We start from the raw sequence: 576716 nt of genomic DNA on the forward strand, positions 1-576716 counted from the left end.
AGTTATCAACCGGAAACTGTTTAACTGTTCCGGGTTATTGTGACCTTGATCTTTGACCTACTGACCTCAAAGTCGAACCTGTTTGTTATAACGTTACACATGTGTATCAAAAATATTTAGATCTGTAAGGCCTATCATAAGTTATTGTCCGGAAACCATGTAACCAAGGACAGACAGACCGACAAGCTCACTCCTACACTTCGTTTTGTGGGGATATAATTATTTGTATGCTAATGGCACCAGGCAGATAATAATGTACTTCTTTCAAGTTCCTTTTAAAATAGGAGATAAAATCCTTTTAGATTTCTAAATTAGCTATTTTTAAGGGGAATTAATTGTTTACATTATAATCCGTTCTGAGAAGTAATTCTAAACTAATTTCTCTTATGAATCAAATAATCTAAAAAAAATGCACGTTTAGAAATACGCCTCAAAGATTCTCTTTTTTTGTACATTCCGAAACAAACGAATTTGGAAGCTACGAATTTGACACATTAATAAAGATTTTAAAAATCTTTACTTTAGAACCAATTACAGTTATTCAAAATAGGTAATATAATTTGTTCGCTAGGAAAAAACAACAAACGCATCCCTATAATGTAATTGGATCAACTGAAAATTATAATACATTCTTCATTTGCACTATATTCTTTATTCTTAGGTTGAGCAAAGGGAAATAACCAAAACGATAAATCTTTACACCCTTTATTAATGCTTACCTTTCTTTGCACGTTAATGGTTATGTGGCTAGGCACTGCTATGAATTCCATATAGACTACCATTATAAGAAATGACTGTCACACACCCAAATATTGAGAGATTACAATCAAAATGTGATATTTTTATACAACAAGAGCTGTCCGCAAGACAGCCAACGCTCGTCTATCTAAATTGTTGTCCAAGAAGCAGGAATATTACCCTAAATGTTATAATATCTATAGAGTTTCAATCCAGTCTATGCATTAGTTTTGGGGATAACCAGAAAGTTTTAAGGTCAAAAGGGGACATAATTGTGCAAAATACATGTCAAAGTTTGATGCTATGATCTAGTTTAATAAACTCGAATAAATGTGTGAAGTTTCAATTCAATATTTGCATTACTTTTTGAGATAATAACGTGCATGCAAAACATTACCAGGATTAACAAGTCCAAAAATGGGCATTATCTGGCAAACATAAATGTCAGAGTTATGGGACTTGAAGCTATCACATAGTTTTATTACCCCGAAGGCACTTGTGAAGTTTCAATTCAATATCTGAATTGGTTTGAAGATAGAAACTTGCATGCAAAACTTAACCAGGATTTTCTAAGTCCTAACGGGGCCATACTTTGCCCAAAATACATGTCGGAATTATGGGACTTGATCCTGTGAGGTTGGTTATTATCCTAGAAAAAGAAACAAAAAGTTTCAAAGCTATATGTCTTTAAATAATAGCTATATGTACGTGCATGCAGAACTTTTACCAGGATTTTCTAAGTTCTAAAGGGGGCATACTTTGCCCAAAATACATGTCAGAATTATGGGACTTAATCCTGTGAGGTTGATTATTAACCTAGAAAAAATAAAGAATAAGTTTCAAAACTATATGCCTTTAAATAATAGCTATATGTACTTGCACGCAGAACTTTAACTCGGATTTAAGTCCTAAAGGGGCATAATGTGGCAAAATTAAATGTAAGAGTTATTGGACTTGATGATATCACCTAGTTTTATAACCCCGAAGGCACATGTGATGTGATTTGCCCAAAATATATGTCAGAGGGACTTGACCCGGTGAAGCTGGTAATTGACCAATAAAAAGAAAAAATAAGTTTCAAAAGTAAGCCTTTAAATGATAGCTATATGTATATGTATGCGAAACTTTAACCAAGGTGTGACGCCAATCCGACGCCGACGCCAGGATGAGTAGAATAGCTCGTACTATTCTCCGAATAGTCGAGCTCATAACATGTCAGACACAAAAACATAGCAACTTTGAATAGGCTCAACCGATCCAGTATGTTTTAATTTCTCTGCAGACACACCTAAGTGCTTTGCTGCAGGCCAAATTTCAACTGATACATTTTATTTTAGAGTTACTGTAACAGGTTAAACGTCATGAATTTAGCAAGGGATTTGAAACGTATTCTAAACTTCAAAGAAACCATTGTATTGTTTGATTTTGACACACACAAATTGTATGGTCGTAAACATCAGTCCCTATTTAATAACAACAACCGGCCATATATAATTCTTTAATTAAACCTACTGAAAAAAAACTAGAATATTGATAGATATGATATAACACTAATGCAGATGATGAAGGTAATTTATTCAGGTAATGCTTTATTGTTTTACATACATATGTATAGACATTTAAAAACATATCTATAAAACGTATTTGCTTTGTAGCGAAACACCATTGAAATTATTCAAAATATTATGTATAACAAGAGGGTCATGATAACCCTTGGTCGCTCACCTGAGTAATATGAGCTACATGTATGCGGTCAGTAGGTCAAATTCATGGTCATGGAAAGTCATTTTAAGATCGGTGTGTAAAACTATACATGTCATCCAAATTTCAAGGCTGTATCTTAAAAAACAAGAAAGTAGGTCAGTAGGTCACATTCATGGTCACTGAAAGTCTTTTTTAGATCAGTATGAAAAACTGTACATGTCATCCAAATTTCAAATCTGTATCTTAAAAAACAAGAATGTAGGTCAGTAGGTCATATTCATGATCACTTAAAGTCAGTTTTAAGTTAGGTGTGCAAAACTGTACATGTCATCCAAATTTCAAGGCTCTATCTTAAAAAAAACAAGAAAGTAGGTCAGTAGGTCACATTCATGGTCACTGAAAGTCAGTTTTAAGATCGAAAGGCAAAACTGTACATGTCATCCAAATTTCAAGGCTGTTTCTTAAAAAAAAGAACGTAGGTCAGTAGGTCACATTCATGGACACAGAAAGTCAGTATTAATATCGGTGTGCAAAACTGAACATGTCATCGAATTTCAAGGCTTTATCTTAAAACACAAGAAAGCAGATCAGTAGGAAACTGTACATGTCATCCAAATTTCAAGGCTGTATCTTAAAAAACAAGAAAGTAGGTCAGTAGGTCACATTCATGGTCACTGAAAGTCAGTATTAAGATCAGTGTGCAAAACTTAACATGTCATCCAAATTTCAAGGCTGTATCTTAAAAACCAAAAACAAAGTAGGTCAGTAGGTCATATTCATGGTCACTGAAATTAAGTATTAAGATCTGTGTGCAAAACTTAACATGTCATCCAAATTTCAAGGCTGTATCTCAAAAAAAAACAAGAAAGTAGGTCAGTAGGTCACATTCATGATCACTGAAAGTCAGTTTTAAGATCGGTGTGCAAAACTGTACATGCCATCCAAATTTCAAGACTGTATCTTAGAAAATAAGAAAGTAAGTCTGTAGGTCAAGGTCAAGGTCAAATGACCCCTAATCACTTGCGATCGTCAGTTTATTATAATTAAACAGTCTAGGAAATATGATTTGATAATTTTTCAGTATTTTTTTTTCTATATAACTTATGAGTTATACATATAACAAGTGACCCCCGGGTTGGGGTCTCATTTCACTCTAGGGGCATAATTCGAACAATCTTGTTAGAGATCAACTAGCAATGATACATACCAAATATCAAGGGCCTAGACCTTGATCTTTCAGGCAAGAAGATTTTTTTTTCCTATATAAGTCTATGTAAAACTTGGGACCCCCTAGGTTGGGCCTCTCTTTAACTAAGGGGCATAATTTGAATATTCTTGGTAGAGGACTAATAGGCAATGCAGCATACCAAATATCAAAAGCCTGGGCCTTCTAGCTTCAGACAAGAAGATTTTTAAAGTTTTTCCTATACAAGTCTTTATAAACCATGTGACCCGGGCCTGGGCGAGGCCATATTTGACCCTAGGGGGATATTTTGAACAATATTGGTAGAGGACCACTAGATGATGCTACATTACAAAATATCAAAGCCATAGGCCCTGTGTTTTAAGAGAAGAAGATTTTCAAAGATTTTCCCTATATAAGTCTATATTATTCATGTGACTCCCGGGGCGGGGCCATATTAAATTTTGACATTAGGGAGATAATTTGAACAAACTTTGAACAAACTTGGTAGAGGACTATCAAATAACGCTACATACCAAATATCAAAGCACCAGCTCCTGAGGTTTTGTACGAGAAGATTTTTAAAGATTTCCCCTATATAGGTCTATATAAACCATGCGACCCCCGGTGCAGGGTCATATTTAACCCTAGGGGGATAATTTGAACAGTCGTAGTAGAGGACCACTAGATGATGCTAGATACAAAATATCAAAGCCCTAGCTATTGTGGTTTTGTACAAGAAGATTTTCAAAGTTTTTCCCCTTTATAAGTCTTTATAAACCATGTGACCCCCGGGGTGGGGCCATATTTGACCCTAGGGGTAATTTGAACAATCTTGGTAGAGAACCACTAGATGATGCTACATTACAAATATCAAAGTCCTAGGCGCTGATGTTTTGGACAAGAAGATTTTCAAAGTTTTTCTCTATATAAGTCAAAGTAAACCATGTGAACCCCAGGGTGGGGCCCTATTTTTCCCTAGGTAGATAATTTGAACAATCTTAGTAGAGGACCACAAGATGATGTCACATACAAAATATCAAAGCCCTAGACCCTGTGGTTTTGGACAAGAAGATTTTCAAAATTGTTCCCTATATAGTCTATAAAAAGTCTATAAAAACCGGGCGGGGCTATATTTGACCCTAGGGAAATAATTTGAACAATCTTGGTAGAGGACCACTAGATGATGCTACATACCAAATATCAAAGCCCTAGGCCTAATGGTTTTGGACAGGAAGATTATCAACGTTTTTTCCTTATATAAATCTACGTAAACCATGTGACGCCCCAGGGCGGGGCCGTATTTGAACCTAGAGGGATAATTTGAACATACTTAGTAGAGGACCATTAGATGATGCCACATACCAAATAGCAAAGCCCTAGATACTGTGGTTTTGGACAAGAAGCTTTTTAAAGTTTTTCCTTTCGGTTGCCGTGGCAACCAGACTTATGTATGGAATTCAATTCTTTGAACAATTTTAATGAGAATCATGCAAGGAACATCCCTGTCAAGTTTCATCAAAATTGGACTGGTGGTTTAGGCGGAGAGGTGTTGACGGACGACGACGGACGCCGGACAATCACTGACCACAATAGCTCACCCTTGAGCTAAAAACATATAACTTAAAGACGTATGCTAGAATTTCCTGTATGGTGATGGGCGAAAATTTTCCCAATAATAGAATTTCTTCAAACTTTTGATATTGAACGACAATCATCTACGAAACAAAAATATGCAATAAAAATCATAGGTCACCGGTATTGAAAAACGTTATAATTATGTCCTTGAAATCAGTATTTTTGGGGAAAATGACGTTTTCAAGGGCAGATAACTCTTTTTCAGTACTGGTGACCAATGATTTTTATTGCATATTTTTGCTTCTTTGATGACTGTCCTCCAATATCTAAAGTTTGAAGAAATTCTATTACTAGGAAAAAATTCGACCCTAATTCTAGCGTACGCCTTTAAGTTACTATGAGTATATAACATGCAAAGAACACACTGAGGGATCAGAGAGAACTTTCTTATCTTGCTTAATAAAGCTTTGACTTTTTTTCATATTCAAAACAAAACGGATAGTGACTTATTTTATGAAAGATATTTGAAAAACCAGATTATTTAGAACAGTTTCGCTCTACCAAAGCTGGTCAAAATTTCAATCTTACCAGTTTCTACCAGTCTAATTTAGTTTAGATATCAAATCATTACAATAATTTACCAACAAATTGACAAACAAACGGTAGTGTCTAAAAATTGAAAAGTTTATTACACGGAAATATTTCAAACTACGAAATGACAACAAAGTTGTTTTCCAGTAAATGTAAAACTGTTATGTCATAAACCCTTTACACATGTTTCACGCGTATACCGCTAATGTAAAATTAAAATCAATTTTGAATGAAGCATTTTTTAATAATGCATGGAAAGTTGTAGTCAAATAGACCATAATACAGATTTTTATAATATCTTCAGAAGAATTACTTTTTTGTTGTTGTTATTTTAAATCAAATAGAAAACAAAAACAAAACAAATAAATGGAAATCGTTAAGACGATTCTTTTGAAGAAATGACAAAAACAAACAAAGTAGACTGATAGCAGACTAGGTTTAAGATAACTCTATTCATGAGAGAAAATGCCAATGCGCAAATCCCTCAGGCTCATGCCACCTAGCTCCTCCTCAAAGTGGAACTCTATTATCATACAGAAATATTGAATACACTGCTAAATTCCATAATTCCAAAGGTTTAGAAAATAACACAAAATTGAATCATGTACAGTTAACTTTAAAGAATGTCTAACATGGAACAAATGGAAATTTTATGATTTATCAAATGGATCTTAGATAAATACAGAAATTTAAAGGTGAGTTCTAGTTTCACCAAAACATGTATATGTTAGTCTTCATCGAAAAACAGCCAATGCTTTGAAACACCTACTCTAGCTCGGACAGCCCCTAAATGCGATCAAGTGAATCTATTTGAACAAATTTGAAAGCGGTCCATACAAATATTTCAAAGACCAAATAACTACGTCAAGTGGCTCGTTTAATAGTATCTGTTTGTTTTTAGCCCTGTTGTTCCTTGTGGGTGGTTTATCAAAGATAAAAGGTAAGGGTAGATTTCCCGGAAGCACAGAGCATCCCAAACACAGCCATAGAGCCATGCATCCTAAAGAAGGCCCTAACAAAAAGAGGCTGTAACGGGAAAATATTGTAGACGTGTTGCTTCAAAAATCCAACAAGTACATTTTAATTATATGCAAAATAGAGAAAAAGGGGGAAAGGAGGGGTAAGGGGTAGATAAAAGGGTCGGGTGTTAGGGGAAATTGGGGCAAGGGTGAAAATTCAAAAAGATAAAAAGAAATAAGTGACATTTCCTATTAAACTTCCTGAGTAATATAAAAATAATAATAATGCGTTTTTGAAATGTATTGTAAGTAAGATAATTCAAATACAACTTGATTGATGTATGTTAATAAATGTAGCAAGTCTTATAATAAGCATTTATATAGACATAACGTGTTGACATTTCCAGCCATATTTCAACTTGAGGTTCCTTGTCCCTAGAAGTGTACTTTGTTGAGTTATTCGCCAAAAGATTCGACAGGACTGAGCTCATAAGTCTGTTGTATCTTGTGTTTTCTGAAGAAAAGTAAAATTTCGTACTTTATATACTAAATTCAAGGTATTGAAATTATTGCATAACATGCGAATACCATCGCAAAAATTAAAGAAGATGCATTTTTATCCCACCTCCTACAAGTACCTACATTTCAGTTGGTGATGAAAAGTCACAGGCAGACCCGATATATTTCATACCAGGCTAATAACTCGTATAAGTGGCGTAGTCAGAAAAACTGAAGCTGAAAACGATTCAAGATTGAAAAATTACCATTTTTTGTCTTTCAGAAGAAGAAGCGCCTGTACTGTCGGATGATAGCCATTTTGGCCTCTTTCTTCTTAATGTCGCTCTTATCTGAAAGCACAAGTGAATAATCGTTTAGTTCAATTCACGCTGTAGAACTTAAATAATCTGTTGACATACCTAACCGTATTATATTACCGATGTAACTCATTGCAGACTTGGAGCGGTCTTCTGCGCATGCCCGAAAGTGATTGTCAATTGTAGCGCACGGCAAAAATATGCATATTTTTGCATGTCCGCATGCATTTGTGTACAATATGCATAAAATACTGACTAAAGGTTAGGGTTAGTATCACCATGGTTACAAAATATATACATTTATGATATTTTCGTTCAAATTTAGTTAATCCGGTATGTACCGGAGTCTGTAATTTATACCGGCGCTCCAAGTCTGCATTGAGTCACAGTCTTATATTACTACCTTCCGGTTATAAGCTCTGCACTCGGTGTTACAATAACTACTTCAAAGCTAATTGTTTATTTTGAGGTTTCCTAATATTGACAACGGTTGCAGTGTGCCGTCCTGTAAGACTTTGTTATTATTTATAGGAGGAAATATGATCATTCGAAAGTATGTCTTGCTTCAAATAGTGTCAAAGTTGTACAAGAAAGAACCCATTAACTCATGCTAATAACGGAGGCGTTCGCAATAACCTGTTATTTGAACTTTCGGTCGATTAACCGGATGTTTAGTTCAGATACATACTTAACAAATAGTAACACATTTGTGACTTTTGGAACTTTTTATTCCGCGATCTGGAGCCAATATAGGTTTATTTGTACCGATAACCACCAAAAGACATGCTGATGGGTATATAATCAAAGTCAAATTAAAACGAGATTCCTGAAAATGTCTACGGACATGAAAATGTTAATATCAATAAAACATGAAATGTGTAACAAATAAAATGGAATAATGTTTATTATTTTCTTTATCGTTTATTCTGTTTTAGCTCTTATATATAAGTAAATGCGACAAAAACAAAAATGTTACCTTTTTATTCACCAGACAGTGGAATATAAAAATAAGCAAACCCTGTAAAAAAAAAAAAAAAAAAAAAAACATCATAAAGACAAGATATCAACAATTGTCTAAGACTGAGCCAGGCAAACTGGCCTTTTTTCTAAAGTAGATATGTGGTGCCATTTGGACATTATTTTAGATACTGATAGCCCTTATACCCTCACACAAGAATGCTACGAGCTCCGTACGAGTAGGTTTATAGTCGAATTTTTGCATATTCGTACGGCGTCCGTATGGGCATCGTTGATTCGTACAAGCGTCGTACGGATTTTTTGAGCCCGTAGAGGGCTCGGGAACTCGGTGAAAATGTTTCATCCAACTCCCGAGTTCTCTACGAGCACGTTGAGATTTTCGAAGTCGGGAGCAGCTCGCAAGAGCCCCGATCGGGAACCGCACGGGTCCCGGAAGAGCTCGTACGAGCATCGCACGATGTCCGTGCGGATTTGGAAAACTGCGAGGCTTGCCGATGCTCGCATGACTATCGCAAGGGACTTGCACGGTCAATGTTCGATGTCCGTAAGATATTAAGGACACCGTGCGGGGAACGTGCGATGTCTGTATGAGGCTCGTAGGGCGTTACGGTCGACGTACAGCATTTATACGACTTCCTTAGTAATTCAATATGGTTAAAAACAGGATCCCGTACGAGCGCCGTACGAGCCAACGGAAATCATACGAGATAAGACCGGGCTCCTTGCGAGCTCCGTGCGACTTGTCTGCGATGTCCGTACCGATATTCTAGGATTGAAAATGGAATTTTTTCAGACGTCGCCGAACTAATTTGTTCTTGTCACACGGATACCGTGCGGACACCGTACGACTTGTCTGCGATGTCCGTACGGATATTCTTCGATTACATCCTCTAACGATCGTACGGGGCCCGTAGGTACTTTGACCAGACGCTACGATTGTACAGAGACCTTAAGGATGCTAAAATTGCTGGACTCGTACGATTTTTTAAAACAGTACTGAGATCGTACGGTTTTGTGCCGAGGTATTAATAAATTACCGACCTTCCGAAAGACAGCTGGACTAAAACTAAGAAATAACATTGAAACAAAGTCTTATATCGAAAAATGAATGTTGACCGTCTGACACTAAAGTATACTATTTTGAAATAACATGAAGTTTTCCAGTAAGGGACTCGTCGGTAGTGTCGTGTAGTGTTAAATGGACAATATCAGTAGAGTTGCAAAACAACTTGAAATACAGTATCTTAATATTTGACGCATTTTTTCTTTGAATGCATAACAATTGAAATATTATTTTTTTTAAAAGCAAAAATGCCGTAAACCTGCAGGCTATTAAAGATAGCGAAAAGGTACTGGAAAATCAGAGTGTCCTCATTGATGGAAAAGGCGCCGAACACCCATGTCAAGCCCATTATTGGTGTCAGTATCAAAATACTTCGCAACGCAGTCCTGAAAATTGGAAAGCATTTTCTGGATATACTTACTTCGTATATCTCTAATAGCGCAAACGCATTTTCTGTCAAAGCATATAGAATTCTGCTGTCCAAACTATATTTATAGACAGCAAGCCTACATGTAAAATGTGGCCTTTTAAGATTTTTCTATTAGGTTCAAAATGTAACATGACCCAATCTTTACAAATCATTGTTTATATCTAAACTAGTTGTATCGCCATCTCAGCATAAAACGTAGTGACGTACCTCTCTATGTCAATGCACTTATCCAACTTTTTGCGTTGAGGTGACGATATAGGGAAGTATGTATGTAAGTAGTCTTGATAAAGATTGTTTTTAAGATGAATGATGAATAGGATTTATTATTTTCGTCATGGGCATGATGTACATGTTTGAAACAGTACGTATGATAAATCACACATCCATGAGCATATTTTATGTGAACACTGACCATTGTATCAGATTTTTCATTCTGTTCTTGGAAATGTATTTTAAATTTGGTTCTAAGGTTTGTAATGACTATTGAAATATTCACATATCACACAATAATGGAAACACACCTGGGTGTTTAGAATTTTAAATATTTCCCCCAACACGTCAATTATTGACAAATAGTACAAAATGAATATAAAATAAAGCAATAACGTACTTCAATCGGCCCATACTTGATTTTCTTGATATTGCAGCTGTCCCACACATTACCCAAATAACTATGGCAACAATGATGACGTTTAACTGAAAATAAAGTATAAAAAATATTAATAAACACTGCAGCTTCTACTGCCAGTTTTGAAGACTCAAACTGAAGCTAAAACTCACATGATATTAACTGTTTAACGTGTGCAACAGAGGTTGCCTTACATATATTGATCAGGGGCCGTATTCATAAAGCATCTTAAGTATAAGTATAAGAAATTGATTATTTACTTAAGTATTACTTAGGTTAGAAATTTATTTTACTTAAGTATATTTGTTATTCATAAAACAACTTAATAAGTAATTCTTGTTTTTTATTGTGGACGAAAACATTAAAAAAAAACATTAATTTCAGACAGATACAACATGCACAATTATGTTTAAAGTGCTTTTATCTGAAAACAACACTTTAATCGTAATCCACGCTATCTTATTTTCTGACTTAAGTCATTTCTTACGTATCTTAAGTTTTAGCTGTTTTATGACTAGAACTTTTAAAAGTTTTTACTTAAATAATAGACTTAAGTTGAAATCACCACAAACTTAAGTAAAATCTTAAACTTAAGTCAAAACTTATACTTAAGATGCTTTATGAATACGGTCCCAGAACACTATGTAATGTTTAACAATATTTGAATGAACGTTAGAGGCAATACGTAGCAGACAATAGAAGCGTGAGATCTTATACTGTTCTTTCAATACATTGAAATGGCATAGCAATTTCAAAATAAAATCTGGCAGAAACTTATATTCAATACATAAACTACCACAAAATATTATTAACATAGTTCATATTTTATAGCCATTGCTGTTTGGAAAAGTTTTAAATAATGGTACATTCTTTAAAAAATATTCCATTCATTTGTATTGATTGCACAGAGCTTGTATCATAGCAGATTTCGTTCACGTGGCTATGTGGGACAGTTTTATTTTGTGGTGTAAATTTATCTCTCTTCTGTTTTTTTTTTTTTTTTTTTTTTTGTTTGATTTAACGTCAAAGGGATTGTATCATAACTTTCAAAACAACCCTTGTAGATGTCGCTGTTTTGAACAGGTTTATATTGTAATGTAAATATACCAGTCAGTCATCTTATTTATAGATTGTTTTTATATCATTATGTCAAATCATGTTTTATCTCATTTGTAATTGCTTGTGTAGGGTGAGATCGGAGTTCATTGATTGGAATGATTGAAAACGTACCGCGATAATAACTAGCACGGGTACAATGAATGCCCAAATCAGTCCGGTCTCCGTAGAAAGCCAACATCTGAAATTACATGAAACTTCTTAAGACGAATCCACAAACTGGTAAAGTTGCTTTTGTATATATTGAAACATTTTGAACATACCTATATATTGTCCACTCAATTAGATTTAATTAAGACTGTATGTATTACTTAATTAAGTGTTAAATTGCACGTTTTCGTTACAATTATGTACAATATGTTCAAGTTGTAAATTAATAAAACAAAAAAACGAGAGACAAAATCATAATTTGTTAAATAATGAATACTTTAATGTGAAACACATAATAAAGAAATTTTCGCTGTACTTATTTTCAGTCCCGTATCCTTCCAACTTGGTTACTCCCATTGACACTGCTACAATGATAACTGCGAGAACTGGAATAAGAACGATACAAATTAAGGAAACGTATCTGTAATGACGATCGAAAATTTTTGCCCGATTTACTAATTTCCGAATGCGATTTCGGCATTCTTTGGCCATAACAGAAAATTATTTTTCATAATAAACGAATGTAAAACGGATATGTAAACGAATGTTAATTGCCGATAGTCATCACGGGTCCATTACCTTAATATAGATCAATTTAATTGAAATTTACACCGGAAGAAGATTATCTGATATAGACAGTTAATATCTCGACAACTCAAGAGTTTTACACGAATGATGCTTTTGACATTGGTGATATACGATCAGTGAAGAAACCCATATATATGAGTCAACTGGACAAAGGCTTGGAATGTTTTATATTGAAATACATTTGAAATTGCTGGGAAAAACAGTTTATAAAATTGTAACCCTTTTAATCACCGCCTTTTTATAAACTATTTGAAATATTTTTGTGAATAATTCTAATACTAATTAATTAAAAAGTAGAACCAAATATCATACGTACCATATGATGCTATCAACAAATGTATACCAGGTTGTTGAGTGTAAGGTTTGCGAGTATTGAGTGGTTTTATAGCAATGTAAGCTAGATTGATTCCTTCAGTCAGCATGATGAAGAACACAGTCAAAAACACCAAATGAAGAAGTACTGCCATTGCTGTACAAACATCCTACATTATATCAAATATATTCTATGCTCATATTTCAATAAAATATTGTATCATCAGATATTAATTTCAGAGCTAGAAGTGCATGAAACGAGCTTAATATAAAAGACACTAAATGTAAAACTAAAACTGCTAGTTATTCATTTGCCAAGTAAGTTTGAACTATTTACACCAGTACCGTTTATGCAAACCTAATTATTTCGTATTTGCATTGATACTGTGTAGAAACTAATCTTTTTCTTTTGTTTAAAACATGCAAAGTTATAGCAACGTTACTTTAACAGCTCTGTAAAGAGATTTAACAATATCTATTGTAAACACGGTAAAGCAGCAAAGTTTACACAAATTACTTGAAGAAGTCGAATGACTCATTGAATAAAAGTGTAATAATACACTAGCTGAAATAAAAGTCTTTTCAGTAAAGGTCTAGATACATGTGTGTTCCTTTAAAAAGACAGAAATTTTCATAATACGAATAAGCTACGAAAATTGATATTTCCAAGATGATATAATAATCACGTTGCATTTGTCTCTTCCAATACCAATTATTAGAGGTGGTGAAAGTACAGACAGCAGTCAAGCAAAATACAAATCTTGTTCAATTGTGTCTATGGATCTCGAGTCACTAGAAACTGTTTACTAATTTATCATTTTGTATGGGTTTCACTGAACAAATAACAGAGAATTTTCACGACCACCACGCGGCACTTCAACAACTCAATCGCTTGTCTATCACTGCTTTGTGTTAGATGGGGTGCAAAATGACTATATTAGAAGGCCATCCAGCTGGCTTACAGAAAATCAAGGTCTAGGGCCTTCCTACACCGTAAATAGCTGTACAGTGTCGCCATATGGCATGTCGTTAAATCCAACACAAACATTATTGTAGTTGTTACCTTGTGTTCCGTTCTGTTAATACCAGAAAGAAACAGGATGTATGCAATGAACAAGGAGCACGACAAATTGATGTGGAGTATGGACCTGACAGACTTAACGACTCTGAAAATGAAAATATATCCTTAAATACAGAAGTGTAAGTAAAACAAACAAACGATCATTGTTGACTGACTTTATGTGATGTTCTGACTACGCTATTATTTGTAAATGCAAGTTTATTCGGCTTTTCTCAGAAAACAATGTGTAGGGTTAAACTCAAGAGGCCTTCCTTATTTAAACCTACAACATTTCGCAATAGTAGTACTTACAAAAATGGCGTATAGAAACTGTTCCGATATGATTTGTTTTATCTACTGGTTCATCTACATAAAAGACATGTAATACTTCTTTTCAAAGGACGTAAGTACATGTAGCAATATTAATATTTTCAGTACAACTTCTTGTTCAATTTAGTACTTTCAAGAGCATTCTGGATTTAAGCGTTTATCATCCGAAGAATTTTAGAGACCAAATCAAAGCGTCTATCTTCAGCACCTGTTGCATTACAACGACGGACCCCAGGTTTTAACATTAGCATTAACAGTTTCAAACAACCAATCCGGTTATTTTGTCTGATCACCGGAAAGTTTTAAAATACGCTAAACAAAGCAAAATGAAATTATGTAACCATATACGTGTGTACTGATTTGTAGACAGGTACAGTGTAATAACATCATTGTCAGCAAACTTACCCTATTTTTAAATGATGACTGCTTACATGCTTAGTATTCAGTATTCATACAAACCTCCAGAAGTATATATGGAGAGCTGCAGTCAGGAAAAGACATATCATCGAGATTATACAGCCAGTCATCGATATTATAGACAGTGCAGTGGCATGGTCTTCTGGCACCTACAAATGTTTGGTATTGGTCATCAACCCTATCAAGTCCTAAATTTATACAATTACCTAACTGCTTTCTGTTATGCAGTAACTATACTAATTTAGACTATGGCCTAAATGCTTGAGTTCTGTCATTCAGTAACTGTCCTAAATTCAGACTATAACCTAAATGCTTACGTTCTGTTATTCAGCAGATGTACAAAAATTATACTATGTCCTAAATGATAAAGTTTTTACATAATTCAGTAACTGTACTTTTCACGAAATTTTGCTTTAAGCTGTTCCTCGTATAATTAAAAATTCAACAGTATATTTCACAGCCATCCAAATGTTTTAGATTATAAGAGTCTGAATAAGTGTTTGACTCTATTTTATTCCTATTAAATATTACACATTCGCCACATAAATACATTATTTTATGTTACATTATCCTTTGAAAACGTCAATTCTCAAATTCTTGATAAAAGTAACACATTAAACAGTTATGGCAACATTCTCGTACTAAATATTGCTTGTAGTAGTATCAGACCTACATGAAATACTGGTAACTATTTTAAAGGATTACTAATCATACTATGAAAACTAGAACCAGTATCAAGGGTAAAACCAAAAGTGTCCTAAGTGCACAAAGGGAAAGCAGAACTAAGAACTATTTCTCTCTAATCCCTCAGTACATGTTGTTTCTATCCGAGGTCATATTGACGGTATTTCTATAATATGCATACAAAAGTATACATTATAATATTCAACCGTTCGATAAATACGTGTATTTAGTGCGATAGAAAACATTAAAACAGGATAGGTAATAATGTAATTCCTCTGTAGTTTGCATGTTACTCATAGTCTCCCTTCTTCACTTGGAAACCACGTAGATCGGGGAAATTCCACAAACTGCCCTGGTCCGTTACTTAAATCTTTAAATGCACATACGCATACCTTTGACGGTGACGATGGACTCATAAGCACAGCAAAGTTTGTAAGGTGCTCACATACACAAACCACCGTGCCTTTATTCTGATCGTCTTCTTTTTGCTGACAACCTTCTTCAGACCAAAAGCCTTGCGAACTGTTTATAAAAGAAAAAAAACAAATGCATTCTTAGTAATATGGTTACCTAACTGTATGCTACTTCGTGTTTATTACCAGAAATCGAAATGGTTATAGCAAAAAATAACAATGAACCTAGCTAGTTCATGACTGCGTCTATAGTTTTTCTCAGTTAGATCTTAAGCATTGCACAATATTTATTTCAATATTTATATATGTACACACATATCCATTACAACAATAAAGTATATGGACAAGGTCAGGAAGTAATTTCAAAGACTTTTGTAAATCTCTCTCCTTGAGACATGTTTGCTAACTGAAGACGAAATATTAAAGCCAGAATAAATATGTCCTTAACATATATTCATTCAGTGATCTATCTATAACTGTTGTATGGAATTGAATTAATATTGATCACATTTAAATTGTAACACATATTTTAGAAATAACGAATTTATTCAAACTAAATGGTATATACTTATGCCTTCTATTAGTGGGCAGACGCTTCAATTTCCTTTACATATACATGTATATACATCTCTACTTAACATTGAATAAGAGACAAAATTACCCATTAGTTTCCTCCCAGAAGGAACATCTAGCATGTTCCCAATGATTCTAAAACAAATAAATATGAAATATACTACAGCATTATATCAATTTGATAAAGTATAAGTATACTTAACCGAAATTAGTACATGATTACTTATGTGTTTCACTTAGGAATAGTTTGTGTTATATGACCTATAATCAACACATATCTACTAGACTATTATCGCAAGCAATAACAAAATAAAGCTGTGATGTCATGTAATAAAGCAACTAATGAACGGCTTGCCGGTCAATAGTCAAATTACCGGCCCTCGGCCCGTCAGACCTCGGGCAATAGTTTTGACTGTTGAACGGCAAGCTTGCTTTATGTAAAATGCGTAAATATTTTATCAGTATGGTGTTTTGCGTACATACATATAGAAATTTCTACTTTATGCAAAGAGGAAATATCTCTGATAGGAAAAAGGATAAACTATTGAGATAGTACGACGCTCTTTTCTAGAAGACCTTTGAATATTTTTTAAATAAAAAAAAATAGAATACTGACAACATGTGTTTGACGTAAAATGTTCCACTTTCAAATGGTGCCAGTTTTTAAAACTAAACGTTACTTACATTGTACAACTGAAAAGTTACTTCCACTAGACTGTCAATGTGTTACTTACGTTATATAACTGAAATGTAATTTCCACTGGACTGTCAAGTTGTCTTTTAATACTTGGAAAGTATGTAAATGACATAACTGGTGCATTCAGTTGTACGCCTGTAGATCTGTATAACCACAAACACAAACGCAAACGGAATAATCATGCAAAATGATACCGTTTTCTACATACAAAACTAATCCATATTCTGTAAAACACTAGTTCGTTCGTAAATACAATGTATATATAATCATGAAATAAATGAATTATGTTCAATTATACTTTAAAGAGGTTACTACCTCGATACTATTGTTCACTTGCGGTAGATACAAATATATTGACTGTAAAATACTTTTATTGAAGGATGACACCGTAACACAGTGGCGTAATTTATATTCATATATTTACGTTCAAATGTGTTTCCGACCACGAAACTTTATATACATTCATTGCATGACAACTTTTGTGAATACTGTTGACAACAACATTATAAAACAATAGGCACTTATTAGTTTACAAAAGCTATTTCTAATGTAAGATATGATCGTTATACATGATTTCATTCATTTTCACGGAGGTTTCCAACGGACGGCATGCGTATAAACTGACATATGCTATTCTGATGTGACGATTGCGTCCTTGCAAAGAAAAACATGAATGAACGATGCAAATGAAAGGAACAACAAAGCCTCAGACACTGATCACAGTCTCTACCCATTTATCAGGCTTGAATAATTCATACTCGACCAAAGTGACACAACTATTATTCGTTCTACCTCAATATCAGAAGACCAGAACATTTTCTGTGCATGTAATATTAAAGTAACAAACAAGATTGAAACTTAAATTGATATTTTTTAAGAATTTGGTTTAAACTTATATCAACATATACATACCTGTTGTCAATGGTTGTTGAGGGGATAATCTGCGATAAATTTCTATACATAACACCACTATAAGATTTGACCGTCTCTAGTAACAAAAAGGAAACTTCATAAAGATAACCAAATTGAACAACTAATATCCCACTTTTACGATTGATATTGTTTTCATAAAGAAAAAGTACGGAAGTTCCCATTAAAGTTTAATAAAATAAAATTAAATAAAACGAGTTATCACTACTTTCCAACAGCGGATGCTCAAAAGTTTTGGCAAGTCCGTGGCCATCAAAAATTCAAGCTCAATCAAATACACGGACACTACTATCATTAAGCTCGTAAATGCCAACAAACATTGATAAATTCATGCTAAATAAAGCATACAGTCGCAACTTCGCTACTGTCCTTAATCAGGTTTCAAGTTAAATAAAAATACAGGCGATATCTTCCTAAAAGGGTATTTGGTAATTCGGAATTAGTCATCAAACATTGATAAAGTCAAGCTGCATATAATATACTGTCGACTTTGTCTATAAAATGTTAGATAGTTCAGACAGACCATTGACAATTGATAAATTCTAGATAAATATGTCCTAAGGCATGTTTTTGGATAATTAGTAGAGGCCATAATTGATACATTGTGTTAGAAACATACCATCACCACAACCAATTACTATCTGATCCTGTGTTGTCTGTGCCCATTCTGAAACACTATCAGAGCCGCGGTCAGGGAAGCTGATAGCTTTCTCACAAGCTTTAATGGAGCCAATCTTCAAATCTGCAGTGGTTTACATGAACACATTACTATTTTATTCGAATGTATAATTATAATGCAACCAACAAGTATTCCTAAAATCAGTTCTACAGATGTTCAATTCTGATCATTTCTTTCCTCCGAAATAATCTCGTGACTTATAGTCGGGTCCATTGCAAAACAATATAATGTTTCAGTTGCAAAATACTTTATTGGAAACATACATACAAATTTGACGAATGCAACTCAAAACTGAAGGATATAAAATAGACTTTGTCATCTTACGTTTATAGTGTTGTAACTTATGTTAATAGTATGTTCTCTTTTGTTGTGAGTTAAACGTCATTCTGACATAATTAAAGGTCATATGGTGATATTTCAGCTTCTGATTGTGGAGGAAAATCTTAGAATTTTATGTCAGACACGAGAGGCCGCCTGGGTAGAACCAACGATCTTTTGTCAGCCAGGTTGAAGGCTTCCTCACATGAAATAATTATACACCCAAGCGATGTTTCAAACCCACAGCGGGCGGGGAGAGGTAAGTAATTCGAAGTAAGCGACCTAAAATACTCGGCCACTACGGCTGCCTTTTAAATCAAAATATATTTGATGACATATTTAATATTATATGTTCAAACAGGACTTTTGTCACTCAAAATACTCTTGTTTAAGTTTCGCTCATGGAAATATAATCACAAGATATCTTTCTATTATTATCTGTATAATAACATGTTTGTTTAAGACTTAATTCAGAGAATCAAACATGAAAATCGCAAAAATTGAAACTGAAAAACCCAATTAAAAGAAAATGATTTAGTATTTAAAACTTTAAAAATAAACTAGTTTTGATATAATCATATCTGATAACCACCAGTTTATTTCTTAGTGATATTTTCATCAAATATTTATAAAAGGAATTTTTAAAAAAATGATGCGGAAAAGACATATAAAACAATATTCATCAACTACCTGTACTCTAACATGTAAGATATGAAATATAAGTAGCAGAGTGTTTAACCTACATAAGTTAGACTTTGGGACGGCGATAGTTGTATTCCTTGTGCTCACAATTTTCTCCACAAAACGATCAATATTTTCAAGAACAGTTTCTGCTCCAGAACCTGTCTATAAGTATAAAAATAACTTAAATCACAAACTGAAACTGTATCAATATAAACAAATCTACTGAGTATATGTTATCGGTGCATTTAATTTTGGATTTATCAAACTTGAAAGTCTAATCAACTTATGTTTCCGTTTCGTCTACTCTATAAGGTCTCACAAATGCATACTTCAAATGCAACATCAATTATTTTCTTGAACACGTTATAACGGAGACAAATAAGTTAAAATTACTATCTGGAATAAAATGATCTAACGATTAATATAACAAAAACGTATGACTCATTTGAATTCAAACACACCTTTCCCTAGCGTGCGAGGGGTGATCAATACATATCCGGAGAAGTGCTCTCATTTCTTCACTTACCAATAAAATGGATGAAACTGTTATATAACTATACTACGAGGGTCATTCAATATATCATGCGATTATCTCTGAAACCAGTCTTGATAATTTAACGAAACTTGGCCTAATAATCACTTACGTCACTTTCTTTTTTCCGGGAAAATTAAGCACGTTAACGTCGATGACGTCATCAGCGCGCACCTTTCATTTACGTCACTTAAAACAAAATGGACGCGGTAACGTCATAAGACCAGCGTAGTTACATAAAAATCGAGTGCCACCGAAACAAGAAGCTTGCGACGAATGCTCTCTTTCATATTCTCAAGTAGCGAGATAGGTAAATGAATTTATGAACGGCAGTATTACAGGGAAAAACCACCAGCGTGCTGGACGGAATATCAGTGCAACTGACACATACAATATAAAAAAGTGAGAGAACTATTAAAAACAGACAGAAGACTTAAATGTGAAGAGATGGACATTAGTGTTGGCTCTGTTCATTTGATTTTACGGATTAGGTTAAAAATGCGCAAGGTTTCCGCGCGGTATGTGCCCCATCGTCTGACGTCAGAACAGGCAGAACGTCGCTTAGCAATCGCTACAAATTGCTTTCGCGTTTAATGTAGAAGGACGGAACTTTCTATTCAAAATTGTAGCAATAGATAGACGTGGATAAGATCTTACGAGCCGGAAATGAGACGACAATCAGCAGTGTGGCATACTCCGAACGCTCCCAGGCCAGCACAGTTTCATCGGGTTCAAGGGAAAATCAAGCAACTGATGATATTCGCGTATAATATTCGTGGAGTTCTGACAAGTCACAAGGTTCCGGTCGGTCAAACTGTCAACAGTGCATACTACATGGAGTATATTAAAACATGCTTGAGACCAGCAATGCGTAAAGAACTTTTAAAAGCCGGACCAATCATACTTCATGACAACGCAACCCCACACACCTCTCAGAGCGTAACGTCACAGACTGCGGATTATGTGTGGGAAACGCTTGATCATCCACCATTCTCACCTGACATTAGCCCCTGTGACTACGACTTGTTCCCAAGGCTAAAAGAAATATGAGGGAAATTCAATTTGCTGACTTAAATGACATTGAAACTGCCGTGGCCGAGTAGGTTAGGGTGTATGCGCGTAGTTACCTAGCAACGCGAATAGAAGATCTGCCGAAAAGTTGGAAGTCGGCCATTGACCACAAGGAAAGTTACTTTAAAGGATTATGAAGGTTTGAACAATTAATATTGTAATTAAGAATTTATGTGATTGTTCGCATTATATATTGAATGACCCTCGTATGTAGATACAGGAAAATTTTAGTTGATATCATATTCTCTTTGGACAAATAATAAGTAAATGCTAGTCCCAAAGTCTACGTCATGTGATGTCATGAGATTAAATTCTTTTTTCCTGTTTTGTATTCGCTAAAACATTACTAGTCACTTACCAATTTTAAGGCTACCTTTTCTTGAAGTAGGTAATCATTTACGTTAAATGTAAGTAATAAACAAATAAGGTCAAATTATGAATGCGGCATTAATAAAATGCTCGGCAGAAATATATAGTGTTTGTCCTGTATATTAGTGTTTAAAGGAGATGAGCGATAACACTTTTTAACAAAAATATAGAGAAGAAACAAATACTACGTTTCATAAGATTTAACGGATGTGCAATGCCATGAAGAAAACATTTAATCGTAGGTATAGGAGGTTCTAAAGCAACCAGGAGAGAATCACTGACGACTCCCTAGAAAATAACATTCAATAACGTTTTGAAAATTAAAGAACTCCTTGATATGAATCTGTGTTTCACAGTTCAATGTCCCATTCCATTTATAGTACTGACAATCATGAACAATATTCCATTGTACATAGGTCTCTGTAGAGAATGAATTTAATCGAAAGAAATACTGAACCACTGATAATCACGAGTTATGAGTTTTAGTTGTTTACAAACGGCAAGTAGCAACGTTAACGTTCGGGCTCGGAACTAGTAACTTTAGTATTCACATTAAATTTATTCTTATCTAAAATGCAAGACAGAAAAAAAAAACTTAAGATATAAGAGCGCTTACCTGGACATGTATTAACAAAAACCTTTAACCTACTGTTTTGTTTCTCCATTTCGGACACAGATTTTTCCACAATTTCTCTATAATTATCCCATAAAATATTGATTAGTATACATCATGCAAAACGCATTGGACTTAAAACGAACGGTTTAGTGATGAAGTCTCTAGCGAAAGGTTTAGTGATGAAGTCTATAGCGAAAAAATCATTCTAGACAGAGCATTTTCCATTACAAACTTCAGCAATTTTTATTAGTAATACACGTTTAACATTGTAGTTTTGACTCCTTTTTCTGGCTGTATCCAAATAAACTTCCCAAATATTCTGTTGGCATTAACTATCAATACTTTTAGTATTATATCTATAGGTCTGAAATCTACGCAGGACTTATTTCCTGTCGTCATTTTTTTGTTTTAGCTTATAAATTGAAATTATTCAAGGTCCCTACCAAAATACGGTTACACTTAACTCTTTATTTGACTCATTCAAAATATTATGAATGTTCATGAATGAGTCCATTACCGGTTTGACTGACCAAACAATAATAGTGTGTTTACATGTGTATCATATGTACCTGATTTATCATTACTTTCCATGTAGGCGTTGTTTTAAGTTCCAGGATATTGTTGGCTGTTTCCATGAAGGACTGAAACATACGATGCTACGTATCTGAGAATTTATATTAAATGTTTTCTATATAGCAGACAAAAGAAATGTAAATCACATAAAATATTAAATAATTGTTCTTCAATTTAACAACAGTCCATTTATTAAAAACTTGAACCAGTAATTGATTTCCTTGCAAAATATGTTAATGTATTTTAGATGTATACTTTCAATCCTATATCTTTATTAACAACCCTGTCATATTTTATTCTAAATTGGTGGACGGAAAGACAAAATCCTATATATATAAATTCTCAGCAAATATAAATTCTTCGTAGAGATAATTCATGGCATTACAGCTCAGCGAGTTGAATATGTCTAAATGCACTGACGTCCCTAATATAAATAGTGCCATTTTGCTCGGCGACAAATATTTCTAAAAACTGAGAACTGTTTTTTGTAGTCACATCGCTTTGTAATAAAAATCGAAATTATCATACGCATAATATTATCGAGTCAATCATTTTCTGTAAGTTATATGAAAATGGGCATTTCTTGACGAAGCTTTGAAAAGCCGATAAATCCATAATAATACTGTATCTATTAATGAAAAAAATATTACATTAAAATGTTTGTTATCTTTATTCATTGTTATCCTGTGGTTAAAACGAAATTACAAAAAAAGAAAAAGAAAAACACATAAGTATCAAATACTACGCAAATTATGTACTTGCAGGTATACAAAATTTGGTATTCAGTAATAGGACCTTTATGTAACACTTGTTACGTTGTTTGGGACAATTTACTAGACATCGATAAAGTAATTTACAACTACCTGCAGTACCTTTTAAATAAATACATTTCAAACAAGCAAGTTAAATTGTGTTTCCAAACTTTCAAAAATCTGAGAGAACGAAAACTGGCATATTATTTTCATTAAGGTTATGTCACTTTTTGAATTTCCGCTGAATAACAAAAAAAAACATATATATTCAGTTCTTTTCAAAAACCGTCATATTATGATTCAACCAAATAGTATCCTTTGTCTACCAGAAAGGAACAATTCTTATATCTTAATATTGAGATTTGGTACCTATAATAAGACTTTATAATAAACTAAAACAAAAGGCATTCATATGTATATTATATTGTTTCCTCACTTTCGTTTTGTCTATCCATCTCTCGTACGAATTCCTATTGTTTTAGTCATTTGTCAGTAATTAGAGCAACTCACAGTCTTGCAATCATACAAAACACATCCCTTATTTTCACATAGATATAATTGAGGATTAATCTTATGAGCACATGTAATGGAAACACAATTTCAATACCGACTGTGTATTGTAATAATGCTAAACTATCTCAGCCGTGACGTGTCCTTAATGCATTATTCGCATTAAGGACAAATCGCCGGACACAGAAGACGTTAAACAACATCATGAAACATGTCCATTATACTAAACAAGCAATTTCGTATTTAGAAACTTACATTTAGAACTGCTTATAGTGTTCCTTTAAAAATCATCTGGTCCAAACAGTAAAAAACGCGTGGAAACGAGCTCGTTGTCGGGTCATTTAAAGCCCGAATTACTATCTTTTTCCCACGGAACTGATGTCTTGTGGCTACAAAAATGCATATTTGTCCCCTCTTAGTTCCATAAAATTACATAGATATTTTTAAATGACAACCAACTTACGTATGTCACATGATCAACATTTGTAGTGTTGACTGTGATTAGGTCTGTTATAATTGACAGTGTAGAATTGATAGTATTCATGTCTCCAATCAAAAGTGTATCATTCCTACTTGATTCCGATGTAGCAGCTGCCAGAGTATCTAACACTTCAATTACATTGGCACTGTCACCATCCCGCTTTAACTGGAAGTATGAAAGTCAAATTCTTAAAGATGTGTGATAAAAAAAACATATCTAATATGTCTTTGTTTCTATTACGTGTGTTAGAGATTCACCTGGAGGGGATTACTTTTATTGACACTGTCCCGTGTCTTTGGAACATGGTGGGGGTAAGAGTGAGGTTGGGTGCGCACCATAAACCGGTTTAAGCTCGCCAGTGGTGTTTTTGCCACTGACCGTTCTAAGGCGGTGTCCCACTGTGTTCCTTTGTTTGTTCGTTTTGTCCTCTTGTGCGCGTGTATGTGTGTGTCTGTGTGTGTTTGTGGTGTGCACGTCTGCGTGCTGTGGGTTTCTTTTTGAGGAGGCTGTGTTTTTGGTACGTGGCATTCCCTGTATGATATGACGTCATCATATGCACTTACAACCGTCAAGAGCGAGCGAGCGTGTGCATGCGTGTGTGCGTGCGTGCGTGTGTGTCCAATTACTAGAGAGCTGTCATAAATACTGTTACGCTCATATAACATTAGTAATATTAAACAGGGGTTTAAAAGGTGCGCCGTCCAGATTTACGTCACAGTTCTATAATACAAAAAAAATAATCTTTCATTAGCTAGCCTTTATAAACAAAGTGATTCTATCAGGTCTAGGCGGTATTTATTTCAATATATATCGGTTCAAAACCTTACTAGAGTCTTCAGCCATCTGCTTAGGTTCTCTCCGTTGCTTAGGATAATGCCCTAAAGTACACATGGAGTCTTCCTATTCTATTTAAAGACCACCACAACCTAGTGACCTACTTTTCTGTCCTACAAGAACTTCGTGAAAATCATTCTGATAATACTGGTATAATACAGCAATATTGCAAGATGACAGATGGAGAATTTAGGCCCTTCCTGAATTAATGTGTTTTCACAGCTTCATCTGCAAACTTATTCAATATATCTCTTTCTGTATCGTTTTAAAAACATAGATAACTAACTACCTTACTCTGTAAAAACAAAATTGGATTTAAAACCAGCTCAATACATGAACTACTGTGTATACTGCTTCATTCATTATATAAAATGTTTAGACATTAAACACATTGTCTTGGCCTTATATAAGTCACTATCAATTTGTAAGTAAATATTTGTATTTCTCATTGTTTTCGTGAAAATCATACCATCATAGAAATACAAAAGAATACAGTTACTTTGTGGTCATTGCAAATATCAGTGTGCTTATTAGATAGATGATTATTAATGTACAGCTAGGAAAAAGTACTACAGTACACAAATAACTGAAAACAGACATATGATTGTGTTTTGGCTCCACTATTCGGAGAACAGGGGTGCTGTTCTACTCGCTCCAGCGTCGGCGTATCACTTTCTTGGTTAAAGTTTTTCGGAAACGTTTGTTTCTCTGTCATTTTGTTACTATTGCTTATATCTAACTGTAACTTCACATAAACACTGTCCAGCATACAAAGTATGTGCAGGGGCTGGACCCATTATATCCAAGGTCAAGGTAACCAAGGTGTTATACTTAGGTTATTCTTAAGGTTAACTTTTGTTTTCTGTCATATCTTTGTTATTATTGCTTATATCTTACTGTAACTTTACAAAAACATTGTCCAGCACACAAACAAAGTATGTGCAGGGACTGGGTTCATTATACCCAAGGTCAAGGTCACCAAGTTGTTATACTTGGAATTATTTTCATGTTAAATATTTTCGAAAGTTTCGTTTATAGACATATCTTTAGTACTTTAAAAGATAATGACTTGAAATTAAAAATCAAATTCTTTATAATCATTATCTGCATGTGTGGTTACAATCCCCATAACTCTAACTGTATTTTTTGACAGAATTATGCCCCTTTCATACTTTAAAGTTTTTGGCAATCTTCGCTTTCTGGATATTACTTTAGTACAATATAAGATAATGACTTAAAACCTAAAATGTATCTTTATCATCATCACTTGCATGTGTGGTAACAATCCCTATAACTCTGATTTGTATTTCTGACCAAATTATGCCGCTTTTATAATTATTTTTTTTAAATTGAGATGTAAATTAATTTTATTGTCAAATCGCCGAATAGTGGAGCGCGCTGTCTTACGGACAGCTCTTGTTTATTTCCCGATCGTTTACATTTATAAATGTGAGATTTTATCACACGTTTATTGCGCTTTTAAAAAGGGCAAAATGGAGGATACGGAACTATGTAATTCAGAAGATCTTATACATCTATATGTAATCACACTAAACGATCATCTGGAATAACAGTTTCACAGGTAGACCTTTCTCTTCTGAAAATGACTGGATTCTATGATTTCATGATATACTTGATAAATATAATACATATGATAGATATGATGAATATTTATAGGTTACTAGCTTTGTATCGGGAAATATGCACTCGTTCTTCAGTGGAAATATTGCGCGACTTTAGGAGCGCAATATTCTTCCGCTGAAGAAAGAGTGCATATTTCCCGATGCAAAGATAATAACCTTTTTATTACATACGCATCTACACGTATAAATATTATGTAAATATCATAAATATGTCCAATAGCCTGAATAGAATCGACAATACTGAACTAAATAGAAAAAAATAGTGCAACAACACACACTGAATTACGTCACGCACCCGATATGAAATTCAGGTGTCAATGAATGGAAAAATATTGACGTTTCCGGTACCAGTGTAACTGAACGGGGAATAGAAACGAGTACGTAATAAGATATAAATATGATAAATGTACCGAGATAATGTACAGTACCTTCTTGTGAATATCAGCTATTACTGAACTTGTGCAGTTATACACTGGGTCCTGGTATTCTTCATTTTCATTACAGTATCTTGTTACTCTTCCTGTGAAGATTATACTGTTATTGTAGTAATAGTTTAAGATAATGTGTCAATTGAGCAGAGATCTGTCAGTAAATATAACGTAAATACTTGATCGATAAGTATCAAGATATTTCAGTCTGATTGATTTACACGTTATTCTAACTCGGTATTTGGTAATGCATATTTATACAGAAGTGTATGACACTCGCAAATTACTATATATCTCTCCATGAAATGAAAAGAAATGTACGTATAACAAAACAAAACAAAAGTGATTGTATACTGTCATTGTATATAGCGTTACGTTTTGTTTTTTTTTATCTAAATATTAAGCAAAATGACAAAGCAGTCACATTGGTGATCTAGAATTACCATTAGACCCAGGGGGACATCGGTGGACTGTGTAATTCCTTGGCATTCCGACCTCCCATTTTATATTTCTGTAGTCAGTGTCACTTGGACAAAAGCGTACTGAAAAGAAACATTCATAACAGGTTTTCTTATCGTCACCATCGAAAAACAATATTCGGTTTTATTACATCTATATTATGGATAGATTTCAAAATAGTAATACCAGTGCTAATTCATCCTATAATATACCATAGCACCGGCAGATAACTGGAGAAAAATACTTTACACGGAAAGATAATTCCCTGTTATATTCATTTCACGGTAAATAAGCTCACATATACAACCGTATCAGTTGTGCAAAGATACTTCAAAAACATATATTAATTCATCTTTTTTTTTTTTGTCTTGGGTATTGCAAATAAATCATCTTAATTTTTCTTTTCTTTTCTTCAAGGGTGGCTTCTCTTGGACGGTAAACTTATAGAAAGATGCAATACTGATACATGGCAAGTTCCTACTAAAAACTAACCTTTACCAAGAGTTGTATAACAAGTATATCAACAAGTTCTTTTATCAATAAAACATCTTGCACATAATACAGGTTTGATAATTTGGAGAACTTGGAAATCAAATTATGAGCTTTGAAAAATTAAGGTGGTATTATCTTTAGTAAGGATGCTGAAATCTTAATTTCAGTCGAATAAAAAGCTCAATCCTGAAAATAGATTATATAGTTATCCATAGGACATTCGTAAAAATCGTTAAACAATAACCTATAAATTAAATACTGATACATATACTTACAAATATCTATATAGTACGATACATGCGCCTTTGACATAATCTTTGACACAATGTGTCCTGTACTTACAAATAATACCAATGGTAAAGTTTGCCGTCAATGTTGGAACAGCTCCGTCTGCTGCTTCCACAGTGAGCAGACAAAACCGTGTATTATCCGGAATTTTGTTTCGCACCGTAACAAATCCATCTGGGACCACACTAAATGCTGGAACAATCGAATAAATGAATTAATTCACGAAGAAAGAAGAAAATAAAGGATATTTACCGATGATCTAACATATTTGCCAATAAATACTTAAAACTATAGCATTTTGTTTCTACTTTGTATTCTACAAACAAATAAAAACTTTTTAACTTTTGGGGCTTAATTCTCCTTTAAGTTAATAAAAGATCATAATTTAAATTGCAGAAGAATATACATGTATAAAATGAGTTAAACATCTATACATGTTGCTTCAAGGATAAATATTGAAAGAATTGTATATGTCTGCTTATGTAGGTCAGGATTATCCCAACCCGAGAGACATCATGGAGTGAAAATTCGAGTACTAGTTTTCCGTGCTTTCCCGAGTCTTGGGAAAACACCTTTCTGTGACAAGCAGACATGTAAGATCATTTCTTTGCCAACCATTGCATTTTTTTAAGAATAATGTACATAAAGAGATCCACATTGAATTTATATCGTAATAATGACGTTACAATCCGCAACTGTACTTGTCCTTTCCCTAGAAAAACGATTGCGAATATCATGTGACTGCCTGTGTAAGACAATATGATGTAAACATATGACGCTAAAGGATGACATCAGTATGCGCACGCGTAGCTAGGTATTATCTACGGTGGCACAGAGGTGACATCCGCAACACTGTATTTAAATTATGGCCACAACTTAGTAAATCGTGGCCACAAGTTACTAAATTGTGGCCACAAGTTACTAAATTGTGGCCACAACTTAGTAATCGTGGCCTCAACTTAGTAAATTGTGGCCACAAGTTAGTAAATTGTGGCCTCAACTTATTAAATTGTGGCCACAACTTAGTGACCACGACTTATTAGCCAATCGAAACGATAAAAAGATGGATAGACGGACGGACGGATGAATAGATTGGATGGTACCTACGTACCTACCTACTAATTTATTTGTTTGTATTCCGTCCGTCTATCTTCTCTTCCTGTATCACACTTTGCAGTGACGTAGACATTTTTGTGCGTTCATTTCGTATGGTTTCTGATTACTGCCATTTTGCGTTATCTCCCCGCAAACCTGACGAGCGAAAACACGAGATTTAACAAGTTAAAATGCGGGACGCAGGTTGAAAACTTTATTTTAGCAGGGACGCGGAGCGAAAACACGATAATTACAGGGGTCGCTGGGTGAGAATAAGTAACTGGTATGCCGGGGATGGGGAGCGAAAACACGATGATTAGCGCTGCTTAAACATAGCGTTCTCGAACCGCGCCCCGACATTCCAGTTACTAAATCTCTGCCCGCGATCTTGATAAATATCATGTTTCCGCGCTCCTCGCCCCCGCTATAAAGCGAGTTATCACCCCGAACCCCTGCCATTATTAGTTGTAAATTTCAAGTGTTTTCGCCCGGCGGGGTCACCAGGCGATAAATCGCTATTAAAAGTTTAAGCAGCGCTAATTATCGTGTTTTCGCCCCGCGCCCCAGACATACCAGTTACTAAATCTCCCTGGCGGGTTATTGACCTGCTTTCTCGACATTTGAACTTGTTTATTCTCGTGTTTTCTCTCGACGTGGCCGCGAGACGAAAATATAATTTAATAGGGCAAAAACGCGGAATGACAGAATTAGCCAATCGAAACGAATGTTTTTTCTTCGCTGCTGTATAGGAGTGCAAAATAGGAGCGCACAAAAGTGTCTACGTACCAGCTAATGTTAAACAGGAATAAAGGTAGATATATGGATGGATCGACGGAGTGACAGACCGTTGGACGGATGGATTGACGGACGGATGGATTGGATGGTACCTAAATATCTACCTATTTATTTGTCTTTCTGTCCGTCCGTCTATCTTCCATTCCTGTCTAACCCGTTGCAGGGGCGTAGACACTTTTATTCACGTCCATTTTGTAAGGATGCTAAATTCTGCCAATTCGCGTTTTAGCCCAATTAAATTATATTTTCAGCCCGCGGGCCCGTCGAGCGAAAACACGAGAATTAGCAAGTTAAAATGTCGAGAACGCAGGCCGAAACCCCACAAGGGCGATTTAGTAACTGGTATGTCTGGGGCGCGGTGCAAAAATACGATAATTAGCACTACTTAAACGTTTAATAACGAGTTTTCGCCTGGAGACCGCGCACAGCGAAAACACGTGAAATTTATAAGTTAAAATGGTGGGTGTCCGGCGTGATAACTCGCTATTTAGTGGGGGCAAGGAGCAGAAACATGATGTTTAACAAGATCGCGGGGTGAAATATGGTAACTGGATGTCTGGGCGCGGTTCGGAAATACTATGTTTAAGCAGCGCTAATTATCGTGTTTTCGCTCCCCATCCCTGACATACCAGCTACTAATTCTCACCCCGTGGCCCCGGTAATTATCGTGCTTTCGCTCCGCTTCCCCACTCAATAGAGAGTTTTCAGCCTGCGTCCCCGCATTTAAATCGTTAAATCTCGTGTTTTCGCTCAAAAAGGGTCGCAGGGAGATAACGCAAAATGGCAGAAATCAGCAACCATGCGAAATGGATGCATAAAATGTCTACGTCACTGCATAGGGTAAGACAGGAATGGAAGATAGATAGACGACCGGAAGTGCTGACAAATAAATAAGTAGGTACGTACGTAGGTATCATCCAATCTATTCATCTGTCCGTTTGTCTATCCATCATTTTACAGTTTCGATTGGCTGATATAAGTCGTGGTCACGAGTTATTATATTGTGGCCACAACTTATCAAATTGTGGCCACAATTTATTAAATTGAGGCCACGATTTACTAAATTGTGGCCACAATTTAATAAGTTGTGGCCACAAGTTACTAAATTGTGGCCACGATTTACTAAGTTGTGGCCACAAGTTACTAAATTGAGGCCACGATTTACACAGTTGTGGCCACAATGTAATAAGTTGTGGCCACAATTACTAAGTTGTGGCCACAAGTTACTAAATTGAGGCCACGATTTACTAAGTTGTGGCCACAATTTACTAAGTTGTGGCCACAATATAAATAAAGTGTCGCGGATGTCACCTCTGTGCCACCGTAATTATCCTATCTCATGATGTTTATACATATCGGATCCCTCTATGTAGTAAATGAGAAAACGGATCTCTCTATGTTCGCGCACAGGACCTTTTTTGTGGTAAACAATGAACTCAAAAGTCAGGGAGTTCGGAAAATCGAAATGTTCGGCCTGAGCACAGGTTTTTGTACAAAAACATATGAACCATGGGAAGACGTAGCTACATACCATTGCTTTTTTATCGTTACATTTGTTTTATCAGTTGACACAAGTCTAAACGAAGATGGAATGTAGACGGATGGTACTGGCTCGGATGAACATCGTGCGGTGTTTATGAAACTTAAATACGACTTCCCTTGAATATAGCAAGTAACTAGTACCTTAGATGTGAAGCCGTTGGACTCATCTTATTTGTAAATACACTTTGTGTGGCTATTTTCATCATATTTCATTAAAAATGCCCTTCTTTCGATTTCGTTAATGCACGAGGTTCCTCTCAGCCGGTGCAATTTTGCCTCACAGGATCCCACTTGACTCTCTGCACCCGGCACGGGAACACTCTTTAACAAAATTTTCTTTCGGCACATCAACTTCTATGTTCGAATTTTGAGACGACCACAATATTTTCTAAGGGAAATAAATCTTGGTGTTTTTACTTCCCTTAATATGCTTTTAAATTGAAAATAAATTTGCAATTTAACATAATGCATAGACAAATTTTATTATCAAATTTACCTATACCTTAGTGATACTCAACTCACTTTTAAACTAGAATATGTATAATTTGATTTGATACAAAGAGGGACTATTCATGCATAGCTAGTCTGAAAAGGGAGCATTTAAGCGACACATCTGTACCATAACAAACACCCGTTCGCCCGAGCACACAAGTCTGTATTATTATTATTACATACATGTACTCGTTTCTATTCTACTATGAGTTACAAATGTACCGGAAACGTCAATATTTTTCCTTACACTGACGCCCCACTTTCATATCGGGTGCGCGACGTAATTTAATGTGTGTCGTGGCATTAATTCTTTTATTTAGTACAGTATTGTCAATCTTGTTCAGGCTAGATTGAACTAATTTATAATAGTTACATTATATTTATACGTGTACATGCATGCGTATATAATAAAAAGGTTATTATCTTTGCATCGGCAAATATGCATGTACTCGTTCTTTAGCGGAAGAATATTGCGCTCTTAAGTTGCGCAATATTACCGCTGCAGAACTCATGCATATTTCCCAACCTATAATTATTGTGCCGCTTTTTCTCATAACTCTAACACTGAAGGCGCCGGTGCCGACAGAAAGTTAATTGTGTCTGAGAGGGTGTCAGCCTGCAGAGAGTCAAGAGGGATCCTATGAGGCAAAATTGCGCCGACTGAGAGGGATTCCGTGCATTAACGAAATCGAAAGTAGGGCGTTTTTATGGAAACATGATGAAAATAACCAATTAAGTGTATTTACAAATCAGATTGGACCAACGGCTTCACATCTAAGGTATAGTTACTTGCTATATCCAAGGAAAGTCGTATTCAAGTTTCATAAACATCGCACGGTGTTCATCCGAGCCAGTACCCTCCGTCTACATTCCATCTTCGTTTGGACTTGTGTCAACTGATAAAACAAATGTAACGATAAAAAAGCAATGGTATATAGCTACGTCTTCTCGTGGTCCATGTGTTTTTTATGCAAAAACCTGCGCTCAGGACAAGAATTTCGATTTTCCGAGCTCCCTGACTTTGGAGTTCATTGTTTACCACAAAGAAGGTCCTGCGTACGAACATAGAGAGATCCGTTTTCTCATTTACCACAGAGAGGGATCCGATATGCATACACACCGTATATCTAGACACACTTATCTTTCTCTGCTACGGAGGCAAGAAAATGTAATATCTTACCAGGATATCCTCCCTTTGTCTTTCCTTGTTAGGTAGGCATGAAATAGCAATCTTTTATAAAATAAATTCCATTGAGACTGATGATCATTATCCAAACGAATTCACAAACATGGTAAGTATTAGAAACTTCGCAACGACTACACAGTAAAGAAACTGAAATTAATAAATGTAGTTGTCATACATTTTGTATTAAGATTTGTTATAATTACCAGTGCAGTTATCGTGTAGCAAAGAATATGATAATCCTCTTTTGACGTAATTTCCAACATCACAGATTCCATAAAGGCTGGTAATTAAATCACCTATTTTCTTGACGTGAGTCTTGATCATGACCGTTTGTTCTGTGCATACTGGATTTTCGTCAGCAATATCAATGATAGTGAGACTTACAATTGCTGCAGAAGTAAGTCCCGGCTTATCTTTAACCTACAAGTACAATTGCAAACATCAGAACACCTTGTTTAGAATTGAATTTCAGCTTTTTGATATTATAACAAAAATGATAAGAACATACCAGCCGAAATTCAGATAGATCTTTACAAGTTTTGGTGTTAAATTACGTTTTAAGACACACTTAAAATACTTCTGGAAATTAAATATATAGTATTCAACTACGGGGGTCATCTTTTTAAACTATATTGATTAATCTAATTCTAATTTACAAGTTACAGGATCTAATGTCTAAAGATTAACATGAAACAAGAGCTCGTCGAACACGAAATGCCCCCCTTGATGCATTCAGTAATAGCAAAATGAACAAAAATTATAAGCTCACTGTAAACAAAAGTTCTACCATTCTGGTTTAATCTGACCTTGACCTTTAACCTATTAACCTAAAAGAGATTACAGAGTGATCTTGGCGCCATCCACTGAGCCATTTTTGAATGTTCCAAATTTCAAGACTAGCTCAAGGTCAAAATCAAGGTCAAATTTCATTTCAGTACAAAACAATGTGTATGTGGTCCAAATTTGAAAGCTGTGGCTTGAGAAGTGTGAAAGCAGGTCACTAGATCAATTTTAAGGTCAAAGTTCATTATGGTATACAGAACTATGCATGTGCTTCAAATTTGGAGGCTGTTAGCTTGAGAAATATGAAAGTAGATAATTGGTAAAAATCAATGTTAAATTTCAATTCAGAACACAAAAATATGCATGTGGTCCAAATTTGAAGCCTGAAGCTTCAGAAATGTGAAAGTAGGTCACTAGGTCAATCTCAAGATCAAAGTTCATTTCAGTACTCAAAATTATGCATGTGGTTCAGATTTGAAGGCTGTAGCTTGAGAAATATGAAAGTAGGTCACTAGGGCAAAATCAAGATCAAAGTTCATTTCAGTACACAAAACTATGCTTGTGGTTCAAATTTGAAGGCTGTAGCTTGGGAAATGTGAAAGTAGGTCACCAGGTCAAAATCAAATTCAAATTTTATTTTGGAACAAAAAACTATGCATGTGGTCCAAATTTGAAGCCTGTATCTTCAAAAATGTGAAAGTAGGTCACTAGGTCAATAACAAGGTCAAAGTTTTTTTCGGTACACAAACCTATGCATGTGGTCCAAATTTGAAGGCTGTAGCTACAGAAATGTGAAAGTAGGTCACTAGGTCAAAATCAAGGTCAAGGTTCATCTTGCCACTCAAAACTATACATGTGGTCAAAATTTAAATGAAGTAAGTTATGGACATGAAGATTCTAAGTTTTTCCCTATATAAATCTATACGAACCATATGACCCCTGGGGTGGGGCCATGTTTGACCCTAGAGGGATAATTGAACAAACTTGATAGAGAACCACTAAATGATGCTATATCAAAGCCATAGTCTTTGTGGTTTGGACAAGAAGATTTTCAATGTTTTTCCCTATATAAGTCTATGGACATCATGTGACCCCCAGGGTGGAGCCATATTTGACCCTAGGGGAATAATTTGAACAATCTTAGTAGAGGACCACTAGATGATGCCATATACAAAATATCAAAGCCCTAGGCCCTGTGGTTTTGGACAAGAGGTTTTTTAAAGTTTATAAGTCTATATAAACCATGTGACCCCCAGGGTGGGGCCATATTTGACCCCAGGGAAATAATCTGAACAATCTTGGTAGAGGACCAATAGATTTTGCTACATACCAAATATCAAAGCCATAGGCCCTATGGTTTTGGACAAGAAGATCAGAAACCGTTTAACTGTTCCTGGTCAATGTGACCTTGACCTTTGACCTAATGACCTCAAAATCAATAAGGTCATCTGCTGGTCATGGCCAACCTAACTATCAATTTTCCTGACACTAAACCTAAGCATTCTTGAGTTTTTGCCTGGAAACCATTTTACTGTTCCTGGTCACTGTGACTTTGACCTTTGACATACTGACCTCAAGTCAATAGGGGTCATCTGCTGGTCATGACCAATCTCCCTATTAACTTTCATGATCCTAGGCCTAAGCGTTCTTGAGTTATCATCCGGAAACCGTTTTACTGTTCAGGGTCACTGTGACCTTGACCTTTAACGTACTGACCTCAAAATCAATAGGGGTCATCTGCTGGTCATTACCAACCTCCCTATCAACTTTCATGATCCTAGGCCCTAGTGTTCTTGAGTTATTATCCGGAAACCGTTTTACTATTCAGGGTCACTGTGACCTTGACCTTTGACATACATCCCTCAAAATCAATAGAGGTCATCTGCTGGTGATGATCAACCTTCCTATTAACTTTCATGATCCTAGGCTGAAGCGTTCTTGAGTTATCATCCGGAAACGGATTGGTCTACATTCCGACCGACCCACCGACATACCGACCGACCGACCGACATCTGCAAAACAATATACCCCTCCTTCTTCGAAGTGGGGGGGGGGGGGCATAATAAGTATGGAAACAATTTCAAAAATTCTGTATTTCGCCAAGGTCTTTTCGCGTAATGCAAACCCTCTATTCCCAAATCTAACGATAAAAAATACCAAAATTGCACTATTAAGTAACAGTTGCAAGTGAAATGTTGCATTTCGTATTTGACTGATAGCTGACTTAAAAGGTATCACACGTCACAGTATAGCATATATTCTTAAATATATATATAGAGGATATTACATGAGTGTCTTTTCATATTGAATTTATTAAACGAGTTTAATAAAATAATAAAATGCGAGGCTCAGCCGAGCATTTTATCAATTTTATTCAACGAGTTTAATAAATTCAATGTGGAAAGTCACAAATGTAATATTCTTTTTATCACATGTTAGCCTTTCTTGTCGAAACATCAAAAAATCGACTTTCTTTTACCATATAAACAAGACAATTTGACCGACGTCGCCTAAACTATAAATGACGTCGACGTCAAAGCTTTATTACACTAGTGTATTATCATTTTTATTTAATGGCTTTATTACATTCCCGCGACGTCAAAAATGTGATAAAAGACATATAAAAAGAAGATAATTATCTGATTAAATTACAAGAAATGGCAAACGTCATTTGGGTCATAAAGCAGTCCATTTTGTCAAGTATGACAGGACAGAAACATTCACAGCTGTTTCTCAAATCTTGTTCTTTTGTCATTGATCAATAAAATGCCGTTCATAATTAAAAATAACTTATTTTTCAAAATGGCTTTGAGCTCTAATGGGGCCCTTAAATTCTATGTGGCAATAAAAGGTTAACAGGTATTATTCGTTGCAAGGCAATAGAAAACCACTTAAAAAGTTTAAGTGGGGCCAAACCAACTGAAATAATTAGAGAACAGTTAATATATTTTTATCTATAAAATCGACTATGGCATTATACACATGACCCTCATACACTGTTTCTAATTATAATTGTTACATATTCACGAAAGAGGCTGTAAGTTTTTTATGAAATATGTAATACTGAAAAACATAATAGCATTACTAGTCTGTATTATATCATTTAAGAAAAGATAAAAGGTACAGGTAGATTTCTAGGAAGCACAGAGCACCCTAAACACAGCCATAGAGGCATGCACCGCAAATCAGGCCCACAACAAAAAGAAGCTGTAATATCGTAGACGGGTTGCTTTAATAATACGCACGCACGCACGCACACACACACACAACTGACATAGATAAACAGACAGAAAAATAAAAAATAACAACACATAAGTAGGAAAACACAACAGGCGGGCACCGACTAAGGACTGCCGGCAGTTAAAATTATAGTAGGCACGATAACCTACTCTTGGTAAAAGGAGAGAAGCAGCAAAAGCAAGGGAGCATAAATGCAAGGGAAAGGGATGGGACGGGGTAATGGGGGTAGTGAGGAGAAAGAGGAAAGAAATACTAACAACAGACAAGACAACATACACAACACAAAGTACGAGACGGACTTAAAATAAATTGAAAATATGACCCTAATTACTTTTTCGTTAATGTTTACGTTTCACTTCCAACAAAAATCACTTTTGGTTGTGTAAGAATAAAAAAGACTTACCTCAATTGTAAAATGTATTATTGGACCTTCATCTGCCTGTTCCACTAGAAATCCCATCGTGCTGTTTATCTGACTGCAAGTAATATATTCTCAATAAATTCAAGACACAATTTCTAATGTTTAGGTGGGGAATATACTAATTTAAAAGTATCTGAATTTAAATATCAATTCAGATCACTACCATAGTGTATACCGTTAAATAGTTACCAGAATAACTAAATTTGTTTAATGTTTAAGTTTATATATTTGCGACCAAAAACCTTACACTTAATATTGATTTTACGGAAAATAGTAACGAATGGTTACTTAAGGTAGTTCTGCACGTTTATACACCGGAAGTAATGGTGTAACGCCATTTATCTGGAAAACGTAAAATAGAGCCCAGTTTCAGCGCACGGAAATTAAACTCATTTTATTAATCTATGGCAACAGGTGAGTGAATTTATTACAACGGTAACATTACTATCTTTCTAAAATTAAATTTGATTTTAAAACATCTGACACATTATGCCTTGAAATACTTTTGTCGTGGGCGAATATCTCAAAAAATAAACACACGGACCTATACATATTATTCCACCATATTATAGGCCATATGTTTATTTACGACTGTGAGAAATTTCATTAGAATCTACATTGTAGAAGAAATTCTATTCGCGAAAATGATATCAAAATTTTAATTATCGCAATGACACCCGGTATGAAAACTTTCAAGGTTAACATTTTTTTCAAATCAGTCTAGCAAAAAAATGAGCACACAACCCTATCTTTTTTTATTCGCTGACATTTTTATGTGCATTCTAAAGTTTTGAAAAATCGAAGTTTCATCAAATTCTACATTGTAGAAATATTTTGATCTGAAAAGGCACATCTACCTTAACCCAATATTACGACCTGTGTATTTTATACCCCAGCCACACATACGGCGCGGATAGCTACGTCTAGCCACGGATAGAAACGTAATAATCCGTATCGATCCGTGCCTGAGCCGTACCTTAAAGTAGTAACCCGTATCAATCCGTACCAGTCCGTACGGCTCAGGTACGGATCAATACGGATTACTACGTTTCTAGCCGTAGCTAAACGTAGCTATCTGCGCCGTATGTGTGACTGTGGTATTAGTAGACTAAGTTATTTTAACCGGTAAATATAACCATGTCGTGATAGTAGTATCATGATCTCTATACAATGAAGTTTTAAGATAAGAATGATAAGTTAACGAAAACCCTGTCATCGGTACGTAAAAACGTAAACAAATTGAAATGTCATTTAAACAGAGTTTGAATACATGTAACCCATGACTGGGCTTTATTGCGAATGTTGGAAAATCCATTATTAATTGACAAAAGTGAGGCTTTTTCATTCAGCATAACTGATTGTGACAAAAGATGTTTGTAAACCTGCGTGTAGGGGGCTAAGTTTTGGGACATTTTTTCTTTAAGCAAAACGTATCAAAAGTACGCAGAATATCTCAAGATTTTATTGATATGAAATCAGGTACCTCTTTTTAAGTGTATGTTTTAATTTCAATGTCAAAAGATCGATGTGAAAACAAGTAATTTGGAATCCTTAATTGTTATATTTCTTTGCAATAAGTAAGTCATACGCAGTATTTTAGGAAACAAACATGCGTCCACGTGTCGTGTAAATCTAAATTAGATTAATATTATGTCGATTTTCATCATTATCATAATTTTCAGTAATCGCCTCACTCTAGAAGAGTATACTCGCGATTTCAACTGAAAGGAATGCTATACCTTTTTGTTTCCCCATGAAATGCGCCTGTTATTTTGTACCATATGAAGACTTTTGAGTTAAATGTTGTGCATTTAAAGTAAGTAAGTAAATACAGTTAATATATTTTAGAGGTGAATTCAACTATCCTTACATGATAAACCCAAGTGACAATTAAACGTTATAGTTTATGATTGTGTGGCTACTGTATATGCATGCCGAGACTTAGCAAATGTGAATGTAAATACGAATACAAACACTAGTGTTTATGAGATAAATACAAAGTTTTGTCGAATGCTAGTGTCAGAATACAAATATTTTATTAATTACTTTCACAGTTATACATAAAGAGATACCGGCTCTTAACCAGTGAAAAGTTTAAACATTGGTATTAGCATTATTTGTTTTGGCACTCGGCCTTAAATACTTGGTGCAATGCAAATCACTTTCGGCAGTTATCATTCAATGAATATTCATGCCAAATTGTTAATAAAAATGGCATTAGCCAAGTATTAGATGTCTAATGTTGACTATTAAATGGTAATTGTCAAATGAAAAATGCTAATTGCTAATTTTGAAATGTGAAACACTAAATGTCAAATGCTTAATATTAAGTGTTCATATCTATAACGATGTAATATTCGATTGATAATGTACATTTAATAGTAGTGGCATTCTTACATTACTTTTCTATTTAAAACACTTTCTATTTTTTGAATAAAGGCTTCTCCAACCTTCTATGAAGGCAAAAGTATTAGGTCGTAGATCAGTCTCAGATTATTATATCTTTTTTTTTCAAATAATTAAAAGTTAGACTCATTAGATACAGTTCATTATATATCAAAATGTTTAAAAGAGTTGGTGGTTAGCATTCGGCTTGTAACATTAAGTATGTGGTATTTAGCATTAAGCACTTGTCGATTAACATTAAGTAATTGGCAGTTAGGCCACACCAAATTGAAAATTGTTCATGGGAGTTTTTTTCTGAAAAAAAAATGTGGCGGCTAGCAAAAAAAAAAAATTAAATACTTTGTTTTGTTTTGGCTCTCGATTAACTATAAAAACCTTAAAATAGAATGTATATCTCTTTTACATCAAATATAATACCAGGGATTGAGAAAATTTGATCTAAGCGAACGCGTGAAAAAGTGTATTAACGTTGGCATACAGTACAGTGTAATCAAATAATGTATGCGTTTTAAAAAGCTGTTAGATATGTAATATACAACAATGCATAACCTAAACCATAATCATGACATATATATGTGAATTGAATATTTCCTGCTATGAAAATGTAGCATTTTTAGCTCGACTTTTCGAAGCTTTTGTTAATGTCAAATATCTCTGTTACTATTAAAGCTTTTGACTTGAAAATTAAAATAGTTATTTACTATCAAAGTCTACATCAGGAGAAACAATCGTCATAACTCTGATTGAATTTTGACAGAGTTATGCCCCTTTATTACTTATAATATTTTTGTTTAAGATTTATATAACGTCCAATAGCTCTGTTACTTTCAAAGCTTTTGACTATTAGGCACCTTTTACTGGCAAAGCTCTAATTAAGAGTCAAGCACTTAGAAAAGTCGAGCGTGCTGTCTTATGGACAGTTCTAACCTTAAACTTTCTTAATGGATTAAACTTGTTAAAACAAAATCTCTATTAAGGTCTGAAATGGACATTAACGTGCATTAACATTATTCTACTCGAGGATTGGAAAATTTAAAGATCTAAACTGGTCTGAACACAACTCATAACTCATAATGTAAATTCCTTACCCAACCAACATTCGTATACAAATCTGATCATCTGGACAGGAAAAAAACAGAAAACAAAAAAGTGACATGTATCAATACGTATTTTACCCTCACCAAAATAATGTAGATTGATGTTAACAAATAAATTAGTATTTCTTTTTCATCCAATTTTCAATGAAATAAATCCGATTTTTGTAGCAACTCAATTTGACAAACGTTTGAAGAAAATGGCGTAACTGCACAAGGGGAAATAACTTTAATATCATGATATATTATAGACGATGTGTGTAGTAGTATGTAATCATTGTGATTAAAGTCCATTTTAGAACAACCTGGGACTGGAATTATAAGCATTTGTACACTCTTACGTCCGTAAAAGATAGCGCACCAACACATCTTGGCTTGACATATTGTGTTTCTGGCAAATCCGATGAGCAACTTTTTAATTTTGTGAGCCCTTAGCACTACATATTTGCCATTAAGTATTTAGCAATAAGTATGACACACCGGCCTTCCAGGAATGGATATGTATATTCTGTTGCAAGAAATATTTTCATTTTGATCTTATTGATTTCATTTCATTTACTAAAATGGTTCACTATCTCAACTTCCTAAAATCAGGAAACAAAATATACCTGTAATTTCTGTATTTGTCGGCATCTAATGTTTTATTCGTCTTTAACAGGATAGTACCGTTTGCCAGTCTGTCTATTCTTAGTTCTTCGGGTATATCTAAAAAGTAATTTTAAAACACATGTCTTCAGAAAACATTATAATGATACCTACTACTTATCTTGATTTTGAGGTTTGTCTCCAAGCTCGGTTTTCAGGATACATTTTTGTTTTTTCAAAGAAAAAACTTTAGTGGTGACGCGTAGAGTCGTTGTTATAGGAGGTGTCCTAAATTAAGATCGGTTATCCACATATTAAGCAGATGAAAACGATATTATATACGAGTTTATTAGTTTGTAGCACTAGGTTTTTCCAAAATTTTAATTCAAAAAGAAATACAACCATTATATTATTTGATACAGCTTACATATTAAACCTAAACATGACATTTGAACATTTGTTACGTTAAACAAAGCAAGAGTCAGGTTTGCACTAATAGCTGATGAACTCGCTGATGCGAAATCGCCATTCATGAAAGATAAAGGCTGAATCTAGCAGCGTTTTATCTGACATAGGACACGCCTCTTCCTGTAATTATGACACGCCTTTTTGTATAATTGTGACATTCCTTTGGTGCATATAATAATTTGATGAAATAAAAATGAGTTATTTATATGCCAAGTATTGTTCTGTCTTTCATGTTTACTTTGTATTACAACTGATATTGAATGCTAATTTAATTTAGAATTACTTGACAATATATATTGAATGTTTTGTTAAAAAAAAAAACAATTATTTCTCATTTTCTTTGATTTAGACAGATTTTCACGTAGATGTAAAACAAATGGACATTGCGCCATTCTATTTATTCAACAATAATTGCAACATATAAGGCATTTAGAAGTACTTGATATTACCAACATAGCAAATTGAACGTTTTTTATAATACCTTGGCTATACACCTCCAGTTCTCTCCATTCCTCCCATTCTCCCATATCCGGATCAGAAAAATTCAAAGAACCAATGATAGAGCCTACTGCCACATCTTCAGGTACCGATGTTTTCAATTCCGATGGAAATATAGATGGTGGGTCATTCATTTCAATCACATTTATGTAAAATGGTATCCTGTTCAAAGTAACATTCCTAAAAGGCTCCTCCTTCACTGTTAGATGTGTCTGTCATCAAGAAAAGATATAAAAGGTAATTTTAATACACTGAAAAATTCTGATAACAATAAATATCAATTTATTTATTTGCGTGCAAGTGTAAACAGATAAGTAAGTAACAAGTAGGACTTTTGCCTTTTCTTCTTGTTTGGTTAAAACATCCATCAACACAAGTACAGGTCGTGTAGCGAATTTCCGTGTCTTTTTATCTTTATTGTGGATGAAGACCCCAGGTGGTGTCTGTCAGAAAATGATTTTATCACGGGCGATTCACCGATAGCTAGCTGCGTGGTCCCCTTATATGAAAGAATTCAACAACCATAGCCCACAATGATTCGAAATGAGCGACCTCAACCACTCTGCCACGAAGATCTCAACTGGAGTTTGCAGAAAACTTTGCGTTATCATTGACAGCTAGAAATATTACATAGATAAAAAACCAAGTGGCCATTTGAAAATTGTGAAAAGGCTGTAAAAGTAATTATCATTTACAAAAGCAGAGGAGAGAATGGTTTTCCTGTTTTAAAACTTAACATTATGTCTAAAGTGTTCCAAGTATTATGTTCAAGTCTTTTATCCAGAAGATTATCCAGGGAATTGTTTTTTTATATACATACGGGTATGTTTTACTGATTTTGTACATATGACTTTATTACAAAACTCTTTTAAATTTACCGCCCTCCTTATGTATATAATTAAACATGATCAACAATTAGGTAAAATTTGTCGTCTTATCGGTAAAATTATCTCCCTTGAAATCACCTGGCAGTGCGGTATCGATTTTTATCTGGTAGATATTTTCCAATAGAAACAAGGATATTTAGCTAGACGGTCGAAGGGAGACAACAAGGTATAGCGTTGATCTCAATAACAAGGAAAGATAATAGAATCGATTTTTGCCCAATTCTTCACGGTTGCTCCAAAATAAAATTTAATGATGAATGACAATGTATTTGGGATTAAAAGACATAAAAAGTTAACAAATAAGTTATTCATCTAGTATTATAATAAATACTGACTTTTTTTTAAGCGATTGTTTATGTCAAAATTGTATAAAATGTAAAATTTATATCATTTGTGCTCATCAGCATTTCAAATTATACTACTAAAAGTACATATTTTATAAAAGTGAACATGTTCCCTTGTTTAGTTAAATGCCATGTGATATACAGCCTGTGGTGTAATAACTGCCAAATTCTATGGTATTTTCATAACTTTTGTATATTTAAAATAATCAGTAAAATAGGAAAGTATTTGATACTCTCAGATAATAACAAGATGATTGTACACAAAAATATATAAGCCAAACATCATAGCATCATAAGCATGTGTGTTTGTCGAAACGGGTTTTTAACGACAGAGAAAATTATGCGGTTAATTAAATATCATAAAGTTAATGTGCTTTACCATTACTTGGGATGAGCGATCGATTGTTCTAAAGAATGCATTATGTAAGTATGTCTCTATCTTTTGATAACAGATAACGAAACTAGTTTTTTATTTGTTTTATCTTTATTAATATTTAGCATATACAATTTATTAGATAAATCCTAAAATCGGTTTCTTTCCTTTATATTTCAAACCTTGTCACAGGCACTGTGTGTTCTTCGTCACTAAAAACTAAATTCATGAGTTTGGTATGATACGTTTATCGTGTATTTGTAATTTCAGGTTTAAGTCGATGTAAAGAGTGGCATAAACTTTTGCAATGAATGAATACGTCCGAAATATTTAAACTCATATGTATGTACTGTGTTTCGACAAATAAAAGTTGTATTCGTACTGTGACAAATTATAGAGCAAAGTTTGAGGGTTTTTGAAGACTAAGCATCCATATTCGAGTATGAAAAAAGTATTATAATTATAGTATAATAAATGGGCTCAGTATAACATTTCCTTAAACTAATTACGAAATGGTCTAAATATTTATGATAAGATTGAATTACAATGTAGTACAAATACCAATACTATTGGAAAAATACCGGAAACCTTCCAAAACAACATACTGTAACAAATCTTCTCTAAAATTTATCTGACAGATGTCAGTTCAGAGTATCTCGGAATTTTAACGTTGCATTTTGTCTAGAGTTAGAAGCAAAGTTATAAGGCTTATCCGGACCACGGTCGGAAACCAACAAATGACGGGCAAATTTATTAAGACTTTATAAAAACGTTGTGCGCTCTGTTTTGAAACAACCCATTCCTGATTGGCCTTGTTCTACTAAGACGTTTAAGCTTTGTTAGAGGACAATTATTGTGTGGAAATTAATGGAAATTAAGGTCATTAAGCATGATTCTTTTGCAGCAAGATTTATTCCTTAGGCTGGACTCACATTTTAAGACAATTTATATTCTTGCAATTTTCGTACGCCAGACCAACCATTAACAAGTCTGACTTATGGCTTTCGAAGGTCACACTCTACAGCTAATAAAAGGACAATAACACTGGTAGCACTAAACTGACTTCCAAACAAATGAAGAGAAGAAGATGATATGTAAAATATACCCAGAGTATCATCTATTCATGATTAAGGAAGCACTACACAAAGGAAAAGAGCTTTGTCATTTTTAGATAAAGCAAATAAATCGATATAAGTGGAAAAAAAACTTCTCACATTGAATATCAGCTTAATCTGAACAAGCTGTACCAAGATATGGCTGCGGAAGGATCAAAGAATTTTTTAAGTAATTCAACTGAATAACATACTAACCTGATTATCAATACATTTCAGGATATCTGCTATTGACACAAAGACATTAATAACCATTACCTAGACATGACTGTGGAAGTACCAAATGTAATTTTAAATTAACTGGGGGATAAAAACACTGGTCATACTAAATTTATTTGTACAATCGAAGAATAGCATTTCTTAGTAAATACAAACACAATATCCAAATACCAACGTAAGGCTTCGGTAAGACGGATTGACGAACGGACGTACGAACGGACACAAGGAACAACGCCTAAACAATATCTATCCATTTTCCGCAGAGGTTAAAAAGTAAATATGAGACTTGTTCAAAATACATTTTGTATTTTATTACTTCAATATACATTTGATCGTTCTACAAAGGCACATTAAAAATGCAATAACTCGTTTCGAAATCAATGGGTCTATTCACCAGTGCCAGTATTGTGTACCTGATTCAGGGATTCTACAAAGATTTACACTAGAGAACGAAAGAAAATACACATATTCGTACAAATGTAAACTAGCAAAATCATTTCTCAATTAATAATCTTATGCATTGATAGTGTTATTTCTAGAGCTCAAAAAGGGCAGGGTGCTGCCTAAAAGGGGCAGGTGCTCTTTTAGACGTGATAGTTACCATAGCAGTATATAGTTGCATTTCTAGATGTCTATAGTTAATATGTATTCCATTTATCTTTATTGCACACTTAAAAGAAATGTCACAGAATAAAGTGGTAAATCTTCCCAAAAGCAGTTACAATTAGTTTACAAAGGCTTTTTACTTACTTTATAGTTTAGGTTAAACCATTCAAGCCTTTCTCTTAAAAAATGTCATCAAGAATGTCAACTTATTCATATGAATATGAAATAGTGGAGGGCCTTAATGTAAGCTTAATCTTGAAACCAAGATCATGTTGTAAACAACAATGTAAAAGGCCTGTTTCAGGTCACATTGTAAACTAATAATTATCAAAAGTCATGTATTTATCAGGTCTTTCATCAATATTTCATTAACAGAAAAGTGCTATTACAGTCAGGTTAAAGTTTACTAAAACGCATATCCAAAATATACTATCCGGATACTGGTACACTTTCGGAATTTGTCTGAAAGTAGTTTTGTCTCAGTTTACATGACCCACTAGGGTAAACCAGAGATAGTTCCTCAAATTTTGATGTTTCTTTTCATAAAAAATACACCGACAGTCAGCTTTTTTGAAGGAAATATGGAAAAAATGCATATGACATTAGGAGTAATAAGACTCGTGAACGGACATCCTAATCTTAATTTTACTTTCGATTGTCATTGAAATTTGTGCATTTTCTAGTTGAAATTACAGTAGAATCAAACTACTTTGAAATATACTTGTTATTATACTAAACAACGGTCTAATTTAAATTTTGACGAAAGAAATCTAGGGCACTTTTCACGTGCTCGGTAATCAGCTGGCCGCTTACGAACGCCTTTTTGACATTACACAGGATCCATACTCTTTATCAATTAGTTTTAACACTTCATTGATTCTCATTACCTGTGTGCACTCGCCGTGACGTAATTTGCTGATCATAAAATCATCGAGGCATGGCAACAGGGAAATTGGCGGGATTTAGCAGAAGATCAAAGGCAAGAGGGCACATTTTAAAGGCAGCGTGGCGGCAGTAAAAAAGGGCAGGGCGGGGCGCCCCGCTGCGTCGCTCTAGAAATAACACTAAATTGAACTGAAAGGTTCAAAACAAATGTGTACAAAATATTTAGCCATACGTCAGGGGTAAAGCATTTTTCAAACGGATATTTATAATTGTAAAGCGTTAAATAAAAGTGTTCAGGTTTTATTGATTTGTATGAACTAGTACCCACTAACTCCATATTTTTCTTGATCATAGATGCAAAACATGAACAATAGAAAATAAAGAAGCAGTTTAATTTTTGTAATATCAGTATATTAGTATATTATTGTAACTGCTATATTTTCAATATAAAAATGTCAATAACATATCACCAAACTGAACAGGTGTCAGGAAAATAACTTTGTCCTACAGTCTGTTTTCACCGGCTTACATCGCCAAGATAGAGCAGTAATATGTTCATTACAAAGGTATATTTCCGTACTAGGATAAATAACTCTACTTTAACTTCAGAACTAATTCATAAAGATTCTCAATCATTAAAAGATTTAGGAAGCGAAGTGGTTTACCTGTTTTATAAAAATAATATATTAGTAATATACTTACAGGCCTGTTGTAATTAGTCTTTAGTGTATTCTTAACTGTAACTTGCAAGTAATTGTAGCGCTGGAAATACTGAACCGCAAAGTACCTGTCTTCATCGAAGGCCATTTCTAAGTGGAATGACACGTTTTTGTTGCCCCAATTATTACATGAAATACTGATTTTTTCTTTGTGACCAGGCGGCTTGTCATCGCTGATGATAAACACAACTTGACTTGGCTGACATGCTAAAACAGACATAAAATAATTTCTTACAAAAGTTCCATTTTGAGCGTTATACCGACACAAAAACTTAAATATCCCCTAAAAAAGATAAAACTTAGCAGTTATACAAACCTGAAAACCAAATCAAGCACTGCAACCACTTACTCTTCATGATTTTGCTCTGACGTCGGCACTGAGTATAATGTGTACGATTTACAAGGTTACGATTCCATTGCATTTAACTTAACTAAAGTCGTAGATGCCAGGGAGTTAGAAAGTAATATGTTTATAGGGCCATCATTGATGTCGGTAAAATTTTGAGGCCTCCTCGTGTGCCCACCACTAAAATCAAACTGTTGTGTTTATTGTAGAGTGTTATTCATACCCATGAACATTATATATTTATACAAGAGTGCCAGAATGTCACAATATACGCCCGTCACAGCAGATTTCTTTACTCTAGCACCTGTATTTGCAAATTGAATTTTAATTTTGTGGTTGTTTAGTAATCATTGTTAAAGTCTTTAATTTTTCTAAGTCCACTAAAAAACTCCTTACCAGGTAGAGATACCTTAAAATACACCTAAAATTGGAAAGTAACATCTATGTTGTACCACAGAAAAGTGGTCTTGGTTTTTCCCTATGGTCAATTATAAAAGAGTTACAATATAAGTTATTTATAGTAACAACTAAGGGAAGTTAATCGTTAAAAAAAATTGTCCACACAAATAAACTTTACCAGGTAGAGATTGGTCAAAATACACCTCAAAATCGGATGTAGCATGCATGTTATACTACAGAAAAGTGGTCTCAATTTTTCCCTATGACTAGTAATGAAAAAGTTACAATATAAGCTATTTATAGTAACAACAAAGGGAAGTAATTCTAAAGAAGGTTACTGCGCATGACACTTCGTCTCATGATGGTGTATAATTGTGCCAAGTTACATCAAAATCCCTCCATGCATGAAGAAGAAATGCTTCGGACAAAGTCATTCTTGTATCTGACCTTTGGCCTCTAAGTTTGACCTTGACCTTAGAACTAGGGACCTGGATCTTGCGCATGACACTTCGTCTCGTGGTGGTGAACATTTGTGCCAAGTTATATCAAAATCCCTCTACGCATGAAGAAGAAATGCTCCGGACAAGGTTTTTATTCTTGTATCTTTTGACCTCTAAGTGTGACCTTGACCTTAGACCTAGGGACCTGGTTCTTGCACAAGACATTATACCTCGTGGTGGTGAACATCTGTGCCAAGTTATATCAAAATCCAAATCCCTCCATGCATGAAGAAGAAATGCTCCGGACAAACTTTTCATTCTTGTATCCTATGACCTCTAAGTGTGACATTGACCTTAGACCTAGGGACCTGGTTCTTGCGCATGACACTCCGTTATAATGATGAACAATTGTGCCAACTTTCATCAAAATCCCTCCATGCATGAAGAAGATATGCTCCGGACAAAGTCATTCTTGAATTTGACTTTTGACCTCTAACTGTGACCTTGACCTTAGACCTAGGGATCTGGTTCTTATGCATGACATTCCGCCTCATAATGGTGAACAACTGTGCCAAGTTTCATCAAAATCCCTCCATGCATGTAGAAGATATGTTCCGGACAAAGTCTGTGGACGCCGCCCGCCCGGCCATCCGCCAAACCGCCCGCCTGGGGCGTTCCCATAATACGTCACGTTTTTCAAACGGGCGTATAATAAGCAATAAATATTGAATTAATCAAATCAATACGACTGGAAAAAATCTTAACATACAAGGAAACTAACAATGCCTTCTAAAGTTCATAAAAGTTGAAAGTACGCAGGCTACACTTGAAAACAAAAGTCACATTTATATTGTTCTATAGCTAGTTCAATAACATTAAACTTGCACAGGGCGCCTTTTAATATTTGGACGTTCAACATGTCCCTGTGTCAAGTTTAATCGAATGACAGCCGTTTGCATAGCACATATTTCGACCTTATTTTATTAAAGTGTAATGTAAGAAAACTCTCAAACACGTGATATATTAGTTTACCGTAATGAAAACTGCACCTCCAATCACTTCCCTGACACATTACATAGATTCTTCTAGCGTAATTTAATGAAATATCATGAACAATACAACACTGAATAAATGTATAGAACCAATTGTACATGTTTAGACGAAAAATACGTTTAGCCTACGGCACTAGTGAAAAATCTGCGGCCATTATTTAACGCATGGGTACCGCCGAATACACGTGGACTAGCCTTTCAAACTGCTTTGATATGAACTAGTAGTTTATTGAAATAACTTCTAATTAAATTAAAACCAATAAATGCTGGTTACATCCATCGATTATAAACATATGCATACTACATAGACAATACGTTAGTAACCGGCCGCATTTTTTTTTTTCAAAGCCGACCGTGAGACTTTTTTTTTCGTCTAAAATAATTCTTTATAATAAAGAAGATTTGACAGTTTCATGTTGTGTAGCGAAAGTGTATGGATGTAAATTTCACTTTAAGAGTGCGGACATTTCTTTAATATTTTCAGTAAGACAGTATGTTCAATTGTTGTGTAAACTAGATTTCTTTGTCCGTTGTTGGTATTTAGTTATCGCTTTTCAGTCAGTTCCACCGTGAACTTGTAAAACCTTCCGCAAGATATTTTGCGGAACGCTCTAAAGGGAAATTTATAATTTCGATAAAACGTCGGACTATATGAAATGTCAAAATAGTAAAATATTGAAGTCCGACGTTTATTTATAGAACTAGTCTATAGCCAGAGTTCGAGCGCAGGGGCCACCCCGTTTTAAGGTATGCATACGGGCCTTTCCTTTCTTCTTTTTGTTTTTCTTTTTTGCTAATGTGGAGTCGATTTTCAGCGCTTTCATACGATTTGAAAAAGCCTTGGTTTTAGCACGACATGTCAGCTTTTCATCTTCGAAAAATATATTTGTACTCGGAAAAAAATCCCAAAGGGGTCCATCACAGAGCAAGTGTATATGGAGATTTTTGGAACTTCGTCAAATCGTTCAAATGGTCCTTTTTGATGTTGTCTAAATGTGTCAGTATGTGATAAATGTATAATAAATGTTAATTTTACGAAAGCATGAAATGGCCATCAGGAAGTTTATTGCGTTACAGGGGCGGAAAGGATATTCAATCAACTAATAAAATCATTTGGACATTTTATTATTTCGATTCTAACCACGCAAATATTTCGCGTTTTACAGCACTACATATTACATCAATTCTCGGGCAAAATCTGTTTTTTAATTAACTACCCACAGTTGGAAAGCGTTACATTAAGGGATCGTCTGACATTTGGTACTTTTTTTTTTAATCATAAAGCAATGCACAACTGTATAAATGTTGATAAAATTATACCTTGGTTTCATATAAAAGGAATCAAATGAAAAAGATTTATTCAAAGTTGATAAAGTCTATGCAGTTTCTTAAAATAGTATACGTGACTTATGAAGGCGTTCAAATACATCTATCACGGTGCCAGTCCAAAAAAGGATAACTAGCGCATTTTACTGTGCTCAGAGTGTAGGACACGGGAATCTTACAGTTCAAAATAAATTGGAATCCGGAGTCCAATAAAATTAAAACGTGATAAATTGTAATAAAAAGATTGAGTTTATAAAGCTGCCCATCGCCGGCGTAAAAATGGTATTTAATTCCATGTTTCTTGCATACTGCACCAACTGGTTTTGTGTACATTGTGAAATAATTTGTTCTGAGAACGGACCCCTGTGGGACATTGTATGTCATTTTCCCTGGTTTTGACAATTCACTATCTATGGTAACAGTTTGGTTAACCGTATATGATTAACATCAACTTTCCCATTCCTGAAGTTGGTAAACCCCAGAGACCTTTCTTCGACGGAATGTTTCCCTTTTGTATGTTGAAACTCAAGCTGATTTTCGGTCACATGGTCAGCTTTTAACGAGAATTTGCAAAAAATTCTCTCCCTTAATTATTGACTGTGTTGAAGCAATTCCCTCCAAATTGGATTGTCTCCCTTATATTAGCTAAAGTCGTCTTAATCATGACCCAAGTCAATAGTTCTTTGTCATGGATTTTGCATTGATAAAAAATTTTGCTTCAGGTAATATACGGCAATTAAGCTCGCATGTTACTCCATAGAAAGCAACAAAACATTTTGCCAGTTTTTGATATACATCATGTTTTACAGATTCATATAGAAATGAGCCGCGCCATGAGAAAACCAACATAGTGGGTATGCGACCAGCAAGGATCCAGACCAGCCTGCGCATCCGCGCAGTCTGGTCAGGATCCATGCTGTTCGCTTTCAAAGCCTATTACAATTAGAGAAACCATTAGCGAACAGCATGGATCCTGACCAGACTGCGCGGAAGCGCAGGCTGGTCTGGATCCTTGCTGGTCGCATAATCACTTTATTGGTTTTCTCATGGCACGGCTCATATTGTTTTTGTAAAAATATAAAACATTTCTTTTAAAAAAATAACAAAAAAAAAACATTATGTTAACTTATGATATAGCGAACCTTTAAATGAAAATACTTCTTTTCTTTTGAAACTTTGAGCCCCACTAAACATTGAAATCCGAGAATTATTTCATAAACGAGTTTTCCCACAAAAGCACGTATAATATATTTTTCAACGTTTAAAGCAGTGAATTAGGCGAAAATAATTTCTCCTGATTGGTCAATCTCAGTTGTTTATATGGTCACATGTTTAGTGGTCGATAAATCGATGTACAGGTATTTCATCATTCAGCGTTGGGCATTACGACGACACAACTTATTGGATTATTTTTGGATATTAAATTCTTCCAAGCGGGCTTCGTCTATTGGCGGCCGTATAGAGATTGTGCTTGAACAAGTTTTGAGTCAGCTGAGAGAACAAAAGGACGATATTAATAATTTGAAAAATGAAGTGAAGGACAGTAACAATTCCGTCAAAACAGAGGTTAATAAATTGAACGAAAAGGGATTGATTTGGAAGCGCAAAGGAAATTAGCAGCAATACACTTTTAATGATGATATAGAACAAGTCTTTGTTCAAGCTTCTTGGGCAATTTCGAATAACAAATTTGATTATGCCAAGGACATTCTGAAAGACTGTGGTGAAAAACTTAAGAAACGGAATAAGTTGATTCGTATTGCTGACACTCCAGATGCTGGTTGGGATACAGTTAAATTATATGAATCTAATCCGGTTGCTAGTGATAGTGAAGACGAGTCACGTATTACAAAGGCAGAAAACCGTGCATGACGCGAGCGTAAACATGCATCGTCTGAGAAAGATGGGAAATTCAAGTTCATCCCGAGAGCCTCTCAAGGGCCTCTTGGTTTTTCTGGTTTTCTTGGGTACAGTCTATTTCAGCAGTGGGGGCCACCAACTATCGGAATCGCAGGTGTTTCAGCCATCCCGGGACCACAATTTAATTTTCGGGCCTCAGTATCAAAGCGAATTCCATCAGGATGTTGTTTCTCATGTAGAAGCTTCCAGTATTTCAGAAGAGACTGCCCACTTACCGAAATTGGCCAAGGCGGAGAACCCATCTCCAAAGTGCAGTGATCTAAAAGATGAGCATTGTTCTATTTATAATAACGGTGATTCAGTTGACCTTACAAATGATTATTTTGAGTATTAATCAGGACATAAACAAATATCAGTGAAAGATAGATTAAAAGATAATCTACAATTTTGGAAAGACATAAGAGCTAGTGATTTTGTTATAGATACGATAGTAAGTGGTTAAAAAATACCGTTTTATTCTTTACCGTCGAGTGTGCATTTAAATAATTATTTGTCAGCTAGGAATGAAGCAGATTTTTAGGGGAGGCAATCCAAGATCTTTTGCTTAGAGGTTAAATTACAAAATGTTGCAAAGCTCCTTATATTGTAAATCACTTGATTGTTTCTAGCCAAAGTAATAGAAAGAAATGGTTGATACTTGATTTCAGGACATTGAACCAACATCTTTCGGAACAGTCACATAAGTATGAAGATTTGAGGGTTGCTCTAGAATATTTCAAACCTAATTCATATATTTTTAAATTTGATATCCATTCTGCTTACCATTATGTTTCTATAGACTATCTTCATACAGATTATCTTTGCTTTCTTGGCAGGACAGTAATGATAAAATGAGCCGTGCCATGAGAAAACCAACATAGTGGCTTTGCGACCAGCATGGATCCAGACCAGCCTGCGCATCCGCGCAGTCTGGTCAGGCTCCATGCTGTTCGCTTTCAAAGCCTATTGCAATTAGAGAAACCGTTAGCGAACAGCATGGATCCTGACCAGACTGCGCGGATGCGCAGGTTGGTCTGGATTCATGCTGGTCGCAAAGCCACTATGTTGGTTTTCTCATGGCACGGCGCAAATGCTGTATTACAAGTTCCTTGTCTTACGATTACGTATTTCCACAGCATCTTACTGTTTTGTTAACCCTTACCCTGCTATATTTCTATAATGGACTGGTCCATCTTTCAATTTGGACAGTACCACTTATTATTCAAAGGGGTTTTCACTGAAAATTTACTGACTGAATAGCGAACAGTGCAGACCATGATCAGACTGCACGGATGTGCAGGCTGATCTTGGTTTGCACTGGTCGCAAAGGCATAATCATTTGCCGCCAGCAGGCTAAGAGTTAAGGTCACTCGCCCTTTTGTTGTTTAATGGCGCAATGAAGGAAAACATATATTGTTATTTCTAGATGATGGTTTTGAATGTGAGGCTAAATATAACAGTTGTAAACATGTTGTCAAATCAGTTAAAAAAGTATTGATTATTTCAGGGTTTGTTCCTAAGGTAGATAAATGAATTTGGAAACCAGTACAAGAAATTGAATTTTTAGGAGTTATTTGAGATATATTGATTTTTCAATATTTATACCAGACAGGAGAACAGACAGGTGTAAAATTACTTTACATCAGATACAAGATGCTATAAAGATTCACAGGCGAGTTCATGTTTAGAAAGTAGCAAGTTTTGTTGGTCAGATGATTCCAATGTCAGTTGTACTTGGTAATATATGCCAGTTTATGACCAGGTATCTGAGCATTGATATTTGTTCAGCCCCTACATGGTCATCTTTCATAAAGTTATCACCTCAGAGTTTAGAGCAGTTGTTATTCTGAGATTCCAACTAAGTTAAAATCAACCACAGATTATTGCACAAAAGTCCTGTTTATTCCAGGATAGTGTTTGGTGATGCTAGTAACTTAAAAAAAACATACATGTTACTAAAACACGCACACACATATTTTATTAACTGGCCGTGGTCCTAGGTTTTCCATAAAAATCGAGGAAAGAAAGAATTTTTTTAATTATAAATCAAGTTTCTGAATTTTCTTATCAGCGTTAGTGTATATGTATCATTGAGATCCGAACTCGCATATTTACTGTCTACTTATTTATAGTGTCTAAGTTACTTGTAAATTCAATGATATACATAAATCAAATATGCCATTCAGATAATATGTGTTTGTACATACTATACAATTCAATCATGAAATCATATTTATCGTGTAAACTAAAGTGTTTAGCTGTAAAGATGGCTATTTTGCATGTTTTCCAAGAACAAAACCGTGACAAAAATGTTGCTCGTACTAAAGAGATATTTCTACCGTGCAAACTCATAGAAAGTATGCTATCATAAATGTTGTTGTTTTTTGTTGTTGTTGTTGTTGTTTTTGTTGTTGTTGTTTTTATGTTTTATTTTCAAGCTTGGATTTCTAAAATAGACATGTTGCGCGTCTGTTAATTTCACCCTTTCTTTGCACAGCGTGGAAACCATGCTGTGTCTTTTGTTTAGATAAATGTACGCATTCTCTCCTCCTCTCACCAGCTGTCAATGAGTGCCTAACTTTCAAATTACACTATTTCATTCATAAGAACATTATTTTTTTGGACGTAGTTTTTTTCCTGTCGTGGAATGTTTCAATATTCAAAAGATATTAAGCTTTCAGTTGGAAAAAATTAATGTTGATTCGCATTGTTCTCATACCACAAAGTTGCAATCACTTAAACAGTTGGGTGAAAAATCATATCTCTGTTCTATCCTGTTCTGTTCTGTTCATATTTTCTATTTATTGTCTAATGAGACAAATATGAACGTTATTATTTCCAAAATCTATATTGAATCGTAGGTCATTTGCTGGTATCTGAGTTCCGTAAATTATCACCGTTTAAGTAACATCGGAGCTTAAGAAATCCAACAGTTTTTAATTTCTTGAGACACTCTGACGTTAAATGTGAGCAAGAAGCTTTTAACCTATTACAATTATAAATATACCATTGTATTGTTTATAAAATCAAGAACACCTACATAGGTGTTAGTAAGTTGTCATGTTTTGGAAAATATAGTTTGTTTGCCTCTAAAGTAAAAGAAATTGAAAAGTTTAGTGATTTTCACAATATGTTCAATATAAGCGATGGTGATACTTTTAAAACAAAATTGGAAGCAAGAAGATGTTCAGTTAGAATAAATATTTTCACATGAATTGAAGAGGAGAAATTGATGTATACTGCCATATGTGTTACAATATTCACAAACTTAAATTTATATTTGAAATTAATCATTGAAAATAAATTTCCTATATAATCTATTGCTCAAAGTGACATCACTCGGTAAACCAATATTGATTATCGGATAATTTTCAAGGGGATATGTCAGTCAAATATAATAAAAGCTGGGGATGAGTAATGAGCACATATGACAAAGTTTTTGTATCAAATGGTTAAATAAGAAAGGTTCGAAATAAAGGGAATCAAGTCTATACTTTAATGTAGATAAAAACAAGACGTTTTATTATACTGTAGGAGATAATCTGTGTTATAAAATGATAAATTAAGTATACGATATTATCATAGTTAGATTACTTAAAAGTACTTAGCGAACAATACACAAGTATACGATATAATAAGTAAGCGACTTGATTCTGATGTCGGTTACAGTAAGACATGATTTTTGACGAGCCTCAGTAACAGATTTCTGAGCAAAGTGTCTCGGATTTCTGAACGCATTCTGTGTTATTTGCCGTCTTTGAAAACGAAAATAGATTTCACTCAGTTGATATAAATTTAAATTATTCTTGTTAGTATGGTATAGATATATTAGGTAGATGACTGTCATTCTGTTGATATCAAGATAAACCTAATCCCATTTGGTTTTTAACATCACAGATTCCATGCGAGCTATTTTTCTATGTCACGAATTTCTGCCTGCTGATGAAAGATTTATGACTTTGAAGTATGAGTAATTTTGCCAATCCTTATTCTTCTCCCAAAGTCCCCGTCGTAACATTAAAGCGTGGTAAAAATCATAAAGACCATCTAGTCACGTACAGATATATCTGATACTGCTTCCCCCTCCCCGTCGACAGCGCCCGATCTAGCAAATGATTCTGACCTATTTGTATACATTTTACCAGGATAGTAGAAACTGAAAAATTCGTTAGATTTTCAATTTCTCCGATGTACAAATTTGAATTTTATGCAGATCATCAACCGTCATTTTACAAACTGTTGTTTACAAATATCATAGAATTAATGTTATACAAGCACCGAGTTCTTCACTTTTTGTCATCATATTCCTGTTACTCACATGTGTTCAGTCTGTTATATTTATCATATTGTCTGTAGTTAATATTATGTAATCTTTGACAAAATAAATAAATATTGTATTGTAATGTATTGTATTTAAATATGGTATAACTTGTAAACCGCGTAACATGCAATTTGTAGGCCAAACAAACAAAAGGTTTCTTAACGGTTGAATAGTCATAACTTCGACATTAACAATTTCAGCGATCCTACATGGTGGTGTGGCTAAACATTTCAAAAGAACTGATTACTGTCTTGACGATTTCAGATTTTTATCAACTGACATTGTTGATTTTGATAAGGATATAGTGCTATAACACTTCCTGGTTTTAACGATTTTTATGCGCACACACCTTATATGAAAACCTTGTTTTGTTTCAAGAGTTAGTAATAGTTAATACCAACACTGCGATACACAGTCATGTTTGGAAAATAAAATCAGTTTGAATTGTCATTGTATAATTTGCTATGAATGCATGTCCATAGTTAAAATAAACAAGGAAAAAGCGTATTTTTACATCGTGTATTCTTTTATGAAATGATTCGAGTATTAATGAATATAACATTTTGGAGTGACTACCGCAACATAGCCAATTTTAAAAATGGACATGTAAGGAATTTTTACAAAATGTATTCTTGTAAAAATGTCATATTTACCATATATCTATTATAATCTATACAAATGTAAACTAATGTAGTTTGTACATAACAATTTGGATTGGTATAAGTGAATGAAAATTGAATAATTTTGTATTGTATGCATGATCTTAATGCATATTTTAGAAGTTATAGAAAAACTTACTAGGGTTAAACTACTAGTCTTACCGAGAGGAAATATAAGTATGTAAGTTGAAACAAAAAACTTCACCACCTCAAACATAATTATATATATTCATATTTTCAATATTTGATTTTATTGTTCTACTTTGTCCAAAGTGCTGATATGAAATAGTGTGACATGTTACAGTCAGATGTTTTTAAGAAACCTATTGACTGGCAAGCATTTCCAAAATGTGTTTTATAACATGGCATCAGCAAGTCTTTTTTACAGTTTTATTTTTTAGAATTTTTCATTTCCTTACACAGTAAACATGTTTTATATAGCACTTACTATAAACCGGCGATTTATATAAGATTTCCTGTAATAATGTGTGCTATTAACTGATCTGTACTTCAATAAAGGGTTGCCGGGCAAAACTGTAACTTAAAAAGGAAAGGAAATGACTGAAATTAATTTCTGATGTCACGTAAGAAAACGCATATTTCAAAGCTAACCATTACACAGTGTCCTAGTTTTCTATGGAGGCGGTGATATCGCTAGAATCCCGCGTAAAAATTACGAATGTCTCACTGAAATTGATCTAGAAGCGTCAACTGTCGCATTTCGAAAACGCATGGGACGAACTACCGTCTTGAATGACCGAAACTGAGTACGAATCGTCGACTCCTTCACCTTAGTTTCCCCGAAAATTGCCAAGATAAGACAAACGAAGAAACGTAGAACGATTTTGAACTACTTGTCTGCATTATCAGACAAGAAGAAAAACGAACGTTCAAACTGATGATGTTTGATCTAATACTTTATGTTGTTCCCCCAAGAAGTCCCTGGACAGTTTAAACTCCGATGTTGTTAACCATCCCAACCCAATGCCTCCACGTGTGAATTGAAAGTAACTTAAGTTAGTCCCGCGACAGCTCAAAATCCGTCTACTGTTCCAAACCCATTATCTCCAAAACAGAAATTGTGCCTCGAAGTCAAACTACAGAGGATTTAGAAAAGTATGGTAAAACCAAAATGAAACATGATGGCAAATTTTATGACGGTTGAAGGCAATGGCACTTATAATAAAAACTTCAATTGTAGTAATATTAGTGATTTATGTCGATGATTTAATGTTGTTGTCTCCAAGATTTTAAAATTCTTACCAAGAGGACATGTGTAATCATCATTTTTATTATCGGCAGAACAATGCCATTACAATGCATAAACTTAATGCTAAAAGTGTGCGTTAAGAGGCAGGATTTACATATGTGTGAGCACCAGAAAAAATACTTATTCCTAGTAAACATATGCCCGCACCGAAAATTTCATTTTTGTTGTTTTGTTGCCGACACTAACAGTTTCGAAAAGAAGATTTTGCCAAATTTTAAGTCGAAACTATATTCAAATATGAAAAGACTGAACTAAGAAAATAAGCGCTGTCTCGGCTATGCTTTCTTTACGTAAGAAAATTATCGCCGATATCTGATACGGCATTGCTTAAATATGCGTACGAATACAAAAATGATAATAAACAAGGGTTTATCAATGTGTGATCGTTTTGAATAAATAAATCAAATTTCTTGCATTAATAGACATTGGAATTATTGAGATATATCAACTATCATGCATTCTTTTGTAAAGCTAATTCAAAATTTTTTAGTACAATGTTTTCCTTTGGAAATATGACGAGTATTAAATGTTTATTGGTTGAATCCCATATCTTTCATTTGTTGAATGGTCACTTGTGAAGCGGGAATTGACATGCAGGTTAGTCTATCATGTCATTAAGATGATCTTTAGAAATATTTACTGCCGCGAGCAGAAATAAGAGACTTGATACATAAAAAAAACCCTTAAGACACTGTATTTCAGAGATTTCGCGGCATTGTATTAAATTTTTGATAACTGTTTATCATGCGAAAATTTTTTGTAAAATGTTTTACATTTCAACATTTATATCTCCAAGGTTTGTTTAATAAACGCACTTGTTGGTAAGGCTCTATGGGCAGGGTAGTGTGTAGTATTTCTTTCTTAAATGGTGCATGATGGCACTATTAACCGGGTTTTTAACCTCTATATGCAGCTTGTCTGGGCGTACAAGATGCTTAAAGCACTGGTATTGGCAATAAGGGTAAGATGACCTCAAGGGGAGGGGTGCGGTCAATATGGCTGTTATTATTATTATTGTCATTATTGATATTGTTATAATAACTATTATTATTATTTTTCAGTTTCAGTGATGCCAGTGTAATAACCATTAAACACTAAATTATTGATACGTGTTTAGCAATTAAAAAAGATAACTTTCAGAGTTGGAAAAAATATTTGCAACTCTGTCTACGCCAAACCAAACTTTTGTAATATTTCTAAAGAGTGTCTACGTTGATTAAACACTATTTAAGCCGCATTATGGGAAAACCAACATGTGCGACCAGCATGTATCCAGACAAGCCTGTGCATCTGCAGTCTGGTCAGGATCCATATTGTTCGCTTTCAAACCCGATTGCAATTAGAGACACTGTTAGCGAATGCGCAGGCTGGTCTGGATGCATGTTGGACGCAAACGCACTATGTTGATTTTCTCATGGCGCGGGTCATTTATCCCTACTTAGCATCAACAATATCAAGAAAAATATTAAACCATGGTAGATCTCTAAATATTTTTCTACAGTTAGAACAATTTAATCCGTCAAGGTTGTCAAAGTGAATAAATAAGTTAACCGGTAAGAACGTGCGCATACTTTTGTGAACTCTCATAAGACATCAAAAATCTTACTGATTTTAGGTGTTGTTGTAATCCGCCTTGTTGTCGTTATCTGGGTTTGATTTGTAGTATGCCGGGTCGTCGATTCTGTGTTTCGCGATATCGGTGTTGTTGGCGGTAATGTCGGAGCTGTCTGCGGTGTACCGTTCACAAAGTTGAATAAGAAAGAATATAAACACAAAAATCCTACAAAAGACAGACAGGTAAATGTACACATCTTTAAGAAGTAGTATCCTGTAATGTGAATTAAATGTTCACGATTTCATTATGCATATTGTACAAAGTACACACTGCAATAGGGAGACCAACAGTTTTAAACACATTTGATTTATCTAAATTGTACAGTGTTAAACCAAATTTAAAGTAATACGTTTAATCGGAAATGGTAAATTACCCTGTTGTTTCCTGAAATAGTGTGTAATTGTTTATTAGTTTTACATTCCTTTCGGTTATTGATATAATGACATTTAATACACAGTCATTTAGATTCGCTTAGAGGGTAACTCTGCATAAGCAATGTTTACCAGCGGCTTGGCTAATTAACTTTTCCTGTTATTTTGAAGTAAGGGAGGGAGTGATATCATCGAAAGACGGCCTAAATCAACTCTGTAATACCAAAATGAGATATCAACGGAAAAACGGCACTAGTAAACTATATGTCATCAAGATTTGATATCAAAGAATAACGACATGAGTCATATCTGTGGTAGATAAATGTGATATCAATGGAAAAATGGCACGACTGAATTATATGGTAGCAAGATCTGATAACAACGAGAACATAGCACATGTCAACTCTGTAGAAATAAGAAAATGCGGATCATATTTATGATAACAAGACATGATATCTATGTAAGATAGTAGTAGTAAAATCTGCTAAATCTAATAATGATATCAACCTAATATGAAACGGGTTTATTCTGGGATCTAAACAAGATAAATATATGAACTCTTTGATATAAAGATGTGAGATATCAACGCAAAGAGGACGTTGCAAATTTGAAACAAAATGTTTGAATAACTTAACAGACAAGAAACATTTCAGATCAGCATGAATGCCTAATTAGCAGTTTCCTGTTTCACTTAACAAGTCATCTGTAAAGACAGTAATTAGAGATTTGTTAGATAAACCGTGGTTCAAATAATCAGTAATATATTGAGCTGCATACGGCTATATTTTGTCAAGATGATGTTGTTTCACTTTTGTTTTTAATTTATGATCGATACAGGTTTTTGACGTGATGTGAAATTATTTGCTTCATATTTCAATATATGTTCGCGCAACTTTACTAAAATGTGCATTTTTACATCGGAACCACATTTTTAACATATTGCTGGGTTATGAGCTCTGAAATGTTTTTATCGTACGTTGTTTGCTATATGGTTGTTTTCCAGCATGGAACTGATCCATCAAAACCCTTTTTGGGAGTTGTTTCATAGAATCGTGGTCGAAATTATGCGCTGTCGCCGAGAGGTACGGGTTCGATCCCGACTGGAGCCAAAACTATTTGAACTTTATATCCGCTATGTAATAGCACATGTCGCTGTGTTAGGATTTCAGGATTGGAATGAAACTTGTAAATAAAACATTTTGAACTTGGCGCAAACAGTAAAACAAATGAAAGCGATGTGCTTTGCTCGTGTTTGGTCTATGTCAAGGTGACACGATGATGTTAAATGACAATTAATTGAAATAAATGCCTTGTCTCCATATCTTCTTAATCAGTAAAACGATTTTTATGAAATACGGGTGTGTATGTCTATTATCAACATGGATTGCTGAGTGGTTAGGGCGTCAGACTTGCAGTCAAAGGGTTGTACGTTTGAACCCCATTTGAAATATGCCCGTGTAAAAACAGGACATTAAAAGATAATCATGCAATACTTGTTCGCCGCCGTTTGAATACATCTGCGGATGTCTTTAAATTGCTTTTTGTACTTTTAGCATGTGTAAATGTTGAGTTCTGCTCAACCCGGGGCGTGGACGGTAGCATGCATTTCCACTACCGTCCACGAACAGGCTCTATCAAACCGAGCCTGCAACATTTTCGTTTTTGTCGTGTTGAGCGACCTGTGAAGTTTCCACTTTTGTCTATTGTATATCAAACATTTATTACTATAACACTGGCCAAAATTCCTGTTGTATCACTAAAACAAGGGCCAAAATTATTACTGTTGGTGCAAAAAGCTAATATCAATTAATGCGACTCTTGTTTTGGTCTCAAGAGCATCATGCAAGAATGGCCATAGGTAAAATATGTTATTTTCTATTAAAGTGGACCTTTGTTACTATTGAGAAAACGTGCACGATGTTGAAGGTCAACTATCCTAGTCCAAGATTTGCTTAATAGTTCCTTTTCGCTCCTTACTCCCTCCTCAAATGTTCACCTCAGCACAAGTTTAAGGTGCGTGAGCTCAAGTAAAGGTTAACAGTTAAAGATCAAAAATTCGAGTCTAGGATTTCTGCCCTTTTTGCAATTTTCTTGCGTCAAGATCACGCTTGGTCAACTGCCATTCGAGTGCCTGCTGTCGAGTGCCGTTTACTGTTTAATATCATTTGATGTCAATTCATTTATGAATATATATATATTTTGATGAAATCATTACTTCTTTATTAATAATAACAAATTCAGTTTTAAAATCATTAATAATTTTTTAATCATTAAACGCAATTAAAGGTATCATAAAAAGATAAGTAGGTTTCTATTATTCGGTAATTTCATAACTTAAATAAGTTTGATGATATCCTTAATTTCGATCATTCATTTCATACTAGATATCATTAAGATATTTCGCTAATCACAAGGTCAATATAACGATATCATTAAATTAATTTTTTATATCTTAAATTTGGTTTAATAATGTAATTAAATAACCTCCTGACATTTGGAAATAAAGAGTATTTTCGGATATTTTTCACTTGATGACATGATTTAATCAAAGAACTTCCATCATAGAATAAAATAGGTTATCACCATTTATAAACTCTCTTCAATTTCGTATTGGTCAATTATTTTGTAAATGTAATCAACGTCCATTGTATCAATGTTAATAGTTTATGTATTTGAGCTTATCATGAAGAAACTGTGATACTTAACGGTTTTCTCCCTTTTTTGCAGGTCCCGACCTGGCGAGAAATGACGATTTTTAAGGGTAGCGTTTCTGGCCATTCCTGCACTTATATCTGAAAGTGGGTGAGTGCTTGTTCTTCTAGGACCATCCTAGCATGAAATGTAAGCAAAATATGCGGGTGGCTAAAATCACCCGAAAACTCGAATTTTTTGCAGATCCCCACATGGCGAGAAATGACGATTTTTAAGGGTAGCGTTTCTGGCCGTTCCTGTACTTATATTTGAAAATGGGTGAGTGCTTGGTCTTCTAGGACCATCCTAGCATGAAATGCAAGCAAAAAATGCGGGTGGCCAAAATCATCCGAAAACTCGAATTTTTAAGGTCCCGACCTGGCGAGAAATGACGATTTTTAAGGGTAGCGTTTCTGGCCGTTCCTGTACTTATATCTGAAAGTGGGTAAGTGGTTGGTTTTCTAGGACCATCCTAGCATGAGATGCAAGCAAAAACTGCGGGTGGCCGAAATCACCCGAAAACTCGAATTTTTTGCAGGTCCCGACCTGGCGAGAAATGACGATTTTAAGGGTAGCGTTTATGGCCGTTCCTGTACTTATATCTGAAAGTGGGTGAGTGCTTGGTCTTCTAGGACCATCCTAGCATGAAATGCAAACAAAAAATCCGGGTGGCCAAACTCACCCGAAAACTCGAATTTTCTTAAGGTCCCGACCTCGCGAGAAATGACAATTTTTAAGGGTAGCGTTTCTGGCCGTTCCTGTACTTATATCTGAAAGTGGGTGAGTGCTTGGTCTTCTAGGACCATCCTAGCATGAAATGTAAGCAAAAAATGCAGGTGGCCAAAATCACCCGAAAACTCGAATTTTTTTTGCAGGTCCCGACCTGGCGAGAAATGAAGATTTTTAAGGGTAGCGTTTATGGTCGTTCCTGTACTTATATCTGAAAGTGGGTGAGTGCTTGGTCTTCTAGGATCATCCTAGCATGAAATGCAAGCAAAAAATGCGGGTGGCCAAAATCACCCGAAAACTCAAATTTTTTGCAGGTCCCGACCTGGCGAGAAATGAAGATTTTTAAGGGTAGCCTTTCTGGCCGTTCCTGTACTTATATCTGAAAATGGGTAAGTGCTTGGTCTTCTAGGACCACCCTAGCATGAAATACAAGCAAAAAATGCCGGTGGCAAAAATCACCCGAAAACTCGATTTTTTTGGAGGTCCCGACCTGGCGAGAAATGACGATTTTTAAGGGTAGCGTTTCTGGCCGTTCCTGTACTTATATCTGAAAGTGGGTGAGTGCTTGGTCTTCTAGGACCACCCTAGCTTGAAATGCAAGCAAAAAATTCGGGTGGCCAAAATCACCCAAATACTCTAATTTTTTGCAGGCGAGAAATGAAGATTTTTAAGTTAGCGTTTCTGGCCGTTCCTGTATTTATATCTGAAAGTAGGTGAGTGCTTGGTCTTCTAGGACCATCCTAGCATGAAATGCAAGCAAAAAATGCGGGTGGCCAAACTCACCCGAAAACTCGAATTTTTTTAAGGTCCCGACCTGGCGAGAAATGACGATTTTTAAGGGTAGCGTTTCTTGCCGTTCCTGTACTTATATCTGAAAGTGGGTGAGTGCTTGGTCTTCTAGGACAATCCTAGCATGAAATGCAAGCAAAAAATCCGGGTGGCCAACCTCACCCGAAAACTCGATTTTTTTGCAGATCCCGACCTGGCGAGAAATGACGATTTTTAAGGGTAGCGTTTCTGGCCGTTCCTGTACTTATATCTGAAAGTGGGTGAGTGCTTGGTCTTCTAGGACCACCCTAGCTTGAAATGCAAGCAAAAAATTCGGGTGGCCAAAATCACCCAAATACTCTAATTTTTTGCAGGCGAGAAATGAAGATTTTTAAGTTAGCGTTTCTGACCGTTCCTGTATTTATATCTGAAAGTAGGTGAGTGCTTGGTCTTCTAGGACCATCCTAGCATGAAATGCAAGCAAAAAATGCGGGTGGCCAAACTCACCCGAAAACTCGAATTTTTTTAAGGTCCCGACCTCGTGAGAAATGACAATTTTTAAGGGTAGCGTTTCTGGCCGTTCCTGCACTTATATCTGAAAGTTGGTGAGTGCTTAGTCTTCTAGGACCATCCTAGCATGAAATGCAAGCAAAAAATCCGGGTGGCCAAACTCACCCGAAAACTCGAATTTTTTAAGGTATCGACCTGGCGAGAAATGACAATTTTTAAGGGTAGCGTTTCTGGCCGTTTCTGTACTTATATCTGAAAGTGGGTGAATGCTTTGTCTTCTAGGACCATCCTAGCATGAAATGTAAGCAAAAAATGCGGGTGGCTAAAATCATCCGAAAACTCGATCTTTTTTTTTTTTGCAGGTCCCGACCTGGCGAGAAATGACGATTTTTAAAGGGTAGCGTTTCTGGCCGTTCCTGTACTTATATCTGAAAGTGGGTGAGTGCTTGCTACTCTAGGACCATCCTAGCATGAAATGCAAGCAAATACTGCGGGTGGCCAAAATCACCCGAAAACTCGAATTTTTTGCAGGTCCCGACCTGGCGAGAAATGACGATTTTTAAGGTAGCCTTTCTGGCCGTTCCTGTTCTTATATCTGAAAATGGGTGAGTACTTGGTCTTCTAGGACCACCCTAGCATGAAATGCAAACAAAAAATGCCGGTGGCAAAAATCACCCGAAAACTCGAATTTTTTGCAGATCCCGACCTGGCGAGAAATGAAGATTTTTAAGGGTAGCGTTTATGGTCGTTCCTGTACTTATATCTGAAAGTGGGTGAGTGCTTGGTCTTCTAGGATCATCCTAGCATGAAATGCAAGCAAAAAATGCGGGTGGCCAAAATCACCCGAAAACTCAAATTTTTTGCAGGTCCCGACCTGGCGAGAAATGAAGATTTTTAAGGATAGCCTTTCTGGCCGTTCCTGTACTTATATCTGAAAATGGGTAAGTACTTGGTCTTCTAGGACCACCCTAGCATGAAATGCAAGCAAAAAATGCCGGTGGCAAAAATCACCCGAAAACTCGATTTTTTTGGAGATCCCGACCTGGCGAGAAATGACGATTTTTAAGGGTAGCGTTTCTGGCCGTTCCTGTACTTATATCTGAAAGTGGGTGAGTGCTTGGTCTTCTAGGACCACCCTAGCTTGAAATGCAAGCAAAAAATTCGGGTGGCCAAAATCACCCAAATACTCTAATTTTTTGCAGGCGAGAAATGAAGATTTTTAAGTTAGCGTTTCTGGCCGTTCCTGTATTTATATCTGAAAGTAGGTGAGTGCTTGGTCTTCTAGGACCATCCTAGCATGAAATGCAAGCAAAAAATGCGGGTGGCCAAACTCACCCGAAAACTCGAATTTTTTTAAGGTCCCGACCTGGCGAGAAATGACGATTTTTAAGGGTAGCGTTTCTTGCCGTTCCTGTACTTATATCTGAAAGTGGGTGAGTGCTTGGTCTTCTAGGACCATCCTAGCATGAAATGCAAGCAAAAAATCCGGGTGGCCAAAATCACCCGAAAACTCGAATTTTTTGCAGGTCCCGACCTGGCGAGAAATGACGATTTTTAAGGGTAGCGTTTCTGGCCGTTCCTGTACTTATATCTGAAAGTGGGTGAGTGCTTGGTCTTCTAGGACCACCCTAGCTTGAAATGCAAGCAAAAAATTCGGGTGGCCAAAATCACCCAAATACTCTAATTTTTTGCAGGCGAGAAATGAAGATTTTTAAGTTAGCGTTTCTGACCGTTCCTGTATTTATATCTGAAAGTAGGTGAGTGCTTGGTCTTCTAGGACCATCCTAGCATGAAATGCAAGCAAAAAATGCGGGTGGCCAAACTCACCCGAAAACTCGAATTTTTTTAAGGTCCCGACCTCGTGAGAAATGACAATTTTTAAGGGTAGCGTTTCTGGCCGTTCCTGCACTTATATCTGAAAGTTGGTGAGTGCTTAGTCTTCTAGGACCATCCTAGCATGAAATGCAAGCAAAAAAATCCGGGTGGCCAAACTCACCCGAAAACTCGAATTTTTTAAGGTATCGACCTGGCGAGAAATGACAATTTTTAAGGGTAGCGTTTCTGGCCGTTTCTGTACTTATATCTGAAAGTGGGTGAATGCTTTGTCTTCTAGGACCATCCTAGCATGAAATGTAAGCAAAAAATGCGGGTGGCTAAAATCATCCGAAAACTCGATCTTTTTTTTTTTGCAGGTCCGACCTGGCGAGAAATGACGATTTTTAAGGGTAGCGTTTCTGGCCGTTCCTGTACTTATATCTGAAAGTGGGTGAGTGCTTGCTACTCTAGGACCATCCTAGCATGAAATGCAAGCAAATACTGCGGGTGGCCAAAATCACCCGAAAACTCGAATTTTTTGCAGGTCCCGACCTGGCGAGAAATGACGATTTTTAAGGTAGCCTTTCTGGCCGTTCCTGTTCTTATATCTGAAAATGGGTGAGTACTTGGTCTTCTAGGACCACCCTAGCATGAAATGCAAACAAAAAATGCCGGTGGCAAAAATCACCCGAAAACTCGAATTTTTTGCAGATCCCGACCTGGTGAGAAATGACGATTTTTAAGGGTAGCGTTTCTGGCCGTTCCTGTACTTATATCTGAAAGTGGGTGAGTGCTTGGTCTTCTAGGACCACCCTAGCATGAAATGCAAGCAAAAAATGCGGGTGGCCAAAATCACCCAAAAACTCTTAATTTTTTGCAGGCGAGAAATGACGATTTTTAAGGTAGCGTTTCTGACCGTTCCTGTATTTATATCTGAAAGTAGGTGAGTGCTTGGTCTTCTAGGACCATCCTAGCATGAAATGCAAGCAAAAAATGCGGGTGGCCAAACTCACCCGAAAACTCGAATTTTTTTAAGGTCCCGACCTCGTGAGAAATGACAATTTTTAAGGGTAACGTTTCTGGCCGTTCCTGTACTTATATCTGAAAGTGGGTGAGTGCTTGGTCTTCTAGGACCACCCTAGCATGAAATGCAAGCAAAAAATGCGGGTGGCCAAAATCACCCCAAAACTCTAATTTTTTGCAGGCGAGAAATGACGATTTTTAAGGTAGCGTTTCTGACCGTTCCTGTATTTATATCTGAAAGTAGGTGAGTGCTTGGTCTTCTAGGACCATCCTAGCATGAAATGCAAGCAAAAAATGCGGGTGGCCAAACTCACCCGAAAACTCGAATTTTTTTAAGGTCCCGACCTGGCTAGAAATGGCGATTTTTAAGGGCAGCGTTTCTTGCCGTTCCTGTACTTATATCTGAAAGTTGGTGAGTGCTTGGTCTTCTAGGACAATCCTAGCATGAAATGCAAGCAAAAAATCCGGGTGGCCAACCTCACCCGAAAACTCGAATTTTTTTAAGGTCCCGACCTCGTGAGAAATGACAATTTTTAAGGGTAACGTTTCTGGCCGTTCCTGCACTTATATCTGAAAGTTGGTGAGTGCTTGGTCTTCTAGGACCATCCTAGCATGAAATGCAAGCAAAAATGCGGGTGGCCAAAATCACCCGAAAACTCGAATTTTTTGCAGGTCCCGACCTGTCGAGAAATGACGATTTTTAAGGGTAACGTTTCTGGCCGTTCCTGTACTTATATCTAAAAGTGGGTGAGTGCTTTGTCTTCTAGGACCATCCTAGCATGAAATGCAAGCAAAAATGCGGGTGGCCAAAATCATCCGAAAACTCGAATTTTTTGCAGGCCGACCTGGCGAGAAATGACGATTTTTAAGGGTAGCGTTTCTGGCCGTTCCTGTACTTATATCTGAAAGTGGGTGAGTGCTTGGTCTTCTAGGACCATCCTAGCATGAAATGCAAGCTAAAAATGCGGGTGGCCAAACTCACCCGAAAACTCGAATTTTTTGCAGGTCCCAACCTGGCGAGAAATGACGATTTTTAAGGGTAGCGTTTCTGGCCGTTCCTGTACTTATATCTGAAAGTGGGTGAGTGCTTGGTCTTCTAGGACCATCCTAGCATGAAATGCAAGCAAAAAATCCGGGTGGCCAAAATTACCCGAAAACTCGAATTTTTTGCAGGGTCCGACCTGGCGAGAAATGACGATTTTTAAGGGTAGCGTTTCTGGCCGTTCCTGTTCTTATATCTGAAAGTGGGTGAGTGCTTGGTATTCTAAAACCCAGTTGCACAGCGTCATTCAATAGGAAAATCCTAATCTACCAATACCCCTTAACTACCATTGACACTGTGAATCACATGATCAAAATAATCTCTAAACAGATGTTATATTTTGAAGAAAATGAATAAATTTCCTACCATGAAAAGATCAAATTTAAACATAGCCTAATATATTACCAATGAAAGTTGTTAAATTATTATGTAGTTGACAATATTGATAGATATCCTTAAATTACAAACACTAAGGAAAATAAGAAGTCTCAGTTTCTTGCAGTGTTCCAGATAATCAGAAGGTGATTGTAATTGAAATCTATATAGTTTTAGGATACATCTATGTTGCCACATGATAGGCTATATTTGAGATTTACAGCTGAAGTTGCTTCAGTATTATCCCATATTATTCATAAAGTTATTTTGGTTTAGAGATTATTTTGGTCATGTGATTCCCCACAGTGATTGAACCAATTCCAAATTATTGCAACCGATGAAAGTCAAACTAAACAGGCCAAAACAATACACATGTTCGTCTTGCTTTCTCGGATATTATAATTATGTATGATTTTGTTCTATAGGTATCACTTCTATATGACATCCGAAGCACCAGGGACTTTCTTCGAATTTTTATTAAGGTAATTATGTTTGACTTGAATGCATAAACTGTCGGAATTTTTTGACCAAAAATACATATTTTATGATAAAATTCAACATGTACCGTATTGTGAATTGTGAATATTCTACCCTTAACTTGATAAATTTCTATAATGAACTTCTCCATCTTCCAGTATGGACATTACCATTAACCGTAAAAGGAATGCTTACCAAAAAGATACTGACTGAGCGGCGAACAGTGCAGATCATGATAAAACTGCACGGATGGGCAAACTAGTCAAGATCTGCACTGGTCGCAAAGGCAAAACCAACCGTGATCAACATGGTAAGGGTTAGAGACAAGGTTTATAAACAAGTCCCTAGTGCCGTCCGTTGTGTGTCATCAACAATTTGACTGTTAGTACTGAAGAGGCTTCACTTTTAGCCCAACCTTAATGAAACTTGGTCAGAATATTACCTTTAATAAAACTTTGTACGAAGGCTCACTTGGTCATCTGGGGCCAAAACTATGTCACCAGGTCAATAGATATGCAAACCAGGGAGAGCAGCAGTTTTATCAACGTTTTAATATTAGATATTAATTATTAGACACTGCTGAAGAAGAGTGCCAGATTGGGTTTGTAAAGTGTAATTTTGACTGCAATATGTTATACTGATAATTTAAGTATCTGAACAATAATCTATTCTGTATACAAAAGCTTAAGAGCATGGAGGCTGGGGAGGGGATGTATTGCGTCTGCAAGCTGAGATGATCTCTGGCATCTTTGACACCTATATCCGAAATGAATAAAAATGTGTGCCAGTTAAGAATTTATCAGTATATGATATGGAAAAAGGATATAACGATTTAAAAATTGCACTGATATAACTAAACTTTAGTATGGATCTCAATGAAAAAATGTTTCACTTGAATGACGGCGGCCTTTTCCTAACTACGGCTAGTTTTCGGGACACATCATGCACCACTTCGGCGGAATGCAAGATCTCGTTTGTTGTCAAGGGACTCTACGTATGGGTAAGACATCATATATTGTATTATACCACTCTTGTGTTATTGTTTCAACGGAAGGGTTATGTGTTATTATATTACCTTTTATGTATATGCATTCCACGGAAATATGAAAACTTATGATGCACCAGTATCAAAGGAAATGAACGCCTATAGACATAATATTCATTAGATTTAATTTCTTGTGCGTTCTATGCTAAAATAGCGTTAATGCATGTAAGGTTCCTATTATAGCATCTTTAGAATCTCTAAAAATACATTGGCGTCCGCAGGCACCAACAATCCCTTGGGATTCCGTAGTTGTAATGACACGAACCCTACATTCTAAATGAAATATGCCTTTATATATACTTGTAACACATTATTTAATGTTTTTCCAATACCTTAAACGCTATTTAAGGAATATTTCTTAACTTTGACATACGTTTAGATATGCATGTATTTATGCTGAATACCATAAGACATGTATAAGTTACCTTATGATTTTATAACATTACTCCAACTTTAATCCTTTACCTTACTAAATTTCTAAAATGGACTGGTCCATCATTCAATTTGGGCAATACCATTTATTATTCAAAGGGGTGTTCACTGAAAATTAGCTTACTGAATAGCGAACAGTGCAGACCATGATCAGACTGCAATGATGTGCAGGCTGATCTTGGTCTACACTGGTCGCTAAGGCAGAATCATTTGCCGCCTCAGGCAAAAGGTTAAAAAGTTCTGCAACAATTTCTAAGTATTCTTTCACAGTCACAGTCTCCATTTGTGTGTCTATATGCTGAATATCTTTTCTTTTCTGCTTTAGATGGATAAGATTAGCTGTTTTCTCCTGAATGCCACGCTAGCATTTGGGTGACAGGGACGCTTTATGTTGTTGTTTTTTTCCTTTGCATACATGTAATCTGTCTGCTATATCCGATGCAAACTTTTTTAAAGAAAGAATGTTCGTCATGTAACAGATGAATACCGTAAGGTTTCAGTTTAGTCTCTTTATCTGGGGATTCAGCGGGCTGAACTAAACGCATAGAGGGTTCTAGCGTTTGAATTGGCCTGGAGAGACAAGAAAATTTGTCGGGTTTGACAGCTTTAGATCTGACAGAGCATCTCCTTGGCTAAGAAGTTGAGAGTGTCTTATCCGACTATTCAATAATTCAGTAACGGTCATTGCTTGCATTTGAGCTTCAGTTCTTGCTTTGTAGTTGGTACAGTACTTTCCTAGTACTTTGCAACTCCCGACGACATTGTTTTACTATTTATGCGTAGGATAAATATGGCAGCTGTCCCGCCTCTTCCCACTTTGCACAGCTTCAGTGGCTGTTCTGTCAGTGTACACTTAAGTCTAATGAATGGGTATGTTGCATGGATTATAAAGTTCGTATTTTTATACGTGTCCTGATCATCTTCACAAGATTGCAACTGCGGAATAGAATTGTAGTGTTGAACCAAACAAATTAAAAATGAATGCTAAAATTCGATTATTTCGACACAAGTCATACAATAATGAGAGATTATTAAAGATTTTTTATATTAATACTAGTATACTGAAATTTTGATAAGGCATTGAGGCTTAGTTTTGATTTCCTAAAATGGAAGAAATTTCTAAGTCAACGCCCTTGAGTGTATGAGCAATGCTGTTAGTTCCTGTGGTTTAATAAGAATACTTAATGTAAGCAGTAGGGTATGTACAGTGTATGTACAGTCAAAATATACTTGTACAAAAGACTGCGTGCGAACACTTATTAATTATCTAAAACTGTGAGAAAAAGCATCTTGCTTGAAAACACGTTTTTCTCCCTCCGAATCATCTTTATATACAAAGCGTGTTATATTATAGGAATTTGGTGATCATCTTGCACTTTTTCAAGTTTTCAGAAATATTTTCTTTAATAGAAAGCAAGAATAAAAGGCAGATTTTCTTACTCTTATTCGTGAATGTTGTGTTACGGTCTACGCATGTGCGATTAAATATCTACTTTCTGGCTTTTGATTGTAGAATCCCCTCCATTCATTGACTAGGTAATTGATTATAACACAGGAGAACTGTTTGAGCTTCTATACAACTAAACTAATTGACCAATATGACGGTTTTCGGAAATCTCGCGCTATAGATAAGTTCTTGGTCCCAGTTTCATGAAAATAAACTGCTTCAGAAATTACTTAGTTAAGTCTGCTATTTCAAAATTGTGCTTTTGCTTAAGTTATTGTTATTCAGTGTTGATTGTTTTTTTTTCTATAACAATGTATTTATATCTAATTTATACCAAGGTTAGTAGTATTTGTCTGCAAAACTTATTTCAGTCACGAAAATATATTTCTTTTTATTTGCATAAGTATATTTCTTCGTTTTCTGTAAAATTCGGAATTGTTAAGTTTTGATCTTTGAAGTAGTCATATACGCTTCTGATATAAATGAAGAAGTCAACATTGAAGACGCTAATAGGGTAAAAACAAGCATCTGAAATAATAGACTTAGCTACGCAAGTTTTTCCCGTGAAATTAGGGACTGACGTATCGACTAATCCATTCATCTTGTTTTGCATCTATTTCAGCTGTATGTTAATGAACAGCTTCTAAAGAAGAATTTGGTAAATCACTTTCATTACGAACACATCCAGAAAATTAGTGCTTACAGCAACGGTGACGCGAACGACAATCCTTTATTCATTCGAGAGTTTGAGTTCACTGAAGTGTAACTTGGCGATGGTAGTATCACTAAATATTGTTCATACTATGGTAGCATATTTCTGCATACGGTTCCTTTAGGACATATTTCTCAGTTAACTTGTCCTTAATTTCAGATTTAAAGACTTTTAAATAATTTCTACATTAGTTTATATAACATAATATAAACATATTTAGGTGTATTATATCACTCTGCGTTAGGTTTAAAATACTACATACATGATACATAGTCAATATTTGTAATACCCCTAAACCTAGGACAGTGCACTTTCTACATACCACTTTATTATAGACGTAGCTCTGTAGACACAATGAATTTATACATTACTGAAAATCAAGTAAAAAAAACGAGGGTTGTTAAAAAGTGCGTAGACTGGCTGTGCAACTTTGTTCCATGAAGTGAAATTTAGTATAATCGGTACTGCTATAACCAGTAATGAAACAACATGAAACAGAACAAAGATTGAGGTCATTTTAAAATTGCACCTAGAAGACGACCCGACGATTAAAATGTACTTCATCAATAACTGAAATTGAAATAAGATAACTTTCTGCTAAAGAAAATCATTTGAACTCTGTAAGAATTTAAGTAACATTGAAGTAATGTCTCCATATAAACTTTAAGTTAATCAGTCATTTGAATTTGAAATAAACAAGTAATTTAACAACGCTTTGTCTAGGACTGTCACTCCCAGTGTGACAAGAACATCTAGAAATATGTAAATTGTATTGCATTGTTCAAAAATCTCGGAAAATACGGACAGAAACTTTTAAATCAATGAAAGAAACAGGAGTCTTGAACTATATTCCAGTCATCCACTAGCATTCATTATAGCGAGTTGAAAGGGCATAGAAAGTACTTATTACTAAGAGACCGTTTCATGACTTCTAGAAAAATAAATGGCGAAACAAGTTTAATATCTACACGCATCTTTTAGATTTTTTGCGCTAACTCAAGTTTATATCTTATTTAAAATAAATGGTTTCGTTATTCAAATGGGCAGTGATTTTTAATTATGGAAACTGTTCGTATTTCTAAAAAAAAAATGCCGGTTTAAAGATATCGTTGGCTTGGACTGTGCAATGTCTATCCCTTACGTAGCAAAAAGAACCCAGTAAAATCATGTATGATAACAACTTTTGATTTAGTACACATGTGAAAGAGACAACATGTTTCAAAACGATACCAACAAAAGACGTAAACGTCTAGTTTCAAAGTTAAAGCAACAGTCTACATATTTGGTGGACGACCCTCTTACAATTATTGAGGTTTTCCTGCATTTAAAGAAATATATCTAAAGATATGATATTCAAATATGCCAGTTTCAGTTAAAACACGCTTATGCTAAAATGATGTCACGTTAACGTGCGATGACTTCAATACTTTTGTTGAAACCGAGAAAGAGCGCTGCTATATTTTAACTATTGTGTTAGATTAAGGGCATATTAGAATCGAAATAATGTATAGCAAAATCATGTTGTACCTAAATTAATACACAAAATCGGTTACACGTAGACATGATAATTCTCTCGGACTACGCCCTCGTGAAATTATTCCGCAGACGTATAACCTCTTCCGTGTATTAATAACGTTAAAATATGATTTTTCAATGTATTATTTCTTAATTTCAGTGAAAAGTTATGACTGGATATATCTAGAGCAGTTCTGCATGATGGATTTATTTTTATTCCCATAATGAAGAGTTCAGTGTATTTCTAAATTTAAGCAAATAAAAATCGACCTCAAGAAAGTTTTATAATAGTTTGTTCCCATTTATAGAAAAATAATATTTTTACTATATTCTCTCCTTCGGCGTATTTTGTTATTACTGTATTATATGGTCAAAATTTCCTCGCTTTGAGCTCAGCATTAAGAGAATAGCGCTAGGACTGGCCAGCCCGGTATATTGTGACTAAGTGGGGTATCATGTCACGTGTCTGTGGCGTAATATTTCAATGAGGAAGCACTATAATGTTTGGAATTGTGCTCACTGCTACAAGTATACACCGTCGTTTATATGACAGAAAAAAATCTTTAAAAAGACGTTAAACCCGATTACATACTTTCTTTTCGTTTAATATTGTTTGCTTTATCATTTATGTTGCCTCTATTCGAAAGAGTGAGGTATATTGCTTTGCACAATGCCGATCGGTCTGTCTGTCGGTAGAACCAATGGCTTCCACTCAATAACTTGAAAACTACTTAACTTAGAACATTCAAACTTGGTAACCTGACCGGGTTTAAGAAGTAGGTAAGTCCTATTCTTTTGGGATTAATATGTTTTGAACCTTGTAAACGGTTTCCGCTCAATTTCTTCAGAACCTCTTGATCCAGTAGCTAAAGCTTGGGAGCATCATTGGACTAATCCTTATTGTTTTGGGGTCAGCAAGTCAAAGGTCAATGTCACAGGAATCTGACCTTGAAAATAATTTTCGCTTAGTAACTTGAGAACTTCTTTACCTTCTACATATCTTCAAACTCGATAGCATAGCATGATTGTGCTTATGAAGTAGATGACGGCAACTTTTTTTTTTTTTTTTTCTTTTTTTTTTTTTGATTGGTTAATTTCCTTTAGAGTTATTGCCCTTTATTTTCTGAACTATGCCCAAAAATGTCCGTCCGCAGCTATTTCTCAGTAACTAGCAGGTAGAATTTCATGAAATTTAAAATAAAGATGAACCAACATACTGCAATGATACCCGTCGTTTTTGTTTTGTTTTTTTTTCTTGTGGGGGCGGGGTGGATTTTGTCAATTTCCTTTAGAGTTATTGCCAGAGATTTAATGAAAGATGCCCAAAAATATCTGACTGCAGCTATTTCTCAGTAACTATCAGGTAGAATTTCATAAAACTAGAAATAAACATGAACCAGCATACTGCGATGATGTCCGCCTTTTTATTTATTTATTTATTTATTTTTTTTTTTTTTTTTTTTGATGATTCAGTTTCCGTTAGAGTTATTGCCATTTAATTGTTTAAAAATCCACAGATTTGTACATAATAAACCAATCAGTTTGTAGAATTTCTTTAAACATCTTTCATTCTATTCCATGAACATTTATTATAAACATGTGAAGTTGTGTACCCACACCTGGTCACCACCTTGCCTTGGTCACACCCCCTCTCCCTCCCAAGACCCCCCCCCCCCCTCCTCCACCTAAAAAGTAATTCCTTTTTACTTTTTCTTTTCAAACCTTCTATGAATATTTTATCAACATGCAAAGTTGTACCTTTTCACTACCTCACTCTCCACTCAATCATGCCCACCACCCCGAACATGCATTCCCCTCCTCCCTTTTTTATTTTTCCATCAATATTTATAATCAACATGTGAAGTTTTGAACCCTTACCCGATCAGCCCCGCTAAACTCCTCCCCCCCCCCCCCCCCCCCCCCCGAAAAAAAAACAAAAATAATAATAATATCTGTTAAAATGATTTTGACTAATAAAATTATTTGCTTCTTAGTAACATCCTTAACTTTTTGCCGAGTATATATTTTTTGCCATTCCTCACCACAAACCCTTTCGGCAGGGATAACCAATTCATTGAATTTGCTTGTTTATTCTAAATTTGAACAGAAATACATGTATTTTTCTATGAATCCTTTGTATTTGTAACACTGACTCAGAAAAATAAGAGACTGAAATAAGTCTAACAAAACCCTTCGGTAGAAATTGTTTGACTAATGTGTAATCAAGAAAATATTTGAAAAATAAACAACTTGCAGTTAGTCTTATCACGTGTAATAACAAATAAGGAAATTAAAATTCAAAATTGATATATTTTATGCTTTAGGTATTATTTCAGGATCCACGCTGTTCGCTAACAGTATCTCTAATTCCAGTAGGCTTCGAAAGCGAACAGCGTGGATCCTGATCAGACTGCAGGGATGCGCAGGCTGGTCTGGATCCATGCTGGTCGCAAAGCCACTATGTTGGTTTTCTCAAGGCACGGCGGCTCCTATCATTTTGTCATGTTTAAGTTGTTTCTTGTGACAACGCCAGTTTCATGTTTTTGTACAAAAGTCCATGCACTACTTAGAAATGTTATGTACTGTATTTATTAACCCTTAGCCTGCTAGCGGCAGATGATTATGCCTTTGCGACCAGTGCAGACCAAGATCAGCCTGCACATCCGTGCAGTCTGATCATGGTCTGCACTGTTCGCTATTCAGTCAGTAAATTTGCAGCAAACACCCCTTCAAATAATAAATGGTATTGCCCAAATTGAATGATGGACCAGTCCATTTTAGAAATTTAGCAGGCTAAGGGTTAAGCATGATAGAGTAGAAGGATGTACTAATATCGCCATGCTTTATGAGCTACTTCTATAGCAACAAATAGAGTGCCAGTCTTAGATGTGAGAGGTTCAAGAAATGTCCCGGTTAGGGCTACACTATTTTCAGTCTGTTACTTTGGCGCCCAGTACAGATAAAAAACGATATGATCAAATACATTTGGGCGTCTCATAGAACTTCTACAATTGAGTGGCTATTTATAGTTCCCGTAGAGTGTAACTGTGCATTTATTCTACCATGTTGTACAAGCTAGAATTTACGTGTGTGTGTGTGTGTTGCATTTACATTTTTTTTGCAATTGCTGTCAACTGTTAATGTTGTTTGCTTTATCAAATGTTGTTATAAATTAAGTGTTACATGATTTTTCCCTATTAATCATTTGAAAAGATAAATTCTATCTTTTTTTATTCCAGTGTACTTGTAAATAAATCCTTACCTTGTAAAATTTTTATAATGATGTTGTCCGTCTTCCATAAACATGTAAGAATGGAAATAAACACATCCTTGCTGTGGTTTATCGTCTGACCTACCATGTGCAATTCATCGTTCATAGGCTTGGGTATTTAACCACTAACTGCAATGCCCTCATGGTTCAAAACCTGCGCATATGGACACTGAACCGAGGTAAATAAGACAATATATCATTTAAATTCTTTGGCCGTTTGGTTCAAACTTATTTTCTTTACTCATCTATAGAATGCATCCGGTCAATTTCGGTTTATCTGACCCATAACATCTGTTAATTTCAGGCAGAGTAACATATAATTTGGAGTCATCGTAAACGCCCATCACTAATTCATTAGGGTCCGCATCTGGTGTTTCTGCTTCACTGATTATAAGTATCATGTTTTCTCTCTCTAAAGCACCGATTCTTTTTCTAGAGCAATGTTAGTGTCTTTGGGGGATTCACTCTCTCCCTGAAGATAGTTTAAATGAAATACGGGCCTGAAGAACTAGAAGTATACCACCTATAATTGTCTCGGTTGATGCTTTCAATCACGGATTTAAAATAATTGCCTGTAAAGTATCACACAAAGCAGCCAAAATGGTCATGATGGTGTCATGGTCAGAGTGTTATGTTAGGTGCTGGCTGTAAAAAGGAGAGACTGAAATGTTGTCTTTAAACTTCGATACTTCCAGAGCCTCGTTATCGCTAAAACAGTTACCCTCGACTCTGCATCTAGAACTAGTGACAGATTTTAAGTCTTTGCAATTTTGATTCAGTTCGGCGATGAAAGGTCCCACAATAAGACTCCCATTTCACGACAAGTGAAACCGGAATTGGCTATTTGAAAAATAAACCACAGACAGATAAACATTATTTTTTATTTGATCTTTTTGGGGGGAGGCGGGAGAGGGGGTAAAATTAGTGTCAGATTGGTGTTATCTATTAAACTGAAACGTTGATATACTAGCTCAGGTACTTTTGAATCCCTAGAAGGTCTTTACTGGCGTTTATTCAGTGTTCATATTTTGGGGGAAAAATCGCATTTCCGCCATGATCAAGTCTAGAATGCGTTCAACCCGTGTCAAGCCGTATGGCAAGGAGACACTGGACACAAAGGGTCTTTTCAATGTAGAAAAGGCGTTCTTCAGTTTCAACTACGTCTATGTAAAGTAAAACGCTTCTTACAACTTCACTTACTTACTTAGATCCCCAAAAAAACTAGATAGATCAACTATAATGAAGTGGTGGGCATTAAAACAAAAAAAATGAAGTGGTGGACATTAAAACAAACACGTCATAAATATACACTGTTGCAAAAATGAACAATTACAAATTAGTAACATTCGGATTTAAAGGTGGATAATCAGATTTTGGCCATGTAACGGATTTGTTCGAAACTTTAGCATCTGATCATTTACACTTATTTATGTTCACTTAACACTTAATACAAATTAGATTTTCACTGGAGGTATTTTTAAAATTTCATTTTCCTATCCTGGTTGCCCAACCAAGATAGAGTTATTTTATCATAAGTATAAATTTGATAAACATACTTTGCCTAAGGAAATGTATAAATATTAGACATATTGTAATATATTTGTAAAATATTTGCATTAAAAATTATGTATTTAGATGGAATTCATTAGAAACGCAAGTTTGAAAAAGTATTATTACCTCCCTTTGCCTATCTTGGTTGCGCAACCAAGATAGATTGGAAATAAATGAATTCAGAAGCTACACACAGCTTAAAAACTTGCATTTTGGTTCAGATTGTTCAATAGTTGATATGTCTATCAAATGCAAATGTAAAACTAGACATTGTATCGAAATAAAAAGAAATACTCAGCTTTTTATATACTTTCATATTAAAGGGGAGTAATTACAAAATTTTATAAAAATAATAAAATATACATTTCAAATAGGAATCTAATTCTATGTAATCGGTCTTTTTGTTCCTTAAATAATTCTCTACCAGAATATACAAAAAGTAAAAAATGTCATTAAATGTTGATTAAATGTGATTGACCACCTTTAAACAATCAAATAATAATTCTTTGGGTTACTGACAAAAGTTCCATTCTCAATATGGACGATTTCCGGAACAGCATTACATTTTTGGATGGCAATCTGAAATTGAAAAGAAACATAAATTAATGAAATAATGGCAGAAAGTATTATCGGTAATTAAATATAATTTTCAAGTGAAATATTTCAAATAATTTGAAATGATCAAACCTCTTATAAATATGTAAGTAATGTCCAGCTCTTTATCAAGACATAAAAAATCTGCATCTACACTAGGGTGTAGCCCGCCCGCTTAGCTCGGTAGGGAGAGCGTTGGTCTCCGGATCGCGTGGTCGCGAGTTCGATCCACGGGCGGGGCGTATATCTCCGTGACGATTTAAGAAAAGTCATTGTGTCTGAAATTATTCGTCCTCCACCTCTGATTCATGTGGGGAAGTTGGCAGTTACTTGCGGAGAATACGTTTGTACTGTTACAGAATCCAGGAACACTGGTTAGGTTAAATGCCCACCGTTACTTCATTGAAATACTGTTGAAAAACGGCGTTAAACCCAAAACAAACACTAGGATGTCCTTAAAAACTAGTACATAAATTACCAATCACAAATTCCATACAGTCATTTCACAAAATGCTTTTTTTCTTTTATTTCGCAGTTTATACTTACCTTAATACCGTTGTTAAAACATCCCAGGAATATGCCGGGCTGATCAACAAGAGGATTGTAGATGTCACCGTAAAATGTTGATATCGGTGTGTATGTTGGTACTGATTGTATGCTAGACTCGCAGTCAGCCATCACCTGAGACAAATGATATATACATTAATACTGTAATTAGTTTATACATAATTTATTTTAGGTCGATTGTGAAGGAAGTTCTACAACTTATATTAATCACCCTCGACACCTCATGGAATCCATCGCCACGAGGGTATGAGAGTTTCTGCCCTTTTAATGCTGAGCGCCAAGCAAGGGAGCCACTGGTACCATTTTTACGTCTTTGGTATGACGCGGCCTGGGATCGAACCCACGACCTCCCGCACTCGAAGCGGACGCTCTACCACTAGGCTATAGAGGCGGTTAAAAACCCTCTGTAATTGAAGTAAACACCCTTTAGAATTTGATGTCCCTTATCCGCAATCACCTGGCGTTACCCAAATAAAATGTACTTTACGTAGCAACTTTGGCATATTCCTTATTTCATTCTATGTAACATGAATATTCCACGCAAAGTTTCCGGCAAAATTGATGTCACATAGACGTATTATTTGGTCGCCATACAGGCGCCGAAAAAGATTGTCGAGAACATTTGGATGTATTATTTCTTAAATATATCAAAAAGTGGTAGCAATCATTTTCGGCGCCTGTATGGCGACCAAATAATACTATTTTATTAGCACTGATTTAGCATCATGTAATTATCTGCTATCAATGAAGACAAGAGTCTAAACTCTGAAACGTCGTACGACAGACGTTAAACTACGCAAAGGCCTAGATTATTTATAAGTATGCATCAAAACAATGCAGACACCCACATTGGCTCCTTTTCCCCATGTTATCGGTGACATCACGTTGCATGTAGCCAGAACATACGCGTCGTCAGAGCCGCCTGTAACGTTTGATTTACAAGCGCTCGAATTTGGATGCGTCGCTATCAAGGACTTTGCAATCTTCTCAACAACTGCTACTTTGTTACATGCAAATCCTGCAAATAAAACATAGATATAACATTTTAAACACTCGTTACTGCATAATATGATTTAAGATGTAAGGTTTGTCCTAAGGAGGAACACTTATGGTCAACATTTCACACTTAACTGAGCAGGTAATAGATACTAAGGGTACTGTCAAAGACATCCGAATACCAGTAGGGCGCCGCCATCTTGGACTTATGCGTGTCATTACAAATAGCCTCTATGCCAATGTGTGTTCGTACGCCTTTACGTAAATCAATTGAGAAATACATGTTATTAGCAGCAGGTTGAAAAGGAACAATAATTCGTATAGAGTACTAACCCATCCATTGAGTAGTTGATACTGCAGAAAAGAAATTAATATAATAAATATGCATTATCTGAAAACAAACTCCTGCCAAAAAGTTATGAAATAAGTAATCTAAAAATAGACTCCTGCTAAATAATCATGTTATGAAACGTTGTGTTTTATAGCTTCAAATATATCTATGCAATCTGCGAATGTTGTAGTTCAGTTTGCAAATGCTTCTTTTCAATTCTAAATCTGTCGCGATCCTTTTCTCAAGTTTCGTAAATGAATACAGTCAAACCCAGGTAAAAGACAAATCATTACATATATGAGCCGTGCCATGAGAAAACCAACATAGTGGGTTTGCGACCAGCATGGATCCAGACCAGCCTGCGCATCCGCGCAGTCTGGTCAGGATCCATGCTGTTCGCTAACAGTTTCACCAATTCCAATAGGCTTTAAAAGCGAACAGCATGGAGCCTGACCAGACTGCGCGGATGCGCAGGCTGGTCTGGATCCATGCTGGTCGCAAACCCACTATGTTGGTTTTCCCATGGCACGGCTCATATGAGAATGAACCTTCTTGTTTGAAATCAATATCCAACGAGAAATGCTGAAATCTTCTTTTACAAATATGTTAAGATTTTAGACTCGACAATGGGGCGTGAGAGGTGTTGCATATTTCATTTTATCAGGCAGGTAACTGCTTCTATGTATTTTTGGAGTTTATTGAGGTTAATAAGGTCAATTACTGATGGACTATGGATCAAGAGTTATTTTATCGTTTTATGAGAACTGTCATGGTAACAAAATTATTTACGCTATACTAGTACACCTCAGCCCGCCCGCTTAGCTCAGTAGGTAAGAGCGTTAGTCTACGGATCTCTGGGTCGCGAGTTCGATCCTCGGGCGGGGCTATGTTCTCCATGACTATTTGATAAACGATATTGTGTCTGAAATCATTAGTCCTCCACCTCTGATTCATGTGGGGAAGTTGGCAGTTACTTGCGGAGAACAGGTTTGTACTGGTACAGAATCAAGGAACACTGGCTAGGTTAACTGCCCGTTACATGACTGAAAGACTGTTGAAAAACGGCGTTAAACCCAAAACAAACAAAAAGTACACTTTAATACGGAATGGTACGTTGACGGTTTTTAAAGTCCGAGTCGACCTTGACTTTGTATATGCATAAAGGTTGCGTTCTCGCATTTCTAGCTAAAAATTTGGATATATAACCAGTTTTTAAGATATTGTCTTTTGTTATAATTAAATATGAAACATTCATGGTGGAAGGATAATTATGCATTTACCTAACATTGTCTTGCACGGAAGTGGGGTAAATTTAAGGTATTGGCATTTGAAATTATCTCAAGTGTAGTTTTCGACTGTATTTTTTCCGAGTCAAAAGCACTTAGCAGTTTTGTACACAAATACACTGTTATGGTTTAGAATACACATACGGCAGTGCATGAGGTAAGGAATGATGTCATGTTTTATTGACTGTAACGAATCGTTTGTCATTGAATTAAGAAAAAGCGTAGTTTATACATAGTTTATTTTAGGTCGATTGTGAAGCAAGTTCTACAACTTCTTTTAATCACTCTCGACACCTTATTCCTGATGGAAGCCATCGCCATGGGTAAATAAATAGTGAAACCCATTGTGGATTATTTTTGTACCGAAAAAAGCGTGTTTATCTCTCATAAGCAGAGTTAGTCAAACCGAGTCCGTCATCATTTTGCTTGGTTGTAATTTATGTTTCCCAAGGACCATCTAATAGATTATATATATTTATGAACGTTTTAAGTCATATCGTTTTAGTCCTTGAATCAAACTGAAAGGATTTACATATTTAATTCCAGTTTAGCCTCCAGTGGAAAAAAAATACAAGAGAATAAATAATTACTAATTGTTGGAGATGTCTGTGGTGTAGGCATAGCAGTTGACGACTGCGTTACTTTTGCGGACGAAACTGTTACATGCTGATTTGCAGATGTTGTTGAAGGTGCAGTTAATGTAGGCATTGGAGCTTCACTTGAGGATGGAACTACTGGTGTGGGATGCTTTGACGAAGATGTCGTAAACACAGTTGACGAAGAGGCTAAAACAAAATATTGTGTTTTTGACTTAGTCTTCGACATTTAACATAAAATAAATACCGATTCTTGTTGAAGCAGTACATCCGTACTCTCCCTCGACGATTCCCGTCTGATTACGTACTTTCAACAGACATTTCGGCAATCTTCGGCAGTAAATACTAGTATATGAATATAGCTACACGCGTACGTGGTTCAGTTTAAAAACGGATGCTGCTGAAACTGTATACGCAGATCAAATAGCTTTCCGACTGTCATTATAGACCAAAGATTCTCTACACAGTGCTTTTGATATATTCTTCTTCGGTCTGAGAATGTTTCTTTCGGTTAATATTTACATTACAATTCAATGTGAAGATAATGGATAATTTGTTGTCAGGTTGCCTTCAATGTCTTATGTATTACCACGCCTAAGGCAATTTTAGTACATGTGTTGGAATGAGGCACAGTAGAGATTTGAAATTTGTTAAAGATTTCGATACGAACGGAACAAAATGGTGTGCATTCAAAACACATGTATATTTTGTATTTAAACTATACCTGCTGTATGTTAGTCATTGCGCTGTTTTAGTGTAAAATTATTTGTATATTACAAGTGTAAGGATGTCACTTTAGAGGAGCATATTGTAGAATATTAACGTCAAGGCTTTCTTAATGTTTTGAACAGTAAGAACCTACCTTTAGTGCAAATACAACTGTCAGATTCATCGGTCGGATACTGAACTGCAATATATATATATATCATATACGATATGTTGTAATTTTAACAGCAACAATAACAACAATTTTTTAAACAAATTATTATTCTTGTATATCTAATTACTTGATAAAAGAACAATATTATATATACGTAATTCTCCTCGCGACATTTTGCTCTGACAAGCACAGAACAGCTTCCATAATTATGATTTGCATTTTTATAAAATTATTTCCCTTTCTGTTTCTAAGCCGGCCTCTCAGCAACCGTTATTGGTAATGGCTTTAAACATTGCACATTTGCCCATCGTAATGACTTGATAAGCAGTGTACAGGTTCCATAACTGGTTGCATTTTTACACAAAAAAAAATGCCGTGTTTCGGCTTCTATATTCATTCGGTGGACAACACTGTTGAATAGTCTAGCGTTGCTCTTCTCCGACAACTCTTGTTTTTATTTTACTTTCTCCTTTACCACATGGTTTGGATAAATTATTTAACCGATTTAAACTCACCAATGATTGTTTTGCCACTGTTTTTCTTGAAACTTTCTTCTTTTGTGTTTGATGTACTTGTTTTTATGTTTTAATTTATTGTCCTTAAGGACTGACCTGGCACTCATATTTTTCGTCCTGTTTTGGGGCATTTCCGTTATTTTACACTATATTTGTTTTCTGAAAATATCTACATTAGTTAAAATAACCTATGTACTTTACTAATGGCATAGCGGTGAAGCGTTTAGCTCTCCGGCCTCCACGTAGGTTGCCATGGGTTCGAAAGCAGGTCAGAGCATTTTTATGAATTCCTTTATTTTCACAATATCTCAGAAACATATTTCAATTTTTAAAGTACTTTTTTTCATTTAATTCTTATCGTGTACTGACATCACTTTCTTGAATTTACCATTTAATAAAAGCCATCGCTTGTCCAATGTTGAAGATTTAAGTCGATATTTTGAAGAACGGTAGTCTGATATGTACGTAGGGGAATTTTGAAAACTTGTGTTGAGAACATTTGTATTTCTTTCAATAAATGAATAAGTATGAAAATTTCCTTTTCAGTTTACTGATGAAATGAAAACTGGTTTGTTCAGACAGTGGTCCCACAACCCCGTTTTGTCCGCATATCCATATCTGCACATGGTAATTGGTAATAAAGAAATGTGAACCTTGAATTGGTTTTTCAAAATTTATATAGCTGTTTAGGTTCGGGCGCCTAAAGTTAATTTACGGAAACATACGGGATATTTATGAGTGCCAGGTAAATACTTGCGGACAATACATTTTTTTGTCCATAGTTTCATTGATTATATGCAACTCTATACAAACACCGCCCGGATAACGGTTAAAGGGGCATAGTTTTCCCATTTGGATATTTTCCTTGCTCTTTTCTTGTTATTTCCGCCTTTAAATACATTTCTAAAATTTACAGACAATACCAAAAGAAGAAAATAAATGAGCCGCGCCATGAGAAAACCAACAAAATGGCTTTGCGACCAGCATGGATCCAGACCAGCCTGCGCATACGCGCAGACTGGTCAGGATCCATGCTGTTCGCTTTGTCTATTTCAATTAGAGAAACCGCAGGCTGGTCTTGATCCATGCTGGTCGCAAAGCCATTATGTTGGTTTTCTCATGGCGCGGCTCAATTCTTTCGCCTGGAGAAAGCGAAATGTTAAATTGTGTTCAGTTATGCAAAAATTAAAAAAATAATGTAAGCCAATGTTTCCCATAAATTCATTATAGTAATTACTCACTTGCGGCCCTTACGATGATGTCCTCTGTACAGTCGGTTTCTTTGCTGCAGTGGTGATTGATTGTCCACTTACAGTGGTTGTGCACACCTTCTAGTTTTGTCCATACTACAACATTAGCAAACAGGGCGGTATTAAGTCTTACCTTCCAAAGTTGTAAACAATATTCAATTGATGCACTTAAGGTATTCGACCTCTAATAGTAATGTTTTAAAAATGGCATTTGCTTGGTATATTCTTAAAGTTAACCATGGTTCGCACTGTGTTGCAATTTTTAAACAACTTTTACTGTGCCGTTTTGGTTTTTTTTTTTTTTTTTTTTTTTTTTTTTTTTTTTTTTGTAAATTATGTATAATTTATTTTATGGTATTTCCCCAAGCTCAAGTAGAGACAGATGTCATTGTGATGACCACTATCTAAAACGTTTGCAGAGAATTCATTACAGCATTAATTTTGATAAATGAAACATCAAACTATTGTTAAACAATTATAAAACACAAAATAAAAATGTAAATATCTTTTTTTTCTAGGGTGTCTCAAGTAAACAGATTTAATGAGACAGAATTCTAACTCTAACATTGAAAAATTAAGGTCGAATCCTGTGGGTCTGTTTTGAATTTTGCTTGCTTCATTAAAAAATAACCTTGGGGCAGAAGTAAAACCTACCTGCTTTTCTTCCACAATATGTAATCTAAAGAATGAAGGCAAAATAGAGAACTTTTACCGCATGTAACTCAGTAATTTTTAAGATGTCATCCTCTATCCCTCCTGATTCAGAGGTAAATTCACTTTGAACAGCAAGAAATCGCTTATAAAATGAAAATTTTCCACTTTTGTACAATACATCCATAGTAAGTCTTGAAAAAAGTAAAAACTAACTAGAAAAAAGGAAAATATGGGGGGGGGGGGGGAATTTGGTCCCAGTGGGGCTTGAACCTACGCCCTCCTGAAAATGGCAGTCAAAGTAGGTTTATGGTAGGAACTGAATACTCTTCAAAAAGGATGTACTCTATTATGTGTCCAATACCTTAAATTAAGGTAGTGTGCCCGTAATGCCACTCGGAGCTTTCCGGATGATTACGTATTGCCATTCGGCATTCTTCGGGCATATATGCAACTGAAAGGTGACAAGACTCCATAAAAACCAAAGAATGCCGAGATGGCATACGGAGAATACAGTAATACGTAATTTGCCGATCACCTTTGCGGCTCCACTACCTTACCAATATAAAATATTTAAGTATTGCGATGCTAATACAATTGATTCTACCAGCTTGCAGATCTTTTTCTTCAGTCATCGTGTTACTTGATATATCACTAATTTCATAAAATAAATCTGTCTTTAATTCGGCTTGAAGTAAAATATGCGTACATGTATCATGAAATATCTAAAGTACGCTTTTTGCGTATAACAACTAAAATAAAGTTCCAACGTTTTCTTACAACTCTTCACTTAACAATAATACGCTACCTTTATTTCATATATGAGCCGTGTCATGATAAAACCAACATTGGGTTTGCGACTAGCATGATCCAGACCAGCCTGCGCATCCGCGCAGTCTGGTCAGGATCCATGCTGTTCGCTTTTAAAGCCTATTGCCATTAGAGGAACTATATGCGAACAGCATGGATCCTGACCAGACTGCGCGGATGCGCAGGCTGGTCTGGATCCATACTGGTCGCAAACCCAAAATGTTGGTTTTCCCATGGCACGGCTCATATATATTTTGGCCTTCCATGGCCGGGTGGTTAAGGTTGCTGTTTTCGAATAGCTTGCCCCTCTCCCACCTGGGCTAGAACCCTCGCTTTGGGTGTAAATTGTCCTTGTGAGGAAGCTGTGCACATGCTCATAGAAAGACGATGGTTCTACTCTACCAAGGTATCCATGCATGATTGAAATAATGTTAGGACGGCAAACTAGGGTCATCCTCCGACAACAAATTAGTGGACGCATTGGTGGAGATGGCTAAGACGCTTTCCTACGGAGGTGAAGGCCCCTGGTTCGAATCCTGGCTACTCCCATTGCGGTGTGTCCTTGGGCAAGGCACTTTATCACGATTGCCTCAGTCAACCCAGCTGTAAATTGGTACCAGCAAATTGCTGGGGGTAATGTATAAATGGTTTTAACTGTTCTTAAAATAGGGTCGCTCAAAAGCTCTGCAGAGCTTATGTTAATTGTTTCACAAAGCGACAGGAAATTAAAAAAAAATACCTTTAACAAATGTTGAAAAATATTCAACATGGCGTAGATAGTGTCAATGTAACTCTTAACCCAACAAAAAATATACTAGATATAGTATATATATTTTTGCGATATCTACCAGACTGTTGACCATACCCTAATTTGAAAACTTAAATGTTTTTTAAGTAAACAAAGAACCCCAATCCCGTATCTCCCCCCCCCCCCCAAACCCACTCCCTTCCTTCTCCCTATGAGTACTGGCAATCAATAAAAGTGAAAATAAACTTAAGCAATAAATCCACAAACATGCTTACAGTAATTGTGGTTCTGGCATCCACTGGCGCTAATGTTTGAAAACAGGTCAGCTTCAATGACTGAAATACAGATGACACATGATTAGTTTCAAGATTATAAGTATAAAAGGGTATCTGCCGATGGTGATTCCAGTTCTAAAGAAAAGTTCTTTATCCGATTTTACTAGATTTAAAACATTCCTTTAATTTCTAATCTTACGCCCTGGATGCGCTGATATGACCTTCGTGATTATCGGTAAAGTTTCATAAAAACACATGGCTCCTTTTTTCCAAAACACGTGGCTATAATGTAAGCGAGTGTGTAGTACATGGTATTAATTACTAGTATTCAATACTTCTTAAAAATATTTTAAATATGCATAATCTCAATTTTAATGTTGTTAAGAAATTGCTGGGGTGTTAAAATTCATTTTCATTACAAATGTCCGTGTATACATTATTCTGGCCGTTTTATCTTGCGACAATATGAGCCGTGCCATGGGAAAACCAACATATTGTGTTTGCGACCAGCATGGATCCAGACCAGCCTGCGCATCCGCGCAGTCTGGTCAGGATCCATGCTGTTCGCTTTCAAAGCCTATTGCAATTAATGAACCCGTTAGCGAACAGCATGGATCCTGACCAGACTGCGCGGATGCGCAGGCTGGTCAGGATCCATGCTGGTCGCAAACCCAATATGTTGGTTTTCTTATGGCGCGGCTCATATATGCTATGTTTGGATACTGCATATTTTTGCAATGAGAGTTTTGTATTTTTAAACGTGACTAACTTTGACCTTTCATGACCTTTTTGGTGTACTTGTATTCTACTTACCTGGGTATGTGCCATTGGCATTGAGACAGGGTATAAGGCTACCATTACCTATTAAAACATGAAACACTATGTTTTATTTACATAATGTCACATAAATTAAACTGCTATATTACATTACATATCATACTGATGAAACGGATCTGTTATATATACATGATATCAATATCATATTGATAAAATGGGCAATAAAGAGCTCTTGTCCTCACTGCAATTATATTGCTTTAAGCATACGTCAGTTTAAGGAGAGATACATGTAATCCTCAGTCGGAACTTGCATTATTTGTACTGTTACAAAATTCTGATTTATTCTTGGTAGCACAACCAAGGTAAAATAATGGTCGCTATAGAGTTTTTATCATTCGTCAATCTTAAAACTGCTGTAAAATATATTTCAAAATGTTCTAATATTTCATTTGATAGGCAAATCATATTATTCAACAAAAATGAAGGTTCAGTCTAAGCAATCCAAATTTCACAGGGTAGCGGTCAAAATCTTTCTCGACATAAATGTTCAAACGGTGTCATTCAGAAACAGACTTGTTTACAATCATTTGGCACTTTGTATTTTTTAAACAAAACTTCACAAAGGTAAATGAATCTTAACGGTTTAGTCAGACAGAATTATGTAATTGCATAATTTCACATAAAATCGCCGGTACGTTTGTGCTGTATTGACCAGTGTACATTTCAACAGAGATGTAATAATATACGCATGGCACATGGCCTTTACCTGGCAAAAATGAATCACTAAGTGGCAAATGAAAACTTATAATCGTAAAATTTAAATAAGTCCAAATATTTACTAGAAGCCATATAAAGAAAAAACTAGAAAATATTGCTCTTTTTTTCTGCGATTTTTAACATTCAGACTGCTGGCGGCAAGCGATTCTGCCTTTGCGACCAGTGCAGACCAAGATCAGCCTGCCATCATGATCTGAAATGTTAACATCCCTTTGAAAGTAATAAGTGGTACTGCCTAAATTGAATGATGAACCAGAAATTTAGAAGGCTAATGGTTAAACGTGTATCTTGTCAATAAAATTATGAATTCCTTTGTTAGAAAAAAAGCTTACTCATTTTGTGGATTTGATGATTCACAAGCTGCCTGCGCTCGTTACAAATACAATTGTCGTCATCCTGTGAAGTCGCATGTTTATACTTGCCTAGAAAATTACAAAAATAAAGAAATATCACTGAAATTTATGCTGATTAAGACGTTAACCTTTGACATAAAAAGAAAAAGTGCTATAAGACAGAGAAGGCAGATAGGCGAGTATCGATTTGGCAACCTGCTAGGACAAGTACGAATCGTTAACAAACTGTGAACACATAACGCCGAAACCGACGTTTGGGGCATAGCAATAGCTCGTGTGACATTCGTTACGGCGAGCTTAAACTGAACATATATGAACAAATCTTCGCAATAAGTTGGATAAATCCGGTCCATGGCCTGAGTGGTTTAATATCCAAGTATCTGAACGATGAACCGTGATAAATTAGACGATAAACCACAAGAAGGTATTGGTTGTTTTCATTCTGATATGACCATTTAAACAATTTGATAAAAATTATGCTAGGTTCCTTTGATCCGAGCAGTAATGAACCGAACATCTTGTATCAATACGAGGCATAACTAACGTCATAATGCTCTCTTACCGGTCCGCGCGAAAAGTTGTTTATCGTAAAATATACAGAGTTTGAACATCTTTATTTAACTGGCAGACAAATCGAATTATGTTAGAAAAATACGCCATTACAACATCATAGACTAACGCCAACGTCGAAACAAATTGAACCGCGCCATGAGAAAACCAACATAGTGGCTTTGCGACCAGCATGCATCCGCGCAGGTTGGTCTGAATCAATGCTGGTCGCAAAACCACTGTGTTGGTTTTCTCATGGCGCGGCTCAATTAGTTTTCGTATGACCAAGATGTAAAGTCACAACCGGTGGATAAAGTCGTAAGAGTGTAATGAAGTATTTCGACCCCCATAGAATAACGACCCCCGGTCATTATTCTATGTATATAAAATGTGACTCCTTTCCTGTAAAATATTGACTCCCCTTTTAAAAAACTGACTCCCTTTGAAAACTCTATAGAATAACGACCCCCGGTCATTATTCTATAGAAAAACTGACCCCTCCAGTCATTATTCTATAGAAAAACAAAATACTGTCTCCCTAAAGATGACTCCCTTCGAATCTCATAGAATAACGACCCCGGTTATTATTCTATAGAAAAAGTGACTCCTTCCATGTAAAATACTCACTGCCGAAAAACTACATTCGGAGTTACTCTTTCCGTGTAAAACACCGGCTCCTAAAAAGACTTTCGACGATAATATCTATTAAAAAGTGATCCCCACCAAACCTAACGGACAATTTTACTAGATCTACAACTCTAATACCCTCCATTGCCAATAGTTAACATTTTGATCGTGCTACTACTACTGGTGCCGCTACTTCTACTACATGTACTTCTTCTTCTTCTTCTACTACTACTACTACTACTACTACAACTGCTACTACTGCTACTAATATACCTGCTTCCACTAATACGTCTTGTACATCTACCTCTTCTTCACCTGCTGCTGTTGTTGCTGTCACTTATTCCTCCGCTGCTGCTGCTGCTGCTGCTACTGCTACTACTGCAACTGCCACTACCACTGCTACTACTACTACTACTACTACTACCATTGCCACTACTACTACTACTACTACTTTCTATTGTTGCCGCTACCGTACTTTACAGCCACTGCTAAGTATTGCAACTTCTATCAATACTAAGTTCTATGCTAGCAGTTTCTTATGCAGTTTTCTTCTGACGAATTACTTCATACCGAAGCTTGCAGGGATTATTGACACTGGTGTGTTTTGTGAACGTATTGTGAATTGTTACTTTCCTGAAAAAAATGTATACACCAAGATACAGCGTCTAGAAATAGAATCCCTTTTCCCGTTGCGGAATGCTCTGATTCTGTGTCATGTGATGGTATCTGGGGCTAATGGTCAAATGAAAGGACGGACGGACGGAGAAGGACAAATCTATATCCCGCCTCCCCCAAGTGGGGGCATAAAATGCAGCAGGTAGGCCTTAGATACACGAGTTATCACTAAATTTGACAAAATAACCGGGGGTCGTTTTTTTATGGGAATCATTATTCTTCGTGAGGTTCAGTTTACTTCACGTGTGGGAGTCATAGTACTATGATCTGGAGGTCATAATACTATGACCGGGGGTCACGTTTTTTATAGAATAATGACCGGGGGTCATTATTCTATGGGGGTCGAAATACTTCATTACACCGGCCGTGGCCTAGCTAGGCGAAATTGTACAGAATATACACTTACTTGACAATATAGTGTCAGCAGAACTTCTTTTGCTGCAAAATCTACTGTAAAATGATATTCGTGATTTAAAGTTTTATCTCCCCATTTCAAAATACATGTACTCGACAATAAATGTTCATTTTCACCTAGTGACTTTTTTTCAAGATGTTTACTTTGAAATACTTTCCCAATTCATTAAAAATGTACCAAACAACCATAGTTTCAAATTAATATGGTTCCATATTTTTTTTATAAGCGATAAAAGCCCGTAAAAAACTTACCTGCCAAGTGATGTTGAATTTTCTGTCGGCATACTGGATCTTTGACCTGAATATCATCCAGATAGTGCCATACTGAAATAAAAAGGGGGTTTAAGATATCTCTGATTAGCTACTTTCATGTACTTTTATGTAAATCTATTTCTTCCAATTGTCCACGGCAGCGTCTGAACATTTTTTTAGTTTTTTCGTGGAACGTTCTTGTATCTTCGTCCGGTGTTTGTAATATTTTTCCGTTTATATGTTGCAGGTAGGCTGAACTAGATTTGAATATAGCAAATAAAACGCAGATGTCAGTACAAATTAATAACAGCTATAATAATTATAATACATATAACGGGAGAATAATTTAAAACAATTTTGAGACGAATAATACAGCTGTAATAGGGAATCGATCTTACCAATTTTCAACGCGAAGCGACGAAAGTCGGGATCGATCCCTCTACGGTAGCATGCGATATACCGAATGAGACACATATTATCTAATTAAAAAAGTTGTCCTTCCGGCACGTGTACAGAGCGTCTGACTTCGGATGTTTTGGAACAATACGTATTTTCCTTGTGCCTAATAAGCGTCAAAATAACTTGCCAGAACCGCAACGTATGTACATCAGTACAAATATGAACAGTGTTGTTTTTATTCCAAAATCTACCTTTAAAATGACACGGAATCGATCCCTCTATGGTAACATGCGATATATCGAATGTGATATTTACTGTCGACTTTAAAAAAATGTGCCCTTCCGTGCTGTCATTAGATAGTTCTTTTCAAATGTTATGGGTTTTGTTGAAATTTGATCGATTCCCGACTGAGGCAGTGCCTTATTACATATTATATACACCTGGATAGCGGCATGTAGATGCCCATCAGTGGCTGGCATAATACTTAGGACATCAGTCTCCTTTTTCCACCACTGAAGATGGAAGCTCTTCAAATTGCCTCAATTACTTAGTTGCAAAAAAGTAAAAGTAAATAAGGGCAACATACGATAATAACCTAGCTACTTCTGAATATTAGAAAGCAATCTTGAGCTGTCACTAATGGTGACAAATGCCCCCGCAGCGCATTGACCTTTGACCTGGTGACCCCAAAGTCAGTAGGGGTCGTGTACTAAATAAGTACTTTCAGCATGTGAAGTTTGAAGGTCCTGGGTGCAGTGGTTCGCGAGTAAAGTGCCTTCATGCAAAAAGTTAACGTTGGGACGAACGAACGAACGAACTAACGAACGTACGGACAATTGAAAACTAATATGCCTCCCTTCGGGGGCATAAAAAAGTTTCATTTTGATCATAGGTGACCGTATATTTTAACTTCATTACTTATTTCGTCTAATATAACTTAAAACTTCGTTCGTATTTCTCTGTGTAATATATTCATGTCCGAACTGAAACACTTCGCAGGCAATCAAAAGGTAACACACATCTAGGAATGTTTTTTTTTTTTGGGGGGGGGGGGGGGTTGTTGTTTTTTTTTTTTTTTTTTTTTTTTTTTTTTTTTTTGTTGTTTTTTTTTTGGTAACTTGGTACAAAGTATCTAGACGTTATCTAAACGTTGTTGAACATTCTCGCTAAGACATGTATATTCCTACCCGAATTCGCACTCAAACATCCATCCGTTTCTCCCAGTTGCCACAGTTCTGAAAAGATAACAAAAGACGTCTGTTAACTTGTAAAGATGTAATTGTGCGTTTCGCCTCATTAAGGTTGTGGATCTGAAATGACAGTCGTCAAATTGCGTATTCTTTGTATGCGATTTCGGCAGTCTTTACGGAAAACTCAGAAAAGTGCCGAATTGCCCAGTGTTAACCTAATCACACGGATTTTTTCCGAGTGTCACTTACCCAAATAATCATTTTAAAGGGCAGATTATTTATCTAATATTAATAGTTTATTGTTATTTTTCAGTACAAAATGTTCACTTGAATATTACACTGAGCTTGAATATTTGAAACAGGAACAGAACTATGTACGTAAAAATTAGTTCGTTAACATTAAAACTTTCGGTGACAACAAATAGTGCAGTTGCCATAGCAGCTGCAAGAATGGCAACTTTTCTCTCCGTTGTGTCTTTTATCTTTCTCCAAAACTATTAGCACTTATTTGGTTTTGGAAAGAATATATGAGCCGCGCCATGAGAAAACCAACATAGTGGCTTTGCGACCAGCATGGATCAAGACTAGCCTGCGCATCCTCGCAGTCTAGCCAGGATCCATGCTGTTCGCTAACAGCTTCTCTAATTCCAATAGACTTTGAAAGCGAACAGCATGGATCCTGACCAGACTGCGCGGATGTGCAGACTAGTCTGGATCCATGCTGGTCGCAAAGCCACTGTGTTGGTTTTCTTATGGTATGGCTGATTATGTTACACAATACTTACTGTTAAAGCTGTCATAGTGATGACAGTCATGGTCGCCATGACTTGAGTGACTTTGGGTGCGATGTGTGTCCTCTAAAGTAAAAATTCAACAAAGATTAGTTATGTCTGTTAAGACAAAGGGTTCAGTTTATCTAAAACGCTAACCACGTAATTCTGAAACTCTTCCTTCATATTTATATTTTATCAAGGTTTAATCGCTTTGTCACTCATGTTTATAAATGCCAATAAATATTATAAAATAAACTCATTTATAAATATATTACATTTTAAACAAATTAAAAGAAAATGAAAATGAGCCGCACCATGAGAAAACCAACATAGTGCATTTGCGCAAATGAGTAGGCTGGTCTGGATACATGCTGGTCGCAGATGCACTATGTTGGTTTCCTCACGGTTTAGATTAATTTTTTTTCTTTCAGTCAATATCGCATTTTTACTTGTCATATATTCTGCTCAGAGAATATGGTTACACACTGATGATATCAAAATTAAACAATATGTATTATTTCACCCAGTTTATGTTACAACTGTTCGCAGCTACCCTAAATCAAACTTTGTACAAAGAAGCAATTTCTATGTGAAGATAATATGAGCTTACTCCATGTGTGCTTGATTGTTTATTTGTTTGTTTGTTTTGTATTAAGCACCGTTTTTTTTAACAATATTTCAGTTAATACAACATCGGGCAGTTAGTCTTATCAGTGTTCCTGGATTTGTTCCAGTACTTTTATGTTTTCCTCAACATAACTGCAAATTTCTCCACATGAAAGAAAGTTGGAAGAAAGATTTCGGACACAATGTTTTGTGTTTTATCAAATCGACACGTAGAGCATATGTCTCGCCTATGGATCGAACTTGCGACTCCGTAATCCATATAATATGCGCTCTCCCTATTGAGCTAAGTAGGTGGACAGCTTAATCGTTGATACATGTGCCGATTAATTTGGCAGCTTGCGTTGCCGGTGCAGAGTTTGAGTAGCAAGACTGTATCATATCTTAAGGTAGTTGACCCGTAATGCTAATCGGCAATATCCGTTCGTTTAACGTATTCTTCGTGTGCGACTTCCGGTTAAAATGAAAATTTATTTTCTGTTATGACAGAAGGATGCCAAAATCATAACCGGAAGTTACGTAATCTCACGGAAATTGGCGATTATCAAAATGTGAAAGCTCTTTTGAAAATGCGAAATCGGTTGTTCCTCTTAAGGTAGTTGACCGTTAATAGCATTCGGTAATTTCCGTGCAATTTCGTATTTTCGTCTCTTATTTCGGCATACTTCGGCTGTGCCATGGATGTAATTCGTACAAGTAGTAGTTTCGGCGATAGTCGGAATCACATACGGAGAAAACGTAATTGAACGGAAACTACCGATTGTCATTACAGGTCCACTACCTTAAAATTAGAAACATCTGAAAGTAACGTAACTACCTTTACATGTACAGTTGTCGGGGTGATGTTCGAACGCGTCTGAAAAAAGAATGTGTCTGTCTGAATCTTAACCACAGTCACACATACGGCGCAAATAGCTACGTCTAGCTACGGATAGAAACGTAGTTACCCGTATCGATCCGTACCTCAGCCATACGGATTGGTACGAATTGATACGAATTACTGCTTTAAGGTACGTCTCAGGTACGTATCAATACGGATAGATACGGATTACTACGTTTTTATCCGTGGCTAGACGTAGCTTTCCGCGCCGTATGTTTGACTGGGGTAATAACAAGCAAAATGTTTAGATAAAATACCATACGATAAATTAATGGTTCATGTAACAGCTATTTAAAGCATTCAGATTACTTATTCGGTTGTATCATCTAAGACAGTCTCCAGACGCTGTGGTTCATAAAAAGATCGGGAGTTCAATTTAGTCTGTTTCCATGATGATCATGAGCCGCACCATGAGAAAACCAACTACCAGTGTTCTAGTTGTCGCACTCTTGTTCTCCTCATAGATATAGAGTCTAGTACAGCTTAACCTTTATGTACAGTTTTTGATGCTTTATGTGTGCAAAGTTTCATTCAAATCTGTACAAATGATGTAGCTTCATGTAAATCATGTACGTAGAGCATTACAAATATGACACACTGTCTTTGAAAGTAAAGATGGTCTAATTACAATTTTCCCTTTACGTCATGGTCAATGGAGTCAAGGACATTTATTACAAATAAGTTTGACAAAATTCCTTCGATCTTTTGTCTGTCTGCCTTCACTACAGTTTTACAAAATAAACTTACTTACAGTTAAGATGGAATATAATATCTTTCTGACAAAAATGACCGCTGTGACTGATGTCTTTAAGACGAGACCATACTGAAATGAAATTGTTTTTCTAATAAATATGCATTTATACTTTAGAAATAAAATTCCTGTTCCCTAGCCTATGCACGTACTTTGGCTAGAGAACCGATTCCGGAGGAATAAGTTCGCTGTCTATGCACCCAGTTCCGGTTCTCTAGCCACTTCCTTGTACTTTACCTAAAAAAGGGGTATTGAAAGGAATGAAATTTGCCGACCTCAAAGTGTAGATGGCGACGTGCAGAAAATCCACATATACATGTAGTGTACGTGGTATTTAGATATAATGTATTTATGCAAAATAATATCGGACAGTTTCTTTAGTTGAGTATTAGTTGTTGTTTTTTTTTGTTTTTTTTGGAGGGGGGGGGGGGGGTCGCGAAATTTCGGGTAAAACTCAACGTCAGATTTACGTGTTTTGCGTTCAGAAATTGTTCGCCTTCGTGTTGACGTCGAAGTAAACTTGACATATTTTGTATCATTCTAGAGATAATTTTAACACAAAAAAATATTTATGACTTATTTTAGATTTACATAAAAACGTCGGTAACGGTTAAAAAGTGTCAAGTACAAATGCACGTTTTTTTTTAATGCCGACGTTAGTACCAGTGTTTGGAGAGATACGGTAAGGAAATCGAGAGAATAAAGAAAAAGAAAAATCGTCAATTTCAATATGTGAAACTTCATAATGGTCCTTTGATAAATGAGTGTTTCATAACAGTCCATTGAAAATAAAGAGGGCTGGAGGGGGCTTTTAACCTTACGCATATATATAGGGCCTACTGTAGATATTTTTTGAAAACATATTAATCGAATTATTCTCTACAAACCACTGTATGCGTTTCATTCTTCTGATTAAAACTGTACAAACCTCTTAATGAGTAGTCACCTGACATCTGTCATTATATATGCTCAAGCCCAAACAAGAATACAATGTCTATGTCTCTTATGTGACACCTTATGAGCCCATGCATACGTCATCAATGACGTCATTACGACTTTTATTATTTATTTATTATTTTGCAAACATTGAAAGCTACTCGCTCGCAGGTTGGAAACAATTTTTTTCAACATGTCCATTTACACCAAATTTGGATAAGAATGTTTATAAGGCACTGAAAAATCACAGAGTTAGTGAGTGAGTGAAAACAAAAGTAAGATGTTGGTAAAAATGCAAGTAGAATCTAAATTTTCTGCATTATTTCAGAAATGTTGCAACATTTTACTATCATCTGTCCCAATATTTTTGTTAATTATTAGAATACCTTGCAAAAATCTTTTGTCAATAAGTTTGTACCAATAGTCATTTTCAGTCTACTCATTTTTCAAGTTATGGATTTTTGAGAGAAATCATTTTTCGCTTAAAATATGTGGGTTTATTAATTAGTACCCTTAAACGGATACAATGTCTGGGTTATTCTACACTAGCCCAGTCTTTACATTTAATGCGTGCAGCGTAGATCTAATGAAACAGAACGATTTTTTTTCTTCAAATTTTACACTACACGGTATGGAGGGATTTACACTTGGCAAAATCCTTAGCAACTAAGTAAAATTTCGCTCATGCGCACTCTACGTAGGACAAAAAGAACTAAATTAATCTAACATCATATTTCAATCTATTCGTTCAGTATTTCTAATATGTTCTGAAATAGCTCTATAGGTGAGAGAATACACTGGGAGTTCAGATTTTTTTTCTTCTTTTTTTTCTACTCAAAGGAAGCGTATTTTTTGACTGTGATGTCATTCTAAAACCATAAAAATAAAGCTTATGATTACCTGACTGCTAACTAACCTGTATGATGTGTCATGCATGCTGTAACATGGCTGTTGCGGCGGTGTGACTCGAAAAACTGATGATACATATCTGAAATATATATATCTGCGTACATATTATATGACAAACTAAAGTGCAGTAATTTATGACAAGCAAATAAAAGTTAACTCCAGAAATTCAGATCTTTCATACATTTGCAGAAAAAAATCATAAAATGTAAATATGTAAAATCAGAAATGTCATAATTTATTATATATATATATATATGACATTTCTGATTTTACACATTTACACATTAATCAAATATATTTGATTTAAAACAGAACTTTTTCATCTATGAATTAAATACTACAACTAATAGTAGAGTATTGAAAAATTTACTAGCATATTAAAAGTATGGAATATACTGAAACTGAGTGTACTGTTTGCATATCTTATGAAGAATGTGCTATGTTTAGATAATAGTTCCCGTTATTTTCAACTTCTCTTTGAGAAATGATTTAATACTTTTATTGATACCAGTTGAATTTAGTAAATATTGTGAATATAAGAACAGCTAATTATAATCATTAAAGGCCACCCTTGGTCAATGGGAAGCTATTTTTGATAACAGGTGTTCTCTCTACACAGGTAAATTTATTCTGTATATGGTTTAAAGATATAATAGCCCAAAATTTCATACTTTAAAACGTAATCTGTTTAAATACTATATAATTGTTCTACATGCACTATTTTCTTACCAGCTACATTTACAGGTGAATAGTTTTAGTGAAAGATGGGTACCAGAAACCTTTAAAAGGAAGAGAGAAAATTCTGTTGTTTTTTAAAACACGTTTTGCAGCTGTAGTCTGGATTTGGAGATAGATTTATAAGGGGGGGGGGGGGGGCTGACTACGACATAAAAGTGAAATATCACCAGACGCAATATAAACATATGATCTGGTGTTCATAAGTAAAGGATATTTGATCTATTCTTGCAGAAAATCTATTTTTAAAGGTAAATTTTATATTATGTGTTATTTTTCACCTAAAAAAATGATATTTTTCACCCATTGAAAATAAAACTTGATATAATATATTTCACCCACAGAAAGAATTTGATATTTTTTCATCTAACATAAAATGCAGCTGATATTTTTTCATTTTCAAATTATCGTGATATATTTCACCCTAATATTTCTACATTTCAAGAACAAAGCCGGTAATGAAATATTTACTCACCCCTATAGGGAGGGTTATGATTAAGACAGGACTGTCTGTGATCAGTTACACCTGCAATAGAAATATTTTTAGCAACAGACTGAGGGTGTATTCGTGGACGATAAATTTAAAGAATGGGGATTTACACTGTATAGTTCATTCCTAAAACTGTTTACTTCTTACCCGGCAACAGTCAGGAGTGGTGTCTGGTTACGGAATATTCTTGCATGAAATACAATCAAACAAGTCTCAAATTCAAGTTACGCAATTCATTTCCCAAAACTTTTAACTGAGTTGTCGCGCCCACTTTATACATACAGCATGCGCACGCGCGCACGCAAACAATCGACATGATAAAATGTTTATGTGAATCGTTTCCGATAAAAAGCATGCGTAAACGCTATATAATTACCCTATGAGGGCATTGACAATTTCTGTGTAAGTCATCAAGCTCTACTCTTCATTTATTTCTTTATTTCAGCTCTGTGGAGAACAAAACTGTTATGAACGACATATTATTAACCCGTAGATCGCTGATGCACTGGCATGGGATCATACTAAGATAATATCTGTTAAACTAAGTTTATATACAATTCTCAGTACTCGCATCTGACTGAGGGATTCTGAGCAGTTTCAAAACCAATCTGATCACCTCGGCCTTTATGCTACGCAATAGACGGAGAATACCCAATGTTTAACGATTGTTTCAAAACCGACCAATGCCATGTTTGTATTCTGCGATTGTTCTTGAGCAAAACTTAAGTTCACAACTTCAGCAGTGATTCAGCGTAATTCAAAACTTAAAGAAGTGTGTCTCCTACCGTCGCCAGATCAAGTATGATACTGCTGTAGTTGGATCACACCTTGACATTGACAGCTATCCGGGGTCTGAGCATGGTCACCAAAATGATCTAAACAATAAAGATAAATTTATTATCATGATATTTGTCAAGTTTGTAATAACTGACTGTATTTTAAATTTGTTTTCAATACCATAGCAGCTTTTGTTGTTGGTTTTTCACCAAGTTATTATATTCCGATCTTTATGAACTATAAATCTGTTAAGAACAATAAATGGAAGTGACAGCGTAAAGTCATTTTCGATGTTGCTCACTGCTGAGCTAGGGGCGGCCTTGTGCCTAGGTTTAGGGTAAGTATTACCATGTTTACAAAATACGGATATTTTTCATAAAAGCTTCCGGAAATGTCAGCGCTCCGGTCTTTCTTAAAGTTAAGTTTGAGAAACTATTGTCAAATCGCCTTAAAGTGATGTGCAATGTCATATATCCTCTTGTTTTGTTGCAAGCTTAAGTTATCATCGCCGTAGAGTAGATTCTTGAGCAAGATGACCGCTAGAGGTCTTATGTTGTCAAGGAGTACTGTTATGATATCGGAGAAGTTGAGACAAAGGCACAGATAATGGTATGTAGTTTCAATAGCACCGCAAGTACAGAGAGGCGATAGAATAATGTTTTTTCTTTTCTAAAATAAATCTTAGTTAAAACCGCTACAGTCAGTTCTAAGACATGTGTGAAATACATGTGCTCGACAGGCACCATAATAGTATTTAGGTAGAATTTTAAAGAGTGTAAACATCTGATCTGTTTGAATTATCAAGATAAACATTCTTACCAAGTTTCATATAGATAGGGTCATAAATATGGCCTCCTCAGTGTTAACAAGATTTTCATTTGATTGAGCAGGTGACCTAGTTTTTGACTCCACATAACCCAGTTTCAAACTTGTCCTCATAAAGACAAACATTCTGACCAAGTTTCATGAAGACAGGATTATAAATGTTGCCTCAAGCGTGTTAACAATTTTTTCCTTCGATTTGACCAGGTGACTTAGTTTTTAACATCTTACATGACCCAGTTTTAAATTGGCTTATGAACAATAAGATTTCTGCCCCATATATGAAATTTCAAAATGTGCCCTAGAGATCATTTCTGGAAAGATTAACAATTACTGTGGCAAAGTATTTGTATCAGATTAAAGCATAAATGAAACCTTTATATAGCTCAATGTGCCAAAATAGAAAATAGTGCCCCTATCAGGGGCAGTGACTCGAGAACCCGTAATAGAATCTAGCCAGTTTTAAAAAGGAACCAAAATCTTATTGTGACTTAAGTTGTTTGTAAGTGTGGATAAAATCTAGTGTAAAATGTCACTTCTGTCATGTTCACAGGGTAAAACTTTACAAACTTTGGCTCTTTTAGGGGATCAATCAGGGGCTTTAACTCTGGATCTGACGAATTCTCCATGAAATCCTTTGAGAGGCCATAACCCTGGAACCAATGATGGGATTTGGCCAGATTTCGAAAAGAACCTAGATATTATGCCAATACAAGTTGTGTGCAAGTTTGATTAAAATTGCAAAATGTGATCTCTATCGTGTTCACAATAAATTGTGGACGGACGACGAACGAAGGAAGATCATAAAAAGCTCACCCTGTCACGTGACAGGCGAGCTAAAATGTTGTCTCCCTTTAAAAGTGAATACCTTCAATGTAACTCATTGCAGACTTGGAGCGGTCTTCTGCGCATGCCCGAAAGTGATTATCAGTTGTAGCGCACGGCAAAAATATGCATATTTTTGCATGTCCGCATGCATTTAGTGTACAATATGCATAAAATACTGACTAAAGGTTAGGGTTAGTATCACCATGGTTACAAAATATATACATTTAAGATATTTTCGTTCAAATTTAGTTAATCCGGTATGTACCGGAGACTGTAATTTATACCGGCGCTCCAAGTCTGCATTGAGTCACAGTCGAATGCCTTTTGTAAAGAAATATAAAAAAAAGAAAACTACGATCCGCTGGCTATGTGAAATTTCAGCACATGGACATTTATTGCAAATGCATCAAAACGAAGATAAGTAACAGTTCTTTGAAAATGGTGAGTTTTAAAGTCGTTGAACTGTCCGAAAGTGTGACCTCTTTATTCAGTCCTGTTCCGGAGTTTAATGTTTATACCAGGCAGCTAACTATTGTTTTGCAGATTAATATTCATTTTTATATGCTCTTCAATTTTCGTGTGAAATAACTCTTTCTTTATATGATTTGGTGTTTTCTGATATTTTTCTTAAAATGTAAGGATAACAATTAAAGTCAATTTTAACAATATCAGTAATTAGTATGGTTCATAAAAAGTACGTAGCCTCCGGCAGGATTTGAACTCACGACTTCTGACTGGAACTAACCAATTACCTACACATAAATCGTCTAACAAACTTACTGGACAGGAGATGTACAACCTGGTTCCTACATTCCGCCGCATTTTCCTTTAAACCAAGTTCCACGAGTAGCTTGAAAACTGGAACAAATGAAATAACAGCTGTATTAAATCTTTCCGATTATTAACAAATATAAGGAATTCTTTCCATATCTACAAAGGTATCAAGAGGATTTATTTTGCAATCAAACTGAAAAAAAATTATATGAATTAACAGTTCACATAAAAAAGCATAAACAAGGCTGTCTCCATAGGTGACACATGCCCCCGATGGCACTTGATGAATAGTTAGGCCGATGTTATAGTTTAGGACTTGACTACGACTGGGTTTGCGCGCGAACGTCGTTTAGTGGTACACATTCAGCCATAATTTTAAAATCATGCATGAATGACAAGTATGACGGACACGCCCATCAATGCACTATCATGAATAGACTTAAGTCTAGGGACCTTGACCTTTGAGCCGGACTGGTTTGTGCGCGACACGTCGTCTACAGTGTACCATTCATGCCAAGTTTTGAAATCCATCATGGATGCAAAGAAGGACGGACAGAATGCACTACATGAAAATGACTTTAACGTCTAATGTGACTGACCTTGAGTACGGACTAGTCTTGCCGCGACACTGTCTTACTGTGTACAATTCATTTATTTAAAATCCCTCCATCAATGACAAAGATAGACGGAACACGAAAATGCGGAAGACGACAGACTGACAGAATGACAGACGGTTCAAAAACTATATGCCTCCCTTCGGGGGCAAAAAAAACTTTTGTAAATTTTGCCAACTACAATGTTCTCTACATTTCAAAATGTAGTAATTGCCATGACACTCACTATAATAGTGACGTCATCTGTTGACTTGTTTTGGTTAATTCAAAATGTGGTTAAAATTAGAATGTAAATTATTCAGAGATATTAAACAGGTTGAATAGAACGATAAAATGCGGGGCTCTTCCGAGTCTTTTTTCAATTTTATTCAACGAGTTTGATAAATCCAATATGGAGAGACACACTTTCACTACAGAACTTCCTGCGGAATTATCAAAACACTTACCAGACTGTATACTCATGCAATCGTCATGCTTCGTTAGGTCAGCAAGGGCTGAAAAGATACCAACTCACAGTTTGAATATGATAGTGCAAGCTTGTGTTCCTATTTTTTCTATCGTTGCGTCGCGCGATTGTAACTTTGCGCTTATCGTTTATACCCCAGTCACACATACGGCGCGGAAAGCTACGTCTATAGCCACGGATAAAAACGTAGTAATCCGTATCGACCCGTATTGAAACGTACCTGAGACGTACCTCAATGTAGTAAGCCGTATCAATTCGTACCAATTCGTACGGCTCAGGTACGGATCGATACGGGTTACTACGTTTCTATCCGTAGCTCGACGTAGCTATTTGCACCGTATGTGTGACTGTGGTATTATATAGAGCACTCACTGACACTCACATCGCAATTCAAGCATTACAAGAGGTCAGCTATTTTGATTTTAAAGAAAATTTTAAAGATGTTATATTTTCAACAATTTCTCTTATTATACTTTCAAACCAAATATCTGGATTACAAGGACGGATATGGTGAATGTACTGTCACACTTTTTATTTCAGGCAGTAAGTGTGCATGTATTTAGTTTTAGTATTTATTTCCGTCTGCCCTTTGTTCTGTGACATAATTGTGTTTACGAATCGGATAGAAATATCCGTTCCAAGGGCACCTGCGCATTGGGCGGTAACGAGGCTTGCCGAGTTACCGGCCATCTAGGCTTTGTCGGCATGTGTGTTAAATCACCGGAAACGCCAGTCTGGTGTGCAAGAAAACTCCATCGCACACCCGTGGTGTAGGATGACTGTCGTCCTGTAAGTGACGTAAAACGAGCCTTTGCACTGTCTGCCTTTGAAACGTCGTGACGCCGCGTGAATATTTATCGATTATTATAGTTTTGTATCAGAAAATCATGCACGAGTTCTGCAACGGTTACGCTAAAGAACGAGTGCATATTTCCCGCTGCAAAGATAATAATCTTTTTATTACATACATATCTACAAGTATAAGTGAAATGTAAATATTATGAATTTGTTCAATAGCTTGAAAAAGCTTGACAACTAGTACTGAACTTAATAAAAGGATTATTGCAACGACACACATTTGTCTACGTCACGCACCTGATATGAAATTCAGGCGTCAATGTATGGAAAAAATATTCAATGACTTTTCCGGTAGCAAAGTAACTTAACGGGAAATAGAAACGCGTATGTTTTTATCACCGGTTAAGTATAATTAATTCTCTTACCATTGTAATCTGTATATTTTGTGCAATGACTGGAGTCCGACACTGCAATGGTAAAAAACAGGAATAAAAATGAACATCTTCACACAAAGATCAATAATAAATTTCAAAATAATCAATACAGTCGACGTATTTTATGTTAATACTTCCGTATAAAATGTCCTCGTTTTCCGTCTGACATTCGGTGTTTCTAGTGTGCGTACATGTATAGGTTTTATAGTACATGTAACAATTTGCCTGATGGCTTAACTCAGTTCTTACATATGCAAGTCTTGAAGTTCTACAACCCGGCAATTATCAGAAGTAATAAAAAAAATCCACTAGCTCCCTTATGTAGCTTTATCGGTACATTAGTTATACAATTATGTAAGCAATAATGCTGATAGTTGTCTAGGCACTCTCAATGCAAAACTCGCGAATTCGAACTCTTTTATCAGGCGTTTTTGTTTCTTTAGGAAAAGCATCTAGGTCTTCGTGACCTCTATTAAAGTCTGATTCTTGTAGAATTCAAAGTTAGTAACAGTCCGAAATCAACTTGCACACGGGTAGATTTACAGGTTGCATAAACTAAACAAATAGAGGGGGAAAAGTACATCAGCATATGAAGCGGAAGATATGACATCAAAAATAAAGGAAGAAAGAGCTTACCGCCGTATACGACCCCAACAAACAGAGCCAACAAAACACCCACTCGACCTTGAAAATAGAAGCAAAAACAACAAATTAATCTTATATTCCTGCTATGAGAATACTTTAGACATATAACGCTAGATATAAACTGAAAGTAGCATTATGTAAATAGTTCTTAAGTGCCGTTTACGATAGGGTTCTATTGTCTAGCTCCCTATCCCTAAATAAAACCTTTATGTTTTTCCAACACCTTTGAGAGTACCGTCAAACAATTGCAAATGACAAATAACATGTTGAAATCTTAAAGTAATTCGTACAATACATTGTACAATCTTATGACGTTATCTATGGTATTATCTCGATGGCAGCGTTTTCATTCAAACCTTTATCAATTATTTCTTAATTTGAGACACATGTTCGAATAATAATATAAATGATGTATTAAATCAATGCCTGAATGCTAAACAAATTTCAAGCATTTGAAAACGTACCTTCTATATCCATGGGACCTAAATGACTATCTCATAAATCTTTATTTAACATTGCATGATAAGGACACTAGTCGGAAGATGAATTGAGGTCACACGTGCAAGTTCACGTGCACCTATCATTTACATCCAAATCTAGAACACTTCTAAATGGAAGAACACTTCTAAAGTTCTCATGAAACAAAAAACAAAATTCAAAGTTACAGTTTGATCTAGTTTGGAACTAGAACACAAATTTTCATGTTTCAAGAGATAAATTTGGTGTAATTGTTTTGAATCATGTATAAGTGATATATATATATAGTGAGCTGGCAGAGAATAGCTTTGTTTTAGTTTTGTTTAAGGTAGTTCTGCACTTTTGGATCGAAATTTTATCTACAATGTAGAATTTGATTAAACTCTTCTTTTTCAAAACTTCGGACTATACTGCGAAAATTCAGCAAATAAAAAAGATAGGGTCGTGTGCTTGATTTTTTGCTAGACTGATTTGAAAAAATTTGGACCTCATGCATTTTTTCATAATGGAAATCTATGGGAAAATCGCAACTTCCATAACATTCTCGCGAATAGAATTTTTTTCTAAAATGTAGATTTTAATGAAACTTCTCACAATGGTATATAAATATACGGCCTATAATATGGTGAAGGTCCGTGTGCTTATTTTTGAGATATTTGACCATGATTGAAGCGGACCGACCTTTTTAAGTTAATTTTAAGACATTATTTTGAATTATTTAACGTTTCACGTTTTAGCAAAATATATAAACTTTAGAAACACTGCAACTGTGTCATTTTAATAAATTAACTCACAGGTTGTAGTTAATTAATAAAATGATTTTCACTTCCGTGCGCGGAATTCAGGCGTTAATCTACGTTTTCCGGATAAGATGTTATATATGCGCGTTTCGTGTAAACGTATTACGGCCCCAAAACGGATACTTTTAAAAGAAAATTACGTCAACGTGAAAAAACAACGTTCCCGCGCGTTTCATGGATAAATTATATTTAGGGATAATTTATTCGTTTATTAGTTTTTTACGCGTTTTATGCTTGAATAGCGTTAATGCCTGTTCATCTTGTGTTGTAACATCTTCAGAATCCTTCGGGTAATGTTGGTACCCTCGCCCTACCGGGCTCGGGCACCAACCAATCTGGGCCTCGGGATTCTACAGATGTTATAACACGAAAAGCATGCGTTATCCCTACATTTACTAAGTTCAGGGAATTTTCCTTGGACATCTGACGTTTTGTTTTGACATCTGACCACTGTCCAGCACTCACCAGGAGTATTTCCTGGACATCTGACTGTAGTGACAGTGACTTTTTCTTTGACAATAAGCAAAGCGAGTATTTCCTGCATATTCTGACATTATAGTTCTATCAAATTTCACAACTGTCATAAATTACGCCTTTTACTGCATGTCATTCACAGGAAATGTCTTCCGGGTAAGGCACTTCCTTACTACCATCCAATGGCAAGTAATCGTGGTCTTGTGTCTAGCAAGTATGGTTATGTCAATGAATTCTGATTATAATTTAGAAATATAATAGTTATTGCATAGCCTGTTTCCTGTTACAGCTGTATACAGAATTCTGATCGAACTGCAGAGTGCAGACGCAGAATTCTGTTAAATTCGAAAACTGAAATTGCTATTTATATTTTTATTACGCGATTTTTTTTTATCAAGTGAAGATTGATTTGTTCAAGTTGTAAATATGTAGATTTTATAGTAACTTTTTAGTATTAAAACCCACTAATTAAGAATTTTCTTTTCATTTTTTTAGGGTGGGGGCGGAATTGCACGCCTGTCAAATTTTAACTTTTCTAGATATCTATAAATGACAAGAACAAAAGCAAGAGCGTTTTTAAGACAACACGGTTAGATGTAATTACAAATACAAGGAAAGTTTTACCTGGTGTTCTGACTGCCTCCGGAAACTGCTGTGCTGAGGACTTTTCAAGCTGTCTGCATCACTAATACCGAAGGTGACTTAAGGTGTTACACACTCTTGGTGAGGCCGTTGGCCAGTTACAATATCATCAGCCTGTGCATGAAAGAAAATAACTGAGATAATCGACATATTAGAGTGTATTTTATTAGGGATTTTACTGTTCACAAAATACTCTACAAAATCCTGAAAATGTATAAAGAGAAAATCTCGTGGAATACTGAAACTATCAATTTAAGTATAAATGTCCCGTAAGATATTGACGGCGGGCAACAGGCCACGATTACAACAAGATATAGGAGGGCTCGGTGGATTGTATATAGCAGCCGACAGTTTCACAATCCCCATGCTTTAAACATAAGCCCCGATTCACACACTCCTGTCCCTCAGTATCAGTACTGTGGGTTCAAGGCTCAAGTGTTCAGTACAAAATTGGTCGTTACACAGGTGCGAAACATCTGAATTTCAATACAGAGGTAAAATTCGTTTCTGGACAGTGTATTGCAAGCTATGGCCACGAAGAGTATGTCACTCTGCCTGGAAACTTGGCTTTGATGTCCGAATAGCCCATGGATCCCTTTTTAACACAGTCATTTCAAATATGGTGAAAATTTGCCAACATTTTTCCTTCTATAATTTTCTGGATTTTTTAACCCTACTATTTTTAACTCCAAAGATGAAAATGAGGCTCTAGACATAATACAAAAAATCTCTGCGCTCTTATCTGCCAAACTTTCAAAGTAAAATCCTGGGGCTTTCCACTAGCCTAAAATAGTGTACACGTAATATACATTTTACTTCATTTAACCTGATGAAAGATCATTAGAACCGATGGTTTGCGAGGAAATTAAGAATTAATCAAGACATGTAAGTCTTGACAGTACATGTATGTCTCTTCATACTTTCGATGTTTACCAAGTTGCATCTGAATTGAATGAAAACAGTGTCAGCTGAGAACATATCACTAAAGTATATATTTAGGCTAGCCGTAATATCGTAATTTCGAAAAAGGCGTAACTCGAGAAAAAAATCGGACAGTAAATTCCTGAAAATAACGAATGCTCATTTCCATAAACAGGCCTTTTTTTCATCGATTTGGGAATGCCACTGACACCGGTGGAATTGGGAAAATGCTCTCGGAAATTGTCTTAATTGGGACAATTTGCAAAGTACCAAAATTTACATAAATGTGTTTTTGTGTGAAATATTAATGAATTGCATTTCAGTAATTGTTCAGCAGTATTATAATTTACTTAAATATACATACAAATCAGCAAAACAATCTTAAAACAGCAAAAACCCTAAAAGTTATAATCATTTGGGAATTTTAAATTCAACTTTGGGAAAAAAAAACATACTTTTTTGGATTGGGATTACCTCCTTTTACAGGAGGTAGATTTATAGCGGAAAAAAGCCCTGATAAATGACGATGTATTCCAAGTTTCATTTGAACGGGATGGAAACTGTACGAGAAGTTGAGTTCACAAGAATGTGTGACAGGTGGACGGACAAACGGACGAATGAACAGTTCAAGAAGTATAAATTATGCCTACTAGAAAATGTGTAAAAAGATCTAGTTATGGTGGCTTGCTTTTTTTTATTTTTTTCAAATTTAAAGAAGTGTTTGTCAGGAATTTATAATGTTGTGTTTATTATGTATATCATCATTATTTATGTAAACTGATCTCCAATTATTCATTTTAACTAGAAAATCTTTTTTTCTATTTGTTTTTTAATTGTTTTTATATTAGTAGCAGTGGTAGAAATAGTAGAAAGTCATAAATGGAATTTGACAAAGATATTCTTCTGATGCTTTCGCTTAGACAGATTTTAATTGGCTAATACATGTTTTATATAGATTATCAACATGATTAATGTTTAGTTTGGTTTAACCATGAAGTCTTTCAGTTTTGTAAATACTTCGGACATATTTTTCATATTAAATGAATGTTGGTAATCAATCAATATATGAGCCGCACCATGAGAAAACCAACATAGTGCGTTTGCGACCAATACGGATCCAGACCAGCCTGCGCATCCGCGCAGTCAGGTCAGGATCCATGCTGTTCGCTAGCAATAGGCTTTGGAAGCGAACTGATCATTGATCATTACCAGACTTCGTGGATGCGCAGGCTGGTCTGGCTCCATGTTGGTCGCAAATGCACTATGTTGGTTTTCTCATGGCGCGGCTCATATAGTTTATCTACAGTACAATCGGCATGAAAAGGGGAAATCGAACGCGGCCGGTCCCGACCGTAACAATGCCGTGTAAATGATTTCGAGCAATGGGAAAATTCGGCTGAAATTTATAGGCAATTTTCAATATGCACCAGTTGTGTGATTCCGTCATTATAAAAAGTTTTGGTGGGTAAGGTTGATGTCACAATGTGAAATGTGACAGTGGTGCACTTATAAGACCGCCTTTGCGCATGCGACGTTACTTCGTGAATATCCGTATTCTCCTTTCGGTGATTTCCGTGACGCCAGCGCCATGACGTCACAGTTGACCCCATGACAACAGTAACTAGTAAACAGCGACACACAGTTTATCAAACACAGAACTGAAACATGGATGAAAGTTCGGGAGGAATATCGATGAGGAAAAAACTATGAAATCGCGTAGACGTCGATCTTCTCGGTAAGCGGACATTTTTCTCACCTATAGCATTTTGTGTTTTTATCAAAATCTATAATTATATAATTATGCAGATAGCGTGGTATTTAATCAAAACAAAATACGAATATCAAGTAACGGTATTAATGGATCGCGATAATTTTATTTTAACGGTATTTGGTAAAATCCAAAAACAGGTAAAGCAGGTGTATTATCCGATAAGTGGTTATAATTTGTTTATGTATATTGCAGTATTCTTAAAGGCCTAGATTCACTGCTATATAAGTGTCCCCCCCCCCCACCCCCCAATCCAATATACAACTCCCATCTTATCTGCTGCTTATCAGCGATTATGTAATAGCAACTGATTAGAGGGCAATTAGCACAGCAGGGACCCCAACTAGACCATGAAGATGTGTGCAGTGGAGTTGAAAGAAATTAATTTTTCTTCAGTAAATGTGGAATGATATTAATAATAATTATTATTTTGATATTATGTAGATGATAATAACTATTACTTTCATGTTATAATACTGATAATAATAATAATCATAAAAATTATTATTATTATTATATTATCATTAGTATATTATTATTATCATTATTATTATATTACATATAGGATGATAAAAGATTACAGTAATAATATTGAAAATACCAATGATAATAAAACACAAGTAAAAAAAATGTATAGTGAAAACTTACTGAGTTCTTTGAGCTGACAAACAATATTTTTTGATTTTGAAATTGATTTTCATGTATTCATGTAATCAACATTATTTGAATATAAAATTATTGTGTTCCATCTATACTCAATTTTCATTTTCAGTATGTTGCCAAAAAGGACTTTTTTCATGCTTTGCTTTGTAACTTTGAAATTCACATTCTGTTTTCAATTTAGACAAATGTTATTTACAGTATTCTGCAAGCTTTAGATGAGTGAAAGTCACATTTTTCTGAAATATCACAATTCTCCAGACAGAATTTGAAAAAATAAAAACTTGCATGTTTCTTTAAGTAAGTTTGTCATTAATTCATTATTGTGAAAATAACTTTCTGATTATTTTATTATTGTGTTTGGTCAACAAATATTTTTCTTTACATAGAAATGCCCCAAAAAAAACTAGTATAATTTTAAAACTTATCAATTATTCATTAACTTAAAATAAATTACATCTTTTCCCCTTCTCACTAATAGATACACTAGTAAGGTAGACTGACTCTCCAATAAACAATGACCCTTGTTTATTGGAGTCATACTGTGATGGTCATTACCCCCCAACTGTGCTGGTGAATACAAAAATCCCTTGGCCCACTGCCAAAATCTAGGCCTTTAACTTCTAAATACGATGCGTTATTCCATGACAGTTTTGTAGTCTAGTGGATAGTGTGTGGGACCTCTATTCTTTGTATGTTTGTATGGAGTAGGTTCGAGCCCATCTTTTTTCAATGATTTTTACTTATTCTATTTTTGCAGGTCTTTTTTTTTATATCGTCTTTATAAATATGTTACTGATATGTTCGCATCTTTTGTTTCATTTTCTTTGCAAGAGTTTTCTTTATTCATTTTGCAATGTTAATAGATTCAATGTCTTTTCTAATATGAGATCCTTTGAAACATGTCAATAAGTACTCAGTATAAGTGCACGAGAAAATCATGATACAAATAATGATACAAACTGTTTTACCTGTATTCCTTCTCCAGGTAAAAAAATACTGGAAAATAAAAAGGAGCTCGTACTGTATTCGAATCAGCACCGTAAGCTTACAAATCGTACTTGTTAACCACTAGACCACGTCGCTATACTTACATTTGTTTTGCGATATAAGATATTTGTCATATAATGTGTCCACCTGATTCCTTAATTCATTGTTATGGGTTGATCCAATATTAGTAAATAAAGGCAACAGTTATCGCGCTTTGTTAATACACCACATCATATCGTGAACCATAATAATAACAATAACAATAACAATAATAATGTTAATGATAATAATAATCATCATCATAATAAATTATGATGATAACGTTAACAACAAAATAATGTTACAATTGATAATAATAATAATTTAGTTAGAAACTGTAACATATGAAGACAATTTCTTCAAATCTCATGTTTCAATGTGGCTTACTGTAAAAAAAAGTCAACATTATGAAATAGATAGAAAAAATATGTATGAACTTATAACAAAAAAATGAGAAGAACAATTTACCGTTACGTAATATAATTTTATTATTACGACCTAAATCAAACGCAACATTCAGTCCAGATAAAAAATTCATAGAATTGTATAGACCGTTGTTTTTCTTCTTTTTTTTCTTTCCTGCTAATTTGGGAATGGGACCGGGGCCTTTGTAACTGCCGGGAAAAATGTGTCGTAAAATGCCGAAATTGGGAATTGTTAAAAGTCATATTTTTTATTAAAATGTCACATTTAAGGAAAAATTGCCATAATTTATCATTATGCATTAAGTCAGCAAACTGTCTTGTGTTTAAATATTTAAGGTTTCAGTCTAGTTTAAAAAAGTTGAAAAAAAAAACGACAATAAATTTAAGTTTGGGAATTTTAGCTTCGAAATTGGAAAAAAAAAACATACTATTTGCCATTGGGTTTGGGGCCCAATTTCGGCCCCAAATTGACCGGGAAAAAAATCACTGATAGATCTAGATAAAAATATTTATATTTATCTATTCTAGCATAAAACTGCTGTTATTGTCACTTTTCGGGGGTGTTTTAACAGGAGAGAAAACGTGTGTTAACAAGGAGATTCTCGCGCTCGCGTGCTGTTATAACACCTTTTTATATATGCGCGTTCCGTGGCAAAGCATGAACTCCATTCGGCCCCAAAACGGATAATTCAAAACGAAATGACGTCAACGTAAATAACAACTCAGACATTCCCGCGCATTTCGTGGAAATTTAATGACGTTGAGTGACAATGTATTCATTTATCAGTTTTTACGCGTTTTATGCTAGAATAGCGTTAGCGCATGTTTATTTCGTGTTATAACATCTGCAGAATCCCTCGGAATACGTTGGTACCCTCACCCTAACGGGCTCGGGCACCAATCAATCCCTCGGGATTCTGCAGATGTTATAACACGAAAAAACATGCGTTATCCCTACATTTACGCTACAATCAAAGAGTCTCACAGAAAAAACATCTCATACATATCTTTTACATCGGGCAAATAATCTACTATTGACCGGCAAGGCTATCACGTCGTAGGTAATTTAAGATTTTATTCTAGGGACTTTTATGTGTACAGTAAGCCCTTATCATGCTGAACATGATTCTGCTTTGCAACCAGTGTAGATCATGATCAGCCTGCACATCCGTGCAGCCTGATCAAGATCTACATTGTACGCCATTCAGTTAGTATGTTTTTGGTAAGCACCCCTTTTAACATTAATTGGTACTGTAATAATAATAATAATAATAATAACATATTTATTTTTAGAAGGTATCACATGAAGATATAGATCAGTACAATCTTTATTTTAAATGTGGCCTTCTGAAAAACAACAACATCCAAATACAATTTACACTATCACATAACCTAATTAATATCGCATGCATCCTTATTAATATCACATTCATTCTTAGGCAAATACCCCTAAAAATCAGATATTGAATAGATAAAAGCAGGAAGCTGAATAAGAACTGATAGAAAGGTGGTAGCTGCCCTGCATATATTTAGTCGTTGGAAAGTCATCTAAATGTATTGATCAAGTCCTAAATACCAAATATAGCAATCAGCCGTTTTTGAAAATGTTCCCTTTAAATTGTAGATAAATTATCTAAATTATACAAATTAAGACTTTACTATGTTATGTTATATTTCAGTGTGGCTACTGTAGGCCTAAACTCCATCCATTTTAGATGACCGAACAAGTTTTTTTATAATCACTTACCTCAAATTCTTGATGTAATCCTGACGTGAGCTTTTGATTTCAAAACTGTTCTCATTCCTCGCGGAATTGTTGAATTTAGGGTCCTTATGTACATTAATGTCACATTTTTCCAAGTCACAAATCAATACAGGTTTGAGACCTGTTTCTTTTCATATAGATTTTAATCAATACTGTAGTCAGTCTGATATTTTCAATGATAATCAAATCTTCAAATCTGCTGACTCAGCTAGCCATGTTGGGGTTAGAATATTCAATAATTGTTATTTGATTTTCAAGTTCTTGTTTGATCAGACTGATGGCCGAGAGTTTTGTCTTCAAGTTCCTTCGGAGCAGGCAGATATTCTAGGTTTTTTTTTAAACAATGCTCCACAATAATATGCCAGATGGTGTCATTAACTTAGGATACCTCAGTGTATTTAGAGCTAGCACTGTTCATATGATATAACAGTTACCATCGAGAAATGCTAGTGTTCCTTTAGAATTATTGACTGCATCCCCACAACTGAACTGAACTTTTTAGTTCTGCCCACAGATGATGGAGGACATACTGTGGATCTAATATTTCCAACACACCGTGCCTTTCATGTTTAGTTCTCCATTGTACTGTTGGCAGTAGATCTTATTTAACTTTTCCGTCTGCGCTAAGTCTTTGAAAATAGCATTGCAACAATTTTGTTCTGCTAAGTGTGCATCTTATTCAAGTCAGCCTGTTAACCAATGAACTTTTTTCTTTAGATCTACTTTAGACTCTTTGGTCACTCTGAACTGAGTTTTTTTTTTTTCTTTGCTGGGCGTCTTTTCTCTAGTCCACTTTATGGCAATATGGCTAAATTAATCTCAATTACACAGTAACACTAGAATTTCTACATCCACCAATGAAGACGATCAGTCACCCCTTAGATCTACAATTCTGTCCAATGTCCTGCAAGTTCTGTCGTCCATTTTCCTTGGCCTTCCACTTTCAGTTCTTGGTCCGTTTTTAACATGTCCGCGAGCTTAAGATCTTTTCAAGATTTAACATACAATAGAATAATTCTTCTCTAAAAATCTAGCACTTTTACCCTTTCCATTCCCTATAGAAACTGCTGGAAAATAATTTTGTGTCCATTGTCATTGCTTGCTTTGAAAACGCCATTTTTGTTTCACCTTCTTTATAGTATACTGATGACGTCACCAGTGACATCATCTACTCAGAAAGAGCTACGCATGATATTCTGCCACGAGATAGGCAATGTCGTAGCCAGACACAAATTTTAACCGAGGCAATCTAGTAGGGGGTGGGGTCCGGGGACATGCGCCCCCGGAAATTTTTCTCTCCAGGACGTCACTGGTGCGTTCTGGAGCACTCTCAGACTGTGTTATATCACAGCAAAATCGTTCTTTTAGCCCTAGATCTATTTATCAGTTTATCACAGTTAGATCTTATTCTACTAGACCCCTGCCCATAATAGAATCTACTCGTGAGAGGTGTGAGGCAGTATAAAGAGATAGATAGATACTTTAATATTTCAAGAAAAAATCATAGATCTATTGATAATATTACAAGGATAACTGAGGATTTACCCTACTGTAGTCTAATATGTTTGGATACAATCATTTTTGTAATTGAAAGACAATAAAATCATCAGTAAAAACATAGAGCTACAACAACATGCTATTTATCAGTTTACTGAAGTAGTTTATTGGTTTATAGCCAGAGAGGGGATAGGTACGGGAGGGGTGGGGCTCTGTCCGTGTTTGGGGTGGGGGTCTGGGGGTTATAAATACAGGTATGAAATGGTGGCCTCTGAGGTGTTTTTATCATTATTTTGAGGTTCTGAAGGGGGTAACTCCTTCATTTTAAGGGGGTCACGCGGGGAGGGCTCTGTTCCTGGGAAATTTTGATATAGATCTAGGCCTACAGATAAGTATACGAAATAATGGCCAATGGTGCATTTTGGGGTGTACTGTATGGGGAGGCACTCATTTTAGGGAGGGGGGTCAGTGGGCTCTCCTCCTGGAAAAGTTTGAAATACAGGTATGAAATGGTAGCATCTGGTGCATTTTTTGGTCAAAATTTTGAGGTGTGGGAGGGGTTCTCTCTCATTTTAGTGGGATCAGGGCTCTCTTTCCCTGGAAAATTTTGAAATACCGGTAGGCTATATAATAGTGGCCTCTGATGCGTTTTGGGGTTTAAATTTGATAATCGATCTAATATCAAATAATTGGGTGAACTTTCATGAGTATAGGTCACTTCTCTGTGAACTCGGCCCGGCCGGCAAGGCTATCAATATGACTGATAGAATTTCTGCCTCACCTTGCCTCCTTACCTCAATGATGTCATAAGTCAAATGATATTCTGATATATTCTTATGATATTAATATACTTCTTGAACTTTTATAATTAAATTTTTCATCAGTGTGATGGGCCTACGTTTTACGTTTTTTTTTTTTTTTGTTTTTTTTTGGCTCCTCACATTTTAACCGGTTTGCCTCAGTGTGGCTGATAGGTAGATCTAGGTAGCTATTGCGATACTTCAAGAAATTATCTTGATAAAGCAAGGCAGTTGTGGGCACTCACACAAAAGGTATCAAGAGAATATTGTAAATTATCGCAATAATATTTCCAGGAAACCTTCAACTATTGAGATAATCTTTTCAGAAAACTTTGTTTTATCAAGATAGTTTTTTGAAGTATCGCTATCTCGTAGCAGAAATAAGACAACATACAATACGCTAAAGTTTCCTGAAAATAAAAAAAGTAAAAATAGCCGGGCTTTCCCTAAGAGAAATGTAGCACAATATAAATCTTGATCTAGGTAACTATTGCGATACTTCAAGAAATTATCTTGATAAAGCGAAGGCATTTGTTCGCACTTACACAAAAGATATCAAGAAAATCGTGCAAATTATCGCAATAATATTTCCAGGAAGCCTAGCAGAAATATGCCACCGTACAATACGCTAAAGTTTCCTAAAGTTTCTCTTAGGGAAATGTAGCACAAGATAAACTTGGTATTGAATGCTCATAGAAAATTGTCGTAATCCTTAAAAGCAAAGAATTTGTTATACCTACAACTATGATGATTTAAACAATACACAACTGATAAGCGCAGATAATGCATTCCAGTGGAAGTAGTCCAGTAGAATAACAGAGAAAAGAGACCGAACCTTGCAGTAGGGTATATACAAGGTTTTATTGCAGTTTCCTGTCATTTAGGATATATTGATCAAGAAACTGCCGGATGACATCTTGTCATCATTGGGAACAATATTTTATCAGCAAATCTTGAACCCCATGTAAAAGTGCCAATTTTCATTAGGGAAATAACAAAACGAATACATTCTTTATTTTAACCTGAGTAGATATGTTTTAAATAATCATTTAACATGACTATGAAATTTCGAACATTCAGCTGACTATAAAAGTATAAAGAATGTATGGTTATATTTCTTTAGAACTCTTTATTTGATGATAAATTACCTTTCACTATAAGGTACCTGCAGAATTTATATCCAGATAGTTTCAAAAAAAAAATCCTTGCAGTACTTTAATTCTAAAGATGTTCGATCTGACACAGAATGTTTCAGTCATAATCTAATCAAAATATATAAATGTTTCTAAGTTTAAAACTCTTTTTACTACATTCAGTTGTGTTCCATTTATGTGGAAACCTTGAAAATACGTTACAAACACAATCTTTTAAAATTTAAATTACATTTCAAGATAACATTATCATGATGTAAAATGATTTAAAAGTGAACACAATGTAACATTTTCTAAATTTCCTGCAAGTATGCGTTTTATTGTTTAAATTAGGTTGAAAATGTCAACATCTTTCTTAATAATTAGCCATGTGACATACATAACACGATTTGTTACCTTTTCTCTTCCTTTTAAAAATAATTTTGGTAAGAGGCAAGTAACAGAACATTTAAAAAAAAAATAAAAAGTGATGACAGTTATACATGTTAAAAAAGTTTAGTTAAACTATTGAAATGATATTAAGATCATTACTTTGTTTTGAAAATGACCTCAAAACCTTACCAATTATGCATTTGTTACATGATATATAATAATTATAGTTGAGTGTATGCGCTTTTGATAGGTAGGATTTCTCTTATATATATTTATAGTCCTTTCTTTTTCAGTTTTTTTTCTATAAGTCAGTATCATGGAGTGTCATGTCCTTTAAAAATGTTACATAAGTAACGGTAACGTAATATTTTTACCAGAATTGTACTATGACATACCCTTTACATTTATGTATGGTTTCTTATAACTTGCACACTATTAAGTCTGAAAATATGAATTTATTGTGCATTAAAACAACTTAAAAGACTAATTTTATCAGTGTGAAATAGGAATGAATAATATTACATGACAGAAAACTGGTAACGTACTTCCAGAATATAATTTCTATAACGTTTAAATGTACGATGCTGAGTTGAAATTAATATTCATTGCTATGGTGTCGTCTTCTGTTAACTTGCGAATAACAGTTAATGTCAACATGTTGCTCCTTTCGGGGAATGTGTGGAACTGAATAGTCAATCTTTGATTAAATTGATTAAAACGATGAGATATGAGCATAAGTTAAAGGTAACTTAAATTATCATCATCAGCAATGTACATACAATTCACTTCCAGTACGTCTGTACATCAAATGATCATATGCAAACGATACAAATGTGAATTAATAATTGTTTTACTTCAAGAGGATATCCTCAAAGATGAACTTGAAATAAGATAGCTTACCCCGGTAACTTGAGATATACACCTTCATCCTTAAAATGCAGGTGCTCCATTTTAGTCTGAATTCATCAATTATGGTCCATAACATGATACAGAGCCATATGTTGTCTCCACTTACAAATTTAATGTTTGACAGTAAAATGTTTACCAACTCTAGACCCATGCAATATTATATGATGTGAAAATATCTTAAAAATTAACCCATTAAACATCTTAAGTATTTTCTGCATTTCAACATACATGTACTAGTATATGTAGTCTAGTAAACTTGAGGTTTTACTCCTTCCATGATCTAATTTCTCGTTCTTCTATATTTACGTAATATAATTTAAACAATGAAATGTAGTTTTGGGAGTTTTAAAAGTATCAAATATTGCATAAAAAGATTTGTTATGTGTATCTTATGTAATAATAATAATAATCTTACCGAAAATAACTGTGTAACTTTCAATTAAGGTCACGTCATTTATTTCTGCGGTAATTTCTTTCCATCGAACTAGCATGTTTCAAAATTAACTGAGAGTAGAAGGGACTTGATCAGCGTAAAATTGAAAATAACAATATCTAACGTTCACAATATGCTTTTAATTGTGTTGTCATTGTCCACATATCATTGATAATACTATGTTTATCTTATATGCACAAACTATATTTAATGTATATGATAGTCCGGTCCGGCTGCTGTTACCCATGGATGCCGCAAACGAAAAATGAAGTGAAAATAGGAAAAGTCAACCTGCTTTTCATAATCCAGTGTTACTACTTTTATTAGAAATGTTTTTTTTTTTTGTTCAGAAAAAAAAACATACATCTATAACATAACTCTTTCAAAAATCAATCACATGTGGTACCCGGAAAAAATCGTAACTGGTGACATTATGAACGCGCAAGTATTATGGCAGTTAATAAAAGTTTTCTTTTTAGGTTCAGTGAGTATCCTGTATTATAAATGTATACTGGAGTAGTGAAATAGGGCACACATAGCTTAATTAATGGGTACAGAAGCCAGTCGGTATGCAGAAAGACTGGAGCTGAATTGTATGTCTGAGGAGGGCTTTCTAGATTTATATTGTTCTTTGAATGCTTAAATCTTGAATTAGGTATTTTAGATGCCCGTTATGGTTGATACATGGACTAGGTTCAATTTGATTTTGTAAAATACAGTAAGGGGTGGGGGTGATTTAATACAGTATTATCATTGGGGAAACACTGCTTCATGTTGCAGACATACCTTGTACCATTTCAATTTTACTAACTGATAGATTTATATAAAATTGAAAAGAAATCAAACAATATTCTAGTTAGGGACTGACACTGAATGTATTTCAGTTTTCTCATTATTTTTCTTTACATTTCTCCTAATGATATGGAGATAATTGCTTGCCCTATATCGATCTTTTACAATTTCAACATCAATAATCAGCGTTTGTAAATTTTCAATCATCTGCGTAATGCAAGTAATTTGAACTTGGTAACGTAGATAAATATTTATGTGTTACGGATGTAACAACAGGTCAAAAACATGTGTATAAATGTTTGAACAATTTTAGTTTTTTGATATATTACTTGCATATTCAAATTGCGCTTCTCTATTCCCAATTCGTTTTTACATTTATAAGTTTAGAAAAGTTGTTGTTGTTGTTGATGATGATAATGCTGCCACAGCTGCTGCTGTACCTATCTGTTTGTGACGTATTAATTGTGTTTCTTTTCTCTGAGTAGTTTGTTATTTCTACGAAAATGATATTGCAAATAACAACACCTTTATAAGTTACTAAGCAATCAACTGAAATACAGTATGAAAAATAGGCTATCATATGGTTCTTATGGCAGCCATTTTGGATTGGCAGTGTATGTTATGTTAGGGGGTTTTATGCCTGCCCTATTAGTTCGTGCTATCGACCAGTTATTTCGAGTTAGTATAATCTTAAAGAAACAGGCGAAATCAACACCCGTATACATACGTTTTTCTTTCCAAAAACACACATTTTTTTTTTTAAAATTGGCAGACAAACGAAGAATAATATATATTTTTAATAATAGCTCAAAATATTTTTAAAGATATTCATTACTTAAAATTTTTATGATCTGATTTTGCCTGTCACTTTAGATTTCCACGCATATAGAATCAATCGGGCGAAATCAACACCCGTATACGTTTTTGTGTTTCGTTTTCGCTATTTTAAGTGAAAAAAAAACTAAGTTCACAACATCATTTATGCATTCTTAACATATATTTGATGCCTCTTAAATACTTCCGTAATCCTAGCCTATCCTCATAGGTCTGTCTAGGAATACGGAACTTCCGTAATCCTAGAATCGGAGGCTAGGATTACGGTACCGTAATCGTAGCCACTGCCTTTTGGATTCTATAAATAGAAAAATGCCCAAGGATCTTGCGAAAGTCATGAGATACTATAAATGCTCCATCTAATGACCAACAAAAATTAATAGAACCTTACTGGTACTGATGATAAACCCGAACAGAAAATAAGTTTTTTACCTGTAACTTTTTTATTTCTGCAAATTGAAATCAATGGTTGGTATCAAAATAAAGCTTAACCTTTGCTGAAAACTTTACATAATCCAAATTTATATTTAGTAAGCAAACTCACACGAAGTGATGGCCTGAAAGGGGTATGTATAAAGGGGACTTTATGAACGTTGACTGATGATAAATTCGAACCCTTTGTCATTTACAAAATTTTCTTGGTATTATTATATTGAAACTTTCCCCAAAAAGCTGCAACAGTCATTCCTGATAAAGTAATGAAAAGTTAACAAATGTCAGGCCTTTATGTTTCGACAGTGAGCATGCGCAAAAAAAACACCCTCTTCCCCAGTAATTTTGGATAAATATTTTTTATACAAATTTATGTAAGTCATTTATTTATACAGAATATTTACCAATTTTGTTTTTGTTTACACAAGTTGGTGTTGTAAGTGGAAACTATTAGATGGTGTGTTCAATTTTATAAATAACCGATTGCAATCGAATATTTTCAGGGTGGTCGACTTTATCATCTGTCCGGGTTTATCATCAGTACCAGTAGATAAACCCCGCTACAAAGTTTCTCATCATTTTTTTTCAAGAAGAAGAACATTGAAATGCGACGATGGCGGCCATTTTTAATTTTCTTAAATAAAATATTTTCCCTAAAGATGACAAGATGTCATCCGGTGGATTCTCATTAACTGAAGTCTAAAGAACAGGAAACTGCAAAAATACCTTGTATATACCCTATTGCAAGGTTCAGTCCAAGTTCTACAGGACTAAAGCGTCCAATTCCATTTTTAGCATTGTCCCGTACAGTTCACGTGTGATAGGCATGATGCCATTCGTTGAAAGTCGCTTTCGCGTAGGAAGACTATTGTATATAGAGTTGGAGAAAGGTTTATCCACCCGAGGCTTGCCGAGGGGGATAAACCTTTCGGAGACGAGGTGGATAAACTTAAGTTAAGAAAGACAGTAACCTAATATTCTATTTATGCTGCAGTCAATAAAATCTGTGTATAACATATATTTACTTTCAAAATGATTTTCTCTACAAAAATAATCCAGAATTTTACTCACTTGTGAATTCCTACGCCCTTCAACCCCCTTGTCTGCTTGATCCAGTTACACACGATTCCTTACTATAAAACATTATTTCATGCCTCATACTTTTCCTTCTAAGTTCTGTGTATTATAAATCATCGGTGCTAACAGGGCATTCGCGTACAAAACAAGCAGAATGGTTTTGACTCGGATAAAATACAGCCGAAAACCACGCTTGAGATGAATTCAAATGCCCGCTGTCTCAAATTTACTCCATTTCCGTACAAGACAATGTGAGATAATGAAATTCCTTCCACCATGAATAGTTTAGATCCAATAATTAGAATAAACGACTGCTTAAATCTGGTTATTTGTGTAAATTTCTAACTAGTGAACGCCGATAAACAAGGCAGTGGCTACGATTACGGTACCGTAATCCTAGCCTCCGGTTCTAGGATTACGGAAGTTCCGTATTCCTAGAAAACCCTCAAGGTAAAGGTAAAGGTAAAGGTAAGTTTTATTTACCGTCGCTTGGCGAAATAATTAACATAAGCTCTATAGAGCTTTTCTGCGACCCTATATTAAGAACATTTAAAACTAGTTATACCTCACCCCCAGCAATTTGCTGGTACCCATTTACAGCTGGGTCGACTGAGGCAATCGTGATAAAGTGCCTTGCCCAAGGACACATCGCAATGGGAGTAGCCAGGTTTCGAACAAGGGGCCTTCACCTCCGTAGGAAAGCGTCTTAGCCCTCTCGACCAATGCGTCCCTATGAGGATAGGCTAGGATTACGGAAGTATTTTAAAAGGCATAAAGTATATATTAGGACACGCATAAATGATGCTGTAAACTTACTTATTTCACTTAATTTTTCATGCCTGCCTTATTATTTCGTGTTTTCTATCCGCCATTTTGGGGTAGTATAATCTTAATGGCGGCGCGCGGAAATATATTAGTAATATGAATGTCAAAGTTATAGATCTAAAAAAAAATCTATACTTTGAATTTTATGACTTATAACCATATTGTATGTTATTAAAGACCATTTGTGTTGACTTGATGAAAAAAATGCAGGTATATACGAAACAAAGATAATTCTATATTTCCGCTCACCGCCATTAAGATTATACTAACCCAAAATGGCCGATCGATAGCACGAAATATAAGTGAAATTAAGTGAAAATGAGTAAGTTTACAATGTCATTTATGCATGTGTAAACATAAATTTGATGCCTCTTAAATACTTCCGTAATCCTAGCCTATTCTCATAGTGTTTTCTAGGAATACGGAACTTCCGTAATCCTAGAACCGAAGGCTAGGATTACGGTACCGTAATTGTAGCCACTGCCGATAAACAAAGTCAAGGTCGATTTACACAGACTTTAAAAACCGTCACCGTACCATTCCGTATGGAGGTTTACAAGGACAGAGTGAACCAATTTTTCTATTTTTTTTTACCGTGGCTGTCCTCATAAAATGATGAAATGTTTGAGCTTCGAACTCTTGGCCCAGTTTACATTGCCTATAGCACATATACTTGAAAAGTAGTCCGTCAGTTACATTGACGGTATAAACCTGCATTGACTGAATAAAACTCAAGTTTACACGGCAGGCAGATATCGGCCTGATAAATGCATAGTGGTAGGATAAAAGTAATATCACCTTAAATCCATTTTCCAGCTGATATCGCAATTACTAATCTAAAGGCTTTCATAGAGTGTCTTCGGATTCAGCCTGACTAAAGCAAGAGTCTCTCACGGGACCCTTGCTAAAAACATATCGAGAAAAACTGATTTATTGTGATAATACATTTAGAAAATTGCGCAACTGCTGGAAAAATTAAAATATTATCTTGATAATTATCGAACATTATCGAAATTATGCTCCTTAAGTCGCGCAATATTTCCGCTTAAGAACAAAGCTAATAACATAGAGGATATTACATGAGTGTCTTTTCATATTGAATTTATTAAACGAGTTGAATAAAATAATAATATGCGAGGCTCTGCCGAGTATTTTATCAATTTTATTCAAAGAGTTTAATAAATTCAATGTGGAAAGTCACAAATGTAATATTCTTTTTATCACATGCTAGACTTTCCTGTCGAAATATCAAAAAATCTACTTTCTTTTACTATATAAACAAGTCAATTTGACCGACGTTTCCAATACTATAAATGACGTCGACGTCAAAGCTTTATTACACTAGTGTATTATCATTTTTATTTACTGGCTTTATTACACTCCCGCGACGTCAAACATGTGATAACTATAATTATTACATACCTATAAAAATTCTGTAAAAAATCGGCTTGTATTTCACAATTAAGTATGAACAGACAGACATAAATTCCGTATTGTACCTTTTAAATTCCGTATTGTACCTTCCGTATTGTATGCTGCCGGACTATTTTCATTAATATGCATGACCCGGCGCATTTCTATAAATAGCGCACATAAAAACTTCACTAAGTTCCATTTAATATCGATAAACATTGAACATTTCGTTCAAGAACAAAACAAGAATCAAAATGGTAAAGGTATATAATAAAATGGTCATTATAACAGTAGCTAGATCTGGGACTTTGTATTCGGCTCTCGTGGATTTTGCAAGGTCGGATCACACTCGGCGCTTGCGCGCCTCGTGTGATCCGATCTGGCAAAATCCACTCGAGCCGAATACTGCATCCCAGATCAAGCTACTGTTATAATAACCCTATTTTATACAATGCACAGAACCACATAAAATACACATGAAATGCAGTCATGTATATCCAAACGTACGGAATAGCGTAATAAATGCACAGAAAAAATACTCCTGAACTGCGCAGAACAATTGAAATTTGTACTTAGAAGGGAAAATTGAGGCATTCCATAATCAGGACGTTTCATTTAATTTAACCTGTATAAACATTTTAAATACTCTCTGTTTTGTTACATTTCTGATGCTTCAACTATTTTCAAATTTTTAAATCTGTATTTTTTTTTTAATTTAAGTAACGAGGACGACGGTTACGAGGCGGATGATGAAAGTTCCGAATGTTCACTTGTTCTGTCTTCACCGGAAGTTCCACCACCCCATGATACCTTCACTTTCTCTCAACCGGAAGTGCCTGTAGTACTTTTGAAAGCTGAGGGTGAACTTGTTTCATCAGGTATGCATCCTTTCTGGAAAGTATTTAAAAACGAAAAAACTTTTTTTTAATTCTAAAGTTTCGCTTTCTCTAGTTCTCTAAGGAATTTCGTACTTTAATGTCACAGGGTGAGAAAAGTGTGCAGTCAGTCTTGTGCACGAACCATTATTGTATTTTCGCATCTTAACAACAATGTGTAAAAGTTTCTTTTCATTCAATTTGAATATCCCAGATTTAAAGCAGTTTGAAAACCAACACTTCATTTCAATCAAAGATACAATATCATTGCAAATCTTCTATGCCTGAAGTTTGCATTGCATATAGTCTATGAAGTGAAATTTCTAAACCCTGTTGGTGAAATATGCAATAACATAATGATATCATATTTTTATCATGTTTATTATTCATTTATCCCTTTTTTATTTCATCGAATATTTGGAAATCCTAGGTGATAGATTACCGTAAACTGAAAAGTGTATTATGTAGCTACATTTTTCTAATTTGAATGGAAAGGTAAATATTTAGAGACACTATATTGCCACTAAATCTATATCAAGAATATTTACAAAGAAGACTATGTAGAGATGTTATGTATTTTAATTCATATTTGATATTCCAGACCCTAATAATAACAATAACAGATCCATCTTAGACCAGGGGCGTGGCAAAAAGCGAAAGCTTGATGAAAATGAAATTGACACGCATGCGCCCAAAAGGCAGAAAAGATATCATGTGTATGGGGGTCCTATTAAGGGGGTAAAACGTACGTTACAAGGTGAGTATTCGGTGCAAGACTTTAAACGCTCGAAACTGTCACCGGAAGAGAACATTGGGACATGGTCACAGGACAATATGCAGTTTCTTTCCAAGAGTTTGTCTGACACAGAGATGGAAGGCGATTTTAACACCACTTATGGTGCTACCTCCCTTGTTGCGTCTGTGTCATTGCCGACCTATCTACACAGGGAAAATAACATATCTGAAAATGAGGCAACTCCCTGTCCATCACGCTGCAAGTGCAGCGCCATTGTGGATACTTTTATGCAATATCTACGAGAAGAGGCCAAGATCAAGGTTTATGATACGCCGTATGCCGTTTCCCGCGAATGCGATCATCCAAACTGGTAGGTTGAAATCGTGCCGTTTGCTGCGATCATTTTATGCAATTATCTTCTCCATATTTTCATTCTTGTATATTTCGAATTTGAATCTAACCTTTAGATTTTTTAGTATAATTTTGCAGTTTACATTTTCTTTATATCGTATATCGAGTTTTTTATTGGTTTTATTTTATTTTCAAAATTGTCAGTTCTACCATATTTATATTACATTTATATTTATATATATTTATTCATTTATATTACTATTTCTACATTTTAGCCAGTTTTATTATATTTGTATTATCGTATTGACTGCAATATCTTATGTCATATGTTTTTCATTTCTACCACATTTCGCAATGATAAATTGTGTAGCGGTTCTATTTTATCCCTTAAATACTCCTTCTGCTATATTTTGCATTGATTAATTACCATATTAGCCTATTCCATTCTCTAATTATTCATCCTACTATACTTCGCGATGATAATTAAATTACCGTAGTTATTACATTCTGAGTGTTTTCATTCTAGGATGTTTTCGAACGTAACCTTTTGATTGCTCAATCTTCGTTCTACCATATTTTAATGTAATAATGAGACTTTTCATTTTCTTAAAATTTTCAGCGAGTTAGCCGTCCATAGTTCTGCCTCCGCCCTTTCTTCTGTATCATTGCCGGCCGTAAACGTCAGAAGTACAGACCTGAGTCCCACCTGTAAACGTAGTACCCGAGCCTGAGGCGAGCATTTTTGTGAAATATCTACGAGAACAGGCCAAGTGCAAGGTTTTTGACGCCTATACCCGCAAGTCTGAAAATTTGGAAGAGTGGGTCTATATATCAGTCGAGCCAGAGCCAACATACGATATTTTGCTATGTTGATTTTGTTCTTTGTATACCCAGTATTATTTACGCCGTATTTTCACTTTCCTTTTTTTCTCTTGTTTTACTTTTTTTTAACGGTTTCGTTCTCAAATATTTCGATCTGATAATTTGATGTTTGGTTTTATATATCATTTTTCAATTTTTTCTGTTCTACCGTTTTCTAAAACTTGGACATATTGATGTTAGCATTTCCAGTCTGACATTTTTTGACATATTTATTGGATTCATCCTCTTTCATTCCACTGTTTTCCACAAAATTAATTAATTTTAACTATTGTATTTCGAATTAACCCAAATTAGATATTTCGTACTATTTTACTGTTAACATTTACAATCTCAACTATTTCGATCTGGTAATTTAATTTCTGGTTAAATTTCTTTTTCAAAAAATTTATGTCTACCGTTTATTCGGTATGAGTATCTAATTTTCTAAAACTTGGACAAATTAATGTTTAAATTTTCAATCTAGCATATTTTGGTATATCAATCATTAATCCATCCTCTTTATTTTTGTTCCACTGTTATATAATCGATCTGATAATTTGATGTTTGGTTTTATATATCATTTTTCAAATTTTTCAGTTCAACCGTTTTCTAAATATTGGTCATATTGATGTTAGGATTTCCAGTCTGACATTTTTTTTACATATTAATTGGATTCATTTTCTTTCAATCCACTGTTTTCCACAAAATTAATTAATTTTAACCGCTGTATTTAGAATTAATCCAAATTAGATATTTCATATTATTTTACTGTTAACGTTTACAATCCCAACTATTTCGATCTGGTAATTTGATTTTTGGTTTAATTTCATTTTCAAAATTGTAGGTCTACCGTTTATTCGGTATGAGTACCTAATTTTCTAAAACTTGGAAAAATTGTTTTTAAGATTTTCAATCTAGCATATTTTGGTATATAAATTATTCTATCCATCCTCTGAATTTTCGTTCCACTGTTTTCCGCATAGATAGTTTTAACTACTGTATTTCGAATTAATTATTGGATCCATCCTATTAATTTTCGTTCCACTGTTTTCCACATATATAATTCTAATCCCTATTTCGTATTATTTTACTGTTAATGTTTACAATCTCAACTATTTCGTTCTGATTATTTGAATTTTGGTATAATTTCATTTTCAAAAATTTTAGGTCTACCGTTTACTCGGTATGAGTACCTAATTATCTTAAACTTGGACAAATTTTTATAAGATTTTCAATCTAGCATATTTTGGTACATCAGTCATTGGATCCATCCTCTTAATTTTCGTTCCACTGTTTTCCGCATAGATAGTTTTAACTACTGTATTTCGAATTAACTTAAATTAGATATTTTTCGTATTATTTTACTGTTAAAATTTACAATCTTAACTATTTCGATCTTGTAATTAGATTTTTGGTTTAATTTCATTTTCAAAAATTTTAGGTCTACCGTTTATTCGGTATGAGTATTTGATTTTCTTAAACTTGGACAAATTGTTAGTATTTCCATTCTAAAATATTTTAATATAGTTTTTGAATTCGTCTTCTTAATTTTCGTTCCACTGTTTTCCGCATAAATAGTTTTAATTACTGTATTTCGAATTAAATTTTCATTCCACTTTTTTTTCACCATGACGATTTTAAACACCGTATTATTTGATTCTGTTACGTAGTAGTTAGATTGTTCTTTTTATTTAATCATGAGAACCTTTCATTTGACCGTATATTAATATGATAATTCGGATTTTTCTTTCCCTCAAAATTTTCTTTCGTACGTAACTGCATGTAATAATGTGATTCTTATTTTGATTCCCCCCCCCCCCCCAACCCCCTTCCCCCCCACCCCCCCCCCCCCCCGAAAAAAAAAAAAACACCTTCCCACGGTTTGCATACTAATTTGGCATTTGTATATAATCTTTTGATCTTCCCCCCCCCCCTCCCAAAAAAAAAAAAAAACATCTTTCGACGGTTTGCATACTAATTTGGCATTTGTATATAATCATTTGATTTTTTCATTTTCATTTTTATCTTTAGAAAAATTTTGAATATTTTAATTTGGGTTTTGTTATTTTTCAAATTATTGTTTTAAATTTTGATTTCCATCTTTTTTTATATAGTATTTGTTTTGATTTTTTTTTCGGGTTTTTTTTTATAATTCTAAATAAATTTTCAAAACCGCAGTTGGATTTTTTTCTTTTGTTTTATATAATTGCTAATTTATGCATGTATATATGAAAAAAAAAAAATGCGTGACAAAAAAACAATACTTTTGCATTTTTACAATGAACAACCCTAAAGGGCCCTTGTTAAAGTCTTCATAACTTTTGGCCCACCCGTTTTATATATGAATATTTGTATGGGATTGTTGTTTGTGTTCTGTATTATGTATAATAAAATATGATTAAACTGAACTTGTCTATGATGTTTTTAAAAAAAAGTTAAAAGGACTTTTTTAGACAAAACTTGTGGGCATCCGATATTCAAAAACAGATATTATTTTTTTGACCTCCAAAAAAGAGATATGCCTCTCTACTCGCCATTTATTAAAATACAGACAATTTTCTCCCAAACTGAGGGCCCCATCTGTTCTTCCTCCTAGCAAATATCCTCCAAATAAAAGCTTCCACCCCCCTTTTCTTCCAGACAAATATCCACAAACGAAGAGCTCCCTCTTGTTCTTCCCCTTACAAATTCTCCTCCAAACGTGGAACTCCCCCTTTTTCCCCCCGGGCAAAAATCTCCACCAAACTGCCGAGCTCCCATACGTTCTTCTCCCCAGACAAAAATCCCTCCAAACTGTGGAACTCTCATCCTGTTCTTCTCAAAGGCAAACTCTCCACCATACTAAAGAGCTCCCATCTGTTCTTCTCCTCGGCAAAATCTCCTCCAAACTGGATACCTCTCATCCTGTTCTTCTTCCAGGCAAACTCCCCTCCAAACTGAAGAGCTCACATCCTGTTCTTCTCCCAGGCAAAGCCTCCACCAAACTGAAGAGCTCTCATCCTGTTCTTCTCCCAGGCAAATCCTCCTCCAAACTGAAGAGCTCCAGTCGTGTTCTTCTCCCAGGCAAAATCTTTCAATCTCACATGTATCATCTGATTATAAAACTGCATAAGTTTCCTTCGTTTTTAAGAAATGCATGAACTGTACTCCCCCAAACTAGCACACAATCTCTCCTTGGCTTTGGTTAATTGCAAATTCTTTCAGCCACATCACATCTAACTTTTTGACTCCGTTCATTTAATAAACATTCATTTCATCAAATAAATATTCGTTTGATACACAGCTTATTCACATATTCATTTATGACACAGCTAACTACGCTTGTGTAGCCAACTTTCTACTCTATCCTGCAGAACAAGTAGTCATTAATGATGCTAAATAAATATCTTCCGTGACATCTGGTGTCCCAGCAGGTAATATTCTTGGTCCTCTTCTTCTTTTTTCCTTCTTTTTCTTTTCTTTGTTCTTCTCGTTCTGCTACTTCTTATTTTCTTCTTATTCTTTTTCTTTCTTTCTCCTTCTTCTTCTTCTTCTTCTTCTTCTCCAGTACATCAAGGCACCCCATCTGAAAGCAGTAAGTCCGCAAATAACTGTCCGTTGTACATACCAATGATGAGCCATGAAGACCTCCAAGTCTTGTTTGCGAGACTATAAACGTGTCAGGCATTCATCAATTTAATTCTTTCCCTGAAATCGCGCCGTGCACAATTCCTCATCCCTATCTCCGTTAAAATCAACTGTAAATGAAATTATTCTCGTTTTAAATCTGTCAGTAAGTGGTTTGGGAAACATAGTACTGTTACGGATTTTGCGTTTATACGTTTATTATTAGTCCCCTACTGGTTGAAAACCAGTTTCGGGGACTATAGGAATGCGCTTTTCCGTCCGTCATTCCGTCCGTCCTTCCGTCCGTCCGCAATTTCGTGTCCGGTCCATAACTCTGTCATCCATGAAGGGATTTTAATATTACTTGGCAAAAATGTTCCCCATGATGAGACGACGTGTCATGCGCAAAACCCGGACCCCTAGTTTAAAAGGTAAAGGGTCTACATTTGAGGTCAAAGGCCCAACAAGCTTTTTTCCTGCCCGGGTCCATAACTCTGCCATCCATGAAGGGATTTTAATATTACTTCGTACAAATGTACCTCATAATAAGTCAATATGTCGTGCCAACTTTCAGCCCCCTACCTCAAAGGTCAAGGTCACACTTGGCAGTCAAATGTTAACATGACATGAACAGGGTCTGTTTCATGTTCGGTCCATAACTCTGTCATCCATGAAGGGATTTTAATATTACTTGGCACAAATGTTCCCCATGATAAGACGACGTGTCAAGCGCAAAACCCGGACCCCTAGCTTAAAGGTCAAGGTCACAATTTGAGGTCAAAGGTCAACAGAGCTTTTTTTCTGTCCAGTCCATAACTCTGTCATCCATGAAGGGATTTTAGTATTTCTTGGCAAATATGTACCTCATAATAAGACGATGTGTCATGCATAACTTTCAGACCCCAACCTCAAAGGTCAAGGTCACACTTAGCAGTCAAAATGTTAACATTTTAACATGGCATGAACAGGGTCTGTTTCGTGTCCGGTCCATAACTCTGCCATCCATGAGGGTACTTTAATATTACTTGGCACAAATGTTCCCCATGACGAGATGGTGCGTCATGCGCAAAACCTGATCCCTAGCTCAAAGGTCAAGGTCACAATTTGGGGGTCAAAGGTCAATAGGTTGGTTTTTTCCCGTCCGGTCCAGAACTCTGACATCCATCAAGGATTTTAATATTACTTGGCATAAATGTTCCCCATGATGAACGACGTGTCATGCGCAACACCAGAACCCCAGCTTAAAGGTCAAGGTCACATTTTGAGATCAAAGGTTAATTGGACATTTTTCCTGTCCGGTGTATAACTTTGTCATGCAAAAAGGATTTGAATTACTTGGCACAAATGTTCACCACTATGAGAGGGGTGTATTGCACAAGAACCTGGTCCCTAGGTCGAAGGTCAAGGTCACCTCAATGCCCAAAAGTCAGATACAAGAATGACTTTGTCTGGAAAACTTCTTCTTCATGCATGGAGGGATTTTGACATAAATGTTCACTATCAGAGACAGATTGTTGTGCGCAAGAACCAGGTCCCTAGGTCTAAGGTCAAGGTCACGCTTAGAGGTCAAATGCCAAATTCAAGAATGACTTTGTCCGGAGCATTTCTTATTTATGCATAGAGGGATTTTGATGTAACTTGGCACAAATGTTCATCACCATGAGGCACTCCTGTTTTGTAGAGTTATTTTCCTTTGTTTTTACTATAAATAGTTTATATTGTAACTTACTTATTACAGGCCGTAGGGAAAAATCGAGACCAGTTTTCAAAACATGCATGTTACATCCAACTTTTAGGTGTATTTTGACCTATTTCTACCTGGTAAAGAGTTTTGTGTGGACTTATATGGATTTATTTATTTATTTTTTTTTTGTTTACTTTAAATAACATTACCTTTATATAAATATATTACAGACTTTCTATACGGTTTTATATATACAAATTTTAATCCAAGTCTTTGTTTGTAGCATACTGTATATAAAGTACAATATTGTTTATACATCATTGACAGATCTATATCAGTTCATTATGCTATACTGCAGTAAAGAAAAGTAGGTGCCTTCCAGTAGGGGACTTTGTATTGCATGGCAATACTTCATTCACTTGTTTTGTCTATGATAAAGATGATAACGATGTATCTGATTACTATTCAATACCTTAATATTCAAGAATTTATTTTAGTCTATTTACAGTTAAATTTTCACCATCAGCGAGTCGGGCACTTTTGGATACAGACTACGGCGATAATGTATCAAATTCCATGACATGGCTCTCTATTTATCTGTTACATTTTGTATTGCTAATATATGGAGTATTATTTCTAGATAGTTGTTTGTTGTTCATTATATTTGTCATCTTGATACAGAGTGTTATTGATTTCAGTAGTAATGAAACATTATGAAATTTTGAAAATAACTAAGATCACAGATTAGCTATTATTTCGGATCAAATCAGAACAGAAATTCCTCACTCTTGGCGTATCGGTATTTAAAAAAAAACATGATTTTCTGAGTTAAGAAATGAAAAAATAAATATGTTTTTACCGGTTTTACGATCTTGTAAGGAAAATTTTATGTCAGTTTGAGGGTCTTTTGATTTTAGTTTAATGACATAGTCAGTAAGATATTAACTGACTCAAAGGCAGAACGTGTCCGGATAGACTAGCTGCTAGTCAGATACTAGCGACTGGTGAAAATAAATGATGCGAAATATGTTTTAATGCATTAAGACTTCAGCCGATATTTTCATGAAATAATTGTGGTATAAATGTGATTTTGGACTAATAATACCTGAAACGGATGTGCTTCAGTTCTTTATTGGATTGAATTTGACAGGAAAACTGTCTGCAATATGCCCTCTATACATTACATTGAAAATTCTTTGTATATACCTGTTTTGGAAATGTGGTGGCGCGTTGGCCTGTCCATCTGCCTATTTGTCTTTTCGTCATAATTCGTGTCCGAAGCATAACTTTATATCCATCATGCAAGGTATTGACGTTAAATATGGCGTATACGTATAGGTAGCGTTGGGGCGATATGCAAAGCGCATGAACCAGGTCATAGGTCATGTCAAAGATGGACACAACATAAAAGTCGTGCTGAACAATCTGAGAAGATCGATATAAACCATGTCAAAAGTCAAATGTCAAGTGTACAAATGGAGCTCAAATTGAACTTGTCCGTCATATTTATTGTCCGTAGCATAACCTAATAACCATTCAATGTATTGACTTCAGTTATGCCGTAAAGGTAGATAGCACAGCGAAAAATCGAACCAAGATTTTTGGTGAAGGAATAAGAGCAATAGTCCACAATACCCAACCTCTTTCCCGGCACCATCGCCGTCCTCGAGTGCGTGAAAATAGTCGATAGGTCAAAAGTCGAGGTCATTGCAAGGTCAAATTTGTCTGTAATGTTTTCTGTAGACTACACGTAATACAAACACTTTTTTCTTCTTTTATTTTTTTTTTTTTTTTCATGTTTCGATTAAAGTTCATCTTTTTCTGTGCGCTTGTTTTGGAAAAATTAATTTGTGGAGATGAGATGATTTGGGCCCGAGTACAAAAATCCAAATTTCCGTCCACCTTCCCACATACACCACAGAAAACATGCACATTAACACACATAAATCATCCACGGCCCCTAAAATCCCTACTATCAACCAACACCCTTAGAAATTTTTTTAAATTTCACAACCTCCTTCTCTGATCTAAAAAATCGGCTATATATGTCCTGCATGATATTTACTCCCAAGTATAAATTAAGTGACCAGTCACAGTCTTGGCCCTTGTAATAAGTAAAACTGTTTATGCCCTGCTCATTCTGCACATCCACTACATTGGGAGGGTCCGTTCACCCCAAGATACCCAGGACACCTAAAAACAATAATCAACATATTGTTAAATATCATGATGGCAAAAAATATAATAACATATTTCAAAGTTATTGGTAATATTTTTTCTTTTATAATCGTAGAATAGGAAACTGTAAAAGGTAATAACTTAAGGGGAACAATAAAAAAGAAACTTAATTGTAATAAAGGAGTTCAAGTTATTTCCCTTCTCTCTACAATAGATTTTATACAGATATTAGTCCTTAGGTGAAAAAAAATCATCTGCCACAACATTCAAACAGGATCAGTTGATGGAAGGTATGAACATATACATACATAGATCAGTTTTTAATCGAAAACTTTCTATAAACGTAAATTGAAATGATAGTCACATGACTGTCCGAAAAATCTAACGGACCTTATGACTGTCTATGTAAGACTATGCATGACAGAGTCTTTCAAAACACTATGGGCAGCGGAAAACTGTGCGCTTGAGAAGGCAATGTGACTGAATGTAACAAACTTTACACCGCAAACAGTATGTCGAACACGCAATATTTATGGGAGAAAAGACTTCAGCCAGATTCTAGGCTACATAGGCCCCAGTAAAGGAAGGAAGGGAAAAAAGGGGAAGAGCTTACACATCAGTTTGACTTTAAGAATTTGTGTAAACAAAATAAACACATATGGTAGAAATGTTCACATGCTTACATTACAAAAGTTTTCTTACACAGCTTTATCAAATGAATATTCCAACACAACACTCTTTTAGCGGCTCTTGCGTACATTTACAGTGTGCATCATCTCGGGAGTGACCTATAGAAAAAAGCCTTTTGATGCTCCACCTTCCTGATTTCCCTTGTCAGTGCTAGTTGTATGTGTCAGAACAAAATTGAAACATCTTTTATAAGTGAACACCAGATGCAATATTATACACCAGATGCAATATTATTACGAATGGAATAGCCGCGAGTAAAAATGTACAATATGGTTTTCATGAATCAAACTATTTTCATTTGCATGTAAAACAAACAAACGATATAGTACTAGACATCCAAGCAAATATAGGCTCTTCGTTGATGATACTAACCTTTTTCATTGTAGTTGAAGATCCTATCACTGCTTCAACTATTTTAAACTCGGACCTGCAGAATATAACTTCATGAGCAGAAAAATGGCTGGTAAAATTCAATCCTTCGAAACCTGAATCCTTACTGATATCACGTAAAACTCGCATAAATATTAATCACCAGCCAATCAGAATGCAAGGCATACAAATAAATGAAGTCCGTAATCATAAACACTTTGGTATCAATCTCTCGCATGATCTGCGGTGGTCCACACACATTGAATACATTAAAAGTAAGGCTTGGAAAAGAATCAATATTATGAAAAAAACTAAAATTTCAGCTTGATAAAAAATCGTTTGAAGTCATATATATCTTTGATAAGACCAATGCTAGAGTATGGAGATGTAGGGGAGACCGGGGCAAGTCGGAACAAAAAATTCTCATCGAACCGTTCTGTGTATTTCTAACACATTCGGTAAATCAGTTATAAATATTTTAGCAATGTATTGCAATTTCTTCAAGAATATTGGGTCACTTTGTATATTGAATGAATATTTATCAAAATAGACTAGTCTAAAGTAACAAGGTGGGATGTTCAAACTTGCGGGGCAAGTTGGAACACGGACAGGGGTAAATTGGAACAAATTGAACGAGTTACCTAGTTTTTGACCCCACATGACCCAGACTCCAACTTGACCTAGCAGTCATCAAGACAAACATTCTGGCCAATTCTCATGAGTTTCAAACTTAAACCGTGGACTCTTGAGTGAAAACAAGATTTTCCTTTGTTCTTGCCTACTGACCTAGTTTTTAACCCCACATAACCCAGTTTCGAACTTGACCTAGAGTTCATCAAGGCAAACATTCTGACTAATTTTCATGAGTTTCAAACTTAAATTGTGGTGTCTAGAGTGTTAACAAGATTTTCCTCTAATCTGGCCTAGTGACCTAGTTTTAGACCCCACCTGACCCAGTTTTAAACTTGACCTAGAAATCAACAAGATAAACAATTCGATTAAGGTTCATAAATGTTGCGTCATAACTGTGGCCTCTACAGCGTTCACAGGCTCTTCCTTTGATATGACAGGGTGACCTAGGTTTTGACCCTACTTAACCCAGATTCAAATTTGACCTGAAATTCATCGAGACAAACATTCTGACCAAGTTTCATAGAGACTGAGTCACAGCTATGGCCTCTAGAGTTTTCGCAAGCTGTTTCTATGATATGGCCTACTGACCTAGTTTTTGAGTCTGCATAACTCTCAGGCTTGCATAGTTCAAACTTGAACTAGAGATAATCAAAACAAACATTCTGACCAAGTTTCATAAAGACAGGATCACAAATACGGCCTCTAGAATATTCACAACCTTTTCTTTTGACTGGGAGATCTAGCTTTTGATCCATGGCCCAGAATCAAAATTAACCTAGAGATCATCAAGGCAAACATTTTGACTAATTCTCATAAGTTTCGAACTTAAATTGTAGTGTCTAAAGTGTTAACAAGATTTTCCTTTGATCTGGTCTATTGACCTAGTTTTTGATCCCATATAACCCAGATTCACACTTGACTAGTGTTTCGCTTACAGCAGTATATCAACGTAAGTCAAATGCAATTTAATTTTACACTGAATGCTGGCATTACCGTAGAGTAATAAATTATTCTGGCAGACAGAAAAGAGAAATAACGCTTTCTTTAGACACTCAGACGACCAATAGGCCTGACTGGAGCAAGTCGGATCAGTGTTCCAACATGCCCAGACCACGCTGTTCCAATTTACCCCAACCACGTGTTACCTTCTGTCATCGTCTTGTGAAAGCGCGCCGATGACAGTAATTCAAATTGTAGTGTTTCAGATGTTAGCTCAGAAATCATGCATAACGATAAACAATGTTTTTATACTCACGATGTGTGAAACAAAACATGTGCAAAAATGCGAAAATTTACTTAGGGAGTCGAAAATTTAACTTTTCTCACTCTTTTTGTCCTTTTGTATTGACCTCCCGCTATTGAATCTTTTCGAGATTGAAGGTATTGCTTACGTCAGTTTATACCTCGTCAAATATTATGTACATTATTAACATATTAAAACTAGAAGATGCTTTTGCAATAAAGCGCATGTCTCCCCCAATGCAGAGTGGTATAGGCAAGAAGTCAGCAAGGGTCAGGAGCGAAAGTCAAAGAGACACTGATGGTTGGCTGCAACAGGGATCATCTACTTGGCATGTCCAGTCATCCCGCTAAGTTTCAACACTCTTGGCCTAGTGGTTCTCAAGTCACTGTTCAGGCTCCTGTGACCTTGACCTTTGATCAAGTGACCACAAAATAAATAGGGGTCATCTACTCTGCATGTCCAATCATCCTATTAAGTTTCCACATTCTAGGTCAAGTGGTTCTCAAGTTATTTTCCGGAAATGATTTCACATGACCAGTTCCCTGTGACCTTGACCTTTAATTGACTGACCCAAAAATCAATAGGGGTCATCTACTCTGCATGTTTAATTATCTTATGAAGTATTAACATTCTAGATCAAGGGGTTCTCAAGTTACTGATCGGATCAATGTTCAGGCCCCTGTGACCTTGACCTTTAACGGAGTGACCCCAAAATCGATAGGGGTTATCTACTCTGCATGAGCAATCATCCTATGAAGTTTCAACCCAGAGGGGGGTGACATAATTATCGCCCTTGTTCGACTTACCTCGGTTTCCCCTATTTCATCCTACCCTCATACAAGATATAGCATAAAATCGGCCTGCCTAATAAACTTTGCTTTATCTAGCCAGTGTCAAGATATCACTTTTGCGGGAGTTTTTGAAATCACATATTTTATCAACATTTTGCATTGAAACCGTCACCATTGTATTAGAAATGCTTGAACTTATCCAGAAATAAAAATGTTATTGCTATTTTTCACTTTTACGGCACTTCAGCCGGAAATTTTGAAAACACCTTTTTTTCGATTTTTTTCCATAGAAACCGCTATCGTTATATTGGAAATGTTCTAACTAAGAAAATAAGTGGTACATGTAATTTAAAAAGTTTTTATCCAGAAACAAAAAAGTTACTGCAATGTTTCAATTTTATCCACAAATAGAATTGCACTTGCAAATGTCGTATATGACGTCAAGTCTGCACGCTGTTGTTCTTTTCAACGACTTTTTCCGTATTTTCTGAACAGGTAGGATAAATAGAATATTAGATTACTGTCTGAAAAATTTAAATTTATTAGGCTCGTCTACGAAAAAATATAAGGCTCGGCACAGCCTCGCCTAATATATTTTCTTCAACTCGCCTAATAAATTTAAATTTATCAGACAGTAACTTAATATCCTCTATATTTGATAACTGTACACAAAATGAAAAACGAGAGCTTGAGCAAATTCAGCAGGAAGCGGCAAGAATAATTACTGGAACAACAAAACTTGTATACATTGATAAACTCATGACAGAGGTAGGTTTAGAATCCTTGGAGAAACGGTGATACAAACACAAACTTATTCTTTTCTTTAAAATGAAAAAACAATCTTACCCCACAGTATATTTCAGATCTTGTCCCTTTGTCAGTTGGCAGTGAGCATCGTTATCCACTCAGGAATGCAAACGCCACGCAAAACATAGGCACAGGAAATAGAGATCAATATAATTGCACCTTACTAATCCTACCAGGTGTTCTGTATTACAAAAGTGATTCTATTGTGACATTTTGATACAAGCAAAACTGTATTATCTGTACTATGAAATACTTACAAGTATTTCATTTTATTATCGGCTTGTTAAATGTTAATTTTTCACCATAAGTAAGTTGACAAAATCATAGGAACCAGGTTTTGAGGCGTAGATCAAATACATACGAATAAATCCTAAATGTTTTTGTTGTGCAAAAAAGTATCATATTGTGTCTTAAACCGCTTTCATTTCCTCCACTCATTTGTGTAATTGCAAGGGAAGTAAACTAATAGATATCTCTGCTTATATGTACTAGCCCAAGGCAAGAGTTATCATTCTTTGCGGATCACAACTTTAAATTAAATATTTAAACTTCAGTAATTGATATTAACAAAACTATCATAAATTTCACATTTGTGAAATCATTTTTGGTTATTTCAAGGACTTGGAAATCAATTTCTAGACTTTACTAAATGTGTTTCTATCATTGAAAAATTTAGGGCCTATCTCTACAAAACATCCTCACACATATTGACTTAATACAAATCATTTTTGCCTTCTGATATCAGGGATTTCAATGAGCTCCTATTTCAGACACAAAATGCTCCAACGGTTGCATCATTCAAGCGAATGCTAAATAACGACCTACCAAATGTCCCCAGCTTTTTCTTTTCTGGTGACCGTAAACTGCAGATCCTTCACACAAGATTACGCACTCACTGCAGCTCTCTTTCCTCTGATTTATTTGAGAAAAATATTATCGACTCTCCTTTGTGTGACTGTGGTGAAATAGAAAACTCTTACCACTATTTCCTAATTTGACCAAAATACATAGATCTCCGACCTGAAGTACTTACTACTAGCCCACGGCCATTTGTAATCCCGCTCGAAAGTAGTTGAGAAATATAGCCACATATACCAAATTATTCCTTGATCTAAGACAAAAACAATATGTATGTATCTCTTCTGGGGACCGCGACTGGATCCGGAAATGACGTCATCAACACGGCGGCCGATTACGAAAATAATACTGCTGAATAATTTCTGTAAAAATCAGTAAAAGTGCTTACAATATCGAATATCATGTCATTAAACAAGCCAATGGGACATTTCAGATATCGATATTTACACTTTCTCAGGAAACAATATATTCAATTTATTTAACTGTTTAATTTGTACCCCACCCACTTAATTTACAATGCATTTTTACACGTCGTCTCTACCTCCTGATATTAACTATTTTCGACTATTCTTATGGTGTTGAATTTAAAATAAGTTTATTTCCGAAAGTTACAAGAAATCTAACAAAGAATAAGGCAATATATGTTACCAATATCTGCTTTTAATAAGTACCTAGAAGTAATGGACTTTGAAATGCAGTACAAATCAATGTCGGCACGAATAGTTGTCTGTGCTCTTATTATAAAATTATGTGCAAATTACATCCATTGTTTGCAAGTTCATTTTATTAGATTTAAGCATGATCAAGATAATTATGCAAGTAGAAGTTTAACAGATTTTTTTAATCAATGCAAGTGTTAAATTCAGGATAGTCTTATAATTACTCTGAATTACTGGTTAATTATATTCATTAAGACTTGACATCAACACTCTTCTACTTAATTCGTCTTCAGCCCCGCGATAACAAAGCTATCTACAAACAGTATTATTCATTACACCTACATTTAAATCGTTCTGAGTTTAATGTGAGTTTTCCGCAATAATGCAGAAGGAAGGGCATCAGTGGTATGAGGTAGTCATTTCATTGTCCTTTTTTTTCATCATTCCTTCTCTGCAACTGAAAGTATTTCTCAAAAGATCCGATATGTGTTATACTCTGCAATTCCTCTTTTAACCGTAACACTGCAGCAATGCATGTATATTTAAGAACATGATAAATACATGAACAAAGTAAAGCATATAGACAGAAAGCTCAAAACGTAAAATAAAGGAAAAGAACGCAGTGCGGCAACGCCTTGGAACGGTCAGTTGTGAAACAACGCTGGTGTGCTTAAAACAGTATTTTGGCGACAATGCTCATACTCTATATCCCCACCATATTCCGATGTGATATAACAGTATACATAAAATTAAGCCCTCGACTGCTGAATGTCTTATTCCCGAAAGGGAAACTAAAGGCACGTTATGTGAAAAACAAAAATGATTGGGTAAATGTCTATATGAAAAACCTCTGGTCCTTTAGTTTTATGGAGTTCATTTAATATTATCAAAGTAGAATTCCGCTTAAGCTGGTGCTAAAGGGCGTGAGAGTATTCCACCTTTCTAAACCTCTCATGAACAAACTTAGTCAAACCTAGTCTTCTATTACTTTGATTGGTTGAGTTCTATACTTTCAAGGGATCTTCTTGAAGCTTTTAACAAACCATTTGCGCATGTTCTCCATGCCGTTATAGAAAGCGGAACAACAGCAGAATATTATTAAGGATTCGACTAATCAGGAAAGCAAGAACATATCAAAGCAGCTCAGTATTAGTGTGCTTTAAGAACTATCATGGTGTTGTCCACCTCTTTCGTTAGACACGATCATATAGGAAAATCTAGCATCCAGCTGACAAAGGACTGAACACCAGATATGCAATGTATCTCGAAATAAGTGGGTCAAAACCGCATATGATAAAACATTTCATCATTTTACCAAATAAATTTGCGAAAATTTCCATTGAATTTGATAAATAACTATTGTTTTCATACACTTAGTAACAGAAGTGTTTTAAATTGCTATTAAACGCAAAAAAAAACCACACACACTGCATTACGATACTGACATTTAGTGGAATACTCTCGCAGTTGATGATAGCAGTATTTCTGCCAAAGGACATATTGTTAACGTTTATTGGATTCTTGAAAGTCGCTCTTGCAAAGATATGACGATTACATAAAGGTAAAGGAAAAGTTATTTATTAAACGTCGCATATAACAGACAGACAACATGACCTACAGCTATTGTGAGACAAACCACGCATCTAGTAACAGATACCTACCTGGTCCGATATATTTCAAAAGATTTTATGGGGAACATCCCCACCCCATCTAAATAGAATAAAAGCTTGGGTAAATTAGTGTACTTAAATCAATTTTAAATATGGAGATACATGTATGTCAATCCAAAGCGATGCAGTATTGTAGTCTACATTTAATAAATGTACCTCCCTGGCATAAAAATGTCAGCTATTCGAGCAACAACTGATTGTCCGTATTGGAAAACATTATCAAGAATGCATGATTTATTGTTGATATAGTAACCACACCTGACGGTGTATAACCTTTTTCTAATTCATACGAAAAATATCTGCGACAAGCTAGGAAGAAATAGTTCTCACGGATTACTTATTACATCTCGAAAAAAATGCATTCCCTAACCGGACATCAATGTTGTTCAATAAGGAGAGGGTTTGACAAACTGCTTCACAGGTTCACAAGAAAAAATAGCAATATAAAAAAGAGAAAAGGCTTAATTGAAATTAAATGCGTAAAAATGCGTTTAAATTAAGCAGTTCCTTTGTCATTCATTAGATTATTAGGTAAATAGGTATAAGGAGTAAAGAAATCATAACAGCACACCTTGTAATTACTGGATTTTAATTTTTCTAGGATTTTTTTTTTCTTCAGAGTTTGGATATTCTCTGTCGCAAAATCGTTTCACTCGGGGTAAAATATCCGTTAGACATGAAGTTATACGATAAAATAAATTTGTATTGGTACATGAAAAAGAGGTTAAATTATCTATGAAACGAGCTTAATGTAACTGTACATGCAATTAAGGAATCCATCATCATCTTGCTGATCATCTATGCGAACTTTGAAAATGCAAACTTCAGGGATGTGATAAGTGGCCAAATCCTGTTCATTAGAAGGACTCAAGGTGTAAGTTTAAGTACTATGAATTCCCTTATGTAAAACGTAAATATACTGTAGGCGTTAAACGACGATGACATCATAGACAACCTTGTATGCTGGACTGAGACGTACATAGAGAAATCTTCTGATGATTCCTTTCGTAGATGTCTTTGACTCAGGTTAACGGGGAAGTATGTATTAATTGGATTTATTAATTTTAATAGGAGAATCTGCGCTATAAAATAGTTTACGTTTTAAAGTTGTTATAATATTAGAAACACTATTCTTAAGATTGCACCATCTAACAGATTATTTTTCTATTGATTTTGCGTTCTGACCACATTGTCGGGGCGTTAAGCCGATCTGACATACTCATACAGATAACAAGAGTATATAGATATAAATAATTATGTTATCTGACTATTAAGGAAGTGATAGAATATCAGACTAATTTTATTTTTAATCAAGCATACTGCGCCATTTAACAGAAATTTGCTCTTAATATCGTTATTAAGTCATTTTCGTCATTTTCTGATATTTAGGGATATTTTTTCCTTTTAAGCATAATTAAGTCCATCTTATTTTTCATAAAAGTGTTTTATCTGCTAGAGTAAACATTACCTTCACTAAACATATCAGTTTTACAATCATAACATAGTTTTCAAAGACGTTGTCACCTGTAATTATTCAGCAGTCATACATTTTCTGCCTTTCTTTTTTTTCTTTAGCCGCCATATTTATGACGTCATAACTTTTTCTAGTCGCGTGTCTGGAAAGAGATACATGGGAAATTACGATAACTCACTTCAATCTACAATGTGATATAGGTCTCTATATTTCTCAATATCTTTCTCACGGCGGCCCATATTCCCACAAATCGACGTGTACTATACGATCTCCCAACATTGTAACCCCTCTATTAAAGTTATCTCAAACGGTGATATTTCATTATCTCTCGATTCCAATATAACAATTTTTAATGCCATTCAAAAATACATTAGAGAAACAAAACGATTTTAGCAATAGCTAATTAAGATGTAATGTTGCAGAAAATACAACTGCATCTATATATGTATACATGTCATATCTAAACATTATCATTATCTAAACATGTTGATTAGCTAATTTCTTCACACTTTATCCTTATCGTTCATCCGTTTATCCTTTTTTTAAACTAAATGAATAAAATGAGATCTTTTCGTGATCTGACATTTTGATTTTTCTCACTTTGTCAAAAAAAAACAACAACAGTAATTTGTACTATACTGGCAAAATAGCAAATGGCGGGTTAGGTGATTTGTTCAGAATATGTGATAACAAAAATGAAAATGTCAAATACGCATAAGTTAACACCTTTAGCAGGTTAGGTTTAGGCATCATCATGACTCGTGAGTCCCAGTCCATGTGTATGCGAACTAGGCTGTGTCACTAATGCGAGTTTTTATGTTAGATAACTCGGGAATTATCGTACTGATTTAAAGAAAAAGACGAACATCTAAATAAGCCTACGACGTTACTTCGCGAAATTCCGTATTCTCCTTTCGGCGATTTCCGTGACGCCAGCGCCATGACGTCACAGTTAACCTCATAACAACAGTAACTAGTAAACAGCGACACACCGTTTATCAAACACAGAACTGAAACATGGATGAAAGTTCGGGAGGAATATCGATGAGAAAAAACTATGAAATCACATAGACGTCGATCATCTCGGTAAGCGGACAGTTTTCTCACCTATAACATTATATCATGTAGATCTATAATAATAATAATAATTATTATTATTTTAATAGATCTAATAATAATATTATAATCAAGTATAGTCTAGTATTTAAAGACTGGCTAGAACAACTTTAAACTATAGTTCTTTTCTACCCACTGCTGTCCGGGAGTGGAACCTACTGTAAGCTGCAACACGCAACTCCAAAACCTTATCATCGTTTAAAAACAATCTAAATAAAAATAAAAACACACTCCGTCATATTATTCTATTGGCGGCAGGAAACTTCAAGTGCTTCATTCCAGATTTCGCACTAACAGCTCACTCAACTATCACCTTTTCTTGAATAACATTTCTCCAACTCCATTGTGCCGATGCGGAAGTATCGAATCTAATTTTCGCTACTTCTTTGAATGTCCACTTCTTTCTGCCAGTCGTAACCATTTATTAAATAGTCTGCAGGGATTTGACATTGATTTGAACACGATTTTACTTGGTAATCCTTACCTTTCTATAATAATAATAATAATAATAATAATGATAATAATAACTTTATTTAAAGAAGGTAACACATTATATAAGTATTGCATTTCTGAGAGGGTGATATGAAAAATGTTCACCGCGAGATATATGAATATTGACCGAGGCGCCAGCCGAGGTCTATATTCATATTTCGAGATGTGAACATTTTTCATATCACCCTTTCAGGAATGCAATATTTATTTTATTATACCGAAAGCTTATAAGGGTCAAAGCATTTACTGGAAAATCAACATAATAATCTATTTAACATTAAAAAGTAATTACTAACCAAGTAATGAAGACAGAATTAAAGAGTCTTTACTTGTTAGCACTCATAATTTGTGGCGACTTTGCTGTAATAAGACTTTTTTGATAGATTTATTCGAGACGTTTACATATCGCTGACCCCTATATTTATTCTAATATTTCAACATTGCGTCAAACAGTAGCATTCGAAAAACGGCGATAACATTCTTTTTTCTAAATGAAACATATAAGTGTGAGTACTCATTTTCTTAGTTAGATCATTTCCAAACTTACTCTTGTAGTTTCGATTCAATATTTGATGAAAAATTGTTTTCGAAATATTTTGCACGTAGCATAAAAAAGAAAATAATCAATACGAAAGTATCAATCTCTCAACGGGTGATATGAAACAATAATATCACATGCGCAGAAAAATAAAATAACGCTGTTGCGCATGTGATATGAAATTATGGATCATATCACCTGCGCAGAAATTGAAAATAACGATTTTGCGCACGTGATATAAAATCACTGGGGAATATGATATATTATTCAAGTTAAACTAATAGGAAATTTGCATTGGACGTTTATGTGAGGTATAATAAAAAGATATATTACAGTTTCTGTAATATTAATAAAAGCACACAAAAAATAGATAAAAACTGATTACCTAATTATAACATAAGACAGAATATGAATGATGAACATCTGAATACTATGGAAGCCCTGGAGGGACAATTGATTTCCGTACTAAGTCTTCCCACTTCGGAGTTAGAAGAGGGAAGTAAAAAGTCAAGAAGTCGGAAGTAAGAAGTGTGGAAGTTTGAAATCAGAAGTCGAAAGTCAGGAAGTTAGCAGTCAGAAGTGCGGAAGTTAGAAGAGGGAAGTAAGAAGTCAAGAAGTCGGAAGTAAGAAGTTTGGAAGTTGGAAATCAGAAGTCGAAAGTCAGGAAGTTAGAAGTCAGAAGTGCGGAAGTTAGAAGAGGAAAGTAAGAAGTCAAGAAGTCGGAAGTAAGAAGTGTGGAAGTTCGAAATCAGAAGCCGAAAGTCAGGAAGTCGGAAGTGGGGAAGTTAGAAGTCAGAAGTGCGGAAGTTAGAAGTAGAAAGTAGAAAGTCAAGAATTTGGAAATGAGAAATGCAAAAGTTACAAGTCCGATATTGGAAGTACTGAAATCAATTGTCCCTCCAGGGCTTCCGTAAAATACAACATTCACTCTTGACAATCACTCCATTTAATTGGAAAAAGATGTATACAATCATAAAAAAGTAAAATCACTCAGATATACATTCACCCATAAAAAAAGAAAATAACTAAATAGCAATGGCAGATGAAAAAAAAGTTCAGCTTATTCAGATCCTAATAGGTTTTTTTGTTTTTTTTTTGTATTTGCTTTTGAAAGATTTAAGTGAATCCACACAACGAATATTCTGCGGGACGATATTCCATACTTTAGCACTATTATAGCCAAATGATCTTTTCATATAATTTGTGCGGCATTTAGGTATTAAAATATCATTATGTACATGTACAACTAACTGATCTAAGGCCATAAATTTCATTGCTGGAAAATGTTAAAATATCAGATGTGTAAGATGGTACAAGATTTTTTGTAGTTTTATATATCATTACTCCAGGAGAATACTACCATATTTTCACATGTACTAACCTACATATCCGATTAGAAGAGGTTTCTGTAGTTTTATGACAGCTCACCGAGACATCTTCTTAGTCCTCCTTTCTATCCTTTCTTCTACTTTTTGTCTTATTGTCAATTCACATGAATTGTAAATTATCCATCACAATTGTCTTTACAATTATATTCAATTAAATTGTTGTTTTTAGACTATATTCATTATCCCGGAACTAAAAAGAGCTCAAGTATTTGCACAAATTATTTTGTCCGCAAAGGTGAAGAATTCTATAAGACTATAAGTCTTTCATTCTTATCCTTTCCTACTTATCTTGTTCGAACTATGATGTGTGTATTTAAATTGTACATGTATGACTAGGAATTAATATGTTTAAACTAAAGATTGTAACACATAAAGACATAATAATTCTAAACTATTTAGTTTCATTGTCTCTCTCTCTCTCTCTCTCTCTCTCTCTCTCTCTCTCTCAAAACGAAATCAACAAAGAAAGTAGAAAACGATGCCATTTATATGTCTCCAATAATCTCCAAAATTGAAAAATTGAAGTTACTTACGGGGAGAGAAGGTAACTGATTACATAGTACTGTTACTCTACTCATAGCTTATATTTATGACAAAACAGTTCCCCAACGTACACCTGAAAGCGAAGTTTCCTATAAATACTTTGCAAAATATATCGAACATATGAAGATGAGGAACCTCTCCCTTACTCCCACCCATGGGGGGCCCAACACCCAACACCTTCGTACGTCACATTTTTCCAGGTACGCAAAAACACAGTTTTGAGATATTCAGCAGTGTCTTTTATTTTGTACGTCTCCTCACATTATATTTTATCAATGGTCAGATATCTAATGATTTTCAGGTCATGAAATCTGGCCCTGTGTTCACAAAACATTTTTCGGACTCAGCTGAGTGTGAGTTGGAAATTTTAATATCAATTTTATTAAAACTTCAAGGTTAAATTCCAACTGAGACTGACCATCAATACTGAGTAGCCACTTGAAAAGAGGTATTAAAATGGCATCGTTGATACCTCTAGGCACCTTTTTCATTTTTTTTTTTTTTTTTTTTTTTTTGCAACCCTTTGAAGACTGAAGGTCAGTAATTCAAATCCTTCTTTGTTTCATATAAAAAAAACTACAACTTCAGGTCGTCTTTACGTATCTTTATAGAACATCACTTTTTCCTACACCTATTTTTAATGAAAGTTCTATCACAAATTAACGAAAAACTAAAAAGAAAATAGGGGGTTGAATAGTTCCTAGTGAAATGCCAGTCAGTTGTGGTCTGCTACCCTAACAGTGGCGCATATTTGCTCTAAGTACCTACTTCCGGTTTTGATCTGCAAAACTTGCCATGCGGGGTGTATGAACATATGAACATGAAAACCGTCTCATTTCATGCAGAATGAATTCTGGTAGTAAAAATTGTGATGAAAGCACTCATTCTACACAAATTGGCGTAAAAAAATGTGAAAATTAGGATCTATTTATTATGGACTTCTTTCGACTACACCGCGGAAGCACATTTTCGACCAAATTACTGACCTTATTCCTAAAAAAAAAGTAAAATGAAATCAAGATTTTATGATTTTTCCCGTAGATGGCGGCGTCCATACAAACTTTGCTCGCAGTCGGCGACGTCTAATCTACTTATTATTAAAGGTAAAGGTATTTTTTATTTACCGTCGCTTTATGAAACAATGAACATAAACTATGTAGAGCTTTTGAGCGACCCTGAATAGTTAAAACAAATTATACATTACCCCCAGCAATTTACTGGTACCCATTTACAGCTGGGTAGACTGAGGCAATCGTGATAAAGTATCTTGCCCAAAGGCACGCCGCAATGGACAAGCCAGGAATCGAGACAGGGACCTTCTTTCACCTTCCTAGGAAAGCGTCTTAGCCCTCTCGGCCTATGCGTCCACTTATTAAATAACAGTCAGTCAGAAAATTTAAAAAAAACTGTGTCAAACTTCTTTTACGATTTACTTGCATGGAAAGCCCTGAATTAACATTTTACTTCTATTTAAGCAGTTATTTCCGTTGTTGCTTTTTTGGCTCTGAAAGTGTATTTGTACTTTTTCTCAAGTCAAGCGCGTATCATTGTTTCAGCTATAGATAATAAAGATAGGGACAGTAGAGGTACACGCTTCTCGTTTAATTCATTTTCAATATGGGTTACAGTTGTTAACAATCGTTTTAATGAAGGTTCGGAAGCTTACATTCTGTTTTTCAGCATGAATACATGTTTGTATACTGATTGGTGCTTTCTGCTACATACGTGCTCACTATTTTAGTGACCGTTCGATTTTTGGTAAAAAAAATCCTACCTGCCATCTAAGGTTCAATGCAATTAATGGTAACGATATATTCTAATTTGACACAATGACCTACGTAAGGGACTACGTAATACAACTTAATAATTGCCTTTCGGTCGTTTAGTGAAATTCAAAGCTGAGTGATTTAAACACCACTGATGGCAGTGTGTTCAAACAGTTGTGTGCTATTGGAAGACATGGTATTTCTACAGACGAAATAAAATATGACCTTTTTGAAGAGGTATTTTGTTCTTCAGCTTAAGATAAAAGTAGCATGTTCAAGTGCGTCAGTCGCGGTAAGAAACACACGTGCTTTTTCCCGCCAAAAAGAACGTGTACAAAACATTTGCTTCTAGTTCTATTACATACAATGGATATTCTGGTGGCATTGAAAATTCCGCCAAAAACGCGATGACAGTAACAAAACAGTGTTTCCGTTAAAAGTAATTCTGGCAATTCAAACTTCATATATATTGAGTTGAAAATGTCGTAACTGCAGCAAACTTTACCTTATACGGTATATAAGTGGCCTATTAAATAATTCTACCCATTTCAATAAAAAATAAACTCTGGCAAAATGACAGAACTATCACTTGCCACAACTTGTTACTAGTACAAAATGCACACAACATCAATGAGGTCATATATACGCCGTAATATACATATAGTCACATACTAAATAGGATCATACGGGTGCTGAAGCTTAGAAAAAATATGTTGGCCAACGCTTTCAATACCGACTGACTACAAAAGCAGGGCCGAGAGTTCGTTACCCGACCCTTCCAACTAGAATTACTAACATTGATAAAAAAATCACGTGCATAGGTGCATTGCACTTGGCACGAGAAAAGAGCAAAGGGAAGTTGTGACATCGAAGCGTCTTCTGTATCTTGCACACATCAGAAACTGTTGATTACAGGTTTCTTGAGCAGCCGCCATATGTATAACCGGTGGTGTCTGAAAAATAAAACTAAATAAAACATGCGGTGGAATAGTATGCAATGATTATGCTATTGTCGACATAGTACTGGGTATCCCAGCAACTCGAAAAGTTCTGTCATAAAATTACTGTCGGATTAAAATCCAAAAAAAAATGTTTTGGATCATTTCTTAAACGCTTATGCATTAGGCCTACGGGCAAGAGGACCGGAGCAGATTCAAAAGTCGCCTTAGTTAAAAACTATATACATGTAGAAAGAAACATTCCAAATAAGAACGTACTTCTTTCTTTAAAAAAGTACCGCGCAGATTTAATAGAACTGTTAAAATTTTTAAATAGATCTAATCTATATATGTGCAAATGCATATTTCTGAAATCAGGATCTTATCACGAAATTGCAGTTCACAGAACAACTTACCTGATGCACACAACAGCTTTCCAAGTGTACGGAATACCGTAATAAACATTAGAACATGCACAAAACTACTTATACAATGCACTGAAGAACTTCTATAATGCACAGAACCACACAGAATGCACATAAAATGCACAAAACCACATATAAACTGCATCGAACAACATATTAAAATGCACAAAAACCACAAAAAAGTACATAAAATGCACAGATTCTGAACCACTTAAATCCAAGTGTACGAAACGGTGTAATAAATGCACAGAACAAACTTATGAACTGCCCAGAACAAATGAAGGTTACATAATCAGTGACTTTCATTGACTGCATAAACATTCTAAACTTTTCTGACGCTCCATTAAATTTCAAATCTGTAAATACATACATGTATCTTTTTTAAAATTTAAGTAACGACGACGACGGTTACGAGGCGGATGATGAAGATTCCGAATGTTCAATAGTATCCTCTTCACCGCAAGTTTCACCACCCCATGATACCTTCACTTTCTCTCAACCGGAAGTGCCTGTAATACTTTTGCAAGCTGATGGTCAACTTATTTCATCTGGTATGCGTCCTTTCTGGAAAGTCTTTATAAACGAAAATCTTTTTTTTTTAATTCTGAATTTCTGCTTTGTCTAGTTATCTAAGGAATATCGCAATATAATGGCACAGGATGAGAAAAATATGCAGTCAGTCTTGGGGTCTTGGACTCAAACCTGATACCCATTGCTTACTGGGCTTGTCCTTTACTGAATCAGTCCTATCCCATATTATCCACTTTTTTGCAATCAGTCACAGAAAGTATGAAATAATGTCACCTTAAAGTATTCATTAGTCATTATTTAAAAAATAATGAATATTTTTGTCTGAATCATGCAGTGACTGGCTAAAGTTTCTTTTCTTAGTTTATTTAACACTCAACTTTGATAATCGGTCACCTAACTTATAAAACGCATGTATAAATATGGTATCAATTTTACCATTATTTTATTGTATTTTCGTGTCTTAACAACAATGTGTAAAAGTTTCTTTTCATTCAATTTGAATATCAGTTTGAAAACCAACACTTCATTTCAGTTAAAGTTACAATAGCATTGAAAATCTGGTATGCCTGAAGTTCGCATTCTATACTAGTATAACATATCGCATTGTTTATATCCTATAAAGTGAAACTTCTGAACCATATTGGTAAGATATGAAATAATATAATAATATCATAGTTTTATTATTTATTTATTAATTTTATCAAATATTCGAAAATCTAGGTGATCGATTTCGAAAGCTGAAAGGTGTATTATATAATAAGAAAGCATTCGTTATGTATATTTAATTAGAACAGAAAGGTAATAATTAAATTAGAGCTGACTTTTCAGACACTTATTACAAATTACAACTAAATCAAGATCAAGAAGGGCTTATATTAAGACTATGTAGAGATGTTATGTATTTTAATTCATATTTGATATTCCAGACCCTAATAATAACAATAACAGATCCATCTTAGACCAGGGGCGTGGCAAAAAGCGAAAGCTTGATGAAAATGGAATCGACACGCATGCGCCCAAAAGGCAGAAAAGATATCATGTGTATGGGGGGCCTATTAAGGGGGTAAAACGTACGTTTCAAGGTGAGTATTCGGTGCAAGACTTTAAACGCATGAAACTGTCACCGGAAGAGAACGTTGAGACATGGTTACAGGACAATATGCAGTTTCTTTCCAACAGTTTGTCTGACACAGAGATTGGAGGCGATTTTAACACCACTTATAGTGCTACCTCCCTTCTTGCGTCTGTGTCAATGCCGACCTATTTAGACAGGGATTCGCCTTACAAAAATACCAAATTAGAAAACGATGACAAAAATAACATATCTGAAAATGAGGCAACTCCCTGTCCATCACGCTGCAAGTGCAGCGCCATTGTGGATACTTTTATGCAATATCTACGAGAAGAGGCCAAGATCAAGGTTTATGATACGCCGTATGCCGTTTCCCGCGAATGTGATCATCCAAACTGGTAGGTAGACAATCGTGCCGTTTGCTGCGATCATTTTATGCAATATCTTCTCCATATTTTCATTCTTGTATATTTCGAATTAGAATCTAACCTTTAGATTTTTTAGTATAATTTTATATTTATATATATTTATTCATTTATATTATTATTTCTACATTATAGTTTTATCATATTTGTATTATCGTATTTACTGCATTATCTTATGCCATATGTCTTTCATTCTACTGCATTTCGCAATGATAAATTGTGTAACCGTTCTATTTTATCTCCTTTTGCTATATTTTGCATACATTAATTACCATATAACATGTAATAATTCATCCCACTATACTTCGCAATGATAATTAAATTACCGTAGTTTTTACATTCTGAGTATTTTCATTCTAGGATGTTTTCGAACGTAACCCTTTGCTTGCTTAATCTTCGTTCTACCATATTTTAATGTAATAATGAGACTTTTCATTTTCTTAAAATTTTCAGCGAGTTAGCCGTCCATAGTTCTGCCTCCGCCCTTTCTTCTGTATCATTGCCGGCCGTAAACGTCAGAAGTACAGACCTGAGTGCACCTGTAAACGTAGTACCGGAGCCTGAGGCGAGCATTTTTGTGAAATATCTACGAGAACAGGCCAAGTGCAAGGTTTTTGACGCCTATACCCGCAAGTCTGAAAATTTGGAAGAGTGGGTCTATATATCAGTCGAGCCAGAACCAACATACGATATTTTGCTATGTTGATTTTGTTCTTTGTATACCCAGTATCATTTACGCCGTATTTTCACTTTCCTTTTTTCTCTTTTTTTACTTTTTTTAACGTTTTCGTTCTCAAATATTTCGATCTGATGATTTGATGTTTGGTTTTATAAATCAGTTTTCAAAATTTTCAAGTCTACCGTTTTCTAAAACTTGGACATATTGATGTTAGCATATCCAGTCTGACGTTTTTTGACATATTTATTGGATTCATCCTCTTTCATCCCACCGTTTTCCACAAAATTAATTAATTTTAACTACTGCATTTCGAATAAACCCAAATTAGATATTTCGTACTAATTTACTGTTAACATTTACAACCTCAACTATTTCGATCTGGTAATTTGATTTCTGGTTAAATTTCTTTTTCAAAAAATTTATGTCTACCGTTTATTCGGTATGAGTACCTAATTTTCTAAAACTTGGACAAATTAATGTTTAAATTTTCAATCTAGCATATTTTGGTATATCAATTATTGATCCATCCTCTTAATTTTTGTTCCACTGTTATATAATCGATCTGATAATTTGATGTTTGGTTTTATATATCATTTTTCAAAATTTTCAGTTCTACCGTTTTCTAAAAATTGGACATATTGATGTTAGGATTTCCAGTCTGACATTTTTTTACATATTTATTGGATTCATTCTCTTTCATCCACTGTTTTCCACAAAATTAATTAATTTTAACCGCTGTATTTCGAATTAATCCAAATTAGATATTTCATATTATTTTACTGTTAACGTTTACAATCTCAACTATTTCGATCTGGTAATTTGATTTTTGGTTTAATTTCAATTTCAAAATTGTAGGTCTACCGTTTACTCGGTATGAGTACCTAATTTTCTAAAACTTGGACAAATTGTTTTTAAGATTTTCAGTCTAACATATTTTGGTATATTAATTATTAGATCCATCCTATTAATTTTCGTTCCACATATATAATTCTAATCCCTGTATTTCGAATTAACCCAAATTAGATATTTCATATTATTTTACTGTTAATGTTTACAATCTCAACTATTTCGTTCTGATTATTTGAATTTTGGTTTAATTTCATTTTCAAAATTTTTTAGGTCTACCGTTTACTCGGTATGAGTACCTAATTATCTTAAACTTGGACAAATTTTATTAAGATTTTCAATTTAGCATATTTTGGTATATCAATTATTCTATCCATCCTCTGAATTTTCGTTCCACTGTTTTCCGCATAGATAGTTTTAACTACTGTATTTCGAATTAACCTAAATTAGATATTTCGTATTATTTTACTGTTAACGTTTACAATCTCAACTAATTCGTTCTGATTAATTGAATTTTAGTTTAATTTCATTTTCAAAATTTTTAGGTCTACCGTTTATTCGGTATGAGTATTTGATTTTCTTAAACTTGGACAAATTGTTAGTATTTCCATTCTAAAATATTTTAGTATAGTTTTTGAATTCGTCTTCTTAATTTTCGTTCCACTGTTTTCCGCATAAATAGTTTTAATTACTGTATTTCGAATTAAATTTTCATTCCACTTTTTTCACAATGACGATTTTAAACACCGTATTATTTGATTCTGTTACGTAGTAATTAGATTGTTCTTTTTATTTAATCATGAGAACCTTTCATTTGACCGTATATTAATATGATAATTCGGATTTTTCTTTCCCTCAAAATTTTCTTTCGTACGTAACTGCATGTAATAATTTGATTCTTATTTTGATTTTACACTCCTCCCCCACCCCCCACCCCCCGCCCCACCCTCCCCGAAAAAAAATACATCTTTCGACGGTTTGCATACTAATTTGGCTTTTGTATATAATCATTTGATCTTTTCATTTTCATTCTATTTTTAGAAACATTTGAATATTTAATTTGGGTTTTTGTATATTTTTCAAATTATTGTTTTAAAGTTTTGATTTCCATCTGTTTTAATATGAGTATTTGATTTTGATTTTGTGTCTGGCGTTTTAATTTTAATTCTAAATAAATTTTCAAACCGCAGTTGTGTATTTCTTGTTTTATATAAAATTAGCTATATTTATGCATGTATATATGTATAAGTGTGACATAAAAACACATTACTTTTGCAATGTACAATGTGACAACCCTGAGAAGGGCCCTTGATAATGTCTTCATAACTTTTGGCCCAACCCGTTTGTATATATGACATATTTGATGTATGGGATTGTTGTTTGTGTTTCTGTATATATGTATAATAAAATATGATTAAACTGAACTTGTCTTATGATTGTTTTAAAAAAAAAGGTTAAAAGGGACTTTTTAGACAAAACTTTGTAGCATCCGATATTCAAAAACAGATATTTTTTTTGTGATCTCCAGAAAAAGATGATATGCCTCTTCGTACTCGGCCATTTATTAAAATCACAGACAATTTCTCCTCCAAACTGAAGGGCTCCCATCTGTTCTTTTACCATGCAAAATCTCCTCCAAATGGAAGAGCTCCCATCTTTTTCTTCTCTCAGGCAAACCTCCACCAAACAAAAGAGCATCCTACTCGGCCATTTATTAAAATCACAGACAATTTCTCCTCCAAACTGAAGGGCTCCCATCTGTTCTTCTCCTAGGCAAAGTATCCTCCAAATTGAAGAGCTCCCATCCCCTTTTCTTCCAGACAAAATCTCCACAAAACTGAAGAGCTCCCATCTTGTTCTTCTCCCATGCAAATTCTCCTCCAAACTGTGGAACTCCCATCCTATTTTTCTCTCAGGCAAAATCTCCACCAAACTGAAGAGCTCCCATGCGTTCTTCTCCCAGACAAAAATCTCCTCCAAACTGTGGAACCCCCATCATGTTCTTCTCAAAGGCAAACTCTCCACCATACTAAAGAGCTCCTATCTGTTCTTCTCCCCGGCAAAATCTCCTCCAAACTGGAGATCTCTCATCCTGTTCTTCTTCCAGGCAAACTCCCCTCCAAACTGAATAGCTCCCATCCTGTTCTTCTCCCAGGCAAAGCCTCCACCAAACTGAAGACTTCTCATCCTGTTCTTCTCCCAGGCAAAGCCTCCTCCAAACTGAAGAGCTCCAATCGTGTTCTTCTCCCAGGCAAAATCTTTCAATCTCACATGTATCACCTGATTATAAAACTGCATTAGTTTCCTTCGTTTTTAAGAAATACATGAACTGTACTCCCCCAAACTACATGTAGCACACAATCTCTCCTTGGCTTTGGTTAATTGCAAATTTTTTCAGTCACATCACATCTAACTTTTTGACTCCGTTCATTTAATAAACATTCATTTCATCAAATAAATATTCGTTTGATACACAGCTTATTCACATATTCATTTATGACACAGCTAACTACGCTTGTGTAGCCAACTTTCTACTCTATCCTGCAGAACAAGTAGTCATTAATGATGCTAAATAAATATCTTCCGTGACATCTGGTGTCCCAGCGGGTAATATTCTCGGTCCTCTTCTTCTTTTTTTCCTTCTTTTTCTTTTCTTTGTTCTTCTCGTTCTGCTACTTTTTATTTTCTTCTTGTTCTTTTTCTTTCTTTCTCCTTCTTCTTTTCTTCTTCTTCTCCAGTATATCAAGGCACCCCATCTGAAAGCAGTAAGTCCGCAAATAACTGTCCGTTGTACATACCAATGATGAGCCATGAAGACCTCCAAGTCTTGTTTGCGAGACTATAAACGTGTCTGGCATTTATCAATTAATTCTTTCCCTGAAATCGCGCCGTGCACCATTCCTCATCCCTATCTCCGTTAAAATCAACTGTAAATGAAATTATTCTCGTTTTAAATCTGTCAGTAAGTGGTTTGGGAAACATGGTACTGTTACGGATTTTGCGTTTATACGTTAATTATTTTGTCTATGATAAAGATGATAACGATGTATCTGATTACTATTCGATACCTTAATATTCAAGAATTTATTTTAGTCTATTTGCAGTTAAATTTTCACCATCAGCGAGTCGGGCACTTTTGGATACAGACTACGGCGATAATGTATCAAATTCCATGACGTGGCTCACTATTTATCTGTTACATTTTGTATTGCTAATATGTGAAGTATTATTTCTAGATAGTTGTTTGTTGTTCATTACATTTGTCATTTGACATGAGAATAATTGGTTCCGTCTTAAGAATATTGTTATTTAGGCAAAATTATGAAATTTTAAAGATGACTAAGATGGCAGATCAGACCTAGGGATAAATATAACGTTCAAGCTCAGAGAACAGAAATAAGAACCGAATTCCCCATCCTTGGCGTCCAGCAGGCTGTAAAAGTATAAAGCTTTTCCGAGGTAAGAAATGGAAAATTTGCTTTGCTGGTTTTATGATCTTGTAAGGGAAAGTTTGCGTCAATTTGCGGAACTTTTAGTCGAAAGACATAGCCCGTCAGATACGCAGAGCCAGAATCTTTGGAAATATACCGGATACTAGACATAGCGACTGTGAAAGAAAATGACCAACGTTGATGTTAGTAGTGACGCTTGACGTAGGGGTCATTCTGTCATATGCTGTGGTCAGTAACTCTTACAGAGAAGTATAGTAAGTATTTATGAGTCCATAAGTAGCATGTGGAAGTTATTTTGACGTACGTAGGAGATACTAGTAAAATCATTTGTAAGTAAAACTTTCTTAAATCATACGTCATATGATTTATTTCTGAAATGCACTACCTTTGTTTTATATCCATTTACACTCATGTAATGTTAACAAGTTCTAGTATATGACGTATCAAGTGTTTCTTACAAACACCTTTGATACGGGGCAAAACGAGCGGAAAATAAGATGTTCTCCAAAATCAACACCAAGGTTAAAGTCTATACATGTACTAGTATTTGAACGGCACTTTTGTTATTTTTGTGATAATAGAAAGAGTGTTTGTTTGTTTGTTTGTTTTGGGTTTAACACCGTTTTTTCAACAGTATTTCAGTCATGTAACGGCGGGCAGTTAACCTAACCAGTATTCCTGGATTCTGTACCAGTACAAACCTGTTCTCCGCAAGTAACTGCCAGCTTCCCCACATGAATCAGAGGTGGAGGACTAATGATTTCAGACATAATGTCGTTTATCAAATAGTCACGGAGAGCATACGCCCCGCCCGAGGATCGAACTCGCGACCCCGAGATCCGTAGACCAACGCAGATAATAGAAAGAAGTAACGTGAAATGCATCCCTTTGCTTTACGCCATTTTTATATCAGACAAACCAGTAATGTTGTCATTTACAGCTCTTTTATAAAAAATGTTATTTTGAGAAAATTTCCGAAGATCCAATATTTCCTAATATGGTGAACAATTTTTTATGTCAACTATACGAACGCTTCAGTCACATGTTCGAAACAAGTCATGTACTATGATGTCTGGTTGTCATATTCTTCTTGTGTTGTGCTTGATCGTCCGTCGTTAGCTTTTTACTCCAAATGAGTCCTGATGAACCACATGATAGATCTACTTCACCTTTGATCAGAAGCATCTTTGTATTTATCATATCTGTTCAAATAATTTCACTTGGCCATTAGGCTGTTAAAAATTAAAAAGCATCCCTAAGGGATTTATGTTTTCTCAGAAGCGACCTGATGGATCTTCACCAAACGAAGTATGTAGCATCATTGTAAAGTCCTCTAATGGCTTTTGCTTGATACCCTTTTTTGGGGCCACATGAGCTGACATAGAAAAACCTTCAACCTTCAAACGACATCATCTTTTATCCCACATGATAGATCTTCACCAATATGGTCTATACAAAAAAAAATCAAGGATAAATATCAAACAGGGAATGTTACGTTCCGAAAACGCAGCCTCCCCAAAACGAAACTCACAGCACGCAGATGTGCACACTGCCAAAACATTCCACATACAAAGCAAACACATAAAACGAACAAATAAAAGAACACAGATTGGAATCGCTTTGAAACGGTCAATGGCAAAAACACCACTGGGAAGCTTATACCGGTTTATGGTGCGCACCTAACCTCACTCTTACCTCCACCATGTTCCAAAGTCAAAGGAAAGTGTAAATAAAAGTAATCCCCACCAGGTGAATCTCTAACACACACAATGGAAACAAAAAGCATGGTATATTAAACAAAAAAAATGTTCCTGTATTTACAGGATATTACATGAGTGTCTTTTCATACTGAATTTATCAAACGAGTAGAATAAAGTTATAAAATGCGAGGCTCTGTCGAGCATTTTATCAATTTTATAAAACGAGTTTGATAAATTCAATGTGGAAAATCACAAATGTAATATTCTTTTTATCACATGTTAGCTTTTCCTGTCGAAACATAAAAAAAATCTACTTTCTTTAATTAACAAGTCAATTTGACCAACGTCTCCTATATTGTAAACGACGTTGACGTCAAAGCTTTATCACACTAGTGTATTATTATTTTTATGTAATGGCCATTACACTACGTCAAACATGTGATAAAATTATATAAAAAGCAATCTTTAAGAACAAAAAAGGGACTCAATGCCTTTGCAGAAGGCAGAGCATCAAGAGAAACACACTTCAGGGCAGAAAAGTTCAGTCCTGGTGGGATTTAAATACTGCTTATCACAGAGTCCTCCCCATCTTCCGTTGGACACAGTCAAAGAGGGATCAAGGAGGGAAGCGTAGTGTCCAACTGTAAACGGGTTGAACACTAAACATGCGGTGTGTTTCAAAACAGTTGGGTCGTAACCTGTTTTAAAACGTTTTATAATTTTACCAAATACAGTTGGGAAATTGCCATGACCCAAAATCTTACGAAGTTTGTAAACCACATTCTCATAAGAATCGGGTTTTGAAATACTTTCTCTCAGAAGTGTCTTTAAATTACTACTGAATTACGTCAAGCAAAGTTTGTCTAGATAGTTCCGCTTGCTCCTTTTATAGGGCTGCCCAAGCTCAAAATAGAGAAAACCTCTGCTTGACGGATCAACACCAAACTGTGCTTGTATCGGCAGCTACTTGACCTTTATCCCTTATTCATACGGGGAAAGGGGATGATGTAGAATGCTACTTGCAAATAACGAAAATGGCATAATTTCGACTAAAAACTAAACAGGCAGTGCTTCCTTACAATTGTAAATTAACTACTATTTATGATGGAGCAGGAGGGGTCGGTAAATGTAAAGTTTTATGATTAAGGCAGTTTACCTCTGGTAAATATGTATATGAGACGCAGACATCTATTTTGAATAAACGATTTTTATCAACGTAGTAGATCTACTCCAAGGTTTGGTAACATGCATGTTAACATTTTATAAAAAAACGACGCTTGTATTATTTATACGGGAAAACCGAAGGTTTTTCCGTCTATAGATATTGTGTACGTGTATATTTGTCAAAGTAAACCTATATACCGTTCAACTTGGGAATATGTTCTATACCTTCACCGGTTTTGTTGTTGTTGTTCTCCCATAATTCTACCGGACCTGCTGCCGTTGCCGTTGAACGATCGGGCGCCGCATTATTTAAACAAATTATTCTATCCAGTTGAAAATTCGCGAATCAATAGAAATCGGTGTTTTTCGGGTTTCTTCATGAAACGAGTTTATGGATGATTCAAGCGGCCCGCTTTTTGTTTCCAATAATGAATTATGATGTAAGCTACATTACTGCACTGTCTGAATAACAAAACCATTGTTTATTTATTTCTTTGAATGTAGAAAAGCCAATAATTTCAAAAATGTCAATGTAAAACGAATATAGACACGCTGTTCTAACAAAATTTATTTATATACATAATTTTATCACGCGTTTATGTCACAAGTCACTGTTGTCCTATAAGGAGAGATCGCCCTGACGTCACGCATCAACACCTGTTTATCTGACGGTGGGCAAAACAAATATTTTTACATCGTTTGTGTATGGGATCGGAATTTTTAATTTCTAATAACTTTTTCGTTCATTTATGGATTTTAAAAATTCAAAAAGTTTTGAAATGCTTACGATTTTCATATTTTTATATTCAAATAACTTTTGAAAATTAATAACCGTTTTAAATGACATATGATTTTAATAGCGGCGTAGCGATGCTCCAAACTTCTAGAAAAAACACTGTAAGTTAAGCGTTCATAATTAATCGAATTTATTTCGAAATAAAAATTAAAAGTTATCAATAAATTGCTTGTTTTATATCCTTTCCATTGATCAAAAAATTATTGATATCATTTATGATTTAAGAAAGTTTAAGCCGTTAGAAAAACATCAATGTTTACAAAAAAACATGGACGCTCGGCGACAGCCCACCCGGTCTTTGTCTTATCAGTTCTAAAAATAGAATATACAACGGATTTGTATACAAACACGATCTCCATGCGCGAGGTCCGAGTTCGAATCTCGTAAGGTGCTTGAATTTTATTTTTGTTTAGCTTAGGCCCAGTTTATTTTTTTCTTTATATTTATCACACTTTTTTCAATTACTGGAACACAAATCAATAATAAGTATGGTTAACCAATGTTCTGTCTGTAAATTTTGAACAAAATATTCGAAGGCACGGAAAAGCATATATCGATATTGCTTATCTCCCCTCCCTTCCACAATCTTTCACATACATTGCAACTACTTTCTAAAAGTCAATTCATTGACTAGAGTTTTAGTAAAATTACACTTGGAAAAAAATGTTGGCTATAAACTTGAGAGGCTAACTACGATCACTATCAAGCTAAGAAATTAACCTTAATCATATTCAAAAAAGGTCCCAGACTAGCTGTTAGCAGTTAGGTAAATTAAATTGAATTTCGACCAAGAGTGTATGTGTTATATATAAAATTCTGGTCAAGAACTTTTTACAATGAATTTGAAATAAGAATTTCACAAGTAAATGGTTGTTTGTCATTCTCACATACACGAGTTTTACCATAGCTGTATTAGTGGAACACAATTTGTCCTAAAAGAGTGTCATTTGACAATAATGGCATTTAAAAGAATTAAACTAGTCCGTGTTTAGGATAGCAGGATTATGTAAGTTCCGGTATCTATACTACAAAAGAATATCAGAACAAGATGATATTGAATGTGATGTTACGCAGGCATAATGTGTAAATTGTTGTGTTTTATTTTTTGGATTGTTTTGTCGTTTTTAGAAACTATTTGTTTGTAACAAATGAACTGAAAAGAATATGTACATTTCCGGATTCAGAAATTTGTATTAGAGAAACAATTGATAGCAAAGGCATGATCGTTGTAAACAGAAACAAAATTGGTAATATTATGTATAAATAAATGACTTGCATCTGTATATAATAAAATATTTATCCAAAACTACTGGGGAAGAGTGTGTTTTACGCATGCTCACTGACAACACATAAAGGCCTATTGGGTCACTTTTGAATGGCTGTTGCACCATATATAATACTATGAGGAAAATTTTGTAAATGACAAAGTGTTCGAATTTATCAATGTTCGTACAGCCCCCATTCTACATACCCCTTTCCGGCGCTCACTTCGTGTGAGTTAAAATTTGCTTACTAGATATAAATTTGAATTATGTAAAGTTCTCAGCAGAAGCATTATTTTGATACCAATAAATGATTACAATTTGCAGAAATAAAAAAGTGACAGGTCAAAAATCCCCGTTATCTGTCCGGGTTTATGCAACAGTTTCGTTTTTGTCGTGTTGAGCAACATGTGAAGTTTCCACTTTTCTCTATTTTATCATCAGTACAACTAATGGTGCATTTTGGGACTAGATTCTGTGCACCCAAATATCACTATTATCTTTAACTCTATTTTCCATATTTGTCTGTCTAGTCTTGATACATTTGAAGAAATGATTAGATCTATGTTCATTTAAACAAAACGTTTTAAAACATTTCCCCTTTTTTTATAACAATAGCAAAACCATCAGGCTTACTGTCAAAACTGAAAGCCAAACAGAAAATATCAGAAAGAACAATTTAATGCAGAAAAAAAGAAAGAATCCGTATCACTATCACTAGGTTTTCCCGTCAGATAGGCAGCACCTAATTTAATATTATATAATAAGTTTATTAGGAGAAACACAATATCAGTATGCATCCTTTCATGTATGAAATAAGGGAGGCCAGCCAGCTAAGCACAAAAACCACAGGGCCGCACTTTTTACATTAATGTCGCACATTATAAAAAGCAATAAATTTTCGTCCAGAAAGGATTATTGTTATCGTATTTACTGGTACTCGACACAAAGATAAAAGTGTAGTGTCAATCTACTGATGGATATTCGATATTTACTGTGGTAGGTAGTAGCTTTCAAGTGTTTGATGAAGGGCAATATTAGTTCAGTCATAATTCTATCAAAAGGTGCAACTGTCATTGAAAAATCTTGAACAGTATAGAAGAGCTTTCGGTTTTGTTTACGTTGTCACTTCGTCCCCAGATGTTTCGACCTTGGGTTAATAATTTGGGTCTATTCCAAGTGATGTCACAGAGACATTTTTTTAAGAAATTTCTTCAGAGATTTCATTGATCATAAAAAAGTAAAAGTTATAAGTTGATTTAGCTTTATTTCTTTTAAAGTTTATTGTACAGTACAGTTTGGTCGCCAATAACGGATTACTTACGAGTTTTAAGCAATAATTCTTCTTCTTTTTCTTCCATATACTGAGCTGGGCTCTTTATAGAACGTAAGTAGCTCAATGATTCATTTCATCTCACAAAAAGCTGTTTATCAGCTGGTTTTCAAATTTGCATAATTACTCCCTTAATTAAACAAAATTAATTTTTTTAAAAGATTTCATAACTGTGTCACGTGTACCGAGCGTAACTAATTATTAAACTGTATATATATATATATATATATATATATATAATTTTCCTTAAGCTATCTGCTTTTGATTAATATAAAACGTGTATAAAAAATTTTCCTCAAGCTGCCTTGCTTCTGATTAGTTTGACCAATGATCTGTAAATGATTGTTTGAAACATAAATTAACTAAAAATCAAGCAGATAATCAATTCAATTTGTGGTCCTTATTGTTCACTTCTGGTATCAAACAACCTAAATTTCTGACCTTTGACCAGCTGTTTCAAACCGTACGTTTCAACACCTTGTCTCGAACCACTCGACCTAGAATGAGTATATGGACTGGAAACCCCACAAGTATGAGCATATGCTGCAAGGATGAGGGACTGACCTTTCCACAACCCACCTAGGTCCAAACCTTAAAACTAATTCAACCCAAATGTCTCAAACACCTAACAATTTTGTCCTAAACTACTGTTTTAACCCTTGTCTCAAACTATGTTTTAAACCTTGTCCCAGACCTACCAAGGTTCAGCACTATAACCTTAAACCATCAGCTTATACAGCGACCCGGACCACTAAAACAATATAGCTATCAAGAGGACCCAGCAAGGATGAGCCTAAGCTGCAAATATGAGGGTGCCTCACCTAAACTATTTATTACCAAAGTCCCAGTAATAATTATGGCTTATTAAATAAATTATTTCTCCAGTTTCTCCTCGATGTGCACTCTTTGAGCTCCCAAGATGATCTGTCCAAACTGGATGCGCAGTGTGTATTTATATGGCCGTATGACGTCACTTGCATACGGACATACCTCTGACCTTTACATAGACCGTCTTATAACAGTACTTTCGAATACTATTTTACCTGTATATACTTACATCTGGACCTTGTCATTTACATCGAAGTAAGATTACTATTTTCTGATCATATTTAAACAATAAATAACTTACATTTTCTTGATATAAACTATTAAAGACCGGCAATGATTTCAAGTTATAGTTGTAAACAATTCAACTGAAGAGTACTCGATTAATTAACCGAAACGTATGTAAAACACGAAAAGGACCAATTTCACGACAACTGTAGAAGAGTTGAAATTTTGTAAGTCGTGGGTGTTTTCTCCAATAGCGAATCATATTCACCAATACTGGATCAGGTTCCAGTGTAGAGAGGGGGGATCATCTTAAAACCATAAATAAATAACAGAAATCAGCTGTTTTTCATTTTTAATAGAAAATTTAGACATGTGAAGATTCATACTTTTAAAATTTTTAAGTTTTGCTGTTTTTAACATGTTTAATAACAAGAAAATGGAAATATGAGTGGACGCATTAGTCGAGAGGGCTAAGACACTTTCCTACGGAGGTGAAGGCCCCTGGTTCGAATCCTGGCTACTCCCATTGCGGTGTGTCCTTGGGCAAGGCACTTTATCACAATTGCCTCAGTTGACCCAGCTGTAAATGGGTACCAGCAAATTGCTGGGGGTGAGGTATAATTGGTTTTAACTGTTCTTAATATAGGGTTGCAGAAAAGTTCTGTAGAGCTTAAATTAATATGTTAATTGTTTCACCAAGCGACAGTAAATAAAACTTACCTTTACCTTTAAATAACCTTTAAGAAACCATTTTTAGCTTGTCTGAAATGATGAATTAAATATATTGTCATTTCTTGGTCAGCGTTACCTGGTTAATTAAGTTTTATGTTTAGGTCAACTTTTCTCCCAAACAATCAAAGCTATTGCTAAAGCTTCTGATGGTGAACAAGTGTTGCAAGTTTCAAAGCAATAGCTTTGATAGTTTAAGAGAAAGTTGACCAGATTTCCTGTCAGAAAAGCATTGCCTTATATATTGTTAGTGAAATAACCGAAAACAGTATTTATTTATAGGAGGCGAATGATGCTTATTGCCAAAGTCAAAATATCAAAAGCCTGCTAGATACCCACAACTTTGTACAACATTTCACAAACTGACCAATATATAATTATGTTCTTCACATCAAAGCATAGAACAGTATTTTTTGTCTTAAAATCACTTCCTTATGAATATGTTCATATGTTTATCTTGTCTGGTTATATATGTATGTTTTAAATTCATGTTTTGTAAATTTATGTAAACAATTGATTCAGGGTTGACACAGGATCTAGGGACTTGAAGGTCCTTGATATTTAGGAGGACCGTCTCTCTCCAACAGACATCGATTCTGTCAGATTCGCAAATTTTGGCACAACTCTCATCGAAAGTGCTACTTTTTGTGTAAAAGATGCCATTGTACCTAAAAAATGGCACCACTTAATTTGTAAAGTCATGAAAATAGCAATGGTATACAGTTCTGGTTTGTTCATCCCATATTGATTTGACCCATTTTTATCGTACCTGTACTTTTAGGGGCCAGTTAAGGTTTTATCAATTTTGGCGGAAGTGGAAATATCAATTGATAGCAGAGTTTTTTTAAGTTTCTCTAGAGTTTGTTCTTATTTGGAGGGAACAGTATCAATGTCAGAATTACAACCTGTGTCAAAAATTTGAGAGCCTATCAGTATGATTGGGAAAACATTTTACTGTTACAACAGGGGTGTAAATGTGTGTTGGACATTTATAACAAGGTGTATGTTAATTAGGGAATATACGGTAAGTTGATGTTGTCATATATACATTCAAGTGCGAATTTGGGGCAGAAGAAGCAAGTTAGTGCTAACATATTCTTAATATATCAGATTTCAGAAATAACTCAAAGTCTTAAAGAATCGTACCAAAAAGAAGTTCTACCTCTTTCACCAGTCTTTTTAGCTCAACTATTCGAAGAATAGTCTAGCTATTCTACTCACCCTGGCGTCAGCGTCGGCGTCACACCTTGGTTAAGTTTTTGCATGCAAGTACATACAGCCATCAATTAAAGGCATATAGCTTTGAAACTTATTTGATCTTTTTCTAGGTCAATTACCAACCTCTCTGGGTCAAGTCCCATAACTCTGACATGTATTTTGAGCAAATTATGCCCCCTTTTGGACTTAGAAAATTTTGGTTAAAGTTTTACATGCAAGTTACTATCTCCAAAACTAATGCAGATATTGATTTGAAACTTCACATGTGTCTTTGTGGTTATAAAACTAGTTGATACCAGCAAGTCCCATAACTCTGACCTTCATTTTGGCCAAATTATGCCCCCTTTTGGACTTAGCAAATTGTGGTTAAAGTTTTGCGTTCAAGTACATACAGCTATTACTAAAAGGCATATAGATTTGAAACTTATTTTTTTCTTTTTCTAGATCAATTACTAACCTCACTGGATCAAATCCCATAACTCTTACATGTATTTTGAGCAAATTATTCCCCTTTTTGGACTTAGAAAATCCTGGTAGAAGTTTTGCGTGCAAGTACATATAGCAATTACTAAAAGGCATATAGATTTGAAACTTTTTTTTTCTTTTTCTAGATCAATTACCAACCTCACTGGGTCAAGTCCCATAACTCTGGCATGTATTTTGGGCAAATTATGCCCCCTTTTGGACTTTGAAAATTCTGGTTAAAGTTTTACATGCGAGTTTCTATCTCCAAAACTAATGCAGATATTGAATTAAAACTTCACATGTGCCTTCGGGGTTATAAAACTAGTTGATAGCAGCAAGTCCCATAACTGATATGCATTTTGGTCAAATTATGCCCCCTTTTGAACTTTAAACTCTTTTAATATTTAACCTTTTTGGGTAATATTTTCCTGCTTCTGGGACAATATTTCGAATAGTCGAGCTTGGCTGTCTTACGGACAGCTCTTGTTTTGTTTATTTATCAGCCGGGCATATTTAATCTTTTTGACACATTTGAAAAATTGTATATCATACAGATTCAGTATGCATACTGCCAGAGTGTATTTATATTAGTATTTACTTCTGAGTGCAATAATGAGCTATGTATGCTAAAAATAAACTTATTGGTTAAAAATAACTGTTGCGAAAAAATACAGTACGTGGGGAGAATCTGTCCCATATGTTTTTCTTAAAGCTTTGATTCATTTGGTGTTCTTTTTTCCTTATTCATTCATAATTCTTTCTAGATTGAGCTTTACTAATTTAAAAATAAATTATTCATTGTCAGATCTTATAACTGAATAACTAAATATAGTAACACTGACTGTTTACAGATTAACTGAGTTGAACGCATTTCGACAGACACACAGTACATAAATATAATCCAGGTTTTAGTCAACAATTAATCAAAAAAAATGTTAGCCGTGCAAAAATGCATGTCTATTAAACATTCTTTGAAAATATGTTGTATTCTGCCTAAGTTTTACAGGTGCCTCCAAAGATACATCGTTATAGATCATAATACCACAAGCTTTTAACCTTTACCCTGCTAAATTTATAAAATGGACTGGTCCATCATTCAATTTGGGCAATAGCATTTATTAATTGAATGGGTGTTCATTGAAAATTTACTGACTGAATAGCGAACAGTGCAGACCATTGTGTTGCAAAGGCAGAATCACTTGCTACCATCAGACTTAAGGTTAAACAAATTATGTATTTATAAGGCTTTTCTTTTTTAAGAAATCAATACATTTAAAGGGTAACATTTTATGGTTATGATATAAATATCAGATACAGTTAAAATCCTTCCATTTTGCAAAAATATTTTACTGTTATAAGCTTTGCAACTAAGGTCATAATACTGCAGGTACAGTAACAGCATACTCTCAGATAAATTCCACCTTGCATAATTTTAAAGGGGATGGGGTCTTTATTTAGGGCCTTATTTCAAATTTAATTTTTTTATATCTTAACTGAAAATTGCTATATAATTATAAACTCACGGGTATGTGAAAATTATGGAAAGTGTCGAGAACTCTTTGAATTTCTTTGATCTTACTACCTGCTTCTAATTTATAAATTTGCTAACAGCTGAATGTACTTTAGTATAAAAGTTCAAAAATATTGAAATTATTCTGGGCGCATGACCCTTTAATGTCAAAGTAGTTTTCTGAAAGTACAATTTTTTTTGTCCCGAGAATTTTTTTAAATCTTGCATAATTTAAAATCAAATGAATTTAAGATATGATTGATCTTTTTCTTCTGTACATTATTGAAAATCTTTTGTTATTTATGGTGACAAAACATATATTCAATGTAACCATTGGCAGCAGATCGTTTTCAGTTCAGTAGAAATGTTGTAGTTAGTTTACATATTTTCCGATTGTACTTTTTGAAAGTTAATGTCATACGTTTTTATCCCTAATATAGATTTGATTGCATCATAAACTCTCCCACAGTTTGTTTGAAGCCGAATTTTAAATCGTAATCCCTTTTATATTGGATATTTTGTGTACCGCTATTTTTGTAATGTAGATGTTGGTATGCAGAACTATTCGAGATGATTCGTTTTGTCTGTTTAGTAATGTCTGGCTAAATTGGATATTTCTTAGATATGGCTGTTTTTGTTCCTGTCTGTAAGTACATCTATGTAGTTTATAAGTATGGCGTTCTCAGTTTTCTTTGCAATGAAATAATTTCTTAAAGCTACTCGCCCACAGTTTGGGCGAAATTTTTCAACATGTGCATTTCCATTAAGTTTGGCATTAAATATATAATAATTATGACACTATGATAAAGTGAGTGAAAATAAAAGTTAGATAGTGGTAAAAATGCAAGAAGAATAGAAATTTTCTGCATTATTTCTACATTGTTGCAACAGTTTACTACCTTTTGCACAATATTTTTTTCTAAATTGGTTATTTGTAAGAATATCTTGCAAAATTCTTTTGTCAGTATTAGCTTGCACCACTAGTCACTTTCAGAGTATTCACTTTTTATGAATTTTTTAGAGAAATTATTTTTTGCCTAAAATGTGTGGGTTAGTCCATTTAAAAGATATCTAATTTCCTTCTTTCACGAAAAAAAATACTAAATATCTTTACTTCTGATGTTGAAAATTCTCATCAAATTAATTATTTTACCAAGAATGTAAATTAATTGTTTGAATATCAATCTCATGCAGTAACGGTCCCTTATTAAAAAACCCATCCAGTTCTAATCTTTAATGGTAGTACACATTTATACTGTGTTTAAGTTAACTATACATATATTTAGTGTGTACTATTTTAAACCTAATGCATAGTACTGTTAATACAAATAAAGCTCATAATTAATGTTTACATAAACTATAATATTATGTAGTAATTTATTCATATTTTCAAATATGAGATACTGGTCCAGTTAACGGAATGGATGAATTACTTGCATGAGAAGTTGGCAGTGATTTGAGCAAAAACTGAAATTGTTTCCGAAAACATGTTTGTTTTCTGACAATACTTTTTGGTGACTATAGACACGTAATATGTAACCTTGGAGATGTTTTGTGGATGTGATTATTAATAAATTGATATGTGACAGTCTCAATCCAAGATGCTTCTGCTACTTTGATGTTGTCAAGAAATATAATATAAGCTGCGCCATAAGAAAACCAGCATAGTGCGTTTGTGACCAGCATGGATCCAGACCAGTCTGCGCGGACAGTCTGGTCAGGATCCATGCTGTTCGCTAGCGGTTTCTCTAATTGCAATAGGCTTTGAAAGCGAACAGCATGGACCAGACTGTGCAGATGTGCGGGCTGGTCTGGATCCATGCTGGTCACAAATGCACTGTGTTGGTTTTCTCATGGTGTGGCTCATATCATAATTCAGCTAAAGAAGATATCTGTAGCAATCTGTGGATCCAGCAAAATCATTTGATTCCTTTGACGTGATAATATTTCATCCTTTAAGCCAAACGCTGATCTTGTGAGGACATTAAGCTGAATTTTTTTGTGGATTTTAAATGGTTAAGATAATAATTTGGAATTTTATTTGTTTGTTGACATAAATTTTCATGCGGATACATGCAACCTCAGAATATGACTCTGTATAAAAATTTAGGTCAACATGAATTATAAAGATTGCACAAACAGCGTGCTCATTAAATATGTTAACGATATCCAATGGCTATCTTTGGGTAAAATATTTTGTAGATATGTGCATGTAAGTACTGTTAAGGATAATTATTTTTATTTAAAACCAAAATGTGAATTTACGCCAGCCTTTGAAGTGTTTTATTATCAAATCGGATGATAGTGTATTGTTTGTCAAGTTGAAAACTGGGTTGATTGCATAAACAGTTGCACACAATGTTGCATGTTTTTGATAGGTAAAACATATATACAGTATGTGAATGTTGTGGTAAGGCTAAAGATGAAATGTTTACATTGTATAGGTCAAGGATTTTACTATATTATAAACAATATCCGATCTGAAACATCAAATTTGCAATAAGATTATATTATCTTGTTCAGGGTAGATTTAGGTAGCATTCTTTGCTTTCACATCAAACTGTCAAAACCTTTAAAAAATATATGTCATATTTATGTCATATTAAAAATTACCATATACCCCTGTATAAATGCTCCCTCCATTTAAGCCAAGCTCACTAAACGAAACATTTTCAGGTCGTATATAAAAACCAATATTTCGGGGTATATGGTACCTTCAAAAACTGATTATACATTTTTCAATGTTTGTGTTGAATTTCTGATCATAAAATTTGGTTAAACTGTCAGATTACATCATTATGAATGGAACCCTACTTAAAGCAACCTCTTATGTTTTTACTTTGACAGATCAAAACTATGAGCCGTGCCATGAGAAAACCAACATAGTGCATCCGCACAGTCTGGTCAGGATCCATGCTGTTTGCTTTCAAAGTCTATTGCAATTAGAGAAACTGTTAGCGAACAGCATGGATCCTGACCAGACTGCACGGATGCTCAGGCTGGTCTGGATCCATGCTGGTCGCAAAGCCATTATGTTGGTTTTCTCATGGCTCATATAAACTTTCCTATTTTTAGTTTATCAGATGTCATGGAATGAATCTACATAGTATTTTGATATTACACATAGTAACATTAAACTTGTTAGCTCGACTATTCATAGAATAGTAGAGCTATTGGACTCGCCCATGCGTCGGCGTCCGCGTCCGCGTCCACGTCCGCGTCCCGATTTGGTTAAGTTTTTGTATGTAAGCTGGTATCTCAGCAACCACTTGTGGGAATGGATTGAAACTTCACACACTTATTCACTGTGATAAACTGACTTACATTGCACAGGTTCCATAACTCTGTTTTGCTTTTTTACAAAATTATGCCCCTTTTTTGACTTAGAAATTTTTGGTTAAGGTTTTGTATGTAAGCTGGTATCTCAGTAACCACTTGTGGGAATGGATTGAAACTTCACACACTTATTTACTGTGATAATCTGACTTACATTGCACAGGTTCCATAACTCTATTTTGCCTTTTCACAAAATTATGCCCCTTTTTCAACATAGAAATTTTTGGTTAAGTTTTTGTATGTAAGCTGGTATCTCAGTATCCACTAATGGGAAATGATTGAAACTTCACACACTAGTTCACTGTCATGGTATGACATGCAGTGCAAAGGGTCAATAACTCAACTTTGCATTTTACAAAATTATGCCCCTTTTTCAACTTAGGAGTTTTTGGGTTAAATTCTTATATGTAAGCTGGTATCAGTACCCACTAATGGGAATGGATTGAAACTTCATACACTTGTCCACTGTCATGAGCTGATAAGCACTATGCAGGTTCCATAACCCTATTTTACTTTTTTACTAAATTATGCCCCTTTTTCGACTTTCTTATTCATTCAAGCGACAAGGCTGTTAAATAGTCGAGCGTTGCTGTCCTCCGACAGCTCTTGTTTTTTTTATGTCCTGTATCAAGGCTATGCAATAGCCCTATGATCCTACGTAACTTTTCAGATATTAAGTACTTTTATGACTTAGTTTAGCATTTTTAACTGACTGTATGAAGTACTTTGAGAGATATTCTACTGGCCCTGGCATCTGTATTTGGTTAAAGTTTGTAAGCACTGTCTTTATCTGCGTTTTTACTTGGTGGTCCAATATCATCATCCACATTGGTTGGGGGGCGAGTGGGGGGGGGGGGGTGGAGTGGTTATTAATCACTCCAGTGATAGCTCAAGTTTCCATAGGTATGGCATATTTCACTATCAGTTAAGCATCAAAATAGACCAGCATGTTGTCTCCAGTTTGCTCATATTCTTACACCTGCTGCATGCGAGGAAGTAATATTGACAGTGACTTGTGGAGAAGTAGAAGTTAACAGTGAACATCTTAGGCTATCATTAAAAAACATTTCTGCATTGCTGTAACATGACCTACCTGTTAAAATTGCTATGACCCAACTTCTTTTGTGGCCAGTGAGATGATTTTTTTCCCCCTATATGATTATATGCAAAAAGGAAATCCCTACCTACCTATATATACCCATGCAAAAAAACTTTGGGTCACATATATATGTTACTGCAAACAAAAATTTTTAATCACGGCCTTATAGTTCATATGACATTTTAGCTATCAGGAAATTGAAACCCGAAAAAATAAGAAATTTTCCACTTGTTTCTTTAGAAATCCAGGAATTCATGTTCAGGTGAAATTTTTTTCTGTCAGAACTACAAAATTTTATGCCTGTTAAATCATATCATTTCAGTCAGTAAATTATGAACCAGTTTTGTAAGGTTTTAATCTTTAAATTATGTTTTGTAAAATTTGAAATTTCTTGAGGAGTATATTTTTTGTGGCATTTGCCTGTGTCTATTCATGAACATACATACTGACTCTCGGAAATGTTAACGCTATTGTAAATATTCTTATATAGTAATTGAAAAAAATGACCGTATATATTAAGCAAACGTTCTACCAGACCAACTTGAATGGTAAAGATAATTATGTCTCCCACCACACAGTGGTGTGGGAGACATATTGATTTACTCCAGTCTGTGTGTCTGTCTGTCACAAAGCTTGTCCGCACCCTAACTTGAACATTTCTCATTCAATCTTCACCAAACTTGAACAAAATGTGTTTGACCATGAGACCTCAGCCAAGTTCGATATAAACTAGCCAAATCAGTCTAGGCATTTTGGAGTTACGGCCCTTGAATTACCGAAAAATCGGCCTTTTTACTCTTGTCAGCACTCTGTCAAACATTTCTCATCTGATCTTCACCAAACTTGAACAAAATGTGTTTGACCATAAGACCTTGGCCAAGTTCGATAAATAGCCAAATCGGTCCAGGCATTTTGGAGTTGCGGCCCTTGAATTACCGAAAAATCAGCCTTTTTACTCTTGTCCGCACTCAGTCAAACATTTCTCATCCGATCTTCACCAAACTTGAACAAAATGTGTTTGACCACAAGACCTCGGACAAGTTTGATAATGAGCCAAATCGGTCTAGGCATTTTGAAGTTACGGCCCTTGAATTGTAGTGAGTAAACAGTATATAAAGACTGACTTGCTATTTAGGTGATTAGGCAGTTGTGGGAGACATTTGCTTTTCTCAAAAGCAGCTCTAGTTACTTCTGACTTAACAAAAATTAGCATTTGAATTTGCAATACCTTTAAAGTTATTATAACTGTTTGCATAGAAAAATCATGATGCTCTGTGCAAAAATGTAGAGTGTTTTTTCTTTAAAAAAAAGTTTATGATATGTAAGCTATTAATCAGTTTTGCAACTTCAAGGTCGTTAAGATATTATTAATGCAGGAAGGAAGTATATGGCAAATAGTGAAAATTTGTTTTTACATGTCAAAACAGGAAGTGTTAAAAGTTACGTTTTACATGTCTAACAGTTTAATATTATAAATATACTTTATATTTTTAGAAAATATACCTTATATTTTTAGAAAATATAAGTCTGACTTTTCGAAGAAAAAGTAGAGCTTTGAAGAAAAATTAGAGCTTTTCAGCAGCACTCGCACAGTGGCGATGTCGCTGTTGGTTAAAGTTTTTGATAAAGTCAAATATCTCTGTTACTGTCAAAGTTATTGACTCGAAACTTGAAATAATTATTTACTATCAAAGTCTATTATATTAAGAATGGTCAACAATTCCCGAGTTTTAATCAAAAGAACCTGGGCCTTAAGTTATAAAACTAGAATTGAATGCCTAAATTAGGTTAAGTTTTGAAACAGCCAGTCAGATGCTAGAGTTTCAAATTTAATAAACCTGGGTGTCTTAGCCATGATTCAAGTCTGTTGAATAACAAGTGATGTAAGTAGACTGTTTGTAGACTGTTGAAGTAAATGAATGTTAGTTTCAATTAGAACTGTCAATTAAGCTGTTAAAAACTGGAGTTGAAAGCTTGTTTTTTACCCCCCCAAAAAAAGCGTAACAAGTTGGCAATTCAAATTCAGTTGTTTATAACATAGTTCAAGATCTGTAAGAAGATGTTAAATAGATATTTGTTGTCTACATTGATTGATCTATAAGCTCTGTAAAAAAAATATAGAAAAAAATGGGTACCGGTAATTATGGATGCTGGTACCAATTAGTGTATTTCTGTGCAGATGAAAGTTGCATTTGTCTAAAACACTGGAAGGAAAAGTGTTATAATGTTGGCATACTACCTTTACCGTTTATATCTGAGTTGTTTATCACATGAAACAGTTCAAGAACTGCCTGTCTGAAAAGATGGAGTGTTTACATAGAAAATTGTTGTTAACATAATGATGATAAGATATAATTTATAATTATTAAACATTTTTAGCTTGACTATTCGAAGAATAGTCTAGCTATTCTACTCACCCTGGCGTCGGCGTCGGCATCACACCTTGGTTAAGTTTTTGCATGCAAGTACATACAGCCATCAATTAAAGGCATATAGCTTTGAAACTTATTTTTTCTTTTTCTAGGTCAATTACCAACCTGTCTGGGTCAAGTCCCATAACTCTGACATGTATTTTGAGCAAATTATGCCCCCTTTTGGACTTAGAAAATTTTGGTTAAAGTTTTACATGCAAGTTACTATCTCCAAAACTAATGCAGATATTGATTTGAAACTTCACATGTGTATTTGGGGTTATAAAACTAGTTGATAGCAGCAAGTCCCATAACTCTGACCTTCATTTTGGCCAAATTATGCCCCCTTTAAGACTTAGAAAATTCTGGTTAAAGTTTTGCGTGCAAGTACATACAGCTATTTCTAAAAGGCATATAGATTTGAAACTTATTTTTTCTTTTTCTAGATCAATTACCAACCTCACTGGGTCAAGACCCATAACTCTGACATGTATTTTGAGCAAATTATGCCCCCTTTTAGACTTAGAAATTTTGGTTAAAGTTTTACATGCAAGTGACTATCTCTAAAACTAATGTAGATATTGATTTGAAACTTCACATGTGTCTTCAGGGTTATAAAACTAGTTGATAGCAGCAAGTCCCATAACTCTGACCTTCATTTTGGCCAAATTATGCCCCCTTTAAGACTTAGAAAATTCTGGTTAAAGTTTTGCGTGCAAGTACATACAGCTATTTCTAAAAGGCATATAGATTTGAAACTTATTTTTTCTTTTTCTAGATCAATTACCAACCTCACTGGGTCAAGACCCATAACTCTGACATGTATTTTGAGCAAATTATGCCCCCTTTTAGACTTAGAAAATTTTGGTTAAAGTTTTACATGCAAGTTATTATCTTCAAAACTAATGCAGATATTGATTTGAAACTTCACAGGTGTCTTCGGGGTAATAAAACTGGTTGATAGCAGCAAGTCCCATAACTCTGACCTTCATTTTGGCCAAATTATGCCCCCTTTTGGACTTAGCAAATTCTGGTTAAAGTTTTGCGTGCAAGTACATACAGCTATTTCTAAAAGGCATATAGATTTGAAACTTATTTTTTCTTTTTCTAGATCAATTACTAACCTCACTTGATCAAGTCCCATAACTCTGGCATGTATTTTGGGCAAATAATGCCCCCTTTTGGACTTTGAAAATTCTGGTTAAAGTTTTACATGCAAGTTTCTATCTCCAAAACTAATGCAGATATTGAATTGAAACTTCACATGTGCCTTCAAGGTTATAAAACTAGTTAAGAGCAGCAAGTCCCATAACTGATATGCATTTTGGTCAAGTTATTTCCCCTTTTGAACTTAAAACTCTTTTGATATTTAACCTTTTTGGGTAATATTTTCCTGCTTCTGGGACAATATTTCGAATAGTCGAGCTTGGCTGTCTTATGGACAGCTCTTGTTAAAGGCTTGCAGTTCTTCAGGAGAGAATTATTTCTATGTGCTGTAAGCTTGACAAACTTATCTGAACCACTGTCGAGTCTGCTTCCTCGAACTGGTATTGTATGAGAAGATGTCACCATGACTACAGTGGGGCTCAAACCCATGATCCCTGAGTTGAGCAGTTGACATGAAAGGCCATAGCATCAGGTCTCCATTTAAAATGCTGAAAATATGAACTATCACTAGGGCTTTCCATCAGGAAACTGGGAAGAGGCTATTAATCGGCTTTTCAAATTGGGAATTTCACACAATGATAATTTCCCATTTTGGAAAAAAAAGACAATTTAATGAAACAGGGCCAAAATATTTCCTTCTTTCATTATCTAACAGTGGCAGAAAGTTGATGACTTCACACTTTGGAATTGGCTTACAGTTTCCCAAATTCCTAATAAGTAAAATATAATTGATTTTGACAGCTACAAAGATTTTTTTTCATCAATTATTTTGGGAAGTTTTTCTGCTATGTGGTATGTTTTGCAATTGGGAAGTGGCCGGAAAACAGTTGTTGTCGTATAAGGATGAACTCCCGAATCAAAGCAGTCTGTGAACATTATGATCTTACTGATGTAGTATTAATTCTCAGCAAACTAAATTTCTCCAGAGACATTCAATATTATTTTTCTTGCATAATGGTATTCGTTTTTACATATCAATGATAATTATACAAAAAAAGCTATTGATACTTAATGAATGTTATCAAATTGACAGATGTATTTTTTGAGGAGAAATTGATTTATTCAAACAAATTAGATGTAATCCCAGATATTTGGTATTTTTGTTTTCTCCTTGTTGAATAAATAAAAGCTGGAGGTCTTACTTTAAGACATTATTGTCAGAAGAATTAGATTGGCAATCAAGATATTAGACCTGTTTTTAGACAAGAAGCATTGTTCAATAATGAGTGATAAACTACAGTGCCAAGTCGTTTGGAAGTTGGTTAATTGCTATGTACTTTATTTATGTCTTTTCTTGGGTAGAACTGTCTAATGTGGTTGTACTTAATTGATAGGGCGGGTATTTATTTCATACAGATGATTTCATTGGCAGGTAGTTTACAATTTGTTTTTGTTGGATCATACTTCACACCAGCACTATTATAGGTCATATGGGGAGTTTCCAGCTCTCTTGGGCTGGCACCAGGGTAGAGCCACCAACCTTTGGTAAGCCAGCTAGATTTCTGCCTAACATGAAGAATTCAATGCCCTGAATGAGGCTCTAATCCAAATCGATAAAGAGCAAGTGATTTGAAGGCAGTGACCTTAACCACTCAGGTACGGAGGCCCGCCAGATAGTTTTCGGTTTGCAATTTGAGTTCCAGGCTGGTCGAAAAGGCAGAATCACTTGTGCCAGCAGGTTAAAGGTTAACAATGTGTACGGCGGAAGAATTATAATGTTTTACATGCTAAAGACCAAGGGGAAGCATTTTGAGTGTCCAGTATATCTTGCACTGGCCGCCAAGAACTAATTTAAAAATAGACTATTATTTTTCTGATGGAATTCCGACAGTAGTCATCCATATGAGAAACTTGTTAATGGCTATAATGATAAACAAACACCACAGAACCCTAAGCGGCAATGGTTCTACTATTTTTGTTACAAAATTTAAACAGACATGACATTGTCTGTCGAAACTTATCCAAGTTATTTGTACAATACAGCGTTTTTATTTTCACGCTCAAGTAATACCATTCTTCATTATGTAATTTATACCCTGTGGATGTAAATAAATATAGTCAGCAATGCAGAAGACTGCCATTTTTAAAAAATTGAAACATTTACCTAGAAATTTCCCGATTTGTGCCAAAATACCTTGACACAAACAATTAATGTTTGGAATAATGGAAAATTAATGTTTAGATTTTTATCATTATAGGCAATTAAGTGATAATTAAATTGCAGCTGCCTAAATTTCATTTCATTTGAGGCCGATAATTACTTTTATGGTTGAAGCACCTAAATTATACTAACAGTGGAGCATATATAGAAATTGACAAAAATAATTATACACTTTACAAAAATTTGATTTTTATAGTAAATTTAATAAATTTGAAGAAAAACAAAAGAAACTTAGTCTATGTTTTAATGTTCGATTCTCCAAAAGTTGATGCAAAAGTCTTACTGGTTGATGATGGTTAGAAGAGGATGTATTATTCAGAGACTATTATATTATTTGTTTTGTTAAACAGACAGATGCAGAAAGATAGATTCATATAGTCATAGACAGATCTGTAGAGACAGACACATAGAAAGACAGACAGAAAGAGACTGAACCAGACCTATGTGTAGGATAGACACGGACAGACACACAGACAGACACAGATCTCGAAACAGTGACAGCTGGAAAGAGAGAGAAAAAGGGATATGCAGAAACAGTTTAACCTTTTGCCTGCTGGTGGAATGAGATTCTGCCTTTGCGACCAGTGCAGACCAGGATCGTGCAGGCTGATCAATGTCTGCACTGTTCACTGTTCAATCAGTTAATTTTCAGTGAACACCACTTGGAATAATAAATGGTTTTGCCCAAAGTGAATGATGAACCAGTCCATTTTAGAAATTTGGCAGGCTTAGGATACAGACAGAAACAGAGACATGGACAGAGAGCAAGAGAGTCAGAAACATACAGATGGATTTATCTCAACAACACTAACAAACAAAAATATTATCACATAGGTCCTTGGCCTAAACTTTTGCAAGTGTATTCAGATGGCTCTAAACTAAATGCTAAAAGTATATTTGTCAGTTGGATACAATTAGCCGGAATCATGATGCTACATCTGTCTCACAATGTGTTAAGCATTCAGACACAGTTAATGTAAATAACCTATTATTAGCTTAAAAAAGATTTATATAGAAGCTCTATAAGTATGCAGTGCCATAATGTTTTATTTTTGTGTTATAATGATCCATTTCCAAGTAAATAAACTAGGAAAAATATGAAAATTAGTAGTTTTTCTTGCAGTTGATTAAAATATTCTGCTAGATGTTCTTCACTATGGTTAGCTAGGTGAAAAGAAATAGTGTTTTTACGGGTTTATTGTATTTTTAGCTCACCTGTCACAGAGTGACAAGGTGAGCTTTTGTGATAGCGCAGCGTCCGTCGTGCTTGTGCTTGTGACCACTCTAGAGGTCACATTTTTCGTGGGATCTTTATGAAAGTTGTTGAGAATGTTCATCTTGATGATATCTAGGCCAGGTTTGAAACTGGGTCACATGCCGTCAGTAGGTCTGAAAATAGAAAATCCTTGAAACTGGGTCACATGAGGTCAGTAGGTCTAAAAATAGAAAATCCTTGTGACCTCCCTAGAGGCCATATTTTTCAATGGATCTTCATGAAAATTGGTCAGAATGTTCACCTTGATGATATCTAGGTCAAGTTTGAAACTGGGTCAACTGTGGTCAAAAACTAGGTCAGTAGGTCAAATAATAGAAAATCCTTGTGACCTCTCTAGAGGTCATATTTTTCATTGGATCTGCATGAACTTTGGTCAGAATGTTCAACTTGATGATATCTAGGTCAAGTTTGAAACTGAGTCACATGCGATCCAAAACTAGGTCAGTAGGTTAAATAATAGAAAAACCTTGTGACCTCTGTAGAGGCCATGTTTTTCATTGGACCTTCCTGAAAATTGGTCAGAATGTTCACCTTGATGACATCTAGGTCAAGTTTGAAACTGGGTCACGTGCGGTCAAAAACTAGGTCAGTAGGTCTAAAAATAGAGAAACCTTGTGACCTCTCTGGAGGCCATATTTTTCATGAGATCTTCATGAAAATTGGTGAGAATGTTCACCTTGATGATATCTAGGTCAAGAACAAAACTGGGTCACATGCCTTCAAAAACTATGTCAATAGGTCAAATAATAGAAAAACCTTGTGACCTCTCTAGAGGCCATATTTTTCAATGGATCTTCATGAAAATCTGCAGAATTTTTATCTTGCTGATATCTAGGTCAAGTTCAGGACTAGGTTATATGAGCTCAAAAACTAGGTCACTAAGTCAAATAATAGAAAAAACGACGTCATACTCAGTTCATGTGGGGACAGGTGGGGTTTCAGGACCATCATGGTCCTCTTGTTTGTAAAATACATTTGTATCAGTTTGAGCAAAGAAGTTTGAAAAACAAAGACGAAAAATTAACCCTTATAGTGCTGAACATGACTGAATCTGCCTTTATGACCAGTGTAGATCATTATCAGCCTGTGTATCTGTGCAGTCTGATCAAGATCTGCAGTGTTCGCCATTCATACAGTCAGTTTTGGTAAGCACCCCTTTTTCACAGATAATGGTACTGTCCAAATTGAAAGATTATCAGACAAGTTCATTATAGAAATTCAGTAGTGTACTGGTTAAAAAGAAACAAAAATTGAGCTTTGTTTTAATATATACCCCAAATCTAATGGAAAGAATGCATGCTGCACATACAGTTTCATAAAGTTCCCCAGATAAGCTCTCCCAAACCCTCAGCATTAAGAGGATAGTACTAGGACTGGTCAGCCCGGTGTCAGTATAATGTGACTGGGTGGGGTATCATGCCACATCGTGTCTACGGCGTGATACTCCAGTGAGGCAGCACTATAAAGTTGGGCATTGTGCTCACTGCTACAAGTAGACACTGTCGATTATATAACTGAAAAATTGTTGAAAAAGACGTTAAACCGAACACAACCACAACAACCAAAAAATCAAATCTACCTATAATCTAACAATTGTTGTTTGTTATATTTATTATAAATATAACAAAAAGTATGTGGATCTCAGTAGGTCTTTGATAGCTTGATCTTAACATGTACTTAATATTTTCATGCATGCATTGATTAAAAAAAGTATTGCCAGAATTTGGAAGACTTTAAATTGTTTTTTTCAAACACCCAATTCAAAGTAATTAAGTCAATAATCTTCAATGTAAGTCAATATTTATTTACAGTATTGTGCAATAGTTAATGTGCACATGAAACCCGTGTTTACATTGCAATTGTAAAGTTGGCAGATAATATGTTTTGTTGACAGGTGATCTGAAAAACATTGGAATTATTAGCTCACCTGTCACAAAGTGACAAGGTGAGCTTTTGTGATCGTGGGGTGTCCGTCGTCTGTCCGTGCGTGCGTGCGTGCGTCCATAAACTTTTGCTTGTGACCACTCTAGAGGTCACATTTTTCATGGGATCTTTATGAAAGTTTGTCAGAATATTCACCTTGATGATATCTAGGTCAAGTTCGAAACTGGGTCACGTGCCATCAAAAACTAGGTCAGTAGGTCTAAAAATAGAAAAACCTTGTGACCTCTCTAGAGGCCATATATTTCACAAGATCTTCATGAAAATTGGTCAGAATGTTCACCTTGATGATATCTAGGTCAAGTTTGAAACCGGGTCACGTGCCGTCAAAAACTAGGTCAGTAGGTCTAAAAATAGAAAAACCTTGTGACCTCTCTAGAGGCCATATATTTTAAAAGATCTTCATGAAAATTAGTCAGAACGTTCACCTTGATGATATCTAGGTCAAGTTCGAAACTGGGTCACGTGCCGTCAAAAACTAGGTCAGTAGGTCAAATAATAGAAAAACCTTGTGACCTCTCTAGAGGCCACATTTTTCATGGGATCTGTATGAAAGTTGGTCTGAATGTTCATCTTGATGATATCTAGGTCAAGTTCGAAACTGGGTCACGTGCTGTCAAAAACTAGGTCAGTAGGTGTAAAAATAGAAAAACCTTGTGACCTTTCTAGAGGCCATATATTTCATGAAATCTTCATGAAAATTGGTCAGAATGTTCACCTTGATGATATCTAGGTCAAGTTCGAAAGTGGGTCACGTGCCATCAAAAACTAGGTCAGAAGGTCAAATAATAGAAACACCTTGTGACCTCTCTAGAGGCCATATTTTTCATGGGATCTGTATGAAAGTTTGTCTGAATGTTCATCTTGATGATATCTAGGTCAATTTCAAAAGAGGGTCATGTGCCGTCAAAAACTAGGTCAGTAGGTCAAATAATAGAAAAACCTTGTGACCTCTCTAAAGGCCATATTTTTCATGGAATCTGTATGAAAGTTGGTCTGAATGTTCATCTTGATGATGTCTAGGTCAGTTTCGAAACTGGGTCATGTGCGGTTAAAAACTAGGCCAGTAGGTATAAAAATAGAAAAACCTTGTGACCTCTCTAGAGGCCATATTTTTCATGAGCTCTTCATGAAAATTAGTGAGAATGTTTACCTTGATGATATCTAGGTAAAATTTAAAACAGGGTCACGTACCTTCGAAAACTAGGTCAATAGGTCAAATAATAGAAAAACCTTGTGACCTCTCTAGAGACCATATTTTTCAATGGATCTTCATGAAAATTGGTCAGAATTTTTATCTTGATAATATCTAGGTCAATTTCAAAACTGGGTCACATGAGCTCAAAAACTAGGTCACTATGTCAAATAATAGAAAAAATGACGTCATACTCAAAACTGGGTCATGTGGGAAGAGGTGAGCGATTCAGGACCATGATGGTCCTCTTGTTCATAATATTATACATGGTTTGGTATGTGTGACACAATGTTATTGATATTTAATGATTACCTATAAATACAGATTTAAACAATAACTGGTATATTTTTAGTATCTATATCACCACATCAGACTTAACACACAATTCGTTCTGCCTTTGCAACCACTGTAGATCATGATCAGCCTGTACATCCGTGTAGTCTGATTGTTATCTACACTGTTCGCTCTTCAGCCAGTATATCTTTTGGATAAGCAATGCGCCTTTTAACAGTTAATGGTACTGTCCAGCTTGAAAGATAGACAAGTTCATTATAGAAATTAAGGATGGTTAGACATAAAACATTGACGGCAATTTGACGCTCTAAAATCATGTCAAGTTGCTGGTTATTTTTAAATCCCATTGTTAAAATATGTTACGCCTTATGTATTTAATTTTGTCTTAATTTAATTGAGGACTTATGAACTTACAGTATAGTATAATAGATCAATATAAGCTTGTTAAAAGGCACTACATTATGTATATTAGTATGTCAAAAAGTTTTTTAATGGCAGTGGAATTTAGTACATGTCCATTTACAAGCACATTCATGTGCATTAATTTATTTTATGTCCATATACCAAATTACATATAATATTCATTTGAAGAATTAATGTAATAAATTAAGGAAGATTGAAAAATAGTGAAATTTTCATTTTTGTTGACATGACCATTACATAAATTTTATCACATTATTTAGACATAATATTCAGTGTTATAAAGATTTATGTAGGTGAGAATGGTAAACAAAAATTATTTGATGGACCAACCTAACAAAATGTTTAATATCCACATTTCTAATTGGATATGAACATTTTGTACAATAGAATTCTAAAAAAACCTTTTGGTGTTTGTGTTAAATAACCTTTTAAATTTAATATAGGAATTTGATGATTTCAAATTTTTTATTGTGTTTTGGTTGCAATTTAATTTCATTGCTTATGCAACTGTTGAATCCAGCTAGGACGGCAAGTCCACCTTTAATAACGATGATTTTGTGGAAATTCAATTATAATATGCCATCAAAAATGCTGACATGCAAAATTACAGCTCTTATTAAAATGAAATTGATATGTAAATTTTAAGTGAACAAAATGTGATTGAAAAAGAAGATAAAATTTATAATTATGTTAGCTCACAAATTACTAAACATGCTAAAAGGAGTAAGTTTTTATATTGTTAGTTATCTGACTTCAGCATTTTGCTTATTTGTGCATCTTTTTGACTTGTCGACATCACCTTATTTTAAATTTAGTTCACCTGAGCACGAAGGTTCACTCATGGTGAGCTATGGGGATTGACTGATCCTCCATCCTTTGCCTATCATCCATCTGTACGTACTAACTTTTCCTAAGGGTCGTGAAAACTTGTAACATTTTAAAAGGATTCTGTATTTTTCAAAATGAATGCTAATGACAACTAACACCATAATTACTTATTCAATATTCTGAGTGTCCTGGATGTTTTAAACTATGCCTTGCTGTAGTATGATAAATGTTTCCACAAACGTCTCAAAACTTGCTGAATCTCATGTGCAAAAAATTTCCCAGCATGCAAAATGATGAAGCTGATCATGTGACATTATGTTCTTATAATGTGCAATAAATGTTTATGAGTTCTAACACTAAAAGGACAAATGCAGAACACCAAAGGCTCACAATCTGATCTTGGAATGTGCAAAAATTGTTATCAAGCCACTTCAGGAAATATGAAGAACACAAAATGTTCAAAAAACTGTTCTTGATAATTATATATGTTCAAAATTGTTTATAAGAACATTTTAAGATCATTTTTAGAGTAAATTTAGTTCGTGAACTGTTTTTAAAGGTCCATTACTAAGGGAAAGTGAGTTGGCAATTTTTTTCATAGCCAGTGCATAGACTTCTGCAAGACACTAAATAATGAAGATTGGCAGGTCAAAATTTACAGAAGGTCTTTGGAACTCAAAGAAATGTATGTGTATGTTGAAATTTCAATGAATCGACAGAATGACCCCCCAGGTCTTTTTAACTTGCTTCATACTTCATAGAAAAATAATTGTACATATACTGCGATTTATTTCCAATTTCTACATACCAACTTTCATTTTCCAATAAAATGAAATAGTTTCTGTGCTTTTTAAAAGAAATTAAAATGTTCACTTTCCTTAGTATTGGACCTTTAAAAGGTGCTTAGCAGATCTTTATGGATAGTATTAACACCAAGGATTTTCGAAAAGTTCACGTGTTCAAGTACAGCTGTTCTTGAACGATTTCAGTTGCAGATCTGTTACAGTTTTGCACAGTTCTTGAACACTTCTTAAACATAAGAACATCATTTCAAAGAATTGTCCCAGTAAATAGTTGAAGCTTGATGTGCAGATGCCCATTAAGGAAGGATTTTTTTTCTGTGAATATTTTACAACAGTCATTGCCCTTTGATAGTTTATGCTATTTAATGGATGGCACAGTATGACAATCCTTGTCCTAATTAAGGACAGGGACACAATTCTGTAGTTTCTTGGTATAACAGTTGCAGAATCCTGAGGAATGGGTTGATGCCAGAGGCTGATAGGGCGAGTGTAGAAGTGTACTGGTGACATTAACGCATTCTAAACAATTAATTAATCATGCTTTAACCTTTACCCTGCTAAATTTCTAAAATGGACTGATCCATCGTTCAATTAGGGCAGTTAATTTTATTCTTGCATAAAGAGCTGCATTAAAAACCTAAGAAATGAATAATTATATTGTCCGGTCAACACAAAATGTTTTTAAATACGTAGGAATGTCGCATTGTTTGATCATGATATGATAATTTCCTTTTGAATGCTGACTGTGATATGACGTTATATATTATGTTTATGCTTTTCATGGAACAGAACATGCACGTGTAAAAAGGTATGTTAACGGTGTGTCAGCGTGAGAATCTCTCTGTTAAAACATGTGTACAAAACATGTATATAAAAAACAAACTGAAAACAACAAAAGTTGCATTTTCGTGTTAGAACTTGTATTAAAAAGAAAGAAAAAGTATGATGTTTTTATATTTTAGCTTTGTGGTATAAATTTTGGGCTGCGTTAGAATTATGCACGTAACAGGAAGCTAAGAAGTTATTTACACTTTCCACTCATTTGTGCTTGAGTTTTAAACATCTAGATGATCATAGTACTATTGCATTTTAACTACAGCAATTATGAATGTCCCGAGTATTTTATATAGAAGTCCAATATGTAATTAGTTAATCCTTATCATGCTGGACATACTTGATTCGATCTGCATTTGCGACCATTTTGGTAAGAACCTCTTTTAACAATTAATGGTACCTCAAAGATGGACAAGTTCATAATAGAAATCTAGAAGGGTAAGGGTTAATCAGAGAAGTCTATACAGCTTCATTCGGTCTGTTACTCAGATAATTTTATAACCAACTACTGCTCAAAAGTATCCTCAGGTCCTGGCGAAATTCCTAAATATATTGTTTGATTGCTGGGACTACCGATAACTAAGATATTGTCTAAGGTTTTCTTTATGTGACTGAACTGATTTTTGAATTGCATCTTAATATTTCTGAATTCATGTCTGAACATTTCTGAACTCATGTCTGAACATTTCTGAATTGATTTGAATATTTCTGAATCATGTCTGATCATTTCAGAATCATGTCTGAACATTCTGAATTTTTGTCTGAACATTTCTGATTTTTGAATCGTGTATGTCTGAACATTTCTGAATCTTTTCTTAATTGTGCCAATTTAAACAAGAATTTCGAAATTCAGAAATGTTTAGCAATGATTCAGATGAAAATTCAGAAATATTCATTTTTTTTTACGAGAGTTTGCCTGTTTTATAGAGTTTGAGTGAACAAAGTTCGACTGTATTTAGAATTCGGCCATTAAGTTCTGAGGAAGTTAATGTATAAAATAAAATTAATTATTCACAACAGTCTTATTTCTTCAAGTAGCTGAAGAGAAACAGTTAATCGAAAGTAACATCGATTGATTAACGTTTTAAGCATTGTCAGACTATATAAGGTAATTTCTCTAAAAAATGTCTTGATAGTATAATGCACCTGACACAACCAAAATAAAGAAAGGTTCAGTTTTTTCTGGGATTTTTTCATTGTTCTTGTCGTTCCGATTTCTTTGCTGAAGTTCTCTTAAAATTTTGATGCTGTATTGTTTAGAAAAGAATAGTGTAGTTCATTGATTTACCATAAAAGTGTTGACAGAGTAATGTATGTCATTACTCAAAGAGTATATAGGTAGTACAGAGGTAATTTCTGCCATCCATCAACCTGATCTATCAGTCTGTTAGTTCCTGTTATTTCATCGAGTACTTTGTCTTTGGTGCCATTCTGTGTCGGGGAGGTGGGGGTGGGGGGAGAATTTGTCTTGCTCTTTCTAAATGTTTGGAGTTAAGAGTTTCTTAAAACATGTCATTAAGTGACTTTGCAGCGTGTATGTTTCTGGTAGAACTGTATCAAATGCTTTGTCATTGCTATTGTTTTGAGGACCAGTTTTTCTGAAGATACTGTTGTTCTTAAGGGCCTGTTTTGCTGAAGATACTGTTGTTCTAAGGACCGGTTTTGCTGAAGATGCTGTTGTTCTAAGGACCTGTTTTGCTGAAGATACTGTTGTTCTAAGGACCAGTTTTGCTGAAGATGCTGTTGTTTTAAGGACCAGTTTTTAGCCCACCATCATCAGATGGTGGGCTATTCAAATCACTCTGCGTCCGTGGTCCATCGTCCTTCCGTCCGTCAGTCCGTCCGTCCTTCCGTCCGTTAACAATTTCTCGTTATCGCATCTCCTCAGAAACTACCAGGTGGATTTTGACCAAACTTTGTCAGAATGATGTATTGATACCCTAGCTGTGTCCCCCTGAAAATCAGACTGGTTCAACAATTTTTAGTGAGTTATGGCCCTTTGTTTATTTCTATAATTTACATAGATTTATATAGGGAAAAACTTTGAAAATCTTCTTGTCCAAAACCACAGAGCCTAGGGCTTTGATGTTTGGTATGAAGCATCATCTAGTAGTCCTCTACCAATATGATTGAAATTATTTCCCTGGGATCTAATATGGCCCCGCCCGGGGGTCACATGGTTTATTTAGACTTATATAGGGAAAAACTTTGAAAAACCTCTTGTCCAAATTCACAGGGCCTAGGGCTTTGATATTTTGTATGTGACATCATCTAGTGGTCTTCTACTAAGATTGTTCAAATGATCCCCCTAGGGTCAAATATGGCCCCGCCCCGGGGGTCACATGGTTTACATAGACTTATATAGGGAAAAACTTTGAAAATCTTCTAGTCCAAACCACAAAGCCTAGGGCTTTGATATTGTAATGTAGCATCGCCTGGTGGTTCTCTACCAAGTTTGTTAAAATTATCCCCCTAGGGTCAAATATGGTTCATATAGACTTATATAGGGAAAAGCTTTTAAAAACTTCTTGTCAATAACCTACAACATTCAAATTTGGACCACATGTATGGTTTTGAGTGGCAAGATGAACCTTGACATGAGTTGACCTTGATTTTGACCTAGTGACCTACTTTCACATTTCTGTAGCTACAACCTTCAAATTTGGACCACATGCATAGTTTTGTGCACTGAAATAAACTTTGACCTTGACATTGACCTAGTGACCTACTTTCACATTTTTGAAGGTACAGGCTTCAAATTTGGACCACATGCATAATTTCGTGTTCCGAAATGAAATTTGACATTGATTTTGACCGAGGACCTACTTTCAAGTTAGTCAGTTCAATTGAAAGATGTTTATGTACGAAACAAACTTTAACGACATTGACTAGACTACACATTTTTGAATACGCTTCAATTTGACCCATGCATATTCTGTATTCCAAAATGAAATTTGATTGATTTTTGACTTGACACTTCACATTTCTCAAGCTACAGCTTCAATTTGGACCATGCGAAGTTTTTGTACGAAATGACTTTGATCTTAGATTGACCTATGTCCTACTTTAATTACTGTAGTAATGCTTCAATTTAGAACAACATGCATGGTTAATAGTACGAACAAACTTTGACCTGAATTTTGATTAAAAGGACCTATGTTACAAATTTCGAGTACAAATCAAATTTTAAAACCAACATTGCATAGTTTCGTGTACGAATTGAATATTAACATAAGAAAGACTAGATGATCTTAATTTCCATTTTGTATAAATTTGGCTTCTAAATTTAGACAACAGAAGTAGATTTTGTACCTGTATCCAACTTTGACTTGACATTGACTAAGTACTATTCTTTCTACCAATTTTGAATGGTCAGCTATATTTTGATAAGTCATAGAATTGTTATCTGAATGCTGAAACTTGATCCGATTGCATTTGACCTTTAGTGACCTACTTTACAATTATGTCCTCAAAGAGGCAGTTCATATGAAATCTAAAGGTAGGTGTACAGAGAATGTCTATGAGCTTCATTCAGTCGTTACCAAATTTTAACACTCTAAAATGACCTCAGGTCGGCGACCAAATATTGTGATTCTGATGTAAAATGCTGTTTTCTATTACCTACAACATTTCAATTGGACACATTTTTGGATTTTTTGACAATTGAACTCATTGACTGACGTTTGATTGATTTGAATATTTCTATAAATTCTGACATTTCAGAATCATGCCATTCAAATTTGTCGACATTTCATGAATTTTTGTGTATCTGAAACATTTGACCTTGCTTATTAGTGAATCTACTTTCGAAATTTCGAAGGTTACAAGGATTCTAAAATTGGGACCATATCATTTTTTTTTCCGAATTGCGATTTGAGATTGATGTGAACAATTCGACTACTTAGATTCCCAAAGTCTAGAAGTAATGCTTCAAAAATTAATTACCACATGCTTATTTTGTAGTACGAAAAAACTTTGACAGTAACATCGACTATACGTTTTACATTGTGAAGTATAGGTAAATTTTGAAACAAAATTCTTATGTTATGCTGACCAAATAAAAATTTAGCTTTTTTGGATCTGTGTCATTTCATTGTCGTCGATCTGCTAAGTTCCATTAAATTTTGATAGTATTTGTGTAGAAAATGAATATTGTAGTATTGAATATACCTATTTACAAGTAATGTAGTACAGATTTCAAAGTTTAGTAACAGATAGGAATTTGATCCGAAACACACACTTTGTTCCTGAATTGACTAGTGACTATTCTTTTGCCATTCTTTGGAGTAAGGCTGTTAAATTTGCGCCATGCATAAATTTGGTTTAAGGTATCTTTACATCTTAGATTTGCACGTATGTTTTACTGTATCAAATTTGTCCTTGCAATTGATTTGTAGTACTTTTTTCTGAAGCTACGTTTCGAATTTGGGCCCATTGCAAGATAGTTGTATAGGACATGATTTGCTGAGTAGCGTAAGTCTTAACATTTGGCTCAAAATGTTGTTCCAAGAACTCAGTTTTCTTGAAGATGCTGTTGTTCTAAAGCTTTGTTAAGATGCTGTTGTCTAAAGATGTTTGCTGAAGGTGCTGTGTTCTAAAGACTGGTTTTGCTGAAGATGCTGTTGTTCTAAGGACCGGTTTTGCTGAGGATGCTGTTGTTCTAAGGACCAGTTTTGCTGAAGATACTGTTGTTCTAAGGACCGGTTTTGCTGAGGATGCTGTTGTTCTAAGAGGACCGGTTTTGCTGAAGATGCTGTTGTTCTGAGGACCAGTTTTGTTGAAGATGCTGTTGTTCTAAGGACGAGTTTTGCTGAAGATGCTGTTGTTCTAAGGACTGGTTTTGCTGCAGATACTGTTGTTGTAAGGTTCGGTTTTGCTGAGGATGCTGTTGTTCTAACAGGACCGGTTTTGCTGAAGATGCTGTTGTTCTAAGGACCAGTTTTGCTGAAGATGCTGTTGTTCTAAGGTCGGTTTTGCTGAAGATACGTGTTTGGGATTCTAAAATGGGGATCGCGGTATGTTTCGCTTGCTAGATATTTTTAACCAGTTTGTGAGGATCGTGAGTTTTGCTGAAGATGCTGTTGTTCTAAAGACTGGTTTTGCTGAAGATGCTGTTGTTCTTAGGACCGGTTTTGCTGAGGATGCTGTTGTTCTAAGGACCGGTTTTGCTGAAGATACTGTTGTTCTAAGGACCGGTTTTGCTGAGGATGCTGTTGTTCTAAGAGGACCGATTTTGCTGAAGATGCTGTTGTTCTAAGGACCAGTTTTGCTGAAGATGCTATTGTTCTAAGGTCTAAGGACTGGTTTTGCTAACGATACTTTTGTTGTAAGGTTCGGTTTTGCTGAGGATGCTGTTGTTCTAAGAGGACCGGTTTTGCTGAAGATGCTGTTGTTCTAAGGACCAGTTTTGCTGAAGATGCTGTTGTTCTAAGGACCGGTTTTGCTGAAGATACTGTTGTTCTAAGGACTGGTTTTGCTGGATATACTGTTGTTCTAAGGACCGGTTTTGCTGAAGCTACTGTTGTTCTAAGGACCGGTTTCGCTGCAGATACTACTGTTTTGAGGACCGGTTTTGCTGAAGATACTGTTGTTCTGAGGACCGGTTTTACTGAAGATACAATGTACTGTTCTTAAGGACCAGTTATGCTGAAGGTACTTTTATTCTAAGGACCAGTTTTGCTGAATTTTCTATTGTTCTGAGGACTGGTTTTACTAAAGATACTACATTGCTCTGAGGACCATTAGTGGTGTTTGAGGTAAGTGTTGTTACAAGGTGTTCTTAGAATGCAGCCTTGCCATTGGTCTGAGTGTCAGGTTCTGTAGTTTCAGTAAACTCTGTGAAAAGATCCTTTAGAAGTATAGAACACAACCAGGCAATACAATAGCAGACCAAAATAATAACAGACTTGGTTTGATTGAGTCTGTTTATGAGAGGTAATGAAATGTGCAGGAAAATGAATGTTGTCGATAATCTTAAAAGATCATAAAATGTAACGTTAACACTTGGTCCAAATACAGAGAGAAATTTCACAGCCACCACTCACCATTTAAAGACATTTCACCATATTATTTAAGACTTAACAGTTGATAAAAGAATGTTGTTAGTGTTTGAAAAAATTATTATCACCTGCTAGGTTTGTCTTGTCTGCATGTGTGTGCGTAAGTGACTACAGCTTTAAAACAGTTGTATCTCAACCGAACTTTTTCAGCGATACATGATTTTTTTGTGTAATCCAGCTCACTCAGTATCGGTGTGAGTTCCCAGTAACATCAACATTTTCTGGTTGAATCATTATATGCAGAGTCGCGGTCCCTTCAAGGATGTTGTTTTAATTGATAAACAACTTGATCCATCTCCCTACTTCGAATTTACAGAAAAAAAAATTCTGTTGATAATATTGCCAGCACATATCTGGCTAATTTAAGTTGTAAAGGTATGCTAATTTTGTTGATAATATTGCCAGCACATATCTGGCTAATTTAAGTTGTAGAGGTATGCTAATTGATATAATTCATGATTGACAGGAATGTTCAGAAATTCTGATGCTTTCCTGTTTTGAAACTTTTTAATTTTGTCTGGCTTGCAAACCACTTGGTTAAATACCCCCTCCTTAGTTTATAATATCTCTAGGATATTGGCCAGTATGCCTATAAGTAAAATTTTCTTCACTAATATCATCAACAGGTTTTCTAAAATTTTGCTTAACTACTTTCTATGCCCCACTGTAATGAAAAAAAGGATTGGTTTTGGCTCCTGTTGGTTGGTTGCTAGGTCTGTTTGGTTCCTATCAGTAAGGAGGCAAGGGGATGATCCCTGTTGATTTGGTCAGTGGGTCGAAGTTCAAGGTCACATTGAATACAATAGTAGCACTTCATAGAGAGCTGTACTGTTAGGCCTCCTATCAAGTAGCGATGATTGGTTCAATGTGAATATAGATTTAGCTCCCCATTTAGTTTGGTATGCATGGTTTAAAGGTCTTGGTCACAGCATATACTTAAGCTTGAAAATTACATATCCCAGTGACCAACCATCACTGGGGTGTGGGGTGGGGGGGTTTTCATGAAGAAATTTACATTTGCAGCAAAGATTAAATGTAATTATACCTTTTAAAAAATTCTGATTGCTTTCCTTTTATCTAACAACTTCTACTGACATGATAATCTTCAGTTATGGAGGAAATAAAGATAATAATAATATTAAAGTATTTATTCCTCTGCAAAGGGAAGTAATTCTGACATTTATAATTCATACTCAAATATTTATTTATTTGGGAATTTTATATGGTAATTGTCATTATTTATATCTTCATGTAAAAATGGGCTTTGTCGCATGTGTCACACAAATTTATATTATTACAACACTGTAGGTGTTAGAATAATAGATTTTCCCAAGAACGTGTTCGATCCCTGCTGCGTGATAACTATAAGACGTAAAAAAGGACTGTACTTTTAACCTTTTTTAAGGATTAGTGGTTATGATACCGTATCATTCATGTGAACTAGTGGGTATTGCATGTGTTCGGTGATATAAAACATGATAGTGGCTGTGCTTATTACAACTGAAGTGTTGATATGAACTGAAAAAAACTTTGTTGAAAGAATTTAAACAACACCACACACCAGAAACATATACACAGTAGTTATCATGAATTTCTTTCAAACAAAGAAGAATTTAATTTTCTCTAAATTCATTTTAATTCACCGATCAAAGTGATGATATAGTTATTGTCACTGTCCTCTGTCCTTCTTCGTTAACAAAGACCTTCTCTCTAGCACCAATAATATATAGAAATGACATGAATTTACTAATAGATATGTACCTCGACCATTTCATTTTCTCTTGATTAACCATGGACCGTTGTACCTTTGAAACTTTTAGGACCTGTGTTTTTGGATTAGTTATCACTTTGCATCGGACAAGGATGATAAATCAGGGTGGTTTTCACAGAGTTTGATTGAACGCAAAGCTCCTTGTTTTAAACTGATGATAAAACGCAAACGTATTAAATATACCATAGGTCTTGACGTATTGTTGCAAGAAAGAAAAATTAATTTTCCTTTAGTATATTTTCAACACCATGGGAGCATGATTAGTGATTGCGCAATGTGATTAAGTTAACCAATGGCGCCTATCATCAATTCCCAAGTTAAATGATTAATTATGAAAAGTAGATGTAACCTGCGACCATTTACTTCAAATAACTTTTTTCGAACCCTGAACTGACTTGTTGTATGTCTATGTTGAAAAGTCATTGCCATCGGTGACAATTTTAACACAGTTTTAAAGATAAAAAAAAAGAAAGAGATATAAGTACCATAAAATGTGTCAGTTAGCGTAGTTGATTGGAAGTAGGTAAGCGGTCACACGGCAGAATGGACAATCCTGGCCATTTGTAATTTAAATCAAATTAAGGGTAATTGACATCAATTGGGTTAATAAAAGGCACTGATGACAATCTTTTGTGTCATAAGGGTAATGCAATGGTAAATAAATCGCACTTTGTACTCATGACTTCATTTGAGTCATAAAGGGAGGTAATCAGAAACAATTGATTCGATCAATAAAACTTTCTGCTACGTTCATCAGTGCTCAGATGTTAGACAAAATTAATAATAGAGAAAATATATTTATTGGAAATAAGACTTAGCAAGACATTATGTTCATAATGGAAAATGTGGCAGACACATTTTAAGCAAAAGGCATTATGAGCCTGTAAGGTGATGCTGAAATTTTTTTTTTCTGGAATTTATGTGATTTCAAATGTCATGACCAGATTTTTTTTTTCCAGTTTGAAATTTTGTTTAAGTTTTGTTCAGAGTTATTAATTTTTAGAAAAATAAACAAGAAATTTTCTTGTCCTTCTGAATGTGTATGCCCCTTTAAGGGCAAGAAAATGTTTGTGAGGACATGAAACAGTGTGGGTCACATCTTAGCGATGATAAAATTTTGAACCGTTTGTGTATAAGTTTCATATCAGTATCGTAACGTGTTTATCTAATAGAAGGTGAAATACCTCGGTCAAGACGCTTTGCTGCCGCATAATAATTACAGCGGACATATGTCACGCAGGTTTGATTAAAACTTAAAATTTTATTATCTAAATTATAGTTTTAACAGAAAATTTAATACTTAGATAAAATCAGAAAAAAGTTATGAAAGTAAATTATATCATACTATAAAATTATAAAACTATAAATAAATATAAATTATTTATTATATACAGTTACAATTAAGGTTTTACCCTATGATGATGGGAAGGATTTTATCTGCAGAAATAGATTTCTCTGACAAATTTTCTGCACTTGCAATGCATAACATTTTTTACATGAATTTACATTGTGTCAATATAGTGTTAAGTAATTTTGACTGCAACATTTTAGCCAACAGAAAAAGTGATTAAAATTTGGTTTCTGATCAAGTGACTATACAGTGCAGAATGTTTTCAGATAATATTAACCCTTACCCTGCTAAATTTCTATAATGAACTTGTCCATCTTTCAGTTTGGACAGTACCATTAACTGTTAAAAGGGGTGCTTACCAAAAAGATGCTGACTGAATGGTGAACAGTGCAAACCACATGATCAGACTGCACGGATGTGCAGGCTGATCTTGATCTGCACTGTGGTCACAAAGGCAGAATCACTTGCTGCCAGCAGGCAAAGGGTTAAAAGCAGAGAATGCCAAAATTGCATATGGAGAATATACACCAACTACCTTAAGTTTTACACTTTGGAGAATGGATTATCAAAGATCAGTATTAAAATGGTCTCTTTGACATTTCTGCACTTACTTATCAGCTTTAGTTAAACACATCAATTTAAATGATTTAATATATTTCTAAAACTGGCAGGCACAGTAACAGGATGATATTGAATAGAAAAAAAAGAAACAAATGGTGATGAATTGATGAATATGATGAATAAATAGAAACACTAATTAATGTAACAGCTGTGTTAAAAAAGCATGCTATGGCACTGATCAGATGCGTTAAACCTTTATTTAGCCTGCTAAATTTCTAAAATGGACTGGTCCATCATTCATTTTGGGCAGTACCATTTATCATTTGAATGGGTGCTCACTGAATACATTCTGACTGAATAGTGCAGACCATGGTCAGCCTGCACATCCTTGATCTTGGTCTGCAGAGGTGGCTTTAAGGCAGAATTACTTGCTACATGTAGCAGTAGGCATAGCTTAAAAGTTAAAAATGATGGCTGCATGTTATCTTACTTTACATGTATATAATGAATATGACTTATGTTAAAGTAAATGAAAAATTAAGCAGTGATTTTGTAATGTCACAAATATTGTTTAATAAAAAAAAACAAAAAAAACTTTGCATGGAAAAGGACTCGTATGATAACAGCATAATGTAATATTAAAAAAGATAACAAGATAGTACCGTGTCACATGTCACCAGGAATGTAAACTGAAATTCTACGATGTAAACATTTACAAGTGAGATGTCTTTGACCTTGCAATGATAAACGGTTTATACACTGATAATGACCCAAAGAAAACTTGTTATTGCTTAGATTCTATACTTCTAAATTTTGAAATTATTGTTATTTGTCATCAGTATTTAACTTCCAGGCAGGTCAACAGAAATAATATATTGACCTCAGTATAAGTTTATAATAAAGATATATAAGAAAATTCATAATGTCCACATCATAGGAAGTGTTGTTAAGTGTATTTTCCTTGTTATTAAAGATGGGAAATATCTGATATATAATTTACAATTTAACTGACAGTCAATATAATTATACATTTTTATTCCCCCGGCATCTACTGATGCGGGAATCATATAGTGATTGTCCTGTCTATATGTCTGTCCATTCGGTTGATCGTCCCTTCGTTCGTCCGTATGAGGTTAACCAAATGGGACCATTTCGTCTAGCATCAATACCCCTTACTAGAATGACTTGATAGTAATGCAGATGTAACCTGTGACCATTCCTCATCTTCAGACATCACCTGACCTCAGTTTGACCTTGACCTTGACCTCATTTTGGACTTAGGTTGCTTTGTATCGACAAGGATGCCACCGGGGGCATCAAGGGTTTATTGAACGCAGCTTCTTGTTGTGCTTCTTCATTGCTGCAAATTAACCATTTTGGACTTAGGTTGCTTTATATTGGCCATCACTTGGTTAACCAAATGGGACCGTTTCGTCTAGCATCAATACCCCTTTCTAGAATGACTTGATACTAATGCAGATGTAACCTGTGACCATTCCTCATCTTCAAATATCACCTGATCTCAGTTTGACCTTGACATCATTTGGACTTAGGTTGCTTTATATGGGCCATCACTTGGTTAACCAAATGGGACCGTTTCGTCTAGCATCAATACCCCTTACTAGAATGACTTGATACTAATGCAGATGTAACCTGTGACCATTCCTCATCTTCAGACATCATCTGACCTCAGTTTGACCTTGACCTTGACCTCATTTTGGACTTAGGTTGTTTTATATGGGCCATCTCTTGGTTAACCAAATGGGACCATTTCGTCTAGCATCAATACCCCTTACTAGAATGACTTGATACTAATGCAAATGTAACCTGTGGCCATTCCTCATCTTCAGACATCACCTGACCTCAGTTTGACCTTGAACTTGACCTCATTTTGGACTTAGGTTGCTTTGTATGGACAAGGATGCCACCGGGGGCATCCAGGGTTTATTGAACGCAGCTTCTTGTTGTGCTTCTTCATTGCTGCAAATTAACTATTTAACAGCTTTGCGATGATTAAGCCAAAATATGTAAAAAATTTGGAACCACTTGCTGGAAAGTGACAATTAAACGCTTAAAAGAATGTGCATAAGTATTTGAACCACTTTTGGATATAATAATAATTATTGTTTCAAGTGTTATTTAATGTTTTATGTAATTTGCTTTTGGCATTAATTTGAAACACCCTTGAACTACAATACCATTTTTCCTTTGTTTTTGTTTGAATTGTTTGTTTGTTTTGGGTTTAATGCTGTTTTGTTTTCAACAGTATTTCAGTCATGTAATGGTCGTTAACCTAACCATTGTTTCTGGATTCTGTACAAGTTGAAGTACAAATTAAGCTGTTCTCTGCAAGTAACTGCCAACTTCCCCACATGAATCAGATGTGGAGGACGAATTATTTCAGACACAATGTCTTTTATCAAGTCGTCACAGAGAAGACATGCCCTGCCCGTGGATTGAACTCATGACCCTGTGATCTGTACATAATGCGCACTCCCTACTGAGCTAAGTGTTCAGACTATTTCATTATATATTGCGTGACAGGCAGTAAACAAATGCATAGAAAGCTCTGTTTACTGCTGTACCACACTGCACCTGGGGGAAGGATTTTGCATATTTTCTGTATGCATGAAATATATTTCTTTCAGCTTGTTTATTTCTTGAATGGATGCCTGACTTACTATTGAACCATAAGGAATTCTTGGCAAAATAAATGAGTTGGAATTTCAAAGATTTCGGTGCATTTCATTGACACTGTTACTGCGCACTAAAGAGCACAAACATCGATCTATAGTAGGTCTGCATGCAGAATACAGTCACACCCTGCTTTCAAGACCATCTGAGTTGAGAACAGCAGACTCTGAAAGACCGCTTGTTACAATTTAACCTTTTGCATAGTATTTAAGCCGTGAATAAACACCACCACCTCGGTGGCCTAGTGGTAGAGCGTCCGCTTCGAGAGCGGGAGGTCGTAGGTTCGATCCCTGGGCGCGTCATACCAAAGACGTTAAAAATGGTACTGGTAGCTTCCTCGCTTGGCGCTCAGCATTAAGAGGATAGTGCTAGGACTGGTGTCAGTATAATGTGACTGGGTGGGATATCATGCCACGTGTCTACGGCGTGATGTTCCAGTGAGGCAGCACTATAAAGTTGGGCATTGTGCTCACTGCTACAAGTAGACACCGTCGTTTATATGACTGAAAAATTGTTGAAAAAGACGTTAAACCCGAACACACACACACCTTGGTGTTCCTAATGGTAACTGCTATACAGGATTGACTTTATAGTAATTTCTGAATGCAGCTGACTGTGAAAGACTATAATTATGTTTATACCCCCACCAAACATGTTTGAGGGGGGTATATAGGAGTCAGTTTTGTCACGTCGCGTCGCGTCCTGTCCTGTCCCGTCGCATCCCGAAATCTATTATCTCAGTTATTATGGCTCCCCCAGGAGACATATTGTTTTTGCCCTGTCCGTCCGTCCGTCCGTCCGTCCGTCCGTCTGTCCGTCCGTCCATCCGTCCGTACGTCACACTTCATTTCCGAGCAAGAACTGGAGAACCATTTGACCTAAAACCTTCAAACTTTATAGGGTTGTAGGGCTGCTGGAGTAGACGACCCCTATTGTTTTTGGGGTCACTCTGTCAAAGGTCAAGGTCACAGGGGCCTGAACATTGAAAACCATTTCCGATCAATAACTAGAGAACCACTTGACCCAGAATGTTGAAACTTCATAGGATGATTGGTCATGAAGAGTAAATGACCCCTATTGATTTTGGGGTCACTCCGTCAAAGGTCAAGGCCACAGGGGCCTGAACATTGAAAATCATTTCCGATCAATAACTAGAGAACCACTTGACCCAGAATGTTGAAACTTCATAGGATGATTGGTCATGAAGAGTAGATGATCCCTATTGATTTTGGGGTCACTCCGTCAAAGGTCAAGGTCACAGGGGCCTGAACATTGAAAACCATTTCCGATCAATAACTAGAGAACCACTTGACCCAGAATGTTGAAACTTCATAGGATGATTGATCATGAAGAGTAGATGACCCCTATCGATTTTGGGGTCACTCCATTAAAGGTCAAGGTCACAGGGGCCTGAACATTGAAAACCATTTCCGGTCAGTAACTTGAGAACCACTGGACCCAGAATGTTGAAACTTAATAGGATGATTTGTCATGCAGAGTAGATGACCCCTAACGATTTTGGGGTCACTCTGTGAAAGGTCAAGGCCACAGGGGCCTGAACATTGAAAACCATTTCCGGTCAGTAACTTGAAAACCACTCAACCCAGAATGATGAAACTTCATAGGATGATTGGTCATGCAGAGTAGATGACCCCTAACGATTTTGGGGTCACTCTATTAAAGGTCAAGGCCACAGGGGTCTGAACATGGAAAACCATTTCCAATCAATAACTTGAGAACCTCTTAACCCAGAATGTTGAAACTTCATAGGATGATTGTTCATAATTGTTTTTGGGGTCACTCCGTTAAAGGTCAAGGTCACAGGGGCCTGAACATTGATAACCAGTTCCGATCAATAACTTGAGAACCACTTGACCCAGAATGTTGAAACTTCATAGGATGATTGAACATGCAGAGTAGATGACCCCTATTGATTTTGGAGTCAGTCAATTAAAGGTCAAGGTCACAGTGGCCTGTTCATGTAAAATCATTTTTTGGAAATAACTTGAGAACCACTTGACCTACAATGTTGAAACTTAATAGGATGATTGGACATTCAATGTAGATGACCCCTATTTATTTTGAGGTCACTTGATCAAAGGTCAAGGTCACAGGAGCCTGAACAGTGACTTGAGAACCACTAGGCCCAGAGTGTTGAAATTTATCGGGATGACTGGACATGCCAAGTAGATGATCTCTATTGCAGCCAACCATCAGTGTCTCTTTGACTTTCGCTCCTGACCCCTATTGACTTCTTGCCTATAGGACTTTGCATTTGGGGAGACATGCGCTTTTTTACAAAAGCATTTTCTAGTTACCAAATGGATTTGATTCAAACTTAAAATACATGTTCCACCTTATCACCCACATCATGTGACACAAGGTGCATAACTCTTGACACCAAGTTTTCATGAATTATGTCCCCTTTTACTTAGAATTTAAGGTTAATTTTGTTGTATTTTCACTATATCTCAGTTATAACTAAATGGATTTGATTCAAACTTAAAATAGATGTTCCACCTCATCACCCACATCATGTGACATAAGGTGCATAACTCTGACACCATTTTTTTTATGAATTATGCCCCTTTTTACTTAGAATTTAAGGTTGATTTTGATGTATTTTCACTTTATCTCAGTTACCACTGAATGGATTTGATTCAAACTTAAAATAGATGTTCCACCTCATCACCCACATCATGTGCCCACATCATGTGACACAAGGTGCATAACTCTGACACCAAGTTTTCATGAATTATGTCCCCTTTTACTTAGAATTTAAGGTTAATTTTGTTGTATTTTCACTATATCTCAGTTATTACTGAATGGATTTGATTCAAACTTAAAATAGTTGTTCCACATCATCACCCAGATGATATGACATAAGGTGCTTAACTCTGACATAAATCTTTTATGAATTATGTCCCCTTTTACTTTAAATTTAAGGTTGATTTTGTGTATTTTCACTATATCTCAATTATTACAAAATGGATTTGATTCAAACTTAAAAAGATGTTCCACCTCATCACCCACATCATGTGACACAAGGTGCATAACTCTGACACCAATTATTCATGAATTATGCCCCTTTTTACTTAGAATTTAAGGTTAATTTTGATGTATTTTCACTATATCTCAATTACTACTGAATGGATTTGATTCAGACTTAAAATAGATGTTCCATCTCATCACCCACATCATGTGACACAAGGTGCATAACTCTGACACTATTTTTCTTGAATTGTGACCCCTTTCACCTAGAATTTAAGGTTAATTTTGATGTATTTTCACTATATCTCATTCTGATTGGCTTAGAGCCAAAGGGAAGTAACCTTTTTTTAACCTTTGTACTGAGTTTCTTCCCCTTAAATTCCAGGAATTAGTCTATTCTTAGAAATCCTATTTTTAGATTTTCAATATTTTAGGTATTTTTCTAACTTTTTATACGCCCGTTTGAAAAACGGGACGTATTATGGGAACGCCCCTGGCGGGCGGGCGGGCGGGCGGGATGGCGGGCGGGCGGGCGGGCGGCGTCCACAGACTTTGTCCGGAGCATATCTTCTACATGCATGAAGGGATTTTGATGAAACTTGGCACAGTTGTTCACCATCATGAGACGGAGTGTCATGCGCAAGAACCAGGTCCCTAGGTCTAAGGTCAAGGTCACACTTAGAGGTCAAAGGTCAAATTCAAGAATGTCTTTGTCCGGAGCATATCTTCTTCATGCATAGAGGGATTTTGATGAAAGTTGGCACAATTGTTCATCATCATGAGAAGGAGTGTCATGCGCAAGAACCAGGTCCCTAGGTCTAAGGTCAAGGTCACACTTAGAGGTCAAAGGATACAAGAATGAAAACTTTGTCCGGAGCATTTCTTCTTCATGCATAGAGGGATTTTGATATAACTTGGCACAAATGTTCACCACCATGAGGCGGAGTGTCATGCGCAAGAACCAGGTCCATAGGTCTAAGGTCAAGGTCACACTTAGAGGTCAAAGGTCAAATTCAAGAATGTCTTTGTCCGGAGCATATCTTCTTCATGCATAGAGGGATTTTGATGAAAGTTGGCACAATTGTTCATCATCATGAGAAGGAGTGTCATGCGCAAGAACCAGGTCCCTAGGTCTAAGGTCAAGGTCACACTTAGAGGTCAAAGGATACAAGAATGAAAACTTTGTCCGGAGCATTTCTTCTTCATGCATAGAGGGATTTTGATATAACTTGGCACAAATGTTCACCACCATGAGGCGGAGTGTCTTGCGCAAGAACCAGGTCTCTAGGTCTAAGGTCAAGGTCACACTTAGAGGTCAATGGATACAAGAATGAAAACCTTGTCCGGAGCATTTCTTCTTCATGCATAGAGGGATTTTGATATAACTTGGGACAAATGTTCACCACCATGAGACGTAGTGTCATGCGCAAGAACCAGGTCCCTAGGTCTAAGGTCAAGGTCACACTTAGAGGTCAAAGGTCAGATACAAGAATGACTTTGTCTGAAGCATTTCTTCATGCATGGAGGGATTTTGATGTAACTTGACACAATTATACACCATCATGAGACGAAGTGTCATGCGCAGTTCCCTTCTTTAGAATTACTTCCCTTTGTTGTTACTATAAATAGCTTATATTGTAACTTTTTCATTACTAGTCGTAGGGAAAAATCAAGACCACTTTTCTGTAGTACAACATGCATGCTACATCCAATTTTGAGGTGTATTTTGACCAGTCTCTACGTGGTTAAGATTTTTATGAGGACTTACAATTTTTTTTTTGATTTTTCTTTTTTTTTTTTTTTTTTTTTTTAAAGATTAAATTCCCTTAGTTGTTACTATAAATAACTTATATTGTAACTTTTTTATAATTGACCGTAGGGAAAAACCAAGACCACTTTTCTGTGGTACAACATAGATGTTACTTTCCAATTTTAGGTGTATTTTAAGGTATCTCTACCTGGTAAGGAGTTTTTTGTGGACTTAGAAAAACAAAACACTTACAGTTATTACTATACAACCACAAAATTAAAATTCCATTTGCAAATACAGGTGCTAGAGTAAAGAAATTTGCTGTGACGGGCGTATATTGTGACATTCTTGCACTCTTGTTTATTATAAGTCCTATGTAAAAAGTAAAAACATTTAAGGTAAGACACTTTTTTGTATTCACTTTTAGTGTATCTCTAATATTAGAGATTTAATATATTTACTAGTATTACTATACTAGTATTATACTAGTATTACTTATATGTGGAAGCCCAGGATGAAGAACTCCAAAGTATTTTTAAGATTCCTTATGGTTGCCATTCTTCTGTGACAAGACCGTATGGTGGGGGTATGAGTCACTCCTGTGACAGTTCTAGTTTGTATTGTATTTAGGCTGGTAATAAAGGCCATCTTTGTGCTGTTAATGGAGACTACTACACAGGTTTGTCTGTATAATAACCTCTGAATGGTCACACACAATGGCTGTTTATACCTTTGTTAAATCTAGAAGGTGGAAGCTGTAAAGAAGAGGTGCAAGTGGTAGGGGGTGTCTAAGGGCCCTCCCTTCTATAAATGTATTTGCTGCCAGGGAAAGTAGCAGGGGTTTCATACCACAATTTCAGGGAGAAATCTTTCCATGGCCCTTAATGAAACTCCTGGAAGGTAGGCTGGTAAAATATATCATTTTTTAGACAAAACCAATTTTAAAGAGAAAAACATTTTAACTTCCTGGTTTAAACTGCGTTTAAAATTAGTAATTTATCTGGACATGTTTTTTTTACTAAGAATTTTTAACCTTTAGCCTGCTGGCGGTGAGTTATTCTGCCTTTGCGACCAACTGTGCAGACCAAGATTAGCCTGCTCATCCATGCAGGCTAATCATGGTCTGCACTGTTTGCTATTCAGTCTGTAAATTTTCAGTGAACACCCCTTCAAATAATAAATGGTATTGCCTAAATTGAGTGACGGACCAGCCCATTTTAGAAATTTAGCAGGCTAAAGGTGAAAATACTCACCTTTGTATGGTGGTGGCAGCCTCTGTGGCCGAGTGGTTAAGGTTGCTGAGCCACTCATCGCGATTTGGGTTCGAGCCTCACTCGGGGTGTTGAATTCTTCATGTGAGGAGGCCTTCCAGCTGGCTTACGGAAGGTTAGTGGTTCAACCCAGGTGCCTGCTCGTGATGAAATAATGCATGGAGGGGCACATGGGGTCTTCTTCCCCCACCAAAGCTGTCAGGAAGGTCGGCATATGACCTATAATTGTGTCGGTGCGACTTTAAACCCAACAAAATAAATAAGTTGTATTATGGTACATGTACAGTCACTTGAGTGTCATTATCAGAAGTTAAAATGTATTGTGATAACAATTTGAGCCGTGCCATGAGAAAACCAACATAGTGGCTTTGCGACCAGCATGGATCCAGACCAGCCTGCGCATCCGCGCAGTCTGGTCAGGATCCATGCTGTTCGCTTTTAAAGCCTACGGCAATTAGAGAAACCGTTAGTGAACAGCATGGATCCTGACCAGACTGCTCGGATGCGCAGGCTGGTCTGGATCCATGCTGGTTGCAAAGCCACTATGTTGGTTTTCCCATGGCACGACTCATTTTTCTTCTTATATTTTCAGTTTACAAGACATTATATACTGTTGACTGGACTCAATGCATACCCATCCTTTCTGCGACTTGAATTATTACAACCCTGGATGCAGTCTAACATAGATGACAGATCGTCATGGAGCTTGGCTAGCATTCATCGAGAATATTTCTTCTATAGGAGTAGCTGTGCTAATAACATAGTCTTTCCTTCAAAATTTGTTGAATAATTTTTCGGATTTTTATGAAAGACAAAGATCTGCAATCAAAAAAAGACATAAGTTCCAGATTTATGAAAGAAGATTTGAATTTTGACATACAATAGAAAATTAACAGTCCTTTCTCGGTTTGTGTGAAGGTAGTGGTTGTTCCATAACATTAAAAGAGCATAAAAAATCCCATTCCAGTTGAAAAGAAAGCAATAAGTTTGTTTAAGGAATATTTGACCTTTATTATAATTATTTGAAATAATAACTCACTGAATTGTCATTTGTTAACATTTACTGGAAAAGTTCTTCAGGAAGAGGAAATTTTTTGATGCAATAAGAAAATGCATTTATTTGGCTTATAATTAAACACGTGCTGTAAATCTGAAACAAATATTTCTTCAATCAGATTTCTGTTTGTTTATAAATACAAGCGATCTGGGAACCTTGATTCCAATAAAGAAGGAACAAAAAGAATCAAAGTCCGTTAAAACAGGTGGTGTGGTGATAATCAAGAATTTAAAACCAATTTTGTTTATTACAAAAAATGAAATAGGCTATAAACATTCACTAAAAAGCTTTGAAACAGACTGTAAATATTTACTGGAAGACATTATATCTGGAACTGGGACAAGAAGTGGGGCAAGAAACGGCTTGAAAAACAAGTTGCCGCACAGAAAATTAATGCAGATTGAATAGAACCATCAAAAGTACACGCTTGCTACCAAGTTGTTTTTTTTTTTATAATAGATACTCTAGGTGCATAAAACAGCATATAAAAACTATAAAACTTTAATTGACAATATTGAATTTTGAAAAATCGTCAATAAAAAAGGCTTAAAACCCCCAACTTGAAGGAGAGTGTGGAAGAAGCTTGAAGTGGTACAGATTATTCTTTGTGTCGGCAGAAAAAAACCTGTCGAGACCATTGGAAAAATCAGGAGAAAAGTTGCAAGTGAAGAGAAACAACTGAAAATTTATCACGAACAAGCTGTTGCTTCTGAGAGTTCAGGTAATTGTTACAGCCATTTTTTTATGAACGGGAGAGATTTGACACAAATAGTATCAAGTAGGTCTTTATAAAAATGCTTAAAATTTTTGTTTTAAATTTGTCTGAAATGTCTTCTCGTCAAAGGTGTAGAGAAATTACTTACCTAAAAAGATTTCTCAGTGCAGTCTTTGATATCGCTACCTTTTTAGCTGAAATATTCTAAGAATAAGGAGAGCTATCCTACTCACCATGGTGTCGGCGTCACACCTTTGTTAATTTTTTCGTACTAGTCCATATTTTGACAAAATCTTTAGAAATATAGCTTTGAAACTTTCAACATTTGCAGGGCTGGAATTTAAACTCTGTAGAGTATTTGCCCATAGGGCAACAATTACGTTCACTATGTTTTTACTTGCCAGACCCCAATTTGACCAAAATGACACGTAACATGGTGATGTAATGAGATACTGCAAAACAGTATAGCAACAAAAAACAGTGGTACATGATTTTCTGAGAAGTATTTCTTGGGATCTGTCATTATATTACATGCCAAACGGGCAACTTAATATTAAGATTATTTGCCTGCCCCCACTTCACTTTTAACTTCCCCTGGCGAATGTCTGTATGACATTAAACCCAACAAAAACAAATCATCTAACTAATTTGTTTCATTGTTGGAATCATTACCTTTATATATATCTTGCTGGATGAACAGGTGTTAAAACTCAAGAAATTGAAGAGCAAACACAGACATGTTTGAATTTTAATTTTAGTCTCCTCAATATCCTTTTAAGGCGGTAGGAGAAATTATTGCTCTATAAGATGCTGCGTTTCCCTGCGTGTCTCCGGTACATTAATACCAGATTTCTTAAATATTTTGTTGTAATTGTTTGCTCTCACAGAAGATCTGCCTATCAGACAATAGTAGAAATGGATATTGCATGTTGCTGTGTTGATTATATTGTCAAGACAGTTACTCGGAATATTTTGGGGAGATCAAAATGAAAAAAATAAATTTTTATAGTCCTGCAGCTTAGCTGTTATAGTATCAAATGCATAATAATGAAAGAAATTTCAAGGCTGTCCAGAAAGTAAGCAAAACAACTAAGACTGGCACTCAAGTATCAACAAAGTAAAAGAAAAGGTATTGTATAAGTGAATATATTGTTGGGTCAAAAAGTTAGCAAATTGCCATTTCAAGAGGTTCCGCAATTGGAAATATTCGTAAATCGCAAAAAACTGAAGTGCAAATTTAAAGCTGTGTTTGTCCATCTTTACTTGATTATAATGATGCATGGAAATTAACACGGGCTGATATAAATTATCAAAATTCGCTGATAATTCCACATCACTAAATTTTTAGCCCACCATCATCAGATGGTGGGCTATTAAAATCACTCTGCGTCCGTGGTCCGTCCATCCGTCATTCCGTCCGTCCGTCCGTTAACAATTTCTCGTTATCGCATCTCCTCAGAAACTACTGGGGGGATTTTGACCAAACTTTGTCAGAATGATGTATTGGTACCCTAGTTGTGTCCTCCTGAAAATCAGACTGGTTCAACAATTTATGAGTGAGTTATGGCCCTTTGTTTATTTCTATAATTTACATAGATTTATATAGGGAAAAACTTTGAAAACCTTCTTGTTTAAAACCACAGGGCCTAGGGCTTTGATATTTTGTTTGTGACATCATCTAGTGGTCTTCCACTAAGATGGTTCAAATTATACCCCTAGGGTCAAATATGGCCCTGCCCAGGGGGTCATATGCTTTACATAGACTTATATAGGGAAAAACTTTGAAAAATCTTCTTGTCCAAACCACAAAGCCTAGGGCTTTGATATTTGTAATGTAGCATCATCTAGTGGTTCTTTACCAAGTTTGTTCAAATTATCCCCCTAGGGTCAAATATGGTCCCGCCCCGGGGGTCACATGGTTCATATAGACTTATATAGGGAAAAGCTTTTAAAATCTTCTTGTCAATAACTACAACATTCAAACTTGGACCACATGTATATTTTTGAGTGGTAATATGAACCTTGACATGAGTTGACCTTGATTTTGACCTAGTGACCTACTTTCACATTTCTGTAGCTACAGCCTTCAAATTTGGACCACATGCATAGTTTTGTGCACCGGAAAAATCTTTGACCTTGATTTTGACCTAGTGACCTACTTTCACATTTTTGAAGATACAGGCTTCAAATTTGGACCACATGCATAGTTTTGTGTTCCGAAATGAAATTTAACCTTCATTTTGACCCAGTGACCTACTTTCACATTTCTCAAGCTACAGCCTTCAAATTTGGACCACATGCATGGTTTTATGTACCCAAACAAACTTTGACCTTTACATTGACCTAGTGACCTACTTTCACATTTTTGAAGGTACAAGCTTCAAATTTGGACCACATGCATAGTTCTGTATTCTGAAATAAAATTTGACCTTGATTTTGACCTAGTGACCTACTTTCACATTTCTCAAGCTACAGCCTTCAAATTTGGACCACATGCATTGTTTTGTGTACCAAAATGAATTTTGACCTAAAGATTGACCTAGTGACCTACTTTCACATTTCTGTAGCTACAGGCTTCAAATTAGACCACATGCATAGGATTGTGTACTGAAACAAACTTTGACCTTGACATTGACCTAGTGACCTACTTTCACATTTTTGAAGGTACAGGCTTCAATTTTGGACCACATGCATAGATTTGTGCTCTGAAGTGAAATTTGACCTGGATTTTGACCTTGTGACCTACTTACACATTTCTCAAGCTACAGCCTTCAAATTTGGACCACTTGCATAGTTTTATGTACCAAATTAAACTTTGACCTTAAGATTGACCTAGTGACCTACTTTCAAATTTTTCAAGCTACAGCCTTCAAACTTGATGCACATGCACAGTTTTGTGTACAAATAACTTTGTCCTTGAAATTGATCTAGTGACCTACTTCCACATTTCTCAAGCTACAGCTTTCGAATTTGGATCACATGCACAGTGTTGTGTACGGAAATGAAATTTGACCTTGAGCTAGTCAATAAGCCTTGAAATTTGGAACACTCAAAAATGGCACATTGGTGGGCACCAAGATCACTCTGTGATCTCTTGTCCTCTTATACAGTAGTTAGGATCATAGTCGGCAGTAGCTTCATGGGTAATGTTGTCTGCAGAGGGATGCAGCCGCCAATATGTCGAGTTGATCATCACAGTGTTGAAGAATCTTGAATTAATGAAATTAAGGTCTTAGAAATTAAATGACTTTGAAAATGTTGACAACCCCAGGGATTATGATTCATGGGACACTATCCCTGATTTTTCCCAGAGAGTAGACCCCAGACCTGCTGAAGTAAGATTTGAGCTTTCTTTGCCTTCAAGCTTTGAAATATGTGAGATTGATGGTGTTAGTGACAGTCAAAACAGCATGTTGTTTCCCTATTTTATGTACGAGTCTGCTGTACACGTAGCTGAATAGCATAAGACTAGGAATCAAGTTTGCATGGGTTACGGTAGATTCCCAGGTACAGTTACTGTAGATCCCCCGGATATGGTAGGTCCCCTGGATACGGTAGATTCCCCAGATACAGTAGATCCCTCGGATACTGTAGGTCCCTCATCACACATTTCCACACATGTAGATACTCAGATATGGTAGGTCCTTTGGTATGGTAGATTCCTAAGCAAAATTAAGACACATGTCTGAAGTCACTCATCGGCACTCAAAATTCATTTTGGGAACTTATCACTTTAATTACTTAACAAAGAAATGGTTAGTACTGGACCAGGTAAAGAATCTCGGAACGTGGATTGGATTAACTGACAGCCAGTCAGTATTGTTGAAAAATATCGATCATGGAAAATGAAATCAACAAACAAATTTAAAAACGCTTGATTTTATTACCATGGGCTAATAGTCATAAGGTCACTGGACTAACTGTTTGTGGTGAAAGGGTATGGTGGCAGTAGTTCTACTTCCTTGTGTGTATATATACCATTATAATGTAAATAATACCTTATATGGTCATGTGATGAATCATGTGATGGAAAACAGAATTCCCACTTTCTTTTAAATACTTGTGGTTTTAAGGCCAGTTGGAAAAAAATTTTGTCATATTAGCGTACTTTATTATTATGTTTTTTCAGTGAATTTATTGAGATATTAAGATCTGGTATTTTCACAGTGGAAAGTATTTCCCATAAAGCTATAAAGTGGGTAAAATTTAGTGAAGACATGAAAGTAAAAAAAATGTTAGTTTTGCATGTAAAAAATCAAAATATTTATTTATCATTTATGTATTATTTACTGGTTTTAGAACACTAATTTATTGAACTTTGATGGGGGATATTAATCACTTTGAGTGATAGCTCTAGTTTGTTCTAGAGACTGTCCCATTAAGAGATCAAAGACTAACCGTATTTTAAAGATAAAAGACAATTTATTTGATCAATTCGATTATGATGTATGAACTTGCTTTATCAACTTAAAACGCATTTTACTTGCGTCCTTGAAGAGAAATAATGTTGGTTAATTTATCATTGTAAATTTTTATCATCATGTAATTGGTAAACAAATTTTCTTTGTAGATATAATTTAAGACAGGGTGATTCGAAGTTTAGATTTTTGTTCCCATGTATGACACAAGTCTTGACTTTCAGTATATTGAGTGCTATAGGGAAATGTTTAGTTTCATGTATTTAGAGGTGTGTCAGATCGGTCGTCTGTGTCTGGGTTTAGTTAATGAACCGTAACGATTAATTTTCTGTCTGAATCTTTAAAATATTAATAAAGAACACCCTTAACATTTAACCACTGTTGCTACTATTTTGTCAAAACCATATGACATTATGTGCATTATATTGTTTTTATAAAAAATCAAAAATGCGTAAACCAATTAAAAGATTTAATTTGGCCTTACAACCACTAAATAGTATATGTCTTTTGAAGTTTTATAGATTATACATGTAAAACAGTGTTTCGTTAGATTGCTGTTCATTTTTGAAGTAGGCATATTTGATTTTATGAACAACAAATTAAAATTTGAAAGACGTTTGTTGTGTTTTAATTGAGAAGTTCGAATATTTATCAATAATATTTGTAAGTGTTTTTATAATTTAACGAGATTTTGGTAAGTTTTATGATTTTATGCATTTCAGTTTACTAATTTTCCTATTAAAATACTTGAGAAAAAAAATCATACGTGTAATTTGCATAAGAGGATTTACGTCTAAAACTTCTTCAGCTTATGTTCGAACATATGGGAGAAAAAAACTGGAAACAACAGAAATTGCATTTATACTGCCAACTGTTAATTTTATAAGTACCACAATGAAGAAAGTATTATAATTTTTGACCTATTTTTTCTGTGAAATGATTTTATATGTGAACATTGACATCTCCATCGGGTTTGCATTTTTATTTTTTTTTTTTTGCATATTTAAGCAATTGTTTAATTTTCACAGAATATTCAGTTATAATTTTAGGAAATATTTTTTTTTAAAACTGTATTTTTAGAATCAGACATTTGTCTTAAAGTTATAACAGTAACACATTTTTATTTAATGCTTTCCCCAGTGAAAACTATCAGTGAAATTTCACTGATATTTCAATGAAATTTCAATAAAATAACAGTGAAATAACAGTGAAAGATTTTGGCAGATTATAAGTAAAATTTTGTTGAAATTTCATTAAAATTTTGCCAAAATAACAGTAAAATTAATTTCAGAAATATTTTGCCAAATTCTTTCGGCAGATTGTGATGAAATTTCATTGATATAATTATTTCTGTGAAATTTCACCAAATTTCAGAAATATTTTTCCAATTCTTTCGGTGAATTTTGGTGAAATTTCATTGATATTTCTGTGAAATTTCACCAAATTTCATCATTATTTTGCCAAATTCTTTCAGAGAAATTTCAGAGACATTTTGTCAAAATTTCGCCAAAATTTGACAGAAATATCAATGAAATTTCATGTAAAGAATTTGGCAAAATTTCAAAGCAAAAATGTTACTAAGGTCAATGTCAAAGTCAAGTTACCCCAAATTACTTGGGGTCATCAGTTAATTGTACTTGAATAGTCTAAGAAAAAAGATCAGAAAATATTTGAAATTTTTTTTCCTATGTAAGTCATATAACAAGTGACCCCCAGGCTGGGGCCTCTTTTCATTCCAGAGGCATAATTTGACCAAATTTGTTAGAGAACCACTAGGCAATGCTACATACCAAGAATCAAAGGCTTAGGCCTTGAACTTACAGACATGAACATTTAAAAAAAAAAAAAGCCTATGTAAGTCTATGTAAAACTTGGGACCCCTCAAGTGGGTCCTCTTTTCACCCCTGGGTAATTATTTGAACAATCTAGGTAGAGGACCATATGGCAATATTACATACCAAATATCAAAGGCCTAAGTCTTGTGGTTTAAGGAAAGAAGAAATTTTTAAAGTCTTTTTCTTTATAAGTCTATGTAAAACTTGGGACCCCAGGGATGGGCCTTTTCTCACTCCAGCGACATAATTTGAAAAGTCTTGGTAGTAGACCTCAAGATAATGTTGGATATGGTACCAAATATCAAAGTCCTAGGCCCTGTGGTTTTTGACAAGAAGATTTTCAAAGTTTTTCCCTATATAAGTCTATATAAACCAAGTGACCCCAGGGCGGGGGCCATATTTGACCCTAGAGGAATAATTTGAACTACCGTGGTAGAGGACCACTAGATGATGATACATGCCAAATATAAAAGCCCTATGAACTGAGGTTTTGGACAAGAAGACTTTTAAAGTTTTTCCTTTTGGTTGCCATGACAACACCAGAGTTCTCCTTGAATTTCAATTCTTTGAATAATTTTGAAGGGGGCTACCTAAGGATCATTCCTGTGATGTTTGTGTTAGTCTCACACTTACCTTCTTTTTTCCTACATTTCCCCACCCACTTGTTTACATCAATGTTTTCTAAATTTTCAGCATTGTTTGAAAAGCTTTAAACACTTATTGACTGTAGAACTATCCATTTTCAATTATTCTGCAATTTTTCTTCCACTATAACCATGTTCATGTAATGAAAATATGGTATTTTTCACAGATGGAATCAAATCTTCCATGAGCCCGCCCGCTTAGCTCAGTAGGTAGAGCATTGGTCTACGGATTGCGGGGTCGTGAGTTCGATCCTCAGGTGGGGCGTATGTTCTCTGTGACTATTTGATAAACGACATTGTGTCTGAAATCATTAGTCCTCCACCACTGATTCATGTGGGGAAGTTGGCAGTTACTTGCGGAGAACAGGTTTGTACTGGTACAGAATCCAGGAACACTGGTTAGGTTAACTGCCCGCCGTTACATGACTGAAATACTGTTGAAAAATGGCGTTAAACCCAAAACAAACAAAACAAATAAAACAAATCTTCCATCAATGTGACTTTGCAGACGAAATATGTAATCACCAGTTATTTCCCTTGGTGCTAATATAGATTGTAACCCTGAAAAATTATCCTACCCTTATTGCATTTCAATTGGAAGAAAACATACTTTGAATTTGCTGTCCCCTGTAATTAATAACTTGGTGGCCATTTTAGAACATTAATTTGGCACATGAGTGTACATAGTAAGGCTTTACTTCTAAATAATGATGTATTTATAACTTTATCAGATTTTCTCACCAAAATTTTGCTCATAAAAATTTGACAATCAAATTTCACTGAAAAATAAATTTTGGTGAGAAATGAATTGCACCAAATTTCATTGAAATTTCAGTGAAATTCCACCAAATTTTTATCATTTTGTTAAATTTAACCCATTTCAATGAAATTTGGTGAAATTTCACTGAGATTTTAGTGACATTTTCACAGGGGTTAATAAGTTCAAAATATATTTTGTAATTTACATCTTCAGAGAATGTTCAACTGCCGCAGTTGAATCATGCAGGTCAGTAGATTTGCTGAAAGAGATTGTTTCATCTTCAAATTAAGTTTGATTATGTACAACTAGATCATATGAAGGCACTTTAATTAAATTCAGTTACGAAAACACATGCTCAAATCTGAAATCATGTTGTTACCTGAGAAACCATTATTGAAATCCGCAAAACAAAAGAAATAACAAAAACCTGAGGGCACTTAATAAAGAAGGTGGAGATTCTAACAGAAAATGATTGTCTTTTTTATGCATCTGATTGGAAGTAGAAAACAGTTGAATCTCTGTCTGTGAGGTCATTGATTCGTGTATTTTGTTCATCTATCCCTCCTAAATACTATACATCTCATATATATACAGCCAAACTTCGTTTGCTTGAACTTGTATAAGATTCAGACAACACCCTTTGCTTGAACTCATCCTCAGGCCCGGCAAAATCCCTATATAGTATACAATGTCATTTTGTTTGATGGCTCGATTAAATTACCGATTACTCTCACATTTTGCTGGTCCCGTTGGGTTTGAGCGATTATTGAAGTTCAGCTTTATAATTCGGAATGATTCAGTGGATTTCAGTGTCAGAGCATGATGAGAAGTTGAGTCTGAGAAAAGAATCAGTTCTGCGTCTTCATTGTAACAAGAATGGGGATTCTCCTTTGGTAAAGCATCACTAAAATACTAGTGATGGAGAATATAGTTACTTTAGATCTAGTTTTTGTGTCGTAATTTAAAGTGAGTGAGCTGTTATCTGACGAAACTGAAAATAAATATTCAAAAGAAAGTGTAATCTGATTGGATATTTAAGTACAGCCAGCAGAAAAATTGTTAGTTAATTTAAAAATTTTCTTTTTAAGATTTGAGACTTTTTTCAGTGTCATAATTTCAGTTTGAAAGATGCACTGTCTGGCACGACTTGCTCATAAATATTCAGGAGATAGTCATTAGACAGCCTCTCATGTCAGGCTCATTCATCTTTCTGCTAAATTTAATAAATTTAAGAGAAGAAAGACAACAATGTTTAAACATGCAGATTTGTAATAAGTAAAATCACTCAGTTTTGGGTATATATAAGTGTTACTAAATAGTGTTAAAAATCAGGAAAAAATGTCATGGAATTTAGGAAATAAGAGGTTAATTTCATGTTAGGAATAATTTAGAAAGTTTTATATAGAGCAATAATGTACTGTAGATTGGGTCATTTTCTCTTAAGCTTAACTGGAGCCATGCCATGAGAAAACCAACATAGTGGCTTTGCGACCAGTATGGATCCAGATCAGCCTGCGCATCCACGCAGTCTAGTCAAGATCCATGCTGTTCGCTTTCAAAGCCTATTGCAATTGGAGAAACTGTTAGCGAACAGCATGGATCCTGACCAGACTGCGCAGATGCACAGGCTGGTCTGGATCCATGCTGGTCGCAAAGTCACTATGTTGGTTTTCTCATGGCGCAGCTCATTTAGTGATTTCAAGGTTAGCGTTATTCACATTGTGAAGAATGAATTTGTGGTGTTCATAATTTGTGGTAGGTATAAAGAATTCACAAAATTTGAGTGTTTGACACATTTAGGCCATGATGAAGATTCATTTTTATGAATATTTTGAATTTATAAGTGTCATTATTCACAAATTCCAGCAAAAACTAAACCATTGTGTAGGTATATTACACAATCTATGGTGGTACTGTGCCAAGAAGTTGAAGATCTAGAAGAGTAGGAGTTCAACTAAAAATAATGATAGTTTCTTGTATAATTGATCGAAAGTCTGACAGTATCTGGAATTCCAAATGATCGAGCTAACAGAAATTTGATTTAAAATGATATGCTCATGCAGTACATCTAGAAATGCAACGTTTTTACCCTTGAGTTTTTCATACTTGCATTTATAATTTCCTTGTACATGTATATTTGAATTATATCAAGGGTCCAGATTCATGTTTGAACAAGCACACAGTCAATAAGGTGTTAAACCACCATTTGCATTTACCAATGCAAGGCATCGTGGGTTAAAAAAATATTGACTGTTGAGTGTAGACCCAAGAGTCCCGTTTCTAGATGTACTCAGTATATTTTGTGCATTTGTTTTCAGACTGGACTTAGAAATTTCTTGGTGGTAGCCGGAATTTGAGATAAGCAAGTTTGATATATAAGTTTCAACTGTATATCAAAATTATTAAATAATCCATGCTGTCGCTTACGGTTTTTCTAAATGCAATAGGCTTTGAAAGCGAAAAGCATTGATCCTGACCAGACTGCGCTGATGTGCAGGCTGGTCTGATTCCATGTTGGTCGCAAATACACTATGTTGGTTTTCTCATGGCGTGGCTCATTTATCATTTTGATTTGGTTGCTTTCTCTTGAAACTAAAAAGATTTTCAAAGTTTTCATTACTACAGAAATTTCTGTCCTATTTCATCAGGAAAAACATTTCTTGTTGTAAATATTATTTTAATTAACGCCAATTGTGTTATTTGTTTTACTATACAAATTAAAAAATGTATTAATATATAGAAGCATCACGTAATTATTATACATGATTGTGTAAATTTATGTTTGTGCTGACTCATTTAATATATGTATGCTGCATGCTTTAATTTTAATTTATTATGTTAAGTCAATCCTAGAGAGCGTGTCATATGAAACACTTCAGGCAATCAACATTTGGTAACTTTTTTGTTTACACTGGAAAAGAAAAAAAGTTAATATGAAATGGAAACTGTAGTAGTCTATAACATATTATTTATTTAAAGCAGCTGGTTCACATATTTAGGTGAAAATTAATCTCTGTTAAAAGCGTTTAAATGTTAATATTATGGAAGTAGTCAGTCAGGGACATCATAACTTTGTATTTAACAAATTTTACAGAACCATGTTAACTGTTTGAAACGCTTTTAATTAACAAAGAGGTTGATCAGTTTCATTTTTATATGCCCAAAGGGGGCGTATTATGTTATAACGCCGTTGTCCGTCCATTAGCAATTTGGAATCCACTCTGTAACTCTTGAACCCCTTAGAAAAAACTTGACCCAAATGTTCACCACATCGAGTGGACATGCAGAGTGCATGTTTTGGATGGCTCGCTTAAAGGTCAATGGTATTATGTAACACTTAGGGGTCAAAGGTCATATGACTTTGTTTCATGTCCGCTCTGTAACTCTTGAACTGCTGGAAGGATTTTAAAGAAACTTGGCGCAAATGTTCACCACATCGAGACGACATGCAGAGCGCATGTTTCGGATGGCTCACTTCAAGGTCAAGGTCACACTTAGGGGTCAAAGTTCATACCTTTGGGCAACGCTATATTGCTCCGCATTATAGTGCTCAGTTTTACCAATATCTTTAGTTCACTTGAGCACAAATGTGTCATGTGACGTCAACAATTTGACTGTTAAACACTCTTTAAGAGGTCACAATTTTAGCCCAGTCTAATTGAAAGTTTGGTGTCCAAAGCATGTTTGCTCTCTAAGTCAGTTTTCTAATAGTTTTCATCCAATCTTCACAAAACTTGCTGACAATGTTTGTGGGCATAATATCTCGGCCAAGATCGATAACCACCCAAATCGTCCCAGGCACTAGTGTATTATGGCCCTAGAATTACTCAGAAAACTGCGAATTTCTAAGTCAAACAGTTTTCGTTCGACAGGCATATTTTGTGACAGTCTGGCACTCTTGTTCAACTTGATAATCATAAATCTTTGCTAGTTTGTCTTACGGAATCTAGGTCAAGTTCAAAAGTGGGGTACCTGCTGTCAAAAATTAAGTGACTTAGTCAAATCATTTAAAAACTTGGTTTGAATGATCCAAAGCTGTAGTCAAAATGTTTGTCTTTATAAAATCTAGGCTACATTAAATAATTCTATACTAAGTTATCTTTGGTAAAAACTAGGTCAGGTGAGGGAAACAGGGCCGTCTGGAATCTCTTATTTCAGTTTTTCTCAGTCTGCTCAATGTTTTATGCCAAACTTGATTAAAAGGAACAATTTGAAATTTTCTCTCTGTTGGTAAGTAGCTTAAGGTACAAGGACTATAAGGATTTACCTGTATTTTATTGCTTAAACTAGAGAATAAGTTCAACAGGTACAAATGGAAGTTGTCATCAAGAGGAAAGCAGACATGATAATATTCTGACATTTTGAAATATTAATTTAGAGAATGTCACTCCGACTTTCACATGCGTGCTTTATTAAACTTTCAGTTGACGCTCCTGTTTGTCTTATAAGATCTATAGTTTTGTCACAATTGAAATATTTTTTAGCTCGACTGTGTGAAGAAGCTGCTGTCTAAGTAACCACCCACTGTGAGTGGAATGGATTCATTGTGATGACATTACATGCCTCCGTGCACTGGTTCCATAATTCATGTTTAGCACTTTTTATGCCCCCGGCATCTACTGATGCGGGAGGCATATAGTGATCGTCCTGTCCGTCCGTCCGTTCGTCGACCCGGACGTACGAGGTTAACCAAATGGGACCGTTTTGTCTAGCATCAATACCCCTTACTAGAATGACTTGATACTAATGCAGATGTAACCTGTGACCTTTTCTCATTTTCAGACATCACCTGACCTCAGTTTGACCTTGACCTCATTTTGGACTTAGGTTGCTTTATATAGGCCATCTCTTGGTTAACCAAATGGGACCATTTCGTCTAGCATCAATACAGCTTACAAGAATGAATTGATACTAATACAGATGTAACCTGTGACCATTCCTCATCTTCAAACATCACCTGACCTCAGTTTGACCTTGACCTCATTTTGGACTTAGGTTGCTTTATATGGGCCATCTCTTGGTTAACCAAATGGGACCATTTTGTCTAGCATCAATACCGCTTACAAGATTGAATTGATACTAATACACTGATGTAACCTGTGACCATTCCTCATCTTCAAACATCACCTGACCTCAGTTTGACCTTGACCTCATTTTGGACTTAGGTTGCTTTGTATCGACAAGGATGCCACCGGGGGCATCAAGCGTTTATTGAACGCAGCTCCTCCCAAACCAAAATGGCGAGCTTAATTAAGCTTGCATTAAGGTCGCAGCAAGATTGCAGTTGCAGTCTTAACAAGCATGCAGCAAGATTGCGATTGGAACCATTGCAACCATAATTTAAGTTTGCGCAAGATTATTTGCGTGCTTCCTGCGACCTATTTAAGATCTTGCAAGCTTGTAAGGTTGCGCATGCTTGCGATTGGAACCCTAGCAATCTTAATTGCGACCTTGCAAGTTTGCGCAAGCTTGCAGTCTTAAAGCTTGCGCAATCTTGCAAACTTACACAGTCATAACAAGGTTGCAAGCTTGTGCAATCTTGCAAGCTTAAACACATTTATATGAGTGTAGACTATATCATTTGCGAGTCTCGCGCAACCTTGTAATTATAACAAGGTTGCGCAAGCTTGCAAACTATACTGTCTTCCAAAACCTTACTTAGGTTTGTTAGACAGTTTTAATAATGTAAAAGTCTAAAAATTTAATTATATATGTCCTTTAATTTGACAAACTGCACAGTTTGTAAAACTTTCGCACTTTCATAAAACAATATTTTTAGTGATCAGTAGATAAAGATTTAACAGTCAGGGACAATATTTTTTTAAAACAACTTATTTTCACATAAAAAGTTCAATTTTAATGGTTTAACATATTACCTCCCTTTTATATGTATCAGTGAACTAAAAGAGTTTGAAAAAGGTTACAGGATCGCAAGCTAGTCGCAATCTTTCAATCTTAAATAGTATTACGGTCACAGGATGCCCGCTGCAAGCTTGCGAAGCAAGACTTCTCCGCAAACTTAATTTCTGTCGCAAGCTTAGTCGCAACCTTAAATAGTATTAAGATCGCAGGATGCTCGCTGCAAGCTTGCGAAGAAAGACTTCTCCGCAAACTTAATTTCTATGCGAGCATCCGCAAGCATTATATTACATAGCTGCAATCTTTTTAAGATTGCTGTAAGCTTGCGCAAGCTTATGGCAAACTTCTCACAAGCTTGCCGCATGCTTGTATTTTGGTTTGGGCTTATTCCAAGTTATGCCCCTTTTGTACTTATGCAGTTTTTGGTTAAGTTTTGATATGAAAACAGGTATTTCAGTAACCACTTGTGGGAATGGATTGAAATTTCACACTACACTTTATTCCGTGTCATTCTGACATGCAGTTCACAGGCTACATAACTTTATTTTACTTTTTCACTTTTTCACTAAAATAAGTTATGCCCCTTTTTCGACAATTTACGTTTCTATTGACTGCATGGGCTTTTGGCATTTCTGTGCTGAGCTCTTTGTTATGCTTATCTGAAACAGTTAAGTGACCTTAAATCTTAATTTGCTAGGATTGTATATCTGTTACTTCAGTGAGCGTTATCGAAATATCTCATGTCATTGAATGAATGATAACTGTCCCTTCAATAAGATATTTCAATAGGAGTCAGTTTGATCAGGATTTATGTAAGTTCTTTGAGCAGGGTGCCTGTGATATAAATTTTTCAAGGGATTAAAATTAAATTCTTACAGCTGGTAGAAGTATGATATATGAGAAAGTGTTTCATGGAGGCGTGATTTCCGTTCTATTTCACAGTCTAATTTCTAGGGTTTGAATACCTGAACTGCTCTAGTGGTAGTTTTACCCAGGTACCCACCCATGCCTGAAATAATGCCTGAAGGGGCTGACTAGGCACTTGGGGGGGTCTTCTTTCACTGTGTAAAGCTGGTAAGTGACCATGTTGTCTTTAACCCTTAGCCTGCTGGTGGCAAGTGATTCTGACTTTGCGACCAGTGCAGACCAAGATCAGCCTGTACTGTTTGCCATGCAGTCAGTATGTTTTTGGTAAGCACCCCCTTTTAACAGTTAATGGTATTATCCAAATTGAAAGATGGACAAGTTGGTAGATCATTATAGAAATTTAGCAAGGGTTAAAAAAAATCAAATAAACAGTCATAAGATAATACGAAACTCTATGGAGGCTGAAGTTTCAAACTTTTACTGTTCACGCTTCCGTAAGTTTTACTTCTTAACAAATTTGACATGGTGTCATTTCATTGCAAAAAGTGGATAACCGTTTTGCACTTATCCACATTTCAGTGCAAAAAGTGGATAACCGTGTTGCACTTATCCACATTTCAGTGCAAGAAGTGGGAGGGGGGACTCTCCTTTTGTAAAGTATCACTAAAATACTAGTGATGGAGAATTTAGTTACTTTTGATCTAGTTTTTGTTGTAATTTAATGTGAGTGAGCTGTTATCTGACAAAACTGAAAATAAATATTCAAAAGAAAGTGTAATCTGATTGGATATTTAAGTACTGCCAGCAGAAAAATTGTTAGTTAATTAAAAAAATTTTTTTTTAAGATTTCAGACTTTTTTCAGTGTCATAATTTCAGTTTGAAAGATGCACTGTCTGGCACGACTTGCTCATAAATATTCAGAAGATAGTCATTAGACAGCCTCTCATGTCAGGCTCATTCATCTTTCTGCTCAATTTAATAAATTTAAGAGAAGAAAGACAACAATGTTTAAACATGCAGATTTGTAATAAGTAAAATCACAGTTTGGATTTGGGTATATATAAGTGTTACTAAATAGTGTTAAAAATCAGGAAAAAATGTCATGGAATTTAGGAAATAAGAGGTTAATTTCATGTTTGGAATAATTTAGAAAGTTTTATATAGAGCAATAATGTACTGTAGATTGGGTCATTTTCTCTTAAGCTTAACTGGAGCCATGCCATGAGAAAACCAACATAGTGGCTGTGCGACCAGTATGGATCCAGATCAGCCTGCGCATCCACGCAGTCTGGTGAAGATCCATGCTGTTCGCTTTCAAAGCCTATTGCAATTGGAGAAACTGTTAGCGAACAGCATGGATCCTGACCAGACTGCACGGATACCTTCATTTATAATTTTCTTGTACATGTATATCTGAATTATATCAAGGGTCCAGATTCATGTTTGAACAAGCACACAGTCAATAAGGTATAAAACCACCATTTGCATTTACCAATGCAAGGCATCGTGGGTTAAAAAAAATATTGACTGTTGAGTGTAGACCCAAGAGTTCCGTTTCTAGATGTACTCAGTATATTTTGTGCATTTGTTTTCAGACTGGACTTAGAAATATCTTGGTTGTAGCCGGAATCACAGACACTTGGGGTCTGGAACCCCCAACCCCTCCAGCCCAAACTACTACGCACCTGTGTATATTTTTATCATCATCATCCTATGTCCAGACCCAAACTATAATCACGCAAGCAATGTTAAACTTATTTGAACTAATTTGAAAATATATATAATCTCTCACTAGCTTAAAAATACACAAGATATAAATCTTCGCCAGAAATATCTCGCACACCCACCTTGTAAAATCATGTCATGTTTACTATTTTAACAATTTTCCCCAAGAATTTTGGTGTTCTTCAGTACAGTACATATTTTTCTTCAAGATGATGTTCATGATAGTAGTGAATTTTCAGTGTTGTCAACAGAATACGCAAAGAATTCTTCAATTGTCAAAAAATTCGCTCCATTTACAAAATCTTTCGACTACGTCAGCTATGGCTGCCGGCTTCGTATTGTAAATATTTTTCGCGCAGTGAATACTGGAACCAGCTGGTTCCCATATTCATAACGCGATGTTTATTTATCGTACTAAGCCGGAAGCCACAGTATTACGCAGTTGAAAGATTTTGTAAATGGAGCAAAATTATTCACAATTGTAATATTTCTCGCGTATTTTGTTGACAGCAGTGAAGATAAAGTATTATCATGAACATCATCTTGAAGAAAAATATGTACTGTACTGAAGAACACCAAAATTCTTGGGGAAAATTGTTAAAATAGTAAACATGACATGATTTTTCAAGGTGGGTGTGCGAGATATTTCTGGCGAAGATTTATATCTTGTGTATTTTTAAGCTAGTGAGAGATTATATATATTTTCAAATTAGTTCAAATAAGTTTAATATTGCTTGCGTGATTATAGTTTGGGTCTGGATATACGATGATGATGATAAAAATATACACATGTGCGTAGTAGTTTGGGCTGCAGGGGTTTAGGGTTCCAGACCTCAAGTGTCTGTGGCCGGAATTTGAGATAACTGTATATCAAAATTATTAAATAATCCATGCTGTTCGCTTATGGTTTCTCTAATTGCAATAGGCTTTGAAAGCGAAAAGCATGAATCCTGACCAGACTGCGCTGATGGGCAGGCTGGTCTGGATCCATGTTGGTCGCAAATACACTATGTTGGTTTTCTCATGGCGCGGCTTATTTATCATTTTGATATGGTTACTTTCCATTGAAATTAAAAAGATTTTCGAAGTTTACATTACTACAGAAATTTCTGTCCTATTTCATCAGGAAAAACATTTCTTGTCGTAAATATTATTTTAATTAACGCCAATTGTGTTATTTATTGTGTTAATCTGATATTTTCTGTTTGGCTTTCAGTTTTGACAGTAAGCCTGATGGTTTTGCTATTGTTATAAAAATAAGAACGGGAAATGTTTTAAAAAGTTTTGTTTAAATGAACATAGATCTAATCATTTCTTCAAATTTATCAAGACTAGACAGACAATGGAAAATAGTGTTCATGAGTTAAAGATAATAGTGATATTTGGGTGCACAGAATTAAGTCCCAAAATGCACCATTAGTTGTACTGATGATAAAATAGAGAAAAGTGGAAACTTCACATGTCGCTCAACACGACAAAAACGAAACTGTTGCATACACCCGGACAGATAACAGGGGATTTTTGACCTGTCACTTTTTTATTTCTGCAAATTGTTATCATTTATTGGTATCAAAATAATGCTTTTGCTGAAAACTTTACATAATTCAAATTTATATCTAGTAAGCAAATTTTAGCTCACACGAAGTGAGCGCCGGAAAGGGGTATGTAAAATGGGGGCTGTACAAACATTGATAAATTCGAACACTTTGTCATTTACAAAATTTTCCTCATAGTATTATATATGGTGCAACAGTCATTCAAAAGTGACCCAATATCAGGCCTTAATGTGTTGTCAGTGAGCATACGTAAAACACACTCTTCCTCAGTAGTTTTGGATAAATATTTTATTATATACAGATAAATGCAAGTCATTTATTTATACATAATATTACCAATTTTGTTTCTGTTTACAACGATCATGCCTTTGCTATCAATTTGTTTCTCTAATACAAATTTCTGAATCCGGGAATGCACATATTCTTTTCAGTTCATTTGTTACAAACAAATAGTTTCTAAAAACGACAAAACAATCAAAAAAATAAAACACAACAATTTACACATTATGCCTGCGTAACATCACATTCAATATCATCTTGTTCTGATATTCTTTTGTAGTATAGATACTGGGAACTTACATAATCCTGCTATCCTAAACACGGACTATTTTAATTCTTTTAAATGCCATTATTGTCAAATGACACTCTTTTAGGACAAATTGTGTTCCACTAATACAGCTATGGTAAAACTCGTGTATGTGAGAATGACAAACAACCATTTACTTGTGAAATTCTTATTTCAAATTCATTGTAAAATGTTCTTGACCAGAATTTTATATATAACACAAACACTCTTGGTTGAAATTCAATTTAATTTACCTAACTGCTAACAGCTAGTCTGGGACCTTTTTTTGAATATGATTAAGGTTAGTTTCTTAGCTTGATAGTGATCGTAGTGAGCCTCTCAAGTTTATAGCCAACATTTTTTTCCAAGTGTAATTTTACTAAAACTCTAGTCAATGAATTGACTTTTAGAAAGTAGTTGCAATGTATGTGAAAGATTGTGGAAGGGAGGGGAGATAAGCAATATCGATATATGCTTTTCCATGCCTTTGAATATTTTGTTCAAAATTTACAGACACAACATTGGTTAACTATACTTATTTGTGTTCCAGTAATTGAAAAAAGTGTGATAAATATAAAGAAAAAAAATTAAATTGGGCCTAAGCTAAAAAAAAAAAAAAAAAAAAAAAAAAAAAAAAAAAAATTCAAGCACCTTACGAGATTCGAACTCGGACCTCGCGCATGGAAAATATGTGCGCTAACCACTGGACCACAGTGACAGAAACGTGTGATAAAATTATGTATTTAAATAAATTTTGGTAGGACAGCGTGTCTATATTTGTTTTTATTTACATTGACATTTTTGAAATTATTGGCTTTTCTACATTCAAAGAAATAAATAAACAATGGTTTTGTTATTCAAACAGTGCAGTAATGTAGCTTACATCATAATTCATTATTGGAAACAAAAAGCGGGCCGCTTAAATCATCCATAAACTCGTTTCATGAAGAACCCCGAATAACACTGATTTCTATTAATACCGCGAATTTTCAACTGGATAGAATAATTTGTTTTAATAATGCGGCGCCTGATCGTTCATAAGAAATTTTATCTTATCAAATGTTGTCCTGAAAATTATTTATTGCGCAAGCATGGCAGCAGGTCCGGTAGAATTAAGGGAGAACAACAACAACAAAACCGGTGAAGGTATAGAACATATTCCCAAGTTGAACGGTATATAGGTTTACTTTGACATATATACACATACACATACACATTATCTATAGACGGAAAAACCTTTGGTTTTCCCGTATTATTTATTTAAAGCAGCTGGTTCACATATTTAGGTGAAAATTAATCTCTGTTAAAAGCGTTTAAATGTTAATATTATGGAAGTAGTCAGTCAGGGACATCATAACTTTGTATTTAACAAATTTTACAGAACCATGTTAACTGTTTGAAACGCTTTTAATTAACAAAGAGGTTGATCAGTTTCATTTTTATACGCCCAAAGGGGGCGTAGTATGTTATAACGCCGGTGTCCGTCCATTAGCAATTTGGAATCCACTCTGTAACTCTTGAACCCCTTATAAAAAACTTGACCCAAATGTTCACCACATCGAGTCGACATGCAGAGTGCATGTTTTGGATGGCTCGCTTCAAGGTCAATGGTATTATGTAACACTTAGGGATCAAAGGTCATATGACTTCGTTTCATGTCCGCTCTGTAACTCTTGAACTGCTGGAAGGATTTTAAAGAAACTTGGCGCAAATGTTCACCACATCGAGACGACATGCAGAGCGCATGTTTCAGATGGCTCACTTCAAGGTCGAGGTCACACTTAGGGGTCAAAGTTCATACCTTTGGGCGACGCTATATTGCTCCGCATTATAGTGCTCAGTTTTACCAATATCTTTAGTTCACTTGAGCACAAATGTGTCATGTGACGTCAACAATTTGACTGTTAAACACTCTTTAAGAGGTCACAATTTTAGCCCAGTCTAATTGAAAGTTTGGTGTCCAAAGCATGTTTGCTCTCTAAGTCAGTTTTCTAATAGTTTTCATCCAATCTTCACAAAACTTGCTGACAATGTTTGTGGGCATAATATCTCGGCCAAGATCGATAACCACCCAAATCGTCCTAGGCACTAGTGTATTATGGCCCTAGAATTACTCAGAAAACTGCGAATTTCTAAGTCAAACAGTTTTCGTTCGACAGGCATATTTTGTGACAGTCTGGCACTCTTGTTCAACTTGATAAACATAAATCTTTGCTAGGTTGTCTTACGGAATCTAGGTCAAGTTCAAAAGTGGGGTACCTGCGGTCAAAAACTAAGTGACTTAGTCAAATCATTTAAAAACTTGGTTTGAATGATCCAAAGCTGTAGTCAAAATGTTTGCCTTTATAAAATCTAGGCTACATTAAATAATTCTATACTAAGTTATCTTTGGTAAAAACTAGGTCAGGTGAGGGAAACAGGGCCGTCTGGAATCTCTTATTTCAGTTTTTCTCAGTCTGCTCCATGTTTTATGCCAAACTTGATTAAAAGGAACAATTTGAAATTTTCTCTCTGTTGGCAAGTAGCTTTAAGGTACAAGGACTATAAGGATTTACCTGTATTTTATTGCTTAAACTAGAGAATAAGTTCAACAGGTACAAATGGAAGTTGTCATCAAGAGGAAAGCAGACATGATAATATTCTGACATTTTGAAATATTAATTTAGAGAATGTCACTCCGACTTTCACATGCGTGCTTTATTAAACTTTCAGTTGACGCTCCTGTTTGTCTTATAAGATCTATAGTTTTGTCACAATTGAAATATTTTTTAGCTCGACTGTGTGAAGAAGCTGCTGTCTAAGTAACCACCCACTGTGAGTGGAATGGATTCATTGTGATGACATTACATGCCTCCGTGCACTGGTTCCATAATTCATGTTTAGCACTTTTTATGCCCCCGGCATCTACTGATGCGGGAGGCATATAGTGATCGTCCTGTCCGTCCGTCCGTTCGTCGACCCGGACGTACGAGGTTAACCAAATGGGACCGTTTTGTCTAGCATCAATACCCCTTACTAGAATGACTTGATACTAATGCAGATGTAACCTGTGACCTTTTCTCATTTTCAGACATCACCTGACCTCAGTTTGACCTTGACCTCATTTTGGACTTAGGTTGCTTTATATAGGCCATCTCTTGGTTAACCAAATGGGACCATTTCGTCTAGCATCAATACAGCTTACAAGAATGAATTGATACTAATACAGATGTAACCTGTGACCATTCCTCATCTTCAAACATCACCTGACCTCAGTTTGACCTTGACCTCATTTTGGACTTAGGTTGCTTTATATGGGCCATCTCTTGGTTAACCAAATGGGACCATTTTGTCTAGCATCAATACCGCTTACAAGATTGAATTGATACTAATACACTGATGTAACCTGTGACCATTCCTCATCTTCAAACATCACCTGACCTCAGTTTGACCTTGACCTCATTTTGGACTTAGGTTGCTTTGTATCGACAAGGATGCCACCGGGGGCATCAAGCGTTTATTGAACGCAGCTCCTCCCAAACCAAAATGGCGAGCTTAATTAAGCTTGCATTAAGGTCGCAGCAAGATTGCAGTTGCAGTCTTAACAAGCATGCAGCAAGATTGCGATTGGAACCATTGCAACCATAATTTAAGTTTGCGCAAGATTATTTGCGTGCTTCCTGCGACCTATTTAAGATCTTGCAAGCTTGTAAGGTTGCGCATGCTTGCGATTGGAACCCTAGCAATCTTAATTGCAACCTTGCAAGTTTGCGCAAGCTTGCAGTCTTAAAGCTTGCGCAATCTTGCAAACTTACACAATCATAACAAGGTTGCAAGCTTGTGCAATCTTGCAAGCTTAAACACATTTATATGAGTGTAGACTATATCATTTGCGAGTCTCGCGCAACCTTGTAATTATAACAAGGTTGCGCAAGCTTGCAAACTATACTGTCTTCCAAAACCTTACTTAGGTTTGTTAGACAGTTTTAATAATGTAAAAGTCTAAAAATTTAATTATATATGTCCTTTAATTTGACAAACTGCACAGTTTGTAAAACTTTCGCACTTTCATAAAACAATATTTTTAGTGATCAGTAGATAAAGATTTAACAGTCAGGGACAATATTTTTTTAAAACAACTTATTTTCACATAAAAAGTTCAATTTTAATGGTTTAACATATTACCTCCCTTTTATATGTATCAGTGAACTAAAAGAGTTTGAAAAAGGTTACAGGATCGCAAGCTAGTCGCAATCTTTCAATCTTAAATAGTATTACGGTCACAGGATGCCCGCTGCAAGCTTGCGAAGCAAGACTTCTCCGCAAACTTAATTTCTGTCGCAAGCTTAGTCGCAACCTTAAATAGTATTAAGATCGCAGGATGCTCGCTGCAAGCTTGCGAAGAAAGACTTCTCCGCAAACTTAATTTCTATGCGAGCATCCGCAAGCATTATATTACATAGCTGCAATCTTTTTAAGATTGCTGTAAGCTTGCGCAAGCTTATGGCAAACTTCTCACAAGCTTGCCGCATGCTTGTATTTTGGTTTGGGCTTATTCCAAGTTATGCCCCTTTTGTACTTATGCAGTTTTTGGTTAAGTTTTGATATGAAAACAGGTATTTCAGTAACCACTTGTGGGAATGGATTGAAATTTCACACTACACTTTATTCCGTGTCATTCTGACATGCAGTTCACAGGCTACATAACTTTATTTTACTTTTTCACTTTTTCACTAAAATAAGTTATGCCCCTTTTTTGACATTTTACGTTTCTATTGACTGCATGGGCTTTTGGCATTTCTGTGCTGAGCTCTTTGTTATGCTTATCTGAAACAGTTAAGTGACCTTAAATCTTAATTTGCTAGGATTGTATATCTGTTACTTCAATGAGCGTTATCGAAATATCTCATGTCATTGAATGAATGATAACTGTCCCTTCAATAAGATATTTCAATAGGAGTCAGTTTGATCAGGATTTATGTAAGTTCTTTGAGCAGGGTGCCTGTGATATAAATTTTTCAAGGGATTAAAATTAAATTCTTACAGCTCATAAAAGTAAGATATATGAGGAACTATTTCATGGAGGTGTGATTTCCATTCTATTTCACAGTCAAATTTTCTAGGGTTTGAATACCTGAACTGTTCTTGTAGTAGTTCTACCCGCCCATGCCTGAAATAATGCCTGAATGGGGCTAACTAGGCACTTGGGGTCTTCTTTCACCATGTAAAGCTGGCAAGTGACCATATTGTCTTTAACCCTTAGCCTGCTGGCGGCAAGTGATTCTGACTTTGCAACCAGTGCAGACCAAAATCAGCCTGCACTGTTTGCCATTCAGTCAGTATGTTTTTGGTAAGCACCCCCTTTTAACAGTTAATGGTATTATCCAAATTGAAAGATGGACAAGTTGGTAGATCATGATAGAAATTTAGCAAGGGTTAAAAAAATTCAAATAAACAATCATAAGGTAATACGAAACTCTATGGAGGCTGAAGTTTCAAACTTTTACTGTTCACGCTTCCGTAAGTTTTACTTCTTAACAAATTTGACATGGAGTCATTTCATTGCAAAAAGTGGATAACTGTTTTGCACTTATCCACATTTCAGTGCAAAAAGTGGATAACCATGTTGCACTTATCCACATTTCAGTGCAAGAAGTGGATAATTGTGTCGTACTTATCCACTCTTTGCACTGAGGAGAGAAACTGTGTATGGTGTCAGAATTAAGACCAACACTGTTTTCGAATTAGATTATAGGTAAAACTTCGATAAAGTACGTGTACAAAACATTGCTCTGAAATTTAAAACTTTGATGCCTTAATTACTTGATTCATTAGACATTTGTTCATAAAAAATTGAAGTTTGGCAATATTATGAACATTAGAATATGGAGTTTTGTTTCTAAACTATCGTAAAAATGCCAAATAAAGAAAAAAAAAAGATGCCCGAGTCGAAATATAGCATTCATTTTGGGATACCTAATTTTTTCACTTTTTTTTTGATATTGTTGCATGATCTCAGGAGGTCAGTGCCTTTAAGTGTTATCAGACAAACAAACAATGGATATCATACAGTTGACCTAATTATCATAATCAGGCAAAGAGTGTACATGTATTTCACCTGGTCAGAGTTATCAGATAAGTACATGTACAGCCTTGATCAATGTGATTAACATGTATTGTTATGATAATGTTATCACTGTAAGATGCTGACTGTTGATATTTCAAGGTCATTTTGGTGACCAATTTCCTTTGATCTTAAACTTGCAAATGATTCTGACTTTGCGACCAGTGCAGACCAAGCTGAGCCTGCACATCCTTACATGTTCATCTTGGTGTTCGTTGTTCAGTCGGTAAATTTTCAGTGAACGCCCCTTCAAATAATAATTCGTACTGACCAAATTGAATGATAGATCATTCCATTTTTGAAATTTAGCTCGGTACTTTAAAAGGTTAAAATGTTGCTGCCAAATGGGTCTAGGAGAGTGTTTTGCATCGCTTACTTCCATTGCACTGCTTTTGGATTGACCTTTAAAGGTAGTTTTGCACGTATGATAAACTGGAAGTGATGGTGTAACATCATGATCTGGAAAACCTGGAATAATGTCAGATAGTCTGTTTATGGGTAGCATAAATTTGGCCGGGAGTCGGACTGTCAAATTTGATTGACTGAGTATTAAAAATCATTGACGTTTGACATTCCAGTGTAACTTATGGAGTAAAATAATTGCATCAAACGTGCACATCTGCGGTTTTAAAGTTTCCATACTCAGCCTTATTACAATGATTACATCAGCAAATTTACATTGGACTCACTTGAGAGGTCAATGTCGGGTCCCGTTATCCTTCCATTACCCTGTTGTTAGTATAGAAAGCCAACTGTGACGTCAAAGCATCTTGGTTTTATCTCTGCAAAAGCTGGTATTTGATAAAATGAAGGTGAAACACGATAAGTGCAGTCAAACTTATTATCTAATACAACCTTGAATCAAGGTCAATAGGCTTTTTAAATACACTCGTCTTGGTAGGGAACTTGCGATATATATTATGGCCTTTTTGCACGGAATCACCATAAAATAAAAAATGAATTATTTATTCATTTAGTATAATTAATTGGAGAACTAAAAACTTCTATTAGAATTAAGGACCATAAGTTTCAGCCCCTGGCTAGGTCCTTGTGTAACACGTCAGTCTTCATGCTATACTTCAGGGTGTTTTGTTGGATTGAGCAGTCAAGTGATTTAAAGATAATTATGTTGTGTGAAAATAAGGGATGGTATATTAACTTGATTGCTCACCTCTGTTGTAATTGTCTATGCAATCAATTATGAAGGGATTTTCAGACAAATTCAGAAACTGTTCAGCAATTGACAATTATTTAAATATTCAGAATTTTTTTCATGAGGGTTACGTATCATCTGCCTGTTAGCTGCTAACGGGTGATTCAGCGTGCTTTCAGAAATTCAAAAGAGTTCATAAGTAAAGCCCTTTCATTAAACACTGTTTCTATTACAAGCAGTTGGCAAAAATAAGAATATTTCATCAAATTTTGTAACCAATTAACAGAATACAGAATATATTATATAAGTTAATACACAATCATATGACCAGTTCTCAGAAAAATGATACCTTTTGGGTGACTCTAATATGCTGAATTGAGAAAGACAGTTTTATCCATGAAAATTTTGGTGATGAAGGAATGGGTGGGGGGGTAGGGTTGAGTCAAGTGTTTGCCCTATCAAGTATATGAAGAAAACTTTTAAAATGGTATATTAATCATTTTGACTATGAAATTGAAATAATTGTTAAATTGTGAAAAATAGGGCTGCCAGATAACAGAATCTTAACCCTTACAATGCTAAATTTCTATAATGAACTTGTCCATCTTTCAATTTGGACAGTACCATTAACTGTTTAAAGGGGTGCATACAAAAAAGGTACTGACGGAATAGCGAACAGTGCATATCATGATCAGACTGCATGGAAGTGCAGGCTGATCATGATCTACACTGGACGCAAAGTCAGAATCAGTCATGCCTAGCATGATAAGAGTTAAGATGTCCTGGCATATACTAGAATGAGAACTTCTTTTTCAATCTCAGTCCTTGCGTCTTGTTATAAATAACACTCAGGTGAGCGATATAGGACCGTAATTGCGGTCTTAGTTTCATTTGTGGTTTTAAATGGCTCTTATGAATTTTGATGAAAGTTTCGTCATGAAAGATTGTATATTATTTCAGTATCTTATTTTTGTTGTTTATTAAAGGGTAATGCTTTATCAGTTAAACAAATAATGATTTAACGGTAAACATTTAAAAGTACAACTGAGATTAAGTTCAGCGACAAAATATATAAGTTGAAAATAAACATTCTTAAATCTTATAACTTAACTGAATGGGAAGTAAAAACATGTATCGTTTAAGTATGAATAAGGAATTAATGTGCAAATTTATCATTTATCATGTTAGAAGTGGTATTTGTGACTAAATCTATTAGGTAAGTTAAATAATTTGTTATTTTGCTGAAATAATTAAATATTATCTGCTTATAATTACATAAAAAAATTAAATTTATTTGATCATGTGTGAAATAAATGCAATTTATTTTGTCATCAATTTTGCTGTATTAAACATAAATCTTGCAAAAAATGAAACATAAAGTGTTTTCTCTCAGTGACTGCAGGTGTTTTGATGGAATTTGGTATAAAAATGAATGAAATAGATAAAAAATAAAATTTGATTGTTTTAAATATTTTTGATAAGGTCAGGGAAATATTTTTGATAAGGTCAGTGTCAGTGTTACTGAAAATAGAATTTTTGATTTAGACTGAGAACTGTATTTATAAGGTGAAATATGTGGTATAGGTTCACATGCACAAGCAGTAAGGCTGACATTCATTTTGATTTCTTTGTATGAAGGTCAAGGTCATAGTTGTTTGAGAAAAAAATAATGTTGTAATAACATGGATATATATCAGTGAAACTTTGCACTCAAATGTAAACTATAGACAGAGAGACTTGTATTATGTTTGGACTCCTTCATAGAGGTCAAGGTCAAGTTTAGTAGTTCTAAAAATAGAATTTCAGTCACCAATCTGTCTAGCTCACTCAGCAGATTTTTTTTTACCAGGAGGGGAAGTGGCCAAGGCCTGTGATTTGGGAAAAAAATAGCTCGGTATGTGGGCAAAGGGCAATAAAAAAACCTGATGAAATGTCAATTTTTTGGGAAAACATGCAGATTTAAAAGAAATTTTCTGAGGGGAAAGAGCCTATTATAATAAAAGGAAAAAAAAAACCTGAGCTGTACTGAAAAAGTGATTTTTTGTACTGCCTTTAGGTCAAGGTATAGGTGACTTTAAAGTCAGTGTACATGGGGTTGTATTCTAAAGTAGTGCACATGGGCTGTACTTTAAATCAGTGTCTGGGCCCTACTTCTAAGTCGTGTAATGGGTTAAGTACTTAAGCAGTGTAAGGTCAGTGTCAATGGCTGTATTTAGTCAGTGTCACAGGGGTTGTACTTCTAAGTCAGTGTAAGGCGTACTTCTAAAGTCAGTGTCACATGGGGCTGTACTTCTAAAGTCAGTGTCACATGTGTTTGCCCCTTTCTTCACTTAGCAGTGAGAGCTGAGACTATAGCATAGACTTGCAAGTATAGATCATTAATTTGTGTATGAATGGATGCCATGAGACTGTTAATGGTTATGAAGTAGATTGAAAAGATGATTTATTCCTAGTTAACATGGTTTTTCTTAGTACAGATTTCCTTATATAGAAACTGTGTGCCTGATTTAGACATAGAATATTGATTGAAAATTCTTTGAATCGTTTGTACATTCTATAGTGTCCTTGGAAAATTCTCATATAGCAAACAATATTAAAAGTTTCTGTATTGGTGCTTAAATTGAAAAAAATATAAAGGTGTGTTTTTGACGTCACTGGCGAAAAATGGGGGCTGTGTAAATGAATAGGTTCAGTTTTAATCTAGAGTCAGGGTTTGTCTGTTATATAACCTTTAACAGAATGATTAACACTCTATTTTGTTTTAATGGACTAATTGGAGGTAATATAAAGTTTTTGTCTGAAGATTATGCTGTGATTCTGAAGATCATGTTGTATTTTAGTAGTTGTGAAAGTCATGTAATGTAGCATTTATGTTTGAAGATCATGTAATTATGCAATATTCTGAAGAGCATGTTCTTATTATCACTTGCCTGAAGATCATGTAATATAGCATTGTGTAATTTAGCAATTGTCTTAGATCATGACTGTGTTATAGCAATTGCCTGAAGATTATGCCACAAAGCAATTGTCTGAAAATAATGTAATATAGCAATTGTCTGAAGATTATGCCATAAAGCAGTTGTCTGAAAATAATGTAATATAGCGATTGTCTGAAGATCATGTAATAAAGCAGTTGTCTGAGGATCATGTAAAAAAGCAGTTGTTTGAAGATCATGTAATTTAGCAAGTAATATAGCAATTGTCTGAAGATCTTGTAGTAATTTAGCAAGATCATGTAATAAAGCAATTGTCTGAAGATCAGGTAATAAAGCAATTGTCTGAAGATCATCTAATTTAGCAATTGTCTGAAGATCATGTAATTTAGCAGTTTTCTGAAGACCATGTAATATAGCAGTTTTATCAAGATCATGTAATAAAGTAATTGTCTGAAGATCATGTATTATTATGAAGCAATTGTCTGATGATCATGAAATATAGCAGTTGTCTGAAGATCATGTAAAAAAAGCAATTGTCTGAAGATTATGCCATAAAGCAATTGTCTGAAAATAATGTAATATAGCAATTGTCTGAAGATCATGTAATAAAGCAATTGTCTGAGGATCATGTAAAAAAGCAGTTGTTTGAAGATCATGTAATTTAGCAAGTAATATAGCAATTGTCTGAAGATCTTGTAGTAATTTAGCAATTATCTGAAGATCATGTAATTTAGCAAGATCACGTAATAAAGCAATTGTCTGAAGATCAGGTAATAAAGCAGTTGTGTGAAGATCATCTAATTTAGCAATTGTCTGAAGATATGTAATTTAGCAAGATCACGTAATAAAGCAATTGTCTGAAGATCATGTAATAAAGCAATTGTCTGAAGATCAGGTAATAAAGCAATTGACTGAAGATCATCTAATTTAGCAATTGTCTGAAGATCATGTAATTAAGCAGTTGTCTGAAGATCATGTAATATAGCAGTTTTATCAAGATCATGTAATAAAGCAATTGTCTGAAGGTCATGTCATTTAGCAGTTGTCTGAAGATCATGTAATTTAGCAATTGTCTGAAGATCATGTAATTTAGCAGTTGTCTGAAGATCATGTAATATAGCAGTTTTATCAAGATCATGTAATAAAGCAATTGTCTGAAGATCATGTAATTTAGCAGTTGTCTGAAGATCATGCATGTAATATAGCAATTTTATCAAGATCATGTAATAAAGTAATTGTCTGAAATCATGTATTATTATGAAGCAATTGTCTGATGATCATGTAATATAGAAGTTGTCTGAAGATCATGTAATATAGCAATTGTCTGAAGATCATGTACTATAGCAATTGTCTGAAGATCATGTAATAAAGTAATTGTCTCATTTAGATCATGTAATTAAGCAGTTATTTTCAGATCATGTAATTTAGCAATTGTCTGAAGATTATGTAATTTAGCAGTTGTCTGAAGATCATATAATTTAGCAGTTGTCTGAAGATGATGCAATTTAGCAGTTATCTGAAGATCATGTTATTTAGCAATTATCTAAAGATCATGTTACTTAGCAGTTGTCTGAAGATCATGTAATTTAGCAGTTGTCTGAAGATCATATAATTTAGCAGTTGTCTGAAGATGATGCAATTTAGCAGTTATCTGAAGATCATGTTATTTAGCAATTGTCTGAAGATCATTATTTAGCAATTGTCTGAAGGTCAAGTAATTTAGCAATTGTCTGAAGATCATGTAATATGGCAAGTTTCTGAAGATCATGTTATTTAGTAATTGTCTGGATCATGTAATTCAGCAATTGTCTGAAGATCATGTAATATAGCAGTTGTCTGAGATCATGTATTACAGCAATTGTCTGTAGCTTATATATTATAGCAATTGTCTGAAGATTTTTGTAAAATTTAACTGTTATGTTTTTGTTCTATATTATTTGTATGACTCAATTTAGCAGGTTAAGAATTCTTATCTTGATAAGTTTTTACCAAAATCTATTATAGAATGAAGGACTGCCATTTTCTGATTGTGTATGTTTGATTTATATCATAAAATGATTAATTATAATAATAATATATGGTAATGACAAATAAATAAAATGGTAATAATGATCCTGGTGATATTGAAGTTGAAATGATAATAAAATATTTCAGTGAAATTGTTTAAATCATTTGTGACAGAAACATGGCATCTTTGGCAGATAATAGTTGTGTAATTGATTACCACACTTAAGAATTCATTTTTTTCCCTTTCTGGTTGAAAGATGCTAAAGGAGATTCCTTTTGTTACAACAAGTGATTATCTTTTTACATTATCAATTGACTGACTTCTTGAAGTCTCTAGACAGAAAAAAAGGTATTTTGTTGAAAACCCAGACTGTTGTGTAACGATTGGAGAAGGCTTCTCTGATGCGCAAGTTATTGTGAAATTGGTTAAGCGTGTTTATCACATACTTGGCATTAAGTTTATGCTTGCATCATTTGAGTATTTGGGTAGCTAAAATTAAAAATGTTTGTTTTGAAGATGCTTGATAAAATTTTGAATCCTGCTGCATTCAGCACATTCTTTAGGTAATTATAAATCATCATGGAGAAAAGAAATGACATATATATGCCTGGCTTTAAGTAAAGTTGCATTGCCCGGTGATTACATCTTATCATATGACAGTTTCTAGTAGTTTTAAAATTTGCTTTGTTTTTGTGCCCCCACACACTTATGCGCCTGTCCGTATGTCCATCCGTACCACTCTTCCCCAAAACCCCCAAAACACTGATAAGCCTAATGAAGGCTTGTCAGTATAGGGTAAACATCTGAAACCACAGTACAGAGCACAAGAACTGTTTCTGAGTTTATTCTTAACCTGTAACCTGCTATTCTTAATGAACTTGCCATCTTATATGCGTACATTAATTAAAGGGGTGACAAAAGTATGCTAATGCAAATAGATACAAGTCTGTTGAGATCAGTTATCTGTAATAAGTTATTCGTTCATCTGACAAATTTCAAGAAAATTTTTCTCTAGGTATCTCAACTTGTCAGGGTTAGAATACGTAATTTTGGAAGTGCTATCAAAGAGGATTGATTTTATGGCCAAGTGCTTTACATTTAATGACTCTAACGACTGATGCCAGTCTAAATGGCAAACAGTGAAGATCATGATCAGACTGCATGGTTGCAAAGACAGAATCAATTGTGTTCAGCAAAGTAAGGGTTTAAACAAGATACAATCCAAACTATGAATTATTTATGATCACTTGATAAAGTAGTTCTGTCTAGGAGCGTTGCTATTGGTTTGACCATTGATTGCCATGTTAAAATACACTTTCCACATAAATATGTATAGTATGTGACTCCATATATAAGTCGCAAGTCAATAGATTTTGCTTTTTGCTGGTCGAGATCTTAGTATAGTGCATCTGGCTAAAGTCAAATTTTGCATAAAGATTTATAATCATTCTGCACTTATTGAATGACTTGTTGGTCAATGGTCAAAATGTCTGCCCCTAGTCCTTCAAACTTTGTGCAGTAGTTTTGGCTATTGGACCTTAAGCTAATCACAATTAGTGTATACTTGATAAATCTTTTAATATTTGAAAAACAAAGAAGAAAAAACATTCTGCTTTTAAAATGCTACATACACTAAAGAAAATGCATTCTGGCATCATATGACCAGTATAGTTTTGTCACACCACTCTGAAAATCCCAACTCATTCTATTGTTTGTTTTAGCAGATGACAGACACTTAGCTTAAACTGCGACTTCTTTTTATCACATTTCATTTTGTATATAATTATGTAAGATTTACATTTTATATAAAATCATATGTGGTAAATGTGAATAAGCTGTTTCACTGACCTATCGATATTTTCTTCCTGATTCTTAAAATTTGCAGCAGTGAACTGTAATTGTATTGACTGTGCTTTATAAAGTTTAAATACTCATCACTGCTCTTTATAAAGTTTAAAGACCCATCACAGAATATCTGAGTGTGTTCTTGTTTGTTTCAGAGATGGTAATTATACATGATTATTACCAAAAAATGCAAGTATCTCACAGTTACAAAATTAAAAAAAAATATAGCTCTTTATAAGGCCAAGGCAGTGTGTCTCTACTGTTTTAAGTTAAGAGCACACTTTGTTTCTAAACAGATGGTTATTTATAATGTTCTTAAAACTTCTTGAAAGAGATTGACTAAATAAGTTAGCAGGAGATTGACTGAATTAGTTAGCACTTGCAGCATATGGCATTATCAGAATAGTGGGGGTGAGGAAAGTAGGCCACTAGGTCATGGTGTGTCTTTAATGTTTTTTGAGCATGCATGATGTAATCCTGCCACTAATGAACTATTTTATCTGTTGAAGTCTCTGTGTTTATATACTTAAGACAGTTTTACTGAAGTTGAGGAATTAGATTAATGTGATTGTTTATTTAAGTTGGATAACATTGCATGATAAAACAGTCAGAGAAGGCAACTTGATATAAGATGCATTAAAATCTGACTTCATCGATCTAGCAGGTGAAATGCATTGTAAACTGTTAGGTGATATTTTATCTGAGGAGAACATATCTTTCGATTTATTTAGGTTTTATAGTAGATGAAAATCTAAATCTTTCTTATTAAATAGATTTGCAATATTCGTCACATTTTATTGCCGTTTATAGTTATTTTCTTATAACTTTGACCTTGTGGGAGTGCTGTGAGTTTTCGTGCAATTTTTGCAAAAGACACCTTTAATCTATTCAAGAAAAAATTCTTGATTTTTGCAGTATGCAGTAGTTTGAAAGTTAATTATTTTAGTTACATGTAAGTGCATACTTCTAGAGTTTCAGTCTGTTATGCTGGTCATGCGGTGATCCTGAATTCTGACTACGAGAATCTTAAGTTATTGTCAATCAGAAGTGAAAGACAAATGATAAATTTGCTGTCTTGAATTGTTTCCGACTAAAAATCCCCTCTACCTGAATCAGAGTGGAAGACAAATACAGACATCCCAACTTTTTCTGAATGCCAAGTGGGAGTTTTTGCTTTCCAAAGTGGGAGATTGAGGTGTTCAAGTGGGAGATTTTATACCACGGTAATTATGTTCATGATAACGAAGCTTTTAACAAATCTAATGATAATATAAACTTATTTGCCCGTATAAAATCACAAGTCTTAAAAAAATTCACTTGTCTATATCTTATTATTCATGCATTTTTTAATGTTTTGGAACAATAATACATGAAGCCTTCTGTGCAAAATTAAATAGTTATGGCACTTTAAGCACTATGTCTAAATTCAAAACACCACTGAGAATTAAACCTGCACTTTTATTTCTTTTGTTGGAAAGAAGACTCCCCAGGTGAATTTTACATGACAAACAGTGCAGCTGTTAGAGCTGTAAAAACAAAATGTATATAGCTAAAAGAATAAAAGTTCAAGCAATAGAAAATTTACTGTTTGATTCTCATCCCTGTCAACCAGTATTTAAAACCCCTAGCTCAAATAGTTTTATTGATCAAAATCCTGTTATCCAAAATAGAATGTCCGGGTATTGTTACACTTTCGTAGACATTTGCCTAAATCTCCAGTTAAAAGGATGTGTTTGACAAATTGTGATGCAAAGACAGTTTAACAGCATTTGATAGTAAGTGATATTAAAATTTACCATGACATTTCCTCTTATCAAAATGATTTTAAGAGAAATGTTTTTTAAAACCTAGCAGGTTGACTCGGCGACCATCTACTTTCGATTTTCAAAAAGTTACAGGAAAAGGTAAGCCAGTATAATTTCTAATCTAAATTTGATTGAATTTAATTAAATATCTAATGTCTGGATTTTAATTTCAATTGTGACACATTAATCAACACATGGCTTTGTTAAATCGTGTAATAAACAATAATCAGCACGGGTAGAATAAGGTGCGAAAATATCTGAAAGCTGTTGTTTACAGACTCGTCAGTAGTGATACAGTATCAGATAGGTGCAAAGAAGTGGATTATTTCATAATTTTTGTTTATGTTGTTTTGTTGTTTGTTTTTTTTTAATCGGGAGATTGAGACTTCTGATCGGGATGATCGGGTTTTACAACCAGAAACGGGAGAAACCCGATCGGATCGGGAGAGTTGGGATGTCTGCAAATAACAATAGCTATATTAATGTCAGTAAATTGTCATAGAAAACATTTTTCTCCTCGCATGCCTGAAATCTTAAATTGGTTGGGCAATTTTCAACAGATTGAGTTGACCAACATATTTATTTGTTTCTTTTTGATTTAACGCCGTTTTTCAGTATTTCAGTTCTGTAATGGTAGGCAGTTAACATCACCAATATTCCTGGATTTGGTACCAGTACAAACTTGTTCTTTGCAAGTAACTGCCAACTTCCCCAAATGTATGAATTAGAGATGGAGCACAAATGATTTTGGACATGTGTCTTTTATTAAATCGTGACGGAGAACATATGCCGTGCCTGAGGATGGAAATCATTATTCCCGGATCTGGAGATCTGCCTGCGCTTTGGACCCTATTGAGATAAGTGCAGGGCAGGCCTACATTATTTTAACTCCTTGTTCAACCAAAACCAAGATAGAAAGAATAAAATTAAAGCTGTAAAAAATTTAATTTAAGGTCATTGTTACAGAAAATAAGCTTAGTAACCAAACTGCTTTATAAATCAACAAAATATTTGGTGTTTATTTAAAAACATTCTTCTAAAAGGGAGGTAATAACAAAGTTTATAAAAACAAGAAGGCCATTAGATAAAGACTACAAAGTGTGCTAAAATGTTTCTCACCTGTAATTTGACATCCTGTAAATGGTTGAGTATGTCAAAATGTTTCCTTGACCATTTACAGGATGATTGATCAGTGGTAATTACTGAATTAAGCAGAAAAGATGACCGGTGGAAGACCCCTTGACTGACATCATTTTGAAGGATTCCCTGGTCAAGTTCTTGTTTGCTCTGGTAATGGGTAATGGGACGCAGCAAAGGGCTTTAAGGTCTTTAACTGCTCTGGAATTTTGTGCAGTGTAATCTCAGTTAATGTGTCATCTGAGAGCTAGCAAACTCTTTGATCATTTAGAAAGACAGATAATTTCTTTATTCCCATTAAGAGTTAGGTCAGCGTTTCGGTGGGGTGGGAGGGGGGGGGGGGGGCAGAAATATCCTCAAAAATTAGTATATTCATAAAAAAGATGTTGCACAAAGCCATATATATTGTCAATTGACACTTTTAATGGTTTGTAAATCTTTAAATCTTTTGATTAAAGATAGATAAAGCAGTTTTCAAAATAGATTTAATGCATTAATATGTATAAATTACATACTAAGAATAGTGTTACTTTCAATGCTGCACATAAACATAAACACCTGTAGCCGTAAAGGGAGGTTTATAATAAAACCAGTGGATTCAGTATTACTAAAGATCTTACTGTGTTAATCATTGCATGAACCTATGAAAAATATATGGAAAAAACAATTTTATCTTATGTTCATGTAACAAGATGTACGTGGCATTCACGGTATAAAAAAGGCATTATGACCCATCAAGGTCATTATCATAGTGTCATCATTTCCTTTAAAAGCATAAATAAAATTCAGGTCTTACAAGACAGATATTCATTTTGTTTTGACACAGTTGTTTTATCATTCTCTAGTAGGAAATCAATTAAGTGGGTGTTTTATTAGACTCTGAAAGCTTGAGCTGTTGAGAAATGAATGGAAAAAGAAGAGTTTTTTATTGTCTTTGAAGGTTAAATGCATCAAAGCAAAATTGAAAATGAGACCAATAATTGAATTCCTTGTTTGTCTTGATATTCAGGTCTATTCAGGCAAATGAGTGAGTGAACACTTTAAAAAAATATACTGTGCTTAGTTGCATGTAGTGGATTTTCTTATGTTTATCTAGGTAAAGTACTGCAACTGGGCAATGTTTGCAGAACACTTTTTGTACATTTGCACATTTACACATGGCCGATTTTCTAATAGTGATTTAGATAATTATGCATCATATTGCAAAAGAAAAAAAAATGTCTGCATTGGTCTCATGTTGTGGCTTTCATGAATTTTGGGAATTTTGATTGGAATGTTGATCAGGTTTTTCTTTGTTTTCTAGAATAACGATCATTATTTCAAAAATCGGAAAAAGTAGTTCCTTAATTGTCGGAAAGTTAATGCCTAAAGAGAGTAACTCAAAACTGAGGAGGGCTGAATCGCCTTTGATATTCTGAAACTTTCTGTCTTCTCGATTTCTTTCAAGAAAATTAATGATGATTGATTGAAGATTGTGTATTGCAATTTGTAAAATTTATATTCACAGAAATACAAAAATAAGAGACTGCGCCATGGTAAATAGAATTTATAATAATCATCAAGCATCCAGTCACAGCGAGATTAGGACAATTTCGTTTCTGGTCATGTCTTAACATTTGCATTTAGGACAGATTGTGTTCTAGATACGAGGCTTAATTTGTCAATATTTGTCAGAATTTTCGCCTTAATGATTATGAGTGATCCCTGATTGTTATGCAGGAGATGGTTTCATAATTACTTTCCTGAATAATGTTTGTAATGGTTCTTAATAGATCTCGAGAATGCATGCTTTTTATATAGACTCAAGAACAAGTTTGAATATAAATAAATCGTATATATAGTTACAGTAGCAGCATTTTTGCATTTTGGTAAAGGTAATGAATGGACCCATAACATGTTATTCAGCTATTTCCGCATGGTTTTGTATTCTCCTTAAGCAGTTCGGCATTTTTCTATCATTTATGTAGGTCACGCAGATGATTCTGTAAATGCTGGAAATGCGGAACTTGCCTGTGGATAATACGCATGACACTGACATTTGTAATGGGTCAAAAACCTTTAATTCGATCTTTGTCTTCCATGCTGAGTTTAGAAAAAATTGAATTAGAGAGCAAATTGAATGAACTTTACAATTTTAGCAGACGACATTTCCATCAGACGACAATTTATCTAGCAGGCTAAAGGTTAAGTATTCATTGACCTTGAAAAATGACCTATATAAAAATCATGTTATATCTTACGTAAGCCATTTTCATGATCAAAATTCGAAAGATAACATAAAATGTCTGGGTAGAAATAGTTCAACATAAAATGTCTGGGTAGAAATATTTTTGTTGTCATACATTTCAGCTGATAATCTTCAGTGAAACATGCGACATTTTTTGCGGTTTTCACGCTCGCATATGTACGAGAAGTGACCTTGAAAGAATTCTTGTATACAGTTTTACAATAAATTAATTCTATTTTATCCGAGCGATATTATGTAAATCTTCCAACAAAACTTACGATAGATATGTCATTTCAAAATCTGGATTATAAGCATTCAGCGTAACAGCTAGCAAACTTAAAGACGGTGAATGAAAATTTTCTTCTACCTGCATTATTGAATTTTTTTTTAAAGGATTTTTTTTTTTTTTTAAATGTAGAAAAAATATATATTTGAATTTTTTATTGGCTTTCTATTAATTATTAATTGTCTTAATAGGGAAATTTCAGATGAATTGATTGCAGTGAAATTTTAAATTATTTTCTTTGCGAATCTCCTTAGTCTTTATTGTATTTTGTTAATTGATACCCATTTAGCAATTAAGAAAGTACCATCATCAATTTCTGGAAGACAAATTAGTGTAATTAGAGAACTAATAGATTTTATAAAATCTGAAATTGTTCTTCAAAATCGTAACAGTTCAAACAGGAATAATGGAAATTCTTTATTAACAGAACAAGAAAAAAAGAAAAACAAAAGAGAAAATTCGAATGAAATTGAATTTGATTTTTTGTCAGATTTCCAGATCTGTGTTCATGCGGTTGCAACAAAATTTATTGGAAAGCATTTAACTTATAAGCCATGTTGGCTTCTGATAACAGTTTATTGTTAAAAACTTAAGCCGTGAATTCAATAAATGGAATATTAGCTTATAATTATTTTGTGAAGATAAAATTAACAATAAACAGTTAAATGTTTTTTGTGTTAATGATCATAATTGTTGACATTCCGACTTTGTTATTTTAAATCTGATTTAAGATTATTATAAAATATGAATTGACAGGTGTGTAGAAATATTAAGTTGTTCTAGGAATTACCTATAAGCCTTTGATAAAGGTATGTATTTTTTTTCCTGCATGAATTGCTGGGTAAAGATTATCTCCCCCTCTTTCTCCCTTACCTTGGCTACCTTGGCCATTTTTGTTTTTTCAGGGGGAAAAAAGATTAAAATATTTTTAATAAAAAAGTCTTATTAAAAGTTAAAGATGCAGCGATGTTTTTTTTTTTTTTTTTTTTTAAATTATACTTTAATTTACTTGAGATGATATTGAATTCTAAAGATTATTGTATCCTGCCTGTTAAAAAAATATAATCAGTAATTTTGTTTGTATTACTGAATACCATCAATGGATAAAGATAAAAATAATAAAACATTAAAAATAAATCTTCCCTCCACGCCTCTCTCTACCTTCAAAGAAAATTTGCAACTAATTCGCTAAAGAAATTTAGTCTTGTATCTCTTTATTAGATTTTATAGTGGAAGTTCTTTCAGATTTATATCTTTACAGTTGGAATTAAACTTTTCAAGATGGGGATCAGTTATTCTATTACCTTATCTAAAGTCTGCAGAATAGAAACTTGTAGAAAATTGAAAATAAATTGAATTGTGGAGTTTGAATTTGAGAATAAGAACTGCATAGAAATTAAATTTTTATGTCAATTTTTTGAAGATACATTGTAGTCTTTTTGCAGATATTTTCAATGATTGTAAAGCAGAATATCTGTGGTAACTTTAGAAATTAACCTTTACCCTGCTAAATTTCTATATTGAACATGTCCATCTCTCAATTAGGAGGCAGTTTCATTAACTGTTAAAAGGGGTACAAACCAAAAACATATTGACTGAATGGCGAACAGTGCAGATCTTGATCAGACTGCATGGATGTGCTGGCTGATCATGATCTGCACTGTTTGCAAAGGCAGAATCAGCATGATAAGGGTTAAAATGCTAGAATTTAAACAAAATCTTGGAGTCAGATTGTGCACATACATATATATTATAATTTGATAAAAGTAAAAATATCTCCAGCAGTTTTAAAGTTACATAGCTAACAAATTAATGTTGATTCTTTGGTTGATTATTATACATGAATGTGCATCATACATGACTATTTACGGTATTAAAAAAAACTATGTACTGTAAAGATTAGCTGTGATTAGGAGTACCTGTGTGGGTTTTTCTTATGTGCTGTATTTTATATCAAAATACTTCCTTCTTAAAAATACGTTATCAGCTATTATATTTAAAGCTCAAATTGCAACTTTTTATATTTTCAGGCAAAAAAAACCCCAATTTTTGAAGCTGGTAACTGATAATGTCCTTTCATAGAAAAAGTGATTTTGGAGTAATTGTAAGTATAAATATTTGACATATTTACTATAATTGAGCCGCGCCATGAGAAAACCAACATAGTGCATTTGCGACCGGCATGGATCCAGACCAGCCTGCGCACCCGCGCATTCTGGTCAGGATCCATGCTGTTCACTAACGGTTTCTCTAATTGCAATAGGGTTTGAAAGCGAACAGTATGGATGCTGACAAGACTGCGTGGATGCGCAGGCTGGTCTGGATCCATGCTAGTCACAAATGCACTATGTTGGTATTCTCATGGTGTGGCTCATATCTCTTTTATATCAATTTTTGTGATTCAGTATGTCATAATACAACAATATGTGTAAGTTTTGATTTAAAAATATTTCATTGACATATTTTTGCTATGATATATTACGGCATTCTATTTCTTTAATGTATACATTAATTTGTACGTATTATTCATGTAATTGTGAATTTTTGTTTTATACAGAAATGTGTTAGGTTTTTATTTCAAAGTAATTTATCACGTTAATATAATGTATTGTCTTCTTGTTCTGCACCTTTTATTTGTTTAAAGATATATTATGCCTATCTTTTGCTTAACCATTTTATCATTACGGTTAGATATGTTATTTTAAATCTTAAACAGTATCCTCAAATGCATTTTAAAATTTTGCTAATTATACAGTTCTGCAAAGACACAATTACATATTATCTAGTGACAGCAGTTTGCTTTAAAAAGCTTCCAGTTTTTTTAGCGGCATTATATATTGGACATACTGTGTTTACATATGTACATGTGTGGTATTCTACACTATTTGTACACCCAAACATATGTACTTAATTAGCTCGACTATTCATAGAATAGTGAGCTATTGCACTCGCCTATGCGTCGGCGTCGGCGTCGGCGTCGGCGTCTGCGTCCGCGTCCGCGTCCCGATTTTGGTTAAGGTTTTGTATGTAAGCTGGTATCTCAGTAACCACTTGTGGGAATGGATTGAAACTTCACACACTTATTCACTGTGATGAACTGATCTACATTGCACAGGTTCCATAACTCTATTTTGCTTTTTTAAAAAATTATGCCCCTTTTTCGACTTAGAAATTTTTGGTTAAGGTTTTGTATGTAAGCTGGTATCTCAGTAGTTACTAATGGGAATGGATTGAAACTTCACATACTTCTTCACTATCATGATTTGACATGCACTAAGCAAGTCCCATAACTCTACTCTCTTTTTTTTCAAAATTATGCCCCTTTTTCGACTTAGCAGTTTTTGGTTAAATTTTTGTATGTAATCTGATATCTCAGTATCCACTAATTGGAATGGATTGAAACTTCACACACTTGTTCACTGTCATGATCTAACATGCACTGTGAAGGTCCCATAACTCTACTTGGCATTTTTACAAAATTATGCCCCTTTGACTTAGCACTTTTTTGTTAAGTTTTTGTATGTAAGCTGGTATCTCAGTATCCACAAATTGGAAAGGATTGAAACTTCACACACTTGTTCGCTGTCATGATATGACATGCAGTACAGAGGTTCAATACCTCTACTTTGCATTTTACAAAATTATGCCCCTTTTTCAACTTGTATTCATTCAATTGACAAGGCTGTTGAATAGTCGAGCGTTGCTGTCCTCCGACAGCTCTTGTTTTTGCATAGTTATTGTTAAGTAATTGGTTATATTTATGTCTCCCACCACACAGTGGTGTGGGAGACATATTGATTTACTCCAGTCTGTGTGTCGGTCTGTCTGTCTGTCACAAAGCTTGTCCGCACTCAAAATCGAACATTTCTCATCCAATCTTCACCAAACTTCAACAAAATGTGTCTGCCAGTAAGTGCTCGGCCAAGTTCGATAACTAGCCAAATCGGCCTAGGCACTTCAGAATTATGGCCCTTGATTCACCAAAAACACTCAGATTTCTTGCGCAGCTTTACCCCTAAACCGCCACCTATACTACTAGTAGTATAGGCGTCCTTTTGTTGTCAAGAAAGCGCATGCACATGTGGATTAAGTAAACAGTATATAAAGACTGACTTACTAATTAGATGATTAGGCAGTTGTGGGAGACATGCGCTTTTCTCAAAAGCATCTCTAGATTCATATATGAAATTTGGGCATGATATATCTTTAATAAGATGAGGAAAATTTCTAGATGAAACGTAGCTTGTCCATATAATGGAAAAATTTGGGCTGTGCCAAGTTAATTTTTTTTTTTTTTACTATTTTTGTTAAGAGAATGATGTTGAAATGATCTGTGGTCTAAGTGTTTTAATTTTTACTCAGATTGAATCAAACTTGGTTCCTCTGGATTGAGAGTAAGCAATCCAGGTAGGTCTGCTTTGTTAAGGAAGGACCATTATTAAGTTATGGAAAGAATTTAAGGCCATAAATTATGGCCGTTTTCGTTAATTATACTAAAATTAATGTTAATCAAACTATATCTGAAATGAAGGCTTATGAAGTTTGTCTCAATTATTTGTAAATTCATTATATTGAGATATTTATTATACCATTTCATATTAAAAAAACACCATTTTACTCACTTTAGCAAGCCGCTTGGTTGGCACAGCTCAAATATTGATAAACAGTGGTAACAATTTTCAGTGGTCTTAAACTTTTTGTTTGAAATGATATTTGATTTTGTCTCGCTCTGCAACAAGGATCAAGATGCCGACAATAACTTTGTTCCATCCGCTACTTTTGACCTTGATGATGTAAGTTGCCAAATATAGAACATGTTACTATATATAGTAACAGTTTATAGGAGCAGATCCAGGAGAGGGTTATAACATTGATATGTAAATGAGGTGGAAGGGAGGCAGAATTCATGCGTAAATTTTAGTTTTACCTTAGTATTATTTTAAATTAAAAAACACAAAAAAAAACACAAAAAACCCCACCAATTTTAAAGAAGTAGGTGTGATGTACATAATATTTTTGCAAATTATTTGGTGCCCAAATGGTACCAGTTTGCTGTGCACCATACATTTAGCCCTGGATCTGCTTCTGATTTGTTGGTTTTGGACCTAACTGTATTTATGGCTCCTCATATAAAGGGTGTTTTCACGAATATATTTGCTCTTGGTCTAGAGTATAGAAAACTAGTGAAGACGATTTTGTATCATAATTCTTGGCATGGTTTCTTAGTAAATGTTTGAAATTCTGCATATATAGTGAGGTCATTTAATTGCCATTATGTTATAAATAGTTTGTTATGAGATTTTAGGGTATGTTTAACATTTATCCTTTCCTGTTATTGACTGTAGTAGGTGATGTATTTCAAATTGTCTGTGCATTTTTTTCATGTTCCTGCATTTTTAGATCTTATCATGTTGCTTTGCTTGTAGCCTTAACTTGTTAGTTATTGTTTATCTGCATGTTACCTTGTTTCTACTTCATCATTTGTTTTTGTTAAAATGTTTCTTCTGATATCTCCTCTCCACATTGCAGTAATTGTCTGTTATCTTGTTGCAATATTTTGGACTGTATGCAATATATCTTGTTCCTGTTATATTACCAATGTCTCTTATGGCCTGTATTCTCTCAGCAATTTGTCTCCTGAAATCTAAGATGCTTTTTCACAACAACAAGTTTATTCCCCTAAGCAGTGTATCTTGTTCTTGTTGCAAGAAATGTCCCTTTATTGATGCTTGTTCCAGTAATTGTTTCCTCTGCAATGTTTCCTGTTTCTTGTTACAAGAAAAGTTACTCCAGCATAGAATCTTGTTCTTGTTCCAATTATTGTTCCCTCTGCAATGTTTCCTGTTCTTGTTACAAAAAAGTTACTCCAGCAGCTTGTTCCAATTATTGTTCCCTCAGCAAAGTAACTTGTTTTGTTGCAAATGTAAATGTTCCTGGCACAATATACCTTGTTTTTACTGCAGCAATTGTTAACTCTGCAATCTGCCATGCTCTTTTTTCGAACGACCTATAATACCCTTGCAATGTATATACTGCATGCGTTGTTGCAATAGTTTTCCCCTGAGTAATGTGTCCTGTTCTTGCAATAGTTTGTCCCTTGCAATATAATTATCATATTGACGTTGAAACAAATTATACACGACAGTTTATCCTAATCTTGTTGCAGATAAAATCTTCCTTAATGTATTTGATTTGTGTACTTGCAATGTATCTTGTTATTATTTCAAAAAATCTCTGACAATGTATGTTGTTCCTGTTGCAATAATTGTTCTCGTGATAATCTGTTTTGTTATTGTTGCAAGAATCAGTCTCTGGCTTTGTATGTTTTTCCTGTTGCAATTATTGTTCTCATGGCAATTTATCTTTTTATTGTTGCAAAAATGACTCTCTGGCAATGTATGTTGTTCCTGTTACAATAATCGTTTTCATGGTAATGTATCTTGTTATTGTTGCAAAAAGTCTCCGGCAATGTATGGTATTCATGTTGCAAAAGTTGTTCTCATTGCAATCTGTCTTGTTATTGTTGCAATGACTGTCCTCATCCTGTTGCAGGCGGCCTCTGTGGCCTTAGTGGTTAAAGTCTCTGACTTTACATCTCTTGTCCCGCAATAATGTTAGTTCGAGCCTCATCCAGGGTGTAGAATTCTTCATGTAAAGAAGCCATCTAGCTGGCCTATGGAAGGTCAGTGGTTCTACCCAGGTTTCTGTCTGTGATGAAATAATGCCTGGAGGAGGACCTGGGTCTTCCTCCACCATGAAAAGGTGAAAGGTCACCATATGACCTATAATTGTGTGGGTTTTGCAAAATTGACATTAGATCTAAGAAAATAATGCATTCAGTGTTTACTACAGAATTGACAGAAACATTCACCAAAAAGAACAAAAAGGCTTTTGTCAAGTCTGGTGTATAATAGGTGTTTATGCAAAGCATCATTCTGTGTTGTTTTTCCTGCAAAAAATGTTCAGGATACATTCTCTGACATGCATAGGTTTTGTGGTTTAAAAATCATGATGATTAGTTTTTAGCTCACCTGAGCATGAAGTGATCGCCCTATGTCCATCGTCTGTCATCCGTCCGTCATCAGCAATTTGACTGTTAACACTCTAGAGGTCACAATTTTTGCCCAATCTGAATGAAACTTGGTCAGAATGTTACCCTTAATAAAATCTTGGAAGAGTTCGATATTGGGTCATCTGGGGTCAAAAACTAGGTCACCAGATCAAATCAGAGTTAAAGCTTGTCAACACTATAGAGATTACAATTTTGGCCCAATCTGAATGAAACATGGTCAGAATGTTACCCTCAATAAAATCTTGGACAAGTTAGATATTGGGTCATCTGGGTTCAAAAACTAGGTCACCAGGTCGAATCAGAGGAAAAGCTTGTTAACACTCTAGTGGTCACAGTTTTGGTCCAATCTGAATGGTCAGAATGTTACCCTCAATAAAATCTTGGAGGATTTTCATATTGGGTTATCTGGGGTCAAAAACTAGGTCATCAGGTCAAATTAAAGGAAAAGCTTGTTAACACTGTAGAGGCCACATTTATGACTGTATCTTCATGAAACTTGGTCAGAATGTTAATCTTGATGATCTCAAGGTCTGATTTGAATCTGGGTCATGTATAATCAAAAACTAGGTCACCAGGTCAAATCAAAGGAAAAGCTAGTTAACACTCTAGAGGCCACATTTATGACCATATCTTAATGAAACTTAGTCAGTATATTAATCTTGATGATCTATAGGTCAAGGACAAATCTGGGTCCGATGGGGTCAAAAACTAGGTCATTAGGTCAGTTCAAAGGAAAAGCTTGTAAACACTCTAGAGGCCACATTTATGGCTGTGTCTTTATGAAACTTAGTCAGAATGTTAATCTTGATAATCTTTAGGTCAAGTTCCAATCTGGGTCATGTGGGGTCAAAAACTAGGTCACTGGGTCAAATCAAAGGAAAAGCTTGTTAGCACGTTAGAGGCCACATTTATGACCATATCTTGAGCCCGCCCGGTTAGCTCAGTAGGTAGAGAGTTGGTATATGGATCTCGGGGTCGTGAGTTCGATCCTCGGGCGGGCCGTATGTTCTCCGTGACTATTTGATAAACGACATTGTGTCTGAAATCATTAGTCCTCCACCTCTGATTCATGTGGGGAAGTTGGCAGTTACTTGCGGAGAACGGGTTTGTACTGGTACAGAATCCAGGAACACTAATTAGGTTAACTACCCGCCGTTACATGACTGATATACTGTTGAAAAACGGCATTAAACCCAAAACAAACAAACAAACAATGACCATATCTTAATGAAACTTGGTCAGAATGTTAATCTTGATGATCTTTAGGTCAGTAGGTCAGGTGAGCGATACAGGGCCTTTATGTCCCTCTTGTATCAATAAGTTATATCCTTAAACTGACTTATAGGTGCAACACGGCCTAGTGTTGTAAATAGTTTCTGCATATTTTACTTACTTACTTATTTATATAATGCTCATTAATTTCCACTGCTAAGTTCACTGATTTTATGGTATATTGTTCTTGGCTGTATGTGTTATTATGCTAGATTAAAGAAGGGACTTTCATAGACTTTTCAGCAAGGCGGCATGCAGTATTGTCCTTTTTTTTTGCAACAATGCCAAGGTCACAAGAACAGAATTTGAGAAGCGAGTCATATGTTTTGTCCAAAGCAGCAAATCCAGTTATTTTTGTCATGTGTTGCTGACATAGATTAAGAAGGCAAGAATATGCCATTCATCTACGCAACTCATAAGTTATTATTATTGATGTGGAAAATATGACTATAAATAGTAATACATCATGTTGTATTTGAATCTTTCATGGCACACACTCATTCTGTTCTTGGCATGCACTCATTATAATGCCACCCTTCGAAGAAGGAGGGGTATATTGCTTTGCAGATGTCGGTTGGTCAGTAGGTCGGATGATCTGTCTGTATGTAGACCAATTGGTTTTCAGATGGTAACTCAAGAACGCTTGAGCCTAGGATCATGAAAGTTGATAGGGAGGTTGGTCATTACTAGTAGGCCTGACCACTATTGATTTTGAGGTCAGTTTGTCAAATGTCAAGGTCACAGTGACCTGGAACAGGTAAATGGTTTCCGGATGATAACTCAAGAACACTTGGGCCTAGGATCATGAAAGTTTATGTAGGGAGATTGGTCATGACCTGTAGATGAACCCTATTGATTATTAGGTCAGTAGGTCAAAGGTCAAGGTTACAGTGACCCTGAACGGTTAAATGGTTTCCGGACGATAACTCAAGAATGCTTGGGCCTAGGATCATGAAAATTGATAAGGAGGTTGGTCATGACCAGCAGATGATGCCTAAAGATTTTAAGGTCAGTAAGTCAAAGGTCAAGGTCACTGGAACAGTTTAACAGTTTCCAGATGATAACTCAAAAATGCTTCAGCCTAGGAACAGTTAAACGGTTTCTTGGCGGTAACTCAAGAAGGCTTGGGCCTGGAATCACGAAACTTGATAGGGAGGACCAGCAGATGACCCCTATTGATTAAAGTAGGTTAAAGGTCAAGGTCAAAGTGACCCAGAACAGTTAAAGCGTTTCAGGATGATAACTTGAGAATGCTTGGGCTTAAGATTACGAAGCTTAATAGGGAGGTTGATCATGACCAGTAGATGATCCCTATTGATTTTGAGGTGAGTAGGTCAAAGGTCAAGGTCACAGCGACCCATAAAATAGAACTTTTGTGTACAGTGACTAAATAATTTCTGTTCCTTGTGCAATTACTAAATGCATCAAGGTGGGCATTCCGTGTTCTATGAGCTCTTGTTCTAAGAAAAGAGCTATAAAAAGGTATGTTTTTGCAAGAAAAAAAACAACAATACATTTTGTGTTCTATAAAGATATTATTTATACAAAAATACCTTTCTCCAAGAGTTCATGCTTTTTCAAGCAGTGAATTACCTAAAAAAAAAGTGCAACAAGCAGAGTGGAAATTCTAAAAAGAAGTTAAGTAATAATGACATCTGTTATTGGAACAGCCAAGTATTGGCAACCTGTAATCATTTCCAATCAAAACAGGAAGAATGCTTGTAAATTTCTCCAAACTCAATTTTTGCAATTTTTTTTTGCTTGTCTTTCTCTGTTATTTGAGGCATTGTTTCCCAATTTTATAAGTAGTTAATTAAAGCTACATAGATTTTCATGTCTGTGCTAATGAGCATAGACTTTATTTTGACGGTTTCTGGCTAGAGTTGCCAGGATTTTTAAGATGGAAGTGAAGTTTAGTTGTTTGCAAACATTTATTATCCTTCCATGCACAAATCTGTGAATGTCTTATATTCCTTGACAGATCTGCATTTTCGAATAATGCTAGGTAAAGTGCAGATAAGTCTTTATCTTTAAGTTAACCCTTAGCCTGCTAAATTTCTAAAATGGACTGGTCCATCGTTCAGTTTGGGCAATACCATTCATTATTCGATGGAGTGTTCACGAAAAAATTTACTGACTGAATAGCAAACATCAGTGCAGACTAAGATCAGACTGCGCAGATGTGCAGGCTGATCTTGGTCTGCACTGGTCGCAAAGTCAGAATCACTTGCCGTCAGCAGGCTAAAGGCAAATGTTTGAAATATCTGATACTGTGATTCGGTTATTTTCAGTCCACTAGGGCTATTTGTCAAAATTTTACATACTGATCTTGTGTGATCTGTGAAATAAAAGTATGATGGTTTTGTAATGGTCTTACAAAAGTTTGGATAGATATTTCATATGAGACGCGCCATGAGAAAACCAACATAGTGGGTTTGCGACCAGCATGGATCCTGACCAGACTGCGCAAATGTGCAGGCTGGTCTGGATCCATGCTGGTCATTTTCAAAGCCTATTGGAATTAGAGAAACTTGCAAACAACATGGATCCATGCTGGCCGCAAGGCCACTATGTTGATTTTCTCATGGCACGGCTCAGTTCTGTTAATTGTAGGACAAAATTCTCACAGACAAAATCATTCACTCCTGCTCACTGATATATTCAATAGCTCACAGGTTTGCTTTTCATGCTGCACAAAGTCCACATATGCTAATTAATTATAACAGATAACATCAATACTGAAGTGTTGAAAGTCATTAACCCTTAGCATGCTAGGTAAATTGTCGTCTGCTGGAAATGTCATCTGCTAAAATAGTAAAGTTCATTCAATTTGCTCCAAAATTGGAAGAAATATTGTCAGAGTAGCAAACAGCTTGGAACCTGATCAGACGCCGATTTAATCGGCGTCTGATCTGGTTCCAAGCTGTTTGCAAAGGCTGTTAAATTCGCCTGCAGCAGGCTAAGAGTTAATTAATGTTGTAGAACTTGTTGCACAATGGATATAGAAAAGTTGGTATTACAGCCTGGTCTTCCAAATCTGAATACAGTATGTTAAGTCTGAACTTTGCCAGTAAGACCAAAAAACTTGCTTAGTCATTATAGAGAGGTACTTTTATCTTCCAATTGTCAGAAATTATTTGATAGTTTTTGTCATAAAGAATTTTGAATATTTCTGTTGGAACTAGAATATTTTATATTTTTAGCTTAAAGGTGACACATGAGAAATTCAGAGGCATTATAAAAAACTCTCTTCTTGTTTATTCACAGTACACAGATGGCGGGCTTGGTACAAACGGGAGCCGTGGTTCTGAGACCTCCATGTCATCAACCAGCTCTAGATCAGTGCGCAGTGCAAGCATCGCCGTGGCGTCGCAGCCGACGTCAACGGGACTGTCGTTTATATTGGACATGGAGAAAGAAGAGGCCATTGATTATTCAAACAGTCTACACGAGGATATCGAGAAATTGTTCGATAAAACTCCCGAGTGAGTAACGTTAGCAAGCTTAAAGGCTCACAGTGTGTTTGCCTGGAATGTGCTGCACAAATATAAATATGCAAATGAGGCTTTGAAAGTAAACTTTATAATAAGTTCCATATTTCTGGTATCTCCATTAATGATTTGCTAACATTTTTAGCTCGACTATTCGAAGAATAGTCTAGCTATTCTACTCACCCTGGTGTCGGCGTCACACCTTGGTTAAGTTTTTGCATGCAAGTACATACAGCTATCATTTAAAGGCATATAGCTTTGAAACTTATTTATTCTTTTTCTAGGTCAATTACCAACCTCACTGGGTCAAGTTCCATAACTCTAACATGTATTTTGAGCAAATTATGCCCCCTTTTGGACTTAGAAAATTCTGGTTAAAGTTTTACATGCAAGTTACTATCTCCAAAACTAATGCAGATATTGAATTGAAACTTCACATGTGTCTTCAGGGTTATAAAACTAGTTGATAGCACCAAGTCCCATAACTCTGACCTTCATTTTGGCCAAATTATGCCCTCTTTTGTACTTAGAAAATTTTGGTTAAAGTTTTGCGTGCAAGTACATACAGCTATTACTAAAAGGCATATAGATTTGAAACTTATTTTTTCTTTTTCTAGATCAATTACCTACCTCACTGGGTCAAGTCCCATAACTCTGACATGTATTTTGGCCAAATTATGCCCCCTTTTGGACTTAGAAAATCCTGGTTAAGTTTTGCGTGCAAGTACATACAGCTATTACTAAAAGGCATATTGATTTGAAACTTATTTTTTCTTTTTCTAGATCAATTACCTACCTCACTGGGTCAAGTCTCATAACTCTGATATGTATTTTTAGCAAATTATGCCCCCTTTTGGACTTAGAAAATCCTGGTTAAAGTTTTACATGCAAGTTACTATCTCCAAAACTAATGCAGATATTAAATTGAAACGTCACATGTGTCTTGGGGGTTATAAAACTAGTTGATAGAATCAAGTCCCATAACTCTGACATGTATTTTGGGCAAATTATGCCCCCTTTTGGACTTAGAAAATCCTGGTTAAAGTTTTGCGTGCAAGTACATACAGCTATTACCAAAAGGCATATAGCTTTGAAACTTATTTATTCTTTTTCTAGGTCAGTTACCAACCTCACTGGGTCAAGTTCCATAACTCTTAACATGTATTTTGAGCAAATTATGCCCCCTTTTGGACTTAGAAAATTCTGGTTAAAGTTTTACATGCAAGTTACTATCTCCAAAACTAATGCAGATATGGAATTGAAACTTAACATGTTTCTTCGGGGTTATTAAACTAGTTGATAGCATCAAGTCCCATAACTCTGATATGCATTTTGGTCAAATTATGTCCCGTTTCGAACTTAAAACTCTTTTGATATTTAACATTTTGGGTAATAATTTCCTGCTTCTGGGACAATATTTCGAATAGTCGAGCTTGGCTGTCTTACGGACAGCTCTTGTTAATTTAACATTTATTCAGAAATTTGCCCAGCAGGTTTAACACAAATCAGATCTGATATTTCTAGTATCTTCTTCAATATTATCTTTACTAATTAGTTAAATATGTAAGTCCAAAAGTAAGTTTAAAATTTACAGTTATTGTTCAGATCTGCCTAACACATTCTACAGTTTATCATAAAGTTGCAAAAAAAAAAAAAAAAAAAAAAAGTTAGAATAAATGATACAGATCCACCTGTTAATAAAGTTACACCTTTTAATACAGGATGCATTTGCATTATACTACAAAGTGTTGATTTTTTTTTATTCTTTTGTTGATACTGAAGGTAAAGATTATATGTTACATATTTATGTATTAAATTTGATCTTACATTTCCTGTGATTTATCAGCAAAGAATATAAATGCATAATGTTAGTATATAATAGACCAGGATGTCAATCTTTCATTTAGTCAGGAATGGATGCTTATGAAATATACTAGTGCCGGACTAGTCCAAACTTTTTGAGTCTTTTTTTTTTCCAGGAAGTGTTCTTTTAGTCAGCTTAATTAACACATAATAGCAACTGTTGTGAAAAGGATATTATAGCATCATGGATTTTATAATATATCATAATCATTTGTGGTAAAGTTAAATTTTGACTTTGTGTGGCAGTTTTTAAAAAAAAAATAAAATAAAATAAAAAACAGTCAGGCAAGATTTGGGCTAAAATTCGAGACAAATTTGCTATTTAGGCAAAAACTATGAAATTTCAATCCCATGAAAGTAAATGATTTACAATGTAAGGGTTATAATTTGAAATTTGATTTATTTCCTTTGCGATGATGCAATAGGTTGATTTTAGGCAATAAATAGATGAGGGTAAGGGGAAAATGTTTAATATTAAATTGTTGGTTAAATTATAACTTTATTTCAGGCTGACAATTAATGACCTGATATCGAGTGGTGGAGAGTGTACACCATCAGAACGTGGACTTACGCCAGAACCTCCAGTGCACACGGCGAGCGATCGGGTGCTTGAAGAATATGACATTACAAGTAAGAATTCTGTACTTCTACAAGCTGTGTTTAACCTAATTCTGAATAAGAAATAAGATCCGCTATTTTTTCATGACTTTTTCTTCTCATTATGCACTTTGAGTTCAGTATTTTAACGAGTAGATTTGAAACCAGCATCTGTTTTGTTGATTCTGAGCCCAATTTCAGAATTGAGCATTGGCAAGTTTGCGCCTTGGTGCTGGTCTCTGAACATGAAGACCCTCTCTCAATGGATGAAGACTTGTAGAGCCCGTCTCATTGAGAAAGAAATCTACACATAGGCATAGAAGTTTAAAAGCACTTATTTTGTGTCTGTAGACATAAAAAAAATATAATCTCAATTTTTGTCAGTAGACATAAAAATTTAAAATCTCAAAATTTGTGACTTAAGTCTTGAACTAGTGGAGATCCTGTATTGGCCCTTTTCCTGAAACGTGCATAATACCCAAGGCAGGACTGTGTGACTAATAACTGTCGGCTAATATTACAGTATGAAATTTACATAGTTAATTTTTCAATGACCCGTAATATTTAGCCTGTACGATGTAATATGATGATCAGATAAAGTAGTGCAAGGACAAAAAAGACATCATTTTTTTGCACCAGTGATTCATTTAAGAAATAGTATGTGGCAAAAGAGTGTGCTTTAACTAAAATTAGACACAAGAAAGAAGTTAAATGTCTCTCTGAATAATTTCTTAAGGGTGTAGCTGTTACCATTGGCATGGGTGTTATAAAAAATAAACATGATTTTTAATTCTTATATAAAATATAAGAATCTCACAGTGGTAGTAGAATGTTCGGCTTAGTGGTCACATTTTGGGGAAACTGGTAATCCAAAATCAAATCGGTTTAGCAGGAATGTTCACAAGGATGAAATACTGTTAGTTCTTACGAACTGGACCAGAGTTTCTAGTATTTTCAACAATGCTAGAAATCTCCCATCATTAGCCCCAACCCATCTTCCTTTCCCACTTCCCCGGTTAACACAGTTTGAAAAGACTGTGTTGTAGAGGTTGCAGGTGGGACCCCAATGTCTGAAACGATTTGTCTTTTAATATTGTTTACAATTTTTTACTCCAATCGTAGGAAAGTTAGGTAGGCAAACAGAGCAACACCATCGTCCTTTCCCACTTCCCCGTTAACACAGTTTGAGGTTGCAAGTGGGACCCCAATGTCTGAAACGATTTGTCTTTTAATATTGTTTACAATTTTTTACTCCAATCGTAGGAAAGTTAGGTAGGCAAACAGAGCAACCCATCGTCCTTTCCCACTTCCCCGGTTAACACAGTTTGAGGTTGCAAGTGGGACCCCAATGTCTGAAACGATTTGTCTTTTAATATTGTTTACAATTTTTTACTCCAATCGTAGGAAAGTTAGGTAGGCAAACAGAGCAACCCATCGTCCTTTCCCACTTCCCCGGTTAACACAGTTTGAGGTTGCAAGTGGGACCCCAATGTCTGAAACGATTTGTCTTTTAATATTGTTTACAATTTTTTACTCCAATCGTAGGAAAGTTAGGTAGGCAAACAGAGCAACCCATCGTCCTTTCCCACTTCCCCGGTTAACACAGTTTGAGGTTGCAAGTGGGACCCCAATGTCTGAAACGATTTGTCTTTTAATATTGTTTACAATTTTTTACTCCAATCGTAGGAAAGTTAGGTAGGCAAACAGAGCAACCCATCGTCCTTTCCCACTTCCCCGGTTAACACAGTTTGAGGTTGCAAGTGGGACCCCAATGTCTGAAACGATTTGTCTTTTAATATTGTTTTCAATTTTTTACACCAATCGTAGGAAAGTTAGGTAGGCAAACAGAGCAACCCATCGTCCTTTCCCACTTCCCCGGTTAACACAGTTTGAGGTTGCAAGTGGGACCCCAATGTCTGAAACGATTTGTCTTTTAATATTGTTTTCAATTTTTTACACCAATCGTAGGAAAGTTAGGTAAACATACAGAAGGACACAAGAATGACACACACTGAAAACCCGTTCAAACATCATGCTTGCACGAATGTTTATATAGATAATACAAAATACAGCAAGTTGTCACCTTGCCGCAAGGGGAAAGAGGATAGTTGCATTGACTTAAAGTAACTGCTGTCCACTTTTTGCTATGAGGTGACAAAATGTCATTATGTTTCATTGAGGTTACTATCCACAAAAAATGTAAACTTTGTTGTTTGTTTTTTTTGAGATTTTTGCAATTTTATTGTTTACAGTAATGTAACCTTTGACGTAGTAACTAAACAACAACAAAAAATCAAAAGTGATCAGATGAAAACCACATACTCGGCATATTTTGTTGTAGACTTCACGTCTGTGACGCAGTTCGCTTTTCTCAGAATGATGTTTTTGCCAGCGTTGGTTAATAACACACCTTTTACGTACTATCCAAATATAAGATGTTACAAAAACACATTAGTAGCCAAATCATCTAAAAAAGATATTGTTTTATGTTTCCTTAATTTTAGTTATGTAAAAAGGTAGTCTATCCTAAATGATACTTATACATTTCACTAAATGACTTTTTTTTTGCGGCACCACAATTTGACAACTACAAAATTTTGACATTTTTGTCAGTAGGTTTTGTTTCAGTTATTTGTCCACTGATATCCTTATTTTTAGCTCGACTATTCATAGAATAGTAGAGCTATTGGACTCGCCCATGCGTCGGCGTCCGCGTCGGCGTCCGCGTCCCGATTTGGTTAAGTTTTTGTATGTAAGCTGGTATCTCAGCAACCACTTGTGGGAATGGATTGAAACTTCACACACTTATTCACTGTGATAAACTGACTTACATTGCACAGGTTCCATAACTCTATTTTGCTTTTTTACAAAATTATGCCCCTTTTTTGACTTAGAAATTTTTGGTTAAGGTTTTGTATGTAAGCTGGTATCTCAGTAACCACTTGTGGGAATGGATTGAAACTTCACACACTTATTCACTGTGATAAACTGTCTTACATTGCACAGGTTCCATAACTCTATTTTGCTTTTTTACAAAATTATGCCCCTTTTTCGACTTAGAATTTTTTGGTTAAGGTTTTGTATGTAAGCTGGTATCTCAGTACTCACTAATTGGAATGGATTGAAACTTCACACACTTGTTCACTGTCATGATCTGACATACACAAAGCAGGTTCCATAACTCTATTTTGCTTTTTTACAAAATTATGCCCCTTTTTCGACTTAGAATTTTTTGGTTAAGGTTTTGTATGTAAGCTGGTATCTCAGTATCCACTAACGGGAAAGGATTGAAACTTCACACACTTGTTCACTGTCATGATATGACATGCAGTGCAAAGGGTCAATAACTCATCTTTGCAATTTACAAAAGTATGTCCCTTTTTAAACTTAGGAGTTTTGGGTTAAATTCTTATATGTAAGCTGGTATCTCAGTACCCACTAATGGGAATGGATTGAAACTTCACACACTTGTCCACTGTCATGAGCTGATAAGCACTATGCAGGTTCCATAACCCTATTTTACTTTTTTACTAAATTATGCCCCTTTTTCGACTTTCTTATTCATTCAAGCGACAAGGCTGTTAAATAGTCGAGCGTTGCTGTCCTCCGACAGCTCTTGTTTTAAAAGGTAAAAACGAAATTTGGTTCTAATGATTATGCACCAATATGCACTTTTAAAAAACCCACCAATTTCCACTCATTGGCATTGCTTTCCCAAACCCCACAACGTTTGTGGTCATGTTTCAACACAGAGGTATTTTAACGTCATGGTTTGCCAGCATGCTGCGCAGTTTAAGAGAACACAGTAAAATCATGTAATTTCGAGGGTTTAAAATTTCATGGTTTTGGTCAAAACTATAATTTCAAGGGGATATGAATTCATGGATTTCAACTTTTTAACATAAAATGAATGGTAATTTTACTTGTTCGTTGGGATTAAATTTCGTTGATTGACTTAACCACGAAATCAACGAAAATTAGTCCCTACCGAATGTTAATGATTTCACAGTAAACGGTATTATTTCTTAGCTGGAAAATTGCTATATACAGTACTGAGTGAAATAGATTTTATGAAAAAGCAAATTTAGAGTATTTATATTTCTGATCGTATTACATAACTGAACATAGTATCTGCCTGTCATTGTCACACCTCACTGTTACATGCTTATTACATGGATACATAATGAATAGACGGAAATATCACTGTTTTAAGTTACAAAAGGTCTTTCTCTCTGTACATAACAATAGATATCTATCTTTTTTTCCACAAGATAATGTTATCTTAACTGGTAACTATTTTGTAGGGAAGAGCAGTATTATGTGATGCACTGGGCATTCATCCCTCTGTTAGCAGTTCAGTTTTCACATAGTAACTAAAGAATGCTTTGACATTTATGAATATCAGCTTTGATGTGTACATTGCATATGCCCAGAGGATGACCCCTGTTGATTTTGAGATCAGTAAGTCAGAGGCTCAGGTCACAGTAGTTGTTAGTAAAATAAAAACTGTTTCTTCTCAGTATCTTGAGAACACCTCAACTTAACCCTTAGCCTGCTGGCGGCGATTGGTTTTGCCTTTGCGACCAGTGCAGACCAAGATCAGCCTGCACATCCGTGCAGTCTGATCATGGTCTGCACTGTTCGCTATTCAGTCAGTAAATTTTCAGTGAAAACCCCTTTGAGTAATAAGTGGTACTGCCCAAATTGAAAGATGGACCAGTCCATTATAGAAATATAGCAGGTTAAGGGTTAATAGGCACATTGTTCATGGGGCAGGGAAAAGACCCTTACTGGTTTTGATCAGTAAAAAGTCAAGAAATTTTATTTGTCCTTAATTAGTGGCTTTACCATGATAAATAACTTTCATGTGTTTCAAGATGTTTTTATCCACACATTACCATTTTGCACATAATTTATATATCAAAGATAGACATCCATTTCCACGCATAAGTGCCATGTTTGCATTGCAAGTATTATAATATAAACCTTGTTTGTTTATTTTACAGGTCACAGACGGTCTTCCTTTCCACATATTCACATTCCACTCAAATCTTTACATAGCCATTCTGTGAAAAACTTCGCCACTTACATTGATGAAGAAGTGAAGAATGAGAAAAAGAAGAAAAGGAGAAAGAAGAAAGAGAAAAGCAAACATCATAAGAAGAAATCCAAACCTATCATTTTTCCATCCAGGTCAGCTCTACTGTCTCCATCAATTCCTGAAGTGGAGAAAGAAGAGTACTCGGTAAGGGGAGATCACTCTTGATCTATTATGAGCACTTAATGTTATATAAAGGATTTTTTTCTTCAAATTTTTATTCCTTTTGAAAACATATCACATCGCTAACAATTTGTCAGCTATACTTGAAAAGTATGTGGTAGGTTACAGTATTTTATGTGGTGGACTAATTTTTCTGGATTTCATGTTTGCATTTGTCCATGAAGTTTACTCCAAACAAAAAAACATGAAATTTAGTACCTTGAAAAATTAATTAAAAACATAATATATTACAATCTTAAATTGAAATGAACAAATATCTGTTACTTGTATTTATCACATGTTTGACATAAAGTCATTACATAAAATTGATAATACATATATGTACACTGGTGTAATAAAGCTTGGCCACCTCGATAGCCTAGTGGTAGAGCATCCGCTTCAAGTGCCGGAAGTGCCGGGAGGTTGTGGGTTCAATCCCTGGCCGCGTCATACCAAAGACGTGAAAAATGGTACCAGTAGCTCCCTTGCTTGGCGCTTGGCATTAAAAGGGAAACTGGCCTCTTCTCTCATACCCTCGTGGCGATGGACTCCATCAGGAATGAGGTGTCGAGAGTGATTAATACAAGTTGTATAACTTCCTTCACAATCAGCCTAAAATAAATTATGTATAAACTAAAGCTTTGATGTTGACGTTGTTTAAAGTATAAGAGATGTGGGTCAAATTGACTTGTTTGTAAGTTGAAGAAACTAAACTTTTTGAAGTTTCAGTAGGAAAAACTAACATGTGATGAAAAGAATATTACATTTGTGACTTTACACATTAAATTTATTAAATTTGTTGAATAAAATTGATAAAATGCTCGGCAGAGCCTCGCATTTTATTATTTTATTCAACTCATTTAATAAATTCAGTATGAAATGACACTCATGTAATATCCTCTATGAATATGAAATAAACACTTCTAAGAAAATGTGATATACATGTATTATACATGTATTGTAGGCTTACTCATCAGAGGTGAGTATATAAGTACAAAATGCCCAATTTCTCTGTGTTAACTGTTTTCACATGTAGACACTATTTTGCTCAACAACAAAAAAATAACCTTGAGTTTTTAGGTTTGCAGTGTTTATATGCATTTTGATGCTATACTGTGCATTTTGATATTCTCTTTTTGAAATCACTAATGTGTGCATGAAAAAAAGCAATTTAAAATTCCCAAATTTCACCTGTTTGTATCTTAGAATGATAATGTTGATCTGGCTTGTTATAAAAATATATACCTTTGATTGGCTGAAATTTTTGGTAATGCTCACTTTTGATTGGCTCACATTTTCAAATCGCACTCTTTGATTTAGATGAAATGATTTGTTTAAAAAGTTTGTCTTTTATTTTGAGGAAACATTTTGTCGGCTCAATTTCTTTAAAAGATGCACACCGTGTAATTAACAAGCTTGTGACCTTGATGGCGCTGGGCTGCATAAAAAGGATGCAGTGATCACTCTGCTTATGTGCTCACACCAAAGTCACTAACCCTCCCTTGACCTGACTAAACAAAGTCCCTTTTTAACCATGCTTTACGTCGGGCATAAAAAAATCCCAATTAGTTTTCTTTGAATTTTCTTATAGAAACTATTAACAAAAACCCAAAATGACTGGTACTCTTTTTAAAGTGTTTGTAGGTGAAATGCTATTAGAAAAAGCATTTACCAAAAATCCAAAATGACTGGTACTCAAGTGTTTTTAGGTGAAATACTATTAGAAAAAGCAGGCTAACTTCTTGCTAAAGCATATATACATCTGTCATAACATTTTTCAGTTTCAGTTTATATATTGTATTAACCTTCATGCTAACTGTTGATGTTTGATCCATCTAAACTGTAGCATGGATTTTCATAAATTGCAGCATTAAGGTGGTTCTGCACAATTGATAAACTGGTAGTGATGGCGTAACGTCATTTATCTGGATAACATTGAATAAAGCCTGGATTCGGTTTATGGAAATGATAATCATTTTATGAAATAATGGCAACCCGTTAGTAAAATGTATTGCAACAGCAACATTACTATCTTCCTAAAGTTATAGTATGATAAAAAAACTGCCTCGGTAGCCTAGTGGTAGAGCGTCCGCTTCGAGTGTGGGAGGTCGTTGGTTCGATTCCCGGCCACGTCATACCAAAGATGTAAAAAATGTTACTAGCAGCTTCCTTGCTTGGCGCTCAGCATTAAGAGGGTAGTGCTAAGACTGGTCAGCCCAGTGTCAGTATGATGTGACTGGGTGGGGTATCATGCCACGTGTCTACGGCGTGATATTCCAGTGAGGCAGCACTATAAAGTTGGGCATTGTGCTCACTGCTACAAGTAGACACCATCGCTTATATGACTGAAAAATTGTTGAAAAAGACATTAAACCTGAACACACGTACACACACATCTAACATGTTAAATTATTTAAAAAAATGCCTAAAATCAGCTTGAAATACACAGATCTCTTTAATCATGAGCAAATATCTCAAAAACAAGCTCACGGACTTATACATTTTATTTGATCATACTATATGTTTATTCACGACTGTGAAAAGTTTCATAAAAATCTACATTGTAGAAAAACTTCTGTTCGCGAAAATATAAAAATTTTGAAGTTTTGAAAAATTAAGATTTAATCAAATTTTACGTTGTCGAAATTTTTTTAATCGGAACGTGCAGAACTACCTTAATATCAGTGGTATTGTCTCATATAGAGAAATCATGAAAGACCTTGTCACGGCAAAGTTGGATCAGACAGTAGATAATTCAATGACTTAGTTTTAGTGATAGGAAAATTTATGGTTTTCCTACCTTATATTCAGGAATTACATTGTGTGTATGAATATAATTATGAACGTATAGAATTTTTTCTCATCTGAAATGTTTTTTGTGTGATTTTTGTTACTATTTTTAGAGAGGAATGGTTCTCATATTTTCTTTTTAGCTGAAGGGTAGATTGTATCCTGTATTTGTTTGCCAAATTTTTTGTTTAGTTTTTAGTTAAATTTTTATCAGGTGAATTCAGAACGGACACGACACCCTGAGACTCTAAAATCTACTGGGCTGGGCATGCTTCTTGTTTTAACTTTTTCATTACTTTTGATATCTCATTGCCATATTGAAAAAGATTGTATATTATATAATATAAATAATATCATAGGTCTATAAATGTACAAGACAAAGAAACACGTAGTGCTAACTTCTTCATCTAGCACATAAAACTAAATATAGTGCTAACTTCTTCATCTAGCACATAAAACTAAACATAGTGCTAACTCTTTCCTCTAGCTCATAAAACAAAATGTAGTGCTAACTCTATCATCTAGCTCATAAAACGTGAACTTTCCTGCTTCGTATTATTTCAAGCAAGTGCGAGCATTTGAGAAAACCAAGTAACCGTCTGTAAACAAGATTGATGTTCGCCTTACATGAAAGAATTTGATGCTCAAACAAAACTCAAATACAATATTATCATTCATGTTGTCAGAAGTTTGTCAGAATTCTGAGACAAATTTTGGTTAATTTCTTTCGTATATTTGGTGAGCATGCCCAGTTGTAAATACAACCCAAAGTTTCAGCAAACATTTTCTCTTATATTCAGCCTACAGCCTATGATTTAGGAAACTTGCTAAGATATACTTTTGCCTAATAAAAATAACCTGAAGTTACATCTATGTCTAGTAAATATACTTTAAGTGATATCTATGCCTAGTATGTATAACCTAAATGTTATATCTACGCCTAGTAAATATCCATGCCTAGTAATTATCACTTTAAGTAATATCTATGCCTAGTAAATATTACTTTTAAGTCACATCAAGGTCAAGCAAATATAATACTTCAAGTAATATCTATACCTAGTAAATATAACTTTAAGTTATATATCTATGCATAGTAAATATCTGTGCTTGGGGTAATATCTATGCCTAGTAAATATTACTTAAAGTTATATCTGTGCATAGTAAATATCTGTGCTTGGCAAATATAACCTGAAAGTTATATCTATGCCTAGTAAATATCCATGCTTGGCAGATATAACTTGAAGTTACATCTATGCCTAGTAAATATAATTAAGTTATATAGTAAATATTACTTTTAAGGTATACCTGTTCCTATTAAATATTACTTTTTGTTGTCTTTTCTTTCATAGATTTAGGTCTCTCCTCTTATCAATTTGCAGCGAAAGAGAGTGGTTTCGTTTGCTGATACGTTTGATTTCTTTACCTTTGAGTTGGTACGCTATTTTATAATAAGATGTCTAAGTTTTGTGGCATGCTTGACACTGTAAAAAGAAATTGCATGTTTAACGAATGATGCAAGATGTCTTAGAAATTTCAGGGTTGGGACAAAATATTTTAAGTTAGTTGTTCTTAAGTTTTGCACCTAAAAGACAAAATTGTTACCTAAATTATCCTTTTTTCAGTTCAGTTTAGGCATGATGCACTCTTCAAGACTGCCTATAGAATTGAGGTTTTTCTTGAAGAATGGCACATTATGTGTTGTTTAAGCACTGATATTGGTTGTGTGATGGGAAAGGGGATTAGGGACGGCATAAAATTTGTAATATCCATGCTAAAAGAGGTTAACTGCATTTATACAAGTAAGTAGGTAGGCTCTTTTGGCACTGAGGTGGTAAAGTATACTTTAGGCACTCTGAGGCTACTAGTACTCAAGTGTTGACTTATTCAACAATATTTATGAAATGTTTCTTCAAAACTTGGTCAAATAAGCACTAATGTTTAGTTGATATTGTACAAGCCAAATTGTAATGTTATTTGTAAGCTTTTAACCATGTTTTGTTTAAACAGTTGTTGCTGAATATAATATATATATATAATATATATATAATATATATGTATTTTTGACTTTGTCATATTTCAGCTTAGAAGAGAAAACAATATGTACAGCTTTCTTTTGTGCAGTAGTTCTGTTTTTCATGAAGAAAATCTTCTCTTGATTGCATTTTTTTGGGGGGAAGGATATGTCAAAAGGTTAAACTTAAGCTTGTATAATTGTATCTGATTACAATAATAAGCCTGTCCAATAAGTTCAGTGCTAGAGGACACTGCATTTGACCACTTTTTAGGGAATGGGTTTTGAGCCTGGGAAAAAATGCATTGTGAACCATCCAAATTAGGTTTTGTTAAAAAAGTTTGCACCCCCAAAAAACGCTGGCATAAGACCTTGGATAAAAAATTCATTTTCACTGCACATAGGAGGCAAATATTCTTCGTAACAATATTATTGATTGTCTGAAGTAATTTGTACGATAAATATGTGCAAGTTGTCAATTACTTCAACAGAACTTCAGAATCCAGGAGCACCTGGTTAAGTTTTAGCTGTTAGCATTAAGTGAAAATACTATTTAAAAGTTGAAAGTAGAAAATGAAATTAAACTGTTAAACTTTGTTAAGAGTTACTCTGATTTTAGGTCCTCACATTTGTATTTCTTTAACTGCAATTTGAAAATATTGCCAGTCATTGCATAGAAATACACACATGTACTTCATTTCCTTAGTGTAAGAAGTTGCTAACTGCTTCCTAATATTTCAATACAGTTAACTACTTTTTGCACTTAGGTTATAGGTACACTATACCATCTTCAGCTAATTATAGAACTATAGTCTGTTTCATTCATTTGCCAAATATAGCAATGTGCTTAAGTCTCCAGGTATTCTGTGTACCTGCATCTAGATAAGCAAATTTTTCTTTATAGACGTTAATGTAACTTTGGCAGAATGTATAATTTCTTTCAGCTTACAGTGTAAATGCTTCTTGAATTAAATCTGAATCTTTTATGTGTAGCGATGTTACCCCAAACAGCAGTATGTAACTATATTGTACAATTTGAATAACTGTGAAAAGTTAAGCAACTGTTAATATTTAAAGGAAATTCTATATCATATTTTTGTTATAATATGGTATGTTATCATATCTGATTAAAAAATTTCATTTTCAGGGTTATGAATACCTTTCGATCAGTGATTGAAACAAACAAAAACTCACGACTACATTGTTACCCTATAATATAAATTGATAATTTTTATGCCCTTGGCATCTACTGATGTAGGAGGCATATAGTGATTGTCCTGTCCGTTTGTCCATCCATACAAGGTTAACCAAATTGGACCGTTTCGTCTAGCATCAGTACCCCTAACTAGAATGACTTGATACTAATGCAGATGTAACCTTTGACCATTCCTCATCTTCAGACATCACATGACCTCAGTTTGACCGTGACCTTGAACTTGACCTCGTTTTGGACTTAGGATGCTTTGTATCGACAAAGATGTCACCAGGGGCATCAAGCGTTTATTGAACGCAGCTCCTTGTTTTAAAATGTGCGTCATTATGTAGGTATGTTGTGTATATAAGATGCTCAGTAATTGTTCTTAAAAATATTTTTCATATTTTTTCATATTTGGCAGTCAGGCGAGTCGAGTTCAGGTGATGGGTTTGAAGAAGACGATGTCCCTGCCGTTGTTGTAGTCACAGATGAGACCTCGAAAAATGTCGCCGATAACGTCACTAAAGATGTTGAGAACGTTGATGAAACAACAAAGCTTTTAATTGACTTAGAAGATAGTGATGATCATTTCGATGGAAGGCCACTCTCGGTTGAACTGTGTATTAAAGAACCAGTGAAAACACCGGACATAGAGAATAAGACCTTGAAAGTTCCATGGTTTATTGGCGATGATTCTAAATCCTCTTCAGGCAGTTTCAAACCTGGCCTGTTTTATATAGGTAATATTTTGTTATTTTTCGTTAAAGTAAAAAAAACTTAAAGAAAAGTTTAGGGGGAAAGGCGTATATGGGTTGTCATCTTTGGGAAGTATTTTATTATGTCTCCCCCAGGAGACATACTGTTTTTGCCCTGTCCGTCCGTCCGTCCGTCCGACAGTCTGTCCGTCCGTACGTCACACTTCATTTCCAAGCAATAACTGGAGAACCATTTGACCTAGAACCTTCAAACTTCATAGGGTTGTAGGGCTGCTGGAGTAGACGACCCTATTGTTTTTGGGGTCACTCCGTCAAAGGTCAAGGTCACAGGGGCCTGAACATTGAAAACCATTTCCAATCAATAACTAGAGAACCTCTTGACCCAGAATGTTGAAACTTCATAGGATGATTGGTCATGAAGAGTAGACGACCCCTATTGATTTTGGGGTCACTCCATCAAAGGTCAAGGTCACAGGGGCCTGAACATGGAAAACCATATCCGATCAATAACTAGAGAACCACTTGACCCAGAATGTTGAAACTTCATAGGATGATTGTACATGCAAAGTAGATGACCCCTATCGATTTTGGGGTCACTCCATTAAAGGTCAAGGTCACAGGGGCCTGAACATGGAAAACAATTTCCAATCAATAACTTGAGAACCTCTCGACCCAGAATGTTGAAACTTCATAGGATGATTGTTCATGCAGAGTAGATGACCCCTATTGTTTTTGGGGTCACTCTGTTAAAGGTCAAGGCCACAGGGGCCTGAACATGGAAAACCATTTCCAATCAATAACTTGAGAACCTCTCGACCCAGGATGTTGAAACTTCATTGGATGATTGTTCATGCAGAGTAAATGACCCTTATTGTTTTTGGGGTCACTCCGTTAAAGGTCAAGGTCACAGGGGCCTGAACATTGATAACCAGTTCCGATCAATAACTTGAGAACCACTTGACCCAGAATGTTGAAACTTCATAGGATAATTGAACATGCAGAGTAGATGACCCCTATTGATTTTTGGGTCAGTCTATTAAAGGTCAAGGTCACAGTGGCCTGTTCATGTAAAATCATTTCTTGGAAATAACTTAAGGTCAAGGTCACTGGGGCCTGAACATTGATAACCAGTTCCGATCAATAACTTGAGAAACACTTGACCTACAATGTTGAAACTTAATAGGATGATTGGACATGCAGAGTAGATGACCCCTATTTATTTTGAGGTCACTTGATCAAAGGTCAAGGTCACAGGAGCCTGAACAGTGACTTGAGAACCACTAGGCCAAGAGTGTTGAAATTTAGCGGGATGACTGGACATGCCAAGTAGATGATCCCTATTGCAGCCAACCATCAGTGTCTCTTTGACTTTCGCTCCTGACCCCTATTGACTTCTTGCCTATAGGACTTTGCATTGGGGGAGACATGCGCTTTTTTAAAAAAGCATTTTCTAGTTTTAACTGGTTGCAGTTATTATGATGTACACAAATAATTATTTTCTTTACCCCATTTTATAATCCCGGAATGTGGGTTTTATGGAATTCATTAGCAGTGAACACACACAAAAAATTCATCTTGTGAGTTATAGAAAATTCAGGTATAAGAAACAATAGGACTGTTTATTTAAATCTCCTAAGGAATTTTTTATCAAAAATACAATTACAAATGTATGGTTAACAGATTTTTTCAAGTGATTCTAGCAAAAGAATATTTCTGATAGCGATTTCTTGATATGTAACAGGAGTGGAAGCAAAACATCATTCAGATTTTACTTTTGTAAAAAAGAAAAAAAGACGATCTCAAGGTGCATTGATAACTTAGACTTTCCTTAATAAGCTTTACAGATGAAATTTGTCATTGTCTTCTGAATTCCAGTTACTAAACCTTTTCAGAATTTGCATATGTATAAAAAAAAATATGGGAAATTCCTTTAGTATAGTTTTATTCCTTGTAAAGTTTCGTTTTAAGTGAAAACATGTAATTTAGTATTTGTTGGACTCTGTTTACACGAAAAAGAAATTGTACATAAAAAATCTGTTATATTGGCCATCTCTACAACTGCTAATTATATTAAGTTCCAAAAGAATGGGAAGTATATAATAATTGTGCTTTTTTTTCAAGTTGATTGGTTGGTAGACGCTTGGGTATCTTACTAATAACTAGAGAATGCTCTGGTCAGTTTTGGTAAAACTTTGTGGGGTCATTGCTTTTAGGCAGTGTATGACCATTATTGATTTTGGGATCAGTAGGTCAAGATAAAGGTCACACTGACCTTGAGACTGAAGAACAAATTTTCAATTAACCTTTACCCTGCTAAGTTTCTGAAATGCACTGGTCATTTAATTTGGACAAAACCATTTATTATTCAAAGGCTGGTGTTTAGTGAAAATTTATTGACTGAATAGGGAACAGTGCAGACCATGATCATGATCAGACTTCATGGATGTGCAGACTGATCTTGGTCTGCTCTGGTCGCAGCTTAAGGCAAAAACACTTGCCGCCAGCAGGCTAAAGGTTAATGATAATGGAAAATGCTTGGGCTGCGTAAGTCAGACTACTTGGGATGATTGTGTGTGGTCAACAAATGACATGTGTTGCTTTTGAGATGAGTCAGTCAAAGATAAAGGTCAAAGTGACCTTCAGGACAAATGTAGCTAGTAGATGACTTCTGTTATTTTTGGGGGCTACTAGGTCGTATGTCAAGGTCACAGTTACCTTGAGACTTAAAACAGTTTCCTATCAAATACTGGACATATAGGCCTACTTGTGGTCAAGCTGCATAGGAGTATAGAACAGTTGTTTGATATCACTAGCTGACTCTTACAGCTTTTAGGGTCAGTAGGTGAAAGGTCAAGGTCAAAATGTCCCTGAGACTGAAATATTTTTTGAGCTACAGCAGGAGAATATTTATTCTTACAATTGTCACTCTTTATAACCTTATGGTTTATAATCAGAACATGATCTAAGTAGGTTTTAGGCCAGGAGGTCTAAGGTCACCATGGCCTTGTCTAAGGTCACAATGACTTAGTCTAAGGTCACAATGACCTTGAGACTAAAATACTTTAGGATCTATAGCTTAAAAATGATTGGGCCTATATCATGGTTGTCTGTGGTATGGAAATAATTATGTCAAGGCTTGATATGACTTAAGATTGAAAATAAAAACCCCAGTTAACAGCGGGGAGAAGTTAGGCATATATGGTTAAGAAACAGCTCTTACTGATGTCATTGATTGAAGCAGATGTGCTATTTATGTCAGATTTTGTTGATTAATTTTGAGAAGTGAAAGGAAAAAATAAGGACAAGAAAAATGTACAGTGTAAACAGGGTCTTGTTAGGGTAAGATTGTAATGTTTCACATTGTTCATGCATTTTCTCAACAGGAGAAAATGGCCCTGTAGACACAGTAGAAGGTATGATGTACCGACTATGTATTTGTGCCTTTTTATTACGTTATGCACGTTTAGACTTGTTTTCCTGCAATAATATCATTGCTTTCTCGTTCACATGTATTTGTAATCATTTTGCTTTGTTTAAATACTTTAGTCACTCAAAGTTTAAAGTTTATTCGCTTTCCTAAAGTGTAGTTACATACAATAGTTTTCTCAGGGGCTCAGTTTTTTCCTAATTATCTCCCCCTTTGAAGGAAAGTTATAGTGTTAGCTCACCTGTCACAAAGTGACAAGGTGAGCTTTTGTGATCGTTAGGCGTCCGTCATCCGTGCGTGCGTCCGTAAACTTTTGCTTGTGACCACTCTAGAGGTCACATTTTTCATGGGATCTTTATGAAAGTTGGTCAGAATGTTCACCTTGATGATATCTAGATAAAGTTCGAAACTGGGTCACATGCCGATAAAAACTAGGTCAGTAAGTCTAAAAATAGAAAAACCTTGTGACCTCTCTAGAGGCCATATATTTCACAAGATCTTCATGAAAATTGGTCAGAATGTTCACCTTGATATCTAGGTCAAGTTCGAAACTGGGTCACGTGCCATCAAAAACTAGGCCAGTAGGTCTAAAAATAGAAAAACCTTGTGACCTCTCTAGAGGCCATATATTTCACAAGATCTTCATGAAAATTGGTCAGAATGTTCACCTTGATGATATCTAGGTCAAGTCCGAAACAGGGTCACGTGCTGTCAAAAAGTAGATCAGTAGGTCAAATAATAGAAAAACCTTGTGACCTCTCTAAAGGCCATATTTTTCATGGGATCTGTATGAAAGTTTGTCTGAATGTTCATCTTGATAATATCTAGGTCAAGTTTGAAACTGGGTCATGTGCGGTCAAAAACTAGGTCAGTAGGTCTAAAATTAGAAAAATCTTTTGACATCTCTAGAGGCCATATTTTTCAATGGATCTTCATGAAAATTGATCTGAATGTTCACCTTGATGATATCTAGGGCAGTTTCGAAACTGGGTCACGTGCGGTCAAAAACTAGGCCAGTAGGTATAAAAATAGAAAAACCTTGTGACCTCTCTAGAGGCCATATTTTTCATGAGATCTTCATGAAAATTAGTGAGAATGTTCACCTTGATGATATCTAGGTAAATTTCAAAACAGGGTCACATACCTTCAAAAACTAGGTCAATAGGTCAAATAATAGAAAAACCTTGTGACCTCTCTAGAGACCATATTTTTCAATGGATCTTCATGAAAATTGGTCAGAATTTTTATCTTGATAATATCTAGGTCAAGTTCAAAACTGGGTCACATGAGCTCAAAAGCTAGGTCACTATGTCAAATAATAGAAAAAACGATGTCATACTCAAAACTGGGTAATGTGGGAACAGGTGAGCGATTCAGGACCATCATGGTCCTCTTGTTTTGCAGATGTCGGTCCGTCTGTCCGTGGACCAGTTGGTTTCCAGATGATAACTCAAGAACACTTAGGCCTAGGATCATGAAAGTTGATAGAGAGGTTGTTTATGACCAGTAGATGACCCCTATTTATTTTCAGATAATAGGTCAAAGGTCTAGGTCACAGTGACCCAGAACAGTTAAACGGTTTCTGGATGATAACTCAAGAACGCTTAGGCCTAGGATCATGAAAGTTGATAATGAGGTTGTTTATGACCAGTAGATGACCCCTATTAATTTTGAGATAATACCGGTAGGTCAAAGGTCTAGGTCACAGTGACCCGGAACAGTTAAACGGTTTCCGGATGATAACTTGAGAATGCTTGGGCCTAGGATAACTAAACTTGATAAAGAGGTTGAAAATGACCAGCAGATGACTCCTATCGATTTTGAGGTTAGTGGGTCAAAGGTCAAGGTCACAGTGACCCGGAACAGATAGACCATTTTCGGACGATAACTTAACACTTAATAAGAAGGTTAATCATGACCAGCAGATGACCCCTATTGCTTTTGAAGTTTTTTTGGCAAAAACTAGAGAATACTTTGGTCTAAGATCACATTTGATACGGAGGTTATTATGACTGGTAAATGACCCATATTATTATTGATTTGAGGTCAGTACATCAAACTTCCAGTACACAGTGACCAAATAATGCAGAATCTGTTGCTTGTGCAGTTACTGAATGCATCAAGGGGGCATTTCGTGTTCTACGAGCTCTTGTTCAAATTTCTGTAATTTATGACATGGACTACTGTAAAATCATTTAATTTTGTGTGCGTGAAATGTCAAGGTTTTGGTCAGTATGCCTATTTCCTGAATTTAAGCATTTTATCTTTTAAAGATTAAACTAATAGAAATTTCATTTCTTCTTTAAGACTGGTTTGGTGCATTGAGGCAATCATAGGATCCACAAAAATTCTTCCACCTCTCCATCCCTGTAAATACTGCTCATTTTGCTGTTTGACCTGAAGATTTTGGTTTTCTTTTTTTTTTGTCTTATCCGAAGGAGTTCTTCAGCATGCCGATGATTTTCATGGTGGACTAATTTTTGTAGATTTTACTGTCAGTCCACAAAATTTAATCCCAGTGATCATAATTATATCTTTAACCTTTACCCTGCTAAATTTCTAAAATGGACTGGTCCATCATTCAATTTTGGCAATACCATTTATTAATCAAAGGGGTGTTCACTGAAAGTTTACATACTGAATAGCAAACAGTGGAGACCTGATCTATGTCTGCAGTGGTCACAAAGGCAGAATCACTTGAAGCCAGCAGGTTAAAAGTTGAAATTATTCCACATGTTCGAATCCACACAAAAGTAGCTATTTTGGCCAAGACCACAAATATTTCATTCCCACAAAATTAAATGATTTTATGGTACATATCAAGGATTACCATATTGTAAACAATAGTTGTTCAACGAAAATGTATTTTTAATGCTAAAAGACTATGTGGCAGAAAATAAAAAAAAAAAACAAACTGTTAATTACAAGAATTGGAGATCTCGTTAATTGTGGAGCACATTTAGTTGTAAAGCATTAACATTTGTGGGAAAAAAAAGGTGTCATAGGGTTGCAATAATATTTTTTTGGCAACAGGGGTGTATGGAGAGGTTTATATTATATCATATATCTAGCATGTTGGCAGCAAAAATGTGACTAGCATCTATATTTATAAGCTTTTCTTCATCTAAATGGTGATGTAGCTAAATTTCTCTGTATGCCTTTATCTTAGGTGCGGGTCATCATCTTTAAAGGTAAACAGTCTATATAATTTTAGCGAATTGTTTGATGACAGGTTTAGCAGTTATATAGATTATTCTTTAAACATGGGATAATTCAGGGTTCTCTAGGGGATTCCTAGAGTTTGTAAAGGATAAGCAAAATACTCCAGTTATCGGAAGTTGAGTGATCCAGACATAGACCACATTACAGTTAAAACTGGAGATCTTGAACTCAATTATCTCAAAATTCTGGCTATCTCAAAGACATTTTCAAGTTCTGGCCAGAAAACATGTGCACAAAATACCATTTTAAGTTAAATTTCGGTTATCTCAAAGTTAAATGCTTGAACCCTTGGAATTTGAGATACCGAGTTTCAATTGTATTAAATTTTGTTTGAGTGGTGCCAAGCTGTTAATGCTTCAGCAAGAAGTGTTTCAATGTATATAACTTGAAGAGTAGTACAGAAAGTTTCTATTCATTATTGAAGGTTGTAGTAATACTTTTAGCATTATTGCAAACGCCATGTGTTCATCATCAGTCATCAAGATGACATTGTCAGCTATTTTTGCCCTATCTTAATGATACTTGGTCACAATATTTGTCTCATGAAATTATATACGTACAAGTTCGAACCTTGGTTATCTGAGTCAAAAACTAGGTCACTAGGTCAAAAAATCGAAAACCTTGTAAGCAGTCTTGAGACCAAACCAGGTTGGAATGTTTGTCTTTCTGAAAAGTAGGCCACATTTCAACTTAGATCAGCTTGGGTCAAAAACTCAGTCTTTACATCGAATCATAGAAAGACCTTGTTATCTTTCAAGAGACCACAGTTCCTTTTTGATCATATGAAACTTTATCAGAATACTTGCATTTGAAGTATAGGTCAAATTTTAAATTGGTTCATCTGAGGACAAAAAGTAGGTCACTAGGTTAAATCATAGAAAAGCCTTGTCAACTTTCTAGAGGCTGTAATAATATTTTACGCGATCTGTATGAAAGTAATCAGAATGTTTGTGTATTTACAAAATCTAGGTCAAGTTTGAAACTGGGTCATATGGGGTCAGGAAGATCACTAGGTCAAATAATAGAAAAAAGGTTTGTTTACAGGGTAGCATTCCCCTTGTGTAAGAAATACTTAAAATGTATCCATGGACAAAAAAAATCTTTGTCAATGAAATGCTTTAAATATGAAGATAAAATGATCTTTGTTAATGAAACGCTTGAATTACAAGGGCAAAAATAACAGGTATTAACCTTAATTATTTAAGGTTTCTGGAGCACATTAGATTTTCTCAGTATTATATAATATTACGTTGTCATTGTTCCAAAACTCTAGACTAATGTGAATTAACACTATAGTGAATGTTCTCCAACAAGAATAAAAAAAAATGCCACCACCTACGTTAGTGATAGTGTTGTAAAGAAAGTGAAGAATTTAGTGTTTTCCATTAAGTTACTTTATATCAACAGTTTTATCTCTCGATTGAGCATAATTTCAGACAGATAGCAGAAATTTTATTTCCTGATGTTTTAATATTCTCCTCTATCCTGTAAAAAGCAAAGGTTAGGTTTTTTTTTTCATATAGCCAGAAATTGTTTAATTTTGACACTATAAAACACCATTCTATCATGTTTATGAAGGCGATGAATAATTATTTGGTTTTCGAAGTTTATTCTTGGAGTTGACATTATAAAAATGGTATATGTGGAAAATTTATTTATCATTGGGGCTTATTTCGATGGATTTGTGAAAAGTCTCCAAATTAGTGAAACTTGGTCATCCACAAATACAAAAGGGAACAGCACAGAAAGTTAGCTAATTTAGAATTGCCGCTTTCCCATACCAGAAGAAGCTTGTTTTTTCAATATGCCACTTTTTCCGATATAAGATACTGCTATGATTCCTTTGGCAGCCATGTTTTTATGATCTTTGCCCATTAGAAAAGAATCCATAGGCTTTTGCCCCTTTTCCCCTGCGTGGTTTGCAACCCATAAATTTTCATTACCCAGTTATATGTTTTAAAGGCACTGACCTCCAGATTTTGGCTATAAATGGCATTTCTTTAAAATTGAAGTTTGGTCATATTATGAACATTACAATATGAGTTTTTGTTTCTAAACTATCTTAAAAGTGCTAAATCAAGAAAAGAAAGCTGCCCGCATTGGGAATTGAACCTGGGCTGCGGCAGCAGTAAAAACTTTTCCATTAACTTTAGTATTACAGCCATGTAGAATATTTGAATAGTGAGACAGTTAAATATATAATGATATTTATAATTGAGGCACTGTGCGTTATAAATGTTTTTTGATTTTCATTGTAAAAATAAGTAAAAAGAACTAATTCTCATATGTTTCCATATAAACATATAGTGTGTCAGAAATTAAGTTTCAAAGCATTCTTAAGAAATATAGTACAAATTTCTTGATGCCTAAACTTTCCTTCTTTTCTTTTTGTTGCATGATCTGGAGGCCAGTGAAGTTAATACAAATAGCATTTTCAACTTAAAACATTTTTTAAATATTTAATTCCTTTGAATCATGAAAATATATTTATGGCATATTAATGGTAATTATGGAAGTGTGACTGTAATTTATTACTAAAACTCCTACTTAACTCTTGCCTCAACTAAATTCTGTTTCAAGCAACTTTTAACTTAATAAGCCTAGTATTTCCATTTAACGAACATCACTTCTGTTACGAAGGACAAGTGAAAGATTATCTTATTTTGAAAATTATTTAACGCGACCAATATACATGTATTAATTTTGTTATTACCTGTCATTGCTATGTAAAACAAATGCATCAGATAAGTGAGTTTCTGTTATTGTTAATGTATATTAATTTCATAGAGTTATTTTTAGAGAACCATACTGTACACCATTATTTATAAAGCAATTATGTGTAGAATTTGTTGTTTGTTTTTAGAGAATACACATAAATATTTTTTATTCTTAAGAGTTATTGAGTAACGTACAATAACATAAAATCATCATCTTCGTCAGAAATTTGTTTGAGCACCCAATAATTTATTCATATTACCGCTGTATATTTTATAACACACGTCTTCATGTTGTAAGGTAAGGTCATGCGATATACTTTCCCACCACTTAATATTGAACTAAAAAAAAAATTTTTTTTGTATTTTCTCTAACATAACTACAATAAGGTCACAAGCATATAATTTCATCAAATGCAAGGTTGTAAAGTTGTCAAGCGAATCTGTACTAAAACTGAAAAAAAAAAACAACAAAAAACATACAAATCTGTAGCAAACAAAAAGAAAAAAGGAAAACGAATACCGCCTCAATAGCCTGTTGGTAGAGTGTCCGCTTTGAGTGTGGGAGGTTGTGGGTTCTATCCCCGGCCACCTCATACCAAAGACGTGAAAAATGGTACCAGTAGCTCCCTTGCTTGGCACTCAGCATTAAAAGGGAAACTGAGTTTCCCTCTTCTCATACCCTCATGGTGATGGATTCCATCAGGAATAAGGTGTCAAGAGTGATTAATATAAGTTGCAGAACTTCCTTCACAATCGACCTAAAACAAATTATGCATAAACTAAAATGAATAATTTTGCATAAAAATATTAGACTATTAAATATCAGTCAAGAGTTATGATTTCATAAGTAGCAGGCCTCTTCATCTGTGAATTGTACATATATCCAAATCTCTTGATATTTTATTTTATAAATAAAAATAGTCAAAATATATCAGTTAAAATATGCCTTTGTTGTTTAATACTCCTACTATGAAATACAATTTTTTTAACAGTTAAGTGCTTGATACTATGAGTTGTGTAAAAATAATTAATTTTATATGACTGTGTTGGTGTAACGTTAAACCAAGAAAAAATAATCAATTTTATATAATTGTATTGGTGCGATGTTAAAGCCAAGAAAAACAAAAAAACAACAACGTTATTTTCAATCACCAAAAGGCTTCATTGACGCCTTAAATTGCAACATAAATTAACTCTTACCCTGCTAAATTTCTATAATGAAATTGTCCATACTTGAGTTAGGATAGTACCATTAGCTGTTAAAAGGGGTGTTTGGTTAAGTGCGTTTATAACAAAAAGCTTCCTATGAGATCAAAATTTTACTTCCTTTCGTAGTCAATGTATTAGAATTTATGATAGATTAATAAATCTTGTTTAAACAGATTCAAAGTGTGTTTATTATGATAAAGTAGAAAATTGAAGTAGAAAATAGCATGACTGTTCAGCATTTTCTTTGTATTTCTAATTGAGGCAAAAAATTAGTTTAAAGTCGTGAAGCTGTACACAGTGTTGACAGGTTATTCTTTAAAGGTCGTTATCGCTTACAACAGTAATAAAAATGATAATTATAATAATGATGAAAGGGAAGTAACTAAAGCTAAAACCAAGTTTATATATTTGTGAGAAAACACTTACATAAGGAAAGACAACTCTTAACAGGATGCATGGCTGACATTACTCTGTTGCTATTTTTAGCCCACCATCATCAGATGGTGGGCTATTAAAATCACTCTGCGTCCGTGGTCCGTCCGTCCATCCGTCCGTTAACAATTTCTCATTATCGCATCTCCTCAGAAACTACTAGGGGGATTTTGACCAAACTTTGTCAGAATGATGTATTGGTACCCTAGTTGTGTCCCCCTGTAAATCAGACTGGTTCAACAATTTATGAGTGAGTTATGGCCCTTTGTTTATTTCTATATTTTACATAGATTTATATAGGGAAAAGCTTTGAAAACCTTCTTGTCCAAAACCACAGAGCCTAGGGCTTTGATATTTGGTTTGAAGCATCATCTAGTGGTTCTCTACCAAGATGATTCAAATTATTTCTCTGGGGGTCAAATATGGCCCCGCCCTAGGGGTCACATGGTTTATATAGACTTATATAGCGAAAAACTTTGAATAACCTCTTGTCCAAAACCACAAGGCCTAGGGCTTTGATATTTTGTATGTGACATCATCTTGTGGTCTTCAACTAAGATTGTTCAAATTATACCCCTAGGGTCAAATATGCCCACGCCCTGGGGGTCATATGGTTTACATAGACTTATATAAAGAAAAACTTTGAAAATCTTCCTGTCCAAAACACAAAGCCTAAGGCTTTGATACTTGTAACGTAGCATCATCTAGTGGTTCTCTACTAAGTTTGTTCAAATTATCCCCCTAGGGTCAAAAATGGCCCCGCCCCGGGGGTCACATGGTTCATATAGACTTATATAGGGAAAAGCTTTTTAAATGTTCTTGTCAATAACTACAACATTCAAATTTGGACCACATGTATATTTTTGAGTGGCAAGATGAACCTTGACATGAGTTGACCTTGATTTTGACCTAGTGACCTACTTTCACATTTCTGTAGCTACAGCCTTCAAATTTGGACCACATGCATAGTTTTGTGCACTGGAAAAAACTTTGACCTTGATTTTGACCTAGTGACCTACTTTCACATTTTTGAAGGTACAGGCGTCGAATTTGGATCATATGCATAGTTCCGTGTTTCAAAATGAAATTTGAGTGACCTACTTTCACATTTCTCAAGCTACAGCCTTCAAATTTGGACCGCCTGCATAGTTTTTTGTACCGAAAACAACTTTGACCTTCACATCGACCTACTGACCTACATTCACATTTTTGAAGGTACAGGCTTCAAATTTGGACCACATGCATAGTTTTGTATTCGGAAATAAAATTTGACCTTGATTTTGACCTAGTGACCTACTTTTACATTTCTCAAGCTACAGTCTTCAAATTTGGACCTTTTGCATAGTTTTGTGTTCCGAAATGAACTTTGACCTTATGATTGACTTAGTGACCTACTTTCACATTTTTAAGGTACAGGCTTCAAATTTGGACCACATGCATAGTTTTATATTCCGAAATAAAATTTGACCTTGATTTTGACCCAGTGACCTACTTTTACATTTCTCAAGCTATAGCCTTCAAATTAAGACCACATGCTTAGTTTTGTGTACCGAAATGAACTTTGACCTTTACATTGACCTAGTGACCTACTTTCACATTTTTGAAGGTACAGGCTTCAAATTTGGACCACTTGCATACTTTTGTATTCCGAAATAAAATTTGACCTTCATTTTGACCTAGTGACCTACTTTTACATTTCTCAAGCTACAGCCTTCAAATTTGGACCACTTGCATAGTTTTGTGTACCGAAATGAACTTTGACCTTAAGATTGACCTAGTGATCTACTTTCACATTTCTGTAGCTACAGGCTTCAAATTTAGACCACTTGCATAGGATTGTGTACCGAAACAAACTTTGCCCTTGACATTGACCTAGTGACCTACTTTCACATTTCTCAAGCTACAGCTTTCGAATTTGGACCACATGCACAGTGTTGTGTACAGAAATGAAATTTGACCTTGAGCTAGTCAAGAAGTCTTGAAATTTGGAACACTCAAAAATGGCACATTGGTGGGCGTCAAGATCACTCTGTGATCTCTTGTTTGAACACTAAATAGTTCATTCACTACGTCTTACAGCAATACTGTTTAAACGATGTGTTACAAGTTGAAGCTAAAGTGAAAATAAAATATAGAAGTAGATAAAGAGAAAAAAAATAAATCATCTTACCCAGATTTTATCGAAAAATGACAAAGATGACAGCTTTATGTTATTGAACGTTACTATTTAAGTAAGTTTTAAGATTGTTATTAAAACTTGAATAAAGCCGTATTTGGAGCTTACGATTCTTAAAGACTACATTAATACCCCTACACTTTCCAGGGCCTTCACAGAAAAGCGTCTTCGCCCTCTCGATCAATGCGTTGCCCTCTCGACCAATATGCCCCCACCATTTTAAGCCAGGTTTCATATATCCAACTTGGTTCACAAAAGGATACCTCTCTATCACATATGAAAATTTTGTTAGCAATATGGGGAAAGGGCTTCAAATAGTGAGTGTTCTGTCATTGTCAGCTCTTGTTCTAAGCCTGCCTGCTTAGCTCATTAGGGAGAGCACAGATCTACGGGTTGATGGGTAGTGAGTCTGAACCCGGGCGAGGCGTATGTTCTCTGTGACGATTTGATAAAAGACATTGTGTCTGAAATCATTAGTCCTCCACCTCTGATTGATGTGGGGAAGTTGGCAGTTACTTTGCAGAGAATAGTACTGGTACAGAATCCAGGAACACTGGTTAGGTTAACTGCAGGCCGCTACATAAGTGAAATACTGTTGAAAAAACAGTATTAAACCCAAAACAAACAAATAAAAGCTCTTGTTTTTAATTAGGCTGTCTCACCAAGTTTTAGTAATAATCTTTTGAACAATACCTATCCTTGATGCCTACGGTTTGCGGTGCCTGTTTGCGTCTAGCAGATTGTTTTAACAGGGGTGTCAGGGAGGTCAGTTGTTTGATCTACTTCTTAGTTCTCTTCTTAACTAGTTTACTAACCTTTATCCTGCTATATTTATAAAATGGACTGGTCCATCATTCAATTTGGGCAGTACCATTTATTATTTGAAGGGGTGTTCACTGAAAATTGACTGACTGAATAGCGAACAGTGCAGACCATTGGTCGCAAAGGCAGAATCACTTGCCAACAGCAGGCTAAAGGTTAACTTTTGTTAGTATTAAAACTTTCTCATTTTGGATTTTGAAAAGACATCACTTATTGTTACAATACAATAAAATTGTACATCTTAAGAGAATAAAAGCAGTTATGTAATTTTCTACTTTCTATCCCTATATCTGATGTTTTGAATGGACTGTCTTTGTATTTTAATTGTCTCTAGGTTTGATCGTAACTATGACAACACATTTGAGACATTATTGATTTGAAATTGCAGTTTGGTCAATTTATAACCTTGCATGTCTAAGACAGGATTTAGTGTTACGTAGATTGGTAAGACAAAAGAGGAATGATATATAAGTTAGGACAGTATCAGGATATTTATGCCGGACATGATTTGTTTTGGTTACTTGAATTTCTGGAAATTATACTGAACTTATTTCTGGAAATTATACTGAACTCAGTTCTGTTTTAAGATTTTTGTGGGAAAATACCTGCATTTCATTCTGGGACTAAGGTTATATAACCAAGTGTGGGTACCAGTCTCAAAATCTCAGCCTCTGATTGGTTGTTCCTGAGGACAAATTTGAAATTGACCAATAGCAAGGCTGCATTTTGAGACTGGTCTCCAAACTTAAGGTTTTTTTTAGCCTGGGATTTTGGGAAAGGCTGCGAAGACTGTTGAAATCATATTTCAGGAACTGGTGTAAAACATTTGTGTTTAAAAACTGTCCTCATAGCAACGATGAATGTGTTTAAATGTGCACCATGGTCTGCGGCCAAACAGTATTTGTGCTGTAAATGTGTAGTTTTGCCTTTATTCTGCAGCCGTGAGTGTTAAAACTACATTAGAAACATGTATATGCTGTAAATAGTTTGGCCTTCATTCTGCAGGCAAGAGTGTTAAAACTTCACAGCTGACATAAATGCATTGTTACATAAAAAAATTCTAAAGTTTGTTAATCTGTGTTGCAGGATCTGACCTTCAGGACAAAGTTCCAGTGTCCGAAACTCCTTCTGAGGTGGATTTTAAGATAGCAGCAGTATCTGTACCAACCACACAAGCCGGTGTGATAGAGAACCTCCCTGCAAGTGCCCCTGTTGTTGTTGTTTTGAATGACGACAAAAAGCCAATGGTTTCTACATCAATCAAACAAGCGACAAAACACACGCCCATTCATGTTCTTGAATCAGCGATCCCTGGTGAAGAGGATCTATCAAAAGTCAAGTTCTTGCTAGGTAAAATGAACCATGCCATGAGAAAACCAACATATTGCATTTGCGACCAGCATGGATTCAAACCAGCCTGCGCTTCTGCGCAGTATGGTCAGGATCCATACTGTTTGCTTTCAAAGCATATTGCAATTAGAGAAACCATTAGCAAACAGCATGGATGGGCAGGCTGGTCTGGATCCATGCTGGTCACAAATGCACTATGTTGGTTTCTCATAGTGCAGCTCAAATATATTTTTCGGGAAACTGCTTCCTCAAATATATGCAGTGAAAATTACTCAGTTTTATTATATTGGAAAACAATGAGCAGGGTTTGAAAATAGAATACACCAAACACTGGAATATGCCAACACTGATTTCCTCTCGGATTAATAACTATCTCATTTATCCGTCTACCGAGTAGCGGCTTTTAAAATGTCGATTGAAATAGTAGAAAATTAATGTTGATTTTGATGTTAATGATAATAATTTTACTGTTGCTGTGATGATGATGATGTTGTTGATGATGAAAGTGTTGGTGATGATAATATTGGTAGTGATGATGCTGGTATTGTTGATACTGTTGCTGTTTATGTGTTCATGATGATGATGGTGTTAATGATGATGATGTTGTTGATGATGACAATGATACATTTTACACATTTTATACAATAATGATGCCATGCTTGCTAGTGTTGTTGCTGTTTTTTCATTGATGATGGTTGTTGTCACAGTTATGATGCTGATGAAGATGATGACATTTTTATTTCAAGGTGAAGCAGAATCAGATGGAGATTTTCAGAGGAAGGCGGAGTTTAGAAACAGTGATGATGATGATGATGAAAGTGGCAGTGAGCATGGAACCGCTGAGTTCAGTCCAGTTCAGAGCTTAGAGCTCCTGGACAGAAGTGAAGATGATAATGTCTGGCAGCTCGCTGATGAGGCCAAGATACATAAAAAAGTGCCTTCTGAAAAATCAAGGTATAATCTTAATAGTGGTATAAAAACTTACTTTGTTACTGTATCTGAAAAAAAAAACAACTCAAATATTTACTGGAGAGAAATGATGTTGTTTTTGCTAATGTAAGTTTTTAGTTGTTAATTATATTACAAATAGAAACACAAATTGGAAATACAAAAGTATGATTAAATCTTAATGGAAATTATATGACGGAGCATTTTAATTTTGATACGACACATTAGTGGCGATGTAACTACAACCTTTTTTTGGACCCTAGCAATATAACTGTTATTCAATCTATGATTTTACATATAACACCTCTTTTAAATGGACATAATTCATAGCAGAAGAGTATTTTCAATAAAGTTAAACACTATAAAAAATTTCTAGCTTTTCCAAAACCTGTAAAATGATTAATTTTCACGGGGGACTAATTTTTGTGCATTTGGTGGTAAGGCCAATCCACAAAATTAAATCCCCGAAAAAAATTCTTTCAATTGTTAAAATCCATGAATTTGATCAACGCAAGATAGCTGTTCTGGTCAGTACCACAAAACATTTTGCACCCACAAAATAAAATGATTTTACAGTAATATCATTAATTTTATTTGATCAATAATTTTTTGCAGGCATAAGCACAAGAAGCACCATCATCATCATCGTGAGAACTATGGTCGGGAAGATTTGTTACGTCGCCGACAGAGAGGAAGTGAGGTTCACATTCAAGATGCTCTTAAACGTGTTCCCACAGAAACAGAGGAGGCCATTATGTTACATTCAGCTGATCTTGACGAGATGGCCAGTAAGTATATCATAATCATTTGGAAACCTACAGCATACTGTAAGTCTGGATATTATTCTCAAATAAAAGTGTTTTGGGCTAGTGCCACTCAGGTTGGTTGTGCATTTAGTCAAGCCGTCATTCCAGGTCAATAATTAGACAATACTTATTCCTATATAGGTAAGACTTCATAGGATGATTGCCAGAGGTAGGTTGAAGACCCCTGTTATTTTATGATATTTTCGGTGTCAGCAGGTAGAAGGTCAAGGTCATAGTGACCTCAAGATTAAAAACATTTTCTGATCATTTTCTTAATGTTCATTGAGCATGAGACTGTGAAATTACACTGGATGATAGCCTTTTGTTGATGCCTCTGACATCAAAATTTTTGGTTTCATATCAAAAACTGGCCCATGGCCATCAGACTGTATAGCGGGAATGTCTGGTCATTAGAGGACCTGTACTATTTTAGCTCAGTTATGCCCCAGTCACACATACGGCGCGGATAGCTACGTCTAGCTACGGACAGAAACGTAGTAATCCGTATCGATCCGTACCTGAGCCGTACCTCAGAGTAGTCATTCGTATCAATCCGTACCAAAACGTGGTCAAAACGTATTTAAAACTTATTCCAAACTTGCAAGTTTCTCCAACTTTTGAACATGCACAAAAGTTTGAGCGAACCGTAGCCATTTGAGCGTGACTTTAGTCAAACTTGGCTGAAACTTATTCATCCGTAGTTAAACGTACTTAAACGTAGTTATCCGTGCTGTTACGTACCTCGTCGTAGCTGAACGTAGTTATCCGAGGCTGCTCGTACTTAAACAAAGTTCAACGTAGTTTACCGCAGACCCGTCCGTGCACTTGGCAAGTTGCAAGGCGCAATAAAACATAATTCAGCGTTGTACCTCGTACCTATCCGTACTTATTCGCGTCATGTATTGTTTTATTTGTTTCCTGTTTCTCACCATTTTTCCCGTACTAAGACGTACTGCTCCGTAGTTATATACCCACAGACTAATCCTATCCGCACCATACCTCAACGCACGGACATATCCATATGTGTGACTGTAGCTTTAAGGAGAGTGCAGATGAATGGATCGCGGAGTCATGGGTGAGGTGTGTGTTCTCTGTGATGATTTGTTAAAAGACATTGTGTCAAATCATTGTCCTACACCTCTGATTCATGTTGAGAAGTTGCCAGTTACTTGTGGAGAACAGTTTAGAACTGGTACAGGATCCAGCAACAACTGCTTAACATTCTAGAGAAATCTGTGCAGTTTTACAAGATTAAAATCTGTAACAAATCTTTATGAGAACTTCCAAACAGAATTCCCTTGTGTCCCGTAAAATAGAAATAAAAACAAGATAGGGTTAATAAACGTACATGATAGTAAATATTACTTAATAAAGAATTTAGTATCTATATAAATCCTGAAAGTCTACCAAGAGTATCACTTTACTGCGATGTTTTATTGAAATTTATAATGCTTGCCACCCACTAATTCTAGTCATTCAGTTCATAGTGGAAATTATCACATTGATTTTAATTCTAAAGTAAATTTTCTGAAACTGTTAGCATTAGTTTTGGTTTTTAGTATTGTTCAGTTTTCAGAAGTTGCATATTCTTTGTAAGGAAAGTATATAGTATTTTGTACTGTTAACTGGAAAATCAGAAATTTTTGTGAGAGATTTATTTTCACTTTAATTGCTTTGTGTTAATATAGGCAAAGTAAACTCTCATGGAAAGTCTTGTCATGGTTTTGCTAGTTTTATAAAATTTAATTATGTCGGCAAAATATTGGAAATATTTAGTTTATACTCATTTATTTTAGCTTGATTTTGATGAAAGCTTAAAGGTTATTTGAACCACTCCTGAGTCAGCTTTCTGGAAAAACCAGTACTGGTGTCATATGAGAAGTCATGGTCATGACACCAATTGGAAATATTTTGTTATACCAGTGAATTCCAGTTTTAGAAGCAAGGGACATCTAGTCTAGAGAAAATTCCTATTTTACAGCGATGATAGTTTTTGTATTTTTGTTTAAGGTCACAGAATGGATAATCTGCAGGGTTTCCACAAACATAAAATTGGCAGGAAGAAGCACAAGACTTTGACGTCTGTGATATATGCCGGCAAATCTGATAAATCTAAACGGAAATACTTCAAACCGGAAGTTAAAAAATATGATCATACCCCACATGAGGCAAGTATTTACAGTTTTCTCTGATATTTTATTTCACATCACAATTCACCATTCAAAATTATAAAGGTAAAAACAACTCTTATCACATTCTTATTGATAAGGTAGAATATCTGCCGATGTCTAAAAGTCGTCTAACGTTAATTTTGGATTAAGGATATTTACAATTGTAGCTAGTAAATTGTCAATATGTAAACTTTATGGAATGGAGAATTTTTTTCAGTTCCAGAATATCAAAATAGGTTGTAAGCCTTCATGCAGGTTACCACTGACTTACATTTTCTTAACAGTTTAATGCATTTGAGCTGTGCCATGAGAAAACCAACATAGTGGATTGTGACCAGCATGGATCCAGACCAGCCTGCGCATCCGCGCAGTCTGGTCAGGATCCATGCTGTTCACTAACCATTTCTCTAATTGTAATAGGCTTTGAAAGCGAACAGCATGGATCCTGACCAGACTGCGCGGATGCGCAGGCTGGTGTGGATCCATGCTGGTCGCAAAGCCACTATGTTGGTTTTCCCATGGCACGGCTCATTTAAAGGTTTGGTGTCTTTGTTTCTGATATATTTTTCTTGCTCAGTTGAGACTGGTAAACCTCTGCAAAGAGTGCTGTATTTGGCGGAGTTTAAAGAATGTTCTGTACTTGCCCGTCTTCTTTTTCTAGAAGTAGAACTTTGATTGCTCTAACTCTGGTTATTCAAACTCCACTCATGGCTCGAACTCTGGTAATTCGCACTCCACCCATGGCTCGAACTCTGGTAATTCGCACTCCACCCATGGCTCGAACTCTGGTAATTCGCACTCCACCCATGGCTCGAACTCTGGTAATTCGAACTCTATCCATAACTCAAACTCGTTGTCAGGTCCTGGAAATATCTTTTTACAATGTATGTTGCTTGATGGCTCAAAGTAACGATAACCAAAATAAGTTTTGCCAGTCCCATCAAATACAAATGAACAAAGTTTGACTGTAGGTTGAAAGTGTTCATACTGGAAATGGAACTTAAAAGAGCTGCTGATCTGGCTGAACTTCAGTTATTTTAAAGTATAGTTGAATATTTTCGCGTCAGGTGACTAAATTCTTGTACTGTATTATGACAGGTGTTCGTTGAATTGGACGAGTTGAACGTTGTAGACGATTACGAAGTTGAGTGGCGGGAGAAAGCTCGTTGGATCAAGTTTGAGGAAGACGTAGAAGAAGGGGCGGAAAGATGGGGCAAACCCCACGTTGCTTCACTATCGTTTCATAGTCTGCTTGAACTGAGAAAAGGCCTGGAGCAAGGTTGTCCATAGATTAAACAGTTTTAAAAGTTATATATTTACCAAATATTTGATGTCTCCGTAGAGCCATTACAGAATTTTGGTATAGCACCAGTGTAATAAAGCTTCGTAGTTGGCATTGTTTGGTTTGAAGTGTAGGAGCCAAACAAAATGTAGATACACTATATATGCATTCAGTGAAATTTTCTTGTCCTTTCAAACATTTTGTCTATGTGTAAATGTTTTCAGGGTCTCTGATGCTGGATCTTGAGGCACCAGACTTTATTACGATTGCTCATCGTGTCGTGGACAACATGGTCATTCGTGATCAGATAACATCGGAGGCCAAGGGCCATGTGATGAGAACGCTGCTTACGAAACACAAGTATGTTGTTTTAAGCTAAATTATTTTTGGAACATGTAAAATATTTTTCTCTTGTGCAGTTTTTTGTTGTGGTCTAAAATTTACTTTGCTTTTTCTCTTAATTTCAAAATGGTTGTTGGGCAGAACAGTATGAAAAGAACTTTTTTTTTTAAAAAATTCTTTAGCAAATTTTAAAAGTATTTCTTATCATGATTAGGCAGTTTCTATAAAATATCAAGATTTATACAAGAGATTTTAATACATACAGTGGAATTTGTACCTAGAGGATTTTATTTGTGTTCAAAGAATGTAGAAATTTCGAACAATGCTTTTTGGGGGTGGGGGTGGGGGGCATGAATTGAAATCTTGTCAGTTAAAAGGATTTTTTGTAGATTTTATTTTCTAATTTTTAAAGGGGTAGAGTCTGCAAAGTATTTCCTAGCTGATTAATTGCAAACAATTTTTTTTTTCATTAATTTATTTACATATTAGAATTTGCTTTATAATGGGCTCTAAACACAAACTCTAAAATACAAACTTGTCATTGGGAAGTGAACTGTTAATGACAATCATCAAATTGCATATTGTTTATGTGCAGCACTCGCAGGTTTTTATGGAAAACCATCTGTGCTATTCTTATATCCGAAGAGTACCAGCGCTTATATCCACTGTGGCGTAACAATACTTTAGGCATTGATTTTAAAAATTAGGAGCCCTGTCCATTCAGAGATCATGAATAATGGGTTCATTTGAGATCAGTTGATCTCTGGACTGCATGACTTTTACCCATGACAATTTGCTTAAAGGCAGTTTATATCTGAAGGGTGTATCTTCTATTTCTGATTTATGTTGGGAAGTATCTCTTCCGTGTCGGAAAGAAAATTGTACATGATTTAACATCAGGGAATATTGGTTAACCAACAGTTACATAAAGTGAAGTACTGTTGAGAACACTATAAAAACTGTTGAAATTGAAAACAATGAATTTTGAAAGAAAAAAGAAACAAAAACAACACAAAAATGAGGGAATGAGTAAGCATTTTAAAGAAATATTTTGTTTCTGTTTCCCTATAGAATTAGGAAACTTTTACTGCATTATAGAGATTTTTTTTCCATAGACTTAGGACTTGTTTACTACATTATAGAGAAATATTTTGCTTCTTTTCCACCAGTAGAGTTAGGACTTTATGTTTACTGCCTTTATCCGTTTTAGATGAAGAGAATGCTAGCTTCTTTTTTTTTTGTCCTCATATTTCAGCCAGTTATGGAATGTAGTAAAAGTTGTTTTTAGTCTTCTTTGTCGTAACAGTAGTTTATTCTGATATAAAATTAGCCTTAAAATGATTTTAAAAAAAAACCCCAAACTTTTCTTAAGTAGGAAGTATTTGCTAGTCCCAGTTCAGTCTGTGCACTATTTTTGTTTTGAAACAGTTTTTTGCTATATTTAGCAGCTATTTTCCCTCGCTTTTTCGTTAATGTGTGTAATAAAGTTGGCTGTTTCAGTTGATGCAATAGTTACGCCTGACCCCACATTTCAGGACGGAATTCCCCTGGATGTATATTTGCATTCCTGTACAATAAGTTCATTTTTAGTGTAGCATTAAACTCTTTTTTCAAAATTTATTTACTCAAATTTTTTATTCAAAAAGTCATCTGTGCGAAGAGGATGTTATGTCAATATCAGACACTGGACAAGTAATATACGTTACACAGAGTTATAAATAGATTTTTGTAAAAAAAGACTTCTTTTAGATAGTGTACATAATTTATATGTTGAAATTTTGATAAAAAATCTATAATTCCTTTAAAAAGCTGTTTTAAGTAAGTGATTATGTGGGAGGGGTAATGTCTCCTGTTTTTCAAAATTAATCGAGACATTTGTCCAGGTAGTAAATATAATTCTGGAGAGTTTCTGTCGTGGATGAGGGGTGTTGTTCATCTCCCCACCCACTATTTTCCCATGTTTTATTCAAGAATAATTCACAGTTTTCTTGCACTTTGTGCATTTTAAAATGTTATGGATATTTTAGTTTCGTAGAAATGTAAAAGCCACAGTATTAATTTCAATGGTAAGATTTTAGATGATGAAATATGTGTTTGCCTGAAAACGTTTTCTAGATTCTTATTTTGAAAAGGAACATTACGGTCACTTGTGTGATGTTGATAGATAGTTAATTATCATTCCATCATTCTTTTTGTGTATAAATTAAGATTTATTTTTTTATACTTGTAAATTCATTTGCCTATTCAGTACTGTGAAATTGATTAAACTATTTGAATAACAAAAACTAAAAAAAGCTCATTTACTATTTAATTTGTCAAGCTTCTTCACACAGACAGTTTAGTTTAATGTTTATGTAAACTTCAATATCTTTTTTTGCATGATCACATGAAATTGCTACCTTTTTTATGGTAGTAGTTTTTTTGTTAAATGTTTATTTCATTTATATGGTCAAGGAAATAATCTAAGAACTATATTCTAGTTTGTTTAAATTTGCAAAATCATTTAGTTGCATCCATTGAAAAGGGATGTTAAAGTCAAATATTATTTATTCAACTATTCAAAGAAAGGATTATTGCATCACCCTCTCATCCGTGCTTAGTATATTCTCGATTTTGTTAAGTTTTGTTATGTAACTAGTTATCTCAGTATCCACTAACGAATGATTGAAACTTCACACATTTGTTCATTGTGGTAACCTGACTTGTAAGACACATAACTGTGATCTGTTTTAGTAATTACAGTTATGCCCTTTTCAATTCAGACAATTTGGAATTTTTGTCTTAATTGGTATTCGGCAAGATTAGATGAATTGTTGAAACTTCATTCCTTGTTTACAGTGATGGTATGACAAGTAGTGCAAAGGTCCCATAACACTAATTTTGCTTTTTGACAAATTTTTGCCCCATTTTCGGCTCAGCATTAAAAAAAATTGGTGTAATCTGTACATATAAAGCATCTTGGATGTGGTTGGTGAGTGGAGGGGGATGGATTTTTATGACTTAAAAATTTTACTTATTGGTACATGTGTATTCATTAAATTTCCATTATTTTGACTTTATTTGTGACAGACTTGAATAGTCAAGCATAAACCACATTTTTGAAAGGTGTAATTATAGCTTTTTAAACAATAACAAATGTTACTAAAGAAAATGGGCTAAATTTTTACAAATAGTAGAGATTTTAAGTTTAAAATGTCAACATATTGACACATAGATCCTATGCATTTTAGACTAAATTTAGATGGCCATGTTTTTGCCATAGTTTGTTTTATTTTTAAAATATAAAGGGTACACAATTTCAGATCCAGAGAAAGATGAGTTCTTAAAATATGTTTTCCAATTTTGATAGTTTAAAATGTGTTGTTTTTTTTTAATGATGGTACTGGAAGGAAAATTTAAAATATGCAATTTAATTTAATAACTTAAAGACCTAAAAAAGACATGATCAGTGGTCAAGAAGTTAAGTCAATTATTTAGCTTTAAGGTCACTTCTCAGGAGATGCCAATCTAAAATTTCTAAAGTATTTTGATATGTTTTAAAGAAAAGATAATTTGTAAGAACGTTACCATCAACCATAATGAAAAAGATATTTCCTTCGGTCTTCAATTTTTTTCTTCACAATATTATATTTTGTAGAACAGTGACACCCTGTCATTTTTTTCCAGCATGGGAACGTTCTTTTGTGACTTTTATGTGCGCTTATATCCACTGTGGCGTATATTTCTTACAGATTCGTTGGCTCGGACACTGTAAAGTCACTGATTCGACGTAACAAGTCCTCATTGGACCTAGCACATTTAGACCAGAGGTTGTAAATAAGAGAAGATAACCATTTATAATAACACTTCACGTCTTTGTTAGGGTTTTACTGTAATTTGGAATTTACTTTCTTTCCCTGTTTTTGATACAAAAAGTGATATAAAAAATTATTTTTTTTAAATCTGTTTTTTCTCCCAACCGGTTGGTTCATTTTATCATTATTCAGCTTAAAGAATTGAAGAAAATTACAAGAGATTTGGTATGAATTTTAGTAGTTACGAAATAGAAACAATTAGGTAGAATGAGTGTGTATTGTACATTACAAATAATATATATGATTATATGGAATGAGGGTAAATAAATTGTATTGTATATTAATGTATGGGATGGTTTGTACAGACTTAAAATATTATAAATAAATGTTTAAATGAGTGTTATATAATAAAAGTCGAAGTACCATATTTATACAAATTGACGTATATAAACAAAAACAGCAAACAAACATAAATTATTTAAATTGAAGTCAAGTTAAAATACAATTCTTTATTAATATCATTTAATTTGTAGTTCATTAAATTTCATGGTTTTGTGGAAAACGACTATTTCAGCTAGGGGAGTTGGGGAGGGGATATGAGTTTGTGGATTGCAAATGTTAAAGATAAAATAATCTGAATATACATGTAAGCCTATTTGTTGGGATTTAATTTTGCGTAGTAGCGCAACAAATAAATCCTGGATAATTAGTCTCGCACAAATGTTATTGATTTTACAGTATCTCTGATTTCAAAGGGGCTAAGTGTTTTACAGCTAGTGAAAATTCAGTTGAAAAATGATACATTGTGCTTGTGTTTTTAAGACATGACTTGAAATTTTATTGGAGATGTTGGGGATGCCAGTAAGTGGTAAACAATTTGAAATATAAGTACATATAGTTGAACCTCCGTATCTTGAATTCCAAGGGACCGTAACTGTGTATCAACTTTGAGGGAAACAAAATTCAACTTAAAATGATATTTTGTGCATGTGTTTTTGGGAGTGGGACTTGAAAATGTCTTAGCCCTTATCATGCTGGACATGACTGATTCTGCATTTGCGACCAGTGTAGATCATCATATCAGCCTGCACATCTGTGTAGTCTGATCATGATCTGCACTGTTCGCCATTCAATCAGTATCTTTTTGGTATGCATCCCTTTTAACAGCTAATGGTACTGTCCAAATTAAAAGATGGACAAGTTCATTATAGAAATATAGCAGGGTAAGGGTTAGAGATAGCCAGAAATTTTGAGATAAGCAAGTTCAAGATACCAAGTTTCAACTGTATAATAAAGAACGACTCCGGTCACAAATTGAGGTAATATCATCACCAGGTATACGGAGTAAATGTAACCAAATTAAAGTATAGTAAGACTTTGTATATATAATAAGTGTATAACAATCAAAGACTGGAAATAGATATATGGAATAAATGTATACTAATGCAAGAAATAATCGAGAGTATAAAACTGAAGGATTTTATTTGTCATAGATTGTATACAAGGAATGTCACTGTATTATTGCATGTATATGTCAGCTTACGTTAACACAATTTAAAAAAAAGAGTGTTAATTTGCTAAATGCAAGTTCGAATAGTATGACTAATTTGTTCAACAGTTGATTATAACAAAGTTTAAGTCAAATTATGAAGCTTTTTAAAATTTATGAATGAATGTATACTTGAATAAATGAAAGAATGAATGAATAGGTTGAATGAATAAATGAATTAAAGTGGGTTGAATGAATGAATGAATGAATGAATGAAAATGGAATAAAATGGAATGAATGAATAAATGAATCATTCAGTCAAATTTGGTTGAATAAATGAATAAATCAAAATGGGTTGAATGAATGAATGAATGAATCAAAATTGGCTGAATGAATAAATTGGATGGATGGATGAATGAAGCCTAATTTGTTGAATGATTTTGTAGAATTATAGATTGCCAGGTATTTGAAATGTGTGATTACATATTCTTACAAGTAATTATGAACGCATGTTGTAATTTTAGACGTTACAATAGATTTCTAAAGAAAGCAGTTAACTAATACTTTCATTTCAGGAGTTAAACTTATTTTATGGACCCAAATTGTTTACTGTTTTCATTATTTAGATAAATTGTAGCAGAACATTGTTTTGGTCAAATCCTGCTATGTATACAAAATTATTCCTGAAATCAGATTTGTTTAAAAAAACTACCATGAATTAAAGTCAGTCAAATTCAGCTGGGTATAAAATTTATTCTTTAATCAAGATTTGTTTCTTATTTAGAATTTTATTTCAGTTTTTCTCAAGGGAATTAAGAAAATAAATTCTTATTTACAGTAAAATACCTCTGTGGAATGGTTTATGTTTTAGTTGTTGATTTAAAAACTCACTTTTGTACACAGCCTTGCAAAACAAGCACCACAATATTAATACCGTTTCCATAGAAACTGTCAATTAAATGGGACTGTATGTAAACTGTAGCTGTTTGGTTTAGTGTTCATTTCGGTGTCTTGCCTGCATCAAGCCTGTCTTCAGATTGATTCAACCTGTAGGTGATGTAAGCTGGCACCAGAAAAGATGCAAATATTACCAAATATATTTTCATGGCCTAAATGAACCATCATTTCATAAAGTTAGTTGATTTACTCTTCTGCCTTAAAGTTACAAGAGCAGTGTTCATTGGATGAAGTTTTAGTCTAGAAGCCAAGCAAAAAATCCTTTACATAACAACTGCTTGTAGTAATTTATCTGGGTTGTGTTTTGTGTTGTTGTTTAACCTTTTTGTTTCTCAACATTCCAATCCCACCTCTGATGCTTTGTTTTAGATGGGATTGGACCCCCTCTAGTCCTAGCTTTGTGAAATGAACATTATCTATCATAGTACTTTCAATCAAAATATTTCAGAGCAGTATATTTTGAAATGATAATGCAGGATACATACAGTCTCACCTGAACCGGTCATTATTCCTTGTATGTTAATATGTCAGGTAGACCTTAGATTGCATACTTTTGTATGGATCATAATTAACAAAATTTTAACAATGTCTGTTTTGGTAGGGGAGAAACTATTAACCCAGTATAGTTCAAGCAGGATTTCACAATTCACATAGTATGTATACCATATATTTTCGCCTATAAGACACATTCGCTTATAAGACGCACCCCAACATCGGGTTTCTTTTTTTAGTACATGCTTATAAGATGCTCCCCACTCTTTGAACTAAAAATATGACTCCTAATAATGCGTCTTGTAAGTGAAAAACATACAGTACACATAAAGATACAGGATTAGGAGTTGCTTTGACTCCAGACTACTTAGCTCAACAGAGAAAATGAAGATATACAGATCACAGGATCTGAGGTTGATTATCAGGTGAGGGGTATGTTCTCCTTGGCTATTGCAATTCTGGAATCGTTCATCCTCCACCTCTGATTCATGTGGGGAAGTTGGCAGTTACTTGCAGGGAACAAGTTAGTACTGGACCAGGTATAAAATTCAGGAATGCTGTTTTGGTTAACTGCCTGCTGTTCTGTAACCGAGATACTGTTGAAAAACTGCGGTAACCTAACTTTAAGATAGAGTCCTTACTGTATCCACATTATCACATTATAATTACATCCAACATTTGAGATGCTGAATTGTCTTAAGTCTGCACATTGTTCTACATCATTTTAAGTTATAGAAAAGTTGAGTTTGTGTATTGATCCTAAGCATTGAAACAGAGCAAGCTTTAGTAAAACGTCATTGCTAGCTTTTTGTGTTTTTTCAAAAATGGACTGGGCATGAAGGTCTTGTTAGATTTCAGGAAAGTAGAAAAGATTGCTTAATGTTACCAGAATGCATTATGTCATTTGAAGGCACAAGCATAACCAGATAGAGGTTGTGTTGATGTTCCAGTGATAGATATTATGAACAGTGCCCACTTACCTTAAGTTATGATTGTGACTGAGTGTCCGCACGACCTTGAGCTGTTCTTTAGAAATACTAGTAGACCCTGTCTGACAAGATAATCCACCACAGCCTCTCTGATGTGTGTTTGGAACCTCCCTTTGAGTGTAGAACTGTACATGTAAGGAAGCCATTCTGCTTAGGTGGGTGGTGGTTTTATGCAGGTGCCTTTCAACACAGAAACAGTGCTTACAGGCGCAACTAAGGTCTCTCTCTGCTATCAAACAGTAGGACCTGAGTTGTGTTGGCCTGACTCTAAACACAGTTACAAAACATCTTAAGAAACAACAGACACTTTACAGTCAGACCTATGTTAAAGAATGCCTGTAAATAGATACCACCTTACCAATATGACAGCTGGTTTCATTTACCAGTCTACTTTAACCTGCAGATAAATACCATCAGCTTTTGGGATATTGTAGGACAAAATTCCTGTGTGACAAAATATCCCCTTGCTTAGTTTGACAAACTTTAAGGTGGAAAAATCCCCTTTTTGATTTTGCTGAATTAGGAACTCTGAGAAAGAAAATTAAAAAATGAATTTTTAATATGACAGATTAACCTTTTAAAATTAAATGAAGTGAAAATTTGGATGTTATTGCAAAAGATCTAAAAGGGGGTTTTGTCCACCTATGTCAAATTGAGTGAGAGTGTTTTGTCCGTGTAGTAGAAGTTTGTTTGTATCCCCTTTGGAGTGACCTAACCAAGGTCGTAATAAACATGTTTTACATATCATTTTACATATCATACTATGTTAAGTAAATTTTTGATGTTTTCTCTGATACCAAGTGGTTAACTTACTGTTATAATTCTTTTTTCATATTTAAAGGGAAGTAATTTGTGATTACAATGAATTTTTTTAATGTTGTATAATGGTGTATTTGTGAAGGTTGTGTACAAGAACCCAAACCTATTATTCAATACTGTTGACCTCTCTGACCTTTTCTCCTTTTTCCAGGTCATTCAAAATATGGACTTAAAATGACATTGCAAATTTTGGTAAAAGTTAAAATATATTTTTTTGTAGTTAAAAGAACAGTTTGAGAGAAAACTGAAACCTTGAAATCAAAGTAAATTTTGTTTCATGTTTTGTTAGTGCAATATAAAAAAAAAGTCCCATTGCAAAAGTAGTGGCCATCATAAGAAATGGGCAGTGTTTTAACTCACAGTGCTGAGAGTATACTTGGACTGTTTTTTTTTTTTTCTCAATAATTTGAGGAAATATTTGATTGGAATTTATTAGATGTTAATAAATGAATGAATCTTTTAGGCAAAAATTGAGAAATTTAGTATTTTTTACCAAAATTTGGTGTATGTTATCTTAAGTCCTATTCGTTTGACTTTTTGTGAACAGGTTAAAATCTTCTATCATTTGGTTAACTGCCATCAAAGGTGCTATATTTTCACAGAGCAATTATATTTTTAAAACTCTATGCCAAATTAATACTTACTTGCATTTCAGGCTGTTACTTGTAGTATTTATTAACAGCAAAACATGTATGAGCCGCGCCATGAGAAAATCAACATAGTGGGTTTGCGACCAGCATGGATCCAGACCAGCCTGCGCATCTGCGCAGTCTGGTCAGGATCCATGCTGTTCGCTAACAGTTTCTCTAATACCAATAGGCTTTAAAAGCGAACAGCATGGATCCTGACCAGACTGCCCGGATGCGCAGGCTGGTCTGGATCCAAGTTGGTCGCAAACCCACCATGTTGCTTTTCTCATGGCACGGCTCGTATATTTTCCAACTGTGTTTATTGTACATAACTAATATTCTAAGCATTTTAGTTCTGAAAATGTTTCAGATGTGTTGCGGCCATGACATTGTAAATGGGTAGGACAGCCCACTTCCCTCTTCCTATTATAGCAATTTTACAGCAGTATGGGAGGGGAATGTCCTACCTGTTCAAAATGTAAGGTTTATTTACCTTAAATTTTCAGCATAAGAAGTTTTGTCTACACTAGTTCAAATCACACTTCAATTTCCGTCAGACTTAGAAGTATTAATTAATTTCAAAACATATTTATTTTTTTGCACATTTCTGTTATATTGCTCAGATTTTTTTTGAGATATACTTATTCTGTTGATAGCTGTCAGACTGGAAAAAATCACCAACGGTATTGTAATACACATTGCCTGTTGGTGTCCTAAACATTGATGTAGCTTAAGTCTCCCTGATAAAATCACCTGACGTGTATGACACTGATAAGTTAACTTAGTAGTCACCTATATGACACTGATCAGTTGACTTGGTAGTCACCTACATGACACTGATCAGTTGACTTGGAAGTCACCTACATGACACTGATCAGTTGACTTGGCAGTCACCTACATGACACTGATCAGTTGACACGTGACTGTTTCAAATTCATATTAAAAGCAAACTTTGTGGATATATATTTCTTTAATGATATGACACTATGTAAAGTAATGCATGTTTATAAGAAAAGTACTTTCATTTTGTGTTGTTTTTTTAGATACGCGTACTAGCAATAACAGCTTCGATTTTTAACCAAATGATATGATAACCCCAAATCACCAACTTAGCTCACACATTCCACCTGCCATCTAATTAATGCAAATAACTTGCTCACGCAAATAATGCAGCTTCTTAAAGAAAGTGATCAACCATTAAAGCTAAAAAAAATTATTTGCATGATCTATTGCAAAAACTTAAAATGTTTTCACTCTTTTCACAATTTGCTGGTGAAAGTATGGCAGCTTCATTTCATACCAAGGAATGCATGTTGTCAAACTTATTCCTTTACTTCATTGACAATTTCTGTGTTACATCTTATGCCTCAGGTAGTGTGATACTTACTACATAACCAGTATAAAATTAACATATAGTTTCAGCATGTTTTAAGTATATATAGAAGTGTTTCTACTAATATATTTGGTTAAAGAACATATAGAATATATTTGCATGATTTGAAAAGAATGGTATACCAGGTGTGCATGGATTTTTTTTTACAGATTCATTTTAATCTTGTCTTAGAAAAGCTTATCTCTCATTAAAGCTTAAAGCTTAGAAAAGCTTATCGCTCATTAAAGCTGAATCTTACTTAGAGCTAATCTTTAATAAAGCTTTTATTTTGTTGTGCTTATCAAAGTTTAATTTTATCAAAAGCTGAAGCATTACTTCTGTCAATTTTCACCTTTTTCTCAAGAGGATATACTATGCTATCATATATTTTCTTGTCATTTTCTAAAATCATTTTAAATCATGGTTTAGTCAACATTTTAAATCATTGTTTTGACTAATGCAACATTTTAAGTTGTGTTTCAGACAGCATTTCTTGTTACAATTCAAGCAAAATTTGGTCATGATTCAAGCAGCATTTCTTGTTACAATTCAAGCAACATTTGGTCATGATTCAAACTGCATTTCTTGTTACAATTCAAGCAACAATTGGTTATGATTCAAGCAGCATTTCTTGTTACAATTCAAGCAAAATTTGGTCATGATTCAAGCAGCATTTCTTGTTACAATTCAAGCAACATTTGGTCATGATTCAGACTGCATTTCTTGTTACAATTCAAGCAACATTTGATCATGATTCAAACTGCATTTCTTGTTACAATTCAAGCGACATTTGGTCATGATTCAAACAGCATTTCTTGTTACAATTCAAGCAACATTTGGTTATGATTCAAACTGCATTTCTTGTTACAATTCAAGCAACATTTGGTTATGATTCAAACTGCATTTCTTGTTACAATTCAAGGAACATTAGGTTGTGCTACAAACAGCTTTTCTTGTTACAATTCAAGCCACTTTAGGTCATGATTTAAACAGCTTTTCTTGTTACAATTCAAGCCACTTTAGGTCATGATTTAAACAGCTTTTCTTGTTACAATTCAAGCCACATTAGGTCATGATTCAAACAGCATTCACTGTTACAATTCAAGCCATATAAGGTCCTGATTCAAACAGCTTTTGTTACAATTCAAGCAAAATTTGGTCATGATTCAAGCAGCATTTCTTGTTATAATTCAAGCAACATTTGGTTATGATTCAAACAGCATTTCTTGTTACAATTCAAGCAACATTTGGTTATGATTCAAACAGCATTTCTTGTAACAATTCAAGGAAATTAGGTTGTGCTTCAAACAGCTTTTCTTGTTACAATTCAAGCCACATTAGGTCATGATTTAAACAGCTTTTCTTGTTACAATTCAAGCCACATTTGGTTATGATTCAAAACGGCATTTCTTGTTACAATTCAAGCCACATTTGGTTATGATTCAAAACGGCATTTCTTGTTACAATTCAAGCCACATTTGGTTATGATTCAAACAGCATTTCTTGTAACAATTCAAGGAACATTGGGTTGTGCTTCAGACAGCTTTTCTTGTTACAATTCAAGCCGCATTAGGTCATGATTCAAACAGCATTTCTTGTTACAATTTTATTTGGTCATGATTCAAACAAGATTTCTTGATACAATTCAAGCCACATTGGTCATGATTCAAGCAGCATTTCTTGTTACAATTCAAGCAACATTTGGTCATGATTCAAGCAGCATTTCTTGTTGAAATTCGAGCCACATTTGGTCATGATTTAAGCAGCATTTCTTGTTACAATTCAAGCCACATTTGGTCATGATTTAAGCAGCATTTCTTGTTACAATTTAAGCCACATTTGGTCATGATTTAAGCAGCATTTCCTGTTACAATTTAAGCAACATTTGGTCATGATTCAAGCAGCATTTCCTGTTACAATTTAAGCAACATTCGGTCATGATTCAAGCAGCATTTCCTGTTACAATTTAAGCAACATTTGGTCATGATTTAAGCAGCATTTCCTGTTACAATTTAAGCAACATTCGGTCATGATTTAAGCAGCATTTCCTGTTACAATTTAAGCAACATTCGGTCATGATTTAAGCAGCATTTCTTGTTACAATTTAAGCAACATTTGGTCATGATTCAAGCAACATTTCTTGTTACAATTCAAGCCACATTTGGTCATGATTTAAGCAGCATTTCTTGTTACAATTCAAGCCACATTCGGTCATGATTTAAGCAGCATTTCCTGTTACAATTTAAGCAACATTTGATCATGATTTAAGCAGCATTTCCTGTTACAATTTAAGCAACATTTGGTCATGATTTAAGCAGCATTTCTTGTTACAATTCAAGCAGCATTTCTTGTTACAATTCAAGCCACATTTGGTCATGATTCAAGCAGCATTTCTTGTTACAAATTAAGCAACATTTAATTATGATTCAGTTGAATTATTCTTTATTCAAGCAGTTATGATTTGTGCAACAATGGTTTGTTATGTAGCATTTCTGGTTATGATTTGTGCAACAATGGTTTGTTATGTAGCCTGTCTGGTTATGATTTGTGCGACAGTGTTAAGGTATACACCATTTCTGGTTATGATTTGTGCAGCAGTGGTTAGGTATGTACATGCCTTGTTATGATTTGTGCAGCAGTGGTTAGTATGTACATGCCTTGTTATGATTTGTGCAACAGTGGTTAGTTATGTACATGATTTGTGCAGCAGTGGTTAGTTATGTACATGCCTTGTTATTATTTGTGCAGCAGTGGTTAGTTATGTACATGCCTTGTTATTAATTGTGCAGCAGTGGTTAGTTATGTACATGCCTTGTTATTATTTGTGAAACAGTAGTTATGTACATATGCCTTGTTATGATTTGTGCAGCAGTGGTTAGTTATGTACATGCCTTGTTATTATTTGTGCAGCAGTGGTTAGTTATGTACATGATTTGTGCAGCAGTGGTTAGTTATGTACATGCCTTGTTATGATTTGTGCAACAGTGGTTAGTTATGTACATGCCTTGTTTTGATTTGTGCAGCAGTGGTTAGTTATGTACATGCCTTGTTATGATTTGTGCAGCAGTGGTTAGTTATGTACATACCTTCTTATGATTTGTGCAGCAGTGGTTAGGTATGTACATGCCTTGTTATGATTTGTGAAGCAGTGGTTAGTTATGAACATATGCCTTGTTATGATTTGTGCAGCAGTGGTTAGTTATGTACATGCCTTGTTTGGATTTGTGCAGCAGTGGCTAAGTATGTACATGCCTTGTTTGGATTTGTGCAGCTGTGGTTAAGTATGTACATGTCTTGTTATGATTTGTGTAGCAGTGGTTAGGTATGTACATGCCTTGTTATGATTTGTGCAGCAGTGGTTAAGTATGTACATGCCTTGCTTTGATTTGTGAAGCAGTGGTTAGTTATGAACATATGCCTTGTTATGATTTGTGCAGCAGTGGCTAAGTATGTACATGCCTTGTTTGGATTTGTGCAGCAGTGGCTAAGTATGTACATGCCTTGTTTGGATTTGTGCAGCAGTGGTTAAGTATGTACATGTCTTGTTATGATTTGTGCAGCAGTGGTTAGGTATGTACATGCCTTGTTATGATTTGTGCAGCAGTGGTTAAGTATGTACATGACATGCCTTGCTATGATTTGTGCAGCAGTAGTTAGTTATGTTCATGCCTTGTTATGATTTGTAAAGCAATGGTTAGTTATGTTCATGCCTTGTTATGATTTGTGAAGCAGTGGTTAGTTATGTACATGATTTGTGCAGCAGTGGTTAGTTATGTACATGCCTTGTTATGATTTGTGCAGCAATGGTTAGTTATGTTCATGCCTTGTTATGATTTGTGAAGCAGTGGTTAGTTATGTACATGATTTGTGCAGCAGTGGTTAGTTATGTACATGCATTGTTATGATTTGTGCAGCAGTGGTTAGGTATGTACATGCATTGTTATGATCTATGCAGCAGTGGTTAGTTATATACAAGACATGCCTTGTTTGGATTTGTGCAGCAGTCGTTTGTTATGTACATGTATTGTTATGATTTGTGCAGCAGTGGTTAGTTACGAACATGATTTGTGCAGCAGTGGTTAGTTACAAACATGATTTGTTACGATTTGTGCAGCAGTGGTTAGTTACATACATGATTTGTTATGATTTATGCAACAGTGGTTAGTTATGAACATATGCCTTGTTATGATTTGTGCAGCAGTGGTTAGTTATGTACATGCCTTGTTATGATTTGTGCAGCAGTGGTTAGTTACATACATGATTTGTTATGATTTATGCAGCAGTGGTTAGTTATGAACATATGCCTTGTTTTGATTTGTGCAGCAGTGGTTAGTTATGTACATGCCTTGTTATGATTTGTGCAGCAGTGGTTAGTTACATACATGATTTGTTATGAATTGTGCAGCATTGGTTAGATACATACATGTCTTGTTATGATTTTTACAGCAGTGGTTAGTAACGTACATGTCTTGTTATGATTTTTACAGCAGTGGTTAGTAACGTACATGATTTGTGCAACACTTCTTAATAATATAGCATTTCTGGTTATGATTTTTGCTGAAAATGGTAGAAAAAGTTAATGCTGCTTGTTTATTTGTATTATTTCTATGATAATTGTCTCACTGAAATGTGATTATACTTTGTATATTTTAAAACAATAGGTATGTTACACTCTTATTTCTTTTGAAACATCAGTAAGTGATTGTGAATGTCATTGTTGCAAATACAAAATAATTCTTTGTGAAGGTTGATACTCCATCCACAGGGCTTGCTTTGTGCACACCTTTGGCCTCTTTTGGCCGCTTTGAGGCAATGTAAAATATTGTGTATTCTTTCCAGCTTGTATTACTGGCATTATGTTATTTCTTCCAGCTTACAGCTTGTGTTTTACCTATAGATTTGTTGTTGATTTTTTTTTCAAATTTCCATTGTTAAATGTTTTTCTAAATTTAAGGATAGGAGTAATAATGTTTGTTTAATAAATACATGCGAAAAGCGTTACCTTCCAAACATCAGAAGTTTTTCTCCTACTTTCAAGCATTTTCTAACATTAGTTTTGCAGAAGTGAATTAATTTTTTTTTCAAACTCTTTCTAAAGTTTCTATCCAAATGTCTAACAAGAGGTTAAATGGAAGGTGGCTTTAAGTAGGTATAAAAGAGCTTAAAAATAAGTGTTTGCAAATTTGTTTTAGTTTTGTTTCTTGTCACAGACTTGGTGTATTTTATATTTCACAAAATTTGAATTATAGAATGAAGTTATACATGTAGTTGTATTTAAGCCCTGTTGCTGTAAACAGAATTTCCTAAAACACATTTTCAGGTTTAGAGAAAAAAAAATGCATGAAATTTGATAGCAAAAGAAGTAACAGAATTTTTATGGAGTAATTTCAATTACTTGCATTGAATTTTGAATTCCAAGCGAATATGGTGTTGTTTTTCAAAATTAAAAATTGTCTGTTTTGTTTCTGTTTGCAGACATCAACGGGAACAGTCGTCACTTATGAAGACATTTTCCCAAGCGAGTTTCTCACAGGTGGCATCGTCAACAAATCTTACCGCTCTTTCCTCTCAAAACCACACAAACCATTCAACTTCCAATGCCAACTCGAGTAACTCGGCTTTTAAAAGATCACTGTCCGTTCCGAATGAAACGAGTAATCATGTTGTCAGGACGATGCACCGTCAGCCAAACGAAAATAGTCATCACGGGTCGAAGAAGGATAAGAAGAGAAAACAAAGTGTCGGTGATCCAGGAAAACTGGAGTTTGTCAAGACAGATGTAGACAATAGTATGGTAAGAGTATGTTTATACGTTATCTCCACAATAGCTTGCTATTTTATTGCATAATCTCATTGGTGAATAAAATTGGACATGGCTTGTTTGTTGGGTCCACTTGCTGTTAAATGCCAGCACTAGTATCATATGAGGAGGATGCGGTTATGAACCCAGTGGGGTTTGAACTTGTAATCTCAAATTATAGCTGTTTACACCTTAACCAGTCTGCCACTTCTGTCTAGTCTGCATTTCTGTCCCCCTTGTCTGGATATCATTCTGTTCATTGTAATCTGATAAACTTTTATCTGTTGAGGTAGGATCTATTCATTTTCAAAATCATGAAATGTACCTTGATTTACAGAAAGTGGAGGATGGAGTACACATAGGTTTAATTCCGAAAGAGGCGTACAAGGAAGATTCAAAGGACACGAGGTCGGACCAGAAAATGAGCCTGATGAAGCGAATGTCACGTGATGCTGAGGCTTGTACTGTACTTGTTGGCTGCGTAGATTATCTTGAGAAACCTGCCATGGCCTTTGTGAGATTGGCTGAAAAACAGGTATGAAAAACTAGAATGGTATTGAAAAATAAAGATCCAACAGTTCTTGCTTAAAAATCTTGAGAATTATCAAATTGTGCAGTTTTGGAATTTATTTTACTTACTACTTACAGTGCATATAATAATAATAATAATTATTATATGGCTTTAGCAGATTTGTATTAAATGGTCTCCCATGATTCGTAAAGGACCAGAAAATATAATAATACTGACTCCAATTTAATGTTATTTTGTATCTTCTATATGCCAGGTTTTAGATAACTTGACTGAGGTACCGCTACCAGTGAGGTTTGTGTTCATACTGCTGGGTCCAGAAAACTCGAGCATGGATTACCATGAAGTGGGTCGTTCCATATCAACGCTGATGTCAAATCAGGTATGACGTTTATTTGGTGACTACTGTAAGGAAGGTAATTTACGTGTTTACTTTATTAGCAATTTCTTAATCAGAAGCCTTGTTCAGGAAGAAACATAATTGTGTTTTAAGATGCCGTAAAATCATTTAATTTCATGGGCATGAAATTTTGTGGTTTAAGTCAAAACTGCAATTTCGTGGGGATATGTATTTGTGGATTTCAACTTTAGAACAAAAAATGAATGGGAATTTTACTTGTTCTTTGGGATTAAATTTTGTGGATTGACTTAACCACAAAATCCACAAAAATTATTCCCCCATGAAAATAAATGATTTCACAGTATGATGTTGATTAATATTTGGCATTCATGAGTGGCATTACTGATGAATATGAGCAAAATAGAAATCAGTCATAAATATGACCCAGTATACAGCACATTTATGCTAAGGCTTACGAGAAATTGTTGCAAAGTACAGCCAGACGTAGAAAATCGGTTGAATATAGTAACACATTGCTGTGAAGACCTCTCAGTATTTATAATACTTTTTTGTATTGTATTTTAGCCTGAGTAAAGACTTGACGAACTGCACTTATTAGATGGGCTTCATTGTGTAACCTAATTTCGCATGGTACACCAGTTTCACCCCATTTGTACCTATTTCAGTCAGGCTAGTTGTGCTGGTAACAATTTGGTGTACATGCTGAGCATGTCGAATAGCCCAGTTGAAATATCACGGCACATTTCTGTGTACTGTTCATATGATCAGGATAGCCTGGTGTTGTGTGAATCAAGCCCAATACATCATTATAAAGTGGTAAAAAAAATAGTTCTAAATCTAACAGAAAACATAGAGCAGTTATGTGTAATAATGAAACAGATGAGCATTTTAATCTTCAGCACTTCCATGATATAGCATATCGAGCAGAAACAAGGTCAGAGATTTTACATGCAATCAATGAATTCTTGAACGAATCGATTGTGCTGCCCCCCGGTGATTGGGACCAGAAAACACTACTTCCTGTCATGGATATGGCAAGAAAACGTGCAAAAATACGAAGAAAAAAGCTGAAAAAGAAAGAGGAATTAGAAGGTAAGAATAAATAAGAAGTTAAAAATAATTAGGTGTAATGTTGTATCTCTATTTAGATTAAATTAGACCTTTGTGCTAGTAAGATCTTTATTATCTAGTGGTTTGGCCTTTGTTATTTAGTGGTTATATTTTCGTTATCTAGTGGTAAGGACTTTGTTATATAATGGTTATGTGCTGAATAGGCATTTTTAGCTCACCCGAGTCTGATGGTTAGGTCTTTATTATTTAGTATTTATGTAGTTGTTTGGCCTTTGTTTCCTAGTGGCTTCCTGGTGGTACCTTGATCTTGAGCTTGCCTGTCAGTGATGGCTCTAATGTTAGTCTTTTCAAAGATTTGATTCATAATTCGATTTTAAAGTGTAGAAATAGGTAGAGTTGAAACTTAATATCTTGAACTTGCTTATCTAGAAATTTCTGCTCACTTATTTAGAAATTCCGGCTATCTCAGTTATCTAGAAATTTTGGCTGTCTCATAGATAATTTCAAGTCCCGGCCTGAAAACACATGCACAAAATATCATTTTCAGTCAAATTTCTGTTTTCTCAAACTGAAACGCTCAGTCCCTTGGATTCAGAAATACAGAGATTCAGCTATATTTTTCTTCACTTTTTACACAAATTAGAATTATTAAAATGTTTGTATTTTTATATTTGTGCATGTAATAGAAGCATTAAAATGAAAATATTTTGTTACAGCACTTATACAAAAGGAAGTCAAGTACAAGGTTCCCATGGACCCTTTAAAGCGGACAGGGACGCCTTTTGGCGGGTTAGTCAACGATATTCGGCGTAGATTTCCACATTATGCCAGCGACTTTAAAGATGGCCTAAACTTACAGTGTGTAATGGCGCTGATCTTTATCTTCTTTGCTTGTCTGTGTCCGTGTATAGCTTTTGGTGGTCTTTATGGTAAGAATTCCTGTCTTTTGTTAAAGTTTTCTCATATACAAGGGGTGTTCGGAAAGTTTTGGGACAAGTGCCGTAACATTCTTATTTTTAGCTCATCTGATTTTTTGAAAAAAAATGATGAGTTATTGTCATCACTTGAGTGGTTGTCGGCGTCGGCGTCGGCGTTGCCTGGTTCAGTTTTATGTTTAGGTCAGCTTTTCTCCTAAACTATCAAAGCTATTGCTTTGAAACTTGGAATACTTGTTTACCATCATAAGCTGATCCTGTATAGCAAGAAACATAACTCCATCTTGCTTTTTGCAAGATTTATGGCCCCTTTTGTACTTAGAAAATATCAGATTTCTTGGTTAAGTTTTATATTTAGGTCAACTTTTCTCCCAAACTGTCAAAGCTATTGCTTTGAAACTTGGAATACTTGTTCACCATCATTAGCTGACCCTGTACAGCAAGAAACATAACTCCATCTTGCTTTTTGCAAGATTTATTGCCCCTTTTGGACTTAGAAAATCAGTTTTCTTGGTTAAGTTTTATGTTTAGGTCAGCTTTTATCCTAAACTATCAAAGCTATTGCTTTAAAACTTGCAACACTTGTTCACCATCATAAGTTGACCCTGTACAGCAAGAAACATAACTCCATCCTGATTTTTGCAAGATTTATGGCCCCTTTTGGACTTAGAAAATATCAGATTTCTTGGTTAAGTCTTATGTTTAGGTCAACTTTTTCTCTTAAACTATCAAAGCTATTGCTTTGAAACTTGCAACACTTGTTCACCATCATAAGCTGACCCTGTACAGCAAGCAGCGTAACTTCATCCTGATTTTTGCAATAATTATTGCCCCTTTTGGACTTAGAAAATCATTTTCTTGGTTGAGTATTATGTTTAAGTCAACTTTTCTCATAAACTATCAAAGCTATTGCTTTAAAACTTGCAACAGTTTTTCACCATCATAAGTGGACACTGTACATCAAGAAACATAACTCTATCCTGCTTTTTGCAAGAATGATGGCCCTTTTTAGACTTAGAAAATCATGGGTAGGACAATATTTCTATTACACAAAAAAAATCAGATGAGCGTCAGCACCCGCAAGGCGGTGCTCTTGTTTTTAAATACTTTTACACAATTCTTTAAAGATACATAGCTTCATATACCTTCATATACCTTTTACTCATTCTCAGGAGCAAATTCACAAAATTAAAAATAAAGCGCTTATTATTATTACCATAGCAGTTTTTGTTAAACGTGAGTGAGGCAACTAAATTTATAAATAATTGCAGAAAATCATGTAATGTCGGACACAATACACATGTCAAATTTTCTCAAAATATTTCCCAGAAAATAAAATGAGATCAGTATTGAGGTAATTTTGTGTAAAATCATGAACAAATTGATGCATATGTTATAAAAATGAAGTTTCTCCATGGTTGTGATGTTGAATTCCTCCACCATCAAAAACTGAAAAATTGTCTTTTGACCAATATTGTGTCAGTATGATGTTAAACAAATTGTGTTCTTTTAGCATGCGTAGTTTAACCCTTACCCTGCTAAATATCTAAAATGGACTGGCCCATCATTCAATTTGGGCCATACCACTTATTTTTCAAAGGGGTGTTCACTGAAAAATTACTGACTGAATAGCGAACAGTGCAGACCATGATCAGACTGCACGGATGTGCAGGCTGATCTTGGTCTGCACTGGTCGCAAAGGCAGAATCACTTGCCGCCAGCAGGCTAAGGGTTAAAGCATCCATATACAGGACTAAAGGTGGTAAAGATCAAACTGGAGACCTTAAATTTTGTGCTGATAAGCCTAAATTTTTTTTTTTCTTTCTTTAATAGGGGAAAAAACGTATGGAAAGATAGGTGTTGTAGAAACCATTATGGCAACATCAGTTACCAATGTGATATTTGGGCTGTTTGCTGGTCAACCTTTGATATTATATGGTGCAACAGGACCTGTTTTAGTCTTTGAAAAACATCTTTATTCAGTAAGTATTTTCCATCATTAAAGGTTACTTTTAAAATTATGATAGAGAAGTTGTTATGTTTGAATTTTGCGCTGTTTTTCAACATTATTTTATAACCAGCGTTCCTAGATTTACCATTATTAATGTGTTCTTTGCAAGTAACTGCCAACTTCTCCACATGAATCAGAGGTGGAGTATGAATGAGTTCAAGTACAATGTCTTTTACCAAACCACATTGGAGAACCCACCCAAGCATGATCTGTAGATCTGCACTATCCCTGTTCAGCTATGTGGGCGAGTTGAGAAGTTAATTTTTAGCTCGACTATTCATAGAATAGTAGAGCTGTTGGACTTGCCTATGCGTCGGCGTCCGCGTCCCGATTTGGTTTAGGTTTTGTATGTAAGCTGGTATCTCAGTAACCACTTGTGGGAATGGATTGAAACTGCACACACTTATTCACTGTGATAAACTGACTTACATTGAACAGGTTCCATAACTCTATTTTGCTTTTTTTACAAAATTATGCCCCTTTTTCGACAGCAGTTTTTGGTTAAACTTTTGTATGTAATCTGATATCTCAGTATCCACTAATTGGAATGGATTGAAACTTTACACACTTGTTCACTGTCATGATCTAACATGCACTGTTAAGGTCCCATAACTCTACTTTGCATTTTTACAAAATTATGCCCCTTTTTCGACTTAGCAGTTTTTGGTTAAGTTTTTGTATGTAAGCTGGTATCTCAGTATCCACAAATTGGAAAGGATTGAAACTACACAAACTTGTTCACTGTCATGATATGACATGCAGTACAGAGGTTCAATACCTCTACTTCGCATTTTACAAAATTATGCCCCTTTTTCAACTTTTGTATTCATTCAAATGACAAGGCTGTTGAATAGTTGAGCGTTGCTGTCCTCCGACAGCTCTTGTTCATACTTACAGGGATATGCATACACGTAGATAAATCTATAAGAAGATCTCATGGAAGCATTGCATACAAACAGGCAAGAACTGGCAAGAACAGGCATGTTAAATTGTGTCAATTTATGTGTGGTAATGAATTATGTAACACTCAGCCCCCTAGCAATGGCTGAAGCAGAATTCTATTTGAACATCGAATAGACACAATGATCCAAAAGGACCATGAATAATTACAACATTGAGACCAAGTACAGTGTGTTTTACTTTTTATGACTGCAATACCATGTGACATTTAACCTTTACCCTGGTAAATTTCTTAAATGGACTGGTCCGTCATTCAGTTTGGGCAGTACCATTTATTATGCAAAGGGGTGTCCACTGAAAATTTACTAACTAAATAACAATGCAGCCCATGATTAGCCTGCATGGATGTGCAGGCTGATCATGGTCTGCAGTAGTCACAAAGGCAAAATCCCTTGCCGCCACTAGGCTAAAGGTTTAAAGCACAGAAAGTTCCTACTACCACAACTGGATATATCTGAAATTCAGGAAAAACCAGTTTATGAATTTGATGAGTCAAAAAAGTAACTTTAACCCTTACCATGCTGGGCACAATATTGATTTTACCTTTGCGACCTGTGTAGATCATGATCAGCCTGCATATCTGTGCAGTCTTATCAAGATCTGCACTGTTCACCATTCAGTCAGTATCTTTTTAGTTCCCTTTTAACAGTTAATGGTACTGTCCTAATTGAAAGATGGATGAGTTCATTATAGAAATTTAGCAAGGTAAGGGTTTATTATTATTACTATTGATTGAATAACATATTTTAATGCATCTTTATTTTCAGTTTTGTAAAGCAAGTCATATTGACTTTCTGACGTGGCGTGTGTGGATAGGATTATGGGTATTTATTATAACACTCCTAGTGTTGGCAGCAGAGGGCAGCTTTATTGTGCGATATATCACACGATTTACGGAGGAAGTTTTTGCAATTCTGATCTCACTTATTTTCATTAATGAAGTTATACAGAAGCTTATAGAGGTAGGCCATATTTTGCTTGTTTGATAAAAGTTTAAAGTACAGACCTTCGGATGAATATCAAAATGCCTCTGTGGCCAAGTAGTTAAGGTTGTTGACTTCAAATAACTTTCCCCTCACCGATGTGGGTTTGAGCCTCACTCTGGGCATTGAAATCTTCATGTGAGGAAGCTATCCAGCTGGCTTACGGAAGGTCGGTGGTTCTACTTGGGTGCCGGGAGGGGCAGCTGGGATTCCTCTCCACCATAAAAAGCTGGAAAGTCGCCATATGACCTGTAATTGTGTCGGTTTGACGTTAAACCCAACAAAAACAAAAACAAAATATATAATGTATAATAATAATTAATTATAATATTTATATAAATATATATGTTAAAGCATGTTAAAAGCTGTAGAACTAGTTTCTTTAAAAACTATTTCTAGATAATTACTGTTAAACATAAATGTTGCTAAATATATCTAACACTTTTTTTCCATATTTCAGATATATGAAGAGCACCCACTCAGGGGAAAAGCATTTTACTGTGATAATTCAAATGAATCAACAGAAGTAGAGAATGTGACATTTTCTGTTTCAAACGTAAGCGTTACTACTGTAGCGCCATTGACACGGATGTTAAGTAATGCTTCCACGAAATTGTTAGCAACTAGCACATATAATACAAAAAGTGAATATCACGAGAAAAATGAGTATGAACACGGGAAGGGGCATTATAGTGAAAATTTAAACGAGCCAAATACGGCCCTACTGTCAACGATTCTTATCTTCGGAACATTCCTGATAGCATATTTTCTCAGGATTTTTAGAAACAGCCGATTTCTTGGCAGAAGTGTAAGTATACTTCATAATGTTTAATGTGTTTGCTGTATGTTTTTTTTTTTATTTTAATATTTTCTGGGGAAAATAATGGCAAAAAAAGCAAGCTGCCATCACTAAAGTTGTTACTTGGATTAAAGAGGATTTTGGTCCTAGATAAAATCAGTCACATGACCTTTAGCATTAGGTGATACTGTTCAGTGTTGCAATCAGTTTTGAAAACTTGACTGGCTCTAACAGTTGCATGAGATAAGGTAATTCAAATGTTAAACAGCAAAATTGGTAAATTGACGATCTTTTTGAGCAATCTTGAAGTGCGCTTGACACAGAAGTCAAATTCAAGTCTTATAGAATCACCTATCCGCTTGATAAGGTTATCAAACACCTAGACGCTACTAAGATGCTTTATTTTTGGATGAAAAAAAAACCCATTTGATTTTGACCTTTAGCTCGCTGGAGGAAAGTGATTCTGCCTTTGCAACCAGTGCAGGCTGATCATGGTCTGCATTGTTTGCTATTCAGTCAGTAAATTTTCAGTGAACACCCCTTTAAATAATAAATGGTATTGCTCAGATTGAATGATGGACAAGTTCATTATAGAAGTTTAGCAGGGTAAGGGTGAATTTGTTTTAGTGAGGATTTGATTTGTTTTGATGAGAGTTTCAGGTCTGGTTAATTTTATAGTGTATTTGCAAATATAATTTGCAGTCTTGCTGATATGTCGAGAAAACAAAGAGAGTTTTTTTTATACTTCTTTGTCTTAACTTACATTTTAAAACAAATATATTATTGTAATTATAAATATGCGCTTGAAGAAGTGAGATCAAATTGATCAATTCCATTTTACAGGCACGAAGAGCACTTGGAGATTTTGGTATTTTTACAGCAATAGTTTTAATGGTTCTGTTCGATTTTATATGTGCTGATACTTATACACAGGTATAGTCTTTTTCAATTTTATTGCTTAAAGTTTGTTTGTGATACTGTAAATATAGTCTGTTTCTAATACGGTGAATAAGACCTATTTCTAATTCTGTAAAATTTAGATACTCTGTGACTGGAATAAAGTCTTTTCTAAATTCTGTTTGTTACTTACACTAAAGTTGAATTTCTTTTTTACACTGTGAATAAAGCCGGTTTCATTAAAGGTTAATAAAATATATATTTCATTACCTGAATACTGTTGATAAAATTCTGTATGTTAAGTCCACCAACTTCAAATGATTTTAGTCTAGCCCTGCAAGTAAAGTCTTTTTAGCTCACCTGTCACGAAGTGACAAGGTGAGCTATTTTGACCACTAGTCCGTTGTGCGTCATCAGTCGTCCGTCGTGCGTCAACAATTTCTTAAAAAATCTTCTTCCTGAAAACCACAGGGCAGAATTACACAAAACTTCACAGGAATGGTCCTTAGGTGGCCCCCTTTCAAAATTGTTCAAAGAATTGAATTTCATGCAGAACTCTGGTTGCCATGGCAACCGAAAGGAAAAACTTTAAAAACCTTCTTGTCCAAAACCACAGGGCCTAGGGCTTTGATATCTGGTGTGTAGCATCATCTAGTAGTCCTCTATCAAAATTTTTCAAATTATCCCCCTAGGGTCAAATATGGCCCTGCCCCAGGGGTCACATGGTTTATATAGACTTATATAGGGAAAACTTTGAAAATCTTCTTGTACAAAACCACATGGCCTAGGGCTTTGATATTTGGTATGTAGCATCATCTAGTGGTCCTCTACCAAGATTATTCAAATTATCCCCCAAGGCTCAAATATGGCCCCGCCTCGGGGGTCCCAAGTTTTACATAGACTTATTTAGGAAAAAAAGTTTAAAAATCTTCTTGTCTTAAACCACAGCACTTAGACCTTTAATATTTGGTTTGTAGCATTGTCTTATGGTCCTCAACCAAAATTTTTCAAATTGTACCCCTTGGGTGAAAAGAGGCCCTGCCCTGGGTGTCCCAAGTTTTATATATACAGTGAAACACCGCTCGCTCGAGCATCGTTGACTCGAGCACCCGGGCTCGCTCGAGCAATTCATGTGGTCCCGGCTGATTTCCTTCTATTTTCTATGTGATATTACCATGGCTGGGTCGAGCATCGATAACTCGATCGCTCGAGCATGACACCTGGTCCCTGTGTGTTAATTTACTCTTTGTTACTTCTGGCTAACTCGAGCAGAGGTGTCAAAATTTTTCACACCTTCGGCGGTCAGAATGTGTCGGTTAATTAAACATTTTCACACACCGTTGAAATTGCGTAGTCTATTCCCAGACTATCTTAAATGTTTGTTTGTCGGTATAGTTGATCTTATGATGAGAATAATTATTGATAAAATCTTAAAGAAAAGTTTTATTGATCAAATATCGATCAATTACTGATTACTTAAAGCATCTTGTCTGCGGGATCGAGAAGATAGTTATGAGATCTTAGTATTTTAATCAGCAATTGTTTGCATGCAAATGAAGGAAATAATATAGCCGTTTCATAAAATTCAGACGATAATTATGATATGCACTTGTTGATGAATAAAAAAAAAATCTTAGTTGTTTCTTCACATGTGCCATTTACAAATTATATATTGAAACGTCTATCAATAGATAACGTTTGTAATACGCTTGTTTTTGAAAAATGTCACAAGTATGTTATTATTACGTATCACCGTTTACTCTGCAAATGGTCCTAATGACAGTTGGTAAAACAAACTTTAGTTTTCTTCGTATGTTTGTCAATGTTTGGGTCGCTCGAAACCATGGATAACTCGAGCATTTTGCTCATCCCCTTGCGACCTCGAGCGAGCGGTGTTTTACTGTATAGACTTATATAGGAAAAACCTTTAAAAATCTTCTTGTCTGAAACCATACGACCTAGGCTTTTGATATTTGGTATGTTGCATTTTCTAGTAGTCCTTTACCAAAATTGTTCAAATTATGCCCCTGGGGTTAAAAGAGGCCCCGCCCTGGGGTCACTTAGTTATTGTACCCCCCAACAACAAAGTTGTAAAGGGGGTATACTGGTTTCAGGTTGTCTGTCTGTCCGTCCGTCTGTCTGTCTGTCCGTAGACACAATCTTGTGCGCACCTCTCTCCTCATCCCCTTGACACTATTTAATGAAACTTCACACAAGTGATCAGTAACAACAGTAGTTGTGCATGGGGCATGTTACGTTCTTTCAGAAAAAAAACTTGCAGAGTTATGGGATTTTGTTTTTTGTTACTATACTATATACATAGACACAATCTTGTGCGCACCATCTCTCCTCATCCCCTTGACACAATTTAATGAAACTTCACACAAGTGATAAGTAACAACAGTAGTTGTGCATGGGGCATGTTAGGTTCTGTCAAAAAAAAAACTTGCAGAGTTATGGGACTTTGTTTTTTGTTACTTTACTATATACATAGACACAATCTTGTGGGCACCATCTCTCCTCATCCACTTGACACAATTTTATGAAACTTCACACAAGTGATCAGTAACAACAGTAGTTGTGCATGGGTCATGTTAGGTTCTTTCAGAAAAAAAATTGCAGAGTTATGGGACTTTGTTTTTTGTTACTATACTATATACATAGACACAATCTTGTGGGCACCATCTCTCCTCATCCACTTGACACAATTTTATGAAACTTCACACAAGTGATCAGTAACAACAGTAGTTGTGCATGGGTCATGTTAGGTTCTTTCAGAAAAAAAATTGCAGAGTTATGGGACTTTGTTTTTTGTTACTATACTATATACATAGACACAATCTTGTGGGCACCATCTCTCCTCATCCACTTGACACAATTTAATGAAACTTCACACAAGTGATCAGTATCAACAGTAGTTGTACATGGGGCATGTTACATTCTTTCAGAAAAAAATTTTGCAGAGTTACGGGACTTTGTTTTTTGTTACTTAACTATATACATAGACACAATCTTGTGCGCACCATCTCTCCTCATCCCCTTGGCACAATTTAATGAAACTTCACACAAGTGATCAGTAACAACAGTAGTTGTGCATGGTGCATGTTAGGTTCTTTCAACAACATAAATTGCAGAGTTATGGGCCTTTGTTTCTTGTTAACATACTATGTACATACAGTCCGCATACGCAGTCTTGTGCGCGCCTAATCTTCCGAACCTTTGCACACAGTTTAATGAAACTTCACACAAGTGATCAGTACCAACCCTAGTTGTGCATGCTGCATGTGCATGTTACGTTCTTTTAGATAAATATTCTGCATAGTTATGGGACTTTGTTTTTTGTTACTAAACTGTATACATACAGTCTATATACATACAGTCAACATAATTATGCAATCTTGTGTGCGTCAACTTGCAATGTACTGTGTCAGTGCATGCGGGGGGTACACTCATCACCTTTAGTGATAGCTCTAGTTATGTGAGTTATATAGGAAAAATACTAAAAAAATCATCTGATCCTATTTCCAAGACTGTTTAATTATAATTACCTGATGACCCTAAGTAATATGATGTCACTTGACTGTGGCCTTGACCTACTGACCTACTTTATTGTTTTTAGCTCATCTGATTTTTTGAAAAAGAAATGATGAGTTATTGTCATCACTTGAGTGGTTGTCGGCGTTGGCGTCGGCGTCTGCGTCGGCGTTGCCTGGTTAAGTTTTATGTTTAGGTCAGCTTTTCTCCTAAACTATCAAAGCTATTGCTTTGAAACTTGGAATACTTGTTCACCATCATAAGCTGACCCTGTATAGCAAGAAACATAACTCCATCTTGCTTTTTGCAAGATTTATTGCCCCTTTTGTACTTATAAAATATCAGATTTCTTGGTTAAGTTTTATGTTTAGGTCAACTTTTCTCCTAAACTATCAAAGCTATTGCTTTGAAACTTGGAATACTTGTTCACCATCATAAGCAGACCCTGTACATCAAGAAACATAACTCCATCTTGCTTTTTGCAAGAATTATTGCCCCTTTTGGACTTAGAAAATCAGTTTTCTTGGTTAAGTTTTATGTTTAGGTCAGCTTTTATCCTAAACTATCAAAGCTATTGCTTAAAAACTTGCAACTCTTGTTCACCATCATAAGCTGACCCTGTACTGCAAGAAGCATAACTCCATCCTGCTTTTTGCAAGATTTATGGCCCCTTTTGTACTTAGAAAATATCAGATTTCTTGGTTAAGTTTTATGTTTAGGTCAACTTTTTCTCTTAAACTATCAAAGCTATTGCTTTGAAACTTGCAACACTTGTTCACCATCATAAGCTGACCCTGTACAGCAAGCAACATAACTCCATCCTGCTTTTTGCAATAATTATTGCCCCTTTTGGACTTAGAAAATCATGGGTAGGACAATATTTCTATTATACAAAAAAAATCAGATGAGCGTCAGCACCCGCAAGGCGGTGCTCTTGTTTAAGATACAGCCTTGAAATTTTGATGACATACACAGTTCTGCACACAAATCGTAAAACTGAATTTCATTGACTTTGGATGTGACCTACTGACTTTCTTAATATTTTATTATCATTTTGACATTTGAAACATGTAGCTCATATTACTCAGGGGAGTGATCCAGGGTCATTATGACCCTCTTGTTTTTTTTAGCTCACCTGAGCAATGCTCAGGTGAGTTTTTCTGATCGCTCGATGTCCGGCGTCTGTTGTCTGTCTGTCGTCTGTCGTCTGTCAACATTTGGCTTGTGTATGCGATAGAGGCTGTATTTTTCAACTGATCTTCATGAAATTTGGTCAGAATGATCTCCTTGATAAAATCTAGGCCGAGTTTGAAAATGGGTCATCTGGGGTCAAAAACTAAGTCACTAGGTCAAATCAAAGAAAAACCTTGTGTATGCGATAGAGGCTGTATTTTTCAATTAATCTTCATAAATTTTGGTCAGAATGATTATCTTGATGAAAACTAAGCCGAGTTCGAAAATGGGTCATCTGGGGTCAAAAACTAGGTCACTAGGTCAAATCAAAGAAAAAGCTTGTGTATGCGATAGAGGCTATATTTTTCAATTAATCTTCATGAATTTTCGACAGATTGATTATCTTGATGAAATCTAGGCCGAGTTTGAAAATGGGTCATCTGGGGTCAAAAACTAGGTCACTAGGCCAAATCAAAGAAAAACCTTGTGTATGCGATAGAGGCTGTATTTTTCAATTAATCTTCATAAATTTTGGTCAGAATGATTATCTTGATGAAAACTAAGCCGAGTTCGAAAATGGGTCATCTGGGGTCAAAAACTAGGTCACTAGGTCAAATCAAAGAAAAAGCTTGTGTATGCGATAGAGGCTATATTTTTCAATTAATCTTCATGAATTTTCGACAGAATGATTATCTTGATGAAATCTAGGCCGAGTTCAAAAATGGGTCATCTGGGGTCAAAAACTAGGTCACGAGGTCAAATCAAAGAAAAAGCTTGTGTATGCGATAGAGGCTGTATTTTTCAATTAATCTTCATGAATTTTCGCCAGAATGATTATCTTGATGAAATCTAGGCCGAGTTCGAAAAAAGGTCATCTGGGGTCAAAAACTAGGTCACAAGGTCAAATCAAAGAAAAAGCTTGTGTGTGCGATAGAGGCTGTATTTTTCAATTAATCTTCACGAATTTTGGTCAGAATGATTATCTTGATGAAATCTAGGCCGAGTTCGAAAATGGGTCATCTGGGATCAAAAACTAGGTCACTAGGTCAAATCAAAGAAAAAGCCTGTGTATGTGATAGAGGCTGTATTTTTCAATTAATCTTCATGAATTTTGGTCAGAATGATTATCTTGATGAAATCTACGCCGAATGCGAAAACGGGTCATCTGGGGTCAAAAGCTAGGTCACTAGGTCAAATCAAAGAAAAAGCTTGTGTACGCGATAGAGGCTGTATTTTTCAATTGATCTTCCTGAAATTAAGTCAAAATAAAAACCTTAATGAAATCTGGGCTGAATTTGTAAATGGGTCATCTGGGGTTAAAAAGAAGGTCACTAGGTCAAATCTAAGAAAAACCTTGTGTATGCCATAGAGGCTGTATTTTTCAATTGATCTTCATGAAATTTTGTCAGAATGATTGCCTTGACGGAGTCTAGGTCAAGTTTGAATATGAGTCATCTGGGGTCAAAAATTAGGTCACTAGGTCAAATCAAAGAAAAACATTGATCCGATGTGATCTTCCTGTAATTAAGTCAGAATGATTGCCTTGATGAAATGTTGGTCAAATTTGTATATGGGTCATCTTGGATCAAAAAGTAGATCACTGGATCAAATCAAAGAAAATACTTACTTATACTCAAGGTTTTTGCTCCAATTTTAATGATAATTGGTCAGAATATTTTTTTCCATGACATCACTAGGTCAAATTATGGTGTGTTATGGTGTGTTTCTCAGGTGAGCGACCTAGGGCCATCTTGGCCCTCTTGTTTACTACATTGTTTTGGAAATATGTTTATTAAAGTTGTTAGGCATAAGATTTCAAAATGTGGTTTAAAGAAAAAAATTTATGGAAAAAAAGTATGGATGTCCAATATGAAGCATGTGTAATGTTTGACAGTATCTTCTTAAGTTATTTATATTTATGCAAACATTTCGATTTTTTTTTCCACTTTCAGAAACTGTATCTTCCCTCAACATTCGCTCACTCAGATACAGCAATTAGTAACTGGTTTGTTAATCCTTTGGGAGGGAAAGAACCGATACAAGTTTGGTTGATGCTTGTTGCAGCCATTCCAGCCTTCCTCATCTTCCTGTTGTTGTTTCTGGAACTTCAGCTCACACAGTAAGTGATTACTAAATTTGGACATTAAGTTCTGACTGATCAATTCTTTTTTTTTTACAGAAACAGAATTGAAAACTTTCCTTTAAATTAAATAAGTTTCAACAATTTTCCATTTAGCAATTGAATTATGGTCTTTCTGTTCTATTTTTCTCACTGCAAAAATCTTACATTTTATTCTAATACGCTTGTTATGTCTCCCACCACACAGTGGTGTGGGAGACATATTGATTTACTCCATTCTGTGTGTCTGTCTGTCACAAAGCTTGTCCGCACTCTAAGTCGAACATTTCTCATCCGATCATCACCAAACTTCAACAAGATGTGTCTGCCAATAAGTGCTTGGCCAAGTTCGATAACTAGCCAAATCGGCCTAGGCACTTCGGAATTACGGCCCTTGAATTACCAAAAACACTCAGATTTCTTGCGCAGTTTTGCCCCCAAACCGGCGCCTACACTACTATTTAGGCTTACTATTTAGATGATTAGGCAGTTGTGGGAGACATGTGCTTTTCTCAAAAACATCTCTAGTTTCTGTTAAAACACCCTTACGCTGAAATGACTGTTTTAGATTAAGGGCATATAAGAATTGAAATAATGTATAGCAAAATCATGTTTTACATGAATTAATACACTCAAAATCGTTATATGAGCCGTGCCATGGGAAAATCAACATAGTGGGTATGCGACCACCATGGATCCAGACCAGCCTGCACATCCGCGCAGTCTGGTCAGGATCCATGCTGTTCGCTAATAGTTTCTCCAATTTCAATAGGCTTTAAAAGCGAACAGCATGGCGCCTGAACAGACTGCGCGGATGCGCAGGCTGGTCTGGATCCATGCTGGTCGCATACCCACTATGTTGGTTTTCTCATGGCACGGCTCATATGTCACGAGACAGTTAGTTAGAACTCCTGAAGTCATGATAAAATTGTGAATACCTGTGTACAAGATGCTGGAAAGAGGTAACCACACTCTCACGATTGAAATGTTAAAAAAGGGCTTTCGACTTTGCAGAAGCAAAACTCATCTACTTCTTGTTCACTGTCTTCAGAATGTTGCTGCACAAGAATGAGTTCAAACTGAAGAAAGGTTCAGGATTCCATTTAGACCAGTTTATTCTGGGTTTGGTGATATTTTTATGTGCTCTATTTGGATTACCTTGGATGTGTCCTGCCACAGTTCGGTCAGTGGCACACGTATCCGCCCTAGCTGTCATGAGTAGAACACATGCCCCTGGTGAGAAACCAAAGTTAATAGAGGTCAAAGATCAACGAGTCACAAATATAGTCATGAATATACTTATAGGTAGGTACATTGTATAGGTTACATTTTTTCGCAAGTATACTTTGATGTTTTGTTTGTTTGTTTGTTTTGTGTTTAACGCCGTTTTTCAACAGTATTTCAGTCATGTAACGGCGGGCAGTTAACCTAACCAGTGTTCCTGGTTTCTGTACCAGTACAGACCCGTTCTCCGCAAGTAACTGCCAACTTCCCCACGTGAATTATCAGAGGTGGAGGACTAATGATTTCAGACACAATGTCGTTTATCAAATAGTTGTGGAGAACATACGCCCCGCCCGAGGATTGAACTCGCGACCCTGCGATCAGTAGACCAACGCTCTAACCTACTGAGCTAAGCGGGCGGGCTTTGATGTTTTGTGTAGGTAGAGAGTTGTTTCAGTTACTTTAAAATCATAAATAGTTGTAGGGGACTAAATTTTTTCTGATTTCCTGGTTGAGAAATTTACAAAATTAAGGTGGAATGCGCCCCAAATTTTTTTTGCCGAATATTGTCCTGAATTTTATACTGTACAAAATTCAGGATATATGCGATTGAGTTACGGTTTTACTTTGTCACCATATTGTTCGTGTTTGGGCGTTGCACGAAAAGTGACGTCAGGGGCCATGTTTGTGACACAATAGCAAAAAAAAAACGAACAATGTGGCGACAAAGTAAAACCGTAACTCAGTCGAATATATCCTGAATTTTGTACAGTATAAATTTCAGGACAATATTTGGCAAAAACAATAGGGGTGTATTCCACCTTAAATCCAAAGAAATAAAAAAAAAAAGATTCCCATTCATTTTGTACACAAAATATGAAATCCACAAAATCATATCAGCATGAAATAGCTGTTTTGGCCAAAAGCTCGAAATTTTATGTCCATGAAAATAAATGATTTAACATTAAAGTTGCATACTGAGACAACTTGGAACTACCTTCACCTTTTTCAAGTGCTTCCAATCAAACTTCCTATGAATGGTCACAGCGCAATGTGTGATCTGACATATATTTTCAAAGATTTTAAAAATATTTTTGGAATGAACTACTTCAAATTTTTCATACTCAGGATCCTCTTGAAGTGTAGATGTTTGTGATCTTAAATGGATAAAGGTTAGGGCTCAGCAGGCTCCAGTCCCCCAACTGTAAAACATTTGTGGTGTGAATTACTTCCATATTTTTAATAGGGTTCAAATGAAACTACATAGACATGAAGGGTAGATGTACATCAATATATTATGTTTTGGGGATAGGCAGTGTTTGTGGGATCTCTGGCAACTCTGTACGATAAATTTGGAAAGTTTGACAAAATGAAAACTGTGTTTCAAAGTAAGACAACCCTTTAGGATAATTTTTGATGATAAAAAAAGATGTGTATGTTTAGTAAATACGCATTAGACATGAGTATCTACGGTAATATTTTGGTATATTTCAGGTTCAACGTTAGCCTGGGGTCAAGTTTTACGTGCAGTACCAATGGCAGTATTATTTGGTGTGTTCCTCTATCTAGGTGTCTCCTCTATCAGTGGTGTTCAACTCTTTAAGAGATTTAAGCTCCTGTTTATGCCTGTCAAACATATGCCGGGTAAAAGTTATGTGAGAAGGGTAAGTTTATTTCATGCACAGAAAAAAAAGTGATCTTGTGGCATTCTTTTTCTTGCCTACAGCAGTTACTGGTAAACATACAGTGATTTCCAGTTATACTCTTGAAATTTTTTTGGGGGGTGAGGGCGGGGGGTGCATTTAATACCATTTTTCAACAATGTGCAGAGTACTTGGATAGTTTGCACAATACACAAAATAGTGCTCCGCAAAAAGGACAGTGAAGTTGGAGTTGAGTTTATTTATTATACATTTTTTAACTTAATACACTGATTTTCCATTAAATTTGTAACTCCCTAAACTTGCTTTTAGCCTTGTTTTGCATTTCAAATATTTTTTTCATGACTTTAATATTTAACATTTATTGTTTTATTCATCCAAACAAATATTACAGGCACTGGTTCTACCCAGTTTTGTAGTTCTCTTGAAGAGGACATGAAGTTATATTTTATTTTGCTTCAGGTACGGACATTAAAGATGCATGCGTTTACAGTTCTACAGCTGTGTTTGGTAGCGATATTGTGGATTGTTAAGTCTACACTTTTAGCTATTGCCTTTCCACTGTTTGTAATACTAATGGTGCCATTACGTCTCAAAATCTTGCCAAAATTCTTCACACATCAAGAACTAGAAGTGGTAGGTTAATTTATTTATTATTTAGTAGATCTTAAAAAATGTTGCTTATGGTGAAAATGGCTATTTTTTCATCTGCATACAATTTGTGGAATTTCAACAATAGATGGGAATTTCATTTATTTAATCACTCAATCCATTTAGTTTCATGAATTAACATTACAAAGAAATCTATTTTGATTAGTTCACTACAGGGAATACTTGGGTCTTTGTGCTCTTTGAATAAAGCCTAAAGCTTTCAAACTTTAAAAAGGTGATTGTCTGTAATAAGTGAATGAATCTCATTGTTTTGAGGATCTGTACATAAAAGGTCAAGGTGACAGTGACTTCAGACAGAACGATTTTTGATCAGTTACTGTGGAACAGTTAGACATAAAGCTGTCAACCTCCAAGGATGACTTCTGTTGTTTCCTGTAATTTTCTGATCAAAAGACAGTGTCACAGGGTACAGGTCAAGGTGACAGGGTACTCGAAAACTACATAACCACTTCCTTTTGAGGGGCCTCCGTGGCCGAGTGGTTAAGGTCGCTGACTTCAAATCACTTGCCCCTCATCGATGTGGGTTCGAGCCTCACTCGGGGCGTTGAATTCTTCATGTGAGGAAGCCATCCAGCTGGCTTACGGAAGGTCGGTGGTTCTACCCAGGTGCCCGCTCGTGATGAAATAATGCACGGAGGGGCACCTGGGGTCTTCCTCCACCATTAAAGTTGGAAAGTCGCCATATGACCTATCGTGTGTCGGTGCGACGTTAAATCCAACAAAAACAAAAACAAAAACAGTTCCTTTTGATTGACTGATTCTAAAATCCACTCTCATTTTAAGTTGTTCAGTATTTCACTTTGTTCTTTATTGCAATTTATTATCTATTTTTCTGTTGTGTGTTTCAGCTGGATAAGGAAGAAGAAGACTCTGAAGATGAAGAAGATGATGATCCTGACTTCTACCAACTGGCTCATATGCCTATATAAGGAATTTTTTGTCACCTGGCTACATACTTGTATAAGGAAAATAGCTTGTATGCCTATATAAGGAAATTTTACAAGCTGGCTAAGGAGATTTTTACCAAGTGGTTTATTTGAATATGTAACAAATTGTACCAACTTGTGTAATTGCCAATATATGGATATTTTAACCAACTGGATCATATGCCTATACAAGGAAATTATGCAATTTACCAGCTGGCTTATTTGAATATATGACAAGATTGTTACCAACTGGCATATTTACATTTACAAGGAAATTTTTACCAACTGGCTTACATGCCTATACAAGCAAATTTTAACCAACTTGCAGAAATACAAAATGGCTCATAGAGTTCGATTGGGAATATTGAATGCAAAACCAGTTGGTTTTCACACTGAACTGACTCATTCCATATATACCCCATCAAGGAAAACTCAGTATGCTACTTATCAATTGATATGCCTGTATGATTGGCTATGCCTGTTTCGGGAAATACTCGATATTAAAATCTTCCTCTACAAATATATCTGGGTAACGAAACAACGAGCAGGCTTATATGCCCATAAAAGGATATTATGTTTAAAATATCTACAACAACTCGTATTTATGTCAGGCGGCTTTCATGCCTAAAAAGGAAATTAGCAAACTTAATCTACAAACTGCCTCAACAGAAATATTGTGTGTAAAATTTTCTGCTTTTTCAGCATAAAACTGAACATATGTACCTCAAGTACCAAAATGCTGCTTTGCTAGCACTGAAGCCCATAAAGATGTAAAATCGTTATTCCAGTTTTTGCACATTCACTAGATTTAGAAGAAAATTTAATTCATTGATTTATAATTTTTTCATAGAAGGGAAGAAGCCATATTTATTTATTGATATTTAATATTTTTAACATTCTGCAATTTAAAATGTTAGTCACGATTAGAATCCATTTAAAGTGCCAATATTTGCGGATATTAATTTAATAATTACTGTGCTATTGAAGTAAGCTATATCCAGATTTGTGCCAATGTTGGTATGTCACTGTTACAAATGTCGCTATGGAAACCAACCTGTTTTAATGTTTTAAACGTACGTTATTTATATGAGTTTTTGGTGCAGATAGATCCATTTAAGATGTAAATATTGATTTAAATTTTAAAATATACACTGCTGTTGTCAAAAGCAGTTAAATTGTAAATTTATGTTTGTTTCACCACAATATATGTACATTTATCCTCTTAATTTACACAGGCATATATCTCTACACATTGTGCAAGTTACACATTTATGCATACAGCCATAAAATGTCCAACTACATGTATTTACATTCCTTATTTTAGCCAAAAACTATGCAGTACTCTATAATTGATACAAAAATCAGCTGGGAACTGGTCATGAATTTCAAGCTATGCTTGGTGATATTTTATAAACAAGTTTGACATACAGTGTTGATGCAGATTGAACAGCCAATTTGTTATAGAATGGTTTAGAAGTAAACTAGTTATTAATGCTGAGATCAGTCCAAAACTTACAAAAATATTGGTACCAGTCTAGTTTTTATTTTTGATTGGAACCAAGATATTTTTCTAAAATCTACTAGTTATGGAAGTCAAGTATCGGAACCATTCAGGGTAGTTTGATTAGTACTAGATAGTTCTCATTTATAGGTCTTTATAGCCTTTAAACTCAATTTACAAATGGATGTGAATTTTACTGGTTGGGGTAATTATTTCTTTTGGTTAAAATAATGTGTAAAATGAAACTGTTAACTATTCAGCAGGGGCTCAGTTGGCTGAAAATTGTTCATTTGTTTGTGAACTATTACTAAGCAATATACATGATAAGACATAAGACGGTACATTGTTAAATCTTCAGTGTTAGTTTTTTTCTGTATGTTGATATTGTGACTTAAATACTTTTTTGCTCAATATACATAGAAGGAGATATTTTTAAAATGAATTTTTTACTCTGCATAGAATGCAATTTTATCAATGTATTTATTAAAGGCCCATACTGCTTTTGTTTTATGTTCAAGAGAAGGGAAAGCATACCAAAATAATAAAGGTCTTAATCATCTGATTAACCAGTTTAGATGGTTAGGGGTTGGATCACAAGGGCATTTTATCATGTAATGTCAATAAGCTAATCTGTATATCTGTAGCTGTGCAGCATATTCAAACAAAAGCATTATGGGCCTTTAAGAAATTGCAATATCTTTAGGAAAATTGTCTCATTAATATAACAGAAGTCCCAATACACCCAGAAAACTGGATTAACAAATATTAGGTCTATATAAAATAAATAAGACTTACCAGTATAAGTAAAGCAGTTTGTCCTTATTTCGTTTTGTTACATATATTTAATACAAATAAAATCTGCTAATATAAGTGTAACTGGTCTAGTTTTAGTTTAATTGCTGTCAACATTTATTTATTTTTAAAATGATGCATTAATCAAGAGTTTCCGTTACATATTTTTCTTTATTTCTATATCTTATTAGAATGGTACCATAGTTAGAAATAAAAAAAAAGTTATTTTTTATGTTACTTTTATTTTAATATACCCATTCTTCAGAATTTTTAACATTGAGTATCCACTTTCTTCAAAAATTCAGTTCATATCAGGGCTTGGATTTTAAGGAAGTTTAAATATGTGTAGTGGCTTAATTTTGCTTCAAAGTAATATAAGATTATAATTTTTAAAGATAACTGGTAAGTCATCTTCTATATAAATCGTTTTTGTTTAAATCTTTTTGTTTATAATTATATTTTGTGGATTTAATATCAAAACTTTTAGAGAATGCTGTGCAGGTCTTGCGAAAATTTTTTTTTAATTTCTGAAAACAGATTTTTTTTACAAGAGCCATGCCATGAGAAAACCAACATAGTGGCTTTGCGACCAGCATGGATCCAGAACAGCCTGCGCATCAGTGCAGTCTGGTCAAGATCCATGCTGTTCGCTTTCAAAGCCTATAGCAATTAGAGAAACCGTTACCGAACAGCATGGATCCTGACCAGACTGCGCAGAGTCTGGTCAGGATCCATGCTGGTCGCAAAGCCACTATGTTGGTTTTCTCATAGCGCGGCTCAATTTTGGCAAGAAAAGGTACATAATTATTCAGTTAAACTGAACCAAAGTTGTTAAGGCAGGCATAATTGTTTCTTAAGTACCAGAATTTGTGATACCAGTATGTACTTAAATATGTAAGTGTCTTATCCAGTGCAATATTTTGTGTTACAAGTTCTAAAATGGGTACTGATAAAAATGAGATACGGTATGGCATTGATGCATTTGCATACGTGACAAATTGTTTAAATAATGTTTTAGAAATTTGGGTATTGAAAGATTGTTATTTGATTTGGGTAAATTATTAAGTTTTGGGGAGATATTTGGGGAATTGTTACAATATTATTAAACTGTGGGTAAAATTATTGGTTTTGGAAACACTTGGGAGTATTATTGTATTTCTGCACAATTTTGGGTGAAAGAATTCATTCTTTTTGTAACATGACTGAACTTTAGGTAAAGAAAAAATAAGGAAAAAAAACTTGTGCAGTTTAAGGTGTTTTTTTTTTATTATATCTGTGTTTACAATTCTGGGTAAGGATTGTGGATGTTGCAGTTGGAATAATTTGGTAACATAATTGTAGACTGGGTAAAAACAGGGGTACATTGTATTTGATAATCTTTTAATATTAAGAAATTAAAGGATTAATCAGTGTTGTCAGGAATGTGTTCTAGAATCTTTTTGTGAGTTTGTTTGTATTAAATCAGGGTTTTAAGTGGGGTATATTGTACTATAGCGAGGTATAGCTTGCATTAGGAATTTGAACTGCAATGATAAACGATTTATGCTGGAATTAGGGGTATAAAGTAAGCATAATGAATTATGGGTAAGTTTAAGTTAACCGAAACCAATTCAAATTTTTGAATTGTGGTAAACTGTGCCAACATTACTGTTACAATTTTATATACTAAAATAAGAAAATTTGAAGACCATGGTACGCAGTGAATTTTAAATGTTTCTTCTTGTATTTCAGTTACGTGTATTGTGTACACTTGCTTTAACAATTATTGATACAAAAATTGTGTTTGATTTTAAAAGTCAAAATACATATGTTACAAAAAATTGTGCTTGTCAAAAGAAGAAGTTAGAACAGTTTATTAACACTTAATTAATGTACACTTAGTTTGATACACTTCTGTAGTACCACTGTGGGAAAATCAGCATTAGGGCTTTTCGACCAGTATAGGTTCATATTAGCCTGCACGTCTGCGCAGTTTGATCTAGATCCATACTGATTGCTTACCAGTAGTATACAAGCTCTGAAATAGATTTACTCCAGAACTCAGTTTACATCTGGTTTTTCCAAGATTCATGTATGCGCTGTGGGTACAAACCATTCTATAAATAGATTGCGCGATGTAGCATTGAAATATTTCAAAATATTAAACCCACACACCAACACAAATTCAAACTTACTTTATAAATCTTATACATAGTGACGTTAACATATCTGTCTTTAGTAAATAGTATCAGTTTGGCTTGTCAATTCGAAGACATATTGGATGTATTAAAGGTTAAACTTTGATAGTTTATATAACAAATCGGAGATATTTGTACCTACACTGATTTAGGAAAAGCAAATTCTGGACTACGACTATTGATAAATGTACAGTATGGATGTGCACTCACTACTATCTTGACTCTTGCTGGTTGAAAAGCCCAGACATTGGTTTCCGCATTATGAGTGGCACCAATTCTGTCATTAACATAATAGTATATATAATACAATGCTTATATTTTAGCCCTGTAAAATAGCATAAAATGATAAGTTCATACAATGACCAAACCATTGTATCATGTATCTTGTATATTTTTTTCATTGTCATTTTGTTTGTTCCTTGTTTGTATTTTAAACAATTTTTACCTTTACCAAAAGTGTGCTACATTTTCTTGTTCTTATTTGTAATAATTACATATTTTTCATGTTTGTTTTTTTTTTCTTGTTCCGAGTTCTGACTTTTTGACACCAAAAATTTGGATATTTTTTTTTATACTGTAGAAACTATATTTTCTACACAGACCCGAAACTAGGCATAATTGTATGTTTTTTATCTTCTTTTTACAATAATATACGTTTACTTTTTCGTGACTCGGTTAAAAGTTGATATTTCAGTTCTGGCACAGTAATTGTTTATCCCATTTTTTTTTGGTGTCAAAAAATTAGACTGTCAGTTTCCATTTTTATTTCATGTTGAAAATATTATCCATACATAATAATCCAGATGTGATGATCTTTATTGTATATTGCTGATTTTTTTTTACCCCGTCTCTACTCCTTCATCCCATCTCTACTCCTTCATCCCCTCTTTGAATCCATTTAGAATATCCATATAGTAAACTTTCATTTTAGAAATTGTAATTCTTTTCACAAAAACTGCTTCATTATTAATGATTTTATAATTTTTGCTTGTATTTACTGTGCTTTATGTTACACTCCACATTAAAACTTAACTGTTCTCTAGGGAAATGGTTGGAATTCATACTTTCCTTCTTTCATGCATAGATAAGGAAAAAAACAAAAAAAAAAAAAAACAAAAAAAAAAAAAAAAAAAAAAAAAAACTTTCTGTTTGCAACAGATATGCTTCCCCTGTTCTCTGAAGGCCAGAGTCTGGATATTTATCAACTTTTCAAGTCTGTACAGTTTTGTTGAGGTAGCATAAAACTTTGCACAGATGTGATGTCTATAAACAATAAATCCCGTCTACAGTAATAAGAGCAATAGAAAAAGTGCGTATCTATGGATCTTTTGGTCATGAGTTCGACCCCACGTGATGTATATGTCCTCTGTGATGATTTGGTACAAGACGTTATGTCTTAAACCATTTTTACCTCTGATTCATGTAGGGAAGTTGGCAGTTATTTGCAGGGAACAACAGGTTATCTCAGAACACTCGTTTGGTTAACATCCTGTAGTTACATAACTGAAATACTGTTGAAAAATGGTGTAAAACCAAAAACAAACACTTCATTAACCTTTAGCCTGCTGCTGGCATGTGATTCTGCCTTTGCGACCAGTGCAGACCAAGGTCTGTGCAGGCTGATTGTGGTCTGCACTATTCGCTTTCAGTGAATACCCCTTAAATTAATAAATGGTTCTGCCCAAATTGATGGATTGACCAGTCCTTTTTAGAAATTTAGCAGGGTAAAGGTTAAAATTTTATGGCCTTCAAGTACTAGAGATGCACTATAAAAAAAGTTTGGCAAATTAAATTATAATTTTTTATTACTCTTCATCCTGAAATTTATAATGCGAATTATTCAATAAGCCATACAGTATATTCTGCTGAAATTTAAGAGAGCATTTTGTAGCTGCTGAAGCTTTGAACTTGCAAGTCAAACATACAAAGTTTCACTACAATCTGTGGTATTTCAACAGTGACAAAGAAAAAAGGAAATTTTACATTTTAAAGCTGAAGACTTATCTTTCAGACTTTGAAGATTGATGAATACTAGCTCTGGTGCTGAAATGTGGGCAGTATTCTTTTTTCTCACTCAATATGGTATGAATATATGCCATTTCCTGGAGAACAGCCTGGTTATTCCATGTCTGGCATTACTTGTGTGCATTTTTCAGTCTATAATCTGTTGTATATACATTACAGTATACATTCAACAATATATATAGCACCTGTTATAATTAGAGGCTTTAAGAATGCAGTGCCATCTTAGAAATAGATTTGCTCAACCAAAGTTGTACATGTATAAAGTATAAATAATCATTAATGTAGAGCAATAACATACTATCTCTGGTCTCTTTTATGTATTAGATAGGTTAGTTTTGCTCTGCATTTTTGTTAGAAAATTTATAATATACTCAGCTACTCATATACCTAGTCCCAGTAGTAGCTGAAAGGCCATAGGCTCCTTGGTGTGTTGCAGCTCATATCTGGTTATTTTTAAGATGGAAGAGCCCATTGTATTTTTTAAAAGATGGAAGAGTCCATTAGAGATTTTTTTTCTGGCATCTTGGAATGACTGATTCTTCCATGTTTTTAAAATGGAACAGTTCATTGTAGAGGGTTTTCTTGCATCTCATGAGAATAGATTCTTTCACATTTTATGAATTGGAAGAGTCCATTTTCAAGGTTTACTTCCATGTCTGTTTTATATGGATTGTTCCAGTCTGATATTGATCACATCTGTACCCTAAGAATGTAATCTGTTTTTTTTTTTGTCCTTTGTTTTTTAAATAGCTTTTAGGATTTTGTCGTAACTTTTTTTGCTTTTTGAAATATTTATGAATAGTGAAATTTTTTTCAGCAATGATACGTAATTGCTCATGCTATTGAAATATTGCAAGCACATAAATGCCACTAAGAAAGACAATACTGAAGATGCATTGTATTTCACTGGGGACTAATTTTCATGGATTGTAGTGATATGATTCACATTTTTTATTTACCTTAAAAACTTTAATCATCATTTCTTTTTGGCCCCTCGAAAAAGCCATTTTCCAGAGATCACAAAATTTAATTCCATTGATTTTATTGTAACTAAAACGGACAGACGTATGCAGTAGTTGGAAAAGCTGTATTAGAAGTCTCAGCCACACTAAAAAAAAAGTTGATTCACATACTTTCTAGTTTAATATTAATCAAGTTTTTAATGGTATTTATGGTGGTTTAAAAGAAACTCTACTGTGTGTAGGTTATAGTGTTAAAATATAAATATAAAATCCAGTACTTTAATTTATACTTTGCATTGTTGCTTTTAAGTGCATATTTAACCAAGCTTTTTTCTCTTTTAGTAGAATTGTGTTATTGTCCTTGAATATTATGTTAAGAACTGTAATGCTGAATAGAAAAAAAAAACAACAGCATATTTTTGTATAAAATGTCTGTTAACATATCCAGTGATATATTATATAATTAGATAAATATGTCATATTTTTTTTTTTGAAATTTTGATTTTATATCTTATAGGGCATAACTTATGTTAGATGTTTCTACTTGGAACAGCACAAACATTGAAGGTTTTTACATGGAAAAATGCAAAACATTAGATGTTTCTACATGGAACAACACAACTATTGCAGGTTTTTACATGGAAAAACACAAAACATTAGATGTTTCTACATGGAACAACACAAATATTGTAGGTTTTTACACGGAAAACACAAAACATTAGATGTTTCTACATGGAACAACACTAAATATTGTATTATGCTCTTCATGAAAAAACACAAAACGTAAGGTGTTTCTACATGGAACAACACAAATATTGTATGTTTTTTATGTGGAACAACTTAAATATTGTATGTTCTTACATGGAACAACACAAATATTGTATATGCTTTTACATGGAAAAACACAAAACATTAGATGTTTGTACATGGAATAACACATTGTATTTTTTTATGTGGAACAAACACAATTATTGTATTGTGTTTTCTTATGGAATAACACAAATATTGTATGTTTCCTTACAGAATAACACAAATATTGTATGTTTTTGTCTGCTGTGATAAATCTTTGATCATAATCTGTTATTTATTCTGCATTGTTATTTGTAATAAACTGTACAAAGCTATTTTGTTATTTATGCGCTGTACATTCAGCATTTTTATCAAGCACTAAACTGTAAGTGTGTGACTTGCAGCATTTTGTTTACCGCACTGTACAGTTGTTTTACATATAAATTTTCTGCATTTTTCTCTTGAAGAATTGTGCGCAAACAATTTTTAACCAATGGAACTGTTCGTCTGTCAGTATATAAACTGCACTTGAATTGTACATCATTTACCAGATTGTAATATATTGTGTTAAACTGTCAAAGCTGTATAGTAGATTTAATTGTTTTTATAAATATTGGACAAATGGACTTGGACAGCAAAAAATGTATTTTGACCTTATTTTAAAAAACATTTTGGATAGTAATAATTTTTGTTTTTAAAATAGCAGTTTGTACTATACTGTAGAGGGGGAAAAAAACTGTCCTATTTAAAAAAAAAAAAATGTTCAGTATTTTAATTCTGTCAGAATCTGATATTGTTTCGTTTTAAACTATGTAAGGATTATTTTAGGTAGTTATAGCTGTTTTGAGGCAGAAATATTGGCCGTCATTTTATAAACTATTGTAAATTACCACTCACTTGACCATTGCTGGCTGCAGCACTTTGAGCATTGTTTTCATAGGTGCTTCGATTTTAACATTTACAGTGTATTTAAACCTGTGAATAAAGACCTGCTCTCCCAAGAGTGGTCTTTATAGACAGGTTTGACTGTATATGGAATATGACCTTTAACTGTAGGTGGAATGTGCCCAAGTTTTCATTAGGATAAAGACTGCTAAATTTTTCTTAGGTTACAGAGAACTAAATTTTTTCAAGGTTACAGACTGCTAATGGTGGAATGTGCCCAAGTTGTAGTTATAGTGTTCCATTTCAACATTTTGTGTAATATGAATTCCAGCATATTTCTCATTTAATGTGTATTTTACATTTTTGATATTTCTGTAACTTTTTTTCCCTGCAAACCTTCAAACGCACCTATTGACGTCCAGTTTTGGGGAACCTTGATTTCACAGCCATTAGACTGTTTTTGCGTATCCTTATTTTCTGTCAACAAGTACCGATTTGCTTTTTACTCGTCATGTTTTCACATAAAAATTCCTTTAAAATGGTTAGGCACATTTCACCTTAAACTGTAGTGTATTTTTGAAACTTTTTCATCTGTATTGTGTATGAATATCACTGTTGAAGAGTAAACTGGTACAAAGTCCTCAGATAGTCAGTAAATTCCATTATACAGTCTGCACTTTGTTTTCTGAATTGACTTCTGTTATTTCATTGATATGTACAGTCAAACCTGTCTGCAATGACCACCCATGGAAAAAAATTAAATTGTCTTTCTTAACAGGTGGTCTGATAATGAAGCCTTATTTTCTTCAATCTTGTTAAGCAGGAAGAGAAAATGGTGGCATTTATAAGCATTGGGCTCATATTCATCAGAGTTTTAAAGTCTGAAATTAAAACTTACCCCTCAGATTGCTAAATCTAGCCTTTGTTTTATCTCTCTTAAATTTCCCCCGATTCCCATGAAACTTTGTGCAAGTATTTACGCACAGATTGTAATTAAAATTTTTGCAAGTGTTTGTGATCAATCTCTATCAAATTTGCACTGATTCTTATTAAACTGTCCGCAAGTGTTTATGATTTATCTCCGTAAATTTGCATAGATTCTAATGAAACATTGCACAAGTGTTTATTCTGCTGCTACCAAGAGCTCAAAGAAGTTTTATCAGGACACATTTGCAACAAACAAAACTACTGCAAATGGAGTATTTTCCCATCTGAAGTAAAAGTCTTAGGTTTCAGACTTCAAACCGTGAATATGGGCCCAGACTTTTTATGTGAAGGTAGTCTTCTTGCACAGATTTGGCTCAACTCTGATTGTACATCATCATTTTAACACTAGGCTATCACAGGTATATACACAAGGGTAAGTTTTGTTATATTTAGGTATGTGCTGATTGATGGGTGTTGATTCATCTGGAAATAAGGGTTTTTGATGATCAACGAAAATTACATTTTTAACCTTATTTTCTGCTATAAATCTGTTTATTTTACTTTCAAACCTTTCATGATTGTAGTAAGAAATGTTACCATTTAAGGCTTTTTATGACTGGAAAAAGTTTTATAAGTACTGTAGAAAGCCATTTTTGCTTATTTTATGTGTATAACCACTAGATGTTTGTAAATCTGCCGTGTCGCAGACAAGAATTTTGTACAAGATAATATTGTTTGATTCATCTATTCTGCAACAGGTGTTTAATGTAAAGAAAATCTTTGGTATAATCGAGAACTTGAAAAAAAATACATGTCTTAATAAGATTTCAATTAATTGTTGAAATTGTGAGTTTGATTTTTGTATTTTTTTTTCCTTAAAATATATGTCATATATTCAGGCAATAAAGCAACTTGTAAAGGTGATAATTTAATTCATTATACCAATTTTCTTGGCCCAAATTATTTCCCTTTACAGAAACTTACTGCTGTATATACCTACTCTTAAAAGAGTATTTTGTTTTTTCAAAATTAGGAAGCAATTCCAAGAAATTTCTTGTTACAGAATAGATGAAACAAACAATACGTAATGATATACAATGTACTTGAAAGGTTTATATGCACTTTATCCATTTTACCATTGCATACAGAACCCCCGAGTTGTAAAATGTCTCCATGTTTTAAAGAGCTCATACACAAAATCGTTTTTGTTATATGAAAAATAAATGATTCAAAGGGTGTATTTTTGTTGTTCTTGAATGTAAAAAAAAAATTTGCTATATTTCAGGACCTATATTATAAATTGAGGACTACAGTAAATACCCGTGAAAAATACGCATCCCCAATTTTTCCCCAAAATCCTGGGGAAAAGAAATTGGGGGGGGGAGGGGGTCAATTTTTAAAGTAGAATGACAAGGAAAGTTCCATACTTTGATATGTCACCCTAAATATAGTTCCATACTAGAGATGTACAGGATCAGCGTGATGTGGAAAACATGAAGACTTCACGTCAAGAGGTTTGAAGTTTGATACCAGAGCCAACTTAGTGGTCCAGATATTAAATGAAAGAAGACAAAACACGAATTGCAATTTAATGCTTTGAAACTTTCCAAACTTTTTTTTAGCAATTACTGCATGCATCTTCTTTTGTCATCAAAATTCTTCATAGGAGGTACTGGTTCTTAAAAATCGAGTACCACATGTCATATTTATCCGTCGAAAGATAATACACGTGTATGCCTGTGCTCTCCACCTGATATGCTGCGTGATGTGATTTTATGTTTGTAACAGTTCTAACGATTAGACTGCTGTCAAAGTTAACAAATGAAAATATTTTACACAAAAATTAATTAAATCCGTAAGCAATTGAAACAATCAAAATATTTATCAATTGAACATGCATTTTCAATATATTCATCACTAAATATCTTAAATGAATATAAAATCATCCAAAAAATTGCTGTTTTTCTAAGTCCAATTCTTGAATATGGAAGATTCATGTTATTTCAGTTGCAAATTTGCAGACAGTATAGAATAGACCATCATTTTTCTTACTTTTTTTTTTATTAATTCTTAATAATTCTAAATTTTTCTTAGGTTACAGATTGCTACATTTTTCGTAGGTTACAAAAAACAAAATTTTTCTAACGTAACAGACTGCTAAATTTGCCTTAGGTTACAGACTGCTAAATTTTCCTTGGGTTACAGACTGCTAAATTTTTCTAAGGTTACAGACTACTAAATTTGCCTTAGGTTACAGACTACTAAATTTGCCTTAGGACACAGACTACTAAATTTTCCTTAGGTTACAAACTACTAAATTTTTCTAAGGTTACAGACTGCTAAATTTGCCTTCGGTTACAGACTACTAAATTTTCCTTAGGTTACAGACTACTAAATTTGCATTGGGTTACAGACTACTAAATTTTTCTAAGGTTACAGACTGCTAAATTTTTCTAAGGTTACAGACTACTAAATTTGCATTGGGTTACAGACTACTAAATTTTTCTAAGGTTACAGACTGCTAAATTTTTCTAAGGTTACAGACTACTAAATTTTTCTAAGGTCACAGACTACTAAATTTGCATTGGGTTACAGACTACTGAATTTTTCTAAGGTCACAGACTGATAAATCCTCCTTCGGTTACAGACTGCTAAATTTTCCTTGGGTTACAGACTGCTAAATTTTTCTAAGGTTACAGACTAGTAAATTTTTGTAAGGTTACAGACTACTAAATTTGCATTGGGTTACAGACTACTAAATTTTTGTAAGGTTACAGACTGCTTAATTTTTCTAAGGTTACAGACTACTAAATTTGCATTGGGTTACAGACTACTAAATTTTTCTAAGGTTACAGACTGCTAAATTTTTCTAAGGTTACAGACTACTAAATTTGCCTTAGGACACAGACTACTAAATTTTCCTTAGGTTACAGACTACAAAATTCTTCTAAGGTTACAGACTGCTAAATTTTCCTTCGGTTACAGACTACTAAATTTTCCTTAGGTTACAGACTACTAAATTTTTTTAATGTTACAGACTACTAAATTTTCCTTAGGATAGAGACTGCTAAATTTTGCTAAGGTTACAGACTACTAAATTTTCCTTAGGTTACAGACTACTAAATTTTTCTCAGGTTACAGACTACTAAATTTTTCTTAGGTTTCAGACTTCTTAATTTGCCTTAGGTAACATACTACTAAATTTTCCTTAGGTTACAGACTACTAAATTTGCCTTAGTTAACAAACTACTAAATTTTTCTAAGGTTACAAACTACTTAATTTGCCTTAGGATACAGACTGCTAAATTTTCCTTAGGTTACAGACTGCTAAATTTTCCTTAGGTTAGACTGCTAAATTTTTCTTAGACTTCTATAACTTTTAAATGGTGGTCTCTGACCTTAGAAATATTTAAACAATCACAACTGTTTGTGATCTGACCCCCTGAGTTCAAATATGGCCCTGCCCTGGGGGACATGATTCAAATAGACTGTGTTATTCTCTAATGGTTTTCTACCAAGACTGTTAAATCATGACCCTGGGGTCAGTATAGGCCACACCCAGATGGTCCCTTGTTTTACAATACAGAGCCATTTAAATAAAATAGGTAGATGTATTTTTGAAGACATTTATTTATATTCAACTGGTTCTTTATAATGTTTATATAACTAATGATTCCTTTGTACCAGTAATTACTGTGTAAAATAAAAATATGCTTGAATCAATTTTCCTAGCTCCATGTAGATAGCTGGGTCAAAAATCTTACCGGAAATACCAGAAACATTTTTTTTTTAGGCCTAACGACAAATGTATACAGACTCTGATATCTAGTTATGAAATATAGATACATGTACCTTAATTTCATGAGCTGCAGTTCCATTTGATTTATACACCAGCGGCAGCCCATAATTGGTTAATAAAATATAAACTATTCTATAGTAACAGAGCACTGCTTAGAAAAGAAAAAGATACAAAACAGAATACCTGAGCATCTTTAACACTTACCCTTCTAAAATGGACTGGTCCATCATTCAGATTGGGCAGTACCACTTATTATTCAAAGGAGTGTGCACTTAAATTTACTGACTGAATAGCAAACAGTGCAGACAATGATCAGCCTGCAAGGATGTGCACGTTGTTATTGGTCTGCACTAGTCGCAAAGGCAGAATTACTTACCACCAGCAAGCTAAAGGTTAAAGTATCTTCCAGATACTAAGAGTAGTATTTTCTGCAAGGTGCCACATGGACATGTATTTCATAGGTGACAGGTTTAACCATGCTACTTAACAAATATTCTCAGCTGATGTTAAGCAGTCTTATTAATCACAGGCAGAAAAACATGGCGAAAACTGGTAGAACAAACAGAGAAACTTCAACAGAAATAGAATTTTTATTAATGTTTAAAAAAGACTTGCAAAATTATACAAAGAAAAGCAAAAAGTAGACAAAATGCATGTTGTCATTCAAATACAAATAGCTTCACATTTATAGCACTTTGAAATATCTAATAACCAAGTTTTTCTACACTTAAAGGGGTATAAAATATTAATTTGGTCTTTAAATGCAATGATTTAGTTTTTTGTTTATACCCAATTTCTGAATGAAACACCTATTTTCACTGCAAAATGAGAGAATGTTCAGCATTTGTAAGTCTTTAATAATTAAAGTTTTACTGTTGAATGCTTGCTTTTCTAAAGTATGAAATGAGCTGCACCATGAGAAAACCAACTTAGTGTGTATGCGACCAGCACAGATCCATGCTGTTCGCTGTTTCTCTAATTGCAATAGGCTTTGAAAGTGACCAGTATGGATACTGACAAGACTGCGTACATGCGCAGGCTGGTCTGGATCCATGCTAGTCGCAAACACACTATGTTGGTTTTCTCCTGGTGCGGCTCAAATGACAAAATGGGACTTAGATGTTTGCCATGTAAAGTTTCGTCTTTTCTTTAACCTGATGCCACAGCTAACACAATACATGTATGACAAATACTGCTATGCCATTAATCGCACATAATGATATGTATACTGCAGCCATTTTCCACTTTGCTTACATCTGAAAATACAGGTACACCTGTATTTCACCTTCACTGAAATAAAATTAATGTATCAAAAGAAGTTGCTACACTAAATGAAAAGTATTTAGAATTCTAAATTGAATGGAAAAATTATTCAAATGAAATATTACTTCCAAATTATATTTTCCCCCTCAAAATCTGGCCAGTTAAAAAGAAAATTCCAAGTAGAATTTATACGCTGATAGTTTTTTTTTTTAGCTTAGTTTAAGTTTAGAAATCTCACTTCCTGGAAACACCAATGTTTCATGTTACAAATGCTTGGTTATGAAGAACAGCTTTGGACTGCAGCTATGCCACTGGTCAATTGTAAGATTGGGCTCAGCGTTAACCAATAAAATGCTCGAGATTGGGAGACTCGATCAGTCAAACGCTCGAGATCAGAGACATCACCATGTACCCAATACTCCAGTGCGGCAGGATGAGGAACAATTATGACCCGTCACTACATCAGCCCATTACTGCTTGAGATTAGGAGAGTCAACCAGTCAAATTCTCGAGACTGGAGACTTATCCATGTACCAAATATTCTGGTGCCCAAGTTAAGGTGCAATTATAATACTATGGTGCCACCGTGATGAGGTACAATTATAAGCTGTCACTACATCAGCCCACTAAAAAAATTCTTTAAATATTTCATATATCTGATAGGCAGCATTAAGAAAATAATAATAAATACAATATACATGTAACTACTGCTTTAGCAGAGACAAAAGATGTAAATAAATATATATATGGCATTTTGTAGGTGCATGAGAATAAAACTATATTTACTATGTTTATACATTATATGGAACTGAAAAAAGAAATAACACTAAAGAAAACAAAGGAAAAAACCCAAATATTACGTAAGTTATCACTACTGACTAAAAATTTATGTTTGATCAGGAAGCATATTTGAATCATGCGAGTATGGCAAAAACATAAAAAGGTTGTGGAGTAATACCTCTCTGCCACTGTTTAACAAAAAGATCCCTTTTTCACTATCACTTTACAACGTCCAATTCTGTCTTTTAGACACATATAAGCAAAACATAAATTCTTATCGAACTCTAAATTTTACAAATATATTTCAACTCCAGCATGTTACTATGGTAACTGTAACTACTCACATTTAGCACAAACCAAAATAAATTAACAGCATCACAAAGTATAACAGGTCAGCAGGGTTTCTTAATAGGCAGCATACACATTTCTATATAATATATAAATTATGGTTTTCTACGCTATTATCATGCACATGTTTAATTATAAAACAGACATGTTAATATCTTCGACAGCTGTGTCATTGCACTAAAGTTACACTTTTCGCCAGGGTTATGCGTTCATGTATAGTGAAATATAAATAACAAGCAATAGTTACATTTACACTCAACTAAAATCATAAAGCACAGTAAGTACAAATAGAAAGTCTACGTACAGGTCATCTTCAGTCTGAATCTATTTTCAACCAATCAAAATCTTAAGCAAACCAATACTCTCTAGTCTTTATTCTCAACCAATCAAAATTAACAACTAATACAAATTTTGGAGAAAAACAAATAGCACAGTCCTAAGTTCCTTGATTGGTCAATATTCTTGAATGTGCATATTGCACACTCTGCTGACTGAAACATGATCATCCAATTAGCCGAAAGCATTGTACGGGCCTTCAAAAAATTGATACCGATTGCCATGCTATAATTTTCAATTCTTTTCTTACTATCCTTCTAGTGATATAACACAAGATTGTTTAAGTAAATGGAACTTGCAGCAGATCAGAAGAGCTAGAAGTATTATACAATTATAGACTTAACTTTCATTGGAAAGTTATGTGTTCACAAAACTGTTTTTTTTGGTCTCAGCTAAGTCTGAGTTTGAAATTTTAATATCAGTTTTACTAAGCTTCCATGGTTAAATTCCAACACTGACCATCAATACTGAATTGTTGAAAACACTTATTAACTTAAGATTTAGTTTTAAACATGCTATTTAGATATAAATGACAAATAATGTTTCATTATCAAACTTGGGACGGACTGAAATGTTTTGTGAACACTGGGCCAGATCATGTAACTTGTCTAAGAGCAGCCTCATATTAGGGACTAGGCGTAAATTCTTCATTTCCCAGAAAATGTTTTTTTTCATGTTTTTATTCGAAAAAAGGTTTACAATATTTAACTACACATCCAACAACACTATTAAAAGACTAAGTCAATATAAATGCCGGACATACAATAACATTATATTCAGAACTAACACATTATATACATGTATTTCTGCAAAGACACCTAAAATGGAAAATATCACATCATACCAATATACAAGTTTAAGAATAAGTAACTTCTGAACAAAAAGTATTATAGAACATGATATACTCTGTAAAAATGAAACTTTCTTAAAAACTTTTCGCAATGAATTCTGAACACCTTCAAATAAGAGTAAAATATTTTGCTCTATATGCATGGCTAAATCATCCACATGCAAATTAAGGTGAGTATTTTGTGTCTAGAAGTCTTCCTATAGTTCTGGAGGTGGAATTTATGAGAAGTACTGTTAAATTGTGAAATAGATGACAACTGATGCCAAGTACGGCACTTTCCCAATTGAAGCTCCTGATGTATGCAGTCTGTCTATTAGCAAACATGATTCTGTTGCAAAATGTTCTGATTCAACAGTATCAATAATCTCCTGCATAAGTAACCAGCTTTTTCTTTCAAACAAATGCATTTCTATCATGAAAACTATTACTGTTTTTATTTTTTAATTCTGTTGTGTTTAAAACATAATTATATTCTTTTTTTAACTCCTTGTCTTTCTATACAACAGTGTACACTGCACAGTATTATATGATAATTTCTAAAAACGTCTGTATTTAAACAATATTGTAATATAGTTACTTGATCAAATTGTTTCAACTAAAACATTTTCACACCAGTAACAACATAGTCTAGTAAATTTAATTTCAGTGTCTACTGTAATATTTGTCATCACTCAACAAGTGAGTGTGACAAAACCCATTTTTGACGACGTGTCTCACCAAAGTCTGAATAGATAATACCCCTTCTATTAATTTTCCTTCTTTTTTTTTTATATCTGAAGACATTTCAATGGAAAATTACTATAGGTTTTATAAACCAGTTTGAAAATGATGGCTGATACTTGATATAAAAACAATTTCAGAAATTCTTTGACTTATTACATAATTTTGTTAATGAGAGGAAGCGGTGATGTCTTACCTTTAAACAAGAGCACCGCCTTGCGGGTGCTGACGCTCATCTGATTTTTTTTGTGTAATAGAAATATTGTCCTACCCATGATTTTCTAAGTCTAAAAAGGGCCATCATTCTTGCAAAAAGCAGGTTAGAGTTATGTTTCTTGATGTTCAGTGTCCACTTATGATGGTGAAAAACTGTTGCAAGTTTTAAAGCAATAGCTTTGATAGTTTATGAGAAAAGTTGACTTAAACATAATACTCAACCAAGAAAATTATTTTCAAAGTCCAAAAAGGGCAATAATTATTGCAAAAAGCAGGATGGAGTTATGTTGCTTGCTGTACACGGTCAGCTTATGATGGTCAACAAGTGTTGCAAGTTTCAAAGCAATAGCTTTGATAGTTTAAGAGAAAAAGTTGACCTAAACATAAAACTTAACCAAGAAATCTGATATTTTCTAAGTCCAAAAGGGGCCATAAATCTTGCAAAAAGCTGGATGGAGTTATGTTTCTTGCTGTACAGGGTCAACTTATGATGGTGAACAAGTGTTGCAAGTTTTAAAGCAATAGCTTTGATAGTTTAGGATAAAAGCTGACCTAAACATAAAACTTAACCAAGAAAACTGATTTTCTAAGTCCAAAAGGGGCAATAAATCTTGCAAAAAGCAAGATGGAGTTATGTTTCTTGATGTACATGGTCTGCTTATGATGGTGAACAAGTATTCCAAGTTTCAAAGCAATAGCTTTGATAGTTTAGGAGAAAAGTTGACCTAAACATAAAACTTAACCAAGAAATCTGATATTTTCTAAGTACAAAAGGGGCCATAAATCTTGCAAAAAGCAAGATGGAGTTATGTTTCTTGCTATACAGGGTCAGCTTATGATGGTGAACAAGTGTTCCAAGTTTCAAAGCAATAGCTTTGATAGTTTAGGAGAAAAGGTGACCTAAACATAAAACTTAACCAGGCAACGCCGACGCAGACGCCGACGCCGACAACCGCTCAAGTGATGACAATAACTCATCATTTTTTTTCAAAAAATCAGATGAGCTAAAAACAGTGGAAGGGGTAATGTACGGCTCTCTCATTAAGATGAATCCTAAAGTGACTGCAACACTAACTTAACACTGTTTTAAAACTTTTTAATTACACCAGAGGTATATTTTTATTGAAAAGGTTCCTTTAAAACATGCTATCACACCATAAAAATATATCAGTTTATCAGATCTATTCCAAACTTTTGCCTATTTGATATATCTTCAGGCTTACCCTAACCCCTACTCTTGTTAAAAATGCCCAATAACAAAGTTCTTAACAGATTAAAGAATTGGAATTCTATGGATACATGTGATAAAATTATGCACAACATATACAAAACAAGTCCATTTGTCCTCTACACACCACCCCCGCTTCTTTCGACAGAGATTTTTTCCACTGCACTGAGTTCCGCAGCCTTGGCAAATCGTGAATTTGTGACGTTTCCGATTCTAAGCCTGTTCATTAACTGAAAGGAAAAAAACAAAAAAAAACATCATTAATCTAAAATAGTCTATTCTGTGGGTAGTCATCTCCACACTGACACTTTTACACATACACCAAATTCTGACATGATCAAATTATGAAGTTTTTCTTGTACCACTGGCATGAGAATAAATTGTTTACTAATTCTCTTGCAACTAGCATCAGACTCTTGTAAAATACTACAATCCAACCATTTAATTTTGTTAAAGACTTCTATACTTTGTATTATTAATGAAAATTCAAGAGCACAAAAACATAACCTTTCACCAGCAAAACAACAGCTTTGAATTGCATTCAGTGCTTCTATTAGTAATTTCAAACTAGTAGTGTAAATTATAACTTTGGAACCATGCAGCAATAATACAAGTTCCGAGAGTGGTTGAGAAATAAAACAATTTTATATGCTTAAATAAATGCCGAAAGTCTCTAACACATAATTATTTAAGACAGATTGTGATCTCATACTTGTTAAAACACATGTTGGATTTCCTTATTTATTGCAAGTCAAGAGATGTACGAATATGTAGAAGATTTTTGTTAATTTAAATGCGAGATTGAAATACATTTCAACGAGTGAACACCACAAAATGTAAGTTATGGTGTTCACAAGTGAGATATATTTCAATCTTGAATGTAAAAAAAACCCCAGATTTTCTTTATTCGATGCTTTTAACCAAATTATACCCATTTTACTCATACCATCACATAAATTGCATCATGACGTCACCATGTTGTGAGTTTTGCTTTGAAACAGTTAAAGTATCAATTTTATTTCACTATTCAATATTTCATTGAATACCATAAAATAAAGAACACTATATTAAATTATCCACATAATATTATTCAATTATACAGTCAAACCTGTTATAAACAGCTGGCCAAGAGAGCAACATATAGTGGCTGTTTAAGAAAAGTTAAAATTAGAACGGACTGTCAGCTTGAAAAGTTAATTGACTGGCTGCTCAAGGTTTGTGGCAGTTATATTGACAATTTCCAATTCTCAGCAAAACCAGAAAAAAAATTGTACCATTTATACGGTAAAACAACATAAGCTTTGCATCAAGAAATATGCACTTATGATTGGCGGATTAAAACTACACTTCTAATATTGCACAGTAAGCCATTGTGTTTTTCTTGATCCAAATCTGATAACCTATATCTGCACACTTTTGGAATAACACATTCTTTATCTGAAGAAAGGTCTGAATTCGGCTTTTAAAAAGTGTAAGGTTGGCCACAAAAATTTTTATTCTGCGAATTTTAATCTTATTGCAGAGATATATTACTATCCCTTAGCCTGCTGGCGGCAGATGATTCTGCCTTTGCGACCAGTGCAGACCAAGATCAGCCTGCACATCCGTGCAGTCTGATCATGGTCTGCACTGTTCGCTATTCAGTCAGTAAATATTCAGTGAAAACCCCTTTGAGTAATAAGTGGTATTGTCCAAATTGAAAGATGGACCAGTCCATTATAGAAATATAGCAGGTTAAGGGCTATTATAACTATTGTACTTAATGACGAGATCGGCATACAAAGAAAACTGATATAAAAATTTAAACATAGTGTCACAGATTCAATTTATACTACAATCAAAACAAAATTAAAAACATCTTTAGACATATGAAATATTTCATAATTACACTGTCCCAAACAGTTTCTGTCTTATTAAATTGCATTATTCACAAAAATTACCAACATTAAAAATCATGTGTCCAAATTATATCATCAAGTGGTACCTATTGGTTTCATTATCAGTTTAATTTGTTCAATTATACATTAACATTCTTTAGAATAATCTCCAGACCATACCTGCATTTGTGGAAACACAATTTATTTTTGGCCAAAACATCCTATCTGTATGAAAGCCATCAAGGCTTGATGATGGCTTTCATATAAAATTAACTTATTGTCAGGCATTCTTTGCCCTTCAAGAATTTGGGACAAATGTTTGAGGAATCTTAAACCCTTTTTGGCATTAGGATATACATGTACAATGTATACTGTGCAAATTTAAAAATAAAGATGCCCTCGACTGAAAAACAATTCTTTCAAAACTGTATTAAAAATAAAGATGCCCTGGACTGAAAAACAATTCTTCCAAAACTGTATTTTGTTGAAATGATACTATATATACATTATTCTACAATAACACCATTCTACTTCTTTTTATAAGGATCGACACATTTTTTCTGAATGTCTCAAAAACGGGATACATATTCCGCAGGGAAAACTGCATGAGCCTCCTTCAGTAGATAATAAATAATTTTACATGTTGACAATCATATTTTCATGTAAACAGAAATATGTGTGAGTTTAGAAAGTGTGCAAGTGTGTAAGCTTTAGTCTAGAGTCACTAACAGTGACCTATATGGTTGCCTAAATGGGTGACCCCTCCAGAAGACTGTTAGTAATTTCTAGTGTGATGATAGTGCAAGATACAAAAGATGCTCCAATCCCAGAAGCTTCCCTCGTTCTTTAGCATTCTAACTGAAAGCACCCATACATGGGACTCGTATCCTACTGTTTGAAATTTTAGTTGGAGGAGCGGCGGCTCAAACTTGCTACCCCTGATTTTGTAGTCAGACAGTGTCACCAATGGACCACCACTTCTGCTCTAGAGTTCAGAAAGAATGTTGAACTGTCTTTTATATTGAATTTGAACGGTTATCTTAAATCAGAATCAACACAAGAACTTCTCAGCATAATCGAAAAATCTTAATCAGTTTTGATTGGCCTACCTGCTTGTCATTGTAAATGTAAATGACAGCTTGGTATAACCTATTGAGACAGTGACACATATTTCGGTGACATCAAACTATCGTTTTTTGTTTGATGCTGAAACATGGACAAAGAATAAAATGGGAAAGATGTTCTTAACATAAAATACGAAATCTCAACCTGTCTTTATTAATTTAATATGCAGACAAATCACACTACAAAGGCGGGATGAAAAAATATGTAATGAAGGTAAAATTGTTCTGCATTATTAATTTATGTTATTATTCAAGCAGATTTTAACTGATTTCTGAGCAGCAGTTTTATATGAGAGCAAAGAAATAAGTGGACACCATGTTTTGCCTTCTGTTTTGATTAATCTTTTCTGCAACAACATTTTTCCCCCCATTTCTCTTTTACCTTTACCCTGTCATTTCTAAAATGAACTGGTCCATCCTTCAATTTTGGCAGTACCATTTATTATTCAAAGGGGTGTTCACTGAAAATTTACTGACTGAACAGTGAAGACCATGATCAGACTGCATGGACATGCAGGCTTATCTTGGTCTAGAATGGTGGAAATCACAGAATGGCAGAATCACTTGTGGCTACCAGGCTAAAGGTTAAATATAAAATAATACATCTGATTACTAACAAGAACTCCGAGTATGGTAATAGGAACATAGGAACTTTTTTCATTTTCAAAATATCGTGGATTAGTTTTGACTTAATTTTCACGAAGTATTTTACATCCAGTTTGACTTTATTTGTGAATGGATTGTTAAAATCTTTCAGGATATCTTAGTTAGCATAAAATTTACATTTCCATGCAAAAATTTTAACAGATTTCTAAAACATTTTTTTAAAAGTTTGACTGATGTTACATTAACCATTAGTCTTCTGGCGGCAAGTGATTCTGCCACTGCGACTAGAGCAGACCAAGATCAGCCTGCACATGTTCGCTATTCAGTCAGTAAATTTTCAGTTCAGATCCCCTTGAATAATAAAATATTAATGGTATTGTCCAAATTGAATGATGAACCAATCCTTTCTAGAAATTTAGCAGGGCAAGGGTTAATAAATTTGGCTCTGAGATCTTTAGACTGTTGTATATTTTATATCTAATGATGCTACAGTTCAAGAAAAATCCTGTTGCAGATAAGGTGAATCAACCAGTAACACTTCATTTTACACCTCATCATTTTAACTCATAGTATATTATACAGAATTCATTTTTATGACAATTCTACCTCCCAATTTGCAGATACAGAAATAAAGCTTTTAGTAACTACCTTTGCCAAGCTTAAATACCTCTACTATATTAAATTATGAGCCTATTCTTACTTTAAAATAGAGCAAAAATATACAAAACCTGAAACTGTCTAACACTTAAAACTAGAGCTATCACTGGTCATGATTAATACCCCCACAATGTCCCTTTGTCAACTGTGGACATAGGTTGTGTGCCACAATTCATTTTATTTATTTTGTTTGGTTTAATGTCACACAGACACAATTATATGTCATATGGCAACTTTCTAGCTTAGACCCCAGGTGCCCTTCTGTGCATTATTTCATCATGAGCGGGCACCTGGTTAGAACCACCAACCTTCAGTAAGCCAGATGGATGGCTTCCTCATATTAAGAATTCAACGCCCCAAGTGAGGCTCGAACCCACATCGATGAGGGGCAAGTGATTTAAAGTCAGTGACCATAACCACTCGGCCACGGAGGTCCCTGATTGTACAACAAATCTTTTGCAACCTATCCTTAACTTGGGTTTACTTACTACAAAAGAAAGAAGACATCTCCAAGATACTAAGGAACTTGTTAGTTGTGGAGAGGGAAAAAATAACAAAATCAACACGAGCACATCTGGTACAATTTCAACTAAAGTAAAAACTTTGACTTAAAAAAAAAAAAAATTCCAATGCGATGAAAGATATGGTTCAGAAATGTGGGGCTATATATTTACAATATGTTATACAATACAGGTACAAAAGCAAATCTTCAGTACTAAAAATTTTGAAAAAGCTTTGAAGCTTATCTGTGTATTTAGGCATTTTATTTAAACATTAAGTTAGTATATTTACTTTATAAATTCTGTGATCTATATACATATAAGCTTTATTTGTGTAATCTATCTTTTACTAAAAAAAAAAAAAAATATTATAATTATTTTTGAAAGCAAAAGCACTATGCATGAAGAACAGTAAAACTGTTAAAATGTAGAACTGTTAATTGAAAGTGAATACAAGGGGTGCATTTTCTTACAATAAATATGTCGTGTTTTTTACACACATCCTATAGGTGTCATAAACTAGTATCCACATATTTATTTGCTCTCGGATATGGTCCCGTCCTAATTTTTATCATCGATATGACCTAAAATAACGATAAAAAAATTAAAGTTAGATTCACCAGTAATTATATACTGACCAGTCAGACCATTAAATAATACCAGCCAATAACATAACAATCAACTTTCCTGGCTACTTTAAGTTAGTAGTCTATTTTGGTAGGAGAAAAATTGTAATCGTTACAAGATAATCTAAATGTTACTTTCTTCTACATTAAATGGAAGTATACCTATTTATTGCTTTGACTCAGTTTATTTTGTTGTAGGGTTTAACATCACACTAACACAATGGAGACTTTATGGCTTTTGACAGTGGAGGAAGACTCAAGGTGACCCTCTGAGCATCGTTTCAGGCCCGAGTGGGCACCTGGGTACAGGCAAGCAAGCTGGAAAGCTTCCTCGCAAGAAAAAATTCTTCACTCCAAAGTGGGATTTCAAATTCATACTTGTGAAGGGCAAGTGACTGGCAGCCTGAACTACTACTACTGTACTATAGTCTGACCTCTCTTAAAACACTTTTCAATAAATATTCCATAAAAGAGCAAATCCATGAAATTCTGTGCCCAGGAAATTAAATAATTTAACAGTTTATGACCCAAAACTGTAAGAAGAATAACCCAAACAATACCAGATACAGGAACTTTATATAAACAACAAATAAACTGTAAAAATCAATCACAAAAAAACTTTTGTCAGTTTCTTGCTAAGGTAAAAAATACAAACTTTAAAAGAACTTAACTACTTGCCTAGAAAGAGTAAGTATGTGAATTTTTTAAAAATAAATAAACACTTCTTCATGTATATAAAATGAAGAAATTGTTCACGCATGGGTGATAACAGTTTTCTTGCTAACTAAATAACAAGCCGTTTTTTCATGTAACTAAATAAAACACTGAATATACTGATATGACAAGTTCAGTCCTTGCTGATTACTGGAGAAGAAGCTTTTCAATGAGATATACTTTTATATGTCAAACAGCAAGAAATAATTATGTTGCACATAAGATTAGAATTATATTGATACATTAACAAAATATATGTATTTTTTTCTAAACTAGACTAAATAATGAATATTTTTCATGTTGGCTACAAAAAAGGGAAGTATGTTAGTCCTGTTGCCAAATGAATCAGTACTTTTTTCATGACAAAAAATCATGTTTCTTTTCTTATGAGAATGAAACAATGGATTTAGAAAGAAGAAACAGACATTTGAATTATAATTTGGAACAATGTAACCAGAACTAACAAACACTCAACAAGATTACGGTTTATCATCCTTGTGTAAGAAGGCCGCTATTTTACGATGCTTCTTTCCCGGCAACTTAGAATCAGTGTGATGTTCTTGGTGTGTTTCTAATGTAGCCATTAGCTGTTGAGAAATATCCAGGTATATGAGCCGTGCCATGAGAAAACCAACATAGTGGGTGTGCGACCAGCATGGATCCAGACCAGCCTGCGCATCCGCGCAGTCTGGTCAGGATCCATGCTGTTCGCTAACAGTTTCTCCAATTCCAATAGGCTTTAAAAGCGAACAGCATGGAGCCTGACCAGACTGCGCGGATGCGCAGGCTGGTCTGGATCCATGCTGGTCGCAAACCCACTATGTTGGTTTTCCCATGGCACGGTTCATATGTCATTAATGATCATTTATTCCTCTCTAATATGTGATAACATGCACAAGAAAGTACAGTCAAACTTTGTTCGCTTGAAGTCAAATAATTTGAGCACTGCCCTTCGCTCCAACTCATCATCAGGTCCAGGCAATGTCCCTGCAGAATGTATATTGTTCGTTGGCTCGAATGACTCTCACTTGAACAAATTTTGTTGGTCCCATCAAGTACAAGCGAATGAAGTTTGACTGTAATTTATTCTTTGAATAGAGCTACTCGTGATCCTATGAGACCATAACAGATTTTTTTCTAATCTATGTTTGTTTCACTGGTTTCAAATCATTTTTAAACAGCACAGTCAAAATTCAATATCTCGAACTTTGCGCGACAGGCAAATTTGTTCAAGTTTTCGGTAGTTTGAGCCTTTGAAAAACGTAGATAATATAGGGATTTGGAGTTCGAGTGAAGTGTGGTGTTTGAATTTGAATTATCTGAGTTCAAGCGAACAAACTGTGGCTGTATTTTTCTGTTGATTAATAGCAGTCACACAACCTGACCAGTGTTCTTGGATTTTGTACCAGATCTAATTTGTGCTCCACAAGTAATTGACAACTTACCCACATGAATGAAGAGGGGAGGACAAATGACCTTAGAAAACTATTGTCTGTGAAATTGTCATGTATACTGTGCCCGTCACGGACTGAATTAAGACCACTAGGCTCATTGTCAACTGCTCCATCAACTTCTCTATGGCATAACTCCATCAACGGAAAAATTCAATCCACAGAAATGACAAATTTTTGTAAAAAAAAAAAAAAAAAAAACTTCGAAAGGAACCTTCACCTCATGACATGGCTCAAAAATGAAGGCTTGAAATATGTTAATACCTGAAGGAATTCTCCTAGGTCAACTTGAGCATTCTTATTCAGGTCTACCTCATTCAGAATATCATGGAGTTGATCTTCCGTCACCCTCTCACCAATTTTCTGAAAAACGTTAAAAAAAATTGTATTAAAAGCATTCTGCAATTTTTCTTCTCCTAAAAATTATGTTTGAAGCTTAATAAACAAAATACATTACCTCTCCGTAACTATGGAGCAACAAAGAGAATTTAATAAAAGGAGAAAGAAGTAACTTTGTTCAGTAAATATGGCAACTCATACGATAACACAAAATAAATATAATTTACAGGTCACAGTTTTTGAGGAATTAGTACACAAATATATTCACTAAAGCGGACTATAGGATTACGTTCTGAGCAGAATAATTTAGCATTCTAACATGCTCTGCAGCAACTGCTATATAAACATATTGCGAAATTGCCATACATGAATCTATGTTAAAATATGGTTCTCTGTTACATTTCACCCCTACGATTGTGACATATGAGATTCTACTTCTGTTTCATTACATACGAATTATTTCAGGGCAAAACGGTTGAAAACAAGAGCTGTCACTAATGGTGACAAATGCCCCCCGCAGCGCCTTGACCTTTGACCTGGTGACCTTGACCTTTGACCTCAAAGTAAATAGGGATCGTGTACTCAATAAGTACTATTAGCATGTGAAGTTTAAAGGTCCTGCATGCAGTATTTTGCGAGTAAAGTGCCTTCATGCAAAAAGATAACATTGGCCCCTGTGACCTTGACCTTTGACCTGGTGACCCCAAAGTCAGTAGGGGTCGTGTACTCAATAAGTACTATCAGAATGTGAAGTTTGAAGGTTCTGGGTGCAGTGGTTTGCGAGTAAAGTGCCTTCATGCAAAAAGTTAACATTGGCCCCTGTGACCTTGACCTTTGACCTGGTGACCCCAAAGTCAGTAGGGGTTGTGTACTCAATAAGTACTATCAGCATGTGAAGTTTAAAGGTCCTTGGTGCAGTGAATCGCAGGTAAAGTGCCTTCATGCAAAAAGTTAACATTGGCCCCCGTGACCTGCGTGCAGTCGTTCGCGAGTAAAGTGCCTTCATGCTGAAGTTAACGTTGGCCTTCATGCAAAAAGTTAACGTTGTGACGAACGAACGAACGGAAGGACAGTTGAAAACTAATATGCCTCCCTTTGGGGGCATAACAACATTTCAAGAACATAATTATGATAAAAAGTCATACTAACTTACGTGTAGGACCGTAAAACACGTTATGATCTCTACGAGCAAATTCAAATAGCTCAATTCTGATTCAGCGGTGATGTCATAAATATATGACATAATGTATGATGTCATAATGATGTGACGTCATATAGAAGTTAAGCTTGTAACTCGTAACACAGGATCAACTGACCTAATCTGATCATTCTGTTCATAAATAATAGATCTACTTCTCAAAATTCCAATGAAACAAAAAACAAGTATCTATTATGTTCCATAGGCTATGCAACACTTTGTAAATTGCAACTGCATAAGACCCAAATGACGTATTATGCTGAAAATGTAGTACTGTAAAATGCGAATTATTTGCGTTGTTAGAATCGAAAATAATAAACCTGTTCCAATAATTTTATCAGTTAATAACATATGAGCAGTCGTTCGGATGCGAATAATTAAACCACTCGTGCTACACACTCAAGATTTAATTATTATGCATCCAAACTCCTGCCCATATTTTATTAACTAATAAAATATAAGAACAGGTTTATTATTTCTTAATTATAGACTGCCCAGCTATGCATTATCACTGATTACTCTAAAACTATGCAGATATAGACTCTTTAAACAAATCTAATTCATGCCAGGTTTCTGTGGTATTAAACAATTAAATGGAAATAAAGTGAAACCTATATGAAGCAGCCAGCTGAGATAGCAACACAATCTGTCTGTTTTAAGCAGAATGATGGCTGCTTAAGTCAATTAGAAATTTGAGCAAAAAGTCAATTTGAGCTGCGCCAAGAGAAAACCAACATAGTAGCTTTGCGACCAGCATGGATCCAGACCAGCCTGCGCATCCACGCAGTCTGGTCGGGATCCATGCTGTTCGCTAACTGTTTCTCTAATTGCAATAGGCTTTGAAAGCGAACAGCATGGATCCTAACCAGGCTGCGCGGATGCGCAGGCTGGTCTGGATCCATGCTTGTCGCAAAGCCACTATGATGATTTTCTCATGGCGCAGCTCATTTTAGAAGCTAGTTAACTGGCTGCTCAAGGCAAGTGGCTGCTTAATACAGGTGGCCATTAAGGCAGGTCCTGCTGTATTTACCAGATTCAACTAAACATACAGGTCCTACTTTTTTTTTGTTTTTGCCAAAGGTTTTAAATTTGACTCTGAACACCAGTCTTAAAATAACAGCATTTGATTGGTTGTTTTGGAGAACAAATTTGAAACTGACCAATGGCAAGGCTGCAATCTGAGACTGATTCCCAAAATCAATTTTACAACCTTGGAACCAGTACTAGAGATTGTTTCAATCATTTGCAGACAAAGGACTGAATAGAAAACTGTTGTAAGTCTTCCTTTATTTAATAACAACAGTTTTCTGTACATCTCTTGAATTATTTATATATCTATTTTATTTTGTTGGGTTTCACTTCGTACCAACACAATTATAGGTCATATGGCAACTTTCCAGCTTTGATGGTGGAGGAAGACCCCAGGTGCCCCTCTGTGTATTATATCATCACGAGCGGGCACCTGGGTAGAACCATCGACCTTCCTTAAACCAGCTGGATGGCTTCCTCGTATGAAAAAACGCCCCGAGTGAGGCTTGGACCCACATTGATGAGGGACAAGTGATTTGAAGTCAGCAACCTTAACCACTAGGCCACGGAGCCCCCCGCCCCCCATGAATTATATAATCTAATTTATTATGTTACAAGTGTTTCTACGACTGTGGTGCAAAAGATAACTATAAGTCTATATGATTATCAAGTAATGTGAATATGATAATTAAGTAAAGTGGAATAATAAAATGTTCCTCTACTGATATTGTGTTTTTTCCAGCAGTTGCCATCACTGTTCTGAAGTGAGCAGTTCTTTAAAAGCTGCTAAAACTTTCCAAAAAGTAGGCATTAAATATACAACAATACAACTGTTGCTACAATAAATTTACTAAACGAAGCCAGCTCGGTTAATCAGTCAATCAAATGGTATACAGAAGCAAGATTTTAAGCCATCAGTAAGGGAAGTTTGCTTGTTAAAAAAATAGCTTTGGTTACACATCACATTCTAATATGACAAATCATGTTTACTCTAAATAATACAGACTAGTGATGAAGTTATGTCAACATGTTTTATAGTTAACATATAATACAGGTAACATTTTCCACATATAAAACTTAATTGGATTGGCACAGTTTAATGATTGATCATATTCCACATAGCTTTAATGATGACCTGAGATTCAACACAGCTTTAATTATGACACGTGATTCCACACAGCTTTAATGATGACCTGAGATTCCAAATAGCTTTACTAATGTCATGAGATTTCCATAAAGCTTTAATAGTGACCTGAAAATCCACAGAGCTTTAATAATGACTGGAGATTCCACACAGCTTTAATGATGACCTAAAATTCCACATAGCTTTAATGTCAAAATGCATTTCCACCAGCTTTAATCACTCAAATATTCCCACTACTTTAAGAGATCTCAAAGCTTTAATGATGGCCTGAGATTTCCCACAGCTTTTTTAACTCCAAGCTTACCCACGGTTTTAATGACTCTGAGATTCCCCACAGCCTTAATAATCACCCCAAGATTTGGTTAACAACTTCACAAATCAGATAACTTTTTGTTAACACCTCCTGCACTGGGTGATCTTAATACAAACATGCTGTAAAAGTATAGTCCATTTATGGAGAAATAAAAATTTGCTGTTCAAAATCTTTGGGGCTGGACTTCAAGTATACACTCTTGGATAAACTGAGGAAAAAATGAAACAAGAGGGCCAAGATGGCCCTAGGTCGCTCACCTAAGAAACACTCCATAACAGTGTAAAACATGTTTGACCTAGTGATTTCAAGGAAACAAATATTCTGACCAATTTTCATTAAGATTGGACCAAAAAATTGGTCTCTTGCGATAAAACAAGCATTTTCTTAGATATGACCTAGTTTTTGACCCTAGATGACCCATGTTCAAACTCGACCTAGATTTTATCAAGGCAATCATTCTGACCAAAATTCATGAAGATCAACTGAAAAATACAGCCTCTATCACATACAGAAGTTTTTTCTTTGATTTGACCAAGTGACCTAGTTTTTGACCTCAGATGACCCATATTCAAATTCGACCTAGATTTCATTAAGGCAATCAACCTGACCAAATTTCATAAAAATCAATTGAAAAAAACAGTCTCTATCGCATACACAAGATTTTTCTTTAATTTGACCTAGTGACCTAGTTTTTGACCTCAGATAACCCATATTCAAAATCGACCTAGATTTCATCAAGACAATCATTCTGACCAAATTTCATACAGATCAATTGAAAAATACATCCTCTATTGCATACACAATGTTTTTCTTCGATTTGACCTAGTGACCTAGTTTTTGATCCGAGATGACCCATTTTCGAACACAGCCTAGATTTTATCAAGGTTATCATTCTGGCTAAATTTCATGAAGATCAGTTGAAAAATACAGCCTCTACTGCATACACAAGGTTTTTCTTTGATTTGACCTAGTGACCTAGTTTTTGACCCCAGATGACCTATTTTCGAAATTGGTCTAAATTTCATCAAGGTAATCATTCTGACCAAAATTCATGAAGATTAATTGAAAAATACAGCCTCTATCGCATACACAAGGTTTTTACGTGATATGACCTAGTGACCTAGTTTTTGACCCCAGATGACCTATTTTCGAACTCGGCCTAGATTTCATCAAGGTAATCATTCTGACCAAAATTCATGAAGATCAACTGAAAAATACAGCCTCTATCGCATACACAAGGTTTTTCTTTGATTTGACCTAGTGACCTAGTTTTTGACCCGAGATGACCCATTTTCGAACTCGGCCTAGATTTCATCAAGGCAATCATTCTGACCAAAATTCATGAAGATCAATTGAAAAATACAGCCTCTATCGCATACACAAGGTTTTTCTTTGATTTGACCTAGTGACCTAGTTTTTGATCCGAGATGACCCATTTTCGAACTCGGCCTAGATTTCATCAAGGTTATCATTCTGACCAATATTCATGAAGAAGAATTGAAAAATACAGCCTCTATCGCATACACAAGGTTTTTCTTTGATTTGACCTAGTGACCTAGTTTTTGACCCGAGATGACCCATTTTCGAACTCGGCTTAGATTTCATCAAGGTTATCATTTTGACCAATATTCATGAAGATTAATTGAAAAATACCGCCTCTATCGCATACACAAGGTTTTTCTTTGATTTGACCTAGTGACCTAGTTTTTGACCCGAGATGACCCATTTTCGAACTCGGCCTAGATTTCATCAAAGTTATCATTCTGACCAATATTCATGAAGATTAAATGAAAAATACAGCCTCTATCGCATACACAAGGTTTTTCTTTGATTTGACCTAGTGACCTAGTTTTTGACCCGAGATGACCCATTTTCGAACTCGGCCTAGATTTCATCAAGGTTATCATTCTGACCAATATTCATGAAGATTAATTGAAAAATACAGCCTCTATCGCATACACAAGCTAAATGTTGACAGACGACGGACGACAGACGACAGACGACGGACGCCGGACATCGAGCGATCAGAAAAACTCACCTGAGTTGCTCAGGTGAGCTAAAAAAAAAATCTAAATTTACGAGAAAAAATTTGCTGTTCAAAATCTTGGGGGCTGGACTTCAAGTATACATTCTTGGATAAACTGAGGAAAAAATGAAAAAAAAATCTAAATTTACGAGAAAAAAAAAAATTGTCAGTTTGATCCTCAACATAACCTGGAAATATAGTTGTTGCTATTTATACACTGTGGAATACAGATGTGCAATTTTATGTTTTCAAAACTGTAACAAATTTAGTATTTAATTTGTGTCCCATGAAATTACCCGATTATCAATTTTCTGAAATTATAAGAAACAAAGTATAGAACAAAATACATGATTTATAGCCTATTTCAAAGTCCGTAGTTCCAAAAAAAGTTTAATTTAAATTATTTAATAATATTGCATTATTTTGAACAAAACTCTAATGCAATTAACTTAAACGATTTCAACAGTTTTAAGGTTTCGAAGTAGGCCTTGAGAAACAAAAATCAAACAACACCAAATCATAGAAAGAAAGAGTTGTTTGACATGAAAATTGAACAGCATGTAAAACATGTATATTACTTTACGAAACAAGTGTCAGTATACTGATATAAACTTTGAATTACAGAAAATGACTGCCTATAGGGGCCCCACTTCCGGACAGTCAAACGCCTTTAAAAACTCACCATTTTCAAAGAACTGTTACACATGTTCGTTTTGATGCATTTGCAATAGCATGTGAGTGGTGAAATTTCACATAACAAGGTGGATCATAGTTTTCAGCAATTGTTTATCTTTATTTCTTTACAAATGGCATTCATTTTCAAAGGGAGACAACTTTTTCTCGACGATTACTTAAAATAATTGGAAAAAGTTGTCTCCCTTTGAAAATGAATGCCATTTGTTCTTAAAATAATAGGGAAAAGTTGTCTCCCTTTGAAAATGAATACCATTTGTAAAGAAATAAAGATAAACAATTGCTGAAAACTGTGTTCCACCGTGTTATGTGAAATTTCACCACTCGCACACTATTGCAAAGGCATCAAAACGTACATGTGTAACTGTTCTTTGAAAATGGTGAGTTTTTAAAGGCATTTAACTGTCTGGAAGTGGAGCTCCTTTAGGCAGTCCTTTTCAGAATTCAATGTTTATATCAGTATACTGACACTTGTTTCGTAAAGTAATATACATCTTTTACATGCTGTTCAATTTTCATGTCAAACACCTCTTTCTTTCTATGATTTGGTGTTGTTTGATTTTTGCTTCTGAAGGCCTACTTGAAACCTTAACTGAAAAAAAAAACAAACAAAAAACAAGAGTTGTCCATAAGACAGCACGCTTCACTTTTCTCAGTGCTTGACTCTGAATTAGAGCTTTGCCAGTAAAAGCTTTATAAAACTTTAACCCAAAAATTCTAAGTTAAAAATGGGCATTACTCTGTCAAAATTCAAATAAGAGTTAAGGGGACAAATTGAATAAGAAAAAACATTTGCTTGTTTAAGGTGGAATGCACCCCAAATTTTTTTACCGAATTTCGTCCTGAAATTTATACTGTATAAAATTCAAGATATATGCGATTGAGCTCCGGTTTTACTTTGTCGCCATATGGTTCGTGTTTTTTGCTATTGTGTCACAAACGTGGCTCCTGATGTCAGTTTTCGTGCAACACCCAGTTCCGGGTGCTTTCGGTATTTTTCCTTTCCTGCGCTCTGAATGTCATATCAATGAAAAATACAAAATATTTGTCATTTTGCATTCAGAAAATGCTTCTTAATGGTATAAAATTCAGCGAATTAAGATTTATGCCTAGGACGTCAGAGACAATATTGTGACGTGAGAAGGGAAAAACTCACATCAAGTTTTGTTACAAATTTTGCCTTAAAATCCAGTTTATAAAAAATCGACTCGATAAAAAAACGTAAAATTTTGGTATGTTGTTTTGCAGTGTATGTACGTCTAGTAGACACATAAATACTTAGGGGTCACCGACTTTAAATTTTCAATACTTGACGATATTTTACCTCTACCCCATTAAGACATGACACGTTTAATCGTCATTTTTTTAAACAAAATAATCTAAAGAATATGCGAAGCTGCATGTATTAACGGTAAATTCGGAATGAATTGATGAAATGAACTGACATGAAAGTATTGAGAGACATATGGTGAGATTTGCTAAGAAAGTGTTAAAGAAAAAAGTCGATTTTTTTTAAACATGTAATAACATTCAAGTGATTATGGAGCTGAAATATCTTAATGAGATATTTGATAAAGGGTGTAAATTATGTAAATGACATTTCGCATCTAAGGATATTATCGAAAAAGACTTTTGATCATTGGTTAATCAACATGTATTATGTATTAGGTGGGCCGGTGGTCTAGTGGTAACATGCTTGACTGTCAATCCAGAGGTCCGGGGTTCGAATCCCGGTACAGGCACTGGAAATTTCTGAAATGCTCTTGAGTGTCTCCCACCTAACTAGAGGCCTGTACTGGTTCTTCCCAGGAAAGACGGCTTCGCGTGTATTTGGTGCTATACACCGGGCACGTTAAAGAACCAGACTGTCTATTCGAAAAGAGCTAGGCTAAGTTAGCCAGACACGTCTGTATCTGAAAAGTTCTCTCTGTCTGTTCTGGGGGCTTTATCTCACTCTGTCCCTCTGGTCAGATCGCTCTGTGTCTGTACTAGTAGAGGATGATTTCGTGCCCTCTGTGGCTGCAGTTGCTGTAAAGCGCCTTTGAACGTGTTTATCATGAAAAGGGCGCTATATAAATCTGGTATAATAATAATAATAATAATTATGTGTGTTGATTTCTTGAAATGACTTATAATTATTCAGATTTAAGTGTTCAGATTGTGAACACGAAATTACAGTTTCTACATCTATATCCAGGGTATCCGGAGAAACAGAAATGGCTTTTACTTTTTCCGTACTTCTCAAATCTGAAAGCTGCAACTGGTGAGGGTTTTATGAAATATTTTCTAGCATTCATTATTAAGAGCTTGTAACTGCACTTGATCAGAAGGTTCCCGCCAAGAAATAAATTATTTACATCGGACCAGCATTTTATTGTAATAAACAGACACCGTCTCAAGAATAAATTCTCTGCGTCTGACCACCTGCAATACTTTATAGTCATTTGAAGATCTTTTTTTAAGAATAAAGTCTGTTTGCTGGACTAGCTACTCTGCCTTACTATGACCTCACTGTCTTTGTCTTTTTGTCTCTCTCGTGCGAAAGGTCGGAGATTTGATCACTAGTCGTTTACTCAGCATTATGCGTATAGAACAGACTCTTCTCTCAACTCGTAATCTCGTGGAGATTGGTGTCTAAATTGGTAGAATTTGTTTCATGGTTTACAATAAATTAATCCGTGTAAAAAATAGTAATTTCATATCAGATATAGGATCTGGTATACTGTTTTCGTGTTGATAATACATGTGAACTGGAGCAACAGTCTGACATGCGTTGATGAATATTTCTGGTAAAATCAGGCAAACCCTCATGTCATAAAATTACATAAGAACAAAAATTCTAAATGTTTAAAACATGTTTAAGTACCTATTTTCACGAAATTAAATCATCAACTGACCGCATACTAGCTTTTTTACAAAGCAAAGTTAGCATTTTGCCTTAGACTGAGAAGATTAGTAACATCTTTTCTTCAAGCTTTGAATCTGCATTTTGAAACCATCAATAGGAATAACAAATGGATGATAAAAGTGGATACATTGTCCATAAGTATTGACCTGGCCCTTAATAGAGAAATAACTACTGCGTAAGTATTCTTTACAGGATTTAAAAAATATCGCATGTGCAAGTAGCTGTGGGGACAAAACGATTAGCCATAAATCTCGGAGTTGTGGGTTGTAGTCCTCAGTCTAACATCTTTTTTTTCCAAATTTTACACGACGGAAAATTAATACACTTATCTATTTCTTTTTTATGATTCATTTATTGAAAGAAATATACTTGTATTCAAGATATTTTGTAGTAAGTGTCGAGTAAAATCTTTAAAGGCAGGGACTGCGTTTTAGGCGAAGTTGAGCGATAACTTCGCTTTAAAATATTTCACTTCGCCCTTCCCGCCCAGAAAAGCGAAGTTCAAGTCGCCCTAAAATTGGATGAAAGGAAAACATAATCGGCAATAAAGTGCGCCGAGATTATACATATCGGTTAAGTCTGTAAACACAATACGCAATACACAGGATGCCACCGGGAGGCACGCGCGGCGAAACGTGCCCATGACAACAAAATTTTTAGACTTTTTATGTCAAAATACGTAGTTTTAAAAAATATTGCCCCTGATTCTTAAGTCTTTTATCTACTGATCAATACAAATAAATTTCATTGTAAGTTTGAGAGTTTTTTAAACTCTGTAGTTTGTCAAATTGAAGGAACTACCTATAAAAAATTTTAAACTCAAAATGCTCACATAGTGAAAAAGCTGCTCCAGGAAGGAAGAAATCCAAGAAATATTAAGTACTGGTTATATGAGAAAAGATTTGTTGTGTGAAGTTGTCAAACATTTTGCAGTAAAACAGTGCAAATATGTACTGTATTGTTGAAACATTGCACCATTTTTATTTGTCATAAAAAGATAATACTACAAATGGAACTGAATAAACATTATTATTGTTATTTAATGCATGTAAGCAATGTCCTGTCTCACGTTTTCCAAACTTGTCCCAAAATTTCAAAACTTCTCCCTATTTCCCCAGGAGGGAGAAGTCACTTCTCCCTAATTTTCCAGGCTAAGGTAGTCCCTGTAAAGGTATCTAAGATAAAAAGACAAATTACTCCCGAAAATAGAAACTACAAGAGAAACCAATTAGAATTCATGAAAATCGTCGCAAAAGATATTGTAAGAATAAAAGCAAATACGGTAACACTTCATTATATTGAATTTAAAAAATGGTCTGCGATAATTTTGTACCCGTGGTAACCTGCGTGGAAGTCAGACGGTTAACTATAAAGGTTATTTGTGTAATTTTAGATCTTTTCAGGATATATTGCGTAAAGGAACAAAAACGTCCGAAAATATTAGCAAAGACTGATGAGTGTCAGGTCAAATACTTACGGACAATTGTACAACATATACATTTTGTCAAAGGTGTTTCCTTTCACTAGTACATGGCATCTGAAGTTGAGATCGAATATATCGTGAACATTTCTTATAATAAATACATCTCGTTTTTAACACGAACGTGAGTTGTGTAAGTTGAAACACATTCCTTTTTACTCTAACTTCATATAGCCACAAACCATATGGGGGTGAGGGTAAAGTTATGTTATATTGCAAAAAAGTTAAAGTCGGTGACCCCTAAGTATTTATGTGTCTACTAGACGTACACACATTGCCAAACAACATACCAAAATTATACGTTTTTTTATCGAGCCGATTTTTTATAAACTGAATTTTAAGGCAAATTTTTTAGCAAAACTTGATGTGATTTTTTCCGTTCTGACGTCACAAAATCGTCACTGACGGCCTAAGCATCAATTTCATTTCACTGAATTTTATACCATTGAGTAGTATTTTCTGTTTGCAAAATGAACATTATTTTGTATTTTTCATTTATATGACATTCAGAGCGCGCGAAAGGAAGAATGCCGAAAACACTTGGAACTCGGCGTTGCACGAAAAGTGACGTCAGGGGCCATGTTTGTGACACAATAGCAAAAAACACAAACCATATGGCGAAAAAGTAAAGCCAGAACTCAATCGCATATATCCTGAATTTTGTACAGTATAAATTTCGGGACAATATTCGGCAAAAAAATTTGGGGCGCATTCCACCTTAATAAGGAAAGCAAGGACATAAATTTTTCATAAACTAGAGCTGCATCTGAGAAAAGTGCAGGTCTCCCACAACTGCCTAATCATCTAAATAGTAAGTCAGTCTTTATATACTGTTTGCTTAGAGCACATGCACATAAAGGACCCCACTACTACTTTCAAATGTAGTATAGGGTCCTTTTGGTGTCAACTCTGCAACTCCTGGACCGAACATGAAGAAATATGTCAGGTATATCTCAATCCATGGCGATCAAATTGAATATGATCATGTGTTCGAAATTTCATTGCAATCACTTTAAAAATAAGTAAGAAGTTAAAATCCCAATATATTTGCAGACTAGCCCACTTACGACTCCCATATAAGCCCAAATGAAACTTTGTTTGCAAAGATTACCTACCTTAAAATATTTTCTGAGATCATTCACGGTAATGTAGCCTTTGTTATCCAAATCCAAAGATTTAAACCTCTTAGCGTATGCATTTATCTCATCCTTGGTGAAGTTAATTGGCATATCAAGTTCCGCACGACCTAGATCGAGGCCCATCTCTTTCTTAAGGAAGTTTTTGGCTCGTTCCATTTGTTCTTTCTGTTGTTGTTTATTCCACTTTAACTCCTCGGACATAATCTCAATGACTCTCGGCAAAGCCTCCTCAGCAGCATGTACGTTACAGAACGCCAGTCTCGTACGTCGGCCGATCACGTCTATGGCAGTGCAGGCATACTCTCTGACAGCATATCTCACCTAAAGGTAATAGTTACGATTTTTTTCTCCGAAACTTAAATTTCTATCCAAACTCAATGCTTAGGCACAAAGTGATTTTCAAGTATTATTAGTAAAACTGTTTTGTGCATCTTAAAATAATTACATCTGAAAATTCAAATTTTATTTCCGATACCAGCCAGTCTACTGTCATTAAAATGCCTAACTCTGCTTACTGTAAAATCAAGAATGTTCTCGAAGGATTAAATTTTTGCTAATTTCACCTAATTATTTTCTGAAAATATATCCACTCCAAATAACTTGGATTTAAATTACTTTTGGGAAGAAAATGACGGTATACGTGAAGGTTAAGCCTAATGTTTGTAGACTTTTTTTTTCCTGCAAACTTTTGGTCCTAGTAAGTACAAAATATATCTGTTCTTTATGGGTTTTCTCTTGGCTTTTTTAATGTAAAAACCATCTTACCTCAGCCTCCAGGTAGGGATATTCCTCATGCAGTCTCCTCCCAACCACAGGCCATCTTTTACCTGTAAGGGTGGCCAACTTAGCTACTTTGAAAGCTTTATCACCATAAGTTCTTGCCAAGTGCTGGGCTACCTGTAAATGTGCATAACGTTTCTAACAGTTCTGGTTTAAACAACTTTTTCTAAGCAATTGAATCCTGTTAATACAGACATATCAAAGGTCTTCCTACTCTTTTAAAAGTGTTATTTATAAAGATGTTGCACTAGTGCAAAGTTCTGAAGGTTTAATTGGACAGTCTTTTACTGTTATTTGATGCTGGTTCAATTCCAGCCCCCTCAAAGCAATGAGAGCACAGAGTACTAACCAGGTGGTTGAAAGTACAATCCCAAAGCATGGTTGATTATTTCCTCAATTAATCTGACAGCAGATAAAAGAGTTAAGTTTATTCCTTCTTAGTTCTCTGTGAGGAAGTTATCAGTTGTTTGCAACAGAAGTGTTTTTGTACAGAACCCAGAACCATCAACTGAATATTAAACTGACAACCATTATATCAGCCGCGCCATGGGAAAACCAACCTAGTGGCTATGCGACCAGCATGGATCCAGACCAGCCTGCGCATCCGCAGGCTCCATGCTGTTCGCTTTTAAAGCCTATTGGAATTGGAGAAACTGTTAGCAAACAGCATGGATCCTGACCAGACTGCGCGGATGCGCAGGCTGGTCTAGATCCATGCTGGTCGCATAGCCACTTGGTTGGTTTTCTCATGGCGCGGCTCATATAACTGATAAACATAATATCCCATGCTAAGCCCCTTATCACATAGAGTTTTAATTCAGGTGTCCATCCTGAAAATAAAAACATGAAATTATTAATAAACCTCGTTTTCCAGTCCAAAATCTTGCACCAGTCTAATGAAGAGTGTGGGTGACCACCCATGTGCTCCATCCAGCAACAACCCCTTAGTTCTGCATCCTGACGTTGGCTGTAAATTGCATTCTTTCACAGCTCGGTCTACAGTCTCCTCGGCCATGTGACGGTATGTTGTCCATTTTCCACCTGTAACATAAGAAGTATCAAAACTAACCTTTACCCTGCTTAATTTCTAAAATGGACTGATCTATCATTTAACTTGGGAAGTACCATTTATCATCTGAATGGGTGGTCACAGAAAATTAACTGACCGAATAGCGAACTGTTCAGATAAGCCTGCACAGACAAAATAAATATCACACTGTTCAGAGCAAGGAGAAATAAAAAATGTCAACATTGAGACAACCTGCTGGAGTTACTTCCTTGTTAATGAAGAAAACTTGTATAATAATTATGTATATTATAGGGGAAATATGACAGATAAACATAGTCGAGAGCCAGTCTACTTTTTTGTGGAACAGTAATTTTGTTTATTTGTGTTTAATGCTGTTTTTCATCAGTATTTCAGTTATGTAACGGGGAGCAGTTAACCTAACCAGTGTTCCTGGATTCTGTACTAGTTCATACCTGTTCTCAGCAAGTAACGGCCAACTTCCCCTCATGAATCAGAGGTGGAGGACGAATGGTTTCAGTCACAATGTCTTCAATCAAATTGTCATGGAGAGCATAATATTATCAAACTTGGGAGAAATACTGGCTGCCTTGGTAAAGTAGTCTTCTTTACTGTCCCATTCAAAGCAACATATTTCTATTCAGCAGAATTACAAACAAAAGCCCCCAAAACAATTCAAAAATAACCCATCAAAACTCTTTTGTTAAAACGTTTTGAGGAGATAATTTATTATTGGTCATTTTGCAAAAAGCCAGAATTTAACACTTTTCTCAATAACTAACAGTGTACGACAGGACATTTTTTTAACTTAAACAGAAAGCACATTTTTGTTCATGTTTTACAGAAATACTGTGTGCATTAGCCAGAATCTGAACCAAACAAATTGTTGATCAAACTGAGAAATTACAATGAGACATTTTAACATTCAAGTCACTGTTGATTATATTTTTGGTGACATTCAACACAATCCTTGTAATTTTGTTCTGTTAAAGACCCAGTAGCTGTAAAGAGCTGCTTTCTGGCTGAACAGACACAAGAGAAATTATCAATGAATACATGAAGTATTCTTATAGCAGAATCTGACTAAATTATTTATGTCATAAGTGATAATTAAAATCAGGTGCACCCACTAGGAGGAATATGAAAATTTGTAAGTAATCATAGAAGACAATTCAAATTAACAAACACCCCCAGATAATTATATCTTTTATATTCCCAGTACTTAGAACTCCTTCATTGATTGGATAGTTTAACTGAGTAGGTGCATGTTATCATTTCTTAACACCATCTATGAGGCATTCATTTATGTTTATCTATTAAAAATTGGTCTTATCAGTGGAATGGTACTTCACATCCTAGTTCAGAAGAAAGTAAGGCAAGTCTAAAATACAAGCTAAATTTAAAAACTTTTTTTCTGCAAATTATTTCAGCTGTTGTGTTAAAAGCAAATTAGATTTTGATATACTTCTATTTTTCAAATTTATTAGAAATTTAAACCATTAACATTTCAATACAATACGAGATTGTGTTTGTATATAAATCAGATGTATTTTCTATTTTCAGAACTGATAAGACAGCAATCGGGTGGGCAGACGCAGAACGTCCATGTTTTTGGTAAACAGTGATGTTTTTCTCACAGCCTAAACTTTCTTAAAACATAAATTATATCAATAATTTTTTGATCAATAGAAAGGTTATAAAACAAGTAATTTATTAATTACTTTTACTTTATTATTTCGAAATAAAATGGATTAATTATGAACACTTTACTTACAGCATTTTTCTAAAAGTTTTGAACATCACTACGCTGCTATTAAAATCATGTGTCATTTTAAACAGTTATTTATTTAAACAAGAGGGTCATAATGACCCTGGATCGCTCACCTGAGTAATATGAGCTACATGTTTCAAATGTCAAACTGATGATAACATATTAAGAAAGTCAGTAGTTCACATTTATGGTCAATGAAATTCAGTTTTACAATTTGTTTGCAAAACTGTGTATGTCATCAAAGTTTCAACGCTGTATCTTAAAAAACAAGAAAGTAGGTCAGTAGGTCAAGATCACAGTCAAGTGACATCATATTACTTGGGGTCATCAGGTAATTATAATTAAACAGTCTTTGAAATGGATCAGATGAGTTTTTAAGTATTTTTCCTATATACCTCACATAATAACTACGTGACCACAGGGTGGGGCCTCTTTTAACCCCAGGGGCATAATTTGAACAATTTTGGTAGAGGACTACTAGACAATGCATCATACAAAATATCAAAAGCATTGGGCGTATGGTTTCAAACAAGAAGATTTTTAAAGCTTTTTCCTACGTAAGTCTATATAAAACTTGGGAACCCCAGGGCAGGGCCTCTTTTCATCCAAGGGGAACAATTTGAACAATTTTGGTTGAGGACCATAAGACAATGCTACAAACCAAATATTAAAGGTCTAAGTGTTGTGGTTTCAGACAAGATTTTTAAACTTTTTTCCCTATATAAGTCTATGTAAAACTTAGGACCCTCGGGGCAGGGCCATATTTGACCCTAGGGGGATAACTTGAACAATCTTGGTAGAGGACCTCTAGATGATGCAACATACTTAATATCAAAACCCTAGGTCATGTTGTTTTGTACAAGAAGATTTTCAAAGTTTTCCCTATATAAGTCTACATAAACCATGTGACCCCCGGGCCGGGCCATATTTGATCCTAGGAGGATAATTTGAACAATCTTGGTAGAGGACCACTAGATGATGCTACATACCAAATATCAAAGCCCTAGGCCATGTGGTTTTGTACAAGAAGATTTTCAGAGTTTTCCCTATATAAGTCTATATAAACCATGTGACCCCCGGGGCGGGGCCATATTTGACCCTAGGGGGATAATTTGAAAAATTTTGGTAGAGGACCACTAGATGATGCTACAAACCAGATATCAAAGCCCTAGACCCTGTGGTATTGGACAAGAAGATTTTTAAAGTTTTTCCTTTCGGTTGCCATGGCAACCAGAGTTCTGCATGGAATTCAATTCTTTGAACAATTTTGGAAGGGGCCACCCAAGGATATTCCTGTGAAGTTTGGTGTAATTCTGCCCAGTGGTTTTCAAGAAGATTTTTTTAGAAATTGTTGACGCACGACTGACGACGCACGACGGACATCAAGTGGTCACAATAGCTCACCTTTTCACTTCGTGACAGGTGAGCTAAAAAGATATTTGAAAACAAAAATATGAAAATTGTAAGTATTTGAAAAAATTTTGAATTTTGAAAATCCATAAATGAGTGATTAATTAGGAATTAAAAATTCTGATCCCATACACAAACCATGTAAAAACATTTGTTTTGTCCACCACCAGATAAACAGGTGTTAATGTGTGATGCCACGACAATCTCTCCTATAAAACTAGGCACTGACTCTCTAACAAGTAAACCCTATCATGTGGATGCAGAAATGCTAATTTCAGTACTTTTTGCGAAAATGAAATCCTTATTGACATTTTTTATAAGCATAATGTCATTTGCTCCCAGCCTCTAGGAATAAAGGCCACTCTGTTCCACTTTCTTTCAGAAATGCAATTGTAAAATATTTAGTTCTCTAACAAGGGTGCCAAAGTCACAAATACGCCCGTTAAGAGTTGTTAGAAGAAAGGTTTTTGTTACAGAACTGCACATATGATTCAAATACCATGACAGTAGCTTGACATTTTTTTACCTATTGACCTTGACCTAAAATGAGTGTGATGGGTGACATGCATATAAAGTTTGGTGACAATAGGTAGAAGCATTCATCAACCCACTATAAGGCCATACAAGAAAATTTCATGCTAATACTGTGAACGCATTAATATTCGTAGGGGACTAATTTTCGTAGATTTCATGGTTGAGTCAATCCACAAAATTTATCCCATCGAACAAGTAAAATTCCCATTAATTTTATGCTCAAAAGTTGATATCCACGAATTCATATCCCCATGAAATTGCGGTTTTGACCAAAACAACAAAATTTCATGCTCATGAAATAAATGATTTTTTACAGTATTTGACCTTTGACCTCTAAGTGAGACCTTAACATTAGACCTATGGACCAGACCTGGTTCTATGCGCATGACATTCTGTTTCATGATGGTGAACAATTGTGCCATGTTACATCAAAATCCATCCATGCATAAAGAAGAAATGCTCCGGTATTGCCCAAACTGAATAATGTATCAGTCCATTTCAGAAATTTCGCAGGGAAAAGGTTAACCCTTATCACGCTGGACACGTTTGATTCTGCCTTTGGGACCAGTGCAAATCATTATCAGCCTGCACATCCATGCAGTCTGATCATGACCTGTACTGTTTGCCATTCAGTCAGTACCTTTTGGTAAACTCCCTATTTAAAAAGTCCAAATTGAAAAATTTTCTCAAGTGTCACACTGTTCTTGATTATCAGTAAAAAGACTGTAAAATTTATCTTTAATCCTAATTAGCCTTAGATATCACAACACATTATACATCTGCAGGTTTATTATCAATTAACCAGACACCTTGTGCAATAGCAGCTGTTCTGGATTATCAGTGACAGTCTTACAAAAATTTTTGCCAGAAAAAGATCCTTGGATTTTAATTTTTGTAGTATTCTAATAAATGGAATACTACAAACAGAAATTTTTTAACCAGATACAATATCGGTATGTAAATCAGCATAAGTTGATTTTCAATTTCTTTCTTTCTTTTTTTCTGGAAGTGAAGAAAATTGGAATGGACTGTGTTTCTGTGTTTATCTTAATAAGCCTTCTGCTTTTATGTTGAGTTTTGTTCCATTTCGTTTATGAACTTGCTACCAGATACTTTCAAATGCCTGTATCATTTTCAAAGCATGGAGAACATTCATACTCATATATTTAGTTTTCTGAAATGACCAAGATTTGGTAACTTGTCAACAAACTTATGTATCTGTAAATCTTAGAAAAATATTTTCAAGTTAGATGTTACTTACATTCTGAGAACGGTGAAACTACAGTTTCAAATTAATCTTAACAACGCTTATAACTGTAACACCGGGTATGGTTGTTTTTTTTTGTCATTTCCATGTATATATATTTCTATCATTTGCAGATGTCAGATCTAGAACTCTTAAGGGTGCACCACTGAAAGAACTGACTAAAACATTGCATATTTTAAATCTTCAGTTTAACCTTCAGATCAAAATGTGTCTTTTTTCAATTCTATGGAAACTAATAAAAAAGAGGAATACACATTCGAAAACAAAAAGAGAAAGATGGACGAAAGTTTGTAAAGGAACAAAAACAAGTGTGAATTCCGTAACACTGGACACAAGAGCGCATAAAATTCATTCGCAAGATCCAAAGCTTGTATCATTGGATAGTATTGATCAAGGGGAGGTAATAATACCGGTACGGTATCCCCCGGCCCCTCAACCACCAGATCTGATTGACACCTAAAATTCTCTGAACACATTGTGCAAACGTGTGTTTTTCTTGCTAACAGAATTTATGTTTTATGATCAACAAATAAAGACAGGACAACTAAAGACAAGACAAAAACTATGTTTGATGAATGGGAAACCTGCTTTGAAAATACTTAGTGCAAGGAAGATTGGAAATGACAAATGAGCAACCTTGTTTAAATAATGACCTTGTTACATGATTATTATTTTTAATTGCATTATCAACAAAGGACAGAAGAACAAAAATTAACTTTGATAAATTAGTACCTGATTATTACTTAACACCCAGGTCATCAGTAACATTTTTTGTTAATAGTGCATTACATTTTTGCATCTAGATATCAATTCTTCTGCTTATGGTTCAAAATGACAGAATCATTCCAAAACATGCATAACAGTTACTGCTTTACACGGATTATTCATGTATACTTCAAGGAACCGATCCACAGTTCTTTTGTGTCTTTTACTTATTCAGTTAAAGGAAATGAAAGAAGGCTGTTTTGTCTGAGAATGTCAACAGTACATATCCAGAGTTGAAACTTGGGTTTCTCGAATTCCATGGGACAAGGTTTCTTACTTAACCTTTAGCCTGCTGAATTTCTAAAATGGACTGGTCCATCTTTCAATTTGGGCAGTACCATTTATCAGTTGAAGGGGTGTTTTCTGAAAATTTACTGACTGAATAGCGAACAGTGCAGACCATGATCAGACTGAACGGATGTGCAGGCTGATCTTGGTCTGCACTGGTTTCAAAGACAGAATCACTTGCCGCCAGCAGGCTAAAGGTTAAAGAGAACCAAAATTTAATTGAAAATGATATTTTGTTTGTTTGTTTGTTTTGGGTGTAACGTCGTTTTCCAGCAGTATTTCAGTCATGTAATGGCGGGCAGTTAACCTAACCAGTGTTCCTAGATTCTGTACCAGTACAAGCCTGTTCTCCACAAGTAACTTTCAACTTCCCCACATGAATCAGAGGTGGAGGACAAATGATTTCAGACACAATGATGATATTTTGTGCGTGTGTTTTCAGGACTGGACTTGAATATCTTCATGACAGGCAGAATTTTGAGATAAGTGATTTCAAGATATCAACTTTCAGCTGTATTTATATAAATAAAGAAAAAGTGGACAAAAAAGATTGGCTATATCACAACTGCTTTAAATTTAAGATTAGATTTGAAGGCGTTTTCTTAAGCTGATGTTAAAAAAATAAGTTTAAACTCAATTGTTTTGTAAACATGTTGATTTCATCTAATCTAGTTAGTTAGTAACTTGGTAACATAAACATTCAAAACAGACAGGAAGTGAAAAGTCAGCAATTTGTTTGTTTTAATTTCTTCGTACTTTAGATTGATTTTAAAACAAGTGCAAGACAAACAAGACGCACAAATTCCTGTGTTTCTAATCTATATTCTTATATAAACTGAAATGTTTGGTAAAATAAATGGAGACAGACCAATTAACTTTTGCTCAAACCAGTCTCCAAGTTTATAAAACTTCAGTTTGGACACCAGTCTCTAAATATGCAGCCTTTCAAAACTGACTTCAGAATCCATCCATCAGATGTCTTCCCTTTATAACATTAGAATGAAAAATTAAACACGAGACCCAGACTATATGTCATAAATGGACGTTCCTTATTTAAATCAACATCTGACCTTTAATCTCCCTATAGATATATTTGTATCTTAATTTGGCAAAATTTAATCACATTTTCACTGATTACTCACTAGAAGTCATCAACTGTCTAGCTTGCGTTCACTGTTATCTTTTGACACATTTACAAAGAAGTTACAACAAGAGCTGTCCATAAGACAGCACGCTCAACTTTTCTCATGCTTGCCTCTAAATTAGAGCTTTCCTATTAAATTCTAACTTAACTAGAAATGTGTCCATGGGACACAGATGCCCCCACTACATGACATTAGTCAGGGGCCAGAACTCCTACAATACTGAATGAATCCGGATGCGAAACCCCAGGTGCACAACTACACATGCTGACCAACATTCCTGTAAACTTTGGTGATTCTAGGTCAAATACTTTTGGGGCTATGCACGACACAACATTAAAATGACCAATTTTTTACGAAGTCAGCGGCCATAACTCCTACATGACTGGATGAATCCGGACGCGAAACCCCAGGTGCACAACTACACATGCTGACCAACATGCCTGTAAAGTTTTGTGACTCTAGGTCATATACTTTTGGAGCTAGGCACGACACAACATTAAAATGACCAATTTTTACAAAGTCAGGGGCCATAACTTCTACATGACTGAATGAATCTGGACGCGAAACCCCAGGTGCACAACTACACATGCTGACCAACATTCCTGTAAACTTTGGTGATTCTAGGTCAAATACTTTTGGAGCTATGCGTGACACAACATTAAAATGACCAATTTTTTACTAAGTCAGGGGCCATAACTCCTATATGTCTGGATGAATCCAGACGCAAAACCCCAGGTGCACAACTGCACATGCTGACCAACATGCCTGTAAAGTTTTGTGACTCTAGGTCATATACTTTTGGAGCTAGGCACGACACAACATTAAAATGACCAATTTTTACAAAGTCAGGGGCCATAACTTCTACATGACTGAATGGATCCGGACGCGAAACCCCAGGTGCACAACTACACATGCTGACCAACATTCTTGTAAAGTTTTGTGACTCTACGTCAAATACTTTCAGAGCTACGCGCGACACAACATTTTCGGAAGGACGGACGGACGGACGGACAGAAGGACAAGAGCAAATCTATATGCCCCCCCCCAAAGTGGGGGCATAAAAAGGGGCATAACTCTGTCAAAATTCAAACAAGAGTAATGGGAATTGTTTCTCCTGGTGTAGACTTTGATAGTAAATAACTATTTTAAGTTTGAAGTCAATCAAAGGTATCTGACTTTATCAAAAACTTTAACCAATGGCGACAGTAAAGCCAACATGATACATTAGCTCTAGACTACTTTTTCTTCAAAAAGTCAAGCTAAAAACTGATGGAGACATCCTAAGATTGGCACATTATACATCTTTTCCTTATTTAAGTACAAAAGACTGAGCAATATTATCCTGCTTAATTTTCATTAACTTCCATCTATAACCAATAATGGCCTTGTGGTTAGCAGTTGCCAAATCGGTTGTGGGTTCAATCCTCAATGGTGTCATATTCTGTGTCACTAGTATTAACCCTTACCATGTTAAATTTCTATTTATGAGCTTGTCCATCTTTCAATTTGGACAGTACCATTAACTGTTAAAAGGGGTCCTTACCAAAATGATACTGACTGAATGGCCAACAGTGCAGATCTTGACCAGACCGCACAGGTTAATCAAGATCTACACTGGTCGTAAAGGCAGAATTAATCGTGTCCAACATGGTAAGGGTTAATTTTGTTAAAATCCATCAAAATAATCAGTTATCAAAATAACTATAGTCGTAGAAAATGTTGTTAATGTTCACTACAAAACTAGGAAAAAATTTGTTTGTTTGTTATTTTGGGTTTAATACTGTTTTTAACAGTATTTCAGCTCTGTAACAGCGGGCAGCTAACATAACTTGTGTTCCTAGATTCTGTACCAGTAAAAACCTTTCTTGACAAGCACCTGCCAACATCCAAACATCAATCAGCAGTGGAGGACAAATTATTTCAGATCTGCGGTCACCCAATTGGGCTAAGCGGGAGGGCTACTAGGAACAACGGTTACACAAATGTTATCCAATCTTTGATTTTAACAGATATTTGATCATCAGTTAAAGGCTGAAAACCCAATGTTTCTTTGTTAACAAGGTAATAATTTTTAGTAAGCAAAATCTAAATTATTTGATTTTTTAGAAATATTTTCTAGAAAGCAAGTACTAATAAACTGGAAAACATCTAACCCATTTTCAATACACCAATGCAAGCAAAATCATTCCTTTGGGGATTTTTATCAAACATATCCTACTTTTCAATTATTTCAGTTTTGAATGATTATCTGAAATTTTTTTTTCTATTAATGTCTGTATTTTTAAATTAAAAAATGTTCAGGTCCCAAAATAATCTGCCTAAATAAAAATACAAGAGGGTCATGAGGGCCTTATATCGCTCACCTGACCTATTGACCTAAAGATCATCAAGATTAACATTCTGACCAAGTTTCATTAAGATATGGTCATAAATGTGGCCTCTAGTGTTAACTAGCTTTTCCTTTGATTTGAACTGGTGACCTAGTTTTTTATCCTACATGATCAAGATTCAAACTTGACATTGAGATCATCAAGATCAACATTCTGATAAAGATTCATGAAAATATAGACATAAATGTGGCCTCTAGAGTGTTAAGAAGCTTTTCCTTTGATTTGACCTGGTGACCTAGCTTTTGACCCCAGATGACCCAATATCTAACTCGACCAAGATTTTATTGAGGGTAACATTCTGACCAAGTTTCATTAAGATTGAGCTAAAATTGTGACCTCTAGAGTGTTAACAAACTTTTCCTTTGATTTGACCTGGTGACCTGTTTTTGATCCCAGATGACCAAATATCGAACTCATCCAAGATTTTATTGAGGGTAACATTCTGACCAAGTTTCATTTAGATTGGGCCAAAATTGTGACCTCTAAAGTGTTAACAAGTTTTCCTTTGATTTGACCTGGTGACCTAGTTTTTGACCTCAGATGACCCAATATCAAGCTTGTCCAAGATTTTATTGAGGGTAACATACTGACCAAGTTTCATTAATTGTTGATGACGGACGACAGACACAGGTTGATCACAAAATCTCACCTTGAGCACTTCATGCTCAGGTGAACTAAAAATACTGGATTCTATCAAATATTTGCAACAAGTTATTCACAAAACCTTACCAGCAATGGTTATCAGTTTATCTTGTGACACTTCTATTATATGGTTTCTGGCTAAATTCTGAGTATCTGACTTGTTGGGATCGCTCACCAGGGGTCGTATACCACACCATGCTGACAAGACATCACCTCGTCGCACTATAAAATGAACAAGTTTTAACCTTTGTACTACCTAAATGATACCTAGTGGCTATATCTTAACCCTTATCATGCTGGACATGACTGATTCTGGCTTTGTGACTAGACAGTGTAGATCTTGATCAGACTGTATGGATGTGCAGGCTGTAAAAAAGTTTTAATCTCATCAAGATCTGCATTGTTCGTCATTCAGTCAGTATCTTTCTGGTAAACACCCTATTTAATAGTCAATGGCACTGTCCAAGTTGAAAGTTTTTAGAAATTCAGCAGGGTAAGAGTTAAAACACAAACTGCAATGACATTAATATTCATTTAGAACATATTTTCATGGACATCATGATTGCTTCAATTATCAAAATCAAATACCAATGAACATATAAAATTCCATTCACTCTTTTTTTTTTTAGTCAACTAACAATTTTGATGAAAGTCACAAAATTTCATGCCCATTACTTCACCAGGTCACTGAATATTCTACCCAAGCAAGACCTTCAACCTGGAGAAGTAAATCCACCAATATTACAATGCTATTTTACATGTTATTTTGTAAGAATACAATATGTTGCCTATTTTTCAAGTAATTCTAGCAAAAAATCAAGTGTACAACCCTACATTTTTTATTGGCCGAATTTTTCAAAGAAAATCTTGAAATTCTGAAATATGGTGGTTTAATCAAATTCTAAATTGTAGAACAAATATTGATCATAACATGAACAAGAACTGGTATTTCATTCCAACATGAATATCATAAAATCGTTTTATTCTGTTGGAATAAATGTCTATTTTGTGGGAGCTTAAACTTCTTCGTTTCGAAGTTTAAAGATAAAAATAAATATAACTAGAAAATGCTTTTTTAAAAAAGCGCATGTCTCCCCCAATGCAAAGTCCTATAGGCATGAAGTCAATAGGGGTCAGGAGCGAAAGTCAAAGAGACACTGATGCAATAGGGATCATCTACTTGGCATGTCCACTCATCCCGCTTAATTTCAACACTAGTGGCTTAGTGGTTCTCAAGTCACTGTTCAGGCTCCTGTGACCTTGACCTTTGATCAAGTGACCTCAAAATAAATAGGGGTCATCTACTCTGCATGTTCAATCATCCTATTAAGTTTCAACATTGTAGGTCAAGTGGTTCTCAAGTTATTTCCAAAAAATGACTTTACATGAACAGGCCCCTGTGACCTTGACCTTTATTTGACTGACCCCCAAAATCAATAGGGGTCATCTACTCTGCATGTTCAATCATCCTGTGAAGTTTCAACATTCTGGGTCAAGTGGTTCTCAAGTTATTGATCGGAACTGGTTATCAATGTTCAGGCCCCTGTGACCTTGACCTTTAACGGAGTGACCCCAAAAACAATAAGGGTCATTTACTCTGCATGAAAAATCATCCTATTAAGTTTCAACATTCTGGGTCGAGAGGTTCTCTAGTTATTGATCAGAAATGGTTTTCCATGTTCAGGCCCCTGTGGCCTTGACCTTTAACAGAGTGACCCTAAAATCGTTAGGGGGGTCATCTACTCTGCATGACCAATCATCCTACGAAGTTTCATCATTCTGGGTCAAGTGGTTCTCAAGTTACTGACTGGAAACGGTTTTCAATGTTCAGGCCCCTGTGACCTTGACCTTTCACAGAGTGACCCCAAAATCGTTAGGGGTCATCTACTCTTTATGACCAATCATCCTATTAAGTTTCAACATTCTGGGTCAAGTGGTTCTCAAGTTACTGACCGGAAACGGTTTTCAATGTTCAGGCCCCTGTGACCTTGACCTTTAATGGAAAGCCCCAAAAATCGATAGGGGTCATCTACTTTGCATGTACAATCATCCTATGAAGTTTCAACATTCTGGGTCAAGTGGTTCTCTAGTTATTGATCAGAAATGGTTTTCAATGTTCAGGCCCCTGTGACCTTGACCTCTGACGGAGAGACCCCAAAAACAATAGGGGTCATCTACTCTTCATGACCAATCATCCTATCAAGTTTCAACATTCTGGGTCAGGTGGTTCTCTAGTTATTGGTTGGAAATGGTTTTCAATGTTCGGGCCCCTGTGACCTTGACCTTTGACGGAGTGACCCCAAAATCAACAGGGGTCATCTACTCTACATGACCAATCATCCTGTCAAGTTTCAACATTCTGGGTCAAGTGGTTCTCTAGTTATTGATCGGAAATGGTTTTCAATGTTCAGGCCCCTGTGACCTTGACCTTTGACAGAGTGACCCCAAAATCAATAGGGGTCATCTACTCTTCATGACCAATAATCCTACGAAGTTTCAACATTCTGGGTCAAGTGGTTCTCTAGTTATTGATCAGAAATGGTTTTCAATGTTCAGGCCCCTGTGACCTTGACCTTTGATGGAGTGATCCCAAAATCAACATTCTGGGTCAAGTGGTTCTCTAGTTATTGATCAGAAATGGATTTCAATGTTCAGGCCCCTGTGACCTTGACCTTTGATGGAGTGACCCCAAAAACAATAGGGGTCGTCTACTCCAGCAGCCCTACAACCCTATGAAGTTTGAAGGTTCTAGGTCAAATGGTTCTCCAGTTATTGCTCGGAAATGAAGTGTGACGTACGGACGGACGGACGGGCAGGGCAAAAACAATATGTCTCCTGGGGGAGACATAATTAATCTTTGAGTGTTTGGAACTGATTTTATAGACTGACACAAAAAAGAAGTCCACGAAAAATTCACCCAAGGATATTAGAATTTCACTGTAATACTAAACAGATTTAAGAATTATGAAAGGTAAGTTACATGTACAACTGCCACACTGATTTCATTTCATATGAAAAATAAACCCATAAAATAATCTCTGTGAAAAGATTTTACCTTCTACGTCTGGATGGAGATAATTTCTAACTTCATTTAATATAAACTGAATCTCTTTTTCTGTTGGCGCTGGTTGAAATGTAACACTACATGCATTGTCTGTCGTACCTGGAAAGTTAACAAAGTTTAGGTTATTCTTAACTTTGAAATTCCAAAACAGAAATATATACATTTTCACTATGAAATCTGGCAACAGAACAATAACAAATCTTAAACAAGAGCACCGCCTTGCGGGTGCTGATGCTCATCTGATTTTTTTGTATAACAGAAAAGTTGTCCTACCCATGATTTTCTAAGTCCAAAAAGGGCCATAATTCTTGCAAAAAGCAGGATGGAGTTACGTTTCTTAAAGTACAGAGTCAGCTTATGATGGTTAACAAATGTTGCAAGTTTCAAAGCAATAGCTTTGATAGTTTAGGAGAAAAGCTGACCTAAACATAAAACTTAACCAAGAAATCTGATATTTTCTAAGTACAAAAGGGGCCATAAATCTTGCAAAAAGCAGGATGGAGTTATATTTCTTGCTGTACAGGGTCAGTTTATGATGGTGAACAAGTCAAGTCAAGTCAAGTCAAGAATTTTATTTTGTAATTAAAGGCCACCGGCCCACAATACATAAACATACAAGTAATAAGACATATGGTTGTGCGCCCAGCATTTAAGAGATAGACAACTCTTTTAATAATGCAGGTTTAAATCAAGAGAGTATTCTCCCTATAACATTCACATCAATAATACATATATTTAGTAAATGTTAAACTATCACTGCTATTCTACAATGTAGAAAAGATACTGTAGAACCAATGTGTACCAGGTGTATAAATACTGATTACTAATTATATCAGATCAATCTTGGCTTTAGAAAAAGTGGAAAAATAGCATGAAATTCATATTTAACATCAATATGAGGTTCAATGTTTCAATATTTTTGTTTTATAAAGTGCTGACAGATATTTGTATAAGGAGTATATTAATGCCTCCCTGTTTCATTTCTAATTTCAATTTAGTAATTAATGATGCTTATGTATACAAGTATAGACCTGTAGTTTGTGTACCTGACCCCAATTTCCCGAAAAAACAACAAACAAAAAAAACCCAAGCAATACCGATCCAAGTCTGTTATCTCAAATGTCTGTGTTAGCTCTTTACGTGTTTTCAATGCCGACCCCTTCAGCTATAACAGTACATTATATGACCATTCCATAAATTAGAAGACAACAATTCTGAATTTAAAACAAGAGGGCCATGATGGCCCTATATCGCTCACCTGTTATCATTGCACTTGAGGACAAGAAGGTCCTCAGAAAAAATATCTAAGTCCAAAGGACAGGAACAACAAAGGGAAGAAATTTAACCAAAAAGAAAAAAAAATTCTTACAAGGTACAGATATGTCAAAATACACCTAAAAATTGGAGGTACCATCCATGTTGTACCACAGAAAAGTGGTCTCGGTTTTTCCCTACGGCCAATAATAAAAAAGTTACTAAAAATAAGCTATTTATAGTAACGTAAAAGGGAAGTAATTATAAAAAAAATATTGTAAGTGAACAAAAGAAGGATCTGCCAAATAAATCTGTTGACATAAATGAAATTTCAGATCAGTATCTTCATTAGTTATGGAGATATTCCCATTTTAATTTGAAATAAAGGGAGGTAATTTGACATTAAATCAGTCCATAGTTATCTACCCTGATTGGCTCAGTCCAACTAATGACAATAATGAAATTTCAAATAAGTCCTATAAGTACTTACTGATATAAATCCATTTTGATTACAATCAGGGGAGGTAATCAAGATATAAAATAACTCTGGAATCTACGATTGGATCTGATTTGTCATGGAATCCAAGATTTATTGTTGTTGAAGATATTTTGGAAGTTGGTATCAAATAAAACCATAAATGAAGTCTCTATATGGCTGCAAAAGCCAAAATAGCCAATTTTGGATCTTTAAGGGGCCATAACTCTGGAACCCATGAGGGAATCTGGCCAGTTCAAGAAAGGATCCAAGATCTTGTGGTAATACAAGTTATGTGCAAGTTTGGTAAAAATCAAATCATAAATGAAGTTGCTATTGTGCAGACAAGGTCAAAATAGCTAATTTTGGCCCTTTCAGGGGCCATAACTCTGAAACCCATTATAGGATCTGGCCAGTTCAAGAAAGGAAACGAGATCTTATGGTGACACAAGTTCTGTGCAAGTTTTATTAAATTCAAATCATAAATGAAGCTGCTATTGTGCAGACAAGGTCAAAATAGCTAATTTTGGCCCTTTCAGGGGCCATAACTCTGGAACCCATAATGGGATCTGGCTGGTTCAAGAAAGGAACCAAGATCTTATGGTGACACAAGTTTTGTGTAAGTTTGATTAAATTCAAATCATAAATGAAGCTGCTATTGTGCAGACAAGGTCAAAATAGCTAATTTTGGCCCTTTCAGGGGCCATAACTCTGGAACCCATAATGGGATCTAGCCAGTTCAAGAAAGGAACCAAGATCTTATGGTGATACTAGTTGTGTGCAAGTTTGGTTAAAATAAAATCATAAATGAAACCACTATCGTGCAGACACGAAATTGTTGACGGACGCACGGACGGACGGACTGACGACGGACGACGGACGAAGGGTGATCACAAAAGCTCACCTTGTCACTATGTGACAGGTGAGCTAAAAAAAACAAAGTATAAAAATAAGAGATATACCCAAGAAAACACTTAAGTTTGTTATATTGTGCTTATGTAGAAACGTGATATTTGCTTGACTGAAATAAGTACTACAGACAAAAACTACTAACCATAGTATAATTTAGCTAAAAATACATTGTTGTAGAAAAAATCAACATGAAATAACAATAAGTTAAGCAGCAGCATAATTTTAACAGACCCAAACAAGCAACTACCCAAGTTTCCTCGCGAAATTGGGGCCTGGTCTACCAAAGAAAGACAACTCTCAGGTATATTGCATATTACACAAAATGAGTATTCTCCCTTTAACAAAATGTGTAATCTATGTATTCAATAAATGTTGAACAAACACTGCTATTTTCTTAATTTTTTCAGGGTTGTCAGTTTTTAACAATTCATAAAAGTCATTTACAGTAGTACCTAATGTATACCAGTTGTATAGATATTGATTACGAATTGCATCGAATCTTGTACATTGGAAAAATACATGAAATTCACATTCTACAACATTTATATGAAAGTTTTCTACACAGTACTGACAGACTCTTGCATCCCAAGGGATATTTGTATGTCTACCTGTTTCAATTCTAAACTTATGGTTTGAACATCTAAATTTCGCATAAGCAATTTTATATTTTAAAGGTATATCAAGATGCAGATATCGTTCAGTATTCAATAGTGTTTTAAAGTGTTCACAGCGACTTGAACTGTTTATATCATTATGGCAATTTTGTCTAAAACAATCTAATAAGCGTTGTTTGAACACTTGAATAAACATATTGACATCACCTATATCTTGTACTATCCAGACATATCCAAAACCATATGTATACAGCATGTTTTTTACTTTAGTAGCCCAACATATCCGCCCTGCTTCATCTAGTGATTATAACATTTTGTAACAATTTTTAGGGTATCTGTTTTCTGCCATATGTAATAATTTACACCAATACCTGATACAATTTGTAAAGTATGTTATACATAAAGGGAGGCAACTGCATTCCCCGAGAGCAATACAATTATTAGTAGTAATATTTACATGAAGATGCTTCTTACAAAAGCTGTTATGCACAGCTTCAATAATATGAGAATACTGATACCCCCAGATCTGAGACCCGTAACATAAAATTGGTTTCACTACCGCATCAAAAATCTTAAACGATTCATGCGTAGGGAAATATCCAAATGGTTTTTGATAGCGAATAATTGAAAATATGGATTTCTGAACTTGAGCAGCCAACTTATCCTGTGCAGAACTCCAAGATAATTTGGGTGTGAACAATAATCCCATATACTTATAAACAGAGGTAATATTAACTACTTTCCTTCTGAAAAACCATTTTTCATAATTCCTAAGTATGCCACCATTACGGAAGACAATAATTTCTGTCTTATCAAGCTTTACCTCCATACCAGTACTCTGACAAAACATATGTACATAGTTTAACTGCCGTTTCAGTACAGTTTGCTACATCATCAGCAAATAATAGACATATGATATCAGGAATATCATTAGTAATAAAGATACCTGACCCACAATTTTCCCGCAAAAGGGTTGTTAACTCATCAATGAATAATGTAAAGATTGTTGAACTTGACTTATCCCCTTGTCTTGTTCCGATGTTACATGGAAAAAAGTCTGTAGTCCCACCATTTACTGTTTTAACACAAGATTGCAGATTACAGATTACTATACATAACCTTTAGTAAATGAAGGAAATTACCATGCAGTAAATGAAGGAAATTACCATGTAGACCTTTCTTTTCTAGTGATTCAAATAACTTGCAGTGATTTATTTTGTCAAAGGCCTTACGGAAATCTACATATAAACAAGAGCACCGCCTTGCGGGTGCTGACGCTCATCTGATTTTTTTTGTGTAATAGAAATATTGTCCTACCCATGATTTTCTAAGTCTAAAAAGGGCCATCATTCTTGCAAAAAGCAGGATAGAGTTATGTTTCTTGATGTACAGTGTCCACTTATGATGGTGAAAAACTGTTGCAAGTTTTAAAGCAATAGCTTTGATAGTTTATGAGAAAAGTTGACTTAAACATAATACTCAACCAAGAAAATGATTTTCAAAGTCCAAAAGGGGCAATAATTATTGCAAAAATCAGGATGGAGTTACGCTGCTTGCTGTACAGGGTCAGCTTATGATGGTGAACAAGTGTTGCAAGTTTCAAAGCAATAGCTTTGATAGTTTATGAAAAAAAGTTGACCTAAACATAAAACTTAACCAAGAAATCTGATATTTTCTAAGTCCAAAAGGGGCCATAAATCTTGCAAAAAGCAGGATGGAGTTATGTTTCTTGCTGTACAGGGTCAACTTATGATGGTGAACAAGTGTTGCAAGTTTTAAAGCAATACCTTTGATAGTTTAGGATAAAAGCTGACCTAAACATAAAACTTAACCAAGAAAACTGATTTTCTAAGTCCAAAAGGGGCCATAAATCTTGCAAAAAGCAGGATGGAGTTCTGTTTCTTGCTGTACAGGGTCAACTTATGATGGTGAACAAGTGTTGCAAGTTTTAAAGCAATACCTTTGATAGTTTAGGATAAAAGCTGACCTAAACATAAAACTTAACCAAGAAAACTGATTTTCTAAGTCCAAAAGGGGCAATAAATCTTGCAAAAAGCAAGATGGAGTTATGTTTCTTGCTGTACAGGGTCAGCTTATGATGGTGAACAAGTATTCCAAGTTTCAAAACAATAGCTTTGACAGTTTGGGAGAAAAGTTGACCTAAACATAAAACTTAACCAAGAAATCTGATATTTTCTAAGTACAAAAGGGGCCATAAATCTTGCAAAAAGCAAGATGGAGTTATGTTTCTTGCTATACAGGGTCAGCTTATGATGGTGAACAAGTATTCCAAGTTTCAAAGCAATAGCTTTGATAGTTTAGGAGAAAAGCTGACCTAAACATAAAACTTAACCAGGCAACGCCGACGCCGACGCCGACGCCGACAACCGCTCAAGTGATGACAATAACTCATCATTTTTTTTCAAAAAATCAGATGAGCTAACAATAAAAACGACCACCCTTTTTGGAGAGATATTTCTGTACCATTGCTTGTAATGAAAATATATTGTCTACCGCAGAGTACCCATGCTGAAAACCAGCCTGAGATTCATCAATTTTACTGTTCATTTCAGCCCAGTCATAAAGTCGCTTATTCACAACACCTGAAAATATCTTATACATGACATTTGTTATAGAAATACCCCGATAATTCCCTGGATTACCAGTCGATCCAGATTTGTATACAGGACAAATAATACTTCTACCCCAAGAATCTGGGAAACTACCTGTTTCCATAATTCTATTAAACAGAGCATGTAAATATGGTGCTATGAGAACCTTAGTATATTTAAAAAATTCTGACGGAATACCATCAATACTGCAGCTTTTACCATTTATCAACTTTGTAATGGAATACCTTATTTTATCAACTGAACAAGTGTTCCAAGTTTCAAAGCAATAGCTTTGATAGTTTAGGAGAAAAGCTGACCTAAACATAAAACTTAACCAGGCAATGCCTACGCAGATGCCAATCAAGTGATGACAATAACTCATCTTTTTTTTTTCAAAAAATCAGATGAGCAAATAACCTTTCGTGTATTTCAAATTTTGGGTCTCATTTCAAAGACTTAAAGCTTGTCTGAATGTCCTATATCAGTCCTATTTAGGTCCTATTAAACTTGAAACACTAAGAGGACACATTATCAAAACAAGGGCCATGAAGGCCAAAAGTTTTCCATCTGATGTTGACCTTCTGTTGAAGTTTAATGATCTATTAAATGGACCATCAGAAGAAGCTGTTTCAAGGTGTTTCTATTTTTTACCTCTGGTGGTCAACTAATGCCTTCATATGGAATCATTTGAACAACGATGAATGACTGAAACCAAACAACTGACAACTGCCAATGATTTCTTTGTGTATGTGTTCAATTTTAGTAATATTTTCTGTCATATAATCAATGGTGTCTACTTGTAGCAGTGAGCATACTGCCCATTATGGTGCTGCCTCACTGGCATGTCATACTGCTGACATGTGACATGATACCCCCTCCAGTCGCATTATAGTGTCATCGGGCTAACTTGTCCCAGAACTATCATTTTAATGCCGAGCACCAAGTACGGAAGCTCACAGTAATAGTTTTATTAACCAGGTTTTCGTGAAAACCTGAGTTATTAGATTGGGGTATGTCGCTGGTCGGGCGGGCGGATGGGTGGGCGGCGGCGGCGTCAAACTGGTGTTTCCAGTCAATAACTTTTGTTTCAGTAAAGATATTTGAATAAAACTTGGTGTGTATGTAGCTTATATCAAGACAAAGGCTGGGATTGATTTTGGGGTTTCTGGGGTCAAGGTCAAGGTCACTGTTACTTAAAATAGAAAAACGGTTTCCGGTCAATAACTTTTGTTTCGGTAAAAATATTTGAATAAAACTGGGTATGTATGTAGCTTATATCAAGACAAAGGCTGGGATTGATTTTGGGGTTTCTGGGGTCAAGGTCAAGGTCACTGTTACTTAAAATAGAAAAACGGTTTCCGGTCAATAACTTAACTTAGGAATGAGCTATCATGATGAAACGTGGTGTATAGAAAACTTATATAAAGTTGTAGCTTGGGATTGATTTTGGGGTTTTTGGGATCAAGGTCAAGGTCATTGTTACTAAAAATAGGGTTAGGGTTAGGTTAGGGTTAGGGTTAGGGTTGTGCTTTAAAGTGGTGCACTGTGATTCAGTATACTTTTTTATTCTTATGAAAAGTGTTGAAAACCTGGTTTCGTGGCATTGCCGCGTTTCTTGTCTTCTTTGCTATAACTTTGCTGGGAGTGAACCAATAACCTCAAACCCTCAAGGCAGATGCTCTCACACTAGGTCACCAAGGCAGTCAGCTATCAAGGGAAGCCTGACAGTTCACCTATACCCAAAGTGAGACGAAACCTTGATTTAGGTGAGCTAAAAAGACAATGTTAACCTTTAGCCTGGTGGCAGCAACTGGTTTTGTGCAGACCAAGATGGATGTGCAGGCTGATCTTGGTCTTAACTATTCGCTATTCAGTTAGCAAAAATTCAGTGAACACCCCTTTGAATAAGAAGTGGTATTACCCAATTAAATGACGGACCAGTCCATTGTAGCAGGGTAAATAACAAGAGGACCATGATGGTCCTGAATCGCTCACCTCTTCCCACATGACCCAGTTTTGGGTATGACGTTGTTTTTTCTATTATTTGACATAGTGACCTAGTTTTTGAGCTCATATGAACCAGTTCTGAACTTGACCTAGATATTATCAAGATAAAAATTCTGACCAATTTTCATGAAGATCCGTTGAAAAATATGGTCTCTAGAGAGGCCACAAGGTTTTTCTATTATTTGACCTATTGACCTAGTTTTTGAAGGTAAATGACCCTGTTTTGAACTTTAGCTAGATATCATCAAGGTGAACATTCTCACTAATTTTCATGAAGATTTTCTATTTTTATACCTACTGGCCTAGTTTTTGACCGCACGTGACCCAGTTTCGAAACTGACCTGGATATCATCAAGGTGAACATTCAGATCAATTTTCATGAAGTTCCATTGAAAAATGTGGTCTTGAGAGGTCAAAAGATTTTAATAATTTTAGACCTACTGACCTAGTTTTTGACCGCAGTTGACCCAGTTTCAAATCTGACCTAGATATCATCAAGATGAACATTCAGACCAACTTTCATACAGATCCCATGAAAAGTATGACCTCTAGAGAGGTCACAAGGTTTTTTTTATTATTTGCCCTACTGACCTAGTTTTTTAAGGCACGTGACCCAGTTTCAAACTTGACCTAGATATCATCAAGGTGAACATTCTGACCAATTTTTATGGAGATCCATTAGTATCCAAAAGTATGGCCTCTGGAGAGGTCACAAGGTTTTTCTATTTTTAGACCTACTGACCTAGTTTTTGACCGCACATGACCCTGTTTCGAACTTGACCTAGATATCATCAAGATGAACATTCAGACCAACTTTCATACAGATCCCATGAAAAATATGGCCTTTAGAGAGGTCACAAGGTTTTTCTATTATTTGACCTAGTTTTTGATGGCACGTGACCCACTTTCGAACTTGACCTAGATATCATGAAGATGAACATTCAGACCAATTTTCATACAGATCCCATGAAAAATATGGCCTCTAGAGAGGTCACAAGGTTTTTCTATTATTTGACCTACTGACCTAGATTTTGATCGCACATGACCCAGTTTCGAACTTGACCTAGATATCATCAAGGTGAACATTCTGACTAACTTTCATGAAGATCTTGTGAAATACATGGCCTGTAGAGAGGTCACAAGGTTTTTCTATTTTTAGACCTACTGACCTAGTTTTTGACGGCACGTGACCCAGTTTCAAACTTGACCTAGATATCATCAAGATGAACATTCTGACCAACTTTCATAAAGATCCCATGAAAAATGTGACCTCTAGAGTGGTCACAAGCAAAAGTTTACGAAAGCACGGACGGACGACGGACACCGCGCGATCACAAAAGCTCACCTTGTCACTTTGTGACAGGTGTGCTAATAATTACCTGCTAATGTAACATTTTGCCATGGTAAAAAGAAAATGATTCTTCCATCACTGGTTGCGGGATCTAGCAGACCCATACTGTGTGGACTGAAAAGATATAACGAGGTTTTAAAACACCCATACAGTGTAGATTGAAATATATAACAGAATTTTGCAGACATGGCAAGGTTTGGGCAGACAAATTCTTTCTGGGCTAAAAGTATAAGATTTAAGCAGACCCATTCCATGTGGATTGAAAATAAATATCAATAATTCAGTACTCCGATACTGCATCTATAGACTAGAAAAGTGACATGGTTTCAGAACACTGGTACTATGTGGATTAAAAATAAATGGCAAGATATTTTAGCAGTCCTATTTTGATACAAAATGGTTCAAATTGTCCTCTAAGGCTATTAGGATATCTAGTTCAATGCTGTTTCTTTGGATGTATCTACAATCTACATACCTGTAATAATCTGGTAAAACAACATGAACACCGGAACTTGGTTGACAGATCTTTTTTGTTTCCGGACTCCCCATCGTACGTATTGAGTCAGTGTATGGACCGGTTGCATTGATTACACACCTGGCTTTCACATCCATTTCTTTTCCTGAAATGTAGTTTAAATACATGGTAAGTAAAAGGTAAAGTCTACATTCAGCTAGTTTGGTTTAAGTGTAAAGAAAGCTCATTACTCATTTCAGTCATTTTCAAGTTTGGTTCCTGGTGTCATATGAGGACAGTTAAAGATTTAGTTAAATTAGTTTAATTTAGTTTAAAGATAAAGTTAAAGTTTAGCCCCCGATCTCCAGGATGATCTGCAAGCACTGTATCCATAAGACAAACCCTCCCTTCAAATACAATTACGAAATATCAATTTACTAACAAAACGTGTATGTCACACATGTTAATATCAATCTAAATTATTAAATTTGGACTTAATAACCTAGAGGTTGTAACGATACATCCAGTTGGGTGCATTGTCTTTCATTATCGAGTATTACTGCAAATTTTTTTTCTGAAATGTCATAGTTTATATGTTGTATACATAGAAACATTGCATTTAAAATATAAAAGAAAAGTGGAAAGTAGAAAAATCAAGAGGGCCATGATGGCCCTATATCGCTCACCTGTTAACATTGCACTTGGGGACAAGAAGGTCCTCAGAAAAAATATCTAAGTCCAAAGGACAGGAACAACAAAGGAAAGAAATTTAACCAAAAAGAAAAAAAAATTCTTACAAGGTACAGATATGTCAAAATACACCTAAAAATTGGAAGTACCGTCCATGTTGTACCACAGAAAAGTGGTCTCGGTTTTTCCCTACAGCCAATAATAAAAAAGTTACTAAAATAAGCTATTTATAGTAACGTAAAAGGGAAGCAATTCAAAGAAAATTATTGTAAGGAAACAAAAGAAGGATCTGCCAAATAAATCTGTTGACATAAATGAAATTTCATATCAGTATCTTCATTAGTTACGGAGATATACCCATTTTAATTTGAAATAAAGGGAGGTAATTGACATAAAATCAGTCCACAGTTATCTACCCTGATTGGCTCAGTCCAACTGATAACAATAATGAAATTTCAAATAAGTCCTATAAGTACTTACTGATATAAATTCATTTTGACTACAATCAGGGGCAGTAATCAGATATAAAATAACTCTGGAACCTACGATTGGATCTGATTTCTCATGGAATCCAAGACTTATTGTTGTTGAAGATATTTTGGAAGTTTGTATCAAATAAAACCACAAATGAAGTCTCTATATGGCTGCAAAAGCCAAAATAGCCAATTTTGGATCTTTAAGGGGCCATACCTGTAGAACCCATGAAGGAATCTGGCCAGTTCAAAAAAGGAACCAAGATCTTGTGGTGATACAAGTTGTATGCAAGTTTGGTTAAAATCAAATCATAAATGAAGTTGCTATTGTGCAGACAAGGTCAAAATAGTTAATTCTGGCCCTTTCAGGGGCCATAACTCTGGACCCCATTATGGGATCTGGCCAATTCAACAAAGGAACTGAGATCTTACGGTGACACAAGTTTTGTGCAAGTTTGATTAAATTAAAAAAATAAATGAAACTGTTATTGTGCAGACAAGGTCAAAATAACTAAGTTTGGCCCTTTCAGGGGCCATAACTCTTGAACCCATAATGGAATCTTGTCAGTTCAAAAAAGGAACCAAGATCTTACAGTAATACAAGTTGTGTGCAAGTTTGGTTAAAATCAAATCATAAATGAAGCTGCTATTGTGCAGACAATGTCAAAATAGATAATTCTGGCCCTTTCAGGGCCATAACTCTGGAACCCATGATGGGATCTGGCCATTTCAGGAAAGGAACCAAGATCTTATGGTGATACAAGTTGTGTGCAAGTTTGGTAAAAATCAAATCATAAATAAAGCTGCTATTGTGCAGACAAGGTCAAAATAGCTAATTTTGGCCCTTTCAGGGGCCATAACTCTGGAACCCATAATGGGATCTGGCCAGTTCAAGAAAGGAACCGAGATCTTATGGTGATACAAGTTGTGTGCAAGTTTGGTTAAAATAAAATCATAAATGAAACCACTATCGTGCAGACAAGAAATTGTTGACGCACGCACGCATGCACGAATAACGGACGAAGGGTGATCACAAAAGCTCATCTTGTCACTATGTGACAGGTGAGCTAAAAACACTAAAACTTAATAACTTTATGTAAATCTGATCATAAATCAATTTAAATTTTGCAGGGATCTGAACTAAGAAATTTTGTTAGAAATTTCAAAGCAAAGATACTATAAAATATGACATTTTCAAAAGACTGAAAGTTCCCTATTTATTGAAGTAGAAATAGTTTGCAAGGTAAGATACCAAACCTGAGATTATTAATATCAATAACATCAATTCCACGCAATCAAAAGTTTACTTTCGTGACTACAGTCAGGTAACACAAGAGGGCCATGATGGCCCTATATCGCTCACCTGTTATCATTGCACTTGAGGACAAGAAGGTCCTCAGAAAAGATATCTAAATCCAAAGGACAGGAACAACAATGGGAAGAAATATAAGCAAAAAGAAGAAAAAAATTCTTACAAGGTATAGATATGTCAAAAAACACCTAAAATTGGAGGTACCATCCATGTTGTACCACAGAAAAGTGGTCTCGGTTTTTCCCTATGACCAATAATAAAAAAGTTACTAAAAATAAGCTATTTATAGTAACGTAAAAGGGAAGTAATTAAAAACAAGAGGGCCATGTGGCCCTATATCGCTCACCTGTTATCATTGCACTTAAGGACAAGAAGGTCCTCAGAAAAAATATCTAAGTCCAAAGGACAGGAACAACAAAGAAAAGAAATTTAACCAAAAAGAAAAACAAAATTCTTACAAGGTACAGATATGTCAAAATACACCTAAAAATTGGAATTACCATCCATGTTGTACCACAGAAAAGTGGTCTCGGTTTTTCCCTACAGCCAATAATAAAAAAGTTACTAAAAACAGGCTATTTATAGTAATGTAAAAGGGAAGTAATTCAAAAGAAAACTAGAAAATCCTTTTGTAAAAAAGCGCATGTCTCCCCCAATGCAAAGTCCTATAGGCAAGAAGTCAATAGGGGTCAGGAGCGAAAGTCAAAGAGACACTGATGGTTGGCTGCAATAGGGATCATCTACTTGGCATGTCCAGTCATCCCGCTAAATTTCAACACTCTTGGCCTAGTGGTTCTCAAGTCACTGTTCAGGCTCCTGTGACCCTGACCTTTGATCAATTGACCTCAAAATAAATAGGGGTCACCTACTCTGCATGTCCAATCATCCTATTAAGTTTCAACATTGTAGGTCAAGTGGTTCTCAAGTTATTTCCAAAAAATGATTTTACATGAACAGGCCACTGTGACCTTGACCTTTAATAGACTGACCCCAAAATCAATAGGGGTCATCTACTCTGCATGTTCAATCATCCTATGAAGTTTCAACATTCTGGGTCAAGTGGTTCTCAAGTTATTGATCAGAACTGGTTATCAATGTTCAGGCCCCTGTGACCTTGACCTTTAACGGAGTGACCCAAAAAACAATAGGGGTCATTTACTCTGCATGAACAATCATCCTATGAAGCTTCAACATTTTGGGTCGAGAGGTTCTCAAGTTATTGATTGGAAATGGTTTTCCATGTTCAGGCCCCTGTTGCCTTGACCTTTAACAGAGTGACCCCAAAATCGTTAGGGGTCATCTACTCTGCATGACTAATCATCCTATTAAGTTTCATCATTCTGGGTCAAGTGGTTCTCAAGTTACTGACCAGAAATGGTTTTCAATGTTGAGGCCCCTGTGACCTTGACCTTTCACAGAGTGACCCCAAAATCGTTAGGGGTCATATACTCTGCATGACCAATCATCCTATTAAGTTTCAACATTCTGGGTCAAGTGGTTCTCAAGTTACTGACCGGAAATGGTTTTCAATGTTCAGGCCCCTGTGACCTTGACCTTTAATTGAGTGACCCCAAAATAGATAGGGGTCATCTACTTTGCATGTACAATCATCCAATGAAGTTTCAACATTCTGGGTCAAGTGGTTCTCTAGTTATTGATCAAATTGGTTTTCCATGTTCAGGCCCCTGTGACCTTGACCTTTGATGGAGTGACCCCAAAATCAATAGGGGTCATCTACTCTTCATGAGCAATCATCCTATGAAGTTTCAACATTCTGGGTCAAGTGGTTCTCTAGTTATTGAACGGAAATGGTTTTCAAAGTTCAGGCCCCTGTGACCTTGACCTTCAATGGAATGACCCCAAAATAGATAGGGGTCATCTACTTTGCATGTACAATCATCCAATGAAGTTTCAACATTCTGGGTCAAGTGGTTCTCTAGTTATTGATCGGAAATGGTTTTCCATGTTCAGGCCCCTGTGACCTTGACCTTTGACAGAGTGACCCCAAAATCTTTAGGGGTCATCTACTCTTCATGATCAATCATCCTATGAAGTTTCATCACTTTGGGTCAAGCGGTTCTCTAGTTATTTATCGCAAATGGTTTTCAATGTTCAGGCCCCTGTGACCTTGACCTTTAATGGAGTGACCCCAAAATAGATAGGGGTCATCTACTTTGCATGTACAATCATCCAATGAAGTTTCAACATTCTGGGTCAAGTGGTTCTCTAGTTATTGATCGGAAATGGTTTTCAATGTTCAGGCCCCTGTGACCTTGACCTTTGACGGAGTGACCCCAAAAACAAAAGGGGTCATCTACTCCAGCAGCTCTACAACCCTATGAAGTTTGAAGGTTCTAGGTCAAATGGTTCTCCAGTTATTGCTCGGAAATGAAGTGTGACGTACGTACGTACGGACGGACGGATGGAAGGACGGACGGACGGACAGAGCAAAAACAATATGTCTCCTGGGGGAGACATAATTATTGTAAGTTAACAAAAGAAGGAGCTGCCAAATAAATCTGTTAACATAAATGAAATTTCAGATCAGTATCTTCATTAGTTACGGAGATATACCCATTTTAATTTCAAAAATAAAGTGAGGTAATTTGACATAAAATCAGTCCACAGTTATCTACCCTGATTGGCTCGGTCCAACTAATGACAATAATGAAATTTCAAATAAGTCCTGTAAGTACTTACTGATATAAATCCATTTTGACTACAATCAGTGGAGGTAATCAGATATAAAATAACTCTGGAAACTACGAATGGATCTGATTTGTCATGGAATCCAAGATTTATTGTTGTTGAAGATATTTTGGAAGTTTGTATCAAATAAAACCACAAATGAAGTCTCTATATGGCTGCAAAAGCCAAAATAGCCAATTTTGGACATTTAAGGGGCCATAACTCTGGAACCCATGATGGAATCTGTCCAGTTTAAGAAAGGAACCAAGATCTTGTGGTGATACAAGTTGTGTGCAAGTTTGGTTAAAATCAAATCATAAATGAAGTTGCTATTGTGCAGACAAGGTCAAAATAGCTAATTTTGGCCCTTTCAGGGGCCATAACTCTGGAACCAATTAGGAGATCTGGCCGGTTCAACAAAGGAACTGAGATCTTATGGCAACACAAGTTTTGTGCAAGTTTGATTAAATTCAAATCATAAATGAAGCTGCTATTGTGCAGACAAGGTCAAAATAGCTAATTCTGGTCCTTTCAGGGGCCATAACTCTGGAACCCATAATGGAATCTGGCCAGTTCAAGAAAGGAACCAAGATCTTATGGTGATACAAGTTGTGTGCCAGTTTGGTAAAAATCAAATCATAAATAAAGCTGCTATTGTGCAGACAAGGTCAAAATAGCTGATTTTGGCCCTTTCAGGGGCCATAACTCTGGAACCCATAATGGGATCTGGCCAGTTCAAGAAAGGAACCGAGATCTTATGGTGATACAAGTTATGTGTAAGTTTGGTTAAAATAAAATCATAAATGAAACCAATCGTGCAGACAAGAAATTGTTGAAGGACGGATGGACGGACGGACGCACACATGACCGACGACGGACGAAGGGTGATCACAAAAGCTCACCTTGTCACTATGTGAGAGGTGAGCTAAAAAATATTATAAGTGAACAAAAGAAGGATCTGCCAAATAAATATCTTGGCATAAATGAAATTTCAGATCAGTATCTTCATTAGTTACGGAGATATACCTGTTCTAATTTGAAATAAAGGGAGGTAATTTGACATAAAATCAGTCCATAGTTATCTACCCTGATTGTCTCAGTCCAATTAATAACAATAATGAAATTTCAAATAAGTCCTATAAGTACTTACCGATATAAATCCATTTTGATTACAATCAGGGGAGGTAATCAGATATTAAATAACTCTGAAACATACGACTGGATCTGATTTGTCATGGCATCCAAGATTTATTGTTTTTGAAGATATTTTGGAAGTTTGTATCAAATAAAACAACAAGAGCACCGCCTTGCAGGTGCTGACGCTCATCTGATTTTTTTGTATAATAGAAATATTGTCTTACCCATGATTTTCTAAGTCTAAAAAGGGCCATCATTCTTGCAAAAAGCAGGATAGAGTTATGTTTCTTGATGTACAGTGTCCACTTATGATGGTGAAAAACTGTTGCAAGTTTTAAAGCAATAGCTTTGATAGTTTATGAGAAAAGTTGACTTAAACATAATACTCAACCAAGAAAATGATTTTTTAAGTCCAAAAGGGGCAATAATTATTGCAAAAAGGAGGATGGAGTTATGTTGCTTGCTGTACAGGGTCAGCTTATGATGGTGAACAAGAGTTGCAAGTTTCAAAGCGATAGCTTTGATAGTTTAAGAGAAAAAGTTGACCTAAACATAAAACTTAACCAAGAAATCTGATATTTTCTAAGTTCAAAAGGGGTCATAAATCTTGCAAAAAGCAGGATGGAGTTATGTTTCTTGCTGTACAGGGTCAGCTTATGATGGTGAACAAGTGTTGCAATATTTAAAGCAATAGCTTTGATAGTTTAGGATAAAAGCTGACCTAAACATAAAACTTAACCAAGAAAACTGATTTTCTAAGTCCAAAAGGGGCAATAATTCTTGCAAAAAGCAGGATGGAGTTATGTTTCTTGATGTACAGGGTCTGCTTATGATGGTGAACAAGTATTCCAAGTTTCAAAGCAATAGCTTTGATAGTTTAGGAGAAAAGTTGACCTAAACATAAAACTTAACCAAGAAATCTGATATTTTCTAAGTACAAAAGGGGCCACAAATCTTGCAAAAAGCAAGATGGAGTTATGTTTCTTGCTATACAGGGTCAGCTTATGATGGTGAACAAGTATTCCAAGTTTCAAAGCAGTAGCTTTGATAGTTTAGGAGAAAAGCTGACCTAAACATAAAACTTAACAAGGCAACACCGACGCAGACGCCGACAACCGCTCAAGTGATGACAATAACTCATCATTTTTTTTCAAAAAATCAGATGAGCTAATAAATAAAGTCTCTATATGGCTGCAAAAGCCAAAATAGCCGATTTTGGACCTTTAAGGGGCCATAACTCTTGAACCCAAGAAGGAATCTCGCCAGTTCAAGAAAGGAAGCAAGATCTTGTGGTGATACAAGTTGTGTGCAAGTTTGGTTAAAATCAAGTCATAAATGAAGCTGCTATTGTACAGATAAGGTCAAAATAGCTAATTTTGGCTCATTCAGGGGCCGTAACTCCGGACCCCATTATGGGATCTGTCCAGTTCAAGAAAGGAACCGACATCTTATGGTAACACAAGTTTTGTGCAAGTTTGATTAAATTCAAATCATAAATAAAGCTGCCATTGTGCAGACAAGGTCAAAATAGCTAATTCTAGCCCTTTCTGGGGCCTAACTCTGGAACCCATTATGGAATCTCGTCAGTTCAAGAAAGGAACCAAGATCTTATGGTGATACAAGTTGTGTGCAAAGTCTGGTTAAAATCAAATCATAAATGAAGCTGCTATTGTGCAGACAAGGTCAAAATAGCTAATTCTGGCCCTTTCAGGGACCATAACTCTGAAACCCATAATGTTATCTGGCTAGTTTAAGAAAGGAACCAAGATCTTATAGTGACACAAGTTTTGTGCAAGTTTGGTTAAAATCAAATCATAAATGAAGCTGCCATTGTGCAGACAAGGTCAAAATAGCTATTTTTGGCCCTTTCAGGGGCCATAACTCTGGAACCCATAATGGGATCTGGCCAGATCAAGAAAGGAACCAACATCTTATGGTGATACATGTTGTGTGCAAGTTTGGTTAAAATAAAATCAATAATGAAACCACTATCGTGCAGACAAGAAATTGTTGACGGACGGATGCACAGACGAAGGATGATCACAAAAGCTCACCTTGTCACTATGTGACAGGTGAGCTAAAAATATAGCAAAAACTAGAGCTATCACTAAAGGTGATGAATGTACCCCCCGCATGCACTGACACTGTACATTGCAATTTGACGCACACAAGAGTACATTGCAATTTGATGCACACAAGACTGCATAATTATGTGGACTGTATGTATATAGACTGTATGTATACAGTATAGTAACAAAAAACAAAGTCCCATAACTATGCAGAATATTTATCTAAAAGAATGTAACATGCACCATGCACAACTTAGGGTTGGTACTGATCACTTGTGTGAAGTTTCATTAAATTGTGTGTAAGGGTTTGGTAGATTAGGCACACACAAGATTGCATATGCAGACTGTATGTACATAGTATGTTAACAAGAAACAAAGTCCCATAACTCTGCAATTTTTGTCGCTGAAAGAACCTAACATGCCCCATACACAACTACTGTTGTTACTGATCACTTGCGTGAAGTTTCATTAAATTGTGTCAAGGGGATAAGGAGAGATGGTGCGCACAAGATTGTGTCTATGTATATAGTATAGTAACAAAAAAACAAAGTCCCATAACTCTGCAAATTTTTTTCTGAAAGAACCTAACATGCCCCATACACAACTACTGTTGTTACTGATCACTTGTGTGAAGTTTCATTAAATTGTGTCAAGGGGATGAGGAGAGATGGTGCGCACAAGATTGTGTCTATGTATATAGTATAGTAACAAAAAAACAAAGTCCCATAACTCTGCAAATTTTTTTTCTAAAAGAACCTAACATGCCCCATGCACAACTACTGTTGTTACTGATCACTTGTGTGAAGTTTCATTAAATTCTGTCAAGGGGATAAGGAGAGATGGTGCGCACAAGATTGCATCTACGGACAAACGGCCAGACGGACAGACAGACAGACAACCTGAAACCAGTATACCCCCCCTTACAACTTTGTTGTCGGGGGGTACAATAAGTATGTCCTAAGAAATATTCTGATTTTTAAGTAGTAATTTTGAGCATACTACATTCTCAAAGTACCTGTGAGTCTGTCCTTGACCCTAGCCCCTGTGATCACATCTTTTCCTTCAGCATCCTTTGTTCTGTGAAGTTCAACCACTTGAGTATAATTTAATGTAACGCCGCCACGACGTGCCGTCGAAATCGCAAGTGAAATGTTCATCCTAGCATCATCATGCTGACCTACAAACAAACCAAATAATTTAACCCTTACCATGCTAAATTTCTGTAATGGACTTATTATCAGGTCCATCTTTCAATTAGGCAGTACCATTTATCATTTGAAGGGATGTTTACAGAAAATTCACTGACTGAATAGTAAACAGTGCAGACCATGATCAGACTGCACTGGTCGCAAAGGCAGAATCACTTGCCACCAGCAAATTAAAATTTGTTTCTACTTGGTTTTGGCATTTTACATCTAAATTCCAGATATGTATAAGACGTTTTACCAGTACTGAAGTAACTAAAACTGCTATGAAATGTTAAAGGAAGTGAACTTCAAATAAAATGACTGTTGGTCACCATGACCTATTGACCTATTCAACATTTAAACATTGGTCACAAATCATCAAACGCATCTTACCATCATAGTAAACTAGTGCACCAACAAGTTTTTCTTTTTTCAACATTGGAAAAATTTCAAGCGCTTTCTTCTTTGAAAGAAAATAGCTGGGCTTCAACCTCTGTTTCCCAGCAACGAAATCATATGCTTTGATTCCTGCCCAGTAATATGGCACCTGCCAGTATCTGAAATTATGTAAAAACAATTGAAATTTTATCTTTGAATTTTTTGGGAAAACTTAGGAATTGACTTATCTATAGACAAAATACCATCACATCAGATTTTTGAAATCGGGAATGGAATTTCTTTCAGTCTGAAGTAATGTATAGCTGCTAATGGAAATCGAAAGATAACAGTTTCTACAATCAAGCCTTATACTACACAGCAAAAACTTCCATGAACGACATTTTTATATATTCACTGGCATGTTTCCAGATGTATATCACTTTAGGCAATTTGTTTTCTCTCAACAATCAATAAATGTGGAAACTGTGAAAGTGATCAGTGGAACAAACTTACTGAAATATGAATTTTGCAAGATATTACAGATGTCTTTTTTTCAGTTTCACATTAAACATTTTTGCCAAACTTGCTTGAAATGGACATGTTGAAATTTTTTATCTCGTTTGTTGGAGTGAAGATTTAAAAACTTCATAGAACTTTCTAACTCACTTTTGCCTTTACTTTTTATTTACAACTGATGATAAAATACTAGGTGCTGTCCAGTCACTGGATAAGAATATATTACTGGACAAACATAATTACGGCTTTATTTCAATTATATTGAAGTTATATGCTTATCGGAAACATTCGGCATTTTGTTTTGACTGTCATATATCAGCATTGATCTGACAAGTAAGTTTTACACGAAATATCATACCAAATATCACCTGTGTTTACAAAACTTCTGTCTTCTGACCTTTGGGTATTTGAATGTCAGTGCGCATATTCAATATTCATTAATTTTAACGGCACCAAGTGGGTCTCAAACAATTTATTAAAGCACAGATCCCTGGAACCGCAGACGACAATTTTCTTTTCGATTTATTCCTCACAGGCAAAGGAAAAGTTGGTTCAATTATTTGTGAAATACTGTTTTTACAAAATGAATCAACATCTGCATCATTTGCTTGGCCATGTTTTGAATACTGAAATATGGGTAAATGGCCAGAAAACACAATCAATTTATACATATTTACCCTCACTTCAAGCCTCAACTGTATCAAAACACATTTATTGGATTTTCAGAAAACAGCACAAACTGAAAAACTGAAATAATTTGATTTTGTAGAATAAGCTCCAGAGACATTTTCTGCAGATGGAATTTCATTTAAAATGGTAACAAGGGTAAAATACTGCTGTTTAGTTCAAACCTGTGTATAGTTTAACCCTTTGAATAATGTATGAAAACGTTTTTAGAAGGCACAGAGGAAAGAATGACATAACCAATGATTTTTTTTGTTAAAAATGTCATCGTGAAATAGTATTATCTATCTTCCAAATATGTGTCATATGACTATTCTGCCATGTTGATAAATGAGGTGCGTTTCATTACCCCTTTCGAGCCTCAAAATATTCAGTGTTTTACATCCATTGTTTGAGTTTTTAATGTTCAAATGATGAATGAGCTGAAGATATAACGGGTCAACAGTAAGTATTACAAATTTTGAAAAAAAAGTCATGCAATTTTGCAATGCAGACCAAATGTGGAGCATTTTCTTAAACTGAAACTTGACTTGTAAACTAGTAACATGATTGGGAAGGAGTAGGTCAGATGTGGAGTTATTTCTGCTGAAACTTACTTGTATACTGGTGACATGATTGGGAAGGAGTAGGTAAGATGTGGAGCTATTTCTGTAGAAACTTACTTGTATACTGGTAACATGATTGAGAAGGAGTAGGCCAAATGTGGAGGTATTTCTGCTGAAACTTACTTGTATACTGGTAACATGATTGGGAAGGAGTAGGCCAGATGTGGAGCTATTTCTATCAAGTTTGCCCGTTCAGCAAGTGCTTCTTTCACCATCCGATACTGAAAACAACAAGAATTATCTAGAACAATTCAGGAACAAATGATAAAAGGACTTGCAATAAAACCTGTATTAAGCAACCATCCAAAGTGGCAAGTGGCTGCTGCGGCAGGTTAAATGCTATTAGATACTTAGTGTGCAGCATTAAGTTTCTTGATACTTGCTGCAACACTATGTAGCCTATGGTAAGCATTGATGAATTCAAATTGTTTGCTTCTCAATCTATGGTTTTGTGCTTCTCTCATGTCAGGAAGCCATTCTGACAACTTACAAATTTTCTGCAGTTCTACCATATAATTTTCTAATAGAAGAGAAACATTTGAGGATGCTATATGTATGGAGTTTGAACAAGCTTCTTTTTTCTCCTTGAATTCTGTTTGCAGAAGTTTCTAGGTATCTCTTTATCTTTAAAGCCGACTTATACCAAAACTTTACGTTAGTGGTTCAAGAAACTGTCTAACAAGAGTTGCCAGAAAAATGAGGCAGCAACAATATGTGACTTGATGTCCCACCCTTCAAAACCGTAAGTAATACTTGCCTGTTCTATATCAAGATTGAAGACAGCTTTTTGTAGGTAGCGTACACCTCCATGTATCAGTTTGGTGCTCCTACTTGACGTCCCAGATCCAAAGTCGTACATTTCAACCATGGCAGTCTTCAAGCCTGAGAAAAAAGAATAAAGGCAATATTTCAACTGCTTGGAAAATAGTGTTTAAACTTTATCCATGTGTACATGTACCTAAGTATTCGTATTCCTGGTATTTCAATCTGGTTTTAGAAATTTATGCACAAAAGGTCTCACTAAAAAGTAATGAAGCAGAAATGCATTTAGCGGCAATTACTGTTATAACAGTTTCCTGATGGTGGAATTGTCTGCAATGATTCAGATTATATGGATATTTTCTTGTAAGTCACAAGGGAACACTAAACTTTCTCGAGGAGACAATTACGCTGTATCTGGAATCTTCAAGTATAAACACTTGATCTTATTCAAATATATTCAATATTCATAAAACAAAGTCAGGAAAGTATTAAAAGCTAGAAAGCAAATGCTTACTTCTGTTTACAACATTTTGGACTACCAAACAGCCCCCTCTCAAATCACCCATACAGATATGCTAACCTCTGCCTCCAGCACCTAGGCCACACCACAGGCTGAAGTTTTGCCAAAATCATCAGAACTTACCTCTGCTTGCAGCATCTAGGGCCAATCAATAGCCTGAAGTGCCACCCTCAATCATCAGAACTTACTACTGCTTAAAATATCTATGGCCGCTCCACAGTCTGAAGCCCCACCCCCAATCACAAGATCTTACCTCTACTTACAGCATCTAAGGCCAACCCACAACATGTAGCTCCACCCACAATCATCAGAACTTACCCCTGCTTACAGCAGCTACGGCAACCCCACAGCCTGAAGCCCCACCCCCAATCATCAGAACTTACCTCGGCTTACAGAATCTAGGGCAACCCCACAGCCAGAAGCCCCGCCTCCAATTACGAGAACATCAAACTCCGTTTTCTGTAAACTCTCTAGCTGTTGCTCTCTAGTAGGTAAAGGTGCCCATCTGAACTTCTGCTCATCTGCATCATTTATGGCTGCAACAAGTTGCTGCAAAATCGAAAAAATATTTCTTTAAGCCTATGAAAATGTTCGTATGTTTGTTAAAATGTAACTTAAAAATACATTTCAACAATATTTCTGGTATGTAATAGTTCAGCTAATCTATCCAATTTTTCCCAGATTCTGTACCAGGCCAGTATCTGAAGAATATCTGCAAGTATCTGAAAAGGTACCATTATAAACCAGCACAAATATAATGTTGTTTGTCAAATCCTAGTAAAAAAAACAAGAGACTACCAGACAAATGGAGACCTTAAAATGTACTTCTTTATTTCTGGGAAGGAGGAGGGAGAGAGTAGCTATCTAATCAGAATCAAAGCCTAAGCAAACTTAACACTATAAGTCTACCTCAAACAGACCAGCAATAAAATTGACAATATTTATTTTACAAACAGCTCTTGTTTTCAACTTAAATTTAATGTTTGAATTAGGGCTGTCATCGATAGAAACGATATCGATGTATCAACGATTTTTTTTTTTGTCGATCGATTATCGATTCCCATTTTCAAAAATCGATATTTTACAGGGAGAAAAAACTACCCAAATAAACACTCAGACCCTAAAAAACCACTTAAGTTCACAAAGTTGTAAATTTGGATGAATGCAAAAAAGGAGGTAAGGCAAAGATGTTATTAATTTTTATGTATTTCTTTTATTTCATAAATACAAATACAACACAATCAAACAGAAATATGGAAAGAAGGCAATAAAACTTAAAATAGCATTTACAGGGAGGTATATAGTATTATATGAACAAATAGGTCGTTAATCTAACTTAATAATCAATATATCGATGTATCGTCGATATTTGTCTTCTGATATATCAGTTTCGTCGATACGCCTAAGACCCAATCAATGACAGCCCTAGTTTGAATTATATTTCAGTTATAGGAAACATGACACTGTTATCATTCAAAAAAAGGCCGTCAATGCTTAAATTAACTGCATCTTCAACATTAATTGTTCACTTAACTGACTTTTCTTTACTGTTTTAAAGACTTCAGTTACTGTGACTTTGACCTTTGACATACTGACCCCCAAAAACTGACAATACAGATTATCCACTTGCCACAAGCAATCATCCTATGAAGTTTGAAAACTGTAGGCCAAAGCATTCTCTAGTTATGACGGGACACCGTTTTCAGTCTGGAGATCAATGGCACCTTGACCTTGACCTTTGATTTCCTTTGGTCGGTAGGGGTTCCCTATTGTTTGTGGGGACCACAAACAATAGGGAACCCTACCGACCAAAGGAAATCATCCTACAAAATGTTGAATGAATGCCAAAGTATTCTTTAGTTAATGAACAAAATCCGTTTTCAGTCTTGCTGTGCTGTGACCACATTCTTTGATCAACTTACCCCCAACATAACATGAGTCATGTACTGGCCACAGGCAATCACCCTATGAAGTTTGAGCACTGTTAGACCAAGCATTTTATAGTTTGATCAGAAACCAAATGGTCTAACCACAAACATACCAAATGATAAGACAGATCTATACAACAAATGTAGACCTTCAATTACTGAAACAATGTACCCATTTTTTATTTCAAAGGGGGCTATAAAAATACAATATTTGTTAATAGATTACTTCAGAAACTTTAAATTAAGAATATAAAATCTTTTTTTTATATCTTATCTCCACTCTTGCTCTTTTCTCCACTCTTGCTCTTTTCCATGAGACAGCACTGTGAAATATTAAATATCACTGGCATGAAATTTCATTAATTTTTATCAAATTTATAAATGGCTATTTTGTTGGAATATAATGGCTTTCAACACTCAAAGATAGAATTAACTGAAATTTTATACCTCATTGGGATTTAATTTAGCACAAAGTCCATGAAAAAAAGGACCCACAAAAATTTACAATTTTATAGTATGTAAACTATAACAAAATATGTTGTATAGGTAAAAGATATGCGTGTTGCTATACCTTCACATTTACTCTATACATTTATACTATGGTTGTGATTTTATTGCTTAACTAACATCAAAATACATTTTTTTTCTTCTTTCATATTTGCTCAACCAGTATATTCTGATTACCTAACAATCTTCTTGTGAAGATGTACTTGAATAAGCATCACTGAATACGATATACAGATAAAATAACATGAGCTAGTGTCTTTTCATACTGAATTTATTGAAAGAGTTGAATAAAAGTACAAGAGGGCCATAATGGGTCTATATATCGCTCACCAGAGTTGATCTGGTTTACAGATCTAATTTTTACCCTACATGAGTCATGACCAAGAGTTGAACTTGGCCTAAAGATCATCAAGACAAATATTCTGATTAAATTTCATGAAGATTTGGTTACAACTAGAGTGTTCACAAGCTTTTCCTTTGATTTGACTGGGTGACCTAGTTTTTGACCTCGCATGACCTGGATTTGAACCTGACCTTCAGATTATCAAAACAAACATTCTGACTAAATCTCATTAGTTTCAAACTTAAATTGCGGTCTCTCAAAGTGCTGAAGATTTTCCTTTGATCTGGTCTAGTGACCTAGTGACCCCACATGACCCAGATTCAAACTTGACCTAGGAATGATTTGGAAGACTATCCTCCGGAATTATGGACTCATATCTATACAGACGGATCAGCCACATGCGCTGTCAACGATGGAAGAGCAGGTGTTTTCATTCAATACCCATCTGGCAAGAAAGAAACACTACATGCAGCCTCAGGAAAACACTGCAGCAATTACAAGGCAGAGACTAAAGCACACATGAAGGTCTTCTCAATGGTTGAAGACTCTGCAGAAGAAAGCTCCTCAGTCATCTTTCTCACAGATGCACTGTCTGTCATGGAAGCTCTGATCAACAATGATTTTAGCTCCGCCGCTAGCCAGGAGAATGCAGAGCCTGAGTATAACCTGCAAAGTAGCACTTCAGCGGATTCCATCCCATTGTGGACTTGCAGGAAATGAAGAGGCAGACAAACTGGCTAAGCTAGAAGCTCAGTCAGAACAACCAACAGAACCTGTGAGTTACAAGGAGAAAGTCACCATCATCAAGGCACTAACGAGACCAAGGATGGAGGAAGATGCTTTTCATCTCCTTGATCGGTTTCAACAAGTGATGATGGTCAGGCTCTGCTCAGGGCACAACAAGCTCAATGCTCACATGTACAAGAAATACAGACTGGCATCATCGCCAACTTGTCCATGTGGTGAAGAAGATCAGACTGCGGAGCATATACTACAGAGATGTAAAAGGCATGACCAAGAGCGAGCTGCTACTTGGCCGAATAAGATACCTCAATCCACCAGAAACTTATGGAGGCATTGAGGATCTTCGGCAAACCACAAGTTTCATCGAGGCTACTGGTCTGACAGTGTAGACGCGAATGACAAGAAGAAGAAGAAATGATTAAGACAAACATCTCGCTAAGTTTCATATAGACTGAGTTACATCTGTGGCCTCTGAAGTGTTCACAAGCTTTCCTTTGATTTGACCAGGTGACCTAGTTTTTGACCCCACATAACCCAGATTCTATTTGACCTAGAAATCATGAAGCCAAACTTTCTAAATTTCATAAATATTGTGACAATACTGTGGCCTCTGGTGTTCACAAGCTTTTCCTTTGATCTGACCAGGTAACTTAGTTTTTGATCCAACATGACCCAGTTTCAAGCTTAACCTAGAGATCATAAGAATAACATTCTGACTAAGGTTCATAAAGCCTGGGTCACAAATGTGGTCTCTGGAGTGTTCACAAGGTTTTCCATTGACCTGACCTACTGACCTATTTTTTTATCCAAAATGACCCAGATTCAAACTGGACCTTGAATCAAGACTAACATTCTGACAAAGTTTACTAAAGATCGGGTCAAAAATGTGGTCTCTGGAGTGTTCACAAGCTTTTCCTTTGATCTGACATACTGACCTAGTTTTTGACCCCACATGACCCAATTTCAAACTTGAACTAGAGATCATCATGACTAACATTCTGAACAAGTTTCATAAAGATTGGGTCAAAAATGTGGTCTCTAGAGTGTTCACAAGCCTTTTCTTTTGATCTGACCTACTGACCTAGTTTCTGACCCCACATGACCCAGATTCGAACTTGACCCAGACAGTGATTTTTTTTACCGTTTTAAACCTGGGGCCTGGGGCCCGGGGCCCATTCAGTTGAAAAAAATTGGGCGTAAAACCTGAAAATTGGGAAAATCATAAAAAAAAATTAGTTGAATACGAAAATTTTTGTGCGGAAAAAAAGTTCCTCCAACCAAAATCGAGCTCGGTACCTTTCGGCTACTACGACAGCGCTGTTATCCTCTGGGCTAAAGGTAAAGAAACTTAATGGTAATCTGTAACACTTTAAGGTAAACATTGGAAACACAATATGACGTCACTGTCAGGTATCCCTGGTCGGATAGTAGTTATTTTTTGAATGGTCTAGCTAAAAAGATGTTACTGGAAAAGTTGTATACTCCCCTACGCATACATATATTTGTGGATAGTCTTGCACTAAATGGCAATGTGTGACCATGATGGAAAGCAAGTATTCAGAGTTTCAAAGCCATATAATGATATATATCAAACAGTTTAGACAAAATATGGACGGTACACAAAACTTAACTAATTTCTATGTAAAAAAATGCAATATCTGTACAAAAATCCTTGTCCTAGTCTTGCCTATATATGGAGGCTATGATGGTAAACAACTGGTCTTAGTTTCAAAGCCATAATATTTAAAATATGTCAAAAAGGTTTGACAAAATATGGACTTGTACGAAAAAGTTAACTGATTTCCAAGTCCAAAAAGGGCCAAAATTCAGCAATGGCAACTATCATTATTATAGTTAAATACCCTTGACGACACATGGTGATCATGAAAATGAACAAGTGTTCAAAGTTTCAAAGCAACATGTCAAATAGTTTTAACAAAGCATGGACTTTTAATACAAAAACTGGATTAATTTCCAAATCCAAAAAGGGCCATAATTCAGCCAAAATATTTGACAGAGTTATGTACTCTTGCAAAGAGACAGCGACTGTTACAGTAAACAAGTGTTCAAAGTTTCAAAGTCACAGGTCAAATAATTTTGACAAAACATGGCTTTTTACAAAAACTGAACCAATTTCCAAGACAAACAAGAGCTGTCCATAAGACAGCCAATGCTCGACTATTCGAATTGTTGTCCCAGAAGCAGGAATATCACCAGTATTAAAATATTTATTAAAGGGGGCATAATTTGGACAAAATGTCGGAGTTATGAGACTTTATGCTATCAGTTGTTTTATAACACCGAAGACACATGTGAAGTTTCAATCAAGTATCTGCATTAGTTTTGGAGAGTTACTTGTTTTATACAAAACTTAAACCAGAAGTTTGAATACCCAACACTGGCTATGAATCTCACTGCAATCCTATGAAATATGAGCTGAGCAGTCAAATCAAACATTTCAATGACAGTAACAGCCTACCTTATTCTTCCGTGGATATATATAAGTCCAGACAGCAGCCCCTCCTCCAACTGCCAGCCCCGTATAGGCTAACTTCTTCCAGATACTGTTGAACTTTCTGTACGACATCTTCCTCCTTCATTCATTAATTCATCCTTTCAATTCATTTCTGAGGAGAGAATAAAATCAAATCATCAAAGTACAAGCTAATGCTAGTGTGCAATTATGGTCCTAGATTGCTCATCTCAGTTTCAGTTGGAGTTGTTAATAACTTTAGAGTCAGCTAAGAAACATTTCCACACAATAATTTTGAAAGCAGGCCTTCAGGTTAAGCTCAGCTTTTAAAGTTTAAAGTTTTCAACATGCTCTATTTCTATGGGGCCATATTTTTGTTGAATCAAGCTTTAATACAGAAGGTCAAATTATTTTGACTGCTCAAACTTTTGTTGTAACAGTATGCACCAAGACTGACCCAGACTAATACTCAGAATCACCCAAAGGAATTAATGTACTTAAATTCTTTGATTTCACAGCTTTTTCGTTCTGTTTTTTTTGTTCTGTTTCCCCGCACCCTTTAGTAAGTTAATTTCTAAAATGGATTGGTCCATCATTCCATTTGGACAGTGGAATTTATAATTCCAAGGGGTATTTGCTGAAAATTTACCAAGAGCTGCCTGCACAGATGTGAATTTCAGCCTGCATGTCAGGTCTTTGCAGGCTGATCTTCACATCTGGTCAGGCAGATCTTGGTCGTAAAGACAGAATCCCTTGCTTCCAGCAGGCTAAATGTTAATGACAAGATGCAAAACTTAAAATAATATGATATGTTTGAAGAAACTAACATGTGTTGTATGAACTGCTGAATCCAAGTACAGAATACTTCATGTTTTTGAAGATAAGGAAGTCCTAACAAATAAACTGTTTATCGCAAAATGCTTAATATTACAACAAGAGCTGTCGGATGACAGCGCGCTTGACTATTCGAAGAATTGACTGAAGAATGGGGTCAAAATATTTCCATAGATTTTCAGACAAAAGAAAAAAATGGATTAAACAAAAATTTTTCCTGTATTTGTGGATTTCGATTAGTCTTGCACTAAGTGGCAATGTGTGACCATGATGGCAAATATGTTATTAAGTTATATGTTAGGCAAACACAGACCTGTATGGAACGTTTAACTAATTTCCAAGTCCAAAAAGGGTCATAATTCAGTCAAAATAGTTGACAGAGTTATGTACACTTGCCTACAGATGGAAATCATGTTGATATACTAGTGTTAACAGTTTCAAAGCCACAGTTCAAATATTTTGACAAAAATGTCAAAGTCCAAAAAGGGCCATAATTCAGCCAAAATAGTTGTCAAGAGTCATGTACTCTTGCCTGCAGATGGAAATCATAATGATAAACAAGTGTTTAAAGTTTAAAAGCCATATGTCAAATAGTCTTGACAAAATATGGACATATATGAAAACAGAACCAATTTCCATGTTCAAAAAGGGCCATAATTCAGCCAAAAAAGAAGACAGAGTTATGTACTCTTGCCTATTGATAGAGACTACAATACTGAACAAGATATAAAAGTTTCAAAGCCATATGTCAAACACTTTACACAAAATATAAACTGGTACGAAAAACTTAACCAAGACTTCTAAGTCAGAAGGGGCCATAATTCAGCCAAAATGCTTGATGGAGTTATGTACTCTTGCCTACAACTGGATATGGTGATGGTAAACAAGTGTTGAAAGTTTCAAAGCTTTATCTCAAAAGACTTTGTCAAAATGTAGACTGGTACGAAAAACTTAACCAAGATTTCTAAGTAAAAAAGGGGCAATAATTCAACCAAAATGCTTGATGGAGTTATGTACTCTTGCCTACAACTGGACATGATGATGGTAAACAAGTGTTGAAAGTTTCAAAGCTTTATCTCAAAAGACTTTGCCAAAATATGAACTGGTACGAAAAACTTAACCAAGATTTCTAAGTCAAAAGGGGCCATAATTCAGTCAAAATGCTTGACAGAGTTATATACTCTTGCCTATAACTGGACATGGTGATGGTAAACAAGTGTTGAAAGTTTCAAAGCTTTATCTCAAAAGACTTTGTCAAAATGTGGACTGGTACGAAAAACTTAACCAGGGTGTGACGCCGACGCCGACGCCAACGCCGACGCCATGGTGAGTAGGATAGCTCTACTTATTGTTCGAATAGTCGAGCTAAAAATATAAGAAAAACCTACTTGCAGAGCACTATAATAGAAATATTTGAAGGCTTTAAATATTTGTCATAAAACACAGTACAACAAAACTAAATAATTATGTTGATGTATGTAGTATAAACAAGAGGACCATGATGGTCCTGAATCGCTCACCTATCCCCATATGACCCAGTGTTGAACTGAGTATGACGTCGTTATTTCTATTATTTGACAAAGTGACCTAGTTTTTCAGCACATGTGACATAGATATCATCAAGATTATAAGATTCTTTCACTGGATGTAGGTGCAGATGGGAATATCTGGCCTCGAGGGTAACTGTTTAGGCGGTAACGAGGCTCCTTGCCGAGTTACCACCTAAACAGTTACCCGAGAGCCGGATATTTCCATCTGCACCTATAACCAGTGACAGAATCTTTTTCTTGCATACCGATTTCAAGAAATAATAATAAAAATAAAATCAATCGAACGGCTTTCTTTTTAGAACTATTTCATATGGCAGTATATTTAAACAAAGCGCGGGAAACCAACGTCCGTAAACAGGAAAGACGTCATGACGTTTTAAAATAAATAACAATGTTTAGTTCCGGTTTTCTTTTATCAGTTGCAGCGTAACGTTATGAATTTTTGATAAAATAACGTGATTTGAATCGAGAAATGTACTATCAGGAACCAATAGGAACTGTCAAGGTATTGAATTTTATTCCTTTTTTTAAATAAAATATATATTACTACATAAATCTTCTACATATATGGAGTTCGTAATACGTCATTTAAAGCACGAGAGTCATCTTACACCCCGGGGTGTAAGATGGATTTTTCCAGCACCGGTAAAGATACTGGAAATCCCCGTCTGGTATGCAAGAAAAAAAATTCTGACCAATTTTCATGAAGATCCATTGAAAAATATGGCCTCTAGAGAGGTCACAAGGTTTTTCTATTATTTGACCTAATGACCTAGTTTTTGAACGCACGTGACCCACTTTTAAACTTAACCTAGATATCATCAAGGTGAACATTCTCACTAATTTTCATGAAGATCTCGTGAAAAATATGGCCTCTAGAGAGGTCACAAGGTTTTTCTATTTTTCGACCTACTGACCTAGTTTTTGACGGCACATGACACAGTTACGAACCTGACCTAGATATCATCAAGCTGAACAGTCTCACCAATTTTCATGAAGATCCATAGAGAAATATGGCCTCTAGAGAGGTCACAAGGTTTTTCTATTTTTAGACCTACTGACCTAGTTTTTGACCCCACGTGACCCAGTTTCAAACCTGACCTAGATATCATCAAGATGAACCTTCTGACCAATATTCATGAAGATCTCATGAAAAATATGGCCTCTAGAGAGGTCACAAGGTTTTTCTATTTTTAGATCTACTGACCTAGTTTTTAACCCCACGTGACCCAGTTTCGAACTTGATCTAGATATCATCAAGGTTAACATTCTGACCAATTTTCATGAAGATCCGTTGAAAAATATGGCCTCTAGAGAGGTCACAAGGTTTTTCTATTTTTTAGACCTACTGACCTAGTTTTTGACCGCATGTGACCCAGTTTCGAACTTGACCTAGATATCATCAAGGTGAACATTCTGACCAATTTTCATGAAGATCCATTGAGAAATATGGCCTCTAGAGAGGTCACAAGGTTTTTCTATTTTTAGACCTACTGACCTAGTTTTTGATCCAACATGACCCAGTATCGAACTTGACCTAGATATCATCAAGGTGAACATTCTGACCAATATTCATGAAGATCTCATGAAAAATATGGCCTCTAGAGAGGTCACAAGGTTTTTCTATTTTTAGATCTACTGACCTAGTTTTTACCCCAACGTGACCCAGTTTCGAACTTGACCTAGATATCATCAAGCTGAACATTCTGACCAATTTTCATGAAGATCCATTGAGAAATATGGCCTCTAGAGAGGTCACAAGGTTTTTCTATTTTTAGACCTAATGACCTAGTTTTTGACCCCACGTGACCCAGTTTCGAACTTGACCTAGATATCATCAAGGTGAACATTCTGACCAATATTCATGAAGATCTCATGAAAAATATGGCCTCTAGAGAGGTCACAAGGTTTTTCTATTTTTAGACCTACTGACCTAGTTTTTGACCCCACGTGACCCAGTTTCGAACTTGACCTAGATATCATCAAGGTGAACATTCTGACCAATTTTCATGAAGATCTCATGAAAAATATGGCCTCTAGAGAGGTCACAAGGTTTTTCTATTTTTAGACCTACTGACCTAGTTTTTGACCCCACGTGACCCAGTTTCGAACTTGACCTAGATATCATCAAGGTGAACATTCTGACCAATTTTCATGAAGATCTTGTGAAATATATGGCCTCTAGAGAGGTCACAAGGTTTTTCTATTTTTAGACCTACTGACCTAGTTTTTGATGGCACGTGACCCAGTTTCGAACTTGACCTAGATATCATCAAGGTGAACATTCTGACCAATTTTCATAAAGATCCCATGAAAAATGTGACCTCTAGAGTGGTCACAAGCAAAAGTTTACGGACGCACGCACGGACGGACGACGGACGCCGCGCGATCACAAAAGCTCACCTTGTCACTTTGTGACAGGTGAGCTAAAAACCCACTGTCATTCTATTTCAATAAAGCAGATCCACTCAAGCAAACCCTATTATATACTGTAGAAATACATTTGTAGTACCTAAAATTTTGAATCTAATTTATGTAAAAGGCTTAAAAAATTAAGGCAGATTGCTTATGTATAGGTTACAAGTTGAATAAAGCAGTTTTAAGAGCTTATCAATTCAAGCAAGTATTAGTGAGGCTACTCTCCCACGCATCAGTCGAATATTACAATACATTTCCATATCTTGTAACGGTAGTGGATACTCAATGCTTGTAAAGGAGTGTATTGTGAAGCGAGAAATAATATCTTAAAACTGCTGTATTCAACTTATAACCATCTTCAACAATTAGCCCCAGGTACAGTGTTATTGGGCAGAGTCTATTAAATAGTAAAATTTAACAATTAAATTAAATTCATACAGTTGAAGAGACAACTGTATGTGAAATAGTGTGGCCAGATTTGAACGAAATGGAGCAATTCCATTGGCTGAGCAACTTCGGCGAACTGTAAATATAAAATTTAAGATGGAGTACTTAAGTCTTGATTTGATCATTTTGAGGCATGCTATTTAAAATTTTCAAAAACTTTCTATCCAATTTCCATGAAGCCGCTGTTACAGATAGCCCTAGCTATCAAGCCATTGATAAAATATTAAATCCGCATTCATTACTGGATTATTGCTGGATGAACATATCTCAATGCAAAAAAGTTGATACAAGCATATTGTATGGCAACAGAAAATATTTTAACTTAAGTCTAATAAAATAACTTCAGATCTACTATTTAAGCTAAAATTTAGATATAACTAGAAAATGCTTTTGTAAAAAAGCGCATGTCTCCCCCAATGCAAAGTCCTATAGGCAAGAAGTCAATAGGGGTCAGGAGCGAAAGTCAAAGAGACACCGATGGTTGGCTGCAATAGGGATCATCTACTTGGCATGTCCAGTCATCCCACTAAATTTCAACACTCGTGGCTTAGTGGTTCTCAAGTCACTGTTCAGGCTCCTGTGACCTTGACCTTTGATCAAGTGACCTCAAAATAAATAGGGGTCATCTACTCTGCATGTCCAATCATCCTATTAAGTTTCAACACTGTAGGTCAAGTGGTTCTCAAGTTATTTCCAAAAAATGATTTTACATGAACAGGCCACTGTGACCTTGACCTTTAATAGACTGACCCCAAAATCAATAGGGGTCATCTACTCTGCATGTTCAATCATCCTATGAAGTTTCAACATTCTGGGTCAAGTGGTTCTCAAGTTATTGATCGGAACTGGTTATCAATGTTCAGGCCCCTGAGACCTTGACCTTTAACGGACTGATCCCAAAAAGAATAAGGGTCATTTACTCTGCATGAACAATCATCCTATGAAGTTTCAACATTCTGGGTCGAGAGGTTCTCAAGTTATTGATTGGAAATGGTTTTCCATGTTCAGACCCCTGTGGCCTTGACCTTTAACAGAGTGACCCTAAAATTGTTAGGGTTCATCTACTCTGCATGACCAATCATCCTACGAAGATTCATCATTCTGGGTCAAGTGGTTCTCAAGTTAATGACCGGAAATGGTTTTCAATGTTCGGGCACCTGTGACCTTGACCTTTCACAGAGTGACCCCAAAATCATTAGGGGTCATCTACTCTTTATGACCAATCATCCTATTAAGTTTCAACATCTGGGTCAAGTGGTTCTCAAGTTACTGACTGGAAATGGTTTTCAATGTTCAGGTCCCTGTGACCTTGACCTTTAATGGAGTGACCCCAAAATAGATAGGGGTCATCTACTTTGCATGTACAATCATCCTATGAAGTTTCAACATTCTGGGTCAAGTGGTTCTCTAGTTATTGATCAGAAATGGTTTTCAATGTTCAGGCCCCTGTGACCGTGACCTTTGACGGAGTGATCCCATAATCAATAAGGGTCATCTACTCTTTATGGCCAATCATCCTATCAAGTTTCAACATTTTGGGTCAGGTGGTTCTCTAGTAATTGATTGGAAATGGTTATCAATGTTCAGGCCCCTGTGACCTTGACCTTTGACGGAGTGACCCCAAAATCAATAGGGGTCATCTACTCTTCAAGACCAATCATCCTATGAAGTTTCAACATTCTGGGTCAAGTGGTTCTCTAGGTATTGATCGGAAATGGTTTTCAATGTTCAGGCCCCTGTGACCTTGACCTTTGATGGAGTGACCCTAAAAACAATAGGGGTCGTGTACTCCAGCAGCCCTACAACCCTATGAAGTTTGAAGGTTCTAGGTCAAATGGTACTCCAGTTATTGCTCGGAAATGAAGTGTGACGTACGGACCGACGGACAGGGCAAAAACAACATGTCTCCTGGGGGAGACACAATATGTCTCCTGGGGGAGACATAATTATTGTTTGTTGTATCATATCACACATGACATATCAAACAAGAAAAAACTCTTCAGTATTTACAATGAAAATTGACATTACAGTGAAATAACTTAACACTAAGTTTTAAACCAAATACAGTGTTTTTTCCCGCTAGTTTGGGAATGGGGCCAGGGCCTTTACAACTGGGAAAAATGCATCTTAAAACGCCTAAATTGGGAAAAATGCGTCTTAAAATGCCTAAATTGGGATTTGTTAAAAGTTATAATTTATTTTTTTATTAAAAACATAATATTAGGTCACATTTAAGATAACAATTGCCATAATTTATCATTATGCATTAAGTAAGCAAACTGTCTTGTTTTTCAAATGTTTAGTGTTTCAGTCTTGTTTGAAAAAGTTGAAAAAAAGACAATAAATTAAACTTTGGGAATTTTAGCTTTGAAACTGTATAAAAAAAACCCCATACTATTTGCCATTGGGATTGGGGCCTAATTTCGGCCCCAAATTGGCCAGAAAAAAACACACTGAAATAGTTACTTCATTGTGCCTTACAGCTGTGTCATACAGGTGAATAGGTACATTTATAGTTTGTTTTCAAGGTCAGCAATGTTTTTGTACCTTTAATAATGGAACAGTCCATTATTTTGGTAATGCTTTTCAGTACGATAGCAGTTCTTACCTAATTAAATAGCAAAGTAAATCTTGCTGATTTACGTAATTGGCAATTGCCAAACGCGTCGATAAACTGAACTCCCAAAGTTAACGTCAAAATCAAATAGGACTATTATTTGTATTATTGATTTATCTCTAGTGCTATATCTATATACTGCATTTTTCCGTGCAAGTAAACCAATTTTAGTGCTTGCCATCAATGTGGTGGCCCCTAACAGCAGTCAAGTTCAACCATTTCACAATTTTCTGCAAATAAGTAGTACAATTTTTATTTTATCCACTCCATTTAAAAACAGTTAAATTTAAAAGCGAGTCTTCTTTTAAATGTTTCTTCCTAAAAAGTAATTAAAATCAAGAGAGTTTCATGTACTTTTCATAAAATAAATCAAAACTGCCAATAACAGAAAATAATCCTAATAATTTCTAAAGTTACTTAAATTTTGAATTCCAAGATCTGATTCTCTTCAAATTATAATACATTTTTGCCAAATTCCATAATTACAAATGATATTTTTCTCACTCACAGCTGTGCCTTCCAGTAACAAAAAAGCCCTGTTTATGATATATTTAGCACCATAGATAATTTACCAACATGATTACCAAAGACTCAGAGTGTGAACTATAAAAACCCAATGTACAACACACAGTGATATAAGCCACGCCATGAGAAAACCAACATAGTGGCTTTGCGACCAGCATGGAACCAGACCAGTGCAGTCTGGTCAGGATCCATGCTGTTCACTAACAGTTTCTCTAATTGTAATAGGCTTTAAAAGCGAACAGCATGGATCCTGACCAGACTGCATGGATGCGCAGGCTGATCTGGATCCATGCTGGTCGCAAAGCCTGGTGAAAGCCACTATGTTGGTTTTCTCATGGTGTGGCTCATATAAAGTCTTTCAAGAACAGCTTTATATATGGACTTACTCTCAAAATGATGTTTCTATCACAGAAATGGAACAGTTTTCATATGTCTATATCACTTGTAATTGTTTAAAGATGCAGTTCTTATCATATAATTCGAGTCTTGATTTTCTGAATTCAGCTGGCTTTGCACGGGCAATTTTTTTTTGGCAACATGGCAATTTCGTTATACTGAATTTGTTGAACGCAGTCTACCATACAAGTTACTACTTCGTACCTATGCGTGAATTGGTACTTACTTACAGTATTGAGTAGAAAAATTTGCGACGCCGTTATTTTGACTGATAATTAAGTTGCGCAATCAAAGACGCGTTCAAAATTATTTTGAGGGTCATTTTGAAAATCTGTGTGCTAAAACAAACAAAATTGTGCATCAAGGAAAACCCTGCTTTTGCCCAAACTCGCAAAATTTTGCGAGTGCAAAATCTAAAGCAGAAATTACGACGGTTTTAACTTCTTTTAAACTTTCAGTTTTGATCTTCTATAAATAAGCATATAATGATGATGTTTCACACAGTACTGTAAGCACTGATTGATGACGTTTTTATCATAGTGCATGGACCGTCTGCAGATTTTGATTATGCAACACGACAACTACTGTTATGTGCATGCATGATATTTGATGGAAAAAACATGTTTTGTACTACACAGACTTACTGGTAGTGCTATGGAGGACAGAGCCTTGTTTCTGCACAAAATGGTTGTACAAAATTGCAACTAAAGTTGATGAATTGTGAGTTGAAATTTTAGTTCTCGCAAAAATTTGTAAGTGCAAAAAAATGTTAAATTCTAACCCTGAACTCGTCTCACCAAATGGAAACTTGTCTTACCAAAAATATGTTGTAAGGAGATTATTTTGCCAGAAGTATAGATAATGATAAATAAATAAATGCAAGGGCATGACTTGCTGAAATGGTAAAATTTTAAAATAAAGTTAGCAATTTGCGTGATACTAATCAAAAGAATCATTGTGAAGTTCAGCAGCTTTATGCATAGAAATAAACTTCAGGTTCCCTAGCCTATGCATGTACTTTGTCGAGAGAACCGAATGTACTTTAGCTAGAGAACCAATTCTGGACGAATAAGTTCACTGTTTCCGATTTTTTAGCCACTGCCTAATAAAAAATATAAGAAAACTGCATTGCAAAAAACTGACCCACTCAGTTTCCTATAAGACAAATGATTCAATGTCCAGACCCTATAAGTCAGACTGTCTGACAGTATTTCGCCACAACTGTGTTTTCTCCCACAATTTTAGTTTCACTGACCAATGTCAGACCAACAGATCTACCACCAGCGCACTCACCGATGTGGGACTGGGTTCAAAACCTCACTTAAGGTGTAGAATTATGGCATGTAAGAAAGCCATCTAGCTTGCTTATGCCCTTGCTTCAAAATACATTTCTGCGATTTTTTTTGCCATTTTGGGAAAGCGTCCGCGTCCGGACGATTTGGGAAAAATAGCGTCGTTTTCATCCTAATTGGGAATTTTGTGTAACATACAAAATTACAATAACCCCTTTCCTGGATCTAACTGTGTTACACTAGAGCTAGTGTTCTGATCATCACAACATGATACAGTGGCCTGACTCTGAGATAACAATGGTTGTTCTAAAGGCACACACTCTGGCACAAATTCAACCAGAGTTACACAAGAGTTCTCCTGACTCTGAAATGAAAACGACACCGGTGTCGACGATTCAACGGACATTTCCTCAGTCAGAACAGGCTGTGAAGATGCCCGTGAGAATCTGAACTCCACAAGGCATTTGCAGCCAGCAAGCTTGGATTTTGTTAGCCTTTGAACATTATATTTGCTGTTGTGACTCATTGTTCACACAGTTTGTCACTGGTTCTACAGAAAAAGATCGTGGAAACCGATTATCGAAAACAATACATGGTGCGATTGATTAAATTCGCGCTTGTGATGACAGAGAACATGTTCTGAATTTTAATCGGGTATTTGCCCTTTGGTCAAAATTAGCAAACACTCGATTAAAATTCGTAACATATTTTCTATAATCGGCGAATTTCACGATGTCGGGACAGCAGCCGTTTCAAAAATGTTTGTAGGTCATTTTTGGGAATAATTTGGTCTGAAATTGGGAAAAATGGTCATTATTTTCAATTGGGAAAGAAAGAAGGAAAAAAATCACTGCATTTATATATATATATAATATGGCCCAAAAAGTGCATCTCTGCACAAAGGTATACATTTGTAACCACCTATAACCCTTGGTTACTTTGGTTACATTCTATATGTCTATGGTTACATATTGTGATTGAACATTAGTAAACATCAATTGCAGCCATCTACATTTGTATCATGGCCGTATCTATCAAAATAACCCAGCAAACAAAAGACGTCTTTTTTTTATTGTTATGTCACCACAGCAAGTACTGTTCAGCAGAAAAAGAAGAAAGATTTATTGACATTTTGACAGACAGCTGATATACAAAATGGGGCCTACAACGCTATCATCCCAAATTTATAATCTTGCCATTACAGCAGACTGCGCTTGAATTATGAAGGTTGCTGCACTAGTTTGACTCTGAATCTCTGATGACAGATTACAACCAATTTTGGCTCTTGAAAATTAATTTACCAATCACGGACAAACATACTGTAGACATGTCATATTTTCTGTCTAAGTTACACAAAGACTGCACTCGAATTTTGAAGGTTGCTGCACCCGTCTGACTGAATCTCTGATGACAGATTACAACCAATCTGGGCTCTTGATAATTAATTTACCAACCACGGACAAACATACCGTAGACATGACATATTTTCTGTCTAAGTTACATAATAATTTAAATGAATTATTATGGCAAATTAAACCAATTAAACATATATAAAAAGCATACTTGAAATAAACATCCGAAAATGTGAGAAATTCTGTTTCTGCTGACCTTCACCTTGCGGAAATATTTTTGATGAAAACTTTTCTTTTTTTTTTCTTTGATTTTGTAAAGTTTTGCATGATATATCATTTCCAAATAGAAATGTGCCTAAAAGTTCTGTTTATAAACTTTTTAAAACTTCGTAAATAAGATTCATGAATTTTAATCTGACCATTCAAAATAAATTTCGTTTAAATTATGTGAAACGGTGAAGGTCGAACCCGTGAGAGCACATTTTCATAAGTTTTAAAAACAACGAAACAAAATGTTGTTTTCGAAGAACATATTGAAAATTGCTACTTTGCAAAAGATATTTTCACTTGCTCGTTATCAAAAGCGAACTTTATCTACGAGTGTCAGTCTTCAGTTTTACCACGGAAACAAGATGAATTCAGACGAGTTTCTTGAAGATGATGACGGTCTTTATGAAGTGCAGGAAAGGCCCCCTCTACCGTTGATTACTTCAAGAAATATAGAATTTCCTAACCCATATGTTGCATCTAAGCAGGCATGGCTTGAAAACTTAGATACTGTTCAATCACAGAAACTAGGAATTATAGATCTCCATCCAGATATATTTGGAAGGCCACCGAGGATTGATTTGTTGCACAGAAATACTAAGTGGCAATACTTGTATAAGTACATTAACTATGAATGTACACAATCAAGAGCTGAACGACCAGGCGGAGGACGGAAACCGTGGAAACAGAAGCGTACAGGTAAACATCGTGCAGGAAGCATCCGTGCACCGCAGTGGAGAGGTGGCGGAGTATCACATGGACCGCGTGGACCTCTTTCAAAATTCTACATGCTGGCAGATACTGACCGTGTTCTAGGATTGTGTATAGCCTTATCAGTCAAATATGCTCAAAATGATCTCCATATAGTGGATTCGTTACAAATCCCATCAGATGAACCAGAATATCTGGAGGAACTTCTTGACACACGGTTTTGGGGATTTTCTGCACTATTTGTGGATGACAGAGATATCATGCCTCAAAATATTGCACTTGCTGCTAGTGAAATTGGGCACATTAATCTGATGCCAGTGTATGGACTAAACGTATACAGTATGCTAAAGCATGAAACACTTATACTAACTCTTAGTGCAGTGGAAAAAATTGAGAAAAAACTGCTTGAGAAACTACACAGTCCAGTTACTAATGTTGCATTTAAGCGATAACATTTTGACAAACATAAATTCGAATTTACTCCCATCTTTATATTGTAAGAAAATAAAACAATACAGGTTGTCTTTGAGTTGTCTGCTGTCAAATGTTTTGACAGCTCTTCTTGGGAAAAGCAAGATGTGCTCTGTGTTATATTTAAATTAAGTTGCATTTCTTTTCATTATTGTCTCTTAGACTTTTGATAATTCATTGCATCACAGTTGTATATACCTAGTGACTTGCAGTTATTCAAGATTTTAGACTTAATTATTAAGTTAATAATTGATTCGTGCATTTAATGATTGATATTTAACACTAAGTTACAAGAATGAAACAAGATGCAGTCAGGTGCTATCTGAAGTGCATTGCATTAAATCACATTACTTTGCATACATATGTAATTTTATAAAATGATAATGGTCTAAAAATTTGTGTAGAAATTTAAACTTGATGTCCATTATACTGTACTGGTACTGATGATAAACCCGAGCAGAAAAAATGAGGTTTTTTACCTGTACCTTTTTTATTTCTGCAAATTGTAATCAACGGTCGGTATCAGAATAAAGCTTAACCTTTGCTGAAAACTTTACATAATTCAAATTTATATTTAGTAAACAAAGTCACACGAAGTGAGGCCCGGAAAGGGGTATGTAAAAAGGGGATTGTATGAATGTTGACTGATGATAAATTCGAACACTTTGTCATTTACAAAATTTTCTTGGTATTATTATATTGAAACTTTCCCCAAAAAGCTGCAACAGTCATTCCTGATCAAGTTATGAAAAGTTACCAAATGTCAGGCCTTCATGTTTCGACAGTGAGCATGCGCAAAAAACACCCTCTTCCCCAGTAATTTTGGATAAATATTTTTTATACAATTTATGTAAGTCATTTATTTATACAGAATATTTACTAATTTTGTTTTTGTTTACACCAGTTGGTGTTGTAAGTGGAAACTATTAGATGGTGTGTTCAATTTTATAAATAACCGATTGCAATCGAATATTTCCAAGGTGGTCGACTTTATCATCTGTCCGGGTTTATCATCAATACCAGTATGCTTATTCTATATTAAACTGTTCAGATTGTTTGAATTAGGTATTAAAAATGAAGATGAATATTTTGTTTTAATTTTCTGTTGGTAAAATCTTTGTTTAGGTCCAATTTTCTCAAACACTGTACGTTATAAGAGCGTTAGCTCTGAATTTTTTGTACCCTTGTTCATTTTCATTTTCTTAGTAAGGGGACCAAGAACCATCAAAATACCGCAGTAAACAAAGTTAAGGAGAAGGTACACTAGAGTCACTATGTCTGTATGGCAGTTATCTGTGCGTTTACTTGTAACAAGTCATAAAAGGATTACTTCATGCTTGTACACAGTTTTATAGTTATAAGATCTAGATATATGGTGACTTTGGCTGTTTTTAACTATACAAAGTATATTGAGAGCTGTTTTACTTACGTAACACTGACATCTGTGTCCACACCTTGGTTTAAGTTTCGATGTACTTGCAGTTTTTCACTGATTTGCTGGACTTTACTTCAGATTTAAACAGGGATCATCCTACAAGGCGATTTGGGTGATATCATCGCTGTAAAGTTGGCCACATGGCCCAAATTATCGCCTCTGGGCGAAATCCAAATCGCCGAGTTTTTCTTAATAGTGTTGTAATCTGTTGTAAAACTTAATGCGCATTCTAGATTTAATTACCGATAAATTCATTGTGAACTTTGTAAAAAGCTGATAAACTTAACGAGTGCATGATCTTATGCATCAGCTGTATATTATTTCTTGATTTTTATTAAAATTACTTCAAAAATTATTTCAAATATGGCCAATTTCTGTAAGTGAATTGACTGGGCGCTGTGGATAAAAAACGATTCCATGAACGTCTGAACTGCCGTACAAAATTTTGTAAAAATTTGGCCAATATCTACAAGTTTGGTATTATTTTCAACATGTTCCAAAAGATTAATAAATAAATCAATTAAATGTATAAATCTGAACAAGTTGATGCAAGAATCGGGCATTATTAAAGCACGAGAATCGCAACATGAATGAAAATGATGAGAAATAACTTAGATCTAATTTTAAGTTTAAAAGAAAAATAAGCTCAAGGTAAAAGGTTTACCCTTTCACTATCCATAACAGTGGCTGGGGATTTAGCTGTCTTTCAGACTGCCTTGTTTGATACAAACTTGCAAAATATTTTAAACAAAAGTATATCTTGGATTTCATGATGAATCTGGCAGATCCAAGCATAGGTTCCGGAGTTACGGCCCCTGTGATAGCCAAAATTTGCTATTATTTTTAGCTCGACTATACGAAGTATAAGGAGAGCTATCCTACTCGACCTGGCGTCGCCGTCTTTCTGTGTCCCCACCTCGGTTAAAGTTTTTTTACACTTTCTCTTTTTTCAACTTATCTCTGTAATTACTTGATGGATTTGATTCAAACTTGAAATACTTATTCCTCATCATCATCCACAGCATCTGACATAAGGGCCATAACTCTGGCACCAATATTTCACGAATTATCCCCCCTTTTCACTTAGATTTTCAGTTTAAAGTTTTGATGCACTTTCACTCTATCTCTGTTATTACTGAATGGATTTGATTCAAACTTAAAATAGTTGTTCAACATCATCACCCACATCATATGACACAAGGTGCATGAATCTGGCACAATTTTTTCATGAATTATTCCCCCTTTTTAATTAGAATTTCAGGTTAAAGTTTTGATGCACTTTCACTCTATCTCTGTTATTACTGAATGGATTTGATTCAAACTTAAAATAGTTGTTCAACATCATCACCCATATCATATGACACAAGAAGCATAACTCTGGCATAATTTTTCATGAATTATTCCCCTTTTTACTTAGAATTTCAGGTTAAAGTTTTATGCACTTTCACTCTATCTCTGTTATTAGTGAATGGATCTGATTCAAACTTAAATAATTGTTTAACATCATTACCCTTATCATATGACACAATGTGCATAACTCTGGGACCAATTTTTCATGAATTATTTCCCCTTTTTACTTAGAATTTTAGGTTAAAGTTTTGATGCACTTTCACTCTGTTATTACTGAATGGATTTGATTCAAACTTAAAATAGTTGTTCAACATCATCACCCACACCATATGATGCAAGGTGCATAACTCTGGCACCAATTTTTCATTAATTATTTCCCCTTTTTACTTAGAATTTTAAGTTAAAGTTTTGGTGCACTTTCACTCTATCTCTGTTATTACTGAATGGATTTGATTCAAACTTAAAATAGTTGTTCAACATCATCACCCACATCATATGACACAAGATGCATAACTCTGGCACCAATTTTTCATTAATTATTTCCCCTTTTTACTTAGAATTTTAAGTTAAAGTTTTGATGCACTTTCACTCTGTCTCTGTTATTACTGAATGGATTTGATTCAAACTTAAAATAGTTGTTCAACATCATCACCCACACCATATGACACAAGGTGCATAACTCTGGCACCAATATTTAATGATTTATGCCCCTTTTTGCTTAGGGTATACTTATATAGTGTTTTGATACATTTTATCTTTACCTCTCTTATTACTTTAAGTTGATATTTTTGACATAGACTCAGGCTATTGTGCAATATCTTCATCCACAATTGGAGTCATAAAACACTCCAGTGACATTTCTAGTTTCCTCAGATGTGCCCAGTTTCACTATCCAGCATCGAAATAGTCGAGCGTGCTGTCTCCTGTGACAGCTTTTGTTTACATTGTGAACACGACGGAAGTGACATTTTGCATTTGATTCTAACCACACTTACACAAAACTTAAGTCTCAATAAGATCTCGGTTCCTTTCGAAAACTGGTTAGAATCCATTATGGGGTTTAGAATAGAGTTGCCCCATGTGGTTCTGGGACGATCTGTGTATGAAAAGAATTGGAACCACTGCCTTACCCTTGCATGATCATAAGAGGGGACTGATAGGGTCTTAACACTTGGTTTTGCTGTAACTCTGTGATTCCAGCAGGTATGCAAATTTTGATTCCATACCTCACGTTTTTATTTAGCTGTAAATGAGATATGAAACCAAAATTTGTAGTCCTGTTTGGCGCCATATAACCTATACTGTGTTGGTGCGCCGTAAAATCCAAATAAATAAATTAGACTAGAGTTACTGCCCCTGAAAGGCACAAAATGTTTTATTCTCGCGCCTTCATCCAGATAGAGATTTCATTTGTGCTTTATTTTGAAACAAACTTGCACAGAATGTTTATCTTTACAATATCATGACCAAGTTTGGAACTGAGTCATTTGGGGTAAAAAACTAGGTCACTGGGTCAAATTGAAAGAGAAGCTAGACCCTATCTTAATGAAACTTGGCCAAAATGTTTATCTTGCTGATTTCAATGCCAGATAAAAACTGGGTCATGTTAGGTCAAAAACTAGGTCTCACTGTCAAATGAAGGGAAAAGCTTGTCAGAATGTTCATCTTGATGATTCCTAGGCCAAGTTTGAATCTGAGTCATGTGGGGTCAAAAAGTAGGTCACTCTCTCAAATCATAGGAAATGCTTGTTAACACTCTAGAGGCCATATTTATGACCCTTGGTATGAATATTTATCTTGATGATTCTTATACCAACTTTGGCAAGTTCAAAACTGGGTCATATGGGGTTGGAAACTAGGTCACCTGGTCAAATGAAAGGAAAAGCTTGTTAACACTCTTGAAGCCACATTTCTGATCTTGTCTTCATGAAACTTTTCAGAATATTCATCTTGATGATTCCTACATTAAGTTCGAAACTTTGTCATGCGGAGTCAGAAACTATTTCACTCGCTTAAAACACTTGTTAACACTCCAGAGGCCAAATTTATGACCCTATCTTTATGAAACTTAGTAAGAATGTTTATCTTGATGATTCCAAGGCTAGGTTTAACAGATGAGTGATAAGGGTTATCATGACCCTCTTGTTTATGAATTTTGCCCCTTTTTAGTTAAATTCCAAGTTAAATTTCTTGCTCTTTCACCTATCTTTGTTATTAGTCCACCATCATCAGATATTGGGCTATTCAAATCACTCTGCGTCAGTGGTCCGTCGTCCATCCGTAAACAATTCTTGTTGTCGCATCTCCTCAGAAACTACCTGGGGGATTTTGACAAAACTTTGTCAGAATGATATATTGGTACCCTAGTTGTGTCCTTCTGAAAATCAGACTGGTTCAACAATTTTTGATTGAGTTATGGCCCTTTCTTTATTTTTATAATTTACATAAATTTATATAGAGAAAAGCTTTGAAAATCTTGTTCAAACCACTGGGCCTAGGACTTTGATATTTGGTATGTAGCATCATCTAGTGGTCCTCTACTAAGAATGTTGAAATTATACCCCTAGGGTCTAATATGGCTCTGCCCCCGGGGTCACATGGTTTATATAGACTTATATAGGGAAAACCTTGCCCATAACCTACAACATTCAAATTTGGACCACATGTATAGTTTTGAGTGGCTAGATGAACCTTGACACGAGTTGACCTTGATCTTGACCTAGTGACCTGCTTTCACATTTCTTTAGCTATGTACAGCCTTTAAATTTGGACCACAGGTATATATTTTGTGTACCGAAATAAACTTTGACCATGACATTGACCTAGTGACCTACTTTCACATTTTTGAAGTAAAAAGGCTTCAGATTTGGACCACATGCATAGTTTTGTGTTCCGAAATGAAATTTGACCTTGATTTTGACTTGGTGACCTACTTTCACATTTCTCAAGCTACAGCCTTCAAATTTGGACCACATGCATAGTTTTTGTGTACCGAAATGAACTTTGACCTTGAGATTGATCTAGTGACCTACTTTCACATTTCTCAAGCTACAGTCTTCAAATTTGAAGCACATGCATAATTTTGTGTACCAAAATGAACTTTGACCTTGAAATTTATCTAGTGACTTACTTTCACATTTCTCAAGCTTCAGCTTTCAAATTTGGACCACATGCAAAGTTTTGTGTACAGAAATGATTTTTATGCCCCCGGCATCTACTGATGCGGGAGGCATATAGTGATTGTCCTGTCCGTCCGTTCGTCCATTCATCCGTCCGTACAAGGTTAACCAAATGGGACCGTTTCATCTAGCATCAATACCCCTTACTAGAATGACTTGATACTAATGCAGATGTAACGTGTAACCATTCCTCATCTTCAGACATCACCTGACCTCAGTTTGACCTTGACCTTGACCTCATTTTGGGCTTAGGTTGCTTTATATGGGCCATCTCTTGGTTAACCAAATGAGACCGTTTCCTCTAGCATCAATACCGCTTACTAGCATGAATTGATACTAATACAGATGTAAACTGTGACCATTCCTCATCTTCAAACATCACCTGACCTCAGTTTGACCTTGACCTCATTTTGGACTAAGGTTGCTTTATATGGGCCATCTCTTGGTTAACCAAATGGGACCGTTTCCTCTAGCATCAATACTGCTTACTAGCATGAATTGATACTAATACAGATGTAACCTGTGTCCATTCCTCATCTTCAAACATCACCTTACCTCAGTTTGACCTTGACCTCGTTTTGGACTTAGGTTGCTTTGTATCGACAACAATGCCAGCAGGGGCATCAAGTGTTTATTGAACGCAGCTCCTTGTTGACCTTGATTTTGACCTTTAGCTAGTCTTGAAATTTGGAACATTCAAACATGGCTCAATGGTGGGTGCCAAGTCAGTGAGTTGAAGTTTGCAGTTGAAGATCACTCTGTGATCTCTTGTTAGTTAATGGATTTGATTCGGACTGAAAATTGTTGTTCACATCACCTTCCTCAGCATAAGACATTACATGTAGGTCCATAACTCTGGCACAGATATGTCATGAATTATGTCTCCTTTTACCTTAGAATGTCAGTTTAATGTTGTCATGTTTTTTTCACAATATCTCTGTTTTTAGCTCACCTGTCACAAAGTGACAAGGTGAGCTTTTGTGATCGCGCGGTGTCCGTCGTCCGTCCGTGCATGCGTCCGTAAACTTTTGCTTGTGACCACTCTAGAGGTCACATTTTTCATGGGATCTTTATGAAAGTTGGTCAGAATGTTCATCTTGATGATATCTAGGTCAAGTTCGAAACTGGGTCACACGCCTTCAAAAACTAGGTCAGTAGGTCTAAAAATAGAAAAACCTTGTGACCTCTCTAGAGGCCATATATTTCACAAGATCTTCATGAAAATTGGTCAGAATGTTCACCTTGATGATATCTAGGTCAAGTTCGAAACTGGGTCACGTGTCATCAAAAACTAGGTCAGTAGGTCTAAAAATAGAATAAACCTTGTGACCTCTCTAGAGCCCATATATTTCACAAGATCTTCATGAAAATTGGTCAGAACGTTCATCCTGATGATATCTAGGTCAAGTTCGAAACCGGGTCACGTGCCATCAAAAACTAGGTCAGTAGGTCAGATAATAGAAAAATCTTGTGACCTCTCTAAAGGCCACTTTTTCATGGGATCTGTATGAAAGTTGGTCTGAATGTTCATCTTGATGATTTCTAGGTCAAGTTCGAAACTGGGTCACCTGCGGTCAAAAACTAGGTCAGTAGGTCTAAAAATAGAAAAACCTTATGACCTCTCTAGAGGCCATATATTTCCTGAGATCTTCATGAAAATTGGTCAGAATGTTCACCTTGATGATATCTAGGTCAAGTTCGAAACTGGGTCACTTGCCTTAAAAAACTAGGTCAGTAGGTCAAATAATAGAAAAACCTTGTGACCTCTCTAGAGGCCATATTTTTCATGGGATCTGTATGAAAGTTGGTCTGAATGTACATCTTGATGATATCTAGGTCAATTTTGAGAGTGGTTCATGTTCCGTTAAAAACTAGGTCAGTAGGTCAAATAATAGAAAAACCTTGTGACCTCTCTAAAGGCCATATTTTTCACGGGATCTGCATGAAAGTTGGTCTGAATGTTCATCTTGATGATATCTAGGTCAAGTTCGAAACAGGGTCATGTGCGGTCAAAAACTAGGTCAGTAGGTCTAAAAATAGAAAAACCTTGTGACCTCTCTAGAGGCCATACTTGTGAATTGATCTCCATAAAAATTGGTCAGAATGTTCACCTTGATGATATCTAGGTCAAATTTGAAACTGGGTCACGTGCCTTAAAAAACTAGGTCAGTAGGTCAAATAATAAAAAAACATTGTGACCTCTCTAGAGGCCATATATTTCACAAGATCTTCATGAAATTTAGTCAGAATGTTTACCTTGATGATATCTAGGTCAAGTTCGAAACCGGGTCACGTGCCATCAAAAACTAGGTCAGTAGGTCTAAAAATAGAAAAACCTTGTGACCTCTCTAGAGGCCATATATTTCACAAGATCTTCATGAAAATTGGTCAGAACGTTCATCTTGATGATATCTAGGTCAAGTTCAAAACCGGGTCACGTGCCATCAAAAACTAGGTCAGTAGGTCAGATAATAGAAAAACCTTGTGACCTCTCTAAAGGCCACATTTTTTATGGGATCTGTATGAAAGTTGGTCTGAATGTTCATCTTGGTGATATCTAGGTCAGTTTCGAAAGTGGGTCATGTGCCGTCAAAAACTAGGTCAGTAGGTCAAATAATAGAAAAACCTTGTGACCTCTCTATAGGCCATATTTTTCATGGGATCTGTATGAAAGTTGGTCTGAATGTTCATCTTGATGATATCTAGGTCAAGCTCGAAACAGGGTCATGTGCGGTCAAAAACTAGGTCAGTAGGATTAAAAATAGAAAAACATTGTGACCTCTCTAGAGGCCATACTTGTGAATGGATCTCCATAAAAATTAGTAAGAATGCTCACCTTGATGATATCTAGGTCAAGTTCGAAACTGGGTCACGTGCCTTCAAAAACTAGGTCAGTAGGTCAAATAATAAAAAAACCTTGTGACCTCTCTAGAGGCCATACTTTTCATGGGATCTGTATGAAAATTGGTCTGAATGTTCATCTTGATGATATCTAGGTCAAGTTTGAAACTGGGTCAACTGCGGTCAAAAACTAGGTCAGTAGGTCTAAAAATATTAAAATCTTTTGACCTCTCAAGAGGCCATATTTTTCATTGGATCTTCATGAAAATTGATCTGAATGTTCACTTTGATGATATCTAGGTCAGTTTCGAAACTGGGTCACGTGCGGTCAAAAACTAGGCCAGTAGGTATAAAAATAGAAAAACCTTGTGACCTCTCTAGAGGCCATATTTTTCATGAGATCTTCATGAAAATTAGTGAGAAAGTTCACCTTGATGATATCTAGGTAAAATTCAAAACAGGGTCACGTACCTTCGAAAACTAGGTCAATAGGTCAAATAATAGAAAAACCTTGTGACCTCTGTAGAGACCACATTTTTCAATGGATCTTCTTGAAAATTGGTCAGAATTTTTATCTTGATAATATCTAGGTCAAGTTCAAAACTGGGTCACACGAGCTCAAAAACTAGGTCACTATGTCAAATAATAGAAAAAACGACGTCATACTCAAAACTGGGTCATGTGGGAAGAGGTGAGCGATTCAGGACCATCATGGTCCTCTTGTTTTTAAATGGATTTGATTCTAAATTTTGTTTCTCATTGTTAACAGCATGATATAACAGATGGTACAATACTCCTGTAGAAGTATTCATGAATTATATCCCTTTTATATTTAGTTAATGTTTTAATACACTTTCACTATATTTCTGTTAGGATTGAAAAAGTGTTTCTGGTATCCCGACATACCCTAAATTTTTGGCCTGACCCTAAATGTTTTTATGGCCTTGGAGAATTTTGTTTTCAACTTTTTAACAAAAAGTTGCAAAACTGCACTTTTATGCTTTAAACATGAGCAGTGAATGTTAGAAATTAACTTACTGATACTCTAAAGGCATAACCATCTTATTTATTATAATTGTATTCATTTTTTGACACAAAAATAATTTCCGAGAAGTTCGACGTAATAAAAAAAAATTTAAAAATAAATTACCAACCTACAAACCCTGATGTTTCCGAGCATGTAACTAGAAATAAACATTTTTTTAGGCCTTATTAAAACTAATACTTAGTACATTGACTCATATTTAAACTATTGTCCAATATCATTATCATTAAACATTCCAGTGATAACTCCAGCTTCCTTAGTTATGCCCTATTTCATTATCCGGCATTGAAATAGTCAGGTGTTGTTATTACAATCCAGTTTTATTTTCAAGAGACTAGAATTAGGGCCCCTTTTAGTTAGAAATAGAGCTGTTGTACTCTGACTGGCGTCGGCGTCCTTCAATGTCCATACTTTGGTTAAACTTACGATGCACTATCTCTTTTTAGCTCACCTGTCACATAGTGAAAAGGTGAGCTTTTGTGATTGTACGTCTGTCTGTCCTTCAATAATTTTTTGTGTACACGATGAAGACCACATTTTGCAATCGATTTTAATCTAACTTGCACACAACTTGTACTAGCATAATAACTCGGCCCCTTTCGAAAATGGGCCAGATTCCATCAAGGGTTCCAGAGTTATGGTTTCTTAAAGGGCCACATGTTTGCTATTGTGGTTTATGAACACGGTAGAGTCCACACTTTGCAATCGATTTTAATCAAACTTGCAAATAAATTTTATTGGCATAATATCTCAGCTTCTTCCGAATACTGGACAGGTCCAAAGTTATGGCCCCTTAAACGGCTAAGGTTTGCTATTTTGTCTTGCAGTCATGTATATAGAGTCTTCATTTACGGTTTTATTTGAAACAAACTTGCAAAACATCTTTTTATGCCCCCAAAGGGAGGCATATTAGTTTTCACCTGTCAGTCCATTCGTTAGTTCATCCAAACGTTAACTTTTTGCCTGAAGGCACTTTACTCTTGAACCACTGCACCCATGACCTTCAAACATCACATGCTGATAGTACTTAATGAGTAGGCGATCCCTACTGACTTTGGGGTCACCAGGTCAAAGCTCAAGGTCACCAGGTTAAAGGTCAAGGTGCTGCGGGAGCATTTGTCACCATTAGTGACAGCTCTTGTCCTACAATAGATCTTGGATACCATGATGAATCCACCAGATCCAGTCACAGGTTCTGGAGTTACGGCCACTGATTGGTCCCTGAAAGAGTGGAAATTTGTTAATGTTTACCTTATGAACAGGATAGAAGTGACATTTTACATTTACACTTACACACAAGTGACAACATTTCGTCACAATAATATCTTGGTTCCTGTCAAATACCGTCTAGATTCCATCATTGATTCTGTAGTTACTGCTCCTGAAAGGGGCAAATATTTCTCTCTTTTTTGGCCCTTTAAGCCATATAGAGGTCTCATTTATGCTATGATTTGATAAAAACTTGCACAGAATCTTTATCTTGATGATCTCTAGGCCAAGTTCGAAACCGGATCATATGGAGTCAAAAACTAGGTCACCAGGTCAAATCAAAGGAAAAGCTTATTAACACCCTAGAGGCATCGTTTATGATCTTATCGTAATGGAACTTGGTCAGAATGGTTATCTTGATGGTTCCTAAGGTCAAGTTCAAAACTGTGTCAAAAATTAGGTCACCTTGTCAAATTAAAGGAAAAGCTTGTTAAGACTGTTGATGCCACACTTATGACCCTATCTTCGTGAAACTTGATCAGAATGTTTAACTTGATGATTCCTAGGCCATGTTTGGAACTGGGTCATGTGGGGTCAAAAACTAGATCACCACTCGAATCATAGGAAAAGCTTGTAAACACTGAAGAGGGCACATTTATGACCTTATCTTATGAAACTTTATCATCATGTTTATCTTGATGATTCCAAGGCCAAGTTTAACAGGTGTGTGGTTAATAGGGTCATTAAGACCCTCTTGAATGTACTTGCAGATACATTGCAGCAAGTTCCTTCTGATCTCCCCTCTTTATATAACAGCTATAGCCCCTGAAATAATTATAAAAGAAAGTTTAAGACTGTATGATATATTTGATAGTCTTATTTCTGTTTCTACCTATTGGGACCAGACGTATAGATGGTGCTTTTTTATAACAGTTCATTGAATTTTCTTGTTTTGAATGTTGCTTCATCAATGCTCACTGAGACAGACAAGCAAAGCTAACATATAATTAAAAAAAATTAAACAATACATGTACGTTCACAAGAATAACATAATGGATCTTCATTAAACGTGGGTTTTCTATCATCATTATTTTCAATATAAAGGCTAAAATTACTACTTGGTATGTAGCGTCCAGGCAATGTCCCCTCTCATGTTTATTCAAATGATCTTATTTAACCACTTCTGGGGACCGTTAAACATAAAAGAAGAAAAACATTTTAACAGCTTCCCATGAAACGCGAATGGAATTTCAACAAATTCGGTCTGTAGCATCCGAACAGTCCGCTCTCAGTTGCATTCAAATGGTTCCAGTTGACCTCAAATAGTCTGCTCTCAGTTTCATTCAGATGGTTCCAGTTGGCCTTAGATAGTCCGTTTTCAGTTTCATTCAGATGGTTCCAGTTGACCGCAAATAGTCCGTTCCCAATTTCATTCAAATGGTTCCAGTTGGCCTTAAATAGTCCGCGCTCAGTTTCATTCAAATGGTTTCAGTTGGCCTCAAACGGTCCGTTCTCAGTTTCATTCAAATGGTTCCAGTTGGCCTCAAATAGTCGGCTCTCGGTTTCATTCAGATGGTTACAGTTGGCCTCAAATAGTCGGCTCTCGGTTTCATTCAAATGGTTCCAATTAGTCTCAAATAGTCGGCTCTCGGTTTCAATTAAATGGTTTCAATTTGGCTCAAATAGTCCGCTCTCAGTTTCATTCAAATGGTTCCAGTTGACCTCAAATAGTCCGCTCTCAGTTTCATTCAAATGGTTCCAGTAGGCCTCAGATAGTCCGTTCCCAGTTTCATTCAAATGGTTCAAGTTGGCCTTAAATAGTCCGCACTCAGTTTCATTCAAATGGTTCCAGTTGGCCTCAAACGGTCCGTTCTCAGTTTCATTCAAATGGTTCCAGTTAGCCTCAAATAGTCGGCTCTCGGTTTCATTCGAATGGTTCCAGTTGGCCTTAATAATCGGCCCTTGGTTTCATTCAGATGGTTCCAGTTGACCTCAAATAGTCCGCTCTCAGTTTCATTCAAATGGTTCCAGTTGACCGCAAATAGTCCGTTCCCAGTTTCATTCAAATGGTTCAAGTTGGCCTTAAATAGTCCGCACTCAGTTTCATTCAAATGGTTCCAGTTGGCCTCAAACGGTCCGTTCTCAGTTTCATTCAAATGGTTCCAGTTAGCCTCAAATAGTCGGCTCTCGGTTTCATTCGAATGGTTCCAGTTGGCCTTAATAGTCGGCCCTTGGTTTCATTCAAATGGTTCCAATTAGCCTCAGATAGTCGGCTCTCGGTTTCACTCAAATGGTTCCAGTTGGCCTAAAATAGTCGGCTGTCAGTTTCATACAAATGGTTCCAGTTGGCCACAAATAGTCCGCACTCAGTTTCATTCAAATAGTTCCAATTGGCCTCAAATAGTCCGCTCTCAGTTTCATTCAAATGGTTACAGTTGGCCTCAAATAGTCAGCTCTCAGTTTCATTCAAATGGTTCCAACTGGCCTCTTTAAGAGGCCTTCAGAGCAAAAAAAAAAAAAAAAGAAAAAAAGTTAAACAACCTTATCTCATGAACCACTTGTTGGATCATCACTTGAATCGATCTATAGCATTCTTGTATAAGCCTCTGTCAAGTGTACAAACGTTTCTGCTTCGGCCTTTTTCAGACTACTAAAGCTAAAAATAAAAAACTTCACGAACCACTGCATTGATCTTCACAAAGTTGTGTCTGAAGAATCTTTGTATGGTACTCTCCAAATTTTGTTTAAGTGGTTCCGCTTTAATGTGAAGTCAGCTGCACCTAAAAATAGAAAAACGAACCTGAAGAGACTTCTCATGAACTGATAGATAAGTTTTTTACCAAACTTTGAAGCAATTTAGTATAGTTCAAATTTATTCTAATGATTCAATTTGGCCGCTTTTAAAGGCTGTCATAGCTAAAAATAGTAATAATAGATGGAACAACTTATTGCCATGAACCACATGATAAATCTTAACAAACTTGGCCTGTAATATCCTTTTTAGGGAACAGCAGAGGAAGAAATAGAAAAAAATACACTTTCAACCATTTGACAGATCTTCACCAAACTATCGGTATCTTCCTTGTATGATCCTCTCGCGAATATTTTCAAATGGTTCTTCTCGGACGCTGTTAGGGGTACGGTCTTCTCTCAAAGTTTTCAAATGCCAGCGTTCTACTTTGGGCCCTTTTAGGGGGAGATAGAGCCAAAGTTAGAAAAAGAAAACTTGTAGGATTTCTTCTCATGAACTACTTCATAGGTCGTCACCAAACTCGATCTGTAACATCCTTGCATGTATCTTTCTCACATTTGGTTTGTGTTGCTTGTCTCCCTTTAGGGGCTCCCAATGTTAAAGAAAAAAACTTAACTTTTAATAAACTACCGAACTTGGTTAGAAAAAAGTTTTAAGGTCATGATCCTCCTTAACTTGGAGACTTCGAGCCCATTCTGACCTCTTGTTATACATGTTGTACATTTGTTGTAGATACATTACGGTCAAAATGTTCTAGATGAGTGTTGATATTCAGTTTCGTTGCCTGAATATTTTTAGCGATTGTCCACTTAAAATTAGTTGCACAATCGCAAACATTCAACAAATAACATTTTACAAAAAATGCTACAGCATTTAATAGAAAAAACAACAGTTCTACTTGGAAAGATTATATTTATTTATTCATTTATGTCTCATTTATGAGCAATCTTAGGTAACATAAACATCACAGAAATATGCATACATTCATTCCATCCATAATAACTATGAGAACAGTAAACATTACTTAAAAACAAATTATCAAGAAACATGAATGTATTTACTTAGTATTACTAGAGAGTGGTTGCTAATCGATGTAAAAACTATTCTGTATCCATTGCTGATACATAAATGTTGCTTTTGTGCATACGTTTGATTCAGACACGCAAGTAAACTGAAATGAGGATATAATCGGGCATAGCAAACTCACCTTGAAACAGACTACATAATTCCATTTATATCTACGCTTCGAACATTCTCAGAGTCTCAGTCGGACAAAACGAACACTCTGTCGTCAAGACTGGCAGCAATGAAACCTGGATTCCGGCAATGTTTTCTAAGCGATCATTTCATACAATGCATCTGGTGGCTGAAACCTACCAGCATGCATGAGGAAGCATATAGATTTCCGTAAAGAAACTTCAATACCAGTTAGTATGATTTCTTTATATAGAAAGAGTCCTAGAAAGGATTTTAAATTAAAAGTGAATGACACATCGGCCTTTTATTACAGCTATCTGGTGTTATGCAATCGTTTTGTGTACGGTAATGACTTCTTAGTCCATCATCCCTTTCATTTTGTTGCACGGATTCATCATAAACAAGCTTCAATGACCGCTTAATACAATCCGCTAGAACATGCTCAGTGTTTGATATCAGAGTTATGCTAAGATGTCATATTGTTTTTCGTCACCTATGGCCTTTAAAATGATGGCAGGTAAGAACTAAACCTTTTCATTATAGTTCTGGTAACGTTAATGTTCCTTGTTGATACTGTATTTTGCAAGTGATGAATCAATAATTCAGCCGAATAATTCGGGTGCATTGTCCATCAAGTAATACCCTTTAAATAACTCCTTAACCACGACCTACATAGATGTTTTTTTCACATTCCACACAATAACTTACGGCGTCTCTTTCTTCACTTGATGATTTGCAAGGATCACAAGGCATAGCAGATCTTCTTTGACATATTACTTTTGTTCAGTAGTCTATGCATCATTGTGGCATTACTTTTGGAATTACTTAAATAACACGTTCCACAAATGATTTTTTTTTATAATCAACGAAATATCTAGATAAAACGAACAGACAGTACCCGTATTTTATAGCATATATTTTTTTTCATCGCCAGCCAACAATATAGTTTGTATTTATAATCCTATATTCCATATAGCATGTGAACAGACTTTTAAAACAGTACATGTAAAGTTTTTCTCTAGGCCCGACGTATTCAACAATAGTTAAAGACATCGCTTTGACCAAAAATTGTCTAACTGTTTGTCCATGGAAAACATGTTATTGTAAGTAATATATTGCTCTTTATTTAGACTCGATGTTGTTTTATCTTCTGGTTCGTTGATATTATAAAGTCTGTTCAATGTTTACAAGTGACAGACCTCCGATCAAGCTGGTGCTAGGGGGCGTGAGGGCTGTTAAAATCATTACATCTCTTGAACAGACTCGGTTGAAGTGAGTCTGCTATTAGTTTTTACTTCGTTGTCTTCGATGATTCAACAGAATTATCTTACTGATTTATAGTGGCCTTCTGCAGTGTTGCCAACCCTTCAGCTACTTAAAAAATGCGGTTACCTGTAATAAGCTGAAAAACTTGTATAATTATCACAATGGGACTACAATGTAACCAACTGAACCTTTACTATAACATTGTAACACTAAAAGTAGGAATGTTTACCTAAGTTGTAAAACATTAATACTCGAGGTATACGAAGTTACAGAAAGATATATCATTTGACAAACAAAATATATCTATTATTCAGTCTGGACGAAAAATAGACATAGATATGTGTTAGCGCCGAAGTTTGAAATACTGTACTAAACCATAAAAAGTCTAAAGTCATTTTCTTTGAAATGACGGATTCTGACAGCGTGAGAAAAGGGCCAAAGGAAGCTTCGTGTAGAAAAGGGATTATAAGTTTTGGTTTGTCAATATATAGCAGTTCTGATGAAATTAAAGAGGGTAAGAGTTCACATGTCTTCAAGAGTTCTGAATGTGACCCTTGCAGTTGTTTTATGTGCGACAGATTGTACGGTTGCCGAATATAATAAGACAATAACATGAAATGAAGCTAGAACAATAGTCCGACTGTATACATGTGATGTTTTACTTCATAACAGAAATTTGAGTAAATATGCAAATGCTGAACCAGCTCCAGTATAAATAGAGAACGATAACGAAAACATTATCGGAAAAGTTGATTATGTCTTTATTGGTAATTCAGGGTTCACTTCATGGTAAATCAGGTTTTTTATAGTCAATATACAATTCAAAAGTAGTACAACTATTTTGTCACGGATAATGGTTTCACTACCCGATTCTCCTTTTACAAATACCGTGCGAGAGTAGTACGTAGTACAGCTGTTGTGGAATATACATTGTATAAATGGAATAGCCAAAAACACGGTGCGACGCAGCCGCTAGTTTAAGGTCGGATAGGTTTGCTCTACATGTAGAGTAGCACACCCTTTAAACGACTGTACTACCCCTCTTCCTCTTGCGAGTGATCAAAACAATAAACTGACAGCTAAAAGCTGAAGAACAGCATTTTAAATTGACTGATTTGCTTTGAAGGTATGTATATTTATATTTTATTGGAAGCTGAACATGATTTGTTTCTGTATATAATGTGTTAGTTTGATCACAGGTAGAATTTTAGCAAAAACTCAACTGATCACTGATTTTGTCAAGAAATTGTACATTGTCGGCGTCAAAAGTACATATTTTCATGCTTGAAGAATGACCTGCATGTAAATTCAACTGTTTCATGCATAAAGAAACAATTCTAGTTTGGTAAAATAAATTAAAATCTTTGATAAATTCTCCAATTTGTTTATAACGGTCAATGAAAGAAGATTCGGTGTTATTTCCTGACTGTATGCATGCTTGCTCAAGAACTGTACAAGTGCTTGCGAGTTTCGTAAAAAGACTGTATGCCTGTTTGAGAGTGACTTATTTATAAAATATCGGCGTTTCTTATGCTCCTGTAGTATTTCTTCATAATTATAATCCTCAAACAAAGTTTGAAGGAGGGTGGTATATAGCAATCAACATGCGGTCTGTCTATTAGGTCTGTTTGTATATGTGGCCTCATAAAGGCCGTGCAATTACTTCATTACTTCAACACTATTACACCTACCTCTCATAAAGTTTACACACACGCATCGGCAATATGTAGTTAATGTCTGTCTTATTCTTTTCATTTTCTTTTTAAAGTGACACTTAAAGGTGAAACAGGGTCTGCTTTTCATGTCCGTGCCATGACTTCTTTATGCATTAAGGGATTCTGAAATAACTTGGCACAAATGTTCACCACCATGAGAACACAATGAGACGATGTGCCGCACACAAGACTATATTTTCTAGAACTTCAACCCATTGAAACCGATATATCATCGCAACTACAATTAATAAGGTTTGAAAATATGAACAGTAAATGGGGTGACTTTGTGTGAAACGGCGCCAGATTGAATCCACTAATCCTTTGTGGATCGCTTTCTTGACAGCGTCGCACAGTAAACAGCTCTATTTTGGTCTTTGCATTTGTCATAAACACACGGAATTTAACATGAAACTTGTCTTATTTTACTGAAAATACATTCTGCGAATGAAATAAGTCACCATTTTACAAGTAGAAGTGCCATTAGGGGAAAAAAGAGGGTTTATTTGCTCACCTGAGCAAGAAGTGCTCAAGTTGAGCTTCTGTGATCACCCTGTGTCCGTAGTCCGTCGTCGTCTGGCGTCAACAATTTGGCTGTAAACACTGTAGAGGCCACATTTTTGCCCCAGTCTTAATAAAACTTGGTCAGAATGTTACCCTCAATAGAATCTTGGACGAGTTCGATATTGGGTCATCTGGGCTCAAAAAATAGGTCAAATCAAAGGAAACTGTTGTTAACAGTCTAGAGATCACAATATGGCCCAATCTTAATGAAACTTGGTCAGAATGTTACCCTCAATAGAATCTTAGACGAGTTCGATATTGGACCATTTGGGTTCAAAAACTAGGTCACCAGAACAAATCAAAGAAAAAGCTAGTTATCAGTCTAGTTGCCACAATTGGGACCAATTATTAATGAAACTTTTTTAAGAATGTTACTTTTGATGATATTTAGGTCGCGTTCAAATCTGGGTCAGATGGGTCAAAAACGTGTTCACCAGGTCAAATCAAAGGAAAAGCTAGTAAACACTGTAGACGCCACATCTATGACCGTATCGTAATAAAACTTTGTCAGAATATTAATCGTGATATTCTGTAGGTGACTTTTAAATCTGGGTCAACTGGAGTCAAAACCTAGGTCATCAGATAAAATCAAAGGAAAAGCCTGTTAACTCGCTAAAGGCCATAATTATGGCAATATCTCTATGGAACTTGGTCAGAATGTTAATCTTGATGATCTTTAGGCAAAGATCAAATCTTGGGCAAGTGGGTTCACCTGTTTTGACATCAAAGGAAACTCTTATTAACACTCTAGAGGCCACATTTATGATTGTACTCCACGAATCTTGGTCAGAAAGTTTACCTTGATGATCTTGATGAAATTGAAACAAAGATGAGGTACAACTAACGCAATTTATTTTAGCAACGGAAGTGGATTGAGCCAGGCTTAGCAATGAAAACGACTAAATCCGCAAAGACAGATTCCAGGTGTGTGCAAGTGTTATCACTATCAAATGTAAATTATTTCACATATAATTAACGGTTAAATATTGACAGGTAGTAAACACGATGGCTGTACTACTCGCGCAAGGTATTTGTAACGATAACATTTTTTATATTATTATTGAGAAAGGGGGAATCGGGTAGTGAAACTTTGAATCTTGTTGACTGATTTACCATGAAGTAAACCCTGAATTACTAATAAGGACTTAATCGACTTTTCCGATAATGTTTTCGTTATCGTTTTCTATTTATACGTCCATTCGCAGAATACTTGCGGGTGCAATAGTTTTAAAAAATCAGAGGATCATTTTGTTGGCAGACGAACAGACAGACGGTGATCAACCTATAGTCCCCTCCTGTCCCATCTCATCGATATTTCGTCAGGTAACATTAATTTTCTTCGCGAGATTTCCATAAGGAATCGACGGTTAATTTCTTGCATGACATAGTAAGGACACTGTGTAAACTTTCAGTTTCTAATTCTGTATTTTATAATAGTATATCCTTTCCGCAGCCTTAACGTAATAAAACGTATTAGCGTCTGATGGCCCTATTACGCTTCCGTAGAATCAACATTTATTACATGAAATTTATTTTGAAAATATTTCTGAAATGTCTAGGTCTGCAGCTCTCAAATACGGTTACATCTGACATCCGAGGGATATACTGACACTCTCGTACAACATCAAAAACGACCTTTGAACGATTTGATGAAGTTCCAAAGTTATCAATGTACCCTTGATCCGTTACGGACCCCTGTGGATTTGTGTTTATCCCGAGCTAAAGTATCTTCTTTTCGTAGATGAAAAGCTGACATGCCATACTAAAGCACAGGTAATTTCAATTCGTTAGAAAGTGCTGAAAATTGAATCCCCAATAGCAAAAAAAAAAGAAGAAGAAGAAGTCCACGCGCCTACATTTAGATAGACGGGGTGACCCCTGCGCGTGACCCCTGACTATCTACGAATCAAAATACGGCTTTCGTTTTTAAGTTTCATTTCTACTTTCATTTTCTTTACTTCCGGATATAGCTGAAGGTCGAGTGACGTAATTTTCTGTGTTGTCAAAACATATACATGCCTGAGGAGATTGCATAAATATGTGCTGGCCGTCCTAAGGATATGTGTATAAAATAAACACTGAATAGTTGCATGTAAACGATGCTGAAGCATTCAATTCATTAAGTAGGAATAGTAATAATGTAGGATAGTGAGTCACAGACCCTCTATCCCCACCCCCAATGGATTAGTACAAGCATAGCACGAGAAGTCCGACATTAAATGACATCATTTAAATGACGACTGATCAAAAGAGACAGTTTTGTATGCATTTTTTATTTCATTTACGAGTTTAAAGGACATAAATAAATCGCCTACTTTATTCGCAAGATGGAATGCAGTTTCACTCGCAAATACGCGTTCAGATCAAATATCAAAATTGGCAAGTCGGCATGCAGTGAATGTTTTTTCACCGACTAGATAAAAATATATTTCATTCAAAAACGCAACAGATATGAAACATCTTATTTGCATATATTTATGGAGTATGTATACTTATTTCAGGAAACATCATGGATTATTGGATTACAAATCAATTTGACGTATTATTCATCTGTTTCGTGACTTGATCAAGTGAATTTCCATGCAATGAGTGTGATCAGTCAACATTTTGGCAGCATTTTGTAAACATTACATGTTAATGTCATCTATCATATCACCATATACACATATTTATGTTAGACATATCATTAAACTTAAAGACACATACAGTGTAAAGCAAAATAGTCAATTTCAAGAAGAATTCTTACCTTCCGGGTGTCTGTTTATGGTTTTGATCACTCGCAAGAGGAAGAGGGGGAGTACAGTCGTTTATAGGGTGTGATAATGAACAGTTTTCGGCTTTTCTCCTTCACTGAGATCGGAATATTACGAAAGTTAACGAATATTTCCGAAAACATCCGACTAAGGTTATTTTCGCGAAAATAAGCCATACATTTTTTGTTTTATATCTAATTAAAATTTATTTTATATCATTATACAGCTACGATCAGTAGACACTCATAAAGTATAAATAAATTATTTACGTCTAGGAAATATAAAATATATATTTTGGAATTACCTCCCTTAATACGTAAATTTCACTTATTTTTCAAAGTTTTTATTTTGTTTGATCTAAAACTATTTATTGTTTTCATTCAGCTTTGCTGTTTCAGTAATTGTTTGGTGGCTAAATACCAAATTTTATGAATATGTTAGTTTCCCACCGCTTATTTTTTGTACGTACATGTAGTATGTAGTATATATATTCTTCTACATTGCGGCTAATAGTATGCAAACTGAATTCATATCAAAGTCCCGTGACAGACGCAGTCCCGTGACAAACACGGGGCATGTCATATATGATACACGGTACGGAGGTTGTGCTTTTAAAATGTATTTGCATGCATATGCTGTTATTGTCCCAACTTTCCAATGAATAATATGTGGGAGAAATAGATCACTGAGATATACGAGAGCATGAAGCAGACTTACGACTGAAACGTACAACACCGGTGACAGAACATTTCGTTTCAAAATTCCTGATCATAACATAGATGGTGTCACTGTACAGTAGATACTACCGACAGACCAAGGGAACTGAGTGGATCCACGAATTGCAGACAGAGACACCAAATGGACTAAACACGAAAGCAAAACTTAGTGTTTTTTGGAGAGAATACAAATAAACTCCATCAATTTAAGGCTTATTCAGTAACATTAATTTTTCTGGATGAAAATTGGTTTCAAGTAAACGTTTTGTATTAGTTTTGTTTGTATTGTCAGTCCACACCTTTAATGTGTTTATTTAAAATGTATTTCTTTTATATATCATGTCCTTTATTCTGCCTTTAACGTACATTAATTTTATTAGATCCCAATACATTTTGGTTTTAATTTTACATATTCCAATATTAATATAAAAACTTCATTTTTTTTTGGAATTACTTCCTTTTATACGTAAATTTTGCTTATTTTTATAGCTTTTATTTTGTTTGATCAAATACTTTTCTTTTACGATTTTAATTTTGCTTTTTAGTAATTGCCAGATACATGAATGCAAAAGTTTGTGAACATGTTTGTTTGCCTACATCTATTTTTTGTTATATATTTTTGATGTATATACCTACATTATTCTACGCTACGGTAAACTTAATATGAATTAAGGCACTGCCTAGCGTGGGGATTTATCTTTTATATATCTACTTACGAAGAAATATTCAACACTCAAAAGAAAGTGAAACTTCGCTCTAAACAGTGAAGCTTACATTTAGTGTCATCATATCTCTTACAGCGAATATCATACTTTGCAAAATTTACGGGAAGCCATGAGGTTGACGTCATTCACCGCGTTCTCGCACTCGCTTTAGGAATTTTTATTTGTTTGTTTGCACTCCACGCAGAAACGTGACGGCCTTTACACTTCCTTACTGTTTTAAAAGTGTTTTTCGGTTGCATGTTCAGTTTCCATTACGAAAAAAGAGGTAAAAGAATCATGTTTGCGCGGTTTACGAATTTCTGCGACTGATTCGGGGTGCTCGGATGTTCATGCAGACAACCAGTCTGCGTTGTGCACAGGCAATCGGCGTGTGACTTTGACCCCTTATGAATGATGGACCCCCCCCCCCCCCCACCCTGTTCTCTACAACCGAGATCCCCAACATAATAACAGAAAAAAAAAATGCTATATATAAAAAAAATAAAGGTATGGTACTTCACGGCCAAACATTAAGCAAAAAATGGAATGGCCTCAGTAACGATCTCACTGCGTACACAATTTTCGGCCGATTTTTGAAAATCTGGTCCTAATCAACGCATAAAGCATGAATCTTAACGGTAAACATGCACTTTGGTCTCAAGGCTGCATCATTTTGATGCAGCGAGACGCTATTCTTTGACAAATATCATCTCGTACACGATGTGACCTAACCCGTATATTTCTCGGGCCAATAGACAAGTCAATGGCAGCCACCTATTCCCTTCGTTATTTTCAAGCACAATCGTGGCCAGCCTTTAGAAACATAAATAATTAGTCGCTTACCTATAATTACTTCGTCCCGTTTCCGTCAATAACGATGCATCGAGTCAATTTCCCAACGCGGTATTCTCTCAAAACATCAGCTGCCATGTTTATACGGTGACCCGGAACTGATTTACTGCGCAGCCTTTTTGCGATTGGTCGATTCTGGAGGTGTGTTCTCCACGTGAGCTGGTACCCTACTTCTACGTTATCTACCGTACGTAAACCTGTAATCAACTTCCCGCAAAAGTGTCAACATGGCTTCGTTCAACATGATCTCGTTAAACGCACAACATAAAGGAGCGTCAGAATTCGTTTCTGGGGGTCACAATCTAGTACTGTTGGGTCCGGCAGGCACCGGTAAATCCTTCTTGGTGAATAGAGTTGTAGAAATATGTTCTACCATGGGGAAACAATGTGCAGTTACTGCCACATCAGGGATTGCATGTTCTGTGTATCCTGCCCAACTCATACATCGTTGGTCAGGGATAGGTGATGGTCGTTATGACTCATCTGAAATGAAAAGAATTGTGAAAAATAACGTCCGTTATAAAGACGTGATGGACAGAATTTCCAACACAGACGTTCTGATCATTGATGAATGCTCAATGTTTAGTAAAAGACTACTTGAAACTTTGCATGAAGTATGTTCTTTAAAAAATCCACAACTTTATTTTGGTGGGATCCAAGTAATACTTGTTGGTGACTTCGTGCAACTTCCACCTGTGCCTTGTGCTAGATACAACGAGGATGGTTCATATTGCTTTGAAAGTGATATTTACAGAGCAGCTTTCCCTCACTATATTATTCTTAAAGATGTTATTAGACAGGAAGACAAATTAATGGTTGAGGCTAACCGTGAAGTTTCAAACGACACTATCTCTTTAATCAAGCAATTAACACGCCCGTTAAATGGAGAAAGCATCAAACTTTTTACAACTAATGACTTGGTTGATGATTATAATCGAGACCAAATACTGGATTTTCCTGGACATCTTGTTGAATTTAAATCAAGTGACACAGGAGATAAAAAGTACCTCAATGACATGCTGGCTGCAAAAAATTTGTGGTTAAAAATTGGAATTCCAGTTGTGTTAATTAAGAATTTATCCGATGTGTTAGTGAATGGACTTATGGGAGAAGTTTATGATATCTGTGATGACGGGAAGATTCTGGTGGAGTTCCCAAAAATGAATGAGAAAATTTATGTTGACCGGGTCAAATTTGAAGGTAATAAATTGTTTCTTCAGCAATTTGATTTTGAAGGTAAATAGCTAAAAACCCATCTGTAACACTGAAAAATATGTATGTAGAAAGAAAATGGTAAAAACTCATTTTGAAGGAAGTAAAGACATGGCATATGTAATTTTATTATATATAGTCAAAAATTATCGAACAAGTAATCACAAATCTATTTATTCTCAACTACAATGCATTCATACTTTAAATGATGCTAAATATACTTTAAGAATATCTGTCAATAATTCAAGAAGTGAGCTATATATTTTTGCTTGCAATAAAACAAAGTTGTTGTAAGTTAAGATGGTGCACCAAATTAGCTGTGTCTTAAATCATTCTTGTATTTAACAATCCTCAAACATCAAGATTTTATAATGAAATTGTTTCTTCATTTTTTTTTAGTTTTTGATCCCGGAAGAACAAAGTTGTTGCTACCCGAGAGCAGTTGCTCCTAAAGCCAGCATATGCTTTGACAATACATAAAAGTCAAGGAATGACCCTTGAAAGGTAAGTTAACTTTCAGGTTTTTTTCTGATGTACAAGTATTATTTTTCAGATTCTCATTTGATAACTTGATATATGTTTAGCTTCCATAACATAAGCACATCTAGTAAATAAGTGTTCTCTTTGAAATTTACTTGAAAAATTTTGTGTAATGAGAGGAGAAAATCACAGAAAAATCATCAAGCCCGATACGGGATTCGAACCCCTGACCTAGAGAGAGACAGTCCAACACCTCGACCAAGTCGCTAAAGAGCTAGCCCAACAGTGAGACTTTTGGAAGTGTCTTATACATTTTTTACACTATAAACACACTGTAACGTATGTTTCCAAGAGGTAATTGTCATTATAACAGATTTACAAAAGTTAAATTATTGCATGCTGAAAATATTATGTGTCATTTACAGAGTGGAAGTCGACTGCAGGGATATTTTCAAACCGGGACAGCTTGGTGTAGCCATTGGTAGAGCTCGTTCCTTAGATGGACTTAGAGTTATAAATTTCAACAAGAATGCCTGTATCAAACAGCCAGAGAAAATCCAGAGGTTTCTCACTTTAGAAGATTCTATTGAGACAAAGGATGATAGAAGCTGTTGTAACAATTATACCAGGTTAGACATGTCTAGTTTAAATATATAATATATATACTTTTAAGATGTTTACACACTTGATAGAGAGATACAGTATAACCTCTCTTTGAGCAAACACCTCTTTACAAAGACATAATGGTTGATTATCCTCTCAAGGGCAATAGATCACATATTGAATTAGTGTCATAATTAAATTTGTACTTTACCTTTTATTAAAGAACACTGAAATAAGCAAAATTGTTTTGGTCAACCTTATGTACAGCTCGGAAAAAATGTTTATTTTATCTTCAAGTTTATTACTACGGTACATTTTGTACTAGTTGTTATATCTTGAGATGCATTTACCTTAATAGTTACTAATTTAAGTCTCAGATCAGATAACCAAGTGAAAGAAGTAATGAATGACAAAATCATTATGAGATGTATAGTTATTGCTTAGGTGGTTAAAATTACTTTACCTGTCAATTTTCTTCTTTTGTTGGGGTAATTCTTGACAGAAAAGTTGTATGGCATAGCAGCGTCACGTCCTTTACCAGCATTTGCCTTTCTTGATACAAGGTTTTGCCCCAAGATGACACTATTTAGGGTTCTTTTATACTGTAACGCATTTTGATTGGTGTTTGCACCATTGTAGGTGGACCTTTGCTGATTAAACGTATTCTCTACTACATCTGAGTTTATTAAAGCTGGCGTCACAAATATTTCTTTTGTGGACTCAATCACCATTTTATTTAGTTCAATAAATCCAGTAATACATGACTGTATGTCTTCATGACACTGATATGACATTAGACTGGATGCTTTTTCTTTTTGTGAAAGATTACTACTGGCATTAATGTCATCTTGCCAGGTCTTGAATCAAGTACCTATTTCTGATAATTCCTGAATCCTTGAATCTTCAGTGTGTGAAATAGGCCTCATGTCCTTAAATATGTCTATCAGTTTTGAAGTTTGTTTCCAAAACTCAATGACTCCATTCAGAATTTCACCGTTTGATCCCAGGGATAACTGATAATTTATCATGGTGTTTAACATTTCTGAATTTAGAATATCCTGCTAAGTGGTTGTGCATTTTTGAATGACACGTTAAATAAATATGTTCTTTTGTAAGTTTCCTGTGAAGTTGTAGGTAGTTGTTTTTGTCCCAGTTGAAGCAATCAACAAACATTTTCCACTGAATAGTATATGAAGATGGTAGAGTCAAAAGTCTTGTTTGTTTTTTAGATTTACCTTCAGTGCCACTACTAATATATTATTCCTTATCTTCTTTATCACATGGGAAATATCCATGATAAAGACAACATCATTAAAGTTACATGGACATGGTGTTTTAAATGATGTATTATTATTATCAAGGTTATATTTCATGAAGTTTCTATTACTCTGTGCACCATCTAAACTAGTGTAATATACTTTAAAGCCGAACATCTGAAGCTTATCAACTGCTTCCCAAAACAGAACGTATAGCTCAGCACCTTGGACCCCATTTGTAATGAAATGTGCAAAGGGAAATCTGAAGCCGGTTAAACCTAAAAATACAAATTGCAATGCATATATTCCTAGTGTTTTTTTCATTTTTACCAGTTCTTAATATAGTGCATGCATTTCCCTCATCTCCAACATTAGGAAAGCCACACAGTTCCACAACATCTCCATTTTTTGATATCTGAATATCTGACTGTATAGCCATTTCATCTATAACGATTCCACCTACCCATCCATCTTGGTGAATTTCTTTCCTAACAGCCTCATTGTGCATCCATTCAAGAACATTATCATCAAACCCGACTTCATGCTTTACTTTATTTTTATAGAGCACTAGTGTAGAGGGACTAGATAGTATGAGCATTTTTTCTTGCACGAAAAGACTCGTAAGACTGAGGGCTTCTGCAGTACCATTGTAGGCAAACAGAAATAATTTTTTCTGACCATCGTCTTCCTCGTGGATCTCGGCTGATATTCTCTGCCTGACTTAAAATGAGTTCTGCAATATCTTCTGTTACATCTGGCATCAAATGTTTAATGTCATCTAAAGTTATTTTTCTTTTAGGCATTTGGTCTTGATTTTTAAAATTCTCAGTATTATTTTGTGACTCAGGATTAACATTTTCCTTGTTTACAGTATGCTAATTTAATGTCATTTTTTGGCATTTTCTGCAAGTCATTTTGACACTATTTAAGGGAACAACTCTGTCACACAAAATAGTTCTAACAATTTTATGTTGAATGCCCTTGTCATTTTTAAGATGTTCAACACTGTGAAATATTGTAACTATAAGGGATTTATTTACTGCTACACCTTCACACAATTTCAATCTTTTGACAATTTCACACACTACTAAGATGCTTTGTTTAGTGTTCTGATATCTATTTGACACATATAAACTGTCATGACTTGTTGTTGACTTGCTTTCCACAGATGCTAAGACTCCATGAATTATCTTTTTGAAATGTCACAATTTTGTAAATTGGCTGTCATGTAATGAATATCCACTAATTATTTGGCATGATATTGACAGTTCCTTTTCTTTCAATATAATAAAGTCTGATGGCAAGTGATTCTTAATGTCTGACAGTTCTGTAAAAGTAATGTGCTGTTCTTCGTGTGGTAGCCTAACCTTAATGCCTTTGTAAATTGTCCTTGTTTCATGTGCATTTGTCTTCCTTTCCTTTTTCACATTAGGATACACCTTCTGTTTGTGTTCCGAGAAGGGACGTTTCTTAATATTGAATGGTAATCCAGCTTCCTTGGTCTCAAATTCAAATATTTCAAGTAGCTTATTTATGTCGACTTCAGAATTACCATCTTCTTCCACCCTAGTCAATAGCCTGAAAAAATAAATGCAAGTAAATGTACTGAAATAGCTATTTTTTAAAGAATTTTTTGTCAAATGTATTAAATGTATAAGTTTGATAATAAAAAATGTCCCTTATAGCAGAAAAGATGGGAACATTTAGCTTGTTAGAAATATTTTTGCTGTCATCAACAAGTTTTCTTAACAAATTTGCATTTTTTTGCTCATTTGAAACAATTTTGGGACAGAAGCCAACATTTGTTCCATTTACTTGACACAATGACCAAGTCCTGTCCAGTGCATTTCTGTTCCAGTAGTGTAAGCTCTTCTGTAAAAATCAGTGTTGGAATGCTGTTGTCATGAATTTCAAATAAAAGGGTCTGTACGCATATAAAAATGGTCAAAAATTATTCCAACACATGAGGAGGTGGAGACAATTACAGTTTTAAGTCTTTAAGTTGTTTCTGATTTTTGTGTTAGTCATAGCTGGCTAGTGTCAAAAAGATGATATGGCTGTACCACAGTATTTTTCCTGTAAGTTAAACATGTTAAACAGACATAAATGGTGTCAAATATTCAGTAATTTGTTGTAATTGTGAGAACCACTGTATGTGTTGTAATCCAAATTATGTACTGTTTTTTCTTGTTGGAATGCTATACTGGATGAATTAAAAAAAAATTGAAAAAAAAATTATGCCAACGCAGTAGAAGTGGTTACTATTACAACGCACTGGGATGTTTCCGTTTATTTTCAGTTAGTGAGGCAGAAGGGTGTCAAAAGGATAAAATAACTATTCCACAATTTATATCCTGTGAATGGTGCAATTTAATCAAGTCAAAAATGCTAAGAATACATAAACCGATGAGATATACAGTAATGCGTTGTAATTGGAAGCACTTCCTTATACTTTGCATTTATCTGATTTTTTTTATTATGCATTCAATGCCATTCAATCTGACCATGAAGATAATGAATTTGTTTGATAGCATCATACTAAAAAGTGTTATGCAAACACAATCAGATTTTTTGTACATTCTTACATCTTTTTATAAATACATACTGCACACAAGTGTGTACATAACTGGTGCATTTTAACAGTGTTTGTTGCTAGAAAGGATCATATGCAGGCTTCTTTGTAACATGTTAAAAAGCAAACTCAAAGGAAAATATACTGTTGACAGCAAAAATACCATTATCAAGCTATATTTATACTGTTTACCCTGAAACCACTGTTTCTGTGAAAGTAAGCTTTGGCCTGTATAAAATTTTTGTAGTCCTTTTCCATTGAACATCAAAATTTCAATTTTGATTGTTTCATTTATCTTACACAAGCTTTATTTCATCTGATTTTCTTGATTCTACCATTAGACTAAACATTTTATGTCAAATTTGGTGTATTTCTGCATCATCTGTGCACAAATTGCTTTACAAAAAAAATTCAAGCTAAGTTTCTAAAATGACTGTCTTAAATATCAAATATATTTTTCCAGGGGACATTGCAGTAGGCAGGGAATAGTAACAGTTGATGATCTTCAGGAACTTAAATACTTGTTTGATGCAGATGATGATCTTTCCCCAAATGCAGAAGATCTTGAAGATGACTTTAATGAAGTAATTGCAAATTTAGATAATGGGGACTATCAACAAAGAAAACTTCCTGAAGACCTAGATTTAAATGCTATCATTGACAGATTAACAGTGAAAAAAGTATTGACTCCAATGCAGTTTGAAACAAACCAAATTTTATCATCAATGGATAAATCAAAATTGGAGTATTTTGCCAGAAATGAGTTCTATAAACTTAGTTCTATAATGGATGAGTGCAATTTAACCGAAACAGGTCAAATTGTTTCAAAAGATCTTGGTTCCTTTTATTCAAAAATTCACCAACATGCAAACAGTTTAGAGTTTAGAATGAACTGCTTAAAATTGTTTCAAAATGAACAAAGTTATACTATCAGTCACCAGCATATTTGTTTCAACATTTCTGTGAGGCTCAGAAAATACATTTTAAGTAAACAAGCCGAAAAAGTGACACCATCATCTAGGCAAATATCAAAAAGGACCATAACCCAAGCTTCTCGTGCTCGAGTGAGGTATGTTGGGGGATATTGCATAGCAAAAGTTCGACACAAGTTTGTAAAAAAAAAATCTCATAGACATTCTGATAAACAGACCGATAAAGAAGAATATGAAGAAGCAAAATGTGCAGTGAAAATTTTAAATGATCTTAGAATTGAAGAGCAGAATGTTTTAGCCAGCACAGCAGAGCCAGATTCTCTTTTGGATATATCAAGGCGGCAGAACTTCAACAGAGGACTTACAAACATTCCAGACAGCTTGTTTAATTTCTTTTTGGAGTTAACTGAAAAATGTTTAACCTTGTTCATAAATGAAAATTTGAATAAGATGGGGAGTCAAATGTTCCAGGAATGTCAGAGTGAAATTTTATCTTCTGTTCCGCTGTATGAAGAGTTTGTGAGGATTTGTTCTCAGCAAAATGAAGCGTGTGAAGAATTTCTTCAGTCACAAGAGTCTGTTGATGATTTACTGAAAAGTATGACCTTACAAGTGTCTCAAATAGAAAAAATTTACAGATGTATTATAAAATACTATTTGATGGTAATGCTAAACCAATTTAGAAAGGATGTTCTCGACAGTTTCAAGGTTGAGAAAAAGATGGCTCATAGAAAACAGGTCAGAGTGTCTACTAAAGGTATATCTACAGTGACCAGTAAAGGAAAGAGCACTGCTCCGAAGCAATCTAAAAAACAACAGGAACAACAGCCACCATTTCAACAAGAGTTACCCACTTCATCTGAAACAGTAGCAGTTGCATCTGCTGCTAGTACTTCAGTAATTCCTCAAGATATAGTTACAGAGCCTGACCCATTATCTGATAATGAAGATAATGTAAAGTGCAAAATCTGTGATAGCCATGATCAGGGAATAGAATGGATTCAGTGTGATAGCTGTGATTCATGGCTACATCGAAACTGTGCTGGACTAAAACACCACATGAAGTGGAAGAAATATCAGCGGAAAGGTGCACGCTTCTACTGTTCAGAGTGTGCATAACTTTTTTGAAAATATCTGTACTAGAAGTTAGAAAAATTATGAAATGTCTGATGTACATACCCAAAAACATTGCAATCTAGGTAACAGTATTGTTAATAAGTTTGTTTTAAATGCTACTTCAGCTTTATGATGTCACTTTTTCAACATAACATATATACTACATTTATACTTATAAATGAGAACTATTCTAAAATTTCATAATTTGAAATACACAAAGGTGGAAACTCCTAAAATCGCTCAACACAATAAATATGAAAAAAATGCAGAAGCAGTTTGATCGAGTCTGTTCATTGACGGTAGTGGAAATGCAAGCTATCATCAAAGCCCTGTAGCTCTGGTGGAGCAGAACACAACATTTAAGCATGCAAAAAGTACAAACGGAATTTAGATTCATCTGCAGATATTATTCGTATATTAACCGTTACCTTCATTGTTCTAAGTGGGTATTCAAGGAAAGTTCCAACAGACTGAGAATCAAACAGGCAGTTGTAGCATATTAACCTGTTCACCACTAGGCCTACCTGATATGAAATTCTAAAAACAGTGAAAATGTCTTTAACAGCAAAACTGAAATTTTATGATTATGCATGTAATCATTGGCATTATTAGACCAACAAAAGTATTGTTATATGTGACGTAACTGCATATTACATCGCTGGAGAAAAAGGGAAAATATACTTTACCATGTTAGTAATGACATGTTGTACAAATAACTGTTTGATTGCGTCGAAAACTGTATAGTTCAGAAAAAAAAACACGCTACTTTTAAAAAGTCCGCCAATGTTTACTGTTTATGGTTACCGATGTGTACACGATAGATAACGTAGAAGTAGGGTACCAGCTCACGTGGAGAACACACCTCCAGAATCGACCAATCGCAAAAAGGCTGCGCAGTAAACCAGTTCCGGGTCACCGTATAAACATGGCAGCTGATGTTTTGAGAGAATACCGCGTTGGGAAATTGACTCGATGCATCGTTATTGACGGAAACGGGACGAAGTAATTATAGGTAAGCGATTAATTATTTATGTTTCTAAAGGCTGGCCACGATTGTGCTTGGAAATAACGAAGGGAATAGGTGGCTGCCATTGACTTGTCTATTGGCCCGAGAAATATACGGGTTAGGTCACATCGTGTACGAGATGATATTTGTCAAAAAATAGCGTCTCGCTGCATCAAAATGATGCAGCCTTGAGACCAAAGTGCATGTTTACCGTTAAGATTCATGCTTTATGCGTTGATTTAGACCAGATTTTCAAAAATCGGCCGAAAATTGTGTACGCAGTGAGATCGTAAATGAGGCCATTCCATTTTTTGCTTAATGTTTGGCCGTGAAGTACCATACCTTTATTTTTTTTATATATAGCATTTTTTATTTTTTTTGGAAATGTGTTTTTCCGTTATTATGTTGGGGATCTGGGTTGTAGAGAACAGGGTGGGGGTCCATCATTCATAAGGGGTCAAAGTCACACGCTGATTGCCTGTGGCGTTGTGTACATAAACCGGAACCAGAAAACATCGCAACAATTGCCTCAGTATATGCAGACAACAAAGACGAATAACTATATACGGACGTTACCGTCTTCGCGCCGTGGATAAATCCCCTATTACTATTTCTTTGCCATATTCCATGATTAATATGGAACTGTTTTAATATGCTTCTGCACTAATGATGTACTTAACCTGCTCCCATTACTTTTCATTCATACTATGTACTTTCATAATATGAAATTAGGCGTTGCCTATCTGACGGGAAAACCTAGTCATATGGATTCTTTCTTTTTTCTGCATAAATTGTTCTTTCTGATATTTTCAATTTTGACAGTAAGCCTGATAGTTTTGCTCTTGTTATAAAAATAACGAAGGAAAATGTTTTGAAATGTTTTGATTAAATGAACGTAGATCTAATCATTTCTTAAAATGTGTCAAGACTAGACAGACAATGGAAAATAGTGTTCATGAGTTAAAGATAATAGTGATATTTGGGTGCACAGAATCTAGTCCCAAAAATGCACCCTACGGTACTGATGATAAACCCGGACAGAAAACGAGGTTTTTTTTACCTGTATTTTTTTTTATTTCTGCAAATTGTTATCAATGGTTGGTATCAAAAAAATGCTTAACATTTGCTGAAAACTTTACATAATTCAAATTTATATTTAGTAAGCAAACTCACACGAAGTGAGGGCCTGAAAGGAGTATGTAAAATTGGGACTGTACGAACGTTGATAAATTCGACCACTTTGTCATTTACAAAATTTTCTTCATAGTATTATATATTCTGCAACAGTCATTCAGGATCGAATAATGAAAAGTGACCCAATGTCAGGCCTTTATGTGTTGACAGTGAGCATGCGTAAAAAACACCCTCTTCCCCAGTAGTTTTGGATAAATATTTTATTATACAGATAAATGTAAGTCATTTATTTATACAGAGTATTACCAATTTTGTTTTTGTTTACACCAGTTGGTGTTGTATTAGTGGTTGCTATTAGATGGTGTGTTCAATTGTATAAATAACCGATTGCAATCAAATAATTCCAAGGTGGTCGACTTTATCATCTGTCCGGGTTTATCATCAGTAATAGTAGGCCACCACATACGTACTTAGTTTTAAAACGACAAAAAAAGGAAACAACAATTTACACATTAAGCCTGCGTAACATCACGCTCAACCTCATGTTCTTCTAATATTCTTTTGTAGTATAGATACCGGAACTAATATAATTCTGCTATCCTAAACACTGACTAGTTAAAAGTTGAAGTTAGTTTCAATTCATTTAAATGTCATTATTGTCAAATGACACTATTTTATACATTTGAGAATGACAAACAACCATTTACATGTAAAATTCTTATTTCAAACTCAATCTAAAAAGTTCTTGACCAGAATTTTATCTATAACACAAACACTCCTGGTCGAAATTCAAGAAATCCAATTTAATTTACCTAACTCCTTACAGTCTGTGGTCATTTTTTGAATATAATTAAATGGTTAAATTCTTAGCTCGATAGGGATCGTAGTTGGGGCCTCTCAAGTTTATAGCCAATATTTTTCCAAGTGTAAAAGTTAATTGATTTTTTGAGAAAGTAGTTGTATGTGAAAGACTGTGGAAGGGAGGGGAGATAAGTAATATCGACATATGGTTTTCCATGCCTTCGATTTTTTGTTCAAAATTTACAGACAGAACAGTGGTTAACTATACACATTATTGATTTCTGTTCCAATAAAAAATTGTGATAAATATCAATAAAAAAATAATAATAAAATTGGGCCTAAAGAAAAAAAAAAATATATTTCAAGCATCCGACGAGATTCGAACTCGAACCTCGCGCATGGAAAATATGTGCGCTAACCACTGGACCACGGTGAATTATGACACATTTTTGGGATAAAATTATGTATATAGATAAATTTTGTTAGGCAGCGTGTCTAAATTCATTTATTTTGACAATTTTGAAATCATTGGCTTTTCTACATTAAAAAAGAATAAATAAACGATGATTTTCTTTTTCAAACAGTGCTGTAATGTACCTTACATTATTATTCAATATTGGAAACAAAAAGCGAGCCGCTTGAATCATCCATAAACTCGTTACATGAAGAAACCCGAATAACACCGATTTCCATTGATACCGCGAATTTTCAACTCGATAGAATAATTTATTTTGATAATACGGCGCCGGATCGTTCATTAGCAATTTTATTTTATCAAATGCCGTCCTGAAAATTATTTATTGCGCAAGCACGGCAGCAGGTCCGGTAGAATTATGGGATAGAACAACAACAACAGAACCGGTGAAGGTATAGAACATATTCCCAAGTTTAACGGTATATAGGTTTACTTTGACATATATACACGTACACATTATCTATAGACGGAAAAACCTTCGGTTTTCCCGTAATATGAAATAAGGCAAAGCCTCAAAGCGAGCTCAAAGAAATCGGATTTAGCTAAAAATATTATGCTTCATTTATTTGTCACAAAGAAACTATTCACTAGTCACAAGAATTCAGGAGAACCTATTCACTTTAAGAAGTCTACATTTAGTGTCACCATACATGTAACAGTGCATATCATACGTTGCAAAATTTATGGGAAGCCGGTGTCACGGTGACGTCATTACCGCGTTCCCGTTTCTTTCTGCTTATTAATGACATTTTTCCATTTTCTGGCCGAAGCTTGATCTTTTAAATGAAAACAATATTTTTTTTTCAAACAACTGGACATCATTCTTTCATTATTGTTGAGTGATGAATATTTTTTTAGCAATTGAATGAAGTTCTGTATTCACTCCGGAAAGAAGTACTTCCTGTGAGCACCTATCCGCTAGGGTGCGCTTTTTAAAAACTTCCGACGAAACTTTTCAAATCCATCACCAAGTGTGCAAGTATACTTGCGTTACCGTAAAGCTCGATTCTCGAGCAGGCCCTTCGGGCCTGCTCTTCGAGCTCGCTATTAACTGGATAGCTACAGACATTCTCTATGACATAATGTATTTTTAGGATATAGTTATCCTAAAAATATTGAAGTATATAGCAGTGTTATTACCCTTAGGGGTATCGAATGTTCAAATAGTCTATAGTTTTCACTCTGTTATATTAACGTTTCGGCGTTAAGGCCTTTATCAAAATGACAAATAACGAATAATTCTCTATATCATGGCGTCTCTCAAGACAACAAATGAAAAACACCCGGAATTGACGTAACTTGTTAAACAAATAATATATATACAAAGTTAAGTAAAACGAGATACTATATGCTTAACATTGAATTCCTAGAAAAGAAACATAGTGTTATACAAGATAGGAAATTGGAAGCGTGTCACGATCATACTGTTTGTCTTTAGTTATTTTAACTTTCGGCAGTTTGACTTTTAAAAGAAAATAACTAATGAAATTTTATTTTTATATGTTTCAATAAACTGTATTATCAAAGTTTGAGCTGTTAAAGACTGTATGCAAATGTTATTCCAAAATAACAAAAATAAACTATGATGGTGTATAAAAATCAACAAAAACAACCCTTAAGTGCTAAAAAGAACAGTTTTTAATTTCCATTGGACTTTATTCTCCTACACATTGCCTAAGGCACTACGCGCTCGCAATTGCGCTTCGCGCAATTGCTCGCGAGCTATGCTCGCTATTATACAAACGTTAATAAAACAGAGTGAGAACTATAGAGTCTTTGAACATTTGAAACCCCGTAGGGTAAAGAACAGTGTTAAAATAATTAGGACTAAATTAGCGAGCGTCAAAATCGATAACGAAAATAACTTTTCATTTGCGAAAATAAGCTATATATTTTATTTTTTACATTTTTTAAAACTGTATTTTCTGTTACTTTAAAGAACATGTTTGCACATGTTCACGAAATGAACAGCAAATATTTATGATGTGTGTGTGTAAAAATCGCTAACGAAAAAAACCTTAAGTGCTAAAAAAGAGCATGTTGTTTAATTTCCTGTTGTTTTCTTTGCACTTTCTCCTAACTTAGAGACAATGTTGACACATGTTTATAAATAATAATGTCCTTGTATGGAATCTTAACGTCAGATGTTTTCGACGATGCTCGTTAATTTTCTTAATAAACTGGATCTCATAATGTTGTTTAAACATAACGAAATTTGCATTGCATATACACTTGAAATGACCGCAAATAAAGTTGGAAGTACCGAATATAAAAACCGAACTACAACACATAATGAAAAGAGGACCAACGAAGGGTAAAACAACTCCATATACCGTTAAAGCAGCACCACATACGCATTAGAACCACATATAAAGCTAAAATAAACGCATGTGCAGCTGAAACCACTGCATGAAAATGTAAAACCAGTTCATATACAATTGTAAGTACCACGCATACAGTAGCATATCATATAAAGTGAAAAGCACAGCATATGTAGCTTAAAGCATCGCATATAAAGTCATAAGTCATCGCATATAAAGTCGAAATCAAAATATACGTTGTGAAAATCACCGTATATACACATAAGAGCACTCCGCACAGCATATAAGGATAAAGGCGACGCATATTTAGATGAAAGCACCGCATAAACAGTTGAAACGACCGCATAAAAAGTTAAATATACCGCACAATCAGATGAAAGCATTGCATAATACATCTGAAAGGATCGCATATAAAGCTAAAAACACTGCACATATTGATGAAAGCACACCATATACAGTGTTGTTAAGTACATCATATACATGTATAAGCATTGCACATTCAAGTAGAGGCACTTCATATACTGATGTATGTACAGCATAAAGTGCTAAATCAAGACCAGAAGACAGCAGTGGCGTTCCATAGTTTAACAGCTGACCGTGTTCTCTCATAAATCTATAAGAAATTATATTTTCTTAACCTTCGTTGTTTGCCTCGTTTCGCTTGCAATTCTATATAATGTCCTACTTTCATTATCTGTACAATAATCGTTAAATAAACCAAATAAAGAACACACAAGGGGCAACGTAGATGCCAAATATTTGAGCCAAGGTATTTTCAAACCTCCTCGTTTTATATCATGACCTCTAGAGCATCCCCTGTTCCATTCTAGTCTTAAATCCTCGATCTGCCCGTAAATATTTTATAATGCTAGTTCTGATAATTTAATGTTAAGCTAAACATTACTAATTTAGAGTAGACAGCTTTTAAAGATTTTGACTCGAATAATTTGTGACTTCATTTTACATTATTTTGATGTTTTGTGTTATATTCGTGGAACACTCGCCAATGTTTTTCGTGGAACACGCGCCAATGTTTTTCGTGGAACACTCGCCAATGTTTTTCGTGGAACACGCGCCAATGTTTTTCGTGGAACACGCGCCAATGTTTTCCTGGAACACGCGCCAATGTTTTTCGTGGAACACTCGCCAATGTTTTTCGTGGAACACGCGCCAATGTTTTTCTGTGAATCGAATACCAGAAAGCTTATGACAAAAAGCTGATTAACATATCCGAGCTTTGATTACTCTTAGTGTTGTGTTAGTACAAGAACAAAATGTAAAAGAAAAAAAATCACTCTTTGTAAAATAACCTTAATTAATTAACATACATGTATATTTAAAACATATGGCCAATATGCAGTTTTCATGTCTCACTTTAATCTGTAGAACCACTAGTTTCCTTATTTGTAGACGAAAATTATCGGTGTTCGATAACTAGTCCAATATCTATTACAAGGTCTCTGATAACCAGAACTCGATTCTCAGAAAATATTGTCCTATTATTACTTTTATTTTTGTTTCGTGGAATAGGATAAAAAGAATTACAAAAGTCTATCAATTTCTATTTATGAAATATAAGGTCTCAAATAATTATTTCTATTTTCTGAAAAGACTACTAGGAAGGAAATTAACTTTGATAACGAGATATTTAAGGCACCTTGCTGATCTAGTAACATTTTAACATTTTAATGTCATAGCCGCTCAAGAAGATATTTGCACAAATACTCATTCTTTTTCTAGTGACAGGAAAAGCATGAATATTGTTTAACTTTTTATCGAAACGTACGGTAAAAGATGTCTACTAGGCTTCCCGTTATTTTCTGTAATTTTCTGATTGACTGTAAATTGCAATTTACTGTAATGCCTAGACGCTTTAACCAGACACTTATTTTAAAATTTTATACAATTGCTGTAAACATGAACGTTGTCTTATATTTCACACAATGCGTCACTTCAGATGAATAGGTGTAGATACAACAATGCAAAGTAATTGTCCCTTTTATGGTAATATTTTTTTTTCAGTTGGAAAATATTCTTTATTGTTATTTTTAAAATAGAACATAATGAATGTAGATTTAGGCTTGTGTTTTAGGTAAGATTATACTTTAGTCACGTTCAGACATGCATTTAAGGTTGAGTTAGCCTTCGAGTTATTTGATACAACAAAGAAGTCGATTGCCATTTGCTATAACGATCAACAAACTTGTCGCATTACAAATGCATGAACAATCATGTTCTATAATTTTGCAGGGTATTTATATAGTTGAGCTGATTACACGAAGTAGTCTGTTGCCTTTGTTTATCTAGTTGTCAAACGAAATTACTCCGTTTGGTTTATTCTAAATGAGTTATGGAAAATACAGAACTTACGCAAAGATCGTTAGGAAAGGTTAAGTATGCAGGTTTGGAGAAAATCGCGCGAGGTGAGGAATACAAGATAGATGTTAAAATGTTGGAGAGTATTAGAAAAGATTTTGAACGATTTTTCGAAATCGGAAACAAAAAGCCGACACAGACAGTACACGCAAAATTTCGACTTTTGTTTGACAACGAAATACTTGATGGGACATTTACTGATCAGCACAGAGCCATTTCGTTGTTGGAGAAATCCTTGGTAACATAATAAAAATACTTGTAACTAAGTGCCCCGAGTTGATTGTGTTTGCTAAAGACAATGCAGGTTACAAAGGAATAACACCCGTTCATCTCGCTATTCTTAAAGAGGACATAGATATTTTGTCAACAATGGCAAATACTCTTCAAGAAATGGAAGAAGTTAGACTCTCAAAGGAGAAAATACAGGGCATTTGCGCTGTAGGACCTGTATTTCAAAACACGGTCATGATGTCTGGAACTCCACTTGGTGTTGCTGCATTAAAGTTCAATAAAGAGGTGTTTGCTGTCGTACTTCAACACTTTGCTTCAGGCCTAGATGTTACAAACGATAAAGGTGACAACATTGTTCATTCACTGATAAAGTATGCTTACTTACAGCCAGACAAACTCAAAGATGTTCTTGAAATGCTAAGATTCGTGTTACATTGTAAATTCGTCATGACAGATCCCATATTTGAGGAAAAGAAGTGGAAAATTAGAAAACAGGCACGCAAATTGCTGATGATGACAAACAAGGAAAAACTGAATCCCTTGCAACTTGCCGCCAAAAGACAGCAGTTTGGCATTTTCGAATATATCATGCAAGGCGAAGTATGTATATTATATTGTTGTCTATAAAAATGAAGCTGGCAATATAAGTATTCATTTATAGTAATGTAAGCATTTGAAAGTATGAAAATATCCATAAGTGACAATGTTTGACCTAATTACTTTAGAACCAGATATCAATATCAAAGACATTCTCAAATTGTACAATTTTATTGATTTAATTGATCATTATTCATTCCTAAACAGCCGCCTATCTATATATGTTTAAGGGCACTGGCCTCCAGATCGTATATCAAGAAAAATGAAAATGTTTAGGTATCAGGAAATTAAAGCAACATTTCTAAGAACGCTTTGGAACTCAATTACTGACAAACTATATGCTATTGAAACATATGAGAATTAATTGTTTCTATTTATCTTATCACTGAAAATTGAAAGGCGTTTGTAACGCTTAACTCCAGGTAAACTGCCTTTATAATATTTATCTATATCTACTAAATGTTAAATACGTATTCCTCCGTGGTGTATTGATCGAGACAGTATGAAAGTTTTTATTGCCATAGCGGCCTGTATTCGATTCCCCACTCGGGCATCTGTTTGTTTTTTCTTTTGCCTTGTGTTTTCCTACATTTAAGACCATTTAAAACCAAACATTCACAATCTAATGTTCATACTATGACCAAACTTTTAAAGGAAGATAAATTTAGCCAAGTTCTGGAGGTCAGTACCTTGAAAAGATTTACTGAGTCCTCGATATTAAAATTTATTTGTTTTGTCTAATAAATCTATTCAGTGTCCTAGCTTTTATTGGGATACATATCTGAAGTTCTACTCTTTTTTTTCAATCACAGGTCTATCACACAAGAGAATCTGGCGGTGGTCTTTTTAACGAGGAAGTATATGATATCACTGAAATAGAGACCCTGAACATAGAAGAAGACGCTGAAGAAAACGAAGAAGAGCATATCAAACACGAACAGCATGAATCCGTTCTTGAGTATCTTGTCCATCACCAAACGAACAACGCTTTCCTGTTTGCAGATTTCATGCCTGTGAAAGAAGTGATTAGGGAGAAATGGAATAGTTATAAATGGTGGTTCAATGGATGGTTTGTTATCCATATAATTAGTATGGTCCTTCTTTCCGTCGCTGCTGTGTACAGGTCAAAACTGACGGGGCCTGTATCTCGAAATAACACAGCTGACTTTGCCTATGTTGTTACTAGAAATGCATTTGTCACCGGAGTTTCAATTATTGGTCTACTTCTAGGATTATCGTATCTAGCTATGGAGATATCAAGAGTACTTATTTCCCGCTTTCAATTCCAGGCATCTTCAAATGTTATGAAATGTGTTTTGCGTCATTTTAGCGCACCATATTCAAACTTCATTTTCAGAATATACTTCATTTTATTTTCTCTTTTGCTTATAGTCGATTGCGTTATCGCTGCGATCGATGCCTCGGGGTCGTTGTCAGGTTATGAATATTTCTGCTTGATCTTTGCTGTAATTGTTGGTTGGTATCTTGTGATGTTCTTTCTGCAGACCTTTAAGGCGTTTAGTATGTTTACTGTTTTGATTCAGAAAGCAGTGATAGATATGCTGAAATTCGCTCTTGTTATGGCATTTTTTCTTGTGGCGTTCTCTGTAGCAATGTATATGATAATGCAAGGTGCGGACACCGAAGATGACGATTTCAATAACTTCAGTACAACAATGCTAAAAATGTTGACAATCATGCTCGGTATTGGCGAGCTAGGAATTTTGTTTCAAGCCCGACACCCGTATCTAGCTATTTTTGTTTTTGTTCTGTTTGTGCTGTTGACAACAATCCTACTCTTGAATGCACTGATTGCTATGATGTCAAATTCCTGCACTGATCTTATGAATAATTATGGAGGAGTGTTAGCTTCAAAGCTCCATTGTCGTCTGCAGAAGCTGTCCGTTATTCTATTTCTCGAAGGTGTTTTTCCACGATGTATCTGTAAGGAAGTTGGTGTCAAGAAGGGAAAATATAGATACGATAATAATGAATGGGTTCATAATAAGCAGAGAAGAATATGGGCCAGAAGCTCAGTTCCTGACCATGGAGGCACAGAAACCGAAAAATCGCCCGATCAATTACATCTTACTCACCAGTCACAAGGCATTGTGTCTTCAATAATGCAGCAGTTGAATCCAGAGATTAAAGAAACAATTAGTAAGGGTACCAGAATTTCTCCAGCAGTTTCCACCATATCATCATTTGAGCCATATCTTCAGCAGTCTCTGAGTACTACAAGAAGAACTGATATAACAAATATCAGTAAAAAAAACGTGCGACGTGTGCCAACAAAGTGACGTGCAGGCCAAGGAAACGGAGACAGTAGTAGAAGAAATTGATAAATAGGAATCGTACTGATATTTAGATTAATGGTAAGCATAAACGGGCTCTTATTTCTATATTTTTGAGACAAACATTAAAAAAATGAGTTTACCTTTTTCGGTGCTCACTAATTGCTATTGCGACGATTCATGGTCAATTGGAAGACCACTTCTTTATTTACACAATGTTTTCTTAATTTTTCTTGATACTTTGTTTTTATAAAATTCACATTTTCTATTGCATTTAACGGTAATATCCCTTTTCAGGCCATTCTGTTCACCAGACAGAACAACTGCGGCGTCATCTAAAGTGCTTTCTCCCTGGTAACATGACAGCGTCGTCAAAACAGCGGACCGTTATCACTAAGCAACGTTATCGTGCCATTCCTTTCATGTTTAATACAAAGTGATTGTCGTAATTTCACTTAAACGAATAAGGAGAATGAATATTTACAATAGCATGTTCAATGTTTAAAAAGGATAAAAACGTTGTTTACTACATGTGTAATTATGAATCATCTTGGCTTTTGCTACATAACTGCAAAAGTTTGAACAATCAAAGTTTTGTATGTTTAAAAGAATTAGAAACAATTTGAACTTTTTATATTCACATCATTCACAGCTTGTTTAAGGTTTGTATGTCTGTAAGATTTTTTTGTGTGCACAAACGCTATTTAGCTGATTTTAATATTCTTACTTGTGTGTTTAGTTTGTAATTGTACTGTCTTGCTTTGTTTAAAAAAATGACGCGTGTTAGATTTCATCAAATTAATTTGACCAGAACTTTGTTATTTTTGCAAGTTATACTTTAGATAATCCTTTCAATATAATGTATTTTAAATTTTTAGTTTTTGTAATAATTATTAATACTTGTTTTTTTAATACAATTATGTATAATTATGATAAAAGGACCTGATAAATCCATTTCAAGGTTCGCTATAAGCCAGTCTGTGTACTGCATGTAATTCAATACATCAGATCAAACTTAGTTTAGCGACCGTCAGTACATAAGAAAATCGTCTTTATATATTTCTAAAGATACTAATCATTAGATTTTCATATTTATCTACAAACTCGTTTCTTTCACTGAGGAAACTCGAATCAAAACGATTTCAAGGAAAATGCGTTTTTTAAAGTTTGCAGCCAGTGATGACAAAAAACAAAACAAAAAAAAAAACAAAAAAACTTTGCTGACGATTTGGCAATTAATGTTGAATTTTTCTGTATTTAATAATACATTGTACATGTATATGTTTAACTCACTTGTTGTATTTTCCTACTTTCCATTTTGTCCTGCTTTGACTATAAGTGTGCTCACGTGCATGCATATACATATGTGTACATATATACACATTCTTAAGTAAACACACACACACATATATTATACATACATACATACATACATACATACATACATACATAGGGAGAGTGTGTGTTAGTCTTGTGCACGTTTATATTCACGATCTAGGGAAGGAGACTGCATTTTTGAATATTCATCGTAGCTTTTTATGACTAATCCAAACAACCCACCTACTTCTCTAACTCACCTTAATTTTTGCATCTTAAAAATAACGTAACTGTGCTTGTTGTTGGGTTTTGAAGCGGTAACTCCGCTATATCTTTCCGCTACAAGTTTTTTTTGTTGCCTACCGCTTTGACACTATAGTGACAGAATGTACAATGTACAGAATGTGATTTTTCTTTAAATTTTACTTCTTCCTTCGATGGTCTTAAACTTCAGGTGTATTTTGCACAGATTTGTAGAGCTCTTGCCTTTTCTTCTATACATTTCTTCTGCATAATCAGGTGGTTGTGTACGTTCTTGTCTAAACAAATATGTCTGGCTTTTGACACAAGTTATGTGTATAAAACATTTCGTACTTCATTTGAGCTATTAATCTAAAATACTTGTAATTGACTTAAAGCGACGTGTACAATGGAGACGGATCAGGTAATGTTAAACATCAAAAGTGTAGAAATACAGATCAAATAAGTTTACTAGTAATGTGGACAAAATATTATACAAACTAGTTTATATAAAATCTTACAGTACAGTCAAAACATGCAATAATGGTATAGGTAAATAATGACAAATTACTACTCTCTTCTATGTATACATACAACTGCGTTTCATGGGGTAATTACAACAGATTAGTGGGATCTGGCAAAATATAAGTGTTTGTTTATTTTGGGTTTGACGCCGTTTTCAACAGTATTTCAGTCATGTTACGGCGGGCAGTTAACCTAACCAGTGTTTCTGGATTCTGTACCAGTACAAACATGTTCTCCGCAAGTAACTGCCAACTTTCCAACATGAATTATCAGAGGCGGAGGACGATTAATTTCAGACACAGTGTCTTTTATCAAATCGTCACGGAGAACATACGCCCCGCCCGAGGATCGAATTTGCGGTCCCGCGATCCGTATACCAACGCTCTCCCTACTGAACTAAGCGGGCGGGCAAAATATAAGTGAGAGACAGTGAAATGAAACAAAGTCATCATATTGTTGGCAAAAAAATAACTGCTCAATTTTTTAAATTGAGTAACTTTTGTTCACGAAACACAGGAACATAAATTTTATCTAGATATGTGTTTAAACCTGATTTATTTTTTTTCGAAGTTAAGTATTAACTACTGTAAGAAATATGTCACGCATACTCTTATCTATTTCATTCTCAATGTTGATGTGAAAATAAAAGTGCAAATAGTTTGCATGTTAAAAAGTGTTTAACGGCTCAAACTGATCTGTTTTAAGCATGTAATATATTTGTTTCTTGTTAAATCCTTTTCTTCCGATGAGTGATTCTCTTATTTCTTGTCAAAGGCATGAATATTGGTTAATAGAATAAAAAGTTTTATTGAATCTATTGTTTTGTTGTCGCCCTTTATCACTCTAACAATTTATGTTCAGTTTTAAAAGTAACATATTTAGATCTATTACCATTTTACCATGCATATCATCAAATTGGACATTCTTTCTTTAAAGCCTCATGGAAATTTAAAAACAACATGTACAGTGTATTAACGGCTATGAGTACCTTTTTTAAACATTTCAAGGTAATTTTCAATTATGTCATATCTAAAATAGAGAAAAATAGAAACTTCACAGGTCGATCAAAACGACAAAAACGAAAATGTTGCAGGCTCGGTTTGATTGAGCCTGTTCATGGACGGTAATGGAAATGCATGCTACCGTCCACGCCCTCTAGCCCCGGGTTGAGCAGAACTCAACATTTACACATGCTAAAGTACAAAAAGTAATTTAGAGACATCCGCAGATATATTCAAACGGCAGTGAACATGGAACCTTCAATGATACACGTGTTGAGACGTGTAATCCCATGAAGAGCGGCGTTTGGCCCCCAGATAAAGTAAAGGGTTTGCCCCAAACAAGAAAACAATGGGCAGAACTAAACAAACTGGAATTTAGGAAGGGGATCTGAGGGTATGGGGTCTGCGTATCACAGGAACTGTCAAAAGACAATATTAAAAAGCAGGCACCGTATCCAAGGGTGATTAAACAATACCCAAGGCTATGAAAGCGGGAGTATTGGAACCACCCAGGCCAAAATTGTCATGTTGGGAAACTAAACAGTACCAATAACACGACTTAAAAGTCGTACTGAACGATCTGAGAAGATCAAAATATAACAGCCCTGACTGAATGTACGGGGAGACTTTTTACGGCCGCCACATGGCACAAACAACGCTGCTGTGATAATGAAATAGTGAAAAGTAGAAACTTCACAGGTCGCTCAACACGACAAAAACGAAAATGTTGCGGGCTCGGTTTGATTGAGCCTGTTCATGGACGGTAGTGGAAATGCATGCTACCGTCCACGCCCTCTAGCCTCGGGTTGAGCAGAACTCAACATTTACATGCTAAAAGTACAAAAAGCAATTTAGAGACATCCGCAGATGTATTCAAACGGCAGTAAACCGTATTAAAAAATAAATTATCATAGATTATAATTCAGCCAAGTGATTGTTATTTCTTGTTGTAGGTGGTTAAGGTCGCTGACTTCAAAACTTCAAATCACTTGGCCCTCACAGATGTGGGTTCAAGCCTTACTAGGGGCGTTGAATTCTTTATGTTGAGAAACCATCCAGGCAGCATACAGAAGGTCGTTGGTTCTACTAAGGTGCCCACTCATGATGAAATAATTCACGGAGGAGCATCTGAGGTCTTCCTTCACCATCAAAACTGGAAAGTCACCATATGACCTATAATATTGTCGGTGCGACTTTAAACCCAACAAAATAAATAAATAAATATTGTAGGTATAGTGGACGCAACTTGACTCCTATGGTTGACCTTTGTATTATAATACATAAAGAGGCACAACCTATTATTGAAAAGGAGTGTACGTAAAACACGAGCTGCCCGAGAAAATGGCAATATAAATTTGTGTGAAAATAAATTAGTGTATTGGAAAGTTTTAACTGATCAAATGTAAGTATTAATACTTTGATACTGCACTGTGTACAAACTAATTCCTTATAATATAAAATAGATATACACGTCTACCCTAAACACCCCTTATTTCTACAATGAAATAATCGATATGAATAATCGGCCTAAGGTCAACCACCGCGGTCAAGCTGCGGCTACTGTATATTTTATCATGCCCGAAGCGTAAAATGTAATACATAGATATTACGTCAACGTTCAAAAATGCCACATATACGAATCAAATTTATATATAAAACAAAAATGCACTTATCGGAACATAATGTTAATAATATTAATAGCACAAACAAATAGCGTTGTTATCATGTCCAGGTGCTGTTTCAGAGACTATAGCTGGAGACAGCAATATATGATTTAGTTAAAAAAAAAAGAACTACTGTGTAGCAGAACCACATTTTGATATGTCTAAACACGGCGAAGAGGTTATACGCCTGCAGATTCATTTCACGAGTACGAATCCCTACCTGATTTTTGTACACGGCTTACAAACGATTCAGGCTGTTTATTAAACATGTTTCTGGTTTAATTATTTTGATGTTGATATGTTTTCTATATACTTTCGAATGAATCTGGGAAGTAAAATTGTTGGGCCCCGTACGATCTTAAAAGGTTGCAGTTGTAGGATATCCGTATGGACATCGCAAAAAAGTTATGCAAAGCTCGAAAGGAGCCCAATCGTATCTCGTACCGTGCTCGTGAGGTCGTAAGGCGCTCGCACGGCACTCGCACGGTGTCCGCTCATTCCTGTTCTAATACCACCTTGAATCACCAAGGCATTCGCGTGGAGCCCGTACGGCGGTCGTTACGCACTGATATCCACTTGTGGACATCGCATGTCCTCCACTCGGTGTCGTAGGGACATCGTACCTTAACCATGCGAGTCCCCTTGCGATAGTCGTGCGAGCATCGGCAAGCCTCGCAGTTTTCCAATTCCGCACGCATTTTCCGTACGGGACTTTTACGAGCTGCGCTGACCTCGAAAATCTCTACGAGCTCGTAGAGAACTCGGGAGCTCGGAAAAAGTTCTTTGTAAGGAGAGATAACTCTGTCATTCCTTGCACTCTCTGGTGGTTAAAGTGAGTATAAAGGATGGAAATTCGTCCTCTACGAGTTCTAAAAGTCCGTACGATGCTCCTACGATTCAACGATGTCCGTACGGACGCCGTACGAGTTTGCTAAAATTCGATTAAAACCTATTCGTTCGGAGCTTGTAGCGTTCTTGTGACCAGAGTATAAATTAATTTCGTATTATGATTCATTGAAGTACTTAAATACCGTCTATCCTATTCTGAAACAAACCAAATACCTTAATCTATCATAGTCTGAGTACAGATTGTTAGCTCCATCTACAGATGGAAAATAGAAGGGGAAATCAGAATTTTCCCAAAGTGTTATTGACGAGTCAACGATAGGATTTTTATTTTAAAACGACAAATATGACAGAAGCATTTGAACTCAATGGAGGATTTTTACCTTGCTGTCTGTGCAAGACACTGCTAAAATAATGAAGTTCTGAATGCAACTGACCCTACTGATTTTCATCAGGAGTTTTCATTGATTTTTTTTAAATTCATACCGTATCGGGAAGAATATTGTCTAGCAGTGCTCTATTTCTGTCTGTGTCTTTCTACATCTGAGTTATTCATCATTTAGCTATTGTTCAAATAAAGATGCTTAACAGTGTTTATTCCATTTTAGATGGGGCCCAGAGAAGGTAAGGTCTGATTATTCTAGCTGTAAATTTGTTTTGTTTTTGTTGGGTTAAAAGTCACACCGACACAATTATAGGTCATATGGCGACTTTAAAGCTTAGGATGGTGGAGGAAGGTGCCCCTCCGTGCATTATTTCATCATTTCTTGATTGAAAATTATGAACCATATTCTGACAATTACATAACATTTGATACAAAAGTTGGACTGTTGTAATGTTTCTGTCCTATATGTCGCCTTAAAATATGCACTTTTTGTTGTTGTTTCTGTTGATGTCCACGTCACACCCGCAAAGTTATAGATCATATGCGATTTTCCAACTTTTGATAGTAGAGAAAGATTCCAGGTACCCCTCCGGGTATCATTTTAATACGGGCGGGTATATGGGTAGAACAACCGGCATTCCGTTCACCAGCTTGATGACTTCCCATCATGATTCTCCGCCACAAGTAAGGCTCGAACCCACATCGGCGAGAGGCAAGTGAATTGAAGTCAGCGACCTTTACAGTCTAGCTGTTTGACAGACAACTATCATAAAAATGTTTAATATCATAAGGACATGTCTGCCTTTATATGACACTAAATGTAATCATTTGATTTGTCAAGTGAACATTAAGTATAAGTTGACTACTCTTTTACAATGTGAAGGCACTCATTCTACTTAGAAATAGAGTATAATCATATGATATAACCATACTGTCGATATAGATCTAGTGACGAATGAGTGTCGACCTAAAAATTATTTTGAATTTGAAATCATACAGTGGTATACGTTTGTATTGTACATTAAATTCACATTGCAAATTTATGTTTCTTGTAGTTAAACGACGATACATTTCCATATCAGCCAATCAGAATAATTTTATTTTCTGGGCTGACCTACATTAGGGAAGTTCATCGAAGGTTTTTCTGTCTCAAACTTAATATTTTCTCAGCCCACAAAATTGATCTTGCTTATCGAGTATTTCGAAAAGGACAAAATGCTGACGAAGGACTTTATAATTAGCAATACTTTGATTTCAAAACTAAACTTGTTTAGTGCGTATTTTGCGATAAGTCTGACTTGAAACAAAGCAAATCGGTTTATCTTATGCACATAATTGAAAAACACAACATTCTTTGTATTTTTTTTTTTACGTATAGCATGATAAAAACGCATTTGTCAGTAGTTTCAACTATTATCTGTCTTCATAATGCGTACATAACTACTTGTTCTGGATCAATTAATTTTTTTAGTAATTATACCATACTATTTCAGATAGGGGACATATTAGGGAAAGAAAACATTCCTAGGACAGTCTGTTTATATAATTTACTTTAGTGGTCTAAAATTTAAATTAGTTTCCAAGCTGTGTATTTATAAGAGGAAATATTAGAGTTGCATTTACCGACTTTATCAAAGTTTTCGCCGATATGTTTTTGATTATAACACATTTTATCATTACACCTGTTTATAAATACCTACATATTCTAAACGTCAAACATTAAAGTGCTTTCTATATGAATGCAATCAAAAAACATATTTTTTTATCAGATATAAGAAGTAGCCAAAACCTCATGTAGTATTCAATATTTTATTGCAGGCATTTAATAAACCGATACATTTAACAATCTTCTTAATTACTAATTAAAACAATAAAAAGCACCCTAGAGCACTCTAAATAAACGAATACAGAACAGGTCAGGACGGATCATGTTTTATTTCACATAAGCATACAACAATATATCGTCATCACATAAGTCACAAGACATTACATGCTGTTGTATAATATCTACAACTTTGACATGAATGAGCGAGGAGTTGTATCATTGCTTAAGAAAATATTGTATATTAAGATTAAGTACAAGAAGACATTTGCTCAGCAATTAATGTCATATGCCGAAATGGACATTTGTCCCACTTGCTGCAATCGGAACAATACTAAAAATATGTAAAAATAAATTAAATGAAAAGCTTATTATCTAAATTTTCCATTGTTAAGTTTGAAAGCAGGAGACTGGTGAACTGACAGGCATACAGACAAACAAAATAAAGCAATGTGCATATTGTCCAATTTATCTTCTACCAATGTTACAAAAGATAAAAGGTAAGGATAAATTCCTCGGAAGCACAGAATACCACAAACACAGCCATAGAGTCACAACAAAAAGAATCTATAAATGAAAAATATTATAGACATCTAAAAAGTACATTTCAATTTTATGCAGAATAAAAAACAAGAAATATCTTTAAAAAGGATGGTCGGCGAATTGTAATAAGGAAAGAAATTTATGAAATTTTTATCTAACATTCATCTTTCATCTAACATTTTTCAAATTGCAAAACTAAACACCGCACTTTAATAATTTAAATGGTTCTCTTTTAATTTTTCACAAAGGTTTCGTAGGGTTTATCCTTAGACGAATAATTACAGCAGTAGTTGGATGAAGAATCATCAAGCGGTTCATGAGAAGAGGTCATTAAAAGTGTTTATATTTTTAGCTAAACTGGTCCCTATCCCCATTTGTAACAAAATAGCAGGAGATCTTACGATATTGTTACACACCAAGTTTTTTAAAAATCCATTACATTTTAGCTATAGTGGTCCCTAATAGGGCCCAAGTTCCTATATAAATAAATTTGGAAGAGGACCTTATAATGATGCTCCAGACCAAGTATGACAAAGATCCATCAAGGTGTTCATGTCTAAAGGCATGTCTAGTTTTAGCTCTAGCAGCCCCTAAAAGGGGTCAAATGTCCCTACTGAACAAAGTTGGCTGCGGGCCTAATAAAGATGCTACAAATCAAGTTTGATGGGAATACATGAGAAAAAATCAATTAAAAGGATTTTTTATTTTTAGCTTTAGCGGCCCCTAAAATAGGCGAACTGATCCCACGTTAACAAATGCATATTCGCTATGACAATGACGTCACACCTATAAAAATGTGAAGGTCAAGGGACATATTCAAATGTAACTATTTCAATATTTCTGTTTCATATAGATAAACTGTATGCAGCGTACCTTCATTTCAATGTAATGAGATTCAGTCATTATATAGCATATACAAAATGAAACAGATTTCAACTTAGTTCAATATTTGCATACCATATTAAAGAAAAATATTCATATATAATAAATCAGTTAAAATTATTTATAACAAATATATCCAAGCAAACATATACTCTTTTAAATATGCAATCTGAATAAGTCACAAAAGCAAGAAACCTTTTCATATACAGACGACAATTGTAACAAGGAAAATCTTTTAAAAACACTTCTCTACATAGAAGACTCTTATCACACCCTTATTCATGTGTTACGCAGATCATAATCAGCTCTTTCTTTAATTTGATATATGTTGGTATTTGAACAGGTTTGTATCATATTTATTAAACTTGCTTATCATTTTGAGATATATCAATATTCTTGCTAAATATACTGAGCGAAGATTAGCTTTAAAACTGTGAACAGCGTCGTTTAGGATAAAAACTTTGTCTACATTTCACTCAGCGTAGCACAATCAGCAGAGTGAAACAGATTGACACTCTCGTCCAATCAGGCAGAGTGTGGCATAAGTCTTTCATTTTGATAAATTATCTATAATGCGTTATCAAGTAGTTTGATTTGCAAACTGAAGTCACGTGGCATGGGTCGGTCAAGGTCACCAATTCGTTCTTATAACGGCATTCGCCGAAAAGGGGTGAGGAAGGGGTAGGCGGTAGAAAAGGGGCGAGTTTAAGGGGAAAGTGGAACAAGATTAAATATTCAAAAGGGAATTCTTCGTTCGTTAATCACTATTACCCTACAACGTAAATAACAGCAGGTCAGACACTCACGTACCAAAGACAAACGCACACATGTACACACACATACTGGCGGATTATTAACTTAAACATATAAACACTCAGACAAATAAGATATAACATTCTTAGAAATCTTTGCCTGTACGGAGCATGACTTGAAAATAATACAAGAGATTGCCCATAAATCTAGATTATTTTATTTATTTATCTTGATGGGTTAAACGCCGCACCCGCACAATTATAAGTCATATTGCGACTTTCCAGCTTTGATGGTGGAGGATGACCCTAGATATTCCTTCGTGAATTATTTCACCACAAGCAGGCACCTGGGTAGACCCATCGACCTTCCGTAAGCCATCTTCATAGCTCCCCCTATATGAAGCATTCAACGCCCCGTGTGAGGCTCGAAGCAACATCGATGACAGGCAAGTTATTTGAAGTGAGCGACCTAACTACTCGGCCACGGAATCACCAAACTTAATCTAGTTATCATAACTTTTCATTTTCCTTCTACTTTGGTTTTCCTTGTTTTGCAAGGGATTGACTTTAAGCTTGAAATACAGGAAAATGTCAATAAAGATGCATGCAGAGATATAACTATTCAGCAAAGTTTGCGCTATTTCTCGTTTAGTGGACATGTCAGAGCTTAAATTAGAACCTTTCCAAGTTTTTACATTTTAACTTCACAATTTTGAATTGCCGATATATTTTTATTGTAATTCAAGAAATTCAACATCACTAGGAATGAGACTCAGTGTAGAAGAAATGCACATATATAATACAAATTGATTGAATGAAATTCTGTAAAAAGAAATGTTTTGTATAATAATTAAAATGACAAAACTGATTCAAGGAACAAATCCAGAATTTTAAACAGACTTAGTTTATGCATTGTTCAGTCAAAATGTAATTTATTACGCTAAAAAATGACTAAATTCCAAAACATTACCATCTTACAAAATACAGGGAACAATAAATTATTGTTAGCACTTCCGTTAGAACCTGCAAAGAAACAAAAGGAATAAAAAATTATTAACACTTCTAAAATATTTACCCAAAACGTGTCCATTTCATCACAAATGTAAATAAACAATGCTTACCGTTTTGGAACATTTTCAGTTGCGTCTTCTCAGATTTTACTGTAACAGTTCTAATAATTTCAAATTAAATCCTGATATATAAACACAATGTATGAAATGCTTACGCTAATGACCTGTATCATAATTACGAAATGCTTGGATTACAAAGATATTAGATAATTATATTTATGAACTTTGAACAATGAATCAATTTTGCAAAATTCTTGATTCCCACATGCTGATGTTATAATGACCCTTTTATGAAAATACTTTCAACATATGTTTCTCATTTTCTTAAATAAAATGACTATAAAGTAAAATAAAATTACTATAAACTGCGTTTAAAACCATTTTATTATCCGAGTCATGAATATAAATGAAAGTAGAAAAGATACGACATCGGATTCCTAGCGACTTTGATTTCTGTCAGTTTGTGTTTATTTGCGGAATACGAGCCGTATATTCACAGATTATAGTTATATGCATTTAATAAAACAAGTTATAAGGGTTAAATATGTAGAATTTTTGAAGTTATGGGTATGATTTCAAGACAAAATATGTAAAATTGTCCAGCTCTTCCTGTCTGTAGGCCTGTTCGTCGTCAGTATCAAGCATTCAGGTACTGGTACTGGCGCTACTGCTGGCGGTTGTGCGGGAGCTTGTGCTCTCGTCCTTCTATTTTCTGGAGCCGGCGTCGGCATTCCTCTATTTACCCGCATTGGTGCGTGCTCTCTTTTATTATTTACCTCACGCTGTGGTGCCCGTCTCCTTTCTCACCCGCGACGTGGCATAGTCAGCAGTTAAATTGAATTCAAAATAAAGTTTAGAGCGTCGTATTTGACTTCTGTCTTGTAGAAATTTAACTGAGAGCGTTACATTTATGTTCGAGCTTTTCTTTACATAGACTGGTTCATACATACTGTGCTTTTAAGATCAAGATGAAACAAACCGGGAACCAAAACCGGTTTTGTTACTACAAGCGTGACCATCGGTCTGCAGTGGCCAGTATTACAATAAAATGCTATTGTTTTTATCTTTTCGCAAAAAAATAAAATGTTTTCTTTTTTTATCTATTCAAAATGATTTTATATATGTATCCATTCACTCAACCTACTGCGCCACCAAGCCAGCTATTAAAATCAAGCCTATATCTTTACTTTAAACGAGAGTGCTATTGATTTTTTTTATTAAAAATTGCCGAAATACTGTGCGATGCCGATAGATATCCGCTATATAATTGAATACGGAAGCAAAATATGTTCATGCACAATATATGGTTTGCTGTCCACGTGATGAAAGTGTCATGAAATACTGTGCGTCTCGTTCTATATTTGTATAAATGTTTACAAAATTAAGTGTTGCAATGGTTTATTAAAATGCGTGATAAAACTTCGAAAACTTGAATGTCCCCGTAAATGTCACTAGAAACTTAAGTGGCATGTAGATAAAGTGGCGGCATTTTACCTTTTGGTTATAAATATTTTTGAAAATCATATTCACAATGTGAATACGGAATACACCAGCAATTCTTTGTAAAATGTATAATAATACACACATTATAATACAGATGATTATCAGCACATGTATCATTGTACAGATTGACGTGTCAGATAAAATATCAATATAGTCGCTTTAAGCAAATAAATGCTAAAGGCCCGGTCACATCGACCGAACTTTGTTGGAGCGTTCCTGGAGCGGTGAAAAAATTTCATCACCGCTCGTTACCGTTCACCACCGTTTAACAGAAGTTGGCCCCCGTTAAGGCAACGCCGTATACGCTCGGCCACCGCTGATGGTCCCTCCTACCGCTCCGAAAGTTTTGAGCTGCACAAAATATTGCGAGATGTGAGGAGCGGGCAATTTTCCGCTCCGGCAAAGTTCACCACCGCTCTAACAACGCCCAGTCAAGTTTGGCACCGCTAGACGCAAGTTCGTGGACGCTGGGTCCGCTAGGCCAACGCAGAAATCTTGAACGCTGGACCACCGCTGCTTCGCCAGCTTTGCCCGGGCGGTGATTAAACGTTGCACAAACTTTGGTGGAGCGGTTGTAAGCATTTTACGAGCGGACACGGGATTGCTAGAACGTTGTCGGGCGTTGAAGCAGCGATCCATTGCGGTGATGAACTTTGGTTTGGCGTTGGTATGGAGGTGTCGGAGCGGGACCAGAACTTCACTATCGACTTCTATAAAAAAATCTATCAGAACTTCTATCAAAGCGATCCGTTCAGCTCCGTAGTCAAAAGCGGTATGCCGCTAAACCAACTTTAAAACCCCGCCGAGCCAACGCACGCATGCGCGGAACGCCGCTCCATCAACGCTCGCGTCACCGCTAAACCAACGCTCGCTACCGCTCGCTACCGTTAAACCAACGCTAAAGCAACGCCGGCTTCAGCGATGCACCTCTAAGGCAACGACCGCGTTTTCGATTTTTTTCCCATTTTGTGCGCGGTGACGAGCGTTGTCTAAATTCCGCCCCCTCTCCCTACCGTTGAAGGAACGCTCCAACAAAGTTCGGGTGGTGTGACCGGGCCTTAACATTGTATATTTGCTATGGTACGTCCGCAGTTTGTATGCAAACAAGTTTCTAGCAGACATTTTACAATTGTAGTTATCTGCCTTAAGGCTTATATTAAAAATGCAGAACAGATAACGACTGTTGATTTTGTCATTAGCGAAAGAATCACCGATTTCAACAAGATCCTAAAGTGTTAAAAACTTGTTATGTTTCGGTGTTCCAAACATTAGGTTCAAGAAATTCAATTTAAAATATATGTCTTCAATCTTTGCTATTGATTTCGTCCCGGATTAATAAATCTTAACTTCAAACAAGTTGCCGATCAGTAATTATGACTGTTAGAGACATGTCATACATCAACGGTCCAATTCGTAAGATGATTGTCTGTGATCAACTGATATTTCTTTAAAATTTAGGATCAGTATGTATAATCATGTGATCATCACAGTTACAGGGAGTCTAAAAAATCTAGAATCAGCAGGTATAATCATGTGATCATCACAGTTACAGGGAGTCTGAAAAATCTAGAATCAGCAGGTATAATCATGTGATCATCACAGTTACAGTCAATCTGTAAAATCTAAAATCAGCAGGTATAATCATGTAATCATCACAGTTACAGGGAGTCTGAAAAATCTAGAATCAGCAGGTATAATCATGTGATCATCACAGTTGCAGGGAGTCTGAAAAATCTAGAATCAGTAGGTATAATCATGTGATCATCACAGTTACAGTGAGTCTGAAAAATCTAGAATCAGCAGGTATAATCATTTGATCATCACAGTTACAATGAGTCTGTAAAATCTAAAATCAGCAGGTATAATCATGTGATCATCACAGTTACAGGGAGTCTGAAAAATCTAGAATCAGCAGGTATAATCATGTGATCATCACAGTTACAGTGAGTCTGAAAAATCTAGAATCAGCAGGTATAATCATGTGATCATCACAGTTACAGGGAGTGTGAAAAATCTAGAATCAGTAGGTATAATTATGTGATCATCACAGTTACAGTGAATCTGTAAAATCTAGAATCAATAGGTATAAACATGTGATCATCACAGTTACAGGGAGTCTGAAAAATCTAGAATCAGTAGGTATAATCATGTGATCATCACAGTTACAGTGAGTCTGAAACATGTAGAATCAGTAGGCATAATCATGTGATCATCACAGTAACATCACAGTTACAGGGAGTCTGAAAAATCAATAATCAGTAGGTATAATCCTGTGATGATCACAGTTACAGTGAGTCTGTAAAATCTAAAATCAGCAGGTATAATCATGTGATGATCACAGTTACAGTGAGTCTGTAAAATTTAAAACAGCAGGTATAATCATGTGATCATCACAGTTACAGTGAGTCTGAAAAATCTAGAATCAGCAGGTATAATCATGTGATCATCACAGTTACAGGGAGTCTGAAAAATCTAGAATCAGCAGGTATAATCATGTGATCATCACAGTTACAGTGAGTCTGTAAAATCTAGAATCAATAGGTATAATCATGTGATCATCACAGTTACAGGGAGTCGGAAAAATCTAGAATCAGTAGGCATAATCATGTGATCATCACAGTTACAGAAAGTCGGAAAAATCTAGAATCAGTAGGCATAATCATGTGATCATCACAGTTACAGGGAGTCTGAAAAATCTAGAATCAGTAGGCATAATCATGTGTTCATCACAGTTACAGGAAGTCCGAAAAATCTAGAATCAGCAGGTATAATCATGTGATCATCACAGTTACAGGGAGTCTGAAAAATCTAGAATCAGTAGGCATAATCATGTGATCATCACAGTTACAGTGAGTCTTAAAAATCTAGAATGAGTAGGCATAATCATGTGATCATCACAGTTACAGGGAGTCTGAATTTTCATACCCAGAAAATGATGTTGAAGATGCAGAAGGAGCGATGGCAAATTCTGTTATGAGCAAAAGTGAAAACAAGGCAAAATATACTCTGAATATGGGAATGAGTAAGGTGTACTAAAGTCACGCAATGTTCTAAAGCTCGAAGACGTCTGGAATTGAAATTGTGAACCAATTTTTTTTGCAGCTTCTATAAATAGATAAAACAACTTAAATACCAAACCAACGACCGAGACACCAGTTATCAATCCATTTTATCTGTACTATTTACAGATACCTCTTCCTTAAGCTTTGACCTAAAAACGGCAACAACAGAAAGGAGAATCATGGAAATCAAGTGGATGACAAAACATCCCCTGAACCACCATTTATAATAAGAGTCGTTGGGAGACTCACATTTCTTAATGAATGTATTTAATGAAATTTATCAAAATTATAAATTAGGATATTGTATGTTAACTTGTCAAACAAAATGAATCTGTTTGTGATCTTATTTTTGAGATATTTGCACATGATAAAAGAGATCCGAAAGTTTCAAGCCCTGTTAAACTATCAAAAACAAAATTTGGAGGTATGTAAAAGGCACATGACGATGTGCGTTAGCTAGTTCTATCCGCCTCGTCCATGACAGCAAAACAGTCAGATATTTCAGAAACAAATAAACTATGTCAGTAACAGCTACAATATATCCATTTGTAGTTTAAAAACATAAATTCGATAAATATCTCACATTTTGGTAGGCGTTTAAGTAAGGACACTACTAACTAAATGATGAGTTAATAAAAAGTTAATAAGTTTATAAGTTCAAATACAAATGCAAAATATACATAGGCTTAGTGGTTTTGATCGCTGCTTTCAAATCACGTGCCCCTCACAGCTGTTGGTTGATACATGTGTAGAGGTCATCATGCTAGCAGTCGGATTGTCGGTTGTACTATCCATGTTCCAGCTGGTATCTGATATAATGTGCACGCCATAAGATCAAACCTTTGAATTAATCGTCGTTAATGAAATAATTTTAACATATGACATAAGATGCAGTTTTAATTCATTCAGATAAAATAAAATAATAACATTGATATGCCCAGAATAAACTCGCTTTCCCCTTGCCAGAAATGAAAACAACATACTTTTTGCTATGTTAAAGGTTTTGGCAAAACAACACATGTTGCGTCAGATGAGGTTTCTTTTATGACAAATGTTGAGTTCGGCCAATCATGGGGCTAGAGGGAATGGACATCAGTAGTCATGGTCATTCAAACCAAGCCATCTTTATTTTTCTTTCGGTCGATACCTGTGGAAATCCATTTCTTTTATCTAATTTAGCCAATACCGATTCAGTAGTTCGTGCCTCTGTCCTCTGATCAATGCGAACACTGTATTTGCAAAATGAATTTTCGTTTCACAATTAAAACAACTGAGACACTGTCCTACACGAATTGCTGATCAAGCTGTTTTAAAATATTGATAATTCTGAATACAAGCATAATGTTATACAATAGAGATAAGTTTGTAAAGTTGTATACAATATGATCTTATTTCACTATAAAGTTACCAGATTGAAACATTAGAGATATTACATTACTGCGTCAGCCGTTCCGTATGAGTTATCAAACAATATGTTAACTGAACCGAGCGTTAACACTACAGAATTTATAGTATTTGCAGTATTTGCGCCGCTGCTTGCTATCTCAAACGCCCATTTAAATATAGACCACCTAAAAGAAATTGTCATTATTTTCTGGGAGGGTATTCATTTCGTTTTAACTCATTCTACCCTAAAGCGTTATCTCTACTTCTACCCTGCTGATGTTTATCTTTCAACTACCCAGGAGGTTGATAAGCCAATCTACCCCTGAATATCTAGAGATGTTTTGAGAGATAACATTGATTTTGCAGTTTTTTTTACTTAGGTATGGAATTTGCACTCTTTGTAAGTAAATTGAAGTAGCTACACAACAAAGCTTATTTCATGCAGCTGTGTAATACAGTAGTTTTTAACAGACTGTTGAATTAAAGACATAAAACAAATGACTATAATCTCCCATCAGATTTTGTTTTGGCTAAACAACATTTATAAAATTCTAAATTTTATCATGCACAGATCTAAACAACAAATAAAAACAATTCTTAAAAATAATTTTAAATAAATATATATGTCATTTTCTAACACTGATTTTACTCAGTTATATGCATACAGGCAATCAAAACGCATCAAAATAAAGTTATTTCTCATAAAAAATAGTGTATGTATTTAATATGGAGACATCATAAAATGAAAATAAGTGAATATTTCAACTATCTTAGACAGAAACTATAAGTTTGAAAATGGGATTATTTTGGACTAATTTTCAGATATGGAAATTTGAATTTTGAAACAATTTTGTAGAGTTTCTAAAGTGTCAAAATGATTGAGTTATTATTAACAGTTTATTCTATAGATCAAGATTAACACCAAACAAATTAATAAATAAATAGATACCCACGAAGATGATTTCACTTTTTCATACACACATGAGCATTGTCATATCGCATAGGTAAAGATGAAAAGTCTCGTGTGCATGAGTGGAATCGTACATGTAAAAGAAAATATTTTAGTTCTTTTCTGTTCATTATGATATGATACACAATCCTACCAGTTTTGTCCAGGATGTGTTGTGTGCATCGTCACGACGAAACTATGCGGTATGAAAATGTAAAATAATTTTATGAGATTTGTTTTTGCATTAGGTACGACGCGTACACATTATTTTTGTGCGGTAATTATGCACGTCTGTCTTTATTGACGTGTATTTTTATAACGATACCCAATTATTTACAATTCTTTTTTTTCCATATTCACTACTGGATGCACATGCCATTAAAAGGGTAATGAAATTGGCCTTAATTTTGTCAAACGTTTTCAACAGAGTTTTAACAGGTCACCATTTAAATTCACCCATTACTTCTTACTATTTAATGGGATTTTCATGACCATAGTTTTAATGCCTTACATTAAAATGCCATGAAATAAGTATATTAAAACCCTGGTAAAATATACCTTGTTAAAATGACTTTGATGGCCATGGAAAGCTGCTTAAAAGTAACCATTAAAATAAGTTAACAGGCTCCTTAAAACCCCATGAATTTTTTTTGATTGGCATGAAATTAATGTGCCATTAAAAAAGTACCCCTTAATTCCACATTAATTAGTAAGAACTAATGGGGCCATTATTTTTTTAATACTCTGTTAATGGCCGCTAATTATTAAAAAAAATGATTAATGGTCTCATTAAATATGTCAGATTCAATTTTAACGGGTTCGTAATATTTTAATGGTATATCAAATCAAGGGCAATGAAGATTTGCCATCAGAATTATACATCTTAAGATAATCAACTTCATATTGATATTTGCCGTATTAATTTATAGATTGATGTTATCAAATGAAGTAATATGTTTTCATCCGACTTTCATTGAAATAAATCAGATTTTTTGTAGGAATACAATCTGGCAAACATTTGAAAAAAAAATGGCGTAACTGCATCAAGGGGAAATAACTTTAATGCAACTAGATATAACATCATGATATATTATAGACGATGTGTGCATAGTATGTATTCATTGTGATTAAAGTCCATTTTAGAACAATATGGGACTGGAATTATAAGCATTTAATGGGAGTGCAAGCAAAAAACCAGAAAAAGAAAATATACGAATCACATTTAAATTTACAGAATGTAGGATTTAATGGGCATCAAATTGCTGTTAAGGGCCATTAAGTTTACTCTTAAATGAAATTGTACAGAACCTGAACATTTAATGGGCAATAAATCAAATTTAAGGGCCATGAATAATCCTGTTAAATTCAAAATATATAGAATTTTACTATTTTTTCAAAGCCATTAACTTTTTTAGCTACCAAACTAAATTTTTAATGGCATGATTCATGGTCAAAAATGGGTGTTTAATGGTATATTAACATGTAACGCGTTAATATTGTGAAACCTTTTAAATAAAGTGATGCAAGAATTAATGGGGTTAATTAACGGTTTTTGCTATTTTAATGGATATTTTACAGGGTTTTAAACCATGTTTAATTGTATGTGCATCCAGTAGTGATTCGAATGTTTCGATCCGTACTTAATAAAAGTATACTCAAAGCCTTTTCTAGCTCCATAGCTGGGTTCTTATTTTCGACTCTGCTAAGTTTTGACAGATCAGAAGATCCCCCAGATGGAATTATTTGCCGTGTAGCGACGAACGACAAAGTTTATATTTTTGGGTTGGGTTATTGCAATTATCATTGCTTAGTGAATCTCCATTAGTATTATTTATTTATTTTTTCATCTTTTTACTTTTTTTTGTTTGGATCATATAAAGAATCATCAGTAATTTTCATGCTTCAAGAAATCACAAATTATAACTTGAACGACGCTAGCTTTTACAGCTTTCTTCAGTGAAAGCATTCATTTTTTCACAACATCCGCTTTTATTTATGTTTTAAAAATGTTATGCAACAAAAAATTTGATTGGTCCAAGTTGTTAGAAAGAAATAAAAGAGTTTATTTAAGACCAATGAAATGTGACGATTGAAAGCGTCACGCGGAATTCAGAGCTATTACTATAAAGACGCATGTATGCGGCGTACGGTTTCCAGATGTAGATAACAACACCGCCTAGAAGCGACACGCGGTATACAGATAAAAATCGGCCGACGCATTAATGCGTTGCGCGGGCAGAATGAGTTAATTGACGTAGTGTTTTTCTTCAAGTGCAAATTCAATTCTAAAAAATAGTTTTGCACATTTTGGCCTGCAGACAGTCGTCTTTAACTGTTCTCTTTGGTAACTGGTATAGCGTTAAGATTTTGTTTGTTTAACATTTAATATGTATGTAACATTTTATATACAAATTATTCAAGCTGTTCATAATTCATAAATTCCAAACGGAATTGGCATGCGTAATTTATATGTGTTTGGTTTTATTACTTCAGTTTCATCAGTATCAAGCGAATTATATTATAACACAGTTAAGTCCATTCAAATTCAGCACTGCACATCAGTAAGAACAGAGATCCAAAAGAAATAGTCTCATTAATTCATAGAAAGCAGTATCCCTCTTTCACTAAACCCTGTTTGAAAGTCAGGGTTTGCAAATTTCAATTCTGTATATTTCGGGTGAGCAACCACAGGTTTTAGTAAACGATCCGACAACAGACATTAACAGTTTATACTCAAAGCGTTGTTTTAAGCCAACATGGGTGAGCAGCAAGTAGTTAGAAACCAGCGACCTGAACCACTTGTCCACTGAGTTTCACTGATATTTCTTCACGTTTAAGGTTAGGAGAGAACAATTGATTCTTTTAGTATTACATTTATCTGTCCTGAGTTTTGTTACCTTTATTATTATATTACATTTATATTTGAAAGAAATATTTATAATATCATTTTGGTTTGCACTTTGCGACGTGTTGTCTTCAAAACCATGGTAAGGAATTGGTCAAAAATGCCTTTCAAATCTTGTCCCAGTCTTTATCTTTGTTATCCCAAACAAAATCTAGTTCACAATAATTACAAATATTAGAAGAAGATGTCTAAAATTTTTCTACCTACCTTGTAAGTCATTCTTAAAAGGATTGCAATAATTATAAATATTGCACTCATATTTGATTTACGTATTTGTTAAGTGTTTCGTACAATACCTGGAGCAAAGAATGTGAAAAGCCATAGCTGCCTTCTGATATAACAGTTTATGCTGCACATATATCAGCATAGGAAGTGCCTCTACTTGTATGCGTAGTGCTTATACATGTATATGATGCGCTTAACACATATGGGGTGCTTTCATCAGTATGTGCGGAGTTTTAACTTTATATACGGTCCTTTCAGGTGTATATACAATGCTTTCATCTGATTGTGCGGTATATTTTGTGGTGCTTTCAACTTTATATGCGTCGCCTTTATCACATTCATGCCGGGGATAACTTCTACTTTAATATGATATCAAAATCATATGCGGGTTGTAAAAAAAATACAAAGTGCTATTCCACCTTAACTAAGTATACTGTACTTTTAACTATATGCGGATTTAACTGTATACGGGGTGCTCTTATCTGTATATACGGTGATTTTCACTTTTTATATGTTATGGTTTTGACTTTATTTGCGATGCTTTAAGCTACATATGCTGTGCTTTTAACTTTATATGATATGCTTTCTATTGTATACGTGGTACTTGCAACTGTATATGGATTGGTTGCTTTAGCTTTATATGTGGTGCTTTCTAATGTGTACGGCTTTTAACGTCATATAGGGTTGTTTCACCTTTCGTTTGTCCTCTCTTCATTATTTGTAGTGGTTCGATTTTCATATTTGGTACTGTCAACTGTATTTGCGGTGATTTCAAGTGTATATGCAGTGCAAACTTCATTATAATGTATAAACAACAATATGAGATCTAGTTTGTTATGAAAATTAGTATCACCGAAAACATATGACATTATAATTTCATACAAGGGTATTATCATTTATAAACATGTGTCAACATAGTCTTTAAGTTGGGAGAAAATGCAAGGAAAGCAATAGGAAAATAAACAACATAAGGCTTATTTTTGCTCTTAAGTTTGTTTTCGTTAGCGATTTTGACACGCACACGCACACACACACACACGCACACGCACACACACACACATCACAAATATTTGCTGTTCATTTCGTTATTATTGGTATAAAAATCAATTATATTTCGTATATAACTATGTGCAAACATGTTCTTTAAAGAAATAGAAAATACAGTTTTAAACAATGTGGTAAAAAATAAAACATTTAGAGTATCAGAAGTACAGTTTTAAAAATTAAAAATATAATGTTCAAAGCTTATTTTCGCATATATAAAATTATTTTCGTTATCGATTTTAACGCATGTTCATTGAAATCCCTAATTATTTTTTACTTATAACACTGTTTTACCCAACGGGGAACCGAATGTTCAAAGACTCTATGATTCTCTAATCTACTGTATTTACTTTTCAGCGTTCAGTTCTTTATCAAAATGACTAGTCTTGTCGTTCTCTCAATACAACAACAAATGAAATACAAAGCCGGAAATGACGCAACGCTGTTGAACGTCACCGTCAAGTGCCGCTAAAAATCGAAACACATTTATGATTCACAGGGAATGTCAATAATATTACATATTGAATGGAAAGTATTAGGGACAATTACAATATATAAATGTAGATGCATGTCAAGTGCATGAAAAGCGTCCCATGTTAAACATGGGACACTGTAAAGAAAATTCAATCAGTACACTTTTACCTTGAGATAATGATGTAGATAAATATTGGGAAGTGACTCCAAAAAAGTTTTTCTTTTAATTTTATATTTCATGGACTAAAAGCATTAACTTAAGCTTTTTAGCTTTATGATTGTCTACTGATCTTATCTGTATAATGATAAAAAATAAATTTAAATTAGATGCAAAACACGAAAAATATGGCTTTTTTTTTCGTAATAAAATCTTATTTTCGCACTTTAGGCATACCTCGTGTCAAATGTTTTCGGCAATATTCACTAACTTTCGTAATATTCCGATCTCATAATATAGTTTGCACATAATGTTATTTGCACCGCATAAAAATGTTGAAAGCACCAGATATAAATATAAAGGTACATCATATACAATTAAACGATTCGTATATACAGTTGAAAGCACCACATATACAATACAATGCGCCACATATAAAGTTAAAATCACCGGATGTAAACTTCAATGTACTGCACATACAGCTGCAGGTACCTCATATACAGATGAAAGTTGATAAAACTTGTATCACCATCAGATCTCGGTTCATTTCTTGAACCAGCCATATTTCCACAATGGTTTTAGAGTTACAGCACTATTTTGGTCTTGTCTGTTCAATAACAGCTTCATTTATGTTTGGATTTTAACCTTTCTTACACACAGGTTGTATCACCATAAGGTCTCGGTTCCTTTTTGAAACAGTCATATTCCACAACGGGCTCCAGAGCTACGGGTCCTTTCAGGGGCAGATATTGGCTGTTTTGGTCTTGTCTGCACAAAAGCGGTTTCCTTTATGATCGAATTTTAGTTTAGCTGAACCAAAGGTACAGTGTGAGCTAATGTGACAACTTAATGTTCATCGACCATCGTTCGTCGTCCGTCGTCAACAAGATTTACACCAAGCTGCACCGGATTTGTTCTTAGGTGGACGCCTTTCAAAATTGTCATAACTCATGCAGAACTGTGGTTGCCAATGTCAACTGAAAAATCTTTAGAAATCTTATTTAAACCGACAGGGCCTAGGGCATCATCTTATGATCCTCTACCAAGTTAGTTCAATTTATCCCCCTGGTACCAAATATGACCCCGCCTTTGGGTTCACATGATTTACATAGACTTATATACGCAAAGCTTGTCTAAAACCACAGCGCACAAGCCTTTGATATTTAGTATGTGGAATCATCTAGAAATCCTCTACCAAGCGTTTTTCAAATTATCCCCCTAAGGACAAATATGTCCCCGCCCTCGATGGTCACATGGTTTATGTAGACTTATATAGAGTTAAACTTTGAACATCTTCTTGTCCAAAATGACAGGGCCTAGGGCTTTGATATTTGGTATGTAGCATTATCTAATGGTTCTCTACCAAGTTTGTTCAAATTACCCCCCTAAGGTCAAATATGGCACCGCCCTGTGGGTCACATGATTTATATTGCATCTTATAGTAGACCTTTACCAAATTTGTTCAAATTATTTCCCTGGGGTTAAAAATGGGCCTGCCCCGGGGACACATGGTTTAAATAGACTTGTACAGGGAAAAGCCTTTTAAAATGTCTTGTCTAAAACCATAAGGCACAGAGCTTAGAAATTTAGTATGTAGCATGCTCTAGTGGTTCTCTACCGTGATTGTTTAAATCATGACCTTAGGGTCAATATATGCCACGCACAAGAGTAAACTGTCAAGTTTCGTCAAATATTGACCCTGAGGTCAAAATTGAATAGTTTTACTTCAGACCTATTGACCTACTTTCTTGTTTTTTGAAGTTACTGCATAGAAATTTGGACCACGTGTTTAATGTTTGGTACAGATTTCAATACATATCTTTAATATTCTTGACCCTTTACCTACTGGCCTACTTTCTTGTTTTTGAAGCTGCAGCAAAGATATTTGGACCACTTGAATAATTTTTCATACATATTTCAGCAGTTATCTGAAATTATCTTTACCGTGACCTATTCGCCTACATTTTTGTTTTTGATGCTTCAGCAAAGAAATTTGAGCCACATGTATAATTTTTCATACAGATTTCAATACTTATCTCAAATAATCTGATTACAGTTACACCAAGCTTGCTCAGTAGCATCCTGACGTGGATCTTTATCACCTTTATCTAAATAGTTTACACATTCATTTAGTAGAAGCTTTCAACTGTGCAAGCAAGCAACTAAACTCAGGTGAGCGATGTAGGGCTATCATGGCCCTCTTGTCATGTAAGTTGGGTTCAATGACCCCCAAGGGATCCAAAAAGAAGATTTTATCTACCAGTACAGCATTCTGTAAGTGTAATGTGGTTGCAGTAAAAGTTTCCCCGTACATAGACTCAGGGTTGTTATACCTTCTGGTTCTATTGGATCATGGAAACCATTCATTATATATTTATAATGACATGTCGCTTAAATTGATGCTATGAGCGTGGAAGGTGTTTCACATTTCATCAGACTCTTTCAAACTGAGTCAACCTTTATTTTGCCTAGTTGCATTTGGTGCTTCGAAAGTATTTTTGTATAGATTTCATATGATACTATCATAGAATGCAGTATTCTGCTAATCAAACGATCTGTACATTAAACTGGATTGTTGTCACATGGTTACTTGTCTTCGAGACATAAGAGGAACAAACCGCCTTTAATTAATGTAGGTTTACTAACTTCATGACTTCACGACCGTTGTTTTATTATGTATTTATTCTGATGAAGGCGTAAGCGCTGAAACGTTGACAAAAGATAAATATTAACGTGTTGTTATTAATTGTACCATTGGATAAATTCATATTAAACAGTTAAAACTTGTTTTTATCTTTATTAACTTCCTGAAAATAATCTGCGTTCTCCATAAATATTTAAATATTGATCAGAAAATTTAATTCGCGCTAGAACAGGAAACCATGCTCGAAAATGTTTAAAATTAAGTTTAAATTACTGTCTAAAACGCAATTTTGCAGTAGGTTTGCTAAATCAAACATAATCATTGGCCATTTTGATATTATTTAACACTTTAACTCATTTAATTAATGTACGATCACTTATATAATCATATTTCTGTTTCACAAAAATAATATATGAACTTCAGCGTGATCCTAATTTAGCCGAAAAAAAGGTTATGCGAAAGATAACTAGAAAAATCGCTAAAATCATGAAGTAAAATTTTGAAATGGCCCTGTAAATACCACAAAATGTTTAGTCGTTTTGAATCACTACTTTGCATTGCTTAAACAAAGGATTATTTTATTATCTTGTAAATGCACAATTGATACTTTAAGCTATCTGTTTATTTTAATTGAGCGCTATTTAGCTTTGAAAATCAATCTTTATTTTCAGTCATACCATTCTTAAAAACAATCTGTGATTGAACTGATTGAATTGGTGTTGTAGCTAATTAAACGTAACAAATCAATTAAAACAAATATTTTTTTCGGCATAAGAGTATTTTTCAGTTGTTTGTATATGATATTTTCCGTCTATACGAGTCGGAGTCTTAGCAGGACGACGCATTCCTAATGCACACAATATTTAATACATTTACAAATGTAATGAGGGAGATTGTTACATTTTAAGACAAATATCAGATCTGTTTATCATAAATTGTCAAAATTCGTTAAATCTGATGAAACTATGTACAATTAGTTATTACGAGATATAGAAAACCTATCTGCAGAACATTCTACAGGTCACATTGATCAATTTATTTTTACATTTTACATACGTCACGTCGTAAAATGAGACAATTTATTGCGGAAGATGCTGCCCAGAAAAATAGTACTCGTTACACATTAGGAAGTTTGTTATAGGTGAAACTTATATTACGTAATTTGATTGTTTAATTGTTTAAAACTTTTATATTTCAAAAGCATGAGAAGCTTGATCAATTCATTTTATTTCATAAGAACTAATATCTAGTTTCGGCAAAAAGGCTGCTTTGCGGTGGCGTTAACTCATGGATTTCAATTTGTTAACGTACAGTTTGTTAGGGTTTTATTTTGTTACTTATTCTTCTTGAAAAACTGCCCAAACGTGCTTACAAATTTGTTAAATGTTTGGTCAATGTTGTTTATGCAAAAAGGATGTTTTTCCTAATAGTTTCGTTGTTTCACTCATGTCTAAAAGTAAATTTCTTAAAAAATTAACTTCACTCAATGCAATCAAATCTGCTCGCGTAGATGGTATAACTTCCCGTCTGATTGTCCTTTAATCCATATAGTTTTAACTTGCCTGATTATCTCAAGTCTCCTTCAGTTTTCCCCCTTTAAAATTAAGAAAACTGATAAACATAAACTGTCTGTTGGTAACAACAGACTAGTCTTTTTAAGTATAGTTTCTAAAACCCTTGAAAAAGTGGTTTATGACCAAGTTGAATGTTATTTTAAGGTAAAAGGTTTGTTGTATAAATTTCAGTCTGCCTTTATAAGTGGGTTCTTAGATAATACCTGTTTGGTCTGCTAAATATACTTTATCAGGCATGAAAATGATAAAGGTACTGTCATAGGCACTGACATCTGACTAGGAAGCAAAAATAAAAGCGATACTGTACATGCTATACCCTAACCCTAGGTAAACTAAAAGAACCTTCGTCATGTACGGGAAAATGTACTTTCAATCGTGAATTAATTATCTAATACGCACACATCTCTTCATTCAATTTTGGTGTTATGCATATTGAACAAGTTGGAAATTCCATTTCCAGTTTGTGATATAGACGTAATTTTTCATTCAACTGATTGCCTCTCTATGTCATGCAAACCATGCTATGCAGAATAATGGAAATAATAGCTTGCTGTTTCTGTGCTATCCTTTGTATTGGGAGCATGCCATGATTCATGATTATCTCTTGCATAATATAATATTTAATGATTCTTATTGTTTCAGTCTCTGTTTCTGTGGTTATTAATTATGGAAATGTTATGCTTTGCCGAAATAAATCTATCCATAAATCTATTTGTCTTTGCGCTACCTTATTATTTATTCCCATAATTTTGCACTGATATAAAAAGAGTAACAAAATTATTGTCTTGATTTCTCTATTTCCAAACAAAAGTAAATTAATACTATTATTTATTTGAGAGATTTAAATTACGTGAAAAAACATGTCATGTCATTTTCTCACCCAAATTACCAGTTTCTTTTCCCATAAAGTTGCCTTTATAGTACATGTATTATATAGGATAATGTGACAAGGATTATCAAACGAGTTGAGGTGAAATTATCATTCGCATATTAGCAAGCTATACGTGAATAAGCGAATTGTAAACAATTTATATTATCTGTATCAACTATGGCATCACATTTACTATTTAAGTGTTGTGTCGTTATTCGCTTTAAAGTTATTGATGTGATCCGTACATTCGAGGTTTGGAAATAACTAACAAGTGTCTATTTCAGTAGGTGACACTCGTTTTATTAACAACATTTAACAAGAGTACCCTTGTGTTTTTCATTGGATGCATCGTTCGACGATTTACAATAAATGATGTCTGATGACAAACATACTTATTATTTGTTTTATAGTTACATTACATGTTTTTGAGAAAAGACGACTTTTAAGACTGCATCGACGCCACAGGGCAAAAAGATAAGTCGTTTGTCGTTCCTCACAGTGGTCAATAAGGCCGAACACACCGAAGAGCTATAAAATAGAATATATATATATATATATATATATATATATATATATATATATATATATATATATATATATGTGTGTGTGTGTAACATAAAGTGACATTCCCCAAAGTAGAGTCACAGCCAAATGAGATCTCGTTATATAGGAAGACACTTTGGCTGTTTACTTCATAAGCGTCTACACGTTTGATGTATTGTCTACAGTGATACGAGAAAACCATTTTTCAATTCAGTTTCAACGTATAAAACAAAAAACAAAACATACTGCATAAATACAGGTATCTGTGTCTTAAAGTGTAGTTTCCAGCTGATCTCAAGAATATTCAATAACCAGAATCCTTATACTTGCTTAACATTTTAAATGGATTTTAAGTGCATCTGCTAAATTTAGCAGCTATCTGTGCCACTTATACGTCACTATTCCTATAAAGTAAAAAATACTTAGTGACCCCTCCTCAGAGAACATGGAATAACATTTTAAAGCTATGTTCACTAAAGACTTTGATTATATTAATGTTTCTACTAATTTTGATATGACATCTTTGAAGAATAGTTCAGCTAAACAGTTTTGAGTGGTCCTGTAAATATATGTAAAGTACATTTTAAACAGATTTATAATTTGCCTGTTTCTTACCTTCCACAAGAAAGATTGTTGTCTCCCGCTTTTCCGGAAATGGGGTCTGCATCTTTTCGTCCGTCCGTCCGTCCTTTCGCCCGTTCGTCCTTCCGTCCGCCCGTCCATCCATCTTATTTAGTCAAGATTATAACTTTGCCATACTTTATAAAAATACTTAATGCTTGCCTTAGTGAGATGGACTCTTTCGAGCAAACATAAGTTCTCTGTCTGAAAGGCCAACGTCATATTTGGGGAGGGGTTCGGACAAAGGACATGCTAACAAGAATCTCACTGAGGCAAGCATTTAGTATTTTCCTAATTAACGACAACAAAAATATACATACGGACGGACAGGCGTACGCACGCATATTGTCCTCTACCTATCTATATGTTTTAGAAAATCTTGTAATTTAGAATTGTCACTGACTAACAAAAATATAACAACTATTAAATCTTAGTAACTTTTATCAACAATTTAGTACTGTAAATTAAACGTTACATTGAAATACCTGAAAATATTAGTTTAATAAATATCATATTTTCACTGGCCGTACTACTTTTAACTAAGAGAACTCGTAATTGATTTTATAATGACCGCTCCACTGGTGTCTCCCCTTTTTAAATGACAAGAGAATGTAAACCATAAAAATGTATATTACAGTTTTCATTGCTTTGTTTGTTTGTATTGGGTTTAACGTCATTTTTCAACAGTTACTGTAGTTTAGTTATTTATAGGCGGGCAGGTAACCTAACCAGTGATCGTAAATTCTCTACCAGTACAAACCTGTTCTCCGCAAGTAACTGCCAAATTCCCCTCATGAGTCAGAGGTGCAGGACAATTGACTTCAGACTCATTGTCTTTAATCAAATCATCATGGGCATCAGGCACCTCTTCCAGGGATTGAACTCACTACCCCGCGATCCGTAGATCGGTGCTCTCTCCCTTGAGCTAAGCGGGCGGGCTTCTTTTCATTGCATATTTCTATTTTTTTCTTTAAACGGCCTTCAATAGTGTTTTTTATTCGCTTATTTTTCTGGTGATATTTTTTTCTTATCAAATCCATGAAAATGCAACCGTTTTTCAGCACATCTAATGAAATTCACCAATCCAATTTGCATTTCTGCACTTGCAAGAGTAGACACCCATAAGAGTGGAAACTGTACAACCAGAATGTAAAGACTGGTATCATGTTTCTTCCAACAATTTTATTTACACTTGTACAGTACTCATACTGCAGATGCCCGGTCCGCCTTAAGGAATGTTTTATGGTAGTAACTTCAATAATTAATAGCTCAACCAGCACTCTTCATGCTCATTTATCACAAACATCTATGTTAGAGCCTAGTTCTTCACCAGCCCGTCGTCTTGAATGGAAGAGAAAAAAAATCCATCTCGTTTGATAGCAATTAAGCTAGTCAAAAGTGCAGTAGAACTTGACTAAATGTTGTTGTTGTTGTTGTTAATATGAAATTTTCCGTTGTTCGTCTTTTAATAATAGCGAATCCTCATGATGACAGTAATATAATAAAACTATGCTAATTCTTGATTTTTATTCTTGTAAGATTCTGTCATTGGTTGTAGGTGCAGATGGGAATATCCGGTTTCGAGGGTAACTGTTTAAGGCGGTAAAGAGGGCCTGCCGAGTTACCGCGTAAACAGTTAACCATGAGCCGGATAATCCAATCTGCACCTACAGTCAGTGATATAATCTTTTTCTTGCATACCATATGCAAGAAGTAATTTCAAGAATAAAATTAAACGAATGGCTTTCTTTTAGAACTATTTACTTGGCGCAGCATATTTAAACAAAGCGAGGGAAATCAACGTCAGTAAACAGGAAAGACGTCAAAACGTTTCAGAGATAAATAATAGTGTTTAGTTCCGGTTTTGTTTTATCACTTGCAGCGCAACCTTATGTATTTTTATAAACTAACGCTTTTTGAATCGAGGAATATACTGTTAGGAACAGAGAGGAATTATCAAGGTATTGTATTTCTGTTCTGTTTTCTGAAATAGACTTTAAAATACTACATAAAGCTTCTACATATATGTAGTTCGCAATATGTCATTTACTGCACGAGGGCCATTTAACATCCCGGGGTGTTAGATCGAGTTTTTCAACGCCGGTGAAAATACCGGAAATGCTGGAAATCCCCGTCTGGTATGCAACAGGAATATTTTTACATATACAAAGGAATGCCGCTATTATGACCACCAATGGTTCTTTCCCAAAATTGTCTTAATAGCGTGTTTGTCTTATTAGTGGAATCATCAACACGGCTTCCGGTAAGTGTCGGCATCATTAAATGAAACCTAAAAACTGTATCACCTACAGCTGGTTATTGTTCAAATGTAACACGGTTATGCTGATCATCGACGTCTGCTATAGCATCGGATATTGACAAAACTTTGTCAGATGAAAGGCCATCATCTCGTAACAGTAGGATTTTATCTTACAGTGATTATGTTACGTATTTACAGGTTAATGATCACAAATACACTGTAGATATTAGTAATAAAAGAGTATGAAATAAAAAAGGAAGATTATCCAACAGGGAGAGCCAAGTTCTAAAAACGCAGCCTCCCCAAAGGCACACACGAACAACACTCGCACCACACACACACAAAATAAACACACAAGGACAAAACAAACAAATACAGGAACACAGTGGGGCACCGCCTTGGAACGGTCAGTGGCAAAACCACCACTGGGGAGTTTAAATCAGTTTATGGTGCACCTAACCTCACTCAAGTTTTTCTTGCTTGAGTATTTGTAGACAACCTGTAAATACTACTATATAGCAGATATTGTAATATCGCACATACTTTCGAGTATATACTAAGATAATGACGGCAGGCCGATATCAACTGTTAACATGCTGATGAAGACAGGCACATGTCTGCCTTGTATTAACTTTGGCTATACATAGAAAAATTAGGTATTTAATATGTAAGTATAAGTAAAGTGCATTCATAATATTTACCCAACTACACTTACAGGCATAAATTCGCCGTACGTATGTCTAGTGATTTATTCTTTAATTAAGGATTTAATTATAATTTTAAGTCATCGGAGTAATTTAGGTTTACATGTGCTCTCTATCACTTATTTGACGTATTTCCACCTACGTAAAGATTTAAAACTATCACGCCCGAGGTGGGTTTGACTGGCCTCCATGCTTGTCATTGCAGTTTAAACGACAGCTAGCGGTAATGGACTATCATCTAACATATCGTTATGGAAGCTAGCTGTTTACAAGTCCTGCCTCGATCGAACATGTTTATATGCTATCCGTAGTTCGCGGTAATAAGTATACGTACATCCATACACCCTACCAAACTGCATAAACAGACATAATGTCTAGTGACATTGGATTATAAGAAAAAAAATTAATACATGCATAACTGTCTTTTTGCAAATAAGTGGTACATCTTTATGCTCACGGCGTGATGCAACAAATTAACATACATAATGTTTCTAATACACCAGCATTTTTAGTCACCTACTGGTTAAAAGCCAGTTTCGGGGACTATATAATTGCGGCATTCCGTCATTTCGTCCTCCGTCTGGTCCATAACTCTGTCATTAATCAAAGATGTTTGAAAATACTTGGCACAAATATTCCACATGATGAGGTGGTGTGTCCTGTGTAAAACCCGTAACCGTGGCTCAATGTGTCAGGTCACGCTTGTAGGTCATATGTTACATAGCATTTTTTCCTGTCTGGTCTGTAACTCAACAAACCATGAAGGGATTCTAATATTACTTTGCACAATTGTACCCCACAATAAGACGATGTGTCATGTATAATTTTCAGACACCCAGCTTAAAGTCAATGTCACATTTGGCAGTCAAAAGTTAACATCGCATGAACAGGGTCAGTTTCGCGTCCGGTCCGTAACTCTGTCATCCATCAAGGGATTACAATATACAATATTACTTGGCAAAAAGATTCCCAATAATGAGACAACGTGTCATGCGCAACATCCAGAAGCCTAGCTTAAAGGTCAAGGTCACACTTGGAGATCAAATATCAGAAAGTTTTTTTTTTCTGTCCGGTCCATAGCTTTGTCATGCGAAATATAATTTAAATATCATTTGGTACAAATATTCTTCTATATAAGCCGACGTGTCATGCGCAAAACCCAGACCCTTGGCTTAAAGGTCTAGGTCAAACTTAGAGATCAAAGGCCAACAAAGCTTTTTTTCTTGTCTGGTCGGTAATTCAACAATTCTTAAAGGGATTTTAACATTACTTGGCACACATGTATCCCATAAAAAGACATGTTATGCGCAACAAACTGACCCCTAGCTCAAAGGTCAAGGTCATTCTTGGAAGTATAAGGTCGATAGGGATTTCTTTCTGTATAGTCAATAAATTCCTCATTCATTAAAGGGCTTTAATATTACTGGGCACAAATGTTTTTCATAATGAGACAACGTGTCTTACGAAACATCACGATCTCAAATGTCAAGGTCACAGTCAGAGATTAAAAGTTAATAGCGTTTTTATTCCTACATCTAAGACATCTACATTTTCATTTATCGCAGTTATGCGTGTATTGACGAGTCCTTAGTATCATAAACGTAAGCCTGTCAGTTCGCAAAATAATGCTCTCATAAACATTTACGACTCTGCAATTAGCAGATTGGTACAGAATGAAATGCTTATATATTTAGCATATGATTGATCCTTAGTAAAACATAAGAGTAAGTTCATTTGAGTGGATATTAAAATAAAAAGAAACATGACATTGCATTCTTCTTTTCCAAAGTTTAACGGTATTTCTGTATTCATTCCAAACGAGTGTAGTCCCATTTATTTATTACCTGATGATGATGATGATGGTTATGATGATGATGATGATGATGACAATGGTGCTTGTGATGATGATGGTGATGTCGATGGTGGTGGTGGTTGTGATTTACAAAATGAATTCTTACATAAAACATAAAGAAAGCTAGTCCTGTAGAAGCTGTAGAAATACTTTTTATCAGCATGATAATGGCTAACGGAAAAGTGGCCCTTCCCCACGAATAAAGACCCCCTGTGAACAAAGTACACTTTTGCTTGTTCCGGTGAGTGGTCTTTGTTCCCAGGTTCACATTCATACTGTTGTATATGTCTTGTATTAAGCGCTTATAAAAGTATTGAAATTGTATCATATCCCGGAGACCAATACTTAATATTTAGGAAATACAAACAAATATATAAATATCTTTTAAATATATACTTTGTTATGTCCGGACATATATTGTAATAAATACATTTTTCGTACAAGGCACAGTGACGGATTTACCTTCCAGATCCTATGAAACATATCCTCTTTTAATCGCAACCAGTTCTAGAGTACAAATTGTGCGAGGTCAGACTTTAAATGCATGTCTTTCATTACTCAGATTGTTGACAAAATATTCTGAACGCATACTATTTTTAATTTATATTCTAAGAAACAACAGCTATCATTGTACTGTATTATACTTAATTTATGACGAACACGGTTATAATGAACTTTTGGTTAAAAGGAACACTTAATATGTCCCGATTTAAGCCCTAAAAATCTTTGTTAAGAGTAACATTAAACGGTTCTGGCGAAATGGTTGTAGCATATTATCTCGTATGAGACATATTTCCATGTCTTAATACTAAAAGTACATCAAAATAACAGCGAACCCCAAAATGTCGTTTTGTCTGAGCTTTACACAAGTATCTTACATTACCACTGGGTAAACATTGTACCAATAATTTGGAATCAAAGAACAAAATATTAAAAACATAGATGTCTCTATGACATTTGTAAGTATAACACTGAAAACTTGATTTGATAATGTTTTAGAATATTGTTTAAAGTCTTTTGAAAAATAATACATGTGTTTCAGTTACTTATTAGGTCACTGAATTTTTTTTTAATATATTAGAGTTTTGTTTAGAAACAACGAAAACGGCCAAAGCCTTCGAACCCAATGGAGGCTTTTTACTTTGCTTTCTGTGCGGGCCTTGCTGGAATAATAAAGCCCTGAATGTCCCTGATTTCACAAAGACTTCAGGCCCTTACTGATTTTCATTGTTTTATTTTTTGAAATGTATACCGTAACCGGGAAAAAATATTGTCTAGCAGTGCTCTTTTTCTGTCTGTGTCTTTCTATATTTGAGTTACTGATTCTTTAACTATTTCTAAAAACAACACAACAGTGTCTATACATGTTGGCCCAGATTAGATAAGCTCTGAATATTCTAGCTATAGCTTTGTTTTTTATGTTGGGTTTAACGTCACACCAACACAATTAAAGGTCATATGCCGACGTTCCAGCTTTTGATGGTGGAGAAAGACTCCAGGTGTCCCTCCATGCATTATTTTATCACGAGCGGGCACCTGGGTAGAACCATCGACCTACCGTAAGTCATCTGTATGGCTTCCTCACATCTGTGCATGGTCTGCACTGTTCGAATCATAAAAGGTACTGCCCAAACTGAATGATGGACCAGTCCATTTTAGAAATTTAGAAAAGTAAGGATATTATTTTAGACGGGAGGAGTTGTTTTGTTTTTCTTTTTTATCTTTTTACTTTTACGTTTGTAATCATTTGTTATCTAGGCCGGAACTACATTAAGGAAGTTCATCAAAGGTTTTTCTGTATCATATTTAATATTTTCTCAGAACACAAAATGAAACTTGCTTATCGAGAAGTGCTCTATCAGCTATTTTCGAAAACGACAAAAATGCTGACCAAGGATTTTATAATAAGCAATTCTTTGAATACAGAACGAAACTTGCTGAGTGCGTATTTTGTGATAAGTCTGAATCGATTTATCGCACGCACATTATTGAAAAACATTCTTTATTTACATTTTAACAGCGCAATATTTGTTAGACGACAACTGTATTGAAGAATTACTTTTTGTAACTTATAGCATGGTATAAAATCATTTTCAGTAGTTTGTTACTTTTGTTCATCTTCATAACGCATACGGGTTAGATAATTGTACAAACAAATTTTTTTCTGGATCAATTCAAATTTGCGAGTAATTATCCCATACTATTTCAGGTAGAGTAATATAAAAGAGAAAGAAAGCATTCGTAAGAGGGACAGTGTGTTTACAATTAACTTCAGTGGCCTAAAATTTCTATTCGTTTCCAAGCTGTATATATAGAAGAGGAAATAAAATCCGGAAAGTAGATCCCTCGGAAGCACCGAGAACAAGGCAAATAGTGAAAATTGCAGACTCGGTTTGATTGAGTCTGTTCATGGACAGTAATGGAAAAAGCAACACTGCCCACGCCCCTTAGCACCGGCTTAAGCAGTATTCAATCTTCAAATCTAAATGAGCTGAAATCAATGATCCCGAAGGACCAGAAAATATAACAACACTGAGATGAAGTCGGGGCGACTTTTTACGGCCGCCACACAGCACTTAACACCCGCTGTTGTGAAGTAAATAAAATCCGGAAAGTAGATCCCTCGGAAGCACCGAGAACAAGGCAAAAGTATTGGAGTTAAATGTACCGTCTGTATCAAAGTTTTCGCCGAGATCAATTAATGCCATAACACATTTTAGCATTACACCAGAGTGTAAATACCTACATATCATAAACGTCCCAACGTTAAAATGCTTTATATATGTATAATGTAGACATAAACAAGTTATAAGAATGTAATCAATCCAAATCTCGTTATATCAGGTATAAGAAGTAATCAAAATTTTATTCGACGCAAGTATTTATCAAACCTATACATTTAACAATCATCCATCTAGATTACAAATTAAAACAATAGAGCACACTCTAGATGAATGTATGTACATGTCTTTCAACAGAACTGTTTATTTTTACTGTTTTACTGTTTTTTACTGTTAACTTTTATTTCACATAAGCATACAACAAGCTATCGTCACAACATTATAAGTGACAACGAATAAAAGAAAAGATAATAAATTGCATGCTATCATAAAATATATATAAATTGATACATGTACTTCAACATTTGACATTTATTAAAAATAATGTATATTATTATAAGATAAAGTACAAGACGATATTTACTCAGCAATAAATGTCATATGTCGGAAGGGACATTTGTCATACTTGCTGCAATAGGAAAAATTTATATTAAAACTAAAGTAAATGACAAGCTTATTTTCAAAATTTCCCATCGTCTATAAAGCAGGACTGAGCTATTATCAGCCACAAGGATATCTTTGCAAATCCAGGATTTTGACAAAGTTCACTACCATTTCTGAGTGACTTTGAAACTTCTTTTTTTAGCTTGTATGGTAGTTTAGGGGCCAAGGAGCAATAAATGATATAGTTTTGCATTTTTTAAATTTTCTTATGTACAAGAAAGATGATCTAAAAAATTTGTCCAATTGGAAATTTCCAAAATCCATTCGGATATATGGCGTCCGACTGGAATTTTTGAAAATCCAATCGGACTTTTTCCCATATTCTGGCGTTCTGGATTTTTTTTTCCGGGCGGAAAACATTATTTTTTTTCAAAGTGTGTAAAAACAATTAGTTTTTGTATATTTTGTATATAAGAACATATTTTGTATAAAATGGCAGTCTCCTGAGAAATTTTGAAAAAATCAATGGGATTTTTCCCCAACATTTTTTAATGGAAAAATATCCGCCCTGAAGAATTTCCGATTTGAAAAAAAATCCAATTGGTTTTTTTTTCCAATCTAAAAAACTGGAAAAAGTTCCGATTGGTGTTATTATTAAAAACTTTGTTTTAATTATTTTTTTTGTTTGTATAAAAAAGTCGTCGTGTTTAGCGAATATTATCCTCATATATTAGTTATGTCTTTTCATTATCATATTTGAATATAATAATGAACGTTATTCTTATATCATCGTTCAAATTAGTTTAGACGACGATGCGATCGAGTTAAGTGTGAAGTATGTAATAAGAATTTAGTTATTTTATATGTTGTATATAAGAACGTAATTTGTATCAAATAGCAGCCTCCTGAGAAATTAAAAAAAATCCTCTGGATTTTTTCCAACATTTTTAATGGAAAAATATTCGCCCTGAAGAATTTTCCGATTGGAAAAAAAATCCAATTGGTTTTTTTTCCAATTCGAAAAGCTGGAAAAAGTTCCGATTGGTGTTATTATCAAAAACTTTGTTATAATTATTTTTTTTTTGTTTATATAAAAGGTCGTCATGTTTAGCGAATATTATCCTCATATATTTGTTATGTCTTTTCATTATCATATTTGAATATAATAATGAACGTTATTCTTATATCATCGTTCAAATTAGTTTAGACGACGATGCGATCGAGTTAAGTGTGAAGTATGTAATAAGAATTTAGTTATTTTATATGTTGTATATAAGAACGTAATTTGTATCAAATAGCAGTCTCCTGAGAAATTTTTAATGGAAAAATATCCGCCCAGAAGAATTTCCGATTGGAAAAAAAAATCCAATTGGTTTTTTCCAATCTGAAAAACTGGAAAAAGTTCCAGTTGGAGTTTTTATTAAAAGTTTTTAATTATTATTATTTTTTTTTTGTTCTTATACAAAAGTCGTCGTGTTTGGGGAATATTATTCTAATATATTTGTTATGTCTTTTTATTATCATATTTGAATATAATCATGAACGTTATTTTTATGTCATCGTTCAAATTAGTTTACATGACAATGCCTATAAGAAGATAACAAATTTTCTGGTAATATGTGATTGAGATATTTTGAGGCCCCAGTTGGGTAACCCCGTTTATTTTCCTTTGCATAACATACATATGACATACAATTTCATATACAACGTCAATGATATATATAATCAGACATGAACTTAACATGTTTCAAATCAAAATCACATCAGCTTCAGTATGCATATTATTGCAAAGATTCTGGGTAGGTAAAATAAAGGAAGGAGAAGGGAATAGAAAAGAAAACAAAAGCTATGTGAATTGGGAGTTCTAATCTTTATTAATGAAAAAATAAATTAAAATGAGAACTAAGGGATGTTAGTTTCCTGGTTTCAGTAGTAAGTTGCGATCGAGTTAAGTGTGTAGTATGTAACAATACTTTAATCAGGAAACGGAACGTGGTGTTTGACAACATTAACAGCAACTAAATGTGTTTGTTTTTACACAATTATAGACAATAACGTAAACCGGTCTCTGATTTGATACTTAATTAAAGTTATATAATGCCACATTAATGAATACTTACAGCAGAAACTGATGACGTTACGTGACAGTAACACTGTAAAATCAATAGATGTAATCTTCAAATAGGCGATTTTGAGGACTTATTTTATTCAAACGACTTCAAACAGCTATTATTTGCCGTCGTATTTTTGTCGAGCCCTTAGTTGTGGTTAAATATATTCGGAAAAATTGTAGTTTTTATAATATATTATTAGTATAATTATGATTTTCGTCTTCTGGCCTGTTTCGTCGGGACTTTAAGGGTGTTATCCTTGTTGCTCTGTCTCCTGCAAAGGCATTGAGTACATACGTTTTAGATTCTTAAGGATTGCATTAATATATATAATCAAGAGGCCATTCAAGTGGCAAAGCTATAAAACAGCATAAACTGCAGAACAAAGATAATATGACAAGAATAAATGTTAAAACTTGTGATCCTTGTAAAACAGCCGGTGACGAAATAGAAGGTTATTGTAATTATTATTGCGAAGAGTATCTGTGTAGTAGCTGCTTTAAGAGTCATTCAAGGAATATGGCAACAGAACACCATAACTTGATAGACAAAGTAAGTATGCCTGTAGAATCATACTGTGCCTTTGCATTCTCAGTCGCGAAGATTGATATCCACAAAGAAGGCGCGAGGTACCAAACGACTACAAAGGAATATATGTACATCCAGGACATCAATGTGAAGGCATGGGACGCAAAAGAGCGCAGCATCGCAGTGATGACTCTGATGTCGAACCATGATCTTGTTCTAGCTGATTATGACAACATATCATTGAAGCTTATTGATGTTGCACGTAACGTAATAAAAGGAACCCTGAACTTGGAATCAAGACCATTTGGACTCACAACGGTTTCAAACGACGAGGTAGCTGTATCATTGCCCGATATATATTTCATTCAAATAATAACAGTTTCCGTACAAAGAAATATCAGATTAACGGGTCTATGTTTAGACATTGAATATCTCAATGGAAAATAATATGCTTTATTCTATAAGCTTCTTAATTTACAGATCCTACAACTATCAGGTGTAGTGTATAAAACGATGAAGCCTGATGCTGAGGTACTTAAACACTGCACGACTCTACATTACATTGCAGTCAGTCCTAATGAGAATGTGATCTACGTATCTGACTGGAAAACCAACATAATTATATGCATAGATATGGATGGGAATATGATATATATGTATTAAAGTGAGCTTGGTATGCCAAGGGACATCGGCATTGCTCCATCCGGATCAGTCTATCTCTGTAACTGTAAACAGCACGTCATTTACAAGATGACGTCAGATTTAGATGAAGCCACCATGATACTAGGACCAGGAGATGGTTTGTTTGCTCCGGAAATGATATGTTTTAACATTGCCAAACAACATCTCTACATCAGCAGTGCAAGTATTGAAGCCTTAAAAAAGGAATTATATAGAAGTGTTTTAATGGCAATACCTAGATACAAGTATAAACAATACGCATGTGGTGTATTGTTTAGTATAAAATATACTTCAACGCAAGTATACCATTTCTGATTAAGAAGGTAGTTATAGAATTTTAAAAATCGAATATTTGTTTTACTTTAAAAGTTACCCAATTGCCTTCATACGGAAGTGAAAATATTTATTAAATGTTTTTCAATATCAATAATCGTGAATTCCTATTAAATATATTCTTTACTAAAGACAAAGACTAATTTTGTTTCTGAGAAGAACATAAAATATACACTAGTCCACATTTAAATGTATTATAAATCTATGAATCTTATGTACGTTTAAAGTGTTATAACAGTAGCTCGATTTGGGATGCTGTATTCGGCTCAGTTGGATTTTTCTAGATAGGTTCTCACGAGGCGCGCATACGCCGAGTGTGATCCGTCCTTGCAAAATTCACGAGAGCCGAATGCAAATTCCCCAAACTAGCTACTGTTGTAATGACCCTTTTATTATATAACTTTACCTTTTGGCAGAATGTTTATAGGTATATCATAAATGGAACTCTCAAACGTCAAATACATTTTAACAAAATACACATTGTGTTTTGTTTTTATAAATGACAACATTACAATGATAACACCAATCGATATATATTTATGTATACAGGACAGGGGCCATAAAAACTTACACGAGAGTAGATTTCTCGCATGGCAGAATCACATAAAAGTATTATCTATTTTTTTTTTAGATAAAATGGAAATACATTTGTTACTAAACCAATTTTGTTTTATTCCAGTGAGGGCTATTAATTTTCATTTATGAATTTTCATCATCATTTTTTTCCCACAAAATAAAAAACAATGCGACAAAAGAATCGGTCATTATGGCTCTAACTAGATTTCTGTGACAGTATCTTTATTTTGTTTGACGATTCTCACAGGGCTGAAATATTTTACGGCCGTAGCATGAAATCTGGAGCCGGAGCCGAATGTCTGATAAATCTCACGCTACATTGTTTCATTTCAGGCTTTTAAATTTCTCAGGACTACAACTGCTGCATATTTCAGATCGATATGATAACAATTTTGCTATTAATTGCCCACGGAACGGAACATGTTATACTTTTTGTTTTAACCATTTTGTAATGATATTTTTTGTAAATGAAACATATTTGGAAATTAAAAAATGATTTATAAAAGCGTTTATAATTACATATTCAAAAATATAACGCGTTTCCTCTCCATCACATCGCCATTTAAAAAAAGATATTTTGAAGAGCGTAGTCCGTATATTTTTTATACACGAAGAGGAGATTCGTCGAGTTATTACAGTCTTTCAAATCCAGATTCAGCAACAAGTTTATATGTATCAAGAAAGCTAAAGAATAACATTTTCTAAGGTTACAGAAGCGTCTGAAAATGAAGAAAAAGGGGCTCAGTTATTATCAAGTCTTTTGTTTTTCTTGGTTGCGTAACATACCTCTCAAAGATTGTCTTGTGGATTAATCAGACAGTCGACTTATATAGCTCCTCTCGGGATTACTATTGAAATTATCATCTAATGTCATGGAATTAAAATTTTGGGTTTGCCAAAACGGCTATTTCTTGTGTCTGTGATTTGAATGATTTCAACCTTTAAATAATAAATGTATGGGAGTTTTATTTGTTCGATTAAATTTGTTAACCGAAACACGAAATCATCTAAAATGAATCCCAAACGAATATAAGAATATTATGATTAATAAGTATATGCCTCGACTGATTATATTATCTAACCAAACGATTGCGGTTTCAGCGGTAAAAGAACTAGTGGTTCTGAAATTAAACGCCACCTTAAAAATGAAATCACTGCTAGAACATTTATTAAACAAAACAGACATTTACTCGCTTCGTATTTATTTAACTTCAAAAAATAATAATATGTTAAAATGGATGTTGTAGTTATATAATTATATAACCAATCAATTTGTACATTGGTACAATAGCCTAAACAATATTTTTGCAACAGATTGTACAGTACCATTTCCGAAAATAATCAGATGAATTGAAGCTAAAAATGGATGACTGTGTACATTTGAAATTAAATGTGTGCATGTGTTTGTAATGATTTAAACGCCCCAGGAAATTAAATATCCACTTAGCAACCAGATATTTTCAAGTGTTTGACTAATTTATTTTATGTTTTGTCAGTTTACACAGGTCATGTAGAGTGATTCCATTCCGCTGAATTGCTTTGTTTGGCAAAAACGGGGTTTGCAAACAGCTACATGCTAGATAGTCGCTATGGCTACGTATAAAATGTGTGCAGTAAGCTTAAGATTTAAAAGCTTTAAAAGGGAGTATTGCCAGCTTGAACTAAGACGTACGGATAAACACATCTATTTTTTCAGTACTCTCTCCGCATGAAAGATATCGGATTATGTAAGCGGTAGAAAAAGTTAGATGTTGAAAGCGGACAAGAATCTTCATATGAAGCTGCATCGACCAGTTCTGACAAGTATGTGTATAAAAATCATCTGTGTACAAGAGCTCGGATGATTTTTTTCGAAAACACTTGTGACCCTTGCAGATCTGCAGGGAAGAATATCTCTGTGGTTTTTGTTTTTGAATCTTTTCAAAGTAAAGGTACGAGAAATCATAGGCTATTGAACAAAGATGCTATGACAAGAAAATCTGATAAAGCTTGCTACCATTGTAAAACAGTGTACGAAGAAATTGGAGCCGTGTGGTATTGTCGGGAAAGTAAAGAATATCTGTATCATAATTGTTTAAAGGTCATTCAAGGAATAACCCAACGAAACACCACTACCTAATAGACAAAGAAAAAATTCCAATTGAGTGCCCGCCGTTACATATTTTAAATCGGGGCTAAACGAAAAAAATACAAAGAACACTAGCAAAGAATTTAATTGCGACATGTTACTCTCACTGATTTAGAAACGAACGGAAACGGACAAATAAATTTTGAAAAATAGACATTTATATTTATAACATTATTTCTATTTTATAATTTGTTAAGTTATCGAAGTTAGAGAACATTAAAGAAAACCTTCTTTTAAAAAAATGTCGAGTACATTGCATGCTTTTAATTTTGCTATCGTTTAAAAGTCTGATATCATTTAACTGCGAATATTTATAATATGATAAAGATTTGCACAATAAGATTTCTTTCAAGAAATCTATCAGCACATTTGTATCAAATAAAAATTAACAGCAAAGAATAAATAATTCCGTAAACGTAAGTTATTTATTCTGTGAAAAGTCCAAGACTGGTGTTCATGGTACACATGCAAATCAATATTTGTATTACACAGTTGGTAATGTTCGTTTTATTTAAATTAGGTTTCTCTGAAAATAAACATGTCAAGTTAAGTAAAAACAAAGTTATAAATGTATAATTTGTAAACACTACAAGTATAATGATGCAAAAATGAAATATTGAAATATTAAAAAGAAATCGAAGGCTATCGTTTAAGATATGTAAAAGGAAACAGTCAATTATTTTTGTATGAAACCTGAACTATTGTTAGATGTCAGATCAAAGAAAAGTCAAAGAAAAAAGGTAGATGAGTTTGCGAAATTTCCGGATTGGATTTGCAACTGTTTTATATGTCATTCAGATTATAACAGTTGCAGGGAAACTTTCCGTACAAAGAAATATCAAATTAAGTGGCTAGTGTTTAGACATTGAGTTTCTTAATGGAAATTATATGCTTCACTTTACAAGCCTGTCAGGTTTCAGATTCTTCAGCCGTCAGGTAAAGTGTATAAAACGATCTATTTGGATTCAAATGTTCGAACATATTGCACGACTCCAAGTAAGTTTGCAGTCAGTCCAGATGAGAGTGTGATTTACATGTCCGACTGGTAATCTTAGAACATTATATGAGAATAGATATGGATGGAAACATGATGTTTAAATATTATGATGAGCTTGATAGGCCTAATGATATCACCATTTCCTTATTCGGGTCAATTTACCGCTAAGGACACGGTGTCGTGTACAAGATGACGCCAGATTTGAAAGACGCCTTCGTAATACTAGGACCAGAAAAAAATGAGAGTCCAAATTGTAATGTGCTTCAGTGCAGCACATCAACATTTGGGTATCAGCAATGGAGGGAATAAATTCAAAGACTGAAATAACAGTAAACGATAAACTGTATTCATGCGTGCTTGAGGAACTGATCAATACGGGATACTTCTTTTTAGTTCGTTTAATTTACTGATTAGAAATGGATTATTTTGAATATTACATTGATTTAAGCTGCCCTTAACATGTGCTAGTGAAATTAACAGACTGAAAAATCAAGAATTAGTAGCATGTTCACGTAGATTACAAACGATTGCTTCTAGGGCAATGGCTACTCTAATAATTGAAACAAAAAAAGAAAGATATTTTACACTGATACACCATAAAACATGTTTCCCGATTTAAATGATGTTGGAAGATCTGGGTGACCTCGGCGCCCTTGACGCCCCTGTCGTTATTTAAGACACATGCGTGTCACCAGCAAGATAGATGGCAATCAATTACCAAAGAATTTTGGGGACAAAGAAGGGCAATTGTTTAAAATCACCAGTCATAACCACTCTGCTATAGACTCCCTTTTAAACTTTCTCTTGTTATCTTTTTACTCGCATAAATAGTGTATTAGAGTAATACTGTTTATGATATTCAAAGAGTGCTTGACACTGAATGAAAAACGGCTACTAAACTTGTGTAATTTATTGACCGAAAAGCTGACGCTGATATAGTGCGAGAGTGTATTTAACTATTTCGTATTAAATCTTGAAAATTTTGATATTGTAACAGGAAGCTAGTACTCGATCCTGCTCATAACGTGAGTCTGGTCACGACGACGGACGATAATTTCCATATACCCCATGAAGGCCGGTTTGCCAAAATAAGCAAAGTTTATAAATTCGTTTAACTACAGTCCAGTTTAATATTTAAAAGTTTTGGTAAAATCTATGTGGTCTCTCTATTTCAGCTAAAGTCAAATTTATATCGCTGCCGATCAACTCCTTTGGTCTGGTCCTAATCCTCCGGGGAAACTTTGATTACTGTTACTAGCATTAGTCGTGTTAACAGATTTATACATCTATGTAGATTTTATGACAAACTTGAATGTAATTTTGGGTGTAACTGGTCGAATACGAAAGGTGAAATCTGCCGTTCAGTTTTATATGATACTTTGATTCCAATGTTAAAAGCTGTAATTTATCAGTCCGGCCAATCCAAGTCCCGGATTTAACGAAAATTGCCATTTCTAACCAATCAGAAACTCTGCGTTATTTTGTATTCTGTGAGCAACCATAAATTATCGGTGATACAGTGGGGTGGAACTTTAACCAATAACAGGAAATATGAGGACAATATCTAAAAATACATGTGGCGCCAACAGTCAAACAAAATATGTCAGTGTGAAAAAAGTGAATACTTCCGCAATTTCTGAATAACTGAACATGCTGTATAATCAATCGATGCATACAGTTACTCACCATTGACATACAGTTTTAAACTTAAAGGGAAAGGCAACGTTGTTCTAATGTTAATGTTATCAGCTGGGATTTCATAAACAATTTAAAGAAGTGAAGGAATTTTCAAAATCAGAGTGAAAATAAGAAAGTTATGAGCATTTAAATACTTTGTCAAATTGGCAGCCATTTTGTTTCCATGGCAACAAAAAATCAAAATGGTGTATTTGTTAATTTTTAGATACACATTTGAACTGCATTTACTTATTACTGTAAAATAATTATTCTACTTTTTTTATTCTACGTCATAAATATACTAAAATGGCTGCCTCTATTTTCTACCCTTTAAACGATACCTAAAATAGATTTCGCTTTGGTCAAATGTCATACATATTCTCGACCCAGAAGAAGTTTCCTTATGAAACAACGAATAGCAATATGTTTTCAATGACATACTGTTACATGTTTTATGTATGAATGCTGGACTTTAAATCTGATACAACAGTTGTCACAAGAGTACCTCATGTTACAATATTATCAAACAAATCATATTACTAAACGAACTTTGTACTAAAAATAAAATAAATTATGTACATAAAAAGAAACTAAAATAAATCATAAATATGAAACGCAATACTAAACACAATGAAAGTCTGAAATCTTTCTGGAAAAAATCAAAACACAGTATAAAAAGAATGGTATAATTTCAGAAAAGCTTAACGTTTATGACACGGAGATTCATTTCAATAGTTTGTGCTTGCCGCAAATAAATAAAAGGCGAGCGAGACTTAAACAGAATTAGACGCATTCATTTTCTAGAAAATGCTCGTTGAATATGTTGATATGATGCTTGAGATCAATTGTTGATAGTTAAAATCGCGGATATGTGTGATCCAATAAAATCTCGATGTGAGCTGCAGGAAAAAGAAAAGAGTATTCTGGGTTCCTGTAATAAATTGTGGGAACAAGTCTAATTGAGAAGTACGAAGTTTTAACTATAACGGATAATGAAATGCATTTGATTTCATTTAAATGGAAGAGAATGTTTTAAATGATTCCCTCTTATGAGTAAAAGGAAGTTTGCACTACTCTTTCACACCATAACTAATTGTGCCGATGTTTCCACCATTAACGCCTTATTCATTGCATTCCCAATTTATGTTGCTTCATGGCAAGATATAAATAAAAAACATTTACATGATTAGTGACAAATGATTGAGTTTGTTTTTGAAAAAAAAAACAACAAAAAAACAAAAAAACAAAAACACGAAGGAACAACTAGATGAAATTTGAGCATTTATGTCTCGTCTATCTTTTATCTCTAAGCTTCTTGTATAAAATTATCACATATTGTGACGTGTTTATTGATAATCGTCTTGACTACGTATTTAATGTCAAAAGTAGGCATAAACTTTAGATATCGAAGACAGAATGAGGTATGAGAAGGGAAATGTACATTATAAAATCAAGAACAGTCCAACTTATTTTCACATGTCAGACATATTGGTGAATGTACTTGAAAGGAGTTTGAATATTGAAGGTCAGCTTATTCTCTACAAAAGATGAGGAATTATGTGAGCAGCAGAAAAACGATTACACTTTGGAACTAGATAAAGATATTCGCGTAAAACAGTTCTAGTAGCTCTGACATGTCTGTATATAAAAGTTCTGATGAAGGTTCCATGAGATATAAAGGAAGTAAGGAATCGTCAGTCTACTGAAACTGCTTTATTTTTTTTTTTAATTTTTTTATTTTATCATTTTTTTAGTCTACAAGAGGTCTGACGAATTTTTCGAGTACAGTTGTGACCCTTGTAGCTCAGCAGGGGATCATTTTGAAGCCGAAGGATTTTGTATCGACTGTGGAGAACATCTTTGTGACACTTGTTTTCGAAGCCATTTGAGGTTCAAAGCTACCAAACACCATAGACTGCTGAACAAAGATAATATGCCAAGAAAACAAGTTCAAACTTGCGATCCTTGTAAAACTGTCAGTGAAGAAATAGAAGCCATAGGTTATTGTGAGGATTATGAAGAGTATATGTGTAGTAACTGTTTTAGGAGTCATTCAAGGAGTAAGGCAACAAAACATCATAACTTAATTGACAAAGATTATATGCCTGAAGAATCATACAGTGCCGATGCGTCCTCAATCGCGAAAATTGATATCCTCAAAGAAGACACGAGGGACCAATTAAGCGTCTAAAAAATATACATTTGTAGTTGCATCCGGGACATCAATGTAAAAGCAACAGGGGACGCAAAAGACTGTTACATTGTAGCAATAGTGTTGAACTATAAACTTATTGTAGCGGATTATGAAAACGAACCTTATTAATGTTGAATTTAACAAAATAAAGAGGACACTGCGCTTGAAATCAAAGCCATCTGGACTCACAACTGTTTCAAATGACGAGGTAGCAGTAGCATTGCCAAACGTACATGTCATTCAAATAATATCATTTTCTAAAAATGTATCAGGTGAAGGGTCAATGTTTAGACATTGAGTATCGTAATGGAAAATTACATGCCTCATTCTATAAGCCTGTTAACTTCTAGATCCTTCAACTATCAGGTGCAGTATATAAAGCGATCAAGCCCGATGCTGAAGTACTAAAACACTGCACCGACTCCACGTTACATTGCAATCAATCCTAACGAGAGTGTGATCTACGTGGTTAACCGGAAATTGAAGAAAGTAGATGTGGACGGCAATATGATATCTATGTATCAAGGTGAGCTTGAAAAGCCCATGGATACCGTCCTTACTACATTTCGATCAGAATACCTCTGTAACCATTTACAAGATGGCGCCAGACATATATGAGGCAACAGTAAAACTAGGACCAGGAGATGGTCTGTATACACCAAAATCAATGTGGTTTATCTTTGTCAAACAACATCTTTACAAAAGCAATTGTACGGAAGCCGAAAAACGGAATGATATAAAAGTTTTTAAATTGCAGTGACTAGCTATAAGTGCTAGTATACGTACGTGATGGATTGTTAACAAGAGCTGTCACAGGAGACAGCGCGCTCGACTATTTCGATGCTGGATAGTGAAACTGGGCACATTTGAGGAAACTGGAGCTGTCACTGGAGTGACTCCAATGGTTGATAAAGATATTGCACAATAGCCCGAGTCAAAAATATTAAGTAATAAAGAAGTAAAGATAAAGTGTATCAAAACACTATATAAGTATACTCTAAGCAAAAAGGGGGCATAATTCATTAAATATTGGTGCAAAAGTTATGCACCTTGTGTCATTTGATTTGGATGACAAGTTTAAATTAAATATGCATTTCATAATAACTGAGATACAGTGAAAATGTATTAAAATTATCCTTACATTCTCAGTAAAAGGGGGCTTAATTCATGAAAAGATTGGTGCCAGAGTTTTCATCTTGCGTCATATGATGTGGGTGATGATGTTGAACAATTTTTATTTTAAGTTTGAATCAGATCCATTCAGTAATAACAGAGATAGAGTGAAAGTGCATCAACATTTTAACCTAAAATTCTAAGTAAAAAGGTGGAATAACTCATGAAAAAAATGTGCCAGAGTTATGTACCTTGTGTCATATGATGTGGGTGATGATGTTGAACAACTATTTTAAGTTTGAATCAAATCAATTTACTAATAACATAGTTTGAGTGAAAGTGCATCAAAATTTTAACCTGATATTCTAAATAAAAAGGGGGAATAATTCATGAAAAAATTGTGCCAGAGTTATGCATCTTGCTTCATTTGATGAGGGCGATGATGCTGAACGATTATTTTAAGTTTGAATCAGATCCATTCAGTAATAACAGAGATAGAGTGGAAGTGCATCAAAACTTTAACCTGAAAATCTAAGTGAAAAGGGGGGATAAATCATGAAATATTGGTACCAAAGTTATAGCTCTTAGATCAGATGTTGTGGGTGATGATGAGGAATGACTATTTTTTGAGTTTGAATCAAATCCATCAAGTAATTACAGAGATAAGTAGAAAAAAGAGAAAGTGTAAAAAATTTAACCAAGGTGGGGACGCGGAAAGACGCCGATGCCGGGTCGAGTAGGATAGCTCTCCTTATACTTCGTATAGTCGAGCTAAAAATGAAATTATTTTCAAATTGAAGTAACACCAGTTACTGATTAAAATAGATTTATAAATATTTTAAAAATTGGATGAATGAATATTAACAGTTAAGGGCAAAAGTTACTCAGGATGTCTTAACGCGACATGAATATATTTATTACTTGCTTTTAATGGATTGTTGTATTGTAACTCCACCTAAGTGAAAGATATATTTCGATATCACACTGCAAACAGACAAACGTCCTCTATACCTTTTCTTTTATTATGTGTTTATGTTTTTACTACTCTATATTTGATTTAGTTTATCATTATAACATTTTACACAATTTAAATCAATATCAAACATCTATTTCACTGACATTTGACTGCAATTTCATACGTAGTGATTCTACTATTCAACTTATTGCTGAATATCTGTTTACGTATTCAAACTCTAAAGGTAACTTACAAAATCACTTATGATCTTGATAAATTTTAATGGGTAAACAATTGTATCATGAAAATGTTATTTTATTTAACTGTTTTCATGAAGTACTGAGTGAAAATATGTTTAAACTAAACATAACCAAGGTAAAATAACGATTTTGACTTTACGTTGCACGGGCTCGAAACCTAATGTAAATATAAGGATTTTGACATGTAAGACCGTTGCTACATTATTTCGTTAAAATTATCAAAAATATGAATTATCACATGGAACATAAAACAGATGTTAGACAGACAAAATATTCACAGCAGTTACATTTACCAGAATTTGTTCACAGAAGTCATGTTTATTATCTTTAATTCGTCTATGTTGAATAATTGCAAGTTTTTTGTCCGATTTGTCTAACAGACATCACAGCATGTTTGAATTAAAAATAATGAATGTTATCAGGGTCAATGCATGTGGTTTGAGATGTATTTTTCTTTCTAAGTGTATGTACAACAGGCCCGGATCCAAAAATATTTCATTGGAGGTGGGTTAGCACCGTTAAGAATAAAGGCGGCATCGGCGAGCCGAGTAGAGGTAAGCATGGAAGGAGGTAGCCCGTCCTTAAAGGTTGGTCAGGGGGAGTCCGCCTGGAAATGTTTAAAATATAGTTCTAACATGGTGAGATTTGTTTTCCAGTTAAACAAAGAAGAAAATCAAGCTCTATATATTCTGCGATAAACAACGGTTGACGCGCGGACCGGTAAGAGAGCATTGTGACGTCAATTATGACGTCATATTGCCGCATGACGTTCGATACATTACTCCTCAGGTAAACGAAGTCCAGTATAATATCTATTAAAATATATCAATGACCATGTCAGAATGAAAACAATCAAGGCCTTCTTGTTATTTATCGTCTAATTTACCACGGTTCATCGTTCAGATGCTTCAGTATTTAACCGCTCGGGCTAACGCCCTCGTAGTTCAATTCCTACGCATCTGAACTCTGAACCGTGGTAAATCAGACGATAAACAACTCGAAGGCCTTGATTATTTGTTAAATATAAAATGGTGGTCCCTGCTCCATTTATGTCCAAATTTTGAGGTAAGGGAGGGGTTTACCCTCTCCTCACATTGGGATGACAGGGTCTCTCTCGCTAGTAATTCTTTGTTTGTTTGTTTTGGGTTTAACGACGTTTTCTCAACAGTATTTCAGTGATGTAACGGCGGACAGTTAACCTAACCAGTGTTCCTGGATTCTGTACCAGTACAAACCTGTTCTCCGCAAGTAACTGCCAACTTCCCCACATGAATTATCAGCGATGGAGGACAAATGATTTCAGACACAATGACTTTTATCAAATCGTCACGGATAACAAACACCCCGCCCGGTATCGAACTCGTGACCCCGCTATCCGTAGACCAACGCTCTCCCTACTGAGCTAAGCGGGCGGGTATTAGTAATAATTCTTTAAATATAGATATGAATTGGTGGCCACTGCTCAATTTTGAGTCCAAAATTTGGGGAACGGAAGGAGGTAATGCCCTCCAGTTTAAGGGGAGGGGTGGGATGGTCAGAGGGTATCCCCGTGTAAATATTTTTATATAGGTATAAAATGGTAGTAACTTCTCGATCTGCCGACTGTGGAGAGGGCACGGTGCCCCCGAGCCCAGCCCTAGGCCTAAGCCTGTACAATTAGAAAAATAATTACGTATACGCGAGAATTGCAATGAAGATTGACTTTTTAAAATCATTATGATATCCCTCGTTAAATAAGGGTGTTGGTTTTATTGTTATGATATTGTTCTGATGAAACATTAAACGTTTGACGGAGCACAACCTTATTATAGAATACTTCTTTGCTTGGGTACAAATACAAAGAGATGATTGTAAATCTTCATTGTTCTCATGGGATTGATACATGTATTAGGTACACCGAATGTTTTTCCTGCAACTTTATTATAATGTTAATATCCTCCACATTTGTGTATATTAGCTACAAGCTATTCCGCCACCTTCGCAATATCTTCGCTGTAATAGTGAGTAGAGTTATCATCATTTATAAAACAACTGCCGCAGACTATATATAAGATTTGGCCATTATCAAAATGTTCTAAATATTCTAGCAAGAAATTACTTTGACACATTATGAGAAAATATGTAAAATGTGCATATGGGGTAAAAAGGCAGAAGTTTGATATTCAACGTTCGTCTTTCGATAGTTGTTATGTAACAAAATGGTATTCGGCTGAAATACACAAGTGATTAAGGTCAATCTTTATTCTTAAACTTACATTTTATAGTTATTTTTGGCATATTTTTGCATGCAGTTATGTTGTGTTCGGTTCAGTAATTTTTGTGCGCAAAAAAAGAACTCACGAAAACTTGATAAATTAGATAGTTGTGTTTTCGTGTTGGCTGGGCCAAACACGAAAACTAGACAAATTAGATGTTTATTTCTCGTGTTGGCTAGGAGATAACACGAAAACACGATAACTTGATAAATAAGGCATTTGCCATGTTTTCGTGTCGGCGGGGCGAAGTCACGACAACACCATAGCTCGACAAAAAGGCATCAACACGACATATTTACACCATGCCAACACGAAAACTAGACAACTAATATGTAGTGTTGGCGCCCTTTAAACGTCGTGTTTTCGTGTAAAATGTGTCGAGTTTTCGTGTTGTCGTCATTTCGCCTCGCCAACATGCCAACACGACATGGCGGAAATCAGCCATCATAATGACCCGGACCATTTCCTGTCTAAAATAAGTAGATGTATTTTAGAGGCATTTACATTCAACTGGTTGTTTATGATGTTTATAGAACAAAGGGTTCCCATGGACGAGTAAGTGTTGTGTGAAACAACAGCTGTCTGATGGCAGCGCGCTCGAATAAAAACAAAAGCTTGAGCAGACTTTTCTTAGTAGAAAGGGGGGGGGGGGGGGATTTTAATAAAATATAAGCCAGAGTACTGAAAAAATTGCCACATGAGGTCATTCCATGATGCCAAAGATGCATGAAGAATCTAACAACATTTGTTCCCGCAATTCCTGATACACATACTTACATGTAAAACTTTTACCAATTTCTATGTTAAAAAAGGCACATAATTTTGACAGAATAAAAGCAAATAAAAGCTAGAGTTATGTTATTTGGATGATGTCATCTCATGATGCCAAAGACATGTGTGAACTTTAAAATCATTCGGTCTAGTAGTTTCAGAGAAACCTACTTACATGTAAAACTTAAATGTGAAATTCTAAGTGAAAAGGAGGCGCAATTTTTACAAAATATAAGATATAGTTATGTAACAATTACTGTGAGTTTAACTCAGAATGCCAAAGGTATGTGTGAAATTTGAAAGTATTTGGCTTATTAGTTTCTGAGAAACATGCTTTCATGCAAAACCTTAACCTTAAGTTAAAAAGGGGCATGCTTTTGACAAAATAAAAGCTAGAGTTATGTAACTTGTCCTGAGGGGTAATCTCATGGTGCCAAAGACGTGTTAAGTTTGAATGCATTTAGCCCGCAAGTGTCTGAGAAATCTTCCTACATGCAGAACTTTAACCTTTCATGACACGGACGCCGACGAAAGGATGATTACATTAGCTCTACTAATTGATGATTTCAAACAATCGAGCAAATAAATGAATGAAGCATTTTTCATAGTTCCATAAGGTCGGCCGGACTGAAATTTTACCTGAGGTATCGAGAGCCAGACGAGATGGAACCAGTTTTCCGTCCATCTAGATTCAGCATTAATCTGCAATAACGGTTGTGAAACACCTGTCTTACCACCATAATTGTCGTCTTGTCACATGCTTTAAGGTTCATGTAAAGTCTTTTGAAACAACCCCTCTGGTGAATTTTTGTTTTAGATTTTTTAAGCCACATAGGCCTTGGTCTATCATATAGAATACACCAAAATGATCATAATAAGCAGAAGAAACTTTCAAGACAGGTTATTCCATTTTGAAGAACACATTTTGTCTTATATCACATGTGCTTTGACTTTTGATGTTCTATTTTGTAGAAGATATCAAGCTTCTTTTTCAAAAGTATTTTGTCATCACTTATATAATCAATGTGTCCCTTACATATTTGTCCAGGTACTCCGGGAGTTGAAAGTGTTACAAACCATGTACATTTAAAAAAATGCAAAAATTGCAAAATGAAAGTGAAAGTAGAGCTGTCAAATTGACAAAAAAAAAAAAAAAAAAACTGCAGTATTTCAACAAATATAAAAGTAAACTATTTTTTCTTTTCCCGGAGTACCTAGATAAGTATGTAAGACACAACAAAAAAAACTTAGAGAAAAAATTGTTTGAAAAAGAAGTTTGCTAGTTTATACAAAATGGAATGTGGACAGCTAAAGTACATGTTTTGTAAGATAAAATACATATTACCAAACAAGTTGACCTCTATAGAAAGCATTTTCTACTTCTTCTAAACAGATCCTTATATGTATGCTATAAATATTATGAGTCTGTCCGGTATAATTTACCAAATGAAAATTTACCTAAGGGGTTGTCTCAAACGCTTTACATGAACCTTAAAACATACACACGTCTATGCAGGTCAATAATTTGTGCAATTTGTGCCATTTTACATCAAAATATTACTTTTTATTAGTTTTTCCGCAAAGGTACCAACGATCATTTAAGCATTTAAGGAATTTTCAAATTTACCGTCCCCTGTTCCCCCCCCCACCCCCCACTCCAAGGTGACGCTAACAGACATTGAAACAATATTACACCATGTGTTTTGTTAGTTTATGTGCACTCTTATCTAATTTAAAACATTTAAAGTTATTTCAAATAAACATAATTAACTTGTAATAATAATCAAACATCTTCTATCTAAATATTATATCAGCGGGCGGTAAATAATAAGGAACATCATTCTATCAAAATTTCGGAAATCCTCTGTCGAAACCTTCCCTACAGATCGGAATATGACCGTATGTTAGTCTCTTTGTAAATCTAAAGTTTTACATAGCAGTACATGGACATAAAAGTGCTGCCAAACGCCCTCAACTGCACCGCATGTTTGAAACATCCAGCTCCAGAACGAAATAATGCCGTCTGAGACAGTAAAAGTTAAGCTGGAGGAATAAGGGCTGATATATTTATAAGCCGGTACTAACAATCTAATGTGTTTGAAAAAAAAAAAATGCTTACAAAATGTACAAAATGCTTACAGCTTGATTCTGATGAAACAAATTATCAAAAGCCTAAAATTACAAAATTCGAAAAATTTTATAGCTAAAAAAGTGAAAAAAAATGCATTATACAATTCTGGATAAAAACAAGGGAAGTAATTTAAATGTTGTAAAAACGGTGACGGTGCGTAGCGTGCAAACCACGAAAAAATCTCTACTTCATTAGTTCAGTTCAGTATGTTTTGGTCGTAATACTTAACGTCAAAATAATATAGTTGCTATGAAATGAAATCTGTAAAAAGATCCTTTAAAAGCAAAGAATAACACCATGCAAAACAATAACTTATGATATTTTTGGCGGGAATCTATCTTTAGATGATGCATATGCATTTAAATAATCTCGATTCTTCATTATGACAAGTTAAATTTAGGAGTTATATGATTTATCATATATTATTGTTTCTTGAAGGTCTGTTATTACGTAGTTGTATTTCGCTAAGATTGACTCAAAATATGTAAACACATATTGGCAAAGGGGATATTTGTAATGAATATGCATGAGTCCAAGTTGGCGGCCCCCTACTGGAATTCGGATGCCTTTGATGATACCCTTGTAACCATTACCTGCTCAGTCAAGTGTGACATGTTCACCATAAGTGTTCCTTTCCTGGAGAAGGGACAATAAAAAGACGGGCACCAGGAATCCTTCTAAACTATGATAGGCAGGAAATTTGCAATGCTGAATATAATTGCGTCGTTGTGGTGTTAAACCGAACAAAAATAAAAAATAGAATCTCTTATGAGTGAGATGTATTCCATATTCACTCAAAACAAGCAAATATCCCCTATATACCAGTGATACAGTGATTTCAGGCGCAAATCAAGAATTATAATAGGCGGGAAAACTTGATTTGAAATAATGTAATTAAAATTATCTCTATAGTTTCTGAACTAACCTTCTGATACAAAGAAACAAAGAACGACACACTTTCTTAACACAGATGCGTCAACATTTACAATTAGCTTTCCGCACCAAACGCTTTAATCTTCTGCTAAAAAATTAAAATGTTTACGATAAAAGTTTACTGTAATTGTGAACAGCCTGTGCGCTTCCTATTCTCTGTTTAAAATTTATGTTGAAAAACGGCGTTGGAACAAACAAACAAACAAAATCTCTGTTTAAAGAAATTAGGACATTTCTAGCAATTTCAGCATAAAATCTTTCACATATTATTATTAAAAGGATTGCTGCATAAAAAACATTGACCTGTCTATTAAGGTACGGCTTTAGATAATACATGGAAGAAGAAATTTAAAAGAAATTAAAATAACAATTTATTCATTCATTCCATATTTAGCAAATGTACATGTATACAGGTACAATTTACTCTGATAATCACATGAAATTGAGCTTTAAGTGCAAATTTAGGCATTTCTGTAAGTACAGCTTTCCATCTTGGACAGCTTATATCAAAATGATTGAAATTTTATTCTTGATCTAGATTAGCGGGTTACCTGTTTGAAAAGCTGAATAGAACAATTGAGGAGAATATAGCAAATATGTATAGTTTTCTTTAAGAACTTGCATATGATGCAAAAGTTAAATTGACCTTTTACAAGGGAAACTTCCATGGTGCTATTTTTCACACTTATAAATAGAGAAAAAAACATATAAAATAGGCGATGCGTACGACAGTTTAACCAATATTTATTTACATACAAATCAATTTGTTAACGCTGATTACTAATTTAAACAGTGTGAAAACTGTAAAAAAAATAAATTTTTATTGTGAAAAATAAAACAATAAGTAATTAAATTACATAAAGTAATAAAACGAACAGCAATTCTAAATTTATGTAAAATACTAGTAATCTAATGAACTCTACTTAGTATCCCTCTCACCAAACCTTAAAAATAAAAGGAGAATAACAGCGAAAATACGTGTTTAGTGTTTTTATGAAAGGGCTTCCAGGTAAGAAACCAAAAGCTTACCTCTTTAAGCAATTCATCAAAGGAAATTTAAAAATTGTGCCCAAGTCGATCACTTAAGGAGGATTATGACCATTTGACCTTCCTTCTGACAAAGGTTGATGAATATTCATTAAGCAGTTCATTAAAACATTTAAAGTTTTATCTACTTTTTGCTTAGACGGCCCACAAATGAATAACGATTTGAACAAATTTGTCATATATCCAACAAAGGGATATACCGATATACCGATCAAGTTTTGTGAACCTCCATCAAGCAGTTCATAAGAAAAAGTTGTATATATTTCTTATATATTTTGCAATGGCGGACAACATTTGCTGTCAAACAGTCCATTTGAATAAAATTGAATAAGGTCCACCAAAGAATGCTAGAGATCAAGTTCAGGGAGTGCCTTACAAGTGATTTATGAAAAGAATAAGTTTAAAGATTGTTTTCTATTTTAGCTCTGGTGGCCATTTCAAGGAACCAAGTGGAACCATTTGAACAAATTTGGTAGATATTCATACAAGGATATAATAGAATAAGTTTAGTGAAGATCCAGCTAGCAGTTCATAACAGTCAATGGTTAAAGTATGTTTCTTTATTTTTACATTTCCAATGGCCACTAAAAGGGACAATGGTTCACCTTAAACCGTTTAATAAAATTTGAAAATGAACTAATTATGGGCAAAGTTTAGGGTCTCCGTGGCCAAGTGGTTAAGATCGCTGACTTCAAAGGACTTACCATTTATCGATGTGAGTCCGAGTCTCACTTTGTGTTCTACAAGTAAGGAAAACATCAAGATGCCTTACGGAAGGTCGGTGGCTCTACCCGGGTGTCCGCCCGTGATAAAACAATGCACGGAAGGACACCTGGGATTTTCTTCCATTATAAAAGCTGGAAAGTAGCCAAATCACGTATAATTGTGTCGACGCGACAAAAGCTATACAAAACTATACAAAGTCTGGTGAAGATCCTTCAAGAAGTTAATGTGAAGACGTCGTTTAAAGTTTTCTATCTTTCACTCTGGTGTTTTTTCAAAGGAACCAAGCGAAACATTTTGAACACACTTGAGAGAGGACTATACTAGCCTTTGTGAAAATAAATGTCGCTTTATAAAAAGACGTCGTTTATAGGTTCTTCTATTTTAGCTCAAGTGGCAAAGATCTGGAAGCTCCTAAAAGGGGTGAAGCTAAACAAAATGAAGAAGAACGATTTGAGTCAGGACAACACGAGGATGAATATATGAATATCCACCGGTTCATGCTAACAAGTCGATGAAATGTTTTTTCTATCTTTAGATATGATGACCCCTAAAATGAAGTGAAGCGAAACCATGGAACAAATTTGAAACAGGACTACACAAATATGCTACACACTAAGTTTGGTGAAATCTATCAAGTGGTTCATGAGAAAGGGTTGTTTCATTGTCTTGCTGTGGCCCATAAAAACATTTAAACAAATGAGAGAAGACTGAACAATTTTTCTACAGACCAAGTTTGGAAAAGATCGATCATGTTTTCATGATGAGAAGTGATTTAGAGCTCTTTCTATGTGTAGGTCCGGTGGTCCTTAGAAAGACCAGGCGACCTTTTTGAAGAAAGTTGAGAGAAAGCCGTATAAGGTCGTTAAGCCAAGCGGAACCACTATAACAATTTTGACAAAAGAGAAGATGTAAACATGTTGACGCAGGACGACGGATGGAGGACGATACTCGGACGCCAAACCATCATATACTAATAGCTGACCCTGAACAAAGTTCGGATTATCAAAACATGTATAATTATCACACATACAAAAAAAGAATTACATAAAAAATTTACTGCATACACATCTATATTACAATTATAAATTGCGTGATCATGGAGAACCGGGATGTTTCCTTCGGTAAAATTGACTTTTTATATCTAAACGGGCAATAATCAACACAACTGAATTACATCCGGATGGGAATATTGGTAGAATCTATTTCTTAAGGCCTATGCTATTTGACAATGCAAAATTCCTGTGTAAAACTGAGATTGGCGTAACAGCGCGAGAAATGCACGGGATCAAAAAGAAACTAATAACAATAAAAAATGTATCTCGGAGTAAATTATAGTATGAATGACGCTCAAAGCATGTCACAACAGTGCACTGGAAGAAAATTCATAGAAATTTTCGGTGCAAGTATTTGGCACCGTAAGCCTCTCATATATATACAATATATATATTCATCAATCAAGGATATGTCGGTGTAAATGAGCTGAGCGTTAGTTTTCTGAGAAATCGTCGTTAAATTGTGTTACACAAATCACACGTGCACCGCCTTTTCACAAAAATATGTCCGCCATGTTTTCTTCAGTGAAAGAAATAAAAGGAGTATTTTACCTTAGATTTCCTTATTGTAGAGTACGATTCACTTTCCAATCTAAATAAAGCATCACTTTTTTATAATATCCCTCTGTCCGATCTTTCTGATCACTTAACGATAACTCACAATTACAAAATAAAACCAACGTGTCATCAAAATTCTCACTTTACACGGCTTCTTGAACATCACGGCCTACTAACATTAAAATTGTAATCATGCGCCAACCAAACAAATAATAAAAGATTGGGACTTTTTGAAAAATATGTTTTATTTCCTGTAATTTTTTGACATTCTAACCTTTAAACAACCGAATTGTATGCACAGAAATAACAAAGAATTTATGCAATATAACTTATAGTTAGAATTTTGCAACCTATCTTTCCAGCCCAACAACAGACATGTATATGTCACAAACCCGACTTGTCCTCGAAATCAGTGTCAAAGGTTACTAGAACATAAAAACATTAAATAAACAATCGCTTACTATGTTCTTGTAAGTCCTGTAAGATGAAACGGCTCGTGTTTATACATTCATATATATATTCCGTATCGGGAACATTGACAGTCGTTAGTCGGTCTTTACCACGAACATGAAAACAGTTACTTTTATTCCTTTGTTTACATTTCAAACATGGCGATTCACATATACGTTCAAGAACGTATCACATATACGTTCAAGAACGTAAATTCCGTGCTTTCCAACCCACATGGTGTGTAAACTTTTGTATTTAAAAGTATGGTGTATTCAGTAAACCATTTGTAATTTCCGATGTGGTTAATATCATTCAGAGTATCATTTATGTTCACGGAATTTAATTGAATACTTATACTTGAAAAAGAAAAACTTGATGGCCATGGTCGCTGGCTTCGAATTCCTCGCCCGTCACCGACGTGGATCAAAACCTCACTTGAAGTGTAAAACTTTTTACGTAAGGAAACCGTACAGTTGATGTTAGTGTCTCGATCTAAGTAATAGTCCCAAAAAATGTCCGGATGAGGCACCTGGAGTCTTTCCCCACCAACACAACCTGGGGAATGTCCATTGTGTCGTTTTGGTGTTACTCTCAATCAAACAAAATGAACATTGATCCCGTTTTTGTTTGTTTGTTTATATTTTTATATACGTGAATATGTTAAAAAGGTTTGTTTGTTTCAGTGTAACGTCAAAATATAATGTTACAATTATATATCAACAGTGAACGCCATTATATTTTCACGAGGGGTTAATGCTTTAATATTACATGTAAAACAAACATATTCCTAATGTATAAAAGGTAAAGGTAAATATATATGTACGTGTGTGTGTACTCGTGGAATTAAATGTTAAGAGTAAAAAGTATATATTCACAGTGAAAATCATCCATGCTAAATAATACGTACGATATGTTTGCTTTCTCAGTGGAACATGTCCGAAATGATCTATTCGATTTTTATTATATTTTTCACCTTAAATTAAAGCAAACGTGTTTAATATAATTTAAAATTTAAAGTTTAGCAGGTTGTAGCATTCTCTAGGTCAAGCGTATTTTATTACCTTCTGTAGTCAGTCATTATCTATTGTAAAAATGCTTTTTTAATCAAAGTGGTTCAGGTACTTGAAAATACAGCTTTCTAAAAGGTCAGTTAGAATTCTCGATGTCATTTGTCAGACATACCTCGTAAAAAATATTATTACAAAATTAATACTGCTATTTCTTTTGTTGCACTTTGCGGACTTATGGTAAAGTTATATATATATTTATCTGGGCAGTAGAATCCTTGTAAATGAGCACTACGTAAGCGCTAAGGGCCTTCTCGCACACCATACCTATAGTTCGGACTTCTTTCATGTGTAAAGGCATGTGCACAAAAATGACAAATTTTGCCAACACCTGGTAAATTGTAATGTATTTTTAGAAAAGTGTGTGTGTGTTCGGGTTTAACGTCTTTTTCAACAATTTTTCAGTCATATAAACGACGTTGTCTACTTGTAGCAGTGAGCACAATGCCCAACTTTATAGTGCTGCCTCACTGGAATATCACGCCGTAGACACGTGACATGATACTGAACCCAGTCACATTATACTGACACCGGGCTGACCAGTCCTAGCACTATCCCCTTAATGCTGAGCGCCAAGCGAGGAAGCTGCTAGTACCATTTTTTACGTCTTTGGTATGACGCGGTCGGGGATCGAACCCACGACCTCCTGCACTCGAAGCGGACGCTCTACCACTAGGCTACCGTGGCGGTTTTTTTTTAGAAAAGTAATAAACGGAAATAGAAAAATAGCTCTAAGCTTATTTACACGGATAGTTTACCTTTATTATGTATGTTATAGTTTTTCGCAGTTATGCACGATGATGTGGAATACTTACCCCGAAATTGTGACACGAACATACTGGTAACATTTCCCACTTTACTTTTTTAAATTAAAGTAAGAGTTCAGCACTTCATGTTTTTGATGTATTGCTACATTGGAATAACGTTTGTTTTACAGTAACTTCGAAATTCCTCAGAAATAATATCCTGTACCCCACCCACCTTATGCATAATTTCAAAATATCATAGGCCTCAAATTTGTAAAATCACCCAATATTTTCATATAAAAGCTTAAATATCGGGCACATAAATACTAAAAGCAATGAAATATAGGCACATTCTATGTAAATGTCAATAGCCTACAAAACATCATGATAAACAGATGGACAAAACATGAAAATTGATACTTTTTGAGCTTCTTAAAAGTTTTCATCACCACATTATTGTAGCCAGAGCATGAATTTTATTTCATTTAGCACTGCTAAAGATGTACCACTTTTCTTAGTATTATATTACATTTGATGTTTAATTCCTAAATTGGTTTGTGAATTATTTCTTTAGATGTTTTCGTACCAAGGGTTGCCACAACAGACTCATAAAACTCATAAAAAGATCACATTTGCTGGGAATGTATCATTTGCTAAGATTTCATGCTAAAGTATAACGTCATTGCTTATATTAAAAGATAGAAGTGTAATTTTAAAAAAGTTAAGAAAACAAAAAGGTAACATTTCTCTTACATGTTTCAGGTACTTATCAGATACTACTCAAATATTATTTAGAAATCATCCATGCAAGGGAAGTAAATGTTTCTATAATTAACATAAATTTATTTTTCACTACCTACAAATATGCAAGAACAACCCGTCTCGTGTGAGGCAGCCGTTACTAATCGCGAGTTTATCTACGAGTTAACATGATGCTTTAATGCACGTCCGATAGTATTTAGGTAGTATTAGTTGTTTTAAACCAGTTTCACATGTTTATTTATAATCAAACGTTACCTATGATATTTACCTGCTTGAACCGTTAAGGCACTGAATGGTCCATAACTGACCCTCCGAGTCAGGACTGGAATCCTTACCGTTTCCCTCTTGTCCCTAAAATAAGTATTGACATTCATCATGTTGTCAATACGTTTTAATATTCTATCTGTATTTAATGAGCGCACATCCTAAAAAATCATAAGAAACATCTTAATACTGAATGACCATTTATAAAGTTTCTTTTTCTTTAAATTCCTTTCATGACTGTTTTGTTTAGTTTTCGCTAATTTATAGACCTAAACCAACTTACTCGAAATAAGTGATAAAAATCGAATATTTACTACATCTTTGAAATGAAAAATGCTAAAGAATTTAAGTTATGTCTTTAAAATGTGCAAAAATGCTTACAGTATTTTTTTTTCTTTTTTCGTCAATTTTTTTTCTTTCCCATTTTTGGGAAATTCAGGTTTGCTTCATTACAACCGCTAAATGTTTCGTAGTAGAAAAGATGAGAAAGAAATTACATCATCCCCTCATTATGGTGAAAAATAAATACATTTACAAATACAAAAATATTTTATAGATTTTATTTCTTTGAATAATTATGATTTACTAGATTCATGCATAGCAATTTTTAAATATACAAAAATACTGATAGATTATCGATTTGATTTTAAATAAAGTTAAAGTTTTAACTAAAATCGTTCAAATCAACAACATGATGGGTTTTCAGAATGGTTGTATAAAACTTTAATGTTTTTATTAAATTTCATCAAAGCAATATTTAAATTTTCACTGCGATTACTAATTCTACAATTTTTTCGTTAAGATTTAGACCGACTGATACTCTCCATAATGCCCTCTTTCATCCATTCTTTTCATATCCGACAAACAATCTACAAATACTAATATTGCTTGTCTTACAGTATAATTTCATGAATTCTGGCAATATTTTACCGATCAAAAGGTAAAATTTAAAGAACAAATATGCAAAAGGAATAGCGACATTCATAACCTAGAAATTTGTGTAATAATACTCCTAAAACAAGATGTATGGTAATATTCTTCCCAGTCTAATATTTTTGATAGTGTACAGTCTATACATGGACAAGATTTCAGAAGCTGTGATAGATTTAATAAAAGTTTTACGTCAGAATAAAAATGAAAAATTGTTAACCTAAAGAATGTACTTCCTGAAATATAATAAATTTACTTGATTCACTGTCATTGTACACTGACAAGTGGGAACATTTAGTTTTCTGCATCTCTGTTCTTAAAAATATAGTCTATAACCAACAATGAACTAGAGCAGTATGCCCTTCTTGGATAAATTAAGTTCGTACCTTCAAAGTAGAATATTAAATTTTGTTTTCAGATCTCACCTGTAGACCTTCAGTTTCATCGCAGCTAAAAAGCTTCTGTTGATTTCTGATTAGTCTGTTCAAGTGCTTAAACCTCATTCACATCTTCTTTAATGTTTTCATTAATCTCAGATGCATCTGCGGTGACTTGATCTATTACCTATATACAAACAACCTGTACATTATTGTAAAGGCTTCAACGTACAAGGCACATGATGCTGTCGTTTTGAACGTTTAAAATATCTCCAATAACGTCGATTTATGTATCAAAATATTTGTCCAGCATAAAAATCGAATAGCTGTTTTTATCTAAGTTTTATTTTGTTTTAGGTAGAAATGTGTCTTTATGCTAACCAAGATGTCTCTTAACATATAATATCAAAATTAATATTATTTGTTCGAATTTCCTGTGTCAAAAAGTGCTATGATATACAGCTGAAAATGTCTTAAGAAAATTATTTTTGACAATAAATTTAAATCAAACCAAGACATTATGAAAATTCAGTGTACATGCAAGCGTTAAAGAGTGGTTCTACCCAGGGTCTGATTCAGCAGTTTTCAGAAAATTCACCATCTTTGCAACATGTTCCTTTAACTGTTCATCCTTACTTGCAGAAAAGTGTGAAGCCTCGCTCTTCTCAGTCGTCTAATTTACCGGAAGCATTAAAAGTAAGCAAAAAAAATCAATTTGGATTTTGTGAGTAATTTCTAATTTCTTTTAATTGGTTTAAGGCGATTTGTCCAAAAAGGATACTCATTATGTCGGTTCGTTATTCTAACTGACGAATATTTTGTTTATCATGTTTACCTGTATATGAATGTATATAGATGATTGAATAATGTATACTGTTATATGTATTATATCAATATGGATTTGTAATTTGTATTTATCCACATTGAAATGGATAACACTTCTATTCACATTCGCACGACCGTTGCCTGACCGTTTACCCCGATTCTCGTACTGTTGTTCTGCGAATTACTACATGCAAATGCTCTCATTAACCGATTTTCACTCCGATTCTTTATTCCTGTGATGCTAAACCCAAATGGGTAACGACTTAAACTTATGGAGAGCGTCAATCGGTTTGCATTATAACAGGGAGCACTGTGCCACAAAACTATGCTCGTTCAGATTATTTTTTTTGATATTCTAGTGTTTGCGCGGTATGTGTTTAAATTGCGGTCAGTGAATCAAATACTCATTTTTCACCTGTGTGATAGTGTTCTAAACGTGCGCTTTGCTTTTGTCCAATGTTTTCTACTCCAAGATTGTATTCCAACTTCTTCCTTGAATGCGAAATTAACGCCGAGTATTTACAAAATCTCTTACTACCTTACCGAAAACTTAAATGTTATTTACTTCTTGAAAATGTTGCTTTATCTATCTGGCGATATCTAGGAATAATTTTGAGTACATCAAAGATAATTTTCTGGACTTCGACATTCTCACATTTACGTAAACTCATCTCTCGCCAGAGATTTCAGGTGTAGGTATAAAACTTGAGGAGTTTGACAAGGTATTCCGCAAAGATGTTTCATCTCATTCTGGAGCTATCCTTACATATTGTCATTCAAGTCTAAAGCCAAAGCGAGTATTCGAACTGAAACATATTTTACAAGAATCTTTAAATATTCAAATACACGATAGAACAAAGTCCTTCTATCTTATATATATCGAGCACCAAACCTTAAAGTTGAATTCTTGGATAGACTAAATGTACTTATCGAACAGGCATCTGAAATCACAAGTAGCATTATTCTGGTGGGGGACATCAATGAAGACCAACTTCATGTATCAAATCATAAACTCCGTGATATTCTTCTTTTCAATAGCATGAATAATATTATAACAGAGCCAACTCTGCGCATGCTCTTTGGCGTTGTTTCGTTCCGTCGTTGTGGCGGGGGCGCCATAACGACAGAACGCCAAGAGGACGTTTTTAAGGGGCCGTTTATAAGTGTCGTTCTTTCGTTCTGTCGCGTTGCATTCTTCGTTATATCGTTTTGGCAGGGGCGCTAGAACGAGGGAACGAAACAACGCCAAAAGAGGAAAACGTCGTTCTTTCGTTATGGCGGGGGCGCCAGAACGACAGAACGAGTCAACGCGAAAAGAGAAAAACGTCGTTCTTTCGTAATTGGGGGGAGGGGCGGGGGGGGGGGGGGTGGTGGGGGCGAGACCGACAGAACGACACTGGCAGAAATCAGCCACCATAAATTTGTTGATATCTATATATCTATATTCTAATATGTAAACCCATTGACGAAAAAAAAATCCCGATATATATGGTATTTTGTGACATATCTAAGGCATTTGATAGAGTTTGGCATGAGGAGTTAATATTCAAACTTAGAAAGTATGGTATCTCAGGCAATATTTTTCAGCTGGATTAATAACTACTTAAAAGACCGTTCTCAAAAAGTATTCGTCAGATAATCATTTTCCGATACAAAATATGTTAATGCTGGGCTTCCTCAAGGATCAGTGATTGGTCCCTTACTATTTTTAGTTTACTTTAATAATATTTCTGAGTCAGTTATAAGTAATACTCGTCTATTAGCCGACGACAGCTCCCTTCCGGTTTCTACCAACAACATTCCTGTCATGGAAGAAATGTTAAATTCTGATCTCGAAAAAAAATCTTTTTGGGCAAAGCAATGGCTGATCAAGTTTAACCCAGCTAAAACAGAAGTGATGTTCTTCGGGCTATCTAATTCCATGAAACCATCCCTTATTTTTGAAAATACACCGCTTATTTTCGTCGACCATCATAAACATTTAGGAATTATTTTCAGCGAAGATGGCAAATGGCATGACCATATCAATAATATTTTGGCATCAGCATCGAAAGTACTCGGGTCTATGCGTCAATTAGAATATAAACTGAAACGCGTTACACTTAATCAAATTAATAATGCTTACATAAGACATCTTATTGAATACGCATCAATTGCTTGAGACAGTTGCACGGAATATGAAAAGAACTCTCTGGACAAAATTCAATATTAAGCTGTCAGAATAGTGACAGGTCTAACGCGTTCCGTATCAATAGAACGTCTTACACAAGCAATAGGTTGAGTCTTCTTGTCTGATCGTAGGAAAATTCAAAAACTGAATTTGATTTACAAATATAAGAATGGTCTCTTGCCAGAATATCATAGGGAACATTTTCCAAACTCTGTTTAAGATTCGACTCCATATAACTTAAGAAACAATTCTGACTTCGTCACACTATCAAGACGTACTGAAATATACTCTAAATCTGTCGTCCCGTCATCACTGAATCTATGGAACGAACTCGATAATAGTATCCGTGAATCACCGACGCTTGCTTCTTTCAAATCCCTGTTAAAAGATATGCTCAAACCACCAAACGTACCTAAATACTTTTTATACGGAGAACATTAAATTCAGTTCGTCACGCACGCATGAGAAATAGGTGCAGCAACTTAAATTTGGACCTTTTTACAAAACCATCTCAAATATGAGCATATTTGCGCATGTGGAGATGGAGTTGAAGATACAGAACACTTCTTTTTCAAATGTACCCGGTTTCGAAATGCAAGACTACATCTCTTTCAAAGTACTCGCTCTTTCCATCCATTAAGCCCACGCAAACTTCTTTTTGGTGCGGATGCCTTGACCGATTCACAAAATGAAAAGATCTTTAATGACGTACAGGTATACATGAAAATACCGGACGATTCCATTAACGAGTATAATTATAGCTCTTCCTGGTCACAGAATACATGTATTATCTAGTTCAACAGGGGTTCGAGCATCCGGGGGCGGGGAGGGGTGTGTTCGGTCGCGTTGGTAGTATTGTAACAGAAGTACAACAATAGTTTTTGTATAATCATTTTTTCCTTTTTTTGCTTCCACTTTTTCTTTTCTTTTTGTTTGTGTAATTGAAACATTTTTCTATGTGTTTGTCCTCATTTCTTTAAGGCCTATGCTATTTTGAAATTCTGAATGAGGTGTGTGGTGTACATGCTATCATTTCTGAGGAATTTCGAAGTTACTGTAAAACAAATTTTATCCCTATGTGACAACACATTAAAACCATGCAGTGCTGAACTCTTACTTTAATTAAAAGACTAAAGTTGGAAAAGCTGTCAGCATGTTAGGGTCATAATTTTCGGGGTTAAATATTCTATATCATCAAGCATAAATGCGAAAAAGTATAACATACATGATAAAGCTGAACTTTCCGTGTAAATGAGCTGAGAGCTATTTTTCTATTTCCATTTATTACTTTTCTAAAAAACACATTACAATTAACCAGGTGTCCGTAAAATTTGTCATTTTTGTGCACATGCCTTTACACATTAAAGAAGTCCGAACTATAGGTATGATGTGCAAGAAGTGCCTGAGCGCTTACGTAGTGCGCATTTACAGGGAATGTACTGCTCAGATTAATATATATATTTAACTTTATCATAAGCCCACAAAGTGCACCAAACGAAATAGCATTATTAATTTTGTAATAATATAATTTATTTACAACCGTATGTCTGACAAATGGCATCGAGAATTCTAAATGGCCCTTTACAAAGCTGCATTTTAAAGTTCCTTATATTTTCAACTTTGGGTAAAAAGGCATTTTTACAATACATTTGTGTAGATAATGACTGGCAACAGAAGGAATATCATGGTAATAAAAATACGCTTGTCCTAGAGAATGCTACAACCTACTCAACTTCAAAGTTTAAGTTTAAAATTATATTTTAAGGGAAAGGCAAAATTGTTCTAATGTTAATTTTTTCAGCTGTGATTTCTTAATAAATTATTAAAATTTTAAAGAAGTGAAAGAAATTTCAAAATCGGAGTAAAAATGATAAAGTTATGAGCATTTAAATGTTTGGTCATATTGGTGGCCATTTTGTTTCCATGGTAACAAAAACCAAAATGGCGGATTTATTAGATTTTTAGATACGCATTTGAACAGCATTTACTTATTACTGTAAAATCATTTCTCTACTTTTTCCAGCTATAATGAAAGAAAATATCATGTTTTACACCTTATACTCAAGAGACGTAAGAAAATTAGTCTTTTTTAAAGGTTATTTGCTAAATAAATTATTCAGAAGTGTGTAAATGACATCATAAACACACTTAAATGTCTCCCTCCATTATCAGCCATTTTCTTAAATCTCAAACTGCCATATCTTTTCAATAGTTGTCCGATTTAAAAAAATTCTTTCAGCGTTATGAAAGGCTTGATGATGACTTTCATATAAAAGTAACTTATTTTCAAGCTGCCCTTACTCTTTAATTCAAGCTGAAAAATAATCTAGAACTCTACGATAAAAATCGAATAGATCGTTTCGGAAATGTTAGAGAGTGAGAAAGCAAACACATCGTACGTATTATTTAGCATGGATGATTTCGTAATGGGATCGTGGGACTCGTTCCGAAAAGGCCGGTTCGTCAGCCGCAAGCTAGCTAAATGAATGGTTAAAGACTTCTATCCGCATGGCGCCTGGCATAGTGGTAGGAGTGGGGAGGTAATTGACAAGCACAATAAAGGTGTCTCATAAGCCAAATTGGCTGGCCCTTTCAATAGGGATTACACTATAATAAACAAGACCTTTATACAGAAGGGATATGTTTCTTTTACATGTATCATCCGAAAGCATTAACACCTCGTGAAAATATTATGTATGTGGCATTCACTGTTGATGTATAATTGTAATATTATATTTTGACGTTACACTGAAACAAACAAATACCCTTTTGCTTATTCATTTTTATAAAAATATAAACAAACAAACAAACAAACAAACAAAAAACGGGAATAATGTTTATCTATTTTATTTTGTTGGGTATAGAGTAACATCGAAACGACATAATTAACTTTCCCAGATTTTGTTGGTATGGAAAGACTCCCGGTGCTCCTCCATACATTTGTTTCGGGCTCAGGCGAGTACCTAGAGACACCAACTTTCGTTAAGTCAACTGGTGGCTTCCTTACGCGAAGAATGTTATACCTCAAGTAAGGTTTCGATCCCACGTCGGTTGCAAGGAATTCGAACTTGGTCATCCGGTCATGGAAGCATCTATAGAAATAACGTTTGAAATATTTACCATTATGAAATATTCACGCCGATTTTCATATCCTGTGAATTGAACAATTATGTCCAAGTTTTTCTTTTGCAAGTATTAAACTTATATTTTCATTTAAATTTCGTTAACATATTGATACTCTCAACGGTATTTACCGTCAGAAATAACAAATGGTTTGTCGAATACACCATACTTTTAATTACAAAAGTTTACACACCATGAGGGTCGGAAAGCACGAAATTTACGTTCTTGAACGTATATATGAATCGCCATGCTTGAAATGTAAATAAAGGAATAAAAGTAAATGTTTCCATGATCGTTGAAAAGATCGAACTGTGATTGTCAATGTTCCCGATATGGAATATATATGAATGTATAAACACGAGCCGTTTCATCTTATGGGACTTACAGGAACACAGTAAGCGATTGTTTATTTTATTGTATTTATGTTCTTGTAACATTTGACACTGATTTCGAGGACATGCCAGATCTGTGACACCAACATATGTGTTGTTGGGCTGGAAAAAGATAGGTCCAAAATTTAAACTAAAAGCTATATTGCATAACTTCTTCGTTATTTATGTGCATACGATTCGGTTGCTTGAACGTTAGAATATCCGAAAAATACTGGAAATAAAACATATCTTTGAAAAAGTCCCGATCTTTCATCATTTGTTTGGTTGGTGCATGTTTACACATTTAATGTTAGTAGGCCGTGATCTTCATGAAGCCGTGTAAAGTGATAATTTGATGACACATTGGTTTTATTTTGTAATTGTGAGTTATCGTTAAGTGATCAGAAAGATCGGACAGTGGGATGTTATAAAAAAGTGATGCTTTATTTAGATAAGACAGTGAATCGCACTATACAATAAGGAATTCTAAGGTAAAATACTCCTTTTATTTCGTTCACTGAAGAAAACATGGCGGACATATTTTTGAAAAAAATAGGTGCACGTGTGATTTGTGTAACACAGTTTAACGACGTTTTCTTAGAAAACTAACGCTCAGCTCATTTACACTGACATATCCTTGATTGGTGAATATATATATTGTATACATATGAGAGACTTACGGTACCAAATACCTACCCCGAAAATTTCTATGCATTTTCTTCCAGTACACTGTTGGGACATGCTTTTGAGTGCCATTGATATTTTATAATTTACTTGGAAATGCATTTTTTCATTATTATTAGTTTCTCTTTGATCCCCGCGCATTTCTCGTGTTGTTACGACAATCTCAGTTTTACATAGGATTTTTTCATTTTCAATATAACATAGTCCTTAAATAATAAAAACCGCCATTAGTTAAATCTACAATTGTTTGACGCAGTGGGATGGGCTGCTTATAATGTTGGTATAACTTAATGTCCAACACATTAGTGCTCATATAACGATACTAGATTTTCGGTATTCCTTTTCGTAGCCAACCGCTAAAGATGCAAATGATAACAGAGACGAACGTGAAGCAGCTATAACTGATAATGATAACAAAATATTAGATATGATATACATATCTCTGCTGTTGTGGTGCAAGCAAATGTTGAACCTAGATTAGACATCAAGTTCACATTACTTGAATAGACACCTCTGAATATTCACTAATTCGCATGCCTGCTTAGCTCAATAGGGAGTACGTTTGTCTACGGATCGTGGGGTCGTGAGTTCAATTCCCGGGCGGGGTGTATGATCTCCGTCACGATTTGATGAAAGAGAGTGTGTCTAAAATCATTCGTCCCCAACTTCTCATTTATGTGGGGAAATTACTATGGAGAACAAGTTTGTACTGGTACAAAATCAAGGAACACTGGTTAGGTTTACTGCCCGCTGTAACATAACTGAAATACTGTATGTCTCTGGGTTATTTATAGTCAAACCTGTGTTAAAGACCACCTCTGAACAGAGACTACCTTGCTCTAAATACCACTTATTTTGTTTCCCATTTTAACATTTACAGTGAATTTTTACTTGTGAATAAAAACATCTTCCTAATAAAGGCCACATTTTAGCTCTCCTAAGAGTGGCTTTTATAGACTGTATTTTAATTTAGGTCAGTTTTGTTAAATTTATTTAGACTATTGAACTCGATCATAATATTTATATAATACACATATTGGTAAATACGTATGTATTAAAAGGTTATTAAATTTGCATTGCGATTATGCACTCATTCTTTAATAGAAATATATTGCGCCTTTAAATTCACGCAATAATTTCGCTCTTATAACTTTGCATCGGGATATTAAACTCGTTTTTAATCGGAATAATAATCGCTTAATATTTCCGCTGCAGAACCATTGCATATTTCTTGATACAACGTTCATTATCTATAATTACAAATATCGCATTCTTTTCGTCACCTATCTTATCAAACGCATTTGCCGCTAAATGAACCAATATTCAGGTTCTGTATCTCTGAAATCTCTGCTATATACAACATAGAGAAAGAAGTGCTTTAAATAACAGTGGACTATTTCATACTCAATGTAGATCTGTTGTCTTTGGAATTCTACTGATCCTTCACAGAAAAAAGGCGGTCACCATGCGATCATCTTTTAACATTAACGTGTCAGAATAACACCAAAATTTGGACTGCAGCATCCTGGTGAGGTCTTCTAATTGTTCAAATGGGGGCACTTTAGCGCCTTTTACCTTTAAACAACTTCTTCTCATGAACTGCCAAATGAATCTTCATCAAAAGAGAAATACTTTCTCTTTCTTGGCGTGTTTCTTTTTTTTCATCATCAGAGACATATTTCCTCATGATATACGACCTTTAGTCAAAAATGATGCAAAACAGATACAGTTCTTCGTTAGGGATAAATAAGTAAGTAAATATTACACGTACAACTTCTTACACGCTTACTTATTGTTGTATACGCTAGTGTATCATATTACATGTAGCATGCTTGGTTAAACCGCAGACTCTTTGTGACGGGAGTTCTCTGATAGCGTTAGAAACACACACACGCGTCTATATGTATGAATGAAGAATGAATAAATGTGTATTAGTTTATTTTCCCTTATTTATTAAAATATGAGAACCCACCTAGGTACAAACACAACACTTATGACATCAAAGGGGATGGCATTATGCTGTAGATGCAAGCTGAAAACATCAAATGCATTGTGTCTACATACACTGACGAGATATGAATGCGCAACAAACATATGCCTGAATATTTTTTTTATTACAAAAAACATCACCTTAACATTTTCAACACATACATATCTCGATACTCTCTATCCATCGTGTTCAAATTTAATCAGCACAATAGACCGTAAAATTACCATTGTTTGTACCGCAACTTTTCCTCGTGCGCTTCGGGCAAATTTACCATGTGGTCAGTTTGTTTTAAATTTTATTTGATACTGGACATAACGCACCTACAATTTATAAAATCAATAAATTTCTGGAAAGATATAAATTAAAGTGAGGCCGGCTCTATCACCTGACTGTTACCCTATAGAGCATCTGTGGGATGAGTTAAAGCGTCGAATACGTCAAAGTCCTAACCCTCCAACCAACGTACAGGAGTCAACGAATGTGCTGATTTATATGTGGGGGTGCATTCGACGTCGAGTCTACAGGAATCTGTGTCACTCAATGCATTCTCGACTTCAGGAAGTGATTAGGAAAAATGTGGGACATACCCGGTATTAACGTTGAAGCTTACTGACGTGGAATATAGCGTGATTACGTAATAATGGAGAATATTATCATCGTTATATTTTTCAGATGCATTGTTGATAAGTTGCTAATTAAATAAATTCCCAGTTTATGAGTGCTCTTTAATTAGTTTAAAAAAAAAAACAAAACTCCCAACGACCATGTTGTTGCATTTTCATATTTCGTCATTGTACATTCATGTAATACCTGCAAAGGAACAGTAGGCTATACTGTTCAGGCACAGAGTTTGCACATTTACGTTCACATTTACTATAATATGTGTAACAGAAATGATTGTGCTCCTCTCCTGAGGCTACTCTATTATATTTTAAAAACATATTATCCCGAAATGCCGTATTCAACACGACCTGAAAAGTTATCCTATTAAACAAGAGGACTGAGTATGCGATCTTATTACGAGGGTCCTGTAAAAAGTTCTGTCATTAATGGGCTTCCTTAGTTTTATCCCACGTATTTTCAAAAACGCTTCATTGCACATGCATGATATCCGAATTGCTTTTTTCAAATGACTTGAAATACATGCAGTCATATAATCTGACCAATCTACTGGTCACGTTGTAAAATGGACGAAAAGCCTGAAATACGTAGCTATACTAAATGCCGCATTAGGCTTGATATCGACTCGACGCAGATATTTGATGAATTTTTTGGTATTTATGGACCTCAAGCCATTTCAATATGCACAGATTTTAGGTGAGTTAAAGCCTTTAAAGCTGGGAAATTATGTGCTGAAGATGATACCCGTTCTGGTAAGCCTTAAACCTATGTTATAATGTAAAAGCTGTGGTCGAACAGGGTGCGCGATTGTCGGAGAAAGGTATAGACATTTGTACTGGCATTTCAAAAGGCAGTGTGCAAACAATTCTGAAAAAAAACGTTTAGACCTGAGAAAAGTTTGCGCTAGGTTTGTACTTCATTCGCTCACTGAGGGGCAAAAGGAACAACACTTTAAATGTGTATTGGAAATTTTGAAAACATAAAGTCGGGTCATTTCTAACTAACTAACAAGTGGCAAAACTGGGTGCACACATTTGAGCCACAGAGGACTATAATAAGCAAAGGAAGCGAAACGATATAAAACGCCGTTGCATGGCCATGATAACCATAAGTTCGAAAAGATGTTGTACGCAATTCTCTTCAATTCTAGACGGCTTAAGAAAATGCTTTCGAGAAAGAAATATAAGTCCAAAAGTACTTTTGGCGGCGCCATTTATCAGTCTCAAATAGAAACCAAAAGAAGATTATTTATAGCGATTAGTTAAAAAATTTGCAAAACTGTGTTTCGGTAGGATTGTAATAAAAATAATTTTGATTAAACGTAGCATTTAAAATCCCCGAACCAAATGACAACTTTTTGCAAGACCTTCGTATCTCGACTTTTACGCATGAAAAACCCGACAAACATGTTCTCTTTTTGTGTAAGTGTGAACTGTTGCAACGTTGTAATACATAACGGATAATAGACCTAAGAATAAGAATGTTTATTTATTAACACTTCAAAAAGAAGTATAAGGTTCTATGTGCCACTGCTTAACAGCTGCTTCCTTTCAAGTCTAACAAATGCGCCAGGTACACTAAACACATATTAGTCTAAAGAAGGCGAATCTAAAAGCAAACATACTCTTTATTCTAACACATCAGGCGTTAGTTTCACACCCCCCCATCAAAGAGTCTACAGGCTCTATGTACATATACCAAATTTAGTGCATATATACAAAACAAAATTGTATTTTCAAAACTTGTTTCTTTCAATAAAAGTAGGACCAATATTTGCCCAAAAGAAGTAATAGAAATTGAGCTTCAAAAAATTGAAAACATTAATTTTTTGCTGTAGAATATACGCTATGTGGTGCACGTTTCTGTTATGGAAACAACAAACCCACAAGGCATATAAGAGACCGATGCACTCCTTTCTTGCATTTAAGTTAATTGGTTATAAGTGGTTACAAAACAGTTGCAGCTATCTTCTTTCATTTGCACTGAAATCGAAAAGTTAGAAAATGAAATTGTTACAACAATTTCACATCTGCTTTCTTCTGTTGTTTTCGATTAGAGTTTGTCACTCTCAAATCACAAAACTTGATAGTTGTTTAGGCGAAGACGCGATAGTCCATAGAATAAGTGCGATTTCACTGGAGAAATGTAAGGAAGAATGCGGTAAAAGACCCCAATGCAAAGCAGTCAATTACCGGAGAAATTTTCAGTTGTGCGAGCTGTTGCGGGAAGACCACGGATACATCTTGAACAACCAAGGCAACCGGAGATCGTGTGTATTTGTGAAGAAATCAGAAATGTCAACTGGAGATGTAAGTTTTCTTTTTGTCCTGTTAAGGACGGTAAACATTTTCTTTTGACCATTTTAATTGATTTGTCAAATTTGAAACATAAAGATCTGGAACAGATCGAATATAAATAATGGATTGAATAAAAACGATAGTAAATAAAGTAGTTTTCGTGTAATTTTGATATCCTAAAAGCACACGTTTGTAGTGTTTTGGACAATTTTAGAAACAATTTTCTGGTCAAATAATATTGCTGACCTATCAACAATATTTTTTATAATTTCAAAAGATATATGATGAGTCCAAGGATGTATAAACACATACGAAACAGTTATTAAAACAACTTTTACATAATAAAGTTGACATTCATTATCATAACGATTGGGTGATGTAATTATCAGCTCGTCTTTTTATCCATAAAACATGTACAGTTTCGGTAAAAAAATTCTTCAGACAAAATATTGAATTAGCAATAGTCACTAAGAAAAAACTGAAAACTTTAAAAATATTCAAAGACATTTTTGCATCAGTTTTGCATTTTCGCATTCCCCTCAAAATACAGAAAAGATAATGAATTAGGATATTTTTCGTCCGACTTGAATAATTATCCGCCCCCACCCCCCGCCGGAACTCTAGTGAAATAAAGTTAAGAATTTGGATACTGCTGCTTCAGTTCTAGATCTCTGCTTACAACAATTTTATACATACCAATTTACAGATCAGAACAGAAGTTTCATTTTGACTTAAACATACAGCTCACCGTCATATATATTTATGACATATTTATGACAAGACAGATGTTTTTGATTTTAGTATAGTAAATTTCCCCCATCAGGATGGAGATTTACCCCGGGCAGCATGGGATATCTGCATTTGAACGTGGCTTTCGCAGATATGTATCCTCGTTTTTTGTCTTGATTTCTGTTATACATTTTAAGGGACGCGGCTTTTTGTCACTAACGTTTCTGTTTTTAGTAATATACTGAAAATGATTACGTAATTATTATACCAATGAAATTATAAAACATAAGTCATCTTGGTGATCAAGACCTTAACATTGGACTTTTTGGTGATTTGGATGATGCCACCTTATTAGACCGGTTAGATACTGAAGCGTGTACGATGTCTTTGATGTGACTTACTGACTTTTGCTCTTCAGACATCCATGCCATAAGTAGTACACACTCGGACAAATATATCACGTGGCTTGACTGTTTCTTAAATGAAAAATTAACACGATACCTAAAATTGTACATGAAAAAAAGAAGATCCTTTTTGTCCTACTTAGAGTGTGCATGCCAGAAATTTTACTTCAGACACTTATAACGAGCCGAGAGTAAATTCATCTACAAGTGTCCCTTCGGGGATTATTCAATGCATGGACGGGCACCTTGATAGAACCTCCGACCTTCTGTATGCCAGCTGGATGGCTTCCCCATACGAGGAACACTTGATCCAAACGATGCACATTGACAAAACAATATAGGTCATACCGCGCCGTTTTTCAGCTTTTGTTGTTGGAAGATTCCACATACCCCACCAGACTTTGTTTTAGGCACGGATTCGGTTGAACCACCGACCTTTTGTGAGGTATCTGGATGACATCCTCACATGAAGAATACTATACTCCAAGCGAGGTATCGAACCCACAATGGTTTAAAATTGATTCGAAGTCTGAACTTATTCACTTGGCCACGGGTGCCTCGATCTGCAATATAATATGACCTTCACAAGTATAAAATAAAACAGCAATCATAACGCCAACTGGGTCATAAACTTATTTTATTGATAATTATGCTTAGCTGATACATAAGTATATCTCTCTTATGTCAATTCGACCTATTGTTTACTGGTCTATTACATCACGACTATGAGTACAGATTAGTGCCAGTTGTTGAAATTAAGACACTTTAACTTTACATTACACTGATGAAATGCATTTCAGTGATTCAAATATTTAGTTAGGCTGTTTACAAAGACTAATACATTTTGTATTTTTGTAGACAAATATATGTCTTGTGCAACATGTTAAATTCATGTTTATATCATATATAATGTGTTTATACATATAGGAAGATTTAAGATTTTTTACAGTTACAGGCGTGTAATTGTTCCGATTGGACGACGTGTGACGTCGACACGAACACGTGCCGAATAACTGGTAAATATTACACTAGAGACTCTGTAATTTTGATAACATGTATGTGTCATTTATAAATGTTCAATCTCTTGATAATCGGGAGTAAAAACGTCTTGATATTGGAAGAATTCAATAGTAACGTGTTATTGTTGCGGAATCAGAGTTTTGAAAAAATATATATTGAGTATTATCGAATTTTTAAATACCTGTAGATAATATATTCCGAAATAACAACCTAATTGTCGAAGTCTTGAAAAGATAAGTAGTCAATATTTTGTCTCAGCTCGGACAATTTTACTTGATTTCCTGGGCCAATAGGAGATTTCTTTAATTTGACTAGTTAACTTGGCAACGACCAAATGGTTAAGACAACAGGATCCGCTCTTGAGAGAAAAAGTTGACATCATCTTGATTTCCGTTCTGAAAATACTTTCTTGCAGAAAATGCCCTATATTTTACAAAATATAAAACACAATAGATGACGAAGGAGTTCTATGTCGGTCTCGAAAAGTTGTTTTCTAACAATTTCATTGGAATAACTGAATATAGGAAGGAATGTCGTTGAATTCACGTCTTGGCCTACGTATTTAGTAAACAGGATTTAAATGTTGACTTAAGTTACGCTCTTATCTGTAAGATTAATGAAACAGTCATTAAGCAGATGATTTTAAATTAACTTCATTATTTGCCATTTGATTTGCATTGGACTGTCGCCCAAGGTGAATTCAACAACGTTTTGAAATCCCCTTATTGACAACATATAACGACCGCTTAAATTTAACGCCTTGACAGCCTAATTTTATATGTTACCTGTCTACTTTCCTCGAATGTTGCGAGAAGAACACTGTTAGGGTTTGTAAGTGAAATAGAAAATTCGCAAATATCACAAAACTTCCACTGAATGCTGACAACAAAAATTAAAAAAAGATAATTATCATTTAACAAACAGATTCTTGAAATGCACAATGTGGGTAGGGAATTTCAAATATCTATTTTAGTAGATATGGTTTGGTTCTAATAATTTCTGACTGCTATATGATAAGTTACAACTGAAATAAAAGTTTCATTTATAGCACTCAACATCAAGTAAGTATAAGTTGAAACAAAAAGAGCTAAATATATCAAATTCGCCAGATTATTTTTAATTTTTAATATATATCTCTACGTTGCACTGTGACCCAACATTTTCTGTCCATTTTAAAGCATTTTTGTGTGTCATTGAAGCAGCCAATCTAACTAAAGTACATCTCCTATTACGCTACGCATAGGATCTGAGAACGACCTATTCATAGCCTCGTTCTGACGACCCTTTCGCTATCCAATCAGAGCTTAACTTACAATATTTTGCAAATCTACCTGTATCCTTGACTTTTGATATTTACAATTCTTATGTTTGAATGTGTCACATAACCGGTTAGCTCAGTCGGTAGGCCACTTGCTTTGTAAGCGAGGGGTCCAGGGTTCGAGCCCTGGAATAACCTTACATTTTTCTTACTCTGATTGGTTAAAATAAAAATAGCAATACTGGAAATCCGAAATATACAGAAGGCGTATGTGAATGGGTCGTTCTCAGATCTTCGTTTAGAAGATCAAGTACTTAAGTCAGATTGTGAAGCAGCAAAATATCTGTAAAATCTTAGCTACAGTTTTGTTTAGATTTAAATACGTTTTTCCAATTGAAAAACGGGTGGGATAGCTATGTCAATACGTAAAAATAAAAGAGATTTTTTTGTTGACATTTTTGCTTACATAGTACTTAAATCATCATGTATTCATAGTAACCTGTAAGACTTGAAATACCTATAATATTATGTGGGATAATATATGTTTTTATTAAGTTCCCAATTTTTTCGATTTTACCTAATTTCAGAAACACTGGAAGAAGAAATGCCCTATTAGAGAAACACGTGTGCGGTGACCTGTGCTTGTTCTGCTCTTAAATTTCTTAGAAACTAATATTTTTTAAGCTCACAGAGTATGATGAAAAATTTTAATTGTGCAAAAATGATGCCACATCCTTAAAGTGAACCATTAGATTGACTCGTTACGTTCTTACACTGAATCACATTCGACGTAGTTCGAAATATTTCACGATATTAAAGAGCCAATTACATAGCGTGCTAAAACTTTGCATGTTTATCATAATATTTGTTCATTCTGTAAGAACAGTAGAACTTAATAGTTCCAGATAATGGCGGAAAGAAAACTCCTCATTTTTTCCAAGTGGTATTTTCATGGGTTTTTTTGTAAGCCAATTCCTGTTTTTATTTCATTTTGGACATATACCTGACATTTGTGGCAGGATTTTCATGTAGGTTTGTTTTTAACTTACAGAAATGTAAACAAACCTTATTTCTCACGTGTTTATACCCGCATTTTAGCTGCTACAATGTAGTTTGGGAGATATTCCATAGTGCTGACCTGTCAGACAAAAATCTCTCTCAGAAAATATATGGCCCCTACATTTCTTGGTGTTTTTGTAGTTTATAGGCCATTTAATAACATAAGGCTACTAATTCTTTTTCTTTCAAAAGGGGCATTGTTATGTGTTACAGCTCGCAGGAGATTATTCATTTTATATAGAATATACAGCAATTTTACTTACAACCTTATACCCTGTATGATGACCAGTCTCTACCCAGAATGCTTTCATCATCTGAAGCGGAAGCTGAAAAGTCAATTCTGTAAACTGAAAATTACATAATATTACGCACCAATAAAGCAAGATTTGTCATAGCTGAAAGGTTATGCTAGACTAATTGATCTATATTTGTTGTCCTGGTGATGGTAGGCTGACTGCTGCTTGATCGAAAATAAAACAAGACGCTTCATAAAATTTAAGACCATGCAAATGAGGACATATAAAACTTACACAAAACGGTCTATTTTATTAATTTACAATATCTATGTCAGTTTTAAACATTTTCCATTAATAGACACTAGCATTTTTGAAATATTAATACTTAAACATCATTTAATGATTGAACTCGGATGAATTTGTCATACGTGTATTTCCTGTAAGTACATGTTTATACTATCAACACCTTATCTTTCTCTGCTTGTTAGATATTGGTTTGAAAAAGGACGAGGACGCTAAGCATAGATTAATTTTAGTACGACCTAGTTAACAAAGTCTTAACTTTCAGAATGCTTGAGGCCCATGTTAGCAAATGGTCGTATACTTGGCAATATGTGGTCCGTTGGTTCACGTATGAGATTCACGTGCAACACGGGCTACGTGGAGAAATCAGGCGAAAAGTACGCAGTATGTGAAACGTCCGGGGAATGGTCATATCAGCCAGAATGCATACGAGGTAAAAAAAGCGATGAAATAAAACATATCTTATTATTTACGTGGTAAAATGTCAACTTTATATGAATAGTAAAAGACTATAGTTTTATAAATTTGAAAAATCAGTCATTGATTTAAATTTTTAATTTTTGTCAGATAGGATCTCTCGAGGCGCGCAAGCGCTGCGAGTGATCCGATCGAGAACCGAATACAAATTCCATATCTAGCTACTGTTATAACGACTCCTTTATCATATACCTCCACCTTTTTGTTTGGTGTTTTGTTATTGAACGGAATATTCAATGTTTATCGATGTTAAAATAGAACTGAGTGAAGTTTTTATGTGCGCTATTTATAGAACTGTGTCAGGTCATGCATATTAAAGAAAGTAGTCCGGTAACATTCAATACAAAAGGTACAATACGGGTTTTTTTCCCTGCCTGTTCATATTTACTCTTAACATATAAAGCCGAGTGTTTTTTTTATAAAATTTGTATAGCCATATAATAAACTTTTTTGTATATTGTATGACAGATTGTGGTACTCACCCAGTTATTGCTAACGCTTACATTGTCAGCGGTGGAGGTTCAACGGTTGAAGGCGCAGTGGTAATGTATGGCTGTAAATCCGGATATATACTTACCGGAAGCATAAATCTTCTCACGTGCACCGACAATGGATGGTTTGATCAGAACGATATTGTTTGTGTCTGTAGGTTTATCACATATGCCGTATTCTTTAAAAATTATGTACGCACTGTTTTACTGAAAAACCACAAGCAATGTAATTGTTCTTAATCATCAAAAATGTTAACAAAAGTTTCAAGTTGTTAACATGTTTGGTTTTGTAGTTATTCGCGCAGAAAATAAATAAACAAGTCTAAAATATCAATAACTATTTTGAGTGTCTGTAATTTTATATTGCATTAATAAATTAAAGAAAGTGGTTTAATAGAATATTTCTCAGTCTGTATATGAATAAAATGCAGTCAAAAAATTAGATATGTTTGCAAGATAACACTCTGAGTATTTGATTTTGATATAATTACATGCTTGAGGTTATTACACACTAAATAGCTGTTATTCTTTATTTTATATAACATTGACCTATTTCTCATGGCCGCAGCACACATCAGGACCCACTTTAAATAATTTTATTCAAACACACAAACTGCAAAATCAGCTAACAAATGAGACCCCAAATTACAGTGGTGGTGTATGATCTAAGTTTCTATGAAAAATTCTGCCATGTTGTTATTTCCACCCACATGTCAAGCATAGATCTGTCATGTGATTTTAGCAAAAAAAAAAGGAAGAAATCCGCCATTATGTAGCTATCATTTATCATTATTTTTTCGCGACATTTTTCTATTTAGTGTCTGTATGCCTTGAAAAGCTAAAGTCGTATACGTGTGCTATATATAATCGTGTCCTGTATATAATAATAACATGTTTCAGAGACTACAACTTTAATGTGCGTGTCATGCATAACTATAAAAACATGTTTCAGAGACAACAACTTTTAAATGCGTGTCTTGCATAACTATAATAACATGTTTCAGAGACTGCAACTTTTAAGTGCGTGGCTTGCATGGCTGTAATAACAAGTTTCAGAGACTACAACTTTTGAGAGCGTTTCTTTCACAGTCATAGTAACATGTTTCAGAGACTACAAATTTTAAGTGCGTGTCTTACATGGCTGTAATAGCATGTTATTTGAGACTACAATTTTTGAGAGCGTGTCTTGCACAGTTATAGTAACATGTTTCAGGACTACAACTTTTGAGTGCGTGTCTTGCGTAACTATAATAACATGTTTCAGAGACTTCAACTTTAAAATGCGTGTTTTGCATAGTTATGAAAACATGTTTCAGGGACTACAACATTCAAATGCGTGTCTTGCATAGTTAAAATGGCATATTTCCAAGACAATTTGTACCTGCTAGACTTGAATAGCTAAAATAACATGATTCAGAAACAACAACTTTTAAGTGCGTGTCTTGCATAGTTGTAATAACATGTTTCAGTGACGACATTTTTAATTGCGTGTCTGGCATAGTTATAAAGACAGGTTTCCGAGACAACAACTTTTAAGTTCCAGTCTTGCATAGTTATAATAACATGATCTCGAATCTTCAACCTTTTAGTGCGTGTCTTTTATAACTATAATAATATATTTCAAATACTACAACTTTAAAGTGCATGTCTAGCATAACTATAATTATAACATGTTTCAGAGAATAACAACTTATATGTGGCTTGCATAGAGATAATAACATATTTCAAAGACTTCATCCATTTAATGAGTGTCTTGTATAGATATAATAACATGTTTCATAGACTACATGTTTTAAGTGCGTGTCTTGCATAGTTTTAAAAACATGTTTAAGAGAGAATAACATTGAAGAGCATGTGTTGCATACTTAAAGTAATATGTTCAGAGACAACAGCTTTTGAGCGCGTGTCTTTTATAACTATTATTACATGTTTCAGAGACTACAACTTTTAAGTGCGTGTATTGCATAGTTAGAAGACCATGTTTCAGAGAATACATCTTTTTTTCAAGTGTGTGTCTTGCATAGCTATAATAACATATTTCAGAGGCTACAACTTCTAAGAGCGTTTCCTGCATATCTATAATAATAGCATGTTTCAGAGACTACAACTTTTAAGTGTGCGTCTTGCATACATGTAGTTAAAATAACATGTTTCAGAGACTAAAACTTTTCAAGTGCGTGTCTTGCATAGCTATAATAACATGTGTCAGAGACTACAACTTTTAAGTGCGCGTCCTGTATAGCTATAATAACATGTCTCAGAGACTACAGCTTTTAAGTGCGCGTCCTGCATAGCTATAATAACATGTCTCAGAGACTACAACTTTCAAGTGCGTGTCTTGCATAATAACAACATAATGTTTCAGAGCTTTTACAGCTTTAAAGTACGTGTCCTTTATATTGGTAATTAAAATTACATATTTCGGAGAATACAGCTTTTAAGTACGTGTCCTGTATATTGTAAATTATAATTAAATGTTTCAGATACTACAACCTTTAAGTGCGAGTTCTGTACAATTACAATGGCATGTTTCAGAGACTACAACCTTTTAAGTACCAGTCCTTTATGTAAGAGACAGTTTAAAGCCTCCTGCATATAAACGAAAATGTTCAGCAAATTGACTCAAAGGTAACAATTTTGCATCTAAAGACATATTTCAAAGGAATCTGTTTAAAGTTTCAGAGCCGACAATCGGAAAAACGTGTGCAGCTGACTCGGACTGTTTGTTGTTGACAGGAGGCCAATGTGTAGAAAGTAAATGTTTCTGTAGTCCATTATACCGTTACAACAACACAATCAACGATTGTTCTAAAGGTAATTTAGAACTTTTCATCTGTAAAATCCAACAAATTTAATTTAATTTATATAGCAATTTAGAGTGTAGATGCGTATGTAATAAAAAGCAATAATAGATTTGTATTGATTTATTTCCATATGAAACATAGAAGATTGAAACTGTGTGTTATGGCATGAAGGGGGCAATTAGCCGGATATGCCTCCGTGGTCCACTCGAATGTAGTCAATATCAATATATAGTGCAATTTTCCCGCCTAGTAAAGGCCATTTTCATGCCAGATATAAGCTTTATTGATGCTTGACTGTAAAAAGGAATGTCCGCAGATGATTTTAAGCTACGTTATATGCTTCAAAAGTTGATTTGAAGCTGCCTTATTAACGAAAGTGAAAGTAGGTATTTCCTGATGTCTACCTACGCAATATTAACGTTTTCATCACGTGTCTCAGTCACGTGACCATGGTTTCACTGCATTATGGTCAACCCCATATGTTTTGGGTATATTTTGATTGCCTAAAGACAAACCTTCAAGACAAGGATAGACTCGCAGGAAGTGAAAGGCTAGAAATCTTGATAAAAATATATTATAAGTTGTTAATTTTATATAGAAAATAGTAGCGGAGGCATTTAATACCTTCATACCTAAAATGAAAAATTCGCACTTCGTGAAAATTGCTTCAACCGATGTAAAACTGGTACTTTCTGATCAGAATTGAGCAATAAGCACCATTTTAAGACAAACATGGCATATCATTTGCATATTTTGGGCAAATTTGAGAATTTTTTTCGGAAAATAGGCAAAATTCTGATTTTTAAGGTGATTCCCCACATCTCAGTTTTGCATCAGCGACACCATTTTAGGTAAGAATGACAGAAATCGATTATTTTTCGTGTACTTCTAGCTGTTTCTTGCAAACGAATTATAGAAATAAGAAAAGTAAGGCCGTATGATACTATATTTAATGAAAAATTGGCATTATCTATGCCCCTGACACGTTTTTTTGCAGGTGTGGACTGTCTGTCTGAATGGGGCATAATTCAGACAGTAGCCATTCTTTCAAACTGAAAGTTGGCAAAATTGTTGACAATTGACTTACGTACAATAATTGACTGCAACAGAACGATTGTGAAAACTTTGGTATTTCTTATGGATGTTTCTCACTGCAGAGTTGGTGCAGCCGTTCTGCGCATGCGCGGAATTATTATCAATTGGAGCGCACGGCAAAAACTCATTTTTTTGCATGTCCGCACGCATTTAGTGTATAATATGCATACTATACTGACTAAAGGTTAGGGCTAGTATCACCATGGTTACAAAATATATACATTTAAGATATTTTCGTTCAATTTAGTTAATCCGGTATATACCGGAGTCTGTAATATATCATAGGCGCACCAACTCTGTACTTAGTCACAGCCGTGTGTTATTATGTGGCATATACAAAGTTTGTACGCCGTGAGTCACTGTTAGTACGTAATAGCATCAAACATCTTAGTGGCTCGGTTGAAAATAAAACCATACAACACAGGTAAGGCCACACCAAACTGATTACTTGGTCAACGGCTTTCCAGTTCCATTTTCCAGAATGAAAGAAAAAAAATTGAAAATCAGTTTCCGCTCGCTTCAGTTTTCGCAGACTGGTTTCAAAATTTCAAAGCGGGCTTTTTTCCACTGTTTAGGTGCCCCTTTTTACTGTGAAGCGACATGAATTCATAAAATATAATACTTTTAATTTTAACTGTCCATTAAAACACCACGAAAACATGTTTCAAGCTCTGTATTACACTCGTTTGCAAAACTGACAGCTGGAATGACAGTTAGATTGTGTAAATAAATCTTAGAATGTTCATATTCAAAACAGTGCTATCTTTTAATCATTGGTGATTTGCAGTTTTGCTGCAATATTTAAAATTATACACTTATATCAGCAATAACTGGGTAGCAGTTAAATAGGTTGTATAATTCAATTTTGACTACACATCCAACTTGTTACATCAGTGTCCATTCTAAAATGCCCATCAAACTTACACATGTATTGGTTTCGAGTGAATTCAAATTTTGACAATTTCAATACTTTTTGCACACATGGGCAGAATTAGGTTCTCTTACCTATAACCAGTTCCTAAATCCATGATGTGCATTTTTTATCCTGAGACCAATAATGGGTAAAACCATGTGAAAAAATAGTTTATAGTAAAGACAATAGACCTACATACATGTGTTTGTGTAATACAATTTGTCAGCTGTAAAGTTTATTTAGGGTTCAAGTTTTTGATATCTGACCTTTCACCTATTCAATATATTATGTAGAGCAAGACGCATAAAGCATATTATGTTTTCCCTGTTGAAGAAATAAAGTATTGTTGACATGAATTTGATTATAATGAATGGTAAATTGCTTCCATCAGCTATGTGCAATGGTCACAATTTTCTAGCAGAGAATGGGTACGCACATGGAACCTGATTATGGCGAAGTAATCCTAAAGAGCATACAAACTCTCAATCCTAAAAAAAAACATGCATTAAAGGCTTACACTTTTATTTTTCAAGTAGAGTTGAAATAAAAGAATATTATGTTACTGTTTATTTAACATATCTTTTTTTCTGATCTGTTTGATGGGTATCATCAGAAAAGTAACTGAATACGATAAAATGCATTTATGTTATGACTAGCAACGTCAAAAGTATCGCTTTCCTTATCGGCCAAAGTTAAATGTTAAAACCAAGAATAACAGAACTACAAAATTAGTTGAATTTACAAGTGAATTTGGCCATCTGTAAATGATGGATTTTCTGGCATTTGGAGAAATTGAATAGAAATTTGACAGACTATCATACTTTCTGTCAATACACTACTTGAGAATGATAGCTTTCTTATTCTATGTAGTGACACAGAATCCAAGGAGATGTCCTTTGTTTATGTTGCAGGGACACTGGTTTTTATAGGACACAAACTTAGCGAACATATTAGTTTTATGCACTAGATATGGTTAAATGTTTCTTTAATCTTCTCTCAATGTTTTTAAATATTACAATGTAACGTGTCCCGGTAAGCATAAAGATGCTGAATGGCTGTCATGTATTTTTGGGACAGTTCGTCATTAAACCTTCGATATTTTAGGTTCTTTTGTCCTTTTAAGTAATTTCAAGGCTTAGCCTAATTGGTACGTTTTGACAGGGTTGTTGATTCTTGTGACAAGTTTTTTTTCTCCAAATCGCTTCTCGCCCGCGCAAAGAATAGGTCAAATCCAAAGAAAAATATTTTTATTTCGCTTGCCCGCTCCTAAATTTTTTTGGAAAAAATCCGATGTCCAAGAAATTAATTTGGTGTGTCCTAAGTATTTGTTGAATATTTTAATAGATGCAGATGAACAATCCTTGATAATGTATTGAAATCTGATTTAAGATTTTCAATTAGGAATTTGATCTTCACTGAAGTCATTGATTGTTTGTTGTTGCTTTCTTTATTATCATTTCTTATTTATTAATTATCTTTTGCCAGATGCTTTTTTATAATTCTTTTGCATCTGAACTCCCAAACAGTGATTTTATTTAACAAAAAATCACTATTAGATATATATTATCGTTTGAGAAATCATCATCAGTGATAAGAATTTTAAAGCCCAATCTTATGGCGGGAAAAAAAGGATACCGCTATACGCAGTATTTTCACGAGTGATATATTGCGGTGTTCAGGAGTGAAATATATCTCGATCTTGCAAGTAAACCAAACAAATTTTCTTTTCTGATGTTTTTAACCAAATTATACCCATCTTAGGCGCTCTAGGTCACGTGCATTGCGTCATGGCGTCAGTGTCACGAAGTCTATATTGAAGTCACATTAACTTTGAATCGTATATTTTTTATGTTCTTTTAGGTATTCATTTGATTTGTCACTTTACTGAGGTATAATTTGCAAATGATTTTCGATAATTTATAATTCATATTTTTTTTGAGTCATGAGTAGTTCCGTACAAGTGAAGAATCAACTAAGATGATATTTTCTTTGTCTTCAACAGTGATATATTTATCTTATTTTACTAATTTACTCCAGCATTTCACGGAAAAAGACATTCAATTAATACTATTATTTCTTGTTGCAGAATAAAAAAAATAATTATTGTAAATTGTTTAAACGTAACAATTCTGAAAAATACAAACAGTTTAATTAAACTTAAATTTTGATTAAAGCGGCGATTTCGAAAAGAAAAAAAACAGTATTTGTCTTATAATTTCAGTTTGTACATCATTCAACAATACATTTACTGCACTGCCTAATACAAACGCGTATGGATACAACGACATTTCGGACGGTCAAGCAAACACCTTAGCAGAATGTACAACCTTGTGTATGAATGACCCAAACTGTCTGTCATTTGAGATGTACGAACAAAATACAAAGTGTACGAGAGGATCAGTAACCTATGGGATGATTTACGATGCAGATATTTCGAGCCTTACAAATACTCGTCATATGTACACAAGGGACTGTTCATAAACTTGATAAAAAATGACATTTTTACAGTATTTATCTTACTTTTGAATGAAACTTCTATGTGATAGATATATATCAAATAAATTACAATTAGTTTGATGCAGGAAAGATTCTTGCAGGTTGACCTAAAGTGTATGCAATACTAGACAAGAAAACAAACCTTGAACATAAAATTATATAAAGCACTTCATATTAAAACGCATAAAGCTAAACCTTTGCCTAATTTCTGGGTTACGACTTTCAATTTTTTTTGGCCTTGGCCCACGAGCCAATTCCTTATTTTTTCATGGTGCGCATGGAAAATGTACCTTAGGTTAAATACAAAACTATTATATTGTAAGATACTAGATCTAATATAGTTCTTAATTCCTTCTCAAATCAGCAATAAAATATATTTTACCAGAGGCATAATTCTGTATTTAATGTATTTTTATCTAATAAAGCAGATACAGATTCTTTCACGTGAATACATTCCATATTTAATTACTACCTGTTAAACAGACACTTACATTTTTTGGGTAGTACACTGAATCGAGTGCTGTTATATAAATGCTGCATTTTGCATACATTTGATTCAACAATGAAACAGGGACAACATATGTTTTCATCCATATCTAAGCTAAGAACATTCGGACACGTAGATAACTCTGTCATCAAGACTGACTGAAATGAAAACTGGATTCCTGCAATTCTTTTTAATCTTGACCGATCATTCCAGACAGGGCATCCGATGGTTAAAGGATTTTAAAAACGACTGACATGTAGAATGAAACATATAGTCCCGACAGTCACTTTGATTTTTCTTTGGACAGAAGAAGTCCGGTAAATGGCTATTAATTGAAATTGAATATTCTTGCATACCAGACGAGGATTTACGGTATTTTCACCGGTGCTGGACAATTCCTTCTTACTCCCAGCGCTGTTAATGACGTATTGAGAACTACATATAGTAGCAGATTTATGTAGTAATTTAGTTCCTCTTTGTTCCTTTTAATACATTTTAGTCGATTCAAAAACGTAAGTTTAGTTAAAAATATAACATTACGCTGAAAACGATAAAATAAAACAGTAACAAACATTGTTATTTGTCTTTGAAACATCATGAAGTGTTTCCTCTTTATGGACGTTGAATTCCCGCGCTTTGTTAAAATACGCAGCTGTAGGAGAATAGTTTCATAATAAAAGTTAATTTTACTATTATTTTTTTGACTTTGGAATGAATGAAACAAAAGATTCTATCATTGTCTGTTAGTGCAGATAGGAATATGGGGCTCTTGGTAAACTGCTTACGCGTTAATTCGGCAGAGCATCGTTACCGCCTTAAGCAGTTACCCTCGAGGCCGGATATTTCTATCTCTACATACAACCAGTGAAAGAAACATATAAAACATATCGCCCTTATGATACAGCTAGCTGGTCTTCTGAAATGGATGTAAGTGTAAATTGCTTTGATTTCTAGGTACATCTTGTTAGATTCAACATCAACATGCTTCTATGATTCGTAGATTTAATCCGCTTGAACCTGTTCAGTGTTTGACACCAGAGCAGTTGTAGCTAATATATGACACTGTTTGTCGTCACCTATGTAGGCTAGGATCCTGGGTCCGGCCTAGGGGACTCGTGACCCCCCTCCCCCACCGCTCCACACCCCAAGTTGGCTGAAAAGTGTCCTATATTTACCGACTATCTTGGCAAAGGAGTAATATTTTCTCAACATGTAGACCAATACACACAAACACAGCAGAGGCCATCATTTCATACCGGTATTTCGATAATTCTCAGGGGGAGGCCCTGAGCCCCTTTAAATGAGGGGAATATCCAGTAAATGCCCATTAGGCCACCATTTCATACCTGTATTTCAAGCATTTCCAGGGGAATAACTCCCTGACCTCCCCGCCCCACAAACATAGGCAGAAGCTCCTCTCTCTTGTACCTTCCTGCTCTCGGCGGTGACCTATTCCTCCTAGACTGGTACCCCCAGTCAAATATTACCGGATTCAGGCGTGCTATGACCTTTGAAATAAAGTACTGGATCCAGGCGTACTATGACCTTTGAATTAAAGTCCTGGAAGAAACTATACTTTTCATACTTCTTATAACAGTTACTTTTCTTGTTGATACTGACTTTTCCAACTGAGGCATATACATGTAATACAGTCACATTTATTCGTTTTACTACTCAATTCCTTGTTTTTGTAACATATATTGTAATCACTTGCTATCTGTTGAATAAAATGTTGTATAAACCAACCTGTTCATAAGAAATATAGCAGTGACTTTCTGGTACCTAAAAATCCTAGTTATTTTGTTGTACTACGATCTGGAGGTTTTTGCGTGGTTGTGTTCTATGATTCCAAAGACCTCAGCATTGAACTACTAATGTACATTTGTAAATGTAGTCACAAGAAAAAGAGCTAAACATAACTTTCTGGCATGTATTCATCCGATATATCTGATAAAACTGATAAATTCTAGGTACATCAACAGTTTTTCGAAGTTCATTTTCAACAATATTAAATAAATACCACAAATTTGATTACGAATGTTTTACTTGGTTGTGAAAAAGTAAAACTGTAACTTAACATTATTCTCCCCAGGACAATAACTGTAAAACTTTAGCATGACAAGTTTGTATTGCATCGAAGGAAGTGTTTAAACGTAAAGGTAAATATCCATTGTTCATTAAACCATAAAGGTTTGTTGTCCAATAATGACTATATTGAATAGCTTTTTTCTTAAATACCTTGATTGCGTTTTCGCATTGCCAAACCAATATACAAGAATAACTCTCTATATATAAGAGCACCGATCATTTAGTGTATTCGGCGTGTCGAATTATATTTCAAAGATTGGCGAAATGTAAAGCATTGATAAACAAAATGTATTTAACTGACGTAAGCGTGTGTTAGCGTTGAAGTTTGAAGATTATTAATTAGTTTGTCTTTAGTATTGTATAAAACCGTCAGAAATTTAAACGCAATTACCTTTGAAATTATGACGGATTCTTTCAGCGGCAGAAAAGAGTCGGAGGAAGATTCGTATCGAAAAGGGATTAGAAGATCTGATTTGTTGGTAAATATCAGTTCTGATGAGTTTAAAGAAAGTAAGGATTCGTCAGTCTACAAGAGTTCTGAAGAAGATTTTGCGTATAGCTGTGACCCTTTCAGTTCCGCCGGAGAAAAGATTAAAGCTCAGGGATTTTGCACCGATTGTGAAGAATACGTCTGAGGAATGTGTCTAAAAAGTCATTCGAGAAGTAAAGCTACGAGAAATCATAAATTTATAGATAAAGATAATATGCCACAAAAGACAGTTAAAACTTGTGACCCGTGTAAAACAGTTGGTGACAAAATAGACGCTATGGGTTATTGTGACGAATGCGAAGAATATCTATGTAGTAATTGTTTCAGAAGTCATTCAAGAAGTAATGCAACGAGAGGCCACAATTGATGAACAGAGACAGTATGCCTGAAAAATACGATATTGTCGTTTATCTTCACAAAGAATGTGATGCCTACAAGAACTATAGTTATCTCCGGGACATTAATGTCAAGGCAAGAAATGATGACAGGATATGTTAAATCATAGCGATGTTGTGGTGTCGAACACTGAAATAGTTCTGTTGGATTTTGATAACAAATCATTGAAACAGGTTGATATTGAAAGTAACGTAATAAAAGCCACAATCTGATGAACAGAGACAGTATGTCTGAAAAATACGATATTGTCGTTAATCTCCGCAAAGAATATGATGCCTATATATATATATATATATATATATATATATATATACTTTCGGAAGAAAGTATATATATATATATAGTAGAGAGAATTTATACGAACTAAATCACCACAACAATATACCAGACCAATTACGGCAGAGCGCCTAGCAGTACAAACGAAAACGCACATGCCACAGCAAGTCCGCTAGCCCAATAAGATTAGTTTCGGTGCTGCTTTATATACGAGCCCGAATTGTACTACACATTCGTACTGGTTTAACATTTGCATATATATACTCAAATCTCTGTTTTCATGTCTCACAAATCAGCAGTGATATTTTAGTCTTTTTAACTGATTGGGACCAGAGAAGCTATATTTTCTCTCTCTGAAAGTTAACTGGATCTCGAGGATACATTGAATATATATATATAGATAATTTGCATTAAGGGATATAATTATATTCAGAACAGTTGACTTTCCCATACGTGAGATCCGCTAGGATACAAGTTCGCATTATAAATTATTATATAGTAGAGAGAATTTATACGAACTAAATCACCACCACAATATACCAGACCAATTACGGCAGAGCGCCTAGCAGTACAAACGAACACGCACATGCCACAGCAAGTCCACTAACCCAATAAGATTAGTTTCGGTGCTGCTTTATATACGAGCCCGAATTGTACTACACATTCGTACTGGTTCAACATTTGCATATATATACTCAAATCTCTGTTTTCATGTCTCACAAATCAGCAGTGACATTTTAGTCTTTTTAACTGATTGGGACCAGAGAAGCTATATTTTCTCTCTCTCTCTCTCTCTCTCTCTCTCTCTCTCTCTCTATATATATATATATATACCGTACAGAATTATTTAAAATTATACCGTTTAGAACCTTAATTGATGACTCAATTGCATGTTACAACGGCATTACTTTCAAACTTAATTCGCCTGCTTTGAATTCATTACATTATAATGCAATATATATTTTATAATGTAATCAGTATCACTTTTTAAAAAGCAATAGAAATATCAGACATATCCATTTTTGATTTTCATCTTTCCATCTTTTTATTGCAACAACTAAATTAAATCAACGAACAACGTCATCGTATATGACATGTGTATCTTATATGATATTGACATTGTCTTCCGTTAACAGAATATGACAATTTTCACGCAAAGAACAGTAACTGTTAATCTGTAATAGTTTGTACCAGACCAATCAATGATATATTGTAAGGGTCTTTTTTTTGTCTTCCGAAGACCCAACAATTTACCGAAAAAGACCCAACAATACACCATTCGACCCAACAGTTACGGAATGAATGAATCTCATTAGAGACCCAACAATTGATATATATTTAATATATATAGCTTCTCTGGTCCCAGCCAGTTAAAAGTACTAAAATATCAATGCTGATTTTTGAGACATGAAAACGAAAACAGAGATTTGAGTATAAATGCAAATGTTGAACCAATGCGAATGTGTAATACAATTCGGGTGTGTATATTAAGCAGCTTCGAAACTACTTTTAGTGGATTAGTGGACTATTAGAAAACACTCTCCTTGTATTTTTACAAGTAAACAAACACTGTTTCTACAAAAAAGGCGAAACTGAATTAAAATCTAGGTTAATTAATAAGTGCGTCACTATAGAAAAACATGTTGTTTTTCTCACGAAGTTCACATAAAATGCCTCTAAAACAATTAGTCAGGCCATAAAAGTGTTTGTTGTATAACGGTAAATTGACTGACATAGGGTGTAACTTGATTGACAATTTATCTATATTTTAAGAGAAATATTTGTATTGTTTATCACTTGTGGTTTGTAGAAGAATTCATCAATTTTGCCTATGTGAATAATGTATTTGACCAATCTGTATAAATGTAGAAACAAAATTGTGTATTGTCTGACCAAACTGATATGGACGCACGCTCACACAGCAACCACGTGGTGGCTCGGAGGCCGGCAAGGGCTAAGACCTTGTGCTGTGCACAGCCTGAGAAGGAATGGAGACGGAGGCAGAGAATTATAACATGCTCAAAGGCTTATTTGTGCTTGATGAAATTTGTTTTAGCTCTGTCAGTTAGAAGTTATACTAGTAGTGACGGAAAATAAACTAGATAGAAAAAAAGTGTATAAAGTTATTTATCCAGTGGATCTAAGGAGCGCTACGCTACATGTGGCATGTGCGCGCTCGGTTGTACAACTAGGCGCTTTGCCGTAATTGATCTGGTATATTGTGGTGATGATTTGGTTGTATAAATTCTCTCTCTATCATGTAATAATTTATATTACGAATTGTAACCTAGCGGATATCACGTATAGGAAAATTAACTGTTCTGAATTTAATTATATCCCTTAATACAAACTACCTCTATATATTCAGTGTATCCTCGAGATCCAGTTAACTTTCAGAGGGAGAAAATATAGCTTCTCTGGTCCCAATCAGTTAAAAAATAGAATAACACTGCTAATTTGTGATTTGTGGTCTGATATATTGTGGTGATGATTTAGTTCGTATAAATTCTCCCTATCATATATATATATATTAGAATGCGAAACGAAGATGAAATAAAATCACATAGATAAAATGCAATGCTTATAGTCTCAATCAAACTGAGTCTAATTTTGCTTCCCGTGCTTCAAAAGGACATTATCACAGATTTTATCTAATAACACAACACAGTAGTCTGTAAGTGTCGTGTGGCGTACGATATCTCACAATACTAGAAAATAGTGTTATATTTTGGGATCATGGAGCCCATTCAACATTTTGTATGATAGAATTCCTCGTGTGAAATAACTGTACCATAATACCAGAAAATCGACTGGGTAATACATGAGCTTGTTAGAAGATGACACAAATTACATTTAATTACTATTTTAAACGAGAACTGAAAATATCGTGAGAGGTGAAATGCCGATTATATGCCTCGACTTATTATTTTATTTCAGGTTTTGTTGGTTTAAACATATTTATTCATATATATAGAGATAGACCCTAAAATTTTCAATGATAGTAATACATTAAATAAAGTCTAGAAATTGATTTCCAAGTTCTTGAAATGACCAAAAATGATTTCACAAATGTGAATTTTATGATAGTTTTGTTAATATCAATAACGGAAGTCTTAATTTTTAATTTAAAGGTGTGATCCACAAAGAATGACAACTCTTGCCTTAGGCTAGTACCTATAAGCAGAGATATTTATTAGTTTACTTCCCTTGCAATTACACAGTTGAGTGGAAAATGAAAGCTGTTTTAGACACAATATCATACTTTTTTGCACAACAAAATCATTTAGGATTTATTCGTTTGTGTTTGATTTACCCCTCACAACATGGTTCCTATGCTTCTGTCCACTTACATAAGGTTATAAAAGTTAACTTTTAACAAGCCAATAATAAAATGAAATACCAGTAAGTAATTAACAGTGCAGATAATACAGTTTTGCTTGTATCAAAATGTCACAATAGAAGCACTTTTGTAATACAGAACACCTAGTAGGATTAGTAAAGGTGCAATTTGATCTCTATTTCCTAAATATTGATCTCTATTTCCTATGTCTAATCTGTATTGTAATTGTATCGCATAGTAATAACAATTATACAGTTTTGCACATAGTATAGACAAGTGGATTAAATTGAAAGCTTAAGCTTATAGAAATTCTCTCCACTGCATACTTAGTGTTGGTACAAGATATGGCGATCTAAAAGGATAACTGGACAAAATAAGACTGTATGATGAAATAATTTTTCTTTTATATAACTTTAAATTTAAAGTAATGGAAATAGAGACTAAAGAACTGATGTAGTAATAGGTATAGGTTTAGTACATGTAGAAAAATGCGGTAAGGAGCGACTTGGGGATGGTCCTTTTCTTTTTTACAATGTAGAGGTGACGGTGAACCAAGAAGTATTTTTATTGATCGGAAGTTAAAGGTTTAGTTCTGACATGTAGAGGAAAATGAGCGACTTGGGGATGGATGCGTGATCGCTACGTTTGGATAGTTTCTTTCACCTCAATCAAACCGTTTGGATTTTTTTCAATGTAGTGACGAACAGCAAGAAATATTCTTTCATTGTCTTCATCCTTTAATGCCATATTTCCAAAGAGAATAGTCTTTAGAGTAAAAGGACAATATCTGCTAATTTCATTGTTGTCGTAATGTGTACATTGGAAGAAATAATGGTAAGTTGTTTCAGGCCGTCCACATGAGCAGAGTGGTGATGCAGTAATATTATTTGGAGAACAGATCATCGGCGAGTGAGCTGCAACTGGTTCGAAGGCGAGCGGGAAGAATCTGATTTTTTCACCTTCCGATATAGAAATAAACGGGAACTTGATTATTTGCTAGAAAAAGTTGTCTTTTGAAAGATGAAACTGAAGGAGAGTTTCTAATAGGCAGAGACAGAGCGTTAAACGCTCTTACAATTGACGGAAGGAAAGAATAAAAAAAGAGAGACGTTCTAGCTCTTGGTACCTGGCAGTAAGCTTGATTACGAAGATTATACGTATCATTCGAAACAGCGGGTGGACACAATGAGGTAAGGTAAGCTGGAGTAAGGCCATGAATCATCTTGAAATAAATAATAACTTTATGCTTCTGCCTCCTACTTTCAAGTGAATCCCATCAAACCTCGTTCATAAGTTTCTGCAAAGAAACAAGTTTGGTAGCACCCGTTACTATCCTAGCAGCCTCGTATTGGACCTTTTCAAGCAAGTTCCTCCTTGGACCGTGCAATTGTTAAAAATAATGTCGCCACACTCTAGAATTGGACGAATGAATGAAATGTATATGGTGTCTCGCGATTTGCGGTCGAGAATAAATTTAAGTTTTCTCATGATATTAATACGTTTGTGAGCCTGTAGTCGGGCCCAGAGTCCTGTCCAAGGGGTAAAGACTTCAAAACCATTTCAACTTTGTCAGGAGTAACAGTAAAAGGTTCCATGATAAGTTCAGAGTTTCTTTCTGCTTCATCAAGTTGTGGTGCATTTCTTTCGTTCAAAATTGTTTGGTCACTAAAGAAGTTGTTCAGGATATTTGCTTTAGAAATTTCATCCTCATAAATGTCGGTCCCATCTTTTAAGGGAGGCATACTTGAAGAAACTGAAAAAGGTTTTATGAATGACTTGAGACGTGCCCACCATGATTTCGAATTTGTGGATGTTGTTTTCAGATTATTGGCTAATTTAAGAATGTGATTTTCCTTGGCAGCTCTAATTTGGGTAATAGTATGGTTACGAAGATTTCTAAACCTGGACCAATCGTCCACATTATTTGATTATTTAGCTTTTCTGTATGCTATTCTGCGTCTTTTTATAGATTTTTTATATTCGTTGTTATCCATAAGGGTTCGCAGAGTCGAATGGTGACTTCTTTATTTTGTATGCATGATTTTGAAATGTTGATTATCTGATTAGTGACATTGGTTGTGTATGTATTGATGTCTTTGTCCTTAATTTGTTCCCAATTTGTTTGTGATATTTGGTCTCGTTAAAGCCGATAATTACCTTTATCGAAGAGCCAGATGTGTCATTTGAAAGAAGGTTGTTTGATTTATTTTAAATTGAGGAGACCAAAGATTGGACAGTGGTAACGTATTGTTTGTTCAAGGCATGGGTCGCCAGTTCAAGTCATAAAGACGAGATTCTTGTTTGATGAGAGGATGAGGTCTATGACAGAAGAATAATTTTCTCTGAAATGTGTTGGATTAGAAATGTATTGAAAGAGAGAAAACTGTTGACATATGTTGACCTTTTTAGCTGAAGTCGGGTCTTGCATATTAATGTTAAAGTCTCCGGTTATGATGATATCTTTTATTCCAGTGTCTACAGCAAGGTGTATTGAATCTTCAGTCAATGGGTGTTGGTTAGCTGTTGTATTTAGAGACCTATAGATTACACCAAATAGAATGCGTTTAGTTGTTGTTTTGAGCTCAATCCAGATGCATTCAACTCCGGGAATTTCTAAGTCGTGTCTTCTGTTATATCGCAAAGTATTTCTAACATATAAGAGGACGCCACCTTGACTATCACCAACCCTATCATTCCTTTCTGGATCATGGAACTACTTAAAGGTTAGATCAGATGTTGGAGTTTGAGCACTCAGCCAAGTTTCAGAAAAAATGAGAATATCAAAGTCGCGGAATTCTGCATAAAGGGTATCAAGCTTGAGTTTTATACTCTGAACGTTATAATGCATGAAAGACAGGTATTTAGACAAATCGATAGATTCTGATGAAATACTAGAGGAAGAAGAATTTGAACGAGAAGTTTCAGGACCAGGATTTGGATGCACGTCACCAGAGAGAATAATAAGTAGGACCAGAAATGCCAAGAGTGTGCAGCAAATAGAGAAAGCGAATTGAAGCAAGAAGAGTGTGAAAACGATATTATCTGTATGCCTTTCAGATAATGGATGATGTTTATGTTTGTAAAGCACGGGAACTGCAAAATATTTAATTTGATAAAAAACTGAACTTTTGGCACTTATATGTCTGCGTATAGACGTTACATACTGGTAGAAGTTTAGTTGAAACATGCATTTTGATAAGGCGTAAAATTGTTTGTTTCCGGTATCAAGACCTACCCTTAATTTTTGGCCCGACCCTAAATGTTTTTATGGCCTTGAAAAATGTTTTTTTTTTCAACTTTCAAACAAAAAAGTTGCATAACTTCACTTTATATGCTTTAAACATAGTCGGTGATGTTAGAAATCAACGTACTGACGCTCGAAGGGGATAACCCCCTTATTTGTATTCATTTTTTGACACAAAAATAATTTTAAAAAAATCCCCACTTAATAAATCAATTCAAGAAAAGAGAAAAATTTCCGACCTACCTACTCTATTTTTTTTAGCATGTTACTGTAAACAAACAATTTTAAGGCCTAATGAAATGCAATGATTAGTTGGTTTGCTGTCATTTAACTTCAACAACAAGAATTCACTTGATATGGCAAAATGGATGTAGGAGATATGTTTCCGATGAATTACAATTCGTTGATACATATGGAATTATTCTTGATTAAAAATGTTTTATATGCGTACCATTTCCGAAAATGAAAAAAAAATTGAAGCTATACAAATCTTTCGGATAAGTTCATTTGATACCTTTTATATATTTGTAAGTTTCAACGCTTTAGAAAAATAATGGATCAACCAGCAACCAGAGATTTTCAAAGTTTTGTCTCATTTATCTTTAATGTGAGTCTGTTTAGCAGTATTGGATTTGATAATGGTTAGTTACGTTTTAACATATACATGTTATAGTGCACTGTTGACGTTCTTAATTAAGCTATTGCGTGCACTTCTTTACCACAAAATGTTATACGAGTAGGTAAATAACAGGGCCTAGCGGAATGTTTTTCATCATTGACAGCTTGAACCGATCCTACCAATAATCCTGAAACCTTTGAAAGAGCAGAGATTATGTCTGACAATTTGTTAGATTTCTTTCAAAAGATTTGAAAAATACAACGAGGCATTGTTATCGATTGTTAAATTGAGCCGTTAGAACAAAGAAACGTTTAATCCCATACATGATGTATGTTATATTTCTCGTTTGTATCTTTCGTCAATCTTATAGAATATATAAGACAAATGGACTATGTTAAATGATGAAATACAATGATATGACTAAGTATCAAAAGTCAAGAGTAAGATAAGGATTTAAACATTATAGGCGGGCATTGTTGAAGTAAATTAACATTTAACAAAACTATATGTTAGTCTTAAGACGAATGCATATATACATCAGTTGTGTAAATATTGAATTGAAATTATTTCTATGCTCTGTTCTTCGCTTAGAAGATGTCGGATAGTGTAAGCGGTAGAAAAAAGTTAGACGTTGAAACCAGACAAAGTTCTTCCAGTAGTTCCAACATATCTGCATATAAAACTTCTGCTGAAGGTTCTGTGAGATATAAAGGAAGTAAGGAATCGTCAGTCTATAAGAGCTCTGATGAATTTTTCGAGTACACTTGTGAGCCTTGCAGCTCAGCAGGGGATCATCTGGAAGCCGAGGGATTTTGCACCGTTTGTGGTGAATACCTCTGTGGTACGTGTTTTAGAAGCCATTCAAGAGGAAAAGCTACAAAACACCATAAACTGCTGAACAAGGATAACATGCCAAGAAAACAAGTTCAAAGTTGCGATCCTTGTAAAACAGCCGGTGAAGAATTAGAAGCCATAGGTTATTGTGATGACTGTGAAGAGTATCTGTGTAGTAGCTGCTTTAGGAGCCATTCAAGGAGTAAGGCAACAAAACATCATAACTTGATGGACAAAGATAATATGCCTCAAGAATCCGACAGTGCCATTGCATCCTCAGTCGCAAAAATTGATATCCACAAAGAAGACGCGAGGTATCAAAAGTCTAAAGAAGAATATAGTTACGTCCGTGACATTAATGTGAAGGCAGCAGGGGACGCAAAATGTTGTTTTATTGTAGCGATGACTCTAGTTTCGAACCATGAACTTGTTCTGGCGGATAATGGCAATAAATTATTGAAGCTTGTTGATATTGAACGTAACGTAATGAAGGCGATACTGAACTTGCAATCTGAACCATATGGACTCACAACTGTTTCAAAAGACGAGGTAGCTGTATTATTGTCCAACATATATGCCATTCAAATTGTAACAGTTTCCGGGACTATATCCGTACAAAGAAATATCAAATTAACGGGTCTATGTTCAGACATTGAGTATCTTAAAGGAAATTTATATGCTTCATTCCGGACGCCTGTTAATTTCAAGATCATACAACTATCAGGGGCAGTGTATAAAACGATCAAGCCTGATGCTGAAGTACTTAAACACTGCTCGTCTCCAGATCACATTGCAGTCAGTCCTAACGAGAGTGTGATCTACGTGACTGACTGTAAAACCAACAAAGTTATGTGCATAGATATCGATGGGAATATGATATCTATGTATCAGCATAAGCGTGTTGTGCCCATGGATATCGTCATTACTCCATTCGGATCAGTCTATCTTTGTGACAGTGATCAGCACGTCATTTACAAGATGACGCCAAATTTAAGTGAAGCTACCGTGATACTAGGACCAGAAGAGGGTTTGTTTGGTCCACAGGCAATGTGTTTTAACTTTGCCAAACAACAACTTTACATTAGCAGTAATAGTTATGAAGGCAAAGATTGTAATCATATAAATCATATATATGTGTTTAAATGGCAGTAACCAGATACAGGTGCCACTATACTGATGTAATGGAATATTTAATATGAAAATATATTTCAACTGAAATTTACCAATTAGTGATTAAAGAATGAATTTATACATATTTTAAAAATCAAATGATTGAGAATTTAAAATAAAAGTTAAGGATGACTTACTTAATACGGATGTGAAAATATTTATTACATGTTTTTCAAAGGATCATTGCAATGTAACTGTGGAGTATATCTTGTAATTTCACAGTGAAAATATCATAGTCATAAATACTTACCTTTAACCGTTTGAATATGAACTATCAATAATTTGTAATTCTTATCAAATATACTCTTTCGTAAAGATAAAGACGAATTTTCTAGTTTCTGTGAAGAATATAAAATAAACGCATCTTTACATTAAAATGTATTATAAGTCTTTGAACCTCAAATAAATATCAAACTTTTTCAAATATAAAAATATATGCACTTCTTACCTGTAACATCTTGGCTGCATTGTTAAATTAAATAAAAATGTTTTATCACATATTTCTCATAATTTGTATATTTATCAGAAGCTAATAATTAAGTCATGTCTATAAACTCGAATTCTACAATGCACTTTCAAATATGTTGTCTCTTGACAGCTAGATTCGTCTGACAGATCTCACGGCAGCTAGATTTGTCTGACAGATCTCATGGCAGCTAGATTCTTCTGACAGATCACAGGCAGCTAGATTTATCTGACAGATCTCCTGGCGGCAAGATTTGTCTGACAGATCTCATAGCTGTTGAATTTGTCTGACAGATCGCAAGTCAGTTAGATTTGTCTGATAGATCTCATGGTAGCTAGATTAGTCTGGCACATCTCATGGTAGCTCGATTTGTCTGACAGATCTCATGGAAACTAGATTTGTCTGACAGATCTCATCCAAGCTAGATTTGTCTGGCAGATCTCATGGCAGCTAGATTTGTCTGACAGATCTCATGGCAGCTAGATTCGTCTGACAGATCTCAAGGCAGCTAGATTTGTCGGATATATGTCATGATAGCTAGATTTTTCTTACAAATCTCAAGACAGCTAGATATGTCTGACAGATTTCTTGGCAGCTGGATTCGTCGGACAGATCTCATGGCAGCTAGGTTTGTCTGACAGATCTCATGGCAGCTAGATTCGTCTGACAGATCTCATGACAGTTAGATATGTCAGGCAGATCTCATGGCAACTAGATTCGTCTGACAGATCTCATGGCAGCTAGATTTTTTCTGGCAGATCTCATGGCAGCTAAATTCGTCCGACAGATCTCATGGCAACTAGATTTGTCTGGCAGATCTGATGGCAGCTAGATTTTTCTGGCAGATCTCATGGCAGCTAAATTCGTCTGACAGATCTCATGACAGCTAGATTCATCTGATAGATCTCATGGTAGATGAATTTGTCTCGCAGATGTCATGGCAGCCAGATTTGTCTGGCAGATCTCGAGACAGCTAGATTTTTCTGACAGATCTCATGGCAGCTAGCTTTTCTGACAGATGTCATGGCAGCTAGATTAGTCTGTCAGATCTCATGACCGCTAGATTTGTCTGACAGATCTCATGGCAGCTAGATTCGTCTGGTAGATTTCACAACATCTTTTGATAAGATAATAACGTTATCTCTACAAAAATGAAAGGAGATGAAACGTCTGATATTGATTTATCTTATTACAATGTTCTTATTGATACATTTTGAATTATATCTGTGTAATTATTTTCGAAAACTTACTATAATTTTGTCTGATAAATCCCAGGGCGGCTAACTTTGTCTAACAGATCTCACGGCGTGTTTTAATGGAAAATAATGAAAGTTATCAGGGGGAATGTATGTATCAGAACGTTCGAGATTTTGTGTGATGTGAATGAGTCGCATATTTGAAATTATATTTAAAAAAAACA

General features: G+C 34.9%; 8 protein-coding genes and 1 long non-coding RNA gene across 20 annotated transcripts; 5 read left to right on the plus strand and 4 right to left on the minus strand.

Moving 5' to 3' along the window:
• Positions 1-2292: 2292 nt before the first annotated feature.
• Positions 2293-62079, minus strand: LOC123538225 (adhesion G protein-coupled receptor L3-like). Of its 2 annotated transcripts, XM_053529944.1 has the most exons (27): positions 61735-62079; positions 48400-48623; positions 43255-43483; positions 42329-42425; positions 38203-38275; positions 33980-34196; positions 28721-28858; positions 27871-27969; positions 27428-27519; positions 24505-24687; positions 22776-22847; positions 19678-19780; positions 18557-18679; positions 17920-17995; positions 17045-17150; positions 16399-16445; positions 15717-15846; positions 14683-14789; positions 13897-13999; positions 12838-13003; positions 12250-12319; positions 11898-11964; positions 10650-10735; positions 9869-9995; positions 8545-8586; positions 7518-7601; positions 2293-7267 (listed from the first exon to the last, which is right to left on the minus strand). In XM_053529944.1, exons 1-27 carry the CDS (start codon positions 61937-61939, stop codon positions 7241-7243), a joined length of 3093 nt encoding a protein of 1030 aa, XP_053385919.1. In that variant the 5' UTR covers positions 61940-62079; the 3' UTR covers positions 2293-7240. The 2 variants fall into 2 exon arrangements, with proteins under 2 accessions (XP_053385919.1, XP_053385920.1); XM_053529945.1 differs by lacking the exon at positions 8545-8586.
• An 18789-nt stretch (positions 62080-80868) lies between these two features.
• On the minus strand, positions 80869-103918 carry LOC123537744 (uncharacterized). The gene is made up of 18 exons (XM_053529946.1): positions 103913-103918; positions 103113-103163; positions 101910-101981; positions 100058-100129; positions 99244-99282; positions 97815-97886; positions 97027-97074; positions 95441-95512; positions 92903-92992; positions 91830-91877; positions 91017-91076; positions 88524-88628; positions 86750-86794; positions 85882-86076; positions 83527-83696; positions 82658-82792; positions 82000-82096; positions 80869-81317 (listed from the first exon to the last, which is right to left on the minus strand). The coding sequence occupies exons 3-17, from the start codon at positions 101977-101979 to the stop codon at positions 82001-82003; spliced, it is 1317 nt and encodes a 438-aa protein (XP_053385921.1). The 5' UTR covers positions 101980-101981; positions 103113-103163; positions 103913-103918; the 3' UTR covers positions 80869-81317; position 82000.
• A 3470-nt stretch (positions 103919-107388) lies between these two features.
• Positions 107389-119373, minus strand: LOC128550620 (uncharacterized). Its single transcript, XR_008368336.1, has 5 exons — positions 118229-119373; positions 111661-111792; positions 109277-109324; positions 108632-108673; positions 107389-107436 (listed from the first exon to the last, which is right to left on the minus strand). It is a non-coding gene; the product is annotated as an uncharacterized LOC128550620 (long non-coding RNA).
• Positions 114205-133157, plus strand: LOC123537745 (uncharacterized). Of its 2 annotated transcripts, none has more exons than XM_045321520.2 (4): positions 114205-114334; positions 129502-129659; positions 130258-130762; positions 131363-133157. In XM_045321520.2, the coding sequence occupies exons 1-4, from the start codon at positions 114306-114308 to the stop codon at positions 131472-131474; spliced, it is 804 nt and encodes a 267-aa protein (XP_045177455.2). In that variant the 5' UTR covers positions 114205-114305; the 3' UTR covers positions 131475-133157. The 2 variants fall into 2 exon arrangements, with proteins under 2 accessions (XP_045177455.2, XP_045177456.2); XM_045321521.2 differs by having other exon boundaries at positions 129502-129641.
• A 16074-nt stretch (positions 133158-149231) lies between these two features.
• Positions 149232-159954, plus strand: LOC123539244 (uncharacterized). Its single transcript, XM_045323796.2, has 4 exons — positions 149232-149352; positions 155866-156023; positions 156930-157473; positions 157954-159954. Exons 1-4 carry the CDS (start codon positions 149324-149326, stop codon positions 158204-158206), a joined length of 984 nt encoding a protein of 327 aa, XP_045179731.2. The 5' UTR covers positions 149232-149323; the 3' UTR covers positions 158207-159954.
• An 8330-nt stretch (positions 159955-168284) lies between these two features.
• Positions 168285-344088, plus strand: LOC123538548 (anion exchange protein 2-like). Of its 8 annotated transcripts, none has more exons than XM_045322722.2 (31): positions 168285-168398; positions 210516-211701; positions 251456-251529; positions 254165-254218; positions 261037-261254; positions 263632-263753; positions 268727-268965; positions 269945-269959; positions 275398-275716; positions 279076-279105; positions 290784-291047; positions 291794-292001; positions 292611-292783; positions 294812-294969; positions 296071-296251; positions 296479-296614; positions 300328-300405; positions 312613-312931; positions 313275-313472; positions 313723-313848; positions 314727-314919; positions 315615-315827; positions 317667-317815; positions 319572-319766; positions 320248-320595; positions 321430-321519; positions 328143-328309; positions 329361-329614; positions 331028-331197; positions 331657-331830; positions 332715-344088. In XM_045322722.2, exons 3-31 carry the CDS (start codon positions 251494-251496, stop codon positions 332793-332795), a joined length of 4908 nt encoding a protein of 1635 aa, XP_045178657.2. In that variant the 5' UTR covers positions 168285-168398; positions 210516-211701; positions 251456-251493; the 3' UTR covers positions 332796-344088. The 8 variants fall into 8 exon arrangements, with proteins under 8 accessions (XP_045178657.2, XP_045178660.2, XP_045178656.2 ...); XM_045322721.2 differs by lacking the exon at positions 168285-168398 and adding an exon at positions 174212-174353; XM_045322725.2 differs by lacking the exons at positions 168285-168398; positions 269945-269959 and adding an exon at positions 174210-174353.
• Positions 344089-347220: 3132 nt separating this feature from the next.
• On the minus strand, positions 347221-427725 carry LOC123538768 (glycerol-3-phosphate dehydrogenase, mitochondrial-like). 3 transcript variants are annotated; one of them, XM_045323087.2, is made up of 17 exons: positions 427635-427725; positions 415999-416146; positions 410381-410546; positions 409473-409597; positions 408839-408936; positions 406926-407089; positions 406361-406522; positions 396998-397142; positions 396551-396636; positions 387289-387396; positions 384321-384455; positions 373857-374035; positions 372980-373111; positions 372191-372535; positions 360210-360308; positions 357628-357738; positions 347221-352620 (listed from the first exon to the last, which is right to left on the minus strand). In XM_045323087.2, the coding sequence occupies exons 2-16, from the start codon at positions 416104-416106 to the stop codon at positions 357667-357669; spliced, it is 2124 nt and encodes a 707-aa protein (XP_045179022.2). In that variant the 5' UTR covers positions 416107-416146; positions 427635-427725; the 3' UTR covers positions 347221-352620; positions 357628-357666. The 3 variants fall into 3 exon arrangements, with proteins under 3 accessions (XP_045179022.2, XP_045179021.2, XP_045179020.2); XM_045323086.2 differs by lacking the exon at positions 357628-357738 and adding an exon at positions 358978-359081; XM_045323085.2 differs by lacking the exon at positions 357628-357738 and having other exon boundaries at positions 427635-427724.
• Positions 427726-427853: 128 nt separating this feature from the next.
• Positions 427854-429959, plus strand: LOC123538312 (39S ribosomal protein L4, mitochondrial-like). The gene has a single exon (XM_045322302.2). The coding sequence runs from the start codon at positions 427936-427938 to the stop codon at positions 428851-428853; it is 918 nt and encodes a 305-aa protein (XP_045178237.2). The 5' UTR covers positions 427854-427935; the 3' UTR covers positions 428854-429959.
• A 38656-nt stretch (positions 429960-468615) lies between these two features.
• On the plus strand, positions 468616-474748 carry LOC123538527 (transient receptor potential cation channel subfamily V member 3-like). Its single transcript, XM_045322687.2, has 3 exons — positions 468616-469562; positions 470372-471934; positions 472151-474748. Exons 1-2 carry the CDS (start codon positions 469101-469103, stop codon positions 471857-471859), a joined length of 1950 nt encoding a protein of 649 aa, XP_045178622.2. The 5' UTR covers positions 468616-469100; the 3' UTR covers positions 471860-471934; positions 472151-474748.
• Positions 474749-576716: the final 101968 nt, after the last annotated feature.

The sequence above is a fragment of the Mercenaria mercenaria genome, chromosome 18, assembly GCF_021730395.1.
Source record: "Mercenaria mercenaria strain notata chromosome 18, MADL_Memer_1, whole genome shotgun sequence".
NCBI lineage: Eukaryota > Metazoa > Mollusca > Bivalvia > Venerida > Veneridae > Mercenaria > Mercenaria mercenaria.

What these genes read in the sequence shown, in the direction of transcription:
- LOC123537744 (XM_053529946.1), bottom strand. Translation starts at nt 101,979, where the DNA reads ATGTATCATCAGTTTTTCGAGTCACACCGCCGCAACAGCCATGTTACA. An exon ending in TCACTATGACAGCTTTAACA is followed by an intron (nt 97,075 to 97,814) that starts GTAAGTATTGTG and finishes TTATCTTTTCAG; the next exon opens with AACTGTGGCAACTGGGAGAA. An exon ending in ATGTTTGAGTGCGAATTCGG is followed by an intron (nt 95,513 to 97,026) that starts GTAGGAATATAC and finishes TTTTTATTTCAG; the next exon opens with TATGGCACTATCTGGATGAT.
- LOC123539244 (XM_045323796.2), top strand. Translation starts at nt 149,324, where the DNA reads ATGAAATCACATAGACGTCGATCATCTCG. An exon ending in CATAGACGTCGATCATCTCG is followed by an intron (nt 149,353 to 155,865) that starts GTAAGCGGACAG and finishes TTAAAATTTAAG; the next exon opens with TAACGACGACGACGGTTACG. An exon ending in GAATGTGATCATCCAAACTG is followed by an intron (nt 157,474 to 157,953) that starts GTAGGTAGACAA and finishes TAAAATTTTCAG; the next exon opens with CGAGTTAGCCGTCCATAGTT.
- LOC123538768 (XM_045323085.2), bottom strand. Translation starts at nt 416,106, where the DNA reads ATGTCGTACAGAAAGTTCAACAGTATCTGGAAGAAGTTAGCCTATACG. An exon ending in TATATCCACGGAAGAATAAG is followed by an intron (nt 410,547 to 415,998) that starts GTAGGCTGTTAC and finishes TCGATTTTGCAG; the next exon opens with CAACTTGTTGCAGCCATAAA. An exon ending in ACCTAGGAGAATTCCTTCAG is followed by an intron (nt 352,621 to 360,209) that starts GTATTAACATAT and finishes TTTTCCTTTCAG; the next exon opens with TTAATGAACAGGCTTAGAAT.
- LOC123538548 (XM_045322722.2), top strand. Translation starts at nt 251,494, where the DNA reads ATGTCCTTTCATAGAAAAAGTGATTTTGGAGTAATT. An exon ending in CCCTGTAGACACAGTAGAAG is followed by an intron (nt 279,106 to 290,783) that starts GTATGATGTACC and finishes TCTGTGTTGCAG; the next exon opens with GATCTGACCTTCAGGACAAA. An exon ending in CTAGCACATTTAGACCAGAG is followed by an intron (nt 300,406 to 312,612) that starts GTTGTAAATAAG and finishes TTCTGTTTGCAG; the next exon opens with ACATCAACGGGAACAGTCGT.
- LOC123538225 (XM_053529944.1), bottom strand. Translation starts at nt 61,939, where the DNA reads ATGTGTACATTTACCTGTCTGTCTTTTGTAGGATTTTTGTGTTTATAT. An exon ending in ACTGGAGGTGTATAGCCAAG is followed by an intron (nt 42,426 to 43,254) that starts GTATTATAAAAA and finishes ATTACTTTTTAG; the next exon opens with ATATACCCGAAGAACTAAGA. An exon ending in ATGTCCCCCTGGGTCTAATG is followed by an intron (nt 27,520 to 27,870) that starts GTAATTCTAGAT and finishes TAATCTTCACAG; the next exon opens with GAAGAGTAACAAGATACTGT.
- LOC123538312 (XM_045322302.2), top strand. Translation starts at nt 427,936, where the DNA reads ATGTTGTTTTCGAAGAACATATTGAAAATTGCTACTTTGCAAAAGATA.
- LOC123538527 (XM_045322687.2), top strand. Translation starts at nt 469,101, where the DNA reads ATGGCAAATACTCTTCAAGAAATGGAAGAAGTTAGACTCTCAAAGGAG. An exon ending in AATATATCATGCAAGGCGAA is followed by an intron (nt 469,563 to 470,371) that starts GTATGTATATTA and finishes TTTCAATCACAG; the next exon opens with GTCTATCACACAAGAGAATC.
- LOC123537745 (XM_045321520.2), top strand. Translation starts at nt 114,306, where the DNA reads ATGAAATCGCGTAGACGTCGATCTTCTCG. An exon ending in CGTAGACGTCGATCTTCTCG is followed by an intron (nt 114,335 to 129,501) that starts GTAAGCGGACAT and finishes TTTTAATTTAAG; the next exon opens with TAACGAGGACGACGGTTACG. An exon ending in GGGTGAACTTGTTTCATCAG is followed by an intron (nt 129,660 to 130,257) that starts GTATGCATCCTT and finishes TTGATATTCCAG; the next exon opens with ACCCTAATAATAACAATAAC.